General features: G+C 50.5%; 11 protein-coding genes across 19 annotated transcripts; 4 read left to right on the forward strand and 7 right to left on the reverse strand.

Annotated features, from left to right (window-relative positions):
• Nucleotides 1–13,038: 13,038 nt before the first annotated feature.
• TOP1MT (DNA topoisomerase I mitochondrial) lies at nt 13,039–22,272 on the reverse strand (the record flags this gene model as incomplete). Its single annotated transcript, XM_082294320.1, has 13 exons — nt 22,155–22,272; nt 20,786–20,907; nt 20,135–20,257; nt 19,602–19,789; nt 18,711–18,855; nt 17,832–17,975; nt 17,161–17,346; nt 16,594–16,662; nt 15,334–15,448; nt 14,730–14,857; nt 13,958–14,052; nt 13,343–13,492; nt 13,039–13,141 (listed from the first exon to the last, which is right to left on the reverse strand). Exons 2-13 carry the CDS (start codon nt 20,849–20,851, stop codon nt 13,039–13,041), a joined length of 1,512 nt encoding a protein of 503 aa, XP_082150446.1. The 5' UTR covers nt 20,852–20,907; nt 22,155–22,272.
• Nucleotides 22,273–34,820: 12,548 nt separating this feature from the next.
• Nucleotides 34,821–58,497, forward strand: RHPN1 (rhophilin Rho GTPase binding protein 1; the record flags this gene model as incomplete). Its single annotated transcript, XM_082277145.1, has 15 exons — nt 34,821–34,910; nt 42,545–42,663; nt 46,691–46,819; nt 48,995–49,070; nt 49,244–49,321; nt 50,172–50,296; nt 50,664–50,830; nt 51,286–51,473; nt 51,604–51,760; nt 53,812–53,931; nt 55,760–55,954; nt 56,195–56,271; nt 56,991–57,137; nt 58,052–58,210; nt 58,300–58,497. The coding sequence occupies 15 exons, from the start codon at nt 34,821–34,823 to the stop codon at nt 58,495–58,497; spliced, it is 2,025 nt and encodes a 674-aa protein (XP_082133271.1).
• A 188,459-nt stretch (nt 58,498–246,956) lies between these two features.
• Nucleotides 246,957–250,422, reverse strand: MAFA (MAF bZIP transcription factor A). Its single transcript, XM_082303436.1, has one exon. The coding sequence runs from the start codon at nt 249,571–249,573 to the stop codon at nt 248,707–248,709; it is 867 nt and encodes a 288-aa protein (XP_082159562.1). The 5' UTR covers nt 249,574–250,422; the 3' UTR covers nt 246,957–248,706.
• Nucleotides 250,423–253,449: 3,027 nt separating this feature from the next.
• Nucleotides 253,450–384,534, reverse strand: ZC3H3 (zinc finger CCCH-type containing 3). Of its 2 annotated transcripts, none has more exons than XM_082280632.1 (13): nt 384,438–384,534; nt 380,799–382,110; nt 378,750–378,943; nt 333,062–333,212; nt 297,883–298,076; nt 286,260–286,341; nt 284,524–284,679; nt 282,736–282,805; nt 277,843–277,974; nt 265,328–265,506; nt 263,558–263,766; nt 254,762–254,839; nt 253,450–254,587 (listed from the first exon to the last, which is right to left on the reverse strand). In XM_082280632.1, exons 1-13 carry the CDS (start codon nt 384,481–384,483, stop codon nt 254,556–254,558), a joined length of 2,835 nt encoding a protein of 944 aa, XP_082136758.1. In that variant the 5' UTR covers nt 384,484–384,534; the 3' UTR covers nt 253,450–254,555. The 2 variants fall into 2 exon arrangements, with proteins under 2 accessions (XP_082136758.1, XP_082136759.1); XM_082280633.1 differs by lacking the exon at nt 384,438–384,534 and adding an exon at nt 384,078–384,112.
• Nucleotides 384,535–392,730: 8,196 nt separating this feature from the next.
• On the forward strand, nt 392,731–411,695 carry LOC309586401 (1-phosphatidylinositol 4,5-bisphosphate phosphodiesterase gamma-1-like). 2 transcript variants are annotated; one of them, XM_082303221.1, is made up of 32 exons: nt 392,731–393,590; nt 399,181–399,330; nt 399,440–399,533; nt 399,647–399,694; nt 400,416–400,500; nt 400,631–400,711; nt 400,803–400,837; nt 401,329–401,401; nt 401,499–401,600; nt 401,681–401,799; nt 401,876–401,961; nt 402,149–402,269; nt 402,360–402,528; nt 402,719–402,838; nt 402,994–403,101; nt 403,196–403,383; nt 403,541–403,741; nt 403,860–403,979; nt 404,244–404,427; nt 404,698–404,775; nt 405,991–406,094; nt 406,300–406,396; nt 407,490–407,556; nt 407,842–408,005; nt 408,121–408,217; nt 408,313–408,537; nt 409,148–409,296; nt 409,498–409,612; nt 409,730–409,891; nt 410,291–410,379; nt 410,480–410,664; nt 410,743–411,695. In XM_082303221.1, the coding sequence occupies exons 1-32, from the start codon at nt 393,371–393,373 to the stop codon at nt 410,792–410,794; spliced, it is 3,888 nt and encodes a 1,295-aa protein (XP_082159347.1). In that variant the 5' UTR covers nt 392,731–393,370; the 3' UTR covers nt 410,795–411,695. The 2 variants fall into 2 exon arrangements, with proteins under 2 accessions (XP_082159347.1, XP_082159348.1); XM_082303222.1 differs by having other exon boundaries at nt 401,705–401,799.
• A 2,732-nt stretch (nt 411,696–414,427) lies between these two features.
• On the forward strand, nt 414,428–424,727 carry LOC309573142 (ubiquitin carboxyl-terminal hydrolase CYLD-like). The gene is made up of 14 exons (XM_082281853.1): nt 414,428–415,236; nt 415,318–415,602; nt 415,846–415,915; nt 416,570–416,790; nt 417,298–417,451; nt 417,800–417,938; nt 418,542–418,652; nt 419,589–419,680; nt 420,403–420,469; nt 421,491–421,623; nt 421,851–421,959; nt 422,108–422,226; nt 422,837–423,056; nt 423,795–424,727. Exons 1-14 carry the CDS (start codon nt 414,781–414,783, stop codon nt 423,977–423,979), a joined length of 2,361 nt encoding a protein of 786 aa, XP_082137979.1. The 5' UTR covers nt 414,428–414,780; the 3' UTR covers nt 423,980–424,727.
• A 1,081-nt stretch (nt 424,728–425,808) lies between these two features.
• Nucleotides 425,809–431,990, reverse strand: NAPRT (nicotinate phosphoribosyltransferase; the record flags this gene model as incomplete). Its single annotated transcript, XM_082299525.1, has 13 exons — nt 425,809–426,501; nt 426,610–426,717; nt 426,920–427,077; nt 427,155–427,257; nt 428,097–428,177; nt 428,307–428,391; nt 428,544–428,684; nt 428,839–429,032; nt 429,318–429,433; nt 429,511–429,641; nt 430,112–430,194; nt 430,692–430,819; nt 431,804–431,990. 13 exons carry the CDS (start codon nt 431,988–431,990, stop codon nt 426,442–426,444), a joined length of 1,575 nt encoding a protein of 524 aa, XP_082155651.1. The 3' UTR covers nt 425,809–426,441.
• Nucleotides 431,991–433,395: 1,405 nt separating this feature from the next.
• On the reverse strand, nt 433,396–449,238 carry EEF1D (eukaryotic translation elongation factor 1 delta). 5 transcript variants are annotated; one of them, XM_082294221.1, is made up of 9 exons: nt 449,188–449,238; nt 441,478–441,601; nt 439,695–439,766; nt 436,265–436,330; nt 435,056–435,152; nt 434,860–434,963; nt 434,385–434,621; nt 433,613–433,807; nt 433,396–433,497 (listed from the first exon to the last, which is right to left on the reverse strand). In XM_082294221.1, exons 2-9 carry the CDS (start codon nt 441,595–441,597, stop codon nt 433,459–433,461), a joined length of 930 nt encoding a protein of 309 aa, XP_082150347.1. In that variant the 5' UTR covers nt 441,598–441,601; nt 449,188–449,238; the 3' UTR covers nt 433,396–433,458. The 5 variants fall into 5 exon arrangements, with proteins under 5 accessions (XP_082150347.1, XP_082150346.1, XP_082150349.1 ...); XM_082294220.1 differs by having other exon boundaries at nt 436,265–436,333; XM_082294223.1 differs by lacking the exon at nt 439,695–439,766 and having other exon boundaries at nt 436,265–436,333.
• A 756-nt stretch (nt 449,239–449,994) lies between these two features.
• On the forward strand, nt 449,995–451,758 carry TIGD5 (tigger transposable element derived 5; the record flags this gene model as incomplete). Its single annotated transcript, XM_082289330.1, has 1 exon — nt 449,995–451,758. The coding sequence occupies one exon, from the start codon at nt 449,995–449,997 to the stop codon at nt 451,756–451,758; it is 1,764 nt and encodes a 587-aa protein (XP_082145456.1).
• Nucleotides 451,759–453,786: 2,028 nt separating this feature from the next.
• PYCR3 (pyrroline-5-carboxylate reductase 3) lies at nt 453,787–456,619 on the reverse strand. 2 transcript variants are annotated; one of them, XM_082282008.1, is made up of 6 exons: nt 456,530–456,619; nt 455,682–455,746; nt 455,254–455,433; nt 454,547–454,759; nt 454,366–454,458; nt 453,787–454,104 (listed from the first exon to the last, which is right to left on the reverse strand). In XM_082282008.1, exons 1-6 carry the CDS (start codon nt 456,609–456,611, stop codon nt 453,922–453,924), a joined length of 816 nt encoding a protein of 271 aa, XP_082138134.1. In that variant the 5' UTR covers nt 456,612–456,619; the 3' UTR covers nt 453,787–453,921. The 2 variants fall into 2 exon arrangements, 1 of the variants encoding a protein (XP_082138134.1); XR_014226414.1 differs by having other exon boundaries at nt 453,967–454,104; nt 454,547–455,433.
• Nucleotides 456,620–460,485: 3,866 nt separating this feature from the next.
• Nucleotides 460,486–464,961, reverse strand: GFUS (GDP-L-fucose synthase). 2 transcript variants are annotated; one of them, XM_082277609.1, is made up of 11 exons: nt 464,667–464,961; nt 463,666–463,771; nt 463,261–463,375; nt 462,926–463,054; nt 462,776–462,849; nt 462,439–462,572; nt 462,255–462,319; nt 462,013–462,079; nt 461,862–461,941; nt 461,631–461,730; nt 460,486–460,981 (listed from the first exon to the last, which is right to left on the reverse strand). In XM_082277609.1, exons 3-11 carry the CDS (start codon nt 463,306–463,308, stop codon nt 460,926–460,928), a joined length of 753 nt encoding a protein of 250 aa, XP_082133735.1. In that variant the 5' UTR covers nt 463,309–463,375; nt 463,666–463,771; nt 464,667–464,961; the 3' UTR covers nt 460,486–460,925. The 2 variants fall into 2 exon arrangements, with proteins under 2 accessions (XP_082133735.1, XP_082133734.1); XM_082277608.1 differs by having other exon boundaries at nt 463,666–463,828.
• Between the last annotated feature and the right edge of the window lie 29,097 nt (nt 464,962–494,058).

A 494,058-nucleotide genomic window follows, 5' to 3' on the forward strand; every position in this document is an offset into this window, starting at 1 on the left:
AATGGAATTGTTTGGGTGGATTGTGCCAAGCGCATTTCCAGGGTTAGGCCTGGAGAACTCCCAACATCTACAGTCAAGGTAAACCAAGCTGGATATTCATGGGGACAGGAAATGCATAACTTGGTTACCTGCAAAGTCTTAAATCATAAAATCATCGAATGGTTTGGGTTGGAAGGGACCTTAAAGACCATCTCATTCCAACCCCCTGCCATGGACAGGGACATCTTCCAGGTGCCTCCAAGCCCCATCCAACCTGGTTTTGAACACTTCCAGCAAGGGTTAAAAATACCTTTGTCCCCCTTTTCCATGGAGCATCCAATTCAAAGTCCTGCTCAATACCAGTCAGACAAAAATGTCCTCAGCCTTTAGGATTTCTCTGCGTGAAAGGGGTGGAGCTGGAGCTGACAACTTCATTCGTTCTGGGGCTTCCAGCTGACTGCCTGTCCCACTTGTGCTTCCAAGGAAAGAGTTATCAGGATATTTAGTGCTGGATATCAGCAGACATCTCCATGAATCACCAAGCCACCAAGGGGCAAAGAGGGTGAAGCAGGAGGAGCCCCTTGGAGTGCAGCCGCTTGGGCAATCAGATGTCTGCTTATCCCATCCTTCTCCCTCCTCCAGGAAAATAGAGCAGAGATCCACACAGCCTGGGCTTTAGGAGATGGAGAAGCAGAAGAAGAAGAGGCAGAGGCTCCAAAAACATGTGGAAGAAAGATTGGGTGAGGTGAAGGTTAAAATGATTGGGGGTCAACATGATTTTCTTGGCAGGAGCCAAGTGAGGTGAACAAAATTCCCTGAAGCAGAGGAGATGCTCATCCAAGACATTCAGAGCATCGAGTGGGATCAATCACTGATCGCAGTGAAGGCACGGCCAGAGGAAGTTCAAAGAGACACCAAAACCCACCACATCTTCCTTTCCAAGGAAACAAAAGGTGGGGGGATTCTTGTGGAGAGCTTTTTTTGGTCGACTGTCAGATATTTTGGAGGTTTCTGACACCACCGGCTCTGCTGACGTAAAACTGGATCAACAGGATGGGGAAGTCAGCCCTGATAACCCCAGGAGCTCCAGCCATTCCTCTCCCATGGATCTACACCTGGGTGTGGAGAGGATAAACCACATCTCTTGCCCAAGAGATGAAACCGTGCCAGGCTTGGGGACTGCGTGCCCTGGGAATGCCGGAGGAGGTGTGTCAGTCCTGCCAGGTGTCACAAGGCAGTGACCAAAGAGCAGGACCTGTTCCAGGGAATAAGGATTGGCCAGCGTGATTCATCGTGGCATCAGGGGTGACTCTTTGGGGGAGTCTGGAAATCAGCCTGGGAAGCCAAAGCTCAGTATCCTGCAGCAGTGGGAGAACCCTGGAAAAGCTCAGTCCTCATGTTTTCACCAGTTTTGACTGGGTTTTTGTGGAAAAAAATGGAGAAATAATTGTGTTACTCTTCAGTATGATTTGGATTGTGGACTCCCCATCCCTGGAAGTGTTCAAAGCCAGGTTGGACGGGGCTTGAAGCAACCTGGTCTAGTGGAAGGTGTCCCTGCCCATGGCAGGGGGTTGGAACAAGAGGATTGTTAAAGTCCCTTTTAACCCAAACCATTCCATGATTAACAGGGTTTATTCCCTCAGTTCCAAGGACTGATGACACAAATATCTCCTGCCTGACCAGGGATTCAAATCTGCTCCTCACTGACAGCAGGAAGAGGATCTCCAAGGCCATGGGAAGTGGTCCACCACAGCTCCACTGGGAGGAGTGGATTGATGGACAAGAAGGATGATGGACAGAGGTGCACAATGGGTCAATTCCCATTCTGGGGGCTGCCAGTGGCCCACTGAGCCAGATTTTTGGGAAGTTACCATCCTGGCCTTGGGGATGTGTGATGCACATGTGAGGTGTGGCACTGCCATGGCTGGCATTTCCTCAGGAGCCTCGGGATGGTGGTGTCACCCTGGATGGCCAATACATGGCAGCAGCATGACTGGAGCATGGGAGGTTTGGCTGGGTGAGGGCAAAGGTCTGGAAAAAAGATGTCCCAGTATCCATAGGCTACAGCTGGGGCAGTAAATTCAACTCTTCCAGGACCATCTCCAGCACAGAGGCCAAGAGGCGGATATCAGTCTCTTGGGAATAATCCTTCCTTTGTTCCACCTCCTTTGTTTTATTCCAGATATTCCATGGAGTAATGGTGGTTGATCCATCCTAGAATCTTGCCAGGGAACGTGCCAACAATTAAAACGATCAATTAAATGCTGTGGATGATGTTCCAGATCAGGGATGTTCCTAGCAACTGTTTATTTCCCTAGCTCAGGCTTATCCTCGGAGATCAGGCCCTTGCAGGTGTGTGAATCACATCCTTCAGGATGAGGACTTGATCCTGGATTTATTCTTGGCTCTGGAACACTGCGCTGCATGCCTGTGTTGGAGCCATGGAAACGTGGCTTTGTTTGCCTGACCTCTGGAATATTCTGTTGAGTCTTCCTGGATGTAGAACAGAGACTGGAAGTCAAGGAATAGGGATCTGCTCATTTTTTGGGAGCCTTATACTGGATTCTTCTCCAAAATGGCATTGGGAAAAGTATCCACATAGGAAACGTGGTGATGAGGAAGGACAGAAACATCATGGATTGGCCTCATGGGACCTTTTCCTGTTATTTGTCCTGAAGTTTTCACCCACTCAGCTTCCCTGTGGTCAGAGGGTGACACACCTGCCTCATCCCTTCTCAGGTGGCATCTCAGATGATTCCCAGATAATTCCATCTATCCCAATCTCTGTTTTGCCATTCCCCCACCCCGTTCTAGCGCACCAGAGGTTGCAGGATGGAATTGGTTCTCAGCACCGGGGATATTCCAGTCCTAAATAAAACCTGGTGAAGCAATTGCAGAATCTTGTTCCCCATCCTTCATTTTTTGTGGAGTTTTGAGGGAGGAAGAGGCCAGATATGGCATCACTTTTTGGCAGGAATGACAACAGTTTGAAGGACAAATGGCCCTGGGAGAAGAGGAACTTTCTGTGTTGAGCACCTCCTGGATGAGTGGGAGCTCCAGCTCCTCCCTTCCTCAACCCAATGACACTGAACAGTGATTTTTCCTTCCCTCTTTTTTCCATCTTTATCCTTCTCCACAGGGATTTCCCTGTGCCGATCCTGCAAGGCTCATTCTTTGCATCCTTCCTGGTTGTGACCTCCTCAAAATCAGGACACCAAGGTGAGCTATCACCACCATCCCCCTGACACAGATGTATGCTCATCTCAGACCTTCACAGCTGCTCAGATTCCAGGGAAACCAAGAAGATCTTGGATCCACACTGGTTTAAACCCTTTGTGTGTCAAACACTGAAGGACTCGGTCTCTGTGGCTGCTCCTGCCAATCTCCTGCACTTTCCCCATTCCTGGGTGCTCTGGAGGTGTCCAAGTGTCTATTCCCATGGGGAAGACACTCAAGATCAGGACCCAAGTGTGGGCAGCCTCGGGCTGGGATACGCCAAGGTGTTGAAATCCCGAGTATTTGCCCTTTGGCTTCCTTTCTTCCAAGCAGGACAGGGAAATGGTGCCCCAGGGCCATCCCAAATCCCTGGTTATGGATATGCCCTGGTTATGGATATGCCCTGGTTTTACGGTGTCTCTGGGACTCCTGTATTGCCCAAATCCCAGCTGGATCTGGATGAAGTCACGTAAAGGATTACACTTGTAACTGGGGACATTAATGGGGGGATCCAACAGAGACGTCCAGCTCCAAAGGAGCCCTTCAAGCTTCCCTGGGGCTGGAATCACTGCAGAAGAGCTGTCATGGAATCTATACCAATAATACATGGAAAACCCATGCACAATTCCAAGGGCTATCCCACAGCTGGCCACACTTTTTAATTGTTAATGCGTTCCTCAGTGTGGCTTTGACCTGACCAGGTGGGACCATCCCTGAAAATCTCATATCCAAAATCCCAGACCTTCTCCAGAGAGGACACTGGAACCATGCCACTGGAGCTGTAAATCCATTATTTTTCAAGACTTTTTTTTTTTCCATAAACCTCCTGAAATTTCCATCTGGCTGAGACATGCAGAGAGCTGGGGCTGTGCTGATCTGGATTGGATCTTCCTCCTACTCACTTCCATTTGTTTTATTCCCTGTGTAATTCCATGAACAGCCTGTTCCCAACCAGCAGCCCTGCTATGAGTCAGCTCTCCATAAAAAGAGAATAAATAATAAGCATCTTGGAATTGTTTGGGAGTTTTTTAATGCTGGATGTGGAGGGAATATTTAGATGGGATACTGGGAAAAAATTCTTCTCTGTGAGGGTGTTGAGGCCCTGTCACAGGCTGTCCACATAAGTTGGAATCCCTGGAAGTGTCCAAGGCCAGGTTGGATGGGGCTTGGAGCAACTGGGATAGTGGAAGGTGTCCCCACACACAGAGGATGGAACAAGATAAGCTTTAAGGTCATTTCCAACCCAAACCATTCCATGATTCTGGGAAATCAGGATGGCAGAAGAAGCTTCCAAGTGCACTTCAAGGCTGCAGCTCAAGATTTTTGGGAGCTGTGACAGCAAGAAGGAGAAGGAAAACCAGTCCCCAGGCCAGCCCTTAATACATCCCTGTCTACTGGCTTCCTAAATACCCCAGGATGGGGATTCCTGGATTTCCATGGTTCTAGAGAAAAGGGGATGTGCTGGGTCCAGCCAGGAGAAACTACTCTGGGAGAACCAGGACCCCAGTTTTGATTGCCCAGTTGGGGTCAATCTTGGAGCCTTGGGAAGGGCTTGATCCTGCTATGGGCATGTGGATTTCTCTCCTGTGACTCCATAGAATATCCTGAGGTGTAAATGCTGCTCAAGGATCATCCAAGTCCTGCCTACTGCAGGGAAAGAAAGACTAATCCTATGCAGAACGCCTGGGGAAAAGCTGGATAGAGGCTTTTCCACGTGTGTTAATTCCTGTTTCGAGGATGAATCATGGAATGGTTTGGGTTGGAAGGGACTTTGAAGATCATCTCGAACCAACCCCCTGCTCTGGACAAGGACACCTTCCACTATCCCAGGTCACTCAGATCCTCTTCCAGCCTGGCCTTGGGCATTTCCAGGGATGGGGTAGCCATGACTTCTCTGGGCAACCTGTGCCTTACCCCATCCAATCATCCCACATTTCCCCTCCTCAAGACCTCCAAGCTGGAATTTCCCTATTCTGTGTCCTTAGATCAGAGTAACAAATCCTTCATCCTGCACTGAATTATGCCTTGGTGCTGCTATTTATACAAATCTACAGCTGCTCCATACAAAGCTAAACAAAAGCAGAGCTAATTAGCCAGAACCACTTGGTCAATTAGGAAAATTGCTCTTGCCACTCAGCCAAGATTAAAACAAAAAAAGAAGAAAAGCCCCAGGCAGGTCAAGACAAACTCAGTCCGAGCAAATCTAAGAAGCCTCAATCCAGAGGTTTTACAAACTCAAAGCTCGTGGCCAGTAGTAAAATCATGGAACAGCTTGGGTTGGAAGGGGCTTTGAAGATCATCCAGTTCCACCCCTGCCATGGGCAGGGACACCTTCCACTATCCCAGGTTGCTCCAAGCCCTGTCCAACCTAGACTTGGACACTGCCAGGGATGGGGCAGCCACAGCTTCTCTGGGAATTCCATTCCAGGGCCTCACCACCCGCCCAGGGAAGAATTCCTTCCCAATATCCCATCTAACTGTACCATATTCCAGTTTAAAGCCATTCTCTGTGTCCTGTCCCTCCATTCCTTGTCCCAAGTCCCTCTCCAACTCTCCTGGAGCCCCTTTAGGCATTGGAAGGGGCTCCAGAAGCTCTCCCTGGAGCCTTCTCTTCTCCAGGCTGGACATTCCCAGCTCTCCCAGCCTGACTGAGAGCAGAGGGGCTCCAGCCCTTGGAGCATCTCTGTGGCCTCCTCTGGACTCGCTCCAGCAGCTCCACGTCCTTCTGATCCCAGATCTGGACACAGTGCTCCAGGTGAGGCCTCACCTGAGTGGGGCAGAGGAGTATCCACAGAAAATACCAAATTAAAAGGATAACAAACAGCCTTGTCTCAGACTCAAAGAGGAAGACCTGGACTGAGCAATTCTCTGTTCTATTTCTGGAATTTTATCTCCCGCTTTTGTCATTTTTGTGGTGTTATTTTATGTTTCCCAGCACACAGGAAGGCCCTGTGAGGATGACCCAGCCCAGCCCCTTGGAGGAGCTCTGTCAAATGTGAGAACAGAGAGGAAAATCAAATAAATAAAATAAATAGAAAAATAAAGATAACTTTTTTTAATCACAAAAGGGAATCAGGGGTTACACAGCCTCAGTTCAGCCAGGTTTTTGCTTAAAGGGCCACACTCCAAAGGCTGCTCAAGTGGCTAGAGGAAAAATGGAATGAAATTATGGCTGTAGCCTTCCAATAGAGGGTCCCACGGGCAAAGGAACAGAAGCCAAATAAAAAAAAATGGGATTGTGCCAAGTTCCTGGGCTTGGAAGAGCAGCCAGACCTTCTAGGGCCAGTTTATCCCCCCTCACCACCTTCAACCTTCCAGCCCCAGCAGCAGCAGGATTTGGGTTTGAGGACATTTGAGTTCATTGCCTGTTTTTGTCAGAAATCCTGTCTTGGATCCAAGGATGCACAGGAGAGGGGTGGAGGTGGAGACTTAACCCCTCCAGGTGTTCCCTTCCAACTGAAGTGCTGCTTCCTGCTCCAGGAATGGACTGTGCGAAAGTCAGGATCTGTTTCTGCTTGGGGGACAACCAGGAATGAAGCAGGAACCCTAATTAAAGCTGGTTGAGTTAATTGCCACCCCATTCTCCTCCACTTTGGCAAATCCAGCCTTCAGGAGTAGAAGATCCCAACAAAAGCTTGAGAAACAGATGGAAGAGATTCCACGGAATGAGCTCATTCGACTCCAAGTGACCCTGGGAAAGGATTGGAGACTTCCTTGTTATCCCATCCTGTCAGGGAAATCGTCTGCCCTGTTTCCAAGAGGAAGGGCAGCCCGAGTTCCACCCACACACCTGGAAACATGGCATTTTTTGGGAAGTAATCAGCTGCCTGCCTACTGCAACACAGGGCAATCCCAGGGAACTTCTGGAAGCTCCTACCGTCTGGAGAGACCTCACATCACTTGGAAGAGGAACTTTTTACATTAAGACAAGGGGACTGGCTTCCCGCTGCCACAGGGCAGGGTTGGATGGGATACTGGGAAGGAATTGTCCCCTGTGAAGGTGGTGAGGCCCTGGAATGGAATTCCCAGAGAAGCTGTGGCTGCCCCGTCCCTGGAGGTACTCCAAGGCCAGCTTGGACAGGGCTTGGAGCAAGCCACTCCATGGCAGGGGGATGGAATTCCGTGATCTTTAAAGATCTTTTCCAACACAAACCATTCCATGATTCCATGATTCCATGATCCCTCTTCCTTCCAGGCTCTCAGCAGCTGAAGGAACTTAAAAGCCTCGATGCAGCTGGGAGAGCCTTTATCCCAAGGCTTATTCCTGAGCCAAGCCAATGAAATCATAATTGCAGTTTAATCCTGACTTGGATTAAGAATACTAACGAAGTAACTTATTGGGATTTCTCCTGCCCCAGCTTGCAGTGGCTCAGGATTAAGGTCTGGAGAAGCCAATCTCAGAGCTTGGGACAACTCAGCTGAGCTTCTCCTGATTCTTTGTTTTGAGTAACAGAGGTGTCCACTGGCCAAAAATAGGGATGGGAAGAGCCAGGCTGGATGTTACCCACTCATTCCTAGGGGGAGACCCAGGATGTGCAGCCATCCTCACCCCACAGCCAGTGTCAGCTCTCCTTCACAGGGCACAAACCTGAAATCCCGGAATTTCATCCTTCCTTGGAAGCCTTTCCTCTGCCCTTCCTTAGCCAGTCCTTCAGCTGATCCCAGGGATCCGATTTCTCCCAGGTTGCTTTCCCTGCAGCCACTTTCCTTGGCATCAGCACTTCCAAACACGTGGCCTGGGATAATGGCTCTGCAATTTGGGCTGATTTTCCATCCGTCTGAGCCTGGCTGAGTGTGAAGGGACAGAAATCCAGGGAGCTCTTTCAGCACATGTTTTATTTATGCCAAACCACAGCCACGCTCTTATCTCCCACTAAAAAAGGTTGGGAAAGGAAATGTCTCCACTCACGGAGTTCACAGACAGCGTCTGAATCACAGCAGCCGCAGCCTCAAGTGTTCTTCCCCTTTCCTCTCAAGCCGACAAAACATTCCCTTCAAAGTTTCTGCTCTGTATTTCCCTTTTTTTTTTCCCTCATTTTTGCAACATCAGACCTCAGAGGGAGAAGGGCAGGGAGGAAAAACCCTCTGGAAATCCTTCACCTTTTCCTTCCTCAAATCCCCACAGGGGTTTCCCACCTTTCACGAGTCTGCCAGGCTGCAGGGATTCTTCTGCTTCTCCCATCGCTCCAGGGATTGGATGCGAGGGAGAAGCAGCAGTGGAGCAGCAAATGCCCCATCACCTCCCCTTCCCTCTTTCCCTCTCCGCACCAATTAAGATAAATCAGCCAAAATTCCATGTCCCCTACGTTTGAAGGCCCCATCATTAAGCAGATGAGAGAGCAGCCAAGCAGAGCTGATGAGCTCCCTTTCCCAAAGTGGCTGAGTCACCATTCCTGGAGGGATTTAAAAGACATGGAAATGTCGGGGGACATTGTCTTGTGGTGAACAGAGCAATTAACGGGCTGCACTTGATGAACTTAAAGGGCTTTTCCAACCTAAAGGATTCCATGACTTAGATCACCTGATGGGCCAGGGGAGGGGAGGAGCCCTGCCAATGAGAAAATACAGAATGTGGCTCTGGAAAACAGGAGGCTGATGAGGTTTGTTCATCCACGAGGACCTGTTGGACAGGGAACAAGATTCTGACTCATCCCAAGGAGAGAGCACAACGTGGGAAGGTTCGTGATGTGATGAGCACAGCTCTGGCTAATGGATTTATATTCCCAAGTCTTCAAGATGCTGATGGCAGAAGCAACAAGCAGGGATGGATCCCACAGGAGCTTCCAGCTGCTCAAACAACTTCTGCAGGAAGGGGAATTGTTTGTAGAGTCCCCAGCCAGCCTTGGGTTGGAGTCACCAGAGCTGGAGAGCTGAATCCAATGCTGGGATCATCAGCACAAGGATATGGAGCTGCTGAGCAGATCCAGAGGATCTCCAAGATCCAGAGATGCTCCAAGGGCTGGAGCCCCTCTGCTCTGGAGCCAGGCTGGGAGAGCTGGGAATGTCCAGCCTGGAGAAGAGAAGGCTCCAGGGAGAGCTTCTGGAGCCTCTTCCAGTGCCCAAAGGGGCTCCAGGAGAGCTGGAGAGGGACTTGGGACAAGGGATGGAGGGACAGGACAAGGGGGAATGGCTTCCCACTGCCAGAGGGCAGGGATAGATGGGATATTGGGAACCTGTAAGGGTTGTGAGGTCCTGGAATGGAATTCCCAGAGAAGCTGTGGCTGCCCCATCCCTGGAAGTGTCCAAGTCCAGGTTGGACAGGGCTTGGAGCAACCTGGGATAGTGCAAGATGTCCCTGCCCATGGCAGAGGGTTGAAATTCCATGATCTTTAAGGTTTCTTCCAACCCAAACCCTTCCATGATTCTTTAAGTTCAAAATCCCAGATTTGGGGCCAAATGACCCCATGGAACAGGACAGGCTGAGGGGGAATGGAGTTGCTGCCTTTAACAGACAATCATGGAGCTGATGTCCAAGGATAATCTGGCCCTGGCTCTGCACAAAGGACAAGCAGCTGCTTCCAGATGCATCAAGGGAAACTCCAACCAGATCTAAGGAAGGAAAAGCTTTGCCGGGGGACACTGAACCGTGCCATAAATCAAATCCCTCCTGATGGGAGAGAATTTTCTAAAAGTCCTTGCAAGGAGTTTCAAAGATAAACCAAGACTTTTCCTGGAGTTTCAATGCTGCTGGATAGTTGTTTATTAAGTCTCATCAGAGGAACAGAGCCACCAGCGTGACCCAGGTACAGCACAGAGCACAGAAAGCAGAAGTGAAGTCTCTAATTTTCAAGACTTACATGGCCTTTTAAAGATAATTTAACCAATAGTTACTAAAAATGTATATTATTTTCACTTTCCTACCAATTATTCAGTAACATGGGCAGGAACTGTGGAATTCTCTATCCAGTCATCCCAAACTACTTTTACTGCAGAACATGGAGTAGTAGAAGAAGGAGAAGAAGGTTTAGAGAACAACAACAATCCTCCATTTTGATATTTTTTACTCTTTCTATTTACTACAAAGAGAAGTCCAAAACCTCTAAACTTTTCACCCTGTGAAAATCTTACATAGTAATCTATCACCTAATTCACACCACTGTATTTTCTAGTTCTTGTCTGACTGTTGGTAATTTTTTCCAAGGTTGGAGGTTAAAACAGTGCTGTTCGGGGGGCTAAGAACCCTTCAAAACAGGCAGAGAAATCTTCTCAGTGCTCTGGGTTCCTACACCAGGGCAGTGATTCATTTCCAAAACAGTGACCCTGAGAGATGGTGGAGGAATCTCCCTCTGTGGAAACACTGAAATTAAGTTTGAGAAAACCCTGAACAACCCAGCCAAAGTTGACCCTCCTTTGAGGAGAAGGTTGAACTCGAGCCCTCCAAAGGCCATCACAACCCTGGATTTCTGGGAGGAGTCTGGGCAGGGTCAGCAGATACCAAAGCAAGACAAGAGGAACTTCTCACTACCTCCTAAATTTATCTTCTCCAACAGCCCCTCTATCACCACTGCCCAGGGGCATCAATGTAGGACATCCCCAAGCTGCAGGAAGGGGACAAACTTCCCAACCCCCAGATGGTTTTTCAGGATTTTTTTTGTTTGTTAGGATTTTTTTTTAATTTGTTCTTTAAAGCTCCATTATGTATCTAGAACAACCCTAAGCTCATCCAGCACCAGCCTGAGCAGTCAACTTTGTTCCCGGTAGATTTTTGGTGAGGTCTCCTCCCACCCACAGTGAACAAAAGGCTCTTATGAAAAGCAAATTAGGCAGCCAAAAAGTCACAGGGGAAGGTGTCACTTCTGGTTTTGTCACAAACCACAACTTCCCTTTTTTAAAGAAAAAGAGGAAGCCATCACAATGGAAAAATGCTAAACTTTTGCCTTTCTGATTTTTGTTGTCATTATCTTGATTTTGGGTTACCCAAAGCCTCAAACACAGGTTTTCCTCTGCCTACATCATCACAGAAAGTTGGAAAGGACCTTTAGGACCATCAAGTCCAACCACCACGTTCACCACTAAACCATGTCCTCAAGTGCCATTTCCAGAGATTTTCTGAGCACTGCCAGGGATGGAGACTTCGGAAAAACACTGGAAAAAGAGAGTTGAAACCATGCCTGGAAGGGCCAAAGTGAGGAGGGTTCATCCTAGCACACCAGTATTGCTTGGAGCCACTAAATAACCCCAAATGATTGGGATGAGAGAGGGATCGTCTTCTCTGGGATAAGAACATGATCCTGAGCAGTAGGAAAAGCTCCCGGGCATTAGGCCATGGGAAAGATCTATGGAATATTGCCAGAAACATTCAGAGGACTCCAGGAAAAACAGGATGAAGATGGACAGGACCATTTGGGACAGCAAAAAACCCAGCCTTTCTGGAATTACTCCTTTATTTTATAGAATCCCAGAATGGCTTGGATTGAAAGGAACCTTAAAGCTCATTCATGGGCAAGGACACCTTCCACTATCCCAGGTTGCTCCAAGCCTCATCCAACCTGGCTTTGGAGCAGGGATGGAACATCCAGAACCACACCTGGAATGAGTTGCAAAAAGCCTCCAGTCATGGATAGTCAGTAAAAAAAAGCCACTCCCAGTTTTAATGAAATGCATTCCAAGCCCTCCATTTCCAACCAAAACAGCAACAATTTCAACACGAGAATGAGTGGAAATAAACACATGGGAAGCACCAGGAGCTTTGGAATACAGAGCCCTGGACATCAGCCCGGAGGTACCAGAAGGTTTTGCTGCCAATGCAACAGTTTGCTCACACCTGGTATCCACTAGGATGTGGGAATTCTGCCAGGAATGGGCTGATAGGACCTTTTCGGGGATGTGGAAAGCAGGCAGTTAAGCAGCAAACACGACCAGTTTATGCTGTTGATCCCTGCCTGCTCCATTCGCAGCTGGAGTGGGAAGGATGATGCCAAAGGTGTCATCCCAACACAGGAGCAGCTCCAGGAATACTGGTCCCACTCCCCACCACCCATCCCACAGAGCCTGGCCCAGCATTTTCCTGTTTCCTAGGAAATTTCCTATTTCCTAAACCTCTGTCTGGACAGTTCAGTTTCTGCTCTGGATACAGGAGCTGAGCCAGGGCCAAGTGAAGAAAATAAGGGAATAAACATGGCCTCAAGTGAGATGTCCTCTCCCAGACAAAAATTTAACCGCATGGGGATGCTTAAAATACACTTTGTTCATGGCCAAGGTGAATTTTAACCCCCTGCAATGTGAAACTGCTTTTAAATCCAACATCTTCCCTTCCCACCTTCTCCTGCCATGACACAAATTCCCTCCCGTGTTTTTTCCATTTAATATCCCTGCCATTGCACAACTTTCTCCTCTCCTGGAGGTGAAAGGGCACAAAGTCCCCCAAAATGTAAAACCCTGAGGTTTTTCCTTTCCCCACAGTGCACCCCTAACCCAATCCTGGGGTTTTTATTGCAGTTCCCTGTTTTCCTGCTGTCATCACTTTGTGTTTCCCCATCCATCCCATTCAGTCTGGAAAGGTCAGCACAGCTCCACTACCCCAAGGAGACAGGATTAGACCTGATCTTGTTGATCAGCACAATTAAGGCTCTTATTTAATCTCCTTCCAAGACTCCAGAGGAAGAAAGAAAAAAAAATCCCAAGTACTTGGCAACTCTGAAGAGGAATTAAGAGTTCCCAAAGTCCCAAATCCCAATCACCAATACCTGTTCCAACTGGAAATCCAGGTGTTTGCTTTTCCATACAAAAAAAAGGCACCAAACTCAGACAACCCTCAGCCCCCAGCAGCAGCAAATTTTTAAAAAGAGCTTCCCAACAGCACCAAATGAGTAGGATTTGGGATTTAACATGGAAGGTGCCAGCTCAGAATTCAAAGTCCTCGCCAGCCATGTCGATGGCCCAGGCAAACTTCTCCCTCTGGGTCTTGTTGTAGATCTTCTCAATGGGAATCCCAAATTTCTTGCACCTGTGCAGACCACAAGACACCAGTGGGGACCAGTTACCCAGCAGGGTCCTCTCCACTGCATCCCTGCAGGTGTCCAAGGCCAAGCTGGATGGGGCTTGGAGCAACCTGGGATAGCGGAAGGTGTCCCTGCCCGTGGAAGAACAGGAATTTTAAGGTCCTTTCCAACCCAAACCATTCCATGATTTCACACCCAAGACTCACCAAGCCACGCTAATCCTGGGATCCAGGTAATTCAGCTTGGATGTGCCCAGAGCTATTTGCTTGTTCTCCTCCTTGTCCGTGGCCTGGACATTCAGCCTGGCCAATTGCTCCTCCAGCCTCTTCAACAGCTTCTTCTTCCTCTCCACGTTCCTGAGGGCAGAGAAGGAACAACACAGAATGTCCCAAAGGCCAGGAATTCTCTGGAATGGCAGAGTCAGAGGTGCTATTCAGGACCAACCTGTTTCTCAAGGACTTGGATCCGGTGAGATGCTTTTGTAATATTAAAAATTAACAATAAAAAAATGTAATTTCCACCACCAAAGTTGGGCAAACAAAATCCAGCATCCTGGAATGGGTTGCCCAGAGAAGCTGTGGCTGCCCCATCCCTGGAAGTGTTCAAGACCAGGTTGGACAAGGTTTGGAGCAACCTGGGATAGCGAAAGGCATCCCTTAAGGGAACCATCTACAAGATCTGAACCATCTTTCATGGGACAAGAAGGCCCCAATCCCAAACATGGGCATTCGTGTTCTGATGGGGTGTTGGGACACATCTTCCCCATCCGTGGGCCCTCTGGATACTTCTGCAAGCAAGGATTCCAAGGAAGAGCCACTCACGCTTCTGCTTTGGCATCTTTTGTGTCTTCGAACTCATCTTCAGCTTTTTTCACTTCTTCCTGGGCTTCCTCCACTTGTTTCTTCTTGGCATCAATCTGTGAAGGTGAAAATAAAGTCAGACAACACTTCCAAACTCCCTGAAGGTTTCAACCTCCTCCCTCTTTTCCTTCCCACATGATTCCTCAGTTTCTTCCAGCCCTAATTCCCAATTTGTCCCTGCAGCATTTTCTAGGCTTAAGCATTTTTTAGCATTTTCTAAAATACCATCACAGCCCAGATGCCACAAACACTTGGAGCTCCTAAATCTGTTCATCTTCTGCACCTGCCTGAGACTGAGGGACTTGGGACAGCAACAGAGACCTCAGAAAAGTCCCAGTCCATCAGTGGGGTGTGAGCAAAAGCTGAGGACAATTAAAAGGGGTAATCTGAGGTATTTTCAAGCTGCTCTTTCTGCAGGAAAACCAATTTCCCTGATCTTGATCCAACTGGGCCAGAGCTGCCATCACAAAAGGCCCCCAGCTCGGTTTGAACACACAGAGTGATGAAAAATGCCCCAAACTCATAAAAATTCACCCAAATTCCGTGCCAAGTGTGCTTCCCCCAAGTATTTGAGGTCACCACATCCCTCTCCACCCCTGGGTTGCAATCCACTATTCCCAGGACATTCCCTGATGTTGTTGACCGAGGTAATTCCTTCAGATATCACCCCAGCCCAAAAATAAAATTCAGAGGCCAGATTAGGTTTGGGATCTCTCATCTGGGTCTGTCTCACCTTTTCCTGAAGGAATTGCATGGACTTGGCAAAGGTTTTTGGTATAGACCTCTGATGGTTGCACAGGATGGCCACGGCTCGGTTGGCTCGGTTGTAGGACAGGAGCTTTCCTGCAACGTTGTCTTCAGCTGGAAAGAAATGAAAGCATCACTCTGTCTCCACTCCAGGAGTTGGGAAAAGCAGGGAATACAGAAGAAGGAAAGGTAAACAAGTTGCTGTCGCATTTTCTCTCCAGGGAGAGCAATCATGGTTGTAGAAATTGGGGAAGGACAATTGAGCACCACCACCTGATGCTGTGACTCATCACTCATGCACACAAAGAGGCAAAAATAGTGCAACCAACTAGCAGCACAAGGAAAAGAGGGAAAAATATTCCCATTTTGGCAAGCAGTTAGTCAGAGTATCCCCAAGTTCACCATTTCTCACTTACCAACATTCCCAACCTGCTGCTCACCCCCATAAGTTACTCCCACCCTGCTGTGTGGAGTATCACCTGCCCAGGTGGGACATGGGCAGTTTTAGGGATCCTGAGGCAATGGATGGACACTCCAGAGCCCTTTGGTCCCAGGGTGCAGCTGGTGACACCACAACCACTGGAACTCACGGTTGGTGAGGGCCTTGAGCTGCTCCTGCAGGGTGATGGAGGCGTTGTAGGTCCTGAAGACTTTGGCCGTCAAACCATCCATGAGGTCCTGGAGGTGTTTGTTCAGGAAGTGTGTCTGGAGGAGGGAAAACAGGGGAAAAGTGTAGGGAAACTCACATCAGGAATTCTAGTGGTAGGACAAGGAGGAACAGCTTCAAACTGGTAAAGGGTTTGATGGGATATTGGGAAGGAATTCTTCCCTGGGAGGGTGGGGAGGCCCTGGAATGGAATTCCCAGAGAAGCTGTGGCTGCTCCATCCCTGGAATTGTTCAAGGCCAGGTTGGACAGGGCTTGGAGGAACCTGGGATAGTGGAAGGTGTCCCTGCCCATGGCAGGGCTTTGGAACTTGACAGTCTTTAGGGTCCCTTCCTACCCAAACCATTCCATGATTCCATGAAAGAGCAGGAATAGAAAACAAGCAGAAGCCGGGACAAATCTTTTTTTTTTCAGACCATCTTATGCCTAATTTTGGTTGCTTAGGCAGTAAAAAAAACTTAAGTTCTGCAGCTTGTAGAGCTACTTGTGGGGTAAGGTCAATCATCTACCCAAAACTGGCCTGAAATTCCACCTAAATCCACAAAAAATCTCTCTGGAAGTCAACAATTTCTGCGCATCTATGTCCAAGAGGACACACACTGGCACTGGGGGACACGGTTTAGCAGTGGACCTGGCAGTGCTGGGTTAAGGCTTGGATTTGATGAGCTGAGAGGTCTTTTCTGGCCTCACACCCAATATCACATCTCTGTTCTACAGAGCACATGGGGCTGCTCATGGATCACATATCCCATCCTGAGGAAGATGAGGGAGAAGGTTTTTCCAGGAGGGAAGGCAGCACATCCCTCCAGCAACCTCTCCCACTTCTGTGGAGCCCCGATGAGGTGCAAAAGCATCAAAAAGCCGAGGTCTGGTACCTCCAGGAATTTCCCAAATGTGGGCAGCCTTTCCCAGGCTAAAAAAAGCCCAAGTGGATAAGTTGGAGGAGGGAAGGAGCAGGAATCCAGCTCCTCAGCAGGGACACAGGGAAGCAGAGATGCTCCAGGGCAGAAGGAGGCTGGAAAACATCACAGGGTGTTCAAACAGTGACAGTGGTGTCCCTGGAGAGCAGAGAGTTAAAACCAGGCAAAGGGATGACCACCAAAGGTGGCCAAGGGTGTCATGGTTTGACTTCTCCTCCCTCAGGGCCACCGGTGCTGTTTGAAAAGCTTCGAGGTGACAACTCACAGTGAGCTGGTCAAAGAGGTCATCGGTGGGGTCCTTGTTCTTCATGAACAGCTGCAGGTTCTTGAACACCTGAAGAAGGAAAAAGGACAGCCCTGGTCAGGGCCAAGGAATGAATTGCTCCCAGACATCTCCCTCATCTCTGCCTCCTCCTCTTCCGGATGGACTCTGATTCACCCTCGTGTTGGCACATCCCACCAACCCTCTCAACTTCAAGGTGCCAATGGGTGTTTCCCCCATCTTTCCCATCTCCAACATTCCAGTTTCCCCAAAAACATCATTAAAATCTTCTTTCCCATGAGCAAAGGAAAAGAATTAAATATAAATGGAGATATTTCAAGTCCTGATGCCCACAAGCCAACTGAGGGTGCTCCAGCAAGAGGTGAGACTTCTCCCTCATGGTTCCCAGGGTAGAACAACCTTGGAAATTCTATCCCAAAACTTCTCCCATTCTCCAGGGCTAAAGCACAGGAGGCACCTTGGTAACAGGTTTTGGATGGAAATTTGGGACTGATAAACACTGAGGGAATCCAGATAACCAAGCACTTCCTCTATTCCTTCCCCACTCACCGGCCTCTCCACGGACACTTTGTTGTAGTAACGGATGGAGTCTTTCCCAAGGAAGTCAAACTCCACCACGTGCTCCTGCCCATCCAGCTGGGGGTGCAGCTGGATGTGCTCCACACGCAGGGAGCAGCAGCCAACCGTGTCCGCAGTCTCCCCTTCCTCCTTCTCATTCCCAGCTCGCAGGGCCAGCTGGAAGGAAACAGGGAGTCATCCATCCCATCCCACCTCAATTCCCCTTTCCCAGGCTGTTAAAGTGGACCAGGACTAGAGGAGATTGGGTCATCTCCATCTGTAGATTCACGGAATGATTTGGAAGGGACCTTCAGGATCGCTTGGTTCCAACCCTCTGCCATGGGCTGGGACACTTTCCACTAGGGACAATTTTCATCTTGCACACCTCTGGAAATATTCAAATCCAGGCTGGATGGGCCTTGGAGCCACCTGGTCTAGTGGAAGGTGTGCCTGCCTACGGCAGGGGGTTAGAAAGAAATGATCTTTAAGGTCTTATCCAACCAAACCATTCCAGGATTCCATAATCATCCCCAGATTCCTCATGTAGAGCCACCCTGGGCAGTAGAACCAACAAACACCAAAAACTGCAAAGTGGGGTGGTTCAGGGGAGGGAATTCCCAATTTCCACATGGATGGGGGACCTGGGGTGAGGCTGTGGATACCTTATCAATGAAGTACAGGGCCACCGCTCTTTGCCGCTTCTTTATCTCCTTGGATTTCCAATCTTTTCTGTACTGAGCCCGGATTTCGTGGACAACATCCTTTAGGCGCCGAGCTACCTCATATTTCTGCCAGTCCTTCTCCCCCTGGAATGGGAAACCAGGATATTTTCCATTCCATGCCCCATCTTTATTCCACCCCTACCAGTCAAGTCCTGCTCTAGAAACACCTCCAGCATCTAAATCCTGCTCAAACCCCATTGTTTTCTTGGGAAAAATCCATGAAGGGAATAAATTGGAGAAGAAAGAGCTCATCCAGGGTTTCTGTGCCCTCTGCTGGCCGTGCTGGATCTGCATCCTGGCCAAGTCAGGGTGTTCTCCACCATCCAGAGCACAGTGAGGACCAAGTGGTCAAATCGTGGCCAAAGGTGGCTCCCCAGACACCAGTGTGGACTGACACAGGACTTCCTCAGTTGTGTCCACACCTGGGCAGCATTCCCACTTTCCTGGAGCCCTTGGAAATAGCCTTAAATCCCCTTTCTCTTCCCACAGGGTTCAATCCCACCTCTTCCTACCCTCCACTTCCTGGTATAAATGAACTCAACCCAACTCTGGCCCATACGGATCTTCTCAGCCCCTTCCTGGCTTCCAGCAGCCTTCCCTGGACACACATGAGGAATGTGGCACCAGGATGACTCAGTCAGGAGCAACCCATTCCTTGGAATAAGTTTGATGCTTCACAATCATCTGTCCTTTCCCTCTCACCGTTTCATTTTGCTTATCCCCTTTTTAGTAAAGGGCCAAAAAAAGGGAGCATTTTGTTGATATTCCATATCCCAGCTTTCCCAGATTTTTTCACCTGACCAAAGGCATCATTCCAACCTTCAGCTTGGAGCTGGGATTCAGCATGATGTACTTCAAGGTGTTCTGGATGTTCTCTGTCCATGAGGCCAGCCAGGTGACCGTGTTGTCAAAGCGCACCTCCTTCCACCTGTGACCTTCTGGGGGCTCGGGAATCTTGGAATCCCTGTGGGAAGAGCAGAATTAGAGCCCTCAGGCCATGAAGAAAGAGGTGAGCCAAGGATGGTCACCACCACTGAGAAAACATGGAATCCACCCAAAATTGCTCCACAACATGGAATCGTTAAAGTTGGAAGAGTCCTCCAAGATCATGTCCAGCCATGAACCAGCACTGCCACGACCACCAAACCCACAAGTCCCCAAGTGCCACATCTACACAGCTTTCACATCCCTGCAGGACTGGTGACTCCACCACTGCCCTGGCAGCCTCTTCCAGTGCTTGACAACCCTTTCTGTGGAGAAGTTTTCCCAATTATCCAACCTAAACCTCTTCTGGAACAACTTAAAGCCATTTCCTCTTTTCCTATCATTTATTATCCAGAAGAGACCAAGCCCCACCTGGATCCACCCTCCTGTTGTGGAGAGCAATAAGGTCCCCCCTGAGCCTCTTTTTCTCCAGGCTGAGCCCCTCCAGCTCCCTCAGCTGCTCCCAGTGCTCCAGACCTTTCCCACAACCAGGTGTTTATCATTTGGATGCTGGGAACAACAGGAAAACTTTCTGGACTGGTGAGGAATGTTTTAAATCAAGGTCTCCAAATGGGTGGCTTAAGACCAGTCCAGCTCACATAACTCAGAGGGAAAAATACTCTCAGGGTATGGAAAACAGGAACTGTAGAAGATGGAAAAACCCCAACTCTGGGCCCCCAATCCCAAAGGAAGTCCCAGGAGCTCAGCACTTCCAAGACAACCCACCTGCTGCAGTTGATGATGACATCTTCTGGCATGATCCTCTTCTTCAGCATCCCCATTTTGGGGTGCTCCCCACGGCCACGGAAGAGCCCTGGAGGTTCAGTTTTGAAGTTGCCAATCTTTTCCCGGTGCCCATCCAGGATGCAGTATCCATATTCCTCCTGGATCTTATCCGCCTCCTCCTTCAGCTTCTGAAACCAGGACACCACAAAAAAATCAGGACGGTTTGGACTGGATTGGAAGGGATCTTTAACATTCCAAGCAACAAGTCTAAGTGCCATCATTCCCTTAGACAGGTCCACAATCCTCTGCACAGAGAGGGACTCCAAAACATCATCCAAGGAAAACTGGCACCCAGTAAAGCCATGGAATGTGCAGGATCTGCTGATAAAATTCAGGAAGAGAGGGTGATGGCCATGGAGACAGAGCTGGACTGAAGAACTCCAAGCTCAAGGCACAACACCAGGAAAGACAACAAGGAAGAGACAAAATCCCCAAAACTGTACCCAAAACATGTCATAGGAACCACTCCTCACCTGCTTTTCCTCCTTGGGAAGCGCTTTCCGGGCCTCATTTTTTTCCACAAAATATTTGTGGATCTCCCTGAAGTCACACTTGTCCAGATCCTTGATTAACTCCTGCTCCTCTGAGGTCATTTCCTGGGAAAGAAATGAGGAGAACTGGGAAAAGCCAGGAGGCAAAACTAATTCCACACAGAGCTTCTGCTTGGGCTTCTCCTTCCCAGAAGGGGGAACAGAGACCTACATCCCAATGCCTCGGAAAAATCCCAGCCAGTTCCGGGGTGGAAGAACCGCATATGGAAAAAAGCCCCCAAACACAACTGCAGGGACAGCACCAAAGGTATTTGGGAGGTGTAAACATTCCCTAGGAAGAGTTTTGCTCTTTTTTGGGATCAGAGGTTATTCCTTCATTCCTTTGGTGTCCCCATACTGGTTTTGGAGCTGTTTCCAAGACTCTCCACCACCTGCTTCCATCACTAAAACTCAGCGAGAGCACAGAGAGCAAATCCCAGTCCAAATCCACAAAAAAAACCATGGAAATAACTCAGGATTTAGAACTTTAATTATAAATAAGGAACAAATCCCGCTCCCAATTCCCTCCATCCTGCACCACAGCCCGGGGATGATGGATTTCATGGATATCAAGATCAATCCCAGGGAAGGTACCTTCCTCCAGTCATGGAAGAAGTTGTTCTGGAAGATCTCCTTGGTCGTGTACTCATGATCCAACATTTTGGCATAGAAGGTGGCGATTTCCTCCGTGGCCAGGCTCAGCTTCAAGGGTTTTCCTGGGAAAAGAGAGGCACTGACACCTCCCACTATCCCAGGTTGCTCCAAGCCCTGTCCAACCTGGAACACCTCCAGGGATGGGGCAGCCACAGCTTCTCTGGGTAGAATCTTGGAAAATTTCTTAGCTTTTTCTAAGGATACTGAATCATTTCTTGGAGGTGGCAAAGCCACCATCCCCTCCTGAACCCTTTGGCTGGAGAAACACAACAAAACCAAGAAATATCTTGGCTCATCCTAGGAATCACCTGGAAAGAGCTTTTTTTAAGGAAAAAGCGCCCTGCAGAGATCCAGGGTGTGGTTGAATCCTACTTGAACCACTGGTTTTTGGGATTCCTGGACAGCAGGGAATGGAGCCTTGGAGCAGCCCCATGACAACCCACACACACCAGCTCATCCATGGGCCCTTCCTACTTGGCGTTGTTGTCTGTCCACAAACACTTTTCCATCCAGGAACGGTGACTTTTTTTTAGGAAAAAAAGTCAACATCAAAGATGCCGAAGTCCAAAGCCACCAGCCCAGATCCACACAACACCCATCGGTGTCTCCAGCAACTCCGAGGTCACAGGAGAAGTCCAAACCCTGTCAAGGCTCCTCCTCATGGAGCCAAAATCCCTGACAGCCCCATGGATCTCCCAGCAATGCACTCTCCGGGCACCTCCTTTTCCCAAACTGGGCTTTTTCCTACTGCAAAGAAACACCCATGGGAAGCCACAGGGAACTGAGGATCACCAAGATCCCATGGGAATGTGATCCCTTGGCTAACCCCCAATGTCCTTACCGCCCCCGCCCCTTGATCTATCAGAAATGAGTTCAGGGATGACCTGAGGGCAGGGAAAGGGAGGAAATCCAGCAGGAATGGCAGGAAAACAAGGAGGCACCAAAGGCCTGGATCTGTCCTGCCAGTGACACCATGAGCTGCTCTAAGGTGATGCAAAGTGAGCCTGGGGACGTCAGGAGCTTGGAGCAGCCCAGCCAAATCCTTGGATGTGTCAGTCACTGAGGCCATGGATCCAGTAAAATCCCGTTTTTCCAGCTCGTGGGAAAACACGGATGAGCTGACAAAGCTCAAACCCAAAAATGCAGCTTAATGAGAAAAAACAGCCATTAGGATCAGCTCCCCAAAAACCCCATAACTCCAACCATGTGTAAGATCCTCCAGCTCAAACCCGTGGCTTTTCCAATGGGATATTCCTCTTCCCTAAGGAGAGGACACCACCCCGAGCGCCAGGTCCCCCCACGGATGTACCATCGTAATAAAACTGCACATCCTCAGGCAAGGGCTCATAGGGGGGCACAAAGTAGGGCCCTCGGTGCTCCAGCTGCAACCATTTGACTCCATCTTCCTTCTTCTCCTCTTCCCACCTGGAACAGACACACAGGAATCCATGAGAATATCCCAAATCTGGGATCCGGTGCCTCCTCCCAAGGTCACACCAGGAAAATGCTTGGAGCAGTGGCAGCTGGCACAAACTCCAGGTGAAATCCCGAAATCCCGTTTTCTCTGCTGCTGCCTCAGTTTCCCTGTTCTTTGAAAGAGACTGGAATGGAATCCAGGGAATTGAGGAAGGGAATGTTTGGTGTGGAGGAAGGGAATGTTTGGTGTGGAGGAAGGGAAGGACTCAGGGGGAGAGCGAAGGGAACCTAAAAGCCACCTCATTTCAACCCCTTTCCACAGGCAGGGCCACCTTCCACTAATCCAGGTTGCTCCAAACCCCATCCAATGCAAGGAATACTTCCAGGGATGGGGCAGCCACGATTCTCTGGGAAATCTGTGCCTCATGAATATTCATAACTTGGTTTCAATGCAAATAAGCTCTTAAGGCATCTCCCTCCTGCCAGAGCAAACGGGATTTTAAAGTCACTGCAAGTTTTAACTGGGAAGATTTAAGATTTAAGAAGCAGCAACAAAAATTCCAACAAAATTAAACCTAAAAAAAAAAAAATGTTGAAAGATCCATCCGGAAAATCAGGAGCAGAACTTCAAAAGAGGGAAAAAACCACAGAAACTCTTAAACCCAGCACCACCAGGGAAAAAAAAAAAGCCAAGGATTTCTGGGAAAACACAGCAAGATTCCACACAGAGAAAGCAAAATTCCCGTTTCTTGTGTGATTGTTTTTCCCTCCCCTTGGGAAATGGAGTGGAATAAACCTCTGGCATCCAAAGGTGCATTTTGCCGTAAAAACAGAGGAAATGAAATATTCAAGGAAAATCAACAAGCTCCAGGAATTTGGGCTGAAAGCATCGGAGAAAGGCAGCGTCAGGATCACAAAACTTTGGGATCCCAAATTCCGGCAGAGCATCCCCCACACTCACCTTCCACAGCCCCCCGAGCCCATCCAGAGGCCAAGGGGGGGGGGAACCCATGGGAATTTCCTCATGGGAAATGCAGTCCTGGATGGGATTTTTGGGATGAAACTCCTATGTACCAGCCTCCCTCCTCTGTGCCGGGATCCAGCCATTCCAAACAAGGCATTCGTTAGGAAAAAAAAATGTAAAATCCCACATTTCACGTCAGGTATCCATGGATATCCCTGTCTGGGATAACATCTCCTCCCAGATCAGGATTTGCCACAGGCTCCCAAAAAAGCATCCCAAAATTCCTCCTGCTCTAACCCAGATCTTGGGGAACTCTTGGAGAGAGTGACACCAAGTGGTTAAAGCCGCACTTCCAAAAATAATCCAGCGTCCAGCAGCCACATTCCTCATCCTTTCCTATAAAACACCTGCCTGGATCATCCCAAAACTGCTGGAGAAGGAAGTGGGGAAGGAATTCAGTCCCTCGATAGAGGTGCTGCTGTCTTGCCAGATGTTTTATTATTAATATTAAAACATAATAATTATCTCCTTCCAATAATTAGGAGCTTCTCCCTTCCTGGGATGGGCACCAGGAAAATCATTGGAGGAGAAATAAATATTATAAATAGTTATAAAAATTAAAATAATTATGATACAAATCCTGCTGTGCATTCAGGATCTTCCCTTATCTCTCACCCATTTCCAAGAGTGACAAGTTCAAGGCTCAAGGAAATACAGGAAAAGAGCCAAAAAATAGGAATTTTCACCGTTTTGTCCCACAAAATAAAATTTAAATCCCAATCCCTGGGTTAGAGCTCCCAAAGGCACGCTGGAATTTACCATTTCCATTTGGTTTCTGCTTCTTTTTCTTCCTCCTTCTGTTTTTTAGTCTTTTTATTGTTCTTTTCTTCCCCTTTCTTTTCTTCTCCTCCTTCCTTAGATTTCCTTTTCCCAGTTTTCCCCAGGGTTTCTTCATCTGCAGTCTTCTCCTCCTTTGTTTCCCCCTCTGGCTTTTTCTTCTTGTTTTTCCTCTTTTTCTCTTTCCCTGGAACATCTCCCTTCCCTTCATCCTCCTCCTTCACCTCCTGCCCTATCCCTGCACTCAGAATCTCTCCCAATCCCAATCCTTCCTCCCCTTTCTCATCCACTTCCTCCTCCTTTATTCCTTTTCCATCTCCACTTCCCTTTCCCACCCTCTCCTCCAGTTCACCTCCCACTCCTTCCTCTCCCTCCTCATGCTTCTCCATCTCTTCCAGCAATTTTTCCTTCTTTGTTTTCCTCTTCCCCACCTTTTCCACCCCCTTCACTTTCCCCTTCTTGTGCTTCCTTGTTTTCCCCTTCTCCCTTTTCTTATTCCCATCATCCCATCCCTGGCTGCTGTTGCTCCTCCATCTTTTGGCTCTTCCCTCTCCCCCTTCCCAGTTCCTGCCCTCATCCTCCTCCTCCTCCTCAATGCCATCCATCAAATCCTCGAATTTCTCCTTCTTCCCTCTTTTTCCCTTCAATCCCTTCTCCCGCTTATTTTCCTCCTGTTTCTTCCCTCTTCTTCTCTTCAATCCCTTTTCCTCCTTATTTTCCTCCTGTTTCTCCCCTCTTCTCTTCAATCCCTTTTCCTCCTTATTTTCCTCCTGTTTCTTCCCTCTTTTTCTCTTCAATCCCCTTTCCTGCTTATTTTCCTCTTGTTTCTTCCCTCTTTTTCTTTTTGGGGCTCGGGAATCCTCTTCCTGCTGTGGGATAAGGGGATCCAGCTCCTTCTCTTCACTCTTCCTCATGGCTGAAAGCCCCAAATCCATCTCCAAAGGACCTCCGGAGGGGGATGCAACCCCAACCCCACCAGAAACACCTTCACTTAGAACCTGTGGGAAGCAGGAACAAGGGAAGAGATGTTGGGAAAGGAGAGAGGTTATCCCAAATCCCAAATGAACGGAGGAGATGCAGGATTAAGTCCAGGGGGTGACAACCCCCCCGGTTTTCCTACCCCAATTCCATTCTGGGTCTCCAAGGGCTGCTCTCCCACAGCAGGTCCTGTTCTCTGGGATTCGTCCGGGGATCTACAACGACATCACAGCCAATTCTCACCACCAGCATTCCCTTCTTACATCCCAATTTAGGGAATTGCTCATTTCCCTCCAACCATGGCAGCACCACAGATGGAGATATCCCGAGGCAGCAGGAAATGGCCCCAAGATGAATTTTATGGGATGAGGAAGCTCGAAGGAGCAGGACCACGAGGTCTCCAGACCCAGTGGGGGAGGTCCCAAGGAAATATTCCCAGAAAAACCTCAGGGGAAAAGTTTGGACAGTTTGGCAGCACCAACAGCACAAAGGACGGGATCAGGTCGATCATGGACACACGGGAAAAGGAGACAGATGGGACACAACTCCTGGGACCGTGGGGATGATTCCAACAGGGAATGGGAAGGGAAGGACAGGGAAGCAGCCTCATCAATACAACAGGACAAGGAGTGTCCCGATCCATGATCTCCACCATCTGTACGGGTGAGGAATCCAGGAATGTTTCCCCGCTCAGCAGAGAGCTCAGGTGGATTTTCGGGAATTCTGTGGGTTTTGCAACCATTATAAAGCACCAGCCTGCCCCTATCATTTCTCCCAAGGCTTCTCCAAGCCACACAGGGAGTTGGGAGTCTTCAAGTTGTTCATATTCCAGAAAAATCAAGGAAAATAAGAATGAGGGGACAGCGACACAGCCTAAACCAAGCTTATGCCTCTTAGACTGAGCCTACAACTCCATAGGGTGGATTTAGGTGGGATATTAGGAAAAAATTCCCCACTGAAAGGGTGGTCAAGCACTGGAAGAGGCTGGAATCACCATCCCTGGAAGTGTTCCAAAACCTTGGAGCTGTGATGCTTTGGGACACGGTTTAGTGGTGACCTTGGATGGTTTTTTCCAACCTTAAAGATTCCATGAGTTCAACGTTGAGGTGATGGTGTCCCTTTCCCGTAGGGAAACCTGGGGCTTTGCCTTCTCTGGTCATTGTCACCTCCCAACCAAATCCTCTGGTCCATCCTAGGTAAGCCTGGAGCTGAGCTCAAGCCATGGATCAGATCCATTCCCTGCTTTTCCCAGCTCCTGGATCCCCCCCTGGAACTCTTTGGAAGCACAGCCAGCTGTCCCAAAAAAAGAGTTGGAACTCCAGTTTCCTCCTCCCAAGCAGGATAATGATGGCTCTTCCTGGATTTCCAAAGAGAGAAGAGCCACAATTCCTGGTTTTAGCCAAAATATCCCAAAATTTTTGCAACAGAAAGTGGGAATTTTGGCCCCTTTAAATTAATTTAGGCTGATAATGAATTATCCGGCTGTGGGACATCAAAGTAACTGAGGAAAGCCTTCAAGCTGGCTTGGGATGGAAACAAGCTCCCAAAAAAAAAAAAAAAAAAAAAAAAACAGGAGCCGGATGCTTTTTCCACACTGGAACACACGTTACACAATTCCCACTAAACTCCTTAGGGAAAATCATCTAGGAAAACACGCTCAGCCCCTCCAATCCCATTGGCAGGGAGCAGATCCATGACTCAGAAAGCAAAATCCCAGCACCTTTTGGGATTGGCTCTTTCCTCCCCAGGTTTTAGTAGAATTTTTAAGAGGCAGAGAGAATTTAAGCAGCTTTAGGAATTCTGCTTCCTATCTCTGCCAGCATCTAAAGGGAAAGAACGGCCTTTTCCCAGGATTTGGGAGGGCGGTTGTTCCCACCAGGACTTTCCCAAATTTATGTAGGAATGTGCACCTGAGCGATCACACCCTGCTGGCTGGGGAGGGTGGATGGGGCTGGAACTTCCCTCTCCACCCTCAAGTCCCAGGACTGAGCCTCAAATTCCACTTGGGATGTTTTTGGGAAGCTTTAAAGTCATGGAAAACACCAGGATGTGGAGAAGCTGCTCCGTGAAGGCACCAGCGATCCAGGAGGGAAAACCAGGATTGTGCAGCTCCACAGGAGAAGAAAAAAGACAAAATTCCAGTTCCCTCGGATAAAAATTATCCAAAAAAAATATTATTTATCCAAAAATTATCCAAAAAACCCAACGCACCTGGAAGAGTCTTCCAGCCCCACTGGTGGCCCTTGGGGGAGGTTTGCTTGGGTTTCCTCCTGGAAAATATCAAGGATTTGGGAAAGGTTCCCTGGCACAGGTACCCCAAAACCACACTTCTCCCTTCCTCAGACACCTTGGCTGGAACCCAGGAGCCCAAAATCCCAGGTTTTTCCAAGTTTTGAGGTTTTATAGGGTTAGGAAATCCCTATTTTCCTTCCAACAGCACAATAAAGGAATTTCATGGGTAAATATAGGAAAACTCCCAGGAAAACTCATCAACCACCTGCTCATTGGAAGCAGTGCTGGGAGAGCAATCCAGGGAACAGAAGGGATGGGAGGGCTCCAAAACAAAGATGGATCAAATTCCAGGTGCTTGGAAGATGAAATCACCATTGCAGCAGATGGCAAAAGGGAAAGAGAGGTGGGGGGCAAAGCCACGGGGTGGGAAATACAATGGGGACGAGCAGAAAGCAAGGAAAAGGAAAAAGTATGGAAAATGGGGAGAGGATCTAAAAGGAATTGAGTTCAGAGAGGGCACAAGCACAGTCCTGAAATCCGACTCTTGGAAGCCACCAGAAACCCTGAAGAAAAGGAAAAATCAAAATATAGGAAAAGCGGGGACCTAGAAGAAAATGAGCTCAGAGGGGACACAGAGCCCTAAATTCTGACCCATGGAAGTCACTAAAAATCCTGGAGAAAGGAAAAAAAAATATCAAAACATAGGTAAAATGGGGATGGAACCTCAAAGAAAACGAGCTCAGAGGGGATACAAACATAGCCCTAAAACAGGACCTCTGGAGGCCACCAGAAATCCTGGAGAAAAGAAAAGCCATCAAAATATAGGGAAAATGGGGACCCTGAAGAAAACAAGCTCAGAGGGGACACAGAACCCTAAATTCTGTCCCTTGGAAGCCACCAGAAATTCCATCCCACTGTTTTTACACTTGTTTTCCAAGCTGGAACCATCTTCTCCTGCTCCTGACCACACAAGGCATCCCAAAACCCATCCCAGCCTCACCCAGGGCTTGCCAAGCACCGAGGTTCTCACTCTAAATCCCAACTTCCCCAAGTTTCTCTTCCCAAGGCTTTCAAGGGAAGCCAAAACCACACAGGGATTGCTCCTGAAAGCTGCTGGGTGAACTCATTAAGGGGAAAATAAAACCCCGAGTTAATTACAGGCTGGTTATGTCCATATAAACTTTCATTCCCTGGGAATACGCCTGCTCTTGGATTCACAATCCTTCAGAAACCCCGTTGGGAAATTCAGGAAGAGCCATGACCTTCCACAAAGTCATTCCTGCCTGCAAAGGCCTGATGGTTGTACTGGGAATACTGGGAGCACCGGGACCACAGGCACCCCTGAGGGGTTTCAAGGCTGCTCCTTGATTTTGATCCATCCAGGACAGTCTGGCAACATTTGGGATCCTGTTTGGGAGAGGGATGGAAAGACGGAAAAAGGAAAAGCGTCTCTGCTGCATTTACGCACCAAGAGGACAAATTAATGTGGGAGAAGCAAAACGCAGCAGGAATTTTCTGGGATTTGTGCTCTCCAGCACCAGCCAAGAACCATGGAATGTTTTGGGTTGAAAAGGACCTTAAGGATCCGTTCCACCCCCACTTTCCACTAGGCTAGGTTGCTCCAAGCCCCATCTCACCTGGCCTTGGACAATTCCAGGAAATGAGGCATGAACAAGGAAAGGAGTGAAGACCAAATTCCTGAGGAAGGGATTCCCAATCCCAACTTCCTGCTTAGAAAGTGAGAGTCACCCATGTCCCAGTGCTCCCCACTGGTGCCAGTTTGGGCCAACCCCAAAATGTCATGGATTCAACCCCAAAACCAGGAAATTTATTGCTTAATTTAATTACAGATGCTCAAAAACTCCTTTTAGGGCCTTGCACCAAACCCCAGGAGCCCACCCTCCCAGCTCCCTTGGGAACAAACCATGGGAATGCTCCCAAATCCTTTAGCACAGTGATCACCACGTACCAACCCGGATGCAGCTCCCTCCTTGCCTTGGATCCTATTCCAGAGGCTTGAGCCAAGGCCTTTCCCACCTGCAGCCTCCTGCTTCAGGGAGCTTCTTGGCCAGAAAGGGGACAGAGAAGAGCCAGACATTTTTTAGGATCATGGAATGGTTCGGGTTGGAAGGGATCCTGTTGTTCCAAGCTGCTTCCATGGGCAGGGACACTTCCCACCATCCCAGGGTTTTCCAAGCTCCATCTAACCCAGCCTTGGACATGTCCAGGGGTAGGGCAGCCACAACTTGCCTGGAAAACCTCTGTCAGTGCCTCACCACCCTTCCAGGGAAGAATTCCTTCCCAAAATCCAATCTAAACCCTCCATCCTTCAGCTTAAGGTGATTTCCCCCTTTCCCCATCGCTCCAAGCCCTTCATTTTTCCTTATTAAAAACTCCTTTTGATAATCAAAGCACCACAAGGAAAGCAGAGCTGGACGTGCCATTCCCACACGCAGTTCTGGGATAACCCAGATGGAAGAGCCCAGCCCTACAGATCCCATCTCCATCCTGATCCAAGAATTTACCTGCTGATGATGTTCTCCTGCAGTGGCTTTTCCTTGACTTTTGATGGTTTCTTCTTCTTCTTCCCTTTTCCCATGGAAGGCTTTGCACCAGGATAAGGGAGAAGGAAGCTCATGCCACGGGTTTGATTCCCACAAAATTTTGGGGGTAATTACAAGGATCACCCCAAAGCACGTGGGGGGGGGGGGGGGTTGGTACCTTCATTGTGCATTCCAGCTCCTTCTTTTTCTTCTTCCTCACTGGAAGCGTCTTTGGCTTATCCTGCCCCTTTTCCAACTCACTCTTTCGCTTCCTGAGACAGGGAAAAATTGATCCCACTGAAACCAACCCCGCAGTGGTGACAATGAACCACAGCAAGATGCCATAATTCCTAATCCTTACGCCCAACAGCACCAAAAATGGCTTCCCAAAAGGAACTTTGGAGGAATTTCTCTGCTTGAGCGCCGAAATTCCCAGGAAAACCAGTGGGATAAAGCTGGAGCCTCCCAAAATCTCCTGCCGTGCTCCACAGTACCCACCTGCTGCTGCTCTTCACCCCACTGGCTTTTGAGGCCCCCCATGGCTCCGTCATCCACAATTTCTTGGGAACGTTAAGGCAGAGAATCCAAGGGTAGTCACTGGAACAAGACAGAAACAACACAGGGTTGGTTTTGCTCTCCAAGGAAACCCAAACATCCCAATCCCAAAGTTTGGATTCCACAGGGTCAAGCTCAGCTTTAACGAGGACCCAAGCTGAGGAAAAATAAAAAAGGAAAATCCTTGAGCTCAGTCCCTGAACTGCTGTTGGAGGTGGTAAAATAAAAGAAAATAAAAGGAAAGAAGAGGAAATTCCCCAAAAATATTCATGAGTTCACAGCTTCCACCACCACAATTAGTAATAATTAAGCACAGCAGAGAAATGGGGTAAACTGAGGTATTGAGCCCCCACCACCACCTCTCCCCTCTCCAATTCCCATGGCTGGAGCAGCCAGACTCTCCCAAATCCCTGCTTTCCCTAAAAATTCAAGAGGATTCAAGAAATACAGATCATATTCCTGGTCCTTATCCATAAAAAAACCTCCACACTGAGGAAAATAACCCAGGATTTCTCAAGGAGAGAAGTGAAAAACCAGTATGAAACATCCTGAAAACTTTTCTAGGAGTAGAAAACACTTGGAAAAATTCCATATTTCACCAGGCTTTGCTGTGCCAGGAGCACTTGGAGCTGCAGCGGGGATGAAGCTCAGTCAGCACAGGAGAACATTCCCAATCCCAGCCAGCCTGGAGAAGACCTCACTCCCCACCCAGCTGCTTCCCTAAGGGAAATCCCCCCTGTCCCGGGAAACTCCTTTAAAGTCTCCCTCAGCCTGATTGGAGGCTCCCACCCCAAGATGCATCCTGGGAAATGAAGTTTTAACCCAAAAGCGGAATTTTGGGAATGCCCCTCAACAGCAACTCCTCAGCAAGGAGATCTGGGAAGCAGGGAAATACTTTGGACCACTCAGGTGGAGAACAGGGTCAAAACCACGGATTTTAAAATCGCTTGGATAAACCTGCTTCGCAGGAGATGCTTCCTCTTTAATTGCATCATTAAATTAATCCCCAAATCCATCTTTTCTCAGCTGCTTCTCATCCATCAGAGCTCCATAGTTGGATTTGGGGGAGTCTGGGAGCAAAGCCCAGATCCCACTGGATCCTACTGCCCATACCCCTCATCGTGAAACCCATCCTACTCCTCTCCAGCCTTTTTCACGGGATGAGCCCATCGCTTCCACCTGCCCCTGAAGTCATCAGGGACCTCATCCCAGCTGAGCCCCATCCATCCCAAAGCAGGTGCAAGGAGCACACCTGGGAAGGGGATGGGGAACAGGGACAACGGGCAAAAGCTTTCCCCAAACTGGGAGAGAAAAGAAGGATCCAGGGAGACCTCAGAGCCCCTCCCAGTGCCTAAAGGGGCTCCAGGAAATCTGGAGAAGGACTTTGGACAAGGGATGGAGGGACAGGACACAGGGCATGGCTTCAAACTGGAATAGGGTGAGATGAGATGGGACATTGGGAAGAAATTCTTCCCTGTGAGGGTGCTGAGGCGTTGGAATAGAAGTCCCAGAGAATCCATGGCTGCCCCATCCCTGGAAGTGTCCAACGCCCCGGATCGACCTGGTCTTGTGGAAGGTCTCCCTGCTTCCGTTACTGAATGACCTTTCAAGCCCATTCCAACCCAAACCACCCAGTAATTCCAGGAAAACACTGGGATTTGGGTCAGTACCAGGCATTGCTCCATGTGGAATCCTCAGCCGGGATGAGTAGCGGGGCCCTGCGTTCCCCTGGGAAGGTCCCGCCCGGTTCGCTGCCGGGAGCGGAAACCCCTGGAGGAAGGGCTGGCTCTGGGAAAGCCTCTTTGATCCCAATTGCGCCATCCCAGGAAAAACACATCCAAGCCACCTTTCTGGCTGGATGAGTAGAAGTTGTCCAGGGATGGGAGCCAGCCCCGGGGAAGGGAGCAGGGAAGGACAACTTCAAGCCAAGGCTTGTCTGCCCTTGGCCGCCTCCTTCCAAGGACAGCCCGGGTTTGAATTCCTCCCATTTTCCCTGGATTCCGTAAGATTTATTCAGCTTGGTGGAGGTTTCTCCTAAGTTTTGTGTGTCCATGGTTAGAAAAGATGGGTTTTGCAGGGATGTGAGTTGGAAAAAACCTGTCCTAGCCTGGAGCAGCTCCAGTTTGCTCCTCAGTCCCACCCAAGCACAACCTGGGATAAATCCCTTAAAAATTAAGAGGAGTTTTGTGTATTTTTATGGATTTTCCCTTCACAGATGCTCTTTGCAATGGGGGAATGGGATGGCTCCATCCAGAGCTCCACTTGGGAAAAGTGGAGAACAGAGGGGGTTTGGCTCATCCTTCAGGAAAACCAGGCTGGAATGGGATCCCTGCACTGTTGTGGGGATGCATCAGTGACAATATTCCAGATTAATTCCACTTTTAGTTCCACAGTAATTCCACTTTTCTAGTACAGCAGCTCCTTTTGGATGGGAAAATCCAGGAGGGAGAGAAGCCCTTCCCTGGGATCACACAATCCTTGAAGCCCTGATGGGAAAAAATGACCGGGAAAGGTGGAACTGGTTTAATAAATGCAGTTATAAAATAAATCCTCGTCCTATAAAATATTTACTGTATCCTGGGCTAACAGTTTCCACTCAATAAACAGCTGGATCTGCACAGAATTCCCTGTGTCCCTTCGATAGGAATGGCATTTATCATGCTTTAATTTCACTGTGGCCCAGGGAAAGACTAAGGGATCTTCTTGTGGTCGGTGACAAAGGTTCAGAGCAGGAATATGGGGCAGGATTTGCCCGGAAAAAGGAATAAAGTGGTTTCGAGTTTATTTCTTCATTAATTTTTTTTATTATATTTGATATTAAATTATGGTTTCTACAGGAGCAGCATCCAGCGGTTGCAACAGGGCAAGGGAACAGCAGCCCAGATGTTGAGGAGAGGAGGGGGGAAGGCGGGGGAAGGTGGGTGCGGGGATTGTAGGAGCAGAATGAGGGAGGGACCGCCCAGATGTGGCCAGGGGAGTGGGGGAGAACACCTGGTTACCAGCTGAGTTGCCCAGATGTGGCTGGGGTCGGGGGTGGGTGGGGGGGGAGAACTCCTGGTTGGAGGTGGGGGTCACCCAGATGTGGCCGGGATGGCGGCGGGGGGAGTCGCCTGGTTGGAGTTGGGGGTCACCCAGATGTGGCCAGGACGGGGAAGGTGCCCCTTGTTTTAGCTGGGATCATCCAGATGTGTCCGGACTGGGCTCGGAGCCCCCCCAGATGTGGCGCGGGGGGGAGGGGGCGAGTCCAGCTGTGCCGGTGGGCGGGGCTTATAGCCCCGCCCCTCGCGTGACGTCACCCGCGTTCTAATTCCCACCGTTGCCACGGGCAACGGCCCCTCCGCTCCTCCCCCCCCACCGCCTCTCCAAATCCCACTTCTCTATTGGGCAGGAATCCTGTCACTCAACGCCGCCCCGCTCTCCCATTGGCTCTCTGGCGAATAAGCCCCGCCCCTCCGCCCTGCTTATGCCCCGCGCTCGGCGGAGCTGCCGCGATCGCTCCGGGGCTGGCGGGGCCTGAGGGGGCACCGGGGGTGAGCGGGGGCACGGCCGGGAGGTTCTCGGGGCACCCCGAGGTGGGGTCTGCAGGGGGAAGGGTTGGGGAGTTGTAGGGCCGCGGGGTTTGACTCTGGAAGGAAGTTTGGGGTGGCGGGGGGGGGGCGTCCCCCTTGGCTGGAGCATCTCTAGGAGGGGATTTTGGGGGGGTTTAACCCCCTATCCCATTTAGGGTCGCTGTGCAGGGTGGGTTTAAGCCCCCTCTGTTTTTCTGAAAAGGGGTTTTGGAAGGGTTTAAACTTCCCCCCCCCCCCCACTTAGGGTAGCTCTGCAAAGGGGTTTGGGGGTTCCCCCCCCCCATTTGGGGTAACCCTGTAAAGGGGTTTTCAGAGGGTTTAACTCGCTCCCCACCCCGGCTCTCTCTGTAAGGTGGGTTTGGGGGGTTTAATCCCCCCAACCCATTTAGAGTAAATCCTGTAAGGGGGGTTTGTAGGGGTTTAAACATCCCCCCCCTTATTTAGGGTAGCTCTGCAAGGGGAGTTTGGAGGGTTTTAAACTCCGTCTTTCCCTTACTTAGAGCAGCTCTCTCAAGTGGGTTTTGGGGGGTTTAAACATCCCCCATTTAGGGTCTGGTAGGATTTAACATCCCCCTATCTAGTGTAGCTTTACAAAGGGGGTCTGTGGGGTTTGTGTCCCCCCCTTTTACCGAAATTTTCTCTGCCGGGGGGGGGGGGAACGCTGTGGGCTCACATCTGGCCAGATGTTAAGCGCAGGGGGCTTTGCAGCAGAACAGAGCAGGGGTTAGGGAGGGTTTAAGCCCCCACTTAGGACAGGCCTGGGGTCTAAAGGAGGGGTCACCGAGCCCTTAAACCCCCCTGAGCCAAACGCTGTGAGCTCAAGCAGGAGCCCCCCAGCTCCAGCCCCCCATTCCCTGCCTGTGGATGTCGCATCCCTGGAGATGATGCCCCCCGAGGAGGAGAGCCCGGATGGGGACAGGGACAGTGGCCTTGTCCTCCTGCATAACCCGAAGAGCGGCAGCACACGGAAGGTGAGGATGGGATGGGCTGGCCCCGTATCCCTGTCCTATCCATAGGGATGGCTGTCCCCATGGATGAGGGTACCGGGACATCCAACCCCGCTGGGGGTGACAGGGCCCAGCAGGGACTGGGGGTGGAAATGTTGTGGCTGCCCCATAAACGGCCCTAAAACCTCTCTCCCAGCTCCTCATCCTTAAAACTCTGTTCCTCGGTCCCATCTTTTCCGCTGGCTCCATCCCCAAGCTTCCCAGTGATTGCTTTTCACCAAATTCCCCGGTATTTTGGCTTTCTTTCCTCCTTCTTGCCTGCAGGAAGATGATCCAGGTGCTCCCTGTTCCTCCTCTCGCTCCCACAGGTGCTGGGCAGGGTGGTGCTTCCTGAGTTTTTCCCTCGGGAGCTGCTCCCGAGGAAAGTCGGGATGTGCGGGAGAGATGGGGCTGATTGCTCTGCCGGCATCGTTGTTTATTTAGGAACAATTGGGATGGAATCAGCGGGAATTGTCCTCAGGCTGCCACCAGTCCCTGATGTCTTGGGGTCAAAGACGTTTTAGGGAGCAAGAAAACATGGAAAAACATTCATTTTTGGGTCTATTTAAGTGTTTTTCCCATTAGTTTTTGCCCCCTGAGATCCAGTGGGATAAACCAGCAGCGAGTTCACCCCATAATCTGAGCTCCTCTTGCAAATCCCTCACTTCCAGCAGAGCAAAAAGTCCCAACACCTAAAACACCCCTAAAAAGATTCCCAAATAACCAAGGAAGCCAAACTCAGCCACGCTCTGGAAGGGATTTGGTTTTTTTTTTCCCCTGGATCTGTCTGATCTGGAGTCACTTGAGCCTGGGCTGCAGCTCAAGAGGTTGCAACCTTAAGCCAGGTCGGGGTTTAACTCGGGGGCCTTGTCTAAAGAGCAGGTGCTGCTCGTGAGGGAAGATTAAAGGGAGGGATTTGGGACTTTTTTTTCCCCCAATTTATTCTGTTTGGATCCGGAGCACAAAGAATAACATGGAAAATATTGCCAAGCTTTGGAGGGGGAGCCGGGCAGGGGATCAGCTCTGTCATAACATGATTATTTTTTAATCAAAGCAGCAGAACATCTGATCAGCTCTATTTGTTTATTTTTTTTATTAGCAGTAGTATTATTTAGAGAGAAATTATCAATATAAACTTTTCCTGCTTGTTTTATCACCCTGGCAACATCAGGAGTGTGGATCCCTGTTTTCCCCCTTGAAGGGGATTCTGAATGCTGCTGAAAAAGTGCTTTTTAATGCTTTTTTTTTTTTTTTGGCCAAGTTTTCTGTCCTAGGAGTGAAGATTTAATCCACCTGCTTCCTGCTGGCACCTTGCCCTGTCTCCATGCCTCCCTCACCTCCCTAGAGCATTTTCACCCTAAAAATTCAATTTTTAGCCACAGTTTGTGCTGTTTAAAACCCCCAACCCCCCAGATTTTTATTCCCACCCCCAGGTTTATTTTTCCTTCCTCTTGCTGACTGCACGAGCCACCAGTGAGGCCACTTGGGAAATTTAAAACCTTAATCCTCCCCTCATTTGTTCAAAGGCTCTGTGATGTAACCATATTCTCAATAAAAGGTTTTAGAGGTTTTAGCTGCTCCTGTCTCCCACAGAAACCCAGCTCGGAGCCAGGGTGCTCCATGAGATTAATTCCATGATAGGGAATTTCTGATTAAATAGATTTTTAGGGAGTAAAAGCCCACTTGTTGTCACCTCCTGCTTGTCTCGGAAGAGCTCATATTTATTTCTTAAATGCCTCTGGCTGGAAAAGGAAGGAAATTCTGGATAATTCTGGGGGGAAAAAAGGAGAATTTCCAAGCCTGTTTTTGTGTGCAGAGTGGTTCCCTGGCTTTTGTTTTGCTCTCTATCCCATGGGATAATGTGGCTAAAGCAGGGTCACTTGGCCACTTCTCCTGACTCAAAAACTTGTGGGTTCCAAAGAGGAATAAAAATTCCAGCTGACAGCTCTGGCTCTGTGAAAATGATTTAAAGACCAGTGTGGTTCTGGAATTAAAACAGGTGCTCAGGGTTATCCTAGTCCAGGTTTTCCAACTGCTGGATCATCTGTGCACTTGGAAACTTTCTGTTTGGAGGGAAAACTGTGTTGGGAAATGCTGGTGCTGCTGGGAGGGGATGGAAATAAATCCCTGATTTTTTTTTTTGGTTTTGGGGTGGGAGATGTTGTGGGTGTTTAGTGGGAGAAATTTATGGGTTTGAGGTTGGAGCCACAGATCACGGGCCCAATGGATAGGGTTGGGATCAGGGATTGTGGTCCAGCATCAGGAGGACGTGGAGCTGCTGGAGCAAGTCCAGAGGAGGCCACAGAGATGCTCCAAGAGATGGAGCCCCTCTGCTCTGGAGCCAGGCTGGGAGAGCTGGGAATGTCCAGCCTGGAGAAGGAAAGGATCCAGGGAGACCTCAGAGCCCCTTCCAGGGCCTAAAGGGGCTCCAGGAGAGCTGGAGAGGGACTTGGGACAAGGGATGGAGGGACAGGACACAGGGAATGGCTTCCCACTGCCAGAGGGCAGGGATGGATGGAATATTGGGAAGGAATTCTTCCCTGAGAGGGTGGTGAGGCCCTGGAATAGAATTCCCAAAGAAGCTGTGGCTGCCCCATCCCTGGAAATGTCCAAGGCCAGGTCAGACAGGGCTTGGAGCAAGCTGGGATAGTGGAAGGTTTCCCTGCCCATGGCAGTGGGTGGAATTCCATGATTTTGGTCTCTTCCAACCCAAACCATTCCATGATCCTGTCATCCCTTCAATATCCCTTTTCCTGGCACAGAGGGTCTCTGTGTGTTTGCCCACACCCGTGGCAGTGATCCAGGCTGGCTGGAGTCCTTCTTTCCTTCATTCCCTGTCCTTGGGAATGGGAAGGTGTCTCCCTGGAGGTCGGGCTGGCTGTGGAGCTGAGCTCAGCACCAGCTGATGACTCCTCTTCCCACATTATGGATGTCTCGAGTCTCCGTGCAAATTAAACTTCCTCAGTTTCTCTCTGGGCATTCCCTGGCTTCCCTAATTGGGAGGAGTCCTGGTGGTGACTCCTTTGTGGCCAAAACTGGTCTTGGACATGGCCCAGCTTGGTCTGGGCTTGGGCAGCTTCTGGGATCCAGCTGGATTTTTCCAGTATCTCCAGGAGCTTTTCCTGCAATTCCTTGCTGGGACTATAACTCCCAGTTACCAACCCTTTCCTCATTTCTGTGGGAAGATCCACGCTTGGATTTTACCAGCACATTCCTGATCTGTGCCAGTTCTTCAGGACCTGGATCTGCATCTCCATTTCTCTCTTCCTTGAAACTAGCAGCACTTCCAAGGATCCCAATTTCTCCTTCCCACATTTGATCCCTTAATACCCTTCAGTTTCGCTTTTCCTCTGGTGCTTCCAGCTACAAAGGAGCAGAAATCAATCCCTTTGTCATGGAATTACCCTTTGGACTTGCTGGCTTCCACCTCTTCCTCCAGGTGATTCAGTTTCTCCCCAGTGCTGGAAAACTGCAGCCTTGTTTTGGCCCCGAGGCCTTGTTTTCATCAACAAGGACACCAGGGACTCTCAGGGTGTGGCTGTCACCCAGGAGTCACCCAAGGCTTCATCTCCTGGGGGTGGGAAGTTCAGAGTCCACCCTGAGCAAACATTCCCTATGGACTTGTAATTGCCACTCGGGATGGGCCCTTTGGAGCTGGGAGGGAAAAACGCCCTTGAGTCGTTCCCATTGTTCCCTGCAAAGATAAGGTTGAAGAATCCTTGATGTCCCTCGGAGGGGAACTGTTGGTCTTGTTCCCTTTTGGGAAAGGTCTTATGGAATCTTTTTTCCCTCATGTGGAGACCCTGGATGAGGATTTTCAGTGCTGTTGTCACATCCCCATGAGGGTGGAACGCAGAGGGATTTCCTCAATTTTTCTCCGCCTAAGTGGCCTTTTTCCAATAAAATCATATGATATGGGTTGGAATGGACTCATTGGGATCACAGAGTCCAATTCCTGACCCTAATCCTGCTTTGTCACAGGTGATAAACGTCAGGGCTGGCCACACCTCACTGATTTTCATGGATTTCTGATCTGTCATTCCCTGTGTACAAACAAAAGCTGCAGTTCCCTGGCTCCTACGCAATTTAAGGAAGAGTTCTGTGCTTGTTTTTCCTTTAAAACCTTTAAACCAGGAAGGAAAAGTAGGATTTTCTCCAGAGCCACTTCTTAAACCCCCAAATTCCGTTTTCCAGGTGTCCCCAGCTACCCCCCAAAGCCTGGATGAAAGAGCCCCTCTTTCTTCTGATCTCTTACGGGGTGACCTCGAGAGCTTGAGCAAAGAGGAATTAAGTGAGGAAAATCCCTTTTGGAACCTAGCTGTGGGATTTTGGTGGGATTTTTTCTTTTTCCCCTCTTATGCAAGTCATGTTTAAATCCCTGGAAACTCATTCTGTGGATTTTAGGTTTTGGTTGGAACTCAGGAAAAGCTTTGGGATCCTTTGAACAGTTGGAAGGTGAAATGCTCTTCCCTTGACTCCTTATTTCCCTTATCTGTATTTGGATTTAAAGATGGCATTTTTTACTTTCCTGGAGCCCAATTTTCTTCTCGCTCCAAGATTTGTGGAATTGCAACGTTTCTGTGATGCTCCAGGAGCTCCTGCAGATGGGGCTTGGTTGTTCCACATGGAATGAGGTTTGTACTGATCCATGCAAGCCAGGGATGATTTCTGGGGATCAAGGCAGAGCACCTTGAGGGAAGATCAGCAGCAATCCCATATTCCTGCACTTTTCCAGCCTCATAAATGTTGAGGAAAACATAATGTGTGGAGATCACAGGAAATCCTTGATCTTGAATTCCTGACTTAACCTCCCAAGGCTTTGGGTTTATATCAGGTGCTCCTGGTTTTCCAGCACCTTTTTGCTGCTGGCTTAGGAGCCTGGATAAGGGACTGAGAACTTATCCCATTAAATCTGATGGAGAAGCCAGGGAAAAAGCCCCTCACAGGTCCACAAAGAGCTTTAGTGCTCCCCAGCAGGAGAAGTCAAATCAATTTGCTAAATCCCATCATGGCTCCTGCAGGGAAGAGGTTTTAACCCTCTTGGAATATCTTGTGGAGCCATCCCAGTGTCTTCTCATCCCACTTCTTTCCTTCCTTCATTCCCGGTGCTTTCCCTCCAGACAAGGATCTTCATTTTGGGTTTGGATAATCCTTCCACTTGTGCCTTTTCCATCATCCCAACCTGCACTTCCCAGGCCTCTTCCCTGTGTCTCCAGGTGGGTTTTGCTCCTTTTCCCCACAAAAAAACCCTTAAAATTCTCTGGCTGCTTCCAAGCAAATCTTTGCCAGAGGTGGAAAGGACTCCAGGGTGCTGGAATTTGCAGGAAGAGCTGGAGTCGGAGAAGAGAAACTTCCCACCTGTTGAGCTTTGCATGGATTTCTGTGCCTCTGGGGGCAAAGAGAGGGAGCCTGGAACTGTCTCATTTGCATATATTTGGGTATATTTGCATATTCCTTTGTCATTCTTGTCTCTGGATCTGTCAAGTTCTCAGAGATCTCATCTTGAAATTTGAAATTAAGCCTTAAAATTTTAATGAGCACCTTCTCTTTACATCTTGGCTTGGTTTCCTCATCCTTTCCTTTTTTCGTCTGATTCCTAGATTTTGTTTTTTTCCCCCCCTAGGGAGACAACAGAATTGGGTGGATTTTCCCCAGGACAAATCCAGAAGTGACAATTCTGGATCAAACTTCCCTATATTTGCTCCTGGGTGTTTCACACCCAACATTTGTGCAGCTTTCAGGGTGTTTTCCTCAAACCCCACTGAACTGCTTTTCCAGAATAATTGGGATCTCGTGCTTCCAGCTTGTTCCTTTCATCAAATTCATGGATTACTGTAAAGCATTAATCCCACAGATTTATGGACCAGCTGGAGTCCCTCTGATTCCTCAGTCTCCAAGGTGCCAGTTAGGAGCTCCAATCTTTCCCTTAAATGAAAATCCCAATGTTAATCCCAGACCCTTTTCCAAAGGAAGCGGCGCTTGCTGGACTTCAAATACGAGGAATTAATTTTAAGGAAGCTGAAGTCCATGGAAGTGCAAAATTTTCCATTTCCTCCTTGCCAGCTCCCACCAGAGTGGCGATCAAGCATTCCATGGAATTATGGAATGGTTTGTGTTGGAAAGGGCATTAAAAGTCATCTCATCTCATGGGCAGGGACACCTCCCACTATCCCAGGTTGCTCCAAGCCCCATCCAGCCTGGCCTGGAATACTCCCAGGGGCATCCACAACTTCTCTGGGAAACCTGGGCCAGGGCAGGGGTTGGAATGAGATGATCCTTAAGGTTTTTTCCAACCCAAACCACTCCATGATTTTGGGACCTTCCCATGCTTTGCAGGCTCAGAACTTTTCATGCTCCTAAACTTCCCAACCCTGTGCCTTCCCAACCAGGGATTTTTTTATCCAGGGATCTTCCAGAGGCTCATTCCATCCTTCTAAATCTTCCTTTGCATGATGGGAATCATCCCCATTTCGGCAGAGCTTTTATGGCCTTGGATTTCAGGACGCTCCTTGTGACAGCCCCATTCCCTGGGGGCATCCCATAATAACCCTGTAAGCCAGAGGGAAATCTGCTGGCTGCTGTTTCCTGGAGTCGGGAATTCCACGTGTTTTCCCTGTCGGCAGAAATTCCAAGCTGGAGCCGAGGGAAGGATGGAATCAATTTAGTGCTTTGTGCCTCTCATTCCTGCATCCCCGTGAACTCCTGACTCCCTGTGCTGCATATCCCGGAGACAGCCTTGGGATCACATCTGTTCCCGAGCTTTGGGGTCATACTGAGCTCATCTCCAGCCCCCCCTGGACCTTGGCTCATGTCCAGAGCCTGGAAAGGGGATGTGGAATTCCTGTTCACGGCTGCCCTTGGGGATTGGGGAATAAAATGGTTACTCCAAGGGCAGTGGAAGGTCTGGGGGATGAGAAACTCAACGTGACCTGGCTGTGGGTGCTCACATCCCAGAAATTCCCGGTGTCCTGGGCTCATCCCATTGCATGGGCAGCAGGAAAAGGGGGAATTCTGCCCCTCTACCCTGCTCAGATGAGATCCCACCTGGGATTCTGCATCCAGCTCTAGTGTCCAACAGCAGAAGGACGTGGAGCTGCTGGAGCAGGTCCAGAGGAGTCCATGGAGATGTTTCAAGTGCTGGAGCCCCTCTGCTCTGGAGCCAGGCTGGGAGAGCTGGGAATGTCCAGCCTGGAGAAGGGAAGGCTCCAGGGAGACCTCAGAGCCCCTTCCAGGGCCTAAAGGGGCTCCAGGAGAGCTGGAGAGGGGCTTGGGACAAGGGATGGAGGGACAGGACACAGGGAATGGCTTCCCACTGCCAGAGGGCAGGGATAGATGGAATATTGGGAAGGAATTCTTCCCTGGGAGGGTGGGGAGGCCCTGGAATAGAATTCTTGGAGAATCTACGGCTGCTCCATCCCTGGAAGTGTCCAAGTCCAGGTTGGAGCAAGCAAGGAGCAAGCAAGCCCACGGCAGGGGTTGGAATTTCATGATCTTTAAACTCCCAACCTAAACCATTCCATGACTCTGGGCTCAGAAAGTGCGCAATTTATGGAATGGATGGATATTTTTTTGAATCCCAAAATGTGGATTTGGGATGAGATCCTGCCCTTGTCTCTCAGCAGGGCTGTGACCCCTTTGCCCAGACCCAGCGCAGCAAACTCCAGCACCGCCGGGCCCGGATCAACCAACAGATCAACAAGGAAATGCGGATGAGAGCGGGAGCAGAAAACCTTTTCCGGTGAGTCCTGGTCCCCCTGAGCATCCCCCAGCTCTGGAATTTGGTTGGAGACAGGAACAGAGTCTTGATATCCAAGATTCAGCTGGTGGAAGATTGTTAAAAAGCAGGATGGGAGCAGATGGGATAATGGGAATGAGGTTGGGCTTGGAATGCAGAGCTCCGGTGTGAAAACCCAGGAAGTGGATCCAATGGATATGGAACTGTTGGAGCGAGTCCATGTATTCCAAGGGCTGGAGCCCCTCTGCTCTGGAGCCAGGCTGGGAGAGCTGGGAATGTCCAGCCTGGAGAAGAGAAGGATCCAGGGAGAACTCAGAGCCCCTTCCAGGGCCTAAAGGGGCTCCAGGAGAGCTGGAGAGGGACTTTGGACAAGGGATGGAGGGACAGGACACAGGGAATGGCTTCCCACTGCCAGAGGGCAGGGATGGATGGGATATTGGGAAGGAATTCTTCCCTGGGAAGGTGGTGAGGCCCTGGAATGGAATTCCCAGAGAATCTATGGCTGCCCCATCCCTGGAAGTGTCCAAGTCCGGGGTTGGACAGGGCTTGGAGCCGCCTGGGATAGGGAAAGGTCCCTGCCCATGGCAGGGGATGGAACTGGAGGTTCCTGACGATCCAACCCAAACCATTCCATGAAATCCAGCTTTAGAATCAGAAAATCCCTTTAGGATTGAGTCCAACCATTCCCCCAGCACTGCCAAGGCTACCGCTTGCCCCAGGTGCCACATCCACATGGATTTTATCCCAAGGGTGACATTTTTTAGTGTAACTTGTGTTTATTTCATTTTTCCTTAATATTTTGGAGCACATTCCAGGCTGGGCAGGTCTTTAATAGAAAAAATTCCGTAAACCTGCCTTAAAAAACAACTTTTTGGGAATATTTTGCCAGTTTTCTGATTGTTTCTATCCCAAATAAAAGAAGATAAAATTAACTTTCCACTCCTGATCTGGAATGATTTAACACCAACGGAGTGTTCCTGTTGCACCTGGAAGAAGGGGAATAAAGGCTGATCCCTAAAAAAATGGCAGATGAGGACATCCCACTGCTCCATCCTGTGGAGCATCCACTGCTGTGCCTCATTTAATGATGGGGAAAAAAGCCACGGAATCCCAACTTCTGCCTCTCCTCTGTGTTACAATAAAAAAAAAAAACAAACACCAAACCAGAGGGAAATGTGCTGGCTCAGCAGAAATCAGCCTGGTTTTGGTTGGAATTTGAGCTGGGGGAAGGGGGAGTAGGGAAAAACGGGATGCAGAACACATCTTAATTATCAGGGAAAGGCACGGAGGGGGCTCCTTTGTTGCTGGCTCAGCACTCTGGGTGCCGCTTTCCTTCCCTCCCACAAATCCAGCTGAGTAACGAAGTTGATTTCTCGGCATTCCGGTGCTCCGAGCTTATGAAACTTTGGGAAATCTGGGGGGGGAGGGGGGTGGGAAGGAATAATTAAGCCTGACATTAAAGGCTGAGGAGGAATGGGGATTATGTTGCAAGTCTGTAGTTTATTGCTTTTAAAATTAAAGATTTGTGTTGCGTGGATAAAATTCCTTTGGATCTCTAGCCTGGTGCTGGTGGGGAAAAGCTGTGGATTGTCTAGCCTGGAGCATTTTGGAGCTGAATTTCCTGGGATTTTTGCCTCTAAACTTAAAAACAAACTACACCAATGCTTGGAAAAAATGATCCTGTTCAGCCTTTCTGTGTCTTTTCCTGGAAAAGTTGGCAGGAGTGGGGTATTGGAAAAAAAAAAAATAGCCATGTGGTGGAAAAATCCATTATTTGTTTGCTGGGTAATTAAATGGGAAGAGCCAGAGGAAACCTTTTCGTTCCTTGCTCAAATCATGGGATTGAGTGGAGGAATGGGAGAGAGAAAAATGTCCAGGTTTTTGGAAAGAAAGAAAATAAATCACAAAATAAATCCCAGAAATTCCCTGTGTCCTGGGCTCATCCCACAGCGTGGGCAGAAGGAAAAGGGGGAATTCTGCCCCTCAGGTGAGATCCCATCTGGAATTCTGCATTCAGCTCTGGAGTCCAACAGCAGAAGGACATGGAGCTGCTGGAGCAGATCCAGAGGAGGCCGTGGAGATGCTCCAAGGGCTGGAGCCCCTCTGCTCTGGAGCTGGGCTGGGAGAGCTGGGAATGTCCAGCCTGGAGAAAAGAAGGCTCCAGGGAGACCTCAGAGCCCCTTCCAGTGCCTAAAGGGGCTCCAGGAGAGCTGGAGAGGGACTTTGGACAAGGGATGGAGGGACAGGACACAGGGAATGGCTTCCCAGTGCCAGAGGGCAGGGATAGATGGGATGTTGGGAAGGAATTCCTCCCTGGGAAGGTGGTGAGGCCCTGGAATAGAATTCCCAGAGAATCTGTGGCTGCCCCATCCCTGGAAATGTCCAAGTCCAGGCTGGAGCAACCTGGGATAGTGGAAGGTGTCCCTGCCCATGGTAGTGGGGTGGAATTCCATGATTTTGAAGGTCCTTTCCAACCCAAACCATTCCAGGATCATTTGCTGCGTGTGGCACTTGCAAAGTGCCCCAAGGAAATCTTTACTTGGTGACAGATTCCTGGCAAAATCATGGAGCAGATCCTCCTGGAAACTGTGCTAAAACAGCTGAAAAATAATCAGGTGGCTGCTGAGAGCCAAAGAAATTGTTGGCAGCTGGGAGCAAGGAAGGGAAAACTCTCCTTAATCCATATGGGATGAAAATTGGACCAAGAGTGGCCTGGAGGTGTTGGGATGTATGGGGGAAATAAATAGGAATTAAAACCTGGTTTATAGGGATTAAATACTGGTTTATGTGGAAAGATGGGGTGGTGCTGCCTGGCAAATTGCAGGAATGCTGAGGGATTTTTCAGTGGAAGCAGCCACAGGGATCTTTGGACGTGCTGTGGCTTGGCTTTGTTTAGAATAAAAAAATTCCTTCTTCTTGGAAAATCCTGGTGAAGGGGAGGCAGGAGGAGACTCTGAACCACCAGAAAACCTTGGAGCTCCTTCTCCTGCCCTGAGCCAGGGCAGGGCAGGCCCAGAAGGATTCAATCCATAAAAAATCCACATGAAAGGCAATACTCGGGAAGAGCTGGAGGGAAGCAGTTTCCGTGTGTTGTTTTCCCTGGATCCCAGCGTGGTTCAGCAGCCAGAGCCCCTTTCAGCTCCAAGTTATCTCTCCCTGCTTTCCTTCGGAGCAGATAAGCAGGGAATAATCAGCCTGGGAGCTTGTCCTGCTGGGAACAGCTGGAATCAATCCCTGGTGTTTACAGCTCCTGCTGGGAGCAGGGAAGGGAGGGAAGAGAGCTCAGCAAATCCCTTCTCTTCCACAAGGATTCTTTGCACCCCAAAATGAGTTCTTCCTCCTCAAATCTCACCGTTTTTTTGGGATGGGGGAGCACCTGGAGTGGTCACAGCCACTGCTGGAGGTGGGAGCGGGAATGGGCAAGGGGAAGGTGGCTCTGGAGCAGAAATTCCTGGATGCAGCACTGGGATGAATTTTTGCCTGGGCTCAGCCTCTACCTGGATGTTCTGACTTTCCTAATCCTGAAAGGCTGGGAGAGATGGGAATGTTCGGCCTGGAGAAGAGGAGATTCCAGGAAGGGCTTAGAGCCCCTTCCAGTGCATAAAGAGGCTCCAGGAGAGCTGGAGAGGGACTTGGGACAAGGGATGGAGGGACAGGACACAGGGAATGCCAGAGGACAGGGTTAGATGGGATATTGGGAAGAAATTTTTCCCTGGGAGGGTGGTGAGACCCTGGAATAGAATTCCTAGAGAATCTGTGGCTGCCCCATCCTTGAAAGTGTCCAAGTCCAGGTTGGATGGAGCTTGGAGCACCCTGGGATAGTGGAAGGTGTCCCATGGCAGTGGTTGGAATGGGATGACCCTCCGGGGTCTTTTCCCTCCCAAACCTTTCCATCATCACCTGGAGGCACAATCCTGTGGGAAGGTTGGGCTGGATGCACCCGGATTGCACCTCTGGATAACTCAATCTGGAGTGGAAAAATAAATTTGTGGATGAAAAGAGGGAATTTTGATCCATTGGTTTCTTGCAGGGCCACCAGCAACCATAAGGTGAAGGAAACAGTGGCTCTGGAGCTGAGCTACGTCAACTCCAACCTTCAGCTCCTGAAGGAAGAGCTGGAAGAGCTCAACAGCAGCGTGGACGTGTATCAGAACGACAGGTGGGTCTGGGAAGAGCAGCCTGTTCCCTTGGGATTCCATTTCTCCTGCTATTATGGAACTTTCCTGGGCGCAAGGCTCCTCTCGCCTCGTCCGCCCTGCTCTGTCCCATGGCCGAGGGTTGGGGTGACCTTCAGAGGTTCCCTTCCAACCCGAACCTTTCCATCGTCAGGGACCACGAGGTGGTGGCTGGGGAGGATTTGGGCAGGGGCCAGAATTCCTGGCAAGTTTTCATCCTGGGACTGTCAGTGTTTTCCTTCTAGAGCTGCAAGGAGAGAAAAATCAGCTTTTCCTAGGGGATACTGGGATGTTTCGGGATGGATGGAACATCCTTTGGACTCTGATATCCCAAAGCAGGAGGAATAGGGAAGAAAGAACCATCTTCCCTTGCATTGTCCCCATTTCCTGAGAATCCCACCGGAGCTCTTCCCAATGGGATATTTTGGTGATGGGAATCACCATCCCTGGAAGGGTCCAAGGAATGCCTGGATGTGGCACTCACTGCTCTGGGCTGGGTGGGATCAGTCACAGGTTGGACTCGGTGATCTTGGAAGTCTTTTCCAGCCTAAATGACTCTGGGACTTTTTCCTCCTTTTCTGCTCCTGAGGTGGGTGGTGTTGGATGGCAGCATGAGGTGTTGTGTGGGTGACATGGCTGAGGGATGGGATGGGATGGGATGGGATGGGATGGGATGGGATGGGATGGGATGGCATCCAGAGGGACCTGGATAAGCTCCGCATAAACCTCACTGGGTTCAACAAAGCCAAGTGCAACATTCTGCACCTGGGTCAGGGCAATTCCAAGCACAAATCCAGGCTGGGGGATGAAAGGATGGAGAGCAGCCCCAAGGAGAAGGATTTGGGAGTGTTGGGGGATAAAAAGCTGGAAATGCCTCATCCATGTGCCCTCACATCCCAGAAATCCCCCATATCCTGGGCTCATCCCACAGCATGGCCAGAGGGAAAATGGGGATTCTGCCCCTCTGCCCCACTCAGGTGAGGCCTCACCTGGAATTCTGCCTCCAGCTCTGGGGTCCAACATCAGGAGGACGTGGAGCTGCTGGAGCAGATCCAGAGGAGGCCACAGAGATGCTCCAAGGGCTGGAGCCCCTCTGCTCTGGAGCCAGGCTGGGAGAGCTGGGAATGTCCAGCCTGGAGAAGGGAAGGATCCAGGGAGAGCTTCTGGAGCCCCTTCCAGTGCCTAAAGGGGCTCCAGAAGAGCTGGAGAGGGACTTGGGACAAGGGATGGAGGGACAGGACACAGGGAATGGCTTTAAACTGGAATAGGGTAAGGTTAGATGGGATATTGGGAAGGAATTCTTCCCTGGGAAGGTGGTGAGGCCCTGGAATGGAATTCCCAGAGAAGCTGCAGCTGCCCCATCCCTGGAAGTGTCCAAGTCCAGGTTGGACAGGGCTTGGAGCAACCTGGGATAGGGGAAGGTGTCCCTGCCCATGGCAGGGGGGGTGGAACGAGATGATCTCTAAAGCCCCTTCCAGCCCAAACCCTTCCATGATTCCATGTTTCTGTGCCCATCCACGTGCTTTTCCCAGCACATTCCTTGTCAGGGATGCTCAGTTTTCCCAATCTGCCACTTGCTTGCCCTGGCTTAAAAAGATATCAGGAGCAGCAACAACAACAGCCCCAAACCCTGCCCAGGCCAAACAAAAACCCCTTTGTTTATTCCAGGCATTGGATTCCAGTGGAATTCTCATTAGGGAATGAGCAGTAATGGCTTTCTGCACTAATTATAACTCCTGGAGCAGTTTTTCCCAAGGAAAACATGGGTGCAAATTCCCTGCCCTGCTCTCCTGGTTTTCATAACTTCCTTTGTCTCTTTTCCTCCCCAATTAATGATTAATTAACGAGTTATCGGTGATTTTGGGGGATAATGAGAGGGGGCTGTTGTGTTGGTGAGGGCTTGATCCTGCCTTGCCCACCCAACATCCAGGATTCCTCTGGGTGCTGGAAAAATAGGATGATTTCAGGGTTTTTTTGCATCTCTCCTCTTGTGCTGCCATTCCCAAATCTTTTTTGGGAAGAGCATTTTTTCCATGGGGAGTCTCTTAATAGGAGCAGCACAAGCCCAGGGCAAAAGCTGCTTCCTTTTAATCTCCAACCCGCAGGATCCATCCAAGATTTTAAATCCAACCTCCAAATAGATTCTTATCTTCTTCCAGTGAATCCATCAGCGTTCCCATGATCCCTCTGGGACTCAAGGAGACCAAGGAGCTGGATTTGCTGGTACCACTCAAGGTGAGCATTGGGGTCAAAGTGGGAGATGAGGGTCTGGAGATGCTGGAGAGTAGGAAAGGGAGGAGATGATTCCTTAGTGGAGGTTTCCCTGTGGGCAGAAGCGGTGAATTCCTTATGCAGAATTGCCCGAAGTCATCCTTAAAATCCTAAATTTCTCGTGTTTCCCCATCCAGGATTTCATCAGTGAACACTATGGAGAGGAGGGTGTCCTGTTTGAAAAGGAAATCAAGGAATTCATGGAGCTGCGACAGGTTGGTGTCCCTTGGCTTCCAAAGTTTGGCTTGTCCAGGATCACTCCTTGGAGATGCCTCATCTTCCTCCAGGAGTCCCCTCATCCTTTCTCCAAATTCCACATTTATCCATGTATTTCAGCCTGCAGCATTCCCATGCTAGAGCACCTTGGCTTTTGTTTATAGGTTCCAAAATGTTACAGACTCTCTCTCCAGATAGGCCTTGGAGAAGAGGAAATTTAAAGCAATCTGGGAAAGGAGGGGGAAAATCCTGTTTATTCCCGAGGATTTCTCTAATCAGAATTTCCATGAGTTTCTCTTAACAAAAATCAGAATGGTTTCGTTCCCAGCCTGCTGCTTCCAGATCTGGGTGTCCCAGCACCCAAACTTTCCCCATGGATGAACCTTAAAATCATGGAATGGTTTGGGTTGGAAAGGCTCTTAAAGATCATCCAATTCCATCCCCTTCCATGGGCAGGGACACCTTCCACTATCCCAGGCTGCTCCAAGCCCCATCCAACCTGGCCTTGGACACTTCCAGGGATGGGGCAGCCACAGCTTCTCTGGGAATTCCATTCCAGGGCCTCACCACCCTCCCAGGGAAGAATTCCTTCCCAATATCCCATCCATCCCTGCCCTCTGGCAGTGGGAAGCCATTCCCTGTGTCCTGTCCCTCCATCCCTTGTCCCAAGTCCCTCTCCAGCTCTCCTGGAGCCCCTTTAGGCGCTGGAAGGGGCTCTGAGGTCTCCCTGGAGCCATCTCTTCTCCAGGTGAACACCCCCAGCTCTCCATCACTCTTTGAGGGCTCTCAACCTGTGCCATGGAGCTTCCTTCTCTTTTCCCAGCCGTGTCTCCTCTCCCATTCCCACAGGCCATGCGCACCCCGAGCCGCAACGAGGCCGGATTGGAGCTCCTGATGGAATATTACAACCAGCTCTACTTCCTTGACAGCCGGTTCTTCCCTCCCACCAAAACCTTGGGCATCTTCTTCCACTGGTGAGTGCAGCTTTCCCCATCGCACCTGGGTGGGGAGGGAGTCAGGATCCAAATTTCCACGATGGAATCGCTGCCAGTGCTGGTGGACACCGGGATCTGGGTTTGCTATTGCCTTGGGTGGGTTAATTTGGGGAGGGAGGGGGAAATACAAATCCCATGGGATGTACCACGATGGGAACGGTGCCTGCAAGCCCACCGGGAGCACTGAAAACCCTTCAGGCTCCTCGTGCATCCATGGGGATCATGGGGTGGTTTAGGTTGGAAAGGACTTTAGAGATCACCCAGTTCCGACCCCCTTTCCATGAACAAGGGCACTTTGGGGACCGTGACCAGGGGATGGGCAGCTGTTGGCTCTTCCCTTCTCCAGGTACGACTCCCTGACGGGGGTCCCATCCCACCAGAGGGCTCTGGCCTTCGAGAAGGGAAGTGTCCTCTTCAACCTCGGAGCGCTGCACACCCAGATCGGAGCGCGGCAGGACCGCGCCTCCCTGCCCGGCCTCAATCAGGCCATCGATGCCTTCCAGAAGGCAGCTGGTACGTAGATTCCCCTCTTCTCTTCCCAGGAAGCTTTTCCCAAAGGTGGGAATAATCCACAGAGGTGCAGGAAGGGGTGGGAGCAGTCGTGGGAAGAGGCGCCTCCAAGGGAACACAAATGGAGCGCTGAGGTGGCTCCACGTTGGTTGTGTGGGTTGGGAAGAGGAGTTGGGATAATCCAACAGCCACCCAATGGGATGTCCCAGCTGAGGGGAGGAGAGACGCTGATCCATCTTCTCATGGAAAAAAGGGAGCCTGGACTGGGATCACCCAGGGCTTTGGAGAAGAAATTGGGCACAGGGATGGTTTAGATGGCAAGGGTTGGACCCAAGATCTTCGTACCCACCACTGATGGTGAGATGTTTGATGTTCCTGGAGGGAAACCTGCCTGATCCCAAAGTCTGACCCTCTTCCTCACAAGCCTGGTAACTTCCAGGAGCTTTTCCCTCCTCCAGGTGCCTTTAACTACTTGAAGGAAAACTTCTCCAATGCTCCCAGCCTTGACATGAGCGCTGCCTCCCTGACCATGCTGGTGAGGCTGATGGTGGCCCAGGTCCAGGAGTGTGTCTTTGAGAAGATGACCTTGCTGCGTGCCCAGAACGACTTCCTGTCCCGCCTACAGCTGGCTCAGGAGGCAGCAAGGGTGAGGATTTTGGGAAGGAAAGGATTTGGTGGGATTTTGTGGTCGGCACAACCTTCCAGGAGAGCACAACCTGCTGTCACCATCTCCTGGTGGACATCCCACATCCCATCCCCTTCTCCCAACTCTTCAGGTGGAAGATGTTTATTCCGTGGTGCACCAGACCATGAGCCAGCCCCACGTTAAGGATTACGTTCCCTTCTCCTGGACCACCATGGTCCATGTCAAGTCGGAGCATTTCAAAGCCCTCTCCCATTATTTCGCTGCCATCGCTCTCTGCGACTGCCCTGGTGAGTGTCCGGCAAGTGGAGGGAGCTTCTTGCTCATCCAAGTGCTGATTCCTGTGTTTCCTGGTTTTTCGGGTGGGATTCCCAAAGAAAGAGGTGATGGGAGGTCAATGGATACAACACCCGAAGTTTTTGGAATGCTCTGAGCTGTGGGTCTTGGTTATGGACACAGTGATTCATCCCCAAGGCAGATTTTCCCATATTTCTGGTTTCCACGGGGAAAAATCCGAAGAAGGGGAGGGAAAAGCTGCTAGAGGGATGTCACCTGCTGTCCCCTTTGGGGCTGGGTGGGGAAATAGGGGTCACCTGCCTGCTGACCTCCTGCCAGTGTCCTCAGCCCAACATCCTTCGGGTACACTTGTGTTGGGCCACCTGAGGGCTTCAAAAATCAAAAATCAATCCGAAAGTGCCTTGGATTTGGTTCCCAGCCTCATGGATGGATGTCCTGGCAATCTCGGGGTGGTGGCAGCAGGGTACACATGGCTCCATGGAGTCACTTGGAGTGTGGCTTCAAGATGTGACCCTTGATGTCCATCTGTGCCACCACCGACACCCTGGGAGCAATTTTGGGATGGAGCAGAAGATCCGGGGGTGGGCAGCAGATGCTCCTGGTGGCCTTTGGTGCAACCTGGTGACCTTTGGTGTCACCTGGTGGGTGGCTGAGGAGCTTTTTGAGGGCTGGCTGCCAAAACTGGTGCTGTGACAGTGACACCAGTGGCTGCCAGACTGTCCTCACACCCTCCCCCGCTCCGGAGCCTGCCCAAAATCTTCCTTGTGCCGTGTGGGCGTTGCAGAAGCTGGATTCAGCAAGGAGGTGGGAGAGACTGGGATAATGTGGAGCTGGAAGAGCTTAAAGATCCAAACAGGAGAGGATGATGATGGAGATGGAATTCCATGGGGCTCCAAGGGGCAGGGCAAAGCTTTCCCTTAATTTTTTTGGTGTCCTTAGGCACTGAGGGAAGCAGAAATCTGCAGGAGATGCCTACTTTGGGAATTTTTTTGCCTGCTGTTGGGATCTCGCATTCCTGCTCCCACCTCTCCCTTGTCAGAATAACAAATCTTTTGCTTCCATAACCAGCTGGGAATAAATTCCTTACGCTGCAGTTTCATCCCTCAAGGATGCTGACATGGCAGGAGCTGGCACGGGGAGAGCCATCTCTGTAGCTGCCAGTTCCCAACCCTCTGGATCCCTGTGCTCACCAGGCTTTGGGGTCCCCTGTTAGGAGCAACAAAGCTCCCTGGAATCCTCTGGGTTGTTTCTTATCCCACTCTGCATCCAGGGAAAGAAGCTCCTGTGCAACCTTGAGTGAGCCAAAGAGGATTAGGAACAATTTGGGCTGGGAAGAAGGGTTTAAAGAGCCCAGTGTGGGGTTTGGAGAGCCTGGGAGAGAGGTATCCATCTCTGGTTTTCCATGGAATGACTCCCAGTTCCCATTTTCGTGAAATGACCATGGAATGACATGAATTGCACTGTGAGCTAGAGCAAAGGCTCCAGGGAGACCTCAGAGCTCTTTCCAGTGCTTAAAGGGGCTCCTGGAGAGCTGGAAAGGGACTTGGGACAAGGGATGGAGGGACAGGACACAGGGAATGGCTTCCCACTGCCCCATCCCTGGCAGTGTTCCAGGCCAGGATCGATGGGGCTTGAAGCCAAGTGGAAGCGTCCCTGCCCATGGAAAGGGGTTGGAACCAGAGTGTCTTGAAGGCCCCATCCAACCCAAACCATTCCATGATTCCCTGATTTCGTTGCCTCGTGTCTCCATGTCCGTGAGCTCCAGGTGGGGAATTCCCAGGGCTCTCTATTCCTGGTCCTGCTTCCAGATTGGAGCAAAGGAAGGAATGGAGGGCCTCAGCTTCAGATCCTGGTGCATCCGTGACTGGGATCATCCCTGTGCCCATCCATGATTCCCTGCAGGCTGTGGTTGGATGACAGGAAGGTGCTGCCAGGGCCACCTGAATGTGGATGTGGCTCCTGCTCCCCTTGTCCCCACTGCCACGGGAGGCAGGATGGCCCTGACCTCTCCCTAATCCCAGCTCCATCCCTTTGCTTCCCACAGCTCCCTCGGATGCTGAGCTGCCGGAGCAGGAGAAGGCTTTCCTGCAATTCCATGTCACCATGCCAGAGGGGCCGTCACTCAGTGTCCTGCTGCAGGATCCCGAGGAGAGGAGGAAGCTAGGTGAGCACAAATTTCTGGATCCCATCATGATTCCTACAAATGATGAGATTTTAGGGGGATCTCTCCGTGCAAAGAGGAATTTCTCAGGAGATTTCTTCTCCTGGGAAGCAGGAAAGCATCAGAATCCCCTTGAGGGTGTGAGGACCAACTCATGGTGTTTGTTCCAACCTGTCCATCCATGTTTGACAGGAAAAATTCCAGGTGTTCCAAGCCAGGTAACATCACCCAACGCTACGGAGAAATCCGTAGGGACACGGAGATCCTGGAAGCTCCTTGGTTTGGGCTGACTTGGCTGGAAAACAAGACACAGCAGATGCTCAGGGGGTGGCTTTTTCAGCTGCAGCGAATTCTTGGGAGACAAGAACTTCTTCCCATGCGGAATTTCAGCTCCAGGGAAAGAACAGACGCTGCTTATTCAGCTGAAGTCTTGTTTTGGCAGCCCCTCCTCAACGGGGCTGCATCGAGAGCAAACTCAGCACTCGGAATTCGGGGTGTTGCCTCCCCCAGGAGATCTTTTCCCTCCTTGCACACATGTGGAAGGAGGCAGATCCCACCAGGAATGAGTTTGGCCTCAGCAAAGTCCTTCAGGATGCTTGGCAAGATTTCCCTGCTGGGAATGGGAGGTGGAAACCTCCAAATAAACCCCAAAATCCAAGTGTTCTATGGTGACACCACCCCACACCCTCAGCTGCGGTCACCTGGTTTGCACCAGCTTTTCCAGCTCTGCCTGTTTTTCCTGGGGGAATGGGCTCTGTTCAACATTCCTGGTGAAAAATGGATATGCAGACACCAAGCTGAGCTTGGATTTAGTTTACAGGAAGGGAAAAGCCCGGAGAGGTTGTGGATCTCCATCCCTGGAAGTGTCCAAGACCAGGTCGGACAGGGCTTGGAGCAACCTGGGATAGTGAAAGGTGTCCCTTCCTGTAAGGTCTTTTCCAACCCAAACCATTCCATGATGATAATTATTATTATTATTATTATTATTATTATTATTATTATCATTATTCCTCATGATATCACATTTTATGAATTCGATAAAAATTCTGAGGGGGAGTCTCCTCTCTGTTTCCCATCCAACCCCAAAGCATTCCCTCGGTTGCAAGTTCCTCTGGCTGTGGGTCCCGGGAGTCTGGAGCAAACCTCCTCTCCCTGGATTCTGTTGCCACCGTGTGTCCTGAGCGTGAAATGCCACAGGCACACGTGTTTCCATGAGACACACGGAGAGAGCTTTTCTGGGAGTTCAGCCTTGGATACGGCTGCCTTGGTTGCAGTTTCCCACGGAGGAGATGCTTTGCATTGATATCCGTGGGTCACTGGAATTTCAGCTCCTCTTTCCCGACCGCTTCCATTTCCCGAGGGTGGGAACACGTTGAAGGCAAGTGGAGAGGAGCAAAGAGCAGAGGATGGAGAGCAGGACCTGCAGGACAAGGAAAAGGCTTAGCCTAGAAAACAGGGATGTGTTGCACCTTCCCAAGGAGGACGGGGCTGGGTTGTTCTCCGTGTTCCCATTCCCGAGGGATCCGAGGCGATGGAGAGAAGTTAATTTGCTCAGGAGATTGAGGTTAAGCGTGAGGAGGGACGTCGGGGGTGGTTTTTCAGGAACATCTGCCAGCTCCAGCGCCAGGGGAGCGAAGTAGGTCACCCTTCAAGGTCCCTTCCCAGCCCTCCATCGGCTGGGACCGACCCCATTTAGAGCTGGGAACGTGACTGGGCTGTCCCTGAGTCACAGCAGGGTGGTGGCACCGCTCCTGAAATCCGTGGGCAGCCGAGCGGGAACGGCGCCGGAGCTGCTGCTCCGTCGGGCTCAGCTCCCTCTGCTCCCTCACAGGCAAAGCTCACCTCAAAAAAGCCATCATGAAGCACGAGGAGGCCATGAGGATCCATGGATTGTGCAAGATCCTAAGGAAGATGGATATCCTGCAGGAGGTCCTGTCCTTTGCCCACAAACGCTCCCTGAGCAAATACTCCGAGATTGACCACGAGGAGGATTTCTTTGAGACGGGAGAAGCTCCGGAAATCCATCGTGAGTGGGGGGTTTTTTGGGATTGTGGGTGGGGAGGGGGTTTGTGGGTGGGAAGACTTCACAGGGATTTCTGCTGTAGAGTGGGGTTGGACTGGGTGGTCTTTGAGTTCCAATCCAAACTATGCCAGGATTTTAGGTCCTGGCTCTTACGGGGTCACACTGTCCCTCTTTGGGATGGCAGCAGCTGCCTCAGCTGCCTGAGGTCACCTTCTGTCTGTGCTTTTCTCTCCCTCCCATCAGCCAAAACTCACCAGAAACCCGAAATCAAATCCCCCAACTTCTCCCAGGTGAAGGTGACCGACCTCTTCCACAGGCTGGTACGTACAGCTCCAGGAATGGGAATATCCCGAGGGAGCAGCCGTCTCCTCCTCCCTCCTCCCTTCCATGCTCTGCTTGCCTGGATCCCTTCCTCCCGCAGCCTCTTCTCCCTCTCTCCTGTGGTTTTCCAAGGAGGAGCAGCAGGAGGAGGGCTGGGATCTGTCTCTGTGACACCTAAAGGGTCACAAAGCTCCTCTGGTGACAGGGGAGCAGGCACAGGAATTTTGGGTGGGCTTTTCCCAAGGGACCCTTGGGAATCTGGTGGCAGGAGGTGCCAGGAAAATCCCCCTAGAGCTTTATCCCTGCCCTCTTTAGGTTTTTGAGGCCCTGGGAAGCAGGAATGGGGTTCAGGAGAGTGGTAGGATCTGTGGTGGGATCACCTTCTGAGTTCCCCAGGGAGAGCTTGTGCATCTCAACCCCAGGGCATTCCTGTGGGAATGGAAAAGCAGGGAAAAGTCAGGAAAATAGGAGAGAATTGGGGGGAAAAGTGACCCTGAAGTGGTGACCTGTCCCACCACCCTGCTCCTGGACCAAGCAGGTCTGGCATCCCCCAGATCCAGACCGCATCAACCCCCATCATCCCTTCTTGGACATTTTCCCTGCAAAAGACAGGATTCCTTTCTCTGCCCCCTCCCCATCCCTGGAATTGTTTTTTTTACAAGGCTGCACAATTCCAGGGAGTTGAAAAGGTGCTTTCCATGTTTCTCCCTCATCCCAGGGCCCCCTCTCCGTGTTCTCAGCCAAGAACAAGTGGTACCCAGCCCGGAGAGTCCACCTGATGAGAGGAGAGAACGGCTTTGGATTCACCCTGCGAGGAGACTCCCCCGTCCTCATTGCCGGGGTCATCCCAGGGGGCTGCGCCGCTGTGAGTATCCCCATTTCTTGCTGTTCCCATGGGAATGCTGGAAGGGAGCTGCCTGGAGGGATTTCAGGTGTTTTCAGGTCTTCAAACTGCTCAAGGAGGAGACTCATCCCTGCTGGAGCTCAGCCTGGGGTTTGCAGGTGGGCGTCATGAAATGATTAAGATTAGTTTTTAGGAGATAGCTAAGGAAAAAAAAATGGAATTTTGCTCAGTTATTAACTGCTGGAAGCCCACCCAGCTCCCTTGTCCCTCATTTTGGGATGTGACAGTGGCTGGAACAAGATGGCAGGTCCAAAAAGCAGGGGCAGCTTTGTTTTCCAGCAGAAGATGCTGGAGAATCCTGGTGGGATTCCCAAAAGGGCTCCCTGCTCCCTCAGCACCAACCCATCCATCCAAATCCCAGCATCTCTGGAACAACACTCTTCTTAGCAGCAGGATCACATCTGTCTTTGGAAGACTCAGAAGTTCCCAAAGATTGGGATATGGACCACTTATGGTCCATACCTGGAGCAGAGTTGCATCTTCTCCTCAGTCTGGAGAAGGGAAGGATCCAGGGAGAGCTTGGAGCCCCCTCCAGTGCCTAAAGGAGCTCCAGGAGAGCTGGAGAGGGGCTGGGGACAAGGGATGGAGGGACAGGACACAGGGAATGGCTTCCCACTGCCAGAGGGCAGGGATGGATGGGATATTGGGAAGGAATTCCTCCTTGTGAGGGTGGTGAGGCCCTGGAATGGAATTCCCAGAGAAGCTGTGGCTGCCCCTGGATCCCTGGAAGTGTCCAAGTCCAGGTTGGATGGGGCTTGGAGCAACCTGGGATAGTGGAAGGTGTCCCTGGTGGAAGTGGATGATCTTGAAGGTCCCTTCCAAACCATTCCATGATTCTGTGACGATCCATGCATGTTTCCGCTCATTCCCTGCAGGAAGCTGGCCTGAAGGAGGGCGACTACATCATCTCCGTGAATGGCAAGGACTGCAAGTGGTCCAAGCACGCCGAGGTTGTCCAGCTGCTGAAGAGCACCGGGAAGGAAGGGGTGGACATCGGAGTCATCACCCTGCAGGGCTCGGAATGTCCCAAAGCCGTAAGTCACATCCCACGGGAAACCACTGAATTCCTTGGAGCTCTGGGTGCTGCCCTGGCTTCACGCCCCTCTCCACCTTTCCCAAGCAGGTGGACAGGAAGGCAGCAGTGATGTCCTCGGGATCAGGGATGCTGAAGAGCGACAAGGAGAACAGCAGGAAGAGCCTGATGAACAGCAAGAGCGCCAGCACGCTCCTGGTGTGGAGCAAGAAGAGCAAGCGGAGCAAGAAGAGCACCTACAGCGGTGTCCCCTTCACCGCCGTGGGGGACAACGAGGCCATGTACTGACCACACGCCGTGCTGTCCCCTGAGCTCCAGGACTGGCTGCCCAGGAAGCTTCGCAAGCCTGGCTGGGCTGTGAGGACTCCCAGACCCGGGAATGCGCCGCTGGTCGGATCCGCGCCGAGAGGTGAGCGAGGCACCTCCACTTCCCAGCTCCTGCATCCAACGATCCCCTCAATCTGGGAGAAATTCGGGTTTATTGTTAATTTTGGGATTATTTTTTTGCTCTTAAGGGGGGTTGGGGGGAGCTGTGCTAAAGCAGGGCCTGGTTTGTGTCTTCTGCTTGGCCAAAGCCAGCCCCAGCCATTAAAGCAAAAGTGTCACCTTCTGTAGCATCTCCTGGGCTTTCTCTGCAAGGTGCAAGGTGGAACTGCTCTCCAAGAGCTGCTGAAGGAGCTGAATCCTCCCAAAACCCTTTTTTTGGGAGAGGGGACAGCGTGGGCATCGATGACTTGTGGCAATCCCATCACGGGGTCCAACCCCAGCAGCATCTCCCAGCTGGGGCTCTCCCAACAAAATGGATTCAAATTAGGATGGTTTGACAATTTTTAGTGCTTTTGGGGTGGTTTTTTGGGGGGAATAAACCCCCAGCTTGGCTCAGCAAATCCAGCCCAGCTGCCCAGCCAGATTCTTTGGAAGAAAAGGGAAGGACTTAACGTGCAGTTGTTGTCTGGCTTTTTTAATCAGGAGAGGTGGATTGCCCTAAATATTCCGTGAGGAGATTAATAGCTAAGAGCCTTGGGGGGGTTTATTTTTCCTGGGAGGAGATTAAAATTCCAGGAAGATATCTCCTCCAGATTATTAAACTCCTAAATTTGTGCTACTCTTGGATCTTGCACACGTTGCTAATTCTCTAACGCTGCTGTCAGCGTTCCTGGGCTGGCCTGATGGATCCAGGCATCTTGGTAATTGTCCTGGAAACGCTGGGAGACTTCGGATCCACAAAACAGATTGGCAAAATTTCCTCCATCCTGTTTCTGCCTGGTGCATTGTTGTTTTTCTGAAAGCTCAGGAGTTGTCCAGCCTTCAGTGCTCGGATGATCTTGGGAGGTATAAAATTCCCTCGGGAGAGATGGGATTGTATTTTTGTACTTTTTAAGGAATTTTTAGGGGCGGTTTAAAGGAGCAGCGGAATCTCGTCATGACAGCACCCCTTGGGGTTGGGACTTCTTCTCGGTGGCTCCTTGTCCACTTGCCAAGCTCTTCATCCTGATTTTATTTAAGGAAAACTTCCAGAAACAAAGCCAGGTTGGACGAGGTTGGAGCAACCTGGGAGAGTGGAAGTTGTCCCATGGCAGGGGGTGGAACAGGATGGGCTTTAAGATCCCATCCAAGCCAAACCATCCTGGGATTTTATGAGCTCCGGGAGGGGGTTTTAGCTCTGTTGTTGTCCAAGAGGCCTCTCCATAGCCTGAGGCATCACCACAGCGGATTCCGGATCCGCCTCCCAGCAAGGGGCCATCTGGAGCAGCCAGACTTCCCACGTCATCTTCCCGGCTGCTCGGCGTGGGAGCGGGAAGGAAAGGAGGGGGTGGGGTCGCAGAAAAGGCCACCTCGCCCTTAAAACATCCCAGCAGCATCTTCCCACCGTCCTAAAAACGTGGGATGCCACCACAGACGTCTCCAAGCTGGAGAGGGATTTATTTAGGAGAAGCCGTCGCGCTCCACCCGCATCACCCAACCCCGGCGTTGGCGAAGGGGTTGGGTTTTGTGGGATTGGGATCATTTTCCTGATTCCAGGGTTTTATGTTGGGTTTGGTTTGGTGGGTTTTTTTTTAATTTGTACATGGATTCTCACCTTTTACGGATTAAAAAGCACTGATTCAAATCCAGTTTGTAGCACTTTTGTTGGGAATTACGGGTACACCACTCATGAGGGGAAACAAACCTTGGCTGATCCTCCAAAACAGTCAATTTTGGGGCATTTTTTACACAAATCCGGAGCTGTTGAAGTTGGGAGGGATCCTTTGGGCTGCTCCAGGCAAACCAAGGTCCCAAACATCCAAATTAAATTTGGTGAGCTGTGGTCTCCATTTTCAGTGTGGTGCAATGGGAGATGGTGGCTTTGTCACATGAATTCATGGAAGTCACATGGGAAGTGAAGGGTGGGGCTCAGGTTGGATCCCGTGAGGGCTTTTCTCCTGGGGAAAAAAGGGAATTGGTCCAAAATGTCATTTTTGCTTCACACAGCAGATTTTGAACTGCTTTTTTGGGGTTTCCATAAAGGATTTCGGATCCCTTTTTCTTTTTGGAAGAGCTAAGTGGGAATTCAGGCTGGAAAACAGCAAATCCTTGGCATGGCACCCCCCTATTTTCCCTTGGGACCTGGACACTATCCTGGGAAATGACAAAGCCCATGGATTTGGGGCCAGATTACGGGAACATGCATCCCACAGGAGAAAGGTGGGTTTAAACCCCCTTAAATGGGGAAAAAAACAGGGCCAGGACTTTCAAAATTGGATTTATTTATGGAATGTGGTGGGAGCTTTTTTGTTCCGTCTACCAAGCCGGGGTTAAAACAGCATCCAGCTTTTTTTTGGGACATAGTTTCAGAATTTAAGGAGTTTCCCCTTCCATCAGCCCTCCTGTGGCAGATTTTGGAAGCCACCCACACTGAAGTCGTTCTGCTGCAGAAGATCCTTTTCCCACCCACGTTCAGTGGATGTGGGAAACTCGTGACTCCGGAGCCAGGATCACCTCCCCCTCTGGTGATGTGTGCTCAGGTGGGATCTGTGCTGCTTCAGCAAGAGCCTGGTGCTCCTTCCCTCTTCCCTGAAATCCATGGAGCTGGATCTTTCCACGCGTGTCTTTTCCAGCTTGACCAGGAGGCAGAGGGGTCCTGTAGGGTAAAACATGGTCAAAACCACAAAAAATAGGGCAAAAATAACTTTACATTAACCAAGAACTTGAGGTCTCTCTGTCTGTGCAGAGGGGAGCTCCAGGGGAATCAGGAACCAAGGAATGTTTGGATATCCCAGACTGGAACCAGTTCATGCAGCTCTTATGACCAGAGGATTTTTGGTACTTTTTTAATCCCTGATGATTTTTAGGGCCCTTGAGTCAGAAAACATCCTGGAAACCCCATCCTGGAGATCCCAGCAAACCCAAGGGAATTCAGCCAATTTTCCTGCCCTTGAGGTTGGATTTTCCTCCTCTTGGAGCTTCACCCTCTGTAATAAAAATCTCCCAGCCTATGGATCAGCCCTTCCAGCATGGTGGGAAGGGGTTTGTGGTGGGGGCCAACTGGGGTAAAACCCACAAAAAATAGGGCAAAAGTAACTTTACATTAACCAAGAAGTTGAGGTTCTCTCTGTCCGTGCAGAGAGGAGCTCCTGGGAAATCAGGAGCCAAGGAATGTTTGGCTGTCCTGGACTGGGACGAGTTCATGCAGCTCTTATGACCGGAAGGGAGATGGAAAGAGGATTTGGGGGATTTTTTTTTTAATCCCTAAGGAATTCTAGGGCCCCTGAATAGGAAAACAGTGGTGGCCACCAGCCTGGAAACCCCATCCTGGAGAGCCCAGCAAACCCACAGGGATTCACCCAAATTTCCTGATTTTCCTCCTCTTGGAGCTTCACCGTCCATAACAAAAATCTCCCAGCCCTTGGATTTCGGGAAGGGGATTTAATTCCTTCCTTCATTGATGATACAACACAAGAGGAGAAGGCCCCTGTGGTGTCCTTGTCCCTTCACATCCCTTTGGCACTGTGACCCACAAAGGCTCCTCTGGAGCTGTCACTGGCTCCAAATCCATGCTCCTGCCTTTCCCTGGGATAACAGAGGGAAAAGAGCTACGAGGTTGATGTGGTTTGCTGGTGGGACGCTGGAGCCGTGCCAGCTGCTCTCACTGCTAATAAAATCTGGAATTTTTTAGAGGGATCAGGGGCTGGAGCTGCCTCCAACCACTCCTGGTCCAGGAGCAGGTCAGTGGGATTGTCTCAGGAGCAGGATGGGGCAGAGCAGGATTTCTCCTGCTCCAGGATTTCTCCTGCTCTGCCTGCGGGATCCCTTGTCCGCCGCTCGCTCTATCTTGTGGGACGGGACATCCTCAGCGCCACCTGTGCCTTCCCGAGCATCCGTGTGGAATTCCAGCCTCCTCTCCATCCTGAGCCCACTGGAGGGCAGCAGCTCCCTGTACAATGCACCCACTGCCCACGCCCCCCCCAAAATCTGACCAGCCGGGCCCCCCCCACCCACGCTGGCACCCAAGGGTGGGCATGGGTGTCCCTGGGGTGCTTTGGAGCCCAGTGCATCCCAAAAAAAAAAGGCACTAATAGCAGTTTTAATCCCTATATCCTGCAAAATCCTGCTGGGAAAAGTGTGCAAGGAGTGAAGCCGAGCATTGCAATGCAGCTACGCCCTGAGCTCGTAGCAAGCTCCAGCCGTCCCATGAAAAAAGGGGTGGAATTCTCCCGGCAGCACCGGGAGCACCACCCTCATCCTAAAAGCTGAGCCTCGGCCCCCTGTAGGGCTGCAGAGAGGGAATTGCTCCCCTGGGCTGACCCTAAAAGCTTTGCCAAGGTGCTCGCTGAGATTTCCAAGGTCAGCTCTTGGCTGGAGGTCCCTTCCTGGCCCGAGGTCCCCTCCTGGCCCGAAGTCCCCTCCTGGCCCTGTCCTCCCAGGACCTTGGAGGTACAAAATCCCTTCTGTGTCACCTCAGGTGACAGCAAACACCGGGAAGTTCATCAGGGCCACCAAGAGGGGCTTCATCAGGGGGGTGTGAGGCCACCAGAGCCACCAGGGCTGGGGACCTCCGCTGGAGGACTGGGACCTGCGGGGGTGACAGCAGCAGGTTCAGGAGTGGCGATGGCACCTGGTGGAGCTGCACTAGAGGGCACAGTTGGGACACGCTGGGTCCTGTTCTCCACATCCCTTCGTCACCCTGAGCCACCCCGGTCCCAAATTGTCACATGTGGGACACGGGTGTGGCTCCATGTCCTCTGGCCACCCTTGGGTGTCATGTGGGTGGGGGTTCAGGTGCACTCGAGGCTGCTCAGCGCCAGAAATTCCCTTGGTGCTGCCCGACAGCCTCTGCCCAGCTGGGGCGGGAGAGGAGGTGCCACCAGCAGGGACCTGCCTGTCCCCAAGGCCCCTCATCCTCAGCTGCTTCCTACTGGGAACGAAAGCTGGGATGGGGATAACCCCTTATCCCATCCCATGTGTGATCCATGGGGAGTGCTTGACCACCTTCCCATGATGGGAACAAGTGGGATAACCTGGGGATAACCCCGTATCCCATCCCATCCCATCCCATCCCATTCCATTCCATCCCATTCCATCCCATGTGTGACCCCTGGGGATTACTTGACCACCTTCCCATGCATAGGAACCTGGGGATAATTTAGGAATAGCCCTTTATCCCATCCCATTCCCTCCCCTCCCATTCCCCCCCCCCCGCCATGTGTGATCCATGGGGAGTGTTTGGCCACCTTCCTGTGCATGGGAACAAGTGGGATAACCTGGGGATAACCCCTTATCCCATCCCATCCCGTGGGTGATCCCTGGGGAGTGCTGGATCTTATTCCCACAGATGGGAACGAGTGTCTCCCACGTGGAAGCAGTTTAGACCTGGCCCAGGTGGAGCTGGCCTGGCAGTGGGACAGGGATGGAGAAGGGAATCTCCTTGGATCCCTATTTTCTGTAGGATATCGGTGTTTTTGAAGGGTCTGTGCTCTATAGTCCAAAAGAGGAGGGTCATGGAATAGGGAAATGGGGGACTGTGGTGGGAAGAAGGGAATTTTAAGGATCTGGAAGTCAGTGGGGACACCGCCATGGCTCAGAAAAAGCCCAGATGGTGTCGCTTCACTCTGCATGGCCGGATCACAGAACCATGGAATGGTCTGGCTTGGGATCCATCCCATTCCAACCCCCACCATGGAGAAGGACACCTTTCCCTATCCCAGAGCTTCATCCAACCCGGCCTTGAACACTTCCAGGGGTGGGACATCCACAATTTCTCTGGGCAACCTGTGTGGCTGGGCCAGGCAGGGATTTGCCTCTGGATCTGGCTCAGCTTCTGGGAACCTGGGAAAACCAAATCTTGCAGCAGCTGGAAAAACTTCCTCTTGCAACACCCGGCAGTGCTTTGGGATGAAACTCCTGCCTCTCCTCTTCCCTTTTTCTCTGACTCCTGCTATGCCCTTAGACTCCCCCAACAATCCCATCCTATTTGTTTTTCCGTCTCAGGAGCAATCCTCTTTTTCCCTGCAGCCACTCTTTCGTGGGGGTCCGGCCTTTAATGGGAAGGACAGAACGGAGGCGTTCGGAAATGGCTCCTGAATCTTTAATAAAGCAAACATTGCCTGGGCCATAAACATGGGATGACAGCTCCAGAGGCTCCCAGGATTCCTTACTTAACTCTGTCGTAATGGCTTTAATGGCCCGGCAGGGAGCTGAGGTGAAAGTCCTATTAAAAAATGGATTCCCGAATTTAATTGAGGCTCCATCTGTGGGGAAAGACAGAGGAGAGTTCGCTCCACAAGAGAGCTGGGGAAAAAAAAAACAAACACTCCTGCAGCAATTCCCAGCCCAAGTGGTGGCCCTGGGAATGTGGGATATTCACTGGTGCCTTCCTGGGGGACACCAGCAGCTCCCTGGGATTGTGCCTTGCCTGAGAGGGGACATCGCAGTTTGGATGTTCCCATTGCAGGACGGGGGATGAGGATCCACAAAGTCCAGCGGGAAGTGCTGGAAGTGCCTCCATCCATACTGGGAAGCACTGGCCTCACTGGAGGGATGAGGGATTTTCATCCCTCCTGTCTGACCTGCACGTGGCCTTCCAGTGACCCTTCAGTGTCGAGCTGTTCCCACTGGATTCTTGGTCCCATCCACATCGGCGGCGTCAATCCGTTTGCTCCAATCCCATCAATATCCATTCCTCCATCGATCCATTAATTCACCTCTATCAGTTATCTATCCACCAATCCAGCTCCCTATTTATCCATCCATCCATCCATCCATCCATCCATCCATCCATCCATCCATCCATCCATCCATCTCTCTTCCCATCAATCCATCTATCCATAGATCCACCCACCTCCATCCTTCCATTGATTCATCGCTCCATCCATCCATTTCTCCATCTATTCCGAGCTTTTCCCCACCCAGGGAAGCTTTGCACACTGAGACCTTTGCGGGTCACCAGGGATGAGCAGAACATTCCAGCTGGGAGACATCCCAGTGTCCTGGATCATCATGACCCAGGGCTTAACACCCAGAGCTGGGGTTATTTTTCCCAAAGAAACTGTCGGCAGGTGGATGAACAAGGAGACAAGCAGACAAGAAGCAGATGGATGGAAAGGATGAATGAAAGAGGAAATATTTGGGATCAGGCTGGGAGATCAGTGGGAATCAGCCATGGATTAGTGAGGAAGAGGAGTTGGGAAAGGAGGAATTCTCTCCTTCCTCCCCCCGTGCTGCTCCTGGCGAGCCCCACCCTGAGTCAGCAGCTCTGCCGAGGTCACGCCACCCATGCTATTAATTGGATTAATAAAGATGTTTGTCATGGAGGTAATTAGCCGCTAATTGGGGATGACAAGGTTGTCAGGCTTTGTCCCTCCAAGGGACAATTTCCCGTTCCAGGCCCTCCCCTTTCCCAACACGCTCCAAGTCAATGGCATTAATTAAAAATCACGGAGTCCATAACCTTGTGCTGCTGAGCCCTGGGGAAACTCCTGCCTCCAGAGCCCGGGGGACAGGGCAGGGTGGTGGCACTGTCACCTCCAGCCACCAGCTCAGCTGGGAATCCCAACTTTCTGAAGGAAAACCAAACTGCAACTCCCATAATACACAAGTATCATTTTCTTCCAGGCAAGGAAAAGCTCTTTGGGAAATGTTTTGTTAAAAGAAGATTCCCTGAGGAAAGATCTCAGCCCAACGGTATCTCAGGGATGAGACATTCCCATTCTGCCCACATTTTCCCTGCCCTTTCCCCGGAGTGAATCCCTGTCAGTCACCAGCTGTGGATTGTCTCTGCCTCTCCCAGGAGTTCTTTTTTAGTGGGAATGGCCGACATGTATCCAAAATAATTCCAAACCTGTTGCCTCATACGGCCAGAACTCCCCGGGACAATCCTGCACAGCTGGATGTGGAATCCTGGAATGCTCTGCCCAGCTGGATGCTGCACAGCTGGATGCTGAGCTGGGCATGGATCCTACGCAGGAATGAGGAGCCTGGCACAGCTGGATATGGCTCTGGCACAGCTGGAAAGTGAATCCAGAACATCTGGATGCTGAGCTCCACATGGGAATCCAGAGCCTGCCACAGCTGGATACCAACTCCAGCCCAGCCCTGCACATCTGGATGCTGCCCAGCCCTGCAGGAAATCAGGTGCTGCCTCAACACCTCCATAGCCTGGAAGTGCTGAATTTTCGGGATCAAACAAATCCAGATTTAACCGGGAGAACGGAGCTATTCCCATGGTGTGGGATGTGAGGAAAACCAGGGAGTCACCACCAGGCAAAGCTCAAAAATTACCAGCAGGTGGGACTGGGAGAGTTGGGAATTCAGTGCCTGTTCCCGCAGCAGGAGCTGGTTGGGATGGGAGGTGACTCAAAGCTTAGAGAAAACAGGGAGGGTTCTGCAGTATGCAAGGATCTGGGCGGGTTTTCCTTGGATTCAAATCAGCCCTGCCTGAAAATGTGGCTTTTCCCGTGCCTGGTTGGCTTGGAGTCCCTAAATCCTTTGGATTTTCTCCACAGGGATGGGAAACTGAGGCACGTGGGGACAGCTCTGCTCTGCCCCTTATCTTTTATCTTACCTAATCACCAGGCTGAGGGATGGGAGGTGTTCCCTCAGCTTTTGATGGGATGCAATCCCATAATTTAATCCTTGCTGAGCCCAAATCTGCCTCCCTGCCCTGGGTCCATGTGCTGGAAAACACGGATAGATTAAAGTGGATATTAAAGTGCTGGAACAGCCATTAAAAATTGCCATCCACGTGGAATGCTGCTTGGATAATGATCCTACAGAGACTTGGAATTCTTAATTACCCAATTTGGGGTGTGTTGACTTTATCCCGATTTTTTAAATGTTTTTTTTTTTTTAATCTTTCCTTTGAATCAGGCCAAGGTAAATACGATTATTCCTGTGGGTTGGGTATCCCAAAATAGCCATTTCCCTTCCCTATCCACAGGGAAAAGCTGCAGGTGTTGTGTCATCCTGATGTTTTTTCCAGCAAAACTCAGCAGAAAGGGATGGGAAAAGAAGCTGGGAAAGTGGGAAGCTCATCCAGCTGGATTTCTATCCTGATACCAGGACAGGTGGAAGAGATGGGGAAGAAGGGTTTCGATCCCTGAACCTGCCTGTTCCAAGAGGTCTGGGCTCTGCTTTGCCTGTTTTTCTCCACAGAAGGGAAGGAAGAGGATGAAAACATGATTAGAGAAAGGAGATCAGGCTCAGGAAGATTCCAAGGCTCGTTCCCAAAGGATGAATGGTGAAAAGGAAAACAGGGAAGAGCCAGCAGCGCTGTTTCCCAAATTCCTCTGGGAACCCCTGCAATGGATGGGGAGGCCACAGGGATGTCACAGGGTTCGGAATGTCTCTGTTCCCTGCTTTTTAAGCCAGGAGCTGCTTTGGGAAAGCTCTGGAATGAGAAGGGCAGGAGGCTCCGAGGAAAATCACGGCCAGAGTGATAAATCCTTGGAGTGGGGCTGATGACATAATAATGGAGCTATGATGCCATCCCAATCCTTCCCATTGATTTTTCCTTCCTTTTTTCCCACTTTTCCTCTTGCTGAACTGGCTTTTCCCATCCATTACCCTGCCCAAGCCCACACTGACTCTGCTCCTGCGGCTCATTAGATCCGGAGGTATCGATTGATCCCAACGAAGGCAGAGGGTGGAAAAAAGGAGTTCTTGTGTGGATGCAGCATCCTGGGGGTCCCCTCTCCAGGGGGACCCTTCCTGAGGTGCCAGGATGCTCCTGGGAGCTGGGAATACCAGCTGGGCTCTTAAACCTCATCCAGAGGGAGCAGGAGGGTCTTGGCTCAGAGCTGGGCTGGAATTTGTGCTCCTGTTGCATGAGCTCAGGATGGTTTTGGGAAGGACCTTTAAAGGTCATCCAGTCCAATTCCCTGCAATCATCAGGGATACCATCACTAGATCGGGTTGCTCAGAACCTCATCCCGCCCTATCCACATTTTCCCTTGGAATGGAAGAATTTTCTCTTTTCCCCCTCCAAATCCAGGTCAGCATTCCCATTGGAGCTGCTCTCCCATGCCATGAGGAATCCAAGCTGGAGCCCCAGCACCTTCCCCCTCACCTTGCAGGATTTTCCCTGTCCCAGCATTCCGGCTCCAGCAGGAAAAGTACCAGGCGAGCCGGCTCCTCCACACTAGACAGAATTCCATCAGAAATGCAAGGACAAGCATGAATCCCGAGGCTCCGTGGAGCCCGGCTCTGCCAAGGAGCAGGGAGCAACTTCCCAGCGGGATCCCTTCTCCAGCCCCACTGTCCCTCTCCACCACCACTTTTCCAGCCTCAGGGATGGAGGGAAAAGCAGGAACCCCCCTCATATCCAGCTTTCCAAGGAAGCAAAACCCATCCCACAACTGGGGTGTTGCCCAGAAGAGTTTCACATCCAAAATCTGGGAATAAAAAGATGGATGTGGAGATGATTCCTGGCAGGTTTGGAAGCACTGAAACCACGTCAAGCCCTGGGGAGCGTGAATCCCACCAGGATGTCCCAATTTCCTGGGAACAGCTCCTCCCTTCCTTGCTCTGTCCCCATTCCCAGGCTTTCCAAGCCTTGGGGAAAGGCCATGGATGCCAAGCTCAGCTGGGAAAGGGGGAAATGGGGAGCAAGGAGCAGCTGATGGATCGGTGGAGCTGCTGCCAGTGATTTCCTGCCAGGAAAATCCATCCATCAGCCCGGCATGAGCCGAGGAGTCACCAGCAGCTGGAGCCGCCAGCTGTGGAGCACATCTGGCACAGGGGCAGGGGGACATCCCCATCCCAGAAAACCCCTGGAATTATCCTGATTTCCAGGAAAAAGCACCTGTCTAGGGAATGGAGCAGCAGTGAAGGATTGCAGCTGGCACAAGGATCCCACCTCGGGATGGGAATTGGGATGAGGGTGGGATGAGATGGGATTTTTCACCCCAGATCCCAACAGATGCAATCCAGGGATGAGGAGGGACAGGGATGTCAAGCTCAAGGAATCCTGGGATGCCCACTGGGTTTGGGAATGGTGTTCCCCAATTCAGCACCCAGGACTGAGCGAGGCCTTTGGAGCCTTGTCTGTCCCTATGGATCACGGACACATTGCTGGGGACATGGAATCTCCACCTTGGAGCATCTCCTCATCCTGGCTGTGATTTTCCAGCCCCATTTTTTCCCTGGAGCTCACCAGATCCTACTGAAAATTCCCAGAGAGCTCTGGGATTCTTCTTCTCACCCCTTCTTTTCCATCCTTTGCTTTTCCCTCCCTTCCTGCCCATTTCCACACCTCCCTGGAAAACCTCCAAGGGACACATTCAGAGCCGGGTGGGCTTGGAATGAGCACTTTGCAATTCCCACCCAGGCAGCATTTGAGGAAAACCCCTCCAATTCCCTGTGTGTGCTCAGTCCTTGCTTCCATGGATGAGCTTTTCCTGCAGGAGAGGGGCTGGATCTAACTCTGAGAGTGCAAATTCCCTGGAAAAGTGCTGTGTGTGCAAATCCATGCGCAGATGGTCCCTGCAGCCGGCTGGTCCCTCGTGGAGCGTTTTTAGGGATGCATGGATGCCCCACAGAGGGATGCAGAGGGTTATGGAATGTGCTCCTTTAAGAGGGAACGGGCGTTTTTATGGAGCTGGCACTTTGGAGCGTGGAATGTTAAGGCTGCAGTGGGAATTGCTCCCTGATATTGAACAGGTAAATAAAGCTTGGAAAAAGCCTCTGGAATGGGGCTGTGGATGAAGCAGAATTCCCGGGAGTGTCCTTAACCCCCAGTTCCAGCCCCACAGCAGGGAGCCCTGAGCAGCTCCCGATCCTCTTAACCCTTTCCTGATCCTTTGGAATCCTGGAATCGTAAAATTCCTGTGCAAGACTCGGATCAGGAGGGGCAGCACCAGAGAGGTCCAGCTCAGCAGGACCTCAGGTGGTCAGGAATAATCCTGGAGATCTGCACACTCCCAAAATTCCCTGTTTGCCCATGGAGCTTCTTTGCTTTGGGAGCAGCCTTGGAGAGGGAAAATCCAGGATTTTGGAGATTGGAGTGGTTTGTGTCCTGCAGCAAATCCTGGAAGTCTGAAATCCTTCTTGCAACTCAGGCACAAGGTAGGGATGAATCCCATTTTTCCAGAGCTTCCAGCAGCAGGAGAAGGTCTCCTTCCAGTCTGGGAAATGAATCCCACAATCCTGCCCTCTTCCCAAATCCTTCCCACTCATCTCATCCCTCATCTGACCCCTCCCCATGGAATGTTTTCCTTGTGCCCATCCTCGCTGGTGATAACAGGAAGGATTTTTGTGGCCTGAGCAGATTTTCACGGATTTCAACTGGAAAAGTCTGGATGATGCTTCCCAACATCTCCATCTGAGCACCACTGCTCCTATTTCTACAATTCCAAAAATCTACAGCTGGAAAAGTCCCAGCCACATCCCCCAATCCTGGATTTATGGAGTGGAAACAAGCTCATGATCCCACGCTTCCTCCGCGATCCTACCTGGATGTAAAACATTCCAGTTCCACCAAAAGGGCCAATATTTTACCGGGATTTTCACGTCCCCTCAGGAATCCATCTGTGGAATTCTTGCTGGATTGTCCCCACACACCTGGTGGCCCTCAGTTGTGGGATTTGGGTGGATTCATGGTGGATCTCCTTCAGGAATAGCCAATGAAAATATGATGGTTTTTTAAATGGGAAAAAAAGGAGAAGAGGAATGAAAATAAAGGTGAAAACCCTGCAGAACTTGAATAAGAAGGAGCTGGGAATTGGAATTTGTTATTTAAACAAAATTCCCAGAAAAATGTGGTGTTCGGATGGGCTTTAACAGCCCAAATTCCACAGATATTCCAATGAACTTATGGTTCCATAATATTATCTCTGTGTCTATGTCTAAAACCAAGTGGTTTCCTCTGGTGGCTTTTTAGGAAGTGTTTTCATTTAGGGAAAAACTTGGGAATCAAAGCCATTTCATTTTCTCATGGAAAACAGAGAATTTCAGGAAAAATAAAGATGAATGAAAGAAAATCCCACCTGAGGTAAATCCAAGGATTTTTGTGCCTTTATTAATGGATTTTTAATTAATTCAGGAGTGAAAATGGGGCTGGCCTGATCCAGCCTGGAATTTGGTGGGATTAAAATCTGCAGCAATGTTTTCTCAGGGCAGGGGGAATGTTTTTGTGGATTCGCTCTGGGTTTTTCCATCCTAAACCCAAGGGAAGCGATGTCCGGAGGAAAGTTTTCCCTCTGCTCATGTGATCCATGCTGCCAGGTCACACCTGGAATTCCAACCAGCTCAGCAGAATGGACACAAAATCCCCAGAGTTGATGGGGGTGGATTGAGAATGAGACATTTGGGAGTGATGCCTCCACTTGTTCCCAAAAATGTGAGAGATCCATCACAGGAACATCCTTATGAGTGATGGAAAAGCCGTGATGGCATGGAAAACCTCAGGAAGGCTGGGGTTCCCTGGATCCTTGGGGTCGAAGCAACCCATCTTCTCCTGGCATGGAAAACCCAGGTTTCCAGTGGATTCTCCGTTTGGAGAATTCCCTGCTGTTTGCCATCTCTCCATCACCCCAATTCCCGACCTGATTCCAGCTGATCTTCAGGAGAATCAAAATATCTGGGTTTGGAAGGGATCCATAAGGATCACTGAATCCAACTCCTGGCCCTGTACAGGAAAACTCCAAGAGTTCCACCATGAGAGCATTTTCCAAACTTTTCCTGAGCTCTGGCAGCCTTGGAGCTGTGGCCGTTCCCTGAGGATCCTGTTCCAAGGAGGGGATGCCAACACAGATTTATCCTCCAGGCTTGCAGCATCATCCCATTGTCCCTGGCTTTAACCTGGCATGACTCCCTGCATTCCCACCATTTCCCAGCTTTTCCAAAGGCTCTGGAAGCAGGGCTGTGTCTATTTTTGGTCATTCCAGGATAGCTGGAGACTTCCCACACCGATCCCCTCAGCTGTGCACTGGACACATCCCAAAAAACCTAATGGTGACACAACTCCAACTCCATCATCTCCCATGGGAAGCTCCAGGCCTCCATCCTTCCCTGAAGCCTTTCCCAGCTGCTCCAGATCCTCCTTTGCAGGCCAGGATTACACAGGAATTTTCATCCCAGTATTTCTCAGCAGCTCTGCTGGGAATCCTCCTCCTCCCCACCACTTCTCCCTTTTCCTGCCCTCCATTCCAGGTTTTTTGGCACAGCAAAGCTGAAGAAACCTGAGCAGCTCCTGAGGACACCACAAAACCACCTGGATCTGTTTTGTCCAGGAGATGAGTCCCAAAATATTCCCTTTTAGGATGTTTCAACCCATTTCTGAAACCACCAGACTCTGGAATGGGAAGTGTCAATGGCAAAGAACCACAGGAGGAGCTGGATTTCCCAGCTCCAAGCAAGGAGCAAAGTTTAGGGAATGGCTGATCCCAAGGCTCCCCTTCTGTCTCCCTCCTGAAGGTCCCATGGCTCTCCCTCTGGGAGACCACTTGGATCAGGGACTGTCCCCAGAATTCCTGCTTTAGGGATGTAGGAAAAGGTGTCCTGAACGTCTCAATCCCAAGGTGCTCTTCAGCAGGAGCCTGCTGGGCAGATGTCCCCAGGGCACTTCCAGAGGGGACACTCAACCAAGTGCCACCTATCCCAGATCTGCTCCTGTACAAATTCAGGGATGAGTCCATCCAAAATTCCTTGCACTTCTTGCTTTCGCTCTTCCCTCCACTCCACCCATCCCAGCCCGGGCATGCCACGCTTTGTGTGACATCCTGGTGTCCCCAGCCCCGTGTGGCCTCTGCGGGAGCGTTGGCCTTGAGACGTCCCCCAGGTCCTGCTGAGGAGCCAATTCCTGAGCTGCTGACTTGGCTGCGCCGAGGAATTTTGGGAGCAGCTTCCCCACCTGGGCTCTGGAAGTTGAAATCCAACACCAGGCTGACTCTTGGAAAGGAGCTGAGTGTCCTGTCCCTGCCAGGATGCTGCTCCCAAATCCCGTGGTGGGACCAGGCCAAGCTTTCAAACGTTCCCACTCATCTCTCAGACCCACTGGGACCAAGGAAAAGTGGGAAGACCCTTCCCTGGACAAAATTCCTTGGATTTTGATGCAGTTTAACACTGCCCTCGGTGCCTCTCCCAAGAGCTTCCCTGGGTCCTTGTCCAAGCCCTGGAATGAGAAGATCCATAGGATCCTGTTTTCCTGAGTTTTGGCCAAGATGAATCCATTGTTTTGTGCCAGGGCTGAGGACGCTGCTCTCATTCCATGGAACACATTCCAGCGCATCCTGCCTCATATCCAGGAGCAGCCTGGGAATGCTGTGCACGGAGGGAAGAGGCCCTGCCACGCCAAGTGGGATGCTGGAATGTTTTAGCCAGGATTAAAGCTCCCATGTACTCCTCCATGAGAGGTGTTCCTGCAGCGTGTCCAGACTCCGGAGAGGGAAGAGAAGGCGAGACCCCAAAAGAGATGGGGAATTCCTGGGAGGGTCCTGGCAGGGCAGATCCAGCCATGTTCCCTCTCCCAGTGCCTTTCCCAGGCGGGAAAAGCTGCATCAAGCACCCAGATTCATCTCCCCATCCCTCTCCAACTTCCCAGGAGGAAAAATTCCCTGCTGCCTCAACCCCAAGTTGGAGACCACTGGATTGGAGTCATTCCTTGATTTTCCTTGTTCCTCCTGCTCCCTACATCCACTTCTTTTCCCTTGCCAGTCACGGTGTTCCCAATGGGAGCTGGTGCCGTAGGGACATCCTGGGAATTCCTTAACACCATGAACCTGTTTTTTCCCTAATTCATCCCTAATTTATGGAACAGGGATAATAATTATATTTCCTTCTCCTTCATGGAGACATTTCCTGCCCATGCTGGCAGATTGGCCTCTCTGAAGAGGAAAAATTGGAAGTGGAGATGGATCAGGTCCCATGCCACCATCCTGCTCCACATCTGCAGGAAGATTTCTTCTTTTATGGAAAAAATTAAATTCCTTTGTCATAAAGACACGGGACCCTTTGGAGGAAAACACACAGGAAATGTTTCCAGTTCTTCCCAGAGGTTTGGAAAACCTCCTCAAAAGCAGGGTTTTGCCAAAGGAGCCTCATTTTGGCTGGCAGGAGGATTTGAATGGTGGAAGGTAAATCGTGGTATCAGGGAATGGTTTGGGGTGGAAGTGACCTTCAAAGATCATGGAATTCCACCCCTTTCCATGAGCAGGGACACCTTCCACTATCCCAGATTGCTCCAAGCCCCATCCACCCTGGCCTTGGACACTTCCAGGGATGGGGCAGCCACAGCTTCTCTGGGCAACCTGTGCCAGTGCTTCACCATCCTCTGAGTAAGGAATTTCTTCCTAATTTGAAGGCTTTCCCAAAAAACAGGAAAACCGGGGCCACCAGAATATCTCCGAGCCACAAAACAGGATGTTTTTCCCTTGATTTTTTTTGGAACAGGACAAATCAGTGGCCTTAACCCACAGCTGGATCAGGACAAGCAGGGGAAAAAGCAGGAACAATGAATTCCCAGGAGTTGCCTCGATAACTTCACCCCTTAAACAGCCATAAAACAGTGCTCCCAACCCTCCAGGCTCCTTCCCCACTTCCCTGCATGGAAATAATTCCTTTTCACTTCTAAAGGGTCAAAGTTTAGTCCCTCCAAAACTAAAAAATCAAAATAATTCCAGGTGGGGGAAAAAAAAAAATCCTCGCTGTGCTTTGCTGGCAGAAAACAGCGAGGGGTGAGGGAAAAAAATCAATTTGAGCTTGGGTCAGCGGCGTGTGCCAGAGAGACCTTTGGAGCAATGGAGATTAATTTAGTGGGAGAGGGAAGGCGGAGTGGAAAAACAAGGAAGGAAGGGGGAGAGGAGAGAGCCCGGCCCCGCTCCGGGGGAGCCAGGGCCAGGTTTGGGATGTGCTGGCTCCTCTCAGAAGAGCCCAGTGATAATTAATCACTGCTTCGTTAGGACACAGATGCAAAAGTGCCAAGTCAGGTGCTGCACTAAAGGAAAAATCCTTGGAGCCGCTGTGTCCCAAAGCCACCTTCCCCAGGAAAAAGGGCCTCCTGTTCGTGATCCCTCCTGTTCGTCCCTGCTGGAAACGCTTTCCCAGACTTTTTTGTGGGATCAAAAGGGTTTTTTATCTCCAGCTGAAGGTGAACGTCCAGCAGCCGCAAGGACCTCACCTGCAGCAGAGCCGAGATCCCTGTGGATAAAGGGAAGTCTGGACAGCTCCGGAGCCACTGGAAGCGCCTTAATGTCAGGAGGGATGGATCCATCACTCATCTCCACCTGTCAAAAGCATCATCCCTGGATTAGGCGTTGCTATAATTGGAGAGGGATAATAACTCCTAATCCAATGTCTGTCCCAGCCTTGGCGCATCCCGGTGGGAGATGAGCTCCCGAAAATCTGTCCTGCTCACCTCGGCCATCCCAGCGGTGGCTTCGGTGACGTGGGCATGGCCCTGAGCTGCTTAAGGGCTTATGGAGCCCAGCTGGCTCCTTAGAGGCACCTTCCAGGGCTTGGGGTGGGAAGTAGGAATGTTTGAAGGGAAGGGGGGGAAACTGAGGCAGAGCGAGGAAAAGGCAAAATTCATTTATCCCAAAAAGTCACTCCACAGTGGGATGCAGGAGGTCTGGCCTGTGCCAGCTGGGAATGAGTCATTCATGGACTGATTGATTTTATCCCTAATAACCTCTGGAAGTTATTCCAGGGTGAATTCTGACCCCACTGACCGGGCCATCCGAGGCAGTGTTGACAAGGATGAAAATTGCTCTGGACAGCATCCCAGGAGGACTGGGATGACGGAGGGAAAGAAGGGAAAGACCAAGCCTTGTTTTTCCTAAAGATGATCCAAAACTGCCAGGAATGCAAGGAACAATCCCAAGTGGGAAAGAGGAAGCAAAGGGGGACTCACAGCGTCTTCCCACCACTTGGAAAGTGCTCCGAGACTGATCCCAGGAGGGGGATAAAGGAGGAACCTGGCTCACCAGGATGGATTGGCAGGGATTTGGGAAGATTTTGTCTTCCTCTCCAGGCCAGGAGACGTTTGGCCTCTGCCAAGAGCCATCCTAATGTGTGTCCATGGGAAATGTCCCATGTGGATGTGACAGCCTGGAAGGAAAACTGAAGCAGCTGAAAGATCCCATTTTATTGGGCCGGTTAATCCAGCGAGGGGAAGAGCCCTGTCTTAGAATCCTGGAATGGTTTGGCTTGGAAGGTCCCTTAAAGCCCATCTCATTCCACCTCCTTCCATGGGCAGGGACACTTCCCACTATCCCAGATTGCTCCAATCATGGATGAAAAGAGAAAGAAGCCCTCAGCAAGGAGAAATTTCTGTCTCAACCCCCTTGGGCCTCACAGCAAGAGATAAAGATAAGACCGGCTTAGTGCTGTGCTTGAAGCTCTGCTGCTCCAGCCTGGGCCCAAAGCTGGGTCTGACTCTTCCAGGCTCTCAGGAACAGTGGGATCTCACCCAGCTGGAGAGGGAAATATTGCCAACAAAGCTCCTGTCCAGCAGGATTAATGACTCCCGGAATGACCCCAGGCTTTCCTTGTCCTCGCTCTGCCAATCCCGCAACAGAAATGAGGAAAGACTTTTTTAGTGGTGTTTAAAAGGCTTTTAGGGGAAAAAACACCTCCCAAAACACCCAGCGACTCCCCCAAAACCTTTTAATTGAGTCTGAAAAGGATTTAAATGCTTGAGTGGTCGGGAATTGCTTAGAAATTACCTCAGGAGCCACAGGGACTTCCCAGCGTGGGCTTGGTGTCATCGAGCGTTTCTGCCTCGTGACATTCCCAAGGTTTGTTCCTTGTCATTGGAGGATGCTCATCCTCCAGGAGACCAGGATCGAGTGCCAAAAGGTGCCAAGCCGAGAGCTGAGCAATCAGGATCGCTGGGAATGCAGGCAGAGTGCCCGTGCCTCAGTTTCCCCCATGTCTAAAGTGGATTACATTGGGAATGAGGTGGATGGGAGAGGGGCTCAGCTTAAATATCAACATTTTAAGCCAAAGCAAAGGCCTGTCTTAAGTCTGTTTTGCTCACATGGATGCACATATATCCATATCCATGCCCATATCCATATCTATACCCACATCTATAGATTTATCTATATCTACATGAATTTCCTCCTCAGATTTAAGCTCAGTGTGAAAACAGCCAAGGAGGAGCTCACTCTCCTCCCAAGGACCTTGTTCCCTGCTTCCCTTAGGAAGAGCACCAAGATCCATAAAACCCAAAAGGAAAAATCACCTTGAAGTAGGAAAAGAAAAAGAAAAAGAAAAAGAAAAAGAAAAAGAAAAAGAAAAAGAAAAAGAAAAAGAAAAAGAAAAAGAAAAAGAAAAAGAAAAAGAAAAAGAAAAAGAAAAAGAAAAAGAAAAAGAAAAAGAAAAAGACCCAACTTGATTTTACTTTCATGAGAGACCAGTTAATTTTTTTTTCCAAGCTTTCCCACAAAACGGCCTAAAATTGTCTAAAATTAGATCCAGGGAATTATTTTGTATGGATGGGGAAAAGGCTGTTTGATACCACAACTGTGTAATGGGGAACTTCTCAGCCTCCCAAACACCTTAGGAAGATGCTTTTGATTTTTTCCCTTTTTCTCTTGTCTTGCCAAATGCTCCACTTCAGATTTAAAGAAAAATTCTGAAGTGTTCTCAGGCCTGGCTAAGCCCAAGGTAGAAATTTGGTTTAAAATAAAAGCCTGGATTGTGTTTTGGGGTTTTTTTGCTGTGTGTTCTGAAACAACAGAAGATAAAGATAAAATCAGTCCCGTCATGATGCCATTCCCAGTGCTCCCTGTCCACCCCTCCCAGAAATCAGGGAATCCATGGGACTGAAAAACTGGGACGGACGAAGAAAAGACCTTAAACTACAGAGAATCCTTCATGGGTTTGAGCTACAAAATCCTGGGAAAAGGGAGGAAGAGATCTGGAAATCTGCCATGAAGCTGTTCAAGCCTGTGATGAGCCCACCTGGGGCATTCAGCTCTGGCATCTCCAGTGTCAGAAGGACGTGGAGCTGCTGGAGCAGGTCCAGAGGAGGCCACGGAGATGCTCCAAGGGCTGGAGCCCCTCTGCTCTGGAGCCAGGCTGGGAGAGCTGGGAATGTCCAGCCTGGAGAAGGGAAGGATCCAGGGAGAGCTCAAAGCCCCTTTCAGTGTCTCAAGGGGCTCCAGGAGAGCTGGAGAGGGACTGGGGACAAGGGATGGAGGGACAGGACACAGGGAATGGCTTCCCACTGCCAGAGGGCAGGGATAGATGGGATGTTGGGAAGGAATTCCTCCTTGTGAGGAGGGTGAGGCCCTGGAATGGAATTCCCAGAGGATCTGTGGCTGATCCATTCCCAGTGGATCTGGACCTGGAAGTGTCCAAGTCCAGGTTGGATGGGGCTTGGAACAACCTGGGAAGGTGTCCCTGCTCATGGTTGGGGGTTGGAATTCCATGATCTTGAAGGTCTTTTCCAACCCAAACCCTTCCATGATTCTCTTTCCACCCTTGTGAGTGGCACGTCAAGGTTTGGGCTGCAACATTTGTACCTCTTCAGAATCTCCTCGGGCTTGAGGAAGTGAGAAATTTGAATGTTTGGAATGGTGGGAAAGTGTCTGCACCCATGGAGAGGAAACATTCCCAGTGGGAAAACTCATCCTCAGGCTCCTCTTGGGATTTCCATCATCCTGCAAGTCCCTGAAAGCATCTTACACTCACGTGGGGTTGTGGAAGGGTTGATGTCACCACGTGGAGCTGCAAATGTGGGACAGCTCAGCCGGCTTGGGGACAAAACGTCACCATGGATCCACTGCACGTAGCCCTGCAGGTGACAAATCCCCTGCCAGCCCCTCAGGTCACTGTCACCGGGCACAGGATGGGCCACAAGGGCAGGACTTGGGGTTTGGGCAACCTCAGGCACAGCTCGGGGCTGATTTTAGCCAGGGAATCACACGAGGAAAGACTGGGAACAGATTTTGGGGCCAGGAAGGTCCACTGGAGTCTTCCTGACCTGGTGATGACACCAGCTGGGTGAGGGTGACACAAAGTGACCAGAAATTCCCATCAACTCAGCTCCTTCATGCTGGCAAGGGACCAATCCCACCCATTTAAAGACCTCTTGGAGAGGGAAGAAAGTGAAAGTTTCTTCCGGTTTTGATTTCATTTCTGCGTTCACAACTCCCAGGGGATTAAGATCCACAGGGTCTGGATCTAAGCTCCTTATCCATCAGCATTTCTAAATAAAGATCCACGTCCTCCTGCCGCCCACGGAATTGTTCCACAGGTGGTCACAGATGTGGTCCATGTGATGGGTCCCATGTGAGGACCTGGAAAAGTCCCAGCAGGGTGGGAGGAGGGAGAATCCCACCTGGGCCCAGGAGGAAGGTCAGACCTTCAGGCTGCAGCTGGGACCATCTGGTTGTGTCATTGTGACCTCCTGGAAAAGTCTGTCTGTGTTCACCTTCCCAAAGGCAGAATCACGGGATCATTTAGGGCAGGTTCAGGTTGGACACCGGGAGGAATTTCTTCCTGGGAAGAGTGGTCAGGGGCTGCCCAGGGAGGTTTGGAGTCCCCATTCCTGAAGGTATCCAAGGAGTGACTGGACATGGCACTCAGTGCTCTGGGCTGGTGGCAAGGTGGGGATTGGTCCCAGCTTGGACTCAATGACCTTGGAGGTCTTTTCCAACCTAAATAATTCGGGGATTCTGGATCTTGAGGGAAGGGAACAAGACAAAAAGAAGGATCACAGCCGTGGATATTTGGAGAGAAGATCAAGGACTGTTTGAACTAATCCCATGGGACACAGACATGGAAAGAAGAGGGGTCTGTGCCAGCTGATTGCTTTACAAGGAGCACGTCCTCCAAGCTTGAGAGCAGTCACAGGATCATGGAATGGTTTGGATTGGAAGGGACCTTCAAGATCATCTCATTCCAAACCCCTGCCATGGGCAGGGACACCTTCAACTATTCCAGGCTGCTCCAGCCCCTGTCCAACCACGCCTTGAACCCTTCCAGCGATGGGTGAACATCCCAAAGCTTGGACAGTCCAACAAAAGTCAAGCTGGAAGTGTGGCTTGTGGAAAAAAATAATTCAGCAAATCTGGAATGTCCCTACTCCAAATCATCTCCAGAAAAATCCATTCCCGGCTGGGTGGAAAGCTCTGCTCAGAAACTGCTCCCTCCTCTTCTTCCCCACTCCACACAAGCTCAGCACAAACATTGGGCAGCAGGCCCAAAATCCCCTGGAAAAACTCCCTGGAACTTGGAAACCACAGCAGCAAAGGTGACCAGCTAATAGAGCCGCCGTCCTGGAGACCTCTGTTAGATCCCAAGGAAACCAGGGAAGCCAGGGAAGCGCGGTGCTCTGCCTGTCGTGTCATATTAATGGCCGAGATCATTTAAGCTTGGATAAAACCCACAACTTAATTTTTTTTCCCCTTTTTTTGGTGCTGGGGTTGTCGCCACTGCCTTTTCCAGATGATGAATGGTCCTGTTGGAGGCCGCTCCGCTTGTTTGAGCACCGTGGAGTTTTCCAGCCCTCATGCAAAAGAGGAGCCCTGGCCATTTTTCACTCGGAGAGATGAGCGACACGGGAATAAATTTTCCTGCTTAAAATTTGCTGGGCCCAGGGTTTCTCGGGAAGGCAGCTTTGACAGGCTGTCACTTTGTTGGATGTTTGGTGCTCCCGGGATTCTGGGGCCTTTTATTGCTTTTTAAAAGATTCCAAGGAAACAAAAGCCTGGTGCATTATGACATTTAGCAGGGTCGATGTGTGGCACTGACTCCATCCAGGCATCGCATCCCAATGTGCCAGGTCCTGATCCCACCTTTCCAGAGCCCAGTGTAAATCAGGAAGGGATCTGTGGCAGTGCAGGAATCCCAGGGATTGGGAAAGCTGTAAAGCAAAGGGAGGTGAGATCAGAACAGCTCCAAAAGTACAACTCACCTCTGGCTCCTGGACAAGACTGAATGTTCTGCGCTTTTCCATGAGGAGGAGATTTTTCCAGGCCTGATAAAGAACAGGAACATCCAGTGCAGGATGCTGGAGCTGGATGAGTTTGATCTGATGATCTCCAAGGATCCTCCCAAATGAGCAATGACTGAGACCCCCTCTAAGGGAAATATTTCTGTTTTAAAGCTGTAAATTCAGTCTCTGTTGTCTGACTTCACTTTGCCAGACATTTGGACTTTGGTTCAGTTTCCTGGGAAAAGCAGAATTCCCATCCACTCCAGTGCATGATCAGGACACGCTGGGCAGTGGGAATGGTCCATCCAACCCCCTCATGCTGAGCAATTCCTTAGACAAGTTTTCTCCTTGGAATATCAGGCACTTTGCAGAAGGAAAATGTGTTCTCTTCCATCTCCGGGACTCAGCATCCTGAGGACACCGGGACACACCACAGTGGGATGTAATTCCCACAGTCAGGCCCCTCCAGAAGACTGGACCACTCCATGGAGGGTCAGCAATGGAGGAGGAATGGCATGAACTGGTTTTTCAAGGTTTTTCCTGTTGTTCCAGTTCCTCTCCACACTCCCATGGAAGAGCCTTTTCCCACTATTTCAACTAAACCCACTCTCAGCTTGAACCCATTCCCCCTTTTCTTGTCACTCCTAGATTTTGGGAATAGTTTGGCCCCATCTTTCCTGTAAATTCCCTTCAGGAACTGGAAGGCCACAATTTGGTCACCCCAAAGCTTCTCTTTTCCAGGCTGAATGATCCCAATTCAGCCTGAGAAAGCTGGGAAATGGGGAAGCACCAGCACCAATTCCCAGTTCCCCAGAGCCATCCCCACTCTCCACAGCTGGATGAGGCTGGGCAAGGAGCAGGATCAGTCCCAGGATGAGCAGGGAGAAGATTAAGCCAAGCTCTACTCTAAGACCTGGAAAGTGGAGAGGAGACACCCCCAGCTCAGGTCAGATCCCGGGAGAGCTATTTGGGATGAAAGCCAGAGTTTAGGGAAGGCTGGAAACCATCAGCTGTAGGAACGGAGTCATCCCAGCCCTGCCTCAGCAGGGATTGTCCCGGGGAGGGGGAGAAAAGGGAACAGAGGATCAATTCCTCCAGGCTGGCCCCGGAGATGGGCACTGGGGGAATTTGGGCTTATAAATTCTTCATGGAATCCTGCAGGGACAGGGATTGGTGTCACTTTAAAAAGTAAACATCGGCAGCCTAATGAATGAGTTATATCCCAGGCGCTCCATTCCAGGAGAGGTATTTAACAGGAACTATTGGATTCTCCGCTATCTCTCTATCTGGAACCAGTGCATTATGACCATTAATGGATTTTTGAGGCTGGATTGATTTTTCATTAATTTGGTAAAAATCTTTTCCCTCTCCCATATAATTCTGTCTTAAAACGCCGACCCTGACAGAGCGATAAGTCACTCACCTCATAATGCAAGGCTGGCTCATAAATCCCAGGATCTGAGGGCTGTGGGGGAGCAGACGGAGCTGGGGGAAGGAGGGGGAAGGGGGAACCTCTGTGGGGCTGGATGGAGCTGCCAGGCAGCTTCCATTACATGTGGAATAGGAAAGATCCATCAGCAATGGAGTGAGTGGGGATGTGGATGTGATGTTTGTGGGGCTGATGCTCATCCAAGAGTAGATTCCAGAGGCCACCTCATCTTCCCAAGTCTTGGGTTTGTAGGACAGTGCTGGGAAACACTGGGATCCACTCTGTGACCCCTGGCGAGACTGCTCCATGTGGCCCCAAAACTGGCAGAGGGGTGGAAATTCCTAGCACTACGTGGTGTTTATCCACGAGATTCCTGGCATGGATTTTGACTTTTCCCTGTGTGGTTTCACCTCTTTGCAGAGGGGCAGCCCTGATCCAAGGTTTTTCCCTTCCCAAAGTTGTATCTAGTCCCTGTGGAAGGCAGCCAAGCAGAGAAGAGGTAGCCCAGGACCTGTTTTCCTGAAGATGTCTGGGATACCCTGGGACTCTGTGAGATCTTGGATCCAAATTCCAAGGAGCCCCAAACTAAGGTCAGGATGGGTTTGTCTCTATCCTGGTACATCCAGAAAGAGGTTTTCCCAAAAAATTAATCACATCCTCCCCTGAGTGACACATGGAATACATTCCTGGGGCATCTTCACTCCAAGCAGATGCTCTGGGAGAGGAGGGAGCTGCCACAGGAAGCCGGAGTGGGAATCCAGGAATCTTGGAAAGAGGTGAAGTGGTTTCTGTGCTCTTCAGAATCTTCTCTCCCCAGCACCATCCCCACAAATTCCCGTGGCTGCAAGAAAGTGGGAGAGCCCCACTTTAATTCCCACTATTGGATTTCCTGCCACGTCACCGGTGCATTATCACCATTAATGGATTTTTGAGGCTGGATTGATTTTCCATTCATTTGGCCCCCAAGAATAAGAGGAATCTTTCTTTTTCCCCCACCCCTTTGTCATTCTGCCGTTAAAAGCACCCCCCTGCAGCAAAGCAAGGCAGTGCTTCCCATTGGGAAGGAAAAGGTGGAAAACCCACATTCCAGAAATCCTTGGCTCTTCCAGGTGGGAAACCAAGTTTAGCAAGGCTCTGATGAGAGGCTCCAGACACCTCCACACCTGCCCAGGTGCTCTCTGGCAGCCTCACCTGGGCAAAGTCTCATTCCCCAGCCTGATCTCCTGCTTCTGATGCAGAGAGGATTCCCTCCAGATCCTATAAAACCTCTGGCAGCCTCAGAAGGGTGTCCCAGATTCCAGAGATGTCACATTGATGTTTCTGAACTGAGCCCACACTGGAATCCTAGAGGGAAAAGGAGCAAGAGGTGCCTTGGGAAGGAAAAACACAGCCTGGAGCTTTCACCATCCCAAATCCTATCCAGCCTCCTCACTGCCTCCATGTCCCATGGATTCAGGGATACTGGTCCTGTCCAACCATCTGCAGACCAAAGAAGAGACAGAAAAGCAGCTCCTTTTTGCTCCCAGAGTGGAGATTTTTCTGCATCCACAACATTCCTGGCACAAAGGGCACTGGTATTCCCTTAGTACTGTGGACACAGGAAATCAGTGACTCCTGGTCACATCCAGCCCGGAAAACCCAATGATCCCACTGAAAGTGAGTGGAATTTTCTGAGAAGCTGCAAATTCTGCAGTTCAGTTCCCATTTTAAGGATGTTTTCCTGATTTTGGCACGTTTTGGAGGACACCACAAAGCGGAAACAAGTTGGGATCATAAAAATCTCAGGAAATCAAATCCAAGATCCACTTTCCTCCCTGGAAGACCTGCAAATGAACATCATTTTTTTTTTTGGGACATCCTATCTGAAGGTGAGCAATGTCTCCCAAGAAAAGCTTCTGCTGGCTTCTGGATTATCTTCCAATGGTTGATTAAAACCCATCCTTAATGAAGACTAATGAGCAAATAATCAATACCCACCAGGTCACCCAGGAATAGATAAGCCTCAATAAGCCCTTGGGAATCAGAGTGTTTATTAAGCAGACAATTAAGAAGGTAATGATTATTTGGGCAATTTAAAATTAATAAGATGGGATTGCATCCCATGGAAATGGAAACTGATGAATGGAATCACACGTGGAGTTGGAGTTTTGGGAATGGGTTTTAACCAGAGATAGGAGGGAAGGGCAGCGCTCAAAATCCTCATTAATCTCGTGGTTAAAAGCCAACTTTGAATTTTCCACAGTTTTTTGTCTGAATTGTAGAATCCAAAGACGTTTGGAAGGAACCTCCAGCAACCTCCTGTCCAAAGCTCTGCTTAAAGCATCTGAAGGTTGAAGATAAACTCAGTTTTAAACTTAGAACAGGATGCTAAGGGTTGGCCTCGTCTCCCAGGGCACAAGGGAGAGGACGAGAGGAAACAGCCTCAAACTGCACCAGGAGAGGTTCAGGTTGGACATCAGGGGGAATTTCTTCATGGAAAGGGTGGTCAGCCATTGGAAGAGGCTGCCCAGGGAGGTGGTGGAGTCTCCGTCCCTGGAGGTGTCCAAGGAATGACTGGAGGTGGCACTCGGTGCTCTGGTCTGGGTGACAAATTTGGGATACATCACAGGTCAGATGAGATGATCTTGGAGGTCTTTTCCAAACTCAATGATCCTGTGATTTTCCAGGTGAGATCTGGATGAGTCCAGGGATGGAGATCCCACACCTTATCCAAGTCCCTGGTGTAAGATCTGATCACCTTCACGAGCAAATGCTTTTGGCGTATAGGGGGAATTCCAAGTGGCATATCCTGGGGTTTTGGGAGTGGTGTCTCTCCTGGATTTCATGGAAGACATGACCTCACCTCCCAAATGTATCTCCGTCCTTCATGGGCAGAGACTGGAGCAGGGATTCTGCATCCAGAGGTGGAAGATATCCATGGATCTGTGGAGGTAGAGGGGGATAGGGATACAACATTTGGATGGAATGTTGCCACATCAGGGAAGAGATCTGGACAGGGAGAATGGGGCAAGCAGAGAAGCTCCTTTTAGGTAGGTCTGCTTTAATTGGCTGTCATGGATGATATCCCTGTTTTTTGGACATTCCCGCCTGCTCTGAATGAAGCTGGATGGATCACAGCACCATCCTGTGGGGGCTTCCTGCTGCATGAATCCTTTGCCAGTGCAGCTTTCCATGATTTGTCTTTCCATAGAGTGGCACCAATTGCTGTCAAAGCCTCATAATGATGAGGGATAAAAAATACAAATCCCAAACAAGCTGAGCATCCCTGTGGAACATTCCCAGGTGAGAGGCCATCAAAGGAGGCATCAGTGACAAGTTTGTGTCACCTCAGGATGGCAAAGCAACTTCCTGTCTCCCTTTCCTCTTCCCTGACAGCTCATTAGAGTTGGAAGCACTGAGGAGGGATCAGACCTGGAGTCGGGAAGCTCCATCAGCCCTCTGAGCCTGGCTTTGATCAGCAGAAACCAAAGGTGTGACTGCGGAAAGGCTCTTCACTAGCTGGGTTCTGGTTATGTGGGAAAAACTGTCTGGAAAAAAACCTGGAAAAGAGGGTGGAATAGACACTGAAGGGTCATGGAGAGGGTTGGAATATCTGCTCTGGAGCCAGGCTGGGAGAGCTGGGAGTGCTCAAACTGGGGAAGAGAAAACTCTGGGGAGACCTCAGAGCCCCTTCCAGTGCCTAAAGGGGCTCCAGGAGAGCTGGAGAGGGACTTGGGACAAAGGACAGAGGGACAGGACACAGGGAATGGCTTCAAACTTCCAGAGGGCAGAGTTAGATGGGATATTGGGAAGGAATCCTTGACTGGGAGGGTGGTGAGGCCCTGGCACAGGTTTTCCAGGGAAGCTGTGGTTGTTCCATCCCTGAAAGTGTTCCAGCACAGGATGGATGGGGCTTGGAGCAACCTGGGACAGTAGAAGGTGCCCCTGCCCTCAGAACTTCCTGAAGGTCCGTTCCAATCCAAACCATTCCAGGAGTCCATGGAGTCATTCCTTCTCCTCAGGGTAGGAGTAGCAAGATCCATGTTGTTCTTCCAAGGTTTTGCCTGACTTGGTCCTGAACTCTCCCAGAGTTTGGAGATCCTCCTCCTTCCCAGACACTCCTTCACTCATTCCATTTGGGAATCTTTTCCTAATGTCCAGCCCAAATCTTTCCTGCTGTGTCATCTTCTAAACCTCCCCACCAGGGACAGCGACACCAAACCCTTCCTTCCCTCTGGCTGCTTCTTTGTATTGGATTTGAAATCTGGATTTCTTCTTTTAGCCATAAACAACCCGAATTCCTGCTGGATTTCCCTGTAGTTCCTGCCTGTCACTCCCTGATTCCGGCTGTTTGTCTTGGGATCCATCCCTTTTGCCCCAAACTGGATTCTCCACCAACATTTCTGCTCCCTGTACTTTTCTCATCCCAGGTACTCCATCCAGCAAATTCTGTCTATCCAACAACATATCCTGATTAGGGACTTTCCTTGGAGTATGACATGGATCTGTTGGATCTTGGACTCCTGCTGGAAGAGAAAGTTCATTTTCTTCTACCCTGCTGTCCACAGATGGATTCCAACCCCACTGCATGAAAAACGGGGAAAACAAAAGCTCGGAAGAGAGGGAGGAGGTGTTTGTCTCGCTGACTTCCCCGCAGCCAGGAAACCCACCCCATTTCTTGGAGGTGAAGTCACTGGAATTCGAGCATGGAAGAAGAAAGCCAAGAGCTGATCCTTTGGGAAATGCACATTTCTTGAACAACAACAAAAAAACCCAAACCACATTTGGGAAAGCAGCTGTGATCTGAGTCATCTCCTCATTCCATTTGTGGAGTGAGTGATGCAAATGCTGCTCCAGAACAAATGGAAATCGATAAAAATGTCAGGTCTTATCTCTGAGAGGGATGGGAGAAATTCCATCCAAAACCACTCCGTGTCCTTCTTTACACCTGCCCACCTCAGCTGGGCTCTGGAATCAGCAGCGTTTGCATTGTGAGCCACGGGAACTCTGCTGGATGCAACGTCAGGAGTTATCCTGACTCCCAAGCCAAATTTTAGAGAACCTAAGCCTCGCTAGGCTGGATTTATTAGGATATGGGGACAAGGACTATGTCCAGACCACCTTTCCAGCTGCTCCAACTGGATTTTGGTTGGAGAGAAAATTAAGAGTTGTTAACTCTCAGCAATTAACCTGTTTATTTTCATTTTGTCTCCCTGCTGTTCCTAAATCCCAGCTCTTTATTCCTGGGAGGCAATGGCATACAGCCCTAACAGCCTGACCAGCCTTGCCATGACTTTCCAAGTCCTTTTATCCAATTGTTTGGAGTAAAATCCCAGTAGCCAGATGGGAAATAAATATGAAGCCTCTCTCCACGCCAAGCTGGGATCAGCAAAACTGTTCCTATCCCTGCTTCAGTCATTAATACTCAACTGCGGACTCCGGGGCAGGAAAAAATAATCATAAAATTAAACTGTTATCCAGTGAAAATGCATTCCCTCTCTCCAGAAACGTCTGGAAGCTTGGGCTCCCCGCATCCAGTGGTGAGATTATAACTCACGGCTCTCCTGGCAGCTGGAGCTGTAGCTCCCCATTCATTTTATGGCTGCGAGCATTAACATTTCTGCAGAACATCGGGGTAATTTTCTGCAAAGAATGATCATTTTTTTAGTGACTCGCAACAATTAATTATCTGCCTCATAACAATTTCCCAGGATGAGTGATCACCAGGGAGAGGCCCTTGGGCACTCAGGGAAGCTCCGAGTGTAATGGCTCAAGTGGCAAGAGGTGAAGGAAGAATATTCGGCAGTTTGGGTGAGAGGCTGCTCTGGAATTGGGGTCGTGATGTACTTGGAAAACCGCACAGGTCACACGTGAATGTGCTTGGAAAACCACCCAGGTGACAGGAAAATGTACGTGGGAAAACACGGGGTCACCCTTAAATGTCCTTGGAAAACCACCCAGGTCACACCTAAACAGGTGCATGGTCAGGAATCTGCTTGGAGGTGTCAACCAGCATCTAAGGAGATCCAAGACCTTCTGCCCATTGGCTTGGGAGCAGCTTCCCAGGATGATTTGCAAAATGATTGGGTTTATTTTCAGTTGGTGCCAGGAGCCTGTGAGAACAGCTGGATGGAGGCTTTTCCATCCAGTTTTGGATGCAACTCATGGAATCCTGTGATGGTTTGGGTTGGAAGGGATCTTAAAGATCATTCAGTTCCACAGACAGGGACACCTTCCACTATCCCAGGTTGTTCCAAGCCCCATCGAACCCAGACTTGGACACTTCCAGGGATGGGGCAGCCACAGCTTCTCTGGGAATTCCATTCCAGGGCCTCCCCACCCTCCCAGAAAAATTTCTTCCCAATATCCCACCTTACCCTGTCCTCTGGCAGTGGGAAGCCATTTCCCCTTTCCAGTCACTCCAGGCCCTAGTAAATAGTCCCTCTCCATCTTTCCTGTAGGATCCCTCCAGACACTGGAATTAGGCCACCTCAAATATTCTCTTTTCCAGATCGAACAATCCCAATTTTCCCAGCCTTTCTTCACAGAACTGCTCCATCCCTCTGATCATCTTGGTGGCCTCATCTGGACCCTCTCCAAAGTGAAAGTGGCCTTTTTCCAGATGAATTCCCATGAAATACCTCAGACACCTCACGGAATTCATGTCACTCCCTAAGAAAGGCTGGACCAGCTTGGCCTGGGAGCTCATCTCCCACCAGGATCTCATAAACACAAGATGATCTTAATGCAGACTCCCCAAAATACCATCCTTGTTTTCCAAACTGTCCAGTTTGCAACTCTGGAGCCAGAGGTAGTCTCATATTTCACAGCCCTTCACAGATTTTTCCCGGCTTCATCCATCCAATTTTTCTTTTCCCTGTTTTTTTAACCCTTGTGGAACACCCACAACATCCCAACAATTACCTGAGTGTTTCCTGAAGCTCCACTTCACTTTTCTGTTCTTTTCCAACCCTTTTCTTTCCCAGTTTTCAGTCCCTCCAGTCTGTGGAAGAGCCCAGGGGCAGTTCTACCTCTGAGGAAAAGGGGGGAGATTAAACCTGAGCCTTACGGACTGGAGACAGAATTTTCCTGTGATTTTCCTTTTCCACCTTTCTGCTGGTCCAATCCAAACATCTCCACCCCATCCATGCCATGAACAGGGAACACCTCCCAGTCTGGCACCACAAATCCCACAAAACCTCAGCTTCATCCACTAGTGAGCGACCGGAAGGTGACACCAGGCACTGCAGGAACCCTCTCAGAAGGTCATCCCAGCTCTGCAAAGCTGTCCCTTCAAATTCCATGTGGGATTCATGTCCCCTAAGTGCCTACAAAAAGGGGGAATGTCTGTCCATGCCATTATGGCTGATGGCAATCAAGTCACGAGGGTCAGGTCATCATTTATCCGAGTGGGACAAATGTTCTTTGGGATGACAAAATCTCCATGGAATCGCTGCCCTTTGCCTACTGAGTGCTTGCAGAGTGAGGTCACACATCCATAACTCCATGAGGATGTGCATTAGCTCCATCCTCTGCCCTTTCCAGGTGGGAATAAGCGCTCACACCCCACACGGGCCAATCCCATGGGAAAAGCAGCCTTCCATGATTTTGAGCCCCTGAAAGGAGAGAGAAGAGACTCCCGGGATGGCTGCGGGGGGAGCTGAGCCTGGCAGCAGGAGCCCAGCCCCGCTTGCAGCCTCAATCTGCTGAAGGCAGCACATTCCTGCAGCCTAAGCAAGTTTCCCAATAAAACCCTCTCCTAATCGAGGGAAGAGAGAGAGAGGGAGAGAGGGAGAGAGCAACTGGGCCACGCTGTCCGTGTGGAATAAGCACTGGAGATTTAAGTGGGAGAGAATTACCTTAAATATGTATCTAAAGAGGGAGAGAATCTATAGGTAAGCTTAAAAAAAAATATTAAAAAGCACCACGGAAGAGGAGTAGAACCAATTTCCCAATTCCAATCTCCGGCGCGCCGGGATTCAGCTCCTCAGATGTTTCCTGCTCTGCGAAATTGGTCGGGCTGGTGCTGATTTGGGCTCATTGTGGTGCATTTATGAGGGGCTGTCACACGCCTGGGACACGGTGATGGATTGACCGGGCTCCCCGGAGCTCCGGGAAGGTGGGGAGGGAGGGGGAAAAGGTGATGGGAGCGAGGAGAGAGGGTGGGAGATGGGGGCAGAGGGAAGAGGAGGGGGGGAGACCATCCCAAATCGATTCCGCTGGCAATAAACAGCCAAAGCCAGAGGGAGGATCACGGATAGGGAGGGGGAGAGAGGCTGGAGAGAAAACAGCAACTTAAGCAATTTGTTGCACAATTCCCAGGGGTTTATTACGTGGGATTTACAGGAAAAACAAGACTTGGTGCTGCCAGGGTTGAGAATCCCAGATAAAACTGCAGAGATGGATCCCATCTCTCGATCCCAGGATTTGGGGACCTCTCTGACAGTTGAATTTCAGGGTGATTTTCGGAGTGATGGGGAGCAGAGCAAACAGGAGAGGGGGTAAAGATGCAATTTAGGGCTTCTGTAGCATCAATCTCTTGGATATCCCATGCTCTGTCTTCCCTCCTCCTGTGTGTGGATCCAGGGAAAACATTTCCTTTATCCTGCAAAACAGAAAAGATCAAGTAAGTCGGGTGCTCATTGATAACAACCGAGGGGTGTAAAGGAGGTATAGATGTATTGATCTTTACCTGAGACAGATGGGCTCCGTCCAAATCCATCTCCCCAGCATATTTATCCATCCTCAGATCTCCCTCCAGGCCTTTTCCCATCTCCCACATCGATGCTTATCAATTTCCCTATCAAATTGGATGTCTGTCAGGCTCCCTCCTTCCTATGAAGCATCAACCAGACAACGGTGAGGGACAGCGCAATGTATCAACAAATATCACGTGGCAATGACAATAACCCTCTTCTTGTCCCACAAGGTCTGGAAGAAGATGCTTGGAAAACCTCAGGTGGTCCCCAAATCCCAAGGTGGTCCCTAAAGCCAAGCCTGCCCTGAGGAGTTGTAATTCCAAGAACTGGGAGCAAAAGAGGAGGAAGGAGAAGCAGGAATCCCTCAGAGGAGCTCTGGTTTTCCTCTTGACCACCGAAGAATTGTGGATATGTCCTGACTGGGGATTCCACATCCCTGGAAGTGTCCACAGCCAGGTTGGATGAGGATTGGAGCAACCTGGTCTAGTGGAAGGTGTCCCTGCCGATGTCAAGATGACCCAACCCAAACCATTCCATGATTCCATGGATCATTTTTCATGTCCAAGACCAGACAGGAGGTGAGTTCCTATCACAGGGAACAATTTGGCCTCACTGCAATCCCTGCGTCCAGGTTGTCTCCAACCTTTTTTTGCTGTGAATTTCCAATTTTGCAGGAAGATCTTCCTGATATTCCCATATTCCAGTCCATGTAACTACTCCCTAAAGGAGTAAAACAACAGAGGGAAAAATGGTCTTCTAAAATCCAATCATAAATTCCAGCAATATTAATATTGACTGTCCAGACCCATAATGCAGGAAATATACGGATAATATGATCCCTTCTCCACAAAATACATCCTAATAAATAATTATATCATCCCATAAATCTTCCCTGTGCACTAATAAGCAAATTTTTCCTACAGAAAATCCTGTGCTTCATCCCATTCCCAGCAGATATATCCCTTTTTATAATTACACGTGGTGTCGATTTCAAATCCAGTTAAAAATGTGCAAACGGAGTCAATTTTTACGCCGTAATTTTGGGTGATATAAAGTCCAACATCCAGACCCCCCTTCCCGATGCTCCTCATCCCTGATCCCGACATTAAACTGCTCCACTTAGTCCGGGTACCTGGAGCCAGGCGGGCTGACCTCATTAAAATGGATTAGTGCAGGAGTAAAATCTAAAAGGTAATAAAAATTGCTAATATTTTTTATCAGGACATACATGGATTTTCCTTTTTTTTTTCTTTTTTTTTCCCCTCAGTGGATAAAGCTCCTCCTCAGGTATCCAAATATCCTTCGAATATCCACATTTTCAATATTTCCCTCCAGGCAAGATGTTAGGAGTGACCTGGACAAGTGTGGATGCTTTGCCTTTTCCTTCTTTTGCTGTTCCAGGAAATTCCACAGGCGAGGGAGTGATGTGAGATGAGCTAAAGCTTATAAAAAGGTGGAATTCCTATGGAGAGCCCATGAAAATATTCCTGGTTTTATTAATCATATCAAGTCCCTTTAAAAACTTCTATTTCTCAAAAATTCCTGGATGAAAGGCAGGAATTTTTAATTTGCCTCACTGTTTTTTTCCTTCTTTCCATCAGAAATGGCTCCTGTGGGGTAATTTCCAGGGATATCTCTAAGGAATTTTGCTTCTTGGATCATAACCACAGGTGACTGAGCAGAAAAGGGACAAGGAAACGTGGGGATTTAGGACCGCATCCAGAGGCACTTGAGCCAGGAGAATCCTGGAAACACCAGCAGGAAGGGGATCCATTTCCCGGTCAGTGTTCCCACAGGAAGCCGAAGGACAAGCTCCACCTCAACCATTCCAAGCTAATTTAATTTAGCCCCCCAAATTTTGTCCAGGAGGATCAGGCTCTTCCAGGTTTTCTTCGGATAAATCCTTCGAGATTCATGGGGTTAGAAGGGATCTCAAAGCTCATCCTGTTCCAACCCCTGCCATGGGCAACCTTCCACTGTCCCAGGTTGCTCCAAATCAAATCCACCCTGGCCTTGAGCACTTCCAGGGATGTGAACACTCCTGGGTGAGCTTCTGGACAACCTTAGGAGGTGGGAATGCACCTGGAATGTGGCTCCACCTTTTCTTAACCACCTCAGAGGCCAAACTGTGGGGTTTGGTTGATGCCAGTGGCCTGGAGGTGGCCTGTAAATCCATGGAGTGGGAGAGCATCCCCCCTTAAACCGGAGCAGGGAGTGGGAAGTGGAGGCTGATTGTGCCATGGATTTTCTGGATGGGCTCAGAGAGGAACTCCTTGGTCCAGGAGAATTTTATCCACCCTTTCTGGGAAGGAAATGGATTGGCTCAAAGCAGGGATGTGGTCCTGTCCCTGAGAATGGCTTAAGGGGAGGAACAAAAGCCACGATGAGATGGCGTTACCCCAGGGAAAATTCCTGAAGGGATCAGGATTCACATCGCAGCTAAAGTTCACGTTTCCATACCATCACAAAAAGGGGAGAAAACTGGAATTTGCAGCCAGAAAAAAAACCTGATTCAGTTGATTTAGTGGGATCAAAACTAGGCCCAGGGAGGGAAGCCTTCAGCCTCTTCCCCAGCTTTCCAAACCAGGAAAATAACGAGGAATGTGGGATTTTGAAGTCCCACAGAAGGGAGGTCTGGCTGTGGGTGACCTGCACCCCCAGACTCCCCCAATTTCCAGCTCCTCCAGAGGGAATTAAAAATCACATCCTCCCTTGCCCCCGGCGCTCTGGGAAGCCCTGGGAATGATTTACTCGGCGCAGGGGAAGGATTTATCAGTTCTTGGAACTGGTGTTTATGAATATTCCTAAAGAGGAAAATCAATCCCTTCTATCATAACATTGCCATTTTTCTAAATGATAGAACAAGCATTTTTATCCACCTCGTGCTGCCTGCTGGAGAATCGATAGGAATTACGAGCTTCTCCCTGGATTTACTCATGTCCTGGCATCAGCCCCTCCTGGCCCTGGAGCCAAGGCAGGGAAGGTGCTCGGAGACCTGGATTCGCTTCTTGTATCGCTCCCCTTTTTCCTCCCTGTTTATCCCACTTTTACCTCCTTGATTTTCCAGCCCAGTCTTCCCAGCATCCTCAAAGTGAGGAGAAAAATCCTGGGAAGCATCAGGAGGTTCAAACCAAGAGAATTCCCTTCTCATCCGTGCCAGCTTGGATTAAATACCTGGAGGCACAATTTATCTGTGGAAAAAAGTTTTCCCTATTTTTTCTCTCACCAGTGGATCCAATTTAAATGAAATCTGGGATCCCTGGAACCAACCAAACCCCTTAAAATTTCCAAGAACAGGTCACATTTTGGTAAACTTTCCGTGTTTTTTTAAATAGGTCCCTGGAAGAGATTTTTCCCCATACTTTTCTGATCCCTAAACAAAAACAGTTCAAAGGAAAAGCCATAACAGAACTTCCAAAATCCTCTCTCCTCTCAGGGCTGATCCTTGTGCTTCAGAATATGCATCAGTCCATCCCTGGGAAGATTATTCCCCTCTCCTGAGTGTGCCTCCATGTTTAGGGTGTTTTCCACTATGTGCTCCTACTCCTGGAATGACACCCAGTGCCAGGAAGCTCCTTCGTGCTGCTCTGATCCATCCTACTCTAATTAACTGCTATTTTTTCCTTCCCCATGGAATTATCACCTTGCATATGGAATAATTGAATCCCAGAATGGTTTGGGTTGGGATATAAGGATCATTTTCCAACCCCCTGGAATGGGCAGGGACAATTTCCACTATGCCAGGTTGCTCCAAGCCCTGTCCAGCCTGAGCTTGGACACTTCCAGGGATGTGATTCCACAACTCTGTGTATCCCTTGCACATTTCACACCACGATATAAAATAATTTCTTTTCTAATTTCTTTTCCAAAGTAATTCAGGCAGGGATTAATCTGGGAAGAAATGCTCCTAATCCTCCCCTGTTAATATTCCCTTATTCTGTCCCCACCTCTCTATTTTCATAACCTTTGGAGCACCTTTTTCCCATTCCTGAGCTTTCCTGGTTCCCACCTCTGTCTGGAGAGCCTGGCTTAGGGATGTTCCACACCTCCCTTAGGATTTCTGTCCCCACAAACCAGATCTTCTCCCTCTCAATCCCAGACATTCCCTTTGGATTCACCCAGGGTCGCCTCCACAGGAAGAAGAGGAGAGTTCAGAGCCTCCAGCCCTGAGTTGAGCCACTTGGAATTTTTTTCCCTTCTTGGCAGCCATGGATCTTTGCAATAAGGGCCGGCAGGGCAGCCATAAATCCCACTAAAGGTAAAAGTGATTGATTTTAGAAGACACTGTTTAAGAATTTGTTTTTCTAATGGATCCTAAAGTCCTGTCATCAATTTTGCCAAGCTCAGCGGTGCCAGGAGACTGCTGCATCCCGGCCCGGAGAGGAGGAGGGGGATGCAGAAGAGAAGGAAAGATGGAGCTAGTAAAACAGGGATGGAGGAGGAGGAGGAGGAGGGGGGCTGCAAAAAAGGAGTTCATCATCTGTCCCTTTCCAGCTGCAATATCCTAAAATGACGATTATACCCAACCATAAATACTAATCCATTAGTTGCTCCTTCACACGCTCCTGGCTGGAATGCTGCTTCCATGAGAATCTATTTGAATATCAATGTGGCTCCATGTAAAACTGCTTCCCTTGGAGTTGCAGATGAAGGGCAGGCGTGGAGGGCCTGCGCTTTAGGGATAGGGCACCGTATCCGGGGCGTAATCAGGAGGTAATTATTGAAATCGCTCCTCGCTCCCAAAGCTTCCTCAGAGCTGACCAAAAAGCTAAAAAAAAAATCAGGAGAAAAAAAGAAAAATAGGAGCAAATCGGGCAGTGTTGCCTCAGTCTCTAATGGGACATTAAAAGAAAGTTCTGCGTTATTTTTAATTCCATCCAGGGATGGCATTGATTTGCTTCCTTCCCAGAGATGGGAAAGGCAAACACAGCCAAGGGATGCATCCCAGGGACTGCACTGAGGAAAGGGAATTGCTCCAGATGAATAAAATCCCTCCCCACCCCACCTCCTCCCAGCTGTGGAAGAGCCTGGAAGGTTCTCAAGAAAACTCCTACAATCCTGATCCCATCCCTTCCTGGTGTCTCTTACAGGGACTGGTTTTGTTTTGTGGGAATAAAGACAGGGAGAACTGAAAGAATCCCAGAATGTGAAGGAAAATTGTCCTTGTTTATAGGGGCACAGAGATCTCATCTGCCCAAGCCAGTGCAAGGATCTGTGAAACCCTTGAAATTATCGATAAAACTGGGATTTGTGGCCACAGTATTGAGTCATTATCTCCGAATTTTATAGAATCATGGAATGGTTTGGGTTGGGATGGACCTAAGGATCATCTTGGTCGAACTCCCTGCCATGGGCAGGGATGTCCCACATAAGACCAGGTTGCTCCAAGCCCCATCCAAGCTGGCCTGGAACACTTCCAGGGATGGGGCAGCCACAGCTTCTCTGGGAAACCTGTGCCAGGACCTCTCCACCCTCACAGGGAGGAATTTCTTCCCAATTTCCCATCTAACTCTGCCCTCTGGAAGTTTGAAGCAATTCCCCCTTGTCCTGTCATTCCATCCCTTGTCCAAAGTCTCTCTCCATTTTTCTTGCAGGATTCCTTCAGGTCCTGGAAGGCCACAATTGGGTGACCCCAAACCTTCTCTTCTCCAGGCTGAACAATCCCAGTTTTCCCAGCCTTTCCCCACAGCAGAGCTGCCCCATCCCTCTGATCATCTTGGTGCTTCCTCTGGGCTCTCTCCGACAGCTCCACATCTTCCTGTGCTGAGAACCCCAGAGCTGGATGCAACATTCCAGGTGGGATCTCACCAGACAGGGTTGGAGGGGCAGAATCAGCTCATCCTCATCTGCATTAAAGAAAAAAATGGGTGGAAAAAGCTGAGGATTTTGCGTGGCTGACAAAAACCAGGAAGGTTTGTGTAGATCCCTGGAAGTGTTCAAGGCCAGGTTGGATGAGAATTGGAGCACCCTGGTCTAGTGGAAGGTGTCCTGCCCACGGCTGGAACAAGATGATCTTTAAGATCCCTTCCAACGCCAACCATCGCATGATTTTATGAACACGGACACAGATGAAAGAGTTTCTTCTTAGCTGGCATTAAGGTGATGGGTGAAATCCTCATGGATTTTTCCAGACAGGCTTTTATGTATGCATCGCAAGCCTTTCACAGAATCATGGAATGCTTCAGGTTGGAAGGGACCTTAAAGATCATCTCATTCCAAGCCTCCTGCCATGGAGGAGGTCAAGTAGTCAGGATCCTTGGAGCTGTATCCATGTTCCTTTTCTCCTCTTTCCTGCCTTCCTCCAACCCCTGCTCCATGCCTGGATTTCTGTGGGAATGCTCCTTGTTTTCCAGTTTTAAGCCCTTCACCACAGGCCAGCGGCCCATTCCTGCATCAAGTAGATTTTGGACTTCGAAGGATTTTTGGAAAGCAAGGTCTCCAAGCAGCTCAAAAAGTATGTTGGGAGATTGGGGATTTAAGAATTGTGGGATTCAAATTGGCAGCTGAGCTGAGCTCTGGAAAATCTTGGAGAGGAGGAATATCCACATAAAGCACAGGAGAGTTTAAGGACTTTTAGGGATCTGGTCTCTTGTGTTTTCCCAGCAGACAGAAGATTAAATACAGCACTTTTTTTTTCACAGGAAGGTCACAAAATGTATTGGAAAGAAAGGAATTTTAGTGGATGAAAAGTTCTGGGAAGCTGCAAAGATGTAGGAAAACCCAGCTTCCTGGCAGTATGGATGCTGCTCCTGGCTCTGAGGATTCTTCCAACTCAGACCTGGCTCTGCAAGGAATCTCCAGGAATGCTGCTGCACCAGCTGCTCCCTTTTCCATGGAGATGATGGAGGCCGGGAAGGAGAAAGGCCCCCGATGCCAAGCACGGAGCACGCCCCACTGCATCCCTGCATCCCTGCCCTGCTGCCTCCTGCCTCCCTCTTCTCCGAGGCCTGGCAGAGACTCCTTTCCTCTCCACGCCTCATCCATCAAGCCAGATTTGCTGGTTGCCCACCCCACATTCCCGGGCCTGACAGCATCCAGGGAAAACAATGATAAATAAACTGGCACTGGAGGAATTCTCTCCTGCTGCTTGATTTATCTTTCATTTGTGTTGCGATCTCAGCCCCTTCTTCTCTCCCCCTGCACCCCCATCCTTAACTCTTCTCCCTCTGCCTTGGGCTGTTTTCCTACCTGTAGCTCCCAGAGCCAGCAGGTGGATTGTTCCACGTTTTTTATCATCCTGGCTGGATTAGGCTCCCGAAGAAAATCAGATGTACCCACAAAGCCCTGGTGCAAGGTTAAGGAGGTGACATTGCAGGACCTAGGACCAGTTTTATTTCCTCCTGGCTCCAACATGTCTTTCCAAGTGCAGAGCCATCTCCAAGAAAGTTTTTGGAGGAATTTTGGTACAGAAAGAGCAAAAATCCACATGCTAGACAGAAATTGCACCATGCCAGGCAGATCCACGCCTGCCTGGATCTACATCCAGGAGAGGGTTTCCCTAATTCTCACCTGAACTAATGAATTCTGTCACCTTGAACCTCCCACCCTCAATAGTATGAGAAGATTCCATGGACATTTCCCCTGCTACTTCTTTATTCCCTCTTTACAGGATCAAGGAATTATAAAAAGGTTGAAGTTGGAAGGGACCTTTGAAGGTCATCCAGTTGCTTCCACTATCCCAGGTTGCTCCAAGCCCCGTCCAACCTGGCCTGGAACACTTCCAGGGATGACGCAGCCACAGCTTCTCTGGGAATTCCACTCCAGGGCCTCCCCACCCTCAGAGGTGGGGAGGAATTTCTTCCCAATATCCCATCCATCCCTGCCCTCTGAAATGGGGTATTTGAATACTCCCAGGGATGGTGATTCCACCACTTCCAGTGTTTGACCACTCTTCCAGTGAGGAAATCTTTCCCAATATCCAACCTGAACCTCCCCTGGTGCAACTTGAGGCCATTTCCCCTTGACCCACCACTGTTTTCCTGGGAAAAGAGGAACGCCAGGAGCCATGAATGACTTTGTTACCTGTGCAGGGCAGTTACTGGTGAGATTTCGGCCCTTCTGCCACCACACCAGGAATCAGGAACCAGCCAGGAAAATCCGATGGGCATTCCAGCCCTATGGACAGCTGGCTCGGGCTGGAATTGCCCTGTCCTCTGCATGGGTCATATGGGATTGGAATGACACCTTTAGAGCTCCTCTTTTCCATCATCCTCAGCAGCGCCAAGGCTGGATCCTTCTCTCTCCAGCTGTGGACACCGAGGACCTGAGGTCTGAGACAGCAGCACCAGAGCTGAGGGGAATTATTCCCAAAATCATTCCTTTTTTAAGGTTTTGGTTTGTTTTTTTTTTTTTTGGTAGGAAATCCATATAATCATGGGAATCTGCCGCAGGAGTCACCTGTGGCCTGTTGAAGTCAATGGGAGATTCTCAAGATTGAAAGTTTTGAGTTTGGCCATGGAGAAATCTGATCTGTGCCCTCCAAACCCTATCCCTGCCCCTTCCTGGTCTAGGAAAAGTCTTATTTTTGGATTCATCTTCATTTCCAGTCTTGGTGTTCTCAGGATTCATGGAATTCTTTTGGACAGGCCCAGGAATGCTTCCAGCCTTAGTTAGTCTGCACTGATGATGTCCAAGTGTTGCTGTCACATCTGTCACCATCCCTGGAAGTGTCCAAGGCCAGGTTGGATGGGACTCAGAGCAACCTGGGAGAGTGGAAGGAACTAGATGACCTTCAAGGTCCCTCCCAACCAAAACCGTTCCATAATTCCATGATTTACTGTTCCTCATCGAAGCAGGGCCACTTTACCCCAAATATTTAAAAGCCCCTTGTCCAATATTCCACACTCTTTTGTCCAATATTCCAGAAACCTTGGTCAGGACACTCCACAGGGTCAGGACACTCCACAGGGCATCCAGCTGCCAAAATCTGGGCTGGAGCCACCACTGTTGGGAGCCAGGATTTGGAATGCTACCTGTGACATGGAATCACATCCTGCTCCAAGCTTCATTTTTCACAGCTTATCTGTGCTAGAGAGGGATTTGAAATATTCCTCATAACCACCCCTCCCTGATCATCTTGCTCATGGAAAGCTCCAGGAAAACCTTGGCTGTTATTAAGATGTTTCTTCCCAAGGAAGCCACTTCCGTAACACCCAAAGCAGTAAAAATCTGTGGAATGTTTAATCAAACATTCCCCTCCTTTATTTTCCTCTCGGTTGCTGGTTATTACATCATCTCCATCCTTCCCTTTTTTTTTTTTTTTTAAAGTGCCATAAAATTAAGTCTGGCTCTGGCAGTCTGGGAGTTTATGATTGATCAATTACTTAATCAATTACTTAGAGGAGTTATCTATTAAAAATCCAAATGTGACGCTCGCTGCACTTCCAATAAAGCCTCATCCAGCCAGAGATTCCTGGGCTAATCCTTTCCTCCTTATTCCCAGTAATTGTGTTCAGAGGATCACAGGAGTCATTAAATAAACAGGGTGCGTTAAAAGTGTGCACAGCTTAACGAGGAAAATTACTTAATTAATGATAGAGCTGGAACAGATTAATTGAGGAGCCCTTTCCACCAGCTTTCCTCAGCCTGATTCATTTCTTGCTTGGAAAATCAAGGCTGGGTTGGATGGGGCTTGGAGCAGCCTGGAAGGGGGTGGAACAGGATGATCTTTAAGGACCTTTCCAATCCAGATCATTCCATGATTCCATGATCTGCACCTCTGCAGAAGTGGGCTGGACCATAAACAGCAGAGGATGAGGATGGAACAGGGCTCTGGAATCTGCACTGGCAGCATGAGTGCTCAGAACCTCATTTTAGGGGAGGAGTGGGTGGTTGTGCTCACCTTCCCGGAAAACAGATCCCTCTTCCACATAATCGTGTCCAGGAGGGGATTCCAACTGTTCCCACGGCCTACAAACCCCAGCCCATGGAGTCGTCACCTCCAGGATCCCAAGGAGAGCTCGTGATTGGAGTTGGCTGGATGTCATCACATCCCAACCCCTGTTGTCAGCAGCACAGCAAGGAGCAGACAGGGCCTGGTGCCTTAATTAGCAAAGACAGCCCCAAATTAGCAAGAGGGGTTGGAATTCCCCCATGCCATATATTCCCATTTTTCCCACATTTTGACAGCACAGCAGGTGGAAAGGGCTGGGGCCTCTCCCAGGCTCCACATTCCCACTCCCAATTCACGCAGCGGAATTGTCACTTTGCAGAGCTCATTTAGAAACACCGAGCAATTAAAGATCCCACAGAATTCCTGTCCCCCTCGGAGCCTGACATCTCGGGAGCGACAGGGACTGCACTGCAGCTCTGTCCCCAGCCGGGGGAGTGGCTCGTCCCTGTCTTGGCCCACGCAGGCAGCGCTCAGTGGGGCTCATTTGTTTGCATTTGCCTGGTGCCTTGACATGATGAAGTAAAAAGTTTTAATATTCCAGCTCCATGAATTTTTAATGCCTGGCTCCTGCTCCTGTGTCATTATTTGCCTGCGCTTCAGCACTTTCCGAGCGTGTCTGTTTGGATAATGTTCCCTTAAAGGGAAAAGGGAATGGGGAGAGCCTGCACCTCTCTCCCCATAGTGACCATTAAATTCCACACCTGGTGTTCCACAGGTGCTGGCGATGCAAATTCTCCTCAGCCGCCCTGCTTGGAGCAAAAGGAACGGGAGAAATCAGGCCTGGAGGTTGGAAATGAGATTCCAAAGAGATTTGGGGTGAAGAGACCATTTCTGCTTTTTCCAGCTCTTCCTCAGCATCCCTCACACTCCTCCTGCCCTATGGCATGGGAACGAGAGGATGAGGGTGACAAAGAGGAAGAAAGGGAGGGAAAAGAGGGCTTTGGGGGATTTTAGGGAGAGGGGAAAATGGAACAGCACTGGGAGAGGGTGGTGCAGGCCTAAGCACTGTACCGAGGTCTCCTCCTGCAGTCCCACTGACTGAGCTTGAGAAGTGGGAAAAATGGGATAGACAGGATAGATCAGGGGGAGAAATGATTGGATCAGTGCTGCATCTGGCAGGAGAGGAATGGGGTGGGTCCAGGAATTATAAAATACTTCAGGTTGGAAAAAACATTCAAGATCATGTAATTCCAACCCCCTGCCCCCATGGGCAGGGACACCTTCCACTATCCCAGGTTGCTCCAAGCCCCATCCAACCTGGCCTTGGACACTTCCAACGATGGGGTGGCCACAGATTCTTTGAGAAACCGCTGTCAGGGCCTCACCACCCTCACAAGGAAGGATTTATTCCCAATATAACCTTAATGTCCCACCCAACCCAAACCATTCCATGGTAAGAATTCAACCTCACCTTTCCCATAAACCTTTGACCCCCACCCCTGAATATTCCCACCAGCCAGTGGTGGTCATACAAGCCTTCCACTTTTTTATCCTTTCAAAATCCCTGAAGAAACTGTTGGAGGGACCACAGAACCATTAAGACTGCAAGGATAATCAAGTCCAAGGTTCAGGAGATGTCACCTCCACTCCCCAAACTTCCAGCTGGCAAGTCTGAGCCAAACTGAGGTAAGAATGAATGGATCTGCAGGAGATCTGGGCAATGGATTTTTGCGGGAAAAGCAGCTCCCACTTTAATCCCATCTTTAATTCATCTTTCCAACACAGTGGCTGAGAAAAGGGTCAAGAAGGTCAAGTCTAAAGTGCTGAAAACAGACCTGAGGCTCTTCCACGTGGACTTTTAGAGCCTCTCTCTGCATCTGGAGACTCCAGAATCCCTGGGATTCATCATGGGGATGTAAATGGAATCAATCCCATGGTGTGCTTGGAACAGGGAGCAGGGAACTCATTGAGTGAGTGCATTTCTTCTTTAGTTCCAGGCTTGGAAAAGGCCAAGTTGCCTTTCCTAATGTTGGATCTCAGCACCAGTCAAAGATTAAATGCTTTTAAGGGATTTTAGTGAGCTGGAGATGAGCTTTTAGAAGGACTCCAGGTTTTTTGAAAGCAATTCATGTTTGGACTGTGAACTGATCCTCACAGTTCTCGTGGGAATAGGTGGAATCCAGGGTTCATCGGATAATTGCCCCCCTTACCAAAAAGAAAAAAAGAGTTATGCTCAAGATAAATTATGCACTTGAGGACACGTCAGAGAATCACAAAATCAGGGAATTATGGAATGGTTTGGGTTGAAAGGGACCTTAAAGATCATCCAATTCCAGCCCTTTTCCATGGGCAGGGACACCTTCCACCAGACCAGGTTGCTCCAAGCTGCCTCCAGCCTGGCCTTGAACACTTCCAGGGATGGGGCAGCCACAGCTTCTCTGGGAATTCCATTCCAGGGTGTCATCACCCTCCCAGGGAAGAATTTCTTCCCAATATCCCATCTGAACTTGCCCTCTGTCAGTTTGAAATGATTCCCCCTTGTCCTGTCACTCCATGCCCTCATCCGAAGTCCCTCTCCATGTTTCTTGTTGGCTCCTTCAAGCACTGGAAGGCCACAATTAGGTCACCTCCAAGACTTCCCTTCTCCAGGCTGAACAATCCCAATTCTCTCAGCTTTTCCTCTTTTCCTCTCTTTTCCAGAGATCCCAAACCAACCATTCCTCTTTTTCCATGCAGTTCTCCCTGCACCAACAATGGATTTTCCCAGCAAGGAGCTGGGTGTCCTTTAGGAGAGCTCCAGGCTTGGAAAATATGGCTCAGAAATACCAGGAGCCTTCATCTCCCTGCGACCCAAGCCTGAGGGAGCTGCTGTCGCTTCCTGGTCCTTTAAAAGCTGGAGACAGCTCCAAATTGGGATGCCCTTGGCTCTTGTGCATGTCAGCAGTTTCCTGCCGTCACCAGCCCGGTCCCACGCAGGGGCTGGTCACACTGGCGGCAAACTGGGAATTACATTTCATCCCTCTCCCTCCGTTATCACGGGGAGATAAGGAAAGCATGGCTCCATTAGGGAATATTCTTAAGTTACCCCTGTCTCGGCTCTGGATATGTAATACAAGGAAAAGCAGGTGCTGGAGACGAGCACGGCTCTTTAAAGCCCAGGGATGAGCTAAGGGTAGAGGAGGAAAAATAAGGAGGGGAGTTTTACCTCCAAGAGGGAATTAGCACCCTCTGAGTGCTGTTAAAGGATCCACAATCCATGGGCATGTCAGGAACAAGCTCAGCCCTGATCCCTTTCCCAGGGAGCGGCATTAACTCCCATTCCTGTTCTCACCAACTCCTAATCCTGCAGGGAAACAGGGAGGATGCACTAAAGAGAGGCTTGAGTCATGTGATCCAGATAAAAGAGGAATTTCCTTTGCTGGGTGAAATATCTTCCTGGACCCGGTTTGGATTTGCCTTTCCTAATTTTAGGGAATACAAGAACCCATGTCCAACTGAGCAGTCTGGACTCCCAGGAAAGTCAGTGGAATATGGTGGTCAGGGCTCCTCTGCTCCAAGGAGGCACCAGCTCTGGGATGAGCCCATCACATCCTGATGCCCACTGAGAACTCAAAGCAAGGAGTTTAATTCATGGATGAGTCCATTAATCCATATTAATGGATCGCTGAGCACCTAAAATTAGGGAAGTTTAACTCCACACCTCAGAAAGAAGGGACAGTGGTCTCGGATGAGACCTGGCAAATTCCTAGAGGCAAGTCCCTGCTTTACCAAGAATTTGGAATACAAAGCCTGGCATTTATGGATAACTAGGAGAATGAAGAATTCTACTGCAGGACATTCCACATATTAGGCAGTTTTCCCCAAGTCTGTTACCTGACCTGCTTGCATCCATAGAACTTCATCCCAGAACTCTGTGAGGAATAAAAAGCTGCTGGGACTCTTTCATCTGGGAATTTGATTTCTCCACTCTTTACCTTCACAAGTCCCACTTTATTAAAGCCATCAAGCCCCCCATAAATACCCTGGGGATGATCCAGTGGCCCTTCTTTAACAGACAACAAGCAGCCTGCGACATCTCCATGAAGACATTTCCCACAAAGCCACTGCTTCTGCAGCATTTCCACCCTTCGGATACTTCGGGAGCTGTCACATCACGTCTGGATCCTGGCTGTCCTGATGCAGCTCTTTTCCTCCTGCCCTTGGAAATCAATCCCTGCAGCCTTCAGTCATTTGTTCTGAGATGAACTCGCTGCCGTTTGACAAAATCTGTCTGTGAAGGAGAAGGCCAGGAATGAGCACAACTTTCCATGTGCATTAACGTCGGAGCTGAGTTATCCCTCCGGGATTTTGCATCTTTTTGCTGTTCATTATTTCCAGGAGGCTGTGGGAGGTGGCTCTGCCTTGAAGTGGGAGCTGAGATTGGCAAAAAAAAAAAAAAGGCAAACAGGGGCTTTTCCCAGATTTTAAGTCTATTCTTACACAATAAATGTGCCTGGATTGTCCCCTTATTCCCAAGGGAAAACCAGCACTGAACAACCCCAGGTGCACTTTTGAAATCCCTTCCCAAACTGTCCACGGCATGGGTTTGGAATTCCATGATCTTTAAGGTCCCTTCCACACCAAACCATCCCAGAATTCTGTGGTGATAACGGCTGGTGCTTGGTCACAATTCCTCATTCCTTGGAAGCATTTGAGAAAGGGCATCATATCCCAGATATGTTTTAGGATATGATGGGTTTGTGTGGATCTGAATTTGGTTTTATCAGGGAGAGCCCACCAAAGACCTTACAGAATTCCAGGTAAAGGAATAAATGTAGCCATTTCCTTGTTGCTTGTGGTCACTCTACCGTAAAAAGCCACTGGGTCGGTTAATCAACATTTCCATTTTTCCGGTCACCGGGAATTTCACCTCCCTGATGTGACTCTTCCAGGATCACAGAGCATGGCCTGGCAGCAATTCCAGCCAATTCCTTCAGGATTCTCAGATGCATCCCATCAGGTCCCACAGACCGATGAACATCCAGGTTCCTCAGGGGTTCTGGAACCTGATGTTCTTTTGTAGTGGGAAGGACTTAGCTCCTCTCATCCCCACCTCATTGTCCATCCCCAGGAGAGGTGTGGAAAGAGAGGTTGCCGTAAAAATTGTGGAAAAAAAAGTTGATTATTTCACCCTTCATCCATTGTTACCAGTTTTCCAGTCTTGCTTTTTGGGGGAAACACTTTCTTTGACCTTTTCCTGGCCTGTAGAAATCATTCTTATTGTTCCTTTCATCCCTTGCCATGTTCAGCTCCAGCTGCACCTTGGCATTCCTGACCCCATCCCTACAAAACCAGGCAATTTCCCAATATTTCTTCCATCCCCAGGTTGAACCCAAGTCCATGGCTGATGTCGACCCTGCTCTGTTGGCTCCACATCCAGCAGAAGGGTGTTAACGCCCAAAAAAACTGGGAATTAAGGGAAAAACTCCTATCTCCGTTAGCAAAGCTGCTTTCCCTGGGAGCCATATCCCTCTCTCCTCCCAGAGACGTGGGAAGGGACAATGAATTCATCAATCTGTCATTTAAGATTGTTCGCTTGACAGCTCCAAAATGCATCTTCAAAAAAAGCCCCGAACATTAAGGGCTTGAATAATTTAAGTTCCTCTTAAATACAAATCCTTGGAGTGGTTTAAACATTGGGAAGGAGTTCAACGTGGACAGCGATTTAAAGGGAAGATGGATGAGCTCAATTTGGCTGTGCACTGCAGACCTGGAAGGCCAAGGACCTGACATCACTTTGCACTGAGAGTCTCCAGGGATGTCCGGATGAAACAGGGATTAGGTGGAATGGATGCAGGGATATTGACAGTAAAAGCAGAGACTAAGAGGTGTTAGGATTAGTTTTGGTTCCTGCCTGAGCTAAAACCTGTCCATGGAGAGACAAATCTCAGCCTCCTTTGCTGGGAAAAATGACTTCGTGGTTTTCTAAACCAGAGTGCCTTCAGTGCTTCAGAAACATCTCAGGGACAATTTGTTAAAATCAGGGAATAGTTTAGGTTAGGAAAGACCGTGAAGATCACAGAGTTCAATTCACCCCAGCACCACCAAGGCCACCACTAAACCATGCCGCCAAGTGCCACATCCACTAGGCTTTTAAATCCCTTCAGGAATGAGGACTCCACCCCCGACCAGGGCTGAACAATTCTTTCAGTGAAGGAATTTTTCCTTATATCCAACTAAACCTCGCCTGGTGCAACTGGAGGCTGTTTCCTCAGCCTGTCAGTTGTTCCCTAGAAGCAGAGCCTGATCCTCACTGGGCTCCTGTCGCAGAGCTGAGGAGAATTAGAAGGCCCCCCCTGCCCCGAGCCTCCTTTTCTCCAGGATGAGCCTCTCCAGCTCCCTCAGCCACTCCTGGTGCTCCAGATCCTTCAAGTGGGACAAGACACTTCATCAAAATTCCATTTTTTTCTCCATTAACTCTAAGAGAAATGAGCTCTTTTGAATTTGTCCTCTGACACCAGATCTTTTTATCAACACTCAAAAATGTGGTTACACCTGTAATGAAATTCCAAAGGGAAAGAGCATTACTGTTCTCTGGGGCAGGAGCGGATTTTCCAGCTCACAGGCAGAGGTTTGGGATGGTGAAGTGGTGAAGAGGAAGAAGAAGATGAAGAAATCAAGTCTGTGGTTCTCCCACTACAGTTATTAAAAAAAAAAAAAAGTTAAAACAAAAGACACTTGGAAATGCTCACGTGGAAATTCCATGTTGGAATCAATTAAAACAAGGGATGTATCTGTGTGTGTAGGGAATTTGGGGTTGGGAACAATGGATTTCAAGAGTGTTCCTGAGGCTGTGAAGGTCCCAGCATCTCCCCATGTCCCCACACATCACAAGTGATACCATGAGACCTAAAATACGTTTGGTCTTTTCCCCATTCCCACCTGGATTAAGACTGGAAAACTGATAAATTTGGTGCCAAATTGCAAATTAGGATACACATCCCAGTTCACTGAAAGGAATCAAGGATGCCCCAAAAGCTTTGTGGAGATGAAGAGCCCCAGCACAGAACTGATGTCATGAGCTGCCACCTTCCCTAAACTTCATCCCTGAGGATTAAACCTGATCCTGCCCCGCACGTTCCAGAGTCATCCCCAGTTAACAAGAGGCTGCTCCATCACTGACTGGAGATTAAATTATCACCACATCCAATTCCTTTCCCTCCATTCCCAGCAGTTTCATTACTCTCCATAATCAGACACCGACTCCCATTCATCCCGATCTCGCCTCCCATATTTCTCCATCAAAATTGCAGGTGAAGCCACGTCTGTGGGAATTAATTTTGGTAAGACAATGTTTGGATGAACCATTCCATTATCGACTTCTGTTTGCTGGGTCAATTTAGAAATTTATGCTCCCCCGGGATGCTCACATTGACCTCGGTTTCATCCCAGGTCAATATTCCCTTCCCAGGTCAATAAATCTCCAAACTGACTGGAGCAGAAGTCAATAAAATCTGCATATTCGGATATTATCCGAAGGTTGGGAATGCACAATTTTGTGTCGGAGGGGTGAGGAAGCACCAGAGACACCCAGAATTATCGGATGAGGAATGAAAATGGAATTCTTGCTCAATATTTCTCCTTCCATCCATCTCCAGAGTCCAAGCTGCCAGCAGTGGAGAAAATCGTTGGTGTTGTTATTTATTTGGATCTAAACATGGGAATATTCCAGCATGGAGAGACACTGGGAGCAAAGAGGGAACGGGGAATTGTAGGTTCTGGCTCTAAAAAATTTCCAGGTGGGAAAGGTCAAAGCAATGGCATAAATGTGTGGAGTGTAAAGACCACAAATAATCAGGGAAGTCTCAAAACATCCCATCAAAGGAAAAGTTGACACTGGGATGAAAAGAAAACAGAGAGGCCACTTTGGAGGAGCTCATGGGAGGTTTAATCCAAGTCTGGGAAAGCATCAATCCGTCTGCATGGAAAACTGCTCCGTGAGCAATAACATCCCGCTCCTGGGTCCATCAGAGATGGGAACTTCTGGCTGTGATTGAGAGATGGAGACAGACTGAGAGCTCAGACAGACAAAACCAGGAGCTGATGCAGCAAATGGATCCCAAATAAAGCAGGAAAGCTCTGTCCAGAGGCTCCAGGACCAGGATGCCTTTGTGGAGAGAGTCACTTATTGATGGACAGTTCCACAATTTCTGGTTTCTGTGGTCTCTTCCCTCCTGTTGGGATTTTTGGGAGCCTGGAATATCCACATGGCCACAGTTGTCCCTCTACTTTCCAACCTCCTCTTCCCCATCCCTTTCTGTCCAGCCTTTACTCCACGGAGAACTCCAGATTATCTGACCCTACTTTGGGTTTTCACAATTTTTTCAGGAATTTAATTATTTAGAGCCCTCTTTTGCCATCAGACCTGATGAAACCTGGGAATTCAGGACTTACAGGTGCTGGGAATGGCCAACAGGGAAACAAATCCAAACAAACAAACAGTTCCTGTCTGTCTCCTAAAAATTCTGCTGGGAATGAAACACCTCCCTCCTTCTGGATATGCCAAGAACCCTCCTGAGTCTCCACATGAAGATAGATTTTGTCCCAAAAGCCCTGGATTGTTCTCCTTCACAACCTTCCCTTTAAATCAGTGTTTTGTCTGGAAAAGTGTATCTGGAATGGGATTTCCCTCTGGCATTTCCCTCGTGATGGGCAATATTCACCCTGCTTGTTAAAAAAGTTATCACATCCAGGTTTTTCCAGGAAATTTGTAGGAAAAAGCTCTTATCCAAGGAAATATTGGCAGTACATAGATGGAAGAATAGGAATATTTGTCATTTAAGGGAAATCCTGAAGGATTTTGAACCTTATTCCAAGTCATCCCTTCCAATTATCCAGAGATATCACTCATGATGTGTTGGCTGATGCCAGTGACACATGGAACATATTCCTGGAATGAGAATGTGAGAGAGCCAGGAGAGTGTGGATCCATGGGCAGAGGGTCCAGAGGGATCCATGGAACATGGTAAGATCAGTGTCAGGGCACTGCAAATCCTGGTTTGGGAATTGTGCCATGCTGGGATTGGCTGTGCAAAGCTGAGCATGGAATTCCCACCAGTGTAGGTAGGATAAACACCATATCCATGGTCCACTGAAAAGCCGGGAACAGAACTTGGAAATTCCTGAACAATCTCCTTTGATAAATTCCACATGTCCTGAAGGTGCCACGATGTTATAACCAGGCCTCACAAACCTTCAAGAGATGGAATTCCCTTGGAGCCACATTTTTTTCCCTTCCAACCAGGAGATCCAGGCTCTGTTTTCCAGGTGCTCCCAGGGCTGGTGCTTGTTCCTGGTCTGATCCCTGTCTCCCTCATCCCTGGTGCTGCTGAGCTTTCATCCCAAGGACTTCTTTGGGATGCAGCCATTCCTGGATAAGGAATACAACTGGATTTCAAGCAAGTCCTCTTCCAATTCCCGGGCTGAGAAAGCACAGCTGTTTCCTGTTGTCTTTTCCTCCATAGCTCTGGAGCAGGATCCCGGATTCATCCACCAATCTTCCCTGCTTCAGGGCCTTCCTGACAGATCCAATGATCCACCAGCCCCAGTTAATGGAATTGTAATTGCCAATTAAAATCTGTCCTGTTAATTGCAGCAGCTTGAAGGTTTGAGTGGGGGTAGGTGAGAGCTCCTGAAGTCTCTCCTGATAGAATGGATGGGCTCCTTCCAAGGAGGTGAATTTGGGAATTCCAGGTATCCTGTGATATTTGCTGCTGTTGAAATCCCACCCAGAATTCCCCTGTGGATTGTTCAAGATAAGGAACCAACTGAAAACAGGAGAGGAGGATGGAAAGGGGAGAATTTGGGGGAAACAAAGAGGAGGAGCCATCCAATATTCCATCAATCCAGAGGGGGATCTTGATGTATACTTGGGAAAAGCCCTGCAGATTTACTAATGCAAATAATGGATTACCCAGTGAGGTCTGATAATTTATTTGTCCAGACCCAACGGACTTTTCCCATAAATCTCAGGGACTTTTCAGCTTCAGGGAAAAGAAAACACCTGAACAGAGGGAAGAAAATGGAATTTTTTTCCTTGCAAGAGAGAGTGGAAACCATCCTTTTTTTTTGTTTGTTTCAGGAACAAAGTGATTTTGAACTTCCTGCAAAATGTGAGCCAATCTCCAGACTTCCCTTGGAATCCCGATTTCCTGTTGCTCTTTGTATTTCTCTCTGTGCCAAGAAGGTGTTTGACTGTCCAATTCCATGGGGAATTTCCCCTCTCCCACTGTTTCCTGGGTAAAACCAGACCCTTTCTTCAAATCCAAAATATTCTATGGTGAAGGGTCTGAAGAATGAGTGCTATGAGGAGCAGCTGAGGGAGCTGGGAATGTTTAGCCTGGAATAAAGGAGGCTCAGGGGGACCTTCTCTCTCCCCATTATTCCCTGAAAAGAAGGTGGAGCCAGGTGGGGGTCAGGCTCTGCTCCCAAGGAACAAGGGACAGGATGAGAGGAAATGGCCTCAAGCTACATCAGGGGAGGTTCAGGTTGGGCATCAGGAGGAATTTCTTCATGGAAAGAGTGGTCAGGCATTGGAAGGAGCAGCCCAAAGAAGCAGTGGAGTCCCCATCCCTGGAAGTATCCAAGGAATGCCTGGATGTGGCACTCAGTGCTCTGATGGGGATTGGTCACAGGTTGGACTGGATGATCTCAGAGGTCTTTTCCAACCTCAATGATTCCATGACTCCGTGATTTAGGGAGGTATGGACAGCTTGGACACACAGAACCTTACGGAATCAGTCAGCTCCCGCCATTTTGCCTTCCCTGCTTTCTTCCTTCCTTAGGCTGGAAGCAACGAGGTCTCCTTGGATGAGGCTGGATGAAGAGTGCAGGTCCATTCCCAGGGGTAAAGGCTTTGCACGTTGACCACTTGGAGTCCTTCCAGATCCATCGCTGCTTTCCCATGGGATCATCCTGAGTGCCTCCCCTCCACCCCAGCCAGCCCAGGACCCTGCTGAGTGCACTTATCCTTCTCCGCTGCCAGGAGCCTCCAGGATCTATAGCCGGAGGAAATTAGCTCTTTGGCTGGGATTGGGAGACATCCATCTGCCAGAATGGCTCCGGACAAGCTGGGTCCGAGGGGCACATTTATCAGGGGAATAATCCCATTTATCAGGGGAGCTGGAGACATGGAAGGTCATCAGTGTGGGATTTCTCTTCCCTTGCTCCTGATTTGTATCTTCCCATTCCATTTGGAACAGGGTCTACAGCAGTGGAATTACTGCACCTCTGCTCTGCTTGGAATGTTCTTCCAAGGAACGGATCCTTCTGCCATTTCCCTAGTTTTATCCTGCTTTTCTCACCCCAACCCAGGAGAAGGGTGTCCATACCAAGCCACCAAGGAGGACCGAAGTCCTTCCACAAGGTGGAATTCTTCTTGCCTCGATATTCTTCTCCAACTTTCTTCTGGTCACCTCAATCTTCAGACATTGAGCTGAGCCGGGAAGAGCTTCCCAGAATCCCAGAACCATTTCGGTTGGAAAATACCTCCAAGGTCATCGAGTCCAGCTTTGTGACCCAGCCCAGAGCAGTGAGTGCCACATCCAGGCACTCCTTGGATATCTCCAGGGATGGTGACTCCACCACCTCCCTGGCCAGCCCATTCCAACATCTGATCACCCCTTCCATGAAGGAATTCCTCCTGATGTCCAACCTGAACCTCCCCTGGAGTAGCTTAAGCCAAGGTCACCTCATCCTGGCCCTTTTTCCCTGGGAGCAAATCCCGACCCCCACCTGGCTCCACCCTCCTTCCAGAGCTTCTTTATCCAGACCTTCCCCGAAAAACATTGGATACTTCCCTCCTGAATCCACATCTTCTGATAGGAATCCAAATGAATCCTAGAATGGTTCGAGTTGGAAGGGACCTTAAAGAGCCTCTAATTCCAAACCAAGTGCATGAAAAGAAATCCATGGAAGTGGGGTCAGTTCCCTCTCTGAGTCCTTTTTCCTTTGCCTGACCACTTGTGGGGCTTTTGTTTGTTTTCCTTTTTCCTTTACATATTACCAGAATATCCCTTCCTGCAACTTTCAGCCGTGGAGATCCCAAATGCCTTCATTCCCTGAGTTTTCCACCATAAAACCAGGAGAAGGGGGATGCTTTTACTCTTAGGATTCCTGAGACAACCTGCCTTTGCTTCCAGCAGTTTTCCCAGTCTCTCCCCTGCCCTGATTACCAGGATCTGAGACCCTGAGATATTTTTTGTGCTAACACCATCCCAATCAATCCAGCAAAGTGTCCTGGCAATCCAACCAATGGCCCCCAAATCACTGACTGAGTTTTCCAAATCATGAACTTACCTAAAAACCAGGATATTTTCCAAAGAAAACAAATACTGAGCTCATTTTTAATTTATTCCCTGACTTTGAGTCTGGACATTCCATCTTTTAATGTGTTTATTCCCAATTAGATCAATTAAATAACTGGGTCTGGAACATGAACTTATAAAAATCATCAGAATTTTAAAAAATTACCAATAAATTCAAACAAGATTCTCCTGACATCCCAAATCATGGAGTTGTGGGATTGATTCCCAGGGAATGTTTTGGATTCAGTTTCAAGAGGAGGCTGAGCACATCCTTGGAAAAGAGATCTGCTGGATGTTATTCCATAGAAAAGTGAGAAAAGGCTCAGGAAATCCCCTGTGATAAGAACAGCTGGAGTTTGGGACATTGTTAGGAGAGGTTTGGCCTCTCCTTAATTTTTCCATTGAAAGGGCTTTGGGACACCATTGGAACTCTCTCCACTCTGGTGAGATCCCACCTGGAATGCTGCATCCAGCTCTGGGGTCCAACACAGGAAGGGCATGGAGCTGCTGGAACGAGTCCAGGGGAGGCACCAAGATGAGCAGAGGGATGGAGCAGCTCTGCTGTGAGGAAAGGCTGAGAGAATTGGGAATATTCAGCCTGGAAAAGGAAAGAGAAGCTTGGGGGGGACCTAACTGTGGTTTTCCAGTACCTGAAGGGATCCAGCAAGAAAGATGGAGAGAGGCTTTGGACAAGGGATGGAGTGACAGGGCAAGGGGAATTGCTTCCCACTGCCAGAAGGCAGGGATAGATGGGAAATTGGGAATAAATCCTTCACTCTGAGGTTGATGAGGCCCTGGCACAGGCTTCCCAGAGAAGTTGTGGCTGCCCCATCCCTGGAAGTGCCCAAGGCCAGGTTGGACAGGGCTTGGAGCAACCTGGGATAGCTGGAGATGTCCCTGCCCATGGAAGGAGGTTGGAAGGAGATGATCTTTGTGGTCCATTCCAACCAGAACCATTCCATGATTTCGGGATTCTCTCTCATAAATCTGTGATGTTCTGAGGCCATGGAGAAGTGTCAGGAATGACCACGTTGCCTTTGGCCCTTTGACATCATCTCTTCATCCACTTAAAACCAGTTTCAACAGGAGTTAGAGCCCTTCGGATTTGGGAGTTGGGAATCTGAGTCAGCAAAGCAGAACTGCTTTAATCTCATTAAATCAAGAAGGCCCCAGCCCAAGGTTTCCAAAGGGATTTGTTTCCCTTTTGTGTCAGCTCCAGGCAGGATCTCCTCTGCCTAATTCCCCTTTCCCAAAGTTTTTTGGGGGATGGCTGGATCAACAAGGCCATAGAAGGTGTTTTTGTTTTTTGGTCATTTGAAGAGTTTGAACTCTTTCCATCTCCCCCTCTTTGTCCAAAGGGATCCTTGAGCTCAAGGCATGTTCCACAGGGAAAATTCCCAGGCTCAGACCCTGGTGCTGGTGGTGGGCCCCAAGTTCACATCATTCCCATCACCTCACACACCCTGCATGCATCCAGAATGGGTCCTGGTTTTCCCTCTTTTCCCTCCTTCCACATCACCATCCGACACCCTCACCAGCCTCAGTCAAGGAAAAACCCCATGGGATGGTTGAAACCAGTGAGGCAAGAATTGTTCCACCTTCTTAGGGATGCTTGGTGGGTGGAAAAGGAATATTCCTATGGACAGCAACAATCCTTGAGCCTCCCCTGGGTGCTGGGGAAGGCAAAGGGAGAGGGGAAGGTTTGGAAACCGGATCAGGAACACGTCTACAAAAAAAACAAGCTCCAGATGGGGAATGGGGATGTCCATACGGTGCTGTCCCAATCCCATAAACCACTCTGGATTGAAGCAGCAGCTGCCTCGCCCTGTGATCTCCCCAGAACATCCCACAGGGATCATCTCAGCATTAAAAAAAATAATAAATCCTTCTTCTAGGCATTACATCCCCCTGAATCCCAGACATCCCTCCTGCTTGTCGGCACTGAACTGCAATTCCTGACTCCAAAGTCTTTTTGCGCTCAGCTAATTTCATATCCAAGGGAGAGGGTCAGGCAGGGAGCCAGCGCATCCTGCTGCTTCCCGGTTATAGGGGATGCTCCCAGCAGCTTTGGATGACCTGGATCTGCTGCCTGGCTGTCCCTGTCCCCAAAAAAGGGTCCTCAGGTTTGTAGAGAGGTGTCTGGAGGGTACGGGGCTCATTAGAACACGATAAAAGCTTGGATACAAACATCCCTGAGGATTCCAGCAAAACTGACCTGCTCCCTCTCTCCGGCTCAGGTCTGTGTCAGCTTTTTCTTTGTTGTTCCTTTAAGCAGCTTTTCCAGCTGATGTTATTGAGGGGAAAAAACCAAACAAAAAACAACTGGCTAAAAAAATCCCAGGAAAGGTTTGCAAGGCTTGTGGGGACTGTCCCAAAGCAGGCTGGACTTTGCCTGGGATGAGGTCCCAGAGCATCCCCAGATAAGTCCCTGTTCCCATAGATCCAGCCCTGCTTTGTGTTCCCAGTCCCAGGCAGCGCCTGTCCCGAGATCCCTCCTTTCCTGGGATCCCACAGACCTGTACAGCCCCATAGGGATGGATTTTGCCATCCTGTGGATTCTGGCAGGAGCCTCCACTCCCACACACACAAACACACCGCGTTTCCCATAAGGAAAACTCATCCTAAACCCTCTCCTAACGGGAACCAAGCAGGCGAGGATCCCACCCCACATTCCACCCTCATCCCTCTCCAAAGAGCCTTTCCACCCCAAAATTCCCTCTCCATTCGTCCTCTTCCCGTGCAGCCACTAGACGGCAGATGAGGCTCGCGGAAAGGCTCTTCCCAAGCCGGGAAGAGCCCATTCCAGTCGATTGGGATCATTTGTCCCAGCTCTCCCAAGTCGATGGAGCTGACACTTGGCAGTCAAAGGCTCTGATTAAGATGCCACAGTTGAGTTAAAGCGCTCATTAAGATTTGATGAGTAATTGATCAGCGCATCAACAGGGAAGCGGGGCTGGAAAAGAGGCTGGAAACACCTGGAAAAAGCTCCACGGGCTCCGTCCTTAAATAAAACTTAGGCTGGAGTTGGAATCTTAAAGGGATAATGGGGGGTCTGGAGGAGATGGGAGCGCTCCGGAGCCGCTGAGTGCAATAAACTTGATTTAATAGAAACGGTGCTTTAAAATTCCGGCTCCCTCGGCGTTCCAGGGGCACATCCAGAGGGAGCGGGAGTGGGAGAGAGGGGGCTGGGCTGGAGCTGAGCCGGATCCCTTTATAGGGATGGGAAAGTGCTGACATTGATGGATTCGTTCCCGATTTTCCCCCGGCGTAGCCGGGTGTCTCTCACCCGTCCATGAGGGATATTTAGGAATGGGATGCTGATATCCAGCCTTTCCCTTTGCCTTTTAAATCATGGATATTTCGTGGCTGGGGAAAAAGGAAGGAGAAGTGGCTAGAAATTGGGAATCACTCCCCGATTCCATCAAAGCCACACTGGCAGAAACAGGGATTCACTGCCAGGAAAACACTTCCCTTTAAACTGCTGTCATGGGAAGGGAATTTGGGAGGTAAAATAAGCCTTTAATAAAAATACACAATTCCTGCAGAGAAATCCTGATTTTCTTTTTCCACATATCCCCATAGCCTGGATGATAAACACGCACATGAAAACCTGGGATAAATCCCCAGCATCACAGGTAAAGGAAAATCTGTCCTAAATCTTTGTCTCTTCTTCATTTTTCAGGAAGGAAAGTGGGAAAAACACTGCTCCGCACCCTGCACTGAAATAATAAAATTATCCCTGCCTTAGGAATAAATTCAGGTTTTCCCTCCCTGAGAAAAACAAAGTCCTGGGGTCTGACATTCCGCTGGAACCAGATTCTCCAAAGGATTTTGTGATCAACATTCAAAGAATATCTTGATTTTGGGGCTCATTTTATTGAATCCTTAGGATCCTTCTCCCACCCGCATTTGGGGATTTTCTGTGACAACCCCGGGAAGAGCCATTGGATTTGTTCTGCCAAGGAGGGAAATAATGCCAGTGCCAATCGATTCCTGGGAATTGAGGCAGGGTCTGGCTCTTATTTTCCGTTTCCTCAGTGGGTTTGGCTCCAGAGGACATCGGGATAACAGCACAGAGAGAGGGACACATCCTGAATCCTGCTCCCCTCCTTCAGCTCCAGCTCTTTTAGGTGCAGAATCCCGGGAGATTTTATTTTCTTACGGAGTTCTGGGCTGGTTTCTGACAGTGCCTCCCACATTCTCCTTTAGCACAAGCAGGGATAACCAGCAAACCTCTGGAAAACTCCTGGAATTTAGGTAATATAAGGGAAAAAAAATCCTGACATCCCTTCTAAAGGAATATGAAAGGATTAATTTCTTTTTGCCAGGCAGGATGACTCCAAACCCTCTGGAATGTGAAGTCCTTTTACTTCCACCCAGGAATTTTGTTGACGAAGATTCCCAGGGCAGCAAATATAGAGTCCAACTGAGATTCCCAAGGAGCACGGGTATGTTTCTACCCAATAATTCCATTTAATGATCATTAATCACATTTCCATGGGATTATTTCCCATGTCCCTAAGTGCACATGGAGAAAAGAAATCCTAAAAAAAAAAAATCGCATTAAGAGAAAAGTGGGAAAACCCACACAGAAACCTGGAATTATGTTTGGAGCTGTTGTCTAAGTGTGCAGCCCATTGTTTTGCTGGGAAACGACATTTTCCTCTGCCTGAAAGTCCTGACACACAGAAATGGGGCTGGAAGTCCAACACCAAAAATACAGGGAAGAATTTGGGATTTTTCCTCTGAACAAAATCCACCTGGAAAATTTTCATCTGATGTTGCACTGGTTTAATTCAGTCAAATCAAAATATTCCATCTCCCAAGCAATGAAACACATCAGGAATCTCAACTTCCGGCATCCAATAAATTGCCAAATCCAAGGTTTAAGTCTAAACACTGGGAAAAACCAGGCAGAGCAACAGCAGGAAGTTTCCCCCTGGAATTACAAATTTTACTGTGACACACTTGAAACAACTCATTCCAGTATTTTCAATCCCCAAAAAAATCCCACAATCAGCTCGATCCCCCAATTATTTTTTTTTTTTTTTTTTTGGAGAAGGAGGTGTTTTCCCCTAGAAAATTCCACTCTCCAAAAAGTGTTGACCAGCATTTTGTGGGATTATCCCAAAGGCACAGCTTCAAATAACACGGAGCTGGCCTTAAGATGCATCTTCCCGACTACAAGATATTCCCACCTTTTGCTCCAGGGGGGAAAAAAGATAACTGAGAGGGATTTAGGCCATGGAAAGATGAGAGCCAGGCAAAAACTTGGGATCCGACTGAGGAACAGCAGCAGGAAAAGCTGCTTTAAATAAAGGAACAGCTCCCAAATCTAAAATTAAGGAGGAAAATGAATCCATGGGAAGGGGAGGGGGGGAGATTGAGGTGGGACAGATTTCCAGGGATATTCCGGATGAGCCAAAGCCGAGGATCCCTGCCTGTGCTACCAGCTCCCACCTGCAGAAATTCCTGGGATGTTCCCAACCCAGCCTCAGTTTCCCTATGGCTCTTAATGCCAGGGTTAGATCTGAATTCAGGGTTGGAAAAGCGAGGGCAGGGAAAGAAACTGTGTTGGGAAAAGGGAATTTTTGGCTCTGCGAAGGGAGGTCAGAAGACAAAAATAAATAGGAAAAAGGGAATTGTGCATGGAACTGGCAGTTCTGGCCTGGGATCACCCAATCCACCAGGAAAAAAAAGGAATATTAGGGTAAAAATTGCAGGAAAGCCCTGCAATCCCCAAATTTCCCATCCCATCTTGCCAACTGTTTTTCCTGCTGGCTTGGAAGGTAACAACAGAGGCAGGAGGTCAGGGAAAGACAGGGAAAATCCCAAGATTCCAGAAGCTGAGTTTGAAGCTGATGGAAGGTAGATTTTGATGGGATATTGGGAAAAGTTCTTCCCTGGGAAGGCAGTGAGGCCCTGGAATGGAATTCCCTGAGAAGCTGTGGCTGCCCCATCCCTGGAAGTGCCCAAGGCCAGGTTGGATCAACCTGGGATAGTGGGAGTTGTTCCCGCTCCCGACAGCAATGAGATGATCTTTAAGCCCCTTCCAACCCAAATCATTCCATGATTTTATGATTTCTCCAGGAAAAAAAATAACAGGATATTAAACAACCTGACTTTAGTCTGGATTTTTATTCCGCATTTTTTTGAAGGCATCTCATCCCAAGGCAGAATAGATCCAGGGAATTTGGCAGAGCTTCCTGGGACTGCAGCAGAGCCTGGCCCCGGAATTCCGCAGCAGGAATTGGAGGTAGCACTCGGAGTGTGCAATTCCGCACATCCTTTCTTTTCCCATCTCCGCCGGCTCCTTTCAACCCCGCTGCTCCCGCTCCTCTTTCCTGCTGAGGGCGGCTGAATTCCGTACACTGCCGGCTTGGCCTGGATTTCATCCCACACAGACACAGACACGGAGCATTCCCAGCTCCAGCTGAATGCAGAGGTGGGAAAATAAATAAATTAATGGATAAATAAATAAATAAATACATTCCAAACCCTTTGTTTTCCAGCCATCCCTGTTTATTCCACAGGAGGAAAACTGAGGAGAGGAAAAAAGGAGGAATGAGGGCAAAAAAAAGGTGAAAAGCTGCCTTATTTCATATGAATATTCCTGAGTTTATTCCTTCTTTTGGCTTTTTTCCTCATTTCTGGGTTTTTTTCCTTCCTGTTAACTCCAGCCTTGCCTGCTCCAGTGGAAATTCCTGCTGTGGAAAGGTGGATTTGTTCTGTTTTCCTGGATATTTTGGAGCCTGCACAGGAGCAGTTTTGATTCCCTGGAGGCCATTGGATCCTCCCTGCACCTGGGATGTCTCCAAGTGCCAGCCAAGCGCCCTTGGATTCTCCTTCTTCTGTCCCAAATCCCTTTTTTTTCTTGCAAACTTGGCAGAAAAATCATTCCCTTCCCTGCAATTCCCACCCCTTTTCCTGGATTTGGTAGAAATCCAGCAATGTGTTGCAGCAATTTTGGGGTATTTAAATGTCCTGGGGAAGATGGGTTTAAAGACAGGGTGGATCAGGAGAATATTCCCCTTTCCATGGTTTCTCATGGATTTTTAGGATACTTCATCATTACCTGGAAGGGTAAAATGAAAACAGAGTCACTGCCCTGAGCTCCACATGGGTGTGGGGTCATCCCAGATTCCTGCTGTTCTCCTGGAATGGGGTTTTCCCACCATTCCAGCATTCCAGTGCTCCACTACCAAGGGGGATCAGGCAGGAAGAGCCAAAAAAACAGGGAGAAGGAACCTTTAAAATTATAATAAAGAAAGCCAATCCCATTATTTGAGGAATTTTAAAAAATTCCACGGATTCTCCATCATTTAACAGCTCATAACAACCACAGCAATGTCCCCTTCTCCCAAGGGCATTCCTTTGGGATCCAGGGGATGGAGAGGGGACAAAATATCTTGGTTTGGTCAGTGCTGGGCATCACATCCCAAATCCAGGTGAGCCCAGAACAAGGTGGATGCTCTCCCAGCCTTTCCCACAGCAATCCAAGCCAAAGTTTGGAGCGAGGGTTGGAGCTTTTCCAGGTTTCTCCTTGCACAGCAAAATGGTGGCTCCAAGCTCTGGTTCCTTTCCAGCATCCTTTGGATTTTTTCCTCTGTTTTGGGCTTAAAATGTGACTTTGGCTTTCGAGTTTAAGGGAAGAGAATCCAGAAGTGACATTTGGGTCAATCCAATAAAACATTGGGATTCGCCATTGTTGCTGCTGCTGCTGCTTTTTAAACGGGAACAAAACAACTTTTGACACTCAGGGCTGGGAATTCCTGTCCTTCCCAAAGCTGCTCTGCAGCAAAACTTCCCACTCATATTCCTTGGAGTAATTTAGATTGGGTGGGACCTCTTGAAATCTCTGCTCCACTGCCTCCTCTCCTCAAAACGGGGCAGCTTTGAGAAATTTTTTTGTACTTGTGAAAAAAAAATTGAATTTTCAGTTTAAAAAAGAAATCCGGAGGATTTTTAGTTGTAATTTCCACAGGGAAAACTCTTCAGGTCCTGTTTTGGTTTTTTCTTGGGGTTTTGGTTTGTTTTTTTTTTTTTTTTTTTTGGAAGCATCCCAATATTTTCAAGCATCTAAAAGTTATCCAGGTGAGGATTTCCATGAGCAACCATCCTGGATAACTTTGGGGAAGCAACTGGAGGAGGTTTAGGTTGGATATCAGGAAAAGGTTCTTCTTCCAGAGGCTGGGCACGGGAACAGGATCCCCAGGGAATCATCACAGCCCCACGGCTGCCAGAGCTCAAGGAATGTTTGGAAAACCCTCTCAGGCACAGGGTGGGGTTTTTGGGATGCCCTGTGAAGGGCTTGGGTTGGGACTCAGTGATCCTTGCGGGTCCCTTCCGTCCAGGATGTTTTATGATTCCAGGATTCACACACTCATCTGTGACATTCCCAATGTTCCTGAGATTTTCTGGGAATCATTTAGAAAACAACTTTATATTTCTGCTCCCAAATAACACTTTCTAATCCCAAAAGGAGTCCCGAGGATGGGCCTTAACTGCATCCCTGCAGTGTTTACAAACACATCCGAGCACCGCGGATCAGCCTTGGGAATGCCGGGGGATGCAAATTGGATAAACTCAGTCAATGAAGCCGGAGGGTTTCCCAGCAGCCCCAGGACCTGCATATTCCAGTGTGCATTTATCCAACTAATCTTCAAGATATTAGGGATAATCTTTGCCATTTTCCTTTAATGAACGGCTGACACACTCGCCTGGAAGCTGTTCCTGCAGGGACCACCAGAGAGAAGGAATCAGATATCCCAGCTCCAATCATTTATCACCATCAGATCAGGGACGGAGCTTTTTCCCAGGTCTCTTCCCTCAATAATTCCCAGCATGTTCGGTTGTTAACCTCACTTAGCCTCAGCAGAGCCTGGGAGACCAAACCGGGAAGGTTCACTTCTTATTCCCTGGCTGCTCCATGTTGGGAATTTCAGGGCAGAGTGAGATAAGGAGGGAGGGCAAAGCAGGACGGGGGAATCCTTAAAAATCTTGCCCACAGACGGGGTTTTCCTTGAATGGTGTCACTCTCCCAGTGACAGCAAGCTCTGCTGAGTCGGGATCCAAGGAATTTCTCGCTCATTATCCGCTCCCCACCAAGGGCTGTGACCTCATTAGCATTCCCAGACTAAGAAAAAGGGATCCCAGCCAAGGATGCTGCAGGAGTGAGAAGTTTGTGGAGCAAGGATGCTGCCATGAGTGAGAAGTTTGTGGAGCAAGGATGCTGTCATGAGCAAGACAGAAATCCCATCAAGGGGACTCTGCTCCCTCCAGCAGCCAGGTTTTCTCCACACCCTCCACCAGGTGTTCATCCCCAAGGGTGTCTCCTTTCAGAGCACTCCTATCCAAGCCTGCATCCCACAGGGTTCCTAAAATCCCTGAGTTAGCAGGAGCCGGTGCCATGGAGCTGACCAAATTCTGCATCCATTAACTACTTAACAAAATTCCCTGTGCCAGCCCCTGCCTCCAACACATCCGAGTTAATGTCCTTCCTCATTTCCAGGCCCAAAGCCAAGGCACATCTTTGTTTTCCCTCCTATCCTTGGAGTATTTGGGTTGGGAAAGGCTGTAGGATGAGCACTGCAGCATCCTGAGCTTTCTTAAGTCCACACCTGCATCACACTCCAGCTAAAAATATCCAGGAATGTCCACAACAGTTTAATTCCATGAACAAAACAAATCCTCCATGGGGAAAAATCCACCTGCTGTGCTGAGTGAGTCAACACTTTCTTGCTGCTTTGGGATTGTTTTTCCCCTTGGACATTCCATCTGGGACCCTCAGTTATTCCTAATCTGTGGGATATGGGAGTTCTTGAAGCTCCCAAACCTGCTCACACCCCATTCTCTCAGCCATTCTCTGTTTTAGGGTGAATCCTAGCACAGGTTCCACCTGTACTCTGCACCCTGGATTCACCATTATCCAGCTGGAAAACCACTTGTTGGAAGGCAGCACATCCCTCAGAAAGGGGGACAGTTTAGCAGACAAATGGGATAGGGTTTTTTGGGATACTTCAGATCTCCTGGACACATAAGATGAGCACTCCTAGATGTCCATTCCTGCAGTCACCATCCCAGGAGCCACCACCTCATGTTCTCCCTCAAACTGGAACCGTAACAAAACTTCCCATCAAACCCAGTTGTTCTGGATCCACCCACCCCAAATTTGCCCTCCCTGGAATTTTCATCCCCATTCACCATATATCAGGAACACCAAAAACATTAATTTGGATACTGAAGGGGGTCTGGGAGGAGTTTGGACCACCAAGATTAGAAGCCACCTCAAATCCTCAGAGCAGCTGAAGTGACAGTGAAGGGTCTTCAATGGATCTTGACAGCTTGTCCAGATTGTCACTGACAAGATGTGAGTGACAGCTCTTTACTCTTTCCCAGGATTGGAAGGATATGGAGATTGAATTCCGTAGGTCTGAATTAAATTCCTTGGGATAATCATGGTTTTTTTCTGTCATTTTTGTACCAAAAACAACATGGCCAGGAGGACCAGGGAAGGGATCAACCCCCTCTGCTGGAATTTCTGAGGGACCTCAAACCCTGGGATCAGTTTGGGGCTCCTCATGACAAGAATGACATTGAGGGGCTGGAGCATGTCCAGAGAAGGGAATGGAGCTGGGAAAGGGTCTGGAGCACCAGGAGAGGCTGAGGGAGGTAAGGCAGCTCAGCCTGGAGAAAAGGAGGCTCAGGGAGGACCTTCTGGCTCTCCACAACTCCCTGACAGGAGGGAGCAGCCAGGTGGGGGTCAGGATCTGCTCCCAGGGCACAAGGGACAGGGTGAGAGGAAACAGCCTCATGTGCCAGATGAGGTTCAGGATGGACATCAGGATGAATTTCTTCATGGAAAGGGTTGTCAAGGATTGGAATGGGCCCAGGGAGGTGGTGGAGTCCCCATCCATGGAGGTGTCCAAGGTAAAACTGGAGGTGGCGCTCAGTGCTCTGAACTGGTGGCAAGGTGGGCATCAGTCCCAGGTTGGACTTGATGATCTTGGAGGTGTTTCCCAAACTGATTGATTCCATTCCATTGATTGTATTGGATGATCTCCTGGGTAGAGACAACCCAGACCTGTACAGAGACCGCTTGCTTTGCTCCCTGGGATCCAGAATTTGGATTCCGAAGGCTGATGGACCTGGGTGTCAGTGATCCTGGGCATGGCATGGAGGGACTGGCAGAGACATTTTAGTCCCTTGCAGACATCCAGGTGAGCTCCTTTGTGACTTCCCAAAGACTCATCCATTCCATTTGCATCCCATTTTGAAGTGGATCCTGGTTGAGGCTCCTGTCTCACCTGCAAGATGGCTTCAAATCCTGCTTTGGATTCCCAGGTCAACCCCCACTTGCAACACTGCATTAATTGGAGTCCTTGGATGAAGACATGCAATGCTTGTTTTGATCCAAGAAAAGAAGAAATCCTCAGGAATCCATGAATGAGGAATTTCACAACTTCATAGGATCTTTCTTTGAACAGTTGGAGACATTTGTCCTCTGGAAGCAAATGAGAGACAATCCCTTCACCTCCTTACCTTGAGTGTCTTCTGCTAAAATTAAATGGGATTTTATTGTTGTTCTCACTCCTTGAAACTCTCCCGGGCCTCCATCTTTGGTTTTGAGGTGTCCTTCCCTCTCCTTTGCTCCTCTAAGGCTGGAATGTTCTGATCCATGGGGATTTCCCTACCACTTTCCATCATTCTTCCAACTGATTTCACCACATCTCCCTGACAGACTTTCCTCCGGGAACAGGACGTAGCAGGGAGGATGCCAAAGAGTTAACTCTCCTCCATGGCTGTCCAGGTGCTCCTCTGGGTGCAGGTGCCTTGGAGCCAGGAATCCTGCTGAGGTTTTCCGTGCGGCGACGGAGCCACTTAGTCCGCGCCGCCGTCAGGAACAAGGATGGGGCTGAAAGCAGATCCCCGCTTTCAGGTGACACTGAGGAGGCCAGATTGGGTTTCTCCTGGGGGAGGAGGGCGTGAGGAGCAGCACAAGGAGAGGGTGGATGCAGGGGTCTGGGAGGGACAAGGTGGCATCTGCACGGTCACGCAACCTCTGGCCATTTGTTTGACCCATTGCTGGATGACCCCACCACCTTGAAAAGTGGCCAAGAAGGCCACAAGACCTGGGCAGTCATTGTCCCTTTGTGCTGGCACTGCTGGGGCACCTCCAATCCTGGGTCACTTTTGTGTTCCTCACGATAAGAAAGACATTGAGGAGCTGGAGTGTGTCCAGAGAAGGGAAGGTGGGAGCTGGGAAAGGGTCTGGAGTATCAGGAGCAGCTGAAGGAGCTGAGGGGGTTCAGCCTGAAGAAAAGGAAGTTCAGGGGGACCTACTGGCTCTGCACAACTCCCTGATGGAGGATGCAACCAGGTGGAAGTCAGGCTCTGCTCCCAGGGCACGAGGGACAGGATGAGGAAATAGCCTAAAGTTTCACCACAGGAAGTTTAGGTTGGATAATGGGAAAATTCCTTCCCAGGAAAGGTCGTTAAGCACAGGAATAGCCTGGCCAGAGCCGTATTGGAGTCACCATTCCTGCAGATATTTAAAAGCCGTGTGGATGTGACACCTGGGGACAATATTTGGTGGTGGCCTTGACAGTGCTGGGGGAGGGTTGTACTCTATGACCTTGGAGGGCTTTTCCAACCTGAACAATCCCATGTTGCTAAAGCATCTCCTGGGAAAGAGCTCTGGATTCAGACAAGGACAGTTGCCAACCACATCAATTGTCCCCCCGTGGACATGTTGGTGTCCCATGGAGGCCTCAGGGACAGGTCCAGCTACACCCAAAACCCCCATCCAAACAGGTTCTCAGTGGTGAAGAACATCAAGCCCAGCAGGCAAAGTGTTAAAAGAAACCACCCCATTCCAGAAGGAAAAGAGGGAGAGGAGACTGGAGTCCAGCTGGACCTCTCCTCTTATCCCCCTGTTTGATTTTATGGGCTCTGAAATGTTGCCCATCTGCCCTCGGTGGCCGCTGCTCTTTTTTAACTGGAAGGGACAGAGGGTATTGACGACCTATCAAAATTCATATCTCGGCAACATTTCATTCCCAGTGGCCTCAGCACTCTCCCCTTTCCCCCCTCCTTCCCAGATAAAGGAACTGTCACTTCGATAAACGGCCCCTAATGGTGGGCAGGGAAGGTGGGACAAAAAGCTTTCAGATCCCGCCAGAAAACTTCATCAGGAAAGCAAAAAAAACCCCTCCACAGGCTTTTATTTTTTTAAATAACTGGGAGATTTCATTAATTGATTGACTATTAAGGCTAATATAATTTTGATGATGTCGCCTATCTTTTCTATCATTGATTTTAAGTCAGGGTCCCTTTCTCACCTTTTGGTTGTATTTTTGGGAATGGGGCACATTGTTATTAAAATCCAATTGAATTTTCACTATCTTTGCACCATAAGCTGAAGGAGCCAAAAAGAAGGAGTGTTATTGGTATTTATTCAATTGAACATTAATTTCTGCTGCTTGGGCTCTTCCTTTTTTTACAGATAGCAAAAAAAAAAAGTGCCCTCGCTGTTTATTCAATTGAATTTTCACTTTCTTTCCCTCCACATTAAGCGACTTCTGTAATGGGAGAATTTCTTAATCCAAGGGGAAACAAAGAAAAAGGGAAATCGGATCTATAGGAAAGCTGACAGCAAGCACGCAGAGGTCACCAGAAGGCAAAGAGCTCAGGCTTAATTTTCATTAATTAATTTATCAGTGCCCAGGTGGGGGCTCAGGCACGGGGTCCAGCTGTGCCCCCTGAGGAATGGGCACAACCCCTTTTTTGTGGTGTCACACCTGCAGGTGCTCAGACACCTGCACTCCTGTTACACCCCCACCGTGGCCTCGTGCACTTTCTGTCCCCACAGCAGCAAATAAATGAGGCCAGGCATTGTCTTTGGAGCAGGTGACACTCTCAGGTCACATCCAGGTGGCTCAGTGTTGTCCCCAGGATCCTACAAGCAGGAAAACAGTAGAACAGTGGACACCACACCTTATCCCTCCACTGAGGGTATCCAGATAAGTTGGATTCCCAAAAACACCACAGGTCTTCAAGTTCAGTCCTCCTCCCAGGCTGGACCAAGTCTGAGTTCCTCTTGATGGAATTAAAACCCAGGCTTGATTTGGAGGCACAAGAAGGTCGTCCTCAGCCCAATCTCCAGCCTGGGTGACAATGGGCAGGCAGGAGCTCTCCTTGCCGCCGGGGCTGTCCCTGTGACACATCAGGATGGCGTTTTGCTGCCACTGCAGCTTTAGGACCTTTGTTCCCTGCATCAGCAACTTCCCAGTTCCTGTCAGAGCAATCCAATCATCCTCAACAGCAATTCCGGAGAAGATCGTTGGGTCAAGCCACTAAAGGTGAACGAGTTTTCTTGTCACCAACCAAAACCTCCAGTGCTGATCCCAATCCACAGCCCAGCAACTCCATGCTTTGCCCCAGCTGTGCCTTGAAACACATATTTCATGGAATGTCCTGAGCTGGAAGGGACTCACAAGGATCTGAGTCCAACTCCTGACCCTGCACAGGACACCCAAAAAATCCCATCATGTACCTGAGAGCCAAAGGCTTCCTGAGCTCTGCCGGGTTTGGAGCTGTGACAACTTCCTTGGGGAGCCTGTTCCAGTGCCCAACCACCCTCTGGATGAAAAACCTTTCCCTAAAATCCCATCTAAACTAACCCTAACCTCTATCCCATTCTGCAGCAGGGCTGTGAGTCCAGAAAGATGGATAATGATGCCCAACTCAACAGCTATTGGATGTGGAGTTTCTCCTTGGCCTCAGATTTCCTTTCTTGGTGTTCAGGTGGTGCAGAATATCCAGGAATTTTCATTCCACTCATCCCCCCTTTGCCACAGGGACACCAGACCTTTCCAGCACTGCCTGACTGTGCTGGTCCCACCTTTGCCATGGTGCTGCCCATGGAGACCAGACGCTCCCTTCATCCCATAAACCTGACAGCGACAGATTTGGGAAAGACCCTCCAGTTCCTAAGTGTTCTCCCTATCTCCAGCTGGGATGGGCTGTCCACCCATGTCCCAAACTACTTGCCCACTCCAGCTGGGTCTTGGAGCTGTGCCAGGTCCTTAGAGCTGTGGAAGAGGTTGGAAGAGACCTGGAGAATTTGGATCTGTGCCATCAAGGCTTCACTGACACCTCGAATTCTGGGATCAGTTTTGGCTCCTCACAACAAGAATGACATTGAGGGGCTGGAATGTGTTCAGGGAAGGGAACAGAGCCAGTGAAGGGTCTGGAGAGCCAGGAGTGGCTGAGGGACCTGGGAGGGCTCAGCCTGGAGAAAAGGAGGCTCAGGGGGAACCTTCTGGCTCTCCACAACTCCCTGACAGGAGGGTGAAGCCAGGTGGGTGTCGGGCTCTGCTTCCAGGGAACAAGGGACAGGACAAGAGGAAATGGCCTCAAGTTTCACCAGGGGGTGTTTACATTGGATATCGGGAAAATTTCTTCATGGAAAGAGTTGTCCAGCCTTGGCACAGCTGCCCAGAGAAGTGTTGGAGTTGTCATCCCTGGAGGGATTTAAAAGACATAAACGTGGCACTCGGGGACATGGGTTAGCGGTGGCCTTGGCAGTGCTGGGTTAATGGTTGGACTCAATGATCTTAGAGGGCTTTTCCAACCTAAATGATCCTATAATCCCATGATTCTGTCTTCCCCTGTAAGACCACTCTTGCATTAAATGCATCGTCACCTTTTTTGAAGCCTTGGAGACCTCCTTGGGAAAATCAGCACTTCTCCAATTTGGGCTCAGGAATCTGCTCTTCCCACCAAACACCAGGAGAGACACTGCCACCAGCCACAGATTTCCTCCTACCCTCACATGCTTCCAGGAGCTGCCTTAGCAGGAAGAAATCCCGCAATTAAAGCAGCATTAGGACATTAGCTTTTAAAACCCTCGTCCTAGGAAATAATGTCCCCATGTTAGCGCAGAAAGCACTGGGGGCGTAAAACTTTTATTATTAAAATTAACATTTCAAACCCGTACCATGAAGTAATGGGGGAGGTGAGGATGGATAAATCAGATACTTAAACCAGGAGTGTAACATTAGCACTTGGAATTGTGACCAGGAAATAAAGTCAAGGTGAGGAGATGGATAAATCAGACGGCTCAGCCAGAGGTTCTTTGTGTTAACGCTTGGAATCCTTGAGGAAAAAGAGGAGGTCAGGAAATTAAACAGGGAAAAATGAACTATGCAGGGCCTGATTCCAAACCAGGAGACACTCAGGAAAGAAATAACATGGGATAAGAGGAGATTAGGGATGTTCAGCTGGTTTGGAGGCTGCAGGGAATTTTCAGGGCTGTGCTGAAAGAGGGGTAGAGGTACTTCATGGCAGAGGCCCAGAAAAGCCCTTTTTTCCTGAATAAAGCTTCAAAGGAAGATATTTAGGGAAGGAAAGGATGAGGGTGTTTATTGGAAGCTCCAAACACTTTTGCAAATCCAGAGGAATTCTTCATCCATGTCATCCATGAGACATTGAGGCAGCTGAAGTCCCCTTCACCCTTCAACCATGGGGGATTTGGTCATGTGGGGATGAGCACAACCCATGCCCATGGTGGAGTTGGCTTAAATCCATCCTTCAGCTCCATCTCCTGGGGCAAATCCAGTTGTTGGGAATTTCTAAGTGAGTGACACAACGCCTTGGGCTCTGCCATACCCCTGGCCATGGCTGAAATTTCTGGCGGGTGGTTATAGTAGGACTGAACTGGCCCAGGTTGATCCCAAAACTCCCCAGGAATGATTCCATATGAAAAATGCACTTTGCAGAGAGGAGAAAAAAGGTTAAAAGGAAAATAAGGAGTAAACTTGGGGTATCTGAGTGTCCCAAAAAGTGCAGGAAGGGTTCCACAAGTCACACACAGGAGGACTTTTGGCTTTCTCCCAGGAAAGCTGTTGTTCCCTCCTTGTTGCGTTTCTCACACAATACTGGCAAAGTATCCAGAAAATATTTACAGATCTAAAGAGGTGTCCAAGACCGGACTGGAGAGGGGTCCTGGTCTAGTGGAAGGTCCCCTGTCCATGGAGAGGGTTGGAATTAGATGATCTTTAAAGTCCCTTCCAACTCAAGCTATGCTATGATTCCATGATCTATTGGTTCCTCTGGATCCTTCCAAGGAATTTCCAACCCCTGTCTCCCTCCAATACTGCCAATACCACTGCAAGAGTGGACTTGGACACCAAAGGTCATGAATTTCACTGTGGAAGGAGGGGCCATGAGGGGATGGTCACAAAAAAGCCGTGTTCCCTCAGGTCTGGTTGCACGGATGGCTGAGCTCCCGGACTGAAGAAAAGGAGGACCTGAAGGAAAGGATTAATTCAGTGGTCACAGGTGGCACCCTCACAGTGACAACCTCCACCTCCACAACCACAGCCACGACCTGTATTCCCACCATGACCCAGCTGGAACAAAATTCCAGCACTATTCCACACTGCAGGATCCTTTCTTGCCTCTTATCTGTGAAATTCAGGCCTTGTTTTCTACTTGGAGTTTTTCTAGGACCTTTCTCTATTTTTATCCCTGCAATCCTTCCCGAAAAAAGGCAACACCAAACTGCTCTCACTGACTTGGTGAAAACCATCCTGGAATGACCAAACTCCCCAGGCAAAGGCTGAAGACAGAAAATAATTCCCAGGGTTTATTCTCCTTCCCTGGATGGCTGAAGCAGACCACACCTCTGGCAAACAAGGATTGGGAATTCTATTTCTAGGAGACGTGGTCTTTGGGGGTAACACAACGTGGTGCCAAGGTGTCCCCAACTCTTTGGATGAGGAGGAACGATGGCAAACAGGGAAGGGAAAGGCAGGGTGGCAATAGGAAAAGAGTGGGATATGATGTCATCTTCCTGCCCCCAGGGGATCCCTGAATTATTAATGGGAACAGAAATCCGTCCCAGCAACCCAAGCTGGGTAGGCTCTGATTTCATCTCTCGACAGCTCTGGCGCTCGGCTGCGCCGGCCAGACCCACTTCCGGAAGGGAATGAGCCTCACAGGGAGGAACGGCGGCACCAGGACTGGAATTCGCAGCTCTGTGGCATCAGCACCAGGATCAGCCATGACCTCCAGCCACAGCCTCAGCCCCCTTGGATGTTGGATGGAAAAACATGGATGACTTGCGCCCTCCCTGTCACCCAACAAGGTCTCTTGGCATGGATGGAGTTTGTTGGACACATCCCACAGGGTCAGGAGGAGCTGTCAGAGGTGTTGGAGATACAGTTAATTAGGAATATGCCAGGAATTTTCTTTATCCCAGGGCTATCCAGCTATTTTTTGGATGAATTACATGCAATGAGCTGTGTGGGTCTGAGCCCAGGGGCAGAAAACAGAGCAGAATTCAGCACATTCTGTTTGCCCAATTTCCTCACCCTGGGCCTGTTCTCTCACTCCCATCTTTTCCCTTTCCTCCTTTTCTTTCCATCCATGGATTCCTCAGGCCTGAATCCTTCTCCTGAAGACCAGATCCTTTACCACTGGGTTTCCTTTTCCCTCTCTCCACCCCTAAAAATGACAGTTCTGGAATATTTTGTAGCATTTGTGGTACCCAAGGGCCAAATTCTGCCCTTGACATTGCTGTGGGAATTCCAAAGGCATGAACTGCATTTCCATGCCTTGTTATCCAAAGGAAAAAAAGATGAGGAGGCTCAGAATGGAGTTGCATAATCTCCTAAAACACCTTGACAGCAATTTTGTCTATTTGAGGATGTGAATAATAATTATTTATTTAAATTTTAACCAGTGGAAGGGTAATGAATATCAGGTGGGAGGGAATGGGAATTTGGGGTTGGAAGTAATTTCTAATTGCAGAAGGAAGAGTAAATTCCCCCAAAACTCAGATTTTTCCAGCTTGGAGGGTGTCCAAACCTCCAATGTTTCTCATTGTCCCACTCCTACAAAGCAATAGGAGTCCCATCCTTGCTTTGGAATTGAGCCAGGGAAGAGGGACAATGAGGAATTCTGACTTTCCTGCTGAGCTGTTCCTGCAGGTCAATGACTGATCCTCTATTCCAAAACTGGGATCCCTGATGAGGAATAAAACTCCTCATCTCTACCATTGCAGCAGTGAAACAGAGCCTTGGGAATTATCCAACCGAGGAATAACTGAGGAAAGTTCTTTTCCATTTCAACAACCATATCCAGGATTTTCCTGCAGAGAAGGGGGATTGTGGCAAGCCAATAGGTCATTTTCTTCATAAATGTCATTTTCAAGGAAAAATGAGCCATTTGGATAACTGGGTGTCAGGAGAGAGAAATCCACACTGTTTCCACTCTTCAGGATACTATTGCCTGGTATTTTTTCCATTTTCATCCCTTGGGATCCCACCCATGCAGCATCCAATATCCCTCACCCAGTTTCACATCTCCACAAAAGCGCTGAAGGACATGGAGCACTTCCAAAATATATGAGGCCTTCATATCCCACAAAATTTTTATCCAAAACATCTCTTGTCATTCATGCGCCTGACAAGGTCTTATTCCCTGCATTGGACACATGGAAAATATGGCTGGAAGTGAAGAGGCTTCTCCAGGCTAATCTGAGTGTTTCCTGATTCGTATGTAAATCCCAACGTGACTCCCAAACTCCTGAAGTGTGTGAGTGGAGTTATTCCAACCGCAATCATGGAAAGAGACCTGACATTCCCAGGAATGTGTACAGAGCGTGTGAAACAACGGACAATTCCAGCAAAACTCAAATAGTTCAGTGTCTGCAGCAGGCAGCACCAACAGGAAATTTTCTTGGAAGCTTCAGTGGGAATTAAGAGGTAAAATTGTGGAAGTTGTGGAAAAGGAGCTGATTTTTATACCAAGGAGGATACAGGAGGAACAGAAATGGGGTCACAGAAAGAAGCAAGAGGAGCTGAACCTCTGTGGTCATGTGAGTTTGTCATTCCAGATGATATGAAAATTATTGCAATCCTCTGGGAAACTTTGAAAAATGTTTAAAATCCCAACAAAATTCTTGCTATCTTCTCTATCTTTCCATGCTCAGCTTCTTTTTAAACAGCCTTGGAGGGGAGCTTCCTGTTTCCACCTCACCTCTTTCCTCTGCATCCCTTCTTCATCATCTCTTTCTTATCTCCTGCTTCTTGATCTTCATGGACTGATAAAATCATGGAAGGGTTTGGCTTGGAAGGAAACTTAAAGACCATCCAGTTCCATGGCAGGGACACCTTCCATTATCTCAGGTCGTTCCAAGCCCCATCCAATCTGGCCTTGGACACTTCCAGGGATGAGGCAGCCACAGCTTCTCTGGGCAACCTGTGCCAGGGCCTCAGCACCCTCCCAGGGAAGAATTTCTCCCCAATATCCCATCCAAACCTGCAGTGCTGCTGTGTCCTTGCCATGAGATTTGGAGCAATATCCATCCCTTGCTCCAGTCTCCTCCTCCCTTTGAGCCACTTCCTTGCAGCTTCCCCACCTGCACAGTGGGATGCTCATCCATTAATTTGGGGCATCCAGCAGTAAAAAAGTCTTTGAGCATCTTTATTGCTTTCAGCTGTGTGTTCGGGGCATGAACTCAGAATACGTGGACACGCATTGGTACACAGAGGTGGGATCCTGGAAGTTTCTGGATAAATGGATACCCATGTGCATCTCTCCACTAAATTCCATGTGCATATCCGAACTTTTAATGCTTATTTAATCCAGGGCCTGGAACCCAGCTGGGACCTCTTGCAGTTCCTACCACGGATGGCTACTCCAAAAGGCTGATGGAAGCACTTGGATTCCCAGGAGACCTTTCTCTCTCTGCCTCATAAGCAAAGTGGTTTTCCTGAGGGATTTGAGGATGCAGAAGGGAGCTGCTCGCTCAGCAGCTGAGCTATAGGGATCCTAAAGGAGCACTTCCAACAGGGGCAATGGGGCAGAATCTGCCTCTGGAAGGGAGAGATTTAGGGAAGAGAAACATTTCCTGCCTGGTTTTAGGGGATCCCAGTCCAGCTTTAGGGATGTTGTCTTTTGGACCTGTGTTTTTCCAACAAAAAAACCTGTCTTGGATGTGATTGTGGAAAATCATGGAATCATGGAATGATTTGTGTTGGAAAGGACCTTAAAGATCACCTCATTTCAACCCCTTGCCATGGGAAGGGACACCTTCCACTGTCCCAGGTTGTTCCAGGTTGGCCTTGAACACTTCCAGGAATGAGGAGTCCACAATCTCTCTAGGCAGATATTCGGGATATTCTACCTCTGAGGGGCCTTGAACAGAAGTCAGTAACTTCCTTATTAACTGTGGTTTCCCAAACTTAAAAACAAAAAGAAAAGAGGAAATGGCCTCAACTTGCACCAGGGGAGGTTTCGATGGGATATCAGGAAAAAATTCCTTCGATGAAAGGATTATCAAGCACTGGAACAGGGCAGTGGTTGAGACACCATTCCTGGGGGAATTTAAAAGCCATGTAGATGTGGCACTTGGGGACATGGTTAAGTGGTGGCTTTGGCAGTGCTGGGGAAAGTTGGACTTGAGGGCTTTTCCTCCCTAAACAATCCCATGATTCTAAGAGCCAGAAGGAGAACTGGATGCGCCACAGTTTCCATGTTAGATCCAAACATGTAGAGACAATATTTTGGAATACTGAGTTCTCCCTAAACAAGAACTTTCCCAAGCCAGCAGGACTCCACAAGCTTCTCCCAAGGCTCCATGACTGGGGCAGTGAACAGGAGATTTAAAGTTCTTGGATTTGCAGTTTAACCCACAGATTTTCCAAGTAACATTTGCTCAGTAAAACATTTCCAAGAGTGGGATTTACTGTCATAATTAATAGGTTATGATTAGGTCAATAACTTTCATCAACCTCGCCGGGAGAGAACCTATTAATGAAGCTGTAAAACAACGTAAACTCCATGGAAAGGATGGGAGGGAGGATTTACAACTTCCCAGAAGCCTCAGTAACTAAAGGGACGATTTACAGGAAGGAAAATGATCCGGGTGCCCATAAAACATGATCCAAATGATGCCCATATCCAAACAAGACAAATTAAAAAGGTTTAAGTGGATTTCGCAGCCCAAATAAACCAGAGCATCTCAATTGAGAGGAGGCGTTTTATGGAGTGCGGGAGGGGAAGATGCATGGGAATGGGAGAGGGGATGGAGCAGATCGATCAGAAATCAGGGGCACGGCCTGACATTCCTGATTTCCCCATCAGGTTCATCCCTTAGGATGTGGTCAAGCGGTCACATCCAACTCTAAAGTGGCACCAGTGTCCCTGCCCATGGCAGGCGGTTGGAAGTTGATGATCCTTAAGGTCTCTTCCAACCCAAAGAATTCCATGATTCCAAGAAGGAAGCACAGTCAGCAGCCACTTCTCCCCACAGCCAAAATACAGAGGTCTGAGGTTAAAATTCATGGAACATGCTCATCCTGCAGCCTGGGGAAAGGAAACCTTTCCGTTTGGGATGTTTTGAGAGGACATTGCCCAGCACCACAGACGTGACCCCATCAGTCATCAGCCAAAGTAGACTCCGACAGCTCAGTCATGGAATCATGGAAACATGGAATGGTTTGGGTTGGGATGGACCTTAAAAGTCACCCAGTTCCACCTCCCTGCCATGGGCAGGGACACCTTCCACTATCCCAGATTGCTCCAAGCCCCGTCCACCCTGGCCTTGGGCACTTCCAGGGATGGGGTAGCCACAGCTTCTCTGGGAAACCTGGGCCAGCCCCTCAGCACCCGAACAGCCAAGAATTCCTTCCCAATATTCCACCTATCCCTGCCCTCTGGCAGTGGGAAGCCATTTCCCCTTGTCCTGACACTCCATCCCTTATACAAACTCATTCCCCAGCTCTCCTGAAGCCCCTTTAGGCACTGGAAGGGGCTCTAAGCTCTCCTTGGAGCCTTCTTTTCTCCAGGCTGGCCATTCCCAGCTCTCCCAGCCTGGCTCCAGAGCAGAGGGGTTCCTGTCCTTTGATCAACTGAGTGACCTCCTCTGGACTTGGGATGGTAGGACACCAGGTACATGAGGACAACACAAAGCCAATTTATCCTAAATTTATTTAGGTGCAAACCTACAATACCAAAACGTGTCCCAGTTGTCCCTTTTGGTGACAAGTCACAGCCATCCGCTGCCTTCATTTTGAGGAGCCACGTTGGAGTTTATTTCTTCTTCAATGTAAGGACTTGAGTGTCAAAAACCATCAACTTTTCCAAGGTTTTGGATCTCAGGACCTGCCTGGATATTTCTTGGATATCGCTGTGCCACAAGAATGTTGTGGTTAAAGCACTGGGATTCTAGGAATGGCCCCAACTCCCATTGTTCTTCCCACTTCCCAAATGCCATTTTTTGAACCAAAACTTCTGGATTTCAACATCTCCCCCAGCAACTCAATTCCAAACCTCTGCAAGTTCGTTAATTATCCTCCCTCTCCTAATTGCGTTTATAAAAGCTGCTTAATTTGACAAGACCGATTTCCCATAACCCCCTGCTGATTAGCATCATGTTCCTGTAATTCCTTATTAATCGAGTCCTGGTGAGGTGTTCCCTCATTTTGCCTGGAATCAATGGCAGGCAATAATTAACCAAGTCATTCCCATTCCTTAATGTACTGACATGACATCAGTTTTCCTCTTGTCCCTTGGACTTCCCTGCCCTGGGATCTTGAAAACCAACCCTGCTTCTTCTTGGCCACATCCTAGAAAACACTTGGATAGAGTTCATCCCCGTTTTTAGCACATTGAGTGTTTTTTAAGAGGGGCTATTTGGAATGTCCCCCATTTAATGCTGGCCTGTAAACCATCCCTTCCCTTTAATCAGGAACAAATCTGCTTTTCCCTCCGAATACAAAACAAATATCCCTGGAAAATGCCTGCTTTGCACATTTCCCTTCCAAGGAGGAATCAATACCGGGGTTATTATAGCTCCTTCTGTTCCCAAAGTATTTCAACTCTTTGCTGGCCTCAGCTCTACTGGTCAGAGCCTCTCCTGGCTTTTTGCTCATCTCACTGATTTTCTCCATTTTTGTGCAAATCCAATGTCCTTTATTCCTTTTTTTCCCCATTTGATGTGTCCCTTGTCACTGTCCCTTTGCCTCTAAGCTAGTTTTTCAAACCTGTGTCACTCTTGGTGGGGGGGAATGACCCTTTTGGGGCTTTGGTTGTTTTTTAACCATCCCCTCTCATCATTCTCATTTTCCCATTCCCTCTTTTTTTTTTTTTTTAACCAGCTGAATTGTCCTGCAGGAGATTTTAGTTTTCCATGAACCTTGAAAAATAATCAAGGAGCTCTTCTGAGCTAACTCTGAGGGTGGTGAGGCCCTGGAATGGAATTCCCAGAGAAGCTCTGGCTGCCCCATCCTTGGAAGTGTTCCAGAATGGGTCTTGGAGCAACCTGGGATAGTGGAAGGTATCCTTTCCATAGCAGGGAACTGGAATGAGATGATTTTTATGATACTTTGCAGGTAAATCCTTAAGGTGCTTCTCAACTCCTTTGTTTGGGAAGTGTTATGAAGTGCAGACACCACCAACCTGCAGAATTCCTGTCCCCTCTATTAGGACATTGATCCATAACAATTCCGGATCATTTTTCCATTGGATTTCCCCATGGCTTGACACTTCCATCAATTTCCCCCAATTTCCTTACTCAAAATACCCCATAACCAGAGTCTTGAGCGCTCCAGTGGTAAAAACTGGGGGAACAGGATCCTCCAAAAAAAGTTCCCATTGAAGTATTTTTTTTTTCTTGCAAACAGAGAAATTCTGGATGAAAATAAATTTTTCCACTTCCTGCTGCATCAGGCTCCCACTGAACATTTATGAACTTGAAACGAGTTTATTTTTCAGGATTGGAATTTCTCCAAGGAAAATGTTTCAGTTTGTGCTGTTTTGTTACACTTGACCATCCACTTTCCTCTTTTCCCTCCCTCCTCGCCCAAACTGTCCAAAGAAAAAGATCCTGTGAACCTCTTTTTTCCTAGACTGGGGACTGTTATTTCTATTTCCAGCCCCTTCCACCTCTTCTTCCCTGGAATCAGCCAGGTTTGCAGTAATTTGAGATTCCCACTCGAAGTAACTGAGTCGCCACTGGCAAAGACTCAGCATGACCAGGACAGCTCTGCTTGGAGGTGACCCCCTGGCCTGGGCTGGGGCATTTAATCCACCAGATTCCAGAATACTGGGAAGCATTCCTTAATTTCTTCAATCCCTTTATTCCTTCAGATCATCCTGGAATTAACTATGGACAGTGAATTTGCCAGTTCACTGCAGCAGGAGGTTTTCCATGGGGATGAAGCCTCAGGGACAACAAGGAGATATTTCCCTTTCTATTCAGGTTCCTGGAGACTAATAATCCATCCTGGATAGAGGGCTCTGAAGTGTATCCCATTTAAATATGGAATTAAATATGCAAGGAAAACTGAGGCAACACAGACCCCTAAACTTGTGTTGTGTGATCAAAATATTCACCTGAGGGATGGAAGCTCCAACCTCATCTGACTTGGCCAAGTGAAGAGATTCATGGAAAAAAAAGATGGAAGCAGACCTGAGGTCTCTGAGCAAAGTTTTTCCTGATCCTTCAACAGCTGGAATTTCTCATGGCCTTTTCTCTTTTTCTCTGAGCTTTATGGACCCTTTGGAGTCTTTAAATTGTTTTTGGAATTGCTCAGTTCCACGGATGGAAAATCCCACCACTACGGCTTCAAACTGAAAAGATGGGATATTGGGAAGAAATTTTTCCATGTAAAGGTGGTGAGGGCCTGGAATGGAATTCCCAGAGAAGCTGTGGCTGCCCCATCCCTGAAATTGTTTAAGTCCAGCTTGGATGGGACTTGGATGGGACTTGGATGGGACTTCCCCTGGTCTAGTGGAAGGTGTCCCTCCTCATAACAGGGAGTTGGATTAGATTATCTTGGAAATCCCTCCCAACTCAAACCATTCCATCATTTTATGATCCTGTAAATGTTTTCTCATCTCTTTCTGCTGGGGCTGACATTCCTCCCACAGCTTCAGGCAACTGACCAGGATGGATCATGGGGAAAAGCAGGTGACAATCCAGGTGACGATCCAGGTGGCAATCCAGGGCCAGGTGATGTGGCCCTTACATCCTTTCCCAACAGCCCGTGGAGCTGCTCCTACTTTCCGTGGGGGTGAACTGAAAATAATCAGGTGCAGCACATGGAACCAGCTGGAAAATCAACAATAATCCTGCAGGAAAGTATTGATGTTAGGCCTGAGTGAAGCTTCACTCCAAAACAAATCCTCCAGGATTGGTGGGAGGGCTGTTTAACACCCAGGTTTTTAATTGGTCGGCTTTTATCCATAAAAATGAATGATTCCATGTGTAAAAACATCATTGCATGTGTAAAAGTAAATTATTGTGCATATAAAATCTTTACTGCACATCTAAAAGTAAATTATTGTGCATGTGAAATAGATTCCGGCATTTTTTCCCCCTTGTACCTCCCAGTCATTATTTTGGGAAAGCTTGTAATCCCTCAGTTTGAACATGTGGAAGTTCCACTAAAGATTCCTTTTAAAACAGATTCCCATCTGCTCTCTCCAGAGGAATATCCCAAATATGGGTCAAAATCTGTACGACTACACAGGAATTCCTGGCAATGACGTGTATTAATTATGCCCACAAAACTGCCAGACTCCTGCTGGAATCCAATTCCTTCCCACTCCTGCCGCAGCCGGAGCTCCGGGGTTAAGATTGATGGGGAGTATCTTTGGCCTCCCTCTCACACGAGTTTAAAAGCTTTGGCCTCAAGGGCAGGCCAAGCTCCCATCACATTTGGCATTGCTGGACCAGCACAAAACAGCTCCCAGGCTTAGCACAGCTCATCCATGTCCCGTCCCCATGGCAGCCGGGTGCAGCAGGAATGTGGGAATGTGGTGGTGTGTCCTGTGGGATGATTGATCCAACCACAGATGTGAGAGGCCTCGTTCAGAGCACGGCTTTGTAGCTTTAATTATGCAGATCCAGGGGTTGGGATTGCCCCAGAATATTTCAGCATCAACAAAGAACAACAGAATCCCAGAATCTGTGAGGTTGGAAAAGACCTCCAAGATCACTGAATCCAACCTGTGACTCATTCCAAATTTGTCAACCAGACCAGAGCACTGAGTGCCACATCCAGGCATCCCTTGGGGATGGCAACTCCACCACCTCCCTGGGAAGCCCCTTCCAATGCTTAACAATCCTTTCCATGAAGAAATTCCTCCTGATGTCCAACCTGAACCTCCCCTGGCACAGCTTGAGGCCATTTCCTCTTGTCCGGTCCCTTGTTCCCTGGGAGCAGAGCCTGACACCCACCTGGCTCCACCCTCTTTTCAGGGAGTTGTGGAGAGCAAGAAGGTCCCCGCTGAGCCTCCTTTTCTCCAGGCTGAGCTCTCCCAGCTCCCTCAGCAGCTCCTGGTAGGACTTACAACATCCCACTGGAATTTCTTTACCACATCCCTGAGTTGTGTTGCTGATGTATTCATCATCCAGCCTTCAGAGGGGAAGATATTCCTGCAGATTCCACCTGCGTGGTCCTCCAGTGAAGTCCCAGAGGGCTGTGAAGCTGCACTCCATGTTTGAAGTTCTGGGATAAGCCTGGGATCAGAGGGGTCTCAGACTCACTTTCACGAGGAGAAGGATCCATGGAGAAAGTCTCTGTCAGAAGCTGGTTCAGCTTCCCATGTTTGAACTGGGGAAATGGTGAACTGGAGCTGGACATGGAGTCACCTCACATCCAGCCCCATCCTTTGAGTCCATCCATCAGATTTCAAGGAATGGCAATCTCTTAGTCATGGAAATTAGGGCTGTGCACCACACCATGAGTTTACCTCAAATTATGGGATATCCAGATATCTCACAAATTATGGGATAGCCATGTGTCCCACCAAAAATGCTTCTAGTCTTTCACCCAGTCAGGATGAAAATCTCCCTACTTTCAAGGCACAGCAAAATGAGGCGGAAACTTACTGAGATATCCAAGGATGTCACCAGTTTGGGATGGAAGCCTTGACACACCCAGATGTTCAGAAGGAGAATGATGAGAGGTGTCACAATTTTGCCTTGAAATTGACACCTTGTACCAAGACCTCAGTATGTCCCAAAATCCAGAGGGAATTCCGGTATATCAGGGAGTGGATTATTCAGCTATGGAGATATCAGCGTGCTAAGGAAATGTAGTACAGCCTGTCCCTTGAGTGTTTCCCAGTGATCCCGTGAACATTCCACGGCAATATTGCCTTGAGGATGTTTCTCATTCCCATGAGTTAATTTGGTAGCTTTGTCAGGGCCCGGAACTGCAGTGGCAACAACCTGGAATGAACCCCGAGTATTTCTGGAAGTTCTCCAGTATTAGATTCCAGTGCTGGAAATTTTTTGATTCTCTCTGGGAAGGAATTCTTCCCTGGGAGGGTGGGGAGGGCCTGGCTCAGGTTGCCCAGAGAAGCTGTGGCTGCCCCATCCCTGCAAGCTTCCAAGGCCAGCTTGGACAGGGTTTGGAGCAGCCCGGTCTAGTGGGAGGGTTGGAACAAGATGAACTTGAAGGTCCCTTCCCATCCAAACCATTCCATGATTCTCACCACCCAAACAGTGAAGAATTTCCCCCCAACACCCAGTCTAAACCTACTCTCTGTCAGTAGGAAGCCATTGTCCCTTTTCCTGGCGCTCCAGACCCTTGTAAAAAGTCCCTCTCTGTCTTTTTTTCAGCTCCTTCTGGTCCTGGAAGGCCACAATTAGGTCACTCCAAGCCTTTTCTTTTCCAGGCTAAGCAATCCCAATCCTCTCAGCCTTTCCTCACAGCAGAGCTGCTCCATCCCTCTGATCATCCTGGTGCCTCCTCTGGACTGGCTCCAACAGCTCCATGCCCCTCCTGTGCTGGGACCTCAGAGGTGGATGCAACATTCCAGGTGGGATATCACCTAAGCAGGGCAGAAGGATAGAATTCCACCCCCTCCCCTCCTGCTGCCAACGTTGTGGGATGAGCCCAGGACACGATTGGATTTCTGGGATTGGAGCACAACATGGCTGGGGCATGTCCAGCCTCTCACCCGCCAGCACTCCCAAATCCTTCTCCCCAGGGCTGCTCCATCTGCTCATCCCCAGCCTGGATTGACACTGGGATTGACCCTCACTCAGGTGCAGCACCAGCACTTGTTTTTGTCAAATCTCATGAGATTCCCACGGCCCCGCTTCTCAAGCTTGTCCAGGTCCTTCTGGATGCATCCAAAACTGGGAATTCCCATTGGCTCATGCATCATTTGCAGCCTGAAAATGTCTCCGCCCTGGTGAAACGTCCACATTTCAGCAGGTGACTCAGGTGACACAAACCACTGCTGCCGAGTGGAGCATCCCGTCAAAGTGGCAACAATGGTCCATCTCTTCTCTTCACCCACTGCATCCTCTCCCATAAATCCCAGGGCAGTTCGATAACCTGTATTCCCAACCTTTATTGCTGGAGTGAATGATCCATAGGGAGCAGGTGATTTACCGCCTATCCATAAAACCTTTGGCACTTCTGATGAATGACCTACAATGGTACAAACTGGGACAATGTAATTCCTCGTGTCCCACTTGCTCCCTGCCCACAGATCCCTCCCTCTCCTCCCCCTCCTCCCTTCCCCCTTTATTCCTTATCTGACGAAATCATCAAATTTATGGCCAAATTGAAATGAAATGCAATTTAATTCCCGTTCTGCTTTCCGTCCATCACCTCGCCGGCCGCTCCCAGAGGATCTCCTAACCCAATCACCGGATGGCCGTAACTTCATTAGTGCTGCCAGCAATTCCCTGCTTTCTGCTGCGTGTGGCTCCTAGAAATCATGGCTGACACCTCTCCCTGGGAATTACTGGAAGCAAGAGCTGTCTCAAGTTTTTGCTGGGTTATTTCTGACTTCTGCTCCATCAGCGGATTTACTTCCGCGGGGTGATGGGATCACCGCGGCTTGGCTGGATGATTCCCACCCAAAACCCCTTTCCAGCTCCCAAGGTGGAAAGACGGGAGAGAGGCTGAGATGCAATGCCCAGAAAGCTGTGGATGCCCCATCCCTGGCAGCATGGAAGGCCTTGATTGGATGATGCTTGGAGCAACCTGGGATAGTGGAAATTGTCCCTAGCCATGGCGGGGGGTTGGAATTGGGTGATCTTTAAGGTCCCTTCCAACTGAAACCATTCCGTGATTTAATGAACACATATCCCAGGTCATCTTGGAATCTGTGGAGCTGGGAAAAGCGATGGCAGGGAAATCTTTGGAGAGGGAACTCCATGTGGCTCCATATGGCTCATTCCAAGGAATGAGCTGTAAAACTCCCCCATCCCACTGTGGAAATCCCAGAATCCACTCATGTTGCCTTGCGAGCCACCCAAAACACTGGAAAAACATCCAGGTGGATGTTTATCTTCCCTGTCTCCTGTCCCATGGGTGAATCCACTCTCTTTAAGCCCTCCTTGACACATTTGTCCTCCAAACCTCCATCCGTGGAGATCCCACCCTTCCCCTCCTCCCAGAAATTAATCCCAGCCCTTCTCTATCCCACAGCTCTAAATCTCCTTTGCTGTTTTTAAGCTCCTTATTCCTTGTCCTATCCACAGGGAAACGTGTCCCTCCCCTTCCTGCAGAAGCCTTTTATATAATTGCCGGCTGTTATCCCATCTCCCTTCATTCTTTGGGATAAACAATCTCCTGTTTTCCCAATCACTCCTCACAGACCATATTTGATCCATAGGGATGCCACATTTGGGTTTATTCCTCAATGGAAAGATCTGGTGCCCCTCAGCTTCACATGGCCCTCAGAGCTGGATGCTGGAAGGCAAAAATAGGGAATGTTGTGGACTGACAAGGAGCTGGATCTCCTCATTCCCACTTCCCACCAAGTTCTTCCTGGGATATCCACAGTGTTGAGACCTTTGGAAGCAGGTGAGGGAAGCCAGGGGATTTTGTAAATCCTTACAAAATACCTTGTGCCAATTCCCTTGGGAGAAGCACAAACACTTTTATGGCTCAAACAAATAAACCAAACAGGAAGAAATAACAAAAAGACATTTAATGAGTCTAATTTGGGACTGGATGCAAATGAAGGGCTTTGGGATAACGTGGCTGCGGTCCTATCCTTAAAAAGTTGGATCATCTCCCAGTTAAAAATATTCAGGAAACACCAGAGTGGATTTCTCTGGGTTTCTCCCAGTCTGTTTTCGAGGAATTTTTCAGTGTTTAATCAATATTAAAAGGGTTGTGCCAGGGCGGGAGCTGAACCAGATGTGGAAGTCTCCAGCTAACTCCCTAAATCCTTGGCCGAAACACATCCAGGGACATGTTCCTACATATGGACACTCACATATGGAAAAATCCATCCACAGGAAGATATTCCTGCATCTACCTCTGCTTTAGCAAATTCTCCAATATTTAGCTTAAATTCAGATTTTGAGGCAATATTTACCTAATTTATTTCATTTCCCACACGTGCTTCCAAGAGAAAACCTGGATCTGGGGAGGCATCAGGCTGGAGGTGCTGTTAATTCTCAAAGGCAGGAAGCAGAAAGATTCCAAGGAAGTCTCATTAACACAAGCAAATCTGAACAAGCAGAAACGTCTGGAGAGATCAGGAGGCTTCCTTGGAGTTAAACGTGCTCCTGCCTCTCCCAGGGAGAAGCAAAGAACACAAATAGCAATAAAATAGATTGAGAAATGGGAAAAAAAATTAAAGAAAGGAAGAGGTGAGGGAGACTCAGTAGGTGGTGCTCTTCCCTCTGGATCCGCACAGGGCATGGGGAGAGGGTGATTGGGAATGCCCAGGTGGAAAAACAGCTCCAAACCCAGCTCCTGGTCCTGACTCCTGGCCCCAGGTGGATGAATCACCTCAGCACCATCCTGGGAGCAGCTAAATTTTGGGATGTGATGAATTTCTAGCACAATCCAGGTGTTGGCTTCTCATAATCCCTAAATCCACACAAATGCAATAAATGTCAGCCAGAGGCTTCAGTCAGGAGTTGAAATCGCAAGAGGAATTCAGCCTCCACCTTGTTTGACTCAGTGGATATTTTATCCCATCTCCAGCACATCCCAGGACAAAATCCTTGCAGGAATGGGAAGTGTTGATGAATGTGGTGTTTTAAGAGAAGGGAGTCGAGTATCTCCAGCCCCGGCTCCTCACAGCCCCCACGATGGACGGGGAAGAGCAGGATTGATCCGGGAACAGGGAGCCATAGATCAGCACAGCCTCTCCCATTATTTCCCCTGATGGATTCCCATCCGATGGACTGATCTGAAAGTGATAAAGGGAAGATCGGAGCGTTTTCAACACCCCACTAACTCCCAAACCGGGCTCAATAATCCTGGAGATTGATGGCTCCTAAGGAATGGGGAGGGAGGGATGAGCTGGGAGGGGAGTTTATTTAATCCAGAACATTTATCGGGATAAATGAGGGGGCAGGACAGGCCAAGGAAATGTTTCTCCTGGAAAAAAAACAATTTGGAGATTTCAGGTGTGGTCCTGGGACTGGTGAGTTCTGTCCCCAGGAATGGGGGATCCAGGATAGGAAACTGGAGTTTGCCTGCAGAAATGAGTTTTCCCACAATTCCCATTTTCCCCCTTCTTCCTCGCTTTCCATGCCCTTTGCAGAATCTCGCCTCAAACACCTTCAGTCCAAACAACAAAGCCCTGGGAAGTGCTGGGACCTTGTTTCCTTGTTCTCCTGGATGCAGGAATTTCCATTCCCACTGTTTTCAGGTTGAGAATGGACCAAATATTCCCTGAAAGGTCTCACATGGAACAGGTTTTCCATCCAAATCCCAGAATCATGGAATCCTTTAGGTTGGAAAAGACCTCAAAGGTCATTGAGTCCAATTAATCCAGCACTGCCAATTCCACTGCTAACTCATATCCCTAAATCCCACCTCTCCGTGGCTTTGAAATCCCTCCAGGGACAGGGACTCCACCACTTCTTTGGGCAACCTTTTCCAGGGCTCGACAACCTTTTCCATGATATTTTTTCCTAATATCCAACCTAAATCTCCCCAGGTGGAACCTGAGGTTATTCCCTCTCATTTCTCCCCAGTCGAAAGCCGCTCCCTGATCCTTCAACAAGGAGGCTTCCCACTGCTCTTCCTGGATTTCACAAGTCCCTGGAATACAAAACGCCAATCCCAGCTGGCATCCTCATCCTCCATTTCTCCACTCCCATCCTCCTCAAGACCTGGAGCCAGGCGGGATTTCGATCTCAGGAGGCAGCTATTGTGCCGTAATTAAACAGCAATTGATTGCAAACAGGGTTCTTTTGTGTTTGGGATTAATGAGAGGCGAGAAGATAAATTTGGTCACCAGTAATTAACCCCAATTACAGAAGCAATAAATTAGGAACTCCATGGTATCCACAGCCTTTGGAGTGCTCTGGATCCTTCCCCTTTCCTTGATTTTTTTTCCTACAATCCTGTGGGGTTTTCAGAAGTGAAATGAATCTTGGTAAGGGCTGTGGGGACTGGTGGCTAGACCGGGATGTGATGAAAAGTTGGGATTTTGGCTGTGGAGGGAGCATGAGGATGCTTCCATGATGAAAACAAGATGGGAGAGCCTTTTTAATCCCTAATTCCCCCAGCAGGGAATCGATGATTTCACTGATTTGAAGCCCTAATCCCTGGGAATTTTTCCAAGCTTTGATTTTGCAGGCTGGGTGAGCAGGGGCAGACTTTGTGGGATGGGCAAGCTGGATGTGCTCAGTGCAGAGAGCATGGAATGCCTGCTGCATCCCGGGGGTGAAATCCATGGATAGGAAGTGGGGTCCACCCCCTGGAGCAATGGAGAGCACAAGGCTGGAATTCCAAAGATTTCCCTCCGTTTATTTCAATCCTGGAGGAGAAACACTCAGGTGGGGTACTCCAATATCCCAATCCCAGCATCATTCCCCAGGCAGGGATGGGTCATTCCCTGCCTGCTGCTTCCCTCTGGCTTGTGTGATTCCAGCTCCATCCTGCCTGGTATCCAAAAGCATTTCCAAAGGATTTCTGGCTTTAACCTCAGCTGTTTTCATGGTTCAAGAGTTTTGGGGCCAGGCGATTGACCCCTGCGCCAACAAAGCATTAAAGCAGATGCTGAAGGCTTTCCCAGGGCATTCCAAGCTTTTCTCTGCCTGAAAACCCTGGAATTGCAAAAAGGATTCAGCCCCAGCCCAAGGAAGTGCAAAACCCCCAGTCCTTCATCACTGCCAAGGATATCACAGGAGATTTGGGATTCAGGCACATCCAGAAAGTGCCACAGGTGTGGGGAGGGCTGCAAAAAATCCCCGCAGTGTCTCAGATTCAGTCAGCCTCCAGAGGAAGCCGATTCCTAAATCCCAACTTTTTTTTGCCAGTACTATCTCTGGAAAACTGTGACAGGCTGGGCCGCACTTGGAGATTTAATCCAGGTTTAATTTGTGAGTGATGAGACCCCAGCCCTGTCTCAGCAGAGGATGGGAGGTGACAGTGAGGGTGCCTCTCCCATCCTGCATCCCTGGGTGGATCCCAGGGATCCAAGACCCCGATGTGGGGTCCCGAGCATGGACACAGAGTGGGAATTTGGGGATGTGGGAAAACGGGGACACTGGGAGGATTTGGGGACAGGGGGATTTGGGATGGAATTTGGGGATGTGGGAGTCATTTGGGGACATGGGGGGATTTGGTGACATGGGAAATTAGGGACATGGAGGCAGAATTTGGGGACACTGGAAGAATTGGGGGAATTTGAGGATGGGGAGGGGATTTGGGGACATGGGAGAGGTTCAGGGATGTGGGGCAGAATTTGGGGACATTGGGGGTAATTCAGGGACATTGGGGAGGGATGTGGGGACATTTCCAAAAATTCCCTCATGTCCCCAAATTCCCACCCCGTGCCCCAAAAGGGACCTGTGTCTTGGATCACTGCCATGCTCTTTCCCCCTGCAAGGAAGAGCCAAAACGTTGAATCCCATCCTCTATCCCACTTTTCCCTCTTGCTGTCCCCACTTTGGGGGTGCGGCCACATCCCCAGAGGGGTCAGCGGGTGCCAGGGCAGATCTCCATGGCTAATTCCATAATCCTCTCCTCTTTCAGGCAGCAGGAAAGGCCCGGCCGGCAGGATCCCTGTGCAGACAGGGTGTAAAAATCCATGGCAGCTCCAAAGCAAACACTCCCACATCTTCATTCCTTCCACCCTATTGGCCATTGATTCCAGATAAATTTCCGGGAGGCCCTGACAGGGCTCAATTCTCCTAATTATGGCCCTATTGACATGTGATCTTTGGCTGCTCAGCTTGTCAGGAGCCATCCATCAGGCAGACAGATTCCTTTGGCTCCCGAGGAAATGAGATGGGAAGGGGGGAGAAAGGAGGAGCAGGGAAACGGCTGGAATGGCGTGCCAAAAAAATGCCCCGGGCCGGATTTTATTTATTCCCAATTATGTTGTGGAAGATGCTAAACACCAACATTTAGGGGAAGAGTTAAGAGCTCCCAGTTTGGGAAGAGCCTGTGAGGATCATTTCCAGTGATTGTTGGGATAAACGTCTCGGATTTCACAGCTCTTCCCTTTTCACGACTGAACTGATTTTTCCAGGTCTCAGCAAAGTTTTCCCTCCATGTTGGCTGTTGAGTTCCAAACCCAGGGAATTCCTTGCTCCAGGATGTTGAAACCTTGCATGGACAACAGGCACATTATAAGGGAAAAATCCGTCCACTACCACAGTATAGATGGAAAACTGCTGGTTCGAGAGAGCAAATTGTTGGCAACAGGGAGAAAACTCTGGGAATTCTCTGCTTGTCCATCCTGCCTTGCATTTCTCCTGATCAGAGACAGGACGTGGATTAAGGCCCAAATTCCAGCTGTTTTCTTCTCCCAGTCCCAGCTTGGACTGGTTAGACAGGCTGATACCCAAACTGGAGCCACTGGAAAGCATGGGAATGTGGCCAGGAGACCTGGATGGGGCATAGTTGGGGAACACAAACCTTTTCCAGCTTTCCTTGTGGTGTTTTTATAACTGGATTTTATTGGGCAGGAATCAGTTGGACTGGAGGGTCTTTCCAGTTCCTTCTCCTGTCCTGTGAATTTCCTGGACAAAGCCAGAAGCTCTGTGGACCAGGAAAATTGTTTGAGTCACCCTCAGAGCCCAGAAATTAAGGGATAATTCCACGTGCCTTTTCCCTGGCTGTTTTCCTCATAACTTCGGGGTGAGCACACGGATGCCTGGGGAGCTCAGTGGCTGCAGTCCCGGATGGGATGAGGCGGAATCAGGAAGGATGGATAGGGACGGACGCCCTGGCTGGTCCTTGTCCCCAAAGGAGGTGTCACCCACACCAGGCAGCGTCAGCCAACAGCACAAAGTGGTGCTGGGCCGGATCAGGGAGAGATCCCTGCGAGCTGACTCATATCCTGGTTGGAATGTCTCTGTATTGTGAGAGGATCCAGACAGCCGGGAATGTCTGGAGATAACACTGGGAGCCCTGAGAGCTCAGGCTTCACTTACAAAGCTCGGCTTATTCCAGCTCTCTCCGTATCCGCGGTATTGATCCGCTCCCCCCTGCCCCGGCCTGGCTGCAGGATCAGCCCATCCATGGAAAAGCTGTCTGCTCCCACCCGGCTCGGGTATCCAGCACATCCTCGCTCCCACAGCACTTCACCAGCTTCAAGGATTGGCTCTGCAGAAGTGCTGAGCTTGGAAAATCCAGCCCTGGCGGAAGAAGCGAAGCCCGAGCAATTCCCGTCTCTCCCCCGCGGGTGGGAAAGGAGGAACTGCTCCTTCTGCTGGGGAAACTGAGGCACGGAAAGGAGTGAATTCCCAGCGGCATCTCCCAAATTTCATAAAATCACAGAGAGCTTTGAGTTGGAGAGATCTCAAAGCCCATCTCATTTCATTCCTTGCCATGGGCAGGGACACCTCCCACTATCCCAGGTTGTTCCAAGCCCCGTCCAGGGGTCTTGAAAAACTTCCAGGGATGGGACAGCCACAGCTTCTCTGGACAACCTCATCCAGTTCTTCACAGGGAAGAATTTCTTCCTAGAAAGTAACATCAAAAATCGCTGGAAATATCCCAGTATCCCTGGCTGATATCATATCCATGATAACCCTGCGTGTGGCAGGGATATCCAGAGGCTTTCCCTGCCTCCTGATCCAGCAGAACCCCCCAGAAATCCTCATCCCTGATTCTAGCAGGTAAGGAGCAGGGATGTTTAAGGACAGATTCCCTAATTTTTTAGTGTCCAAGCAAAGCTTTTGTTTCAAATCACCCCAAGCAGAAAGAGAATGACGCGTTTCTTGTCAAATCAACTGTGGTGTAAATTTGAATTTCTTTGACTCCTCAGTTAAGCATAAAATTCAGGAAAAGCAGGAGGCTTTGGCTCAGCCCTGGGATAGCTGCTGGCAAATCCAGAGCCCCATTGCTGTATCATTTTAGTCCCCACTGTCTGAATTTTGCAGGGATTCAGGTGATCAGCTCTGGGCTATGGTTCCAGGCGGGCCCTGCCTCTCCAAGGGGTTAATCCCAACGGGAAAACCTTATGCAAGCCGAGAAATCTGGGCAAAGTCGTGCTAGCTCCAGGCACAAGCCCAGGCAGGGATAAAACAATTTGAGGGCTCCAGAGGGAGGCAAAGGGGATTCAGAGGAATGGGAATGCTGGGTCACAGCTGGCTCATCTTGTTGTAAGCCGTCCCTCAGCTCCCTGATCTCTCCCTCCATCCTCATTGCGGGAATAAATGAGGATTTTCACCCTGGGAAGTTAAAATCCAACTCAGAGCTGTTACACAGAGGGAATGGCAACTTCAGTATAAGGGTGAGGGATTTAAAGTGGGATTTAAGGTGGAGTTCTCTTCTTGCACCAGTTTGACACCACTGTGATATCATTGAACCCTAGAAATGTTTGGGATGGAGGGGATTTTATGTCATTCCAACCCCCCTGCCGCGTGCACGGACATCTCCCACTAGACCAGGATACTCCAAGCCTAATCCAAGTTGACCTTGAAGTCATCCCTGACTCCAGGGTCAATTAGCATGATTTATGCACGATCTGCATGATAAAAACCAGGCCCAGGCACAAATTCCTGTCACATCCCTCAGCCTGGATCGGGATCAGCGCCCGGGAGGGGGGGCGGGGAGAAGCAAAGGAAGCTGGGCACAGCCCCCCAACGCAAAACGCGATGCTCCAAACGCCGTTCCGCGTCTTTCCAGGCAATGGAGCGGCGGCTGCTGAGTCAGCATCCCCATCCCGCCCTCCCTGCACCGGTGACATCCATCCCGGGAAAAGGCAAACCCCCTCCCGCGGAGCCGACACGCGTCTGGATGCAGAGAAAAGCGCATCCGCTCCCCTCTGCCCCCGGCAGAAGCACCGGCAGATCCTTCACTTTAATGTGAACTGAGGTTTTTAGCCTTGGCCCCGGGCTCTGCCTTTTCTCTCCAAGGCTGGGAAAAGCGGGAGAGCGGAGTTCATCAATCCGCTCGTGTGTCGCCTGGAATCAGCGCTGGGAATAAAGTGGAGCTGTCAGGGAACGGCGACCTGTGCCAGAGGGCTCCTCACCATCCCGACGGCTCTCGGGTGGCGTGCCCGAGCTGTCCTGGCCACAGGGAGCAGGGTGCGATATCCAGCCCCAGCTGCCCAGCCTGGATGCTTTTTCCAGGGTGGGAATATTGTTTTTTCCTATGCTGGCTCAAGTTCCAAGCGGTTGAAGGACAAACAGTGAAGGTGGGAAGAGCAGAGCACCTCCAAGGGCAGGCTGGACGGGGCTTGGAGAAACCTGGGATAGTGGGAAGTATCCCTGCCCATGGCAAGCGGTTGGAAGGAGATGATCTTGAAGGTCCCTTCCCACCCAAACCATTCCAGGATTCCATGAAAAAGGCCGATTTACGATCTCAGAGAGCTCTGGGATCACCCATTAAAAACCTTCTCCTGAGACTTCTCAGCTGCAACATCTGGAGGTTCCAACCTCTCCCATGGAACACTTGGATACCTCCAGACAGCATCCCAACTCTGGGAGGGGAAAACACGGCATGGCAAGGAGGGAAGCAGCACTCCAAGGTCGCTTAGTTAATCCATGGCAGGATCCCAACAGCAGCTTCCTGCGACTGCTGGCAGAGGGGAATTGATTCCAGCCAAATCCCCCGGCAGGCGCGGGGGGCTTCGGCACGGGAAGATTTCCTGTAAGACGGGAAGTTTTCCTCCCTGCTCTCCCCGATCTGCTCCAGCTCTGGGAGGCAATCCAAGCGCTGCATATCTTTAATTATTAAGGAATCACCCATTGTAGTTACTTATGTGCTGCGGGGGCTCCAGGATGTTCCTGCCGGCAGTGCCGGAGCGAAAAGAATCCCTGGATGCTTCCCCGGCAGCAGCTGAATCTCCTGGCTCCATTAACTTCCATCCACAACAACCCCACACCAGGAAAATCCCCCCCGGCCACCGCACCCCTCCTCCCCATCCTCATCGACCCCCTGGGAGCTCCCCGGACACGGCTTCCGATGGCAAAGCAATTCCAGGAAAGCAGGCAGAGGTTCACACTCATCCATCATGGTCCACAAGGAGCCATGAGGATGAGGAGCACCCTGAAAATCAGCAAATCGTGGTGGCTCCGGGGAAGGGCCCAAGGAAGATTTCCCTGTCCCTTCCTCATGTTTGTTGGCTGGATTTGCCTGAATTCCTCCTCTCTTTCCCCAAAAATGCAGAGAATTCCTTAATTGGAGTCACCAGCTGTTTTGGGGAGGCTCTGCAATGGTTGCTCGTCGTGGAATCATGGAATGGTTTGGGTGGGAAGGACTTTCAAGATCATCTCATTCCACTCCTTGCTGTGGGAAAGGAGACCTTCCACTATTCCCAGGTTGCTCCAAGCCACATCCAACCTGGCCTTGGACACTTCCAGGGATGGGGCAGCCACAGCTTCTCTGGGAATTCCATTTTAGTGCCTCACCACCCTTCCAGGGCAGAATTTCTTCCCAATATCCCATCTAGCCCTCCTCTCCTTAAATTTGAAGCAATGCCCCCTTGTCCTATCCCTTGCTGCAGGAAAGGACTTCCTAGATTGTCCCAGTGTCACCTGCAGGAAAGACTTACGGGAAGCAGCTCTGGGGTCCAACAGCAGAAGGACATGGAGCTGCTGGAATGAGTCCAGAGAAGGCCACGGAGATGCTCCAAGGGCTGGAACCCCTCTGCTCTGGAGCCAGGCTGGGAGAAAAGCTGGGTATGTCCAGCCTGGAGAAAAGAGAGCTCCAGGGAAACCTCAAAGCCCCTTCCAGGGCCTAAAGGGGTTTCAGAAGAGCTGGAGAGGGACTTGGGACAAGGGATGGAGGGACAGGACACAGGGAATGGCTTCCCACTGCCAGAGGGCAGGGATGGATGGGATATTGGGAAGGAATTCTTGGCTGTTTGGGTGGTGAGGGGCTGGAATGGAATTCCCAGAAAGCTGTGGCTGCCCCATCCCTGGGAGTGTCCAAGGCCAGGTTGGATGTGGCTTGGAGCAGCCTGGGATAGTGGAAGGTGTCCTCGCCCATGGCAGGGGGTTGGAATTCAATGATCCTTAAGGTCCCTTCCCACCCAAAGCATTCCATGATTCCATGATAAGAGGGTGCAGCGATGTCCCCTGACCTCTGGCCACCGCGGCTGGCACAACGTGGGACCATTTCCAGAGCTCTCCATCTCCTTCCCTCCATCCTCCCTTCACTCCTCTCCATCCCTCAAACCTCTCCAGCACAGAATTACTGGGAAAGATGCTGCGCTCAGACCATGGGAGGGAGACTTCTGCCCCGTGTCCCAAATTCCAATGTCATTCCACATCCTCCATGACCTTTACTGGGCTCCCACCCCGCTGATCTCCCTCTTTTCCAACACAAGCTGTGGAGCAAAGCAATTTCCAGCAGCCCAGGGCAAGGTGAATCCCTTGCCTTCAACTTCCTTGGAGCTTGTGATTTCCAGAACAGCTGAGCAAATATTTTTCATGGAGCATCAGAAAAATGCTTGGACGAGATTTGAATGCTTCCAGGGAACATGGAGCAAAGGAAAAGTCTTCAGAGCTTTGCAGGAAAACTGGGAAGTCGGGGTTTGGTTTATTTATGATCCCAGCAGGAATCCCTGACACAAACATGATTCCCCTTTAGCTTGGAGCCTGTTCCTGGAAGAATTATGCTCTTCCCATAGTCCCAGATTGTGCAGCTTTCCCAGATTTGGGGAATGTTTTAATCTTCCTTAAACACCGTTTAAATATCAGGTTTTATCTGAAGGGTCTGGATTCCGCTTTCCATGCACTGAGCAGGCAGAGTATGGAAAAACATGGATTTACCCTGCTGTCCTGAGCTGTTTATCCCACTATCCAGGTGCATGGGAAAGTTTAGGAAAAGCTGGAATATAAGGGTGACAGAACAGCAAAGCATTTTTGGATACTCCCAGGTCGTTTTTCCACTGGATTTGCTGTTTGGGGCAAATCCTTCAGCAATACTGGGACAAATACAGTATTCCCAACCTGGAATTCCTTCATCCCTTTTTGTTCCACTCACCAAAGGGATTCTCCCCCTTCCACAATCCTCTTTATTACATAAAGTCAGGATTTTTATCACTGCATCCAGTTAAATTCCCAGACTTGGGGAAAAATTGCTCTTTTTGGTGAGCTTTTAATTGATGCCATTTGGCAGCTGAGGTGGGCTCAGATTATGCAGAAGGAAAAGTGGCTGTTCCCAAAACATGCCATTCCCTGGATTTTGATGGACTCTGTGGAGCCACGTAGAGCTCCCATATCCACTAAATGTATGGATATGATCCCTAAATTAGATGTAAGGAAAAGGTTTTTTACAACAACGGTGGAAAAACACTGGACCAGATCGTCCAGTGAAGCTGTGGATGCTCCATCCCTGGAAATATTCCAGGCAGGTTGGATGGGGCTTGGAGCAACCTGGGATAGTGGAAGGTGTTCCTGCCCAAGGATTGGATGGGCTTTAAGGTCCCTTCCAACCAAAAACATTCCACGATTCAGTTTTAAGTTTCTGGACGCGTTTCCACTCAGCTGTGCCTGATATAATCCAGTTTTTAGATGGAACACTGGCAGGTCCAGTGGGATATCTGCAGGTCCAGGGACGGGGCATCCACAGATTCTCTGGAGACAGAGTTTTTTAGGTCTTATTGACATCCCTCAGCTTTGCCATTTCCTGGCTTTGCCAACCAACAACAGGACATGTTGTTCCTCCAGGTCATCCAGAGCAGATTCCCACAGGTCCGTGGAGAGGAGCTCACCATCACTAAACAGGTGGGAAAACTGGAATTCAAGGCTGGGAAGTGACTTGACCAAGGACTCCCACAGCAGAGCCTCCACATCCCAAATCCTGTTCCCTCATCCCCCAGTTTTCCTGTCCCCTGAGTTTCCCTGCCTTTCCTGAAGAGCTGAGTTTGAAGAAACCCCCCCCCCCAACCCCCATCCCCAGGAGTCCTCCTGCCTTTCCAAAAGCTTGATTAGCTGGACTTGCACTTCCAAGGGTTTCGTTGGACTCCTCCAGCTCAGGAGGGAGCCCAGACCACTCCACAGCCTCAAACAACTTCTTGATGTTCAATTCCCCAATTTCCCAGGGCTGAATCCACCTTGAAATTGGTGTCTAAAACCTCTCTTTGCAAGCAGCCAGGAAGGGGCTTAGGAGGAGGAGGGGAGGTGGAAGGGAAAAGAAATTAGATCCATTTTCCACAAGGAGAAGAATTAAAAGGAAAATTTCAGCCTCGGGAGCAGAATAATGGAACTGTGGCTGGGAAACGATCCCTTGAGAAGGGGCAAGGAGGAGAGGTAAAACAGGGAGCAGGGATGTGAGGTAAGCTGGGATCAAGGAAAGGACTCCAGCAGGAAATATGGCATCTTCCCAGGTCAGCCCTGGCCAAGGTCAAAATCCAAAATCCAGCAGGGAAGCTCTGGTGAGGTTTTCTGTCAGAGAGTGCAGAAATATGAGAGAAATTTAGCCACCGCCACAAGAAATATTAAAAAGCTGCTTTTTCCATGTTTTCCCACTATGTAGGCATCTAGGGATGGGCTCTTCCCATGGAGAGGGTCACATCCTCTCCTGGGATAAGCGATACTCCTATTTCAAGCTCAAGGGATGAGGTTCCCATGAAATGGTGGGGGGAGGAAACAGGATTTTATCCAAAGGGGTTGCTGTCCTCAAGGAAAACTCTGCCTGTCCCTGAAGGAGACAATTTTGGCTCTGTCCAGAGATAAACAAGAGCAAGATCCCCTTAAAATCAGAGCTGGATTGAGAACGAACCATGGAATGGTTTGGATTGGGAGCAACCTTAAGGATCTCAAATTCCAAGCCCTTTGCCATGGGCAGAGATAACAGATCAGGAAAGGGATTCTCTGCTGGTGGGACGCGGGGACATTAATGGCACTGCCAGGCCATGGCTTTCCTCAATTCTCCTTGCAAAACCCTGGCAAAAAGGGTGGATTGGCAGCATCTTCAAAGCTGGAAGCTTGTCCTTCATCCAGCCCTGCTGAAGGCAGGGAAAACACCCAATTTCTGTGAAAAGTGGGTGGATTCCAAATCTTTTGGGATTTATGGACTGATTGGAGGTGATCATTGGAAATATTCTGAGCTGGGTACCAGCACTGCCTGGTTTTGATGGGAATCACTCATTTCGGGGGAAAAGCTGCTTCTCCCTCCTCTTTTCTCCCCCTTCCTCCCCCTTCAGCTGCTCCAAGCTTGACAGGGACAGGTCAGTCCGTCCGTCACCACTAATCCTTGGACGCTTTTAGTGTCACTCTAATGACAGCACCTCTGCCAAGCCGAGGAGCCTTGGCAGTAAAAGCCTCTTAAGGGCAGCAGCCCCTCTGAGCAAAGCGATTTGTCCATTCCTGGGGTTTTTCCTTCCCCCTGGAAATGGCATCTCTCCGATTAGTCCCGCTGCCCGTGACAAGAATCAGATGGGAAACTTTCCACTTTCCGATGCATTAAAGCCCTTCCTGGAAAGCGCTCGGAAATGCAGAGCTCACCCCTGTCATCCTCCCTCCCTCCCAACTCTACCTGCTCCCACCTTTCCTCTCCACTCTGCTTGGGAGATGCTCTCAGGTTTGGTTTGTTTCCCACACATTTTTGTGGGTTTTGGGATGTGTTTCCTCTCCGTTAGGATGTTGGGGATCTGTGGTGCTTCGAGGTGGTTTCGCCATGGAAATCCAGCCGTAACTTCCATAAGAGAGACTCCAGCTCCATCCAAATTGGGAAATTCCAGGGTGTCCCTGTTTTACAGGGTAAAAGGATTAGACAGTGCAAAATATCCATTTCTTGTCCATCAGCCTTTGAAACAGGAACTGGGAATGTTTTAATAGAGAAATGAGAAATACCTGAAGTGGTCATTAGCCCCAAATCCGATCTTCTTGCCACCTGTATTCCCAAGGAAAATGGAGTCAGATGGCAACTGGTTTTCCAAATATCTGTCTCCACTGGGATTTGGCTGTTCCAGTGCTTGGTTTCGCCAACCCCCCCCCCCCCCCCCCCCCATCAGCAGCCAAACATGAGAGTGAGAGACAGCAGAAAACCATGGAATCATGGTATGGTTTGGGTTGGAAGACACCCTAAAGATCATCCCATTTCAACCCCTGCCATGGGCAGGGACACCTTCCACTATCCCAGGTTGCTCCAAGCCCCATCCAACCTGGCTTTGGACACTTCCAGGCATGAGAAATCCACAGGGAATCTTTTTGGATGGGATGTGAACCACATAGGATGATGTTTCTGTGCCTGGGGTGACAATCCAGGGCTTCCAACAAGTTGTCCCATCCTAATTCTATCCCAAGCCCTCTGCTCCTTCCTCAAGGGAGCAGGGATGCCATTCCCACTCCGGAGCTGTGCTGCTGCCCTCGGAACGAGCTGATGAATGAAGTGTGCAATGCAATTAATAATTAATGAGCTCGTCTGTTGGTTTAGAGGATTCTGTTCTGCCGCAGGGCTCATCACAGCATCCGTCGGGACCTGTTGCATCCAAAGGCAGCATCGCATCCCTAAATCATTCCACCATCTCCACAGCACAGCACAAATCCCAGCTCTCAGCATCCTGGGATGCAGGGAGGCAGCACAAGCTCCGGGATAACTCCATGGCAGCACAGCTCTCCCAGCATTTCCCCTCATCTCCCCTAAATTTGGGGGTGAGGGGAAAAGATTGAGAGCTCCGTGTGGTTCTGCTCAGCTCAGCAATTCCAAGAAGTACACCCTGGGGAAGGTGGGATGCGCAATTCCTGTGCCCTGGCACATGTCCCAGGCACTGGAGGGATGAAGTCAGCAGGGGCAGATGGATGTGCTGAGAGCTGGAGGCAGCCGGAATGAACTGGAGTGTGGATGAGCCAGAACCAAGAGGCAGGAAGTCCCCGGGAGTCGGGAAGGGCACAGTGGGAAGCCGGGATTGCATGAGGCAGCCCCAGCCGTGCAGGGAATTGCGACGGGATGCGCAGTGCATTCACTTGGCTCCATGCAAGGCTTTGGGAAGGTTTCAGGCTCTCCCACTGGAAAATAATTTCAACAAACTTCCTGAGGCACTGGGCTGTGTCAGGATTCAGGCAGTGGCAGGGAATGGGCTCAGGATTGGGATCCAATCGCTGCTCGATCATCAGTGCAGCCCCTGGGATGTCATGGAGCAGCCCATGAGCTGCTTCCCAAATGTTCTTAAGGATAGTTCTGCATAAATCACGGGACAAGATGCCATTCCCAATAGCCATGGAATCACAGAACCATTTCCATTTGAAAAGATCGTGAAGATCGTGAAGTCCAACTGTTTGCCAGCACTGCCAAGGCCACCACTAAACCATGTCCCCAAGTGCCACACCCACACACTGCCCTGGGAAGATGTGCCAGGGCTGGACAACCCTTTCCATGAAGAATTTTTTCCTGATATCCAAACTAAACCTCCCCTGGCATAACTTGAGGCCATTTCCTGTCATCCTATCCCACATTCCTTGGGAGCTGAGTCCAACCTTCCCTGGCTCCACCTCCCATCAGGGAGTTGTGGAGAGCCAGAAGGTCCCCCCTGAGCCTCCTTTTTGCCTGGCTGAGCCCCTTCAGCTCCCTCAGCCTCTCCTGGTGCTCCAGACTCTTCCCCAGCTCCATTGCTTTCCCTGGACATGCTCCAACTCCTCAATGATTTTTTTTCTCCTGAGAAGCCCAAAAGTGATCCCAGGATTTGAGGTGTGGCCTCAGCAGTGACAGCACAGGGGGACAATCCCTGCCCTGGTCTTGTTGCCACCCTGTGGCAGATACAAGCCAGGGGCCATTTACCTTCTTGGCCACCACTTTGGGAGGACCCCAAGGATCCCCAGAAGGATCTATCCCAAGAAACTGGGAGAGACCACGTGATGCAAGCTTTGTGGGGTTGAAGGAAACTCAGGAGCCATAAAGGGAATTAGGAATTCAAGGTCATTCAGGATTAAGGGAGAAGTCTGGCTTGGGGTTCACCACAAGGACCAGGGAGATGAAAGCACAGACCTCTTGTTACAGCAATGGATGGAAATTCCCGAGGCCCAGAAACCATCCTGGCTTCCCCACACATGAGCTCCCTTCAGCACATCTAGGAAGCTCCCAAATTTCCTTGGATCCTGCTTTTGTTTCCGGCTCTTTCTGCATGGTGTGTCTCCCATGCAGTCAGTCAGAGCCATGGATCAATTAAGCATTAATGGGCAAGGAAGATAAATTACTCAGATGGGAAATCCCAGAGTCTGGAAGTGAAAATTCCCTGGTGCTGATTCACATGGATTCTCCTGTTTTTCAGGCCTGACCAGACGTTCCCTTCAGCTCCCAGCCTCATCCAGGTCTGAGGTACCATGGAGTTTGGGATGGGGCTGATTTTCCCTGATTTCCCCAATTTTCACTCAGATTCCATGAGGAGACACATTTGATTCCTTCTCTCCTCTCCCACATCCTCCCCAATTCATTCCCAGCAATTTTTTGGCTCAGAAAAAGCTTTGTGAAGTGAAAAGGAGCTGAACCCATTCCTACTTTTCCTACTCCATAAGACAAGGATTTGGAGATGCTCATCCACACCTGCTCTTTCCAATGAAAACCCGGACAAGGAAGTGTGTGTGCATTTACATGTGGATATTTGGATGTTACGAGTCCTTTCCTGGCTGGAATGAGTCTGCACTTTTGGATTTGCTCTTCCCTACTAATTGGGAGGTTGAGTGGGGAAGGGCTGGTGAAAGGGATAAAAGAAATCTCCATCAGGAATTCCACTCGTGGCACAAATCCCCCTGCAGACATGGATCCCTAGGCTCGGGACAGGATGGGAACACCAACTCCTGAATCCTTCTGGGGACAAATTTTGCCGCTCTAGTGACCCCATAACTCAACTACATCACTTTCAACGAGGTGTCCTGGTCAGGTGCCTTTTTGGGTGTCTGGTGTCACCCACTCCTGAGTTTTAGCAGTGTCTGACCATCTTTTTCTATGGAAGGTCCTAATTTTGGCCCTAAATTTGTTCCTAAGATAAGGGGATTTAAAATCTCCACTATTTTTAATACTTTGGTGTTTTATTTATCCACATCTTCCTTGTTTGGGGGCAACTGGACACTGAATTTGCAGCCTGTGCAGGCAAGACAAGACAGTGAAAGGAAAATCTTATCCTGCTTCATCCCTGTTTTTCCATTCCTGAAACCCTCATGCAGAAACTCTTCCTTCCCCTCCACATTCCTCCTCCTCCTCCTCCTCCTCCTCTTTCTCCCCCTCCAGCTGCTCGAGAAATTCAAACCTTCTTCCTATTAGGAAGAAAAAAGGGTTTGCTCTCAGGTTGAAAGGAAAAGCAAAGGAACGGGTTAAAGGGGTTTAAATTGGAGTTTTATGGATATTTCTGCCTCTCCTTCCTTTGTGAGCGCATTAAACTTTTCTTTCGTTAAAAACCAAGAGGATGGGAACGGGAAAGGAGAGGGGAGAAGGGAAAGAGAAGGTGGAGGGGGGAAAAAAGCCCTCAGATATTCATGTGTGACACAGCTCAGGGCGGCGAGACGTGCGGCTGATTTGCTTAATGCTGACAGGTCTTTCTTCTTCTTGGAAAGAAAACACAGCAGGGATCCTAAAATGTGCCGTGTAAAGGTCCATGGCAGGAGCATTTCCAGCATTTCCAGCATTTCCAATCTTCCGCGGTGATGCTGCGGGCCAGGTAATTCACACAGGGAAAATAATACAAAAAGTTCCTCGCTAAGCACCCATTAAGCCGCTGCCGATGGAAATGCGGAGGCCAAAGCCGGTACAAAGCGCCGGGAATGTGTGAGCTGGGTGTGATCCATGTGAATTCCAAGCCTGCCGGAGCAGGGCAGGAAAAAGGGAGAGAAGAGGGAGAAATAGGAGTGGCAAAGCGAGGAGGGGTGGAGAGAAAGGAAAGACAAAGAGAGAGGGAGGGAGGCTGAAAGCAGGGAGAGAAAATAAAGGTGAGAGTTGGGATGAAGGATGATTCCCATAGTCCTGGGAATGCTCAGCCAAGGAGAATTGGGAGAATTTGGGAGGTGGGATTCTTTGTGACCCCCACCCTCTGGCCAGCCTGATTGTGCTCCCTGTCTCGGATGGTTCTCCCGAGGGATCGCACATCCGCCTTTCCCACTCAGCGGACAGCGGGATGTGCCAACAACGACATCGACACACAAAGTGACCCAGCTGATGGTCCCCAGTGGTGGGATGGCTGAGATGTTCTCCAGGGAGAGTCTCCAGGGCACCCTCCCAGCTGCAGGTGGGGCCGTGGTGACGGCTGGAATGTCACTTGTCCTAGGGGAATATCCTTCCCTCTATTCCCCTTTCCATACCTGTTGGCAGAGCCTGGCAGCTCCCAGTTGTAGGGTCAGCACCTGCATCAGGTTCCAGGTGTTCAATCTCTGCTCTGAGAGATAAAAAAGGAATAAAAAATAGGTCAGATCTCAGGGTGATGGAAAAGCAGCGCTTGGGGACGCTTTAGGGCAGAGGACATGTCCTTCCCAACCAAAGAAACAGAGCACCAAAAATACCATTTTTCACAGGGTTCTTCTCACACCCACCATGTGAATGCTGTTTCTGTGGCATCTTCACCTGAGCCAGGCACCTTTGAGTCCCTTTTTGCTTCCTAAGAAGCCCAGAAAAGGAATTTTGGGGTCTTAAAGGGGACCTAGTTCAGACAAGTCTTCCCTACATGCCATCAACTGCCCCACCTCTCATGCCATTCCCATTGGGAAAGAGAAGGAGCTTTTGACATTCAGATGCCACCAGCAAAGGATTCACGAAGGCCCCAGGGAGCAGGACCTGGTATTAGCAACCAGGTCTCTTTTGGGAGGGTCTGGGCAGACCAGGACAAGCAGGAGGTGCTGGAAGATGTCCCACCATAGGAATACTGTGGTGGATCCCATATTTGACCCCACATTCTCTCATACCTCAAAGAGAGATGAAGCAGAACATTCCAGCGACCACCTTGACTATTCCCTTCCTGGATGTCACTCTGGAGTAGCAATGCCTGATAAAGCCCCTGATTTTCCAAACACTTTTACTTCCTCAGGGAAGGGACATGGATTTCAGTCCAGGATTAAAGGAGGGAATTCTGCCCCTCTACCTCACTCAGGTGAGACCCCACCTGCAGAGCTGCCTCCAGCTCTGGGATTCCCAGCACAGGAAGGATGTGGACCTGTCAGAACGAGTCCAGAGGAGGCACCAAGGTGATCAGAGGGATGGAGCAGCTCTGCTTTGAGGGAAGGCTGGGAGAACTGGGATTTTTCAGCCTGGAGAAGAGAAAGCTTGGAGTGATGTGATTGTGGCTTTCCAGTACCTGAGGGAGCCAAGGAAGATGGTAAGAGACAATTTTCAGGAGCCTGGAGTGACAGGATAGGAGTGAACGGCTTCAAACTGAAAGTGGGGAAATTTAGGTTCAATTTACAGAAGAAATTCCTCCCTGTGAGAGTGGTGAGGCCCTGGCATAGGCTGTCCAGGGAAGCTGAGGCTGCCCCATCCCTGGAAGTGCTCAAGGCCAGCTTGGATGGGGCTTGGAGCAACCTGGGATAGTGGAAGGTGTCCCTGTCCATAGCAGGGAAGTTGGAACTGAGTGATCCTTAAGATCCTTAAGATCTCTTTCAATCCAATTCCATTATAAACCCCACTGACCACAAAGGATGGTGGGGATACAGCTCATCCACAGGTCCCTGAAGGTAAAAGAGGAATGTCCCACCCTGGATTCTCCTTTTCCAATGACTCATTTTTCCATGTCTTCATTGCCTATCCCCCTAAAATGGGGGTAATGGTGTTGATCTCCTTCACCCAGCGCTTGGAAATGATGAGAAGGTTGATGGTGGTTCCTGCTTGATGGTTATGCAGAGGGATAAATGGTGAGAGTTCAGGATTCAGGAATGTGACCATATGGCCATTCCCAGCTCTTTGGTTGATACCTCCCAAATTTTTGGTGTCAGTCATTTAATCCTTGGTGGGAGAGAGTAGGGGAGAGAGAGGAAGACTCGTCTTGAAGTGTCACAGCAGGAGGACAACAGGGAGAATCAGGAATATGGGAAGTCATGGCTGATAGGAGGAATTTTTCTCCCTGTCAGCAGGATGCCAGAGAGGCTGAGGGGTCCCTTCTCCTTGGAAACAACCTGAGCACAAGACAAGTTGTAATTAACTACCTGGAAAACAGCTCCTTGTCCTTCCCAGAATCTTTTGCCAAGCTCTGGGCCCATCCTGTTTCCCTTCTGGGAAAGCCAAAATTTCTTTTACATGTGGGACAGTGAAGAGCTTCCAAAAATTTTTTTTCCTGGATTTATCCAAGACTGCAGCATCCTGATCCCATTTTGGCCCAGGTCTGTCCCATCCTTCCCTCCCACCATCTCTGACAGACACGGATGAGGTTAAGGCAGAGACACTCAGGAAAAAACTTCCCCCCTAAGTTATTTTGTATATTAGGTTCATTTAAAGCTCTCCTGTGGGGAATCTCACCTGGAAAACTTAGGAGCAAGATGAAGGGAGGGACAGAGGGTTTCCTCAGAGTGTAATTAAATCCTGGAGCAGCCTTGGAGCTGGGATTCACCCTGGCCACACCTCATGTCCCTGCAGGGCTTGGACAGAGGGGACACAGCCCAACAGTCCTTACTGGCATTTTCCCAGTCTTCCCAGTTTCACAGCCTGAAGACTGGGAGGGAGAAGGTGGCTTTGCCAAGCACCCTGATCCCCATTTTCCCTGGGAATTCTGTCAAGCACAGAAATCCAACCTCCCTTCCCTGGTACCAGTGGGAACAGAACCAACTTAGAAAAGGACTCAGTCCCTTTGCTCTCCTCCCCTTCCTCCACCTGCCGCCATCCCTCCTTCCAGCTCACAGAGGAATCAGGGAAACTTCCCATCACTATGGAATCAGGTCTCTGGCTTCACCCTACATCGGTGTCCCCCTCCTCAGTCTGTGATCCCCTCTTTTGAGTGGGAATCCTGGAAATCCAAGGGGAGAGAAATGCCCCTCTTGGCTCAATCCTTCCTTCTCCTCCCAGGTAAAGCAGAGTCCCGTGTGGAAATGAGCTCTGCTGCTCCCTCCTTCCTTCTCTTTTTCCCTCCTCCCCTCTCCATCACTCCAGTTGTTTCATCCTTTGAGAACTCTCTGCTTCTCCCTATGGGACCCACTTTAAAAAACAAGGAAGGGGGGGACCGGGGGAAGACGGAAAGAAAACTCCATTGTCTTGTCAAAGGGAATAAGTGAGAAGTTGCAAGTGTCTCTCCGCAGGTTTTGGCTCCTGTGTGTTCTCCTTTCAAACCCTGCCAGCCTCAGGGGCTGTCATTCCGCCTTCATCTCCTTACGGATCGCCCCGTGGATTCCCACCGCTTCCCCTCCCCACCTTCACGGAGCAGGAGCTGCCAGGCTTTTCACGGCCACCACCGGCTTGATCCCACTGACAGGTTCCTTCTCTTTGCTTCCCTTTCAAAGCCGGGCTCGGGGTCGCTTCCTTCCAGCCTTTCCCTTCCCCTTCCTCCCCTGCCCCCTTCACTTTTCCCAATTTTTCCTTTTTTCTGAGGAGAGACGCCAAGGTGCTTGACAAGGCCACATGCGGCGAGTCAGGGCCCAATTAAATAAAAACCCCTCTTTAAGAGCAGCCTTCATTTAGAGAGCGACATTGGAGCTGTCGGAATATTAACGAGCTCTTGCCGCTGGAATCTGGCAGTGGCATCGGGAAGCTCCGTGTGGTGGAGGGGTGCAGGTTTCCACACTGGGATGGTGCTTTGGGCAAGACCTTCCAAGCTTGGTGTGCAACTGGTGTGCCAAGCGTGGTATGGGTTAAACCAGTTTATCCCAGCCAGGATGGATGGATTTATGTGGGAATGCCAAGGAAGTGTCATCCCCCTTCCCAACAGGCATCACCCATCCATAGGGAGGCATCGTGGTTTTCTGGTTAGAGCAGGAAAGGGTGGTTCTGTCACCGATTCTGAAGGAGAGGTTTGTCCTCTGGGTGTCCCAGGGTGTCCCAGGGTGATGGAGAGCCACAATCCCATCACCTTTCCTCATCCCTGCTGTCGGGAGGGGATTTTTTGGGATGACCAACAGCAAAGTTTTTTCCCATGGCTGATGTTCACCCAGCATTACCATGGGTGATTCCAGGGATTGGCTTCAAAGCCAATTGAGGCCTCAGAGAGGAATAAGACAGGATTTGGGGCTGGAAAGATCATGGAATCCCAGAACGGTTTGGGCTGGAAAGGACCTTAAAGCTCATCTCATTCCAAACTCCCTGCCGTGGGCAGGAACACCTTCCACTACACCAGGTTGCTCCAAGCTCCATCCAGCCCAGCCCTGTACATTTCCAGGGATCCAGGGGAAGCCGCAGCTTCTCTGGGCATCTTCTGTCACCCACTGGCCACTTCCAAGGTCACTTTCATCCTTCCCGTGCCACTGGGCAGTCCACGGGGTGCAGAGGTTGGGGGGATGGAGGGACCCACCCAAGTTACTTTAGTTTAATCTTTTCCTGGGAGCTTCCATCCACCAATGATTCCCATTCCCTGGTGCCTGGTGGAGAAGAGGTGGTGTGGGAAGGAGATGGAAAACCCCACCATTAAAAGGAAAAGAAGGGAAGGGAAGGGAAGGGAAGGGAAGGGAAGGGAAGGGAAGGGAAGGGAAGGGAAGGGAAGGGAAGGGAAGGGAAGGGAAGGGAAGGGAAGGGAAGGGAAGGGAAGGGAAGGGAAGGGAAGGGAAGGGAAGGGAAGGGAAGGGAAGGGAAGGGAAGGGAAGGGAAGGGAAGGGAAGGGAAGGGAAGGGAAGGGAAGGGAAGGGAAGGGAAGGGAAGGGAAGGGAAGGGAAGGGAAGGGAAGGGAAGGGAAGGGAAGGGAAGGGAAGGGAAGGGAAGGGAAGGGAAGGGAAGGGAAGGGAAGGGAAGGGAAGGGAAGGGAAGGGAAGGGAAGGGAAGGGAAGGGAAGGGAAGGGAAGGGAAGGGAAGGGAAGGGAAGGGAAGGGAAGGGAAGGGAAGGGAAGGGAAGGGAAGGGAAGGGAAGGGAAGGGAAGGGAAGGGAAGGGAAGGGAAGGGAAGGGAAGGGAAGGGAAGGGAAGGGAAGGGAAGGGAAGGGAAGGGAATTCTCACTCCCAAAGTTATTTCTTCTATTCCAGGATTTGGTCGCTATTGAACTCAGCCAGGCTCTCCCACAAACACATCTGAACTCTCCACTGGGAGCACTCACATTCCCTGCCTGACTCGAAGGATCCACTTCACCTCATCCCATGGATTTCAAGAGGAAAAAATCTAGGATGAACATCTACCTCACAGCCTTATTTCCCACCCCAAAATCCCCCTGAGCTGCTCAGGAGCCTGGAGCACATTCCAGGACTACAATGGCCTGGGGTGAGACTCCAGGTCAGGAACCCTGAGGATGTGGTGGGCAGAGGCACCGAGCAAGCCCCAAAATCCATGGAAAAGCCCCTTCCCAACATTTCCAGCACATTTAGAGCTCTGAGCAGAAGCTGAAATCCAGTCTCCAGCTGGGCTAATGGCATCCAGCAGTTGCCTCCCAACATGAGAGACTGCAAGGAAGCAGGAAAAGGCACTTATCCTTGTGTCAGAGATGGATTCACCCCACCAGTTCCTGCAGGGATTCCAGCCCTCTCCAGTCACACTGGGAAACAGGTTTTCTCCCTAAAGAATTCCAAACTCCTTGGTGCATTCAGGCATCCCATGAGTTAATTTTGGGGAAAACAGAACTGAGGTGTGTCTGTTTCCAAAGGCTGGGGCCAGGACAGGGAAGGAAAAGTAAACTGAGGAATGATTCGATGTTTTGGGACGACTTACTTGTGCAAATTTCTCCGTCCAGCAACCCTGGGAAGGTGCTCCACTGGATATTTCAGGATGACAATATCTGGGCCTGAACTACACAGCAACAACACCCCCAGGGATTCATCCCTTGCATCAGAAAATCAAGAAAGGCTGGAGAAGAAAGGTGTGGTCAGACCCGAGGAAAGGCGATCACAACATCCACAGGGAGAGGACAACAGGGATCGGATGATGCTGGAAGAAGGAGCATCTTCCAAAATCCCACATATGGGTTGTGCAAGGCTTTTAGGGCCAGATAGTCCTTCGGAGGGTTTTTAATCCCATTTGGACTGTGGTGCTGCTGTAGTCATTTCCCAGCTTCCAAAAGGTCTGGGAACTCCGGGTCAGTAAAACTCCGTCCTGGAAAAGGACTGAGTCAGGAGATCAATGGAAGTCCAATCCTTCTCTTCCCTTCTTTTTCTGGAGGTAAGTCACCAGGATTATGAAATCCAAGTGTCCCAACACCTCTGTTTTCCAGTCACAGAGAAATTTACAATGAGCCAGAGGTTCTGCTGGAGTATTCCGGGAGATGGGATGACCCGGGATGGGACAGGCAGGGTGAGGGAATGCACACACAAAGCCTCAAGGCTGCATCCCTCTCCTTTCCATCCCCCCATTCCAGAGAAACAGGGAGGGGGAGAGCGACCTGCAGCCCCAGCCCCGCCAGCTCAGCGCTTTTGTGCTTTTCTGTCAGGGGAAAAAAAAGGAAAAAGAAAAACTAAAAAGCCCCTTTCTGTTTTGTTCCCGTTTTTTGTTTGCTAATTTATTGTTTTGTCCTGAGCTCGAGCTTCTGAAATCCCTTGTTCTTGGCACTCATTAAAATATTTGGGACTCGCTCTGGTGCTGCTGTGCTCTTTTTGTGTTTATTTTTCCCTCCTCCCCAGACCCCCCCCTCTCCACAACCCCGCGGTCAAAACGTCCCTGTGTTTTCCATGTGCTGATTATCCCGAGAATCAAGGCTCCTGAGCAATTTGTGAGTCACTCCAAAGCAATCAATTATGCATCAAATGACTTTTTGATTCTTTACCTTGTGAGCGGAGAGCTGGAAGAAGAGGCTGCTTTTTATTCTCTTCCCCTCCTCTATATTATTATTATTTTTATTATTATTCCCCACTCTCTCTCTCCTTTTTTTCCCTCCCTTTCCGTGCTCCAACGGCTCTGCCTGCTGGCATTGGGATTATGTCATGATCAAATGGTTTGCTCTTAATTGGCAACTGCTCCAAGATGGGAAGAAGGCAGGAAGATTAAAAGAAAAAGGCCACGGGAGCTGGAGCAGATTCTTGGGGGTGAGGTGCGAGAACGGGGCTGAGCTAAGGAGACTTTGGTATAAAAGTGATTCCCTGTCTCCACCAGCAGGGATGACCAAGGAAATTTGGGGACAGGAGGTGGGCTGGAAGGTGCAGAGGTCAAAACAGCAAGATTTTCTTGGGAATAAGCTGTTATCCCCCTCCCCCAGTCTAAAAGCTCAAAGATAAGGACATCCAAGTCCTCACCTTCAGGCAGGGCTGCAGTGCAGGAATATCAGCAGGGAAGAGAGAAGACTGGGATCTAACACACCTCGAGGAGTTTCTCCAGCATGGTGTACAGTGCTGGACAGTGCAAGGTCCTGGATTTATCCATGTCCTGCTCTAAAGGAGGGAAAGGTGCCCATATCCAGCCACGAGCCATCAGCAGGTGCCAGATTTTTACCTGCAAACCCAGAGGTTGTCCCTGTTCATGTCCCTCAGCAGGAGCCACGTCCTTGACCCTTTTTCCTTTGCAATATCCCTGGATATGTTTGTGTGACCCTGGCCTGGGCTATGGTGAGCACAGGTCTCTCCTCTCCTTTAAGGAGGAGATCCCCACAATTGGGTTAAAAGAGATCCATGGGAAAATATCCAGTCTAGGGGGTCTAAATGTCCCTCTTGTCTCCATCCTTGCAGCACCAGCTTGACATCTTCTGAATCCAATTCTTATAATAGAGGTGATTGTCCCAGGATTATCCATTTGTCAGGACACAGGAGCTGTTCATACTCTTGATAAAAAATAAGAATTAAAAAAAAATAAAAATAAAAATAAAACACAAACAAATGAAAAGTAAAAAAAAAAAAAAAAACACCAAAAAAAAAACCATCCCAAAACTCAAATGGAAAAACAAGTTATGTTAACTTGTGTTTTACCTCTGGATTTTCACATCACATCCCAAAAGGGGTTTTCCGCAAGTTAGGAAAGGTGATTTTAATATTCCGTCCTCTTCTGGTCTTGAAGATGAGGCTGACAGAGCATCACCCAATAATTGAGTTCTTCAGAAGCACCAGCTGAACAGAACTTGGGAATGCAGCTCCTTTCCAGTCCCTAAATGACGTGATGGATATGACAACGACCTTCTCCATGATCCCAAAAATCCCCGAGGGCATTCCCCACAATGAAATCCTCCATTCCCCACTGGTTTCCATGGCTTCTCATTCCAGATGTTACCAAGGTGATGCCCCAGGCTGTGGATATCCTTTGGAGGACACGATAAGGATCCAGCTTGGATCAATTGCCTCCTTCAGCTCCATCCCTCTCGGCCAACTGCATCCCAGGTTTTATTTGCAAGGGAAGGGGAGGGATCTGTCCCCTGGATGTGACACTTGGGAGGACAAATCTGGAGTAACGAGCTCAGCTTCAGGGCCCCAGTGACAAAATAGAGCAAGTCCGGTGAGGGATACCAAGATGGGTTTTGGGAGGACACCAAGATGGGTTGGGGAATAAAGTGTATGAAGTGACTAAGATGAGCTGGAAAGAGGGAAGTTAAGGAACACCTTTTTTCCACCTTTTTCACAGGAGATGTTCATGGAGAGGAGGAAGTCAGGTTCTTCTCCAAGTTCCACAGCAAAGGACAAGTGGGGACAATCACAGGGGGCACCAAGGGAAAATTCCCAACATGAGGGTGGGCAGACCCTGGGAAAGGCTGTGGAATCTCCATCCTCAGCTCAACAAGGCCTCGAGGAGCTAAGCCTGGTCTAATGTTGAGGTTGGCCATTCAAGGGGTTGAAATGGAAATGCCACCACTCTCTTCTATCCTAAATTATTCCATGACCCTGACTAACCCCCAGCTGGGCAGATCCCACTCAGGTTACAATCAAGATCTATCCTGATGTCCCAAAACCAGTCACTCACAGCTCTGTATTCCTCCCATCCCTCCCACTTCATTTGGAGAAGAGGGGATTATACAGCTTGGGAAAAGCCTCCTTAGGAAATCAGCGAAATAACTGAGAAGATCCAGATGTTTGGAAGCCTTCCTCAGCTTATAGCAACAGGGCTTTTTTGGGAAGTAAACAGCAGGAGGAGAGAGACTCGTCCTGAGGTAGTTCTGGCTGCTCAAAGACTGGTGGCACCATCGAGCTGGATTGTCCCTAATCCTCAACCATCTTGGCAAAGCCATCAAGCTACATTCCCTGCACCACATGAGGAGCTCCAAGATGACGCAGGACTCGGGGCAGAGCCAGCAAAGCATCCCTTGCCAGCCTGGAATAGGAAGGAAGCAGCAGGATGAAGGGATCACAAACTACAGCTGCTGATGGTGACATCTGCAACATCCCCGTGGTCTCACTCAGGACCTGGAGAGGCAGAAGAAAGGAATGAGGTCACTGGTGAAATTTGTGGATGATCAGGGTGGGAACAGGAAAGATGATGGAGAGGTGAGGTGAGGTGAGGAGAGCAGAAGCAAAATCCAGCATGAAAGCCGAGGTTTTTTCCAAGGAAGGACGTTGTCCAGTCCAACCACTGGGGACACACTAAGGAGAGCATGTCCACGGATTTCTGGCAGCATCACAGGAGGATTTCAATATCCCTGGAATATTCTTTGGCTGGGAATGATGTAACAATGCAGACAGCCCTTTCTCCCAAGGTGAAGGAATCAGGTCTTGGCTGAAATCAGGCAGTATGGAAAAGATCTGGGCATGGATTTCTTGGTTGAGTGGATGAATCCAGCTCAATCCCTCTCCATATGCTCTCCACAGAGTCAGGGCAATGATAGAAGCAGTTTTAGGGGATGATTCATCCCACACAAAGGATTCATCTTAAACTCTCTGCAGGAATATCTTTATCTCCAGTGCCAATCAATTTGAAGTATCATGGAATCATGGAATCATGGGATGATTTGGGCTGGAAGGGGACTTAAAGATGATCTTGTTCCAAACTTCAGTCATGGGCAGGGACACCTTCCACTATTCCAGGGGTCTCCAAGCCCCATCCAACCCAGCCTTGAACACTTCCAGGGATGGGGCATCCACAGCTTCTCTGGTAAACCTCTTCCAGGGCTTCACCACCCCTGAGGGACATTTTCCTTGAAGGGATAGGAATTTCACTCACTGGCAGAGAATGAAGATCCCTTGACTGCAGGCCATGGAGAGACATTCCCTGGGAATGTCATATTGGAAGCAAAAGTTACTTGAAACTGGTATTCAGGGGGGAAAAAAAAAGCCAAAATAATAAGGAATTCTTGATTCCTGCAATTTCCCAGGAATTCCTTGGGCCATTGGGGTGAAGGGCTGAGCCATGCAGGGAGCAGCTGTCCAAACTCACATGCTGGGAGGCTCTAACTAAGCATGACCAAGAAATAAGGATTATGGGAAGAGGTACAGGGATAGCACATCCTGCTGCCATCCATATCCCTGCCCTGATATCCAACCATCAGCAACAGCTGCTGCACAGGGAAAAGGATCCAATAGGTTGGAGAAATCACGACATAACACAGGAGAATCAAGCCCCTGCTCCATGGAATTCAGGGAAGGTGCACAGAGGAAATTGATTGTTTAGTGAACTGCAAAATTTAGTAGGAAAAGCTCTCCTGGGACTCATATTCCTTTTAATCCAACAAATGTACTAGGAGTTTCCCATTGCTGCCTGAACAAGTGTTTGACAAGTCCCAGGTAGATCCTATCTCAACTTTATAGCTCTGCTTCTGACCACGGTGGGGAAGGCAGAAGAGAAGTTTAAATAAAGTGCCTGACTGGGGGATAAATTAAAACCATTTAAATGAAACAGGGCTGGAGCCAGGCTGGGAGAGCTGGGAATGTCCAGCCTGGAGAAAAGAAGGCTCCAAGGAGACCTCAGAGCCCTTTCCAGAGCCTAAAGGGGCTCCAGGAGAGCTGGAAAGGGACTTGGGACAAGGGGTGGAGTGACAGGATAAGGGGGAATGGCTTTAAACTGACAGAGGGAAGGTTTAAATTGGATATTGGGAAGAAATTCTCCCCTGTGTGAATGGTGAGGCCCTGGCACAGGTTTCCCAGAGATGCTGTGGCTGTTCCATCCCTGGAAGTGTCCAAGGCCAGGCTGGATGGAGCTTGGAGCAACCTGGGATACTGGAAGGTGTCCCTGCCCATGGCAGGGGGTTTGGAACTGGATGGTCTTGGAGATCCTTCCCAACCCAAACCCTTCTAGGACTCTGTGAAACTTCTGGGAAATGAAGTCAGAATAAAGCAACAGATCCTCCAAATACTTGTGGACAAGAGAAGGAACAGATGAATGGGCTCTTAAATCTCTGACAGCTCTCCATTTCACATTAAAAAATGTTCCATTTGTGGAAAGCCACTGGAATATTTGGGAACTGTGCTGCTTGCTGTTCAATACTTCTCAGTGACTCTCATTCAAACAGGGACCTCAATCCATGGATGTTCCATCTTGAGAGTAAGAGAAATCACAGGGATTTCAGGGGATCCTGGAAGCGTTATCTAGGCATCGGACATGGTTACTACACAGGGATTTTAGACGTGCTCGCTTTTCATGGAATCTTGGGAGACGCTTGGGGAAACAGGACTCATCCTGTGCCACTGGCACTTGGAACAAACCTCGTGTGTGAAGGCTCCAGTAAAACTGACCCACGTGGAATATTGGGGTGGATGATTTCAAAGCTCTCCCATGGGATTATCTGTTATCCGTGGTCTGGATTCCAGAGGGCTCCAGAAGAACATAATTTACAATGATTTACACAACAAAGATATGTTTTTTACATAGAATCATGGAATGGTTTGGGTTGGAAGGGACCTGAAAGATCATCTTGTTCCAATCCCTGCCATGGACAGGGACACCTTCAAGTATCCCAGGTTGCTCCAAGCCCCATCCAGCCCCATTAGATCATGGATTGTAGATGGCCACATCCTGCTGCGCTGGATCTGCCCAATCCCAATTCATCCCTGAAAAAGCCTGTGGAATAAACTGTCCAAAAGGAAAACCAGGGCCACTGCAGAGAGCCTGCATCATTCTGCATCTCCTCCAAACCTCTGGAGACCACACCAAGGACCATCCTTCCTCTCCCATGCAGCAAAGCACTTGGAAACAGCATTCCAGCCCTTTCCAACCTGTGCCAGTGAGAGACAAGCTGTCACCCTGCCCCATCATCCTGATGGACAGCAGCTTATATCCCACACCGGCCCCAGGAACCACCACTTCCAGCAGCTAATTCCAAAACAAAGCATGCATTGAGGGGTTAGGTTTCAGTTTTTCCGGCTGGGAGAAGAAGAGGCTGCCAAACCAAATAACACTGACAGCTGCTCCAGGAGTCGAGCATGGCTCAGTGACCTCGGCTCCTTCTCACGGTGACCTCCCAGCAGATCCTGGCCAGCAGTGCCACCGAGCATCAGGACAAGCAGTGGTGGCAGCCAGAGCCACAGTTGGAGAGGCAGAAGGCACAGCCTAGCAGCTATGAAACACATTCCCTCTTTCCAGCACTATCCATATCCTTCTGCCCTCTCCATGATGTTCTCCCAGGAAGCAGCACTTCAGGATTGCTTCTGGACACCTTTGTGTCCCAGTGATTTTTGCTAAACCAAAGGCTCTTGGAAGTGCCAACGGTTTGAAGGCAGGATGCAGCAAAGGGCTCTGAAATATTACCATCATGGGCAGAAAGAGGGAATTTTCCTGATGTCAAAAGGGAATTTTCCTGATGCCACACACAAACAAAGGAGAAACTCAAAGTGGTTTGCAAACCCCTCCCTTATCTTCTTCCTCACCTGCTGGGCTATTGAGATGGATTGGAATATCAGCCATGAAATCCTGTCCTGTGCCTTGTTCTCATCTCAAAATGAGCCAGGATGGACTCGTGGCACAGAGATTGGGACATTTAAGGAGTGTCATCCTGGGGGACCAGTTTCCATCCTGTCATCCTGGACTGGGAACAGTTTCGACCACAGTGGATTTGTTCAAATCTACCAAAGCTCTGGTGCTGTCCTGATCCTACTCCAAAGTGACAAGAGAAGGTATTCCCACTATTCCCGTTGGATCTGCTGGGCTTTCCTGCCTTTTATTTCCAGCAGCTCAACCCAGTTGTCTGCACAGGTGTCTTTGGAGATATCTCAAGTTATCCTTGTTGACTTGCCAGTCCCAAAGGACTCGTGTCTCCCAGGTGGATCCTTGGGAAATCTCCTGATGACTTGCGTGATATTGGACACCACAGATGTCAGTAGGGATCATCCTTAACCAGCCAGATCCAGCCTCTGAACTGGATAATTCCAGAGGGAACTTTGACATTTGAAGACTGACTGATTTTCCAGCTGTTTGAAGACCATGATCACCAATGTTTTAGGGCTGTTTCATGGAATCATGGAATATTTGGGGTAGGAAGAGAACTTAAAGATCACCCCATTCCAACCCCCTACCATGGGCAGGGAACCTTCCACTAGACCAGGTTGCTCCAAGTCCCTTCCAACGTGGCCTCGAACACTTCCAGGATCATTTGTTGCTTCCTTTTCCTTCTTTCTGATCTGTAAGTTTCCAGTCACTTCTTGATTCACTTCCAAGCATTGTTTTAACCCACAAAAATGTAAAAAGTTGGGCAATGAGTTGGAGAAACAATCTCCAGATCGCTGTGTGTTTATTCCCAGGTGAGAAACCAGTTTAAATGTCTCCAGCTTGGGACTGATGTGGTTCAGAGATTGGGAATTCTCATGGAGGTCTTTGAGCCAAGCTTTTTCCATAATCCTTGATCCAAGGCAGTTAATGTTTTATGACTGCTGTGTCCTTAAAGAAGTTGGAAACTTCATGGATGCAGTGATGAGGAGAGAACATGGTGACGTCAGTTATGTTGCAGCAACAGGCGACATGAGGAAAGTCCTTCCAGTTTTGTGTGGTGGAGGGAGCTGCCCATGGACTCAGGATTTTGTCATTTTCCTCCTGGATTTTCTGGCTTCCTTGTGCCTGTGTTTTTCCAGCATTCCCAGCAGTCCACCCTTCACAACACTGAATTAAACAAGGAATTAGCAGGAGCCTCACCATCAGAATGTCCAGCAGGAGACCTTGCCCATGGAATCCCAACTCCGAGGAAGGACAGGACACACATCCAGAGTGGTCACCTGGAATCTCAACTCTAGCACATCCAGTCACAGCACCTGAATGCCCAAAATCCCTGAGCTAAGAAGTCCTTGGGTCATTCCTTATTCCACATATTTACAGGACACAGAGAGGTCACTCTAGGCTTGGGTGAACCTTAACCCTTGGAAAAACTTGGATAAGGGGAACTTCCCTGGTTTGCTGGGCAGAAAAACTCCCATCTTCCACTGTTTCCTCCCTGTTCATCTCCCCGTTCTTTGCAAAGTGGAGACGGGAACAGATGTTTTTCTGCTTTCCCTCCAACAAACCCCCCTTGCTGAAGCGGGAAAGCCCCGGAGCACCTCCTTGGCACCTCCGCAACTCTGCGTTTCCTCACCTGTCACACGAGCTGGTGACAAGATGAGCAACACCCCCCAACCCGCCAGCCACCACCACGAGTCACTGCGGGAGAGAAAAAGGAGGTGGTGGGGACAAACAGATGTGCCACAAGTTGCTTCCCAAAAGCGCGTTTGTGCACGGGGAGGTGTGAAAGGAATCCACACCTCCCTCTCCCGGTGCAGGTACCAGAGCAGCTGCCAACGGCTCCGGATCCACCACCTCATCCTCACTGTTTCTGTGGGATGTCAAACATGCAGTGCTAAGCAATGATCTGCCATCTGCCAAGGTGAACATGGGTGGGGGGGGTCACATCCAACAACTTGACAAGCTCTCATCCCCCTCCCTTTTTTATTCCTTTTTTGTTAGGTTTTTTTCCCCTTTTTTTCCTTTCAAAGAGAGATAAAGGAGGGAGGAAACGATTCTGCATTAGTTCAGAGACTTCATCCATCACTGCTGCTCTTTATCTGGAGAAAAGGAGGCTCAGGGGGGACCTTACAGCTCTCCACAGCTCCCTGACAAGACGGTGGAGCCAGGTGGGGGTCAACCAGTGACAGGACAAGAGAACATGGCCTCAAGCTACGCCAGGGGAAGTTCAGGTTGGACATCAAGAGGAATTTCTTCATGGAAAGGGTTTTGAGGCATTGGAACGGGCTGCAAGGGGATGTGGTGGAGTCCCCATCCATGGAGGTATCCAAGAAAAGACTGGACATGGCACTCAGTGTTGAGTCAAAAGTTGGACTCGATGATCTTGGAGGTCCTTTCCAACCATAATGATTTTGGGATTCTCTGGATGTCAGAGCACGAAGTTCATTTAAAACTGGATTCTCTTCCATTCCCAGCCAGGATGGAAGTAGGATAGGCAAGCGACTTCTAACCTGAAAGTGTCACCAAATTTCTTTGGGATTAAAATGACCCTGTCAGCCCTGGAAATGCCACCAACTCCAGAGGCCATTTTCTCTTGGAAAGAGATGTCCAAATAGATGTCTTTTGGAAAGAGTTTGCTTGCCCGGCAAGAGAACTTTCAAAACCATGGACAATGAGAAGAGATTTAGGCCTGAGAACTCTCTCCCCAGCAAGATTTCAACCAGTTTGTACTGACCTGACCTTTTGGGGGAATTTTGACAGGGATTGGGCAGTTTGCCATGGCAGATTTAAGGGAATGGGACCGGTTCCAGTGTCGACCCTCCTGCAGAGACACAACCCTTAAATCCCAGCTTTTGCAGCCTGTCCTTGCAATCTGTCTGGAGGGGACTGGGAGAACTGGGACTCCTGGATTCCTGGTTGGCTTTGGGAAAGGGTTTATGGAGCTTGTGTGGACTCTTCTCCTTGTCTTTATGTTGCAAGTACAAACTGTCCCATCCTTGTCTCCTCTCCTCTCCCTCCACCAGCATTCCTTGTCTGTAACATTCCTGTAGATCCTTTCCAGGTGCTTGATCTTCTCCTCATTGTACCTCTTTTTCCAGCCTCTCTTCCCATATCTCCTCTCAGTCTGCTGAGAGCTTCCACAGCCGACATTTCCATGGGGGTGTGGGCTCCCTTCTGACGGCAGGATTATCACCCTGGGAACATGATCCCAGTCGATAACTATTGACTGATAAACCAACAATACATTCCAGTGCCAGCCTGTCGATTTCTGTGATTGATTTATCCACCCCTCTTCCCTGATTTACAGGCAGGGATGGGAGGCTCAGGACAGCCAGGCTGCTGCTCTCCATCGTTCACAGATTCAGCTGCCAAGGATCTTTGATTCCAGAGGGGGACAGCAGAGATGTTTGTGGTTCGGGTGAATCCAGGGAAAGGGATGGGCTCAGAGGTGCAGATCTTACACCGAGGTCTTCAGTTGGGTCTCTGGTAGCCCCAGGTTGGTTTTCTTCTCCTGGCTTGTGGTGAGGGCTGGAATTCCCAAAAAAGTTGCATTTCCAGAGAGCTACTCACCCATCTCGATGGAGGCCTTGGGTTTCCATCACATACTGGGAGTGGAATCCCTGGAGGATAAGGAATGGCTGCTACTCCTGGTGATGGAAAATGCCCTGCTCGCCTTCCAGTGATTGTGGTGAGGACAGAAATCCCAACTCTCAGAGTTTGACAGGGTGGGAAATCCCGAGATCTCTCCCTAACCCAGGATGGGATAATTCACCACAAGAATGTCAGGACTATGTGGATAAAATGTCTGCCCCTTGGCATCCCATAGGAAACCTTCCATGATCTCCAGTTCTGTCCCTGAAGATGCTTCACATTCCTCTCCGGCAGGGTCACCAGCGCTCGGAATTTTGGTTGTAAATTTTGGTTGTAAATTCCTTTTACAAGAGCCTGTAAAATGAAGGATTGGAGGATGGATGATGCCTCAACCCCAGAAGGGGTCAGATTGGACGGAACTCAGCCAGGAGAAGAATTTCTGAGTTTTGGGACAGACTCACCTACTTGTTCACACAGCAAATATGCCAGTCAGGCTGCCTGAGAAGGGAATGCAATCCCATCTTAGGAACTGCTCCAGATCTATTATCCAGGATTTTCTGTGAGCAGGTGATGCCGCGATGTTAAGTACCCACAGTGCTGGGTAAGTGAATTGCGAGTCTTTCGAAGTTGCATGGGATTAATTTTGAACTAAATCCCTGGAAAACCACATTGCTGCTGACATTTCAGTTGACCCCTGTTTTCCAGGCAGATTTCTGCTCCGAAATTCAGGGCTCAGATGGTCATGGTTGTGGCTGGAGAGTTGGGAAGATTTCTACTCATCATCACCATCATCATGATCATCATTATCATCATCATCTTTATCAAGAATGATTTTTCTTTTGAGCCTTTCCCACCTTTCTTCCCTCCCTTAGAAACTTCCATTTAAATTGTTGCATCCTAGAAATATCCCTACTGTCTGCCCTCTCCAAGCAGGTATTGTCTGGACTTTTCCTTTGCTTCATGGACAGCAGAAGGAACCTGAGGCAGGTACAGATGTTCCTGTTGGAGTAATTCCAGAGGAGGCCACTAATTTGATCACAAGGCTGGAGCATTTCTCCTACAGAGGAGCTGGAAATGCTCAGTTGGAGAAGAGAAGGCTCCAGGGAGAACTTAGAGCCTCTTCCAGTGCCTAGAGGGGCTCCAAGAGAGCTGGAGAGGGACTTTGGACAGGGGACAGAGGGACAGGACACAGAGGATGGCTTCCCACTGCCAGAGGGCAGGGATGGATGGGACACTGGGAAGAAATTCTCCCCTGTGACAGTAGTGAGGCCCTGGCACAGGCTGCCCAGAGAATCTGTGGCTGCCCCATCCCTGGAAGTGTCCAAGGCCAGGTTGGATGGAGCTTGGAGCAACCTGGGATAGTGGAAGGTGTCCCTGCCCATGGCAGGGGTTGGAATGAGATGATCTTTGTGGTCCCTTCCCAGTCAAACCATTCCAGGATTCCATATGGAGTAACAAGAACATCAGGGGAGGTTGCAAAGGTTTGGGTGAACATTAGGGAACCGTGAGTTTTCCACAATCCAACAGCAGAGGTACATGAGATACAGCTTCCCAGGTTTCCTGGAGAGCTTCAGTCCCTGCCTTTGCCGGGTTCCAGAGCAGACCTGCTCCTTCCCAGCTTGCAGTCCCTGGACTGCAACCACTGGAGAAGGAAATATTCCTGTGTCTGGTTTCTCCCATCCATTATTTCCTGTGTGTCCGAAAACAGAAATATTCTCCTCTCCTGGAGTTTCCCAGTGCTACTCTTCATTGCAACACCTCTATAAACACAGACAGTTTCGTCTTCCCAACCTCCCATCAGATAAATTGGGTTTTTCCAGGAAAATCTCAGCCAGGAGTTCCTCTTATCCTTGAAAAAAAAACAGTTCAAGGCTTTCTCACAATGCAGGGCATTGCCTTTTCCTGCCTGGCAGTGCACAGGACCAGGTTGGGAAGAAAGGGAAAGGGAGGGAAAAAGGGACTGGAGAAAGAGGGAAGACTGTTGTTGATGTTGGGGGAAGGAGAGAGGTGGATTTTCAGGAAAGAGGGAAGAGCCTGGAATTGCAGCTAATGCCAAACACATCTTACCTCTTCAGGGATCTGGTATCACCAAAGCAAACACTTTGCAGGAATTTTTTCTCCTCCCACTTGTCCACTTTGAAAATCCTTCCCACAGATACACAGCACCATCCCCTGATTATAGGATCATTCCCTCCCTCCCTCCCTCAGGTCCCATCTTGCTCCCACCCCATTCCTACTTCAATCATTCCGTAAATCAGCTCTTTGGGAATCCAGGCTGATCATGCTCGAGCACTGCCCTGTCTCCTTTTAATTGGAGCCTTAATCTCCATCATTGTGATGATGGGATGGGTTTCTCCAGACACTTTGGGAATGTTTAACTGCCCGTGTCCTCCACAGCCCATTAGACACAAAATCTGCCAACTGCTCAAATTAGTTGGGAAAAAGTTTAGCACAGGGAATTACTGAAGATATGGGGACAGGGGGACAACATTCGTGGGTTTTTTCCCAACCACGGTGGTCCCAGAGGGAAGGAAAATCTGGAGCTTCTCTTTGCAGATCTTGGGAAAAGGAGCAAATAAAGAAAATGGGCTCTGGAAGCAGGGTTGAGTGGTTTAGGATTCCTGGGAACTACTCTCTGTTCTTAGGGGATTTGGGAGTTAGGAATGATCTCTGGGAGTAAAAGGCAACCAGCAGGTGTGAGGGGTATGGATGAGAGGATGGGATGTGGGAGCAGCATCCCAGATTTCTACCATAAATCCATCAGTGAAGCTCTCTCTCCACATAACCTCTCAAGGGATCTCATCATGATCCTTTCACTGCTGGTCCTGGAAAAAATCATGGAATCATTTAGGTTGGAAAAGACCTTTAAGATTCAAGTCCAAGCATTAACCCAGCAGTGCCAAGGCCACCACTAAACCATGTCCCCATGTGCCACATCCACACCTTTCTTGAACACTTCCAGGAATGGCAGTTCAGCTGCCAAGGGTGACTGCTCCAATGCTTGACCATTTTTCCATGAAGAACTTTTCCCCTAACATCCAATCTAAATCTCCCCTGGCACAACTTGAGGCCGTTTCCTCTTGTCCTGTCTCTTGCTCCCTGGGAGCAGATCCCGACTCCCACCTGGTTGCACCCTCCTGTCAGGGAGTTGTGGAGAGCCAGAAGGTCCCCCCTGAGCCTCCTTTTCTCCAGCTCCAGATCCCTCAGCTGCTCCTGGTGCTCCAGACCCTTCCTAGCTCCATTCCTTTCTCTGGACATACTCCAGCCCCTCAATGTCTTTGTTGTGAAGGACCCAAAACTGACCCCAGGATCGGAGGTGCCCCAGCAGTGCCAGCACAGCAGCACAATCACTGCCCTGGTCCTGTGTTCCCACCACAGTTGGGACAAACCAGGTGCCCTAGGACTTCTTGGCCACCTGGGCACACCTAGGCTCATGTTCAGCTGCTGTCAACCAGCATTCCCGATTTTCCAATGAGAAGATTTCCAGCCACGATTCCCCAAGTCTGGAGCATTCCATGGGATTGTTGTGACCCAGTGCATGACCCATCACTTGGCCTTGTTGAACCTCATCCCACTGGCCTCAGCCCATGGATCCAGCCTGTCCTGATCCCTCTGCAGAGCCTTCCTGCCCTCCAGCACATCAACGCTCCAACATGGTGTCATCTCCAAACTTTAGGATTCCCTTGATCCCCTCATCCAAATCACCGATAAATCTATTAAACAAGATTTTTCCCAGTACTGAACCCTCTGGAACACCACACCAGTCCCAAATGGATTTCACTCCATTCCCTGCCACTCTTTGGGCGCAGCCAGTTTTTTTCCAGGAAACAAGGCATCCATCCAAGCCATAAGCAGCCAGTTTTTCCAGGAGAATGATGTGGGAAACAGCATCAAAAGCTGTAATAAAATCTAGGCAGACACATCCACAGCCTTTCCCTCATCCACTAAAAAGTTTGGGAAATCACGAGATTCAGACAGTGGAATGATTTCCAGGTGCGATCATGAGAGTGATCCTGTGAGCAGCAACATCTCCAGGGTGGTTCTGCTGTTCTTCATCAAATCCAAGAGTGGACACGAAGTTGAGTTTTCTCCTCCAGCTTTTCCAGCATGAAGCTCTGAGGGCAATCCAAGAATCTTGGAATCACTAAGGTTGGAAAATACCTCCAAGGTCATCGAGTCCAACTTTGGCCATCACCAACCAGAGCACTAAATGCCATGTCCAGGCTTTCCTTGAACACTTCCAGGGATGGAGGCTCTGGTTCAATTTATCTTGGGCAGATTGGGAGGTAGAATTTCCTAAAAACCCCTCAAACCCAAATGGAAAATGGGGATTGTCCCCCTAATGTCAGGAATCTCAGCACAGCCCTCCTTAAAATCCTCACAAAGGAACAGCTTCCCACGGGAGCACTTTAGGAAGCCAAGCCCTGATCCTGGCAGCAAATCTGACAGCCCTTGGCTTTAATGAGGGAATAATCCAGATGAAAGAATCCTTCCTCATATGCAAAACATGGGAAAAGGGGAAAGAAAACATGCGCTGGCTGTAAACATCTCCAATGAATGTCCTATTTTCCCAGGCTCAAAGCTTATTGATTTAAGTCTTGCCCTGGAAGGCTCATCCCATGCCATGTTTTGATGTCCCGGAACAACAGCATCCAATATCCAGTGTTACTCTGCAGCTTCTCTGAGGAAAAAAAATCCCATTTTTCACTTGAATTTGAGAAATAGACAAAAAACGTTGAATTTTGCTACTGTGTTGAAAATATCTTTATTTTTTAAGTGGTTCTGGAGTATTTTTGTTGAGATAAGAGAAGAATCAGAAATTTCAGCTTAAAGGGTCAAAGATATTAGGGAATTATAAGCAGGGCTGGTCAAGAATAGTTTTTAGGGTTTTTTGGTTTGCTTTGGCTTTTTGTGGGTCAGGTTTTGGGGGTTTTGTTGGCTTTTTTTTTCTTAATGAAAGTACTTTTTTGCCAGAAAATTTCAGCTATTGAAGGCAAACCTCACACCTGATCTCCCACTGTTTAGAACATTCCCTCCTGCTCCTATAAATCCTTTATTGGATCAAAGTAAACAATGCCTGTAGGATCAGCATCAGGAGTAAATTCCCATAAGGGAAGGACAGGGAACAACCAAACTAGTTCAATATTTGGCAAATATCCTTTATTCACTTCCAAAGAAACGTATCCAGAGCCATGAGCGGTTCAGCCCATGGATTATCCTGCTCCTTCTCCCTTTCCCTCCTACCTGGGATGTGTCTGAGCTCGAGTCTAACACTTGTTCCAGGTGATTTATATTCCCACTGTGGAGCACGGGAATAACAAGGCAGGAAAATCCCCCAGCAGCCTCTTAAACAACTCAATAGAGGGGCCAACAGTTTTGGTTTATTGTTGTCCATAAAATTTTATGGATTGGAACTCGCTGGGTTTGTTCCACAGAATTAAGGGAAGTGGTTTCTTTATTTTCCTGTTGTTTTTTCAAAACTGCACTAAGGAAAAAGCTCCTAAAGGCCTGGACCTGATTCCCCTCCTCTGCAGGGAGCGGGGCACCAGGGCAGGAAAAGCCAGAAGAGAAAAGAATGAAGGAATCTTCTTCCCTTGGAATTCTGCAAGTGAGTTATGGCAAAGTCCCAAAGATGGGGGACCAAGTTTAATGTCGTGGCTCAAGAAGAGGACACAGCTCCTGGAGTTATCCAGGGAAAGATGCCAGAGCCAGGGCTGATATCCATGACCAGCTGGTCCCCACAGCAGGAACTGGGATGGGTTCTGGCTTCACTGCCTCGTTCCAATGCCGGGCTCCATTGTCACCATCCTCAAGGGAGAAGATCCAAGTTACAATGGAAGAGGATACAGCTTGACACGTTTGGAAGAGGAAGGTGGTCACAAGTTGGAACAGGCTGTCCAGAGGCCTCTTGCTCTTTTCCAACATCACTTATCCCAGGATTTTGGAGAGGAAACCTGGGCTGAGCACAAGGATTGGATCCAGAAATGCTTTCCCTGGATTACAGTGGCTGCCTGTGCCCAGCACACACCACTCTTGGAACTGGGAGGACCAGTAAAAACACACTTGGGTGGTGCATAATCCCCAGGCAGGGATCAGAATTCCCACAGAACCCAATGCACCATTCCCATTGGTTTCTTATCCATGGTGACACTTCCATTCACCTCAATTACTTCTCCAATCCTCTTCTCCAGAAGGGCTGAACAGAGGGAATAAAGCCTCCATCACTGTGTGCTCTGCTAGGTCAAGCTTTGATCTTAAATCACCTGAAGGAGCAACTCCTTGATTCCAGGAAATTCTCCCGGAGCCAGGGAAGACCTTCACCTCTGGTGGCAAGAAAGGTCATCCCAAAGGCAGCAGGAAAAGGACTAAAATCCTGAATATCCCAGGCAAGAACACCCTCCAACTTCTAAATTCCAAAATACCAGCATTTCCCATCACCCACCTTTCATCAGAGGGAGCTGTCGGAAAACAGAGCTGGAGCAAAGCAGGAAATTAAACCCAAATTGACTTTGTGGCAACACAAGCCATAAATTGTGGTTATTGTGGCCAGGGCTTGGCATTAGCCCACTGCCAATCCATCTTTTCCTTTGATTAAACATCCTGCACTAATTCCATTTCCAAAGACCAAGTTTATTTCCACAGAATCAAATCCCCTCCCTCGTTAATCCGTTCCCATCTCTGGGCTGAAAAACGCAGCCCCAAGATTTGACATTGAGGTGTTCCTCGCAGGAATGTGGCATCACTGGGAAAATCCTGTGGAGTGGGGAGAATGGAATAAATCCCAGCATTCCCTACATCCTGACTCACTCGGGGTCAGGTTTTTCCAGCTGGATTAGATGAGTGTTGCCCCCTCACACATTCCCACCAGCTCCACTGAGCTTCTCGCCCTGACTGAGCTGTACAATTTGGAATATCATCCCACTTCCACATTTGGACTCCTGCCCGTCCTCACAGCTCTTCCCATGGTCCCAGAATTCTTGGTGTCTCTTGGCCAGCCTGGCCCAGCAGAAAAGGATCCTCCTCAAGCTTGTTCTTGGGGGAAAGCAGATCCCTGCAGCATTCCTAAACGACTGCTCGTGGTTGTTCCTTTTTTATATCCCAGTTTTAACCTGAGTCCCTCCTTCTACATCTTTTTTGGGAATCTGAAACCAATTAACACAAAGCTATTTTCAAGGCTGGCTGTGGACACAGGGATATTTCTTTTGTCTTGGAAAATTAGGTAATGGAGGATATGTGGTACCACCAGAGAGCAAAACTTTCTCTGTCCTCCCTCCATCACTTTCTCCTCTCTTTTGGGTGGCCAGAAGGGAATGAATTTTTCCTGGGAAGGGGTGAACACGGCTGCCACGTTCACCCTCAAGGTCCCACCATGCCACCACCTCCACCTTGGAGCAGGAGCATTCCCATTCCTGCCCCAAAATCACCCCTCCCAAACTAGCCGGGAGCGCACGGCCTCACATTTTCCCGCTGCAATCCACGCCTGGCTTCTCCATTAATCCTCCCACTCTCCTCAATACCTGGGCTCGTCCGGGTGTCTGAGAGGATTTGGAGAAGGCAGGGGAAATATAATTAGACAAGATGTTGCCCTCGGAGTCAGAGCCGGGGCCGGCTCATTGAAGGGCAGCGGTCAGCAGAAGGAGCGGAGAGGAGTCAATTTCGCACGGATAACGGAGCCGTTCCGGCTGATTAGGGATTTGATGAGGGAAGGGGTTTGATTTTGGTGGAGTGACAGAAGCCTTACGGTCAGTTGAGATCTTGTTTAAGGAGGGCAAGCGGATCTGGACTGGGGATGACAGATAGGGAGACAGGGATGAGCGGGACAAATTGGCCTGGTTTCCTCCTGTTTTCCTTCTTGTTGTCCCTGACCTCATCCAGCCAGGGCTGGGCACCAGCAGGGAAAGGCAGCCAGGAATGCTGCCAAGAGCTCGAGGAAAGGAGAGAGGGAAAACAGCAGTGATAAAGAACTGGAGGAGGCAGAAAAGACAGGCAGAGTTTGTGGGATCTTCCCCGGAATCTTGTCTCAGCCTCAGTCATTCCCATTTTCTTGTTCCATCACCTCCATCTTCATCCCAAAATTCTCTGTGCACCAAGGAGGAGAGCAGAAGTGGAAAAAGAGACCCAGCCTCACAGGAGGCTTCTCCAACATTCCCCATCCTGGTTACTGCTCTGGGAATTGCCTTCTGGGAATGGGAATGGAAGGGCTGCTGCTTGTACATCCTGCTCCCATCTCTTCCGGGGCCAAAGCGTAACAGAATTCAAGAATCCTGGAATGGTTTGGGTTAAAATGGATCTCAAAGATCACCCAGTTCCAAACTCCTGCCATGGGCAGGGACACCTTCCACTATCCCAGGTTGCTCCAAGCCACATCAAACCTGGCCTTGGACACTTCCAGGGATCCAGGGGCAGCCACAGCTTCCCTGGAAAACCTGTGCCAGGGCCTCACCACCCTCACAACTAGGAATTCCTTCCCAACATGCCATCTAACCCTGCCCTCTGGCAGTGGGAAGCCATTCCCTGTGTCCTGTCCCTCCATCCCTTGTCCCAAGTCCCTCTCCAGCTCTCCTGGAGCCCCTTTAGGCACTGGAAGGGGCTCTGAGGTCTCCCCGGGGTCTCCTCTGCTCCATGCTGGACACCCCCAGCTCTCCCAGCCTGGATCCAGCCAAATTTTCACCTAGGGCTGTCAAACCTCCCCATTAGTTGTGATTCCACCCTCAAATATCCCACCTTCATTCCCTCTGGAGGCTGGACTAAAGCCAGGGAGAGGAGACTTAGTGGGATACCAGGTCTTCATTCTGATGGAGAAGTTTAGACACCACCTGGAATTTTCTGTGAGCCTTGAGATCACAACGTGTCATGAACAAGGTCACACCATTGGTGCAGGTAATTAATCCGAACTGTTAATTGCAGTTGTTGTAAAGAGAGAAGGATTTTTGCCCTCACTTGGTTGCACAGGTAAGAGACAATTTCAGGCACCTGGGAATCTCCGATCAGGCCGAGCTGCTGGAAATTCAGCCCCAACTCCCTTTTCCGTTGTTGCAAGGGGATTAAGTGACTTTTCCAGGTGCTCCAGGTGTCACATCCAATCTCCTAAGCCCCCACTGATTCCATAACCATGGGACAAGCCCTCCTCCTTTAGCAGGAAACCCAGCAGCACCTGGGAAGTGAAATTAAAATGTGAAAAATCAGGAAATGGGGTTGACTTTGCCTTGCCAGGGAGAAAATCCTGTCCTGGATGTAATTTTGATTTTACACCAAGTGTTTTGATAACACCAAGTGTTAAGGAATTTTGCCTGGGAAGAGGGTCTGGACTTGTAACACTCCATAAATCACTCCCATGAGGATGAGGATGCTCAGGGATGGAGGCCACACCATCAGCAGGAAAAGCAGAGCTTCCAATGACCCAAAAAAGCAAAATCCTCACAGTTCTGGTGCTCTAATCCTCACCCTCTTGCATCCAGCGGTGCTGAAATGAGGCTGGAAAAGAGGTTCAGCCTGGAAGTCAGCAGGAGTTCAGCGCTCAGAAAGAAAGGAATTGCAATCTCCAGCCAGAATCCAAAGGAGGGAAACATTCCATGTTAATAAACAAAATAAAAGGGGAAGTTAAACTCATCCTTCTCCCTCTTGTCCTGGTGATGGGTTTGGCTTTCAGTTCTCCTTGACAATCCCTAAAAATTAACCCCAGGGGTTGTACAATTGTCGGATGTGAGTGGGGCAATCAAAGCCTTTCAAATCCATGTTTTGTCAACAAAAATACAGGAAGGTATTTCCATGAAAATTCCCCCAAAATATTGGCCCTTTTCCCCCTGCAAAGCTCAGAATCTCATTTTATATCATCTCTGAAGTTCTTTTTTATCTGTCATCATATCTTAAAATGATAAGAATTAATCTCAGTAGGGAGTTATTTCTTCCCTTCTCTTGCAGCTCAAAATAGAAAACACTCCCCCCCCACCCCCCCACCCCTTAATTTGAAATAAGTTTAATTTCATCAGGGAAAATTCGTCACTGGAACAGAGAGATCAAATCTTGCCTCAGAATAAAGCAGGGAGCTCTCACCTGGTACCTGCTGCCCACCAGCTTCCAAAGGCAGCTCCAATATAATTAAACAACAATAATCCCAGAGATACAAAGCCTGGAATTCTGCTTAAAGCTGTGCTACCTCCATTCCAGACACCTGACTGTGACTGCAGGTGATTTATTTATTATATATTTGATTAATTAGCTCAGGAAGGATTCTAGCAACCTTTCCCTGCTTTTTCCAGAGGCTCCATCCAAAGCCCACTTAAGCCAGTGTAATAAAATCCTTTGCCTTCAGATAAATCCATGAGCACATGCCAAGGGTTAATTTCTGTTTCCGTTCCTGCTGGGTTTGCTCCTCTGCCATCCCTGGTGACTTCCCTGGAGTTATTCCGTATTATCCAAAATGAGTCAGCCCCTGGAACACTCACCTGGATGAGGAGGAGATATTGTCAGTCACCTTCCCTCAGACACAACCACTTTTCTGGAGCAACCTTCCCCTGCTTCCCACTCTTCGCAGGGTGGGAAAACCCTGGAAATTAATTTGGGGCAAAAAAAATGAGGAAGGAGGGGAGCTCTAAGAAACAGAATTCCCCCAAAGATTTCACACTGGAGCAGAGTGGTTTGGCTGGCACAAAATGCCACCTCCCAATCCCGAGGGGGCTGGCATCCCTCCAGAGCAGTGATCTCATTCCCGTCACGTTCCCAGAACTACCCTGTCTGATTCCCAAATCTGCCTCTTGAGGGGGTCCATGCAGGCCTCTGCCTCTTCCCTGAATTTAAAAGCTTTGGGATGGTTGCACCCAGAAGTCCGGGGTGGCACATGTGGACCATGCCTCCATGACTCATCCCCATCCATCACCTTTCCCCATTTCCTGCAGCTGGAAAAGGAGGATAACAAATATTGGTCCCTCTTGGGTGGCTACTTGGGGATGGAAAAGAGGGACTTTATCCAATTTTTATTGGCAGAGAAGGAAGAGAAACCCCCTCATCCACCCCTACAGGGATGGGAGCCATGCTCCGAGCCCAGGAAGGAAATTGCTTCTCCCACTCCAATCCCTGGGAAAGCTTTCATAAACGTCTCCGCCAACTTTGAGGCCTTGTCCAATCTTGACAAATTGGAGTGGAACAAATCCTGTTTGGTTGCAATGCAGCAATTCCAGGGAAGATGGATCCGAGGGAAGATGGATCCGAGGGAGATGGGAAGTCCTGCGGAGCCGTTTAACATCTTCTGGCCGGGGGTGACAGCAGTGAGGAAGCACCACTGGAAAAATGTTCCCCTCGCTGGGGAGGGACAGGACAGGATCCCATTGGGATGCTGGCGGGGGCTTAGGGACATTCCTCCCCAGAATGCCAACTCTATTCCCAAAAAGATGCCTCCCATGAGGGCAGCTCTCACCTCACCAGGGAAGTGTGAGGTGGTGGAAATTCCTTCCTCAATCCACCTCTTGAGGACTTAAATCCACCCTCTCTCCATCCTGGGATCCCCCAAATTTATTTTTAAACCCAGCCAGCTCAAGGAGATTCCTGGAGTGGGGAGAGGTGTTGCCTTCAGCTGTTTTTCCAGGAAAAAAAAAGCATCCATCAGGCAGGAAAATTATCCCTCAAAATGGATCAGGGATTTGGTACCAGGATCTAATCCCACCAGCTGGGAACTGAGGGATATCAGGAATCCACTACTAGATCCAGTTTTATTTCTGATCCCAAAAAAATCATGAATTCGGGAAGAAGGGGAAGAAATTTTTCATTCCCAAATACACAATGATATCCCAATAAAACAGGAATTTGATTTGGGGCAATTAAACCAAAGTAAAGGATTTCGGGAATGGGATAATTCTGCTTTAAAACACTCCCAGAATTGCACTTCCAACAGCCTCCCGCATCCAGGTATAACCTATTTGTTGGGAGCTGAATTGCAGAGCAAAGAAAAGAAAATCTCAAAATGTACCACCTCAGGAATTTGACCTGGAATAAGCTGGTTTACTAAATCTAGGACTGAAAATATATCAAGAAAGGGATATTTTGGAATTAGTCTGGGTCACACTTTCAAATTTCCTCTCCTGCTTCATCCCAAGTCAAGATTTATATTTATTTTTATAAAAAAGACACGGAGAAATAGAAATGTATTTATAATTATATTTTTAGGTGTGTCTATATAGAAATACATGGAGTTTTTATGGAAGGCACATTCCTAAAAATATCCCTCAAGCCATCCTTGTTCTGATGCTTCTCTTCATTGAAATGTCCTGAAAATCATAAAATTGAAATGAACTTTCCTGACTCATCAAAAAGCCATAAAAATACAGGGATGTGTCCTGGCAAAAGCTGGGTTTTCCCTAATTTCTATCAAGTTGCCCTATCCCAATGGAAATCTCCCACTGGAATATGCTCAACAAGCTCTGTCCAATTAATGCAAATTATATTTCTTTCTTGTTGTTTATCTAATGGTTTGGGGTTTTTTTAATCTGTTTAGGATTTGTTTTCCACAAGGGAAAGTGGAACAGGACACATCCGGGTGGATTTTAAGGCAAATCCTTAAATCAGGATCATCTGGCCAAATTTTGGCATTATTAGACCCAAACAGATACCCCCAAAAAAATCTATAAATATTTATAAAATAAATATAAATACCATTAATATGTCTAAGACCAGGATTTACATCCTCATTTTGCCTATCCCATTAGGAAGAAGGAAAATTATCAGGAAAACCTCTTAACTACTAATTTACACAAATAATTTCTCCCTAATTTTTAGGCCATGGAGAAGACACAAATCTTATGTCTCATCCCCAAAAGTTTTGGTTGTGGATATTTTGGGAAAGAATATATGGAACAAGAGAAGTGCAGAGCAATCCTTGTCCAGACAGATCATTCCAAATCCATCCAGTGAGTGGATTACGGATCATTGGATCACTTTGATCTCTTCAGTTGTCAGGGACATGGAGTCAAATTCCTGCTGTTCTACTAAAAAGTGAGGTTTTTTACTATGAGGGATGTGATTATTGCTTTTTCCAAGGAATATTCTGCAAGTAAGGGATAATCATGGAATCGTGGAATGGTCTGGGTTGGGAGGGACTTTAAAGATCATCCAGTTCCATGGGCAGGGAGACCTCCCACTATCCCAGGTTGCTCCAAGCCCCATCAAACCTGGCCTTGGACACTTCCAGGGATCCAGAGGCAACCACAGCTTCTCTGGGCAACCTGTGCCAGGGCCTCCCCACCCTCACAGCCAGGAATTCCTTCCCAATATCCCATCTATCCCTGCCCTCTGGCACTGGGAAGCCATTCCCTGTGTCCTGTCCCTCCATCCCTTGTCCCAAGTCCCTCTCCAGCTCTCCTGGAGCCCCTTTAGGCACTGGAAGGGGCTCTGAGGTCTCCCTGGATCCTTCCCTTCTCCAGGCTGGACATTCCCAGCTCTCCCAGCCTGGCTCCAGAGCAGAGGGATTCCAGCCCTTGGAAGATTTCCGGGGCCTCTTCTGGACACTCTGCAGCAGCTCCACGTCCTCCTTTTGTTCTTATTCCTTGGAAGTCTTGGCCGTGCACAGCCATCTCCATCTGGAATTTCTCAAAAGAAACACTAAAAATACGCCAGGCATGGGAAGTTTCCTTCCAGGTTTCATCCCTGCCTGCTCTCCCCATGGAGCAGCCAAACTCCAATGCCAAAGCCACCAAAATAAATACTGGAGAGAGGGAGTTATGGACTTTCATGGATGCTGCCCCCAAATCAGGGCAGGATGGATGAATCTTTGCTGGGAACAAAATTATTCCAGCCAAAATAGGGCAAAAATCTCATCACTTGGAGTAGAAATAGGATGCAAAACAATTTTTGGATGAGGCACATTTCATGATTTTAAGCATGGAAGATGGGATAAGGGATGAGGGTTTTTTTACTGTGTGTTCCTTGAGCCCAGAAATGAAGGGAATAATGTAAAAAGATCCATCCCCCAGGGGATTGCCAAAGTCCACCTCTATCACGTGGGAGGCTGCAACCCTGAGGAACACTTGCATCCTCAGCTCCAGGATTACTCCCAGATTTCCAGCTGCATTCCAAAACTCACTTCTGGCCTCCACAGATTCCCACTTCTCTAGTTTTAAACATTCCCAAAGAAAAGCAAAGTTTGAATAAAAGCTCCTCACTCCCTACCCAAGTACTGAGCTTGCCCTGGTTCTCCTTGGGTGTCTCCAAATGGGAATTCTCGCCTCAATCCCTCTGGGAATGCTCCAATCCTCGTGTTGCAAAAAAGAGAATTGCAAATTCATATCAAATATTCCTTCATTTCCTAAGATCACTCCCTCTCTTCCCAATCCTGCCACTCATGTAAACAAACTTGAGAGATCCTGAAGGATTTCTTGGGCATGGGTTGGTTGAGGAACAACAAATTCCCTAAGGCCAGCTTCCCTAAAATAATCCGGAGACCCAGTGAGAGAGCCAGGACTTGATTCCAGATCCTAGATAAAGATCCTCCTTCAGCCACATGATCACAATTCTTTTCTTGATTCCTTATGAAAATCCCTGTCCTGGTTTTGGATATAAAGAGACAAATCTTTTTCTTCATGGATGATGGAGATAGACCAGGAAGTTCTAGAATTCAGGTCAGGTTAACGTTTTCCAAAGAAAATAAAAAAAGAGGATTTGAGCATTGGGAATTAGAGGATGGAAACCAGATATGGCAGGAGAAGTCAAGGAACCGCCACTCAGGGAATTTCCGATGTAAATATGAGCCATCAGGTGTCCCGAATTTCTATTGGAAGTCCTGCTTTGTCTGAGCAGGGAACGCAGGAATGAGCATCGGATGGGGAATGAGGAGACACCTGAGTTAGGGCTGTAGTGATGGATGAGCTCCAGGAATGTGTGGAAAATGGGAGCAAAGGCTGGGAAACCTTGGCCACGCTGAAACAAAGCCCAGCACAACCTTGCTCCTCCCCATCTCCCAATCCATAAATCTCCGGAGCCACAGATTTGTCTGGAGAGGGAAGGGAGCTGCACTTGATTCCTAGTCCCCGTGCTTTTGATGAGCTGCGGTATTGCCCTTCATACTCCTCCAGTCTCAATAAACCTGGCTAATTAGCATCCTGACCACTCAATTAATTAGGCAGGACACTTAATTATGACAAACTCCATTATCCGCTGGAGCCGGGAGTCCGATGGACATCAGCGTTGGGATATGTTCGGTAACAATTTGATTCGAGAGGGAGTTTATTGACCAGAAAAGACAGATGAGGAGATTAAAATCATCAGGAGAAGCAGCTCTGAGCCATGGGCTCGGGTTATAAAGACATCCAGGATCCCAAATGAGTCGCTCCATCCTTATTAAGAGCCACGGCAGGAATGGGAAGATTTTTGGGAAGGGGGAGGCAGCCAAGCTTCGAGAGGGTCCCAAATAAGGTGTGACACGGAGGGTTTGGGTTTTTTCTCAGTCAGGATCCTGCTCTTTGCCAAAGGAAAAGCCCAGAGTGGAAAACGGCTTCACCATGTCCAAGAATCCCTTGGGAAGGCAACTCCTTTTTTCCCCAAAAAAAAATCCATCCCAAATACCAGTGTCTCAAAAAGGGGCCCATGTGATGCTTCCTCTCTGACAAGGTGACATTTAAAGGATGAGGGAAAAGCTGTGGAATCTACCCGGATTTTAGGAAAGCCTTTGATGCATTTCCCACCATATTCCTACAGAAGAAATACGATGAAGCATGTCCCAAGAAGGGAATGGAGCTGGGAAAGGGGCTGGAGCACCAGGAGCTGCTGAGGGAGCTGGGGGAGCTCAACCTGGAGAAAAGGAGGCTCCAGGGGGAGCTTCTGGCTCTCCACAACTCCCTGAAAAGAGGGTGGAGCCAGGCGGGATCAGGATCTGCTCCTGGGGAACGGGAACAGGATGAGAGGAGATGGTCTCAAGTTGCACCAGGGGAGGTTTAGGTTGGATATCAGGAGAAAAATTCTTCATGGAAAGGGTGGCCCAGACCTTGCACAGCTGCCCAGGGTAGAGGTGGAGTCACCGTTCCTGGAGGGATTTAACATCCATGTGGATGTGGCACTTGGGGACATGGTTTAGTGGTGGCCTTGGCTGTGCTGAGGAATTGTTGGACTCAATGATCTTAGAGGGCTTTTCCAACCTAAATTATTCCATGATTCTGTGCTAATTTTCCAAAGAATCAAGAAATGAAGGGAATAAGGCTCCTTCCTTTGAATTCACAGGATGAATTTTCCAGGAGTTAGCCCAGGCTCAGTTTCCTGATTTTCCACTCGTCTGTGGAAAGAAATCAATGAAATGGCCAAAGCTGGGAGAGCTGGAACATAAACTGGGTGATATTCCATAGTCAACATGTCCAGGGATAACACCCATGGGAAAAAAAGCCTAAAAGCAGCCCAAAAAATACGACAAAAAGCCCAAAAGAACAAATAAACAACACCCCCCAAACAAAACACCTAAATACACAAACAAACAAACAAAAACGTGGAAAAAAGAGGTTCCTGGGTGTGGGGAAAGGAAAAGGATTCACTGGGAAATTCAGCCTTTCCAGTACAGATTGGTTTTCCCACTTTCTCCTGGCTCTGGTGGCCAAAAAGGTGGGAGTATCCTACATTTGTGGATCTCCTGCATTTCCCTCAAAACTCTGGAGATTAAAGTTTTCACTTTAATCAGATGTGCCTTCCGGGATGAAGAAGACACCCCAAAATGCCACTTTCCTGTCAGATTGGATGGGATCATCCTGCTCCAGGATTTAGCCACACAGACATGGATTTCCCTCAGGAGCCAGCTCTGTTTATTCACCATTAGGGATTTAGTCCCTCCCAGACCGTATCCAAGTATCTCACCACACTTCCAGCCTGTCCCCAGCCACTCTTAATCCTTTCCCACCTATTCCCAATTCCTTCCCAGGAGGTGTTCACCACCCAGATGTCTCGGTCGGGGATGTGCAAGGTGGAAGATTTCCATAGGACGATGAATCAGACTTATCCGAGGAGAGTTTCCAAAAAAAAAACTGCTGCCATTTCTCCCAGTTCATTCTTTCTCCCAGAATATGGAAAATTTTAATATATTCTATCTGATTTGATGAATTTTTTGATTTTTCAAGCTTCTTGGGAATTTTTTTGCCATTATTTGACATCAGAAATAGAAACATAATCCCCCCTCCTCAGGAACCTAAAAATCAGGGAAGAAAATGAACTTAATTTTAGAAGGCTTTTCTGTTTGAAAAAGTAGAGAGAATATTCCTGTTCATCCTCCATAAGAAAATATAGATTCCATCCCAATTTCCAGTTATTTGAAATGTGACTGGAAGTCCAGAGGGGCTGGCCAAGGGCTCTTTGGATCCTGGAAAACACCACCTTAAAATACTGGATTTATTTAAAGTTTCACATTAACTCTGCATGTCTGGGTTTATTGCCTCGGGCTCTGGGATAATTGTACCATCCCTATAATTTATTTTCCCATAATTACTGATATCCACTGCCAACTTCCACAGGGTTTTAGGGCTGATGCCACAGTCCCGTGGGAGAAGCTGGTGATCCCTTCTGTTGTGAATGACTTGGTCCCATTTGGAAAAATAAGGGGCATCCGTAATTATTTTTTTAATTACTCTGGACTAAAGGCAGGCCTGGATTTAGTCCTGTGAGAAACAACAAAGGAGCCTTGGAAAAGGCTGTATCCTTCAGCCTTCCCTGAAGGAGAATCTTCCAGTTATAAAGAATAACGGAGGAGGAATAACCATGAATCCTAAAGAAATCCTATTCCAACACGACACATGCCCAGTTTTGAATTTTGAATGGAATTTCAGCCATAGGGTCCAGATCCACCTTTTCCCATCAACATCACCAAGGGCAAAGATGGAAATAACTGGCATCCAACACCAGTCTGAATTCCTATTAAATTCCTGTCAAACTCCTGGGCTAATGAACAGGTTTCCTACTAATTCTTGTAAATATTCGTGATTCCCACAGAGCAAGCCCTGGGATTTGGGAGGGACTGGTCATACTCCATGCATGGGATGGGAAAGCCAGATGTGTCTCCAGAGCAAACATCAGCCGCTGCCTCTCCCATGAGGATTGGGTGCACTGGGGATGCTGCATCCCTGGAAGTGTTCAAGGCCAAGTTGGATGGGGTGTGGAGCAACCTGATCTTGAACACCTTCCACTATCCCAGGTTGCTCCAAGCCACATCCAACCTGGTCTTGAACACTTCCAGGGACAAAGAGTTGTGTCTGGCCACCTCAAGACATCCAGGCTTGGCAGATGTTTGTCCCAGGTGGAAAGGACACTTCTCAGGTCTAATCCATGCCCAGTCTTTCCAGGAACTCTCTGAACCATGAAGCCCCATTCCAAGTCCCAGAACTCCTTGTTTCAGGATTTGTTCCCCAAAACCAGGGGTAAAACTCAACCACGTGGCCCCAAGGGCACCACATTTCATTTTCCCGTGATTTATTTCCTATGGACAAGGAAAGCTGGACCAAACAGCTGCTTTAGTTCTATGAAATGGAGAGAGATGGATGGGCAGAGAGTTGGATCTCCACACAGGAGAAAATCCAAGAATTTCATTCCTCTTAACAGCTAATTTCCAGAAATGAAACCTGGGAGAAAACACTGAACTCGGAGGCAATTCCTCAGTGAGAACGATGGAGAAATCAGGAGATGGGAGGAGGGTTGCTCTTCTCCCAGATTTCTCCACAAAGACATCCACTGGTCTTTCATAACTACAAAATTTATCACTCTGAATTTCCCAGAGAGCAGAGCTTGGGGAGAAGTTTTCTCTTGAAAAATCTCTTAGAGCCAAAAAACAAAAAAAAGGAGTTTTAACAATATTGAAGCATTTCTCAGCCACATTTCAATTCCATTGAATTTTCTGTGCTTAAACTGCCTTCCTAATTCCAAGAAATTAAAATTAGAAAGAAACGCATTCAAAAAGACATTTTCATTTTGCAGCTGAGAACAACTCTTGAAATTCATCTTGAATTTTAAAAAAAAGACCAAACTTGGAGCCAACTTGAAGCGTTCCTGACTGAAACAAAATATTGCAACCAATTGTTGGGAGCCAATTGCTCAATTGGCCTCCATCATTTTTTTCCAAGGAGTCAGTCTGCTGGAATACATAGAGAAATGTTCATTTCCATCCCAATCCAATTCCAAGAATACTGATGAACCTGATGGTTTTGTATCTGCTCTTCTTTAAGGAGATACACGGATTCTCTGCCTGTCCAAATTTCCCTGCTCTTCTCCCTGCAGCCTCATCTCCCACTGGATGATCCCATGGATTCGGGCAGGCTGGTTGCATCACTACCAAGAGCATCCAAGTTCATCCCTCCACAACTTCATCCCATCTCCAGCTTCAGGTGGTCAAGGTGTCCTTGTCCATGGGGGGTTGGAACTGAATGACCCTTAGGGTCCCTTCCAACCCAAACCATTCTGGAATTCTAGGATTATTATCATGATTTTCCCTTCCTTTTCTGTCCTAGTAAACTGTTTTTATCTCAAGTCCCCAATTTTACCTTTTTTCCTAATTCTTACCCTATCCCACTGAATTGAGGGGGGATTGAGGAAGTCACTGTGGGACACTGATGGGTTAAACCACGATACTTCCAAAGAGACTTAGGCCAATGGCTTCAAAGCCAGGATGGAATGCTTCCCAGTTGCCTTCTCCCAGTCAAGGATGCTTTCTGTTCACAGATAATCAGATCATTCCATGCCTTATTTTTCCCTGGATCACAGCTCCTGGTTCTGGCCACAGCCAGAGCTTTCCCATGGAATTCAGGGCTGGACCACAGCCGGGAAACATGGTTTTCCACCAAAGTGCCTTCCAGAGGCTCATTCCTCTTGCCTGCAGAGAAGGACCCAGAGGGGAGGACCTTCAGGATGAGATAAAGGTGCAGGGAGTCTGTGTATGGGCCTATCCCAAGGACATCCGGGTTTCTAAAGGAAAACAAAGGTCTGGAGCACAGATCTGATGAGGAGCAGCTGAGGGAGCTGGAAAAAAGCCTGGAGAAAAGGAGGCTCAGGATGGACCTTCTCACCCTCTGCAATTCCCTGAAAAGAGGGTGGAACCAGGTGGGGGTTGGGATCTGCTCCCAGGGAACAAGGGACAGGACAAAAGGAAACGGCCTCAAGTTGTGCCATTGCAGGTTTAGATTGGATATTAGGGAAAAAATTTCCTCACTGACAGGCTCTCCAGCCCTGGCACAGGCTGGACACCATCTCTGGAGGGATTTAAAAGCCATGTGGGTGTGGCACCACACAGTTTAGTGGTGGCCTTGGCTGTGTCAAGGAATGGTTGGACTCAATCATCTTGGAAGGCTTTTCCAACCTAATTCTGTAATTCCATGACACATCCAAGACAAGAACGTGCTGGTAAGTGATGGGGAAAAGCACTTAACAGACCATGCAGGAATCATCCTGGAGCTTGAAAACTGGGAACATGGTGACAATAGGACAGAGAATGCAAATTTGGGAACTGGTAGGAAAGGGAAGGAAAGGGAAAGGCACAAACTGATGCACTGAAGCAAATCCTACAGAGGCAGGAGAAGCAATAATTTGCTCTGCTGACCATTTGGGAGGGGAGAGGGGCCTGTGGGATTGGCCTCTCCCCCCCAGTCTCTTCTTCTCCCTCCCTTCCTCACAGACAAGGGAGCGAATTAAGTTTGTCGAGTTCCGTAGGAGGCATCGGCGTCAGCTCCAATTACTCACCCTCTGCATCATAATTACTGCAAATGGTCCATTAAAGGAAAATTATCATCAATATGATTTTATCAGACAGCGGGGAAATGAATAAAGGAAAGTGCTTATTCTTCCATTGTCCTGTTAATACAGACGTCTTTGAAATGGAGGATGTGAAGGATTCCACCTCTCCCAGGAATGTGGGATGCAGAGGGGAACTGCGGGTGATCACACACAAACAGGCTCCATCTTTTGGGATGGAATCGGAAATTCGGATCGGTGCCTTCCTGTGATTATCCAAGCAGTGGATGAGGAGCTGGGATTCTTGAGCAAGGTGTCAACTCTGTCATCTCAGGACACCCTCACAGCAGCGTCCCTTCTTCCCAAGGGATCCAGTGTCACCTTCAGCTTCAAACTCAGCATCAAAATAATTTTAAGGGAGCTAAAATTCTTTTGACGTGGTGGTGTTCGGTCAAAGGTTGGATTTGATGGTCTTGGAGATATGTTCCAGCCTCATTGATTCCATGATTCTATGAATCCAACCCAAAATACAAACCCAGGGCCAGATCATCCTCATCATCCTCACCTTGCTGTGAGGAGACTTTTCATTGGCCACATCTGGGATCAGCCACACCTGGAGAAGATGGGATCAGAGTTCCTCACCGTGGAATCATTTTGGTGCTCATCGTGCTGAAATTAGGCCACAACTGCAGAAAAACATCAGATAATTCCAGCTCTGCATCAGAACAGGTGATGGGTCTGTGCACACTTGGATTCTGGGATGCTCAACCTCCACCTTCACAGGTGGGAATTGAGATTCTGGAGGCTGGAAAGATCGACTTCACAGGTGGGAATTGCGGTTTTGGAGGTTGAGACGCTCGAGTGGCCCACAGAAGGAGAAAAATGAGTCACCAAGACATGTCCTGTATGTTTAGACCACCAATTAATTCTCTCTGCCCAATTATCTTGCTGGGAAATGCCAGGATTTAAGCAGGGATGGCGATGGAACCCCCAGTGTTGAAGCTGACCTTCTAAACAGTGATCAAAAGACACAGAGCCATGAAGGGAAAGGCAGTGGGGTCCTTCCAGAGTGGAAAACGTGGGACACACAGCAAAAAACTTTGGATTTTGAAGTTATTGCAGCAGAGGAATAATTCAAGAAAGGTCAAATCTCTCATTCGGCAGGAGTAAGGATGAAGCTCCATGAGATCCCTTGTGGGTTCTCTTGAACCTTCCTCTGGAAGAACAATTTCCAGCTGAGCTAGTTTTGGATCCACACAAACAAATTTTTGAGGAAAAACACACCAAACTTCAGCCAGCTTCCAAATCTTTGTGATTCCTGTGCAAACAGATGGATCCAATCCTACAGCAGGTTTGTTTTCCTACCTCTGTTACGGAGATGTGGGTAAAAGGTGTTTTGACTGGATTAAACAGGGTGTCTGCAGTGGAGATACCTTTTTCCTATGGATGCACAACAAGCTGATCCAGTTAGCAGAGCTGAGGGAATTTTTCCACTCTTCTTAAGGCAGAAAACTCCACCCAAGTGGACAATTTGCTGCCTCAGCTTCATGGATGGCACAGATTTAAACTCCTGGATGTGCAGGAGCATAAAAGCACCATTCCAATGGCTACACCTGTGTGACAGCTGCCAAAACAGAAGGGATGAACTCCAGCCTTTAAGTGACCGGGAAAAGGACATGTCTGAGCTCTCCAGCTCCAGGGGAGTGACATCCAGCTGTTGTGACTCCTGGCTCACTGATAAGAAGGAGCAGGTCAACAGACCCAAAGATTGGTTGCAGCCTCTTCCTCAAAGTTCTATCACCTCCAAATCGTTGAGGTTGGAAAAGACCTCCAAGATCCTTTTTAAAGACTGTTAAGATTACTTTTAAAGACCTCTCAGATCTTTACCTGGCCATTTACAGTCTCCTTCTCTCATCTCCCTCTACAAAGTTTTCTTTGCATGAGAGGAGATGGGACTTGTGGTCCCAAGTTACCCCAACACTGCAACATCCTTGTGTGAAAAAGGTGTCGGAACCACACTGGGGCCCACTTAAAAGATGAAGTTGTACTGGTGGGATCACCCCCAGCACCAGGAGACATTGTCCATGTCCCGGAGCTGTGACCAGTCTCATACTCGGATGTCCACCCAAGCAAGAGGTGCCACCACAGGGCAAAGCGGGATCAGTGAAGTGGAGGTTGGGTGGGCACAGCGCCAGCTGCAAGACCAAGGACCATCATCTGCTTAGCTTCCTGATGGATTCCCAGGGAAAAGCAGGAGAAAACCCCACCCTTTCCACATTGCTGAGGTGACCTGCTGGAACAGGGATGAGTTTTTCCTCCTCCAGCACATCGGTGGCCACACACCATGGCAACACAGAATCTTGCAAGGCTTGGCGAGGTGGACAAACACTTCCCAGGGCAACCAAGCCCACTCTCCAATTCTTCAAGAGTCCCCCATGCCAAAAAGTCCTGGGATAGGGCCCGGCACAGCAAAGGGAGCATCCGGCTGGAGCAGGAATCTGCCTGCGGGGCCAGGTTTGGTAAAGCCACGCGGAGCTGCCTCGGTCTCAAGGGTAGGAAATAGTCAGGGAAGGGAGTAAAGCGGATCTGCTGCTCTTCATTTCACAGCTGTAGTGGGATTAGCGGAACGAGGGCGCTGGGGTAAAGCTGCCCCTTTTATCTCATTCAAACATGTTGCTAATTCAGCACAGCACCGCAGCCAGGAGCAGCTCCCGGCCTAATCCACTGTAGCATTCTCACCCAGCGTGAAGAAACGAGAATTTTAATCCACTCCCCACCCCCTCCCCGCCCCATCAGATGCTCCAGCAGGCTCTGCCTGGCCTAACCAGGCATGGGGACCCACTCCACACCTGGAATTGCTTTTCCTGGACCCTTTGACCAGTTCTCTGGGCCTCTCTGGGAGAAGGTGGAAGCTGCAGCTCCCACCTTCTGCTCCATGAGATGTTGGTGGTCCCATGGTGGCCACAGGAACAAAATACCAAGAGCATCAAGGGGAAATTAACCTTGAGGGGTTTCAACTGATTGCTTTGGGTTGGTCTAAGGATATTCTCCCAAATTAAGACGGCAGTGGAGAGGTGAATTTACTGTAGCAAACAGGAAAGCACCACGCAAGGTGCCACATTGGCCCAGCCAGGCCTCCAAACCTGGGAATTTAGGAAGAGGGCCAATCAGTAGGTGACAGGAGATGGACTGGTTCGATCTCATCACCCTGTGGGTTCCCTCTGAAGGACAACTCTAATTCTGCAGGGGTCAGAACTCCCCTTCCAGGCAACTTCTGCTTCTCGTGCAACAAATTGTGAGATGTTCCTTCCTCTGGAAACAGTCCCCGAGTCAGCTTTCACCACAAAAAATGCTACTTGAGATGCCTCCTTGCTGAAAGCCAGACCTCCTGTACTCCCAAACCTTTCAGCCATGCCCTCTCTCCAAGGAAATATTCATCCACAGCCCCATCCCACATTTTCACCTGTGAATCTCAAACTTAGGCAGCGTGGCCTGATGTGACAAATGACAAAAAGGAGGTGGAAGAAGAGGTTCTGTCTCACACAATTTTCAGACTCCACCAGTGTGGAGCAATGACACATTCCTCGGGTCTCACTGGACCCAGACTTAAGCACAGCTTAGTAAAACTCAGCTAGGCTTGTGTAAAACCAAGACAGGAGGATGCCATGGCACCACTGGATCCTTCTTTGCTACCAACATCATCTGCGAACAAGGCAAAGCCTCCAACACTTCTGGACCTTGAAGTCACCGTCAACCCACTCAACTTCTGTGGGGAATTTTTCCATATCAATGAAATCTAAATTTGTGCCTCTTGTTTCTCCAGCAAAAAGTTTGGATGTGCCCCCAGGTTCACACCAAGTGAACCTCTGCGTTTTTCCTTGCCACGTAGGAGTTTTCCAGGTCTTCCCTGGATCAACCCAAGCTCGGAGCTGTCAGACCTGGATTTGGGACAGCCTGAAGCCCAACAAAACTCATGGAAGGACTTCTTCCCAAGGGACATATATGCCCAGTTCATCTTCTAGAGGAAGCAGCAGAAGTGATTTCTGGTGGAATAAAGAAAAAAAGAGAGCGATAAAATAGACAAGTAGGAAAAATCAGCATCAGCTGAAAGACCAGTGCAGGAAAAACCACCCAGTTTGGTGTTCAGGTAAACTGGGTTTACCCAGAGGACCTAAAGCAGAGTTGTCTCCCCATGTGATGGGACACAGCAAGGATCCACAACAAGGTGCCATGAAAGAAACAGGAATCCTTATCCTGAGTTTGGGCATTCCTGACTATGCAAGGTGAATTCCCTCCTTTCTCAGAAAATTCTCACAGAATCTTGGGAAACACCTCCAAGATCTTCCAGTCCAACCTGTGACCGATCCCCTGCCACGTCCAGTCGTTCCTTGAACACCTCCAGGGATGGTGACTCCACCCCACCCTGGGCAGCCCATCCCAATGTCTGACAATCCTTCCCATGAACAAATTCTTCCTGATGTCCAGCCTGAAGCTCCCCTGGCAGAACTTGATTCTGTTTCCTCTTTTCCTGGCACTAATTGCGCGGGAGAACCTTTGCATCCCTTGGGGACTGATCCAAAGACCCATGCTCTGCCATGGGATGGTGTGGCAGGACACCCCAACTGACTGACTACAGGATATCCCCCATCCCTCTGAGGACTTTCGGGATTCAAACTAAAAATCCCAGACTCCCCTTCCCTGATCCCAACCCCCCTGCCTGGTCCAAGGCTCCTCCTTCTCCAGAAATGCCGTGAACCTCTTCCAACTGCTCGGCAATAAAAAGTGCATTATTAACACCCCTCTGTCTCCGCTGCCTCGCTCTCTCCGACGGGCAATGAAACCTCCCTGAATTATCCTCGGCGTGCCTGCGATTTAATTACATTTAAAGTCAATCAAGAGCCTCTGGAGCTGAGTGGCTGTTAAAAGGTTGGAGGGGAGGGGTGGGAGGAAAGGATGGGACAAAGCCCCCCAAGAGCTTACACGCTCCAGAGTCACCTCCCGCAAAATCATCGGCATCCATCTCTTTTCTGTCCCTCCTCCCATTCCCCCTCCCTCCTGCCCACCTTCCTGAGCTTCCTGGGGAGCAGCCCCACAGCAAAGTCCCACAGGGAAGTAGGGAGGGAGGTCTGGAAACAGGGGGGATAAGGCAGAGCAGCCGCCTTCCCTGTTCCTCGCCTTCCCTGTTGCCTGCCACCTCCAGCCCCGTGTCATTGAGGGATGGCACGCGCCTCGGTTTTAATTAGATGGCGGTAATTGCCTCAGTGCAGAATAACATTGTTCCCGCTGGTGGGAGGCGAGAGGGGCTTCAGGCTTGGCTGCCCCCAGGAACTGGGGGAGGGAGGCTTTCCTTGGATGCTGCTCTGGGAGTGGAGGACCTGGACTGAGTGATGAGATAAATTCATTGCTCCTAAAGGACAAGGGCTTAACCCTTGAACTGCCACACCTCAAAGGAGCCTGGATGTGTCCAAAAACAAGAGGGGAGAGGTTCCAGCTTTTGGGATATGGGCAAGAATGGCATCTGCCCAGGGTCCCCTGGGGCTCTGCTGTGACTCCCCACTGTGTGTCCCTTGAGGGAGGGGGCTCAGAGCAGCCCAAGGAAGAAAACAGGGAGCAGAAATCAAAGCGACATTCCCACGAAGTGTCAGCAGATGTGAAGGGGAGGATTGTCCCAGGTGCCTCCGCCTGGGTATTACAACACTCAGAAGAGTCCCTGGGACAAGACAGAGCATTGCCATGGAGCCCAGGGTGCTCCCATGCCTTGCCTAAGGAACCTCTAACATAGGAAAAATGGGGTCTTTGGAGCCCCAGCCTCATCCTGTTCCCTGGCCTCCCAGTCCTGGTGGGCAATCCCCATCCTGATCCCTGGAGACACACAGGTGGAGCCCTGGAGGGTGACATTTGCTGGCATGGTGGCATCATCTACTTCTGGAGAGATCACTCTGGTCTCTGCCAGCCCCTGTGTCCTCGATCCACCAGCGTCTGGAGCAGCCAGGTGGAAACGGTGTCAAACCCTGTGCTGACAATTAGGGACAGTGACTGAATATTCCATGCCGTGATCCTGCTTAGTATTCAAATCCAGAGGAGCAGCTGCACCCCAACGCGTTCCTGGGTGCGTTTCCTCCCAGGAGACTTCCCTGGCAGCGGATTGGAGCTGACTCAGGAGCTGCCCCTTGCCCTGAGCACACGGGGGCTCTCTGAAACAAGTGCTTGGAAAACTCCCACAAAGGCTGGCCGTGGTCAAACATCTCTGCTGCTCCAGCAGCTGGGATAAATATTTATGAGGGATGTCAGGGTTGTTTTTCAGGCCGCACGCCAAACACAAACCACTTGAGGTTAGCGAGAAACTGCCCCCTTTGGCAAATTATTGGGTAAGTGTCCATTACAGCGGCTGACTCCTTCCTCCCAGGCAGCTGGGAGGGGATGATCTCAGAGACAGGATATTGGATGAGCTCGTGGCATCCCCGCGTTCCTTGATGATTGCTCATAAAATCAGTCATCCCTTAAAAACAGCCCTCCCTTGTCAATATTTAACTGCAGGCTCTGAGGGGGAGAGGCCAGGCCCAGCTTCCTGCTGCTTCTAACGCCTGCAGAGCAGGTTGTGGCTTTGGATATTCCTGTCCCAGCTGGCCGTGGTGTGGCCATGGTCACTGCTGACTCATGCCAGAGTTTGAAGTGATGTCTGATCACAGAATCATGGAATGGGTCAAGTTGGAAGGGACCACAATGGAATCATCTGGTCCCACCTCCCTTCCCAAGTAGGGCCATCCCAGAGCACAGGGCACGGGATTGTGTCCAGGTGGCTCTGGATTATCTCCAGCGAGGGAGACTCCACACCCTCTCTGTTCAGGGCTTGGTCACTGCACAGGGAAGAAGTTCTTCCTCATGTCCAGGTGGAACTCCCTGGGATCAGTTCCTGCCTGTTCCTCTTGTGCCATTGCTGGGCCCCACGGAGCAGAGCCTGGTCGCTGCTCTGAGCCCTCCCTGCAGGCAGGGACAGACAGGGATGAGGTCTCCTGTCAGCTGTGTCTCCTCTTGAGGCTGAACAGCCCCAGCTCCCTCAGCCTTTCCTCGTAAGGGAGATGCTTGTAGCGGGTTGAGTTCGAAACCGGGCAGAAACACCAATTAGGTGCAGGGGTTTTGGTTCAAAATATTCATTACTTACTTATTTTCCTTCTGTGAGATAAGAAATAGGAGAAAGCAAAGCAGGCACAAACCTTAAACAGTTGCAGTACAATGAAAGAGTTTTATAACTAATAGAATTAAAAGTAAAGAGAAATAACAAGAAATTAAAGCAAATCCCCCCCCTCTGCCCCTTTCCAGCATTTCTCTCCTTTTACCCAACTCACACAAAGGATAACAGAATATGGGATGTTAGTCAGTGTTTCAGTTCTTGAAAAGTCTCTCTCTTATGCTTGAGGAAAAAAGGGTTTTCTTCAGTTGCACGTGGTTCCCAAACTGCCACTAACAGCAGACCCGCCCGGAAACAAACAATCTGCTGTGTGTGAAACATCTCTCCCATGAAAAATCTCACAGTTCCTTCACACTGCAAAACATGGGCCATCACATGGGGTTATTCATCTTTTTAAGGATGAGTTATTTTGGCCTGCACACAAAGGCTTTCTTCGCCAAAAGTCTCTAAAAGCCTCTCACTGCTTCTATATAGCCTGGCATAGGCACTCTTCACAATCTTCACAGGCCACACATGGATTCTCCATCCCCCCATGTAGTTCAAATGGATTAGAGACAAACAGTTTGTGGTATTACAGTTTCTTACCACGGCATGCAAGAAGGTTTTTAAGCTGCGCGCCAGAATCGTGGCACCGCCCTCTTTTCTCCCGTCACCATTTCCAGCTCCGTCCCACGGGGCTCACTTCTCTTTCTCTCTGACTCTGAAGCCGCCATGCTGAAGGGTGTTCTTGTTCGGGCTTTACGGTGGAGAAAGCCTCGTTCCCTCTGTGCTGCTGGCTGCGTGGTGTCCTCTTCAGTTCAGCACGAAGTGTGCTGGCTGCAGACAGGAGGCTCTGCCGGCTCCCGTTGACTCCGCCGGCTCCGCATGGAGAGGAGAGGGACCCGCCGGTCCCCAGAAGCCGCGCTGGATGGGTTTAGCTGTGGCAGTCCATGGCTGGTTTTAGCTGCCTGCGGCTCTGGGACAGTCCCTCCCCAGCCACCCAGGGTCCGTGCCGCAGTGTTGGGAAAGGGGGGAAGGGGCAGTGGCCCCGGCCTGGCCCGGCAGGGCCTGGAGGCTCGGAGCCCCCCCACCTTCCAGCAGGCGAGCTTGGACAAAAGGGAAAATCCCGCCTTTCTGTGCCGTTTAAATATGTAAATTGTTGAAGCGTCATTAGTCTAAAAGATTGTCCATCAACTCAGGTTCAACCCACTACAGTCCCTTTCTCATCCTCATTGTCCTCCTCTGGACCTGCTCCAAGAGCTCCATGTTGCTCCTGTCCTGAGGAGCCCGGAACTGGACACAGCACCCAGATGTTCCTCACCAGGGCTGGTGAGGAGATGCAGAGGGATCACAGCTGGATGGTGTGAGCTACTCAACGCCATTGTGGTTTGGGGACATCAGGTGAGGGGACAGCTGTGTGGGCAGGATGCCCTGGGACAACATCTCCCAGTTCGAAGCCTGGTTTGTACCCTGGACACAGCCTGAGTCTCCTCAGGACAACCAGAATCCATCAGGATTGGGGCCAGGACTTGGGTGTCCATTAGCTGAGCTCTAGTACGGAGGAGGAGAAGGGAAGATGGTGAAGTTTAGTCCTTTTTGTCCGTCACAGAAGAACCGAACTGTCTCAGGTAAGGATGACATGGAATACAGAGTTCATCGGCACTAGGGATGAGGGAACCGGGACCGAGTGGGGAACGAGGAGGAGAAACCCACTCTGTTCTTAGGAGATGGATTCAGAAAGCCACCATCCAGGTGGAAAGGGCAGCTTAAGGAGACAGGTGGAGGAACAGATCCCACCTCGACCTGCCAATCCAGCAGGAGAGGGAAAAGTGGGGAGGGAGATTTCACTGTCAAAACATCCCACGGGAATGAATTCATGGCTGACGCCAGCCTTGGTCAGAACAGATACAAGGTTCAGGTGTCCTAAAACGGTCTCATGGGGGTGAAGAGGGAGAGGAGGCACATTCCCAGTTGTGATCCAAGCATGCTGATGGAGCTAAACCTCTGCCACAAGGAATCTGCATGGAAAATCCCTCCAAAATCGCTGCATGGTGGTGTTGGAAGGAAGGAGAAGCAGTGGAATTCTGGCCTTGAAGATCTGCTCTGTTCAGACTTTTTCTGTCTGATAAAACCATGGCCCTGGAGAGCTTTCCTATGGATTTAAATGTCTTTCCTTAGTAAAAAGCAGAGGGTCATAAAGTCAGGTGATGTAAATATCCATCCATGAAATTCATTTGCAACAATAACAGAAGTGATGACCTGGCACTTCCCCGTCTCCGCCTGTCAAACCTTCCTGTGCAGCACCAAGAGAATGGATTGGAGATGGTTTGATGGATGTATGGATGGGTGAAGGGAAAAACTCTCCATAAATGGATGGAGACGGGATCGATGGGTTCCCAACGCACCCCGACTCCTGTCAGTGCATTTCAGTTCTCAGACAGACCTAAAACATTTTGGCTCCCTGAAGCTTTCCTGCTTGGAAGGGGTGGAAAACAACTGGCACAATTGCAGAGAGGTGGATGCCCCATTCCTGGAAAAATTCAGAGTCAGGTTGGATGGGGCTATGAGCAGCCTGATCTGATTGAAGATCTCCTCGCTCCTTGCAGTGTGGTTGAACCAGATGGCCTTTAAAGATCCTTTGCAACCTAAATTATTCCAGGATTTTAGGATTCTATCCCAATCCTGATGTGTGGAGCAACAGGATAGGAGCAGACAAAGCTCAGGAACTGATCTGTCTTGGAATGGAGAAGAATTTCCCTTTCCAAAGGATTCTGCTATAAAATTCCTCTTGTGCAAACCCTAATTCTAACCCAAAGAGACTCAATATCCCTGGAAATTACCTCTGCTTCTCCAGTTCCTCCACTCCCACTGCAGAGACACAAAACCACCACCATGGAAAACTACGAAGACAGAGGAGGATACCCAGGCATAGGTGACAGTCCCATCCATAACTAATTGCTCATCCCTTGGATTCCTACACTAAGCTGATGATGCTGCATCTCACCAGGCCAAGCATTAATGTTCATTTCCCAAATTAAGCTGGACCAGGCTATAGGGGGCTAAAGCTGGATTCATCCTCAGGATAGTCTGGATAGCACATCCGTGGACAGTGGCGGGGAAGGGGATACAAGCTCTTCCTCTCTGTGCAGAACAGGAATGTCTTGGAAATCCCCCCTCAGTGAGCTCCTGAGCCCAAGTGCATTGGAGTAACCACACAAGGGACAGAGATGGGAAAAGGAGAGGGAGGCAGAAGACACAGGTGACAAGGCTCTGGGAATGCTTGGACAAATCCCACACATCCATAACAAGCCACAGGCCAACAATGCTGCACCACAGAAAGTGTCATGTGAGAGAAAAAGGACATTTGTCACCTGATGTGCCCGTCCAGGCACTTCCATCTCATCCCCACTTCCTCCTCTTCAAGCCACCAATTACCCAAATTAAATTTGGTTCCACCCCAGGAGAATTTTTAACCAGCTTAGATTATTCCCAGGGTTTTTCTGTTGACACTTATCCAATACCTTGTCCCAAAGTGCTTTGCAGGGGTTGGTTCTAGGTGTCTATCCCTGGAAATTTCAGCTTTTCCAGCAGCCCACAGCAACAGAGCAGACCCAAACGGGCAATAAAAACCATAAACCATGAAAAAAAACTTCCCAAAGAGATGCGTTGGGGCAGAATGGTGTTAAATCTATGTGTATCCATGTTTTCCTTGCTTTATCCATCAGCTTGGGATGAAGCCACTGATCCCCAGGTGTTCTCACAGCTGATGTTAGTAAAACAGGGATGTTCCTTGGGAAAGATGGGAAGAAGGAAGGGCTGTGCAGGGTAGGGATGTTTCTCCCTATTCCCAGAGAGGCTGGGCATGAATCCTTCCAGCACTTCCAAAGCTTTGCCAAGCCTCTGGCACAGAGCTGCATCTGCCTGCGGCAGTAATACAGTAAGTGCTCTTCCATGCAGCGTTCCTTTGGTTTTCCAGGATCCGAGGGGACTCTGACAGACAGCATTTCTCTCCAGCAGTTATTGATCCCCAGCTCTATAAAAATGATTACACTTGACCCAAGGCTGCTCTCACTTCGGCTGGAGAGCAGGAAGAGCCGGGCACAAACTGTGGAGAGAGGGAAGGAAATTCCACAGGGTGTTGGAAGGTTTATTCAAAGATGAAAGCCGGAGGTCTCTTCCCTTTGGGCAGGATGGAAATGGGAAAACATTCACCTGGTGGAGCCACTCAGTTGTTGCGGGATCATGGGGATTTGAGCTGAGGGTTTGAGGCAGTTTTGGCCAAAGGTAGCTCTTTTTAGACAGTTCAGAAACTTCCAGCAATTTGGGTAATAATGGAGTTGGATGTGGTGGGATTGTTGGGGTTGTTCTGTGCAAGGCCAGGAGTTGGACTCAATGATCCTTGTGGGACCCTCCCAGCTCAGGAGATTCCACGATTCTGTGCTACGAATTCAGGACGCGAATATGAGAGGATGGAGAAGGGGCTGGTGGTGGCACTGGAGAATCTTCAGGATTGTAACAATTGCTTCCCACCAGCAGTAAAATCTGGGAAGAATGAGGGAGAAGAAACAGGAATCACCATGGAAATCACAGAATCCTTTAGGCTGGAAAAGAGCTCTAAGATCACCGAGTCCAACAATGAATCCGTAAGTGGCAAGGCCAGAATAGCAGCCAGACAGCCCAACCCAAGTGTTGATCCTTGGGAGGACTCCTTGGAATCGGGAATGCTTGAGATCATTGGGACAATGTGGAAGGACAGAGGAGCTGGGAGAAAACAGCAGGAAAGCACCAGCACAAGCAGGAGTCCACTGTGGAATCCATGGAAATGTTGTGAGAGGGGCCGTGTCTCTCTTCTGTTCCTTCAAGCTCAGCCTCAGGATGATGATCCCAGTGTCCATCAAATCCTTCTGCATGACTTTCCTTTGGATAAGAACAGTCCATGCACTAAACATCAGAGAAGACGATGCCTCTGGAAAATACGGAATTGGATCTTCTCATGGCCACAGGCTTATCCTGGGAATTGCAATCCTTTATCCTAAATTAGCGCGAGGTCTGGATGCAAAGCTATGAGCCAGGAACTTCTACCAGAAGCCAGCAATGAGGAAAAGCAAGCCATGGATCGACTTATGGATTCACTGCTGGATTTAATCCCGTGGATGGAGATCCATGGAGATCCAGCATGAGACCATGTGCTGTGGCCAAGACCATGGATATCTCTCTCTGCTGGAAAAAGTGAGAAGCTTGGCTTGCAAAGCATGGAAGATGTTCAGGCAGCTGGGACTATGGATAAAATCTCCGGCACCACTGCTGGATGGGGCTGTTCCCAAAAAAGGAGTTTGGGGCTGTTCCCAAGAGGCCACGTGGATGGAGCCACTGGGATTTGGGATGCGAGGCAGTTTGGCAGCACTGAAATGGGCTGGACCATACACTTGGCACCTGGGGCAGGGAGCTGTTGATGGGGGCTGGGAATAGAAAAGCAACAGTGGGGATGGATAACTCCCATCCAGGGAAAAATGAAGGGTGAGAGGAGATGGAGGCACCTGGAAGTCAGCTGGAAGTGGGTGAGGTACAGAGATGCTGAGCCCCCACTTTTCTTCTCACCTGCTCCAAGTCAAACCTCAGAGAAGAGTAGAGAGAAGACCTTGGGTACAACACACCGGTCCCACAGATCCCATCCCAGGCTGCCAGTTTGACTGGGAAAAGGGAGTCGGAATGGACTCTGTGAGGCTCCTCTCTCCCTTAGCTGGCTTCTCCTGCCTGGATACTACCCCGGAGCAGGAAAAAAACCCTTCAAACAGAAACTAATCCTTTTGCAAAAGGCCCTGAATTAGGACCTGAAGAAAGAGCCTGGCTCAGAAGTCTGTCCCTTGCCTGGAGCTCCCAAGAAAAAGAGGGAAACAGAGGGATATCACGGAAGCTGATGTTCTGCACTTCTTGGTGCGCTGAGTTGGGGAGGGCTTTGCTTCCAGCACAGGAGGGTTATCAAGGGATTTGCTGCTGTTGCAAAACTTCTGCGTGGATTGGGAGGGGGAGGGAAAGGTTTTCCAGCAGTCAGCAGAGCACGATTTAGCATCTGCAGAGGCGAAAATGACCCTTGCGATTCCACTTCCTTCAGGAGACCTGGATTTTAGATTTCCCTGCTGGAGAGAGAGGCTGCTGGATGGGGGGGGGGGGGGGGGGGGGGGGGTGATGTGGGAGCACAAAAGGCTTGTGAGGGGACGGGGAAAAGTCCTTATTCCAGAGGGAATTACAGCTGTAATTAGCAGTGTCCACAGTGAATTCCAGTTTGAGGATGATGGGGACACTCCTGCAGAAGGAGCCAAGAGTGATTCATTTGGTGCTTGGTTTAACCCTGATGAAATCTTGAATGGGAGGGTCTGGATGATCCTAAAATATGGAAAAGGGAAGGTTTGGGGGTGACCTAATTGCAGCTTTCCAGTACTTGAAGGGATCTACAAAAAAACCAGAACAGAATGGTTTACAAGGGCCTGGGATGACAGGAAAAGGGGGAGTGGCTCCAAACTGACAGGAAGTAAGTTTAGATTGGATATCGGGAAAAAATTCCTCTGTGTGAGGGTGGTGAGGCATGGGAACAGATTCCCCAGAGAAGCTGTGGCTGCCCCATTCCTGGAAGCGTTCAAGGCCAGGTTGGACAGGGCTTGGAGCAACCTGGGATGGTGGAAGCTGTCCCTGCAGGGGGACATGCCAGAGGGGTAGAACAAGATGATCTTTAAGGTCCCTTCCAACCCAAATCATTCCATGATTCCATGACTTCTTGAACAATTTAATTGAAGCCAAGAGGGTTTGGGGCTTGGAATTAGATGACCTTCAGAGGTCCCTTCCAACACGAACTCTTCCATGGTTATGATTCTACAGAAACGTTGGACTTATCTCATGGAGGAGGGACCTCTTCAGGAATACAGACGGGGGAAAAACAGAAAATGGGATGAGGATAAAAACTTTTGGAGTGACAAGAAAGGCAGAGAAACATCAGCATTTCAGGTGGACCCTGTTGAACACAGGCAAATCAGGGATGGTGGGGACAAAAAAAGTGAAAGGAGGAACCTTCTGGTCTTATTTCCAGGGAATTGTAAAGAATATAATGAGATCCCAGACAGGATTTGTGGGGAAATTGGTGGGATTTTGCAGGGAAACCCAGGCTCCAAATCTAACATGGGGCTGACCTGAGGGAGAAAGCTGCTCCAAACCATCTTTCAGGCCCCTGGACATTCATCCAAGCCGAAGAGAAACTCTTCTGGTCCTTTCCCAGTGCTGGAGAGGGGAGATGTCTATCCTTCCTGACCTGCTTGGCAGCTCCATCTCGGCCAGGGCCCCCTGGGGTGCAGGGAGCTGGTTCTCAAATGTCCCCTGCCTGTCCCCCAGCTGTTCCTCCCCTCCTGAGGGCACCTCACACAGGGACTGCTTGGCTCCCTCACCCAGAGGCAGCGCCAGGTCCCCGGGGTGCTGTTAGAAGACACCTTGGCTGGCACCCAGGGCTGACACCTGATGCATCCCCACCTCCTGCTGGGACCTCAGCCCCCACCCACGGGCTTCCCCCGGTGTTACCAGGGGTTCCGCAGGAGGAGATTCACCGGATAACATGGAGTTATCCCAAAGGGAGCACCCCAACAATGAGGCACTCACATTATTCCCATCATTCCTGCACCTCCGTAATGAAGCTGTGTATCCCCAGGGTGGAGAAGGATGAAGGTTTCAAGGTACAGTTTTACAGCGGGAAATGTGATGGTCTTAAAGGAGTTTTCCAGCTTAAATGATTCCATGATCCATGCTGGAGCACAGAGCAGCCGGGCACAGAGCTATTTGGCTCAGGAAGGGCTTACGTCATGGAGAGAAGATGCCATGTCTTACCCAGGGGCCTCCCTGCTGGAAGGAGCATCTCCAAATTCCTGGAGGTACAAATTAACCGGCACAGACTGTGCTGGGAAACATAACGAGCCATGAGCTGCAGGGATCCGCTTACACCGCCGGGACCTGGCACAGGGAAGTGCGAGGCTCCAGCGGCGGATTCCTCCTCAGGCAGGGGGACAAAATCTATACAGGCTCCGAACGAGCACAGACAGAGGGCCCAACACCAAGCTAAGGTTTCATCCTGGAGGGACAGGTGGGGATCAGGAGAATTCCACCTGATTGGACCATTCAGCACCAGAGGCAGCACTGCGGGATCAGGACAATCGCTCATTCGGAGGGGACGGTCGAGTGACACTGAGGGTCACTGCAATGCTGAGAGAGAGCAAATCAGACCTCACCACATCCCTTCATCTCCCTGCTTTCCATATACTCATCATGGAATGGTTTGTGTTGGAAGGGACCTTCAAGATCATCAAGTTCCAAACCACTCCCATGGGCAGAGACACCTTCCACTATCCCAGGTTGTTCCAAGCCCTATCCAGCCTGGCCTTGGACACATCCAGGGATGTGGCAGTGGGGCTTTAAATGCTGCGTGTCCCTTTCCCAGGCTGTTGGATCTCCCATCTCACTCTCCCTACTCGTGCGTGGCTGCACCATCCGGTATCCCACATCAAAGATGCGTGGACAGCCCTTGGATATCCCTCCCGCCAGACACTTCGTAGTCCAGTGCTGTTGTGCCAGTCCTGGAGCTCTGCCAGGAGCCACTGTCTCACTTCCAGGGCCTGGGACAGACCAAAATGTCCTCGGCAAACTGGTACCAGCACCAGTTTTCCTGGCCATTCCCTGTTCCGCAGCCACTTCTCCTCTGGGAGCAAGCAGGGATCCTGAGCCAGCCTCTGGCTGCTGCTGGAAGTGTCTGGCTCTGACACTTTGTAGAGTCCAATTGTCTGTTTCTCGTTATTGAACAATTCCCTTTATTTGGGCTTTTGGGCTTCTCCAGGAAATCTGGTCAATAGGGATCCCAAGGCAAACACTGGCTTTGCATCCTCTGCTGCCATCCCTCTGTGCCTGACAACCCTGACTGCATTCCTGGAGCCAAAAGTTTGGGAGCTGGAGGGCATCTCTGGCTGTTGTGAACATTATGCCAGGGGGAATGTTGCCTTCCCAGGATGGGAACTGCTTCTCCAGGGGTGATAATCCCTGAGAGTATGGGGGGCTGCTGATTCAGGGGGGAAGATGTGCAGGAGTAGGGAATGCTCTGGAGACATGCTGGGAGAGCTGCAGGTGCTCACCTGGAGAAGAAAAGACTTCAGGGAGAACACAGAGCCTCTTCCAGTGCCTAAAAGGGGCTCCAGGAGAGCTGGAGAGGGATTTCAGACAAGGGATGGAGGGACAGGGCAAGGGGGAATGGCTTCCCACTGCCAGAGGGCAGGGATAGATGGGATATTGGGAAGGAATTCCTCCTTTTGAGGGTGGTGAGGTCCTGGAATAGAATTCCCAGAGAAGCTGCGGCTGCCGCATCCCTGAAAGTGTCCAAGTCCAGGTTGGATGGGACTTGGAACAACATGGTCCCCCAGCAAGAACAGGGACATCTTCAACCAGATCAAGTTGTTCTGGAGCTGGACCCCCACCCCGAATTCCTGGAGACAGAATGTTCTGGCCTGGGCCCAATGGAAAAGGGCAGGTGATGGAATTCCACTGCCCAGGGACGTTCTCTCCCGCTGTTGGAATCGTCTCTCTGAGCGTAGCCAATGGCAGCCACCGAGGGGATAAAGCAGGCGAATCCCTGCCCTCATGTCACAGTGGGAAAGGTGCGTGATCCCTGCTGTTATTCCCATTCCAAACCAGTTCATCCCACTTTACTGAGCCCGTCTCAAGCTGGACAGTGGGGATGGAATCTGGGATGTCCTTAAAGCGGCACTGCAAGGTTTTACATCCCAAAATGACACCGGCATTGAATGCTCTGGATTGTTCATCCTTCACCTTCTAGAGCTGGGGAGGACGCAGTTTCCATCTGCCTCCTTCGAGAGGGTGAGGAGAGGAGAGGAGAGGAGAGGAGAGGAGAGGAGAGGAGAGGAGAGGAGAGGAGAGGAGAGGAGAGGAGAGGAGAGGAGAGGAGAGGAGAGGAGAGGAGAGGAGAGGAGAGGAGAGGAGAGGAGAGGAGAGGAGAGGAGAGGAGAGGAGAGGAGAGGAGAGGAGAGGAGAGGAGAGGAGAGGAGAGGAGAGGAGAGGAGAGGAGAGGAGAGGAGAGGAGAGGAGAGGAGAGGAGAGGAGAGGAGAGGAGAGGAGAGGAGAGGAGAGGAGAGGAGAGGAGAGGAGAGGAGAGGAGAGGAGAGGAGAGGAGAGGAGAGGAGAGGAGAGGAGAGGAGAGGAGAGGAGAGGAGAGGAGAGGAGAGGAGAGGAGAGGAGAGGAGAGGAGAGGAGAGGAGAGGAGAGGAGAGGAGAGGAGAGGAGAGGAGAGGAGAGGAGAGGAGAGGAGAGGAGAGGAGAGGAGAGGAGAGGAGAGGAGAGATCATGACTAGGTAAAGCCACAGAGATCATGACCAGGTAAAGCCACTCAGCACAAGACACGCTGGGACACCAGGAGTACTGATGGCACTGCCAGCATTTCCAGGACATTTCCACCTTGTGAGTCTGCAGGGAAATGATGGAAATCTTGCTAGGAGTGACCCCTAAAGGCTGCGAGGCTGAAGAAACCCAAAGAGAGGGATTTTCCCAGGAAAAGGAGAGTGTGCTTGTGCAGAGGGAGGAGAGTGGAGACAGCTCCTGGTTTTTTGTACGTGGCTGTGGACCTACAGGGATTCATGTGTGCGTGGAATTCGAGGGGATGAAGGACAAGGATAAAGTTTTCTGGGACAGAGCTGGCTCTGCTGTGTTTTTAGAGGATGCTGCTTCTTCTCTTGTGTCAGAGCCCTTTCCTTACCCTGAACAGGATGTTCAGAGCCATCATCAGTGCCAAACAGGGCAGAATTCCATCAGATGTGACCTTTAAGGCACCTCCAAGGCTGCTCCTGTGCAAAACTCAGGGATCTGGGATCACCCCGTGTTGCCACCAGAGCTGCAGAGTGAAGGAGCAGGATCCACTCTCAGAGAGGTTGCACCTCAATTCTACTTGGGAAAATCAAAATGTCCCAACCCAAGGATGTTTTTAAACCTCCTCACAGCTCAGGGTAACCTGAGAGGCAGCAAAATTAAAATCACTCATCAAGGACTCTGGCAGGGGGAGATTAATGAACCTCAACTATGACATGTGCTCCCAAAACTGTGAAGTGAGGAACTCATCGCCTGAAGGCCTGGCCAGCCCCGGAGTGCTTCCCATTCCTGCTCTGGGGGAAGTTTGCTCTTCATTTTCTCCTCTAATTGTTCCTCAAAACTTCCTGTTTGTTTCTGGGCAGGGTTTTTTTATCCAGAGTTGGTTTTGGCTCTGTTCCACAAAGTCCACGTCCCCCCCATCCCTCCCTGATTCATTTGGCTCGCTGGTGCACAGAGAATTGTTTTGAGTCCCTGATGGAAGGAGCAAGATTTGTTGCAAAATCTGAGTTTACCAGGACACGGAACCCCAAAACTCCCTGCAATATGCACTGGTGCAGGGCACTACAAGGATTTTGGGAGAAATGGGGAAAGTGGAGCAAAAAGGGAAGAGAAAATTCCGTTTGGAGAGGTCCCTGCCTTGCAGAGGGAAAATCAGGTGCTCTGTGGGGCAGGAAGCCACAAGGGATGGGCACATTTAAATCCCAGATGCAGATTTCACACTGCCCCTCACCCAAATTTATGCGGATTAATCCTCCTGGATAAGAAAAATCGCACTTAAAAAACTTGGCCTGAGCTCAGTTCTTCCTGAGGGATCATTCTCCCAGGCTCTGTATCTGCCAGGGATCATGGCTGGCTGTGCCATGGCCGTGTCACAGGGTGCCAGGACCTTGGCACACTGGGAGAGCCCCTCACTGGGATGGTGGAGCAGCCAGGCAGGAGGGAAGATCATGTGGATGTTCAGAATTTCCCAGCGAGGCACAGAATCAAACCCGGAGCTATTCTGGGTGTCTCATTTTCTCTCCCAAGCTCCGTTGATCAATTTTCCTTTGGCTCTTTCCCAAAAAACACAGCCCTCCTCTTGACAGGCTGGAGTTGTTCTTCCCCTCCCAAGGTCATCCAATCTCCAAACCGTCCCTTCCATGGGTCCCAGGAAGCTCTGAGCACCCACCATTCACGTCAGCTTTCCCTGGAACCAGAGGTGCCTCCATCCCTGAGCGTTGGAAAGGAAAAAATGGCCACCAAAATAAGAAGGAATCTTTGAAAGATTAGAGGTTCTGCTCTGCAGGAGCAGTTGAGGAACACCCAAACCTTGCCAGATTTGTGAAATATCCTTCATTCTCCTCATGTTTTTCCACCCTTTCCAAGAGGAATTAGAGAATGACACCAAAATTCATGGTTAGGTTGGATTTGCCTACGGCAGTTCCATGAACAAGGTGAGCGCCCACAAATCCCTCAGGATGCTGCTTTGCAGGGATGTCTTCTCCTCTTTGGAGCCATCACGCTTGTCCTTCCACCTGCTTGTCAAACATCCTTTCTTCCCAATATCCGATCTAACCCTACCCTCTGTCAGTGGGAAGCCATTTCCCCTTGTCCTGTCACTCCAGATCCTTGTAAAAAGTCCCTCTTCATCCTTTTTGTCGACTCCTCCAGGTCCTGGAAGGCCACAATTAGGTCACCCCAAAGCTTTTCTTCTCCAGGCGGAACAATCCCAGTTCTCACAGTCTTTCCAGAGGTGCTCCATCCCTCTGATCATCTTGGTGCCTCCTCTGGACTTGATCCCACAGCTCCATGTACTTCCTGTGCTGGGACACCAGAGCTGGATGCAACATTCCAGGTGGGATCTCACCAAAGCAGAGTAGAAGGGCAGAATCCCTATCTGCCTTCTGAAATTCCCAGAGATCAGGTCATCATGGTCTTCCTGCCTGGGCAGGCAGCAGGCAAAGGCAAAGACAAAATTCCTGCTTTGGATGGGATATCTTCCAGGTTTTTGCCTTCTCCCAGCCATCCAGACAAGATTCTTTACACCTCAAGGACCAGTGGGAAGGCTTGGAGCATCCTGGAGGACAGTCAGCTCCTTTAGAGACTCCAACAAAACTGTCTGGTCTGGGGCACAAATCCAGACCCTTTCAAGACCAGGTTGGATGGAGCTTGGAGCAACCTGGGATAGCAGGAGGTCTCCCTGCCCATGGCAGGAGGTTGGAACTGGATGATCTTTAAGGTCCTTTCCAACCCAAACCATTCCAGGATTTTAGGTGTTCCAGAACTTGGAAGACCCAGCTAACCAGCCAGCAGTCCACAATCCACTGGGAATGAGCAGAAATTGCAGTTTCTTCTCCGAAACAGGGGTGCTGGAGCTTCCAGCTCCAGCTAAATGGCATCAGGAGGATTCACCAAGGCAGGCTGGGTGGATAATCACCTCTTCCCAAAGCATCCATGAGAAAGGACCAGGCCAAAAACATCCAGAGGGAGCCCAGCAGCCCCCTCCCCCCATCCCTGCATTTATTTCCCCCTCCATGGCAGCCGTGGTACCTCTTTTTTTGTGTGGCCAAGAAATCCTACTTAGGGTTGATGGACAATTTGTGTAGGAGCCAGAGCCTGGCAGGAGGGAGGCCCAGGCAATTTGAGGATTAAACTTGGATTTATTGTTGGGAAGCAGAGCCAGAGTTGGTGTTTCCATGGAGGATTTACCTGCTGCAGCATCTCTGCCACGTGCCCAGGGTGAGCCCAGCTGTGCAAAGTCTCTTCCAGGTGGGATTATCCCATTTTTGCTCGTCTTGAAGCAGGACCTGGCTGCAAGGTTCTGGCCACTGGATTCCTCTCTGGTAGGGAATTTTGGTGTCCAGGTGCTTTAGGCTTCGGAGAAACTGAGGGGTAGGAAATCATCCCATGGAGGAGCATGGAGAGATGTCAGGGAGTGAAAGGAAAAGGGTAAGCATAAAAAGGAATCAGGAAAACCATCCTGTTGAGGCACAAGCTTCAGATCAGACCCTGTTGCTAAACTGAGCCCTGGGCTTGACCAACAGTTTAAGCCTAATGGTTTAACAGCCTTTAAATTTAATTGACAGCTTAAGTTAAAGAATTTAATAAAATATTCCTATAAAATTTACAACAGTGATGCACAAATCCAAAGTACTGGAGGATTTAAGAGAGAAACATTCAGAGCATCCTCAGCCCCAAGATGATAGGAAGGGAGAGTGGGGGAAGACATTGTACAGGTGATAATCATTTAAAAAGTGTGGGTTTTGTCACCATAAATGTGAAGTCACGATTTTTAGGGGGTGGGATCACACTTGGAAAAATGCAAATTGTCCCCGGAGCAGCACTGCACGAGCAGTGCTGGGCTACAGATGCAGAAACATTGGGGAGTGGAAATGTCTTTAATTAAAACATTACCAAAAAAATCCCCAAAAATCAGTTTTCAGGTACACTAACCCTTGCCTCATTCCCACCTGGATGAAAAGCCCTTCCAGTGCAGGATTAAGCTAATAGAGCCAAAACTCTGGATCTTCCCCAGAAAAGTGTTCCAGCTGGATGAGCATGGTCCAGGGCTCTTCTTCACTTCCAGTTACATGGAGCTGGGAAGTTGTTCCATGACTTTCTCCTCTGGCTTTGAGCTGGTCTGGGTGACGTTCCAAGGTCTGGCATGGAAGCAGAGGAATGTTTTCAGGGGAACAACCTCTTGGACATGATTGTGAGAGGTGACAGAGTTTGGGAGAGCTCAGGCTGGCGTCAATGGGGCATTGAAACAGGGCTTGGCTCTGTCACTTCCGGAATTACCTGCTTTTGCCTGGTTAAAATCCCACTCATCCCGTTTTTTCAGAGAGGCTGGAATTGGATTGACACCAGGAGATTCAGGATATCCAAACAACAGATTTCACATCCAACAACTTTCCAACAACCAGTTTTCCAACAGGACCTCAAAAGGGGAGGATGGAGAGCTTGACAACAACCATCCCAACATGGGATCATGGCATCATGGGAGGAATTTGGGAAAGGGTGAAGGGATAAACTCAGCAAAGGGACAGATAAGGATGGACCAGAGACACCCCACAGCCAGATGATGGATAACCAGTTGGGAGCTGGACGCAATCCTGGAATACTGCACAGCAAAAGGAACGTGTCAGGGAGATGAACAAACAAATAGAAGCTGCCTGGTGAGTGATGGATCCTTGGCATTGGATGGATTCCATAGGCAGGAGCAGGGATGTGTTTAATCCCTTTCCTGCTCTCTGAGTCACTTCCTTTCAATCCCCCTGGATCCCCTCTAAAAATCATTTCCAGAACCCGCTCCATAAACATTCCAGGGGGGGTTCAGGAGGCGAGGAGTTTGTTCCCAGCTTGCCAGAAAATACTCCTTAAACAAACCAGGCTCAGTTTAGGGGGGCTTCAAACATACACAAAAAAAACTCCAAAACCAAACTGAAACCTGGGGGAAAAAAATCAAAAATAAAAAAAAGAATTAAAAAAAAAAAAACGAAGAAAAAAAGCCCCATATTTTCGAGTCAGCTGAGAAGTGACAAAGTAATTTGCTCCTGGCAGTCTATCCCGGCAGCCTAATTCCCGGTGACACCATTCAGCTGCTGACTACACGAACTGTCAGACTCAATTAGCCGGGAGCCAGCGGCGCAAAGTGTTTACGGGTGCGAAAATTCCCTCCACACGCTGCGCGGAAGTGGGAGAAAAATCACTTTGAGGGAAAGGGGGGAAATTCAAGTGGCTGCTTCCACGGGAATGGGTGCCTCTGGAGTGCTCTGACATGGCTGTAGGATGGGAGGATGGCGAGAGGTGAAGAGGGAAGAATTCAGGGAGCTTGGGAGTGTCACTGCTGCCTGGAACTCCCCAAAGTTCCCCAGAGCTCCCCGGGGCTCTGGATATCACCTTCCCTGAAAAAGTGGTTTGGAAAACCAAGGAATGGGCACACACAACTCCATGGATGGCAGGAATTTACCTCAGGATGATTAGGAGAGGGATAATCCTGCTTTCCTGCCATCACAGCCATGGAGATGCACAGACACCATGTCCAGGACACCGTCAATGCCCTTTATGTCTCATGAGGGGAGCACGGAGAAGAAATCTGGGCAGGGGGATGAGAGAAGTGCAAGTCCCCAAAATCAGAATCCTTTCAGGAGCAGTGAGAAACAGGAAAAGTGATCCCAGAGTATGTTTGGATGAGGGAAGAATCGTTGTGACTGTATGGAAATGGTTCCTCAGCCCAAAAACCAGAGGAGCATCAAGAAGCCTCCAAGATCAGAAGGACGTGGAGCTGCTGGAGCAGGTCCAGAGGAGTCCATGGAGATGCTCTGAGAGATGGAGCCCCTCTGCTCTGGAGCCAGGCTGGGAGAGCTGGGAATGTCCAGCCTGGAGAAGAGAAGGATCCAGGGAGACCTCAGACCCTCTTCCAGTGCCTAAAGGGGCTCCAGGAGAGCTGGAGAGGGATTTGGGACAAGGGATGGAGTGACAGGACACAGGGAATGGCTTCCCACTGCCAGAGGGCAGGGATAGGTGGGATATTGGGAAGGAATTCTTGGCTGTTCAGGTGGTGAGGCCCTGGCACAGGTTTCCCAGAGAAGCTGTGGCTGCCCCATCCCAAGGCCAGGTTGGACAGGGCTTAGAACAACCTGGGATAGTGGAAGGTGTCCCTGCCCATGGCAGGGGGGTGGAATGAGATGGTCTTCAAGGCCCTTTCCAGCCCAAACCATTCCATGATCTAAAGGTGTCCCATTTTGCTATGTTATCCAGTGACAAGGACACTGAGGTCAATTCCGTGTGGAGATGAATCTCAAAGTCTGAGGCTTTCAGACTTTCCTGAATCCTTTAAACCCTGGAAGTTTTTCCCATCATTTCTCTTGGCTGGGAAGGTGGGATAAGCACTTCCAGAGGGGCTTTGCAGTGGGATTCATCCATGTAGAAACCAGCACGTAGGGGCAGGGAGATCCCGGCCAGACATTTGGCATATCCCAGAATGTCCATGGAATTGTGCTCTGGGATGAGGCTGGATGAGAACCAGGGAGGCAGGGAAACAACTTTTTATCCTTCTAGCAAGAGGAGGTACTTGAGGGAAAAGGATTTCGGTCTCAATCCAACCCATGTCCCTGACCTTTAAACTTGTCCCTTTCCAGGGATGCCTGGCCCCTCTCCATGGAGGGGAATTCTCCTTCCATGCAGGACAGGATGATTTCAAAGGGCAACTCCATGCTGGTGTTCAGTGACATGGCCACCAGCTCCCAATGGGATGTACCAGCTCCTAAGAGATCAGGTAAATCTTCCCTTGCTCCATGTAGAGAAAGAGAAACTGAGGCAGGAGAGAATTTTCCCTTTCCCACATGGACATTTTCCTGCCAGGTGAAACTTCAGGCAGCGAAATCCCCCCTGGAAGACATTGTGTCCCAACAGAGCAGGAGGAGGGGGATGCCATTCCCAGGCTGGCTCTTGGGGAGAGATCTTGGAATTGCAGAGGACACAAAACACCAGGTCCCGCTTTGTGGATGTGACCTCAATCTTCTGGCTCCAAATCCCGAAATGCAACTTAATAGGAGCTATTTCTGCCCCTAAGCAGCAGTAACTTAAAACTGGACCCCAGGCTGGCCCAGGCCCTGCTCCGTGCCAGGTTTTCCCAGCCTTCCACAGATCCTGCTCAATGAGTGCTCCCAGGAAAAGGGTTTCAGTCCCAGCTTTGATGGTCATATAACCATGGAACATTTGGGGTTGGAAAGGACCTTAAAGATCATCCAGTTCCAACCCCCTGCCGTGGTCAGGGACACCTTCCACTATCCCAGGTTGCTCCAAGCCCCACCCAACCTGGACTTGGACAATTCCAGAGATGGGGCAGCCAGAGCTTCTCTGGGAATTCTGTTCCAGCCCCTCACCACCCTCCCAGGGAAGAATTCCTTCCCAATATCCCATCTATCCCTGCCCTCTGGCAGTGGGAAGCCATTCCCCCTCGTGTCACTCCATGTCCCAAGTCCCTCTCCAGCTCTCCTGGAGCCCCTTGTACTAGTTTGAAAACAAACTAGTGGGAGACACCAAGCCAGAATAACAATTTAATAGGAAAACAAAAAGTAAAGGCAGAAAACGCTGGTTCAAACTGACAGAGTCAAGATACAACCTGAGTCCCTGTTAATCAGGGTGGTGGTAGCAGTCTGGTAGAATGGTGGCTGCAGTCCTCTGAAGTAGTGATCCTGTAGAAAAGGGGTCTGCTCTTGCTCAGAAGGTCCAGTGGTGGCTGTGTAGCTCCTGTCCTCTGGAAATCCACTGGAAGGGTTGTCTCTGGTGTTCAGCATCTCAGATTATATTCACGATGGGATGCTTGGCTCCTCCCCCTGGGTGGAGCATCTCACAATGGGGTCATGAGTCATGAGGCCAAGTGTTGATTAGGTTCATTAACAGAAGATAGTCCGGAGGGAGTTATCTCTGAGTCATGGGGCAGGACAATGATGGGCCATTAACAGAAAGATAGTCTGGGGGGAGGAGGCAAGGAAACGCTGCCCCACCTGATTTCAACGGCTCATGAGGATGGGAATAGAATACACTGCAACCCAGGACACCCCTTTAGGCCCTGGAAGGGGCTCTGAGGTCTCCCTGTAGCCTTCTCTTCTCCAGGCTGGACATTCCCAGCTCTCCCAGCCTGGCTCCAGAGAAGAGGGGCTCCAGCACTTGAAACATCTCCATGGACTCCTCTGGACCTGCTCCAGCAGCTCCACGTCCTTCTGCTGTTGGATCCCAAAGCTGGAGGCAGCTCCACAGGTGGGATCTCACCTGAGCGGGGCACAGGGGCAGAATCCTTGCCTGTCACTGGACGCCAACTTCAGCTGGATAATCCAAGACAGACACATCCTAGAGCAGGACTCCTGCCTCTCCCACAACGTAGCTTGGTAGGAAACTCACCATCCCTGGAATTGTCCAAGGATAGGTTGGACAGGGATTGGAACAACCTGGGATAGCAGAAGGTGTCCCTGCCCGTGGCTGGGAGTTGGAACAAGATGATCTTGAAGGTCCATTCCAACCCAAACCATTCCACGATTCCATGGAACAGAGCCCTGCAAGGCGGGAACTCCACTGACCTGGAGATCCCTGGAACATCCTTCTGTGGGCTCCAGCCTATTCCAACAGCCTGACTCTATTACCAAATACCCTTGGAATTAAAGGATGCAGTTGACCCTGGAGGACAAGTGAAAAACATTCCTGAAAAGCACCAGCCATGTTGGAAGCAGCTCCTAAATCAATTTCAGGATTAATTTCCTCATGGAAAGGGTGGTTAACCATTGGAATGGGCTTCCCAGGAAGGTGGTGGATTTCCCATCCCTGAAGGGATTTAAAATCCATGTGGATGTGGCTCTTGGGGACATGGTCAGTGGTGGCCTTGGCAGTGCTGGGGGAATGGTTGGAATCAATCTTTTCCAACCTAAATGATTCCATGATTCCCTGACTTCTGACCGGATGGACCTGAATGCCAGATCCATAAATCCTGGTGGAGACTCAGGAATAAAAGCCTCTTCACTGCTGCATTTTTGAGATGAAAAATGGAGAAAAGAACAACAGAAAAGTCTCAGTGTCACTCAAAATTCTTTTATTCTGCATCAAAGCAAAGCAGGGGATTTTTGGAGATTTCACTGTCAACACAAAAAATTATGGGGAACATTTTTCTTCCTTTTAAATTATTTTCCTCCCTTTCCCCCTCCTTTGCAGATGGAGAGAAGAATGAAGGTTGTTTTTCCTCTTCCTGAGGGACAAAGAATTTAAAAAAGAAAACAAAGGACAGGTGCAGAGACAATCCCTGGCAGCGTTCAAAAGACAAAGTTGCTTTTTTGTTTGGGATTTCGCACAGAAATTCTTCCCTTATGCCAGCAGAACCCAAATCCAGGAGCATCCCTGGCTGCTGCTGGGATTGACTCCAAAGGCAGGTCCTGCCTGACATGCTCTGGACTGCACTGACCCTTTGTTTTTTATGGAATCGTGGAATGGTTTAGGTTGGAAGGGACCTTCAAGATCATCCAGTTCCAACCCCCTGCCATGGTCAGGGACACCTTCTACTATTCCACGTTGCTCCAAGCCTCATCCAACCTGGCCTTGGACACTTCCAGGGTGGGGCAGCCACAGCTTCTCAGGGAATTCCATTCCAGGGCATCAGCACACTTCCAGGGAGGAATTCCTTCCCAATATCCCATCTAACCCTGCCCTGTGGCAATGGGAAGCCATTCCCCCTTGTCCTGCCACTCCATACCCTTGTAAAAAATTTCCATCTTTTTTGTCACCTCCTTTAGGTCCTGGAAGGCCCCAATTACATCACCCCAAAGCTTCTCTCTTCCAGGCTGAGCAATCCCAATGGTCTCAGCCTTTCCCCACAGCAAGGCTGCTCCATCCCTCTGATCACCTTGGTGCCTCCCCTGGACTCGCTCCAACAGCTCCATGTCCTTCCTGTGCTGGGGAATCCAGAGCTGGATGCAGCATTCCAGGTGGGATCTCACCTGAGCAGGGCAGAGGGGCAGAATCCCCTATTTTTGCACAACAATATGTTGGGAATTCCCCTCTGAGGAACAATTCCAAGGACTTAGCAGAGGCTCCCCTGGAGGTCCCACGGAGAGAGAAGAGCTGTGGCAGAATGAGCACAAAAAGACAAAATTTTTTAGTTACAGGCAATAAAATCCCCCCTCCTCCGTGGGGTAGCTGTGATGAACAAATTCCACCCTTTTATTTTGTTAAAATGTGGATCCTTATCCTGAGGAATTCAAAGCCAGAACTCGGATCCGTGTGAAACTGTACCTGAGTCTTCCCGAAGCTGTGGGAATCCAGCTCTGTGCTGACATCTGGGTTTGGTAAAACTTCTCTCAGAGCAGACCAAATCTCCAAGAGCCAAGATCCAAATGCAAAGCTTGACCAGTGGATACTGGAAATTTTGGTTGTTAATAAAGGCAGTAATTAACGGTGGCAAGAAAGAGGCAGCGCTTTCATTTCTGTCCCTTCAGCTTTTGAGGATGTTGCTGTTCATGGGATGGTCCCATGGAGCCAGGAATGGGTTCAAGGGAATGCTCATGGGGAGGGAAAATGACAAGAATTCATGGAATCATGGAATATCCTGAGCTGGAAGTGACTCACAGTGATCATCCAGACCGATTCGTGCCCCTCCAGGACATCCCAAAAATCCCACCCTGTGCCTGGAGCATTGTCCAAGCACTCCTTGAGCTCTGCCAGGCTTAGGATTGCAATCACTTCCCTGAGGAACCTATTCCAGTGTCTAAACATCATCTGGGCAGAGAACCTTTTCCTAATACTGAGCCTAAACTTCTCTGACCCAGCTTACACTTAGTACAGCTTAGTGAGGTGTCCACCACCTCCTGAGCTTTTCCCCTACTACTCTGTGGGGTTTCACTTAAACCCAAGTCAGCATCATTCACATGAAATTTTGGGTGACTTGGGGTGTCCTACAAACATAGGCTGAAGATGTTGGTGCCAACACATCTCACTCCCATAAAGTGCGTGAGGGTTTGCCACCTAAAACCAAGGAAGATCCACCTTGAACAACTCTGTGTCCAAACTCCAGGCTCTGTGTCCAAGCCTCTCCATGCAGGAACACTCCAGCACATCCAGATGTTCATCCAAAGACACCTTTTGGCCCTGGAATCGTGGACCATGACACATAAAAGAGAAAATCGATGACTCTTTGCAGCTGGAATGGGGCGATATTCATTCCATAAACCCATTTCATAAGCCTGGAATGCCAGGACAAGGAGGAATGACTTCCCACTGCCAGAGGGAAGGGTTTGATGGAATATTGGGAAGGAATTCCTCCCTAGGAGCATGCTGAGGCCCTGGAATGCAATTCCCAGAGAAGCTGTGGCTGCTCCATCCCTGGAAGTGTCCAAGGCCACATTGGACGGGGTTTGGAACAACCTGGGATAGTGGAAGGTGCCCCTGCCCATGGCAGGTGGTGGAACTGGATGATCTTGAAGGTCCTTTCCAACCTAAACCATTCCATGATTCTGTGGATGGATGGATGGATGGATGGATGGATGGATGGATGGATGGATGGATGGATGGATGGACAGAAGGATAAATGGATAATCAGAGGGAAAGATGGGAGGATTTTTTACAAAGTCTCAATGCAGGGAAAGTTCCCCTTTAGATCCCACCAGACAAACCCCATTAAAAAGGGTCATGCCCCGCATCGTTGGTGCATTTGAAGTGACAACCAGGTCACCTGGGGAGGGTTCCAACTGCTCCACAATTTATCCAGGAGCTCCCATTCCCACCCACCAGCCCTTGGGAGCTCTGCCACTGTCCGTAATCCCTGAGGTCAGGTTATGCCCGGGATGCCAAACCTCTGAGTGGGGAGGGTCCACATCACCTCTCTGAGGATATCTGTGGAGCAGGAGAACACCTTGGGGAGTCACTCCAGCTTCTCTTGGAGTCATTTGGGAGAAGCAGGATTTTCAAATGTGATTCATCTGCTTTCCTGCAGACATCAAAGTTCACAGGAGATGAATTGACCCTCCAGCAGGGACTGTTTTTCTCTTTGGAAGCAGAGGCAGCTACAATGAGCACAGAAATCGGCTTTTGGAGGGGTCGTTCCCTCCTGGAATCTCCTTTTTAAAAAGAAGAATCAGTCACTGAAAACACCCATCACTTTCAAAATCCCCCAGGAGAAGAAGCCATTAAATTTCATTGTCACCCCTGCTTGCACAAAACTTTCCTCCAGCCTCTGGAAAACTCAGCTCCAGGGGAGATCCTGCCCAGGAGAGGGGTTTTGTCACCTCCCCCTCTCCCACCAGGTGTTCATGTGGGGAAGAAAAGTGTCGCAGCCCCACGGCAGAGGGATCGCATCCCAGGTTTTTGCTGGCACATGACATTTGTTGAAGCTCCTACATCCTTTCCTGAATCTGGATCAAAATCCAGCAGCCCCTAAACTCCCATCTCCTGCATCCCAATCTGACAGCATCACCACAATCCCACCTCTCTCCTCCCTGGAGTGATACTCGCCCCAACAGGAGACAGGAGATAATCCTCCCCAAATTATTCACGATGGCAGGAGCTGGGAAAAGCAGGCGGGAGGAAACGAGGGAAGGAAAGAAGGGAAAAACACAGACGACAAGCTTGTCACTTGACTTCTTAAGCAAAAGCCACCAAACCGTGCAGTCAGGCACCGAGTCGGGTTTCTCCCAATTAAATTTAACAAGTGACGCCCCTGAATCTTTCATGAGCATTCAGAAATTTTAGCCCATCTGTCTTCACGCTCACACACGACTCTCGCTCCTGCTCCCGCTTTTAAACGCCCCGAGCCTCCAGCGATCAAGCCCTGCCTGTTTGTCCCGCACCGACGGCACCCGAGGGACTTCAAACCCGGCTCGGGAGGTGGAGGTGGCCGCGTAGCCGGGCTGGAGATGGCCAAAAAGGAGCCACCGGCCCGGCACGACTCGCCAGATGCTGCCGCGCCGTCCTCGGGGGAGGCATCGCTGCATCCCCCGCGTGCGCGATTGTCACTTTAATTATCTGTCGCCCCGCGTCGCGCCGGCAGGGTCCCCATCCTGAGTCAGGCTTCAGAGTGGCTCCCGGGTCTCGGCGTGTTTTGTGTGCAGCGGCGGCTGCTTTCAATTAAAGCTCCGAGGTACCTGAAAGAGCCTCGTGGCTGCCGGCGGGGGCGAGCGCCGAGACGGGGACGGGAGGGGAGGGGAGGGGAGGGGAGGGGAGGGGAGGGGAGGGGAGGGGAGGGGAGGGGAGGGGAGGGGAGGGGAGGGGAGGGGAGGGGAGGGGAGGGGAGGGGAGGGGACGGGGATGCTCCCGGGTTAACCCGGGGGGGCTGCAAGACTGGAAATGCTGGCGTGGAAGCCGGGGGGGACCTCATGCCATGGAATAGGGAGAAACATCAGAGTGCTTGATCCCAGGATGTTTTTTAGGGGTGGAAGATCGGTGTTGTCCCTCCCACGGGCTGCCCCATCCTGCTGCTTCAGCAGCAGCGTGATGCCACCAGCACAAGACTAGCAGATGTGGTCCCAGAGCTCCTTGATCCTGAGATCAAGGGATTGGGAGCCGTGGGGAGTCCTCTGGGATTGCAACTGCGGCATCCTGGCCTCACCTCACCCCTCACGGGTCTGCGAAGTTATCCCAGAACTGTAGAGTGGTTTGGGTTGGAAGGGACCTTAAAGATAATCCAGCTCCAACTCCTCTGCCGTGGGATATGGAAAGGGGTGAATGCAATCCAGCAGGTGATGGAGCAGGATCCAAACCAGGCAGGTGGAAGTGGCTCCAGGGATTTGGAGCTGCATCTTCCTGTTGCCCCATGTTGGATTCACGTTCTCCGGGACATAAAGAGCCTCTGGAGCCCTCAGAGCTGCCATTCCAATGTTTTCATGAGTGATTTGGTCAGTTATCGCTGTCCTTGTCACACGTGGAGTGACAGCACCCGGCCATCCCCTGGGATGCTCCGTGCAGCTCTGGAGGCAGGGCAGGGCAGGTCCTTGTCACCAGCAGGCAGCTTCCTAAACATTTTACAATTTAAATTGGATTCACAGCACACGTTCACAGCCTAAATCCACCTTGGTTATTTCTGGATTGTGTTTTTATTCCCAGACTCCAAAACTGGAGCTTTCACTCCCGATTTTGTTCAGCACAGGAACTGCTGGACCAGGGGATGATTTGTACTTCCGAGCAAAGCAATGCTTGTGGGAATGTGGGTCATTTCCCAGGTGGAAGGAGGTGTGATGGGAGCAGCTTTTCCATCAGAGGAGAGATCTCTGCCAGCTCTGATAAGCTCTGGGTTTAAATAGCAAAAAATTCCCTCCCAGACTGGGGTGGCTACGGGATCATTTCCAATCATGGTGAGCCCATGTCCAGAGGTGTTGCACCAACATCCCTTTCCCTGTTCCTCGGCTCTGCACACCTTTCCAAACCCTCTGGAAAACCCACTTCAGACCCATCATGTCTCACCTGAGGCCTCACAGTTCCTTCCCCTCCTTCTTACAGACAACTCATCTCTCCTGCTTGGCCAGAGGAGCCGCAAACCTTCTCATCCCAATTTTGCCCCAGCTCTGGGGTTGAACCATCCCCACCCTGATCCAGTCCCCATTCCCAGGTCTCCACTTTGACACAGGCTCTGCATCCTGATCCCTTTAGTCGCACAAGCTGCCTGTTGGGAAGCAAATACATAAACATCTCTGCTGTCCCACAGGGAATGAGACAATCCTGGCTTCCAGCTCCTGCACAGCTTGGGAAAGGTGGCGCCGGCCTCGGGAGAATGCAGCCTCACAGGTGTTGAGACATGAAATTTCCTGATGTGTTCCAGGGGAATTCCTAAGCCAGGACAATCCTCCTTGGACACCCTTTCCCTTTGTTTGCATCCTGCCCAATCATTCAACTGCTGTTCCTGTCTCTTCTCCTGCCCTGGGGGCTGCCAGGACCCAAAGGCTCAGAAAAATCCCTTACAGGTTAGCACCGACCTGCCGGGACCTGGGTAGACAGACAGCTGGAAAAGCAGATGGAAGAAAGGTCTCCTGTACCTGGAGGGCAGAAATCCCCCTGGGAAAAGGGGGATGATCAGGCTGCACTAACGAGAAGCAAAAGGTAGAGGTTTCACAGAGTTTCCTCCACTGGCAGAGAGCTGTTCCCAGAGGATCTCCATGAAAACCCCACAACAGCAGCATTTCCATGCCAGCCACCTCGGGGGGGCAATCCCAGGCCCTCCCAGGGATGGAGAAGATGATTTAATGGCTCTTTTAGCACTTCCCAGCTCTCAGTTTCTCCTCCTCAAAGCTGAGCTCGTGTTCAGAGACCAGGCTCTGGCTCCGAGTCCCATCCCGAGCCAGCAGCACTCGAGGCTCCTTTCTCCAGAGTGATGGAGAAGGCAAAATCCATCCTTTGAGTAAGGAGAGGGATTAAGAAATTTCCCCAAGCTCAGCTTGTTCTGTGGTGCCCCATGGAGTTTCTTTGTGCTGCCTCTTGCCACCAGCAGTTGCTGCACCGAATATTCCCAAAGATTTTGCAGACACAGCCGTTTCTGAGGATACAGCCTGATTCCATCCTCATTCTTGGAGTCCCTTGTGGGAGTAAGCAAGGTCCTGGAGCCCTTTTTGCTCTGCTGGGATGAGGAACCAGCTCTGGCTGCACTGGATCTTACGGCTTTGCCCCACAGCTTTGAATTTCTGGCCTTCTCAATCCCAGTCCTCATTCCCTCTCAGTCCAGGCTAAGGATATGAGCACTTCAAGTCCAGACAACTCTTTAATCCAGGAGTTATTTTGCTATTCCTGACGGGAAGAAATCCATGTTCCCAACCCATATCCCCTCCAGCCCTCTGGAAGACCTTGTGGGAAGTCTCATGAGGGAGCAGATCCCTTAAAATTTCCAAGAGGGGAAAAAAAGGGGGATTTTTCAGTCAGAAAACCTTTTGGAGCAGCATGGCCTCCTCTGAGAAGAGCTGGAAGTCTTGGACAACAACCACCAAGGAGTAAAAAACCCCTTCCCATGTTCCTGGTGGTTACTCTCATTGGCAGCCCTTGGATCCACAGCCAACAGTTTCCTATGTGTTGTAGGAGTCGTTGTCCAACAGGAATTCACATTCCCTTAAAAACCAGTCCTTCAGGTCATCTCCAGTGACCTCACGGAAGCACTGGGCCACAAAGATGCTCCAAGGGCTCAGGTGTGGTGGGTCAACCATGACTTCAGAGTTGTTCTGATGGTCCAGAGAGAGCCCCAAAGGTTTGGTGTTCCTCCTAGTGATGGGCAGGATCTGTTTGGAAGTGAGATTTCCCTGTGGTGGATGCTGTGGATAGAGATGCCATGGGAATGCCGTGACCTCCTGAAGGAGGTTTGCAGGGCCATCAGAGCTTGGGAATGTCTCCTAGGGGATGTCACCACAGCAGTCTCACCCTTGAGGTCTGTGCTGGAGAAGATTTGGGCTGTGGGAGTTTAAACAGCAGGGAAACACCGGAATTCTATGGTGGAGAGGAAGAGGAAAAGAAAATGTTGGTAGGGAAGAAAGAAGAGCAGTGTGATGAGGAAAATGAAGGAGTGAAATCTTTGAAATCCATTTTTTTCTGGACCCATTTTGGAGTCAGTGCCCAGGGCCAAGGCCACTGCTCTGGCTGCATCTCCATCCTGATTATTTCATAAGGAATAAGCACCTGGAATGCTCGGGAACGGCGGCTGAAGGGGCTCTGAAGCATTAACACTGATGAGACCTTGGTCTTAATTAATTCTTTATTATTTTCTCGCAGGCCAGCAATGGGTTCGGAGCACCAGCCAAGAGGGAGCTGAGGTCATTCCAGTGCCAAGGAGAATGACGTGGTGGACAAATCCCTGGAGCCCTGCTGATGTTCACGTGGAATAAACATCTCCAGCAGTTGGGGAATTGTTTCCTTCCTCCTTCTCCTTCTGCCTCTCTGCTGAGGTTGCCAAGAGGGGCTGTTCTTCCCAGTATCCCATCCAACCCTGTCCTCTGGCAGAGCCCATTCCCTCTTTTCCTGCCACTCCAAGCCTCGTCTCCAGCTCTCTCGGAGCTCCTTTAGGCACTGGAAAGGGCTCTAAGAGGTTTCCCTTTTCCAGGCTGGACATTCCCAGATCTCCCAGCCTGGCTCCAGAGCAGAGGGGCTCCAGCCCTCGGAGCATCTCCGTGGTCTCCTCAAAAATTCCTTTCTGTGGAAGTTTTAGGTGCCCTTAGGAGCCACATGGCTCCTTTTTGGGGCAGAGATGGTTTTAATCCCTGTGCTGCCTCTCTCTGGCACATTGGAGCAGAACCAGATGCTGATCCCATGTGCTGCGTGGCTTCTCCTTGTTCCCAACTCCGCCGGCAAAGATCACCTAAACTGGATCCAAACAGAACCAGCGAAAAGAGCAGGAGGGGAACTGCTAAATGCTCACTGTGATGTAAAATCGGACGCGGCTGCGTAGGCAAAACTCATCCCACAGAAAAGATGCACATCAGGAAAGCAGAGCTGCCCCTGGACACCAACCCTGTTCGGGGGGGAGGATCCACATCAAGTCCTTTCTAGAGAAAACTGCCAACCTTGACAGGCGACAGCGTTGACCTCCCTTGACAATTGCCCCAATTTGCTCAGCTCTTTGCTTTATGGATCCTGGCCAGGTTTGCTTTTCCCTTTTTTTTTTTTTCTTTGTGGTTGCTTAAATATTTTCGTGGCTATTTTTATTTTCATTCTTTTTTTTCTGAGCAAATTTAGCTCCACTGGAGTGACAACCCTGATGACTTTTTAGCCACACACCGCTTGTGTCACCACGAGGTGCAGAGGAACCTTCAGTATAAAAAGTGGCTGCTTTTAAAACCACCAGCAAATATACCAGTACCCCCACCTCTGTTTTCCTCATAATCCAGGCTCAGGAAGCCTAAAAATTGGGTATTTCAGCTGCGGTGGCTAAAGAGGCCTTGGGGGTTTATGTCTTATAATTTTATTTGCCTATCACATCAGGAAATCTGTCTTGTTCTTCACTTCCATGGAATGTTTTTTTTAATTTCCTAGAAACTCTGGTGAAGAAAAAAAAAATATAAATAATAAAAAACAATAGATATAAAATAATATAAAATCTGTTTGAACTGCAACTTTCTTGATGCAGCACTTAGGAACTGATCCACTTATCTGCATCCTCCAATGAATTTTTTGGGAGCAGACCAAAAAGGTTGAGATCGAGTGCTCCCGATAGCCTCGGGTGCCAAACAAGTCGGGAGAGAAACACACACCTCCCAAATACTGGAAGAACAGCCAGGCTGGCTTTAAATGTGATGGATTTTTTTCCTGCTTCTCCATATCCTCATGGATTTATTCCTCCTCGTTCTGGGGAGTGGTGACAAAACTGTAGGGAAACGGCTTTTCTCCAGGACAAGAGGAGCTTGGTGGGGACATGTGGTGGTCAACAGCTCCCTGTCGTCCATCCGTCATGGAATCATGGAATCATTCAGGTTGGAAAAGCCCTCTAAGATCAAGCCCAGCTCTTCCCCAGCTCTGCCAAGGCCACCACTGACCATGTCCCCAAGTGCCACATCCACATGGATGTTAAATCCCTCCAGGGATGGTGACACCACTGCCCTGGGCAGCTGTGCCAGGGCTGGACAATGCTTTCCATGAAGAAATTTTCCCTGGTATCCAGCCTAGACCTGCCCTGACACAGCTTCAGGCCTTTTCCTGTTTTCCTGTCCCTTGTTGCCTGGGAGCAGATCTGACCCACCTGGCTCTACCCTCCTGTCAGGGAATTGCAGAGAGGGAGAAGGTCCCCACTGAGTCTCCTTTTCTCCAGGAGCCCTCCCAGCTCGGCCACTCCTGGTGCTCCAGACCCTTCCCCAGCTCCTTTCTCTTCTCTGGACACGCTCCAACCCCTCAACGTCTTTCTTGTCCTGAGGGTCGCAAAACCGGACATAGAATCCTGTAGGATCCTGTAGGATCCTGATGCTCCCTCTCTCTGTGCTGGTTGCAGTTTTCCAGTCCCATATTTGGGAAGCAGCCATTCCAAAGCAACATCCAGAGCGTGTTTTCCAACATGGGCTCTTCCAAACATCTGCTCTGTGCAGATGGGACAGCCCTTCATCCCTGATATCCTATAACAGCAGTACACCTCCCATCCCACCATTTATCCCAGACTGCCGTGGTGCCCTAAATCCCACCCACTGTCCCTCTATAGCCAACAGGTCTAATCCTGGCATTCCCAAATGCCTCCCTGCCCACCGTGCTGCCCAGATCCTCACATCTCCATCCCTGGAATGATTTCTGCTCCAAATCCTAATCCAGTATTCCCCACTATGTTGGTGTCTGCGAGTCTGTCCCCAGCATCCCAGGAGGATTTGCTGCTGGCAGCACCAAATCCCCCATTATCCCAGTATTTCAGTGCTTAGAACTCCTCCCAAAACCCCAAAATTTCCTGTTGCTCTGGCTTTGCCCATAGGGCTGTGCTGTCTGCAAACTGATCCAAGCAACCACTGATGTCCCATCGCCATCCCAACCACAAATGGTATTCCAAATTCCCAAGGGAGCGATAGTTCCCCTGGCCACCTCCCAGCAGAGCACACAGCATTCCAACGGCCACAAAGCCATTTTTTTCAGCCCAAATTCACCCAAACCCATCCCATCTGGCCCTTCTGCAGGAGGATTTCAAGGATCGCTGGGAATTTTTCCATGGGGATCTGTGAGGGGGCAAGGGAGATGTGTGAAGGATTCCTCTTGTGGCTTGGGAAGGGTTAACAGCTTGGAAGCTGGAAGATGCTGCCACAGGAGACCAGTGACCCACTAATGGCCCTTTGCATCCCAAATGATTCCCGGTCTCTGGTGGATCAGAGGGAAAGGAGGAGCCAGGGAGAGATTGGGGAAAAAAGTGCCGACATTGAGGAAAAATGAAAAATAACAACAACAAAAAGGAGCAAAAAAAAAAAGAATAATCAAAGAGAATAAATGAGAGCTGATTACAGCGGGACACAAAGGGATCGAAAGAGAGAGAGAATTCCCCCCCTTCCCTGCACCTTTCCCACTTCCAACCCCTGTGGAGAACCTGTGTCCATAGGGAAGGGAGCACAGTGCAAAAACAAAAGAAGCGGGGCCAGCAAGGTTTGAGCAAAATCCCTCCCCAACTCCCACATCCCGTTTTTCCATCTGCCCCTAACCACATCCACTGTTAGGATGTCAGGGAAGGGGGATTGGAGATCCAGGTGATGGAAAATATGGATGAAAAACAGGCATGTGGCAGTGCCTGCCCCAAGTCCCTTGGAAAACGTTAAATGACCCTCAGACTGGGCCATGTCACCGATCCACCCCACAGATCCCTATTTCCATCCAGGGAAACTGAGGCACTGGGACAATTTATTCTCCAAGAATAGGATTAGAGGTTCTTAGTGGGAGAAGATTCTCCTCCAGCCTTCCCACCATTCCCACCGAGGCCAAACACTGCCAGTACAATCCATTATCCTAATTATCCACGTGGCCTCATCCAGCTTCCGGATGAGGAATGTGTGATGTCAGGAGTGGCACATGGGATCCCACACTTGGAAGGGAGTCGCCATCCTAATGGGTTTCCCATATTCCGTAACACCTTATTCCCTCCTCCAAGCATCGTGGGGAGGGTTTGGGACTGCAATGGTGCTGCTTGGTCCAGGATGTTCTCCTTGATGGAAACAACATCCAAGAAAACCGAGGAGAAGGGATAGGGATGAAGCTGCTTAATGCACGGAAAGGGGTGCCAGGACAGCACCCCCAGGATTAGGGAATTAACAGCATCTCCCTTCCTTCCAACTCATCCATTGGAGGGGACACATCTGTCCCCACAGCCCCAAAAGCTCCTGGGGACGAGGCGCATTCCCAGCCGACAGCGCGGGAGTCACCGGAGCTGATTTCCCAGGGCGCAGGCACAGCTGCGAGCGCCGGGAAGCTGCCAAAGTCCAAGAGAAAAAAATCCTGATTAATATCGTCCTCCGGTGGATCCCGTGCTGCAGATGTGCAGCCTGCTGACTCGGCAGCTCCCGACAAGGAGACCTGGAGCCGGGAAAACCAACGGGAGTGAGTGCGCGTGCACAGATTCGAGTGTTACAATGCTCCTGGGGGACAATATGGCACAGGGGCAAAGCAGGGATGTTGCACTCCCACACCATAAATTCCCATAAAGCAAAGAGTTGTTCCATGCTCTACTATCTGGTGGCACTCCCCGTTTTGGGAACAGCATCCTGACCTCAGGTCCCTGTGGAAAGGCCTGGGATAAGCTGCCTGTGGGCTCAGGCAGGTGGCAATGAAGCCACTTAATCAGCTCCCGAATGGGACACTGTCCTGATAAGCACAAAGCCTTTTATTCCAAGTATTTTCTTTTTGAATTTTATTTTAGGAAAGGGTGAAACTCTTGGCACTGATCCACAATAACCGCTGGACAGCTGCGGGATAATCCATGCTCATATTACCCATTCCTAATTAAACCGGAGAGCCTCCTTCCCTGCTGAGGTGACCCATTGGAAATTAATCAGCGGGGGACCAATACCGGAGCAAAAATCAGGGAGAAAGACGTTGCCTTCCCTGATTAGACGGGGAGGAAAAGTCTCCTGGAAAACAGGAATCGACTGCCGTGCACTTGCCTGGCACCTCATCGATCCGTGCGGTCGCATTTAGGAATTCTAATGAGCTTCCATGGAGGCAAAAGGAAATCATTTGTGTAAGAAAATGGGGTGTTATTTCTAGGAAGAGTTGGTTCAACACCAGCTCAGGAATTTCCAGGGTGGTAACGGGCTGCCAGGAGATGCTGTGACCAGGAAGGAAGGTGATGGTCCATGGGCATGGGGCTGAATTCCCAGCTGGAGGTGGGATTTGGGAAGGCTGTCTGGTGCAGAGCTCGTGGGCTGCTCTGACAGGGCACGGAGGGGCCAAACAGGACGTACAACTTTCCCAAAAAGAGAAATGCAGGGAAAAACCTCCATCCGAAGGTTCCATCCTTCCTGTCTAACCACCTCCATCCCATTGCCCCTTCCTCCCACACTCCACCTGCCTCCCATTGCTCATCCCTCCAACCCAAACTCCTTGATTCCATTGCTTATTCCTACACCACAAGCACTTCCATCCATCCATCCATCCATCCATCCATCCATCCATCCATCCATCCATCCATTCCTAAATGATCCAACAAAAGCCCTTTGCCAATCCCTCCAACTCAACTACATCCATCCCTCCCACTGCCCATCCCTCTCATCCAACCACCTCCATCCCATCCCTCCCATCCAACCACCCCCATCCTGTTGCCCATCTCTCCCATCAACCATCTCATTTCCAAAGCCCATCCCTCCCACCCAACCACCTCCATCCCAAAGCCCATTTCTCCCTGTGATTCCCAAAGGGCCCAGCCCTCACAGTAGCCACCAATTATCCCCTCCCAATCCCACAACCCGCCTTTTATGGAGTGCAGGAGAGGACCACCAGGGGGACGTGGTGCCAGATGTGTCCAGCTGTTGCACAACTGGGCTCATACATCTTTAACCACTGCCCCAAACTTTGCCAGCTGAGCATTGGTGACGAGAGAGAAGGAAGCCAGAGCTGGGTTTCCGTAGCCTCCCCAGGACCGCCACACCTGCCTTCCAGCACGGATGGCTCCATGAATATTTCATCCCTGACCTTGTGGCTTTGGCAGCTTTTGCTTGGTTTTCTTCGCAGTTTTTCCCCTCCTCTTCTGCTGTCTGTCCGGTGCTTCCTCATCCTGCACTAATGACCCATCCCAGGAGACCCTCGGGACCCCCACGCTGCTTCCTGAAATATTTATGGAGCAGGAACCTCTGACCAGGGAGGCAACTTTGTGGTGGCAGCATGAGCATGGTCCCTGCACGTGGAGTGGTGGAGGATCCTTCCCTCTTCTCCTTCCCCAGCCTGTCCCAGAAGAGGGAACATGAGGAGCCACCTCCAGCAAGAACATTTTTGGGGATAACATTAAATGAGCTCCTAAATGCAAGTAAAAATGAGCTCCAGAGCACCTCCTCTCTGCCCTTGGTGTGAGACAAGAGGAGGGGAGGGAAGAAATAAGCAGCAGCGCCTTTATTTTAGGGACTACGGATAATCAGAAAGGAAAAATATTTTAATTTTGGTTAGTTCCCTCTTTTTCCCAATGGCAATGCTGTCCCTCTGTTGACGCAGAACCTCAGCGGTCACCATACTCTTCAGGGATGAAGGACCTTGTTCAGGTCACCTGGGGCCTTTTTCCCCTCTGTGGTCATGGCTTGTGTCTCCTTTCCCAAATTCCACCATTTTTGACGTGCTCTGGAACTGCTGTGGATCATCACCTCCCCAAATATAAGCCAAGCCCAGACTGCTCCTTCCCCTCCCACTATTCCATGAGGATTTCTTGCAGAGATCCCAATCAGGAGCAGGGAAGGAACGAAGCTCTCCCCATTCTTTTCCCAGAGCAATCAGAGGGGGCAAATCCCAACTCCACGGCTTCCCACCCCCCCAGATAGCTGGAGAACATCAACCCACCTGGGCAACACGGCCCTTCCTTAAAACTTAATCAGCAGCCGATGAATTTTTCACGAAGACAAACAGGCCAGGTAGACGGGGTCCATCTTTTATTCATGAACAGCAGGGGAAAAAAGGCTGTGGGCAGAGAGATCCAGGCTCAGTCAGGTCATGGATGTCTCCCAGAGAAGTTCTTATGGCCAAGAGCTCTGTGAGGCTGGCTCAAGGGATGCGGCAGCAGGAAAATCCCCGGGAAGCAACGTGAAGTGAGATGATCCCAGGGTTGGGGTGCACTGGCAAAGCTTCTGTCAGCTCGAGAAGAAACCCAACTCAAAGCTCAAAATTTGGGCTAAAGCTGAACCTAAAATTTGCCTAATTTTCATGGGGATTGGTTTTGGACCATTTTTGGGCTTGCTGGGGAATGTGGTCACAGATGCTCCCAGCACCATCCCCACTCCACTGTCCATGACCATATCAGGGAACCCATGGTTTCTGCCACTTTCTTGGAAGACCATCCCTTAAATCTGAACCCGGCTCTGAATCAAGCACAATGAACCAACACTGACCAGGAGTGTATCCCGTCCTTCCTGCAAGGCAAAAAACTCCCTCCTCCTGTATCCAGCCTTGGAACATCCCCTACATCCCATTTCCAACCCATCCCCAAACCCATTTTGCATTCAAAGCCCAGGCAGGGCAGGAATCACGTGCTGCTCCTACCTGGCTCCATTCACATGTAACAGCCATGAATCCCTCTGTAATAACGAGTTTAATTAAGCACAGCCCGGCCACAAAGCCTGGCCTGACATTTAACTGGCACCTGAGAAGATGCTAACGAGAAAGATGTTAATTATCCAGCTTATTAGATGTCCGCATTATTAACATAACCCTGACGGAATTAACTTGATACAAACTATCCCACAAATATTAATTGCCTCAAACTTCCTCGTAACTCGGAGGTATTAATAAGGCAGTAATTATGTATGGATTGGAGAGCTGGAAGTTAATGACGTGGCAATTTGATTTGTCTCGGAGAAACGCGATAAACCCAAGGAAGTGTTCTCCGAACAATCAATGGATATTTAATTAACGGACAGGACCTGTCGGCATAAATCGGAATTAAACGCCCACAACGTCTCGTTCCAAGTGTTATGACAAAGGTTCCCAAGATGTGGCAGCATGGAAGGGGTCTCTCCAATGCTGATGCTGCTGGTGACAGCATCTCCAGTCTTCACTGTAGCCAACGCATGAGGTCATGGATGTGTTCCTCATAAAATTGTGGAATGGTTTGGGTTGGAATGGACCTTAAGGATCATCTTGTTCCAACAACACTGCCATGGGCAGGGATACCTTCCACTAGACCAGGTTGCTCCAAGCCCATCCAATCTGGCTTTGAACACTTCCAGGGTTGGGGAATCCACAGCCTCTCTGGGAAACCTCTTCTTCTTCCTTCCTGGTCCAAGGAATCCTTAGGCTGCATAGAGCTGGTGAGAGAGGAGCATTCTCATCCCCCTCTGCTGTTTATCCTCAGTCCCACCTCCATCCCAAGCCCAGATCCACAAACACATCCCCACCAGGTGCCCTTCAGCAGTGGTCACTTGTGAAAAGGGTTAAAGTTTCAAAGATCTGAGGTTTCCCACTGCCAGAGGGCAGGGTTAGATGGGATATTGGGAAGAAATTCTTCCCTGGGAGGGTGCTGAGGCCCTGGCACAGGTTGCCCAGAGAAGCTGTGGCTGCCCCATCCTGGAAGTGTCCAAGGCCAGGTTGGACAGGGCTTGGAGCAACCTGGGATAGTGGAAGCTGTCCCTGCCCCTGGCAGGAGGTTGGAACTGGATGATCTTGAAGTTCCCTCCCAACCCAAAACATTCCATAGTTCCATGCCCAGGCCCTTCTTTAGGATCCACACACCACGGCCAAAGTGAAAACTCCAAACAAATCTCCGTCCATCCCTCAAATCTGTCCTGATGCCAGCAGGTTTTTTCTTCCATCCAGCTGATAGAAGTGGTTGTCCTCTCTCTCCTGTTGTGTTGCACCTTCATCAGGATGGGCTTCACACCTCTGGAAGTGGGCCCTGACTCCACGGTGAGAAAGATGATGGTCCAGAGCCATCATTTCCATAAATTTCAACTCCTCCAGCAACCAGACAGGCAGGATGAACCCCACGGGAGCAGGGAAAGAGCCAGTACTTTGGCACAGCCCTCCCAGAAGGGGCTGGCAGCACATTCCCTTCGCATTCCCGGCCTCCTTCCCCCTCTCTTCCAACCTCTCTTCCCTTCCCTTTATGTAAATGGAAAATAACAATTAGTTTATTTTTGCTTGTGCAAATTACAGCTCCCAGGGAGCCGCCAGCTGCCAGGGCTGTGCAGGAGCCACGCTCCAGCCTCGGCCTCTTCCATGAATAAATAACCTGGTGGGGGTGGGAAGACGCTCCCTCTGCTTTCCCTCCGCTCTCATACATGGAAAGGGAGGATTGGAGGGGGCTGAAAACCCAAGGAACCTTTGGATTGTATGGTGTGGGTAATTAAACACTGAGCAGATGACTTAATTGGGAGCTTGGCAAGGAGGGACACGGAGTTGTGGGGATGGAGAGGGGAACAAGGGGATTCCCAGGCACTGGGGATGGTGACTCCAAGGAAAGCTGCACTTCCCAGACAGCTGGGATAGCAGAGGGCTGGTGGGATCTGATCACCTCCAGATCTGAGGACTGACGCTGTCCTGGAATGTTTCCCACTTGGCAGTGGAGCTGTTTTCCCTGCACACACATGGATGTGCATCCTGCATCCCACGGCTTGCATCCCGCATCCCACCTCCTGCATCCCATATCCCACCTACTTTATTGCACCACCTGCACACACACGGGCAGCGATGGCTAGGAGTTGGAACTGCTGGGATTTGCCGGTGTTGCATCCTTGATGGAGTTTATCCGGTCAGGGAAGGGTGGGCTGGGCAGTGTCGGGCTCCTTCTTGCTCCTCATGATCCGGAGCTTCCCGTTTCTCCTGGATCAAGGGGCAGTGACAACCAGCACATACCCTGCTGCAGGGAGCATCCCATATCCCACATTCCATATCCCATCTCCTATTCCCCATATCCTGCATCCCAATTCTCATATGCTATTTGTCATGTCCTTTATCCTGCATCCAATATTCTCTATCCTTGCATCCCTGCACCCTATATCCCACCATCTGCATCTCACACCCAGTGTCCTGTATCCTTGTATCCTGCATCCCATATCCTTTATCCCAAATCCTGCATCTCACATCCCGCCTCCTGCATCCCACTACCTACATCCCACATCCAGTGTCCTGCATCCTGCATCCCAGCTCCTGTATCCCATATCCCTCCTCCTGCATCCCATACCCATATTCAGGATCCACAAATCCCACAGCACCAGCAGCAGCCCTGGGTGATGCAAACCCACCCAAACCCAAGGAATTTGGGATAAAACCCCAGCTGTGGTCCTGTTCGTGTTATGCAGGGGGGTATCCACATCCTCGCTTTCAGGAAGGACCTCACCTCCTGCTGAGTTTAGGGATGGCATCAATGGAACTGGGGGAAGGCATAGAGCTGGAAAAAATTCCAGCCTTCAGGATGAGCCGTGCAGTGCCAAAGCCATGATCCCATGGCAGAGCTCTGTTCTACCAAGGTGATAAATGGAGATAAATTTATTTTATATAAATATATTTTTATATATAAAGTGAGCAGGGCAGTGTTTGGCTCCCAGGGATGCGGGAATATTGAGGAGGCAGCCAGGCATGGAGCGTGGAAAGGAGGGAATGTGCAAAACCCCAAATCTGGGCAATACAGAATATAAAGATCCACTCAAGCCAAAAAATTCCAGCTCCAAACCGAGCCCAGGCACTGCTCACAGTAGCTCAACCCCGAGCTCAGAGCCAAATCCAAGTTTTTCTTTTGTCCAGGATTAATTTGGCTGAGATTCGAATGAATTCCTGCTTTTTAAGTGAACATTACCCCAAATTCCTCCATGACCAGCACCCCAGCCCATTTCTTCCCTGGGATTGAACTCCAGGACTGGAGTTCTCACCTTACAGAGATGTTGGGTTTTGTGCGGAACACCGGAGCGGTTTTGGGACAAACCTGTCGGGTGGGAGCATCAATAAGTGAGGAGGAAGGAGCGAGGGACACTTTGGAGATGCCGCATTGATCGGCTCCTTGTGGTTTTCCGCTCGTTTCCAGCGATCCCGGTAATTCCTGCTTGGAGGTGGCACAGAGCACCCAGCAGGCGTGCAGGGGGGCTTTGCCACGGGCTGTGACTGATCCTGAGCATCCATGGATAAGGTGCTCCAAGGTGCTGCTGTGTTTGGCGGCGAGCATCCCCCCAAAATCACCCCTCTGCCCCATGGAAAACCCACGGGCTGGGAAGCTGGAGGAATTCCAGCCATTTCCCAGCCCAGCAAAGCCCACAGGGCCTTCGATGGGCAAGTAAAGCTTGAAAATGGGGTTAAGGAGCTCTGCAGGAGGGGGACGTGGAGGGGACCCCCAGGGCTTGTCCCCATGTCCCCATCCCAAGTGCCAGGCAGCCCTTGGAGCATCCCTTTGGACCGGGCTGCTGTTCTCACCCCTGGAAAAGGCTGAGGATGGAGCTGAGGATGCAGGAGATGCCCATGAGGAGCAGAGGGACTGCAGATCTTCACAGGAGGGAGGGGGTGGTGTCCTGAGGTCCTGCAACCCCATGCAGACCCCAAAAAGCAGTAGGAAGATGGAGAAGGAGGCTCCAGCCCCACTCAGGGATCAGGAAAAATGAGGGAAAAGCTTTGAAACCAGGTCAGAGTGACCCCAAACGCCGCACATCCTCCTGCAGCAGACGTGGTGGCACCCGCAGATCGCCGCAGTCCTGCGGCACACAGGAACACACGACCCTGTCCCCCCTCATCCCCATCCCAAAACATGCGCCAACACCCTTGGAATACACACACAATCCTGAAAATATTGCAGCCATCCCAAAAAACTCTGCGAACCCAAGCTGGGACCACCCAGATCCCACCCAGAGCCTGGGGTGCAGGGGGGGAATCAGCCCCAAAAAGGAGACGAGTCATAAACCAGCCAAATTTGGGCTTAAACCACTTTAGTTTTTATTATTTATTCAGCAAAGCCAAATCCCAGAAAGCTGGGAGCTTCAGGAGCCCGGAGAAAGTCAGGATGAAGGGGCAGAAGGGTGCAATTCCACCCTCAAATCTCCCCAAAAAAACTGTGGGATGGGGTCCCCCATGGAGAACCAATGTTAACGGGTGGCAGCAACACCCTGTGTCCTGCTTCAGCTATTCCCTTATTTAGGGGATTTCCAGGGATTTCCGGGAGGGTTCGGGGGAAAAAAAAAATGAGCGTGTAACTAAAACTAAAAATCACAGTGGCACAAGGAATTGGGGATCCCTTGGGGATGAAGGGGAAGGGATAATATCTGGATTGCCAAAATAATCCGGGATCCCTCCCAGGTTGTTGCCCCCCCCCAAAAATGAAATCTATAAATCAAAAAGGAGGAGGCAAAGGGGAAAAGTGGGAATCCTAAATTGCTGCCTTCGCTCTGCCATGGAAGTGGAGAAAGGATTCCAGAGCGGGAGGTGAGCGCCGTCATCCCGCGGGCACCACGCTGGGTCCTGGGGTGACACCCCATGGGACAGCATTCCCAGAAAACCCCACAGAGCCCCCGAAGTCAGCTCTGCTTCTCCAACCAGCCCCAGCACAGCTGGGAAAAGGGGCACTGACCCCCAGGATGTGCCCATCGGGAACGTGGGTCATGGGAAGATCCAGGAGTGAGGATTCAGATGGCGGGGGCTGAGATCCCTCGGCTGGTTTGGGGAAGGCACCAGCCCCAAACACTTTTCCTCCCCAAATTCTCCTTATTTGATCACAACCAGGCAGCTGGATGCGTTCTCCCAAAAAAATTAAAACAAACACACGAAGAGAAGGGGATATTGGGAGGAAAATTAGGGAATAACCCACCAGGAAGCTGTGATTCACCTCCAAAAAATGGGAGGATGCAATGTCCCGCGAGTGGCTGCATGGGTTGATTTTATTTAGAGCCAGGTTTGCAAAGTTTCCCTGGATCTAAATAAATACAGGAATAAGGGGTGAATCCACCACCTTCCAAACCTCCCTTTTTGTCCAGCCCTGGGACAAATGTCCCTCTTTGCATTCCAGCTCCCATCCCAAAATCCAAGTCCGATATTGAGCTGAGCTCAGGCTGCTCAAAAACCCTCTGGCCACAAAATAAGACACCAAAAAGACAGAAAAAGATGAAGAAAAGGGGGAGTGAGGCTTTGGGGTGCAGAAGAGGTAAGACTAGAGGGTTGTGGGGTCACAGGCACACCCCACAAATCCCAGGAGAAGCCGGGGGGTTACATGAGCACGGTGGAGACTTATGGAAGCGGCAGGAGGGAACACGCCACAGCCTGGGGACCTGCCATGGCTGAGCCTGGGCAAAAATATAAGACAGAAAATACACCTAAATATTAAAAAATGACATAAAATGCCCAAAAACTATGTTGGACCAAGGGTTGCATTGGAATTTGTCCCGCTGAGTCCAGGAAAAGCTGCAGCCACGCTCAGGGTTTGCGGCAAAGGGAAAAATATCCTTAAAAACAGTCCCCAAAATGTCAGTAAAAAAACAACTCAAAAGCTTGGATTGGGGAAGGTGTGGGCTTGGTTTGTTAAGGGTTTTTTTTAATCCTTTTTTAAATAAAAAATTCAAGAAGGGAGAAGCCAAAAGAGGAAAGAAAAATCATTTATTACCGTTGAAAATCAAGCCAGCGGCTCGTCAGGACGGTGTCGGACAAGCTGGGACCAAACTGGATCCGGTGACTTTCCAGCAGCTGCAGGGACGAAGGTCTCCAGGACCCTCCAGCCGGGAAAGAAAACCAAAACCACCCAGAACCCGGCTGGAAAAAACAAAAAACGAAAAGGCAGGAAAAGTGAAAAGCCAGAGTTCAACGGGGCAGAGGCGACGCTCAACGCCGGACTTATCTCAGCGGGAGCTCGGGGAAGGTTTTGCATCCGCACCGGGAATCAAAGGGAAGAATAAACAACCCCCAAACAAAACCCCGATGCTGCGGGACCCCCCCCAAAGTTGAGAGAAAACCCGACCCAGGCTCTAGTTGAATATAAGTTTTTATCTTGATGCAACATCATTAAAACCGTCACAAATCGAAACAACAGGTCGTTAAAAACGCTTCGCACGATCAGTCCCTAAAATGCACCAGGCTCCCAAGCTCGCTTTGTCCGCAGGACCCTTTTGTTTTTCGCCCCCCCCCCGCCCCAAAATTTGTTTTTTTAATGTTTTTTTTCCTCCTTTTTTAAATAAGCAACTCGTTTAAAAAAACAAAAACAAAACAAACCCGCCCCGCTCCTCCGCGTAGGATCGGTCCCGCTTTCGCTCCAACGATTGCACGAATTCTTAATCCTCTTTTTTTTTTCCTCTTGTTTCCACAACAAATAATGTGCATTTTCTTGCCGTCCTTTTTTTTTTTTTTTTTTTTTCCAAACATCGAGGTTAAAATAAGATTTTTCCGTTTCCCGAGGGTTAATAAATAAATCTGGTGCATAGTGAGATAGCAGCCAACCGTTTGCAGTCCATATATTACTATATTGCCTTTCAGGTCACCCTAAAATTGTTACCTCTTCCCCTCCCTCCCCTCCCCACTATTTTTAAGAGCATAGATAATTTTAAATCTCTATAAAACAGTATTATTTCACCCAATCGATTCCTGTATATAGTGCATTCGGCTTCTTCCCAACATCGTTAAATTAACTCGGATATTATTTGCATGCTATTACATACAAACTTTTAAGACTCGTGTATTTTTTTTTTCTCTTTTCTAAAGGATTTTAGGGTTTTTTTGTTCATTTTTTTGTTGGTTTTTTTTGTTCGTTTTCTTTTTCTCGTAAATCACCAAGCAAAATATAGGCTCAAGGGAAAAAAAAAAAAAAAGAAAAGAAAAAAAAAAGGCAAAAACGAACTAATTTTCTACATATTTACAAGGGTGAATAAGTTAAATGTGGCTCAGGTTTGCCGGCCGGGAATGGGGGGGTGGGCGGAGGGGCCGGGCAGGGCGCAGCGCTGCCGGGGACCCCCCCGGCCGATCCGTGGGGACCCCTCGAAGAATAAAAATCCCAATGGAGGGGAAAACCCGCAGGAAAAGGGCGGGGGGGGGGGGGGGGTGGGGGAGAAGCCACCTGGATGGTGCTGATGCTCCCGGGAAGGGGGGCGGGTGGCCGTACACGTCCCGCATGCAGGGCTGCCCCCCACTCCCCCACCCCGGGACCCCCCACCCCGAGTCCCGATGGGTGGGTGTGCGGTGGGAGGGAGGGAGGGAGTGAGTTCAACTTCTCCTCCCCAAAATTTCAGTGGGGACTTCATAATTTTTTTTTTTTTTTTTTTTTAATATAAGCGGCAGGTTTGCTCTCCCCCGCATGAGGAAAAAAACAAAAAGGGGATCCCACCCCATCCCACCAGCCCGGCTCACATGAAGAAGTCAGCGGTGGCTTTCGGGGCAGCGGATGGGGAGGGCTCCCTCGGGAAGCCCCGGCCGGCCAACTTCTCATATTTTTCTTTGTACAGATCCCTTTCCTTGGCCAAGCGGGTCACCTCCTGCTTGAGCTGCTCCACCTGGCTCTGCAGTTGGCATTTCTCGTTCTCCAAGATGTGCCGTTGCTGGACCCGCTTGTAGCGGCAGGATTGAGCGTAGCCCCGGTTCTTCAAGGTCCTCCTCTTCTGCTTGAGGCGGATCACCTCCTCCTTGCTGAAGCCCCGCAGCTGCCGGTTCAGCTCCCGCACGGACATACTCACCAGCTGATCGTCGGAGAACCGGTCCTCCAGGCGTAGGTGGTGATGATGATGATGGTGATGGCCGGGATGGTGATGGGCGGCCGGCGGCAGCTCCTCACCCCCGAAGGGTTGAGGTCGGAAGGGCTCGTACCCTTGGTGGTGATGATGATGATGGTGAGGGGCACCGATCAACGCCTCCACCGCGTCCTCCGGCGTCAGGTTGAGAGCTTCGGGGTTGAGGTGATGCTGGTAACCCGACATCCAGTACAGCTCCTCCAGCTGCTGTTTGGAGCCCAGGGAAGCGGCGGTGGTAGCCGGGGGGCCGGGGGCCGGTTGCCCACCTGGGCTGGGAGCGCAGAAGCTGGGCGAGGAAGGCACGGAGGAGCAGGGCGTGCTGAGCGGGGTGGACGACAGGGAGCCGGCGGGCAGACGGTGGCACAGCCGCTCCGCCTCCGCCGGCTCCTTCTTCACCTCAAACTTCATCAGGTCGAAATCGTTCACGTACTCGATGGCGAGGGGGCTCGTGGGCAGCTCCGCGCTCATGGCCAGCTCCGAGGCCATCTCAGTCCATGGAGGGACCGGAGGGGGAGCCCCCGGGCACCGCCGCTCACCGAGGGTCCCGCGGGCTCCGGGAGCCTCCTCCGAGCGGGCTCCGGCGCAAGCGGCTGCCCCGACCGGGCTCCGGAACCCTCCGATGGGGCTCTGCGGTGTGGTTCAGCGGGGCTCCGGGACCCTCTGCGGGGCTCCGCTGCGGGGCTCAGCCGCGCTCCAGGACCTCCCGACGGGACTTTGCGGCGCGATTCAGCCGGGCTACGGGACCTTCTGACGGAGCTCTGCTGTGGCGTTCAGCGGGGATCCGGGACGCTCCGACCGGGATCCGCTGCGAGGCTCAGCCGCGCTCCGGGACGCTCCGATGGGACTTCGCGGGGAGGTTCAGCGGCGTCCGGGATGGGGCTCTGCTGCGGGGCTCAGCCGGGCTCCGGGACCCTCCGCCGCGGCTCTGCTGCGGGGCTCAGCCGGGCTCCGGTGCTCGCCTCCGACGGGACTTTGCGGCGCGGTTCAGCCGGGCTCCGGAACGGGGCTCCGGGATCCCCAGCCGGGGCTGCGGGGCAGCCACCTCTCTCCGTCGGGGCTCGACTCCGCTGCGCAGCCGGGCTCCGCTGCTGGGCTCCGGGACCCTCCTCCGGCCGCCACGGCTCTGCGCTCGGGCCGGGCGGGCTCCGCCGCTGCCTGCGGCCGGTCCCCAATGGCGAGGAGCGGGCAGCGCCCTGCCCGCCCCTTCCTGCCTCCCCTGGCACCTGCCCCGGCCCCACCTCCCCGGGCTCCGAGCCTTCTCCTGCCTCCTCCTCCCGCCGGGACACGGCGCCCTGGGGGCGGGGGCCGCTCCCCTTCCCGCCCCTGCCCGCGACCGGCGCCGCCGCCGCCGGGCGCTCAATGGAACTCGCCGCCTTTTATACGGGGAAAACGAGGCACGGCCCCTCCCAGCAAGGCGGGGCTAAGGTCTTCCAGCCTATCAGCACCCCGACAGCCCGCTTAGATTTGCATATCCCCATGGCAACGCCCCCAGGGCAGCTGTCAATCTCCGGAGAGGGGGGAAATGTTCCGGGTACCCCCTGGACCCTTTCGGCTCCCTCATCCCGATGTGTGGCTTCATCTGCCACCCACCGCCCGGAGCTGAGCGTGGAGTGGAGAAAAACAGCCAAAAATCCTAATTTCGTACTCCCCAAAATTGGGAAATATCAAAAAAAAAGGATTGTTGAGCCTAAATCAGGTTTGGTGTCACCTCGCTGGGGGATCACAGCATCCCACTGGATGACATTGGAGCGCAGCCCCTTCCCCGCCTCAGGAACAGCCCAGGATCCTTCCCAAAGCACTTTCATCCTTTCAGAAAGTCAAATAAATACAATTTTGGTATTTTCGGGCTTTCCCATAAGCTGTTGGTGGTCAGGGAGCAGCCACGTGCACCTCTGTGCTCCAGTGCTGCCTCTGGTTTCAGAGGTGACATCCACACCTGGCACGACTGGGAGTGTCACCAGCTGGAGGACCAGGACCACCATCCCAGCACCTGGAAAAGGTGTCCCTGGAGCCGAGCGGCAGCTGGTCAGGGAGTTTTGGGGGTGCTTATCCCACCCCTGGATGAGGCCCTGGCTGGGATGCAGCTGCGTTGCTCCATCCGCCACCTCATGGCTGCTGAAGCCTGGGAGGAACAGGACAGGGAAACCGAGGCATGGGGCAGTCACCATGGAATTGTCCCATTTAATCCCAAGGGATGAGCAGCTTCATCCCACAGAGGCTGGCAACACCCACCCACTCATCCCCTCGGGGTCCCACTGCATCGCAGCCCGGCTGCATCCCACAGGCAGCTCCTCGGGATGTTGGGGGAGACATTCCCCTCATCCACCCAGTGGCTACTTGGGAACTTAGGGACAGGGGACACTGCCCTCCACGACTGCTAATCGATCCTGGAGACGTAGGGTCAAATTAATGCAAAAAAGGTGTTTTTTGAGGATGAAAACCTTTATCCCGCTGCAACTCCAGCAATTAAAATCCCACATTATTGCTTTTGCTGGATCTGCCCTCTGGGGAGGGTCCATCTTCCTCCTGCTGATTGAGTCAGGGAAGAGTCATGGATGCAGGCAAAGCCCTAAACATGACCCCCATTCCCTGGTGATCCCCCCTTGGAGACCCCAAACTTGGGTACAACTTGAAGGAGGGGGCAAAGAACTGGACAACAAAAAACCCTTTTTGTGCAGTGGTTTTAACCCTTTTTCCTTCATTGTGTAATAACCCTAAATCCATCATCATCCCACCGGTGCAGTGGGATATCGGGATCCTGCACTGGGAGAAGATGGGGTGCCACCTCCCTGCCCCTGGCACTGTGCTCCTCCCCAGAGCTGCTCCACCTTGGGGGCACCCGGCCCCCACCAGCAGCTGCCACCCGCGCTGGGACAGGAGCCACCAAGGGATTAGGACCGGGCCGGGCTCCAACGGGGCCGTGGCTCCCCCGCAACACCCCCGGGGGTATTTTTAGGAAATGCCCACGGCATGTCCCCAACCCTCCCCGCCGCGGCGGGCCCGTCAGCTAAGTTTACTCACAGGCGGTCAAGTGACATAACCAGGTTGGTGGCCTCGGGATGGTGGCGGGATGGCGTCACCTTTCCCTTTTAGAGCTCGTGTGCCCCATCACCCCTTGGAGCAGGGCCGGGTGCCCACCTGGGGCTGCCTCAGTTTCCCTGCATGGCACACGGCTCCCACTTGGGGTGTTGGTGGCTCGGGGACAGTGACCTCACCCCATGGGAGGGTGGTGTCCACCACGATGCACTGCACGGAGAGGGTGGGACCATCTTGGTGATGATCCACCAGCATCTGCCCCATGACCCAGTTGTTGCAGGGAGGGGGGAATCATATGGAGAGGCTGGGAGGAGGATGAGGAGGAGAAGGTGGAGAAGAAGGAGGGCAAGGAACAGCCACCCTGATGACGGACAGAAAACCGATCCCGGCGGGTGACGTTCACCCGGCACCTGCTTCCCCGGCAGGGGACCAAGAGCGGTGCCAGCAGCACCCGCCGCAAGAAGGTTTTCCAGGAAATGTTTACGGAGCCCTCCAGAAACTCCACCCCGAGCCAACCTTGCCGCCGTGGCACCCCCAGGGAATGTCCTTGCTTGGTCCCCAAGCCCAACCGTGCACCCCGGCTTCACAGCGAGGATGGATAAATCCCATGGGAGCCCTCAGCCGAGGAATTGAGGATGTTGGAGACAGAGGGAGAACCCACCGGAGTTCAGTGACACCTCTCCAGGGGCCGCGTTTATCCCTGCTTGGAAATTAATCACCCCCAAGCAGAGCTTTAATGACAGCCGGCTGGAAATTCCAATCCTTCCCGGGAAGGGAGCAGCGGTGCTGGTGGGCGGCGAAGCCACGGCTCGGAGCGGAGCTGCTCATTGCCTCGTTTAATTAGTGCAGCACAAGGATTATCCTCGTTAAGGATCCATGGAAAAACCAAAGCTGCCGGCCACCACTGGCCATCCCTGAAGATTCACAGCAGCACCGTCTCCTCCAGGGTGGTTTTTAGGGAATTTAGCTGGGAGTTTTCAGGAAACCACCATGTGAAGAAACATCGTTTCTGGGTAAAAAGTTTTAATAATTAAAAAAAACAAGGATTTAGGGATTGGAGTGAGTCCTCCACTGGATCTGGATGGATATTTGATGGAATGTTCACGCACTGCTGAAAAAAGAGGAAAGCCACAGGGAGGCTCCTCCATCCCAGGGGAGGAATCTCTTTATTTACATATCAAAACACGGGAGTTAACAAAAGACCTTTTAATACCAACGAAAAAGAAAAACACGACGTTTTTTATTAAAAATCATCTCGTTGGACACACCCTGGGGCACAAGTGACATCCCAGGGTGGGGACCCACTGGTCCTCCAGCGCCTGGGGGGTGTTGTGGATTTGGGATGGTGACAAAACCCCTCCATGGGGGTCACTTGGGGAAGGGAAACCCCCTGTGGGGTCCTATTTGGGGGGCAAAGCCACTGCCCGTTGGCATTTCCCACCCCATCTCTGATCACACCGGGATGCTGCATCCCCAGGGAGCCCCAGCTCTTCCCAAATCCCTGCTGATGCCTCTTCCCCATGGGATTTTGCCTGAGGGGCAGTGGATAAGCAAATCCCACCACCCCACATGCCTGTCCCAGCTCTCGGCACTTCTTGGCAAAGGGAGCTGTTCCCAAAATCTCATCCGTGTGGGGGAACAGCACCTGCCACCCCAAAATCCCTTGGAAATTGTACCTATGGATGCAAAACCCCATTGTTCCAGTGGCATAATGCTCTCCCTTCACTCTGCTCCTGCTTGGATTTGGAGAGTCCCAAAAAACCCAAAATCCTGGAGAGCTGGTTTGGGTTTCCCAATGGAGCCCAAACCCCCATGGAGATAGAGAGAGGTGGGGGTCGGGCCATGGGAGACCCCGAAATGCAGAGTGTGAGCTCAGCACTGCTCCCAACACATTTCCATGCAGGATGCTCTCAGCTCCAAGAAATTTCCCCCCAAAAGCAAGGGGATGGAGCAGGATGGGCTCTTGGAATGGAGGGATCAGGGCTGTGGGGGCTTTACACCCATTACATCCCAGCACGGTGACTTGTCCCCAGTTCATCCTGACCTGGATGTGGGAATGTCACCTGATGGCGTTAAACCACCTCAGGTCCCCCTGTCACCTCGTGGCCAGGACAGCACCGGAGCATGGATGCGGATGGGAAGCTCTTCCCAGCCCCACAAGCATCCAAAGAGGTGGCAGGACTTGCCTTCAACAAACCATCTGAAAAGGTCATTTATTGGTCAATTCAAAGATTCCAAACAAAGCCGCTTCCCTGCAGGAATGAGTGGTGTATTCCCACGCTGCCACACGACTCTGCGTCCAAACGACGTCCCGGAAAAGCAAGAGGAGGAGGGGGTGCCATGCCTGCACATGGCATCCTGAGGTAGGTGCCAGGTCTTTCCCTGGCTCTCCGGTTCCTGAGCTGGTTGGCTGCCACGGGATCGGGATTGACTCACAGCCGGGGCTTGATCTGCAGCCGTTTGCCTGGAGGGAGGAAAGGGAATGGTGATGGTGGGAAGGGGGGGGGACGGGACACAGCTGGACACTCCCAGGCTTCTCCTTGCCTGGTCATGGGAAGGAGTTAAAGCACTGGGGATGAGCACTGGGAAACCGGGAATGTGGGTGGTTCTCTACCCTGGCAGCACCTACTGGACTCACCTCTGCCACCCGCCACACGGGGGTTCTCGGAATCCTGCAGGGATGACCTTGGCAAAATCCTCCTCCGTTTGGCGCTGCCTGGGAAGGGAAGGAAAGGAAGAAAAGAGGAGAAAGTCACTGAGGTTGGCTCGGGTCACCTTGGAAATCCCTCAGAATGCAGGTGTAGGAGTGTCTTAAGTTCCTCTTCTGCTTCACATCCCCCTTGGCCACGTCAAGGACGTTGGTGGCTCATTCCCCAAATCCCTGAGCATCCTCAGCTCCCTACAAGTGGCACTCAGAGGTCACTTCCCACCACAGAGCAGCGAAATCTGCTGCAAAATTCCCAAGTTATGGGTGAAAAAGAGAATTAAAAAGGATTCAACCCTTCCCACTGGAAGCACAAGGTGAACACCAGAACTTGCTTTGGTGGTGGGATGGAGCCAGAAAGAGCTGAGCACCAGCAATCATCCCCCCAAGCATTCCCAGCATCCCTTTAGGATGCTCCAGGTGATGTCTTCTGCTTGCTGGAATATGGTGCTTCCTCCAAAGAGGGTTCTGGATGCTCATGTAGAGCCAAAATGCCATGAAGTGCCTCTGGGATGTGACCTTGTAGGACAAGTCCAGGATCATCCCATGGACCAAGGTGGACAGAGTGGAATCCTTCCCCATTTCAACCACAACATTGGAAGCACCTTTCTGCAGGTTCTCCTATTTTCCCTCTCCAAAGGGTTTGGAGAGGTGGTTATGGGGTTCCACCTATCAGAGTGATGGGTGGGAAGGAAAGTGGTGGCCATTTGGCCACCAAGATGAACGAGGATGGAAAAAAAGGAGGTTTCCCAGAAAAAAAAAGGACCCACAGCTTGCTGAATGATGAGGTTTAGTGGGAAAAGTCCCCCTTCACCTGAGATTAATGGAAGTGGAGAAGGTCATGGAGAAGATGGAGGGAATCCAGCCCAAACCCCCTCCAGATGTTCTGTTGCCTGTGTTCCCACAAAATTCCGCATGGCACTTCCCAAACAATAGACCCAACATAGAGGTGGGACCAAGGACACCTTCGAGCAGCCTTGAGAGCCCAAAGGAGAACATTTTTTGGGCAGGGGAGGCAGGACAGGTGAGGACCCAACAACGGGGAGTCTCCAAGAGTTTTCCTTTGCTTTCCAACTTGGATAAACAAACTTGCTGGGAGTTGAAGCCATGCTGGCAGTGATTCATTGCTGCCGAGTTAATTTATGGAAAATAAAGAGGGCTCATTTAGCACCTTTCCACCCTTAATATAACACCCATACATCAGCAGGATGCAAGGCAGACACGGTGGATCCGGATATTCCTCACCAGCAACGCAGCCGAATCCGGCTTTTGGGAACAGTGACATGGAGTGAAATACCCATCACGTCCCCACCCTCCTAGTTTTTCCCTTTGGCATCCAGCCAGGTGGTTTTTCCAGCCTGGGATTTTCAAACCCCATCCTGGTTGTTGGAATGAGGGTCCAGAGTGGCCGATTGTCACCTCAAGGGGTCAAAATCAGCATCTCCACACTCTTGTCCCACCAGAACAGGGTGTCAGTTCAATAGGAATGGTGGGAACGGCTCAATTCCCTTTGGATGAGCCAGGGAAAACTTCCATAGCCGATATCCGTGAGGCAGCTCAAAGCAAACATGATTACAGAAGTAGAAATACAGATTTTGTTGTTGTTGTTGTTGTTGTTGTTGCTGGTTTTGGGAGAAAAAAAAAGGTGATTTTTAAATCGACCATAATTAACTTCCTGACTTTAGTACTGACTGACTGACTGCACAGAGCCAGGATACTTCCAGAGCATCCATGCTTGATTTCCAACAGATTCCTCAAAAAAATCGAGGCAAGAACGAGAAAATAAACCCACAACAGGTTGTGAGAGGGCTAAACTGGTTCAGTTTCTCCCCTTGGATGGAGGGAGATGGAGGAAGGATGGCGTGGCCGATGGGCGAACACCACATCCCAAAATAACCCCAGGAGGGAAAACCTGGATCAGATGGGGGTGTCACTTCACCCAACCCCAACAAAGGAAAAGGTATTTTTCCAGTTTTGTGCTTGGGAGATCCTGCAAATGGCGTGATCAATCTTGGGTCGCATCTCCAGCTCCTTCACTCTCTCCCCCCGCCGCCTTTCCCGGCATTCCGGGAGCGGCGCAATCCATCTTCCAAGGAACCAGGTATATAATTTCTAGTTAGCGAAAGCAACCCCTTTTTCATTCCGATGATTGAACAGCTTCCAAAGGAGGAGAACCGAGGCCGGATCACGAGTTTTCCATCGAAAACCAGGCGGTTTTCGCTGAGCTTGTCAGGCTTGTCGGAGAATTAGGACTTCCAGCGCTCTTCCTCCTGATGGAAATCAACATTTATTTTGCCTAAGCCTAAGAAGGTGTCAGGCAGACGGAGAAACTTGCCACTCTTCTCCAAGAAAAAAGAGGGAAAAGAAGGAAATCTAATAGAAATATATTATCAAGTCCGAGGAGTGGACAGTGCAGTAAATCACACTTCAGGTGGCACCATTAGATTTTTCAATAAAACCTGGTTTTCCCCCAGCCGGAGCCGAGCGGCTCCAGCTGCATCTGGCAGGGAAGTTAAAACCAAATTTGTTTCATCCAGATGCTGATCTGAGAGGGATTGAAAGGGATTTCAAGGTGGGGAATCCTCTCGGATGAAGGGTGAAAGGAGGTGGGTCTAGGCCTGGGCCCCAAATCCTCTCCCTGTTCATCATCCCTGATCCCTGAGGAATTACAAAATTTGGCTTCTCCACAAGGTGGGGAGGTGGAAGGCAGCCCCACATCAGGGGCGGAAGATCCCCAAGTCCCAAAGAAACGGGATGCAGGGAAAGAAAACTCCCTTGCAGCTTTCCAAACTTTGCCATCCAGCAGGAGAAAAACCGGAATTTTTGTTGGCTTCCTTTCCTCAACACCCTCCAGCCTGACGGAATGTTTGGTCTCCATCGTTCTCCTGACGCCACCGAAGGGTTTCATCCTGTCCTGCCTCTTCCTCCAGGAGGGCTTGGAGCACCGAGATCCATCTCAGCATTTTCCTGCTGGATGCTCAAGGTTTAACACCATGAGGAGAAATTCCCTCCAAACACACTTTTCCTCCTCATTTCCAAAGGAAAAATATCTCTTAACCCTTTCCAGGACATGGTAGGGGAGTCCAGGGGCTGAATCTGCCTTGGAAAGTTATTTTCCATTTGTAGCCAAAGTGCTCCCGGAGAAACTTGGGCTGGGAGATGCCTTTTAAAATAATTTTTTTTTTTTTTTTTTAAATAAATAACACTCAACAACAAAAGATGGGTTGGAAAGCCCAGCAGCAAGGGCTACATCCCAGAATTTTCCACAAATGATTTTTCATATGGAAAAAGCAGATGGGGAGGGTTGGATCTCCTTGGCTCCATCCTGCACTAAAATCTCATCCTGCTGCTGTTCCACCCAAATCTCTGCCACAGGTGGATGAGACCCTAAAAATTGAGTTTAAATATCCCAGTGGAAGGTGTCCCTACCCATGGGAATTAGATGGTCCTTAAGATCCCTTCCAACCCAAGTCATTCTAGGATTCCATGAAAAAATGGGCAAAAAATTAATAGGGAAGATTTCAGTCCTGGCAAAGGAGCGAGACTTAGCAGGTGCTAAATTGGACACTGCAATAAGGAAATTAAGTCAAAGTTAGGTTTCTGGCTTTTGGAGCTTCTCAGAGCCACCAAGACATGAGAAGATCCAACCCCAGCCTCCAAAAACAGCTGGGTCACCTGCGGCACAGCAAAGGCTGAAGGTATCCCAAGCCTAAAGGTGTCTGGTGGATGCAGGGGATGGAGATGGAAGGACCACAGAATCATTAAGGTTGGAAAAGACCTCAAACATCATCAAGTCCAACCTGTGACAAATCCCCACCGAGTCACCAGACCAGAACCCTGAGTACCACATCCAGTCATTCCTTGGACTCCTCCAGGGATGGGGACTCCACCACCTCCCTGGGCAGCCCCTTCCAATGCTTGACAACCCTTTCCATGAAGAAATTCTTCCTGATATCCAACTTGAACCACCCCTGGTGCAACTTAAGACCATTTCCTCTTGTCCTGTCCCTCGTTCCCTGGGAGCAGAGCCCAACCCCCACAAGGCTCCGCCTCCTGTCAGGGAGTTGTGGAGAGTGAGAAGGTTCCCCTGGAGTCTCCTTTTCTCCAGGCTAAAATTGATGGAGAGATGGAGGCAACTTATGATGCATTGCTACAGAGGGATGGGCAAGATCCACCAGAACCTTGCCCATGGAAGTTGTGGCTGCCCCATCCCTGGAGGTGTTCAAGGCCAGGTTGGATGGGGCTTGGAGCAACCTGGGATAGTGGAAGGTGTCCCTGCCCGTGACAGGGGGTTGGAACGAGATGGTCTTTAAGGTCCCTTCTGATCCAAATCATTCTGGGGTTCATTGAAATCCCCCTGGTGACATCCACCAGGCCAACATTCCAGGTGGATGAAACCAACCTAAACCTCCCTCACTACAGAGGCCCCACCAGAACAGCCTCTGACCCATAAGGACCTGCTGACTCAGGAGGAGAAGATGGAATTACTAATGATCCAAGTGAATCCGGCCTGTTAGCGGGATTCAAAGGATCCATGTTGTCCTGCTCGAGGGATGGGTGCAGCTCGATGGATGCTTGAATTAGTAAATGCAATTTGCTAATTTATTACCCAAATTTTATTAGGGGGTCATTAATTCGGTTGTGGAAGAATTCTGATCCTCCCTAACTAAACTCTCCCTGTGCGTGTTTTCCAGGATGCTGACGAGAGAAGCATCCATCTATGGTGGGATAACACAGCCAAGGCAAGGAGGAGACCCAGGTGACAACAGGAGCATCCCATCACCACCTGCCAGGTGCGTTTTCACCCTCTCCATTACAAGGAAAATCTGCCAAGTGCCAGGAGAAGAGTTGGGAAGGTGCCACCAAGGTCCAAGCTGCCCCAGAGTCCTTCTGGGGCTCCTGACTTATGAGTTCATGGGTCCCATCAGGAAGAATGATGGAGATTTCCTGCTCCCTGTCCATATCCTGATCATTTATCCTACAGGAGCAGAAGACCTCAGGGGATTTGCACTGATCAAAGGCGTGGTTGCCTCACCTGGCTGTCAAAAAGAGTTCTTGAGCAAAGATCTGGTGGCAGAAGAAACACTGAAGGAGATGCTGAAGGCAATGAAGATCCCACGGGACCCAAGGGGGACTGGCCACATCCACATGGAGGGTGACAGCACCGGCTTTCTCCTAAATTAAATTTGGGCTGTGCAGGACCAGGAGTTGGACTTGTGAGTCCCTTCCAATTTGGGATATTCTCTGATTCCTGAAGCTGGGAATGGTTGGATCAAGACCCGCCACCAAGGGGGGCAGTGGCAGTTCTGTGCCCTGTTGGGGTCGTCTCTCAGCCACGGCGAGAAAAGAGGCGAAAATCCACATTCCCAAACTTATCCCTCCAGAACTGGAAGCTGTAAACAAACCCAGAAGCTGCCGCCGCACCTCCCCGAATTCCTCGGAAGCCGAGGCGGTTGAGCGTGCTCAGCGGAGCCGTTAAAAAAGACTGGAGCGAGCATCTTCCATTAACGTTACGACCGTGAAATATGACAATAAAATGACGGCCGTATGGTCCCAAATTTGCAGCCCGCCGAGCTGCTCGGGGTTTATCGTCACTCAAACGTGCAGAGAGCTGTAAAATGTTTACAGAAAGGGTCGTTTGCGGCTATAAAATCCTCTTTTCTCTCCTAAACAAGGCTGAGCGGAGCCATTTACAAAGCCCGGAATGTTCATCGGGGGAGAGGGGAACATCTGTTCTCTCCAGGAGTTTGCAGTGATCTTCTCGAACAAATTAACTAAAATGGGTGCTTTCTAATTAAATTAGCACTCGATTGGAATGGTTTGCATTGGTGCAATTAGCGCAGGGAGGCCAGTTAGGCTCCAGCACAGGCGATTTAACTGGAAGGTGAAATATGGAAAAGCCCATTACCTGGAAAACGGGAGTCAGAGGAGTAGGGAAGCCTGTTCTCCCTCTGGCTCCATGCTCCTGGGTGGATAACAGAAGGTGAAGGATGGGATGCCACCAAACCCACCCTTCCCATTCGGGATGTTTGACTGGGAGCGGTTGGCTCTCCCTGTGCTGCACGGATTGGCTTTCTGAAGGATGCTTGGAAAACACCACGCTCTCAAATTATAGAATCACGGAATTATCTGGGTTGGAAAAGACCTCCAAGATCAACCTTCACCCAATCACCACCTTGTCAACAAATTACTTCTCCGACCTCAAATTTCCAGGCTCTTCTGGAGGGTTGAGACCACGACAGCAGCTCCGCTCCACGCACACAGACCACATCCCTCCTTTCCAATCCCCCTTCCCTAGATCCCGAGTCCAGACCCCCACCGAGACCCCGCAAGCTGATGCTGTTGCTCATGCTGGTCCTTAAAGGTCATCTCCAGACCCCCTCCCCATCCCTCCCGTGCCTGGAGCCGGTGTTTTCCTTCATTCCTCCTGCATTTCCCAGGATTAAAAGGCATCTTCTCCAATTGTGACCGTTTAACCAAGGAATTCAGCTCATTCCTTAATAACAGCCTGTCCTCCTCCATATTTACCATCCCAATAATTTGTGTGTCAGCTTCAGGCTTCACGAGCACAAACCCAACGTTATTGCTGGCACAGTTCCCCAAATCCCACCCCAAACTCCGGCTACTTCCCAGAGCTACCCAAGGACTCATCCTGACTGCCCACTCAGCTCCAAACTCAATCTCAGAATCACCGAATATTCTGAAGGGATGCAGGAATTCTGGAAGGTAACCACAAGGATCATGGAGTCCAGTCTAGGTGATGTAGCCACCACAAAGTGTTTGGTCCTTCAGGAGCATCAATGGCCTCATCCCGCATCCTCTTGGGGTGGCGGCCAGGGCTCCACTTCTCCCATTGGATTTGGGGGTCCCCGGGTGCTGCTGTGCCCCCAAATCCCTTAGTTGGGATTAAGATGAGACCCAAACATGGGCAAACCCATGGATCAACATTCCCGTGTCCAGAGTCGGCACGACATCGCTTTGGCAGGGAAATTGCTTCATCATCGGATGATTTTACAGCCATCTGTGATTCCTGCCTGGTTTTCCTTTCCTATGGATCCTCCAGCATCTGCTTTCCCAATGCCATGAGCTTCCCTGGGCAAAGGAGTACGGAGGGATGAGTGCCCTGACCTCGTACCTGCCAGCTTCACCCAGCCTTCCTGCCGACATTCCCAACTGGACCAGCTCATCCTCCTCATCCTCCCACCCAAAATGCCGGGAAATCATCCTCCCCTGGATGCAGACACCGGAATTAAGAGGAAAAGGATACCCTTGCTCCCGAGTTACTCCAGGCTGCCGAGTGTATTCCAAGGCATTTCAACAGCCTTCTTGTCCATGGATTAACTGCTCCGACTTCATCATGGAGCTAAAAACCCCAATTAAGCCACTGCTTTGGGAACACTTCCCAAGATCAAAAGGGAGTTGAACCAGGGCCAAGGAAAAGGAAGGAGGGGAGAAGAAATCCCTGGAAAGGGAAGCTGAGTGTTTCCCTCCATGTTGCAGAGAGGAGCATTCCCAGCCAGAATGGGCCCCTCACTGTCTCCCCCACACCATGGTTCAACAGTGCCCACACTCGTCTGTGACTTTGGGAATATGTTGTTAATCCTGGGAATTCTCTTTCTGACAGTGTTAAGGCATCTCAGCCCTCCCTGGCTTGAAGTGGCTGAGCCAGGCAGAGCTTTCCAGATCCTTATGGATGATCCTGCAAATGCTCCAGCCTGGCTTTTGCAATGGAATTCATCCCTTATCCCAGCAGGATCCTGCTCCAGCTGCATGGAAAGCAGGGATCAAAGATGGGAAGGGCTCACACTGAGCTACACCTTGTGCCAGACAAGCTGGCAACGGGAATTTCATCATTACTCCCACAAAATATTGTAATTTCTGAGACCATTCCAGGATGGTGCTCCGGAGATGAGGAAGCTGTGCATCCCTCTGGAGAAGGATGGGAGGGAAAAAGGGAAGTGTGGAGCATCATCCAGCCAAAAACCTCCCACTCAGAGTTGGGAAGAACCAGGCACAATCCCACCCTTGACATCTCCATCACCTCTGCTCCTGGGGGTACATCCCTGGAGCACCCCAAAATCCCATCCCTTACTGGTGATTAAAGGATTTTCCTGTAGAGGACCTGAATTAGAAGAGGAGGAACCAAGGAAAACATCGGAGAAGGAGAAGCCGCTTGCTCTCTTTTTAGGAATTCCTAAAAAGTTCTGCTCATCCTAAACTGCATTTTCCAAAAATTTTACTGACTTCCAAAGTAGATAACCCCAGCCTAACACAGCTCTTCCCTCAAACTTCCAATCTGCAAACACTCCATTCCACCTCCCACTGGAATGTTTTTATTGGAAAGCTTCCAAGCTATTTCCTGCTGGGAAACAGATATGATGGATGGTCCAGAGGTCCTCCAGAGGCAGAGCATCCCTGCATCCCACTAAACACCTTCCCTGTAGGGCAGCGCTGTGATTCCATCATGGACATGAGACCAGATTCATCATCGGATAATGAAGGAGTTGATAAAATAAGTGGAAAAAGTCCTCACGCACAGTTTTTGGGAACAGAGACAGATTTGTGCCCAGATGGGAATCCTGACTGCCATCCTAGCTTGGGTTCCCAGTCTTAACTGATTTGGTGACTCCCAAGGAACATGGATCCCACCAAAATCCATGAAGAGCAGCAGGGAATAACATTTTTTCTTGGAAAACCAGAGCAGCTCCAAGCAGAGGATGTGATTCCTACCTGACTCATCCTCTGGCTCGTCCTCATCCCTCTCCCCTTTGCAGCCCTGGGAACTGGGAGATTCCGGGGATCGGAGGGAGATGAAGGATGGCAGCTTTTGCAGGCAGCTGCTTGGCTTGGGGTCCTCCTCTTTCAAAAACTTCACCTCTTGCTCTGCACTGGAGGGTCCGGGAATTTCCCCATCATCCTGGAGATAAGCTGGATCATTCCTGCAGGGGGCAGATGGGAAAAACAATAAGGAAAAGTAGAACAATCTCGCTTGGCAATGCTGGGCATGGCATCACATGCAATGGAAGAGCCTTGGAGCTCCCAAGTCTCCATCCAAGGCCATGCCGTATCCCTGACTTCCCCGGAGCCAGCATGGATTCAGCCAGAGTTTCTCCCTCCCCAGCTGGATTCTCTGTCCTGCACTTCCCTGCAAGGTTCCCAGCTCCTCAGATTCTTGTGGAGGTGCTGGGCTCCTGTTTGGGATTGAGCAGAGGGAAGGGGAGATGGAGGGCGTGGGGAGATGTCCTGCTGGGCTTGGCTCATTCCCAGCCCTGCCACTCTCTCCCAAGCTAACTTGACACTTCAGCTCCTTTGACATCTCCCATGACGGTGCCAATAAAGGAAAAAAAAACCCTCTGGAGCAGCTTCCAAGCTGGGGCGTGCTCCCTTCCCAGCAGAGGACGCCAGGAGCCTCCCAACCAGCCAGGCCTGAGCTCATTCCTCCTTCCCTAAAAAGAGCAAGGAGCTATTTTACACTTCGTTCACACCGGGAACGTGAGCTGGGTGTCATTCCAAGGCCCTTCTGTCACCCGGGATAAGTTCGGAGAACCCGCGGAGCTGCTCGTCCCCCTCTGCTACCTTACAAGGCAGGGCCAGGATGAGGCCCAGGCCCAGACCATGGAGAATTCCAGGAGCATGGACCAGCCTCACAAAGCTCCCAGGTCCATCCCTTTCCATCCCACCTTCACTCCCACCTCCCGCTGCAAAAAGCCACAGAGAAGCCGAGCACCCAAATCGATCCTTTCTCCTCCCTCCTTCTGAGCAGGACTTGGAGATTTTGGCTTTTAAAACCAAATTTCTGTTTGGCTTTTAATTTTACTTCCATTGGGATATAGTTGTCCTGCAGGCAGGACTTGGGAGTGAGGGCAGAGGATATGCCAGGCTTAGGAAAATCCATCTCCCTGTGAGGATGAGGATCAACACATCCATCATCAGCCTGCAGCTCCACCCTGGCACCCAAAAACATCAGGGAGAGCTCAGAGAGCTTCCAAGGATTAACCAAGGGCCCAGCCCGGCACCAAATTTTTCCTAAGCCTCTTATCTCCATGTCCACTCCCATTTCTGATTCTCCAGTGCCTCCATGCCATGGAGAGGACTCAGCTCTGCTCTCCAACATGGACATAAGGAAGAGGGATGATGATGTTTTCCAGTTTCCCACATCACTGCGGATAACCTGGACCCACTTCCAGCAGTGGAATCTCCATCAGGGCTCCTCCATCTCCTAGAGGAAGGCCTACAAAAGCCTCGGAGATACTTGGAGGTGCCAAAGCCCTGGATGGCACATTCCTAAGGGTGAATCCACTCTTTCCTCTCCATCAGCTCTTCCTCAAGCATGGACACTGCCCATCCCAAGCGTGGCTCCATCAGGAAGCACCACAGTGACCCACATCAACAAGATCTTAAACTAAACCAGGACACAGACGGAACACACCTGGAAGAGGAAAAATCTGGTGCAGGTTGGGAAGAAAAGTGTTGAAAGAAGCAAAGTGAGCTCTTTCCTACCTGCCTGACACCTCCTGGATCCGTCTCCACTTGGAAGGGGGGTTGTTGTGGTCTCCATCATCTCCAACCTGCTGTGGGTGACGTCTCTTCTGGGGGTGCAGGAGTTTGCACCGGACACCCTTGGGACAGATGCCTTTCTTGGCAAAGTCGGGACAAACCAGTGTGTGCTTCTTCTTGCACTGCCAGGGAAAGAGGGAGGGGAGTTGGAAAAGGCAGGGAAAACCCTGTGGGAGCACAGGAATCCACAGCTGAGCTCCTTCAGGTGGCACCACCACCTTGCTAAAGGGAGAGAGGGATGTGTTGGTGTTTTCTTTTCCGCATCAAAACAATATTCCATGAAAAAACACTACTAAAAATAATTTTCTACTCTGGACATTCCACACTCGCCCACGGTTTTTCCCAGTGCTTGATTTTACGGATTCAAACCACCAAAGCCTTAAGAACAATGATTTACCCCCCACAGCAGTGGTGCTGGGAGATCCCAAGGAGGTTAACTGGGCTGGAGAAGATGGTTTTAGAGAGGACACAGCGTTTTCTTGTCCCAGACATAGCTGGGACTTGGGAAAGAGCAGGAAAGAACAGGAACAAAATCCTTTTAGGACTTATTTTGGGATTGCTGCCTGGACCACCCTTCTGAGGAAGATGGATGAGGGCTGGAGCTCAACCTGCTCTTCCCAAGGTTTGACTGATGCTCTCCCATCCAAGGAAGCTCAGCGTGGCCATGGAAGGGGCCTGTCAAAACAACAGCATCGAGATGTTCATCCCTGAAACTGCTCCTACACTTCCAGCTCTGGACTTTGGCAGCTCCCAGCAGCCACCGGTGCTGCTGGTGGGAGCGAGGCGTCATCAGTGTCCCAGAGCTTCCCACAAGGATTTCTGCTCAGAAATGGCACTTTTTGGCAGTGGGAAAGGCAGGAAGAGATGCAGGCAGGGAAGAGGAGATGTCTTCAGCTGGGGTTTCTATCTGGGTAGGCTGGGAATGTCAGTGGGAGGAAGGAAAAAGAACTCTCTGTTCCCAGCAATCCAGAGAGCTCATCCCAGCATATCCCAAGGGATGAAGGGTGGCAGCAGGTCCTGGACCCCTCTAAGTCCCATGTGGACCCATTCCCACCCAGGATGCTTCATCCCACCCAGTCTGGCTTTTGGACCATGCCATGACATCCATGGAGAGACTCAAACCAACACACATGGCACAACCAAGAATTCCCAACTCCAACATCCATTCCCTTGCTGACCTTCTCCACGAGAAACATTGGTCCTTCCACACTCAGATACCCACGCATCCAATTTCTCTGTGCTACAGACACTCAAATTTTGGGGAAAATGAGATAAATCCATGGGAAGAGAAACACAGGGAGGGTTTCAGCACCACCATTCTGGCCTGTTTATAAAAATCCATCTTCCCCACAATGCAGGATGGAGGTCAGTTCCTGCCCTTTTAATGCAACTTGACTTTGAGGACACGGGAGCTGCTCCCCGTGCTGACCTTTGGGATTAAGCGGGATCCCTGCTGAGCTCTCTCCTTGAAAAGCAGAAGGATTCGGCAGCTCCGTCGCCCGGGGCCGAGCACTGAAGTGGGCAGCGCAGTAAGGAGCTCGTGTGCTGGAGGTTGGGGATGGTGCTGAGCAGCAGGAGGGCTGGGATCCACACGGACACATGGATATGGGCTCGATGGGGGGGACAGTGCAGTGATAGCGCTGCTTTTCCACAAAAAAATCCATTTAAAACCCCCATTCCTATGATTTTCCACTTCTATTTCAAGGAGCTGGAATAGGAGTAACTACACAACCAACGGGCAACCTGGACGTAGAGTCAGGTCTGAACAGTGCCTGGCTTTGCCATTACTCCCAAATCCTGTGTTTCATAGGAACACGGAATCATGGAATAGTTTGGGTTGGAAGGGACTTAGAAATCATTGAATTCCAACCTCCTGCCATGGGCAAGGACACCTTCCACTATCCCAGGTTGCTCCAAGCCCCACCCATCCTGGACTTGGACACTTCCAGGGATGGGGCAACCACAGCTTCTCTGGGAATTCCATTCCAGGGCCTCACCAGCTTCACAGGGAAAAATTTCTTCCCAATATCCCATCTATCCCTGCCCTCTGGCAGTGGGAAGCCATTCCCTGTGTCCTGTCCCTCCAGGCCTTTGTCCAAAGTCCTTCTCCAGCTCTCTTGGAGCCCCTTTAGACACTGGAAGAGGCTCTGTGTTCTCCCTGGAGCCTTCTTTTCTCCAGGCTGGACATTCCCAGCTCTCCCAGCCTGCCTCCAAAGGATATTTTCTTCATTTTCCCACTTCACCTGCAGACAGGATACATCCTGGACCAAAGAAAAACACTTGGAAATGGCAGTGACTGGACAGGAATTCAAACACAGGAATTTCTCCCAAAATATTAGCAAGCAGAAAAGCAAATCCCTCAATCCTTTTAAAATAAATGGAACAAAATTAAAGAAGAGAAAAAAATAAAGGAACAGCCCATTAGGGATTGAAGACTGGGATGAATGTGGGGGCAGAGCTTCCAAGACCACCTGGAAGGGTTGTGGGGGTGGGCAGGCCCTTGATGCTGGGTCCTGGAATCACAGAATCACAGAAAGTCCTGAGCTGAAAGGGACTCCCAAAGATCATCAAGTTCAAATCCTGGCTCTGCTCAGGATGATCCCTGAAAAGGATGTGAAATCCTCTTCTGTACAGGGGTTTCCAGCACAAAATGGATTTGGAAAGGAGAGCAGGAAAAAAGAGCCCTGACCTCAAAAGGCCACAGAGATGCATCAGTGCTACACCGAGGAATGATGTTATTTTGGGAAAAGGCCAAGAAACGCGGCTGTTCCTTCCCAGTGGGACACCGATTACAAATCCCTGCGGGGTGGGACAGTGCCATGATCCTGGCTGGGCACCGGGATCGGGATGTGCTACCTCCCCAGTGCTCTCCCCAGCCCCGACCTCCAAGTGAATCCTTGGAGCAGCCCATGTTTATTGGCTCCATGGCAAAAAGATACTTAATAAAGAAAACAAACCGTGTGCGACTAATCCCAGGGCCGTGTCCCCAGATCGGGTTTCTAATGACTTTTCCACACCATTCCCGCCGTTCCCGGCGCTCCGGCCCTTCTTCCATAACACCCCATCCATCCCCGTTGTCCCAGGGCTGGGATAGTGAGGCTGGAATAGCCTCCGGAGGCTGGAAAAGCCCCTTCTGTTTATTTACAGGAGCTCTCTGCTCCTGCCAGATCCAACGTGCTGCGGTTGGGCTTCCGTAGGGAATTCTGCCACCGGCCACGCGTCAGCCGGGGCGAAGCTCAGCGGGGCTGTGGGGTGGTGCTGGGGGCCATCCGATCCCTGCCACCTGTTGGGGTGGCTAATTATACCCCCCTGGGACCCCCGCCAGACCACAGGTTGGGCCATAAAAAGGGAAAAAAGTCTGGTCCCTTCCACCAGAGAGATGAGAAAACCCCACAGAATCCCTAAAAATCTCACCCCACTCCAGCTCCACCAGCTGCTGATGAGGACGCCAACATCCCATGGGTACGTCCCAATGCAGGACTCCCCGCTGTGCAGTTCCCCCCACAGTCTGTCGAGCAACGGTGCCCGGGATTGGGATGGTGCCCAGCTGGCAAATCCCGTGTCCAGGACTCCTCCCTGGCTGCCAAGGCAGCTTTGGGTGAAATTCCAGGTGCTGTCAAGGATCAACAAGGCCTTAAATGGTCCAACAGAGCCCAATGTGCTCCAAGAGTGAGACAGGGATGAGGAAGTTTGCAAGGCCCAGCCTTCTTTAGCACGGAGCTGGCAAAGGAGGAGGCAGCAACTGGTGGAAAGTCCTGGCTCAGTCTTGGGAATGATTTAATGAACATTTTCCATGAACAAGCTTGGCAGGAGGGGATGCAGGGTGGGAGGAAGGTGCCGCTAGGTCACTGGGCCAACCAACAACCACCCACTGACGGTATGGGGTGGGGAGGAGAGATCCCATCCAGCCTGGCATTCCTGGCTCCTGGGCAGCAGTTTGCCCAGGTTGAACTTCTCAAGTATCTCCAGGCTTAATCTCACCCCCCCCCTCCTTTCCCAGCGCTGGGGGACAGCAGGTGACAAGGGTTGGACTTTGATGATCCTTGTGGGTCCCTTCCAACTCAGAATACTCTATGATTCTGTGAAGAGATGACCAAGTGCTGGAGCATCTTCCCATCTCCTTGAGATCCACGTCCATCCCTCTGTCCATCATGATGGACACAAGTCCCACCAACCAGACCTTCAGGGGAAGAGGAGCATTAAAATCCCCAAAACTTAACTGCCTCAACTCCAGTGTCTTCTACTTTTTAAAGGCCTCCTGAGCACCCACGCAGCTTTTGCCAAAGCTATTCCAGGTATCCCCATGGCCAAGCAGTGGGATAAACGGACTGGATGGATGTCAGGCTGTTTTAATGTCCTTCTAAGTGGCTGTTGCGAAGTGATGGCTGGAGGTGCTGGAGCTGTTTTGACGACACTCCGAAGTGACAGCCAGTAAATGGCTTTTTTCCGATGGCTTTTTTATAATTGGGTGCAGATGGAAAAAGCCTTAAAAAGAAAAAAATCCCAGTTCCCTGTCATTAAAACCGGGAGGACAATACATCCGAACATCATCCACACTGGGAATAATGATGGAGAAATTTAACCAATGTGGTTACCTGAAGGAATCTGCTCCAAAACAGGTTTCTGCCCTCAAAAGAGTTTGCCCAGCAAAATGCCTGCAGGAAAGGAATGACTCCTGATGGTCATCTCCAAATGATCAGAGGGATTTGGGATCTAAAAGCTCTCTGGGACCTACCTCAAATCCATAAACACTCTCCTTTGATATTTTCAGGAAATTAAACAACATTTGAGCTAAAATACCTCTGGAGCTGGAGCAAGACCTGGATGATGTTTTGAAAATCATTGGGAAAATCCTATTTAAGAGGCAGCAAAGCAGCTGGAAGGGAATCCCTGTTCATGGCAGGGGGTTGGAACTGGTCTTTAAGGTCTCTTCCAACCCAAACCAGTCTGCAATCTCAGGATTCTATGGAACAATGGCACCACTCACTTGGTGTCATCTGCAAACTTGCCAAGGGGGCACCCAATCCCATTATGTCATTAATGAAGGCTTTAATTAGCACTGGTCCCTGTACAGACCCTTGAGGGACACCACTTGTCACTGGTTTCCACTGGGTATCGAGTCACTGGCTGTAATTCTTTGGACATCCAGAAGGTGAATTCTGAACCCGGCATTCATCCCTCTGTGGCAATGCCTATGGAATTCAACCATGGCACTGCAGTGCTTTGAGAAGCCCCGTATCCACCAGGAACCCTCACAATCCCATCCATCCCACTCCAGTGCTTTGAGGAACCCTGTTTCCATCAGGAACCCCCACAATCCCATCCATCCCACTCCAGTGCTTTGAGGAGCCCCGTATCCACCAGGGACCCCCACAATCCCATCCATCCCACTCCAGTGCTTTGAGGAGCCCCATATCCACCAGGGACCCCCACAATCCCATCCATCCCACTCCAGTGCTTTGAGGAGCCCCGTATCCACCAGGGACCCCCACACTCCCATCCATCCCACTCCAGTGCTTTGAGGAGCCCCGTATCCACCAGGGACCCCCACAATCCCATCCATCCCACTCCAGTGCTTTGAGGAGCCCCGTTTCCACCAGGGACCCCCACAATCCCATCCATCCCACTCCAAAGCCACGACAGAGCCACTTTCACACAGGCTTGTCATCGATGGTAATTCCCAACCCCAAATCATCACTGCGGGGTGTGGAGCGAGGCAGACACCCACTGGACATTCCCAGCAATGTCATCTCCATCAGGGATGATGGGGCTCCACCACATGCCTGGTTCCAGGTGGCTCAGGGAAGGAGTCCAATGGGATCCTGGGGTGCATTAGGAAGAGCAAGTTGAGGGAGGTGATCCTACCCCTCTCCTCAGCACAGATGAGGCACATCCGGAGTGCTCTGTCCAGTGCTGGAGACACGGAACTCCTGGAGCAGGTCCAGAGGAGCATCATCCAGAATGATGAAGGGACTGGAGCATCTCCTTTACAAGGAAAGGCTGAGGGAGCTGGGGCTGTTCAGCCTCAAGAGGAGACACAGCTGACAGGAGACCTCATCCCTGTCTGTCCCTGCCTGCAGGGAGGGCTCAGAGCAGCGACCAGGCTCTGCTCCGTGGGGCCCAGCAATGGCACAAGAGGAACGGGCAGGAACTGATCCCAGGGAGTTCCACCTGGACATGAGGAAGAACTTCTTCCCTGTGCAGTGACCAAGCCCTGAACAGAGACCAGAGAGGGTATGGAGTCTTCCTCGCTGGAGATAATCCAGAACAACCTGGACATAATCCCGTGCCCTGTGCTCTGGGATGGTCCTGCTGGAGCAGGGAGGTTGGGCCAGATGATTCCATTGTGGTCCCTTCCAACCTGATTCATTCTGTGTTCCTGGGAATCACCCACTGCTCACAGGATGTGGGGATTTTCCGACAGAGAACTGATCAGATCAAAGGGAGATTCCAGACAGGAAGCAAAGACCAAATCTGCTGGGTTTTGTGTTCATCTCTACAGAAGTTCAGGCTGAAATCAGGAACTCTCTGCCTCATCACTACATTCCCACTTTAGAGCTGTGATTCTGTAGCTGCTTTTCTCCCAAACTTCCCAATTTTCACGTTTTGTGCCCCACTTCCTTCTACAAAGATATTAAAGTGTAAGAAAGACAAAATCACAGCCTGGGATTTATCTTGGTGCTGTTATCAACAATCCCAGGCTATAAAGCAGTTCCAGTTCGTCCTGATAAGCCCCATCTGTAACGTAAGGATTGGAATTCTGTTGGAGATGCTACAGTTAAATTAAAGGAGCAATAAGAACCCTCATTATCCCATTACAAACTACGAGATACAACTGGAAACCCACAAGATTTCCATAGAGATACAAGGATAGGATTGGCCATGGAAGAATCCTGATTGTTTTAAACCTCTTCTAAAGGCTACAAAGTGCTTCCAATGGGAAGATCCCATTTCCATGACTGGGATTTATCATTTCTTATCAGCAGCATTCCTTGCCCAGAGGACATGGACAAGGACTCAACATTCCCAGCAAAGCAATGGGATGAACCTGGAGAGATTTCAGCCGGCTCAAATCCATCCTGGACACTATTGATGACCTTAAAAACAGCCCCATTACCAATCCTACAGACTTTTTATTTTAAATAAAAATTTCACTTACTCATCAGTTTGGTGACTGAAGATTTCTGCGAAACATTATGGGAAAAAAAAATCCCAAATCAAGCTCCCAGAAAACATCTGTCAACCAGAGCCAAAATTAAGGATAAATGAAATGAAGTTGCTTTTGTAGTTGATTTTCATACAGCTGCAGTGGACTATAAACGAGCTATCAAAGGCAGAGCTCTCCATCAGCTATTTCCAAATTATTATAGAATCAGGGAATCGTTTAGGTTGGAAAATCCCATTCCCCCAGCACTGCCAAGGCCAGCACTAAGTCATGTCCCCAAGTGCCACATCCACAGGGATGTTCAACCCCTCCAGGAATGAGTATTCCACAACTTCCTGGGTCAACCTGTGTCAGGGCTGGACAACCTTTTGTTCAAGAGTTCCTCAAGGAAAAGCCAAGTTGGTTGGGAGTCAACCTGGGACCAAAGGAGGGAGACAAGAGACCCAGAAACACCAAGATCTGATGGCTGTGAGGAAAGAAAAATGCTGGTTGAAGCAGAAAAACCAGCTGAGAACAGAAAGCATGAACAGTGTTGAGCTTCACCTTTCCATGATAAAAGTTTAAGGAAAACAAGAATCCCAGGCTTCTGCTCTCCATCAGTGGATAATTAAGGGAAAACCCCACAAACATTTAATATTTACTGTTGTCACATAGATCATGTGGCTTTTTCTAAAGAAACGTGGCAAATTGAACGTATCAGACACACAAAGTAAGTTTCTGGTGGGAAATTGTTGAACTTCTACCCAAAAAGGAAAAAATAACCAACCAAACACACAAAAAACCACACAAGAACGAGGTTTCAGCTGAGAAAAAATCCCCATATTTCAATTTTCTACAGCAAAATCAAGCAGCTGCCACTGCAAAAAAATCACCAAGCTCCACCTGGGGGAGGAAAATTATTCTTCCCAAGGAAGCAGCATTTCCTCAGGCAGGGCTGGCCCTGCCCCATCCCATATTTTTTACATGGATAAGGAGGAAATCAGAGCTTTGGTGAAAGCTGTTTGTCCAACAAAAAGATGGAATTTAGGAATAAGATGAGCTGGGATGAGCGGTCCCAGCACAGCTCAACCCTCCTGCCATGGCAGGTCCCCTGGTCAAGCTTCACCATCACAAGGCTGGTTGTGCCATTCGGGATTCCAGAGGGATGGGAACAGATTTCCCTCTTATCCATGATTTATTCCAGCACATCTCCCTGTGCCTTTCCAGGGAAGCCTCGTTGTTTAATCTCACTGTGTCTTACTGTTTAACAGTTCCCACGAGGGAACAATTTACCCACAGGCTCCAAGGCAGCCGATGGAAACAATCCAGAGAGAGGGATTTAACACAGCTCCGGCGCTAATGGACACGGAGCGGGGAAGATTATTTAATACAAAACAATTTTCCAGATGCAGCAATGGAATCATTGAGTGGTTTGGGTTGGAAGGGACCTCAATGATCACATTCCAAACCCCCTGCCATGGGCAGGGACACCTTCCACTATCCCAGGTTGCTCCAAGCCCCACCCAACCTGGCCTTGGACACTTCCAGGGATGTGGCAACCACAGCTTCTCTGGGCAACCTGTGCCAGGGCCTCAGCACCCTCACAGGGAGGAATTTCTTCCCAATATCCCATCTTAATCTACCCTCCTTCATCTTTTGTGCCTGTAAAGCAAATCCCAAGGCAGCTTTGGGACTGCCTATGGATGTGATGCAAGCGCTTGTCATAATTCCCAGTTCCAGGCTCTCGGCCACACAGAGATCCTAGCCCATGGTTTGCCACCAAATTTGGTTTAGGTAGAAAGGTCCTTAAACCCATCCTGTTCCAACCCTCTGCCATGGGCAGCGACCCCTTCCACTATCCCACGTTGCTCCAAGCCACGTCCAACCTGGCCTTGAACACTTCCAGGGATGAGGCATCCAAAATGTCTCCATCCAATGTCTCGTCCTGTTTGTCCCTTGCTCTGAGGTCACCCCACCACGGGCAGCTTCACCTACCGGCGCTGCCTCATCCCTTACACGCACCAGCCTCATCCCATCCTCTCCTAGAGAGTTCCTGCTCCAAGCCCCTGCACGAGGCCCCATATGGGAGGAGGGATGTGGAACCAGAGAGGAGCTTTGACCATAGAGCAGCTCATTAAAACATGTCCGGAAAACCCTGGGGAGAACCTGCAAGAGGCCCCATTTCTCCCTCTCTTCCCACTTCTCTCTTGGGGCTTCCTCCAGTGCAGGTGGCCAGCCCAGAGGGACCAGCCCCTCCCAGCACAACCAGGTCAGGGTGCCAGGGAAGGGCAGGGAGCTCCAGGAAAATTGGGACAGAGATCTCCAAGGTGGGAATCGCTCCGTGGCTTTAAGGGACACGTATGACGTTGTGTTCAGGGATGATCCCTTTAGGAAGCACACATAGGGGAGAAACTTCCCAACCCATGACCAAGAAACCTGTAGGAATGCTGGAAATCAAGGTCCTTGCTCTGCCACCAGCTCCCTTTTGGAAACAGAATCCCAGAATCATTTAGGTTGGGAAAGACCTCCAAGATCATCAGGTCCAACACTGACCAATTATTTAATATTTGGGGTAACATCCCCTTAATGAAGGACGTGGTCATGGTCTCGTACAGGAGCTGTCCCCTGTCCCCAAGGGTGGATTTAGACCCTCTACAGTCCACATTCCTGAAAAAAGGACTTGGGAATGTAAACGTAAAGCTTTCTCATTTAATTCTAAGTCCTTGATAAGCCGGAACAGGTCGGTCCTGGAATCATTTGTAGAAGAGCAGTTGGAATTACAGCACATGGAATGGGTCAAAGGTGGACTTGTCCTGAGAATTCTGCAGCACATCCTAGGAAGCACTTGAGAGACAACACTGCCAACGACACGTCATAAATTATGGATAATAATGGACATTTCTGATGGAGGTCTGCTGAAAATCACGGACTGTGTTTCTCTGTGAGAGCACAAAGAGGAAAACGCGACTGGGAGAAGAGCCCAGTGTGCCAAATATCAGCATAAAACAACCTAAATTCCTAATTATGGACCATCCCTGCTGGAGTTTATCCACCCAGGATGCTCCACCGGAGTTGTACACCTTCGCATTCCATGCTCTTCGCGCTTCAAACCAACATTCCTCGGACAGGGAAAGGCAGAACGAGGGAAGATTTACTCCCATCCTAAATAATTCACAAGAAAAGGGACTGCGCATCTTTAACAAGCCATCGTTTTATGAAGCAAGGTTAACATTTTTCCTTGATTCAGTGGAATATTATAAACTCTCCGGGGTCCATTTGAGGACTTTCTACTTGGAGCAAAGGCACGGACTCAGCACTTTTTATATTATTTAGAGAATAAAATTAACCCTTAATGGCCCAAGCTGGAATTTCTCCTCCCCAGTTAAATATGGCCCGCTCAGCAATTTCTCCCCATATATAATTACAGGCTGCTATCCATCATCTGGAGGAGAATGCTTTCCCGACATTCCGAAAGTGACGCCGTAAGCACTTTTCCTAATAGAATAAATATTCTAAATATCTCTTTTATATTTTCATTTAAATTGGAATATTTTAAAAATAATTGTCGGGACCCTGCCTGCGTGGTTGGCGCTGTGCTGGAGGGAGGTGGCAGGATGCCTGTGTTTTCCTTCTGAGGGAATGTTTATCCTGCATCAAGTCCCCCTCCACGCGCTGCCACAAAAAGTAATTAGGCCTAGACTAATTTACTGGAGCTTCTCATCACTGTTGCTGTGTCCTGCTTTCCTTAAAACTCTTTTCTTTTGGCTTTTTTCCCTGGTTTCTGCTCTTTAGTGGTTTCTCCTTGGGAAAGGATGGGGAAAACACCCGACAGGGTTTAGAGGAACTTGACAGTGCTGGGTTAAAAGCTGGGCTCAATGACCTTAGAGGTCTTTTCCAGCCTAAATGATTCTAGGATTCCATCCAATGTTGTGTTTGGATTCTGGGACAGGTTGGTGGCCACACTGGTGGGATCTGAGCACCTACGGCTTCTCTTGATGGGTTGTACCTCTGCCAGCGAGCACTACCAGGATGGAGAGGAGGAGAAGAGCCCTCTGGGGCATCCACAACTCCTCTGGACAACCTGTGCCAGGGCCTCCCCACCCTCCCAGGGAAGAATTCCTTCCCAATATCCCATCTAACCCTGCCTTCTGGCAGTGGGAAGCCATTCCCCCTTGTCCTGGCACTCCAGGTCCTTGTCCCAAGTCCCTCTCCAGCTCTCCTGGAGCCCCTTCAGGCACTGGAAGCAGTTCTAAAGTCTACTCAGAGCCTTCCCTTTTCTAGGCTGGACATTCCCAGCTCTCCCAGCCTGAGAGGCTCCAGCCCTCACAGCATCTCCATGGACTCCTCTGGACCTGCTCCAGCAGCTCCACATCCTTCTGCTGTTGGACGTCAGAGCTGGAGGCAGCTCTGCAGGTGGGGTCTCACCTGAGTGGGGCAGAGAGGCAGAATTCCCCCTTTCCTGCTGGTCACAATTGTCCAAAGATGACCAGAAATCCCACACCATACCCCATAACCCATTTGGAAAACAGCAAAGACGAGTCAGGACAGTCACATGGATTCCCAAGGGAACAAGGATTCCCAAGACATGGCCAACCCTCTCCCTTGGCCATGACACGAAAAAGTGAGATCCTGTGTCCTTCAAATTCCTTTGGAACAGCAAATGGCATCTGGCTCTAAGCCCTGCTCCAGGAAAGCTGCTCCCACAAGCTCCACATTACATCGGATACAAAAAGCTCATGCATGAGGTTGCAACTCTCCCCAGGATGCACAGGAAGTCCATGGAGGATCCACGGATCCAAACCACCCCCAGGACCTGGAGGTGGCTCCATGAATCCCCCAGGCACAGCTGGATGCTCAGCTGGCTGAGCAAGGCTGGTCTTGCTCCTAAAACTAAGCCACAGGATTTAAGGCTCATGTTTTAGCCTGCCACAGAGCCAGCATGGAAAACAAGCATTAATACCTACGGACTTTCTAGGTGAAACAGGGAATCCTAAACATTTTCCTTCATTTTTCATCTATTTAAGTGAGGGGTTTTCAGGGCAAGTGCTTCCAGCTCAGACACTGATAACACGGACACCCCATGGAAGCTCTTCCCAGGGAAACACCAGCACGCTAATGAGCTGAAGCCTTTGATTTCTTTTTTTCTCAACCAAAACCACTTTGCCAAAACCCTTTGGAAAAGCACAGGATTGCAGTTCCTGGCATCCAGGTGCTGAGCAGCTTCCAGCTCTTCCCTGTGGTACCATAGATTGTGCAGGAAGCTGCTCATGACTTCAGCTTCGGCCCCCGAGATCTGGGATAAATCCCTCTTTACCTTTTCTCCCATGGGACAATATCCTTTGAGGAAATCCTGGCACACTTCTGCCTTCCTGGACACGTAGACGTGGCTGTAGGGGCAGTTGCTGTTGCTGCAGATCCCCTTCAAGTAGTAGGAACACACCGGCATCTGCAAGAGGAGGAGAAATCTGTCAGCATTCCCTAAACCCGTGACTCGGAATCATTGCAACCCCCAGACCTGAAATAAAAGCGTGACAAGTGTAAAATAAATAGAAATCTTTTGCCAGCCACCGATCCCAGAGGTATTTTTAGCTCTTCCATTGGTTTCCTGCAAAGCAGCTCCCTGGTATTACGTGTTCCTCGTCTTTGGATACGCAGGCAGCAAAGGCGCTTCCCTCAGCATCCTTCAGGATGCTGGAGAGAGGGTGAAAAGCTGGAATCTGCCACGAGGAAGAAAATTCCCTCTGGACAGCATAGGGAAGGGCTGGGAGAATGTCACAAACTCCGGGAACACCCTTCCCAAGGGACGATGCAGCGATGGAGATGGGAACAGCAGCGCAGGGATCACACCCAGCCCGGCTGCAATATCCCACAGGGAATTCTGGCCATCACAAAGGCCAAAACGGCATCCTGGGGGTGCTTCCCATTTGGCTCTTCCGTGGAAACAGAGCTGGCTGGAAGGGGGGGTGGATAAAGGCTCAAAAGGTGGTTCCTAGAAAGGGGGGATAAAAGCACCTCCGCAAGGATTTTGGGGGGATGCATCATTCTAAGGCATTATCCTGGAATTTCCCAGGGCTGTGATGCCTGTCCCTGTGCACTGGGGAAGGGATGCTCCGGGTGGGAGGGGAAGGAGGAGGAGAGCCCAGGCTCCTGCCATGAGCATTGGAGAAGGAGAGCAGCGGGATACACGGAGAAGATCCCTGATCCTGCGCTCCCACATTCCCGAGCTTCCGCAGCACGACAGCCGACGGGGAAAACCGACGGAGCAAGGATTCTCCTCATCGTCCTCAAAGCACAAACTTCACCTTCTGCCAGCTGTTATCATTAAAAACAAATTACCAGCCTGCTGCCATATTTCAGCATCCTTAACTCACCGGCTACCTCCGGCAGCTTCCCGCTTCCCGCCCCAACCAGGCAGCTGCCGCCGGGAACGTGAGCTTCCTGAAGGTCCGGCTCCTCCTGCTCCTACATCCCGAATTTCCTCACAGCTCGGCGTGGTATTGATCCCTCCATTCACCAGTAGCATCCTGGTCCCACCAGTTCAAGCATCCCCAACTAATATTTACGATCTTGCAATAACCACGGCCGGGGCTATCTGGAAAAATCCCTTATCCCTGAAGGGCACATTAAGGGTTGAACTAAATTGCCTCGCTGGAGGCCGAGAGGAAAGAAAACAAAGGGTGCTTTAAAAGAGGAGAGTTTATTTTTAATTGTCTTTTAACTGCAGACATTAACATAAAGGACAGGGCTCTGGGGCGATCTTTGGCGGTGCTGGTGGTGTGACCGTAAACGATTCCCTTAATGTAGTTTTTGATATAGAGCCCAAATTAGCTCTAATAAAAAGGGATAATAAAGGCAGCTCTCCGACAAAAATAAACTCCTCCTCGCTGTCAAGACCGAGCCATTATCAAGAGGAAGCAGCGCTCTCATTTCAATTAACCTTGTTTGCACCCCAGCACGTCCACACAAATAACAATAACATTAATTCAAGGCACTGGGGCGCTGCGGCCGCCTTCGACAGCTTTGACTCTCTACAAGCTCTGGAGGCAGCAGCTAAATGAACCCGAAACTCCACGTGAGCCTCCAAATTGCTCACAACTGAGTTTTGAAGCTCTATTAGGGAGAAAAATGCTGATTCTTTCCGAGTTCCTCAAGGGGAAAAGCTGTTGGAACAGCAGCGGGCAGCTGCTCGAGTCCCAGCCACTGGCAACCTTCGCTTCCTTCAGATTTCCTGGTTTCTCCCCATCGCTGGGATGTGTCAGTGGCTCTGATCCATTGTGGAAAAATTCCCTGTGTGTCACTTCAGTGGATGCTTCTCACCAAAGGCTCTGCCTGAGTCTCCTGTGGAGCAAAATCCATCAAGTGGTGAAGCCCTGGCACAGGTTGCCCAGAGAAGCTGGGGCTGCCCCATCCCTGGAAGTGTCCAAGGCCAGGCTGGAAGGGGCTTGGAGCAACCTGGGATAGTGGAAGGTGTCCCTGCCCGTGGCAGAACAAGAAAAGCTTTCCCTCTTCCCCAGGCTCTTTTTTCCATCACCAGAGGGTGATGGAAACCACTGGAGTTTGGATCTGCAAAGCTCCGTGACCATCTGGAGCTGTCCTCCATCCTGGAGACCATTCCCTGCTTGGAGCAGGATGGGGAAAAGCTCCCTGCTGCTGCAACAGCTGAATCCACACGGTTTCCCATAGAAAACAGGGATTTTCCCCATAGAAAATAGTGACCATTTCCATTTTTCAGAGGGGAAACTGAGGCATGGTAGTGCACCAAGGTTGAGAAACGGTTTTGTCCTGAAATCAAGAGCCAAACCCTGTGAGCCCTTGATCCTTCACCTCCTGGATTGGATACCCCATCCCAGTAAAATCCCACTGAGGTGAAATACACAACAACCTGAAGCTCCTCTGATGAGGAGGTTTTGGGGTGTCCCTCTCCAATAACCACAAAGTGAAATTGAGGGGACCAACAAAATCAGGAATTCCCGAACCACCACATCATCCCACATGGAAAAAAAACAGGAATTGCATTAAAACCTCAACTCAAACAGCCAAAAACCAACCCCGCACAATCCCTTACCTGAGGAAAAGGTGGGATTTGCTCCAAAAACTCCACAAGCAGGAGGAAAACTGCTTCCTTCCTCTGTTGAGAGCCTTCACCTGCTTTTCCCAGCCCTGATAAATGAGGGAAAAGCCACCTTTGCCAAGAATCACCTGGGTTAATGGGGAGCTCCGGGACTTGGAAAGCAAAGTTGCCTCTCGCTTTGGGAAGCAGCATTCCTGTGGCAATAAATCACCCTGGAACAAGTTTGAACTCCATGGAGGAGGTTGTTTCTCTTCCATCCCTAGTTGATGACAAGGTGGCAAACAGGGAGACCTTTGAACCACCCTCAGGGTGGTTAATCCTGTGAAAAATAATCCCCCTTCCCAACGGAGCATGGCAGGGAAAACGTGCTCCGAAAGCTTTTCAGAGCTGGCACTGCCTGCTTTGATTTTGGTTTGTTAATTAATGATTCATCTTGAGTTGAGGCGATGCTTCGTTAGCTCAGGATAAAGGTGAGATGGGCTGAGGTCACTGCATCCCACGGGATTCCATCCCAGGGATTCTGTCTCCAAAAGGCAATTGGCCAACAGCTCCTTGACGTGGTCACTCCTTTTTAATTCAGTTTTATTACCACAATATCGCCGTTATTCTTCTCTAAGTGGTGAGGTGCAGTTAAAGGTTGAGTTTTCCATCATCCTCAATTTATCCATCCAAAACGGAGCCCAGAAGCCAAATTTTGAGGTCCTCCTTGAGGGACCAAGACACACCAGCATTCCTGGAGGGGAAACTGAGGCCACATCTCCACCAGGAATTTAAACATGCCGAGGAATATTCCTGGGTACAGAGACCACAAATTCATCCACACCCAACCATCACATCCTTCGGTGGATAAACCACCAACTGCAACAGCTCCTTGGGCATGTCCAGTTCCCAAGTTTCATCCAGGTTTTTGCCCTGGGACCAAAAATGGCTTTGCCACCTTCTGAAATTCCATTTAATTTGGAGTTTATGGTTCTGTGGATGGATTTCAATTCTTCGGCACAGAGGCACGGGCAGAGGGTTGCGCATCGTTTACTTGGATGACAAGAAGTTGTTGGCCTCACTAATTACAATCATTTCAGATAAACCAACAGCCAATCCCACTGCAAAGCTTCCTTCATTCTTGGCGTCTTTATTTCTGAAGTCTGACTCTGCTACAGGAAGAAAAAAATCCCCAAACTGTCCTTTCTTCCATCTATCAATCCTCATCCCCATTCCTGCTCTGGCACGCCACAAGCCAGGGAATGCAGCTGTCCCTGTCCCTGTTTTATGTACTCATGATTAAATGACTCTGAAGAGAAATCCATGTAAAAAACATCTGGTGCTCTGTGTCTCATTCGGAGCGACTTCCTGGGTAACTTATGAGCTCCCCACAGACAAGGAACGTGCCTCAGGCACCTCAGCTTCCATGCTGGAGTCTCCAAAGCTACATCCAAGTGGAGATCCAGCCACTGAGCACAGGCTGAGGTGCTAAATCATCACTGATAAACCCAAGATAAAAATCCCGGACTATTTTTTTTTCCACCTTGTGTAATAAAACCACGGAGCTCCAAATACATCAGCAAGGTGGAAAACAATGAACTTCAGAGCTCTGCCACAGTTTGAACCTGATTTTGCTGCTTGGATTTTTAGAAATTGTTTTATTAATTTAGACCTCCAAGTTCTGTTTGTTAAAACATCCTCTGACCCCAGCACAGAGGGATTTCCAGGGAAATGTGATCTTATGGAAGTAGGGAAGGATTAGATGCAACTGAATGGATTTGATGATCTTGGAGGTCTTTTTTAGACCTCTAAGACCTCACAGGTCCTTTCTAGGCCTCAACCATAGGGTGGTGAGGCCCTGGCACAGAGAAGCTGCAGATGACCCATCCCTGGAAATATTCAAGGCCAGGTTGGATGGGGCTTGGAGCAACCTGGGACAGCAGAAGGTGGCCCTGCCCATGGCAGAAGGGTTGGAATGAGATGATCCTGAAGGTCCCATCCATCCCAAACCATTCCATGGTTCTGTCATGATTCAGGAGCCTGAACAGATCAGCAAGGAAACTCTAAACTCAGCTGGAAGCACTCAGTGAGGAAGAACCTTCCTCCAACCACCCCCTTGCACAGAGAACCACATTCCCGTTGGGAAGTCATACAGACCTTGTCCTTGGACACCTTGTGGGAAAACGGACAGGTCCCATCCGTCTTCTTGCACGTGCCACGGAGAAACCTGGAGGTAAAGCAGATGGAGAGGGTTGAACAAGAGTTGGGTCACAAAACGCATGGTTTTGTACAAAACCACAAAATTGTTGCCGAGCTTGTCCATAAAACCCACTTCACACCATAAAAAAGTACAGATCCCTCTCGCTGGAAGAGCAACTGATGATTCCTGATGAATTCTATTCTTTCATCATATTTGGCTGTTCATTAGTAGGTACAGCAAGGCTTGGATCCCAAAATTCAGACATGATGCTCCCAGAAGGAGAAAGGTCCTTCCTAAAGCCCTGATTACTTCAAGTTGCCCAGAAAGGTTGTGGATGCCCCATCCCTGGAACTGTCCAAGGCCAGGTTGGACAGGGTTTGGAGCAACCTGGGATAGTGGAAGGTGTCCCTGCCCATGGCAAGGGGGGTGGATTGGATGATCTTGAAGGTCCCTTCCAATCCAAACCATTCCAGGATTTTATGATCCCATTCTATGAGATGCTGGATGAAGCTCCAGGTGTGAGTGACCAATGACCAGGAGGAGCAAAAACAGGCCCAGAACAGGAACCAGGATCTCAAAGCACATGATGATGTTTGGAGTCAGAGCTTTCCTAGGAGTGACCAGAGTGAGAGCAGATAAACAAAACTAAAAAATGATAAGAGAATGCTGAAGAATGGGATTGGAGATCAAGGAACTGGGATAAGGAGACAAAAAACTGGGAGAAATCACTGTTGTCCTCCAATGATCCACGGAAATGAGACAGGATGGAGACCCAAAAGACTTCAAGGAGCACAGTTCCTGAAGTAGGCAAGGAGTTATGGGATTTTTTATGGGAGAATGAGTGAGAAGGAGTAAAATCAGTTAAAAAAACAATAAATCACCTTCCCCTCCTCTATCCGTCCCCATCGAGCTTTGAGCAACTTCCAAGTGATTCCAGCACAGCAGCAATTTCATGGAGAAATTACTCCAGGAGTTCATCAGTGGAGTTGGCTTTTCTGCACTTTTTAAATGACTCATAATAGAGTTTAATCAACTCTTGGGCATGTCTAATGAGATGCCAACATGGATCAGTTCTCCTGGAATAAATCACCAAGTCTCGGAGCTGCACAACGTCACAGGCTGAGGGATTCAAACCTGTTGTAGGGATCTGAGCAGATCTGAGGAATGCTCCTGAAGGAATAACCCAGAGTATGGTCAGGGCAGGGGCTCAAGTCACCCAGCCCAGAAAAGAAGGTTCCAAAGGGACCTTAGAGCCCCTTCCAGTGCCTAAAGGGGCTCCAAGAGAGCTGGAGAGGGACTTGGGACAAGGGATGGAGTGACTGGACAAGGAGGAATGGCTTCCCACTGCCAGAGGGCAGGGTTAGATGGGATATTGGGAAGATACTTTTCCCTGGGAGGGTGGTGAGGCCCTGGAATGGAATTCCCAGAGAAGCTGTGGCTGCCCCTGGATCCCTGAAAGTGTTCCAGGCCAGGTTGGGTGGGGCTTGGAGCAACCTGGGATAGTGGAAGGTGTCCCTGCCCATGGCAGAGGGTTGGAATTCAATGATCTTTTGATGTCCTTTCCAACCAAAACAATTCCCTGCTTCTCTGGCCTCTTCTTGTCCTTGTCCTTCCAACCCAGCAGTGCAGAACCTACACCTGACTCAGAACTCCCATCCTTGTTATCCTACATCTCTGTCATCAGTTTGTTTGCCTTTGGAATATCCCACGAGGAAGCACCAAAGCCACCCAACCTCCATCCCTACCTGGTGCAGACGGCCACTTTCTCTGGATCGTGGATGTAGGGGCAGTTCTCGCCTCGATTGCACTTCCCGAAGCGGTTGTAGTACATACAATATTCCTTCTTTTTTTTCTTCTGCTTGGCTTGACGGATGATGGCCAAGCTCCTCTGCACAGCACGGCTGAAGGAGAAAGAGGGACAAGGTCAGGGAAAACCTCCAGCTCCAACATCACGATGACGTGGAGAAGACACCTCAACAACACCTGAAACGACGGAGGAGCCCCACTTTGGAGAGTGAAATATTCAGGAAGTTCAAGCCCTTAAGTATTTTCAATTTTTGGCCAATTTTACCCCAAATCATTAAAAATCTGCAAGATAACACTACAGTCACCAGTGAGATCCCTTCCCATCCCCATTACTGATTCTCTCCTCAGATTTTATGAGCGTGAAGAGAGTTTCCCACACTTTCAGGGAATATGGTGAGGAAGGAAACATCCCCTCCTTGTGCAGCACAGGATGCCAAGGCTGAATGACTTGGAGGGCTCTTCAGCACGTGTCCCACCAGCTGGGCCTGATGCTATTCATGGCCTTCAAGTGGGCACCTGCTCATGAACTTTAAAGAACAAGGACCTACGTGATGGCCACAGGAACAAAAAGTACCACCAAAGAGTAGAAAAACTCCTTTTTAATTGCCTGGTCCCATTAGAAGCTACTTAAGGAGCTCAGAAGTTGCTTATAACACGTTTTCCATGAGCTTCCAGCTGCAGAGGGAATTACCCAGCAGCTCTAGGGATGTGTGGGACCAGGTGGAAGAGGAGAAGTGTTGAGATCTGGGTGAACACAAACCATGAGGGGCACATGAGATCTCGCCGAGCAGATAATTCAGTGGTAGGGCACAGTCAGCTCCGGTTTGCTGAGGACGCAGTGCATAATCCATGAAAAATACAGGTTCAAGGGACTCATTTTCAGAAGAAATGCACATTTTTACCTCTGTAATTGTTGGTTGTCTGCAGCTCCTGGGTTAAAAGGAGGTGCAAGGCCAAGTGTAGGGTCCTGGATGTGCGTAGGGTAATCCCAAGTACAAATCCAGGCTGGGTGGAGAATGGATGGAGAGCAGCCCTGAGGAAAAGGACTTGGGGGTGTTGGTGGATGAGAAGCTCCACATGATCCAGCCATGGGAGCCCAAAATGTCCTGTGCTGATCCCATATGTGGGCAGCAGGAAAGGGGGAATTTCTGCCCCTCTGCCCCGCTCAGGTGAGACCCCACCTGCAGAGCTGCCTCCAGCTCTGGGGTCTCCAACAGCAGAAGGACGTGGAGCTGCTGGAGCGAGTCCAGAGGAGGCCACAGGGATGCTCTGAAGGATGGAACCCCTCTGCTCTGGAGCCAGGCTGGGAGAGCTGGGAATGTCCAGCCTGGACAAGAGAAGGCTCCAGGGAGACCTCAGAGCCCCTTCCAGTGCCCAAAGGGACTCCAGGAGAGCTGGAGAGGGACTAGGGAGAAGGGATGAAGGGACAGGACAAGAGGGAATGGTTTCCCACTGCCAGAGGGCAGGGATAGCTCGGATATTGGGAAGGAATTCTTCCCTGGGGAGGCTCTGGCTGAGCTTACAACCACCTTGAAGTAGAAGCCGAAGAAAAGCAGCAGCCAGAGCTCTGCCATATCACCCTCCAGTTCAACAGCTGCTCCTCAAGCTCCTGACTCCCTCCTGAGCATAATTCCGAGGATAGAGCATGTCATTCCTGCTTCCCATGAGTACAGACCTGGCAATGTATCGGCACGTTGAGGATCTGCTCAGGCCAGGTGGAGAGATCCCAGGACTGGGTGTGGAGTGCAATCTCAATGCTGGAAAGAAAGAAAAACATGGATCATTGCTTGGAATCAAGGAATTTTGCAGGAACTCACACAGCCCTCAGTACCTTAGGTCCACAAAAATGATCAGAGGGATGGAGACCCTCTGCCATGAGGAAAAGCTGGGAGATCTAGGGTTGCTCACCCTGGAGAAGAAAAGGCTTCAGGGAGAACACAGAGCCTCTTCCAGTGCCTAAAGGGGCTCCAAAAGAGCTGGAGAGGAACTTTGGACTGAACTTGAAGTGGCAGAACAGGGGGAATGGCTTCCCACTGCCAGAGGGCAGGGATAGATGGGATATCAGGAAGAAATTCTTCCTTTGGAGGATGAGGAGGCCGTGGTGCAAGTTGCCCAGAGAAACCATGGATGCCCCATCCCTGGAAGTGTCCCAGGCCAGGTTGGACAGGGCTTGGAGCAACCTGGGATAGTGGAAGGTGTCCCTGCCCCTGGCAGAGGGTTGGAACTGGATGATCTTTAAGATCCCTCCCAACCCAAACCGTTCCATGATTCCATGATCTTACTTAACCCAAAGCGTGGAGCTCCCAGGGAACCAAGGGATGAAAATGCCCTTTAGGGACTTCCCAGCTCTGGAGCAGCCGCCGGAAGAAGTGCTCCTTGCCAGCCCCAAACACAGCAGGAATTTCTTCCCCTCAGCACCCAAACGTGCCAAAACACTTCTCCAGGCAAATCCCACGCTTCCACTATCAATCCAGCAAATTTCCACGCTTGGCTTGGCCGCTCCCCGCAGACAGACGGGGAAGCCCAGCGCCCGCTCCCATCCATGCACGCACGGAATTAAATCATCCTTGACTGGTGCAGGGAAGAACGAATGGGAAAGAAAGGCTGGATTTCAGTTTTCCAGGTGGGATGAGAGCGGCTCAGTCACTCACCTGCCATCCCGGGCGTGTTGGGAAGTGAGCAAGTGGAATTTGATAGCGCGGCACCGCGAGCTGTCACTCGGCTGCCGGCGTCGGCAGAGCCCCATCTGTTCCCTCCGCACATCAAATTCCATCAGCGGGGCATTTGAGCCACCACTGAGAGGGGTTTTTTCCCCTGTTTTTTTTAATTCCTTCTTGTCCCAGGCTGTAGGAGCATGTCTTTTAGTGCTACAATAAACATCTGTCAACTTTGGGACTCTCCGAAGATGCCGCTGAAGCATCTCCAGTTAAGAGCAAGGTTGACTTCCCAAGCGATGCAGGGAGAAAGCCCCAAATTAAAATCCATTAGGATAGGGCTGAAGCATCCTTAGCTCTCTGGAATTCTGGATGCAGGATGGGCTATACCAGGAATCAGCTCCCAAGGGCAGCAGCCGATCCCCCATAATATTTAGTATTTGGGAATAAAAGTGGATACACAGGGATGAACACGTTCCCATTTAAAGCAGCCTGGAATCCACATCCAGGAATCACAGAATCGTGGAATGGTTTGGGCTGGAAGTGACCTTAAAGGTCATCATGGCCAGAAAGGAGGAATCACTAAAGAGATAAAGAGACACTAAAAAAAGGGGCCAACAGCCTCATGCCAGTGGGTTGGAATTTTTATGTAGGAAAATACATCCATGGAATGATTTTTTGGGGAGTTTTTTCCCAGTTTTTATCTTCCAGCAAGAAGTCATGCTCTTAACATGATGTGCATCTCCCATCCCAGGAATTAACTCACATCCCAAAGGCAGTTTAACTATCCAAGGGCTGGTCCTACCCATGACAAAATCCATCCAGACCTGGTAAAGCACCTGGAAGCTGGAAAAGAAACCCTCCATCCACGCTTTCCTACTCCCTAATTATTCACCCCACATGCAAATCCTCTCCAAACTATCAGAAAACCACCCAAATATTTCCCAGGAGAAGCCAACCCAAGGAAGCTCTGTAATTACACATTTCACCACCCACTGGGATTTATGGAGAAAGCTCAGGCTCCGGCACAAAGGTATTTTTGGAAGCTTTTATATTGTGGGAAAGACCTTTAAATACAAGTAAAAGCTTTGTGAGATCAAAGTAACAAGAAGGGGGTGCAAGAGAGGGGTTTGGATGTTCCCGACTTTTCAGGAAGCCCAAGGAGCCTAAATTTGGATTTTTAGGCTGGTTGTCAACTCAGAATTCCCAATTGGTCACTACAAGTGATTTGCATTAATTAATACATTAATAAATACATTAATAAATCATATTCCTGGCATCAGAAGGTGTATTATTGAAATTGGGGTGAAATCCGGACATCAAAAGACAATGGAAAACAGGAGAAGGGTTAAATTCAAACATCAGGAGCCAAAATTTGCTGCAGTCTGGCCTAAATTAAACAAAAAGCTGAAACGATGCCCCCAGGGCTCAACTTTGGGAATCTCGTTCTGTCCAGAAAAAACACTGGGCACATCCCAGTCCCAGACCTGTCCCATTTTTCTCCTCAATCGCTTCCCAGCTGGGGAGAACATCGGGACACAGCGGTGCTGTCAGATCAGGAGAGCGACTCCCACATCCTTGGCATTGCCAAAGTGCCCTCACTGTGGAAATTTAAAGCAGTGCCACAGCAAGTTCCTCCCCTGTGCACACTCCAAGGCAGCAGGAACGGAACAGAGAGGGGAAAAAAAAGCAGGAAAATACAAAAAGAGAGAGAGCATCAAGAACTGCACATTAAGGGCTTCTGAAGTGATTACACCCAGCACAGCGGCATCAGCCGGGATATTTTCCACCCTGTGGAAGGGACAGGTGGATTTCTCTCCCCCTTTCCTGATGAATCAGTCGCTTGGAAGAGCATCATCCGTAAGGAAACCCACAGCCCGTGCAAACGGGGTTGTTTCTCTTAATGCATCATCCCAGCCCGACGCTGGCAGCTCCGGCGGCTCCGGTGGCTCACGGTGAGAAGTGATTGTTGCTCCCAATCCAGCCGGGAGACTCCGCGCGTCTCTCCGGAGGGAGCAGGAGCTGTCATGTTCATTAAATGCATGATTACAGCTATGATTAATAGCGGGGGCTACAGCCTAACTCCTTCTCTTTTTCCCTGCTCCTCGGAAGGAATCCACAGCCAAGCGGTCCCGCGGTGTTTTCCGCAGCGTTCGGCTCAGCGTTTGAAATTCCAGCTTTTGATGGGAAAGGAGAAAAAGGCACGATTTCTCCTTGTCAAACAAAAACATGACTAAAATGAGCGGGTCGGATGCTGCACCCCTCCACCAACACTCATAACTTAATTACGACCTCTTCATATCCTTAATCCCAAAACTCAGCTCAAGAGGGTCCAGGTCCATCTCCTGCATCCTGGTTTTTTTTTTCCATAACCCCAAAACACAGCTCAAGGCTCAAGGTCCTTCTCCTCCGGGGAAAGGTTGGCAGAGATTTCCCTTGGCAGCCCAGGAACTGCACTCAGGAGCAACACTCAGTGCTTTCCAGCATTCCCACATGGATATCAGGATGCTCCCATCCAGTCCAACACCCCTGCTCAGCTCCCCATCACCCAAGGGCTTGGGATGCAACAAACACACCTGGAAAAGAACATTCCAAATATTCCTTTGCATTAAAAACTGGCTGCAAATATCACAGTTAATTATCACCTGCTTAATTATTTAGGAAGGACTTTATTGCTCTTAGGGCACAGCTCAAGGGTCAGGACCTCATCTCATGGAAAGGTCTGTTTGAGCATCTTATCCAATAATTTACTTCTTTTAAATGGTGGAAAAGCTGTGGAAAACTGATTTAGCAAAAAAAAAAAAAAAAAAAAAGGGAGAAATCCAGAGTTGGGATGAGCTGGGACCAAGGGATGGGCAAGAGGGTGAGAACATCATTAGAATGATGAGTGTTGAGCCCATTGCTTCTCACCTACTTCCACCATCCCAAATCAAGGATAATTTATGGAAATCTTACACACAGAGGGAAACGATCAGGGGTTTGCCCAAGCAATGGCAGGCAGGCGATCAGCTCCGCTGGCCAGCGCTCCAACTTGGGGATGACCCAAACAGGGTCATCCCATCTTCCCGTTATTTTCTGCTCATCAGTCCTGTGGTTTTGGAATTGTTCAGTCCCTTACCCTTCTGAGCTCACTCCTTTGGCTCACTGAGTTCAATTCCTTGGGTTTGGGATTCCTCAATTCCTTACCCCTTTTGAGCTCAATTCCTTGCCCCCTTCAATTTCAATCCCTTGACTTTGGGATTCCTCAATCCCTGACCCTTTTTGAGCTCAATTCCTTGGCCCCTTCAATTTCAATCCCTTGACTTTGGGATTCCTCAATCCCTTGGCCCCTTCACTCTCAATTCCATGGGTTTGGGATTGCTCAATCCTTTTATCCCTCAGGTGTCAGTATCACCACACACCTCTCCTCAGCCTGTTCCCACATGACCTGGAAAAGGCTTCCTTAAACCACGCTGGCTCCTTTAATAGTTCCCATTATCATCCCTCCTCACCCACCTCGGCTTCCTTTGGAAAGAGCCGAGCGATTCATTTTCCGAGTCTCTCCTTGGCTTTATTGCTGAACGGAAAGTTTTGAGGCTGCACTCGGGGAAATTTATTTCTTTAATTATTATTCATTTAAGTGGGTTCCGCAGATTCCGAGGATCAGCACTCGCAGCTGCTGGGGGTCATTTATTTCCCTCACTGGACAGCACAAGTCCTCATTCCGGAGAAGACAACGGAAAAAGAAGGGATGAGCTGCCGCTAAACAAGCAGAGATTTTCCCGTTTTCCTGCCCAATTGTCCCCACATCCCATCAGTGTCCCTGAGTGAGGCGGTCACGAATGTTTTATTAATGAAGCAACTTCAATTAATGAAGCACCTCTGGGTTGGATGTTGTATGAGCAGATGTGGGCCAGGAGCCTGGAACAGGATCTGATCTCTGAAATTCCAGAGTTGAGGAATGGAGCTCATAAAGTGAAAGGGATTGAGCAATCCCAAAGCCAGGGCATTGAGACTGAAGGGGGCGAAGGATTGAGCACAAGAGGGACAAAAGGATTGAACAATCCCAAAACCATGGAATTGAGAGTGAAGAGGTCAAAGGGATTGAGCAATCCCAAAACCAAGGGACAGAGTTCAAAAGGGGCCAAGGGATTGATCTCAGAGGAGGTCAGGAATTAAATAATCCCAACACAAGGCATTGGGATTGAAGGGGCCATGGAACTGAGCTCAGAAGGGGTAAGGGATCGAGCAATCCCAAAATCAAGGGTATGAGACCGAGGGGGCCAAGGGATCCCAGAACCCCAAAGACAAGGGATTGAGTTTAAAAGGGCCAAGGGATTGAGCTCAAAAGGCCTGAGGGATTGAACAACCCCAAAATCAAGGGATTGAGATGGAAGGGGTCAAGGGATCCCACAATCCCAAAGATAAGGCACAGAGATTGAGGGGGCCATGGAGCTGATCTGAGAAAGGGTAATCCCAAAACAAGGGATTAAGTTTGAATGGGATAAGGAATTGACTCACCAATCCCCAAAATATATGGGACTGCAGCCAAAAGGGGTAAGAGATTCAGTAACCCCCAAAACCAGGGACTGAGCTAAAAAGGGGTAAGGGAAGGAGGAATCCCAAAAACAAGGGCCTGAGCCCCAAAAAAATCATGGGATTGAGCTCAAAGAGACTGAACAATTCCAAAAACAAGGGATTGAAACTGAAGGGGCCAAGGCATCCCTCAATCCCAAAGACACGGAAGGCATTGAGATCAAAGGGGCCAAGAAATTGAGCTCAAAAGGGGTAAAGGATTGAAGAATCCCAAAACCATGGGATTGAGATCGAATGGATTGAGATTGAAAGGTTTCCCCAATCACAAAGAAAAAGCCTTGAGATTGAAGGGGCCATGAAACTGACCTCAAAAGGGGCCAAGGGATTGAGCAACCCGAGAGAGAAGGAATTGAGCTCAAAAGGGGTAGGGGATTGAGAAGTCCCAAAGACAAAGGATTGAGTACAAAAGGGGCCAAGGGATCGAGTTCAAAAGGCACCAAGAGATCCCACAACCCCAAAGATAAGACACTGAGACTGAAGGGGCCATGGAATTGAGCTAAAGAGGGGCAAGGGATTGAGCAATCCCAAAGCCAAGGGAATTACTTCCAAGGGGGCCAAGGGATTGAGTTCAAGAGGGGTAAGTGACAGAGCAATCCCAAACCCAAGAGATTGAGATTGGAGAGTCTGAGGGATTAAACAATCCCAAAACCCAAGGGATTGAGCTTCAAGAAGCCAAGGGATTGAGTTCTAAAGAGGCAGGAGATTGAGCAATCCCAAACATAAGGAATTCACCTCAAAAGGAGAGAGCACAAGTGGTTCCCAGCACCAGCAACGCCAAAACCAGCGGAAACCTGAGGAAAGCAACATTCCAAATTTTCCTGCTTTCACACCTCAGTGCATTGGGCTGATCTCCACCAAATTCCTCCTTATCCCTCCAGAATGATCCCAACACATTCAAGGTCTGTTGAAGACAGAAGTCAGGAAAGTGGGTCATGGTGGACAAAGAAGAAGCTTGGGATGTTTCCATGGACCAGGGGAAAACGTAAAGCCTGGCACACCAGAGAGAATCCTCCCTAATTCCTCTTACAACACTGACATTAAAAGCAAAGGCAGAAGATGGGTGGTGGAAACATTCCAGTCCTGAATCGCTCCTTTCCTTCTGGAAAAAAGGAGTGGCTCAGAGGAAAGAGCATCATTCCCGCAGGCACTGGGCGGCAGTGAGCCAACAGCAGTGCTGAGTATTTCATCATCCCTGAAGAAGTGGGAAGTGCATTTCTGTGGCATTCAGCACTTCTAAAATTAGTTGGTAAACAGGGAGGCCAGGGAGCACTTTCTTCCAGCACCATGGAGATCTCCAACTGTGGAGTTATCCCACTGCAGCCCAAATCGTGCTCACGAGCATCGTCACCCGTCCCCAGACGGATGCAGTGGAGGAGGGAGTCCAGAGGAAGCCACAGAGGTGCTCCAAGGGATGGAGCCCCTCTGCTCTGGAGCCAGGCTGGGAGAGCTGGGAATGTCCAGCCTGGAGAGGAGAAGGCTCTGGGGAGAACTCAGAGCCCCTTCCAGTGCCTTAAAGGGGCTCCAGGAGAGCTGGAGAGGGACTTGGGACAAGGGATGGAGGGACAGGACACAGGGAATGGCTTCCCACTGCCAGAGGGCAGGGATGGATGGGATATGGGGATGAAATCCTTCTCTGTGAGGGTGGTGAGACCCTGGCACAGATTGCCCAGAGAAGCTGTGGCTGCCCCATCCCTGGAAGTGTCCAAGGCCAGACTGGACGGGGCTTGGAGCAACCTGGTCTGGTGGAAGGTGGCCCTGCCCATGGCAGGGGGCTGGAACGAGATGGTCTTTCAGGTCCCTTCCAACCCAAACCATTCCAGGATTCAATACCTTCAGTCTCCCCAGCTGAGCACTGTCTCAGCAGAGTGGGGAAACTGAGGCAGAAGGGGATGTTACACAGCAGGATGGCGACAGGGAGAGCATCTGGATCCAGGGAAAGCCCCTCCCAGTTCTGGAAGGCTGAACTCAACCACATTTTAATTAATAATTTGTTCCTTTGAGGTTTAGAGCCACCATCACAATGTGTGGGAGATGCCTCAGCTCGGGAGGACTTAAAACTCTTTTTAAACCTCCACTTTTGGGAGCTCAGCAATCCTGGGTATCTCCAAGGCTCTGGAATACACGGCCATGGAGAAAATTTGAAAACCCCAACAAATAAAATCACATTGCTCAATGGGCCGGCTGCCACCTCTGGAGTCCCCAAAGCCACCAGCCTTTCACCAACCAAGAGCTAAAATCTCAGCAGGGCTTGAGGAAATCATGCAGGTGAGGATTTGCCCTTTGGGAAAACAGCCTGGACACTTGGAAAACCCTGCTGGAGCCAGTCCCAGCTCACGGAGTGCAATTCCTCTGCCGGCAGCGGCAGCGGCTCGTGCCGAGATTGGGGTCAGGGCTGATTTCCGGACAATGTCAAACCTTAATTTGCTTTCTGCTGCTTTCAATCTTGTATTTCCCCTTTTGTATTTCTTTGTGAAACTCTACATTGCCCAGGACCTTTTGCTTCTCTCCCTGATTTCATGGAAATTCCTCAAGAGTCTGGAAAACGTCTTAGCAGCTGGAGAAAGAAATGAAGGAAAGGTTCCTTGTGAGCAGAGAAACCCAATTATTCCGCTTGCTTAATTAATTGCCACGTAGCAAATGCTTTCCACACCATCCCACCACTGATTTTCCAAGACTTCTGCAAAGTGAAAAAATACATGGGTGCTGAAATACCAGTTATCCCAAAGGGAAAGAGCTTTTCCGTGTGTAATTCCACATCTTTGTCTTGCACAGGGACGAGCAGCGAGTGTTTGAGCTCTGGATTTTCTTCTCCATCCTTGTCTAAGCAATGAATTACGCCACATCCAAGCTCCCTATCCAGCTGGGAAGGCAAAAAGCATTTTTATTTCTGTATTTTATTTGCAGTTTTCCAGAGACAAGTGTGGAAGGTGCAGAAATCCTTTGGGAGCAGAGCCACACGTGGGATGAGAGCAAAGTTCTCAGCAGCTGCACAGGCCATGGTGATGCTGCGATTGCTCCAGAGAGGTTTTTTACGCTCAAAACACTTCAAAAAATTGCAGAGATACTTTCCTTGTCCCCAAGCCATGTGCCCTCCTCGTGTCTCAACCACTAACAAAGTTGATTCCAGAAGAGCCATGGAAAACTGCTCCTCCCACTGCTCCTGGTAGCCTCAGGATTGATCCCAATACAGCACAGGGATGCAGGAAGTGCATCCCCAGGACCAAATCTTAACTCACCACCAGCATCCATCAATAAATCACTTGGGAATGCTACGATGGCGTGGATGGATCAGCCCCAGCGCCCAGCATTGGATTTTGTACTGTAGAGATAAAACCCCAACCCTATAAATCCAGGGAAAGAGCAGAATTATAACCCACTGCAAGTAAACTCCAAGCTATTAAACTGTCAGGAGCATTTCCCGTCTCTCCACTATGCCAAACACGCGGCGCCTGGCACTGGGAGGGAAAGGAAAAGCCGTTTTTTTCCATCTTTTAAATAAACTTTGTCAAGTGTTGAAAACACAGAGCGTTGAGCAAACGTTCGCAGCCGATGAGAACACACCAATCTTCCGCCCTGCCAGGCCCAGTTATCCTAACGCAAGAGGAATCTGTGGAATCCATCCTTGGGAAGGAGGATGAATTATGGGGAGAGATGAAAGATGACATGAAAATACCGATCCACAGCAGTTCCTCGGGTTTTGTGGTTACAAAGCCATCAAGGAATATCTTCAAAATAATTATTAGATGGGGCTGTATTTTACAGGGAATAACCCTGGAAGGGATCTTCTCTCCCCAGGTGGGACTAATTAAACCCAATTCTCTGAATGAGACCTCACTAAAAGACGTGGTTTCAGTGGGGAAAGAAGAATGGGACGATCGCATCTCCTCCAGGCCCTATCACTCCAAATCCCCTCAGGAAACCCCATGAGCAATTCCAGTGCCTGAATTGGCAGAAATCCTCCCATCATACCTTTGGCTCAATCCCTCTTCCAGAAATTTGCCTCTAAGCTGGTGTTTCTCCTCTTGGTCCCAACACAGTGATGGATATTCATGGACAGGCCGAATGCATCAGTCCTTGTTATGCTGCCCACAGGAGAATTTGCTATTTCCAGACAAATTTAGAGACCTCCTTGCACTTGGACAAATTAAAAAATTCGCCTTCTTGCTGGAAGGCAGCAAAGCATTCCACCCATGTCTTCCCCAAAAAGAAGTTTATGAAACCTGTTCTTTAAAAAAACCCAGTAATGGAGATTTTAGAGCCAAATGTCTCCAGCACTTCATCATCCTTGTCCTTGGAGAGCTCTGCCACCAGTTTAAGCCCCTTGGTTTTTGGCTGATCCACCTGGCCATAGAGAGACATCCTTCCTTTGCTTGGCAGCTCTAGATCTTCCACTTTTCCAGTCCTTCCAGCCATCGCTTTTCCCCAGGACTCTTCCTAGTGGTCCAACTCTGTCCTGAAATCCATCCCCTGCTCCATCTAACATCATCCCTGTCCACGTCTTAGGGTTTCACTTCTTTTCTTCCACTCCTGCAGGGTATTTTCTGCCTTTGGTGATATCTTCATGCCTACAGATGGTGCTTAGGGCAGAACCACCCTTGAGCTGCTTTTGTGCATCCGATTATCCCAATCCAGACACTTTGGAAAATCACCAGTAGCAAGGTCGTGGAAAAAATTCTACATCGATGGCACTGGGATTTTTTTGGTCTACAAACCCCTGAGCTGCTTTATGGCTGCCTCTTCTGAGTCTCCAAAGGCTGATCCTTGCCCCTCCTCCTCAGAGGCAGTACCAAAGCCAAGGACTTACCAGGCAGGACCCCAGATTCCAAAAGAATCCATTCGGACACGTGCTCCTGAGTGTGCTCGTCCCTATTTGAGGAGTTGGCAGCAAGGAGGAGGCTGCAGGAGAGTCAGGCACCAAAAATCTGTCCTGAGAAGAGCTGAGTTGTGAAAACACCAACAAACCATTCCTGGACTGCTGCCGAGCCTCCCGTTAATGCTCTCAGAAGGGAAATTACCTGGAAGCAACGCTCCATTGGCTCCACGTCCCTTGGCCACCGCCTCATCCTCATCTCTGCCATCATCAACAGGCAGCTCCACTTCCCATCCCAGAACAAACCTCCTTCCCTCCCTAACCCTGCTCTTTGTGGGTTTAAAACCACCCAGGATTCCCCATAATTCCCACTGGAATTGTGGTGCAGATGGTTTCAAAGGCTGCATCTCTTCTCTTCATGTGCTTTCCCATCATATTTTGGCATTCAAGGCCAAGCCAGACGGGGCTGGAAGCAACCTGGTCTAGTGGAAGGTGTCCCAGGGGGATGGAACTGGATGACCTTGAAGGTCCCTTCCTATCCAAACCACTCCTCATTGCCTCATTTCCAGCATCATCCATAAAAATCCTCATCTCTGCTCCCTTCATCCTTCCAGTCAAGGAAAACATCAGCACAAGGCCATCGGTTTTGCCATTCCCAGTTTAACTATCCCCAAAAATTCTCATTAAAGCATTTAGGGAGCAAAAGTATTTGAGACCAAGAAGAAATAAAAAAAAAAAAAATTAAACACAGTTAAAATCTGCTCTTTTTTAAGAGCCACACTTGAGGCATCAAACACAGCGGGAACTGAAACACAAATTTAATCAAAGCCACAATCTTAAGCCAGGAATTCATCACATTGGAGGCATCATTCCATGGTTATTAGGAGAATGATCTTCCCAAATTTTTAGGTCAATATTGAACGTCATTTGATGAGCATCTCAAGCACATTCAACCTCCTGGTACTGTTTGCAGTTACCCAAGACTTTGCTCGTTAAACCAAGTTTAACGGCACATCTCCACAAGCTTGAACTAAGTCTGACGCAAGAAAAACCTCAGTTTTCCTAAACCTTAAATTTCTCCAACATTATTTCCCCTTCAGAGCTATTGTAAAGCAAGAACAGCTCTTGGCACCATGGGATGTCCACCACCTTCACATCTGGAATCCTACAAGGCCAGAGGATGGGTCACAACCCACGGGCTGGGAACAAACAGCTAAAAACTGAATTCAGTAGATTTTGGACAAATTCCTGCTGCTCACCTGCTCTGATGGGAGTTTTGGTGCTCAGGTCTCTGACCCGGACAGGGCTGCTGGAAGTTTTGGAGAGTTTGTTGGCCGACACCCGGTACATGACCCCGCCGATGCAGCAGAAGCCTTTGCTCCTCCAGTGCTGTTGGACGAGCTGGGATTTGCCACCTTGGAGTGAGGGTCGGGTTTGGTTTAACAACGGGGACCTGCAGGAAAAATAAAGTCAAGGTCAGCCCAAATTTGGGAAAATGTCACAAGGAGGTGTTGCTTCATGAGCAAACCATGAGATCAGAGACTCATGGAATGGTTTGGGTTCAAAGGGATCTTCAAGATCTCATTCCAACCCCATTGCCATGGGCAGGGACAGCTCCCACTAGAATGGAGGAGATCTATGGAAGAACCCGGGATGTTCTTGCTGTTGACAGAGGAAAAGCTCTGATTCCTCATGACTGACACCAAAAGAACAACCTTCAAGGACTCTCTCCCAACTTCTCCCACCCTTGTCTTGCACCTCCAGCCCCGGCAGAAATAAGGAAATGTGGATGCAATCCCATGAGAGAATCAGCAAGGTGAGACCTTCACTGAGCTTAGCCAAGTTTTATGGAGCTCTACAAGCTTTGACATCCCTGCAAGTGCTTCAAAGCCAGGTTGGAAGGGACTCTGAGCAAAATGATCCAAGGGGGGTGGCAACCCTGTCCATGGCAGAGGTTTAGAACTAGATGGTCTTTAAGGTCCCTTCCAACCCAAAACATTCCATTAGTCTGTATTTTTGGTATCATTATTCCTATTATTAATCAGATACCACAACTTTGATATTTTTATTCTGCCCCCAAATCTGGCTCTTGGGAAGGATTTTCCTCAATCGCCGCATGGGACAAGTCACCCAAGAGCACTTGCATCCCCCATCTGTCACCTGGCGCTGATGCTGGACCTCAGCGGAGTCCAATGGGCAGGGTTGGGGATGTGTCCCCACCTCCTCAATTCTCCCTAAATTCACAAACCCCACCAATATTGAGGCAGTGGGACGCAGATGGATCAGGAATTGCGATCCATTTACTGCTGCCCATAATGTTATTCTGAAGGACCAGGAAGTTCTGAAGTGACACCTGAGGGATAAATATCACAGAATCCCAAAATCTTTTCAGTTAGAAAAGACCTCCAAGGCCATGAAGTCCAACCTGTGACTAATCACCACTTTGTCAATTAGACCAGAGCACTGAGTGCCATGTCCAGGCATTCCTTGAACACCTCCAGGGATGAGGGCTCCATTCCACCTCCCTGGACAGCTCATCCCAATGTTTAAAAACCCCTTCCATGAAGAAATCCCTTCTGATGTCCAACCTGAACCTCCCCTGGCACAGCTTGAGGCCATTTCCTCTCATCCTGTTGCTGGTTGACAGGGAAGAGGCCAATCCCCACCTCTTCATATGTCCCAGAGAGGTTCCTCTGCCACCCAAAATCTTGTCCACTCCATGACCCGACATCTGCTGCACCATCCTACCTCCCTCCCGACCCACAACGCAGCCTCCCAGCTCATTCCTATCCATCCCCCATTATCCAAATAGAGCCACTGCAGCCAAATCAAATCTCCTCCAATATCAGTCGCCTTCCTCATTTAGCGCTAATCCAAACAGTAATTTGTTTATGCAAATTAGAGCTCTAATTTTGTATTAGCCCAAACTATGCTCATAATGCTATTAGCAGAACGTATATAAACCGCGCATTACCGGAGAATATCCGTAAATTAAGATCCCGCTATCCTATCAGCGGAATGCAAACCCCGGAGAGCATTTCCTTTAAATGAACATGTGCTCCAAAGAAAAAGAGAGCTGGAAAATGGAATAGTTACATTTCCTAATGCTGAGCGTGACAGCCTATTCATTCCGGAGGGCTGTTGCCACTGGCTACCGAGCTCGGAAAATTTGCTGCCTGGTTTTTGTGGAAGGGGATGGGAATTCGATAAATTCCTTGTTTCAGTTCCCCTAGAGTCTCCTCCTCATGGAACTGCTCCAGAGAGGAGCATCGAGCTTTAGTGACTCGCAAAGATTCACAGCGGTGGCGCCGTTGGTTGAAGGTGGAGATGGCATGACGGACACTTGGGTCACTCACAGATCACCCAGCACATCCCAGAAAACTCCAGCAAGGCCAAGGATGCATCCAGCATTGGATGCAAGACCTGAAGAAAGGCCTTGTGGCCATATCGGGGGCAATAAAGATGATATCAAATATCCAATGGCTGGGAGGATGACGGAGAGGATTTTTCCCTTCTACTCTGCTTTTCTGAGATCCCATCTGGAGTTCTGTGTCCAGCTCTGGGGTCCCAGAAGTAGAAGGACATGGATCTGTTGGAGCAAGTCCAGAGGAGGCCATGGAGATGCTCCGAGGGATGGAGCCCCTCTGCTCTGGAGCCAGGTTGTGAGAGCTAGGGGTGTTCAACCTGGAGAAGAGAAAGATCCAGGGAGACCTCAGAGCCCCTTCCAGTGCCTAAAGGGGCTCCAGGAGAGCTGGAGAGGGACTGTGATAAAGGGATGGAGTGACAGGACAAGCAGGAATGGCTTCCCACTGCCAGAGGGCAGAATTAGATAAGATATTGGGAAGGAATTCTTCCCTGGGAGGGTGCTGAGGCACTGGAATGGAGTTCCCAGAGAAGCTGTGGCTGCACCATCCCTGGAAGTCAAGTCCAAAGTCAAGCTGGATGGGGCTTGGAGCAACATGGGGTAGTGGAAGGTGTCCCTGGCCATGGCATCCATGGAACTGGATGATCTTTAACCTTCCAACCCAACCCATTTCACGATTCTAATGAAGACGTCACCACGGTTGTGGCAAGACCCAATGCAGCTCCATCCATCTCCTCTTCCTCCCAGTGACACATCCCTGGGAGGCCCCAGGATGCTCCATCCCTTCATTCACAGGGGCTGCAGTGCCAATGGATTTTGGGCTCCTCTTTCCCGGCTAAATCAGTCCCTTCAAAGACTTCTTCTAATTCTATATATATTCCCTATATGTTATCTCTGGGTAAAATATAGAGATATCCACACGCATCTATTTCCATACAGATACACAAATTATTGAACATATATACTCTGAGTATATGTATTGAAATACAAGACCTATATATTATACAGAATAATAAATATGGATACTTTTGTACATAAATCTATATATTACCATCTGCATTCTCTGGGCCTTGTATATCCATCAATTATCTCCAGATACTATTGAATATATGCACTGAATACATAGATTGAATCATATATGTTCAATAATATCTAGATATATTCAATATATCTATTTAATAATACCTAGAGAGAGTTTATATGGGGCCCAGATACTATTTTTATTCTTAGCACTTTGTATTATTCATATATTATTGAATATACAGAATATATATTGAATTACATATATTCACTAATAAATAGGTAATATATACAATATATAGCTATAATTTTCTACATATTATACATTTCATATTTTCCTTAAGTCTATTAGAGGGGAGGGAAGAAGCCAGGGGTTCATCCAACATTTCCCACTCTAGTTTGTAGGGAAAGGCTGGGATGTGGCACAGCTGTGGCAGCACTCAAGACATGGATATATGGATACATAGATATACTATACAGATATATATATATATAAACTATATACAGACAAATATATATACAGGATAAATATACTTCAGTAGAATATTTAATATATTTAAATAGATATTGTATCTATGTAGTTATATCTATATATTACATGTAGATGTATCTGAATATATTAAAAATATTCTGTATCTATAGAGATATATTCAGTATATATTGAATATAAATTTTATATATGCCTTAATACAGTATATTATCACATATACACACATATATGAGATAATATAATCCCAAGCCCTGCACAGTCCCAGGGCGTGCTCACACCACCTAAGCCTGACTCACACTGGTTTAAGCACCAGTTTAAGATCCAGTTGGCTGAATCCCACAAATCCTCGAGATATTTATTTTCCTGCCTTGCTGCACTCAGCCACTCCAGTGGCTGCACGCCTCTCTCTTCTTTGGAATTCCTTAGGGATGGCCAAGCTCCAAACTGAGGGAGCCTCCAAACACAGGCACTGTATCAGAACATTCCCACTGAGGCACAGGGTTTGAACAGGATGATTTTTAAGGTTCCTTCCAACCTAAACCACTCCATGAACCTATGATTTTTTCAAGGATTTGGGCGAAGAGCATCAAAACTCATCTCATTCCCCAAAGGGAGTGGGGCTGAACCTCTTCTAATTTAGATGTGTTGGATTTTTGAGGTAGAAAAGTAACTTCTGGGTGGTCTCCAAACAAAGCTTTTGCAGAACATCTGCTCGGGCTGCCAAGGCCCCAGCGCCACCAGACCGAAGCCATGGAATCATCAAATCACAGAATGGTTTGGGTTGAAAGGGACTTTCAAAATCACCAATTTCCAATCCCCCCTCCATGGGCAGGGACACCTTCCAGTAGAACAGGTCACTCCAAGCCCCATCCAACCTGTCCTTGAACACTTCCAGGGATGGGGAGTCCCAACCAGGAGCTCAGTTTGAGCTCACTGGAGGCTTGGCCACCTCCATTTCCACCTTCTAGGCGGTGCAAATGTCCAAGAAGGGATATCCCCTCATCCTTTTACATATCTAAAATATTATTTATTAGAATATTTCCTGTATTCATTGTTTATTATACTAGCTAGAATACTTATTATATTATAGGAACCCCACGAGATTTAAAATGTAAGGGAAATCACGTTTTATATGGAAAAACCATGCACACAGAGCAGCGCGGGGAGGGAACTCAACTTCCCAACCTTCGCTCGCAGGAACCCTTTATTTCCCTCTCCATCCAAGTTGTTGCTCCCAAGTGGTTGTGTGGCCCCAACACAGCCACCAGTGTGTGTCCCCCTCCCTCTTAGTGACATCCAAGCTGGCGGTGGCGGGAAAAAGCCACCGGCGAGGGCACGGAGCCGAACGCCCACTCGCTTTTCATCGGCAGCGGGATCCCAGCTCTCCATGGAATTGTTACCCTAATGGAAAGGACGGCCTTTGGAAATGAACTGTATTGACAAAAGAGGATAAAATTAATGAGATAATAGCCAGGCCAAGGACCTGAAGAATACACCGGGCCCCTCGACACGAGGGCCTTGTAATTCCCTTTCTGCCGCGCATCCTGCGGATCTAAAGAGTCCTCCCGTCCGTCCACAAGGCCCCGCTCCGGCAGGAAATTTCATTAACGCTGGAAAATAGGAAAGGTATTAAGCGTGGATAATGAAGGCCAGAGTGTGAACAGTGCCTTAAGATAGTCTTCTTTCTAGCCTTTGTAATGGGAGGCATGAACTTTCCCTTCAAATCCATTTCTAATCCATTTGAAATACTACAGCAAATTATCTCCCCTTCAGCCCGAGAGCGGCCGGCCAATTTACTCCGAATAGAAGTGACAATGCTCCGGAATTTATCGCCATAACCTTGACTACACAAGGTTGAGGGTTGTCTTTCCCCCACCCCCGGGGTGGACAGCGGAAGAAAAATTTTTAATGAAGAGGGGGTGGAGGAACGACATAAAAATGTTTAAAAACGGCGGCGTAGCCGGCGCAGGTTCGACACTGACTCTGGGGAAAATCAGAGTCTGGTGCTAAAAACGTTACGAAGGGAGGTCCCAGGCTGATAAAACACTCAAAGCCAGGTCGGATGGGGCTTGGAGCAACCTGGGCTAGTGGAAGGTGTCCCCGTCCATGGCAGCAGTTTGGAAAAATGCTAAGGTCCCTTCCAACTCAAACCATTCCATGATTCTGTTGGGTTGAGGTTCAGCCTTTTCCAGTGCATCTCTTGAAGCAGCAACTTTGCCTCACTGTGAACATTTCGTGCTGGTGCTTTGCAGGTGCTCGTGTCAACCAAGTCTGATTTCCCAGGATTAAACACCACCCTGCTGTGTCCTTCAGAGAATTCTAGAGGCTTTTAGGTGGAAAAAGCTCTCCAAGATCATTCCCCAGCACTGCCAAGACCACCACTAAGCCACATCCCAAAGTGCCACATCCACATGGACGTTAAATTCCTCCGGGGATGGGGATTCCACCAGTGCCTTGGGCAGCCTGTTCTGATGCCTGCCCAACCTTTCTATGAGAAAAAACTTCCCAATATCCAACCTAAACCTCTCCTGGTACAACTTGAGGCTGTTTCCTCTTGTCCTGTCCCTTGTACCCTGGGAGCAGATCCCGATCCCACCTGGATCCACCCTCCTGTCAGGGAGTTGTAGAGAGCCAGAAGTCCCCCCTGAGCCTCCTTTTCCCCAGGCTGAGCCCCCCAAGCTCCCTCAGCTGCTCCTGGTGCTCCAGCTCCATTCCCAGAACTGTTCCCTTCCCTGGACATGCTCCAGGCACAGGGGACAGGCACTGCCCTGGTCCTTTGGTCACACCATGGCTGGTGTACAAAATTTCCCTCAGTCTTCTCTCCTTGACCAAGTTCACATCACTTGGAAAGAAGAAAATCTGGACCCTTTCTCCAAGCTTTCCTGAAGGAAAATCCCTTAGGAAATGGAAATGTTTCTTCCAACAGCATAAAGTGGACCAAGAGGGGAAAAAGGGCTCAGCACAATAATGTGGAGTCAATTGTCAGGCGCTGCCCAGTTCAAGGTGCTTTCCTCGCCTCCAAACACAGCAAAGCTGCTCAGAATGGAGTAAAACCACCGAAACTTCAGCCGGGAGCCAGCGAGTGATGCTGGGAAAACACAGTTCCTCTTAAAATAATCTATAAAAAGGAAAAAACCAGGAGATTTCCAAGCCAACATGGAAAACAAAGGTTAAAAACAAGGACGAGTCGCTCCAGCGTGCTCAGATTTAACACCCCCATCCCCCCATCAACACAAGACCAAGCGATCCAAAAATCCCACCCAAACCCCTGCAAAAATTCCCTTATATTTGAAATAGAAAATTTTTAGAGTATTTGACGTCTCTACATTGAACACAACCCCACGAGCAGAGCAGGAACATCCCGGCGGCGCTTCCAGCCAGCTGAAACGGAGAGGATTTCCTGGCGCTGGCAGCGATACAAGTGGCTCTTAAAGAATGGTTTTCTTTTACTACTGGATTTCTTCTTGGGCTTAGCTTATTTTTTTTTTGGAAGTAATCCTTACATAGTCAGAAATCACATTTGCATGCTGGCATTTGAATCCCAAGGAAAGAGCGGATCATCGCGGGGGCAATGGTTATGGAAAGCAACAGGGAGAGAGGTGAGGAAGGAGGGAGAGCTCATCCATCACAAGCCTTGAAGGTGGCAATGGAAAATCCCCATTTGGGAGAAAAACAAAACCAAAAAAATCATGTTTTCCTCAGTCATTTGTCATTCCTTAGCAAACAACACAGGATTTAGGGTTAAAAGTGTTCCTCAAACACACCAGGAATGCTTTGAGATGCTTCACCACTTTCCTGTGGAAGCTGCTCTGTCGCTATCCTCACCCACCAGATCCCTGAGGACCCCAAATCTACAGCTAAAAGCAAGTAATTTCACTGAAAGGTTTGATTTATGGGATTTTTATCAACATCGATGCTTTCTCCTTAAAATAAAAAGGTCAAACCTCAAATAAACACTTTCTACATTAAGATTTAATTTATTTAAAGAACCTGATTGGGATAATTCAAATTAGTCACTCCACTGTTGATGATATTTGAGGTTGGAAAAGTGATTGGAAATTAAAAATAGAACGGGATGTCTCTTTTCCCAACATACACCCATAAATACAGAGGATCCATTAGTTTTAAATACACACTGACCAGCAGAAACTCGTTAATTTACCCATAAACAATTCCTTCCTTTCAATAATTACTTCTAATTATGAAACAAACACTTTCAAAAAAAAAAACCCTACTTTAATTTGGTTCAATTGAATCTGAATTTCCATTCAAATGCAGCTTAATGTTAATCTCAAGGGAAAAAAAAAATAATCCAGCCCAGATCTCATTTAGCATTTTCAAAACCTGGGGAAAATTATGAATTTCAATGAGCACCTATTAAGCTCCTTAATTACCTAAATAAAGACGTACCTTCCCAATAAATCCCCCTGACCTGGAAAGGAAAATAGTTGCAAATAAATTAAATGGTTATCAACCAATGAGAACAGAGATTCCTCAAAAAAACCCCAAAAAACCAGGAACATGGGATTACACCTGCAGTGAAGGCTTGTGGAGGGGTTTTTTGTGGTTCTTCCCAATTTCCACCTCTCCTAGGCATGAGGCCTTTCCCCAGTCTTTGCATAGACAGGATTACTTTTCTCCTTAAAGAATTCCACTTGGAAAGGCCCAGGTATGAACAAAATATCCCAATATCCCTGCAGTGCCTTCTCAAAGGGCTGTAAAATTTACAGGCACCTTTGGGCTAAACTGAGGGGGAACATTCCATAGAATCATGGGATGGTTTGGGTGGGAAGGGACCTTCAAGATCATCCAGTCCAACCCCCTGCCATGGGCAGGGACACCTTCCACTATCCCAAGTTGCTCCAAGCCTCATCCAACCTGGCCTTGGACACTTCCAGGGATCCAGGGGCAGCCACAGCTTCTCTGGGAATTCCATTCCAATGCCTCCCCACCCTCCCAGGGAAGAATTCCTTCCCAATATCCCATCCAGCCCTGCCCTCTGGCAGTGGGAAGCCATTCCCTGTGTCCTGTCCCTCCATCCCTTGTTCCAAGTCCCTCTCCAGCTCTCCTGGAGCCACTTTAGTCCCTGGAAGGGGCTCTGAGCTCTCCCTGGAGGCTCCTCTTCCTTTCTCCAGGCTGGACATTCCCAGTCCAGAGCAGAGGGGCTCCCACCCTCACAGCATCTCTGTGGCCGCCTCTGGATTCGCTCCAGCAGCTCCACATCCTTCTGCTGTTGGACCCCAGAGCTGGAGGCAGCTGTGCAGGTGGGGTCTCACCTGAGTGGGGCAGAGGAACAGAATTCCCTTTTCCTGCTGCCCGTGCTGTGGGATGAGCCCAGGACACAGGGAATTTCTGGGTTCCAGCACACATAGATGGGGCACATTCAGTTTTTCAGCCACCCATATAAATACCCCCAAATCCTTCTTGGGGCTGCTCTCAATCCATTCTCCATCCAGCCTGGATTTATCTCTGGGATAAGACCTTGGCCTTGGCCTTCCCCAGGTTTGCACTGGCCCAGCCTGTTACGGTCCCTCTGGATGCCATCCCTTCCCTCACGTGTGCCGTTATTCCCTCCCACTGGATTTATTGCCATTTCCCTCTGGAAGCCATTCAGCCCCACACTGCTGTTCCCTTTCATCTCTCCATTGTGTCCATGAAAAGCTGGAGCTCCACACGGCACTTGGCAGCCCCTGCTGGGCTCATCATCCCGCTTGAACCCAGGGAAAGCCCTGAAATCCTGCCAAAATCCTCCAAAAAACACAGTAGATCCAGGATCACCTCGAGGAGCTCAGAGCAGTGGGAGAGGAGAGCTCTTTTCCCTGCCCCTCTTTGCTAAATCCCTGCTATTGTTTGTAACCCAATTCATTCCTGCGGGAGATGGAGAGCCTGGATACAAAACCAGCTCCACATGCCAAGCACGGAAAACAGGGAAAGAATTTGCCTTGTGATGGGCTGTACTGAAGGATTGGTGTGGCCAGGTGAGGAGGGCAGGGGTGGAACTGTCCTGGGAGAGCTGGGAATGTCCAGCTTGGAGAAAAGAAGGATCCAGGGAGAGCTCAGAGCCCCTTCCAGTGCCTAAAGGGGCTCCAGGAGAGCTGGAGAGGGACTTGGGACAAGGGATGGAGGGACACAAGAAGCAGAAATGTCTTCCCACTGCCAGAGGGCAGGGATAGGTGGGATATTGGGATGGATTTGTTCCCTGGAAGGGTGCTGAGGCCCTGGCACAGGTTGCCCAGAGAAGCTGTGGCTGCCCCATCCCTGGAAGTGTCCAAGGCCGGGTTGGATGGAGCTTGGAGCACCCTGGGATAGTGGAAGGTGTCCCTGCCCACAGAAGGGGGTGGGACCTTCAAGATCTCTTCCACCCCAAACCATTCTTTAAGCCTGGCCAGGGCCTCACCACACTTACAGGGAAGATTTTTTTCCCAGTATCCCATCTAACCCTTCCCTCCTTCCTCCACCACTGCCTGTTCCGATGCTTGACAACCCTTTCCATGAAGAAGTTCTCCCTGATATCCAATCTAAACTTCCCTTGGCACAATTTGAGGCTGTATTCTCTTGTCCTCCCCACTCCCTGACAGCCCAACTCCAAACCATCTCCTTGGTTTCTCTCCAGCCCTGGGCCTGATCCCACCCACAGCGAGCCCCAGCAGGATCCTCGGAAACATTTCCAGCTTCTCCAGCAAAGTCTGCGCTATGGAAACACCTCCCTGGAGAAGAGACAAAAGACCCTTTGGAGAAGACAATTTGCCCACATGAAGCTGTTTTCAAGGTAGGTCAAGTCTCAGCCCAAACCCCCCTGCCAAGGTCCCGTTAAACCGCTTAGGCTGAGCCTGAGAATGGAAATGCTGACGGTCCCTAATACTCGGCTTTCCATCCTGCTGCTCTAATGCCGGCGGCGGATCAGTGATTACACCGGGAAGACCGGGAACTATTGTCCTGTTAATTAGATTCCTTTCACCCCCATTAGCTCAGGCGATTGGACAAAGTTCGTTAGGGTTTAACTCTGATTAGCTGAAATGGAGCTCGCAGCGTTCCAGGCAGGTGTTGCCAGCTTTAGTGGCACCGTTTGGGAAGCTCCAGGACCTGTGTCCATGTGGATTAATCCTTAATCCCTCCCAGACAGTGTCCTACCACCCTCAGTGATGGGCTAAAATCAGAGGGAAAGTGAGAGCAGGTCCTAGACCTTCCCCTGTCCTGGCACAGAAGTGATACTCCTCCCTCTGCTCATCCCTGTAAATCCCATTTCAGAGCTCTGGACATGCTCCAAGTGCTGGAATATCCCAGGAAGGCTAATTGCCGAGGATCATTCCAATGCTGTGTCCGTATCCCAACCCAAACAGCTTCAACTTTGAATATTTATCACAATAATCAGCCAGACACGGAGCCAAATCCCACTGGAGGCTTTCCCTCCTGCCTGCTTTCCAAAAATACCTGGGATAATTGCTTTTTCCGAAGATATTTTCCCTTTAAATGCTCTTTTCCTCACACAGGAAACAGCAATAATACTATGAAGAGCCAGAACAGCTGATACATTTTAATTAAAGCAAATATCTCGGACAAGGAGCAGGATTCCATGGAAAAACAGGAACTCAGCACAGAAGAGGTTAAAGAAGTTCAGCGGGGCCACGCTAAAGGGAATTATCCGCTGGGAAAACACCAGCTACTGGCTGCCTCTGGAAAACCCCATGCCCAAGGCTTGGACTAGGGGTGGATACACATCCACGGACGATGCATTTTGAAAATTAAATTTAAAATTGATTAATTAATTGAAAATTAAAATTAAATTTAGCTACAAAGGCAGGGAGAAGTGTATAAATATTTTTTTTTTCCCTGAAGAGTTGATTTTCCTGCCTTTATATTAAATTTAAGGAGTAAATAACAAAGTCAGGTGTTGACTCCAAGTTTATTTTTCCAAATTTAAAGCAGGTAGTTGGATATCCATGGATTTATCCAATATTGTGGTCTCCACATAATTTATAAGCTGATCCACAAAACAACTGGAGCGGCACTGTCGGCTCTGATTCCTTGGCATGAACTCTCAGCATCCCTGTAATTCCATGATCCAGCAAATATTTATTAATATCAGTGTTGTGCATGCTCAGATAAGTGTATATACACACATATATGGAATCATGGAATCATGGAATCATTTAGGTTGGAAAAGAGCTCCAAGACCATTGAGTCCAAGCTGTCACTCATCCCAAACTTGTCACCCAGACCAGAGCACTGAGTGCCACCTCCCAGCATTCCTTGGATACCTCCAGGGATAGGGATTCCACCACCTCCCCAGGCAGCTGATTCCAACCCTTTCCATGAAGAAATTCCTCCTGATGTCCAACCTGAACCTCTCCTGGTGCAGTTTGAGGCTGTTTCCTCTCGTCCTGTCTCTCGTTCCCTGGGAGCAGATCCCAAACCCCCCCTTGATCCACCCTCCGGTCATGGAGTTGTGGAGAGCCCAAAGGTCTCTCCTTTTCCCCAGGCTGAGCTCCCTCAGACACTCCTGGTGCTCCAGTCTCTTCCCAGCTCCATTCCCTTCCCTGAACACCTTCCAACCCCTCAACGTCTTTCTGGTGAGGGTCCCAAAATTCCTGCCAGGATTGGAGGTGCCCCAGCAGTGCCAGCACAGGGGGATGGACGCAACATGGCTGGTACAAGCCAGGTGCCAGTGGCCTCCTTGCCCACCTGGGCTCATGTCCAGCTACTGCCACCAACACCTCCAAGTCCTTTTCCATCTCTCCAGCCCTTTATCCACAAGCCCGGAGCATTCCATGAGGTTGCCGTGATCCAGGTGCTGGATCCAACACTTGGCTTTGTTGACCCTCACACCGTTGGCCTCGGCCCATCCACCCAATTTCTATCCACACATAAAATACACATTATATATATTTTATAAATGTAGACATGCATAATTAATAAATACAGATCTATAAAAATTTGGATCTGCTTCCAAGAGAAAAAAAAAGGCCCGACACTTCTGAGAGCGCCAGTCCATCAGATACTCACCGGGAAGACACTTAAAGGAACTCAGCTCCAACTCGGAACATATAGAATGGATAAAAATGATTCAAAGGCCCCCATCAAGGGGCAGGGGGTTGGTTCCTTGTCCTAATTGCATTGCCTACATTCCAAAGGATATCGCTCCATTATTAAAGGGTCGGGACTATTTTATGTGCTCACATCTCTTCAATTGGAATTTGGATCAATGGATGCATTACAAGCTTTGCCTTTAAGAGCCTAATAAACAACAAGATGGAAAGGAAAATTCACTGGAAGATGACGCTTTTAAAAATCCATTTCCAGGGGAGAAAACGGGATGTGGCGAAGGGGGGTGCAACTGAACCAAAAAGCTGGAATTAAAGTTGAAAAGGTCAGGACAAACCTGAGAAAAAAGGACGTGGGGGTGTTGGTGGATGAGAAGCTGGACATGACCCGGCAATGGAAACCCAGAAATTCCCTGTGTCCTGGGCTCATCCCACAGCGTGGGCAGCAGGAAAGGGGGAATTCTGCCCCTCTGCCCTGCTCAGGTGAGACCCCATCTGCACAGCTGCCTCCAGCTCTGGGGTCTCCAACAGCAGAAGGACGTGGAGCTGCTGGAGCGAATCCAGAGGGGGCCATGGAGATGCTCCAAGGGCTGGAGCCCCTCTGCTCTGGAGCCAGGCTGGGAGAGCTGGGAATGTCCAGCCTGGAGAAGAGAAGGATCCAGGGAGACCTCAGAGCCCCTTCCAGTGCCCAAAGGGGCTCCAGGAGAGCTGGAGAGAGACTTGGGACAAGGGATGGAGGGACAGGACAAAAGGAATGGCTTCCCACTGCCAGAGGGCAGGGATGGATGGGATATTGGGAAGGAATTCTTCCCTGGGAGGGTGGAGAGGCCCTGGCACAGGTTGCCCAGAGAAGCTGTGTTGCCCCTGGATCCCTGGAAGTGTCCAAGGCCAGACTGGACGGGGCTTGGAGCAACCTGGTCTGGTGGAAGGTGTCCCTGCCCATGGCAGGGGGTTGGAATGAGATGAGTTCTAAGGTCCCTTCCAAACCAAACTATTCCATGATTTTGTGATGTGAATGCTTCCTAGAGATAGATAACAAGCTAAATTTATAAAATAAATGTAAGCAAATAAAACTATTTTATCAATAAAGAATATAAATTTATCACTAAATAAAATAATAAATAAAATAAAAGCCCTGGCAGCATTTGCACATCCAAACAGCCAAGAGATGCTTTTAATCAGGGACTGTGGGGGAAAATTTGGGAAGAGGTTCATTTATATAGGATTTTAATGGCTCTACTGTCCCAAATTTTGGCACAGTAGTTCAACGTGTGCTCAAAGACGAAACAAAGTAATTCCTCCTCTCTCATTAACTCCAAATTAGCCCTTCCCACACCAGACTCCTGCAGAGCTGTTTCCCTCTGCTGACACCAGACCAAGAACAATTCCCAAACTTCCAAAAACCTCACGAAAATCTCCAGGCTGACCAGAAAAATGCAGAAAACTTCCTAAATGAACCCAAAACTTGCCTCCAGCTTGTAGCACTCCAGCTTGTGACCTGACCCTCCACATGGTGGGATGTAACTTTCAAGGCAACTTCCATGGCATCATCATCCCCCTCTTTACATTTTTCTATGGAAAAGTGGATGGAAAAGGATTTTTATGATACTCTAGGGCATTACCTGCATGGCACCCCCCTCACCAGTAGGGAGGTACCACCAGCACCTCTAACTCATGTTCCCTCTGAGGGTTTGGTCCTCATGAAGCTGCTCAGCCTCCACCTCCATCTCAGGACTCCCAAATATCTCCACGTGGAGCATCTCCACTCCAGTATGCCCACAGAAAATCCTGAAGTGTCACCTTCTGAACCAAAGTTGGACCTAACACCAGACTGAAGGGAAAAAACAACCAACCAACCAGATTTGCTTCCAAATTTATAAAACTGTTTATAAATTATGGAAGGATCAAAATCCTATACAAAGCAACAACTGGAAGAGCTGGGATGGTTTTTACAATTCCACAGCACACAGAAGCTGGAGGAACACTTCTCCTGGAACTCCAGAAGAGCAGGAGAAGTTGTGAAGGTCATCATTATCCAGAGCATTGGGAAAAACAAGCCCTCGCAGCCCTTATCCTGAGTTCATTTCCCTGGTTTTCACAGACCAGAAATAAAGGCAAAGTTTCCCTTGGGAACAACAGCACAGACACCCACAAGTGAGGGATGTGCCGAGAGCTCTCCAGGAGCTGGGAGTTGGCCACCTCACCACATGCCCTGCAAAGATTTCCATCCACATCATTAGGAAGTGTCTCTTCTCCCCTTATCCAATCCCAAATAATCATCTTAGAAATCCACGTGACCAAAGGACCATGAAAGACCCCATGGCCCCAGTCGAGACTCCGGAGGGAAGAAATCAAATCCGTGATTTCAACATTCTGGATCCACCTAAATCAATCTCAAATCACTAAAACTGATTAGACAAATCTGGTGTTGTCCCAAAGATGGGCCATGAGCTGGGAATGGTGTGAATTGTGGGAATTGCTCTTCTCCCTGTCCCCAACCGGAGCCAACTGGAGCCAAGGCCGGCACGATCCCATCCCATCGGCCAGGAGAGGAAGGAAAGCAAAGCCTGGAGAAGAAGACAGCGAGATGGCCATAATTTATACTCTCCTGCCTCTACTTTATGGCTTTCTTAATTCGGCTCCTGCTACTATTAATGTAGTTAATGTTGAGATTATATCTATTTTCTGGCGTCAGGCAGTGATTTATCCAAGCCATTTTTCCGGAGCCGGCTCCCACGCTGTTAAATCAAGTGACTGCCAATTAAGTGCTGACTGGGGAAGTGGATGCAATCTTAACAGAGATCTAACCACAAATTAATCCAGGCGTTCCAGCTCGTGAGGCCGAAGCGCTGAACCGCGCCGAGCTGGGAAAAAGGAAAACAAAAACAACCCCCAAAACAAGGGGAAAAAATAAAATCCACTACTGACTTGGAGAAGGAAAGAGGGAAGTCACCTTTCCCAGTGGGATGGCACCCATCAGTCAACTTTTGAGGGGTCACTGCTTTTGGGGCCATCACCCAGCAGTGAAAACCAGGTGGAGGAGGAGCATGGATTGGGAATTCAAGGGTGGGTTTGGAAATATCTATTTGGAAGACTAAAGGTGGGAATGGGAGCTCTTTGATCCACCAGCCACTCCAGATATCCCAGAGTTCATGCAAGACCAAGTCGTCTCCAGGTTTGTAGTAGGAGAGTCCAATCACCAGCCCAGGGTTAGTTCTTGACATAAAATCATAAAATCCTGGAATGGTTTGGATTGGAAAGGACCTTAAAGATCATCTCGTTCAAACCCCTCTGCCATGGGCAGGGACACCTTCCACTAGACCAGGTTGCTTCAAGCCTTGTCCAACCTGGACTTGAACACTTCCAGGGATGGGGCAGCCAAAGCTTCTCTGGAAAAAATCTCAAATCCCCCTGGATGTCCCAGTGCCCCAAGACAGGATGTGCCATGATCAACAACAGCAATGCCCAGAGGTCTGTGGGAGAGATCACAGAATGTCTGAGGCTGGAAGGAATCCCTGGAAATCCGGCCCAACCCCCTGCTCAAGCAGGGCCATCCAGAACCAGTTGCCAACCACCAGATGGCTTTAAACTGCCAGAGGGCAGGATTAGATGGGATACTGGGAAGGAATTCTTCCCTGGGAGGGTGGTGAGGCACTGGAATGGAATGCCCAGAGAAGCTGTGGCTGCCCCATCCCTGAAAGCATCCAAGGCCAGACTGGACGGGGCTTGGAGCAACCTGGGATAGTGGAAGGTGTCCCTGCCCATGGCAAGAAGTGGAACTGGATGACCTTGGAAGGTCCCTTCCCACCCAAACCCTTCTATGGTTTTCAAATACATTTAAGGGGAAAGATCTCACACCAAAGCTTGGGAGCTTCGGCGGTTCCCCAGCATCCTGGTGGGACTGGCTGGCCTCCATCCCCTTGGATGCACCTGGATACCTGTTCACATTTGCACCTCCCTATGCCATGTAGATACCAAAATGCCCATGGAGCATCTCCATGGATGCCACTGTCTGCAGGAGGACACAGCAGGACCATGTTCAGGAGGTTCCCCTTCAGCAGGTGGCCACCAGGACCCACAGAAACAACTCCAAACCTGTTGTCCTGCTTTCAGGAAGAGGCAAAACAGCTCTGCTCCTCCTCAGCCTGCGACTCAACCATTAGAAATCCTTCCCTGCATCCATGATTTGCCTCGGGAGCCATAAGGAAGAGCAATACAGAACTCTGAGAGTGATTATTAATAATGGTGAGGAGTCGTTGAGATAACAGCTCATGATAAGTGCGGAACGTTTTTACGGTCCTTGAATACTGAGCAGGATTTTTTAAAAATTTCAAAATAAAAGAGTAGGAGAAATCCAACCCATGCACACAGCGCAGTACAGAAATTCTGAAGATCCCGGTGTTCCGGCCACCCCAATGGCCACAGATTAAATCAACGGACAAGAATAAAGAGGCAAAAGGCCGCAGTGTGTCCTGCCAGGTGAAAAGGGACCTTTGGGGAGGATGGCAGCAATTCCTGCCAGCTGCAGAAATCCAATCAGAAGGAAACACCATCCGGAGCTCCCATCATAAATACTCACTCAACAAGGACAAACGACTCCATGTCTCCCTCACAATAAAAGGAACCTGCTCCTGGAGAAGAGAAGGATCCAGGGAGACCTCAGAGCCCTTCCAGGGACTAAAGGGGCTCCAGGAGAGCTGGAGAGGGACTTGGGACGAGGGATGGAGGGACAGGACACAGGGAATGGCTTCCCACTGCCAGAGGGCAGGGATGGATGGGATGTTGGGAAGGAATTGTTCCCTGGGAGGGTGGGGAGGCCCTGGCACAGGTTGCCTGGAAAAGCTGTGGCTGCCCCGTCCCTGGAAGTATCCAGGGCCAGGTTGGGTGGAGCTGCGAACAACCTGGGAGAGTGGAAAGTGCCCCTGCCCATGGGTTGGAAAAAGATAATCTTTGAAAGTCTTTTCCAAGTCACATAATCTGATGATTCCATAATTTCACAAAGCAATTAAAAATCCTAAAGTGGTTGATGTGGCAGTGCACATGGCTCCAACCACTTGTCTCCGAGGAGAACTCAGACCACCAGCTGTGGTGGTCAGCAACCCCAGTTTAGTATATAACTTTGCAGTCATGGTGAAAACCCGTAAGTTCTTTGTTCTGATGTTTTCATGTTTTCCCTGATTGGTTAATGTTTTCCCCTCCCTGTTTTATGTACACAGTTATGTATATTCATTTCCCTTGTTTAATATGTATCAGTTCTAGAAAGTTCTTGTTCCTCGATGTCCCATTGGCTCCTTCCCTCCGTCCCTCCTATGTGTTGTTCCCATTGGTTCCCTTCCTGTCAATCCCACCTGCTTCTCTCTATCCCATTGGCTGAGATCCCTTTCCCTGCCTATTCTGTACCCACTATAAAATCCCTGGACCCTCGTGCCAATTTGGCCTCTTTGTCCCTGCCTTTTCACCGGAATAAACCTGTGTGGAACACAAATGGAGAGTCCCCTCTCTTTCTTCTTTGCCTTCGCCTGCGTGGCTGCTTAACAGTGACAGGAAGATACGGCCCCTTTTGGGTGAGGAGCTCTGCCCCTTTTTCATTGTGTGTTGGGCACCGAGTGCCGCCTTCCAGAGGGGTTTCAGCTTTGACCCCCGGGCTTCTTTGTGTCGGCACACGAGGGGTAAAACCCCCTTCTGCCAGCTCACTGCTGCTGCAAAACCCTTCAGGTTGAAGTGCACACAGGGACTCCAAGGGGATCTGGAGAAGCCTTTCCACAATTTGTGCCAGTCTCCCATGGATGCTCCTGTCTTGCTCCAAAACTCCCAGCGCTTTCCATGTGCTGCGATGCCCCACAATTATCCCGTCTTTACACTCAAATTAAGTCCTCAAATACCATCAGGGAATACTTTAAGCAGGACTTCCGAAAGTCCTTATTAATCTTAGCGTTAAAATAATACACATTCATCTCCAGCAATAGGTGAGCTAGCAACCTGATGAATACATTACCCTGAGGTTTTGCATAAAAAAGGATAAATTCCTTGAATTTAGCTGACAAAAACCCACTCACACAAAGGGATTCCAGGTCACCTTCACCACGACAGTGTCGATCCTACTGCAACCAATCAGTGAGATTAGCTCTGAACCACTGGGGGAGAAGGAGCTGGTGAGTTTGAATTACGCAGGCAGTCTAAAAACCATTGATTATTGTAAAGTTGGTTTACTACCACCCTTAAACCTGGCCTAAAAGTGGTATTTAAACCAGTGTTTAATTATGTAAGTTGGCTCCACAGCAGTGGAATTTTAGCTCTTCCTTTTCCAATTTGAAGCCTCATCCAGGTTCTTTTTGGTCACATCATTGGTTATTTTTGGGGAAATCCACCACAAGTTAAGTGCTGCACAAAGCATAATGTGAAGAACATCTTGGCCCCGAGATCCAGCGTCGTAACTCACCCTTGGAACCAGATCCTTGGCCAAATCCTCTGCACCACTGACAACGTGCTTTAAATCACATTTTAACATTGATCCAATTCATGCAGCTCTTGCTAAACCAGATGATTTCTGAGTCTCCTCCTGACCATTGCGCGTTCTCATTTGGATTTAAATATGGTCGAGAAGTTGAGGTCAATCCCAACTTTTCCCTCTTTTCATCCTGACGGCACCTGAAACCACTTGAAGGTGGTTTCTTCCCCAGTAATTAACCCCCAACAGTGATAATTCTCAACTGTGGGGATGCTCCTCTAGGTCTGATTTATTTCTTTCAAATCTCACTAGAATATCCTGCATCCACCCATGCCCCGCTCTCCGTGGCCTCAGGACAAACGGGTTGGAGAAGGAGCTCGAGGTTTTCATGATCCTGATCTCATGTCCTTCTAGTGACGAGATGCCAGGAGGAGCACAGCAAGGAGCTCACACTCCAAAGGGCTCAACAGGAGACTGTGAGCATGGAAAGGTACAACAATAGGAAGGGAAAGCTCCTGAAATGGGCTCATCTATGCATGGGCAACATCCCAGGCCTACAGTCCCACCACCATGAGCTCTGGTGGCATCAAAGGCATTTTCCCAAAGCTTATTTAACCCCATCCCTACATGGAGGGGCTCCCACATTTGTTGTTGAAGCAACACTTTGTGAGTTGTCTGAGCTGGTTCCATGGGAAGTTCTGCCATGGGAACGTCCATCACAGATGACCCCAAGTGACCACAGCCAACAAGACCCTTCCACCACTGGAATTGCACCTGTCAGGTTTCAATGCCCTCTCCCTCTTTCTAAACTTTTTATCCTGCTCCTCATGACAGGTGTAAACAGATCCTTGGAGCTCAAGCAACATCCAAGGACCCAACAGTGGGAGAAGCTGCTTTGAGCAGGATGAACCTGAGCTCCATTTATCGCAGCTGTCGTTCCACAGCTGAAAAATCAGAGGAACAGACCTCAATGTCTCAAAATGAAAAAAAATCCCGACGTACAAAATCCTTTGAAAGCAGCTCCAAATTAAGAGCTCCATCGAGGCTGTCAAGCCCCTGCGAGCTGAGTCTACAGCACCTTCCCTGGGAAGAGGGAGCTTGGCCCATTTATTTGGATGATGAAAGCAAAGGGATCTAAAAATTGCGCTCCTTCGTTAATGAGCAGCCAAAGGGATCCGTAAGCATAATTCCAGAGGCCAGTAATATTTTATATAATCGGCAAGTGGTTTAAATTGAAAAGCCCCCACTGAATCAATATTTACTGCATTGAAACGAAATGAATAGTAATAAGTCACTAAGCTCCCTGTCCTGTTTCATAAAATAAAAAATTATAAAAATGAGCACAGGCGCGGAGCGACCATCGCATCAACTTTTACAGCACTCAGGGAGTCGTAACCGACTGTTCTCATCAAATCCAAATTGTAAAAAACCTGCCCGAGGAAGCCTCACTTCAGCAGTGCCGACGGGAAAAAAAAAGGGGGAAAAGTAGGAGGCGAGAGTTTCACCAACGCAGGCAAAAAGGCTCCCAAAGCTGCGCTCCCCGGGCAGGCAGAGCATTCTTGGATGCTCCACGAAGCGCTTCCTACTGCATTTCCCACAGAGGATTTGCCAAGATGCCCTCCCAGATGGATCCCAGCCTCCGGAGGATTTTGCCACAGCTCTGGGTCCGGCCAGTGCAGTCGCTGCCCTCCCTCACGTTTGCAAGTTGGTTGGTGTCACCTGTGCATAGGTAGGAATGATGCAGATCCATGAGGAGTTGCCCAATGGGATGTGCCGGGACTGGAAAGTAGGTGCAGGGTAAGATTCATCCTGCCTAATTCCCTGTCCATCCACAATCCCGTGGATGACACAGAATTAATGTCAAGGATTACAAACAGGGGCAGCACATCTGGTTAGTCCTGCTGGATTGAAACAGACTGCCCAGAGAGGTTGTGGACTTCCCATCCCTGCAAGTGTCCAAGGCCAGGTTGGACGGGGCTTGGAGCAACCTGGGGTAGTGGAAGGTGTCCCTGCCCATGCAGGGGGTGAAACCGGATGGTCTTTAAGGTCCCTTCCAACCCAAACCATCCCATGATTCCATGATTCTAATCCCACATCTTCATGTGTTGTCCTTTCCTCCTCCTCCTTATTCATCACCTTTTTATTCTTAAAAACCCAGGAGTTCAGAAAAACAGACATTGAGGAGCTGAGTGTGTCCAGAGAAGGGAATGGAGCTGGCGAAGGGGCTGGAGCACCAGGAGCGGCTGAGGGAGCTGGGGGGACTCAGCCTGGGGAAAAGGAGATTCAGGGGGGACCTTTGGGCTCTCCACAACTCCCTGACAGGAGGGTGGAGCCAGGTGGGGTTCGGGATCTGCTCTCAGGAAACAAGGGACAGGACAAGAGGAAATGGCCTCAAGCTGTGCCAGGAGAGGTTCAGGGTGGGCATGAGGATGAATTTTGTCATGGAAAGGGTTATCAAGCCCTGGCACAGCTGCCCAGAGCAGGGGTGGAATCACCGTTCCTGGAGGGATTTAAAAGCCATGTGGATGTGGCACTTGGGGACATGGCTTAGTGGTGACCTTAGCCGTGCTGGAGGAATGGTTCGATTCAATGAGGGCTTACCCAACCACAATGATTCCATGATTCCACACCCTGATTTGGGTTGAAACAGCGTTATTTTAGATGCAGAAGAGACCAGGAATTTTGCAGAGGGAGGGAACAGGAAAACATTCCCGCTGCCTCCCACAACTCCCACAAAGTTCCTTCCCAGACACAAATAACGCTTCCCCTTTGCCCCCTTTTATCCTTGTGTTTAAGAAGGAATTCAAAGCAGCACAGACGTCACCTTCGACACTCCCTGCTCCTCCTTATTGAGCCATAAAACCTTTTTCCATATAAAATATCCTGAACTGGAATAGCTTTGGAGTTTCCCCAGAGATTCACCTCTCATTGCCTCCGTTAACATCCTCCTTTCCACACCAGAGGACGGCAGGAACACAGATCTGGATTCACTGCCAACAATTCCAGAAGCAATTATTAAATCTCCACTTATTGGGGGGGGATTAAAGGAAATTATTTGCAATCAAAATGTTATTTCAGCTTGGAAAACTGTTCCTGCTCACGGACAGGTGGCCGCGGGATCCGTGCCAACTTCGGGAATCCCTCTGCTCTTTTTTTCCCACTTTCCCAGCTTTAACAGCTGTGACCTCTCAGACCTCCCCATATCCTCCTGCAAATCCTCCTTCCAGGCGAGCCCGGAGGGCAGCAGGAGCTGCAGATGCTGCGGAGCCTGACTGGCACCTGGGGATGGATGGATGGATGGACCGGGAACAGGGAAGCTGCCGGATGCAGATGGTCGGCTTTGCCGGTGCCAAGGGCAGTGGCGAATCCGGCCTCGTGCAGAAATCCACACAGAGGTGCCAGGATCCAGCCCGGGAAGAGCCAAGGAGAGACTGGATAGTCCTGCATCATCCACACATTCCCTAATGGAATAAAACCAAGGTTTGGAGGGAACACAATGGCTTCATCCCAAAGGAAGCTCTGTCAGACAGAGAATTTGGGTGTAGAAAGAGGAAATCTCAGTGCTCTGCTGGGGAGAGACCAGACCTGGTAGGAGGGATATTAGTTGGTATTAACGAGCTAATTCCAATTATTTCCAAGGCAGCAGAAGGAAATAAACACCCCGGGACTGAGAAAGCTGATGACATAATCCTAGAACAATTTGGGTTGGAAGGGACCGTAAAGATCATCTCATTCCAACCCCCTTCCAGCAGATCTTCCAAACATTATGTAGATTTTGGATATGAATATATAATTACTTAGGAATTTTTCTCTATGTTGAGTACAAAAGACACTTAAGCGGAAATTTCATTAACTCAGCCCAATGAGTTAATTTGACCCATGGGGGAGATGTACAAATTCCTTCCTTCCTTTCCTTCCTTCTTTTCCTTCCCTCCATTGCATGAAGCCCTTTCCAGCTCCTGGAAAACAGATCCTGCTGCCCAGTGAAGCTCTTGGAGATCTTATTTAGGATCCCTGTGCATTTGCCAATCCAAGAGTTTCCTCCATCTTTTTTAGAGTATTTTGTATCTTTTTTGGGGATGTTCCTGTGCAGAGCCAGGAGTTGGATTTGATGATCCTTCCAGCTCAGGACACTCCCTGATTTCTCCCACCAGGATGAAACAGATGGATCCATCCTTCAGCCTGAAAGAAGCCTAAATGTTTACTTAACCTGGACAGAATTAATCAGTGGAAAACGATGCTCCAGCACTTGCCAAGTGACCTTTTTTGCCCCCAAAAACCAGATTGCTCATTCCCGAGCTCCGAGACCTGCCCGGGCACAGCCCCGAGCTCAGCCCAGATGCCGGCACCAGTTGGACTCGGCTCAGTGCAGCAGCTCACAATGAGGTTTGAAGGAATTTATCCCAATTTTATCCCAATTTTATAAGGATAAGAAGTAATTCAGGGAATTTATGCCTTGTGGAGCTGCCATTCAGCCATGCTCCGCTTCCCCTTTCCTCCTTTTTTTGGCTGTTTTTTCTCTTTAATTCCAACTTTCACACTGGAATTGGCACAGGAAAACTTCAGGGCTCGATCTGCTAAAAGGTTGGAGAAGTTACGACCCTTTGTAGGGAAAACCATCTGGGAAAAGGGTGGAAAAAAAGCAGCTCTGCCATTACTAATCTCTTATTAGAGTAGAAATTTAGGAATTAAATACATTCCTCTCTCCCACAGCTGTCACTGTCAGGTGAAAAAACAGGGAGCGTGTAAATACCCAGCACTGGAAAATATATTCCAAATGGGATGCTCTTAGGAGGGATAATTAGCCTTAGAAAAACCACTTCCAAAGGGTCCAAACCACTTCAAAATGAGTTTTAAATACAGCATGTGGCCAATTTGGAAAACTTTATTCTCAGGGAGATTTCACCTGGCCAAGCTACTCTGTTGCTGTTGAAGTCCAGGTTAGAAAAGGTGAATAATATCCCATCAAATTCGTATTATTTAAAATTACAGCTGGTGTTTGGGGAATTCGGATGGAGAAGAGGAAGAGTTCAACTTGGAACTTCATGGTCCCATGACAGATGTTATCCTGGAGCACCTGGGCAGGAATAAATGGATGCCCTGGGACAGAGTGAGCAGCACCAAGAGGGTTAAAGGGCTTTAAAGACCAGCTCCAAATCTCAACAGGACCACGCTCGGTCCTGGGGGACTTTGAACAAGATGTATCCCAAGACTGGATGAAGAAGGATCAATCCTCTGCTTCCTTCCCATGGCATCAGCCCTGGTTGCTTGGAGCCCATCTGGGTCTGGACCCTGCACGCTAATCCATAAAAAACAGCATCACAGCCATAATTAACATTTTGTAATGGAATCATGGAATGGTTTGGGTGGGAAGGGACCTTAAAGACCATCCAGTTTCAAACCCCTGCCATGGGCAGGGACATCTTCCACTACCCCAGATTGTTCCAAGCCCCACCCAACCTGGCCTTGGACACTTCCAGGGATGGGGCAGCCACAGCTTCTCTGGGCAATCTGTGCCAGGGCCTCCCCACCCTCCCAGGGAAGAATTCCTTCTAACCCTGCCCGCTGGCAGTGGGAAACCATTCCCTGGGTCCTGTCCCTCCATCCCTTGTCCCAAGTCCCTCTCCAGCTCTCCTGGAGCCCCTTTAGACACTGGAAGGGGCTCTGTGTTCTCCCTGGAGCCTTCTCTTGTCCAGGCTGGGCACTCCCAGCTCTTCCAGCCTGGCTCCAGAGCACTCAGAGAATTTTTTACTTTTTCCACCTTGGCATGGGAATGACCATCTCCAGTTGGGTGTCCCAACACCTGGAGATGGCACCCATCACTGGAGAAGATCTCTTGGATTACCTGAGCCCACATTTTCCCCCTCTCACCTGAGTTCCTGCACCAGACAATCTATCCCCGACCTAAAATCGCTGATCCATAGCCATGAAATCCCAACTTTTAATCCCTCTAAACTTCCTCACTAAGGATGTTCCTCTTTTCTCTGACAGCTGCTGGACTTGGAAAGCATGGAAAGGCCTCACAAAAGAGGAGGGAAAGAAATCCTGGCTGATGAAAACCACTCCTGAGCAAATCCTCCTCGAGCCACCTGTGCATGTGCTCTCAGCCTATTTGAAACACTAAGGAAAACATATTAACTCAAAATTCCATGGGAATTCCAATGGAATGGGAATGGAATGGTGGCAGCAGCAAGTCAGGAAGGTGTTGCCCAGGAGCTCGCTGAGAAGTGGCACCACCACGAGCACCTCTGCTCTGTGACACAACAGAAGCGATGCCCTCCATGCTGGTTTTAGTCCCTACGGGATCTTCCCCTTGGTTTGTCCAGCCCTGGGGACTGGGAATGCCTGTGTAGCACCCCAGTGGAACTGGGAGATGGTTCCTCACCCCAAACCTCTTGGGACTCCCCTGCACCTCTCCAAACAAATACTTCCTGGAATGCAGAGTCTCCTTTTTTTATCTCATTTATCATCTCAGTTTATCTTTTTCCATAGGATCCTTTGGTTGCAAACTCCATCAGGGTTCCAGAATCTCCTCGTCCCTGACCCACAGTATCCCAAAAGTAGTGGGGACCCTTCAGAGTAGATCTCTAGAGCCAACCTGGTGCTGAGGACCCTAAATCCACACTGCAAATCAAACACATTCCAACAAAACCACATCCTTTGCTTTGCTCTTGCCTGGCCCTTGACAATCCAAAGTCCACCAGGAGCTGCTGAACATCCTCAGGAATGGTTTTATCTACTTGGGGTTGAGTTGAGCCTCCAAGACTGGTCTGTGAAGCCCAATAACTCGAGATGTCTCAATCAGGAGAGTAATTTTGAAATGCTGTCCTGACCCAGATGAAAATCCCGCTGAGGATGCCGATGATTCCGGTCGGGAAGAGTGGCACTGAGCTCTCCTACGGTGGTTTTGCACCATCACAACTCGGTTTGGAGTGATGGGAAATGAGACAGAAGGAAGACAATTCCAATTATGTTTTCCAAATTATGGACTGGATGGCTTCCAGATCATTTCCATCCAACTTGAGCATCTTAGGAGGAATTTTTTCACAAAAAAAGAGTAAAATTGAAATGGACTGCCCAGGGAGGTGGTGGAATCACCATCCCCAGAGGTGTTCAAGGAACAGCTGGACGTGGCACTCAGTGCTCTGATCTGGGTGACAAGGTGGGGATCGGTCACAGGTTGGACTCAATGATCTTGGAGGTCTTTTCCAACCTAAATGATCCTGGGATTTTGTAATCTCATGCCAAAGGGTGCAGAAAATCCAACACCTCATGAGGCAGAAAGCCACTGCCAGGCTGGGGGGCTCTCAAGGGATTACATGGTAAAAGCCCTTTCAGATCATCAAATCCAACACAGCTCCAGCACGGGATGAAGCTGCCAGATCTCCCAGGAAGAAAAGTTCCAGGTTTACGGAATGCTGGGCTCCCCAACAAGGATGCTCCAGGCTCCAGGGGAAGAGCTGATCCAAGATCCACACAACACCCTGCCGAGTAAATAACCCCTCCCTGTCCCCGGGATCGGATGTGGCAGTTTTCTTTTTAATGGAATCCATTCAAAACACGACGACTCCATTAACCAAAATTAAAAAAGGAAAATCCCATTATTCCTAAGGATGTTCATGTGCATTTAGAGCTGGTCATTAACCCCTGAGTCCCACTTTTATTTTAGTTTCATTACTTCCTCCGAAGTGGAGCTCGATTACTGGGGCTGACCCTGCGAGGAGGGAACAGGAGCACTTCCCCCCAGCGCCAGCAGCCTGGAATTCATGGAAAAGCAGGAAAAATACAACCCCGCAGCATAAGGTTGCCCAGGAACTGGATGGGACTGGAGAGACTGGGAGGATGGGGCAGTCAGGGCAGGGAGTGGGAGTGGTGGAGTCCCTGAATCCCACTGGAAGCTGCACAACTTGGATCTGCTGCTGAGTTTGCCGGGTGGGAAAGCAACCGGCTGGGAGAGATGTTTGGGGGAAGAAAAAGGGGAGAAAAAATGAAAAAAAAAAAGAGAAGTGGAATAAGAAGGAAAAAAGAAAAGGGGAGAAAAGAGAAATAAAGGAAAAATATGAAAGACGATTTTAAGGGGGAAAGAAAATAGGGGAAAAAGGAAAAACAAAAAAAGGAAAAGGGGAAAATGAAAAAAGGGGAAAATGGGAAAAAGAAAATGAGAAAGGCAAAAAGGAGGAAAGGGGAAAAGGGAAAAAATGGGGGCGAAGAAAAAAAAGGAAGAGGAAGAAGAAAAAGGGAAAAAGGAAAAAAGGGAAAAAAGGGAAAAAGGAAAAGGAAAACAAGAGGAAAAGGGAAAAAAGGGAAAGGAGGAAAGGAGATAAAATGAGAAAAGACAAAAAAGGAAAAAGAAAAAGTTAAAAAAGGGAAATAAAGGAAAAAAGGAAATAGAAAAACAGGAGAAGGGAAAAGAATCATGAAAAATAAAAAGGAAGAAAGGAAAAAAAAAGGAAAAGGAAAAAAGAAAATAAAAAAGTGTAAAAGGGAAAAAGGCAAAAAAGGATGGAAGGGAGCAAAAGAAAAACGGTAAGAGGAAATGGGAAAAAGAAAAAAGGAAAAAAGCAAAAGAGAAAAAGAAAAAGCAAAGGAAAAGAAAAGAAAGGGAAAGGAGGGTAGGAGATAAAAGGAGAAAAAAGGGAAAAAAGGAAAAAGGAGAAAAGGAAAGGGGGAAAAAGGAAAAGAGAAAAAAGGCAAGAAGGTGAAAATGGAAGAAGAAAAAAAAGGAAAAAGAAAAAAGATATAAAGTAAAAGGGGGAAAATCTAGAAAAAAGGAAAAGAAAAGATAGCAAAGGCAAAACAAATTAAAAAGGGGGAAACAAAAAAAGGAAAAGAGAGAAAGGAAGAAGAAAAAGAAAATAACAAGAAAAAGGGAAAGAGGAAAAAGAGGAAGGAAAAAATGGGGAAGAAGAAACAGAGATAAGAAATAAAAAGCAAAGGAAGACGGAAGAGAGGAGTGAGTTTTCCTCAGTGTCCGTCTCTCGGGAAGGGGGGAGCACCAGGAGCAGGGAGGATTAATCCCAAGCTTTGCCCCAAAGAGGTGCCATTGTTTTTTAAAGCCTCTAAACCAGTCCGGAACAGAAACTGGATTATGCTGGGCCAGATGTCAGGGCTGCTCCAAAACAATCCGGGTTGTGCATCTCATCCCAGCCTCATTAAAGGGATTAAAAGTACTTCCTATAGAAACAAAAAATATGGATTTCCAAATGGGAGTCACTGTTCCCTCCCGCCTGTAACGGCTCCAATCCCAGCAGATGAATTTCACTTTAATGAGATGTCATTTTGGAGAATGGTTTAACATCCCTTCAAAAAAAATCCGAGGCCTAAAACCTCGTCAAACCACGTCGGGATTATTAAAAGAAAATTTACCACACAGACAAAATAAAATCAAACAAAATAGGAGCCGCCAATTCGCAGAATCCATGACACGGCCGTTTTTAAATGTGATGGAAAAGGCTTTCTAAGTTATCTGCTTAACCACAGGCTTTCTGTTTACTTCTCACTTTCATGTCAAATGAATTTGGGAAGAAAAAAATTGACAGCAACTTTAAGGCCATTCGTCACATTCCGACTCCGTTCGCAGATTAACGCGGCAAAAGCCGGGAAGGCGGAGGGGGGATTTTATCATCTTGATAAAAGGAAATTAACTCCCGGTGTCCCAACCTCTGCCCTCTGCTCACGATTCCTTCGTCCCAGTGCAGGGAGATCCCGGAGCAATCGGCACCGGGAGGTGAAGTCCCAACAGAGCAGCATCCCAATTAAATAAACAACATAAAAAGCTGTGCTTGAAACCCCCCAAAATTGGGATTCAACCACTCACACTACTTAAAAGCATCTGGCCCACACCACCAGTCCAGTTTGTGCTCCAAATTGGCCTGTGGGACGTTGGGATCCCACCTCTTGGACCCCATGAGGTACGGACTGGTGGAAAAAATAAATGGATCAAGGAGAGAAGACAGCATTTGCTGAGATCTTTAAAATCCCCATCCCTGTCTGCTCACAATATATGGGAACGTCGATTAAAGCCTCTCCCGTCGGAGCGCTCGGCAATTTTCCGCCGTGGAAGCCGACGTTAACAGTTTTCCCTGTTTTCTCTGCAACTTTTGAGATGACACCCCAGAACCAGAGAAATATGGATTTGCTCCATCCACCATGAATTATGGTCCCAAACTCCGCTCTCAGTTCTCAGCTCCAACCACTGACCTTCCAGGATCGTGAACAAAGAAACCCAGAATGGTTTGGGTTGGGAGGGGCATTAAAAACCATAGAGTTCCAACCATGGGCAGGGATGCTTTCCACTGTCCCAGGTTGCTCCAAGCCCTGTCCAACCTGGCCTGGAATACTTCCAGGGATGGGGCAGCTACAACTCGTCTGGGTAGCCTGTGCCAGGGTCTCACCACCACCCCAAGCCAACACTGGGTTGCACAACAAGCAACCAACATATCCCAAGCGCCTCCCAACAGCTCCCAGAGGTGTAACAGTTGTTGCGTGACCCCATCCCATTTCCCAAATGGATGGACTTCTTAGGGACCCTTAGAGTGCAACCGAAAAGCTCAGAAGTGATGGAATTAGCCTGGTTTAACCCATTACTGTCCATCAATGGGATTATGGTGGATGACTTGGTGCAGACCCTGATTGCCCCAGCCTCCAACACAACATGAGGAAGATGGAAAGGATGAGAAAGCTTCCTCGGAATTCCCAAGGATACGTTGTCCTCCCCAAAAGAGAGTGAACATACTGAGTTTTCATGTTCATTTCATCCATGCCAAGTCAACCACACCATTTTGTGGGAATGAGATACAGGAACTGGAATGCATCCAGTGGGCAACATGCAACTCTATCTCATAACCCAAGATTCCCATTCCACCATGTCTCCCTTCCCCAAGGATTTAGGGAGAAAAGGTTAATTACACGCTGACAGCACACCAGGACCAGAACCTGTGGCTCCACTCACTCCGGAATAACATGGGAAATAATCTACCACAGAAGGGAAGCCAAGTGCCCTTCCCCACCACACGATGCCGTTGTCTCAAGGCAGTGAAATCACTCCTGCAGGGAAACTTGTAACAACACTCAAGGAATGCCAGAAAAATGGGGAGGGAAATCGGGAAGGCTTCCCTGGGAATGGATGACAGGGCCTGCATGAAATGGATGGTCCCATCCCATGAAAATGTTCAAGGCCAGGCTGGATAGGGCTTGGAACAGGCTGGTCTAGTGGGTAGCATCCCTGCCCATGGCAGGGGAGTTGGAACCAGATGCTGTTCCAAAGTCCCTTCTAACCCAAACCATTCCATGATTCTCTGAACTGGGTCATGAGCTGGGTCAGCAGTCGGCAGCTGGTACCTAAAAAGTGTCGCTAAGGGAGCAAAAACAAATGGGAAACCCAAACCCACGCACTGTGACGGAAAGGAAGGGATGGGACAAGGAGGTCGGTGTGTCCAAGTGACCTGGAACACAACATCCCAACCTCCTGCAGAGGGTGACTGGAAGGGATGGTGGTTCCTCCTCCTCTTGGATGCCCAGCCGTATCTCCCCTTTCCCAGGGAAGGGGCCTTCACACCCATCACAGTGGCTGAGCCCCATTTCAAAACGTGCATCGCCCACTTTATCTTCCAGCTCTAATCCCTAAAGGCTTCAGACTTTGGAACCTGGGAAAAAAAATCCTTGTAATCACCATATCACAGAATCATTTCGGCTGGAAAAGACCATCAAGTCCAAACTTTGACCAATCACCACCTTAACCAGCCCAGAGCGCTGAGTGCCACATCCAGTCATTTCTTGAATACCCCCGGGGATGGTGACAACTGTTTCCATCTTAATCCATTCAACGTGCTCCAGGCCACGGAACGGAACAAAAGAGAAGAAAATAAAAGGAAAATAGAAAACAAAACTAAATCACACAAGCAAATCCTCCGCTGACGAATTCCTTTCTCCTGAGCAGGCATTTCTCTGACAAATGTTGGATCATCTTGTTCTTTACTTATTTATAGTGCTGGAGGGGTAGGATTGTCCCTCAAGAGGCGCCACAAAGTTTTCAGGAAGAAATATCAGAGTTTCCCCAGCAGTGCCAGACACAACTCATTATTTGCAGACAGGTGACTTTTGTTTTCCACACTTGCAGCAGGATTTGAGAAGAAAACTCTTCAAAGTGGGTCAAGTGTTTCATTCCCCCACTGGGGGTCTATAAACTCAACTCAAAGGTCCCTCTGCTCCCAAAAACGTGTCTTAGAAGCTGTTCTGGCTCTCCAGAGGGAGAACTAGAGTCTTCTGAAGGAGTTTAGAGACACCTAGAATATTCGGAGTTGGAAAGGATACACAAGGATCATCTAGTCCAACTCCTGGTCCTGCACAGGACACCTCAAAAATCTCACACTGTGCCTGAGAGTGTTGACCAAATGCTCCTTGAGATCTGGAAGCTTTGGGACCATGACCACTTCCCTGGGGACCCAGCTTTTCTGGGAAACCCGTGCAAGGGCCTCACCACTCTCACAGGGAAGAACTTCTTCCTGATAGCCAATCTGATGCTACTCATTTTCAGTGGGAAGCCATTCCCCCTTGTCCCGTCACTCCTCCTTGCAAAAATTCCCTCTCCATCTTTCCTGTCAGCCCCTTCAGGCACTGCAAGGTTGCAGTGAGGTCACCCTGAAGCTTCTCTTCTCCAGGCTGAACAATCCCAATTCTTTCAGCCTTTCCTTGTAGGAAAGGTGCTCCATCCCTCTGATCGCCATCCCCAGAAGGCTTCTGCTGCCTCTGTGCAAGGTCTGTGAGACGTGGACATCCCATTTCTTTGATGGACACATCCACATGACCCATGGAAAGGGGCTGGAAGCAGGAGCAGCATCGCTGCCATCTCTCAGCGTGACGCTTCACCCATCCCAACTCTTCCATGGCAAATCCCTCATCCCTTTTCCAGCAGAGAGAGGCTGTGAGGAGAGAGGACATCTCCCTCCAGGATTTTTAAGGGATGATCAACCTCAATGTCACCAGGAGCAACCGAAATTTCAGGCCAGCAAATCACAGCCCTTGTGAGCTGCGCTCCCGGCAAAGCCGCGGGAGATAAGGGGGAGGAGTGAAAAGGAGAATCAATAAATCTTAACCTCATTCACAATGATCTGGAGCTCTTATTAAGTAAATTAATTTAAGTTAATTTAACTCGATCATGACTCCCGATCACAGTGATTTAGTGAGGGGGAAATTGCATTAGGAAAGGCCACACTCACCAGATAGAAGAACGGAAGAAAATGAGATCCACTTAGCAATGTGAATTAATATGGAAATAGCAGGTGTAAATTTCACCTTATCAAGAGAGTGAAAATTATCTTCATAAATTTGGAGAAATAGGCCCCGAGCTGCTTATAAATCTATTTAAAACAAAAATATTACAAAAAGTGGAGTAAAATTAATTTAAAATATACTCCCACCTATTGCCTTGAAGAAAAGTCAGCAGCAGGGCTGAGTTTAATGCAACCCAGCAAGAAAGGGAGGACGGAATTCATTCCCGAGGGATTGGCATCAGGTACCTCCAGCAACTCTCCCTGTCACTCATTTCCCAAAGCCACATCTGTCTTCATCTTAGTCTGGTTATTTGGGGGTTTATTGGCAGAAAGGGCAACATCCTGGATGTCCCAACGAAGTAAAACCCTGGCACATCACTTCCAGATATCCAAAAACCTGGAATTCATGGAAGAAATTGCTCCTTAGTGCCAGGTGGGAACCAGTTTGGGAGTAGCACTGGAGGGCAGCACCACCAGTTGACATCCCACTGCTGGCTTAAGGGGAAGATGATATTAAAAATATCAAATAATTATAGAAATATTATAATTATTAAAATGAAAAATATTATATAAATATTACAAATAATTGACTACCCAGTATGCAAAATAAAACTGAGGTGACTAAAGGGGAGAGCTGCTCCTTGTTTTGGGAAGAGCAAAGGAAATCAGGAAAAAAGCAGCTCTTGGCATGTTGCTTGTGACAGATCCAAGATGATGATAGGAATGATGGAGCAAAAACTCCTGTAAAAACTCCAGGAGAAGCATTTGCCATGTGCTTCCTCCAGACAGGCCAGATGATTGATCACCCCCAATGAAGGTAATTGGGAGACGGAGATTTATGGCTTCTTTAAAACATAATTGTTTTAATTTGCTGATGGCATTTTATCAAGATTTGTCTGAAGCAGCTGTAAGATCTAAACTACACCAATTTAATGACGTCGGAGATTAATACAGAGAAAATGATCCTACAAGTGGGAACTCTCGGCCAATTGCAGCGGAACGAGGTCGTTCCTTGGAAAATCACCGCTGGGTTGAGCTAGAGCCACCACCCAGATCCCAGAGGTTCCTGCTCTGAATTCCATGCCTAAAGCTTCTCCCCTCCTTGATTCTCACCATGGATCCTCCATCCATCAACTATCCAGATCTGGAGTAACAAGGTGTGAAGGAAGAAGCTGAGCCCAACAGTTGGGAGGATAAGCTGTTTTCTATTAATTAAGGCTGAAAGTCACAGAATCATGGAATGTTTTGATTTGGGAGGGTTGAAACAAGACCACCTTGTTTCAACCTCCTGCCATGGGCAGGGTGCTGAGGCCCTGGCACAGGTTTCCCAGAGAAGCTGTGGCTGCCCCATCCCTGTAAGTGTTCAAGGCCAGGCTGGAGCAACCTGGAATAGTGGAAGGTGTCCCTGCCCATAGCAGGGGGTTGGAACTCATGGATCTTAAAGGTTCCTTACAACCCAACCATCCTCTGATTCCATGAAATTGCAGGATGATGGAGCAGGCAAAAAATTACGTGGTTTGTTTCTGGAAAGGGAAATGCAAGAATTTGGTCCCAAGGATGTGCAAATGGAAGTGGCACCTCCAAGTCAAGCAGTAATCGGAGGAGACAACCCAGAACAAAGGGAGACGTGTGGATCTCAGGGATGATGCCCAGGCAGGAAAATCTCAAAGGGAAAAGTAGAATGTGAAGACAAAGGAGGAGGTGTTGAAGGTAAGGTTGACCATAAGTCCGAAAGGATCCCAGTTTCCATACTAGAAGAAGCACTTTGAGGCCAGCAGAGTACAGGAGATGTGGAGTTTCTCAACCAAGAGCTTGGAAAACAGACAAAATAAATGACCCAACCTTTTTTTCCAATCTGTTTATCCCATACTTCGCTTCATCACCCTGACCTCTTCCAAAACTAACCATCCCTTCAGATATGGATTTGTGAATCCCAAAATTCACTATTAAAGGGAAAAATCAGGCCAAGTCAGGCTTCAAAAACAATCACCACAATTTTTGTCCCTCCATAGGTCTACCATAAAAGCCACCAATCCTCAGGGCACTTCTGGGGAACAGCTTTTGGAGGAAATCACCCAGAGCAAGGAGAACAAAGCTGGAGAAGAGCAGAGCAGGCTCTCTTTTCCCAAAACATTGCCTGTGATTCCTGGCATTTCAGGGGGAGGACAAGTTATTCCTGACCTAAAAATAGCCAAAATCTGTATTTTCACCAAACCCATCACTTCTAATTGCACCTTGTTTTAAAGAATCAATTATTTTAACGACCTTCCTGCTTTTACGCAAGCTCCAGGTCTTGTCTTGGCCTCTGAGATGCTCCCTGGAAACATCTCTACCTCTACGGATTTAGGAATATTCCAACTCAAGGTTATGGCACCTTCGGTGTCTCCCTTCTCTAGGCAGTGACAAAGTATTTCCTGATGTTCCACCCATCCAGATAATTGGGAATAAGCCAGTTTGGCACAGCACCTACATCCTGGTGTAGGTTTGGAGCATCCAACACGCTCTCCTTCATCACCAACATCCACATGTGCATTCATCCTCTTTTCAGCTTAGTTAACTGCTCCATGGAAACAATTAATTCCAAGAGGGAATAAATAGGAAGCCACAGGCATGAGCTGTTGGCACCAGCTCAGGATAACACAATTCCTAATATGATTTTACACTTTAAGTCAATAAACTCTGCGTAGACCAAACAAATACAGAAATTAAACGGCAAAGACGCAACGGAAAAACACGGAGCCAATGTGGGAGGTCCCATGGCTCCCACATCCCAACCAGCTGTGTTCCAGGGATGGAAGAATTACCTGGATGTCATGGGGCGCCTGGTCTTCCAGGTGGGAATGGGGCTGGTGAAGGATGATAAGGCTGGAGACACCACATTCTTCTTCACGATCCTATAACGTGTCTTTATCACCTTGTTGGCTGGGGGGCTCCTTACAAAGTGGAAGTTGGATCCTAGGAGAAAAAACATGGAAAAACAGGCTTGAAATTCAGGTGTGGATGGGACAGGAGGGATCTCACCGACATTCTCACTGAATCGTGGAATTTTTAAGGTTGGAAAAGACCTTTAAGATCATCAAGTTCAACAGTCATTGGTCCCACATCCAACTTAAGTCCTACATCCAACTTTTTAGCACCCGAAAAAAGGGGTGAAGTTTCAGGAATGGGACCACCATGGCTGATGGTAACAGGAAGGTCCTGGTGGGGTTGGGAGTGTTTGGCCTCACCAGCCCATCAGCAAAACTCTACCGGGGGAATCATGGATTCACCAACAGCACCTTGATGCCAGCATCCACACCGGAAATAAACGTATGCCTTTAATCCTTGGCCTTTCCATCATATTTTTCACCCCTGGAAGTGCTGAAGTCTAGGCTGGACGTGGTTTGGAGCAACCTGGGATAATGGAAGGTGTCCCTGCCCAGGGCAAGGAACTGGATGAGCTTTAAGCTCCCTTCCATCTGTACCCATTCCCGGATTCTCTGTGTTTCAGGATGATCTACATCCCGGGTTATTCCGCGGAATGTTTCGTGCAATTAACAGTTCTACGTTTGACTGTGGTTTTCCTTCATGAGCCCTTTTTTTTTTTTTTCCCCCAAAGCTTTCAGGAATGCACCTAATTGCCCGACTTTTATAACATACAGCTGTAACTGCCCAGATAATTAAAGCTGACACTCCATGCTGAGCCTCGGTCTCTGGGTTTTATAACTGATTTAAAGGGCCGGCTGTTTTTCTTGGAGATCCTCTCATTAAAATTATGGAGAGGTTGGGAGGGGAAAAGCGGGATCGTTATTTCCGCTGAAAACGTTAGACCCATCCCCATGTTTGTCTCTGTGAGAGGAGGGAGAATAAGGTGGATTCCCAGGTAAACTAGGAAAAATAGAGAAATACATTTTAGAGCTGATACCATTCTCTAGAAGGGAGGGAGCAGCTCCCCCATTTCCCTGCAACAGTGGCAACATCAATCCACAGCTTCACAGTTTCATACAGGGAATATTTTCCTTCTTGAGCATTCCCAACAAGTTGATGACTTGTTTTGGCTTTGGGAGGGATCAGGCAACACAGATTTCCATTCCCCAGCTCAGCAAAAAAGTTACAACTCCTGGTGATGGGAAAAGGGGAAAACCAAGCTCTGCCACGACAGAAAAATCACTGGAATTTTTCATATTAAAGATGATGCTCACAATGTTCTGCCATCTGAACCCATGGGATAAATCATGGAACTAAAGGATCTTCCAAATTCTCTTCCAGTAGAAACCATTTGACGATTCAATGACTGGAGAAATTGCAGCCACTTTAGAGGTGAGGAACTTTAGAGGTCACTTTAGAGGGGAGGCAAGAAGGGAGTGAGGAAAGAACACGGAAAGCAAACAGGATTTTATTGCTCTTTCCCTGTCCTGGGATTTTTTTGTAGCAGATCAAACTCTTCAGAGCAGTGACCAAACCCCTGCGTGGGCTTTTAAAGCCTTTGCGAAGTTGAAGCTCTAATTACAATTAAAATTGCTCCCAAGTACTGGCAAACTTGGAGCCTTTTCCTTCAGGGAACTGTATTTAGGACAGGAAAATGGGAACAATAAAAGGACAGAGGTGCCAACACCATACACACGATGAAATCCCAGCTACGGTGATGGTGGGACTGTCCTGAAATCATGAAATCATGGATTGGTTTGGGTTGGAAGGGACTTTGAAGACCATCCAGTTCCATCCCCTGCCACAGGCAGGGACACCTTCCCCTATCCCAGGTTGCTCCAAGCCCCATCCAACCTGGCCTTGGACACTTCCAGGGATCCAGGGGCAGCCACAGCTTCTCTGGGCAACCTGTGCCAGGGCCTCCCCGCCCTCCCAGGGAAGAATTTCTTCCCAATATCCCATCTAACCCTGCCTTCTGTCACTTTTGTCACCCAGAACATGTGGACACACCCAGCTTCTCATGGATACAGCACCAACCACGTACCCAAAGGACTTCCTTCCCACTGGGAAAGGGATGAGAGCCACAATCTCACATCCTCCCCAAACAGCAACAGCACAAGTTGCCCCTTTCCCTCCTCCACTCCGACCTCACGGAATTACTAAACTGGGAATTCACTGAATACATAATTAACTTTTTTTTGCCCCCACACAAGCTCGAGCTGCCACCAATCAACCCAGAACTGCATCAAACTCCTGCCTGACAAGAAAGAGAAGTCCCAAATTATTGCAGGCATCCCCCTCCTCCTCCTCCTTCCCCAAAACACGCTGGCACCTGGTAAACTCTATTCCCAGAGGTAATTGGATGGTGTATTCATTCCGAAACTGCTCCTTGGAAAGTGCCTGATGCGCGACTCCGGCATTAACCACCTCCTCAAAGAGCCTCTCCGAAGAGCTCCGTTTTCTATTATTACTTGCTAGCTGAGGGGTTTTGTGTAGATAATCATGTTATTTAGACAGGATGTTGGTTTAATTCCCTTCATTACAGGCTCCCAGGGTTGTAATTTTTTCCTCTCCGCGTGATGTATTCCCCGTGGCACATTTCACTCAAATCAAACACTTCACGCTTTTATTACAAACAATACCCCAGCGTCCCCCGTTATCAGCCCGGCGCACACATCCCCACTCCTTGCCGCGATCCAGAGGTCACTTCTAATGACTAATCGATCTCATTAGCTTTCCTAATTAAAAACTTTACTACCGCCATGGAAGACAAACTACAAAAAAATTGCTTGCATCATATTCGAATGGGATATGAGCATCATTTATCAGCCAGGGCCGTGCGCTGCTGAGCTCGGGGCTTTCTGCGGAGCCGCGAATCCCGCGAGCGCCGCTCATGCCTCCCGTTCCCAGGGAAAAAATCCTGGTGTAAACACAAAATGTAGCATTGTTAAGGTTGGAAAAGACCTCTAAGGTCATCAACCCAGTGCTGCCAAGGCCACCACTAAAGCACGTTCCCAAGTGCCACATCTACGTGGCTTTTAAATCCCTCCAGGGATGATGATTCCACCGCTTCCCTGGGCACCCCAAGCACCCCTTCAGTGGAGAAATTCTTCCAAATACCCAATCAGAACTTCTCCTGGTGCAACCTAAGGCTCTTTCCTCTTGTCCAATGCTGACCTTGAGATGGGGAATTTGTTGCCAAAACCTCTCCCCAGGGTGCTCCAAGCAGGTGGGATCCAGGAGCCACCAGCACAGACATCCCTTAGGAAAGGGGTTGGATGCAAGGGTCCTTAGTTCTTATTTTCCTGAGAGAAGCACCAGGAATTGGCCCCCTGGGGAAGTTGAAGCAGGGAGGGCGTAAGAAGAGTGTGCTCCTGGAGTATTTTACCTGGGGAAGGGTCTGGAGAAACCTTCTTTTAAAGGAGGCTTAAAAGAAATACAGGAAATTACTTTGGACAAGGTCCTGGAGTGACAGGACACGGAGGAATGGCTTCCCGCTGCCAGAGGGCAGGGATAGATGGGATATTGGGAAGGAATTCTTCTCTGGGAGGGTGGTGAGGCTCTGGCACAGGTTGCCCAGAGAAGTTGTGGGTGCCCCACCCACAGTTTGGATGGGGCTTGGAGCAACCTGGTCTAGTGAAAGATGTCCCTAAAAATCGTGTTGATGTGGCACTTGGGGACAGAGTTTAGTGGTGGCCTTGGTGCTCGATAACATTTGGACTTGATGATCTTAGAGCTCTTTTCCAACCTGAATGATTATCCATGATTCTGTGACTCTAAATCCACGAGGCAAGAGGAAGATGCTGCTGCTCAGGATGGATTAGGGAAACCACGATATTGGTGGAGTAAATCCTGTCCAGCTACTGCTGGGAAGAAGGAAGTTAAATAAGCAAGGGGAATTTCAGGAGGGCACATTCCCAAATCCAAGAGATTATTGCTGCTTTTGGAAAAGGAAATGGGATAGAAAAGCTTCCTGTACAGGCACAGGAATGGAGAAAAGAGCTAAATTAAGTCATGACCTGGGTGCCACAAGGTCTCCCATCCTCAAGCCTTGACCACCACAACCTTTCCCGTGTGTCTCCATCGAGGCTCAATTCCGAGCTGTGCCGTTAATCCCGATCGGAGGCAAGACAGGAAGTGGTGAGTGACAGGTACATTGATCTTCCAGCACTTGGGAGCGAGACAGGAGCAGGCACGAATGCAAATTGGGGAGTAGAAGTGAACCTTGGATACACTGCCAGGATTGTCCCCAGTGCCAGGGAAAATCTCAGGGATGAAAGGGATGCAGCAGGACCACCCCAAGGGAAAAAGCAATGCAGAGACCAAAAAACCTCTGATAAAACCAAATTGCTCTTTCCAAACAGGCATGAGGGAAATAAAATAAAGGGTTAAGGACTACTAGGATAAGTGCAAAGGAGCCACCAGCATGTCCCAGCTCCTGATAGGGGGTAAAAAATTTGCAATTGGAACACAAAGCAGCTCCAAAAAGAACTGAAAATCTCTGCTGAAGGGTTTTCTGGAAGCAAACCCTTCCCAACATGAAAATGAATCCCTCACCATGGGATTTGCTCCAGGTCTGGAAATGAAGATTTAGCAAATCCCACCATTATCTTCTCCCTGTATCCCAGAACAAAGAGGCCGCTCATCTGAAGCCATCCGAGGCTGCAGCAGGACAATCACACGCATCCAGTGATGCTCTGGGATGGTATGGCACCAAAGCTCCCTCTTTTCCATGGGAAAAGGCATCCCTGACTCAAAACAAATTGCTGCTGGCTTCCATTATGTGGAGTTTGGGATGACCAACGTCAAGGCATGGAATGAGGCCCCCACATCCACTCCTTGTAAAGTCCTTGCAAGACCATTTCCTAATAGATCCGATCCTTCCGTGCTGTCACCCACCTCACGGATGAAGGGAAGTGGTGGTGGAGGAGCTTTTCAGGATTTTAGTAAGAAGGTCCAAGGGCAAATGTGGGGGCAGAAGAGGAGTTTGCAGCCAGGAGCAACCTCAACAGCAGAAGCACCACAGGAAGCTCTGATGGCCAGGATGGATCACTGTCACTCCCGCTGCAACAGCAGATTACAGGGATTGGGAATCCCAATCATTGCCCTTCATATCAACCGAGAGCCAGGCTGCTCCAAGCTCCATCCAGCCTGGCCTTGGACACTTCCAGGGATGCAGCAGCCACAGCTTCTCTGGGAATTCCATCCCAGCCCCTCACCACCTTCACAGGGAAAAATTCCTTCCCAATATTCCATCTATCCCTGCCCTCTGGCAGTGGGAAGCCATTCCCCCCTGTGCTGCCACTCCATTCGCTTGTCCCGAGTCCCTCTCCAGCTCTCCCGGAGCCCCTTTAGGCACTGGAAGGGACTCCAAGGTCTCCCTGGATCCTTCTCTTCTCCAGTCTCAGACTTCAACTCATCATTGGATGCAGAGGTGGAAAAACACCCAAACCTTCTGGGGATTATCCCCAACACCACTTCCTTCCTTGGATGAGAAAAACTGTGGATGGGAAGGGAATAGCAATGGAGGGAAAAACTGAGAAAGACAGAGAGAAGTTGGGCTAAAACAACAGTCATGGAATGGTTTGGGTTGGAAGGGATCTTCAACACCATTGAGTTCCAACCCTTTGCCATGGGCAGGGATACCTTCCACTAGACCAAGTTGCTCCAAGCATTTGGAAATGACCTTCAACAGGAATAAATCCATGAGAAACCTGAGTAAGTTCCACCACAGCTTCTCCACCCAAAAGCAAATGGTTCTGGTGTTTCCCATCACACCAGCATCACCTGGATGGCATCAGCCCTGAACTGCTCGGCTCTGACACTTTTTGTCCTGGCTGCCAACTTGGCCAAGTCCCTGGAGTTAACAAAAGCTTTGGGATTACTGTAATACTGTTAGGAATTCAGTGTGAAAGCAGACACCAGTATTAGGGCTGATTATCTCGGAGCAGGTTCAATATGTTCCCACAGAATGGCACAGCAAGAGGTTAATTATGTTGCGACTGGAATCAGCTTCCAAAAGGACCATCCTTGGGTTTAAGAGGGGAATTTAATTTTCACACTCATTCAGTTCCGAGCTCTTTCAAGAGCGACGGCTCTTTATGCCAGCATGTAAACGATGCTTTATGATCATGAACTGCTGCTTAATAGGAAATAAATCCAATTGATCCAAAGTGCTTTACCTGGGACCCAGAGCACAGCGGCTGCTCCGGTTGTCACATTCAGAGAGGACGGGAGAAGGGCGGGATTTGGAGCTGAAACATTTTAGAGGGCTCCAAACCCGTTGGAAAATTTGCTTAGCATGGCAGCTGCTTTCAGCTGGAAATATTTGGGGAATTAATACCAAATCTGCTTGGCTAATTCCGTTATGCCAATTGGACCACAGGAAAAGAGGAAGTTCATGGAATTCACCAGGAGTGAGGCTGAGTTGGGCACTGGCACTTGGAGATGAACTGTAAGGAAACACCCATTTTAGCAGGAAAAGTATTAAATTCATGGAATTGTTTGGCTTGGATGGGGCCTTAAAGATCATCATATTCCAAAACCCTTGACATGGGCAGGGATGCCTTCCACTATCCCAGGCTGCTCCAAGCCCTGTCCAACCTGGCCTTGGACACTTCCAGAGATGGGGATTCACAACCTCTCTGGGCAAATGCACATATCCAATAAATTCCATGGGTCTGGGTCTGCATCCAAAATTCCTGGGTTTAGGTAAAAAGTACAGGACTTTTGTTTCCAGGAAATACAGAGTAGGAAAACATCACCCAACTTGAAGAGAAAAATTCTGGCAGCAGGGGGGGGAGGGAATTCTGCCCCTCTGCCCTGCTCAGGTGAGACCCCACCTGGAATTCTGCATCCAGCTCTGAGGTCCAACAGCAGAAGGACGTGGAGCTGCTGGAGCAAGTCCAGAGGAGGCCATGGAGATGCTCCAGGGGCTGGAGCCCCTCTGCTCTGGAGCCAGGCTGGGAGAGCTGGGAATGTCCAGCCTGGAGTAGGGAAGGCTCCAGAGAGACCATATTAGAGCCTTTCAAAAATCCAAAAGTTTAGGAAAGCTGCACCATGCGTGGAGATGTCACAAGGGAACAAAGTGATCCCTGAGCTGTTGAGAAGAAAGAAGGGGAGTGAGGAGAAGAGCATCTGGATAAGCTGGGGGTGGCATAGCCAGGAGAAATCCAACAGTGAGGAAACATCGGCAGCGAGCGTGACGGGAGAGAAGCAGAAAGAAAAGCAGCAGATGTGAAAGTCATGGAGCTCCAAGAAACTCCCTGGAAAAATGCTGCTGCAAAAGACACTCAGGATCAGCCTCCCAAATGGCTGAGGACCTGCACTCCCTTTCCAGCCCACTGGTGCAATCCCCACTTCCATCTGCAGCTGGGATGCTGCACAGAATGGATTTTAGAGGATCTGGTGTCTTTGGGGTTTGGTTGTTCCCAGCACGCCACAAAACCCAATGTGGAATCATGGAATGGTTTAGGTTGGAAAAGAGCACTAAGATCATTGAGTCCAACCATTCCCTCAGCAATGCCAAGGGCCCTAATAAACCATGAGCCCAAGTTCTTCATCCCCACATTTTTTAACACTTCCAGTGATGCTTTTTCCTGGTCTTAAAATCAAGAGTCAGACACGGTTAGAAGGGGAAAAGGGATTTTACCTCGGTATTTATTTTAAGGATCTTTAGGTGCACACGTCCAGGTCATATGCATCGAGATGCACCCCGCAAAATGCCCACCCCAAAAGATCAGGTATAACATTATAGGTGTTACTAATTAGCATATTTATCAAAATTCCTCAATGAGCAGCTCGACTGAGCCCCCCTCCCCAAGGAGCCTTCTCCTGGGTGGTTCTATCTTGGTTTACAGAATGTGTTCTGGAGAGGACCTTGGGGTCTGGGGCACACTGATCCCTAGCTACGAAGGTTCTAAAATGTTGAGTCTCTCAGCTTGACAAACAAGTCCAAGAATGTAGGCAAAAAGCACTAAGAATACAGAAGTTGTAAGAAAGGTATAACAGGGGTATAAAAGAAAAGGCAAAAAATCTTCATGGCATCACCAGGGATGGTAATTCCACAACTGCCAAGGGAGCCTATTCCAATGCCTGATCACTATTCCATGAAGATCTCTAATACCCAATCTGAACCTCTCTTGGCACAACTTGAGGTCATTTCCTCTTGTCCTTTCCCTTGTACCCTGGGAGCAGATCCCGACCTCTGCCTGGCTCCACCCTCCTGTCAGGGAGTTGTGCAGAGCCAGAAGGTTCCCCCTGAGCCTCCTTTTCTCCAGATTGAACCCCTCCAGCTCCCTCAGCTGCTCCTGGTGCTCCAGATCCTTCCCATCCTTTGTGGAATACCATCCCTGGAAATGTTCCAAAATGTGTGGCTGTGGCATTTGGGGACATGAATTAGTGGTGGCCTTGGCAGTGCTGGCGGAACGGTTGGGATGCAGTGATCTCAGAGGTCTTTCCCAACCAAAGCCATCTTACATTTATCCACACAAGACCAATCCATATCATTTACCGAAGGGGTCTGGATCACTTCAACCCCACCAGTCCCTGGAGCCAGGTGATTTGGGAAGCCACAGAAAATAACGGGAAGAACAGTGCCTTTGACTCAGCCCTACAATTCCAATACCAATATTCCAACTGCAACAGAACACTGGCAAATATCTTGGTTTATTCCCTCCAATCCCAAACCATGCAGAGATGCAGAGATAGAGGGGTCCAACAAGGTCTTGCTGGGGACATTAGGACACATCACCTGTCACCAAGCTCCCAGTAATCCCAGTAACCCCACCAGCTCTGTCACATCCCCATCCCCACTGCCAAAAAGCCCCAGGATGGCCTTCCCAAAGGTCACAGGAGCGGATGAGCCTTCCAAGGATGAGGAGATCCCACACTATCCACCAGGAGTGGCGAGAGGAGGTCACACTGAAGGCTCTAAACACCCTTGTCCCAGCTCCAGCCCGTGTTAAAGAGCCTGAATGGGTCTCTGGAGCATCGGCCCTTGTTCAAACACAACCCTTATTATTATAACAAAAGAGGGTGGTGGGTTTTCTTTCCCCCCTTCCCTCAGTGAATGATTATTAATGTGTTTCCAGGAGCTGGATCCATTCCTCTAAATGAGAGCGGGATGGCAGGAGGAAAGCTGATAAATGCCCTCCTCCCCCCGGCCTCACGGCGGGAGCTGCCAGGGGTGCTCGTTCTAACAAGCTGCAGATGGAAGACGACTGGAATAACAAAGTATGAATTTTTATGAGTCTAATAAATCACTCCACTTTTCCTGCTCTTGATCGTTTCCAGCACTTCAGACACCAGAAAAACCCCGGCTATAATCAAATGGGTTCAGGGATCTCGTGTTCACGCCTCGCCATGGCATGGGGAGAGGTGGCTCTGCCTCAGGAAACGATGGGAGCGCTCGGCGGGCTGGAATTCCATTTGCATTCATGCTTTAGGATTGACTTCATTTTTATTTTATTTTATTTAAATTTAACAAGGAAAAATTTGAATCTCTGAGGTATTCCCCACCCTCAAAGCCACTTTTCCAACTGAAGGCCACCCGGCTTTAAGCTTTCCTAAGTATCCACTTAAAAAGAACCTGACCTGACTCCGGCATCAGCAGAGGAACTTGGATAAACTCAGGCAGATGGGAGGAAAACTTTGCAGGCAGAAGATTCATTAAGATCCTTTCAATTCTCCTTTCTAAACTTTGATATAAAGCAGGCAATGGAAAGGCTCGAAATCCATCCCAATGAGAAACAAAGAGATTCAACTACAAGTTGTAACCACTGAGTAGGTGCACACAGGTTTGCCGAGGGAAGTATTTGCCAAAAAGCCAGAAAAGCACCACATCCATGGAAAGAAACAATCAGGACGTTGTTTTCCTTCCTAAAAAAACCTCTTGAAACCTTCTGGGCAATGCCTGGGATAGAACGAGGTCAGGGACACCACAGTGGTTCCCTGCCCATGGCAGGGGGGTGGAATGAGGTGATCTTTAAGGTCTTTTCCAACTCAAACCATTCCATGATTCTATGCAGTTAAGCAAAGGATATCCGTTGCTCCACACCAGTCTACAATCCCTCAAGACCAAGCACAGCTCCAGGATCTTTGAAATCTGGAAAAAAACCCCTCCTTATAATCACAGAATCATTAAGGTTGGAAAAGACCTCCATGATCATCAAGTCCAATTCGTGACCAATCCCCACCTTCTCACCCAGACCAGAGCACTGAGGGCCACATCCAGTTATTCCTTGAACACCTCCAGGGATGGGAACTCCACCACCTCCCTGGGCAGCCCCTTCCAATGCTTAACAACCCTTTCCACGAAGAAATTTTTCCTGAAATTGAATTAATGTTGCAGCATTCCCGGTCCCCCAGCACCCATGTTGACAGTGAGTCCCCATCCCAGTATCCCAAACCTCGACGCTTCACCTCCCTGAAAGAAGGACGCCAAGTTAACAGGGAAACCTGTTGTTTCCATCACCCTTATCCTGCCCTAGTCTTTAATGCATCCAATATGTTCTTTTTCCCTGCTTTTCATTTGCTTTTCCAGCACTGCACTGCATCAGGGAGGGAATTCATCTTTGACAAACATTTACCGATTATCAAATCACAACTGCAGCCGCCGACAGGGGCAATAAGTCACTTTAAGCAGCCGCCCGTATTCCAGGCTCAGGAGTTTGGGCAGCTCCTCGATGACAAATCGCTCCTGTCAAAGCCGCGTGTTCCCGGCCGCTCCGGAGCCGTGTTCCCTGTTGTTCCACGCTACCTGGTGTTTAATGACAACACTGTCAGACTAAGACGAAGCCGCTGCGCCACCGACTGCCAAAGCCCCATTAGAGGGAAGATTGAGACCCTACTCTTCCCAAACTCACTCAAGCAACACAACCCGCGAGTTTTTATAATTACGGCGCGAGAGCCATCGATCCCGCGCTGACATCCAACCTATCCCTATGAAATGGGAGTAGTTTGCTGGCTGACAGTTGCTATAGATTATTGTGGGTGGGTTGGTTGTTTTTTTTCCCCCCTTTTTATCCATCGCTCGACAAAGCTCAGGATGGATGGGAAGGAAGAAGGGGAAAACGTGTGCGGTCTTTTCAGTGCTGTTTCTATCCCAGCTCCTTCCCTTCAACACGACTTCAGAGAATCCCAGAATGGTTTGGGTGGGAAGAGACCTTGAAGATCTTCCAGTTCCAAACACCTGCCATGGGCAGGGACACCTTCCACTATCCCAGGTTACTCCAAGCCCCATCCAACCCAGCCTGGAACACTTCCAGGGATGGGACAGCCAACACTTCTCTGGGCAATCCGTACCAGGGCCTCACTGCTCTCACAGGGAAGAATTCCTTCCTTATTTCTGCTCTAAATCTTCCCTCTTTGAGTTAAAACTTTCCCCCTCGAGGAGGAAGAACGTTGCTGTTGCTTTAATGAAATGTGTTCATCTGCTTGAAGCTGTTACAGGATCCGTTAAGTTCCTATAAATAAGGAATTTCACAGCCTAAGCTGTGCATGAGCATCAGGACATGTGGTTGATTTCCTTGGATTGCCCATTTGGGTGATCCAGCTGGATGGGTTTGGCACTCATCCACTTCTCCCACCTCCCCAAAGACCATGGCTTCAGCTGTGCTGGAGGAGAAAGAATCCAACAGCATTCCATGCTCAGCATGGGGTTTGATGGCACCAAGAGGCAGCCAAACCCTACCCACCATCCCATTCCATGGGCAGAACTCAAGGAATTGACCACTAGGGTTTAAATGGGACCTGATGACCCAAAACCACCATTCCTGCACCAGAGATGGAATTTTCTCATAGGTCTGATCCAAATAAAGATCCTCTTCAGGATGGGGTGCAGCGAGAGGGAGCTTAAATCATGGAAACACAAGGCCAAGACTTTCTCTTGGCTCAAATCCACATAGGCACCATGGTCATTGAAATTTATGATGTGGAAAACAGGATTACAAGAAGGAAATTCCCACTGGCTACCTGGATGGCTCAGGAGAGCCATTCCTCCTTAGAAAATCCCAAATAAGCACCACACCACAAGACTGTGGAATAATTTTGATCCAAGGTGCTCCCCAGCACACGGTGGGATCCCTGGGGTGTCCTGTGCAGGGCCAGGAATTGGACTTGATGATCATTGTGGGTCCCTTCCAACTCAGGATATTCCATGATCCCTTTCAGTCATCGTTTCGAAGCATAAAGGCACAAAGATGATCCCACATCGCTTTTTTAGGAAAGGGAAAAGAGGAAAGCTTTGGCATTGGAAGCTCCTCAGTTCCTGAGGTCAACAACATCATAATAAGGAAAACTCAGACCTCCAAGCCACCTGATCCCAAATAACTTTGCTAAATCCAAGGATAACGAATAAGGGAAGAAAACAAAGAAAAAATTCCATTTTTGGTGGAAAGCAAAAGCTCTTTCACCCAAAATGTCCATAATCCCATCTCTGTGCTTCGATCCAGTGCTTTACATTCAGGTTTCTATCCCTGCATCCCTTAGCATCATCCCAGCCTGTTCAACAGCACAGCTTGAAGGAAACAGCATCCGGCCAAGCCCAGGTTGGACGGGGCTTGGAGCAACCTGGACTCACAGAAGGTGTCCCTGCCCATGGCAAAGGGTTGGAATGAGATGACCTTTGAGGCTTCTTCCAACCCAAACCATGTTCCTTCGATCTTTTCCTGCGACTGTAAACCTCCGGGGGCACCTGGATTCTGTTCCAACAAAAAACTAATTTTCCAAAGTCTGCGTGACAGGTGAGCAGAGTGTTCCCTTTGTCGCACCCTCAGGATCACCGGGGGGTGTCAGCGTGGGAGAGGGGAAGAACAACAAATCTCCCTTTTCCAGCCTCTGCATCTGACGAGCTGCTCCAGACAGGGGGAGAAATATTTGATAAATTTTCATTTCCCTTCCAAAGCTGTCAGGGAATCTTTTCATTGACAGCGTTCCAGGATTGTTCCGTAGTCTCAGGGAAAAGGGCACGTGCTCTTGCTGGTTATTAACCAAATACATATTTTAGAGGGGAGGGGAGAAACAGCTACAATCCGCCTCCTCCTCCAAATAAATCCTCCAGGTGGGAGTCCTGCAGAATTCCATACATCTCACAAGCCACGTGGGAGCCCGGTTCACCTGCCCTGACCCAGGAGGGATGATGGAGGGAAGATAAACCCAGAATCATGGAATTGTTGAGGTTGGAAAATACATCCAAGATCATTAAGTCCACCTGTAAACTCAGCACTGCCACATTCACCACTAAACTGTGTCCCCAAGTGCCACATCCACACGTTCCTTGGACACTTCCAGGGATGGTGATTCCACCGCCATGCTCCAAGGGCTGGAGCCCCTCTGCTCTGGAGCCAGGCTGGGAGAGCTGGGAATTTCCAGCCTGGAGAAGGAAAGAATCCAGGGAGACCTCAGAGCCCCTTCCAGTGCCTAAATGGGCTCCAGGAGAGCTGGAGAGGGACTTGGGACAAGGGATGGAGGGACAGGACACAGGGAATGGCTTCCCACTGCCAGAGGGCAGGGATGGACGGGAAACTGGGAAGGTGGTGAGACCCTGGCACAGGTTTTCCAGAGAGGCTGTGGCTGCCCCATTCCTGGAAGTGTCCAAGGCCAGGTTGGATGGGGCTTGGAGAAACCTGGGCTAGTAGAAGGTGACCCTGTTCAGGGGGAATGGAATGAGATGGTCTTGAAGGATCCCTTCCCACCCAAACCATTCCCAGATTCCATGAAGACACAAGGCAAGTGCACCAAGACCCTGCCTTAGCACAACTCCAGCCCCTGGCAATGACAATCACCCAAGAAACAACATCCTAAACCAGGAAAGAGCTGGATTTTAAAAAGGACCATGGACTATATCACTTTGGATTTCCTGCTGATCCACAGCTTTATGGCTTCTTGTCCAAAGGTCAGAAATTCCCTCTCCAAAATCCCCCCAGAATAGACTCTCTATAAAAAGAACCAGGAGCTCACAGCAAATCCCACGTGCAAACCATAAAGCCGTAATCCCTGGAGCTCCAGGGATTCTGCACATGCCACTGGGGAGTGTGAATAGCCAGACTCTTATCCCGAATCTCAACTGCAGTAATGCCTCCCAAAGTTTTCCCGTTGGCTTCCAGAAGATCCATGCAATGGCTGTTTCTCAGGCACAGGGCCTAAGGATCTAATCCAGTACAGCAAATCCTTTGGGAGGGTTTATGACCAAGGAATCAAAGATTCATGGCTCATGAGTTCCACAAAACCAGGTACAAGGTTTTACAAAGCATCCATATATTTTCTTTTAAAATAACCCAAAGTGATCCATGGTCTTGGAAAATTTACATCCCATGTGCAGGAAAATTTGCTCTTATGAATCTTATAAATGAAGAGACATTAATAAAATGATCAAATAAAACCACCAGAAAATTCAAAAGGAGGAATAAAGGAAATCTTGTATCACACAGTTTTAGCACAATGGGGTAGAGGGTTCCCACTGCCAGAGGGCAGGGTTAGATGGAATACTGGGAAAGAATTCTTCCCTGGGAGGGTGGGGAGACCCTGGCACAGGTTGTCCAGAGAAGCTGTGGCTGCCGCATCTCTGGAAGTGTCCAAGGCCAGTCTGGAGCAACCTGGGATAGTGTTGTAGAGAGCCAGAGAGCCAGAAGTCCCCCCTGAGCCTCCTTTTCTCCAGGCCGAGCCCCCCCCCAGCTCCCTCAGCCGCTCCTGGTGCTCCTGACCCTTCCCAGCTCCGTTCCCTTCTCTGGACAACAGCCAGCCTGAGGTCTGTCGCATGAGCTCTTTGGAGACACCAACATGACAGAGGGAAGCACCAACCCCCCAAGCTGCCCCACTGCCCAAACGGGCACACGGAAAAGGCAGCAGGATTTTAAGGAAAGGCAGCAGGGACACTTAGTTAACCTTTCTCTCCCAGGCTTCCTGATGTGTCCATGGTAAAGCCATGCTGTCACCACTCCCATCCCATCGTTTGGCCAAACTCAAACCATCTCCAAGAAAACAGTTTAGAGAACTCTGTCCCCACAACCCCCCCTCCCTCAACTCCTCGGAGCGCAGTGGCACAAAACGCCTTTCCTAATGTTTCACACTCCGAGAGCTCCTCCAGCCCGCGCTCGCCGTGTAATCCCCACAAAGTGCTTCCCAAAACAGCTGCAGCTCTCCTTAATTAGTCTCCGCGGGCAATGGGCATTAACGATTCAGTCGGATGAGCGACTATTTCTGTGTAAACCCCGCACACTCCCCCTGGAAGCCTCCCCGCACATCCATCAGGAACGGCTCCATTGAGCACTTGAGCTTTGATCTTTTGGCCAAACCCTTCTGGAAAAGTCACGTTAAGAGCAGGTGACCACCAGTGGCTCCCGGGCGGTGTCTCCATGAGGAAAGCACTGACCAGCTCCAAGATCAGTGGGAGTTCAAACCACTTGCAGGTCTTGGGAGAGACCCCGCAGTCAAGACAAGGAACCAACTCTGACCCCCTGGATTTGGGTCGGTCATTCATGGATTTGGGATCAACTCTTATATTACAGTAAGAACTCGTCATGTTTGCTCCAGGGCTCCTTTAACAGGAGCTGCATTCCAAGAAACTCAACATCTTTACTCAGGCAAATGGGGCTCCAGGGTCTGAACAGAAGGGAGCGGGAAGATGTTTATCCCATCAAAGCATTGTCTTGACTCAGCAATTCCGGGGAAGCCTTCAGCAAAAATAACTCCTTGAGCAGGAGCAGGTTCTGCAATAAAACCCAGCCACTGTGTCCACCTAGTGCCTAATCAGGGGCCAGCTTTTAAAAGTAATTACAACAATTAACGGGGGGGGGGGGGGAGGGGGGAAAAGCTGAGAACTTGGGAATCAGATGCTCATGGAAAAGATGGGCTTGAGGAGAAAATTGCCGAGCATGTGGTGATTTTACCAAGAGTTTTAAGGTGTTCAAGGCAGAAAGTAACTGAATCTTAGTTAAAATATTCCTTGGATACTTGTGGCTGATGGGGAATAGACTTCAGGGTCAAAGGGATTTGTCCACCAGCCAAAACACCCTCTGGACTCATCAGATATCCTGAGTTGGAAGGGAACCATGAGGATTAACAAGTTCAACTCCTGGCCCTGCACAGGACATCCCAAAAATCCCACCCTGTGCCAGAGAGCCCTTTCCAAAGGCTCTGGCAGCCTTGGGGCCGTGACCATTCCCTGGGGATTCTGTCCCACCACCCAACCACCCTTTGGGGGAAGAACCTTTTCCTGATATCCAGCATAAACTTCCCCTGACACATTTCCAGCCATTCCCTCGGGTCCTGTCCGTGGTCATAGAGAGCAGAGATTGGAGTTTCCACTCCTGAGGAAGCTCCAGATCCCAACAATTCTTCCCCCAGTCTCTTCTTCTCCAGGTTTTTCCCCACCAGACTCTTCATCATGTCCCTTTGGACCCTCTCTAACAGATCCTTATTTCTGGGACTACACATTCCAGCTGTTTTTCTCCAGGAACTCAACACATGCTGTCCCCAGTGTCCGCGCAACTCCTCCAGCCCAAGGAATGAGTCTTCCAGAGGGGGCTAAACATCCTTGAGGATAACAAAAGCCAATCAATTAAGCAAAATCTTCCTCCAAGCTCAGCACAAACCTCGGGAAGAGGCTTCTCCGGGCTGATTTTCTCCTCTTGATGTACCTGTGAGAGTCCCAGAAGCAGCAGGAAGGTCCCTAGACATCCCTTGGCTCTTTGGGGAAGGAATGTGCTTCCTTCAGGGTGGTGGCTCCCAGGAAGGCACGGAGCCACTGCCGTGTCTCCGAGCAATTCGAGGCTGGGGAGAGCCAGCGGAGCAGCACACAGCACACTCCTCCTCTTATCCTTTGTCTCCAGTTTTTTCCCTTCCTTCTGGGCACAGACATCACACGGGAGGTGCCCACGGGATCCGCTTCCCACCCCAAGGAATGCAGGAAGAGGCACCCCGGGAGCAGCACCTTCCATCAGAGCTTCATTTGCACCTGGAGATTTTCCAGCCCCTCCAGCAGCTCCTCGGGATCCAAGGATGACACAACCACCGAGCGGCACCACGGGCTCCTGGGAAGTTGCCAAAGTTGCTCTCAAGTGGGAAAAAATAATCCATGTCCTGCTCAGAGCTCCAGAACTTCTCTCTTAACTTGCCACTTCCCAGAATCCCCCTGGATTCCCTCACGGATAACACCATCCGAAACCCCAAATGTCACCGAAACCTCTCTTGGAATAAATCCCACACCTCGCTGTTGATTAACACAAGTGGACATGAAACAACCCCAAGCAACTCGAGGCTGTTTCAAATCATAAACCACCTTTGATTTTTTCCTATCCATAAAACCTGGGACAATATGGAAGCCTGGGAGGATGTTTATCCATAAAGTTGGGAGTGGAATATCAATATTTATCTGATGGAAATTTATAACGAGCTGGGAAGTGATTATTGATACAGGGACTGGGAATTTGCACCAAATTGGATGCAAAGCAGTGACAACACCACTGCCAAAATACACCGTGGGTGTGTTTATTCCATAAATATTCTATTCCCTGGAAGGGAATCCCAGAAATCTGGTCTTGTGGAAGCCATCCCTATCCATGAAAAGGGTTGGAATGAGGTGGTTTTAAGGTCCCTTCCAAACCCATTCCAAACCATTCTGGGATTCAGGGTATTTACGTGTGGATTTGCAGGAAGAAAAAGGGAGAATGAGGGTGGATTTGCAGGGATAATTTCTGTGGAGAACCTCTGGAACACAAATGGGAGCTGGGAGGGCTCAGCCTGGAGAAAAGGAGGCTGAGGTGGGACCTTCTCACTCTCCACAACTCTCAGACAGGACGGTGGAGCCAGGTGGGAGTCAGGATCTGCTCTCAGGGAGCAAGGGACAGCATGAGAGGAAACAGCCTCAAGCTGCACCAGGAGAGGTTTAAGTTGGATATTGGGAAATTTCTTCATGGAAAAGGTGGTCAGGCACTGGCAAAGCGAAGAATTCAAAATCCATGTGGATGTGGCACTTGGGGACACAGTCAGTGGTGGCCTTGGCAGTGCGGGGGGAATGACTGGACTCAGTGGGCTCCAAGGTCTTTCCCAACCTTAATGATCCCATGATTTTATCTCACGGACTTTGCATTTTGCCACCTGGAATTTGCACCCACCTCCACTTACATTTGCTCCTCGGGGCTCCAGTCACTGCTTTTCATGGAAGGAAGGAGAAATTCCTTTCTCTATGCAGCTTCCTGGGAATAACCAGGTGGGAGGCTTAGGAAGGAGGGAATCAGGTGGGGAAACTGAGGCTGTGTCCAGGATACTTTGCTGGAAAAGCAATGGAAACATCGGTGCTGCCCTCACTTCCCAGGATTTTCCCTCCCTTCAATTAACACCTGATCCCTTCTCTGGGCATCCAGGAGAGAGGAAAAAAGCGGGATGTAAACAAAAGAGCTGCACTTTTCCAGCACCAGGCACTGGAAATGGCAGCATTGGGAGTCTCCAAGATAATCGTGTCCATGTGCAGGGTGGGAAAGAGGCTGGAGTCAGGTTTCGGTCCAGCAGTGAATTCCCAAACTATTAATACATCCCAGGATGCTGGGACACGGCCATGGCATGCCAGCTGTGCCTCTGGATTGGGAACAACTGTGTGTTGGAAGTCTGGACCAAGGACTGTGTGGCCCTTTCCATAAAACCAGTCCCAGTGCTGATCCCTGGATCTAGGGATCGCTCTACCCCCAACTCCCAAAATGCATCCTGAAAAAGTGGCTCATCGGGATCATTACATGGAATTTGGGGTTAATTCTGCCGCAAACCCCTGCAGGAAAACCTCAAAGTGATATTTAAAGGAGCTTTATCCTCTGTCACATCCCACATCCCTCAGATTCCAGGGATCATTCTGCCTTTCACTTCCAGAGATTCATCCTTAAAAATTTGGGATTAATTCTCCTGCAAATCCCTCTAGGAAAACCTCAAACTCAGTTTTAAAGTCTAGCCCCTGTCACATTCCAAGTCTCAGATTCCAGGGATCATTGTCCCTCCACTTAAAAAGTGGTTACTCTGGATCATTCCATGGAATTTGGGATTAATTCTGATGCAAATCCAGGCAGGAATGAGCACAATGGGGAATACTGTGGCCTTCCCTTAGGATACCTCAGAGGAATTTTTTAACACAGCCCTCAACATGCCAGTTTTCCTCATTTAAAAGCAGAAAAACCTGGAAGCAGAAAGACAAACGGACTCTTCCTAGAGCAGACAGAAGTATCAACAGCAAAAACAAGGATAAAACTCAAAAAAATTCCCAGAATCACCTTTTTTTTCCCTTCTAAAGCTGCTTTAACACTTCTTTGACTGTCCTAAATCCTAAGGAACCTCCTTCCCATTCTCCATTCTGGCCCTACTTTAAAAAAAGAACCCGGAATAAACCAATTTTTCCAAATATCAAGGAATTCCTTGATTCATCCAAGTGTTTTTAGACTCCTGCGTCACCAAATTAACACCCTCAGGAATCCCGGGAAAAAGCTCCCAGGATTCCTTTACGTCCCCCTTCAGCTCCTTCCCGAAGGGAAGGAGCGAGCGGCCGAAAAACCGCCAAGGTGGGAGCTCTTTTCCAAGTCTCCTAACGAATTTCCCAGCTCTGTGGGATGACAGATCACCGAAGCTCCAGATGGATTGCTTGGAAAAGTGAGATGGTCGTGTTTGGGCCCCGACGTCAGCACATCCCATCAATCTCGGGAGCCGAGCGCGTCTGGCGGGAGTTAACCCCCACCCCCCCTTCCCTGTTTCAGAGTTCATTCCCACTTCATTACTCGGCGATGGAGTGAGCCGGGAGTGTCTGATTTACCGGATACTTCCTGAGCCGGGGGAAGGCACTGGGAAAACGGGAGTGGAGCTTTGTATTCCCATGGCAGCACCTGCCCTGCTGATATTCCTTAAAAAGGGGCACAGGGCAGGAGGGAGGAAGGGATTCATCTTATGGAATGGTGGTTTTCCACTTCCCTCTTTCTGAGGTGATAAAATCCTGGGAGAAATGTGCTCCCTGGCAGAACACATCCCAAAAGATCTGTCCTGCTCCTCTGGGAATCTCCCGGAGATCCCATCCTCCTACACCAAGTGCCTGAATCCAAGGACAGCCCAGTTTTCCTGGCTGGACAACACATCCCAAAGGCTCTGCCTGCTTTTCCAGGAATCTCCTAGAAATCCAATTCCCCCAAATCAAACACCAGGAGCCTGAATCCACAGGACAGCCCCGTTTTCCTGGCAGGAGAAAAAATCCCAAAGGGTCTGCCCTGCTCCACCAAGAATCTCCTAGAGATCCCACTCTCCCACAGAAAATTCCTGGAGCCTCAAGCCACAGGAGCAGCCGATTTTCCCTGTGGAAACTTTGCAGCACATCACCAAACCCCACCTTAAATCACCAACAGAGCAGGTTGAAATCACCAATTCAGCCTTTTCCCGAAAAAAAACCCCTCATCCTGATTCCCAGAAAAGAACTGGGGAGTTTTTCCCACTCTTTTCCATAAATCCGTGCCCTCCCTGAACAAACCAAGCCGTGCTGAAAATGGATTTTTGGCACTCTGTGACATAAAGGTGCCGCTGCTCCCGGCTCCCAGGTAATTTCCTGGTCAGCATCCCTTTATCCCACCATCTGCTGGAATGATTACGAGTCGGAAAAATCCTGACCCAGCAGGAAAAGTGGAGAAGGATGAGGCAGAGGGAAGCAGATGCAGCAGGATCGGGTTGGAGCGGAGTTCCAGCACGGAGCTTGTGCCTCAACATTCCCCTCTCCGGAACAAAATCCTCCTGGGGATGTAAAAGAAAGAAAAAAAAAAGGGGGGGGGGGAAAAATCCCAGCCAGAGGATATTTCATGGAAAAATGAGGATTTGGAAGTTGTTTTTTTATTTTGGAGAAGGAATTTTATGCTGTAAAACAGGAATGTTCCCATTTACTCAAACTGTAATTGGTGGTGGTTTGGGATTTTTTTAAAATCCCGAATTTTTGTTCATGAAAAGCCAAGGATGCACATCCCATTTTTATCCTTTCCAGGGATCTCCTCACTCCTTAATTTGGTCACTCTGGCACGAAGCTCTTTGCCATAAAATCCAAAATAATCCAGGTTGTCGGGGACTGACTGGAAAAGATGGATTTGATTTCCCGACGGAGCCTTTCCCGCTGTTGTCCTGCTCCGCGGGGTCCGGAGGTGATGCCACCCCATTCCCTCTTCTTGTGGAGCAATTAAAACAGCAATTAATTAATTAATTAATTGTGGCTAAGGACAGGGTGAAAGTTTTGGGAAGGCAGGGAAATAAAATAATACGCTCCAATAAAAAATTCCCAGTTAACTCACCGGTCTTGGGAATCAATTAACGGGACAGGAATTGGCTCCGTGTGGGAAACATCCCAGAGGCAGCACAAAAGCAACAGCAGCTCTGTCCCTAAGGCAGGAATCCCACACGGAGTGGGAAGAGGTAATTACAGGAGCACTGGAAAACAGGATTTATTCCCAAAGGGGTTTTTTACGGAGCATAATTTTCTCGGTGTCTCATTCCATTCTCATTCCCAATAGTTCGGGAATACCGGGAATGAAGGAGTTAAAAAAAACCAACAGAGTGTTTAAATACAATTCTTGCACCTCACAGGTTATCCAGGATATCCCAAATTATCCGGGATGCACGGAGACCCCAGCGGGTTTAACTAAAGAGGAGCTGGGATATGCCTCACTTTATTCGGGATCCAAGGGCAGAATTAGGGATTAAACCCAAACATACCCTAAAATTCCCACAAAAACGAAGGCAGGGCATCACTGCCGGGGAAATTCCAAGCAGCTCCGGCCAGCCTGCGATTCCTGCTGAACACACGGATATTTTGCTGCTTCTTGTAACTCTCAGCTCATCTTTCCCTATGGAAAAAAAACCTCCTTTCTCTGGAAAAACGGCGGAGGCATCGTGCCCCCTAGAGGGTACCACAGTGGGTCCTGGTGTCAGATCCCACTTTTCCGTATCCCAACGGGAAAAAGAGGGAAGGAAAAATCCATTTCTTCCCATAGATTTCACACCTGTGCCTGAACACGCTTTGTAAAATCCAGAATGTGTAAAGAATTGGGGAAAAAGGGGGGAGAATGAATCCGGGAATTTTAAACTTTGCAGAACAAGCTCCAAATTTTATCCCTCTGAATTTTCCTTTCCAATTAGGAAATTGCTGTAATTAAACCAAGGAATACAGGGAAAAGTTCAATCCCAAACCAAGGACTACAGGGAAAAGATCCCTTCTTGTTTTGCTGGAGCGAGACACGTGGAATTCAGCTCTCCAGGGAAGCTGCTGCTGCTGGGCTGAGTCCAGTTATCCCTAAAAATCATCCCAAAATGATCCCTCTGGGATGTGGACTTGCTCAAAGCCTCAGGGGGGGTTTATTCACCGACCCTTCTCCCATTCCCAAATCTCTTCCCACGTTTCAGCACTGGGAAAATGCCGAGTCCAACAACACGACTACAATTAAATGGGAAAGTGGAAGGGGAGTAACAGGGAAAAGCCAAAAGGAATAGGTTTGAAGCTGGAGAGTGGGAACAGATGGGAGTTAATGAGGCGGAGAAAAACAAGGAAAAGGCTGCTCCTGCCTCAGGGAGCTGCCAAGGTGAAGGATCCATCCTGGGAAAGGGATGGAAAGGGAATATCCCGACACAGGACAGAGCCGGAGGAGCATCCATGGATGAGGAGGGGGACTGCTCCTCTTTAAAAGAACTGTCTGGGGGTGGAAAAGTGTTTTCCTGGTGGAATTTAAGGAGCCAAAAATGCTTGGTTTTGCAGAGGTTTATCCCAAATCCTAAATCCCAAACCCCAAGTCACGCTTTCCATGGGGCACAGGAATGTCCTGCTCCACTGTCAGCAACAACTTTGCTGCTTCCCACTGTCTCAGGACACCTTTCCCGAGTGGTTATTCCAAGAAAACCATGAAACTGGGAAGATGAGGATGCAGAAATCCCAAAGGACTGGGTAGCCTGGAGCTGACATTCCCACAGGGAATGAGCTGAGCCTTCCCTTCAGGCTTCCTTCTGCTGAGTCCATCAGGCTCGTTCCAAGATCCCTGGCTCTTTAATTAAGCGTGGCTAATCAGACACCTGGAATTATCCATCCCTGTGGCATTCCCAGCGGGAAAAGGGGAGGGAAAATAAACCTCACCCCACACTTGTTTCATCACCAGCCTGAGCACAGGGACAGCTGTGGATCCTGACCAGGAGCTTCCCATTTGTTTGGGAGCTTTGGAAAAGGTCCAAGAAAAGAAAAGAAAAGAAAAGAAAATAATAAAAAAAAAAGGGAAAGGGGATTTGCAGGTGTGGGTGGTGTTGGAATAACGAGTTTGGGAAGTGGTACCTGGGAAGTTCTTGGAAGGTGGTACCAGAGCCAGACTGGAAGGTCCAGGCTCTGAATTATAGGATTACGGAATGGTTTGGGTGGGAAGGGACATTGGAGATCATGGAATTCCAAACCCTACACCTTCCACTATCCCAGGCTGCTCCAAGCCTCATCCAGCCTGGCCTTGGACACTTCCAGGGATGGGGCAGCCAGAGCTTCTCTGGAAATTCCATTTCAGTGCCTCCCAGGGAAGAATTCCTCCCCAATATCCCATCCAACCCTGTCCTCTGGCAATGGGAAGCCATTCCCTGTGTCCTGTCCCTCCATTCGAGGTGAAGAAAGGAAAAAGGAGCTCTGGGATTGGACCCAACGGTGACACAACTTCCAGGGATGTTCCCCATCACCAGCGCTGCTTTTTGAGGGAAACCTGCAGGAAGGTGGAGAAGTTGTGGAGTCCTCACCCCTGGAATTTTCCAGGCCAGGTTGGATGGGGCTTGGAGCAAGCTGGAATGGTGGAAGGTGTCCCTGTTCATGGCACGGGGTGGAACTGGATGAGCTTTAAGGTCCTTTCCAACCCAAACTATTCCAGGATTTTCAGAACGTGAGGGCCACCAAGCTGACAGCGAGCAGGGATTTTATCCCAGGAAAAGGAGAAGGGAGCACAGCAATAACACCCATCCTCCATCACCTCCTCAACTCCTTCCCAGCCCTCATGGAATGACAGACAAGGGAAGGGGGGGGTCAATCCACAAGGAATCAGATGAGCCAAGTGGCAAATCAACAAGAGGACTGGGATGAGATCATCTGCAAAAATTATCCCGGGAGGTGTCAGGAATCGAATCCCACACGATTCCCCGTTGGCCTCAAGAGCCCCTGATCTCCAGCCCTCTCCAGCTCTCCGTGCTGGCCCGGGATGCTTTTTTAATTGACGGGAATTGCATCTTGCCCGGAGCTTTCCATGACGAATTCCATCAATTCTACGCATCCGAACCGAATCTTAAAATTGGAAAGGCACCTGTGGAAGGAGCGAGGAGCTTCCCGAGGCTGCGGAGCGGAGGCCGAGCCAGGGCCGACGTTCCTGTCGTGAGTTGGATGCCAAGCTGGATGTTTCTGTAGGGACTTGACAAATCCAAGCGCTAACCCGAGCCAAGGAGGGTAAAGATAGATCCAGCACACCAAGACAAACCTGCGTTTGGAGTTCCTCTTGTTCCCAGTTTTCCCCTTTTTCCTCATGTGCTGTCTCCCTGTTCTGCCCCAGAAGTGATCCCCCCGCTTGGGAGTATGGGGAGGGAAGTTGGGAATGGGATAAGGTTACTCTATCCCGAGGGAGGGAGAAGTGGCTTGCTCACAGCTGGCATTCCCTCGTTTTCTCACAGGCAGCTAATTGGGAATTTTCATCACTCCCGCTGTTATATATGGACACGAGAGATGGAAAAGGGAAAAGATGATGACTCAGAACAGGTGTTTCCATTAAGGATTTCAGCGGGAATATTTCCACAGCCTGCCGAAACCGACTTCCAGGAGTCAAACCCAAGGCACAGCCCTGGAAAGGAGCAGTTCAGGACATTCCTTGCTCCTTTTCCATGCTGATTCCAGAGTTGAGGGATGGGAGATGTACAAATGTCACTCAAAGGAATAAGAACCACGGGTGTCACCTCTGAAATCCGTGGGATGCTCTTGGAATGTTCTTTTCTGTTTGTGGCTACAGAAAACTCCCATTAATTTTCCTTCATTGGAAAACAATAATATATGGAATAGCACAGGGGGGAACTAAATCTTAATAAGCAGGAATTCCAATTCCTTTAAGTAATCCTAGAGAAAAGAGAAAGGCTTTTCCTCTCCTACACTTTCCTGGACCTGCACTTCACACCTGCAAATATTCCGGTTACATGGAAAAATTGGATGGAAGAATATCCTGGAGCATCACAGCCATGGAGGTGGATCCTTCCAGCGCTTCCCGGACCCACTGAGCCCAAGGACCTGCCAGGACATGGGATGTGGGGTCATAACCTTGGTTCTAATTCCAGCTCCATCCCAATCCGTGGGTGTCCTGGAGCGAATCCAGAGGAGGCCATGGAGATGCTCCACGGGCTGAAGACAGGCTGGGAGAGCTGGGAATGTCCAGCCTGGAGAAGAGAAGGCTCCAGGGAGATCTCAGAGCCCCTTCCAGTGCCCAAAGGGGCTCCAGGAGAGCTGGAGAGGGACTTGGGACAAGGGATGGAGGGACAGGACACAGGGAATGGCTTCCCACTGCCGGAGGGCAGGGATGGATGGGATGTTGGGAAGGAATTCCTCCCTGGGAGGGTGGTGAGGGGCTGGAATGGAATTCCCAGAGAAGCTGTGGCTGCTCCATCCCTGGAAGTGTCCAAGGCCAGGTTGGATGAGGCTTGGAGCAACTTGAGATAGTGGAAGGTGTCCCTGCCCAAGGTCATTGGAATTCCATGACCTTCAAAATTCCCAAACCATCCTCTGCCCATCCTGTGGATGAGGAAGGGTTTTATTTTCCTGGATTGCCAAACTGACAATTGGAAATAAATCCTAAATTTTACCAGATCAGGACAATTATTCACAGGATGTTTGTTCGCAGGACCAAATCCAGACATGGAAATTCCCACAAGTGCTGAATATTCCCAACGTCAAAGCTTGGCTGCAACACAATCAGCAGCATTCCAAGGAATTGCAGGCATCACTTCTTCAACCTCTGCTCCTCCACTGCACAAAAATTCCCTGAAATCCCACAAAAACCCAGGAATGCAGCACTCATTATTTTCCATTACAGGTGTAAAATACCTGGAGGTCTCCCAACAATTCCCAAGAGTTAAGGAACAACATAAGGATTCATTTTTTTTTCCTGGGAAGTGCCAGGGAGGGAAAGGAGCAGCGACCCAGAATCTGAGAACAAATAAAGATAATAAAGTGCATTTTAGAGGGGCAAATTTCCTGCTCCTGCACTGAAATCCAAGCAGGGAATGCTGCAAGGAACAGCAGGAGGAAAAGCAGGTTTACGGGAAGGAAAATAAGGAAGAGTTATGGGATTAAAAGGAAATGCTCCATTAATATTTCTCCTGAAATAACAACAGCCATAATTCAGCCTATTCCAAGGGGTGACAACGTGACACGGGAGCTGGAGATGCTCTGGGGAGCAACAAAACGACTTCCCGGGATAGTCTTTAGAGCCGGAATTGAATCCGAGATCAGATCTCCGTATTTTAATGGGATCGCTCCGGTGGCAGCTGCTCAGCATCCCGCACTCATTGTCCGGGATCCCATCCCAGGAGGTGCCAAACAAATCCAAAACAAAGAGCTTTAATGAGTTGATTTTTCCTAACAATGCCATAATTGTTGGGATAAGTAATTAATGCCGGCTGGAGCCTGGAGCAGAGCCCTGGCTGCGCTAATTACGGAATTTTTAATCCGTTCCCTCTCCTTTCACCCACGGAAGCAGCTCCTGGAGAGAGCAAGGAGGGAGAATTGTGGAGATGCTGATGCTTCCCATCTCCTGTTTTCCATGCGGGATCCAAGTGATGCTCCATGATCAGGATACCACCCATGGAAGGATCCACAGGAACATGCCACAGGTGAATATCTCATTTTTCCCTTCTCCCTGACCTTCACCTTAAGCTTTTTACTTCCCAGGTGCAATTCCCATTCTCTCAGGACTCAACATCCAAGAATTTTAGGGATAAACTTCCAAACCACCACCTCATCTTGTCCCTTTCTCCGGAACTATGGAAGAAGCAACCAAAAATCTCCCAGATTGAGCACAGATTCTCATGGAATTCAAATACGGATTTGCTTCCAGACAGGGAAGTTTGGAGACAATCCCAGGAAAGAGACTGGCTGGAAGGGAAACAGCTGGGAAAAGCAGCATTTTCAGCCACATCAATCCAACAGTTCCTTGATTCCCAGTTAAAAAGGGAAATGCCAGCGTTGCTCCTTCCAGTCCTTTTTTCCCATCAAGTGCTCCAAGATCTCTCATTGACATCCCTGCTTATTTAATTTTTATCCCAAATTTTCAAAGGGAAAGCTGGGCAGAGTGAGGAGATGATCGCCCATGGATCACACCCAGATCCCAACAGGTCTGAGGGATTGTAGGATGTGGCAACTTGGGAGATGGGCCCTGGAACGCGCTGAATCTGTGGAGCGCATCCACGTGGTCCCGGATCTCCTTCGTAAATGTTTTCCAACGTTTGTGACCCAGTTGTAATCCAAGCTGGGACCACCTCAAGCTCCTTTTCCTTCTCATTTATCCCAATTTTCCCTTTCCCAAGATGGGATCCTTTGGACAGCGGGTGAGACACGGGCAATGTCACGCTCCGGGATGGGGTTCTCCCATCGCATGGAGCCGATTAAGGGCATATCCCTAAGGAATTCTGGAGGTCAGCGCTATAATTCAGACAAACAGTGGAAGCTATTCCGAGGTGCTGAATGATTTAAAACAGAATTCCCTGCCCAGTCATTCCCGGGTGCCACCTGTCAGAGTTTGGAGCCTGAGAAAATGCCCAGGAATGAGCAGAATCCCAAGGCCCAGCTCTGCTCCACCAACTGCCGTAAGGAAGAAGCTGCTAATGGCTCCTCACTTGCTCCAGGGATTATGTCATAGCTCAAATTGTATTCCCAAGGAATGGGGTTACCACATTCCAGAGGAACCTGCTGGATACACACAGCAGCTTCCCAGGGCTGCAAACAACACGGGCGGCACAAGAGCATGGGGAGGAAATATCCCAGTGGAAGTTTGCTCCAAGGATCCCTCAAGCCAAGCTCCTCAGTTTTGAAATTTCTGGGAGAAGGGACACACTCCCTTTGGAGAAGGGACACACTCCCTTTGGAGACTCCACGACAAAAAAAAAAAAAGTTCCACAGAAAAAATAAATCACAAAATTATGGAATGGTTTTTGAGTTGGAAGCAACCTCCGAGACCATCACATTCCAAGCCCTGTGCCATGGGCAGGGACACCTTCCACTATCCCAGGTTGCTCCAAGTCCTGTCCAACCTGGCCTGGAGAGAGCAGAGATTCCTTCCACAGCCTTTTCCAAGAGATTTCCACATTTCCAGGTGCAGATTTGCTGTCACAGATGCAGTTCTGGGGTCACTGTGGTCCTCCGGTACCTCCCAGCTGTTTCAAGGGCCACCCCACATTCTAAACACGTTCCAATCCCTAAAAACACACCTTCTCCTCCTGCTGGGATAGAGAGATCCCACCAATCCTCAGATCCTACTTCCCAGATGAAAACCTTTCCCAAAATTCTATGATTTTAGCACTGTATTTAGACGGATCAACCCGAACACAAAAACTTCCAAGATCCCAAATCATTACCAGTCCACACCAAACTTTTCCATGAAATCCAAAAGAAAACAAGATTTAGGACAAGACTGAGGCCGATCCATAAACCTGGTTTATTTGGAGAGTCAGCAATTCCCAAATCCACCCGATTGCACCGTGGGGACTTGGAGTTGCCAGGGAATGTCACCTGTCAAGGCCACTTAAGAGGGAGAGCGGCTCATCCCTGATGTTCCCATCCCGTAAATATTTCAAACAAAAACCAATTAACACCACTCCAGGCTGGAAAAAAGCTGCTCCACTCTTCTCCCTCGGAAATAAACTTTCTGAACTCAGAGAAAACTGGAAGGGGAGGAAGAATAAGCCAGGATTTGATGCTTTTCCTTTCCACTTGGATCCCATCCCTCCGGCGCTCCTGAGGGAGAAGAGTGACAACTCCAGGTTTCCTGTCATTCCTTAAAATCCTGCTCACAAAATGTCCTCGGCATCTTTCTCCCTGACCCAGCTCTCCCCAAGCTCTTCCCTGATCCTGACTCCCTGCTCAGCATGGAATCGATAAGGTTGGAAAAGCTCTCAAACGTCAGTGAGTCCAAGAGAAGGGAATGGAGCTGGGAAGAGTCTGGAGAACCAGGAGAGGCTGAAGGAGCTGGGAAAGGGGCTCAGCCTGGAGAAGAGGAGGCTCTGGAAGGACCTTCTCACTCTGCAATTCCCTGCCAGGAGGGTGGAGCCAGGTGGGAGCTGGGATCTGCTCCCAGGGAACAAAGGACAGGATGAGAGGGAATGGCCCTCAAGTTGCACCAGGGGAGGTTCAGCTTGGATATCAGGGAAAAATTTCTCCATGGAAAGAGTTGACAAGCCCTGGAATGGGATTTCCAGGGCAGTGGTGGAACCACAATCCCTAAAAGGGTTCAAAAAGTATGTGGAACTTGGGAATATGGGATGGTGCTGGGTTAATGGTTGGACTCGATGACCTTGGAGGCCTTTTCCAACCTCAATGATTCCATGATTTCTTTGGCCCTCATCCACTTGCCTCTGCCATCTCCAAAAGCCCTTCGGTTTTCTCCCCATTTTCTTTTGCTTCATCTCCCCAACACCACTGTGATCCCACAGGAATGGGGACCTGTAGGATCAACAGTCACACCCAGGAAGGAGTGAGAGCACACGGAAACAGAATCCTGGAATGCTTTGGAAGGGACCTTAAAGCTCATCCCATTCCAACCCCTGCCACGGGCAGGGACACCTTCCATTATCCTGGATTGCTCCGAGATCCATCCAACCTGTCCCGGAATGCTTCCAGAAATGGAACAACCACAGCTTCTCTGGGAAACCTGGGCCAGGGCCTCCCCACCCTCACAGGGAAGAATTCCTTCCCAATTGTGAGATTTTGGCCCCGATCCCACAGTGCTGGGATCTGCCTGAGGTTTTTTTTTCCCCCAGATCCCACAAATCTTTCTTCCCAGATTTGCTCTTCCCATCTCTCAGGCAGGAAAACCCAGGAACAGCAGTAAAATCATTTATCCCAAGGTTACGGAGGTCCAGCGACAGTGAAGTCTGTTTGGTTTCAACCAACTCCAAATGGATTTGAAGGACATTCCTGGGGTATTCCAGGGACTGCTGGTATTCCAATTTAAGAGTATTTCCAAACAGTAAACACCTCTTTAGGCCACCAGAAATTCCAGAACTGGGAAAAGAAATCCCTCCTGTCTCCCAGTGTTGGCTGAATCCCCATTTGATCCCAGCTGATTGGAACATAAAGGTTTTTTATCGGTGGTTTTGCTGGAATTTGTTTTGTTTTCCTCAATTTCCCCCCCCCCCCAAAATAAAAATAAAACAAACCATCCCAAATTTCCTCCATCATAACACACTGGAAGGAAAAATCCCATCCAGCGTTTTTCACTCACCTGCCACATCCAATTATTCTCTCCCGGCCATGTGTCAGGCACCATCTCCTAAATCTATGGAATATTTAAAGAGCAGGAGACTCAGACTTCCAGCCCTCATCCCACCAGTGACCTGAATGAACTGGGAGCTGCCTGCTTGGCAGAGCTGGAAGAAAAAAAAAATCCCCTGAAAAATTTCTGACATTCCTTCATTTTACTCTTCGATAATCCATGGGATATCCAACAGCATCTGGAGCTGCAAATCCTGACTCGAGCCCAAATTCCAGGTTGGATGGGGCTCGGAGCAACCTGGGATAGTTGAAGGTGTCCCTGCCCACAGCAGGGGATGGAACTGGATGATCCTAAAGATCCCTTCCAATCCAAACCATTCCATGACTCCAAATTCCTTCTGACTACTTCTTAACCAGGGTTTACAGGGAAAGCCACCCACTAAAAATCCCTCAGGGGTATCACTGATCCTTTGAATAGGATAAAACATCCTTGTCTAGTGAGAAACTGGAAGTTCATGGAATTTCTCCTTCTCCCAAGGCAGCACATTCACAGCAATTCCAGAATTCATTTAAACTTAAAAATCGGGAAAATACCTCAATCCCAAAGGCTCCCAGATTTGGGAAAAGTTTTTAAAACATATTGACAAGCCCACTCCTGCTTTGAATTCCAAGGATAATGCTGTTCCATTAAATAACCCGGCCTCTCCGCTCCCATGAATATTTAAAGGAGAAAAAGCAAAGCATTAGGGAATGAGGCAGCCTGGAATGTGCACTCAGATCCCTGGGAAGAGAGGACAGGACAAAGGAAGCGTCAGCACAGCCAAAGTGGCCGCTGTGATGTCCAGGATTGGGTTTTAAGAGGATGGAATGGGAAGGGAAAAGTCTTTTCCGACACCACTTAGTGTGGAATGAGCCCTTCGGAAGAGGCAGCGACTGACACGCAACGGGAAGCAGATCCATAGTGAGAATCCATTAATGGAAATGCAACAAAGAGGAAAATGTCCTTTCAGTTGAAAGGGAAAACTGGCTGGGAATTGTGGGGAAGGAATAACGAGGCAAAAAAAAAAATATTGGAATTGATGTTTCCTACCACGTGTTAACCAGAAATCCAGAAAAATCTGGGAACGTGTTAAGGAATGAAAGAAAAAAAAAATAACAGGAATAAATCAGAATTAGTACTTCCAGTGCCTGAAGGGGCTCCAAGAAAGCTGGAGAGGGAATTTCAATAAGGGATGGAGGGACAGGACACAGGGAATGGCTTCCCACTGCCAGAGGGCAGGGATAGATGGGATATTGGGAAGGAATTCTTCCCTGGGAGGGTGGGGAGGCCCTGGAATGGAATTCCCAGAGAAGCTGTGGCTGCCCCATCCCTGGAAGCGTCCAAGGCCAGGTTGGCCAGGGCTTGGAACAACCTGGGATAGTGGAAGGTGTCCCTGCCCATGGCAGGGGGAGTGGGATTCGATGGTCTTGAAGGTCCCTCCCAACTCAAACCATTCTGGGATACTCCAAAAAAGAAATCAAATTCCATGTCCAAATTCCAAACCATTTCTGTCAGGCACAGGATCGAGGCAGAGAGTGAGAACGAGAGGAAAAACACAGAGCAAAGTACAAAATCATGGAACTGAAAGCTGGAAAGGAGCTCCAAGATCATCGAGTCCAAACCTCAGCCCAGCACCACACATTAATCCCTGTCCTCAAGTGCCAAATCCACACATCCACACATTTTGTTGGACACTTCCAGGGATGTGACTCCCCCACTCCTCCAAGCAGCCCATTCCAATGCTTTACAACCCTTTCCATGGAAAACATTTTCCCGATATCCAAACTAAAGCTCCCCCGGCGCAACTTGAGGGCGTTTCCTCTGGTCCTGTCCCTCATTCCCTGGAAGCAGATCCCGATCCCCACCTGATTCCACCCTCAGGGAATTGTGGAGAGTGAAAAGGTCCCCCCTGAGCCTCCTTTTCTGCAGGCTGAGCCCCTCCAGCTCCCTCAGCTGCTGCTGGTTGCTCCAGACCTTGACCAACTCTGCTCCTTTCCCTGGATATGCTCCAAGCCCTCAATGTCTTTCCTGTCATGAAGGCCCCAGAACTGATCCCGGAATTCCAGAACTGATCCTGCCTCCACTTCAGAGCCCATGACATGACACAATATTAAACAAGCTCCTGCTTCCATTAAAAAGCCCAGGGAAACTCCAGACTGGAGATCTCCAGCCTGGCAGCAGCAGAGGTTTCCCATCTCGATTTCACTCTGGAATTCTTCACTACATTTTATTACTGGGCTTTATGCTGTTCCCGCAGCACTCGTGTGGGAATTAAGGAGGTTCCATTCAGGAATGTCTCTAAGTCGAGACACTAAACAACCCTGGAGCGGGGCACAGTGTTCCCTCAGGGAATGACAGCAATGCTGGGAGCACCCAGGAGAGGAGCTGAGGATTCCCTGTGCTAAGCCAAGGCACGTGAGGGCTGGGCCGGAGCAGGGAGAAGGAAGAGGGATCCCACTGGGCAGGGAGAGAGGGAAAAAAGGGAAATAAAGGAAAATAATTCAGGCACAAGATCCTGGGGTTTAAGTTATTGTTAAGTCCAAGGGGTCGGAATGTCTTAGATGTGTCCAGAAAGGGAGGGAAGCAACCAAAAGGAAGCCATGGAGTTGCTCCAGGGGCTGGAGACAGACTGGGAGAAAAGGGAAGACTCTGGGGAGACCTTGGAGCCCTTCCAGTGCCTCAAGGGGCTCCTGGAGAGCTGGAGAGGGACTTTTGATAAAGGATAGAATGCCAGGACACAGGGAATGACTTCCCACTGCCAGAGGGTGGGGTTAGATGGGATAATGGGAAGAAATCCTTCCCTGGGTGGGCGCTGGGGCCCTGGCACAGGTTGCCCAGAGAAGCTGTGGCTGCCCCATCCCTGGAAGTGTCCAAGGCCAGCATGGAGCAAGTCCAAGACCTGGGGCTGTGTCCACTCCCAGCCCATTTGCCACAGGGATGCTCCAGCCCTGAAGGGAGGCAGGAATAACTCCCCACGTAAACACAACCTCCTTTCGGAGTTATTCCGGCTGTTGGGAATTGCAAGCACTGGCACCTGTTTATCTCGAGGGGCCAGGCAGGGCCTGGGAAGAGATAAACAAGGATATCAAGTTTAGGACGCTTTTCCACAAAGCTGCTTTCCCCACATTGTGGCCAGGCCATGGAATGTCTGTCACCCACGCCCTGCCCAGCCCCACAAGGAAGAGTGGTGACAGTGGGAGAGTCGCTGGGGCTGGGCATCCCCCTGCTCCGGGGGGCTGGAATTGCTCGGGAGCAGGGATCACTTTACCAGCATTGTATGTCCCGGTTTTCCTAAACCCCCTTCGGCTCAACAAGTGTTTGTTCACTTCGTGCCCTGTCCTCACCTGTCCTTTGCAGGCCCCATCCTCCCTGATCCCAAAAAACAGGGGAGGGGATGGATGTGCTACAAAATCCAATCAAGCAGATGACTCCCAAGCTCTGGGAAGAAACTGCAAAATCCAATGTGCCTGCGTGGATTTTACCACTGATTCCTCAATGTCCACAGGCAGCAGGAAAGGGCAGGATCCCTGCAAGGTCATGATCATGGAATCATGGAATGGTTTGGGTTGGAAAGGACCTTAAAGATCACCGCATTCCAACCCCCTGCCACGGGCAGGGACACCTTCCACTATTCCAGGTTGCTCCAACCTGGCCTTGGACACTTCCAGGGATGGGGCAGCCACAGCTTCTCAGGGAATTCCATTCCAGCCCCTCACCACCCTCCCAGGGAAGAATTCCTTCCCAATATCCCATCTATCCCTGCCCTCTGGCAGTGGGAAGCCATTCCCTGTGTCCTGTCCCTCCATCCCTTGTCCCAAGTCCCTCTCCAGCTCTCCTGGAGGCACAGCTCTCGTGAAGGCACTCCTGATGCCCCTTGAGGCACTGAAAGGGGCTCTGAGCTCTCCCTGGAGCCTTCTCTTCTCCAGGCTGGATGCTCCCAGCTCTCCCAGCCTGTGAAGTTCCAGGGTTCAGCCAGATCCAACTCTCATCCCAGAGAGGCACCAGCAGCATCTTAAGAGGTCAAAATTCCTTAAAAACGACTGGCAACAGCATGGAAGGACACTTGGGAAGCAGCAGATGGGGATGGATGTGCTGCAGGCCACCAGCTGGAAAAGGGAGAGCAGGGATCTTAACACCAATTTCATTCTTTCCTGAAAAAGCTGCAATGGGATTTTAGTGCTTAAAGTAAGAAATTCAGCCCTGGAGCAGGTTAAGTTGCTTCCTTAGATCCACAGAAATTTAGGTGGAACCTCTGGATGTCTCCGGCTCAGCCATCTGCTCAGCATGACCTCCATGGACACCAATTCTGCTCCCTCTTCCCAGATCTCAAACACTTCCAAAGGCAGGGACTCCACCGCTCCTCGAGTTAAGCCCAGTGCCCTCAACCTCTTCCTTAGGTCACATTCCCAAGGTAATCCCAAGATCCATTGGGATCATCTCTTTGTATCCTTCCTGAACTGGGATGGCCCAAGGCAGCCACTGGTTACCAGTACGACCCCACTGGTGCCAAAGAGAGGGTTAACACCAGCTGGAATTCCGGGCTCTGGGTTTACTGGGATCTGAAATCCTTTGGAAACAATGAATCTAAACTCTCCAGAAGGAGAAGACACTGATGAGAAGACTCTGTGCAATTCCACCAACTGGAGGAAAGCCGTCTCTTCCTATCAAAGGGAATCATGGAATGGTTTGGACTGGAAAGACCTTAAAGCTCATCCAGTTCCACCCTGCCATGGGCAGGGACACCTTCCACTATCCCAGGTTGCTCCAAAACCAATCCAACCTGGCCTCAGACACTTCCAGGGATGGCACAGCCATAGCTTCTCCAGAAATTCCATTCCAGTTCCTCACCACTCTCTCAGGGAAGGATTCCTTCCCAATATCCCACTTAATTCCTCCCCTTCTTCAGCTTATCTCCATTTATCCATTTCTTTAGGGCATTTCATCCTTCAAATATTCCTGCTGGGGACTCAACTTCCTCTGGATGTCAGGAATGTCTCCAAAACCACCCTTTGACTTAGACCCACAATTCGTGGAGCGATATTTCCTTGATTAATTATTATTTAGACTCTTCATATTTAGGAAAGCAACTTCATTAACCCCATGGAAGGGAGGGTTAAAATGAAGACAGAAATAAAAATCCAGCTGCCATATTGAAAGTCCATTAAGGCAGGAAAGGACCCAACTTTGGTGCTTCTAAACATCAATTATTCCAGAATAATTAATTAGCAGAGCTCTAACAATACATAAAATCACTTGCCTCTGACTCTTCTGATAATTTATGCAAGATTAAAGTATCGCTGTGGTTGCCTTTTCTGGTGCCTAATTCAGCATTTTCTTTTTCCTTATGGAAGCAAGACTCCAGATTTAACTGCTCTAATGCCCTTTTACAGTGTTTGCCGTAGTAAAATCTAACAACCACTCCAGCAGGCGAGCCGGGAAATGATGGATCACGGAAGCTCACGGAAAGGGGAGCACCGTAAAATGCCCCAGTTAATGTGGAGAGAGCAGAGTAAATCTTGTTTTAAAAACAGAGCGGGATCTCTGATGGACTCGTTTCACCCCATCAAATTCCCTTTTGATTTGCTTCCTGATAAGGGAGAACTCCACTCCTTGGATTCCTGATAACAGGGAAAGCATTTGGAAGTCAGCGCTGCTAAATTAAGGTCACCAATCACTGCAAATATTATTTGGGTGGCAGGTTGGGCTCTTCTTCTAAAGGAAAGAATTCTCTGCTTTTTTTAATCCCAAAAAGAGCATTTTACACTGATCCATCTGGTTCCCGGGATTCGAGCGTCTTTCCCACCCCAAAGCTGGATAAAGAATGGATCGAGAGCAGTCCCGAGGAGAAGGACTTGGGGGTGTTGGTGGACAAAAAACTGGACATGCCCCATCCATGTGCGCTCACATCCCAAAAATCCCCCATGTCCTGGGCTCATCCCACATTGTGGGCAGCAGGAAAGGGGGAATTTCTGCCCCTCTGCCCCACTCAGGTGAGATCCCATCTGGAATTCTCCCTCCAGCTCTGAGGTCCAACAGCAGAAGGATGTGGAGCTGCTGGAGCGAGTCCAGAGGAGGCCACAGAGATGCTCCAAGGGCTGGAGCCCCTCTGCTCTGGAGCCAGGCTGGGAGAGCTGGGAATGTCCAGCCTGGAGAAGGGAAGGATCCAGAGAGACCTCAGAGCCCCTTCCAGTGCCTAAAGTGGCTCCAGGACAGCTGGAGAGGGGCTTGGGACAAGGGATGGAGGGACAGGACCCAGGGAAAAGCTTCCCACCGCCACAGGGCAGGGATAGATGGGATATTGGGAAGGAGTTCCTCCTTGTGAGGAGGGTGAGGGGCTGGAATGGAATTCCCAGAGGAGCTGTGGCTGCCCCATCCCTGGAAGTGTCCAAGGCCAAGCTGGACAGGTCTCAGAGCAACCTGGGACAGTGGAAGGTGTCCCTGCCCATGGCAGGGGATTGGAACTGGATGATATTTTAAGATCTTCCCAAATCATTCTGTGATTCCATGGAAAAAATCAAAGTTTGATGGCACATCCCATGCACTCACCCCTCTCCGGGCTCTCCCTGTCCCATCCAAGGACAAGATGTCCCGGGACATTTGCCAATGCCATGAGGAACAACACGGAGTTTCCCATTGCAATCAACGCTGGAGTTCACAGCCCACGCTAAGGCTCCAAGAATTCCCGTGCCCTTTTCCAATGGAGAGCCCCTGAGGGCAGCTTAAGGGCCGATAACATGTGGGATCAGCTTTGGAACCAATCCCGTCCACACATCCACACAAAATCCCCACTTGACACCACTCCAAAGAATCCAAAATAGAAACACCCCCCGAAAACGGCACGCGTGGGGATTATCCAGAGGCACAGGGGAGAAGGAAACGTTCCTTGGACTCGAATTTCCTGAGGGATGACAGCAAAATTCCCGTTGACAAGTGAAGTCAAGGCGTCTCCCCATCCCTTAGGCTGAAGCAGAAACTCCGGCAAAGCTGCTGGAACAGCAGAGTTTTGTAGGACTCGGGAGATGCTGCCGAGTCCACAAATCCCTTATTCCAGGTGCACTCCGGCATCTGTTCCGTATTCCAAGGGAGTTTTACTCATTCCTAGCACTTTGTAGAGCACATGGAGTGATCCACAAAGTCCTGGAATGAACGGCTCAACTCAGCTCAGCAGCCGCAGAGAGGAATTTTCCCTACGACGCTTCCGAGTCATTACAGGGAAAATCAAATGGGAAGATTTCCACAAGAAAATTAGAAGGGTGTAAAGAGGGATTTGGGAAAGAACAGGAAGCAGAAAGCAGAACAGAGAAACCTATGCAGGTTTTACAGGGAATTGAGCATCTGCCAAGGTGGGATTTTGGGAATCCTGACAGAGCAGTGGAGGATACTCCGATCATCCACACCGGCATCGGTAACTCCAACTGTGACCGTGCCGGGAATACCATCAGACAGTTCATTAAGTGGAAGAAAACAGCAAAAGGAAGGAAAAAAAGACAGGCAACAGGGACTCATCATCACTTTTCAGGTTATGGGGGGTTTTTTAAAGTGCCTTAAACACCTGTTTTTATTTTCCTTATTTTTATTTAGGAGGCCAAGGAAAGACAAGCAGAGGGATAAGAGGGATCAGCACTGAAATGCCACCCAATTCCAAACAGCAGGTCCGAAACTGGTCTAAAAGCTTCATTTTTGGTTGGATTAGGAGACTCCTAAAGGTCCCTTCCAAGCCAAAGCATTCCATGGACAAATAAATCTCTATTTCCAAGATCAAGATCTCTTTCCAAGAGCACGGAGTGACAGGATGAGGGGGAATTGCTTAAACTGAGAGCAGACTTAGATGGGATTTGGGAAAGGATTCTTTCTTCCCTGTGAGGGTGGTGAGGACCTGGTTACCCAGAGAATTTTGTGGATGCTCCATCCCTGGAAATATTTAAGGCCAGGCAATCCCAAGGAAGCCAAAGGAGGAGTTCAGGTCCTGCTGCTCTGTTTCCCGGGGTTTTTTTCCCTCTGTTTTTTTTCCCCTGTCTGTTTTAGTTCCACACTGCGCCATCCCTGATAGGTTTGGATCCTTAGACAAAGCCCCCCACGGACTTGGAAATATCAGGGGTCAGAGCCAAAGGAAGGATCTCATCCATCCCCAAAGCCAAGTATTTTTCCTATTAGTGTATAAATAGATCGTTCCCCAAAGAGCTGCTGGTTACCAATGGAATTTCCCAATCCAATGGAGCTGGAGCTGCACATGGTACAGGGAGATGCTCTAAAATGGGGATTGAGGTAAAAATACTGAGGAAAAACTACCTAAAATAGGGACTGAGAGGTGACTTGGATTAAAACTTGGAATGGTTTGGGTGGGAAGGGACCTTCGAGGTCATCTCATTCCATCCCCCTGCCATGGGACACATTCCACTGGACCAGGCTGCTGCAACTCCCATCCAACCTGGCCTGGAACACTCCAGGGATGTGCCTTCCACAACAAACTGAGTGTGCAGGTTGAATTCCACAGGGAAAGAGACACTCGGGAATTGTCACCTTCAGGATCTCTGCCCCATTTCCCTCTGGATGTTCCCTTTCCCTGATCCCAAATCCAACATCTACACGGGAACACTTCCTTGAGCAGGGCCCATTCCCCTGCTCCCGGCAGGCTGTTATTTTTAAAAGAGGGCTCCGCAAAGAGAATTCCCAATCCTGGCTCCATGCCCGCAGCTCCTCTTGCAGCTCGGGACGAGTCACCTGGAAATGCCAAGTCAAGGCGGAAACCCAAAACCGTTACTTACGACCGCTGACGTAACCGGGGCCGGCAAAGAGCCAAGAATGTGAACTTTTCCCAATTCCTGAAGGAGTGAGGAGCCACCTCACCAGCCACACTCCATCCCTGGATCCCAAGGACAAGGCAGAGGGAAGAGAGAGCTGGCAGTGGGATGATTTCCAGGCAAGGTCAAACCTACGCGGGACAAACGAGCGACGCTCGCCTTGAGCGGCGACCTGGGAAGGGTTTGGATCAGCTGGAAGGAACTCGGGAAAACGGGAGTAATGATGGAGCAAAGAAAAAGATGTGATGAACTCCAAGGAGTTCTGTGTGTGATCCAAGGGCTTCCCTGAGGGAAGGGATCAAGAGCTTAACTCGGCTGTAACGCGATCGGAGGCGTTGCCTCGAAGAGCAGCAAAACCTCGTGCGAGTCAAAAGAAAAAAAAATAAATACAAAATAAAACACAAAACAAGGGAAAAAACCTCCAAACATTCCCTGAGTTGCTGTCCCACTGGGAATCATCCCACTGGAAACATCAAGAAAAAAACAGGAGAGGGTATAAAATCCAGGGCTGAGATTTCCAGAGCTGCCAGAGGGATCCAAACACCCGGTGTCAATAAAATTATCAGCAGCTGAGCATTCGGATGCCTCCCATAACTTGCTCCTCACCATTTACACCCCCTTTACTCGCCTGAGTAATGCGAAGCAGCTCCTGCCACTTTTGCCTCCAGCGTTTTTCCAAGCAAACGCTCCTTGCCCATCCCGACCCCCTTATGTTCCCCCCTGTGGAGCGAGGCGAGAAACGAGGATTTAGGGAAATTTTTGGAGAGTGATTCTGGCAGTAAAGAGTCGTAGAAGCTTCTGCAGATGCAGAGTGAAGCGGGTCTCAGGAATCCCGTGGAATTTCTCTTTAGGAAGATGGGAATACAAACAGGATTCCTCCTGTTTGGCAGTTTCAACAGTGGGGTGGCAACACAGGAAGAGCAGGAAGCTGATAACACAAACCACTGGCTTATCTCACTTTGGAGCAGGAGAAAGGGAAAGACAAAGCAGGGAAGGAATATTTCGAAGGGGAACAACACAAAACCAGGTCGGAGTAGTGGATCCAACAAGGACGTGCTCCCAGTTTACTCCTCCTCTGGCCATGGAGTTGCACAACCACAGAGGGGGAATTGCAACAATTCCCCATCTACTTATGCTGAAGGAGGGAAGGTAAATGGGTTATTGGGAAGGAATTCTTCCCTGGGAATGGAATTCCCAGAGAAGCTGTGGCTGCCCCATCCCTGGAACTGTCCAAGGCCAGCTTGGATGAGGCTTGGAGCAACCTGGAATAGTGGAAGGTGTCCCTGCCCATGGCAGGGGGGTGGAATGGGATGATCTTCAAGGACCCTTCCAACCCAAAGCATTTTGGGATCTAAATTCAAGGATGAACCACCCACCTTTCCCAGGAAAACATCCAAAGGCTCCTTAAAAGCTCCTTTAATGCCCAGACCTGGCGATCACAGCAGGAAAAGGGAGCCAGGCTTTGAACTCAGGACCCAGCAAGATAAGTTGATCCTTAAGGTCCCTCCCAACCCAAACCATTCCATGATTCCAAGTTCACCTCAAGCAGGACACGACCAGTCTCACACGGAACCATCCAACCCCGCAATCGCCAAATTATTTAAGGAACAAACACACATAAATAAGGAAAAGTCCCTGGAGAATCTCCCTCCTGCTTTCTCCATCTCCTCCTGCCAGCCAGCTGTGACCGTGCCGAAGCAATCCCGGAGCATTCCTGCCTGGAAGGGGACATTACAGAGGGGGGAAAAGACACGGAGGAGCCTCTTTGTAATATTCCATGATCCCCCCGGGCGAGGCGCGGAGCCGGCGCTGCTGAACGCTGCACTTTTGGATTCAATTAAAGTGATTATCTGTTGTGCCAAATAAATTGTGTCCAGCATCTATCCTGCAGGATTTTACACCTCCAGCCTCATTATTCCCTAACTGTTTCCTCCTGTTTATGCTCTCTCCAATTAAATTGCTGATAATATGAGCCAAAATAAAAAACGAGCGCACCTTGTCCGGAGAAAATTGATTCCCTTTTTTTCCTGCACCGGGCGATTGCCAGGTTTTATATACTCTGTTCCTGGCGATCATTAGTAATTCAATTTTCTTTTTATTAGCCCCCTTATCTGCTGAGCAATATAGTGGCAGAGCTGACCTCTTTCGCACGGGTAAATGTTTAAAATCTTTTCCCTGATTAATTTTGCCAGTTAAGGAAAAGAGGAGAAATGATCCGGCTCTTTGCCATCACAATGAATAAAGCTTAATGTTGATTGTGATGGAATTTCTAATGCCAAGGAAATTGATTGAACGCAGCAATTACCCCGCAATAGGAACTCCAGGGAAATGGGATGGTTTTCTCGCCGGCCGTAGCCTTTTGGTTATTTAAAACAATCCAATTTGCAAGGATAATTATATATTAGTGTTTTATCTGCCACCGGGAATGAACATGGGAATTTTGATACTGGCCCGGCATTAGCAGGTTATTGCTGCAAATTACTCCAGATCTGCTTTCTTTCACATAAAGACGAAATTAGGCCATCAATAACCAGAAAAAGGTGGACTGAGGAGATGGGAGAGGCACGAGTGCCCTCTGCAGGGCTGTGTGCGCTTCCCAAAATCCCCAGTTCTCCTGGAAAAGCTGCCGATTCTCCCGCAGAAATCCCAATTTTCCCACACCGCACTCCCGTTCTCCTCACCCGATTCGCCACATCTCCGACATTAAAATGGCACCAAAAAAATCAATAAATCTCCCTTTGAGGCACTTATTCCTAGTTTTTTCTAAGGAAAATGCCCTGGGGATAAGAAGTGACAACTCGGATATCCCAAGCAGGATGAGCCAAGGAATGGTGAGGAAAAGTTCCCAACTCCCAGAACTCACCTGTCTGTCATTAAAAAAGGAGTTGGGAAAAAGCCTCATCCTGCAAGAAATCCCAGATAAAGACAGGAAAGAGCTGTTGGAAAAGCGTGGGATTCCCATATCCTCCGGCATGGGACTTTTAGGATGGGAAAAGCAGGAATATCCCACTGTTATCAGTGGATCAATCAAACCTCACTTAGAAGTTGGTGTTTTCCCTCAAAACTGGTGAGAAAAAGATGCCATCCCTGAACTTCTGGGAATAAGCCCAACTCCTATTTGGAGAAACTGGAAAAAGGATTCCTAAGATGATGGGAGAGGACATGGACATAAAGCCTATTTGGACTGGATGGGAGAGCTGGGAATGTCCAGCCTGGAGAAGAGAAGGATCCAGGGAGACCTCAGAGCCCTTTCCAGTGCCTAAAGGGGCTCCAGGAGAGCTGGAGAGGGATTTGGGACAAAGGATGGAGGGACAGGACACAGGGAATGGCTTCCCACTGCCAGAGGGCAGGGATGGATGGGATATTGGGAAGGAGTTCCTCCTTGTGAGGAGGGTGAGGGGCTGGAATGGAATTCCCAGAGGAGCTGTGGCTGCCCCATCCCTGGAAGTGTCCAAGTCCGGGTTGGATGGGGCTTGGAACAACCTGGGATAGTGGAAGGTGTTCCTGCCCATGGCAGGGGCTGGAGAATTCCATGATCTCCAAGGTCCCTTCCCACCCAAACCATTCCATGGTTTTATCCAATACAGTGGCACCCATGACCCTGATGATCCTTGCCGGTCCTCCAGCTTTTCCCTGGATAACGAGAGAAGCAACCACTGCTTGATCCCTGAAGATCCCAGAGGTGAGTGAGGCAGCCCTGGCACTTCTTCCCTGCTCCAGCATCCCACTGGAAAAACTTCCAGTCAGGACACATTCCAATATCTGAGCTGTTACTAAACATTCCACTTTAATATTCTGGCATTAATTGATGAGAGCTGCAGGTGGATCTCTCACGGAACAGCCCAAATAATCCCAAAAGAATTCCTACCAATCTGCCACTTTCCATGGGCTCTCTGATCCCTAAATAAAAGCAATTCCCACAGAGGGAAGCGCCTCTGGATACTTTGGGAAACACCAATCCCAATCCAAGATTCAGCAGTGGCTGGAAGAGCTTCCCTACTGATGAGACCAAACAGATCCATTTGGGTCCAAAAGGGAATTGAAGAGTCGGGAGAGAGACAAGAACTTGGCAAAAGCAGGAACAATGTCTTTGTACAGACCACAGAGCTGTGCCACGTATCCCAAAATCCTGAGGAACGGGACAAACAGGAAACCAGCCAGGCTGTGTCACCACAGGCCCCACATCTGTGAGGATGACGGAGCTGATCCAGCTTTTCCAGCCACGCTGCCATGCAGGAAGTTGGGAACATCCCTCCCCTCTGCCTTTCCGTCTGGTGTGATCCCAGAAATCCCAGCTCCTCAACATCCATCCCCCTGCTCCATTCCTGCCCCACTCTGCTCCCAGTGTATCCCAGTAAACCCATTTAATTCCCTCCTGTTTGTCCAAGGAGAAGTGGAAAAGACTGAAAATTCCATCACTTTATGGTGATTAATATCCACAATGTTTTGCTGGGACTCATATCCCAAAAGAAACCAAAACAACCTTCCCAAAACCTCTTGGATAACCTGGGAGGCAGGAATCAAATCCACAAGACTTCACTTACTCCCAGCTCCCTGTGGAACCAGAAGACACCGACACCTCATCCATAATTACACATTTAGAGGGAACAGGGAATGTGGGAGTTGTCCCCAAACCCTGTGAGCATCCAGGATCTCCCAGACTTGGGAATATCCCTGCCCCATCCATCAGCCAATAATCTTTTCCTACTAAACCTGGGGAGTCCTGGAGCATGTGGAGGAACAGCCCTGGAATAATTCCACAGCTTTCCAAACACGGAGTTTAAGAATATTCCAACACATGAAGCTGCAAATCCTCCACCTGGGATTGAAGCTCTCCAGGAAAAATCCTGAAGTACAAAAGGATTCAAATCCAGAAACGCAATTTGAATCAAAGGAAGCAAATCCAAGAATTCACTGAGTGAATCCCTGAATTTCTCTGTGAAGGAGAAGGTGCCACACGGAGAAGCATCTGTTGGGAAAGGTTGGATAATTGGATCCACTTTTGGAGGGGGGAATGAACTACCTGCTCTCCCAAGGTCACTTCCAGACCTATTCCCTTTTTTCCTTCCTTTCTCCAACCTTCTTTATTTGCCAACTTTCCACAACCACATTCCTGCTTTATTTTATTCATTCCTATCCAGTTAAAATCAAGATTTCTGTATGGGAACATTCCCTTCAATCAAGGGAACGGGATTCCAAACCAGCTGATATCCTTGGAAGCAGCACTTCCTCAATCTCCTGCAAGGTTAAAATGCTGTAGCAATCCCAAACTGCTCCATGTTTCCAAAGCTTTCTATCTTTTCATGGCATCATGGAATGATTTAGGCTGGAAGATCTTAAAGATCAGGGAATTCCAGTTCCCTGCCATGGGCAGGGACACCTTCCACTATCCCAGGTTGTTCCAAGCCCCATCCAACCTGGCCTTGGACATTTCCAGGGATGGGGCAGCCACAGCTGCTGCAGGAATTCCATTCCAGCCCCTCACCACCCTCCCAGCCAAGAATTCCTCCCCCTTATCCCATCTATCCCTGCCCTCCAGCAGTGGGAAGCCATTCCCTGTGTCCTGGCACTTCAGGCCTTTGTCCAAAATCTCTCATCCAGGAAAAGTCAACATCTCAAGGGAGCTGTTTGAACACAAAATAATCCCAAAATATAACTGGAGACAAATCCCAGCTCCGTCACAGTCCAAACCCCTCTCCCAGCTCCAGCAATTCCCACAGGGAATTTCATGGGGCCACAGGGAAAATGAGTCTCGTATCCATCTGAAACAACTAAATCCCAGGTGGGGGAAGCCTTTTATCCACAAAAACATCCCCAGGGAAAAGCAGAACCACACTTGGAGCCACCAACATCCCAACAACATTCCAGACACTCAGAGGTGCCACACTGAGCTCCGAGTTCTGCTCCAAGGCAGCAGGACATGGATGCAAATTCCCTGTTCCATGCTGGATTCAGTATTCCACTAATTATCGGTGTTTTCAGCAAATTAGATGCAAAACTGGCCACGGCACTGGGATACAGGTGAGAGATTGTGTATTCCTGCCTAGGCCAACCTCTTCCTTCCCGGAAAAACTTCCTACATGACACCTGAAAATCCAGGGAAACCCCAGGAAAAGCAGGAAACAGCTTTTGTGTGGAGATGCCAAAGGACAACACGAATACAGAGTGCAACTTCTCCTCAGTGACCAGCAACACCTCCAGGAGGACTCAGCAACACATTCCTAAATCCAAGAACCCTTGGAATCCCTTCACTGAGCCCTTGGAATGCCTGTTCCTACCTTCCTTGGTGGCCACCTGTGTCCTGGTCGCCGGCATCCGGCAGAGCCTGTGCTTGGAAATCTGCACCAGGCCCCGGGGTGAGGAGCGTTTCGGCGTCACCGAAGGTTTTCCACGCACGGAATTTTTCCTCCGGAGGTGGAAGCGGCTCTTCAGAGCTGTGGTGGGGGATATGTTCTTCTTATCCGTGGGGGAACTGGCAATGGGAATATCACACAATTAGGAGGGAGCAGGGAAGGGACCAAAACATTCTTGGTGTCCTTCTCCAGAGCTCCAAGAGGAGTCAAATCCCAGCAGGATTCTCCTCTGGCTGAGGGGGAGGAGAAGCTCTGAACAGAAAATTCCAAGGAAACAGGCAAATGAGAGGAATTCCTGGCAAGGAACAGATGGAGAATGAGGTGTTCTGACAGCCAAACTCGCTCGCTGCCTTCTGCTCAACAGATGTGAGGGATTCAATCATGGAATCATGGAATTGTTTGGGTTGGAAAAGAGCTCTGAGATTGTCAAGTCCAAGCATTCCCCAGCACTGCCAAGGCCACCACTGACCATGTCCCCAAGTGCCACATCCACAGGGATCTTAAATCCCTCCAGGGATGGGGATTCCCAATGCCTGACCACCCTTTCCAAGAAGGAATTTTCCCAATATCCAAACTAAAGCTCCCCTGGAGCAACTTGAGGCTGTGTCCTCTTGTCCTGTCCCTGTTCCCTGGGAGCAGATCCCGATCCCTCCTGGCTCCACCCTCCTGTCAGGGAATTTTAGGGATCCAGAAGTCCCCCCTGAGCCTCCTTTTCTCCAGGATGAGCTCTCCCAGCTCTCTCAGCCACTCCTGGTGCTCCAGACCCTTCCCCAGCTACATTCCCATCTCTGGACATGCTCCAGATCCTCAATATCCTGCCCCCAGGATTTGAGGAGCCTCAGCAGTGCCCAGCACAGGGGGATGATCCCTTCCCTGATTCTGCTGGAATTTAGCAAGGTGTGGAAGGTCTCCCTGAACTGCCAAAAAATCCCAAACATTCCCAGCTTCTCCAGACTGCTCCAGAGTGATTTTCCCAGCACAATCCACTCATTGGCAGTTTTCCAGGCAAAGCAGGAGGGCAAGGAAAGGATGGAAACCTGTTGGGAAGCACTGAGAGGATGTGGGAAACTCAAGCAGGAATGAAGGAACCAGATTTCCAAATCAATGCTGTTCACTTCATCACTTGGAACAGTTTTCCAAAGGGATGGAAAGGAGAAAAATACCAGCAGAGCTCATATCCCATCGCTGCTGCATCCCAGGATCTGCACAGGGCTTCCCAAGGATAGACCAGACACGATACAGGGATCCAAAACATTCCTCCTCTATTTCCCAGTCCCACAAAACAGTTATGGGAATTTGAAAATAAATCCAGGAAAAAAAAAATCCAGCTCCCTTTAGTGAGTGAGGAAGTGTCAGTGAGCACAGGGATTCCCAGGATCCAACTCTGGATCACCCAGCATCAGGAAAATATGGAGCTGCTGGAGCAGGTCCAGAGGAGGCCACGGAGATGCTCCAAGGGCTGGAGCTCCTCTGCTCTGGAGCCAGGCTGGGAGAGCTGGGAATGTCCAGCCGGAAGAAGGGAAGGATCCAGAGAGACCTCAGAGCCCCTTCCAGTGCCTAAAGGGGCTCCAGGAGAGCTGGAGAGGGACTGGGGACAAGGGATGGAGGGACAGGACACAGGGAATGGCTTCCCACTGCCAGAGGGCAGGGTTAGATGGGATATTGGGAAGGAATTCTTCCCTGGGAGGGTGGTGAGGGGCTGGAATGGAATTCCCTGAGAAGCTGTGGCTGCTCCATCCCTGGAAGTGTCCAAGGCCAGGTTGGATGAGGCTTGGAGCAACCTGGGATAGGGGAAGGTGTCCCTGCCCATGACAGAGGGACTGGAATTCCCTGATCTTTAAGATCTTCCAACCCAAACCGTTCCATGATTCCATAAATCCTCCAGCACCCAACGACCCTCACTGGAATTTCTCCCACAAGAAGCCACAACTTCAACACGAAATCCACAGACACAAAATCCAACCAACAACTTACCCCACATTCCCTTTCCTCTTGATGATTTTCGTCCGGCTCTTCACTTTGTAACTGGACAGCGCAGCCTCTCCAAAGGATTTCATCCCACCGGGAACAACGGACGCCGTGCTCGGAGCCGGCGGGATGGAGGTGGCTCGAGGGATATTTGGGGCTGGAGGCTTCTTCTGGTCCTCGGATCTCCACTGGAATGCTGACTTGGAAGTGGAAGGCAAAGTCTGCAAGCTGGAGGCTTTCCACTTATATTTACTGGGAGAAACCCCCAGCTTGGACTGCAACCCCAATTTTTTTATCTTTGCTCCCAAATCCGCTTTGGGGGAGATTTTAGCACCTTTGTCCGTTCCTGGGATGCCCTTCTTGGAATTTTCGGCTCGAGGGCTCACCCACCTCTTCACGATCCGAGAGTTTTTCCCAGGGTTTGCCACCCAGGTGTAGTTATTTTTCCTGAATTTCTGCGATTTGCCAGAGATGGATGCTGAGGCAGCTTTTTGGAGACCAGGAGCTTTGGGAATGACGGGAAATCTGCTTTTCACCAGAGCCACCCCAACCTGAGCAGGTCCAGAGAGCACCTCGGCATTCCCAAAGGGTTTGGGATGTAAGGAAGCATCCTGGACTTCCTCACCACTCGGCTGCCCTGGAGAGGGGGGTTCTGCCTTGATCCGTGCCGAGTGCTGGGCTGGCTCCTGACCTGGCAATTCCAAAGGTTTTTGTGGCTCCGACTTCAGCGCCACGGCACTTTCACTGGTGCTTCCAGAGGTGGAAAAGGAGCTCCCAGCTCCACTTCCAGGCAGGCACACTGTCCTTGACGTGGAACTGAAGGAAATGGATAGGGAAGGTCTTCTCTCTTCCTTCTGGAGAAGAGATTTCTGGATATTCCCATCCACCGAAGGAGCCACCGCCGCTTCCCGCCTGGAAAACTCGCTGTAAGGACCCACATTTTCCTGGCCAGCCCTTTGTGGCACCTGGATATCCACGACGATGTTCCCATCCGTGGTGAAGTCCACGTGTCTTTCCGGGGACGATTCCAGTGGCTCGGGAGTTTGGCTGTCCCCAAGGCTCCCAAAACCTCGGGAAGTGCTGGAAGTGCTTCCAACATCATATCCCGATCCCGGCAGCCGGTTGTCCAGGGAGTATTTTTTCCTCCAGGAATGAGTCTGGCGTGGGTGGAAATTCCTGGGAGCCTGCTGGGGGTACCTGGTGGAAAAGGCTCCTCTCCTGGTATAGCCGGGCTGGTGGGGGTTGTTCCACCTGGGAGGAGCCGACGGCGCCGGATGTGGAACATTCCCGTGCATGTTCCTGTGGCTGTTTATGAGACCTATGGAAAAGGCAGAGCGTTAATTCCCTGATCCCACGGGAATGTGAGAGTGACGCGGCGCTGCTTTTCCTCACGCTGGAATTACATCGTCGCTCAGGTTTTGGATAAGCCAGGGTGGAAAGACAAGTCATGGAATCACCGAATCCAGGAATGGTTCGGGTCAGAAGGGACCTTCAAGACCATCTTGTTCCAATCCCCATATATCCCTGGATTCCACAGGTGGCTCCAAGCCCCACCCAACCTGGCCTTGGACACTTCCAGGGATGGGGCAGCCACAGCTTCTCTGGGAATTCCATTCCAGCCCCTCACCGCTCTCCCAGGGAAGAATTCCGTCCCAATATCCCATCTATCCCTGCCCTCTGGCAGTGGGAAGCCATTCCCCCTTGTCCTGGCAGCAGATCCTGATCCCACCTGGCTCCACCCTCCTGTCAGGGAATTTTAGGGAGCCAGAAGGTCCCCCCTGAGCCTCCTTTTCTCCCCCCCAGCTCCTTCAGCTGCTCCTGCTGCTCCAGACCCTTCCCAAATTCCCTTCCTTGCTTCCCTTCAAAGCAGCAACAAGGACGCTCCGAGGCTTTGCTGTCACGTCCCTCCGGAAGCCACCACCTCTCCCTGGTGCTTTGATCCACCAACATTCCCGTTAACTCGGGAATTTCTGCCCTTGCCCAGCCTCACTGTTTCAGAAAACCTTTCCCATGAGTGATTCCTGAAGGAATTTGGAGCCTGGTATTTCAGGCAGAGGAGTTTTTCCTTCCCCGGGGTCACGGCGCTGCCGGGAGAGCCGAGTCAGCACATTCCTCATGGAAAAGCAAGGATTGTTTTCCTGGCTCCCATCATTCCCCCACGGAGGAGCTCCCGGAGAGGCAAATCCCAAGTCCTGAGCGGAGCTTGTGGCCTCACTAACGAGGAAAAATTACTCTGAGGGACAAAAATAGAAGGAGTTGGTGCTAAAGAGAAATCCTGGTGCTTTCCAGAGCTTGGGAAGGGCACATGGATACACATCCCACCTCTGTGCTCCCAGCCTGGGGCTGTGGGACAGGGAACACCCCCTTCCCAAAGCCAGGAGAGTCCCAGATCCCGCCAGGAGCAGCAGTGTGGGAATTCCCTGGCATGGGGATGCCAAAATCCCCCAGTGCTCCATGGCCCAATCGGCTTTCCTGGCTCTTTTCCCTTTCCATCTTTTCCCAGCACTCCCTGGATCACTCCCCTCTTCTCCCAGAACTCCTGAGTCCTCTCTTCTCCCCTTTCCCTCCTTTTCCCAGCATTCCTGGGTCCCTTCTCCCTTTTCCCAGCACTCCTGGGGTCTCCATCTTCCCTTCCCGCTTTCCCCCACCATTCCTGGATTCCCTCCCTCTCCACCCCCACCTCCCCTTGGGCCCTTCCCCTTCCCAGAAAATCCCATCCCCATCCCACTCACACTTCCCCCTAAAATCCAAAATCCCTTCCACAGCTCGTCCCTCCCCCACCAAGGGATCCCCAAATCCTGCCACAACCCGTCCCTGTCCCACCCTAGATTCCCAAAATTCCCTTAAAACACCGCGCCGCCCCCCAGGATGCCAAGATTTCCCCTTATCCCTCTTCCAGGTCCTCTCACGTCCCTCCCGGATCCCCTCGTAGCAGCCGCTCCCTGTTTCCCGACCCCGGCTTCTTTTCCTCGCCCCCCACCCCTCCCTTTTTTCCCCGCTCCCCTCCGTGTCCCGGCCTCTCCCAATCCCGGATCCCACCGATCCCCCCCCACCCCGGAGCACTGGAATTTCCCGGCACAGCCGCTCCCGTTCCCGCACCCCATTCCCCTCCTGATTTCCCGTTTCCCCCGTTCCCCTCATAGGACCTGGATATTCCAGCATCCCAGGTCCCCCGGTGTTCACCCCATTCCCGGATCCTCCCGATCCCCGCAGCCCGGAGCACTCGGATCTCCCGGCACAGCCGCTCCCGTTCCCAATATTCCCGGATCCTCCCGATCCCCGCACCCTGGAGCACTCGGATCTCCCGGCACAGCCGCTCCCGTTCCCAATATTCCCGGATCCCCCTGATCCCCGCACCCTGGAGCACTCGGATCTCCCGGCACAGCCGCTCCCGTTCCCAATATTCCCGGATCCCCCCGATCCCCGCACCCTGGAGCACTCGGATCTCCCGGCACAGCCGCTCCCGTTCCCAATATTCCCGGATCCCCCCGATCCCCGCACCCTGGAGCACTCGGATCTCCCGGCACAGCCGCTCCCGTTCCCAATATTCCCGGATCCCCCCGATCCCCGCACCCTGGAGCACTCGGATCTCCCGGCACAGCCGCTCCCGTTCCCAATATTCCCGGATCCCCCCGATCCCCGTACCCTGGAGCACTCGGATCTCCCGGCACAGCCGCTCCCGTTCCTCCATCCCCGCAGCGCTGCCGCACGGCCCCGCGCCCCCGTGACGTCATCAACCGGCGCCGCCCGCCGCCAACGGACCACGTGAGCGCGCCTGAGCGGTCACGTGACGCCCGCGACCGTTGCCGGGCAACGGGGACGGGACAGCGCGGCCTAAACTGAGCCTGGGGCTGGGCCTGAGATTGGGCCTAACCCAGCCCGGCCCGGGTGTCCCCGGCCTCTGTCCCCAGCCTGGGATAGCTCGGCTGCCCCCTGTTCCCATCTCAGCCTGGTCCAACTGCCACCAGACCCTGTTCCCATCTCAGTCTGGACAAGCTGTTCCTAGCCCCTGTCCTCAGCCTGGGCCACCCTGGCTCTTCTGTCCCCAGCCCTTGTCCCCAACCTCTGTTCCTTCCACAACCTCATCCAGCCATCTCCTGTCCCCATCCCAGCCTGGCCCAGCTGTCCCCATCTTCCCAACGATCAGATGGCTGCAGCATTTCTCCCATGATTGTTGTCCCAAAAAACACTTCTTCCATGCAGCGTGCAAGACCCTGATCCACAAACTGAGCCAAAATATTGGAATTATTTCCGGTTCTGCACAGAAAAGGGGGAGCTGGTTTTTCCTTCTCCTGGCCTTGGTTGTTTCTCCACCTCTCCCTGGTCCATTGGTTCCATGTTCTGTTGTGTTGGGGTTTGGGTGATGTTTTATCCCAAGTTTCTTCTTCTCTCTTTTCTCCACATCTGCAGCTCCCGAGGCTCATTCAGGCTGCAATTACTGAGATGTGTGAAGCACAGTTTATCTACTTGGAAACTGGAAACCTTGGAGCCAGGCTGGGAGAGCTGGGAATGTCCAGCCTGGAGAAGGAAAGGATCCAGGGAGACCTCAGAGCCCCTTCCAGGGCCTAAAGGGGCTCCAGGAGAGCTGGAGAGGGACTTGGGACAAGGGATGGAGGGACAGGACACAGGGAATGGCTTCCCACTGCCAGAGGGCAGGGATGGATGGGATATTGGGAAGGAATTCTTCCCTGGGAGGGTGGAAAGGGGCTGGAATGGAATTCCCAGAGGATCTGTGGCTGCCCCATCCCTGGAAGTGTCCAAGGCCAGGTTGGATGAGGCTTGGAGCAACCTGGGACAGGGGAAAGTGTCCCTGCCCATGGCAGGGGATTGGAATTGGATGATCTTCAAGGTTTCTTCCAACCCAAACCATTCCAGGATTCTGGAATTTCCTGTACCAAGGTGGATCTGGTCCAGCTGTCCCCATCCCCTGTCCCCTCTGCCCTCTCCCATCACCAGTATTTTCCCACAGCCAGGCATGAGGGTGATCCATAGGACAATCTCTAGCAAGAAGACTTCAATTCCACCCATCAGCCTCATGATTCCTTATTTCCCACACTTCAGCTGTCATTTTTGAAAGGTTTTGCAGGAAAACCAGTCCCAAAGCTGCAAATTCACTGATGGTACTGATGAAAATCCTGAAGGAGTTTGTTTTCCAAATCTTTTCGCTCTTCCCTGAGGGAATAAACCCCATAAACAAAGAGTAGCAGAGCCTCAAGTCTGCAAAGGAGATAAAACTCCAGCCTAAAATTATTCAGGGAACAAAAAAACGAGCCAAGGAGCTGGAGCAATACAACACCAGGATGGAACCTTTGGAAAAGCAACCCATTATCAGCCTCAAATCCTTAAACCAGACGCTGTCCCTTGGGATCTCTCACTTCCCGATGCAGCTGGGGAGCTCTGCCTGTCCCAGCTCTGGTCAAATCACATCTCTGGGATGAGCCCACAATTTCCCTGCTTGGAAAGGGAGATTTGGTAAATTATTAATGGTGTTTTGTGGCATTTTAAAGTGGAATATAGAAGAACCAGCTTGTTGGGATAAACCATTCTGGGAGCAAAATACAAAGAATTTAGGGAGTCTGACCCTTATTATCCTCTCCTGATTGCCTAAAAGTGCTAAAAAAACACCCCAAATCCTCTCTTTTTCTCCAAGTCTTGCACACATGGGAGCAGGCTGGGAACCAGGCAGGCAGAACTGACAGATCTCCTCCCTTTGGGCGGCCTCAGATCAGCTTCAATCGATCCCAAATCCCACCCAGGGTTCCATAATGGCTTTAAACTGACAGGAATTGGCACTTGTGCCAAAAAAAATCCTCCTCCACTCCCAGCTGCTCCTTCCCTCCCTTGTGCTGGCACAGGGAGTCGAGTGCTTTGCATAAATGAGCTCGGAACGAGCTGCTCTGAATTGAAATGAATTCAGCACTCGTGGAGGAAATGCTCATTTTTAACCCAGGGACGCCGTGGATCCACCACTCCCACAAAATCCAACCTCGGGGAAAAGGCGAACTCAAAGCTGTTTTGCCAATTTACACCAACATTTGTAAGGAGAAAATGCAAAGTTTGGAGGATCTTGGACACACTTGGGGTCATCCTCGGATGTTTTCCATCGGGAGAGCTTTGGGATGGGGGTATCCAAAGGAGGAGAAGCAGCAATTGAAGCATGAACTGGATCTTCTCCAGGGAATAGAGAGGAGCATCCTGCCTTGGGACAAGCAGCTGGCAGAATTTCCTGAATCTCCCCTGGGATTTGTGCAGAGGGCAAAGGAGAAATGAGAATGTTAAAATATTAAATATTAAAATAAATCCTTTTTTTTTTTTTTTTTTTGGTTTTCCAGCCCATTCCTGTTCCAAGCAACATATCCAAAAGAAATTCATGGCACTTTTAATTAATGAAATTTCTGTGACACTTTGGAAGTCTAATTTAATTTTTTTTTTTAAAAGGGGGAAAAAAAACCCAAAAGCAAGTGCAGGGTTTTGGGTGTGAGTAAACACCCTAGGGAAGGGAACACATGGAAAAGGAATCAAATTGTCTCGTTCAGCCCAAAATAAATCCTTCCAATGTCCTAAAGCACTATCCCAGGGCAGATCCAGTGCCAGAGGATCCGTGGATCCTAAAACACTCAGCACTGCCAGAGATCCATTTGTAGGCACAGCAGGTGTGGGACAGCAGTCGTTCTCTCTGGGGGCACATCATGGAATCATGGAATGGTTTGGATAGGAAAGGACCTTCAAAGTCATGGAATTCCACCCCCCACCACGGGCAGGGACACCTTCCACTATCCCAGGTTGCTCCAAGCCCCATCCAACCTGGCCTGGAACAATTCCACAGATTCTCTGGAATGTCTTCCAGCACTTGTGAGTCTCAGTTGGATCATTGTGTCAAGATTTCAGGGAGATGCCTTAATTAAAATGCAAAAAAAGAAATGGGAGAGAATCCAGAAGCAAGTGGAAAATCAAGAGAGTGAAGGTTTAAAACATCACCTGCGCAGTCTCAAGGTCAGTGGTTGTTCCCTGCATCCTTTTCCCGAAGGATTGGGAAGAAAAGAGCCTGGAGGTGAGTGACCCATTCCCTCCTTTACCAGCACCAGCCATGGCATGGGCTCATGGGATGTGATCCAGACACAGAACTTTTCCTTTTCCTTTTCCTTTTCCTCCTTTTCCTTTTCCTTTTCCTTCTCCTTTTCCTTTTCCTCCTTCTCCTTTTCCTTTTCGTTTTCCTTCTTCTCTCCCTCCTTCTCTTCCTCATTCTCTTCCTCATTCTCTTTCTCTCCTTCTCTTCTCCCTCCTCCTTTTCCTTCTCCTTTTTTGTCTCTCATTCTCCTCCTTCTCCTTCTCCTTCTCCTTCTCCTTCTCCTTCTCCTTCTCCTTCTCCTTCTCCTTCTCCTTCTCCTTCTCCTTCTCCTTCTCCTTCTCCTTCTCCTCCTTCTCCTTCTTCTCCTCTTTCTCTCCTCCTCTTCCTCCTCCTCCTTTTTCATGTGTCTTTCTCCTTCCCCTCCTTAATATTTCCAGGGATGGGGCATCCACAACTTTCCTGAGCAACCCAATCCAGGATCTCACCATCCTCTTAGTGAGCAAATTCCTCTTTATCTCCGACCTAAACCTCTCCCCTTTCTGTTCAAATCCATCACCCCTCATCCTGTCACTCCTAGCCCTACTAAAAACCCTTTCTCCCATTCCTACAGAAATCCATGGACACAGCCCCAGCTCCGAGAGGAGCTCAGCAATTATTTACCACTGAAGAAATTTGCTTCTTCTCCAAAAAGTTTTTTCCTATTTTAACTCAAAGGGGGGGAAAAAAAAAAGAAAAGTGCTTCCCAAGGGCAAACAAACTCTCGACTCACATTTTTTTTTGCTGATAACAGCAAGACTCCGGAGCAAAGCTCAAGGGAAGGAGATGTCTCCTGGGTTAGATGGAAAACAGAGAGGGAAATGTCAGTAACAGGAAAAGAAACGGCTGCAGGATCCTAAAGGAAAAGCTGCTGGCATTTATCAAGTGGATGCTGGGGGTTTTATTGTGGTGTCTGGTTTTTGAGGATGTTTCTTGCCTCCAGTGTGGCTGCTGGGGCAGGAGCTGCACACAGACCTGAATCCACGTATCTGGGAAAGGGAGAAACCAGAGGGATGATCTCTGTGCTTCCATGTTGTTGTCATTCCCAGTAGGAATTATTTTCCAAGGTATTTCAAGCAGGGATGGGAGAGCAAATCTTCCTCTGTGGTTCTCCCACTGAATTCAGGATGGTTCATGTGGCAATTCCACAGAGGCAGAAGGACCAACCATGGATCAAAAACCTCAATTAATCTGAAAATGTCCTAAATCCTCTGCTCTGCAGGAATGGGATCGTAGGGGCTGTGACATCCCACAGCAAAATGTGTTTTCTTTACTGAGCGAGGAGGTGACCACAGAGACTCACAGGACCCAGTTTTGGAGTCCTCCAATAGCAGAAGGATGTGGAGATGTTGGAGCAAGTCCAGAGGAGGCCATGGAGATGCTCCAAGGGATGGAGCCCCTCTGCTCTGGAGCCAGGCTGGGAGAGCTGGGAATGTCCAGCCTGGAGAAGAGAAGGATCCAGGGAGACCTCAGAGCCCCTTCCAATGCCTAAAGGGGCTCCAGGAGAGCTGGAGAGGGACTTGGGACAAGGGATGGAGGGACAGGACACAGGGAATGGCTTCCCACTGCCAGAGGGCAGGGATGGACGGAATATTGGGAAGGAATTCTTCCCTGAGAGGGTGATGTGGAACTGGAATGGAATTCCCAGAGAAGCTGTGGCTGCTCCATCCCTGGAAGTGTCCAAGGCCAGGTTGGACGGGGCTTGCAGAAACCTGGGATAGTGGAAGGTGTCCCTGCCCATGGAAGGAGTTGGAATTCCATGATCTTGAAGGTCTCCTCCAACCCAAACCATCCCATGATTCTCCACCGTATCCTGGCAATGGAATCATGACTTTTCCCGTGCCAATTCCAAGGGATAGAACCAATCCACCAGGAAACAATAGCAGAATGCCCAAAAATACTTGTTCGTGTGAAAACATCCATATTGATCCACCTTCAGCTGGGAAGGGGAGAGGACTTTGCTCCCCAGCCGCTTGGGCCTTGGACTTTTCCCTGCTTGGAAAGGTTAAGAAAAAAATCCATACACTGCCAATTGTAAATATTTGGATTGGAAATACTGTTTGGATGCTCATCTTGCACCACTGACCAGCATTGTCCAGCAGAGCTCTTCCCAGAGCCCGTGGCCATCCCAGGATCTGGTTTTATCCCAATTTAATGTAGTTACACCACCAGCTGCCATTACCAAATTCCCACCTTGCAGGACCTGCCACTCCTGTGTTCCTTGCAAAAAACATTTGCAAATCCTTTTGGTTTCAGGAATTTCACAACAGCACCAAAGAGAGGGGAAACAAACTGTTCCTGACAATCTGAGCCGTGGCTTTTGCTGGATCTTACAGCAGCTGAGGGAAAAGCGGCATCAGAGCCCTGGATGAGAGGGAAGGATTTTCAGGAAGAAGGCGGTGAATTTTTGAGACCTTCCTGGGGTTTTTTTTGGACCTGGTCCCTCTCCCAGCTGGATCTCTGGAGCTCTGTGGGCGGCACCACTCAGAAAAACAGAGGTCGATGCACATCCGAAAGTCACAGAGGGAATTCAACTGGCTTGATTGCTCTTGGGATCCGTTTTTCCTGCCATTTCACCCACTGAAGCTCCTTTGTGTTTTGGTGGGGCTCCTCTTCACAGAGCTTGGCACATCCATGGCTTCTCCTTGTCCTCCCGACAGCTCCACGATGTCCCAATGCTTCCTCTGACCTGCACGGATGAGTTTTTTAAGAAGAACCATGAATTTTGGGTGCTCAGCATCATCACCAGTTTGGGAAACACCACAATTCCTGGGAGCCACATGGAGACTCCAGCTCCTCTGCCTCTTCCAGCCTCCATAGGGTGCTTTGCTCTGGGAACTCCTTCTTTCGAGCATTGCTCCAGAGAGGCTAAAATTAAACCAGTGATTCCATCGCCGACTGAAAACAGAGCATTCCTTCTCCACCCACGTGTTTTGGATGGACATCAGAAGCCAAACCCCGGCTGCTCAGTCCCCTGTGGAAAAACAATCTTCTATTCTGATCCTCCATCCACCGCAGCTCTCTCCGGTCGGGATGTTCAGTTCCCAGCCTGGCGTTCAGGGGGCTCTGGAATGGGATTTTTGCCTGGAAATGGAAAAGATAAACACAAGCAGCCACTATCTCTGCAGCTTATTGCCCTGAACAAAAGCTTATTTTGCTCCAGAGGAGGGGGGGAAACAGAAGTTAATTCATGGATAAAGCGAGGAAAATAAAATCCCTTCACAATCTCCTTTCCACCCTCTATGTCCCCAAATTCTTTGGGAAAGGGGAGATTTGCAGGCAGCCAGTGGAAAGATGGAGATTTCTCTCTCTGCAACTCCAGCCCACATGGGGGTAAAATCCCAGATATCCCAATCCTCACTGAGCCACTGCCAGCTGGTGCAAACTGCTGCTCCATGGCCATCCAGCCCCACTGGAGTCATGGAATCACAAAATAATTTGGATTGGAAGGGATTTTTTAAGGTCATCCAGTTCCAATCCCTGCCATGGGCAGGGACACCTCCCACTATCCCAGGTTGCTCCAAGCCCCACCCAACCTGGCCTTGGACACTTCCAAGGATGGGGCAGCCACAGCTTCTCTGGGAATTCCATTCCAGTCCCTCACCACCCTCCCAGGGAAGAATTCCATCCCAATATCCCATCTATCCCTGCCCTCTGGCAGTGGGAAGCCATTCCCTGTGTCCTGTCCCTCCATACCTTGTCCCAAGTCCCTCTCCAGCTCTCCTGGAGCCCCTTGAGGAGCTGGAAGGGGCTCTGAGGTCTCCCTGGATCCTTCCCTTCTTCCAGCTGGACATTCCCAGCTCTCTCAGCCTGGCTCCAGAGCAGAGGAGCTCCAGCCCTTGGAGCATCTCCATGGCCTCCTCTGGACCTGCTCCACATCCTTCTGCTGTTGGACCCCAGAGCTGAAGGCAGCTCTGCAGATGGGGTCTCACCTGAGCAGGACAGAGGGGCAGAATTCCCCCTTCTCCTCCTGCCTACACTGTGGGATGAGCCTGGGACCTGGATCTCTGGATTTCTGAACCTCCATCACTGGGATCCCCAAGTTCCTGAGCCTCCATCACTGGCACCCCTGGATGCTGTAGCATCCATCACTAGGATCCCAAACATTCCCCAGGAGAGCCCAGCACCACAAAATCCCCTTCTGGGAGCCAGGAAGGAATCCTGTGCCGACCCCACGTGCCCCTGGTCCCCCTTCACCCTCTGCCTCCCCCAAATCCCCACACAATTCCCAGAGCTTTTCCCACACAGAATCCATCAAAGGGACAAAACAGGGGCTGTGACACCAATCTCTGTCACCTGCTGCCTTCCCCCCTCTCTCCAGATGTTTCCCCACACTGCACTCCCCAGCCCTTTCCCATCAAGTTGAGGCTGCGCAAAACTCATGACAGGAATGACTCCAATCCCAGTCACTCCTGGAGCTTCATTCCCAGCTCAGCGTCACAGCAGGGACAGCCAGGAACTAAACCCATGGCAGCCGCTTTTCTTTAACCCTTTTTTTCCCCAAACCCCCCCCACAGACACACACTTTTCCATCCAGTCAGCCCCATCGCAAGGTGCCCCACAGCCGCTGGGATACCCCCCACCCCCAAATGCGATTCCCATCCGGAATTCCTCTAGATGTCACCCTCAGCCATCTTTTCCCCCACACTCCGGCTCGCATTTTCCTTTCTCCAAGATCCTGCTTCTTTTTTTTTTTTTTTTTTTTTTTTTTTTAAATTCCTTTCTGATCTCTTTCCGGCCATGTGTGATTGCAGTTTCCTCCGGGCGTCCATTTCATCAGCCCGAAATTAAGGAGCAGCAGGAAAAGGGGCGGCGGGCGGGCGGGCGGACGGTGGGAACCCCCCCACACACACGCACACCCCCCCACCTCTTCCCACCTCCCCACCCACCACCAACCACCCCAACCCCGCATCCCACATCCTTTCCCACCGCGATCCCGCTGCTCCCCAAGGCTTCCCAAACACCTCCCTACACCCTTTCGCCGCACCCCATTCCCAACCCCGGCCCCGCTTGGCCCGGAGGCCGGGGCGGGGAGGGGGTGGGTGGATTTTTGCCACCTCCACGCTGCCACCATCACTTTTGGGGTGACTTGGCTTTTTTTTTTTTTTTTTTTTTTTAATTTTTTTTGGGGGGGCTGGATTTTCCCTCTCCACGTCCAAAAAATACTCAACCGCGAGCAAGGCCGGCGTTGTCCATCTTTTCCCACCGCCGCTGGATGCCAACGCCAGGGCCGGATCCAGCCTTGGTGACACGAAGGTCACGGTACCTCCAGCCCGGCCTTTTCCTCCTCCCCGCTGTCGCCAATCCCGGCTGCGTGTCCTGGCCGTGCTCCGCTCGTCCGTAGAGGAAACCCACGCCCGGGGCGATCCCAGAAAAATCCCCCAGGGAAGCTTTCGGCCCTTTGGTTCCGTCCTTTCCTGCATGAGACAACCCCGGCTGTGCGGCTCCGCCGGGCGATGGCCGAGCAGTGAAGATGTCCATGGCCAGGCTCAACAGCGTCAATGGCTTCTTGGAGGACGCCAGGATGGAGCCGGGGGACATGGGCAGGATCCTGCGCTGCCTGGAGATGGGCACCGTCCTCACCTTGTTCTACCAGAAGAAGTCGCAGAGGCCGGAGAGAAGAACCTTCCAGGTGAAGCTGGAGACGCGCCAGATCATCTGGAGCAGGACACCCGAGAAGGTGGAGGGGGACAGTGAGTATCGGGGGGACCAGGAGCTCTGGGGGGGACAGGGAGGATTGGGGGGACCAGGAGGACTGGGGAGGACAGGGAGGATTGGGGGGACAGCGGTGCTGGGGGGCTGGGGATGTGCTGGTGGAACACTGAGCTGTGCTGGGGTCACTGGCTGGGGGGGTTTCTGGGCATGTTGGGGTGTCCCGCTGTAGTAGGGTAAGTGGTTGTGGGGTGCCTGGATATGTTGGGGTGTCCTGCTTTAATGGGGGGACTGATTGTGGGATGCCTGGATGTGTTGGGGTGTCCTGCTTTAGTGTGGGGACTGATTGTGGGGTGCCTGGATGTGTTGGGGTGTTCTAACATAGGCGGTAACTGGTTGTGGGGTACCTGGATGTGCTGGGGTGCCTGGGTTTTGTGGGATGTCCTGCTGTAGTGGGGTGACTAGTTGTGGGGTGCCTGGGTGTGTTGGGGTGTCCTGCAGTGGTGGGGTGCCTGTCTCTGGGGTTCCTGGTTGTGTTGGGATGTCCTACCATGGGGAGATCTGGTTGTGGGGTTTGTGGCCATGGCAGGGTGTTCTACTGTGGTGGGGTGCCCGACTGTGGGGCTCCTGGCTGTGGTGGGATGTCCTTCCATGGTGGGGTAGCTGGTGGTGGGGTAACTGGTTGTTGGGTAGCTGGTTGTGGGGTTCCTGGCTGTGGTGAGATGTCCTTCCATGGTGGGGTAGCTGGTTGTGGGGTTCCTGGCTGTGGTGGGATGTCCTTCCATGGAGGGGTAGCTGGCTGTGGGGTTCCTGGATGTGTTGGGATGTCCTGCCATGGTGGGGTGACTGTGGAATTCCAGCCCACAGAGTGGGATGTCCTACCACGGTGGGATGTTCCCTGCTATGCAATGTCCTACAGTGTCAGGGCCTGGCCACGGGGTGATTCCCATAAAAGCAGGAGCTGCTGGGCTGAGCAACCCTCACCTCCTCCATCTCACCTCAGAAGGTGCTCTGTGGGATCAAGCTGCTCCCATTTCATCCACAGGGATTTATATCCTCCCTGGGAAGGAAGGAAAGGAATGGTCACCGCTGTGCCTGCTCACGGTGCTTTTAACTCCAAAACCCCACTGGAGCATCCATAAAAATCACCTTTCCATGTGGATTCAGTGGTGGTTGGGAGGTTGTTGGGGCATTCTCCCAACACTGGGGATTCTTGGGGCTCCATGTCTTGGTGCTCATTACCTCAAAGCTTTAACTGAGCTAAAAAAATCCAGTGGATGAAACCCGGGACTGGGGTGACATGGAGCTACACCATCACCTCATCCCACATCCCCGTGCAGGGCAGGAACTCAGTTTTGGGATATCACCTCACCTGGATGATGGCAAAGCCCATCCCAGAGGTTTGGGAGGTGCCTTTTTCCTGGAGGGCCTCCTCCAAAATCACCAATGACTCCCTCAAAAATCCCCGTGAAGGTTCAGCTCCTGCTTGGAGGGCTGGTGCTGAGGCTGAATTCCAGCTTTGAGCCAGGAAGGAGGGTGGTACTCGGAGCAGAGCGCAGCCATGAGCAGGATCCATTCCTGGACACAGGAGCAGATTTGTGGGAGCAGGAGGTGATGGGATGAAGGGCACCCAGCTTTGGAGAGGTGTTTTAGGTCCTCATGGAGAAGAGCTCGTTATCCAGTCATGGAAATAACACATTTCCAGCTCCTTGTTTTTTCTGGAAGCGCCGTGCGCTGCCGGGTCAGGATCTCAGGTTGCTCACGATGCTGTGCCTCAGTTTCCCCTCTGGAGCCTTAGGATCTGTCTTTTCCCATACAACAGCTCAATCTTCCCTGTGGGAATGAGCAGGCATCCTCCAAGGCCATCCAGAAGGGTGAAAAAAGGAGGAAAATCCTTCTGGAAATGGTGCAATCCTGCTACCCTATCCCACCATTCGCTTTTCCCAGTTAGGAGCGGGAGAAATCCCCATCCTGGTGCTGGGCTGGAGCATCCTCATCCCCTGCTCCATCTCTCTGTGCTCACATCTTCCAACTTTCCGTGATCTTATGGAAGTGCCAGGATCTCCCAGACCTCACGCCTGCCCAGACCATTTGAAATCCCTCCCTTCAAGCCGGCATCCCGCTTGGAGAGGGATTAGTGGGAAGTGCTGATGTCTCTGTTAGGGACTGTCAGGGCCAGGACATGGATCCTGGCCTTTCCCTGGACCTCCAGGATAATTACACGGTTCGTTAAGCATCCTCTGGACACGTGTCCATGTGTCCATGTGTCCATGTGTCCATGCCTGGGATTGCCTGGAGCATGGCCGCCAAAATTAACCTCATCCTGGAGAACTTCCACCTTGTCGCCCTCAGCAGACCCCAGTTCCCAGAGCAAGGAATCTGGTGGAAAACAGCCCAAAAAAGAGATCTTTACAAGAAATTAAAAGGAAATAGGGGTGAAGGCAGCGCGGAAAATACAAGAGGATTTTGGACAGATGGTTTGATGACACCTCCAGCCTTGTTAATGGCAAATAATTAGAAACAGGACTTTTTGGGGAGAAGAAAATCCAGTTGGGATTTATCGCTGTTGGACCAGGAGGAAATATTTTATTCCAGTTTTTAAATCACACGACAGGGATCCCGGTGGGATACAGTCTCCCAATTCCCCCTGTCCAGGAGAGTCTGAGCTGCCACATCCTGCAAGAAGGGATGACTGAGGTGTCTAGGTCAGCAGGAATTCCCAGCACAACCATTCCCTCCCTTCCCTTTACTTCCCTCCTAATGCCTGAAAAAACTCCCAGGCTCTCAGCATCCCTAAAATCCCACTGGGCAAAACCTGCTCCTCCATCATCTTCCCACCATTCCAAATCTTTTTTGCACCACGCTCCTCGCTTTGCATTAGAAAAGAAAAGGGATTTTCGCAGCTGGAACCGACTTCCAGAGTGTTTTAATAGCCCGGGACAATGGAGACAATGCGGGGAGGAGTTTGGAGACAGAGTCCTGACAGGATCGAGGCAAATCCGCTGCAGATGTGGTTTCCAGGAAGCTGCTGCTCGGGTGTATTGTGCAGCCCCGCGCCGCTCCCTCTTCCCCTGGTTTTTCATGGGAATGAGCTGTTTGCCCTGGGAAGAAGGATTTGGGGGTGTTGGTGGACGAAAAACTGGTGCTGACAGCCCAGTAATTCCCCCATGTCCTGGGCTGATCCCATAATGTGGGCAGCAGGAAAGGGGGAATTCTGCTCCTCTGCCCCGCTCAGGTGAGACCCCACCTGGAATTCTGCCTCCAGTTCTGGGGTCTCCAACAGCAGAAGGACGTGGAGCTGCTGGAGCGAGTCCAGAGGAGGCCATGGAGATGCTCCAAGGGATGGAGCCCCTCAGCCATGGAGCCAGGCTGGGAGAGCTGCGAATGTCCAGCCTGGAGAAGGAAAGGATCCAGGGAAACTTCAGAGCCCCTTCCAGTGCCTAAAGGGGCTCCAGGAGAGCTGGAGAGGGACTTGGGACAAGGGATGGAGGCACAGGACACAGGGAATGGCTTCCCACTGCCAGAGGGCAGGGATAGGTGGGATATTGGGAAGGAATTCTTCCCTGGGAGGGTGGTGAGGCCCTGGCACAGGTTTTCCAGGGAAGCTGTGGCTGCTCCATCCTTGGAAGTGTCCAAGGCCAGGTTGGGTGGGGCTTGGAGCAACCTGGGATAGTGGGAGGTGTCCCTGCCCATGGTGGAGGCTGGAATGAGATGGTCTTTAAGGTCCCTTCCAACACAAACCATCTTGGGATTAGGAACAGAACCCAGAGTTCGGGTGCAAGGCCGGATCCTGGAGGAATTAAATCCAAGGAATAGCAGCATTACAACTTGTTAGCAAAGCCCTGGTAGCCAATGGCTTCTCACCTCCCCCTGGCACCTTGTGGATGGGGAAGTTTGGGGTTGAGAGGCTGTTTTTTAACCTATAAACCCCTTTTTATCCCCCAAATCTGCCTGTTTTTATGGAAGAGGGATTGCTTCAAGCCATGGGAGCCATGCGGAGACAACGGAGTTTCATTCCTCTAGATCTTACCCCAAAACAAAGTTCGTGCTGGGGTGCAGAGCTCCTGTATGTCACTTGTGCTAAAATCCCACCCTGATCCATGAAATTTGGCTTGCGGTCATCCAGCAAAAGAAGGCTGGATAAAGCCTCCACTGTTTCCTGGAGCTTTTCCGCCAAGAAAAACTATTCTTCCCCTCTTTTCTTGCTTAATCAGCCCGATTCCTCCCCCATCCCTTATTCCTCTCTGCATTCAGCTTTTCTTTCCCCTTTGGATTCCCCTTTGGATTCGACTGAGGGTTTCCACCGAGGCACGTCTGCAGCCTTCCCTACCACCACATCGGAAACGCAGTCAGGCTGGAAATTCTCCGGGAAATGACCCATTTCCTCGGCAGGACAATACCCCTGGCGAGGTGGTCCGGCTGCCCTGGGTCACACAAAGCCCTTTCCGGTGTCGGTGGCTCATTCCCAGAGGACAAACCTGCCCAGGGGGTGATGGTTGTGGGATCAAGAACAATTTTGTGCATTGTTACGAATATTATGTTATTATTCTTGCTCCCACTGGGTTGTGCCCACTGGGAAAATTGGAAATCTCCCTTGGTGGAGTAGCAGTGAGGAAGAGCGTGGTCCGGAAACCCAGCCCTGCCGCCACCATTGGAGCTTTATTTAGCAGGATAATGAGGGAGCAGAGCAGCAGGAAAGCAACACCCTGCGGTCCCGGCTGCCAGGGCTCCAAATTGCCACTTTTGGGAAGAGCTCTCCAATGAAAACACAAGCTCAGCCTATCCCAGCACAGGGTCTGGCATGGGGAAGACGAGGTGACTGGAGATTTGCTGGTTGGAATGGGGTAGGATGAGCCTGGAGGACACGTGGCAGCCACAAAACTGGGAAAGGAGTGGGCAGCCCTGTCAGAATGCCACGTCCTGGGGACACAAGTTCCTGGAGACACAGGGATGAGGCACCATCAGGCACGTGGAGGCAGGGCTGCAGGGACACCCTGTCCTTGGGACACAGATCCCTGGATGACGCTTCTCCGTGGCACCCATGGTGGTGTCACTCAGCTGCAGCAGCACTGCAGGGAACACCCCATCCTGGGGACATCCTGGGATGTTGATCCCTGGAGGACACGTGGCCATGGCATCCTGGTCTTGTCACACAGCTGTAGCAGCACTGCAGGGACCTTATCCTGGGGACATCCTGGGACATGGATCTCTGGAGGACACATGGCCATGGCATCCGTGGTGGTGTCAGCTGCAGCAGCAGTGCAGGGACACCCCATCCTGGGGACATCCTGGGACACGGATCCCTGGAGGACACATGGCCGTGGCACCTCAGTGCCATCCCGCTCCAATGGGCAGTGCCACAGGGACACCCCATCTTGGGAACACGGTTCCCCAAAGGACGTGCCATACCCATGGTGCCATCACACATCACTGGAGGACACTGGGGCCATGTCTCCCTCAAAGACAAGTGGCCACAGCACCCACAGTTCCATCACACGCTCCTGGGGGTGTCCCATCCTGGGGACAAGGTTCTCCAGAGGACACATGGTCTTTTGGAATTCCCACTTCCCTGAGCCCCTCATCTGGGACTGTGGTGGCAGGGGACAGTTCCATGTTCCTCTCTCCCCATAGTCGACATTCGGGAGATCAAGGAGATCCGCCTGGGAAAGAATTCCCGGGATTTCGAGCGCTACCCCGAGGATGCTCGCAAGCTGGACTTCACCATGTGCTTCATCATCCTCTACGGGATGGACTTCAGGCTGCGGACGCTCAGCGTGGCCGGTGAGTTGGGTCCTTCCCCATTCCCTGTGTCCATATTTGGGGTCCCACGCCCTTCCCAGCATCCCATCATTCCCATCCCAACCTCACCACCCTGCTCTTCCTCCTCCAGCTTTCTGCGAGGAGGACATCAACCTGTGGATAACGGGGCTCAACTGGCTGGTGGCTGACACCCAGAGAGCCCAGACCCCGCTGCAGATTGAGAGGTGAGGAAGGACCACCAGATCCCATTTCCTGGTCCCTGTTTTGGGGAGAAAACCCACCCTGGGCTTGGTCCTCTTTGGGATTGAGCACTTTCTGTCCATCCCTTCCTTCCCAGGTGGCTACGGAAGCAGTTTGATGGGATGGACCGAGCGCGGGAAGGCAGGTGAGCACCAGCACGGTGGGTTCAGCTGGACAGGACCATATTCCCCCAGCTGCATCCCAAATCTGAAGGTTGAGCCAGACTGGGGGTGAGGTTTGTGGGACAAGGAACCAGGGGTTTTGGGATGCTTGAAGGCACCGAAAATCAGAGATTTGGGTGCAGGTCATGACCTTGTCACTGTGAGAACCACAGGGACCCTGATGCCACATTTCCACCAGTGCCAGAGGGGCCAGGCCATTAATGCAGCCCATAATTATCTTCCCAAGACAGGAAAACCCCAAAACCAAGGGAATTTGGACTTAAATTATTATGGGGATGGGAATGGGCATCATCTCCAAGTGGGATGATGGCTTAGAGTTCCTGATTGGTTCTTGGATTTTTCCTCTCCTTGTCTCTCTGCTCACACTCGTCCAGACACCACATAATTCATCTCAGAAACATGGAATCACGGAATGGTTTGGGTTGGAAAGGACACTAAAAATCATCCAGTTCCACCTTCCACTAGACCAGGTTGCTCCAAGCCCCATCCAACCTGGTCTTGGACACTTACCGGGATGGGGCATCCACAATTTCCCTGGCTCCTGAGCCACTGCAGGGATCCACAGGACAGGAGGGTGGGATCCCCATGCCAAGCACCAAGATTTGGGGTGGCACCCTTGGTGTTGGGAGCTGGGAGCCATCCAGCAGTCTGGCAGTGCCCTGACTCTGGTTTTCCTTCCGGCAGCATCACGGTGAAGGACCTGAAGGCGATGCTGCCCCAGGTTAACTACCGAGTTCCCAACATGAGATTCCTGAGGGATAAACTCGTGGTAAGGACCCTCCAGACATCCCAGCTATGAGGGAGATGCTCTTCAACCCACCCCAGATGGGCTGGAGCCATCCTGGTGTCCCTGGCTCCGATTGGGTGGCACCACTCTCATCCAGCCCCATCTCCCACAGGAAGTGGAAGCCAGGAATGAGATGACTTTTTCCCACTTCATCCAGTTCTACAAAAACCTGATGTTTGATGCCCAGAAGTCGGTAAGATCCGTAGATTGGCCTCCCAAATGTCCCCATCCTGGTGTGATGTGTTCCCCTCCAGCTAAGCCTGGACCCCTCCTCTGCTTTCCAGGTCATCGAGCAGCTGGAGCTCTCCTTCCCCCTGCGGTGAGTTCCCAGCTCCCATCCCAATCAATATTCCAAGAGTTGGATCTATGGAGAAAGAAATACTGCCAGACTGTGGGGCAGAGCAGGGAGAAGGGATAGGAGAGGGAGCAGGGATGGAAGAAAGGATGGGAATGTGGGTGCAGAAGGTGTGGGAGCAACAATGGGAGCTGGGATGGAAGCAAAGATAGGAGCAGGGATGGGAGAAGAGGTGAGCAGACACTGGAGTGGGAATGGGAGAGAGGATGGAAGCAGGGATGGGAGATGGGAGGGCTGCCAGGGATGTAGGGACTTGTCACCCTGCCCTCCTCCCAGTATCCTTGGACAACGCTGCACATTCCAGCTGGTGCTGGCCTCTCCCAGTCACAGGGGGGAGGGACTGACAAGAATGGGGGTCATGGGGAGGCTGAGCTGCAGGTGGGCACTGGAGGCCTTGACTTGATCTATCCCAGTTCCTTCTCCTGGTCCTCACTGGTGGATGCTCCTTGTCCCAGGAACGTGGACCGCCCCGAGCTGTGCCAAGTGTCCCTCTACGACTTCCAGAAGTTCCTGCTGCACGACCAGAAGGTGGGGTTTCCCCAAGAACTCTGCAGCTTAGGGAGCCCCCATGGGATGCTCCAGCCCAGTTCCACCCCCGCTAACAACAGCCATGTTTGTATCCCAGGAGTCCTGGGCCAGTGACGTGGGCTTGGTGCGGGACTACATGTGCTCCTACCTCAAGGAGAGCTCCAACGAGGCGTCGGATCCCTCCTTCCAGCTGGATGAGGTGGGTGGCCCCAGGCAGTGTCCCCACAGGGATCTCCCCAGCCCCATCAGACTGACCTCTCTGCTTCTCCCCCCCCCCAGTTCCTCACATACCTCTTCTCCAAGGAGAACATGGTGATGGATGCTAAGTACGAGCGTGTTGTGCCCGAGGAGATGAACCACCCCTTGTCCCAGTACTGGATCTCCTCATCCCACAACACGTAAGGAGTTTTCCTCACATGGGCTTTTCTCAGGGACAATCATGAGCATCCCTTCATCTTTGTCTCTCCTCTGCAGGTACCTGACAGGAGATCAGTTCTCCAGTGAGTCCTCCCTGGAAGCGTATGCCCGGTGCCTGCGGATGGGCTGCCGCTGCATCGAGCGTGAGTCCCACCAGCCCTTCACAGGGATGCTGGAATCCCTCATGTCCCATCAAACAGACCATTCCCTGCCCCCATCCCGTGGTACCAGGGCAGAAGGTCTTTCACTGTCCTTTGGGGTCTCAAAAAAATGGTTCCCACCATGTAGTTGGTGGCAAACATGAATTAACCAAGGTGTTTTCCTTCTCAGTGGATTGCTGGGATGGCCCGGATGATCTCCCCATCATCTACCATGGCCACACGCTCACCTCCAAGATCAAATTCCTGGATGTGCTGCACACCATCAAGGAGCACGCCTTTGTCACCTCCGAGTAAGCCGCAGATCCCCCAGTGATTCCCAAGTTCTGGCAATCTTTTCCTCACCTTTATCTGAGGCCACCATTCCCACCTGCTTGCTCCAGGTTCCCTGTCATCCTCTCCATCGAGGACCACTGCAGCATCGTCCAGCAGAGGAACATGGCCTCCCACTTCAAGAAGGTTTTTGGGGACATGCTCCTCACCAAGCCAGTGGACATCAATGCCGATGAATTGCCCTCGCCCACCCAACTCAAGAAGAAAATCCTAATCAAGGTGAGGAGCAGGCAAAACCCCTCTTTGCAGGAGGGACACAGATTGTGTGGGGTTCTACACCAAAAGATGGCCAAGGAGAACAAGGGGTGGTGGGAAGGGACCTGTGGGAGGTTGATCCTAAGGTTTGGGAGCTTGATGTGATGGGCACACCATGGCCACCACTGATCTCCCCTCCCTGGGTGTCCCCCAGCACAAGAAATTGGTTGAAGGGAACCTGTACGAGGAGGTCTCCACCGCCAGTTACTCAGAGAACGACATCAGCAACTCCATCAAGAATGGAATTCTCTACCTTGAAGACCCCATCGACCACGTAAGGGTCAATGTCAGACATTGGGGATTGGCATGGGCTCTCCTGGACCACTGCCATGCTGTGGGGGATGGGAGGAATTAAAAACCCGATCTCAAAGCTCCATCCCTCCATGTCATCCTCCTTCTCACCCCAGTGATGCTCTTCCTCCTTCCCAGACCTGGAGCCCTCATTATTTTGTGCTGACAAGCAACAAGATTTACTACTCGGAGGAGACATCCCGCTACCAGTTCAACGAGGATGAAGAGGAGGTGGAGCAGAAAGAGGTGCGTGATGGGCAGGACACGTCCACAGGGCAAGGTGGCAACTCTGTGGGGAGGGTGACAGGGTGGCAACACCCACTTGGGAATGAACTTGCAGGAGTTCAACAACAACGAGCTGCACTTCACGGAGAAGTGGTTCCATGGGAAGCTCGGGGGTGGCCGTGACGGGCGACAGATCGCGGAGAAGCTGCTGCACGAGTACTGCACCGAGACGGGCGGCAAGGACGGCACCTTCCTGGTGCGTGAGAGCGAGACCTTCGTGGGAGACTACACCCTGTCCTTCTGGTAGGAGCTCCAGCAGAGAGGCAGGATCCTGGTTTGGTGGCTGGAATGACTTTTTAGGGAGAAATGTCACCTTTTTGTGCAGCATGTAGACCCCAAAGTGCGGGATGGTGGGGATGTGAACCCGGATTGACTTTGCTTTCTCCCACCCCCATGGCAGGAGGTCCAGCCGCGTGCAGCACTGCCGGATCCACTCACGGCAGGAGGCTGGGGCCACCAAGTTCTACCTGACGGACAACCTGGTCTTCGACAGCCTCTACAGCCTCATCTGCCACTACCGGGAGGTGCCACTGCGCTGCAACGAGTTCGAGATGCGCCTCACCGACCCCGTCCCCCAACCCAACGCCCATGAGAGCAAAGAGTGAGGATCCTTCCAATCCCCATCCCCTCAATCCTATGGGACCATCAGCCTCCTCCAGCCCCAGCAGGGTGTGGAGATGCTGATGCCAGCTCCCCGTCTCCATGTTCTCCCTGCCCAGGTGGTACCACGCCAGCTTGACGCGTCTCCAGGCCGAGCACATGCTGATGCGGGTCCCACGGGATGGAGCATTCCTGGTGCGGAAGCGCAGTGAACCCAACTCCTATGCCATCTCCTTCCGGTGAGTGTGGCCACCACGAGGCCATTTGGGCTTGGCCAAGCTGAGGACTGTCTGTTGTGACCCCAAGCTAGGTGGCAGAGCTTTGCTGTGGGCGACATGGTGGGTCACGTGATGGTGTTGCGAAGTGGAAACCCTCTCCGTGGTGATGTCCTTGGGGTGGTCACCTTGGTGGCATCCCCAAGCATCACCTCTCGCCCATCCCCATCACCGAACCAGGATCCGGCCACCCCTCACCCATCCCATTCCCGTCTCTCCTGGCCCCAGGGCAGAGGGGAAGATCAAGCACTGCCGCATCCAGCAGGAAGGGCGGCTCTTCATGCTGGGCAGCTCGGCCGAGTTCGAGAGCCTTGTGGACCTCATCAGCTACTACGAGAAGCACCCGCTCTACCGCAAGATGAAGCTGCGCTACCCCATCAATGAGGAGACCCTGGAGAAGATGGGCACCACTGTGAGTTCTCCCAGCAGTGGGGATGGTAGAGGTTCTGTGCCACGGGCAACCAAGCTCTGTCCTCAGCTCCACCATCTTCCAGAATTTTGGTTGGAGCCCAACCAGAACTAGCCAAGCTCATTCCACAGTCATTACTCAGCATTTAAACTCCACCATAATTGCCTTTTCCAACAAGTTGCAAGGGGATATTAGGTCCTGCTCAACCTCCTCTCATCTCCTCATAACCCCTGCCCACATCCACGTGACCCCCTCAGGAATTTCTCCTTGCAGGAGCTGGACTATGGAGCCCTGTATGAGGTGCGGACCCCCCACTTCTACGTAGAGGCCAACAAGATGCCAATGGCCAGGGTAAGGGGCTGAGCTGGTGTCCTGGGAGGTGGTGGCTGGTGGGACATGACATGGGGTTCCTGGGTGGTCCTTCCCCAGATCCACCACACCTCCCACCACCGCTGACCCGAAAAGTGATGTTGTGCTGTGTTTTTCTGGCCCTCAAGTGATGCTGGAGCTGGACCCAGCCCACATCACCATCACCTGGGGACAGTCTAAGCTCCAGTGACAGCATTGTCACAGTGGTGGTGGGACAGGCCTGGAGAGACCCCAGCCTGGAGCAGGGACCTGGAAGAAGTTTGCCCCAACAGCAAGGAAATCCCTTTGCACTGGGGAATCCCAAAAAAGCAGGTCTAGGGTCAGTTCTCAGGTGGTGCAGTCTCCATCCTCAGAGGTTTTTGAGACTGGATTGGTCTTGGAGTTTACCCAGTCTCCACCCTTGGAGGTTTTTGGGATTAGGTGCATCTTGAAGCTGACCCAATCACCAGCCTTGAAGGTTTTTGAGACTGGATTGGTCTTGGAGTTGACCCTGGAAGAGGCTGGACTGGAGCCCTAAGTTTCCTTTCCTGTGATTCTACAATCCCATCATCCAGCTTTGCTGGTGCCTTAATGGTCCCTTTGCAGCAGGACAACACCACACACAGGAAAACTTAACCCAGAGGTTTTTTTCCAGGGAATGTGGTAATATCAGGGGATTAACCCTTCAGTGCACCAAGAGACACCACTGGGAGGTCCCAGAAAATGAACCTGATCTGCTCTGAACGTGGTGATCCTGCAGGACCACAGGCACCTCCAGCCCTCCTGTCCCCTCTAACCCATCCCACCGGCATGAGCAATTTGGAAGCTGAAGAGGGACTTTTTGTCAGGAGCTGTAGTGATAGGATGAGGAGTAATGAATACAAATTGAAAGAGGGGACATTTAGGTTAGATATTGGGAAGGAATTTTTTGTGAGGGTGGTGAGACACCGGGATAGAGAAGTTGTGGATGCCCTGTTGCTGGAAGTGTTGCAGGCCAGGTTGGATGGGGCTTGGAGCAACCTGGGATAGTGGAAGGTGTCTCTGCCCATGGTGGGATGGGTTGTGCTGAGATGACCTTTAAGGTCCATTCCAACCCCTTAACACCCTATGATTCTACAATTTGGGGTGTCAGACCCTCAGGATCCCATACCTTGGGGGCTGAGGAGGGAGCTGGATGCTGGGTGGTGACACACGTGTCCCTCTTCCCGGTGTCCCCAGTGCACAGTGAAGGCTCTGTATGACTACAAGGCACAACGGGAGGATGAGCTGTCGTTCTGCAAACAGGCCATCATCCACAACGTGGACAAGCAGGACGGCGGCTGGTGAGGGCGGTCACTTGGGTGTCACCGTGGGTGGGAGGTGGAGAGGACACCCCGGGTATTCCCACGGCGGGATTTAACTCAGCCTCCTTCTCTGTCCCCCCACCCCTTCTCCACCCACCCCCCGGCACCGCATGCAGCAGGGACACCGCTGTCCCCCCCTCCCCAAAATCCATCCGCTCGCCTTGATCCTCTCACCCCTTTGCAGGTGGCGGGGGGACTACGGGGGCAAGAAGCAGCTCTGGTTCCCGGCCAACTACGTGGAGGAGATCGTCGGCACCCAGGGGCAGGAGCAGGATGAGGCCGTGAGTGCCACCTCCCCGGGACCCTGGGAGCGAGGACACTGGAAGCTCCCAGGAGTCTTGAGCAAGTCCAGATCCTTATCCTGAAGCTGTGGGATGCTCATGGTCCTGCTCCAGCTTGGATCCTTATTCAGAGGCTGGGGGATGCTCATGGTCCTGCTCCAGCCCAGACCCTTATCCAGAGGCTGGGGGATATTCCTGGCCCTACTCCAACTTGTATCTATTTCTGAAAGTTGGGAAATGCTCCTGGTCCTGTTCCAGCCCATATCTTTATCCAGAGGCTGTGGGATGCTCCCAGCCCCACTCCAGCTTGGTCCCTTTTCTGGAAGCTGCAGGATATTCCAAGTCTTGTACAAGCTCAGATCCTTATCCAGAGTCTGAGGAATGTTCCTGGTCCTGCTCCAGCCCAGACCCTTATCCTGAGGCTGGGAGATGCTCATGCTCCTGCTCCAGTCCAGATTCTTATTCGGGGGCTGAGGGATGTTCTTGGCCCCACTCCCACTAGGGACAATTTACTGGAAGCTGGAGGATGCTCCCAGTCCTGCTCCAGCCCTGATCTCTGTCTGGAGGCTGGGTGATAATCTTGGCTACACTCCAGCTTGGATCCTTTCCTGGAAACTGGAGGATGCTCCCAGCCCTGCTCCAGCCCAGACCCTTATCCAGAATCTGAGTGATGCTCCCGGTCCCACAGAGTCGGGGGATGCTCCTGGTCCCGCTCCAACCCAGACCTTTATCCAGAATCTGGGGGATGCTCCTGATCCCGTGCCAAGACAGACCCTTATCCAGAATCTGGGGGATGCTCCTGGCCCCACTCCAGCTTAGACCCTTTTTTGGAAGCTGGAGGATGCTCCCAGCTTCGTGCCAGCTTGGACACTCATCCAGAGGCTGAGGGATGCTCCCAGCCCTGTACCAGCCCAGATCCTTATCCAGATGCTGGGGGATGCTCCTGGTCCTGCTCCAACCCAGCTCTTTGGGTGATGCTCCTGGGCATTTTTTCCCTTCTTCTGCTCGGATTTGTCCGACTCAGAGGGCTGGAGGGTGGCTTCCTGTAACCCACAGGCCTCCCACATTTTCCCTCTTCATTCCTCTCTTGCAGTCATCAGAAAACAGCCCCCTGGGGAACTTCCTGAAGGGCTTCATTGATGTCCCATCCTGCCACATCGGTGAGTATCCCTACTTAAGGATTTGGGGGGAATTTGGAGGAATTGGGATGTCCAGATGATCCAGGGGACATTTTCCCTTGATTCCATGGGCGTGTTTCAGCAGGGAAACCTGAAGCCACACATTAAAAAAATGGGATCCTCAGAGGAGGAGGATCCTGATGGATGGTGGGGTGCCAGGAGGGGCTGGTGGGGGCCTGGGAGTGGGACCGCTGAGGTTTCGTTTGCTCCACAGAGCCATCCGTTGGGAATGTCTTCGAGTAAAGCCCCCCTCTGATGTCCTTATAGTTATCTCCAAAGACGGGAGGAGCTCCAAACCATTTGTCTTCACCATCCATTCCCAGCAGATGTCCCACGCAGCCCAGTCACTGGACGTGGCCGCGGACACGCAGGAGGAACTCAGCGAGTGGGTGGCCAAGATCCGGGAGGCCACGCAGAACGCCGACGCCAGGGTGAGGGGACGCAGACGATGGGGCTGGATGGTCCCTTTCTCATGGAGATTGTTCCTACTGTCTCCAGAGGAAGAGTCTGTGGGGAGACTTGCAGCTCCTGTTTTCCCTCATGCAGATGCAAGAAGGGAAGATCATGGAACGGAGGAAGAAGATCGCACTGGAGCTCTCGGAGCTCGTCGTGTATTGCCGGCCGGTGCCGTTCGATGAGGACAGTAAGTCCTGGAGAATGGGATGAGTGTGGGAAGAGAGAGATGGGAGGAACCATCCAGATGTCATTCCTTCCCTGATGGCCACTCGGTGCTTGCAGAGATTGGCACGGACAAGGCGTGTTACCGGGACATGTCCTCCTTCCCGGAGACCAAGGCAGAGAAATACGCCAACCGCAGCAAGGGCAAGAAGTTCCTGCAGTACAACCGCCGCCAGCTTAGCCGCATCTATCCCAAAGGACAGCGCCTGGACTCCTCCAACTATGACCCGCTGCCCATGTGGATCTGCGGGAGCCAACTTGTGGCCCTCAACTTCCAGACGCCCGGTAAGTCCTGCTCCTGGGGTTGTTGTTGGGCTCATCCCTGAAGGTTGTCTCAAAATTCCCATCCCCAATGCTTCTGCCCTGGGTCGTCTTGTTGGAGGTGGTTTGGGTGATCTCTCCAACCTTTTTCTCCATCCTCATGGGGACACGAGTGGATTAGATGCCCTTCAGCCTTTTCCTCATCCTGATGGGAACACAGGAGGTGGTTCAAGTGATCTCTCCAATCTTTGTCCTCACCCTGATAGGGATAGAGGAGATGGTTTGGATGATCTCTCCAAGCTTTGTCCTCATCCTGATGGAGGTGGTTTGGATGTTCTCCAACCTTTGTCTCATCCTGATGGGGACACAGGGGTGGTTTGAAAGATCTCTCCAACCTTTGTCCTTATCCTGATGGGGACACGGGTGGTTTGGATGCTCTCCAGTCTTTGCCCTCATCCTGGTAGGGACATCTCCATGCAGTCCTTGGATGATTCATGCAAAATTCAGCTGCATCCCTGCTCCAACCAGGGTTGGGGACTCTTAGTTGGGTTTGCAGGGCAGGACCTTCTACCCAAGGACTTCAGGGAGGTCCCTGAACCCCACTCTCAGATCTTCTTTGTCCCCACGGCCACAGACAAACCGATGCAGCTGAACCAGGCGCTCTTCATGCTTGGTGGCCGCAGCGGCTACGTCCTGCAGCCAGACATCATGAGGGACGAGACCTTTGACCCCTTTGACAAGAACAGCCTGAAGATTGTGGAGCCCATCACAGTCCAGCTGCAGGCAAGTGGGCAAGGACAGCAAAACCACCTCGAGGTGGTCACCATCAAGATGGGAACTCCTTCCTTATTTTTGGGTCAACCAGGGATGGTTTTTACATGTTCCAGCCACATATTTGCTCCATGGAGCTTGTTACTCTTCGGAGTCCTTCCTCATCCAGTGTGGCTGGACCTCACCATCCTCTTCCTCCCCTTTCTCCCACAGATCCTTGGTGCCCGGCACCTGCCCAAGAACGGGAGGAGCATCGTGTGCCCCTTTGTGGAGGTGGAGGTTTGTGGCTCCGAGTATGACAACAGCAAGAACAAGACAGATGTTGTAGGTGAGGGACCACAGGGGAGATGTCCCCACCCTTGGGGACAACCCTGATTGTGCCTTCTGGGGTCCTCTTGAGAGGACATGTGGGTGATGGGACCGGCTTTTGTGCTCTCTCCCACAGCTGACAATGGCTTCAACCCTGTCTGGCTCTTCAAGCAGTTCGTCTTCGACATCAACAACCCTGAGTTCGCCTTCCTCCGCTTTGTGGTGTACGAGGAAGACATGTTCAGTGACCCCAACTTCTTGGCACAAGCCACATTCCCCGTCAAGGGCCTCAAAACAGGTATGGTCCTTCCATCATCATCATCTCCATCATAGATCATGGAATCATAGAAGGGTTTGGGTTGAAAGGGGCTTTTAGAAATCATCTTGTCCAACCCCCCCTGCAACCATCATCATCTCCATCATAGATCATGGAATCATAGAAGGGTTTGGATTGGAAGGGACCTTTAAAGGTCATCTAGTCCAACCCCCCTGCAATCATTATCATCATCGTCATCATCATCATCTCCATCATAGATCATGGAGTCATAGAAAGGTTTGGGTTGAAAGGGACCTTCAAAGATTTTCTAGTGCAACCCCCCTGCAATTGTCATCAGCATCATCACCCTGGGGTCCTGGCCATGGTGAGGGGCTCAGACCCTGCTGTGGTGCTGAGTTCATGTTGTGATGTTGTGTCCAGGCTACCGGTCAGTGCCGTTGAAGAACAGCTACACCGAGGACCTGGAGCTCGCCTCCCTCCTCATCCACATCGAGATCATCAATGCCAAGGCAGGTGGCCCAGGCGGCTTGGGAAACCTGGAACAAGGGGGACCAACTCTTTGGGGTATCCTGCCCACCCCACCAGCCTCACACTCTTGTTTTGGAGCAGGAGGAAGATGAGGAGAACCTCTACTCATCCATCCAGCAGCTCCGGGACCGTGCCAGCGAGCTCTCCAGCCAGGTCTCCGGCTACGAGCGCACCAACGGCTGCGATTCCCGCTACCAGCAGCGCCTGGATGAGCTCCGGGCAGCCCAGGAGCGGCTCATGGAGCTCACTGAAGTCCGCAACCGCAAGTGAGTTGTCCCCTCCCTGTGGCTTTGGGAGGTCCCTCTTGGGAGGGTCCCTGAGGCCACCAACCTGCTCCCCACCAGGTTGATGGAGAAGAAGAAGAGGGACCGGCAGATGGTCACCAAACGCAGCTGAGCTGGAGGGACTCGAGCTGAGGAGCTCCCCCAGCCACCTCCTCTCCTGCCACAAAGGGAGGTGGGGTGGCCACATCCAGACCTCCCACCATGCCCAGGGCTGGGTGACAGCGGCGTGACAAATTCGGGGATGAAAGGGGACCTTGGGTAGCTGTGCCTGTGACAGGGGTGAGGTGGGAGGTGGGACACGGGCTTCAATCCCAGCTGCCTCCAGCTTCATCCCATGTTCCTTGGGGCTCGTGGCCACATCCTTGTCCTCACGGGGTGGCCACAGTGGCTCCTCCTCACCTGACGTTCTCAATGTCCCACCATCCCATGGCAGCCCCATGATTGATGGGGAAACTGAGGCACAGGGGCCCAGCCAGCCCAGGATGGGGCAGGACCGGCCACCTCCATCCTGGGCACAGGTGACAGGACTGGCTGGTGGTGAGGCACCTGGATGGGGACACAGGGGACACTTTTGGGGGGGCTAGGGGGGTATTTTGCTCCCCTGCTATAAATATCTGTATTTTCTTCTTTTATCTAGCGTGTACATACGGCGTGGGGGGAGGGGGTGTCTGTACCAGCCACAGTATTAGGGCACAAGGGGAACCCCAAAATGTCCAGAGATGTCCCAGCATGGGACCAAGGGAGCAGGGGACCAAGTCTGGGGGTGTCCCACAGGGCAGGGTGGCCTGTGACAGGTTGCCCTGAGCAAGCGCCAGGTCCATACCGGCATCCAGGTGGCCCCAGAGGGTGACCCAGAGTTGTCACCAAACTCTGGGAATAGGGACAGATCCTGCCAGTAAAGCCAATGGAGGTGGTGGCCGGCCTGGCAGTGGCTGGGGACATCTTGGGGTGTCCCCTGGGGTCGGGGTGTCCCGGCAGGGGGGACCTGTGTATTCTTTGTATGAAAATAAATCTATTTAGCCAATATTTATACCCCGCTGCTGTGACCTGCTGTCCCCTCCCAGCTCTGCTGCCACCTCAGTGTCCCCGGGGTGGGTGATGTCCCATGGGAGGTGGCTTGGTCATCCTGGATCCAGTGTGTCACCCTTGTCCCAGCAGCAGTGGGGACACTTGGGGGTGTGTTGTGGCAGGCAAGGCCACCCAGGAAGGGGACACAGGACACAAAGGCAGAGGGACGCAGGGATGCAGGATCACAGGGCCATGGGAACACGGGGACACACACGGGTCCATGAGGACACACATGGGGTCACGGGGACACACACAGGTCCATAGGGACATGGGTCCATGAGGACATGCACACATGGATCCATAGGGATTTGGGTCCATGGGAACACACACAAATCCATATGGATGAGGGTCCATGGAGACACACACATGCGTCTTTGAGGACACAGGGACATGGGTCCATGGAAACACATGTGAATCCACTAGAATTTGGGTCTGTGAGGACACACACGGATCCATAGGGATTTGGGTCCATGGGGACACACACTCCAGGATCCATGGGGATTTTGGTCCATGAGGACACACACACAGATCCATAGGGATTTGGGTCCATGGAAACACAGGTGAATCCACAGGGATTTGGGTCCCTGGGGACACACGCACGGATCCATAGGGACATGGGTCCATGGGGATGCAAATTCACGGATCCATAGGGATTTGGGTCCATGGAAACACACGTGAATCCACGGGGATTTGGGTCCATGGGGACACACAGAGATCCACAGGGACATGGCACCATGAGGAGACACACAAATCCATAGGGACATGGGTTCATGGAAACATAGGCGAATGCACAGGGATTTGGGTCCATGGGGATACACGCACAGATCCGTAGGAACATGGGTCCATGGGGACACACACTCTAGGATCCATAGGGATTTGGGTCCATGGAAACAGGCGGATCCACAGGGATTTGGGTCCATGGGGATACCCCCCTCCCGCCGCCCCTCACGCAGTTCCCGCCCTCCCCCCGCCCATCCAGCAGGGGGCGGGACCTACGGTGGAGCCACGCCCTCTCCCTCCTTCTGGCCCCACCCCTTCCTTCCCATTGGCTGCTGGCCGCCCCCCGCCGCTCCCCATTGGCTGCCGGGCCGCGCGCGCGCGCCCGGACGCGGAAGTGCCGGGGCCGGAGCGGCAGCGGAGACGGTGAGGCGAGGGGTCGAACCCACAGCCCGCTCAGAGCGCTGGGAACGGGGATTTATTCCCAGAAATCGGGGGAAATGGGGAATATTCTGGTTTAAATACCCGCATTACACTTGGGTTTGATAAGGACAAGGGTTTGTCCCTGTGTTTTCGCGAGGAAAATGGTTTATTTGGGGGTTTTGGTGAGGAAATTAGTTTGTGTATTTTCTTTTAAAAAGCTGTTTATTCTTGCGGCTTCGTGAAAAAAATCGTTTATTCTCGGGTTTTTTGATGAGAAAAAGGGTTTATTCCGGGGTTTGGATGAGGAAAAGAAATTACTTTTGTTTTTTTTGAAAATGAGGAACAGGATTTATTCGTAGTCTTTGATGAGGAAAATTGTTTGGTTTTGAGTTTTTTTGTGAGAAAAAAATGTTTAATTTTGGCTTTTGAGGAAGAAAATGGTTTATTTGTGTGTTTTTGATGAGGAAAATTACTTATTCTTGGGGGGTTTTGATGAGGAAAACGGTTTATTCTTGGGGTTTGATGAATAAAATGGTTTGTTCTTGCTTTATGATGAGGAAAATGATTTATTCTTGTGGGTTTTGTGATAAAAATGTGTTTATTTTTTGCTTTTTATGAGGAAAATGGTTTATTTATGTTGTTTTGCTGAGGGAAGTGGTTTCTTCTGGAGCTTTTGTGCAGAAAACAGGCTTGATGAGGAAAACTTATTCTTGGGTTTTTTAATGAGAAAAACAGTTTATTCTTGGGGTTTTGATTAATTAAATAGTTTATTCTTGGGGATTTCATCAGGAAAATCAATTTATTTTGGGCTTTTAGTGAGGAAAAGAGTTTATTTTTTAAATTTTTTTTCTTTACTCACCCTTTATGTTGAAACAAAAATTTGGGATCCTAATTTTTCGTGGAATCCTCGAAGGAGAGATGGAGAGGGGTAAAAAGTGAGATTTAATTTAATAAAAAGTAGATTTTAATTACTACTGGAATTTAACAAGTAGAATTTAACTACTGGAATTGAACTGGAATTCTACCAGTTGAGTTTAACTATTGGAATTCTACCAGTTGAATTTAACTGCTGGAATTTAACTCCTGGACTTTTAACCACCAGAATTTTCACTGTCAGAACTTACCCAAGAAAATGAGCACCAAAATATATTCCTGCTTCCGAATATTTGCATTTCTTCTAATACAAATTATATAATAAATAATTAAATATTTGTTAGGAAAGCTGGAGATCTTTAGTACCTCACTAGGTGATTTGCATATGTTTTGAATATTCATGTGCTGTAGCAAGACAGAGGAGCTGCAGTGACAGAGTGGGAATCCCTTTCCCAAGGAATTTTTAAAGGCAGGATTGATCCTTTGCCTCACTCCTGTGAGGAAGGAAACAAAACGTGGAACTTAATGAGGCTGGACGGTGTTAGAACAGGTTGGACAAGCTGGAGCAGCCTTTCCATCCCTGGAATTATTCCAGGTGTGGTTGGATGGAGCTTGGAGCAACCTGGGATAGGGGAAGGTGCCCATGGAATGAGATGATCTTTAAGGTCCATCCCAACCCAAACCATTCCGTGGGGGGTTTTTTGTACAGCCTCATCGTGGGAGGGTTTAGTGGAGAAGGCAGAGCTGGACGTTTCCCATGGAAGCACAGTGAGGGGAACAGGGACGAGCAGGAATGTGGGAAACTGGGTTAGATGGAATTTTGAATCACCAAGAGGGTGATGAAACACCTGGAAAAAGGGAGCAGGGAGGCTTCAGGAGACGCTCAAACTCACCTGGGTGAGGCTTTGAGCCTGAGGTTGAGCCTAAAACCTCTTCCAACCCCAGATTATTCGGGAATTCTGCGCCAGCACTCACAAATCCCCATTGCTGTGACTCTCCCAACCCAGGGAAGCCGCCATGTCCAACCTCCTGCCTCCAGCAGCAGACGGGAACTGCTTCTACATCCTGATGGAGGACTGTGCCTATGGAAGCAAGTACTTCCAAGCTGGCAACTTGTGCTTCTGCAGCGAGAGGAGCTACCTGCGGAATTTTTCCGAGGATGGGCCTCCGGCTTGCTTCCTGAAGGTCATCATGCTGGACGACAGCTCCACGGTCACCATCAACCTGGAAGTCCTGCAGCCCGTGCGCCAGGAAGCCGCCGGGTTCCTCCTGGCCATCGGGAGCCACAGCGAGCGCTTGAATTTTTTCCTGGAGAGGCTGAGCCTGGAAGGAGCTCTCCGAGCCGTGCCAGGTCAAAACGTGATGGTGGAGGTGGAGCGGGAATTTTTCCCGGGAGTCGTGCGCTACATCGGGAGCATCTACAAGCCCAGCTTGGCTGTGCTGACTCCGGTGTTTTTCGGGGTGGAATTGCAGGTAAGGGGGCTATGGCAGCGAATTCCTTATTTTTTCCATGGAATTTTCTGTGTGTAACGTCCCTTCCTGGCGTGTTTTCAGGGAGAGGGGGAAAACAGAGGGAGAAGCGACGGATCCTACCACGGCACCGAGTACTTCAAGTGCCAGATGAACTGTGGGGTCTTCCTGCCCTTCAGCAAAGTCCAGTTTATTCCCACATCAGGCAACGATTATGGGAAGCAGAAGCCGGGAAAGCAGGACACAGAGGAGGTGGTCCCCGTGAAAGTGGGAGATGCCGTCAGCTTCTACGTGGATGAGATCCTCACCAAAGGAATTGCCATGGCAGTTTACAGGGAAGGGAGCCAGTGGTTTGTGAAGGTTTGTCCGGTAAGAGCAGCTTTTCCATGGTTTTTTTTGGGATTTTTTTTAAAAAAGAACAAGAAAAACAACACATTATGGTGGGACATGAAAGAGAAGTAGAGGGAATGTCCAAAAGGGATGTGAGGTTACATGCAAACTTCCCAGGCATGTTTAAAAAATTCCTTCATATTCCAGTGTTTAGCTGATGGATTTTTTTACCCTAGCTGATGGCTTTTTTTCCCTAGCTGATGGAGTTTTCCCTCCTTTCAGGAAGAAGAAGGAACGACTGACATTTTCAGGGAAATCCCCATGGATTCTGTTGTGAAGGAGAGCTTGCAAAGTAGGTGATCGTTGGATGTGTCTCTCCTGATCACATTCTGGGGAATCAGAGGGGATTTATTCCCTCTCTGGAGGATACTGAGGAGCTGAAATTCCAGTAAAACTTCCAGCTGGTCTTAAATGATTGGGATTTACAGAAAAATCTCGAGTTCGACACAGAACTCTTTGCGCGAGGCAGCTGAAGCTGGATCCCGTTTGTGAGTAGAATCCAATTGTAGCAGAGAAATCCCTCAGGGAAGAGGCACCACTGGTTAAAGGGCCTTTATTTCAGCTGTAAAAGATGGAGCAGGAGCTTCATCCTGGTGGGAAAGGCTCAGGTGCCAGCAGCAATGGTGGGAATTGTTGGACAAGACAAGGAATCAGTAGAACAATTAGGAAATAAACCCCCTGCTGCCATTCCAGTAGTCTGGAAAGGGCTGGATTAGCTCCAGGGCCAGCAAGAGGTTGGAATGTGAAGCTTTGAGCAGGGAAACAAGGAGCAGGATCCTTCCCTCTCATACTGTCAGACCAGCTTGGAACGTTGGGAATTGCACCTTGTGTCTCTGCTACTCAGCTTCCTGCTGGTGTGTGTAGTCTGGAATTTCCAAAACAGACCTGGAATTAGATCCAGAGGATTGAATTCCTACCTCTCCTGATGGTTTGTGTTGCCCAACAGGTTTTTTCCCAACGTTCGACTCTGATGTGGGCTTTGGAAAACCAAGCCAAATGAAACAAGAGATCAGCGAGAGCAGCGAGGAGAGAGAAAGTGGGAATTCACCCCTGGAAGTGAACTCCATGGTCCAGATCACCTTGGACAAAGGGAATCAAGTTTCAGGAATCATCCGCTGGTTGGGCTACCTGCCCCAAATCAAGGACAAAATGGCTGGAGTTGAACTGGTGAGGCTGGAAAGCTGGAAAAGGACCTGGGAGTGCTGGTGCCAGTGGCTGAACGCGGGGGATGGAATTTTGGGATCCCCATGTGCAGGATAAGGGAGGGAATGGAGTTGGGAAGGGTCTGGAGCAGCAGGAGTGGCTGAGGGAGCTGGGAGGGCTCAGCCTGGAGAAAAGGAGGCTCAGGAACCTTCTCACTCTCCACAACTTCCTGGCAGGAGGGTGAGGCCAGGTGGGAACAAGGGACAGGGCATGAGGAAACAGCCTCAAATTGCTCCAGGGGAGATTTGGGTTGGATATTGGGAAAATTCCTTTATGGATGGGGTTGTCCAGCCCTAGCACAGCTGCCCAGGGCAGGGGTGGGGTCCCCATCCCTGTGGATGTGGCACTTGGGGACATGATCTGGTGGTGGCCTTGGCATCATTGCATTGTTAGACTCAATCTCAGATCTCTTTTCCAACCATAATTCCATAAATCCCGCTCTCAGGCTCTACCCTGGTGCTGTTTTCCCAGGATGAAGACAAGGGGGTCACAGCTGGAGAGTGGCTGGGCAAGTCCTACTTCCACTGCGCCCCAAAGCGCGGCCTCTTCGTGAGGCTGAATTCCTGCCAGCCTGACATGCGCTTCCAGAGCTTTCTCAACTCTGATTTATCCCTCGGGGATTACAGTGAGTCCTCTGGGAAGCAGGAAAACGGGGCTGTGATGGCAGAAGGACATGGAGAAACCACGTGGGCACCGTTTCTTCCCTTTCTTCAAGCATTGTTTTTTGGTGTTTACAGCACACCACATCCTTGGCTGGGTTAACAGTTGGACTCGATGGTCCTAGAGGTCTTTTCCAATCTAAATGATTTCATAAGGAACATCCCACACATCTGAAAGATTGTGATTTATGAAAAGCAGGATTGAGAAGCCACCTTAAATTTGAGAGTTACAGACTCATCTCAGACTTTCGGGGTGTCAAGGAAGGGCAGAGTTGACCCTGATGAGAAGGTGAAGGAAATTCCTTTTCTTGCAGGAGGACAAGAAGTTCTTCGACAGGCTCCAGAGAGTTCTCCTCCCCTCAGGAATGAGGCAGCAGTCCGTGTCCTCCGAGGGCGGATGAAGGGCATCCAAGGCCATTGTAATTCCTGCTACATGGATGCAGCTCTCTTCAGGTAAGGACCTGCTTGGGTGGTGGAGTCTCATTAAATGAGTGACTTTTTAATTGGCCAGAGCCCCAAACTGCAGCACTTCCCTGGATTTCCAAGATGGCTGGAAGTTTACCTGGTGTAGAGCAGGATGTAACTGTGGAGATGAAACCTCCAGGCTGCTTTTGGATCTCCTTCCCAAATCCAGCAGGTTTTCCAGCCCTGAAGACTCCTGTGTCTGTCATTCAGGGTGCTGAGAGCTCGTAGTTTTCTGGACTTGGATCGTGCTGACTCTGTCCCTGGAAGTTCTGGCTGGAATCATTCCAGACAACCCACCCAGGAGGTCCCAACTTCCCTGCTTGGAGAGGAAGAGACTCAGTGGTGCCTTTCCCTGAGCAGTTTTGGCTGCAAAGTAGGAATTTCCTTCTCCCCGCGCTGTTCCATTGCTTTCTCCCAGTGTTCATTTCTCCAGATGTGCCTCACTGTTCAGATGTGCTTCCCTCACTTCCCTATAATTCCATGCATGGATTGTTGGGCATCAAAGCCATTGACTGTCACCAGCCACCACATTTTGGTTCCACCTGTTGCTTCCAAGCCCTCAAACTCAAACCCATCCCACTCTTCCCACAGCCTCTTCTCCTGCACATCCGTGCTGGACTCCATGCTCTTCATGCCCTTCCCACAGTGTGACAGGAATGTCCAGGGAATTCTGCGGGATGAGATTGTCAATCCCCTCCGAAGGTGAGTGTAGGGAATGCTGGAAGTTGTCCCATCTTGCCTTCATTCCTTCCCTGCTGCCCTGAAGGAATTACCTGGCACTGAGGGAAACCTGGCAGCCACATCCAAAGGTGTTCAGGACAAGCAGGAATGGTTTTAAACTGCCAGAGCATGGATTGAGATGGGATTTTGGGAAGGAATTCTTGACTGGGACGGTGATGAGGGGCTGGAATGGAATTCCCAGAGCAGCTCTGGATTTGGGAAGGTTGGACAGGGCTTGGAGCAACCTGGGATAGTGGAAGGTGTCCCTGCCACTGGCAGGGGATTGGAATTAGATGATCTTTAAGATCCCATCCAACCCAAACCATTCCATGATCCTGTGATTCTTCCAGTTGTTCCTTTCCCTGAGATGTGGGACTGTCACAGCTCTTGTGCTCAGAAGGAAGCCTTGGGAGCTGCACTTCCCGGTAAAAGGAAGGAAGGCGGATTCCTGGGGTTCCAACAACCTCTGGATGGAACCCTGGAGTTGGTGAAGCAGCAGCCTTGCCTTGCTGAGCAGCTGGTCCCAAAGTTGGCATGCAATGCCAGGCTGGATGAGGGGAAACCATCCAACTTCCAGTCCCTCAAGGGGCTCCAGGAGTGCCGGAGAGGGACTTGGGACAAGGGATATGGAGGGACAGGACAAGGGGGAAGAGCTTTAAACTGACAAAGAGTAGATTTAGATTGGATATTGGGAAGGAATTTTCCCTGTGAGGGCGGGTGAGGCCCTGGAATGGAATTCCCAGAGGAGCTGTGGCTGCCCCATCCCTGGAAGTGTCCCAGGACAGGGCTTGGAGCAACCTCATCTCATTGGTGCTATCCCTGCCCATGGCAGTGGGCTGAACTGGATGAAGTTTAAGATCTCTTCCAAGCCCAGCCATTCCATGATTTCCCTCACCTGCAGCTGGTTGTTGTTCCCAGGACTGGCTTTGTCCGGGCCAGCAGCGTGATGCACCTCCGGGAGCAGCTCACGGACAAGGGCCAGTGCTCCAGCTTTACCAACGCTGAGAAAGGTGAGGAGCTCTCTGGGACCTTTCCCCAGCTGCTTCCCTGTGTTTTGCCTTATCCAGGCACCAGCTGGCAACTTCCCTTTGTGCTTCTCCCAGGAATGTGCTTTAATTAGGTGCTGATGTTAATTGATGTAGAAATTCACTTGGAAAATCCTTTCAGTTTTTAAATCTCTCTGTACCCTTCCAGTGCCTAAAGGGACTCCAGGAGAGCTGGAGAGGTTCTGGGGACAAGGGATGAAGGGACAGGACACAGGGAATGACTTCCCACTGCCAGAGGGCAGAGATGGATGGGATATTGGGAAGGAATTCTTGGCTGTGAGGGTGGTGAGGGGCTGGAATGGAATTCCCTGAGAAGCTGTGGCTGCCCCATCCCTGGAAGTGTCCAAGGCCAGGTTGGATGGGGCTTGGAGCAGCCTGGGATAGGGGAAGATGTCCCTGCCCATGGAAGGAGTTGGAATTCCATGATCTTGAAGGTCCCTTCCCACCCAAACCATCCTGGAATTCCATGGAAGTGCAGTCTCTGAAGGCTGGTTCACATTTTTCCATGTTCCCCTTGGGATTTGTGCCTGAACCGATTGCTCTCAGCCTTTATCCCAGTTGTCCCCTAACCTGAAGAAGAAATTCCAGGTTCATGGAATTGGCTCATGTTTATCTGGCAGCTCTTGGATGCAGTGGGACAAGGCAGTTCTTGGCATGGTCTGATCCATCCTTTCTTCACTTTTCAGATCCTGAGGAGTTCCTCAATCTCATAATGCAGCAGATCCTGGGAATTGAGCCACTATTGAAGCTCCAGTAAGTTTTCAGAGCTGAGGGATGCAATTCCCAAGGCCAGGCTCATTAATTTTCCACCTCACAATCCCTGGGGGTCACTTGTGCCTTTCCACCAAAGCTTTTTGGAATCACAGCTCTTGAGTTTTGTGCAGCTCCTTCTGCTTTCCCTTGGGAACAGACTCTGATCCTGCTGGTCGTGATCTTCCCATCTGGGAAAAGACACTTCTGAGCTCTCCCTGGAGGGTGCTGCCTTCAGAAAATTGGGATAAAAACCTTGTTCCAGCCTCAGGGAGAGCCAGAAGGGGTTTGAGAAAGGTGATGTCCAACTTCAGGGCAGATCCAGCAATATCCGACAGCTTTTGGATGAATTTGGGATGTGTCCAAGGCTGCCAAGCTGGCTCAGCTCCCACAGCCTCTCAAACAGGCAGTCCATGGATGCAGTCCCAGTTTTTTTGGGACTCTACAAAGAGGATGAGAGGCTGGAGGAAGCCAAAAATAACTGTGCTGTTTGGGAGCACAGAAAGGGAATTGTTGGGAGTTCTGTGCTCCTTTGTGGAGCCGCCGCTCGAGCCGTGGATCGTGGAGTGCTGGGAAAGGCCGAGCACAAAGAGGACTCTGTGCTGCAGCTCCCCTGCACGGGGTCATCCCAAGGAAATCCTTTCCCTGCTCTCTTTTTAGGGATTGTGGGAGATCTGCACACAACTCACCTTGAGTTTGGCTTACTGGATGCATTTTGAAATTAATCATCAAAGCATCCATTTGTCAATTTAAATGTTAAACTAGTTTTTATATTTGTATGAAGGGGAAATGGAATTTTGCTCATAGGAGCAGGATGTGGTGCTCCAAAGGGCTAACAAGGACAAAGTTCCTACTTATCTCCTCTTCCCCTGGCACAAATTCGGTATTTTTGGGTGGAAAATGTGCTTTGTGTCGCACCAAACCACCCTCGGTGCCTTGAGCCCAGGAGCTCTCCCAGGACAAATCTTGGGAAGCTTCAATTTTTGTGTCACCACATCCCGATTCCCAAGACCTCTCCTTGCAGGTCAGGAGGCCAGAAGGAGCAGGAATGTTACTGCTACCAGATATTTATGGATAAACAGGAGGATCTGGTGGTTCCCGACGTGCAGCAGTTGGTGGAACGCTCCTTCCTGTCCTCGGATCTGAAGTTGGTGGAGGTGAGTCCAGTTTCCTTCTGCTTTCCTGCTTTTCCTGCTCCCCAAAGTACCTGTGAGGCCTTGGATGGTTTATATCCAACACTGAATCCACACATGACTTAGGAAAAGGCCTCTGCTTTCCCTGTTTCCCTTTTGTCCTGTGAATAATGACAGCAAATTTAGAGAGAAATCTCTGGGATTTGGCTCTTCTTCAGGGTGACTCCCTTCCCTTTTTTTTTTTTCCCCAGATCCCATCTTGCTTCATTATCCAAATGCCACGTTTTGGGAAGGAATATAAAATGTTCAGCAAAATCATCCCTTCCTTGGAGCTGGATATAACAGATCTGCTGCTGGACAGTAAGTTATGGATGTTGGACTGTGAGCAACAGCTCTGGGCTCTCTGGGGTGGGATTCTTCTTCCCTGAGTCCCAGTTTTGGCAGGACAAGCTGGATTTTAGGTGGAATCTGGAGGAGACACTCCCTCTGAGCTCTGTTTGCCTGGCAGGTCCCAGGGAATGCTGCCTGTGTGGAGATGTTGCCACTCTGGAATGCTCGGAGTGTTTCAAGGACAAGGTGTTTGCAGCCACAGGCCTGAAGCAGTTCTGCAGCTCCTGCTCCAGACAGGTATTTTCCATGGATGTTCCCAACATCCATCTTGGAAGCTGTCAGCAGGATGAACCCTCCCAAAATCCCCACATTTCCCTGGCTGTCCCTGCAGCTGCATAGGTTGGGCATGGAGCAGCCTTTTCCTGAGGGTCATTCCCACCATGAGCCAGAGGTAGTGAATCCTCTGCTTCTACAGAGGCTAAATAATCATGGAATCATTGAAAGGCTTGGATTGGAAAGGACCTTGAAGCTCATCCAGTTCCACCCCCTGGAACTCATTATCCCAGGTTGCTCCAAGTCCTGTCCTACCTGGCCTTGGACAATTCCAGGGATGGGACATCCACAGCTTCTCTGGACAACCTGTTCCAGAAATAAGGATTAATCCTTCAGGAACCGAGTGCTGATCCTTCCCTGCTGCCTCTCCATGAGCATTCCCATTCTGCCTCTCGGAGGGTGACATTCCCATTTTAGCTTCCTGCTGCCAGGCTGTTCCCACAATGCCATTCCCAGGCAAGCAGGGAGCACGGGAATCACATCAGCAGGGAATAAATCGGGAATCTGACCTCTGCCCCATCTTCTGTTGGGTCAAGGCCGGTTCCACCAATGCCACCCTGTCCCCTCTCCTCAGGTTCACTCCCATCGCCACCGCAAAGCGCACAAACCCAGAAGGCTGCACATTCCAGAGGAATTCCAGAGCTGGAGCACCCGGGGCTGCCAGCAGGTCCCCCGGGAGAAGCTGGAGCTGTTTGCAGTGCTCTGCATCGAGACCAGTCACTACGTGTCCTTCGTGAAATACGGCCCTGGGAACGAGCACTGGATGTTCTTCGACAGCATGGCTGACCGGCACGGTGAGGGAATGGGAATGGGATGTGGGATATGGGATGTGGGAAGCTGCCAGGGGCTGCTCAATCCCCCTTTTCCTCTCCGGTTTAGGCTCTCTCTGGGTTTGGCTTCCACTGGATTCCAGAGTGGCCAAGCCAAGCAGGTGGGAGTTTTTCCAGGTGCTTCCAGCTTCTGGCTGTGGTCAAACAAGGGATTTAGGATCCTATCCCAGCTGGCTCAGCTTGTGGGCATGGATTGTTTTCCTGTCCTTCCCCACTTTGTTTTTATGAGGGAATCATGGTTTGGGTTGGAAGGGACCTTAAAGATCATCCAGGTCCAGCCCCTTCCATGGGCACCTTCCACTATCCCAGGTTGCTCCAAGCCCCACCCATCCTGGCCTTGGACACTTCCAGGGATCCAGGGGCAGCCACAGCTTCTCTGGGAATCCCATTCCAGCCCCTCACCACCCTCCCAGGGAAGAATTCCTTCCCAATATCCCATCTATCCCTGCCCTCCGGCAGTGGGAAGCCATTCCCTGTGTCCTGATATTCCATCCCTTGTCCCAAGTCCCTTTCCAGCTCTCCTGGAGCTCCTTCAGGTTGAACACTCTCCCCCCTCATCCGGCCTCTTCCATTGCTTTTGGCCTCCACATCTCCCAGCTGAGGTTCTGCATGACTGTTGAGCGTGCTGGGATCTGCTGGAGCTGTAGGAACTCATCCCTTTGGGATCTGATTTGGGATTTTCCTCCTCCTTTTCCGCCTTAGGTGGTGAAAACGGCTTCAACATTCCCACAGTGACGCTGTGCCCAGAAGTTGCCAAATACCTGGACTTGCCCCTGGCTGTGCTGGCCCTGGAGCAGCCTCGGGACATGGATGGGGTGGCCAAACGCCTCTTTTGTGATGCCTACATGTACCTGTACCAGAGCAGGAAAATGGCACTTTACAAGTGACACCGTCCCGGGATGATGTCACCGAGCAACGTCAGGAACGGGAGCTTGGATCACCCCTGAAAGTGGAAGCATCCGAGTCTGGATGCTCTGAGCTGCCTCTTCTCACCTCTCCTGGTGTCAGATTATCCAAGTCAGGCTGGGTTTGTTAAATCCTGGCTTTTTCACAGTGGTAGTTGGGACGTGGGCACAGCTGGACTTGGAATTATTGATGCTCAAATTCATTCTCGTTCCCCACATTCCACAGTTCTCCCTCTCTGGGTACTCTGCAGCTGGAGCCTTCCCACATCCTTTTTTCCCTGCTGTCCCTTCCCTCCAAAGCTGGGGACCAACAGAAATCAAAACACAAGGAATCACCCACAGGTTTACCAGGAGACCACACCCTTTCCTAAAACATCCTGGATTTGTGGAGTGAGAACCAGGTGTGGTTGAGAGGGCCCGGGATGGATTTTCCACACCTGTGTCCCTCAGTTCCCTGCACTTCCCTAATCCAGCACTAACTGGCACTTTTCCCCACTCTCCCTTATTTCCAATCATGGATATCCTGAGCTGAAGCTATGCTTTAAAAATAGGTATTTTTCCAAGAACAAAACTGGAAGGAGGGCTGAGCAGAGGAGCAACATCTGGGCTTCTGCTGCTTCCTCTTTTTGGCAAAATCCGCACAGGGTTCAGTGTTCCAACCTCACTTTTAGCACTTTCTGTCCCATTTTGCATCTGCTTCCAAGTTCTGGAATTCCAAGGGCAAAAATGGAAAAAAAAAAAAAATGAGCACTCTGGGATTTCCTGCTGTGACTGCAGGAAGGTTTAGGGTTTGGGTGGGAACTGGTGTTCCTTAAGTTAAATAAATTTGTAAACTCGGGGCTTCTCTGCTGTTACGTGGGAAGTTGTGCCTGGAGTCAGTGGGATGCCCAGATTCCACAAAACCCCAAGGAAAGCATCCAGGAGTCCCAGATGTGCAGGTTTAACCCTGTTCCTGCTCTTTTTTCCCCCTCTTTAATGCCAAATGCAGAAATTTTAACAAAGCCTGGAGCTTTGGATCGGTCCTGGTGGCTTGGGACGCGTGGTTTGGGATCCTTTTGGCATTCCAAGTGGAATCCATTCCAAGGGATTCTTTCTCTCTGCTCAGCTGTGATCAGTCACACCTGGAATACTGGGTCCAGTTTGGAGCTGCCCAGTACAAGAGAGACAAAATCCAAGGAAAAACCACAGAGATGATGAAGGGACTGGAGCATCTCCTATGAGGAGAGGCTGAGGGAGCTGGAATTTGCCCAGCCTGGAGAAGAAAAGGCTCAGGAAATCTCCTCAATATCCATAAATACCTGAGGAGAAAGTGCAAAGACATCCAGGAGCTTTTCTCTGCCCACCAAAATGGTTCCTGAATGTCAGGAATTGCATCTTAGCCATGAGGGTGCCAAAGGCTGGCATAGGTCACTCTCCTTGTTCTTCATTCCTCCTCTCCCAAAAACTCAGGAACATCTCTACTCAGGTACAATGGACTCCTTCTCTTTGGTGCTTTGCTCTTAAAAAAAAAAAAAAATCTAACTTATACCAAACTGATCCTGGCTTTCCTGGAGTTTTTTTTCCTGACTTAAAATGGGATACAGTGCTGTTGGAATTCCCAGAAATCCGTGACCATCAGGCCACGCTTCATTAAGCTCTTAATTATTCCCTATAATTTGCTGCCAAGATCCAAGCCATGGAGGGGAGGGTGGACAGGGAACCCACAGGTCTGATCCCTGGGGATTTCCCCTCTCATCTTCCCCCTCCCAGTGGAGCTCCAAAGGGTTTTTCCACTGGATTTAGGGTCGGAGCCGTGGTGGGAAAAGGCCTTTATTTAAATTTTTTGCTTAGTCTGAAGCTCAGTGTGGGTTAGTGCCATGTTTTCTGTGGGAACTGGGGTTAGAGTGCAGGTGCTGGGATCAACCTGAAGCAGGATCAACCTGGAGGTGGGATCAGCCTGGAGCCGGCTTCCACATTCCAGGGAACTTGGCCAGAATGGAAAGAGTTGGAATGTGGCCACAGAGCTGAAGCTTAGAATTACCAAAGCAAAGATGATCTCCCATGGGTGTCCCATGTCACCCTTTTGGTGGCACCCCAGACTTCGTTCTGGTGCCACCAAGGAGTTTCAGGATGGGGAGGCCACCAGAGAGAGCACAGGGCTGGCAGGGCCACCAAGGAAGGCACAGGAGTGGCAGGGCCACCAAGATAAGGCACAAGGCTGGCAGGGCCACCAAGTCGGGCACAGGACTGTCACCTCCAGGGGACGCAGGGACAGCTCTGCCTTCCCTATCCCTGTGTTCCCAGCTTCCCTGCTGGGACCCCCAGGGCGCTCTCCCAGGTCCTGCGCATTCCTCGGGTTAGCACCAGGCAGCAGAAAGGTCTAAATTAGAGCAGCTAATTCCCAACGGGTCACCTGGGCTTCCCAAAAAGCATGGAGCAGGAGCTGGGGACGAGCAGGGACCCCCTCAGTGGCTGCCCTGACGCAGCTCCAGGAAGAGCCGGTGCAGCCGTTCCGTCATGGCCACCTGGGATGGGAACAAGAGGGGTCAGGGAGCAGCTCTGTGGTGGCTCTGCTCAGGCCACCGATTCCAAGTGGCATTCCCAAGTGGGAATGTGGGAAGTGCTGGACGTACCGGGTAGGGCTGTGGCTCGTGGAGCCGGCGGTGAGCGGGGCTGAGCAGGTTCAGGGACACTTGGGCGTGGGTCCTCACCTCAGGCAGGCTGGGCAGAGGCTCACACACCTGCAGGGATGGGGGTCCATGTGGGAAGATCCATGTGGGAAGCCACCACCCAGCACCAATCCCAACGAGCCACCGTGTCCAAGTTGGCACCAGAGTTGTTGGCACATCTCAGAAGCCACCACCGCCCTTGATCCATCACCCAGCGTGGAAGAGAGATCCATCACCCAGCGAGACGGCCCCAGGAGATGGGACCACCCCTGACCTGGCCATCCCTGAAGTAGGTCCGATGGAGGGGCTCCACAGTGCTGGGAATGACCTTGGTGGTCTCCCCAAGCCGCCCCAGGACACGGATCCCCAGCTCCTGCCCCGCGCTGGGCGACGGCTCCTCTTCCAGGGCCATGAGGTCCATGAAGGGGTGACCTGCCAGGAGGACATCAGGAAGAGGGTTATGGAGCAGGAGATTCCCCCAGAACTCTGGGAAAGGTCTCCAGACTCACCAGCAGCGTCATAGAGCCGATAGATCGTCTTCATCCCTGGGATTGTCATCTTCTCCTCATCCTCTGTGAGCTTCAGGCATGGGGAGCCATTGACCTCCACCAGCTGTGGGAGAAGGGAAGGGCACCTGTGACCTCTCTGGGGAGGCCACCGATGCAAATCAGCTGGAAAAAAACAAAAACCCCTAAAACCATCCCAAAATCGGGCATTCTGCCTGTGGAGAACTTGGGGCTTCTGGTGGGAAAAGAATTGGCCATGGCCCAACACTGGCACCTGCAACCTCCCCATGTCCTTGGCTGACCCCAGTGTGGGCAGGAGGAGAGGGAAGAATTCTGCCCTCTGCCCCGCTCAGGTGAGACCCCCACCTGCAGAGCTGCCTCCAGCTCTGGGGTCTCCAACAGCAGAAGGACGTGGAGCTGCTGGAGTGAGTCCAGAGGAGGCCACAGAGATGCTCCAAGGGCTGGAGCCCCTCAGCCATGGAGCCAGGCTGGGAGAGCTGGGAATGTCCAGCCTGGAGAACCTCAGAGCTCTTTCCAGGGCCTAAAGGGGCTCCAGGAGAGCTGGAGAGGGACTTGGGACAAGGGATGGAGGGACAGGACACAGGGAATGGCTTCCCACTGCCGGAGGGCAGAGATAGATGGGATATTGGGAAGGAATTCTTCCCTGGGAGGGTGGTGAGGGGCTGGAATGGGATTCCCAGAGAAGCTGTGGCTGCTCCATCCCTGAAGTGTCCAAGGCCAGGTTGGGTGGGGCTTGGAGCAACCTGGGATAGTGGAAGGTGTCCCTGCCCATGGGTGGTGGATGATCTTCAAAAATCCCAAAATAGGCAAACTATTTTGTAATTCCATGACTCCAGTGGGGCTGGATGGCCATGGAGCAGGTGCAGAGCACCTGGAAGTGGCTCAGAGGATTGGGATATCTGGGATTTAGGCTGCCACCTGTACCTTGTAGACACAGCCCAGCGATGGCTGCAGGGGACACGTCACCAGGTTGGTCCCGATGCCGATCATGTCGATCTCGCTCCCCTGAGGCAGCGGAGAAGACAGAGACCATCAACATTCCAGCCCTGCCAGCACCAGGGACAGCCCAGGTGACATTCCAGCCCTGCCAGCACCACCCAGGTGACTTCCCAGCTGTGCCAGCAGGTTCCTCACCTCCCTCCTAAACTCCTCCAGGCTCTGCTCACTGATGTCATTGCTGACAGCGATGGGGATGGTCTCAAACCAGGGCACCTGGAAGCTGGAAGGAGCAGGATTTGGGAGGATCCATGGATCCACTTGCAGCACCCCGGAGCTGTGAGGGCTCCCAAATCCTGGCAGGATGAGGGGCTGGGTGCAGGTGAGGATAACAGGGATCGGTGACATCCATCCCAGGGCTGCCGTGGGACTCACTGAGCTCCGCAGGCTCGGAAAACTCGCCGGATTTCCTTGGATTGCTGGGCCAGGTCCCCACTGTCCAGGCGCACTCCGATGGCCCGGTATCCCAGCTGGTGCAGCGCCAAGGCCACAGCACAGAAATTGGGCAAGCCACTCCTGGTATGGGCAAGGAAATTGTTAATGACAAGCAGGACACAGATCCAGGGTGGATCCAGCAACGTTTCCAGCCAACATTCCTACTTCAAGGTCACCAACAAGGAGGGACTCATCCACCCCCTGTTCCATGGTGGCAAAGTCCTGGCGTCCTCACCTCCTGACACAGTAGGTGTCCAGCAATCCCTGGAAGTCACACGGGAAGGTGACAGCATAGGACACGAAGGCAGCCAGCTCGCCCTGGTTGGCCTTGGCAGGAGGAGTTTGGAGCAGGTCACAGACTCGCTGCAGCCAGGACACGGCCAGGGCTGCAAGGTCCATGGGATCTCCTCCAGCCCGAGGCGGCAGCTCCTGCCAGGAGAATGTGGGATTTGCACAGTCCGTGGCATTATCCAAGGTGCCAGGAGTGTGGGAACACGTGGAGTGTTCCATTCCCATCCATCCCACTCTCATTCCTGTCTGCATTCCCATCCCATCCCAACCCATTCCCATCTCCATTCCTATTCCCCTCTACATCCCCACCCCCATGAGATCCCTATTCCATCCCTATCGCACCCTCACCTGTACTCCCATCCCTATCCTCATCCCATCCCATCCCATCCCATCCCATCCCATCCCATCCCAGGCACCGCTCACCCGTGGCTGCACCTCCTCCAGGCACCTGAAGGACATGATGAAGGAGTGGGCGATGGTGCCGCGCACCGGAATTCCGTAGAGTTTTCCCGCCAGGATGTTGCTGGTGCAGTCGAAGCCTGCGAGGAGGGATGGGGGGGACACCCAGGTGATGGCAGGGCCGTGGTGGCACCGGGCACCACGGGGCGGGACTCACCCCCGATGTAGGAATATTTGGATGCCGAGAGGGCTCCGTCCGGCCCCTGCGCGCGGCGCAGCCCCATCTCCACAAGCTTCATGTCCGGGCCGGCAAGGAGGCGGAATCTGGCAGCGTTGGTGGCCACCAGGCTGGGGGAGAAAGGGGACAGGTCACACAGAGCCAAGGGGAAGGGGCTCCAGGACCCTCCCTGCTCGAACAGGACAGGGATCACCACGGGACTCAGTGGAGAGGGATGTGGAGTTGACCAAGGGGACCTGAGGAGGACATGGGAACCTCTCTGGGGGACCTGTAGGAGACCAGGAAATCTCTCAGTAGAACCTGTGGGATAGGGAGACCCTTCAGGGGACCACAGGGTGGGCTGGACATGGAAAACCCTCAGGAAAACTTGGGGGGGACACTGGGACACCCTCTGGTAGTTAAATTCAACTGGTAGAATTCCAGCAGTTAAATTCCAGCGGGGGATTTGTGGGGTTATGGTACCCCCAGGACCAGGGTGTCCCTAGCCTCACATCTCCCCCTGCACTGGGGGATGCTGCACTCCCTTCCCTGCCCCTCTCCAGCTTCCAGGAGCTTTGGGATCATCCCCATCCCAAAATACCTGGCGTAGTTGACCAGGCACAGCAAAGTGGTCTCCAGCAGCTGCACCACCAGGAGCGGCCCCTTCACCTGCAGGAACGGCACCTGCGGGAACAGCAGTGACATTCCAGCCCCTCCAGAGCTGGGAAAGGCAGGAATGGGAGTCCAAGGGCTCCCAGAGTCAAGGAAAAGGGAAGGCCTGGGCCTGGGAAAGGTGGGATGCCCAGGAAAGGGGTTGGAGGGGGATACTGGTGAAGGAAAAGGGCATACAAGGGGATCCCAGTGCCAGGGAAGGGGGTGCAGGGGGATCCTATTGCCCAGAATAAGGATCCAGATAGTCCCTGAGCCCAGGAAAGGGCTCACAGGGTAGGGATGCCCACAAAGGGGGTTCAGGGGGTCCATGGTGTTGAGGAAAGGGCAATCTGGGGGTTGGAAAGGCAGGAATGGAGGTCCAGAGGCTCCCAGGGTCAGGGAAAATGGGGGCAGTGGGGGCTCGAAAGGCAGGACCAGGGTTCAAAGGGGTCCCAGAGTCAAGGAAAAGGGGAGGTCTGGGAGCTAGGAGAGGTGGGATGGTCAGGAAAGAGGATGGAGGAGGGTCCCACCCTGGCAAAGACGACGGAGCCCTCGGGAATGGCGGTGACGGTCACCTCGGAGGCGTCCAGGGTGGCCAGGTAGTCAAAGAAGGCGTCATCCGTGGTGCTGGGCAGGACGGAGCGCAGGTACGCAACGTCTGTGGGGACAGCACGGTGACACCAGGGACAGGGGACACGGGGGGGGGGGACATCAAGCCTCCCATGGCCAGGTGGGTGACAGCACCCCCAGCACAGAGTGAGACAGGGTGGGGTGGCCCAAGTCCCCTCTGAGGGACATCTCTGAAGGGTGTCCCTGTGTCCCCTCCAAGTTTCCCTGAGGGCTCTTTGTGTCCATCCCCACTCTGTGTCCTCTGAAGGATCTCCCTGTCCCCCAGATCCCTCTGAGGGATGTCCCTGTCCCTCTATGAGTTGTCCTAATCCCCTACAGGTCCCCCAGGGGGACCTCCTGTCCCCCAAGTTCCCCTCAAATGTTGTCACTCTCCCCCACCACAGAACTCCTCTGAGAGATGTCCTTATCCCCCTCAAGTCCCTGTGTGAACTGTCCTGGTCCCCTGCAGGTCCCCTTGAGGGGTTCCTCTGTCCCACCCCTAATGCCCCTGGGAGGTTCCCATCCCCAGATCACTCTGAGAGGTGTTCCTGTCCCCCTGAAGTGGTCCCCAGACCCCTCTGGGAGCTGTCCTGTCCCTTACAAGTCCCCTTGAGTTGCTCCCCCATCCTCCCCCGGGGGGAATTTCTCCTCTTCCCCTCTTCTCCCACCGCTCCCCGCTGTCCTTCCCTCATCCTCTCCCCTGGAGCTGTTCCCTTGTCCCTCCAAAGTCCCGCTGGGAAGGTTCCTCTCTCCCTCTCCCCCCACCGCTCCCCACAGCGCTTCTCCTGTCACTTCCTCATCCTCCCCCCCGTCCCCTTGAGTTGTTCCCCCTCTCCCTCCCCCTTTCCTCGCCCAAGACCCCTGCCCACAACGCTCCTCCCGTCCCTTCCCCATCCTCTGTCCCGCGCTGCCCCCTGGAGTTGCTCCCCTGTCCCTCCAAGTCCCACTGGGAGGCTCCCCTCGCCTACCACTCCTCCCTACAACCCTGTCCTTCCCCCGTGTCCCCCTCTTGTCCCCCGCTGTCCCCACGCACCGGCAGCGGAGAAGCGGAAGGCTCGGAGCCCCCGCAGCCCCTCAGCCAGGCCGGCCCCGAGCGCGAAGGAGCCGCGGAAGGGCGGGCGGCGGAAGAAGAGCTCGGCGGCGGCCGGGGCGCGGTGTCGCCCGGCCCGCCAGTGCCCGTAGGCCATGGACACCTGGTACAGGTCCGCCAGCGGCGCCATGGCGGGGCGGGGACACGGCGACAAGGGAGGGGACACGGGGAGGGGACACGGGGAGGAGCGGGGAAATAGGAGGGATACGGAAGCACGGGGTGGGGGGAAGCGGGGATGGCGACACGGGGCAGCAGGGATGGCAGGACAAGGGGGACGCGGGGATGGCAGGACAAGGGGGACACGGGACAGGGTTGGTGACACAGCTGGACACGCCGGGTGGCTGCGCACAGTGGACACGTGGCGCGGGGATGGCGGCACATGGGGGACACCGGGATGGCAGCAGAGGGGGGATACAGGGACAGTGGGACACGCGGGACACACAGGGACAGGGCGCCAGGGATCGCAGCACACGGGGGACACAGAGATGGTGACACAGAGGACATGGGACAGGGATGGCAAAACACAGGGATGGCGATAGACCCGGGACACTGGGCACAGGGGATGGCAGCAGAGGGGACACGGGGCACAGGGGTGGTGGCACACGGAGGACACGGGGCACAGGGGTGGTGGCACACGGGACAGGGATGGCAGTACATGGGGCACACACCGGACACATAGGATGGCAGCAGAGGGGACACGGGGCACACGGGAATGGCAGCACACAGGGGAGAAGGGTGACAAAGAGATGGTGATGGGGGACAAGAGGGACCAGGAATGGCAGCACACACAGGGGACACGGGGGGGGGGGTGACATGGCAGAAATGGGGCACATATGTGGCAGCACAGTGGGGGGACACACAGGGCACACGCGGCACCAGCTGTGCCAGCACCTGGAACACCAGGGACTCAGGGTGGCAGCACAGGGGACAAGTGGCACTCCCAGCACTGCTCTGGGGGTGGCAGGACCCTGCATGGGACACGTGTCACACACCAAATGACAAAACACTGGGGCAAAGGACAACCTGCAGCACAAGCCCATGGAGTTTCCCATGTCCTTGGTACTGGCACCACGTGACCCCGGACCTTGGATTCTGGCACTGGGACAGACCTCGTGTTCCCAAAGTCAGGAACGTCACCTGTCCTCTCCCCAGGCCACACTCAGCTGAAGTGACGGGGGCAGGGAATCAACAGGAAAATAGGGATGAAATCCATCCCAAACCAGCAATTCCTGAATTCTTCCAGGTTTTTGGAGGGAGTGACTGGGTCTCTAAACCTTGGGAAAGGTGGCTGGAAACACCCTCAGACCTTCATTCCAGCCCCAAATTCAAAGTCCTCGTCTCAAGATCTTTCCTTCCACCAATGATGAGGAAATCATGGAACGGTTTGGGTTAGGAGACCTTAAATATCTCTCATTCCAAGCCGCTGCCATAGGGGAGGACACCTTCCAGTAGCCCAGGTTGCTCAAATATCCCAAAATCTCCCACCAAATCCCTCTGGAGAAGCTGCACCTGAAGGAAAAACCCACGACCTGACATGCACACCCAATGTTCATCTTTATTAGTTCCGGGTTCAGATGAGGGGGATACAGTTTTTCCTTCTAAATCTTGTTAAAAGCAGCAATGTCCACGCTCTGCACCTGGAAGGGGACAAAAGCTGGAGTCATCCAGGTGTTCCCAGGAAAACACACCAGAGTTAACCCCTTCCTGTGGGTCCCTTTCCAACTCCTCCCAGTATCCAGCTCCCAGACTTACATAGTCCTCAAACTTGGTGATCTCCTCCTCCAGGATGTCTGTCCCGACTTTCTCATCCTCCACCACGCATTGGATTTGGAGTTTCTTGATGCCGTATCCAACTGGGACCAGTTTGGAAGCTCCCCACACCAACCCATCCATGTGGATGGAGCGGACGCACTCCTCCATCTTGGCCATGTCAGTCTCGTCGTCCCACTGGAAAAGCGGGAATTGGGAGGTTTTAGCGTTTTCCTGGAGATCAACAGCAGCTCCAAGGGATATCCAAGTGACACTGTGACACCTCTGGGAATGTCACAGCTGATCCAAAGTTTCCTTCCTTGGCTGGAGAAGGCTCCAGAAGACCTTGGAGCCCTTTCCAGTGCCTCAACGGGATCCAAGAGAGCTGGAGAGGGACTTTGGATAAGGGATGGAGGGACAGGACAAGGGGGAATGATTTCCAACTGGGATAGGGTGAGATTAGATGAGATACTGGGAAAAAATTCCTCCCTGGGAGGATGAGGAGGCCCTGGAATAGGATTCCCAGAGAAGCTGTGGCTGCCCCATCCCTGGAAGTGTCCAAGGCCACTTGGAGCAACCTGGGATAGGGGAAGGTGTTCCTGCCCATGGAATAAGATGGGATTCAAGGTCCCATCCATCCAAACCCATTCTAGGATTCCATGGCAACAAATCCCACCTCGCTCCGAGCCCCTTGTTTGGAATTCTACCACCACCCACCTGGATGAGAGAGGATTCCCAGCCTCACTCCCAGAGCTCCCAAATTCCAATCACTCACCGGCTTCACATCCAGCAGGATGGAAGATTTGGCAATGAGTCCTGGCTTCTTGGCTTTCTTCTCCGCGTACTGCCGGAGCCGCTCTTCCCGGACTTTGGCAGCTTCCTGGTCTTCCTCCTCATCATCGCTCCCAAAAAGGTCGATGTCATCATCCTCATCGTCCTCGGCAGCAGCCGGCTCGGCTTTCTTGGCCGGGAGCTCCACTTTTTTGGAGGGAATGCTGAATGGTTCCACTTTCTTCACCGGATCCCAGTTTTTTTAAGGGAAAAGAGGGAAAAGGTTAACCTGGAGTTGGAGCAGAGCAGCCAAAAAAGCTCAGGAATGGGAATCCCCACTGCTCAGGATGCGGAACAATCCCCACACACTGCGACATTCATATGGATTTATCGAAACAGGACGTTTGTCCACATGGATCTTTGATCCGGCCGTAATTTGAATTCCTAGAGAAAAATTCCAGCATTTTTCCAAGGCTCACCTGGGTCGGAGGAACAGGTGAAGGCTGGTGGGAAGTTGAGGATTTCTCCAGAGCGTTCAGGCGGCTTTCCAACTTGAAAATGGCCATCTGGAGGTCTGCAACAACTGGAAAAAGAAGGGAAAAAAATAGGAAAAATGACCTGAAATTCCCAGTTTCATGTCAGGTCTCCAGCCAGGACAAGGATTCTCCCACTCACCACTGCGGAGGTTCTGGTTTTCCACTTCCAGGTGGGAAATTCGGGACAGGAGCTCATTTTGGTCACCAGCAGCCCCCGAGGAGGTTGTGCTTGCGCTCTGCAACGAGGAAAACCGGGATGAAAGCAAGTTGTTTCCCCTCTTCCCGAAAATTCCATGAAGCAAAGCAGAGTCATGTCCTCAGGGAGGGAGAAAATTTAGGAGCTGAACTAAAACCAAGGGTATTTTCTCTAAATTAGGATAGGAACTAATGGAGCAGCTCTAGAAAATGAAGCATGGACTAAATCCTGAGGAATTTCAGCTGGCACCAAGGAGCAAAGGATAAAATCACTTTTCCCACTCTCAGATCCCAAAATGCCACAAAAACCACCCAAAATTTATACGAAAATTTCATACTGAGCCTTTAAAAAACTTCTTTGAGTCTCTCAGTCTCCTCTCCCAACCCACTGAGGGACAGGAATGACCTGCCTAAGGTAACACTGGCAAAGCTGGAAAGATGCCAGGATTTCTACTCCCACCTTCCCCAAGCCAGCTTTTAATTCCTAACAATTTCAACCTGCTTTAACACATCCTGAGGGAATAATTATTCCACTCTGGCTTCCAATGGATTTTTTGACAGCAAAAAAAGAGCTTTTTCTTTTTTTTTAAAATGTTAAGGAGGTTCCTTATCCATCAATTCCAGGCAGCAAAGGCAAAGAAAATAATGGGATTTGCCCTTGAATTGTCATTTCTAAGTGAAAAGAGAGAATAATTTATTCTCTTTGACCCTGCACATAATTCCAACATGCAATCTCAGCAGATGGAGAGGGAAAAGCAGGGGTAAGATGAAGAATGTGAGGCACAAGGAAAGGTGTGAATCATGGAACGGTTTGGGTTGGAAGGGATTTTAAGGATCATCCAGTCTAACACCTTCCACTATCCCAGGCTGCTCCAAGCCCTGTCCAACCTGGCCTTGGACACTTTCAGGGATGAGGCTGGGAGATACCAAAAGAGCAGGAAAAAATTCCACCTCCGACACCTCAGCCATGGATTCAGGCTCAGGAAGGTGAGTGCAGATCCCTGGACACAGAGCTGGGACAACTCCCTGTTATCAGATCCCATTATCCAGGTTTATCCGGGTGCCAAACACTGAGGGAGAACTTGCTCCATCCTTTTCCCACCAAATCCTCTCCCATTTTTCCAAAGGCTCCATCCATGCACGGCTCACTTACAGCGGAGCGTCTCGATTGTTTCTTGGGATGGGCACAAGGAGCTTCCTTGCTCCGAGCAGGCGTCTTCTGCTGCAGGGGGGGAAAAGGTTTGGGAAGATGGGAAAGGGTTTCACTATTCCAGAGAGAACTCAAGCACAGGGAAGATCCGCATGCAAGGAAAAGTTACGGAGCGGTGGGAAACAGCCTCACACTGCACGCAAACATTCCCCCAGGAATTCTGGGATCTTCTCCGTGAACATCTCGGTGCCTGCAGGGAGCTCATGCAGCACCATGGGCTCATCACACCATGCCAGCCCTGATGCTCCAAGGATGGAAATCATGGAATTACGAAGTGGGAAAACCCCTCTGAGCCCATCGAGTCCAACTGTTCTCCCTCAGGGTCACCACTGAGAGCGTCCCCAAGTACCACATCCACAAAATCCCTGCATGGATGGGAACTCCACCCCTGTGCCAGGGCTGGACAGTCCCTTTCCATGAGGAATTTTCCCAATATTCCAGCTAAATCTGCCCTCTGGTGGGGTTTCCTTTCATCCTGTCCCTCATTCCCTGGGAGCAGATCCTGGATTCCCACTAGGGAATCCAGTCAGGGATTTGTGGAAGTGAGAAGGTTCCCCCTGAGCTTCCTTTGTTTCCAGGCTGAGCCCTCCCAGCTCCCTCAGCTGCTCCTGGTGCTCTGGACCCTTCCCAATCCATTCCCTGGAGATGCTCCAGCCCCTAAATGTCCTTCTTGTGAGGGACTCAAAATTCCCACAAGGATTGGAGGTGCCTCAACATTGCCAGCACAGGAAGAGGACATTTCTTTCCTGTTTGTAACAATTCCTCAAAAAAAAAAGAGGGAAGAGCATGGGAAGAGCAAGGGATGCCTGTCCCAAGCTCAAGCAATCAAGAGATCTTAATTGGAACCCATAAGACAATGCAAGAGGCACAACCAAGCCCCAAATCCTGGGATGAGTTCAAAAATTATGGGAAATTTGCCTTTATGACACTCTGGGATCTTCCCAGAGGAAAGGACGCTCCAAGATCTGGGAATGTGGATACCACACCTCCATTAGAGCACACAAAAACTATTCCCTCTTCCAACTTCCAGCTCCACACAAGTATCCATGAATTTTATCAGGGATAAGAATTCAGAATTCCAAAGGTGGGGAGTTCCACAGCATCGCTTTCCTCATTTCCTGTGCACTCTTTGCTTGGATAAAGCCCTTAAATCCTTCTTTTTTTAAATTTTTGTGCTGAACCCACCTCAGAGTTGCAGCCTATTCCAAATATTTTGGATAGTTCAAGTGTTTGGGAAAGCTGGAATCTCACCAGGATTGTGCATAAATTTAATCATCCAAGCAAAATAAATCCCTGGGAATTATGAAGGGTACCTTGGGATATAAACATCTGTTATTCCCTGAAGTTTGACTCCCTAAAATACATTAAAAATATCAGAGACAATAATGATTTTCCTCATGCTCAGGTGGAATTTCCCGTTCCACTTCCTGCTTTTCCTCATAATCTAGGAGCTCCATCATATTCCTAGACTCATCATATTCCTAGACTCATTCCAGGCCTCTCTCTTCCCCAGGAGCCCAGAGCTGGACCCAGTTTTCCAGCTGAGGCCTCACCTGGGCTGAGGAGAAGGACGAGATCACCTCCCTGGATCAGGGAACAACTCGGGATCCAGGGAATCTCCAGCCATGGAGCCGACTGGAAACTGCTAAAATCTGGGATGGCCATGCAAAGCTGGATGAAAGGGATGTGCAAACAAATGTTTCCAGTGGCAGAGCTTTATCCCGTTTTTCCGGAGGCCTCGACCATTCCAAGTGCTCATTCCTGCGTTTTATGACACAATCCCAGCCTGAAATTCCCAGCAAAAAGGCCAAACTCCCATTGTCCCATCTTTTCAGAGCCAATTCTTCCCTTGCCACATCTAAAGACCCCTGACAATAACTCTGGAGGAAGGAAAGGCAAAAATCTTGGGATAAAAACGTTCTTCCTGCTTTTCTCCAGATCACATGGTGTAAATTCGGGTTTTGGGAATGTAAGGAATAAGTTTAAGTTTAGGAATGTTCTACAGTCAAGCCTGGTTATCCAAGATTAATGATGATCCTTGAGGGATGCAAGCTACAAAAGCCGAGTATTCCAATTATTTTTCAATGGAAGATTCAACCCCCTTTCCCAGGAACAAAAAAAAATCCAGCAGAGGAATTTTTTACATCCAGCACTAATCCCCAAAAACATCTGCAATTTATATCCCAAAATTCCTGTCCTGGCTTTGGGCTGGTGCTTTGCCAGTTCCCTGTTACAGCACCTGGATGATCCAAACTTCTTGGATTCTCTCCCAAAAAAAGCTCTTTAACAGGAGTCAGGGAAGAAATTCCTCATCTTTGGCAAACCATTCTGGAAGATGAGGATGAGCAGCACTTCCAGGTGATTTGGGTTTAGATTCCCTGCCCCTTGCCCAATTCCAAAAGTTCTTCCCAAAGGAATTTTTGTGCAGAGTTCTTTGATCCTGTTTGGGATGGGGGCCTCCTTTATCCATGTTTTTTTTCCTTATAAAATGAGAGTCAGGAAAATTTTCCTTAAGCTGTCGGCTGAAATATTGATTCCTTATATTTATCCCAAATGTCTGGTTCCTTTCTCCTGGTGTAAGGAGGAATATGGAATATTCCCCTTGGGAAAGGGGGAATTCCTTGTTGTTCCCTGATACTGGGCTGATCAAGACAGAAACTGAGGGTGTTAAACATTCCAAGAGGGAATTATGAGACCAAATAACAGATGGATTCCTTTGGGAGTCCTACTGCAGAGGTAGGGAAATCAAGACACCTCGGCTGTATTCCATGGATTTTCCTTTCCCATAAAACAACTCCACTTATTAATATTTTAACTTCCTTTTACAAAAAGAAAGGTTTTTAATGCTCTTGTCTGCACTCAGCACAAAAACACCTCCACAAAGGATATTCCTGAGCTCCTCCAGGATGCTCCAGCCTTGGAGCTTGTAACCAAGCTGAATTCCCTGGATACAGCAGATGGAAAACACTTTTTTTTTTTTTTTGGCACATACCCTAAACTGGAAGCAAAACAGGGAAGAGAAGGTGGCAGCCCAGTGTATCCCAAAAAAGAGCCACACACTCCAGTGCTTGGGAGTTGGAACCTGTTAGTTAAGACCCATGGGAACATCCCACCAGGAGAAAGGAAAAAAAGAAAAAAGGAAGGAAGGAAAAGCCCAATTCAAGGAATTCTTTTCACCCAAATCCAGTTTTGGCAGCGCTGCCAGCGAGCAGCGCATCGGGACAGGATGGAGCTGGTGGGACACAGCGCTGCACACCTTGGTCTTCTCCTCTAACTTCCAACCAAGAAGCCAAACAATCTACGGGATTAGAATTCCATAAAAAAAAAAAAATATGGATGCAGGCAGCCAGCTGGTGAGAGCTTGGGTACTCACTCCGGCCAGCGATTTCTGGATATTCTCCCTGGCTCTGGCAATGTCGCGGAGGATCGTGCTGGCTCCGTTCTCCTGCAAACAGCGCAGAAAGAACCAAGAGTTTCTTTTTAAAAAAAAAATATTAAAACATGGGGAAAAAAAAAAATCAGCAGGGAAGTTCGAAAAAAAAAAAAACAACAAAAGGAGGGAAGAGCGGGGGGAATTGGGAATTTTCCTTTCCATGATTCAGCGATTTTTGCTGCAAGGACTGGGGCTAAATCGGGCGGCACCGACTGCAATCCCTGGTCATGTGTCCTGAAAGATCATCCAGTCAAAGAGCTTTTAAATTCCCTGTGATTACCCTGAAAGGTTTGGGAAGCTGCCAGAGGGTTGGAGTGAGTCCAGAACTCCTTAAAAATCCAGCTTCAGGCAGGATTTTTCCATAATATTACCTGAGTTCAGGCAGGAAGTGACAACCCTGACTCCAGCACTCTATCCAGAGAGGTGCAATCCAGAACACCAGGAATTTTTTCCCTCTGCTCCTGCTGCCATGCTTTAGCTTGGATTTCAAGATTCCCTCCCTGGAAATTCCATGATCCATTCACTCCTTGCCTCTCCCAGACTGCAACCCCCACCAGCAAAATCCGAGACGTGAAACCTCCCACAAGCCCCAAATCCTGAGGTAAATAGAAAATAAAGGAGAACACTCTGGACACATCCAGGTGGGTCCCACTTCCTGCTGCTTCCAAGAAGGTTTTAAGGAGTGTGGGGATATTTTTCCATAGGAAAAGTGGCTGATAAATTGCTGCAGGATCTCCAGAGATCCTTCAAACCACCTTTCCCAAGCTGAACTCCTTCACTGGAAGCTCCTGATGTGCCTTGAAATAGTTGAACTGTTCCAAGAGGTTTTCACTCCAAAATCTGCTTCCAGCACTCATCCAGAGCTTCCCAATCTTTTTTATTCCCTTCTCCCAGGTGCTGTGCCAGCACCTAAGTCAGGATGGGCAGCAGGAATAGCCACAATGTTCTAAAAGTTATTATTTAAGCAAATAATTCCTTGTAAACTCTTAGAAAGAGGCACTGAAAACTCATCATTCCAAAGGCATGAGCAGTTAGGAGCAGGAAGAGGTTAGGAAAGCTCTGAACCTTGGAACAGGAATAATTTTGGGATAATATTGAAGCTAGAAGTACTTCAGCTCAGCAGGATCATGCTTCCCCCTCCACCTTCCCCATCCCAACTCACCGGTACCATGACAGAGTCTTCCACTGGAACACCTGGAATATTTCCAGGGGTACAAAGAGAGGGATAAAAAAATCCCCCCCAAAAAAACCCATCTCTGGAGCTGTGGTGCCTCTCTTCAAACTTCAGGTTATGTGTATTCCCTTGGAATATCCCAAAGGAAAGTTTTGCTGCTCCAAAATGGAAGCAAAGCAGAGTTTTCCCTGGATGAAGGGGGACAGGACAACTCTTTGCTAATAAAATTGGGGATTTGGGGATTTCCAGCTCAAACTGTGCCCCCACAGATCCCAGCAGCCTGGAAAAATTAAGGATAACTGCTGAAAGCTAGGACAGGTTCACCTGTTAGAAAGGCACCTGATCTCCCAGTTCCTTGGGATCAAATCCTTCAGGTTCTACAGAAAATGGTGGGAAGAAAAACCCCAAACCAGACAAAAAGGGTCATAAACAGCTTAGAGAGCTCCAGGAAGACTTGGAATAAAACAGCACCGAGAGTGGAAATCCCACAAAATTCCAGGTGGATCATGTCCTCTGACTTACTCTGGAATTCCTGGGAATGGGAATTACCTGCTGGCGGGAGGAGCCGCCCATGGGGCCGTTCATCTGCTCGTAGAACCTTCGCTCGGCGTCGTCGTATTTGTACTTCTCAAACCAGATCTTGTCGTGCAAGAAGTAATCCACAGCCATTTTCCTGCGAAAAGGGGGGGGGAAATATCCACAAAACGTGAATTCCTGCAAGGATTGAAGGTTAACAGCTTGTCAGGAGTGGTTTCTGTGCCTGCAGCTCGGCTTGGCTGTGGATTTAAGTATCCAGGATCCTCTTAAAAAGCTGGGACAGATTAATCACCCACCTGCCTGACCCGGATGCGGAGTGGGGATGGGACAAATCAGCTGATCCAGACCTTATTCCACAAAAAAACCCCCAAAAAACCAGGATTTTCTAGTTCATGCTAAGGAAAATGTCTTGTGTAGGAGAATAAAAAGGGAATAGAAATCATGGAATGGTTTGGGTTGGAAAAGACCATAAAGATCATTTAGTTCCACCCCCCTGCCATGGGACACCTTCCACTATCCCAGGTTGCTCCAAGCCTCACCCACCTTTTCCCTGGATACTTCCAGGGATAGGGCATCCACAAGTTTTCTGGGAAATCTTTGATGAAAATCAGCAAGGCAACACTTGGAAGGGACAGACCTGGCACTACACGGAAAAACAGCACAAAACACCCCAAATCCTGCTGGGAAATGGAGAATTTTTATGGAGCAGCTTCCAAAGGTGGATTAAATTCTTAATTTGAAGGGAAACAGAGCCCTTGAAAAGAAGAAAAGCCCTGAATTCCAGCAGGGGACAGGGACAGAGCAAGCAGAAGTTTGAGGTGGAGAGCAGGGATAGAGCAGCACAAGGAAACCACAACTGGAGCAGGCTCCACAAACCTTCTCCTTGCCATCCCAAATCCCAGTTTCCCATAAAACACTTCCGTAGAAGCCAAAGCTGATTTTCCTGAAATCAAATCCCTTCTTATCTCACCCACCCACTCAGAAGAGACACAGGACCTGCACCAAAACCACTCTCCACACCCAAATCTCCAGGACCTCCTGGAATTCCAATCAAGATCATTCGCAGAAAATCCCAAATACAGGCAAATTTATCCCACATTTTTACAGAGACACGTGGATTTTCCCAAATACCCAGTTCTGACCAAGTAAAGGGAAATTGATCCCAAACAGGACCAAGCAAAAAGTATTTGACCTCTAAATCCCTTGATACAAAGATCCTAAAAGCTTTCCAACAAATCCCAACAAAACTCATGTATCAGAAGTGTCAGGAAATAAGGACAGATACTCCAAGAGTCTTTTTCTCCCAGGAATATCAGTCTCTACCTTAGCTCTGCACACATCTAAGCCTTTGGAGAGGATCCAAGGGCATTCCGAAGATTAACAGACTGGATATAAATTCCCTCAAAAAACCAAACTACAGCACATGCTCCCACCAGAGTGATTCCCTAAACTGTATTCCAGTCATTCCCAAACCTTCTTCAAGCTGGATACTGGTTATGAGGCTGATTTTTATATGGAATAAGAGGATGGAAAGGAGGATGGTGCTGTATCCATGCAAAAACGGGGGATACTGAGCTCACTTCCCAGCCCTGCCTCTCAACATTTTCACCTCTGGCTCCACACAAACGCAGCCTTTATTCACCAGAATTCCTCAGGAGAATTCCTTGAAAGATTTTCCCCCCAGCTCCCTGCCCACAAGGAGCATCTCCAAGTCCACCCAGTCTTCTCCACATGCAAATTCCTTCCGGCTCAATCCTGACCCGGCCGGTTTTTTGCATGGGTTTTACCCCCAAAGAAACTTCTCCTACTTCATTTCCAGAGCAGGAATGCTCGGAGCAGCTGGATGGGAGGGATTTTCTGCAGCAGATTCCTGGATCCCAGTCTTCTCTGCTGCTCTGGCCGCTTCCAGGGCGAAATATCGGGATTCGGCCCTGTCGTAGGTCACCTTGTTCAGCCACACCGATTCGCTGTCCTTGTGCAGGAAAAAGCAGCAGGTGGCATTTTCCTTGGGAGAACTGGGAAGCTGAGGATTGGTGCTGATTCCCATTTGTTTCCCAAGGTTGTGGGTCTTGGATGCTTCCGGGCAGCCGCGTTGCCACTGTTGGATTTTATCTGAAGGGTGTCCATCCAACATCTTCTCATAAAAATTCTTCTCAGCATCATCATAAAGAGGTTTTTCCAGCCAAACCTCGGATGCCAGAACTTCCCAGTTGGAAATCTGTGGCTTCCCATTGACCGTCTGCTGGTCGGAGCTGGGCAAACTGGGAACGGAGGCCACGGAGGAGTTGGGAATGGCGGGAGCCAAGCCTGGCGTGGCAGGAGTGGGCAAAGCAGTGCCATAGCCCTCATCCGGCGTTCCCAGCCTGGAATTCGCGCACACGGATGGGATGGCCAGGACACTGGGAGGAAGGAAAAACTGGGATTTTTCCATAAATGCCCTCTCGGCCTTATCGAAGTCAAGCTTGTTGATCCAAACCCCTTGGACAACGTGGTGACAGGCGGCCAGGCTCCCGTGGGAACACACCGGGAGCATCCTTGGCTTGGGAATATCTTGGCTGGATTTTGACCTGGCCACGGCAGGGGACTCCTGAGCCATTTTTCCAGTCTCAGGAGATTCCCGACTCTGGGAATCCGCTAGTTTTTTCCTGTAGACGTTCTCGGCGCGGTCATACAAGGGCTTGTCAAACCACACGTGCTCCGCCGACATTCCCGCCAGGATCGCGTCCAGCTTGGAATCCTGAGCTTTGGGTTTCGGGGAGCGCTTCCGTTTCCGTTGCTTTTTGCCATTCCTGGGTTTTTTTGGGTCCCCCTTGAACTCCCCCTCCAAGGAATCCTCGTGGCAGATCCCGTTGATGGCCTCGGGCTCCGGCGCTTCCCGCTCGGCTTCGTCGTGCCGGTGCTTTTCCAGCCAAACTTTGTCCACGGAGCAGGGAGTTTTCCGTGTCCTCATCTTCCCAAAAAAATTGGCAGCATGAAGAGATAAGCACAACAATGTAGTGGCAGCAAAAGCAAAGCAAGGGCATGCAGGAGATTTTTTTATATCCATTAATATCCCTGGGAAAAGAGCGCCAATATTCCATTTATTTTTCCCTTTTGGGTTAAGTTTGAGGTCCAAGGAATTCAACGCAGCCGAAACCACCTTCCTCCTAAAATACTCCTGCTGTTGTGCCAAGAATTCTCCCCGTTATTCCAAATTTTAAGGCAACAGGCAGGAAAAAACCATAGGATTTTGTTCAAATCCTTGGGAATTAGAAGATATAATTCCAAGTTAGTGGATTAGTCATTATTTGTTATTCCCAATTAGGCAAAATTTTGGGAAAACTGGCTCCAATTTTTGAGATTTTGGAGGTTGTTGTTTACTCCTGGTTGGCTTTTCCTACTAAAAAGCAGCTGCTGAAAAACTGGGATATAATTTCAGGATAAAATCCAAGTTATTGGCAAATTACGTTTGTCCAGGAGCTGCAAATCTCGTGATTAATTCAATAATTAATTAATAAAAAATTGATCTGTGGCAGGTTGCCAAATAAAATTCCCAGAGAGATGCAATGTCCTCAAAGGTTTGTAATTCCAAGGGCTCCTGGAAAATTTTGGAAGCCTCAAGTCAAATGCTTGGCTTTGAATTCCAATTTAATTTTAAAATGTATTGCTTTTACTTGAAAATTTAATTTAAAATTTCCACATAAATGCTTTTTTTGCCTCTTGACTATTTCAATTGCAATTTATAAATTAATAAACTGAACTTTTGCCTCTAAAATCTTAAATTTATAGAGTTTAAAATACCAAATTTTATATTCCAATTACACAAATCATGAGGAATAGCAAAAGGAGATTTTTCTTTTTTTTCCCTTGAGTTGGGAAACCGATTCAGCTAAAAATGCTTAAAACTTGAGTTTTCAATTCAGAATTTAAAAAAAAAAAATCAAAATTGAAGCTTATTTTGAATTTTTATATTTATATTTAATTTTTTCTCTTTTATTGTAGGGAGATATAAATTCTTGTTAGGACCTTTAAATAGAAACAAATTTAATTATAGTAACTAAATAACATAATAAATTTAAAAAGTATAAAAAAAGCAAATGACTGAAAATAATTTCAATTTGATTAGAATAAAGCAAAAATTTCCACTAAATATTAATTTTCCAGGCTGGAAAAGAATTAAATGACATAAATTCCACGTGTTGGGCATTAATTCCCTTCCACATATTCCCAAAGAGCAGCAATCCAGGAATACTGCAGCCCAAAATCCATGGGAAAGGAAAATTCCCCACCAACAGTGAGTTAATAGGACAATAAATTGGAATTTTTAGGATTTCTAAGCAGAAAATCCCATTTAGGACACGCTCTGCTTGTCCCAAATTTCCCATTTCTTTGAGTGATTCCAAGGCAAAATGGGATTATTTTAATGGGAATGTTCTACTACTTCAACAAGAACGTCTTGTAGGTGGAAAAAGTCAGGATTTAGTTGGATTTTGCACCCAAAAAAACCCTAAAATAAGGGGTTTATTATATTTTTTTAATTAGAGCTGAGTTTGCACAAAAAAAGAACTAAAATTTCTGGGATTTTTGTAATTCTGAGGGATTTTGCACCACAAAAATTCCTAAAATTTAAGTTTTTTCAAAACTAAATTTAAAATTTGAATTTTTAAAATTAAATGTTAAATTTTTCCCCCAACTATTAATTTTTTATTTCTTTATTTCAGATGGTTTTGCTCCAGTTTTTAAGCAGCGCCAAGCCCTGGAATTGCAGCCCCCATGGATGAGGTGAATTATGGAGCAGGAATTCCATAGGAATTCTATAATGAGGAGTTAACAGGTGATTCCCTCCAAACAAAGAACTGTTTTAACAGAGCTGAAATTAATTTTAAAAACCCTTTAAAATTAAATTATTTCTAAGAAAACTCTGCAGTAATTTGTCTAGTAAATATCCCAGCAGTGCTGATATTCCCAGATTTTCCAGCATTCCCAAAAAAACACATAACAATTAGAGGGTACTTACTTTTTTAGCTCCTATGCCAGCATTTAAAAAAACAGGATAAAATTAGAGAAAAATTCCAATTTCTATGGATGCAGCAGCTCCTCAGCCTAATGATTTAATTAATAATTAATGGATTAACTCATTAACATATTTAATTAAGTTTAGAGCTGATGAACTTTCCAGAACTCCATGAAGTTTGTGAACTGACACCACAAAAAACAAGTTTATTTTCATTTTCAATAACAAGGAAAAGAACATTATTGTGATGTTATCCAAAAGGATTTTCCCATCCCAGCAGCCAGAGAATTCCCAACCTGCCATCCCAATCCTGGCACGTATTGATGGAGCTCAGAATCCAAATTTTTGGTTGATTTTACACCAAAATAATTCCCAACATTCCTGCAGCACGTTTTTGCTTCCATGAGAGGCCAAACTTCATGTTTAGTCCTGATAAATCCCAAGTTTTCAAGGAAATAAAGCTTCTAAACAAGGAAAAATTGGGAAAAAAAGTGTCATTTCTCTTCTGTGTCTATCAGTTTTCCTAGAGGAACCTGGGCAAAAGGGACTTTAATCACACAAACTATCACCTTTCAACGTTTTCCACCCAAAAATACCATTTTTACCTCCTCAAGCACAAAGTTTTAGGATTAAAAACCACACAGTGGTTTTGGGAATGTTCTCACTCCACTGGGAAATATCAGAGCCCAGACATTCAGGATGAGTTCAAGATCCATCAGGGAAATCAAAATAAATCAAAATATTAACACCAGTGTCTAATATTTTATTCATTTTAAGCCAGCTCTTCTGCTGGTTTCATTCCCTAAAATTGGCTCTTCCCCCAAGTCAGACCCTCAGCATCACCTTTGCTATGACACAAAGCTCCACATTCTGGGAAAACACAACAATTCCCATCCTTGATCACCTAAAACCACAACTTTCTGCTCCAAGCTGCTGATTCCTAATGAGATAATCCTGGATACGGGAAATCAGCAGTAGGGAAAGACAGGGAATGTGTCACCTTCTGGAGAAATAGGAAAAAAGAGTTGGGAATAAACAGCTCAGGTGAGGAAAAGTCCTACCTGAAGGTCAAGGAGAAATGGGACACACCTGGAAACGGAAAGAATTACAGGCAGACAGCTCAGAAAAGGGAATTTCTCATCCCTAAGGATTGTGACCATCGGGATCCCAATCAATTCCAAATCATCAGTGACCTGAATGCGACAGAACAAATCCATGTGGGATTTCTGGGAACACCAATGTGGCAGCCTCAGCAAGTTTAGTCAGGGACGTAATCCTTCAAAAACCCCATGGAGCACAACAGCAGGCTCTGCCTGTTCCCAAAATAGTCTGGAAATGGATCCCTCCCTCCTGAGCATCGAGATGAAAAAAAGCAGTCAGAGGACAAACCCCACCAAGGCAATGGAAGTTTGGGAACAGCAGCACAAGGAAATGAAGGACAGGTGAGATAAGGCAGAGCCCAGTTGCACCTACAGGAGCTGATTTTCCAGGGTTTCCAGCTCCAGGATAAGTTTGGAAAGGCAGCCAAGGGGGCTGGGATATGGGATGGATCAGTTGCTCTGTGCCAGGACACGGCAGCAGCTCCAGTTTCCCTTTGCAGCAAGTGACTGGACAAAAAATTCAAGGAATGGGGGGAGGAGCAGATCCTCAAGGCACCTGGGGATGTATGAGATCCCTATATTCCCCTCCCTACCAGGAGGTGAAGGCTTTAATACGTCAGGAATATTCCCAAAAAACAGGGAATGTGTCCCCACAAGCTGTGGAAAACCCCAAAGGTTTAGGGAGACCCCCAGCATGAATCCACCCACCCCTTACCTGTAACAGAGAGTTCCTAAATCCTGGGAAAGAGACCCCAAAGACATGGAGAATCCTAAAATCCCCCATCCCCTGTGCCTGGAAAGGGATCCCCCAGATAATGAAGAGATCTCCCACATCCTTCTTTTTGGGATGTGAGCGGAGGAGAGACCCCACAGGGAATACAGGAGGGCTTCCACACACTCCTTCCCAGAGGCCTAAAACATTGGGAATTGGGGGTGTCACCCCAATATTCCCTGGGCTTTTAAGTGGGGAAGGCAGTCTCAAGAAACAAGGGCATCCCTAAATCTTTTCCTTCAGGAGCCTTAGGAACTCCCATGACTCCCTTCCCAGACCTACTAAAGGAAAAGAGACTTAAGACATTGGGAAGGAGGGGTTGCTCCATCATTCCTTAAGAGTCTAAGCAAGGAAAAGTTATCCCAAAAACCAAGGGCAGCCTAAATTTTCTCCTTCAGGACTCTGGGGGGAAGGAAGGGATGCCACAGAGGATGGGGGAACTCCCCAAATTCCCTTCCCTAAAGCTTTAACAAGGTAAGAGACCCCCACATACAAGGAAAGGCCCCCAAAACTCCCTCCTTCCCACCACTGAGGGAAGGAGCCCTATTCCCAATTACAGGACCCCCAAATCTCTCTTTCCACGGGAAAGTGCCCTAAAGATAATAAAGGAGGTGACCACAACCTCCTTCTTGGGGATTCTGAGATGACAAAGGGACCCTAAAGACCATGAAGGGGCCCTGAGCCCCTTACCCTCAAATATCCTGAGGAGCCCCACCACCTCCCGCCCTAGAGGTGTAAAGGACGCTCCGGAGACCCCCGAAACTTCCACTGCCGAGGCTCAGGGAGAAGGGTAAAGGACCCTAAGTGCGGGTATAAGGATTCCTAGGGCCTGGAAGGGGCTGGAAACCAGGACTCACCGACAGCGCCGACCCCTCAAAGCCCCTCCGCTCTCTTTGGCCGCCGCCGGGATAAAGGGGGGCAGCGTGCGGCGCGCGGAGGGTTATGGGGGAGGCGCGTACCACACGTGGCGCCGGGGGGGGGGGGGTGGCGAAGGGGGTGCGTGATGGGGAGACTACGTTTAGCATATACAGTGCGGGGCCTGTCTTCCCCCACAATAAAAGGAACATGTGGAACATCACGGGGCGGTGGAAGCGGGATGCGCTGACCACCCACCCGTAACAATTAGGTTGCGCTGCCCCCCCCTTTTCCTTGCCAAGTTGGATTCGTTCTCATACCTCCCCCAGCGCCCGTGGGTTGTACCACTCTGCGAAAAGGGGGGTGCACCACCTCGCTGCTTCCCCCACACTGCTTCCCTCCCTCCCCCGGGCTGATCCCCTGTATTTTACGGGAGGAGTTACGGGGAGGGGGAACTCCCGCACTGTGCGTGCGGCGCGCTGTCTCCCTCCGCGCACCGCTTCTCCCTCCCGTGAAAGCCAAGTGGAACAGCTCAGCGGGGAAAGCGGCGAGGGGGGGGAGGCAGCGGGGTGGCGCTCACCCCCCTTTTCGCAGAGTGGTACCACCCACAGGCGCTGGTGGAGCTAGGAGGAAGAATCCAACTTGGAAAAGGGGGGGGAGTGGAGCAACTTAGTGGTTCGGGGGGGGAGAGCGCGCATGCGGGGGACTGGAGCCGAGACAAAGGCGCCGCCGCGCCCCCCCCACCCCATCCCCGCATCCCTCCCCGGTTATAACGCGCCCCCCATTCCCATGGATGCGGGGGTCGCTCCATGCCCGGGGGGGAGCCGGAGGAGGGCGGGGGAATGGCGGGAGGGCGGCGGGCAGGAGGAGGAGGTGGAGGCGGAGGCAGCAGCGCATCACCCGGGGGGGTGTCGGTGAAGATGTCGCTTCGCCGCGCCTACTCCATCAAGGACAAGCTCCAGGCCATCGAGAGGGTGAAGAAGGGCGAGCGCCAGGCGTCGGTGTGCCGGGCTTTCGGGGTGCCGGGGGGCACGCTCAGGGGGTGGCTGAAGGACGAGGCGAAGCTGCGCTGGTTCCTGGAGCAGCTCGGCGGCGAGGTGGGCACCCAACGCAAGAAGATGCGCTTGGCCAACGAGGAGGAGATTGACCGCGCCGTCTATGCCTGGTTCCTCGCCCTGCGCCAGCACGGCGTCCCGCTCTCCGGACCTCTCATCCAGGCGCAGGCGGAAGCCTTCGCCCGGCAGATCTATGGGCCGGAATGCACCTTCAAGGCGAGCCACGGCTGGTTCTGGCGGTGGCAGAAGCGCCACGGCATCTCTAGCCAACGCATCTACGGCGAGGGCGGCCTCCCCGCCGAGCCCGAGCGCGCTCCGGCCGCCCGCGCCGAGGTCCTGCCCGATGCCGGCGGCTACGGGGATGAGCAGATCTACAACGCCAACATCACCAGGCTCTTCTGGAAGCTTCTTCCCGGTGCTGGGATCTCGGCATCACGGCGGCGGCCAGCCTGCGGCGAGCGCGTCACGGTGCTGCTGGCCGCCAACTTGACCGGCTCGCACAAACTCAAGCCCTTGGTGGTTGGAGGTGTCCGTGATCCCACCAGCCTCCGGCATCACAACCAGGAGAAATTCCCAGCTTGCTACCGCTACAGCCCCAGGGCCCAGCTGGCACCAGCACTTCTGCGGGCTTGGTTCTTCGAGGACTTCGTGCCAGGGGTCAAGCGGTACCTGCGCCGGAGCTGCCTGCAGCAGAAGGCCGTGCTGCTGCTCAGCTCCGCTCCATCCCGCTCTGCATCAGGGGCTGAGGATTCCCCGCCGCTCCAGACTCCGGATGGGTCCATCCGTGCGCTCTTCCTCTCCAAGGGTTCCTCTGGGAGCGGCTTGGCCGGAGCGGGAGGCCGAATCCCGGCGCTGCTGGAGCAAGGGGTGGTATCGGCGTTCAAGCAGCTCTACAAGCGGGAATTGCTGCGCTTGGCCGTGTCCTGCAGTGGCCCCGGTGGTCCCGCGGACTTCGTGCGGTCCTTCCTCCTCAAGGACATGTTGTACCTGGCCGGCCTCTCCTGGGATCTCATCCCACCCGGATCGATCGAGAAGTGCTGGCTGCTGGGGCTGCGCGCCGCCTTCGAGCCCCAGCCCGGTGAGGAGGAGCACGGGGACACCCTGGGAGGGGAGGAAGGTGGAGGGGACAGCAAGGTCTTCAGTGACCTCACCCACCTGGCTGCCTTGGCCTTCAAGCGCTTGGCTCCCGAGGAAGTGTCCGACTGGTTACACTTGGATGACGCAGCTCCAGGTGCAGAGGAGGATGATGATGGCGAGGAGGACGCCGAGGAGGAAGGCGCCGAGGGCTGTGGGGTGGAGGAGGATGAGGAGGAGGAAGCAGCTGGTGGCAAAAGGGGTGGGGAAGGAGGAGATCCTTTGCTGCCCACGGCTCAGGAAGCCATCCAGGGGCTGGAGACGGCGCTGCGCTGGCTGGAGGGACAGGACCCCCGGGAAGTGGGGCCGCTGAAGCTGGTGCAGCTCCGTTCCCTCATTTCCATGGCCCAGCGGCTGCGCCGCGGCCGCAGCCCCCAATCCTAGGGCAGGGGCGATCCCCACTTTTTGGCTACCGACCACCCCTGGTTGGCCACAGAGCTGGGGACACCCCAGTTGTCCCAGGGGGATGGCGGTGGAGGTGCCACTCATCCCTCTGCGACCGTGATTCCCTGGGGATCAGGAAGCCCAGGTGCCTGTGGGTCACAGTTTAGGGGATTTTTGTGCAACAACTTGAATTCCAGGGTTGTTGCTTACCTAAATATATTTAGGAGGTGCTATTTTTTATGTCCCTTGTGGCCCGTGGTCACTGGCACTGCCAGAAGGGGGTGGATGCCCCACCCCAAATTGCCCAATCCCATGGGGAGAAGGGGCGAGGGAAGGACCTGCTCAGTGTCCCTGGAGTAATGGGGGATGTTACACTGAAAAATCCCCAAATCCTGGAGCGTAGCTGAGGTGGGCACATCCAGCTGGACAGGGACCACTCCTGAGGTGCTGCAGGGGAAATATTTCACCTTGGAAGAGGCTGGTGATGCTCTTCCCACTGCTGAAATGGAATCCTGTTAACCCAGGATGGTTTGGGGCTGGTTTAAGACAACTTCCTTCTTGGAATACTTGGGTGGCATCCACAAAGATGCGGCTCCCTGCATCATGATGGGTCGCCTCCATCATTCCCATCACAGCTGGGAACACCTGGACCACAGAGACCTGCTGAACCAGGTACCATCCCCCAAGCATCCTCATGGAGCTGAAGGCTCCAGGGATGGGGGTTGAGGTGTTCCCCACGGGGTTTGTGGGTTGTCTGGGGCTGGAGGACACATCTCAGTGAGGTGAGGTTGGAGCAGGGAGGGCTCCTGGAACTGCCTTGGAATACTGGAGGTATCTGATAGGAATTTAGCAGCTCCTGCCCTGATTTGGATGAAATTTTAGGGTGTTTAGCCAAATTATTGGAAGAGGGAAATTAAATGAACTCCTTGGTGCTGCCGTGCCCTGTGTCAGTGGGCGGGTGGGGGTTTTTACTTGTTGGGTCTTTGTCTCCTCACTGCAGAGTTTATGGAAATTAAATGGATTTTTATTCCCACGTGGAGGTTGTCATCTGTGAACTGTCACATGGAGCCATCCCAGAGGGATTTGGGGTGGCAGCAGGGGGACCTTCACGGGGTTGTGTCCTCTCAGTGTGGCCTTCTCCATGCCAACAGGGTGTAATCATGTAAAACCACATTTCTGTTTATTTTGATCATCTTTTGCACCAAAATGACCCCATAAAAAGATTTTGGAGTTTGGGATGTGGCTCATTTCAAGCAGGAGTTTGTGAATTAAAGGAGGCTTCCATTGTGTGACAAAAATGTGAAGATCAACAGAAGGTGCCGGGCTGGAGATCTTTGAACTGGTTTGGTGGGGTGAGAATATCAAATCGTGCAATGGTTTGGCTTGGGAGGAACCTGCCAAGGCCATCAAAATCCAACCCTCTGCCATGGGCAGGGACACCTTCCACTGTCCCAGGTTATTCCAAGCCCTGTCCAGCCTGGCCTGGGACACTTCCAGGGATGGAGCAGCCACAGCTTCTCAGGGAATTCCATTCCAGCCCCTCACCACCCTCCCAGGGAGGAACTCCTTCCCAATATCCCATCTATCCCTGCCCTCTGGCAGTGGGAAGCCATTCCCTGTGTCCTGTCACTCCAGGTCCTTATCCAAAGTCAGGGCTCAGCATCCGGATGTTCTCACCAGCGATGTTTTGCCCGGAAAAAACCTTTTCATCCTCAAAGCAGTTCCCAAATAATCACTCCTTGCATCCGTGCAGGTGCTGGGAGACAAACAGAGCTTACTTAGGGCATGGAAAAGGCTCAGATCCTCTCTGGATGGGCAAGTTTGAGTTTCTACCTCCTCAATATCCCCAGAGATGGGAGCAGATCTGGGTTTCTATCCTGTTCCCTGGTGCCAGGGAAGGATCATAGTGGAGTTTTTTTGGCTGGTTGACCTCTTCCAGACCGTGGTGGCTTCCATGGCCTCCCAGGACCAAACGGACCACAAAAATCCACACCCCCCATTGCTCTGGCCATGTTTATTTGGTTCCAGCCCTGCAGAGGTAACACATGTCCACACCACCTCCCACCCCCATCCAAGTTCTGAAGATGTCAGGGTCCCTCCTACTCCTCAGAGGAGCTCGCTTTGGTCCCCATCACCCCTCCTGTCCCAGAAGGGGCTCGTCCACTAGTCCTTGGCCATGTCACATGCCCGGTTGGTGGCCACCTCCACGGCATCCATGACGGTGGCCCGGAGCGCTCCCTTCTCCAGCTGGTGCAGGGCATAGATCGTGGTGCCCCCGGGCGTGCAGATGTCCCCCCGCAGCTTTGCCGGGTGCTCCCCTGTCTCCAGCAGCATCTTCGCTGCGCCCTACGGGACACCAGGATGGGTTGGAAAGAAGGTGAGATTTGGGAGTTCCCAAATTCCCCTCTCCATGGTAGGATGGCATCACCATCCCAATGGCCGCACAGCAACAGACTGTCCCACCACCGTGCCCTTCGCCGTTCTGGTGGCCTCATTTTTTGCTTCCAGGAGGGGAAACGGAGGCAGAGCGGCATTCAGCACCTCCTCCCTCATCCCAATGGAGGCGGGAGGGAAGAGGAGCGATGCCAGGGTGTGCCAGGAACTCACCAGCAGTGTCTGCGCCGCGATCCTGCTGGCCAAGGCGCCCGGCATTCCCATCTTCACTGCACCCTCGGCCAGCGCCTCGGCAAACAGGTACACCTGGGAAGAGAGGAGCATCCAGGGGTGAGCCTGGAGCAAGGGGTGGACCCCAAATCCCAAGATAGCATCCCGTGTCCCACTGGCTTACGTAGGCCACACCGCTGCCGCTGAGCCCGGTGTGGATGTCGATGTAGGATTCAGGAACCTCCTCGCAGAGGCCGCAGGAGGACAGGAGGCTCTTGAGGAGCGCGGCTTCCTCGTCACCCGCGTTGCTGCCCCGGGAGAAGACCATGGCTCCCGCCTGCACCACGCAGGGCAAGTTGGGCATGATCCGCAGCACTTTGGTCCAGGGTGGGAGGAGCTGGGAAAAGATGGGGATGGGAGAAGGGGTGCCAGCCCTGCAAAATACCCAAGGGTGACGGAGACACCGGTGGGTGTCACACATTGGGCTGGCAGAGAAGTGAGGAGCACGGGGAGGGAGCTGGAGGTGCAGCCGGGTGGGGACAAGGCCACAGCAGTGTGTCCTGCACAGGCCTGGGTGCAAATGGAGGAGAAGGAGGAGGAGGAAAGGAGGAAGAGGAGAATGAGAGGAGGAGAAGGAGAAGGAAGAGAAAGATGAGGAGGGGAGAAGGAGAATGAGAGAAGGAAAAGGAGGAGAAGGAAGATAAGGATGAGAATGAGGAAAAAGAAAGGAGAAAAGGAGGAGGTTGAAGAGGAGGAAGAGAAGGAGGAGGAGGAGGAAAAAGAAAGGTGAGGAGAAGGAGGAGAGAAGAAGGAAGGGAAGAAGGAGAAAAGGAAGAGAAGGAGAAAAGGAAAAGAAGGAGAAAGGAAGAGAAGGAAAAGGAGAAGTCTCACCCGCTGCAGTGTCTGGATGGTGACACCAGCCACCAGTGACACGACGATGTGGTGGGAGCCCACGGCAGGACGGATCTCCTCCAGGACACCCGGCAGGATGTGGGGTTTGGTGGCCAGGAAGACCAGGGTGCTCCTGTGCACCACCTCCAGGTTGCAGTGTGTGGTCCGGCAGCCCAACTCCTGCCCGGGGACAGGGAGAGGGGTCACAGCCTGGCACCCCCAAAACCAGCGCCCCCATGGTAACAGCACATCCAGAGGCAGGGACATGGCCTGGGGACCTGTTCTGGCCACAAAGCCACCGAGGCTCTGCCTGGATCTCACCCAGACTTGGGAAGGATGAGCCAAACCCAGTCGGGGGGGGGAAGCGTGCTCTGACCCCCACATTGAGGGACACCCCAACATCTCCCACCCCCCACGGCCCCACTCACCTGCCAAGCATCCAGGTTTTTGTCCGAGGGAGCACTGGCCAGGATGTTGCTGGCTGGGACCTTCCCTTGGGAAACACAGGGAATGGGATGAGCGGCCAGGGTGGCCCCAGGGTGTGGGGGACACCCCAGCACAGCCCAGACACCCCGATTTTCACCGGGATGTGATTCCTCCAATCCCAGCACGATCCCACTGGGGGACATGGAGCAAAGGGGACTGGGGATGGATCCCGCTGGTGTGGCTGGCACTGACACCCACTTGTGTCATGGTGCAGTGACAATGGAGGTGGCCCCAAACGGGCAGGGCTGTCTCCACACTGTACTATGGGACAGGGACAATCTGGGACACACGGGGAGCAGGGACAGGGCTGTGCCATCATTATCTGTGGGACAGGGATGTAAGGGAGAGAGGCAGGACAGTGTCCCCACACTGATCTGTGGGATAGGGGACAGGGACACCAGGGAGGGCAGGGTTCCCGGGGAGAGCGGCAGGAGAGGGCTGTCCCCATGTCCCTCCAGTGCAGGATAGGAACCCCCATAGTGGAAGGGCTGGGACCCTGGGAACGGGCCAGGACAGGGCTGTCCCCATGTCCCTGCACTGGAGGACAGGGACCCGGGGGCGGGCTGGGACTTTGGGAATGGGCCAGGACGCGACTGACCCCATGTCCCTCCACTGGACAACAGGGAAGGGAGCGCAAGGAGCGTCCAGACAAAAGCTGCCCCCACGTCCCCAAACTTCCCCGCGCCACAGGGCGCGCAGGGACGCCGGGGAGACGCCAGACCAGGACTGTCCCCATGTCCCCTCCCCTTCCCGTGTGCCGGGGACCCCCCGGTCACCCCCCAGCCCGTACCTGCCTGCAGCAGCCCCCTGACGAGTCCCCCGGCCATACGCCCGGCGCCCACGAACCCGACCCAGAGCTCGGACGCCTCCATCGCTAACCGCGGCCACGCCCTCAGAGCCACACCCCCTGCGCTGATTGGCCGATCCCAGCCACACCCCTCTCTCCTATTGGCGAAGCCTCCTTTAAGGGGCGGGGCGGAGGGGCAGCGAGGGGTCACTGCGCAGGCGCGCGGGTGCCACGTGGTTCGCTCAGGTCCACGCGTGGGGGTCCCGAAAGGGGTTCCCGACCATTCCCGATTATTCCTAAACCTTTCCAAACCTTCCCCGCAGCGCTCAGCTGAGCCCCAGCACCCCTGGGGCCACGGCGGGGTCCCTACCAGGGGGTGGGGACTAAATTGGGGGTGGGGGAGGTCCCTACAGTTGTCCGTGGATGTGGGAGGTGGTCCCCATTCTCCTCCCCCCAAAGGACCCCCACCCGCCGATATTCCCGGGTTTATGGGGGGTCCCCAAATTTGTCCGTGGATGTGGGTGCTACTTCCCACTCCAGGGTGCTCCTCACCCTCTACTTCCCACAGTACCCCCACCCACCGGCATCCCTGGGACTATGGAAGGTCCCCTGAGTGGGGTGGGTCCCCCAAATTTGGGGTGGGGGGTCCTTTAATTTGTCCATGGGTACGGGGGGCTTCACCCCACCTCTTTTCCTTACAGGACTCCCCCATTCCCAACATGCTGTTCCAGAGCTCCTGGGCTGTGCTGCTCCTCTGCACCACTGCTGGGTTTTTGGGGTGGCTGGGCCTTGCTGCCCCCTCAGAGAAGGTGGGGACCCCCCCCCCCCCAGAGCTGGGGTTCCCCATACACATCCCCCTCAAGACAACCACGGGTGATAACTAGTTCCAGGATGAAGCCTCATGAGATGTCACACCTGGACTCCTGTCACCATCCGGTGTGGCTGTGGGACTCCCTCTGGCTGGGAAATGGGGGTTCCCAGGATCCCCCACCCTGGGCAGCCACTTTGCCTGGTGTGGGGATGGTTTTTGGGGGGTGAAGGCGAAATTGTGGGGCGAGTTCACACCTTTTTCCATTTTACACCCCAAACCCACTCCTCTGTCCCCCCATCCTGTGCTGGGAGCACCCAGGGGTGCTGAGGGCTTGTTTTGGGGTATCCATGGGGAGAACCAGCATTCCCCCATCACCACCCCCTAATATTCACCTCAGGAGGATCTGTGGGAGACCTGGATGAGGTCAGCGCTGGATGAGACCCCCGTGGTCCAGCTCATGGAGGACATCACCCACTGGATGGGTACGAGCCAGGGTTGGGATGCTGGGACATTCCCATATCCCACTTTGGGACTGATCCAACCTCTTGTCCCTCCCCACAGTGAATGTGAGCAGCTGTGGGGCTGCAGAGCTCCGGGAAGGACACCAGGTTGTCCCATTCAACCTCTATCAGGAGCAGGAAAAAACTCAGGATGTTCATCCCCAACTAGGTGGGAACACAGCAAATCCCATTCCCAGCTTTTTTTCAAATCCCATTCCCAGCTTTTTTTACACTGGGGTGCATCTTCCCCAGCTCATCCCACTGCTGTATCCATCTTTTCCACATGCAGAGAGCAACCTGGTCCTTCAGGAGGTGATGGAGAAGCTGCGGAGGGTCAACCAGAGCCTGGAGCTGATGCTGATGGTCTTGGAAGATGCACGAAGCCGGCTGGAAAAGCACCTGGAGCACCTCAAAGCCATCCCTGACCCAGATGGTGAGCAGGAATGGGTGCTGGAGGATTGAGGGGAGCTGGTGGGTGCCAACACCAGGCTCTTCTTCCCCCATCCCACAGGTCAGAGCCAAAGTGCCACCTCCTCCTGCATCCCACAAAGCTCATACTTCGTGCTCCTGGTTCTCCTACTGGTGCCGGCGCCGCTCCGAACCATCCTCCTCCTCCTCCTCTTCCTAGCTTCCAGCACTCTCGGCATCCCGGCAATCTCCACCCTCCTGGTCCTTGCTGTGGCAGGTGGGGAGAAGTGTGGGGACATCCGGTTGGGGACACACAACGCTGGGGGTGCTCTGTCCTCTCCCAGCCTCTTGTTTTCCCACAGGGCATTGGCTGGTGGCATCCGCCTGCCATGGTGCCAGAAGGATCCGGCTGGTGGTTCCCCAGGAAGAGCCCCGGTACCAGCTCACCTCCACCCCGGAGAGGTAAGAGATGGCTGAGGAGGTGGCATGGAACCATTGGGACCCGATGGGTCCCATCCTGGGGGTCCCATCCTTCGTGCCCCACCCTGGATTTTCCACCCTGGAGCCATCTGGCAGAAGTTCCCAGGAAGGGACAGGACACATCTTGATGGTTTTCCTATGGCTTTTGGGCCCCTAATCCCAGCTCCTTGCCCTGTTTCTGCTCACATGTCCCATCCTGGGTGTCCCATCCTTGGTGCCTCATCCTGGATTTCCCACCCTGGATCTTCCATCCTGGGACCATCTGGCAGAGGTCTCCAGGGAAGCACGGGACATACCTTGATGGCTTTCCTCTGGCTTTGGGGCACCTCATGCCAACTCCCTACCCTATTTCTGCCATCCTGGTTGTCCCATTCTTAGATCCTCATCCTGGATGTCCCATCTTGGATGTTCCATCCTGGAGCCCTCTGGCAGACGTTCCCAGGAAAGGACAGGACACATCTTGATGGCTTTCCTACAGTTTCTGGGTACCTCATCACAGCTCGCTGACCTATTTCTGCTTGGAGAAGGGTGTGCAGAGGCTGGAGTGGTGCATGTCTGCCATAGTCATGGTGACACAGAAGCCACCAAGGTGATGGGACTCCGGTTTTCCTTCTTCCCACGCAGGGAATGCGATATGGAGCTGCTGCAGGAGGAGCTGGACAAGATGGAGATGAGCTGCGTGCGAGGTGAGAGGCGCCCGCAAGGTGGGAGGTGTGGTGGCTGTAGGACACAGATCCAAAGCCCTGACATATCCCCATCTTGTGCTGGGACATGTGCGTTATCCCAGAGCATCCCCAAGCTCTGCCAGGGCACGTGCCACCTCCCCAGAGTGTCCCCATCCTCCACCTAGGGACAGAAGCACTGGGAGGGTGTCTCCACCCAGGCCGTATTCTTTCAGAGCCCTCGTTCCTGGAGCAGCCCCAAGAGGTGGCCGGGAACATTCCTGGATTTGCAGGGCGGGTGTCACCTGTCCCCGGTGGCCGGAGGACAACGCTGAGCTCGTGTGGGGTAGGATGCTGGGTGGGATGTCCCCAAGCTGGTCCCCCCAAAACCTGCTCTTGGGGGCCAGCTGGGTTTCCCTGAGGGTCAGGTCCTTCAAGGTTGGGGTGTCCTCACCATGGTGGCACTTCTGGGTGTGGGACAACCCACTGGGAGGTGGACAGGGCTGAAGACATGACACACAGGGAAGAATTTGGGGTGGAAGAGGGTGTCCTAAAGGATGGCCTAGGCACCCCAGGGAACAAGGGACATCTACAGGAAGTCAATTTTTCCCAAACCAGGTGACACCAGAGCTGGTCATGGATGTTGGGAAGCGCTGGGAGTCCAAACCCTGCAGCCCGAGGGCCAACATGTGAGCACCAACCACCCAGGATGTCCCTGTCCAGGGCTTGGTGTCACCTCAGGGGGACACCCCACTGCTGGTGGCTTCCTGGGGTGCTGATGGGTGTCTCCTCTGTAGGTCCCCGTGCCAGGGACTCACCAGGGCCGGGCAGCGGTGCCGGAAGAAAGCCATTCCCGGGCAGGAATTCTGCCACATCCACACCACCAGCAGTAGCTTGGCCATGGATTCATCTCCCCATTTTTGACCCTCTACCCCCTCCCTGAGGGGTTTTAACCCTTTTTATGACCCTTCCGGATCCTGGTGGAGAACATGGACCCTAAGGATGCCACTGGCTGTAGGTACAGGGCGGATGTTCATTGTCCCACCCATTTTATGCTATTTGCATATATTTTAATAAATGCCACATTTACAGCTGGAGTCTTTCCCATTCTGGTCTCTCCTGTCCTGAGCCTGGGGGGCTGTGGGATCATGCCCATGTGCCAAGAACAACAGCAAATTCCCTGCTGCCATTTCCATGCCCTGGAATCCTGACTGCCTTCCCTTTATTATGCCTAATTGCAGGTAATTAGTGTAGCTCGTTAACAACTCAGAGCCACCACCCTCTTGGATGGCTCCAGTTGGCTCCTTCCACTTAATTTGGGATCGTTTTGGGATGCCCCAACCTTCCTCCCCCCTGCCCTGGGCGTCCCGCGCTGCTCCCAGCAGTGGGGCAGGAATGTGGGAGCTGCTCCCCGGGCTCCCATTTTTACTTTGGAAATGTCACTGTCACCCCCCAGCCCTGTCCTCTGCCCCAGCAAAGGACAACCCTGAGTTGAAGAGGATGATCCCGGTGCCGGGTGGTGCCGGTCCCAGTGCCCGTCACTTCCTGGCGTTGGCATAGTTGGCGTTGAACCAGGCACAGGTTTCCTTCACAGCTGTGGAGGGATAAGGTGGGATGGGTTTGGGGATTGGGAGTGGATTTTGGTCATAGAATTATGGGATGGGTTTGGGGACTGGGAAAGGATTTTGATCATAGAATTATGGGATGGGCTTGGGGATTGGAACTGGAGTTTGGCCATAGAATCATGGGACAGGTTTGAGGACTGGGACTGGAGTTTGGCCATAGAATCATGGGAGGGGATTGGGGACTGGGAATGGATTTTGGTCATGGAATCATGGGATGGGTTTGGGGACTGGAAATGGATTTTGGTCATAGAATCACGGGATGGGTTTGGGAACTGGGAATGAATTTTGGTCATAGAACCACGGGATAGGTTTGGGGACTGGGAATGGATTTTGGTCATTTAATCAAGGGATAGGCTGGGTTGGAAGGGACTTTTTAGGTCTTCTCATCCAACCGCCATGCAAGAAGACACCTCCCAAGAGACCAGGTTGCTCCATGCCCCATCCAACCTGACCTTGGATATTTCCAGGGATGGAGAAAACACCACCTCCCTGGCCAACCCGTGCCAGTGTTCCACCACCCTTATTCCCCATCCAGAAAAGATGGACCACCTTGATGCCACCACAGCTGACAGCAGGGGGTAGGACCTCCAGTGTCTCCTGGAGGCCCCCCCATCTCACCTTTCCTGAAAGGTGTGAACTGGAATCCGGGCAGGTACCGCCGGAGCTTGGCATTGCTGGCTGTCTTCTTGAACTGCCCATCAGACTTGGTGGTGTCAAACTGGGATGGGAAGGATTAAGGAGGAAAAAAAGGCCTTGCTTTTGCTCCTTGGGTGGGAAGGATCCTCTGGATCATGGTATCTCCCAGGGGAGCTGGTGGAAAGGGGGGGTTCAGCCTGCAGTGAAGGATACAACAAGCTCTCCTCTGAATTCCATGGCCTCTGTGATGGCCTCTGCCGCTTCCCGGATGGAGACTTCATCTTCCTCTCCCACTGTGGAGAAGGAAAGGATCGTGGCTGTTCCTTCGTGGAGAGGGGGTTTCTGGGGGGCAGCCAGGGCTTACCTGACAAAATGATTGGTTCCACCTCATCGTATTCCCGCAGGACCCAAAGGAAGAGCCGGGCCAGGTCCTGTGGAAGAGCAGACAACTCTTGGAGGGGGGTCACTGATGTCCCCCAGCCCTCCCATCCCAAGGGGACACAACTCTGGGGATGGCCCAGGCCAAACCAGGGGGCTTCAGACCCCTCTTTGGTCCCACCAGTGGGTCCTCCAGCCCCATTCCCCGCTTCCCAAGGCCACACCTACCAGGGAATAGATGAACTGTCTCCTGGGCTCACCCGTTCCCCAGACGGTCAGAGCAGAGCCGGACTCTGCAGGAGGAAGGAGCCATGACCACCACTGCCACCTTCAACCACCCCATGGAGCAGGTGGGAAGGAAACCACACCCAGTTTTCCCCCAAAAAGTCCCTGGAAGTCCTGCCACCCTCACGTTTGGCCAGGTAGACCTTGTGGATGAGCCCCGGAAGGACGTGGCCGTCCTCGATGTTGAAGTTGTCGTGTGGCCCGAAGACATTGGTGGGAATGACGGCGGTGAAGCGTCGGCCGTGCTGCTCAGAATAACCCCTGGATGAGAGCAGGGAGGGAATGGTGGGCGGGCTGTCAAGCCCCCCTCCTGCACTGATGTGCCCCCAAAAAACCCCAGCCAGCAACAGCTTCACCTGCTGAGCCCTCCCCAGCTTCCACCGTGGCGTCATTTAAATCCTGGAAATCCCAGTGGATTCCCCTTGCCTTGAAAACCAGTGGGTGCTCCCATGTCCCCAGCTCACCTATTTTGGACGTCAATCATCCTCTTGGCATAGGAGTAGCCAAAGTTGGAGCTATGAGGTGGCCCATTGTGGATCTGGGAATATCAGAGCAGATAAATGAAGCAGGGCAGGGACTTTCCCCGGATTTTGCGTGGGAATGGGAATTCTCACCATGGTCTCATCAATGGGATAGGTGGTCTTGTCCGGGAAGATGCAGGTGGAGAGGCAGGAGACCACCTTCTGCACCCCCGTCTCGTGGGCCGAGTGCAGGACGTTGTCGTTGATGTGGATGTTTGTCCTCTGGGAAAGGGGCGATTGATCAGGATCATGGGCTCAGGGATCCCCAAATCCCTTCAACAACAACTCCTTAATAACTCCAGAAACCATTGGAGCTCTGGTTTGGCTCCGGGAACAGAGCAAGCCACATCCCTATGTGCCCCATATCCCAGTTTAGGGAGTGCAGCACCCACAGGGATCCCGACGGTGCCCGTTCCGTGGGTGCTCACCCAAAAATCCAGGTTGGAGCGGATGTTTTTGAAGAGGCCTCCGACCATGGCAGCCAGGTGGATGACGTGGGTGGGCTTGTGCCTCTCAAACAGGGCTTTGGTCTCGGAGCTGCTCCTGGAATGGGAAACTCTGGGGATTCAGTGGGGTAAGCAGAGCAAATTGGGGTTTTTCTGAGGAAAAACCCATTTTACTGGGAGGGGATGTGTTGGGGTTTGGTGGGGGCAGATTGGGGGGTTTCTAAGGAAAATCCCCATCTTGGGATGGGAAAATTTGGGATTTGGTGAGGTCAACAGAGCAGATTGGGGTCTTTCCAAGGAAAAAGCAAATTCTGGGAGGGGAAATTTTGGGGTTTGTTTGGGTCAATAGAGCAAATTCAGGGGTTTCCAAGGAAAAACCCAACTCACGTCAAGTCGGCGTCTCGGGAGGACACGAAGATCCACTCCTCGTCCGGCCGCCCCTCTCCATCGGCCACCACCTTCTCGATGGCTCTGCCCACCAAGCCGGTGCCACCTGTCACCAGGATGCGCTTGGTCACCTCCGTCATGGCCAAAACCCTGCAGGGAGGAGCTGGGGGGACAAGCTGGGATCACCTCAGGGTGCACCTCAGGATGGTCCACCCTGGTGTGGGCATCCACGAGCATCATCCGCATCCCAGGCAGGTGGGATCAGGTTTTTGGGGGGAAATTTCTGCATTTCTGGCAAAAAGGGAAGTGGAAAAAGGGGCGTGTTTGGCTGTGACGAGGCTGAAACTCCTCAGCTGGAGGCCACCTGGGCTGGGGCCAGACCTGCCACGTGGCACTGCCCGGCCTCTGGAAAGGGAGGGGCACCTGCACCCCAAAGTGTGTGCCCCAAATCTCCCTGTGCACCCCCAAATCGCCTCCCAAACCCCAAATCTCCCGTTGCACCCCAGATCTATTCCTGAACTCCAAGTCTTGGGTCTGCACACCCCAAATCTCCCCCTGCACCTCAGATTTCTTTCTGTACCCCAAATCTCCCTCTGCGACCCGGGTCTGCACCCCAGATCTCCCCCTGAACCCCAGATTTCCCCCTGCACCCCAAGTCCTGTGTTTGCAATCTAAACCTCCCCTGCACCCCAAATCCCAGGTCTGCACGCAGCATTGCATCCCACGCCTCCCCTGCCCCTCAAACCCCAGCACTGCACCCCAAATCCCAGATCTGCACCCAGTCCTAAGCCCCCTACCTCCCCTGCACCCCAAATCCCACTCCTGCACCCCAATCTCCCCGCACCCCCTCCCAACCCACAACCTCCCACGCCCCCGCACGCCTGCCCTCCCCACCGTCCTGTCCCCCCACTTTGGGGACCCCCCGCTTCTCCTCCCCTCAGGCCTGGGGGGGCTCCTGTCCCCCCCAAATATCCCTTAATGGGGTGAGGGGCGCGTCTCACCCTCGGTTGGATTCGGGGCCACTCGGGTGCACTCGGCTGCGCTCGGTTAAGTTCGGCTGCGCTCGGCGCGGTGCAGGTTCGGGTTGGGTCGGTGGAGGCTCGGCTGTGTTCGGCTACACGGGTTCGGCTCGTTGGGGGCTCGGCTGGATTCGGCTATGCTCGGGTCTACTCGGCGGGGCTCAGTCGGGTCTCGGCTCCGTTCGGTTCCGTTCGTTTCCGCTCGGCCCGGTGGGGGCTCGGCTGAATTCGAGGTCACTCGGGTCAGCTCGTTGAGGACTCGGCTGAGTTCGGCTTCGCTCGGCTCGGTTCGTGTCGGCCCGGTGAGGGCTCGTCTCGGTTCGGCTGCGCTCGGCTTCTTCCGCTGCCGTCACGGGGCGCTGCCGCTTGGCTCATTGGGAAATGTAGTCCTTGCCCGGGGATAGGGGAAAGGCGAGGGAGCAGGGGAGGGGATTTAGGGAGGGGAAGAGGGATAAAGGAAGGGGCTGCAAGGAAGGAAGAGGTGCAGGGAAAGAGAAGGGGGTGCGGGTGGGAAAATGAGGTGTAGGGAAAAGGAAGAGGGGAAGGAAAAGGTGGTGCAAGGAAGGGAATGGAGGTGCAGGGACACGGAAGGGTGGATGGGAGGGGGGTGCAAGGGCAGGAAAGAGGGTGCAGGGGGAAGGGAAGGGGGTGCAGAGGTTTTGAGGGGATTCATGGGAAGGGGTGCAGAAGCAAGGAAGGGGATGCAGGAAAGGGAAGGGGGTGCAGGGAAAGGGGGTTCCCAGTTCCCCCTCTTCCAAAGGAGGGTCATCAAAAAGGATTTTGGTGTGAAAACGTTTTAATCACTTTTAATGCAGTTAAGCCGAGATTAAAAATGAGCGGAGCTTTCCCCCAGATGGTTTTGAAGGCACCTTCTCCAGCCCCACTTCCAGCTGGCTTTTCCTTTGGGATTTCTGTGAGGCAAAGCCAGGGCTTCGCTCTAAATTAAAATTTTGAAGGTGGAATTAAGGGAGACCCTGCTAGGAATTCCCACTTTCCTCCCCCAAAGCCCTGGATAGCCCCAGTGTCAAGGAGTAGTAGAATATCAGTTTTTAACTCCTTTTCTCCTGGGTGAGACCTGGAAATGTGCCATTTTCCTTTGGGAGAGTCTCAGAATCCTTGGGGATCTCCTTCCTGGGAGCTGGGGTGGGGGGGTCATTTTTCCCGCCTTGCACATTAAAAGATGTCACCTTGTGCCTGTGACCCATGGAAGTGCCTGTCCCCTCTCCCAGCTGGCTGAGTCCCACCATGTGCCCAGCCCTTCCAGGCCTTTCCCAGCTCCAAAATCCCCCTCCCAGGAGTCCTGGTGTTGTTCCCACCCACTGTTTTACAGGATCCTCTGGCTGATCTCACCCACAGAGCCAGGGATGGACACTGAAGCTCTTTCTCCATGCCAGCTAATTTCACGTCTGTCCTGCATCCTCCCTGAGACACTGAGGTTTGGCAAGAAAAAACCTCATGTTGATGTTGGGATGAATCAGATCCAGCTGCATCCACGCTTCCATCTCACTTCGTGGTGAAATTATGGAATAAAAGGGTTTGGGTTGGAATAAAATCATTCCTGTAAATAAAAATCATCCCGTTCCAACCACCCTTCCGTGGGCAGGGACACCTTCCACTAGACCAGGTTGCTCCAACGTGGCCTTGAACACTCCCAGGGATGGGGGAAAAAGCCAAGGAAGATTTTCCATGTGCTGGTGGGAGGATAAGATCTTTTTGCTGCCTCCTGCAAGTTTTGGGAGACTAATTAGGGATAAACCCGTATTTCAGCCAAGGAATTGCTGGAAGGTGGCGCAGCCAAGAGCTGCTGTGACAGCACTTGAATAACCACGGTGTTGCATTAAATGTAGTAATTTTGGAGCTTAAATATGCTAATTCTGGAGCTAATTACCAAAGAACTGTTGGAGCACGAGGGAAGATCACAGGGGAAAGGGATAAAGTTGTTGCGACCACATGGGATGGACTCGTTTGTTAATGAAATATCACCCAGGCTTCTGATATTATCTAACAAGGCCTTGGGATTTAAGGATCAAAGCCTGGAGCAGACCCATTAGCTCATCTGGGCAGGGCGTCTGCGTGACATGTTCCAGAGGACATCCCAGGACCTTCCAGCCGGCAGGATAAAGCTTGGGTGGCTTGGCCAGATCCTGTTGGAGAACCGCTGCTTCATGTGAGGCGTTGTTTCCCTAACGAAGCTTGCTTGTGGGTGACCTATTTCTCTGGAACGGGCCCGGTTTTGGGTCCAGCCCCACTCCCTGCTCTGCCCTCCCCATGCCTGTAGGAAAGTGGGGCAGATGGGAATGAGATTCCCAAGGTGCAGCCTGTCCCAGGTGGAAGCTCTCTGGGGATGGATGATGCTTTACAGCTGCAGCCAAGCTCCAGGAGCCCAGGTGAGACACACCAACTCTAAGTATCCCTTTCCCGCTAAAATTCCAGCTTTGCAGCTCTTTTTTAGGGAGCAGCACATCAGCAGTGACCTCTTTTCCAGTCCCTGTCCCACAGGGTGGCCTGTGCCAGTCTCCATAGGGATTGGGGGTTGCTTCCCACAATGTGCAGCCCTTTGGCAATGGGAGTTATCCAAAAGCACAGAGGGGGAAGATGGGGATGGGGGAGATGGCCACAGATATTCCAAGAAACCCTTTTCATGGGATTGGGAGCAGCTGCGGCATGAGAATGTCCTTCCCATCATCATTTTGGATTTGGTCTGGTCAAGTCCAGACCTCAGGGGGAGGGAGACCGACCTGCTACTGCTCCATGATGGGGTTTGGCGTTATTTTGGGAGTGGGATCCTGGCTGGGTGGGTGTGAATCGCATCAGGAGAGACACTGGAAGAGGTGCCACCTGTTTTCCCTCCAGCACACCTCACCTGGTTGGGGTGTCCTTGGATGGAGTGCAGAGAACTGGGCAGGGGGCAGCCTGAGGGACCTGGGTTTCCCAGGGTGGATGGGAGAGAGGAATGTGGGCACAGGGCAGTGTGGATCTGAGCCTCCTCTCAGTGCTCCCTGGAACGCACGTGAGCTGACTGTGCCCAAAAAGAGCGTCTCTGGCGCAGGTTTGGGATGAGACAGGCTCCGGAGGATGAGGCAGACATCCCGCTGGGCCTGGCTGCTCAGGCATGTCCCAGGACCTTGGGAAGGTGAAATTCTGCTCCTGTTTCAGTCCAAGGGTTGATGTCAAGCTGGATGAACTCCAAGGTGAATGAATATAAGAGTACGGATTACTTAAATTTGTCTTTTTATGGATTAGACTTTAAGATAAGCTGAAGCTTGTGCCTCAAGGCCAACCAGAGGAAATGCACTATTTACACAAAATCAAGAAATAAAAGGGCCAAACAGATCCAAACCCATTCCCTCTCTCCTTTCCCAGCTCAGAGGCAGGGGGTGTTTAGTTTTGGTTTTAGGGAAGGGCTTTGTTCCTCAGCAAACTCTTCCTCTTTGAACCAAATCCAGCTGTGCATGGAGTTCTCCATCTCCCTGGGCTCCAGCTGCGCCAGAGATATTATTTTAATTTGCTTTTGATGAATATTTTAGTGCTGCCAGTAGCCCTGGAGACTTTGAACTCATGTGTCAGCCCAGAGCTCACCTGTTTGCTGGGAGCCTTTGTACAGTGAAAAAAAACACATCAAAGGAGGAGAAAGAGTGAACGTCACTGGTGAGAAGCAATTTAATTTGGGGAGGCCAAAGATCCTTATGACCCAAAAATCCATGTTGGAATGTCAAAACTGGGGGGCAAAGAGGCAGGAAGGTGGTATGAGGGACACCATCTTCTCAGCAGGGTCACAAGCTTGTTCCTGCACCTTGTTCCCAGGTCTCCATGCTGTGCCACAGGAATCCACAGTGACTTGGTGGGAGTCGAGTCATAATGGGGACTCGCTGTGTGACCTCAGAGCAGAGGGTTGTTGGCTTGGGGTCACTGGCACGGATGATCCAGGGAGCCTGAACGGGGAGGGGGGTGGCCCAGAGACCCCCTGAATGGGACCCTGCAGTGAGGAGGGGAAGGGGGATCTCCATCAGGGATCTATTGAAGAGCTCATAACCAGGTGAGGTTCTGGCCTGGAGACTCCCAGAGAGGTGGAATGGGGACTGTCCAGCCAGATGGACAATGCAACAATGACCATCACCTGGGTCAGCTGAGGAACCCAGAGAAAGGTGTGTGATGACCTGGAAACCATGGTTACCAAGGCCCTTGCAGGAAGAGGGGACAAGGACATGGGCACTCCTTCTGTGGGCAGTCCTGGCACCCCACTGAAAGTGAAGATGGTGTCACAGAGACTGCAGGGAGCAAAGTACCTGTGCTGGGTGGAGCCGCAAGAGCTCTGGTAGAAGAAGAGGAGGCACCTCAGGCTTTGCTGCAGGAAAACTTTATTGGCACAAAAGAATGAATAGACAGGAGCAGCGAGAAGAAGGGAACCCGTGGGAGGTTCAAGTAGGGCGACCATCATGCAAATTGCTTTGCTTGCAGGATCTGTTACCAGAGCACCAAGCTGATGGTGTCAGGAATGGTGCTGAGAGCCCTTAGCAGATGTAGCCACCTCTTCTGCCATAGCAGCCCAGGCCTCCCAGCCCATAGCCATAGCCAAGGCCGAAACCAAAGCCTCCAGAGATAGGCTGTCCCTGGGCACTGAGTTCACTGCCAACAGCAGCCGAGGAGGTGGATCCGACGGCGGTGTTCTGGGGGAAGGAGGTCATGATGGGTCCTGGCAGGGTGATCAGCACGGGGGAAGGGTTGATGACAACGTGGGAGTCCTGGCATTGCAGGGCACAGGGCTCGTTGCAGCTGTTGGCCAGCGGGGTGGGTCCGCAGGGCTGGCAGCGGTTGTAGCAGGCCATGGGTGTGGTGTGGAGGGTCCCTGGAAGAGAGAGGGGAGTGAGGCAGGGCAGGGGTGTGGGGGTGTGAGGGGCGGTGATGCAGGAGGGTGAGGGAGTGTGGAGGCTGTTGTGGGGCTGTGGGGAGGCGTGAGGGCTTCTGAGGCTGGGGCCGAGCATGCTGGCAGAGAGGGGCCAGGGGTGCAGGAGCAGGAGGGTCAGGGGCTTGAGACTCACCTGGTTGTCAGCAGGAGCAGAAGGAGAAGGTGTGAGGAGAAGTGTGTGAGGGAGAGAGGCACTGGGCCAGCTTTTATGCTGGTTGTGGAGGGGCGGGACAGCCTTGTCCCATGGCCTTGGGGCATTTTTCAGGCCTGGCGAGTCCTGAGGTGGGGAGTGTTTTCCTTCCCACAACTCTGCCATGTCATGTCTTGCTCTTGAGGTCATGACCTTGGCAGTAGCTTTTAAATGCGAGTATTAGAGACTAAAGGCTGCTGGTGGTGATGTTTGTCAAGGAGTACTGAAGACGTGACAGGAGCTTTGGAGAGGTGGGATGTCATCAGCATGTCAGTGGTGTGCTGTGGCTTTGTGGGTGTGTGATGAAGAGGGACCTCATTCCCCCACAGCCACATCAGGCTCATTTGGGCTTTGCAGCTCTTCTGGGGGTGATGGCTGTCCCCTTCCATCACATTCTCTCTCTCCCTACCCTGTTGCCAACTTCCTAAACCTGTATGTATGCAAGGCTTTTCCCGCTGGAGATGGGAAAGCAATTCCTGTGATTTAGGGATGCCTCCCATACTCCCATAGGTCTTCTATTGGTTCATCCGTAGCTAGTGAAGGGTAAAGAGAACAAGATGTGTGAGGTGCTGCTGACAGAACTGGGGACATTAACTTCTCAGAAAAAGAGGGTTGACCTTGTTGCTTTCTAGAGGTACCTGAATGGAAATCATAACATCAGTTTTGTCTGGCTCAGCCTGGCGAGTCATGATGTGGGGAATGTTTTCCTTCCGACAATTCTGCAGTGTCATGTCCTGCTCTTGAGGCCATGTCCATCTGCCCTTGGCGGCAGCTTTTATGTGAGAGTTGGTATTTGGGAGGATTTGCATGGAAGTTGTGTGTCAGAGAAACCAGAATATACAACAGAAGCCTAGGAAAAATATGGGTGTCATCAGTGAGGTCATTTTGTGTACTTGTGTGGTTTAGTTTGTGGGTGTGTTGTGAAGAGGGGCCCCGTTCCATCGCAGCCCTTTCAGGCTGTCCTGGCCTTTGCTGTTGTGCCATGCATAAGGAGCTGCCCCTTCCATTACAGTCATTCCTCCTTTAAAGTGTAAGTATTTGAGAGCAAAGTTTGGTGTTCATGGCACATGTCCAAGGAGACTGAAGATGTGACCAATACTTTGGAGAGATGGGGTGTCATCAGTGAGGTCAGCCTGTGGAACTCATGTTTTTGTGTTTGTGGGTGTGTTGTGAAGAGGGGCCCCAGACTATCCCAGGTCTGTCAGACTGGTCTGGGCTTTGCATCTCTGCCAGGTTTGAGTGCCTGGACTCTTCTATTCCACATGGGCAGTTGGACTGTTATCCCCTCAGTGAGTTGGCAGATGATGGAGTGGCTGAGGCACAACTTGGTTATTCCTCCAGTCAGAGAGACCTGGAGGCTGAGGGTTAAAGGAATCTCCTGCATTTCAAGAGCGGGAGATGTGAAGTTCTGCATCTGGACAGGGATAGCACTTGGCCCTGGCTCATGCTGTGGGCTGAGAGTCTGGAAAGCAGCTTGGCTGAGCATGACCCTGTGATGCTGGTGGAGAACAAAGGTCACAGTGGAGCTTTACTTCAAAGGGTGTCACCAGTGTCCATGACAGATTTCAGAAAATTCTTCCCCTGATGTTGGGAGAGGTCTTCCTTTTAGAGCACTGGTGGGTTCGCATGTGGGATGGTGTGGACAGTTCTGGTCTCCACAGGTGAAGAAGCCCAAGGGGGTAGTGAACTGTGATGAATGGATGATGTAAGTTTAAATCAGCTCCTGTCTGTTGCCCAGACCTCTGGCAGCAGGCAGTCGCCTTATTGAGGTGGCCAACACCCCAAAATCCACTCTCATCCCCAAGTTCTTTAAAAATGGCTGATTTGGTCTATTATAAAATGAATTATATGTTAATAGACACAAAACTAACAAACATAAGACTTAGACTATTACTACACAAGGATAAAACAAAAAGACAATACTAGTATTTACACGTAGATTTAAAGGTACCATTAAAATTACAGCTAACTAAGAAATAGTGTAACTTAGGATTCCATGTTTCTTACCATCCAATTCTTGATGGGGTACACATCGAAGTCCTTTCCCTCAATTTCCGGAAAAGTAGCCACAAATCTGCATCCAGCTTTGGGGAGAAATCTCACACGTTCCAGAGGAATGTGAAAGAGACTTCTTCCTCTGTGATAATTGTGTGTGCTTTTGTGGACATAAGAACCATGTCCTTTGGTCAAGAATATCTCTTTCATCTCTTGCCGCATTTGGGATAAGATGTTGATTCTTAGCTGGGGGCCTGAGCCCTTTTGGTGCCAGAGATACCCCATGCTGGGCCTGTGACCCACCTGAGTTATCTCTTGCATGTGCACCAGCCATCTGTGGTAGAGAGGGGGTAGACGTGTCCTGCCACATGAACAAAGACCAGTTGAGGACCACCAGATACTGCAAGGGCTGGAGAATCTTTCCTAGAGGAGAAACTGAGAGAGCTGGGACTCTCAGGAGACAAGGATGTTCAGGGGGTGTCACGAGTGTGTGGGAGCCCAGCTGTTCTCAGCACTACACACATGAAGGAAAGGGGGGAAGTGCACAAGTGAAAACAGATGGAATTCCATGGGCAAAGGAGGCAAGAATTTTTCTGTGGGTGTGGGTGGTCACAGAATGTAGGAGATGATGGGGTCCATCTCCTGGGAACTCCAAAACTGAACTGACCCTCGTCCTGGAAATCCTGCTCTTGCTGGGCCTGCTTGAGCAGAGGGGATGGAAGCACTTGCACTCCAGAGTTCCTGCCCAAGTGGATGCTCTTGTTCCTCTGTTGACTGGGAGGATTCAAGAGTTCTGATGGGAAGAGAATTTTTCAAGTGTGCGTGGACATAGAGAGACTTGGGCAGAGCAGTGCCGTGGAGAGAATTGTTGTGTCAAAGCCTTTGGTGTAGCAGGTGATGGGATCGTGTCATGTTCTGGAAGGTCCCCCCTCTCCCCCGTTTCCCATGTCAGCCTTGGTTGTTACTGGTGGTGGCCTATTTACTATGAAATGTTCTTTGCTCCTTTTGTATTCAAGACAATGGACGGCTGAGTGCAGGCATTGCGCAGGGTGAGGATGTGAGACCATTGGAATTCAAAAAGAAGAGGCAACTCAGGTTCTGATGCAAGAAAAATTTATTGAAGTGAAAGAATGATGAGAAAGAAGTTGACAGGATCCAGTGTGAGGTGTAATTAGGGCGACCATCAGCCGATGTGTTTTGCTTGCAGGAGCTGCTGCCAGGGCACCGAGCTGGTGATGTCAGGAATGGTGCTGAGAGCCCTTAGCAGATGTAGCAACCTCTTCTGCCATAGCAGCTCAGGCCTCCCAGCCCATAGCCAAGGCCATAGCCAAAGCCACCAAATCCACCAGAGATGGGCTGTCCCTGGGCACTGAGTTCACTGCCAAGAGCAGCCGAGGAGGTGGATCCGACGGCGGTGTTCTGGGGGAAGGAGGTCATGATGGGTCCTGGCAGGGTGACCAGCACGGGGGAAGGGTTGATGACAACGTGGGAGTCCTGGCATTGCAGGGCACAGGGCTCGTTGCAGCTGTTGGCCAGCGGGGTGGGTCCGCAGGGCTGGCAGCGGTTGTAGCAGGCCATGGGTGTGGTGTGGAGGGTCCCTGGAAGAGAGAGGGGAGTGAGGCAGGGCAGGGGTGTGGGGGTGTGAGGGGCGGTGATGCAGGAGGGTGAGGGAGTGTGGAGGCTGTTGTGGGGCTGTGGGGAGGTGTGAGGGCTGCTGAGGCTGGGGCTGAGCATGCTGGCAGAGAGGAGCCCGGGGGTGCAGGAGGGTCAGGGGCTTGGGTCTCACCTGGTTGTGAGCAGGAGCAGAAGGCCCAAAAGTGTGTGAGGGAGAGAGGCACTGGGCCGGCTTTTATGCTGGTTGTGGAGGGGCGGGACAGCCTTGTCCCATTGCCTTGGGGCCTTTTGCAGGCAGCAGTTCTTGGGTAGCCCAGAGTGGCAAGTCATGAGGAGGGGAGTGTTTTCTATTGCTCTACTCTGCAGAGTCATGTCCTGCTCTTAAAGCCGTGTCCATCTGACCTTGGCCCCAGCTTTTAAATGCAAGTATTAGAGACCAAAGGCTGCTGATGATGATGTTTTTCAGGAAGGGCTGGAGACATGACCAGAGCTTTGTCGATGTAGGGTGTCATCAGTAAGGTCACCCCATGGTCCTGGTGTGCTGTGGTTTTGTGGGTGTGGGGTGGAGAGGTTCCTCATTCCCCCACAGTGATGTCAGGCTCATCTGGGCTTTGCAGCTATTCTGGGGGTGAGGGCTGTTCCCTTCCATCACATTCTCTCTCTGTCTACCATGTTGCCAAGTTTCTAAACCTTTCTATATACCAGGTGTCTCCTGCTGGATATGGGAAACCAATCCCTGTGATTTAGGAAGGCCTCCATGCTCTCCAATGTCTTGTGTTTATTCATTTGTAGCGCTCATTTCAGCTGGGCCCAGCAAGATCACACTGTGGGGTCCCATTGCTCGGCTCTGAGTGACACCTGGGAAGGACAACTGAAGAAGGATAAGAAGAAGACACATGAGGAGCAGTTGAAGGAACTGGGGACGTTCAATTTTCAGGAAAAGAGGGTTGACCTTTTTACTCTCTCAAGGTGTCTGAATGGAAATTGTAACATCAATTTGGTCTGGTCCAGGATGGTGAGTCATGAGGTGGGGAGTGTTTTCCTTTATGCAACTCTACAATTCCATGTCCTGCTCTTGAGACCGTATCCATCTGCCCTTGGCGGCAGCTTTAAAGTGAAAATTGGTATTTTGGAGGACTTACATGGATATACATGCAGAATGAACCACAAATGCCTAAGAAAATTGGGATGTCGTCAGTGAGGTCAAGCCATGGGACTGGTGCGCTTTGGTTTGTGGTTGCATTTTAGAGAGGGACCCCATTCCTTTACAGCCCTGTCAGGCTGGTCTGGGCTTTGCTGCTGTGCCGGGCATTAGGACCTGCTCCTTCCAGTGCATTTAGTCCCTCCCACCTTGCCCATGGCTTTCCAGGGACCTTGTTCCTGCAGACAAGGATGGAACAATTTTTTTCCCCTACAAAGCATTTCCAACTGCCAGTCGTGCAAGGTGGTGGATTTTGGAGGGCAAATTCATGTCTTATTGACTTTTGTGTTACCTACAGAGGAAAAAATCTTGCTCTGGATGATGAGAGAGCCATGGCTGGTGTTCACCTCCACCTCTTACCAAAGTCTTTGACACGGTCTCCTACTGCATCATCCCAGACTATGCAAGGATGTACAGGTGGTGTAAAAAGTCAGTGAGGTGGACTGCTATATTTATACAACATTTAGACAACATGACCCGGAGCCTTGTGATCCAAAGTCAAGTTGGAGTCAAATCTCAAATGAAGTAGCTCAAGAGTCATATCCATGGGGCCAACAAAGTTCAACATCCTCAACAATGAGGTGAGTTGGTGTGGGAAGTTCTAAGCTCACCAGGGGAAGAAGCCCACAGACTTAGTGAAACAAGGCCAGTTCAGGGCTACCAAGATGCCTAAAGGGCTGGAGGATCGTTCACAGAGGACTGAGAGAGCTGGGACACCCAGCAGACAAGGCTGGACAGGGGGTTGTTACCAGTGTGCGTAAATCCCTGATGGCAGGGAACGAAGCCAAGGGATCACATCTGTTCTCAGTGCTGCACATGTGAAGGATAATAGGGTAATGGCACAAGTGAAAACAGATGGAATTCCATGGGCAGAGCAGAGAATCATTTTTTAGTGTGAGGGCAGTCACAGAGTGGAAGAGGTGCAGGAGCCTCTCTGTCCTGGGAGATCAAAACCTGAACTGTCCATGGTCCTGGAAATCCTTCTCTGAGTAGCCTTACTTGAGCAGAGGAGATGGAAGCATTTGCACTTCTGAGTTTCTCTAAAAGTGGATGATTTTGTGACTGTTTGGATGGTTTCAGAGTTCTGCTGGAAACAGTGATTGTCAAGGGTATGTTGGCATGGAGAGACTTTCCCAGAGCAATGAGCAGGAGAGCATTGCTCTGTCAAAGCCTTTGGTATGGCAGGTGATGTGTTTTGGTCATGTAATGGAAGATCACCCTTCAACCCTGCTTCCCGTGTAAGATTGGGTTGTACTGCTGGGGGCATGCTTCTTTAGAAAGGTGTTGTGCCCAATTTCTGTCCAACCCATGGCGCTGTTCTGGGTAAGGATGTGAGACCAATGGAATTGAAAAGAAGAGGAGAAATCTTAGGCTTTGATGCAGGACAACTTCATTGAGGCAAAAGAATTAAAAGCCAGGGAAAAGAAGATGAAGGAATCCAGTGTGAGGAGAAAGGAGGGTGATCATCAGCAGATGTGCTTTGCTTGCTGGAGCTGTTACCAGACTCCTGAGCTGGTGGTGACAGGGTGGTGCCGAGAGGACCCTTAGCAGATGTAGCTACCCATGCTGCCACAGCAGCCCAGGCCTCCCAGCCCATAGCCAAATCCACCAAATCCACCAGAGATGGGCTGTCCCTGGGCACTGAGTTCACTGCCAAGAGCAGCCGAGGAGGTGGATCCAACGGCGGTGTTCTGGGGGAAGGAGGTCATGATGGGTCCTGGCAGGGTGATCAGCACGGGGGAAGGGTTGATGACAACGTGGGAGTCCTGGCATTGCAGGGCACAGGGCTCGTTGCAGCTGTTGGCCAGCGGGGTGGGTCCGCAGGGCTGGCAGCGGTTGTAGCAGGCCATGGGTGTGGTGTGGAGGGTCCCTGGAAGAGAGAGGGGAGTGAGGCAGGGCAGAGGTGTGGGGGTGTGAGGGGCGGTGATGCAGGAGGGTGAGGGAGTGTGGAGTCTGTTGTGGGGCTGTGGGGATGTGTGAGGGCTTCTGAGGCTGGGGCAAGGTGTGCTGGCAGAGAGGGGCCAGGGGTGCAGGCGAGGAAGGACGAGCGTCTTTTTCAGCTGAACTGATTCCATGGATGTTGGTGTCACCTGTTCAAGGGAGGAGAGGGTAGGTGGGAGCAGCAGAAGGGGAGAGGTGAGCCAGGTCTTTGGTGTCTTGAGTTGTGTCAAGTGTCCGGTGCTGAGGCCCCTCATCTTGGAGGATTTCCCTGGAGGAAATGGTGCTTGTCTGAGCTCTGTGTCAGCTCTGTCCCAGTGCCTCAGTCTAGGCATGAGGAGAGAGCTGGTGCTGCTGTTGAAGTCAACCCTTTTGTGAAGCCTTTGAGGCTCCTTGCCATTCTCCACTGCCAGAGCAGCCGAGCAAGCCTGGGTTTCCTGAGAGTGCAGTGAGTGGGCTGCGAGTGGCTGAGGGGCTGTGCCCAGAGGCTGCTGATCAGTGGCATAAAGTCCAGAGGATGTCAAGTCTCAAGGGAAGTGGGTGCGGAATCATATGCCATGAGGCCAAGCCTGTTCAACATTCTCACCAATGACATGGGCAGTGGGACTGTTGGCCCCTCAGAGAGTTGGCAGATGATGGAGCGGCTGAGGCAATGGATGGTTGTGCCGCGAGTGAGAGGGACGTGGAGACTGAGGGTTAAAGGAATCTCCTGAAGTTCAGGAGGAGGAAATGTGAAGTTCCGCATCTGGGCGGGAATAGCACTGGGCTCCAGGTCACGGTGTGGGCTGAGAGAGTGGGTAGCAGCTTGGCTGAGCAGGACCCTGTGGTGCTGGTGGAGAACAAAGGGACCACAAGGTCTCAATCCACCCTTACTTAAAAAGGCATCACCGGCGTTAAGGACAGTTTTCAGAAACTTCTTGGAAGAATTGCCCATGGACTTCTTGAAACGAGACCAGTTCAGGGCCACCAAGATTCTAAGGGGGCTGGAGAATCCTTCCTGGAGCGTAGCCTGAGAAAGCTGGGACTCCCAGGAGACGAGGATGGATGGGGGTGTCATCAGTGTGTGCAAGTCCCTGACGGCAGAGAATGCAGTGAAGGAGCCCCGCTGTTCTCAGAAGTGCAGCCGTAAAGGACAAGAGCACAAGGGCATAAGGGAAACCAGATGGAATTCCGTGGGCAAAGAATGCAAGCATTTTTCAAGGTGAGGGTGGACTCAAAGTTGAAGAGGTGTGTGCCCTGGGAGATGCAAACCTGAACAGTCCATGGATCTGGAAATCCTGCTCTTGTTGGGCCTGCTTGAGCAGAGGGGATGGAGGCACTGGCACTGCAGAGATCCTGCCTAAGTGGATGATATAATTCCCCTCTTTGCTGGAAGGGCTTGAGATTGCTGCTGGGAAGAGATTCTGTCAAGTGTGTGCTGGCATGGAGAGATTTACCCAGAACCGTTGAGGGGCAAGGGAGCATTGATGTGTCAAAGGCTTTGGTATAGCAAGTGATGGGCTTGGGTCATGTTCTGGAAAGTCTCCCCTCTCCCCTGTTTCCCATGCCAGTCTTGGTGGTTACTCTTAGGGATAGATTTCCTAAGAAACGTGTTGTGCCCTTTTGCATCTACCCCAATGGCCTGTTCATTTCCGGCCCTGGAAATCCGGGTGAGGATGTGAGGCCGAATTCCAAAAGAAGAGGAGGCGTGTAAGGCTTTGATGCAACAGAGCTTTATTGAGACAAAAGCATGAAGAGAGAAGAGAAAGACTTTGAAAAGAGCTGGTCTGAGGTGCAAGTCTAGCAAGCATCAGCTGATGTGTTTTGCTTGCAGGAGCTGTTGCCAGGGCACCGAGCTGGTGGTGTCAGGGCTGGTGCTGAGAGCCCTTAGCAGATGTAGCCACCTCTTCTGCCATAGCAGCCCAGGCCTCCCAGCCCATAGCCAAGGCCATAGCCAAAGCCACCAAATCCACCAGAGATGGGCTGTCCCTGGGCACTGAGTTCACTGCCAAGAGCAGCCGAGGAGGTGGATCCGACGGCGGTGTTCTGGGGGAAGGAGGTCATGATGGGTCCTGGCAGGGTGACCAGCACGGGGGAAGGGTTGATGACAACGTGGGAGTCCTGGCATTGCAGGGCACAGGGCTCGTTGCAGCTGTTGGCCAGCGGGGTGGGTCCGCAGGGCTGGCAGCGGTTGTAGCAGGCCATGGGTGTGGTGTGGAGGGTCCCTGGAAGAGAGAGGGGAGTGAGGCAGGGCAGGGGTGTGGGGGTGTGAGGGGCGGTGATGTAGGAGGGTGAGGGATTGTGGAGGCTGTTGTGGGGCTGTGGGGAAGCGTGAGGGCTTCTGAGGCTGGGGCTGAGTGTCCTGACAGAGAGGGGTCAGGGGGTGCAGGAGGAGGAGGGTCAGGGGCTTGATGCTCACCTGGTTGTGAGCAGGAGCAGAAGGAGAAGGTGTGAGGAGAAGTGTGTGAGGGAGAGAGGCACTGGGCCGGCTTTTATGCTGGTTGTGGAGGGGCGGGACAGCCTTGTCCCATGGCCTTGGGGCATTTTGCGGGCTGCAGCCCTTGGCCTGCCCAGCCTGGCGAGTCATGAGGTGGTGAGTGTTTTCCTTCCCACAGTTCGGCAGTGTCATGTCCTGCTCTTAAAGCCGTGTCCATGTGACCTTGGCGGCAGCTTTTAAATGCAAGTAATAAAGACCAAAGTTTGGTGATGATGATGATGATGTTTTTCAGGGAGGGCTGGAGACGTGACAGGAGCTTTGGGCAGTGGGATGTCATCAGTGAGGTCAGCCTGTGGAACTCGTGTTTTTGGGTTTGTGGTTGTGTTGGGAAGAGCAGCCCCGTTCCATGCCAGCTCTGTCAGGATGGTTGGGATTTGCAGGTGTACTTGGGGTGAGAGATCTGGAAGCTTTCATCACGTTCTCTCCGTCCCCACCTTGGCTCCATGTCTCCAGGCCTGTCTATATGCTTCTCCTTTCCTGTTGGACATGAGGAAGAAATTCCTGGCATTTAGGGAGGCCTCCCATGCTCACCACAGTCTTGTGTTGGTTCATCCCTAGTGCTCATCTTACCTGGGCCGTGTGGAGGTCACAGAGCTGTGCTAGGCTCTTACACGTGGAAAGGAAAACGTGTGAAGGATAAGGAGAACAAGACCCATGAGGAGGAGCAGCTGAAGGAACTGTGGATGTTCAATTTTGAGAAAAAGAGGGTTGGCCTTCTGCTCTCTAGAGGCACCTGAATGGAAATCCTTTGATGTTAGTCTTGTCTCCCTTTTCCTGAGCCAGAGGAGAAGAGGGGATGGAGTTTCCCCAGCAGAGGCTGAGTTTTTATTAGGGAAAATTACTTCATGAAAAGAGTTGTCAAGCCCGGTCAGTGGCTGCCCAGGACAGTGGTGCGGTCACCATTGCTGGAGGCATTTAGAAGCTGTGGAGATGTGGCCTGTGGGGATATGTTTCATGGTGGACTTGGAAGTGATGGGGGAAGGGTTGGACTGGATGATAGTTTACATTTGGGTCTTCTACAAATCAAATGTTTCTAAGATTGGTGGCCTCCACAAAGCTTGGTTTACAGTTGCACTCAATGTCAAGCGTCTTTTTCAGCTGAACTGATTCCATGGATGTTGGTGTCACCTGTTCAAGGGAGGAGAGGGTAGGTGGGAGCAGCAGAAGGGGAGAGGTGAGCCAGGTCTTTGGTGTCTTGAGTTGTGTCAAGTGTCCGGTGCTGAGGCCCCTCATCTTGGAGGATTTCCCTGGAGGAAATGGTGCTTGTCTGAGCTCTGTGTCAGCTCTGTCCCAGTGCCTCAGTCTAGGCATGAGGAGAGAGCTGGTGCTGCTGTTGAAGTCAACCCTTTTGTGAAGCCTTTGAGGCTCCTTGCCATTCTCCACTGCCAGAGCAGCCGAGCAAGCCTGGGTTTCCTGAGAGTGCAGTGAGTGGGCTGCGAGTGGCTGAGGGGCTGTGCCCAGAGGCTGCTGATCAGTGGCATAAAGTCCAGAGGATGTCAAGTCTCAAGGGAAGTGGGTGCGGAATCATATGCCATGAGGCCAAGCCTGTTCAACATTCTCACCAATGACATGGGCAGTGGGACTGTTGGCCCCTCAGAGAGTTGGCAGATGATGGAGCGGCCGAGGCAATGGATGGTTGTGCCGCGAGTGAGAGGGACGTGGAGACTGAGGGTTAAAGGAATCTCCTGAAGTTCAGGAGGAGGAAATGTGAAGTTCCGCATCTGGGCGGGAATAGCACTGGGCTCCAGGTCACGGTGTGGGCTGAGAGAGTGGGTAGCAGCTTGGCTGAGCAGGACCCTGTGGTGCTGGTGGAGAACAAAGGGACCACAAGGTCTCAATCAACCCGTACTTAAAAAGGCATCACCAGCGTTAAGGACAGTTTTCAGAAACTTCTTGGAAGAAGCTCCTGGACTTCTTGAAACGAGACCAGTTCAGGGCCACCAAGATTCTAAGGGGGTTGGAGAATCCTTCCTGGAGCGTAGCCTGAGAAAGCTGGGACTCCCAGGAGACGAGGATGGATGGGGGTGTCATCAGTGTGTGCAAGTCCCTGACGGCAGAGAATGCAGTGAAGGAGCCCCGCTGTTCTCAGCAGTGCAGCCGTAAAGGACAAGAGCACAAGGGCATAAGGGAAACCAGATGGAATTCCGTGGGCAAAGAATGCAAGCATTTTTCAAGGTGAGGGTGGACTCAAAGTTGAAGAGGTGTGTGCCCTGGGAGATGCAAACCTGAACAGTCCATGGATCTGGAAATCCTGCTCTTGTTGGGCCTGCTTGAGCAGAGGGGATGGAGGCACTGGCACTGCAGAGATCCTGCCTAAGTGGATGATATAATTCCCCTCTTTGCTGGAAGGGCTTGAGATTGCTGCTGGGAAGAGATTCTGTCAAGTGTGTGCTGGCATGGAGAGATTTACCCAGAACCGTTGAGGAGCAAGGGAGCATTGATGTGTCAAAGGCTTTGGTATAGCAAGTGATGGGCTTGGGTCATGTTCTGGAAGGTCCCCCCTCTCCCCTGTTTCCCATGCCAGTCTTGGTGGTTACTCTTAGGGATAGATTTCCTAAGAAACGTGTTGTGCCCTTTTGCATCTACCCCAATGGCCTGTTCATTTCCGGCCCTGGAAATCCGGGTGAGGATGTGAGGCCGAATTCCAAAAGAAGAGGAGGCGTGTAAGGCTTTGATGCAACAGAGCTTTATTGAGACAAAAGCATGAAGAGAGAAGAGAAAGACTTTGAAAAGAGCTGGTCTGAGGTGCAAGTCTAGCAAGCATCAGCTGATGTGTTTTGCTTGCAGGAGCTGTTGCCAGGGCACCGAGCTGGTGGTGTCAGGGCTGGTGCTGAGAGCCCTTAGCAGATGTAGCCGCCCCTTCTGCCATAGCAGCCCAGGCCTCCCAGCCCATAGCCAAGGCCATAGCCAAAGCCACCAAATCCACCAGAGATGGGCTGTCCCTGGGCACTGAGTTCACTGCCAAGAGCAGCCGAGGAGGTGGATCCGACGGCGGTGTTCTGGGGGAAGGAGGTCATGATGGGTCCTGGCAGGGTGACCAGCACGGGGGAAGGGTTGATGACAACGTGGGAGTCCTGGCATTGCAGGGCACAGGGCTCGTTGCAGCTGTTGGCCAGCGGGGTGGGTCCGCAGGGCTGGCAGCGGTTGTAGCAGGCCATGAGTGTGGTGTGGAGGGTCCCTGGAAGAGAGAGGGGAGTGAGGCAGGGCAGGGGTGTGGGGGTGTGAGGGGCGGTGATGTAGGAGGGTGAGGGAGTGTGGAGGCTGTTGTGGGGCTGTGGGGAAGCGTGAGGGCTTCTGAGGCTGGGGCTGAGTGTCCTGACAGAGAGGGGTCAGGGGGTGCAGGAGGAGGAGGGTCAGGGGCTTGATGCTCACCTGGTTGTGAGCAGGAGCAGAAGGAGAAGGTGTGAGGAGAAGTGTGTGAGGGAGAGAGGCACTGGGCCGGCTTTTATGCTGGTTGTGGAGGGGCGGGACAGCCTTGTCCCATGGCCTTGGGGCATTTTGCGGGCTGCAGCCCTTGGCCTGCCCAGCCTGGCGAGTCATGAGCTGGAGAGTGTTTTCCTTCCCACAGTTCGGCAGTGTCATGTCCTGCTCTTAAAGCCGTGTCCATGTGACCTTGGCGGCAGCTTTTAAATGCAAGTAATAAAGACCAAAGTTTGGTGATGATGATGATGATGTTTTTCAGGGAGGGCTGGAGACGTGACAGGAGCTTTGGGCAGTGGGATGTCATCAGTGAGGTCAGCCTGTGGAACTCGTGTTTTTGGGTTTGTGGTTGTGTTGGGAAGAGCAGCCCCGTTCCATGCCAGCTCTGTCAGGATGGTTGGGATTTGCAGGTGTACTTGGGGTGAGAGATCTGGAAGCTTTCATCACGTTCTCTCCGTCCCCACCTTGGCTCCATGTCTCCAGGCCTGTCTATATGCTTCTCCTTTCCTGTTGGACATGAGGAAGAAATTCCTGGCATTTAGGGAGGCCTCCCATGCTCACCACAGTCTTGTGTTGGTTCATCCCTAGTGCTCATCTTACCTGGGCCGTGTGGAGGTCACAGAGCTGTGCTAGGCTCTTACACGTGGAAAGGAAAACGTGTGAAGGATAAGGAGAACAAGACCCATGAGGAGGAGCAGCTGAAGGAACTGTGGATGTTCAATTTTGAGAAAAAGAGGGTTGGCCTTCTGCTCTCTAGAGGCACCTGAATGGAAATCCTTTGATGTTAGTCTTGTCTCCCTTTTCCTGAGCCAGAGGAGAAGAGGGGATGGAGTTTCCCCAGCAGAGGCTGAGTTTTTATTAGGGAAAATTACTTCATGAAAAGAGTTGTCAAGCCCGGTCAGTGGCTGCCCAGGACAGTGGTGCGGTCACCATTGCTGGAGGCATTTAGAAGCTGTGGAGATGTGGCCTGTGGGGATATGTTTCATGGTGGACTTGGAAGTGATGGGGGAAGGGTTGGACTGGATGATAGTTTACATTTGGGTCTTCTACAAATCAAATGTTTCTAAGATTGGTGGCCTCCACAAAGCTTGGTTTACAGTTGCACTCAATGTCAAGCGTCTTTTTCAGCTGAACTGATTCCATGGATGTTGGTGTCACCTGTTCAAGGGAGGAGAGGGTAGGTGGGAGCAGCAGAAGGGGAGAGGTGAGCCAGGTCTTTGGTGTCTTGAGTTGTGTCAAGTGTCCGGTGCTGAGGCCCCTCATCTTGGAGGATTTCCCTGGAGGAAATGGTGCTTGTCTGAGCTCTGTGTTAGCTCTGTCCCAGTGCCTCAGTCTAGGCATGAGGAGAGAGCTGGTGCTGCTGTTGAAGTCAACCCTTTTGTGAAGCCTTTGAGGCTCCTTGCCATTCTCCACTGCCAGAGCAGCCGAGCAAGCCTGGGTTTCCTGAGAGTGCAGTGAGTGGGCTGCGAGTGGCTGAGGGGCTGTGCCCAGAGGCTGCTGATCAGTGGCATAAAGTCCAGAGGATGTCAAGTCTCAAGGGAAGTGGGTGCGGAATCATATGCCATGAGGCCAAGCCTGTTCAACATTCTCACCAATGACATGGGCAGTGGGACTGTTGGCCCCTCAGAGAGTTGGCAGATGATGGAGCGGCCGAGGCAATGGATGGTTGTGCCGCGAGTGAGAGGGACGTGGAGACTGAGGGTTAAAGGAATCTCCTGAAGTTCAGGAGGAGGAAATGTGAAGTTCCGCATCTGGGCGGGAATAGCACTGGGCTCCAGGTCACGGTGTGGGCTGAGAGAGTGGGTAGCAGCTTGGCTGAGCAGGACCCTGTGGTGCTGGTGGAGAACAAAGGGACCACAAGGTCTCAATCAACCCGTACTTAAAAAGGCATCACCAGCGTTAAGGACAGTTTTCAGAAACTTCTTGGAAGAAGCTCCTGGACTTCTTGAAACGAGACCAGTTCAGGGCCACCAAGATTCTAAGGGGGTTGGAGAATCCTTCCTGGAGCGTAGCCTGAGAAAGCTGGGACTCCCAGGAGACGAGGATGGATGGGGGTGTCATCAGTGTGTGCAAGTCCCTGACGGCAGAGAATGCAGTGAAGGAGCCCCGCTGTTCTCAGCAGTGCAGCCGTAAAGGACAAGAGCACAAGGGCATAAGGGAAACCAGATGGAATTCCGTGGGCAAAGAATGCAAGCATTTTTCAAGGTGAGGGTGGACTCAAAGTTGAAGAGGTGTGTGCCCTGGGAGATGCAAACCTGAACAGTCCATGGATCTGGAAATCCTGCTCTTGTTGGGCCTGCTTGAGCAGAGGGGATGGAGGCACTGGCACTGCAGAGATCCTGCCTAAGTGGATGATATAATTCCCCTCTTTGCTGGAAGGGCTTGAGATTGCTGCTGGGAAGAGATTCTGTCAAGTGTGTGCTGGCATGGAGAGATTTACCCAGAACCGTTGAGGAGCAAGGGAGCATTGATGTGTCAAAGGCTTTGGTATAGCAAGTGATGGGCTTGGGTCATGTTCTGGAAGGTCCCCCCTCTCCCCTGTTTCCCATGCCAGTCTTGGTGGTTACTCTTAGGGATAGATTTCCTAAGAAACGTGTTGTGCCCTTTTGCATCTACCCCAATGGCCTGTTCATTTCCGGCCCTGGAAATCCGGGTGAGGATGTGAGGCCGAATTCCAAAAGAAGAGGAGGCGTGTAAGGCTTTGATGCAACAGAGCTTTATTGAGACAAAAGCATGAAGAGAGAAGAGAAAGACTTTGAAAAGAGCTGGTCTGAGGTGCAAGTCTAGCAAGCATCAGCTGATGTGTTTTGCTTGCAGGAGCTGTTGCCAGGGCACCGAGCTGGTGGTGTCAGGGCTGGTGCTGAGAGCCCTTAGCAGATGTAGCCGCCCCTTCTGCCATAGCAGCCCAGGCCTCCCAGCCCATAGCCAAGGCCATAGCCAAAGCCACCAAATCCACCAGAGATGGGCTGTCCCTGGGCACTGAGTTCACTGCCAAGAGCAGCCGAGGAGGTGGATCCGACGGCGGTGTTCTGGGGGAAGGAGGTCATGATGGGTCCTGGCAGGGTGACCAGCACGGGGGAAGGGTTGATGACAACGTGGGAGTCCTGGCATTGCAGGGCACAGGGCTCGTTGCAGCTGTTGGCCAGCGGGGTGGGTCCGCAGGGCTGGCAGCGGTTGTAGCAGGCCATGAGTGTGGTGTGGAGGGTCCCTGGAAGAGAGAGGGGAGTGAGGCAGGGCAGGGGTGTGGGGGTGTGAGGGGCGGTGATGTAGGAGGGTGAGGGAGTGTGGAGGCTGTTGTGGGGCTGTGGGGAAGCGTGAGGGCTTCTGAGGCTGGGGCTGAGTGTCCTGACAGAGAGGGGTCAGGGGGTGCAGGAGGAGGAGGGTCAGGGGCTTGATGCTCACCTGGTTGTGAGCAGGAGCAGAAGGAGAAGGTGTGAGGAGAAGTGTGTGAGGGAGAGAGGCACTGGGCCGGCTTTTATGCTGGTTGTGGAGGGGCGGGACAGCCTTGTCCCATGGCCTTGGGGCATTTTGCGGGCTGCAGCCCTTGGCCTGCCCAGCCTGGCGAGTCATGAGCTGGAGAGTGTTTTCCTTCCCACAGTTCGGCAGTGTCATGTCCTGCTCTTAAAGCCGTGTCCATGTGACCTTGGCGGCAGCTTTTAAATGCAAGTAATAAAGACCAAAGTTTGGTGATGATGATGATGATGTTTTTCAGGGAGGGCTGGAGACGTGACAGGAGCTTTGGGCAGTGGGATGTCATCAGTGAGGTCAGCCTGTGGAACTCGTGTTTTTGGGTTTGTGGTTGTGTTGGGAAGAGCAGCCCCGTTCCATGCCAGCTCTGTCAGGATGGTTGGGATTTGCAGGTGTACTTGGGGTGAGAGATCTGGAAGCTTTCATCACGTTCTCTCCGTCCCCACCTTGGCTCCATGTCTCCAGGCCTGTCTATATGCTTCTCCTTTCCTGTTGGACATGAGGAAGAAATTCCTGGCATTTAGGGAGGCCTCCCATGCTCACCACAGTCTTGTGTTGGTTCATCCCTAGTGCTCATCTTACCTGGGCCGTGTGGAGGTCACAGAGCTGTGCTAGGCTCTTACACGTGGAAAGGAAAACGTGTGAAGGATAAGGAGAACAAGACCCATGAGGAGGAGCAGCTGAAGGAACTGTGGATGTTCAATTTTGAGAAAAAGAGGGTTGGCCTTCTGCTCTCTAGAGGCACCTGAATGGAAATCCTTTGATGTTAGTCTTGTCTCCCTTTTCCTGAGCCAGAGGAGAAGAGGGGATGGAGTTTCCCCAGCAGAGGCTGAGTTTTTATTAGGGAAAATTACTTCATGAAAAGAGTTGTCAAGCCCGGTCAGTGGCTGCCCAGGACAGTGGTGCGGTCACCATTGCTGGAGGCATTTAGAAGCTGTGGAGATGTGGCCTGTGGGGATATGTTTCATGGTGGACTTGGAAGTGATGGGGGAAGGGTTGGACTGGATGATAGTTTACATTTGGGTCTTCTACAAATCAAATGTTTCTAAGATTGGTGGCCTCCACAAAGCTTGGTTTACAGTTGCACTCAATGTCAAGCGTCTTTTTCAGCTGAACTGATTCCATGGATGTTGGTGTCACCTGTTCAAGGGAGGAGAGGGTAGGTGGGAGCAGCAGAAGGGGAGAGGTGAGCCAGGTCTTTGGTGTCTTGAGTTGTGTCAAGTGTCCGGTGCTGAGGCCCCTCATCTTGGAGGATTTCCCTGGAGGAAATGGTGCTTGTCTGAGCTCTGTGTTAGCTCTGTCCCAGTGCCTCAGTCTAGGCATGAGGAGAGAGCTGGTGCTGCTGTTGAAGTCAACCCTTTTGTGAAGCCTTTGAGGCTCCTTGCCATTCTCCACTGCCAGAGCAGCCGAGCAAGCCTGGGTTTCCTGAGAGTGCAGTGAGTGGGCTGCGAGTGGCTGAGGGGCTGTGCCCAGAGGCTGCTGATCAGTGGCATAAAGTCCAGAGGATGTCAAGTCTCAAGGGAAGTGGGTGCGGAATCATATGCCATGAGGCCAAGCCTGTTCAACATTCTCACCAATGACATGGGCAGTGGGACTGTTGGCCCCTCAGAGAGTTGGCAGATGATGGAGCGGCCGAGGCAATGGATGGTTGTGCCGCGAGTGAGAGGGACGTGGAGACTGAGGGTTAAAGGAATCTCCTGAAGTTCAGGAGGAGGAAATGTGAAGTTCCGCATCTGGGCGGGAATAGCACTGGGCTCCAGGTCACGGTGTGGGCTGAGAGAGTGGGTAGCAGCTTGGCTGAGCAGGACCCTGTGGTGCTGGTGGAGAACAAAGGGACCACAAGGTCTCAATCAACCCGTACTTAAAAAGGCATCACCAGCGTTAAGGACAGTTTTCAGAAACTTCTTGGAAGAAGCTCCTGGACTTCTTGAAACGAGACCAGTTCAGGGCCACCAAGATTCTAAGGGGGTTGGAGAATCCTTCCTGGAGCGTAGCCTGAGAAAGCTGGGACTCCCAGGAGACGAGGATGGATGGGGGTGTCATCAGTGTGTGCAAGTCCCTGACGGCAGAGAATGCAGTGAAGGAGCCCCGCTGTTCTCAGCAGTGCAGCCGTAAAGGACAAGAGCACAAGGGCATAAGGGAAACCAGATGGAATTCCGTGGGCAAAGAATGCAAGCATTTTTCAAGGTGAGGGTGGACTCAAAGTTGAAGAGGTGTGTGCCCTGGGAGATGCAAACCTGAACAGTCCATGGATCTGGAAATCCTGCTCTTGTTGGGCCTGCTTGAGCAGAGGGGATGGAGGCACTGGCACTGCAGAGATCCTGCCTAAGTGGATGATATAATTCCCCTCTTTGCTGGAAGGGCTTGAGATTGCTGCTGGGAAGAGATTCTGTCAAGTGTGTGCTGGCATGGAGAGATTTACCCAGAACCGTTGAGGAGCAAGGGAGCATTGATGTGTCAAAGGCTTTGGTATAGCAAGTGATGGGCTTGGGTCATGTTCTGGAAGGTCCCCCCTCTCCCCTGTTTCCCATGCCAGTCTTGGTGGTTACTCTTAGGGATAGATTTCCTAAGAAACGTGTTGTGCCCTTTTGCATCTACCCCAATGGCCTGTTCATTTCCGGCCCTGGAAATCCGGGTGAGGATGTGAGGCCGAATTCCAAAAGAAGAGGAGGCGTGTAAGGCTTTGATGCAACAGAGCTTTATTGAGACAAAAGCATGAAGAGAGAAGAGAAAGACTTTGAAAAGAGCTGGTCTGAGGTGCAAGTCTAGCAAGCATCAGCTGATGTGTTTTGCTTGCAGGAGCTGTTGCCAGGGCACCGAGCTGGTGGTGTCAGGGCTGGTGCTGAGAGCCCTTAGCAGATGTAGCCGCCCCTTCTGCCATAGCAGCCCAGGCCTCCCAGCCCATAGCCAAGGCCATAGCCAAAGCCACCAAATCCACCAGAGATGGGCTGTCCCTGGGCACTGAGTTCACTGCCAAGAGCAGCCGAGGAGGTGGATCCGACGGCGGTGTTCTGGGGGAAGGAGGTCATGATGGGTCCTGGCAGGGTGACCAGCACGGGGGAAGGGTTGATGACAACGTGGGAGTCCTGGCATTGCAGGGCACAGGGCTCGTTGCAGCTGTTGGCCAGCGGGGTGGGTCCGCAGGGCTGGCAGCGGTTGTAGCAGGCCATGAGTGTGGTGTGGAGGGTCCCTGGAAGAGAGAGGGGAGTGAGGCAGGGCAGGGGTGTGGGGGTGTGAGGGGCGGTGATGTAGGAGGGTGAGGGAGTGTGGAGGCTGTTGTGGGGCTGTGGGGAAGCGTGAGGGCTTCTGAGGCTGGGGCTGAGTGTCCTGACAGAGAGGGGTCAGGGGGTGCAGGAGGAGGAGGGTCAGGGGCTTGATGCTCACCTGGTTGTGAGCAGGAGCAGAAGGAGAAGGTGTGAGGAGAAGTGTGTGAGGGAGAGAGGCACTGGGCCGGCTTTTATGCTGGTTGTGGAGGGGCGGGACAGCCTTGTCCCATGGCCTTGGGGCATTTTGCGGGCTGCAGCCCTTGGCCTGCCCAGCCTGGCGAGTCATGAGCTGGAGAGTGTTTTCCTTCCCACAGTTCGGCAGTGTCATGTCCTGCTCTTAAAGCCGTGTCCATGTGACCTTGGCGGCAGCTTTTAAATGCAAGTAATAAAGACCAAAGTTTGGTGATGATGATGATGATGTTTTTCAGGGAGGGCTGGAGACGTGACAGGAGCTTTGGGCAGTGGGATGTCATCAGTGAGGTCAGCCTGTGGAACTCGTGTTTTTGGGTTTGTGGTTGTGTTGGGAAGAGCAGCCCCGTTCCATGCCAGCTCTGTCAGGATGGTTGGGATTTGCAGGTGTACTTGGGGTGAGAGATCTGGAAGCTTTCATCACGTTCTCTCCGTCCCCACCTTGGCTCCATGTCTCCAGGCCTGTCTATATGCTTCTCCTTTCCTGTTGGACATGAGGAAGAAATTCCTGGCATTTAGGGAGGCCTCCCATGCTCACCACAGTCTTGTGTTGGTTCATCCCTAGTGCTCATCTTACCTGGGCCGTGTGGAGGTCACAGAGCTGTGCTAGGCTCTTACACGTGGAAAGGAAAACGTGTGAAGGATAAGGAGAACAAGACCCATGAGGAGGAGCAGCTGAAGGAACTGTGGATGTTCAATTTTGAGAAAAAGAGGGTTGGCCTTCTGCTCTCTAGAGGCACCTGAATGGAAATCCTTTGATGTTAGTCTTGTCTCCCTTTTCCTGAGCCAGAGGAGAAGAGGGGATGGAGTTTCCCCAGCAGAGGCTGAGTTTTTATTAGGGAAAATTACTTCATGAAAAGAGTTGTCAAGCCCGGTCAGTGGCTGCCCAGGACAGTGGTGCGGTCACCATTGCTGGAGGCATTTAGAAGCTGTGGAGATGTGGCCTGTGGGGATATGTTTCATGGTGGACTTGGAAGTGATGGGGGAAGGGTTGGACTGGATGATAGTTTACATTTGGGTCTTCTACAAATCAAATGTTTCTAAGATTGGTGGCCTCCACAAAGCTTGGTTTACAGTTGCACTCAATGTCAAGCGTCTTTTTCAGCTGAACTGATTCCATGGATGTTGGTGTCACCTGTTCAAGGGAGGAGAGGGTAGGTGGGAGCAGCAGAAGGGGAGAGGTGAGCCAGGTCTTTGGTGTCTTGAGTTGTGTCAAGTGTCCGGTGCTGAGGCCCCTCATCTTGGAGGATTTCCCTGGAGGAAATGGTGCTTGTCTGAGCTCTGTGTTAGCTCTGTCCCAGTGCCTCAGTCTAGGCATGAGGAGAGAGCTGGTGCTGCTGTTGAAGTCAACCCTTTTGTGAAGCCTTTGAGGCTCCTTGCCATTCTCCACTGCCAGAGCAGCCGAGCAAGCCTGGGTTTCCTGAGAGTGCAGTGAGTGGGCTGCGAGTGGCTGAGGGGCTGTGCCCAGAGGCTGCTGATCAGTGGCATAAAGTCCAGAGGATGTCAAGTCTCAAGGGAAGTGGGTGCGGAATCATATGCCATGAGGCCAAGCCTGTTCAACATTCTCACCAATGACATGGGCAGTGGGACTGTTGGCCCCTCAGAGAGTTGGCAGATGATGGAGCGGCCGAGGCAATGGATGGTTGTGCCGCGAGTGAGAGGGACGTGGAGACTGAGGGTTAAAGGAATCTCCTGAAGTTCAGGAGGAGGAAATGTGAAGTTCCGCATCTGGGCGGGAATAGCACTGGGCTCCAGGTCACGGTGTGGGCTGAGAGAGTGGGTAGCAGCTTGGCTGAGCAGGACCCTGTGGTGCTGGTGGAGAACAAAGGGACCACAAGGTCTCAATCAACCCGTACTTAAAAAGGCATCACCAGCGTTAAGGACAGTTTTCAGAAACTTCTTGGAAGAAGCTCCTGGACTTCTTGAAACGAGACCAGTTCAGGGCCACCAAGATTCTAAGGGGGTTGGAGAATCCTTCCTGGAGCGTAGCCTGAGAAAGCTGGGACTCCCAGGAGACGAGGATGGATGGGGGTGTCATCAGTGTGTGCAAGTCCCTGACGGCAGAGAATGCAGTGAAGGAGCCCCGCTGTTCTCAGCAGTGCAGCCGTAAAGGACAAGAGCACAAGGGCATAAGGGAAACCAGATGGAATTCCGTGGGCAAAGAATGCAAGCATTTTTCAAGGTGAGGGTGGACTCAAAGTTGAAGAGGTGTGTGCCCTGGGAGATGCAAACCTGAACAGTCCATGGATCTGGAAATCCTGCTCTTGTTGGGCCTGCTTGAGCAGAGGGGATGGAGGCACTGGCACTGCAGAGATCCTGCCTAAGTGGATGATATAATTCCCCTCTTTGCTGGAAGGGCTTGAGATTGCTGCTGGGAAGAGATTCTGTCAAGTGTGTGCTGGCATGGAGAGATTTACCCAGAACCGTTGAGGAGCAAGGGAGCATTGATGTGTCAAAGGCTTTGGTATAGCAAGTGATGGGCTTGGGTCATGTTCTGGAAGGTCCCCCCTCTCCCCTGTTTCCCATGCCAGTCTTGGTGGTTACTCTTAGGGATAGATTTCCTAAGAAACGTGTTGTGCCCTTTTGCATCTACCCCAATGGCCTGTTCATTTCCGGCCCTGGAAATCCGGGTGAGGATGTGAGGCCGAATTCCAAAAGAAGAGGAGGCGTGTAAGGCTTTGATGCAACAGAGCTTTATTGAGACAAAAGCATGAAGAGAGAAGAGAAAGACTTTGAAAAGAGCTGGTCTGAGGTGCAAGTCTAGCAAGCATCAGCTGATGTGTTTTGCTTGCAGGAGCTGTTGCCAGGGCACCGAGCTGGTGGTGTCAGGGCTGGTGCTGAGAGCCCTTAGCAGATGTAGCCGCCCCTTCTGCCATAGCAGCCCAGGCCTCCCAGCCCATAGCCAAGGCCATAGCCAAAGCCACCAAATCCACCAGAGATGGGCTGTCCCTGGGCACTGAGTTCACTGCCAAGAGCAGCCGAGGAGGTGGATCCGACGGCGGTGTTCTGGGGGAAGGAGGTCATGATGGGTCCTGGCAGGGTGACCAGCACGGGGGAAGGGTTGATGACAACGTGGGAGTCCTGGCATTGCAGGGCACAGGGCTCGTTGCAGCTGTTGGCCAGCGGGGTGGGTCCGCAGGGCTGGCAGCGGTTGTAGCAGGCCATGAGTGTGGTGTGGAGGGTCCCTGGAAGAGAGAGGGGAGTGAGGCAGGGCAGGGGTGTGGGGGTGTGAGGGGCGGTGATGTAGGAGGGTGAGGGAGTGTGGAGGCTGTTGTGGGGCTGTGGGGAAGCGTGAGGGCTTCTGAGGCTGGGGCTGAGTGTCCTGACAGAGAGGGGTCAGGGGGTGCAGGAGGAGGAGGGTCAGGGGCTTGATGCTCACCTGGTTGTGAGCAGGAGCAGAAGGAGAAGGTGTGAGGAGAAGTGTGTGAGGGAGAGAGGCACTGGGCCGGCTTTTATGCTGGTTGTGGAGGGGCGGGACAGCCTTGTCCCATGGCCTTGGGGCATTTTGCGGGCTGCAGCCCTTGGCCTGCCCAGCCTGGCGAGTCATGAGCTGGAGAGTGTTTTCCTTCCCACAGTTCGGCAGTGTCATGTCCTGCTCTTAAAGCCGTGTCCATGTGACCTTGGCGGCAGCTTTTAAATGCAAGTAATAAAGACCAAAGTTTGGTGATGATGATGATGATGTTTTTCAGGGAGGGCTGGAGACGTGACAGGAGCTTTGGGCAGTGGGATGTCATCAGTGAGGTCAGCCTGTGGAACTCGTGTTTTTGGGTTTGTGGTTGTGTTGGGAAGAGCAGCCCCGTTCCATGCCAGCTCTGTCAGGATGGTTGGGATTTGCAGGTGTACTTGGGGTGAGAGATCTGGAAGCTTTCATCACGTTCTCTCCGTCCCCACCTTGGCTCCATGTCTCCAGGCCTGTCTATATGCTTCTCCTTTCCTGTTGGACATGAGGAAGAAATTCCTGGCATTTAGGGAGGCCTCCCATGCTCACCACAGTCTTGTGTTGGTTCATCCCTAGTGCTCATCTTACCTGGGCCGTGTGGAGGTCACAGAGCTGTGCTAGGCTCTTACACGTGGAAAGGAAAACGTGTGAAGGATAAGGAGAACAAGACCCATGAGGAGGAGCAGCTGAAGGAACTGTGGATGTTCAATTTTGAGAAAAAGAGGGTTGGCCTTCTGCTCTCTAGAGGCACCTGAATGGAAATCCTTTGATGTTAGTCTTGTCTCCCTTTTCCTGAGCCAGAGGAGAAGAGGGGATGGAGTTTCCCCAGCAGAGGCTGAGTTTTTATTAGGGAAAATTACTTCATGAAAAGAGTTGTCAAGCCCGGTCAGTGGCTGCCCAGGACAGTGGTGCGGTCACCATTGCTGGAGGCATTTAGAAGCTGTGGAGATGTGGCCTGTGGGGATATGTTTCATGGTGGACTTGGAAGTGATGGGGGAAGGGTTGGACTGGATGATAGTTTACATTTGGGTCTTCTACAAATCAAATGTTTCTAAGATTGGTGGCCTCCACAAAGCTTGGTTTACAGTTGCACTCAATGTCAAGCGTCTTTTTCAGCTGAACTGATTCCATGGATGTTGGTGTCACCTGTTCAAGGGAGGAGAGGGTAGGTGGGAGCAGCAGAAGGGGAGAGGTGAGCCAGGTCTTTGGTGTCTTGAGTTGTGTCAAGTGTCCGGTGCTGAGGCCCCTCATCTTGGAGGATTTCCCTGGAGG

This window comes from Coloeus monedula (assembly GCF_965178545.1).
Source record: "Coloeus monedula genome assembly, chromosome: 1".
In the NCBI taxonomy this organism is placed as follows: domain Eukaryota; kingdom Metazoa; phylum Chordata; class Aves; order Passeriformes; family Corvidae; genus Coloeus; species Coloeus monedula.

Bases quoted from the DNA above. Each gene is read 5' to 3' on its own strand.
- MAFA (XM_082303436.1), bottom strand. From the start codon at position 249,573: ATGGCCTCGGAGCTGGCCATGAGCGCGGAGCTGCCCACGAGCCCCCTC.
- ZC3H3 (XM_082280632.1), bottom strand. From the start codon at position 384,483: ATGGAGGAACGGGAGCGGCTGTGCCGGGAGATCCGAGTGCTCCAGG. The intron at 265,507-277,842 runs GTAAAGAGGGAT...TTTCCCTGGCAG, and splicing joins ATTGTCCCATGGGAGAAAAG to TGCAAGAAGAAGCACACACT. The intron at 263,767-265,327 runs GTAGGAAAGAGC...TGCCCCCTGCAG, and splicing joins ATCCAGGAGGTGTCAGGCAG to GAATGATCCAGCTTATCTCC.
- LOC309586401 (XM_082303221.1), top strand. From the start codon at position 393,371: ATGTCCATGGCCAGGCTCAACAGCGTCAATGGCTTCTTGGAGGACGCC. The intron at 408,006-408,120 runs GTGAGGGGACGC...TCCCTCATGCAG, and splicing joins CGCAGAACGCCGACGCCAGG to ATGCAAGAAGGGAAGATCAT. The intron at 410,665-410,742 runs GTGAGTTGTCCC...GCTCCCCACCAG, and splicing joins ACTGAAGTCCGCAACCGCAA to GTTGATGGAGAAGAAGAAGA.
- LOC309573142 (XM_082281853.1), top strand. From the start codon at position 414,781: ATGTCCAACCTCCTGCCTCCAGCAGCAGACGGGAACTGCTTCTACATC. The intron at 417,939-418,541 runs GTAAGGACCTGC...CTCTTCCCACAG, and splicing joins ATGGATGCAGCTCTCTTCAG to CCTCTTCTCCTGCACATCCG. The intron at 422,227-422,836 runs GTATTTTCCATG...CCCTCTCCTCAG, and splicing joins GCAGCTCCTGCTCCAGACAG to GTTCACTCCCATCGCCACCG.
- EEF1D (XM_082294220.1), bottom strand. From the start codon at position 441,597: ATGGCTGTGGATTACTTCTTGCACGACAAGATCTGGTTTGAGAAGTAC. The intron at 439,767-441,477 runs GTAATTCCCATT...CGCTGTTTGCAG, and splicing joins GCGGCTCCTCCCGCCAGCAG to GAGAACGGAGCCAGCACGAT. The intron at 434,964-435,055 runs GTGAGTGGGAGA...TTCTTTTTCCAG, and splicing joins AAACCAGAACCTCCGCAGTG to TTGTTGCAGACCTCCAGATG.
- PYCR3 (XM_082282008.1), bottom strand. From the start codon at position 456,611: ATGGAGGCGTCCGAGCTCTGGGTCGGGTTCGTGGGCGCCGGGCGTATG. The intron at 454,760-455,253 runs GTGAGACTTCTC...ATCTTTTCCCAG, and splicing joins CCATCCAGACACTGCAGCGG to CTCCTCCCACCCTGGACCAA. The intron at 454,459-454,546 runs GTAAGCCAGTGG...CTCTCTTCCCAG, and splicing joins GCGGCAGCGGTGTGGCCTAC to GTGTACCTGTTTGCCGAGGC.
- GFUS (XM_082277608.1), bottom strand. From the start codon at position 463,805: ATGACGGAGGTGACCAAGCGCATCCTGGTGACAGGTGGCACCGGCTTG. The intron at 462,320-462,438 runs GTGAGGGTGGCA...TTCCTCCTGCAG, and splicing joins CAAGGTCTACCTGGCCAAAC to AGTCCGGCTCTGCTCTGACC. The intron at 460,982-461,630 runs GTGAGATGGGGG...ATCCCTCCACAG, and splicing joins GTTCACACCTTTCAGGAAAG to CTGTGAAGGAAACCTGTGCC.